This window comes from Schistocerca serialis, chromosome 5, assembly GCF_023864345.2.
Source record: "Schistocerca serialis cubense isolate TAMUIC-IGC-003099 chromosome 5, iqSchSeri2.2, whole genome shotgun sequence".
In the NCBI taxonomy this organism is placed as follows: domain Eukaryota; kingdom Metazoa; phylum Arthropoda; class Insecta; order Orthoptera; family Acrididae; genus Schistocerca; species Schistocerca serialis.
Window position 1 is genome coordinate 96,910,210 of NC_064642.1, and position 576,716 is coordinate 97,486,925.

At 42.2% G+C, this 576,716-nt stretch overlaps 3 protein-coding genes across 7 annotated transcripts; all 3 read left to right on the top strand.

The window, feature by feature from the left end:
* The first annotated feature begins 433 nt into the window (after positions 1-433).
* On the top strand, positions 434-39,710 carry LOC126481459 (prostatic spermine-binding protein-like). Of its 5 annotated transcripts, none has more exons than XM_050105233.1 (11): positions 434-463; positions 5,515-5,576; positions 8,671-8,718; positions 12,264-12,326; positions 14,009-14,056; positions 16,372-16,422; positions 19,744-19,791; positions 26,476-26,526; positions 31,302-31,361; positions 33,745-33,819; positions 39,499-39,710. In XM_050105233.1, the coding sequence occupies exons 1-11, from the start codon at positions 437-439 to the stop codon at positions 39,554-39,556; spliced, it is 591 nt and encodes a 196-aa protein (XP_049961190.1). In that variant the 5' UTR covers positions 434-436; the 3' UTR covers positions 39,557-39,710. The 5 variants fall into 5 exon arrangements, with proteins under 5 accessions (XP_049961190.1, XP_049961189.1, XP_049961191.1 ...); XM_050105232.1 differs by lacking the exon at positions 19,744-19,791 and adding an exon at positions 23,113-23,160; XM_050105234.1 differs by lacking the exon at positions 19,744-19,791.
* Positions 39,711-74,776: 35,066 nt separating this feature from the next.
* Positions 74,777-75,652, top strand: LOC126481769 (uncharacterized). The gene is made up of 2 exons (XM_050105724.1): positions 74,777-74,872; positions 74,997-75,652. Exons 1-2 carry the CDS (start codon positions 74,809-74,811, stop codon positions 75,650-75,652), a joined length of 720 nt encoding a protein of 239 aa, XP_049961681.1. The 5' UTR covers positions 74,777-74,808.
* A 26,192-nt stretch (positions 75,653-101,844) lies between these two features.
* LOC126481458 (uncharacterized) lies at positions 101,845-433,352 on the top strand. The gene is made up of 10 exons (XM_050105231.1): positions 101,845-101,960; positions 173,407-173,524; positions 201,180-201,323; positions 238,356-238,489; positions 246,766-246,948; positions 391,105-391,220; positions 408,954-409,197; positions 414,193-414,425; positions 419,519-419,778; positions 432,000-433,352. The coding sequence occupies exons 1-10, from the start codon at positions 101,898-101,900 to the stop codon at positions 432,026-432,028; spliced, it is 1,524 nt and encodes a 507-aa protein (XP_049961188.1). The 5' UTR covers positions 101,845-101,897; the 3' UTR covers positions 432,029-433,352.
* Positions 433,353-576,716: the final 143,364 nt, after the last annotated feature.

Consider the following 576,716-nt stretch of genomic DNA (forward strand, 5'->3'; position numbering starts at 1 on the left):
CGCGTCTGTAGCACGTCATCTTCGTGGTGTAGCAATTTTAACGGCCAGTAGTGTAGCTTGAAGGCCGTGCGATGAACCCTCTTCCAGACACTTAATTTTGAACTGCAGAGTAATAACGTAGATGGTGGAACAGATAGAGAAGCAGCTGGGGAACTGGAGCAGCTGTCGCAAACACATGTAGAGAGGTGCCAGACCTTGGTGAGGGGCACAGGACATTCATTTCCGTCGCCATTTCAGAGGCCGGTGCCTGGTTCATTAACGCCTCCTGTGTCTCGAACACGTAAGACAAGCAAGGCCACGCGTTAGCGCCCCGGTCGCAAATGCATGGGGCGAGCGCCGCCTGACACGTGGGTGTTCACCACTGTTCAGGGACGGCGCGTGGAGCTATAAAAGCCGTCGGCAGCCCAAAGTCAGCAGCACACCACTGCAGGACAACATGGCTGCCACACGAGCTCTCCTTCTGGTAAGCGATACACCTGTTGCTCATAGACTCACTATCTACATCTTCTGATCTACATTCCGCAAAGCCCGCTATGCAGGGCGAAGGTTATGTTTACTGTGCCAGTATTATTGTTTTTCTCTCTCATTCCATTCGCGTACTGAGACAGTGAAAAATGACTATCTGCATGCATCTGTACGTGCCATCATCTCTCTTATTCTCATGGTGGGAACTTGATGGTGCCAAATTCTTCTTCGAATACGCGTTCTCTAAATTCACTCAACAGGATTTCAAGAGAGCGGCGTCGTCTTTGTTTGAAAGATTCCTATTTAATTTCTCCGAGCATTTGTAACATTTTAGCGGCCTCTTAAGGGCCTAGCAGCGGATCTTTAATTTCGATCGATGAAGAACTGGGACAATAGAAATGGTCACACAAGAGTAGCCTACATGATTTTCTTTACAGATGCATTGTGTTTCCCCAGAACCTTTGCAACAAATCTAAGTTTACCATTCTTTTCCCCTAATATTTATTTTACGTGATCGCTCGATTTGACATCCCCTCTTAGTACTATCCCTGAATACTTGTACTACGATGTTTAAGATGTTCACTATTAATCTTCTAATCCGACAGTTGCGGATTCTGTCTCTTGGTAACAGGCATTATCTAAAATTAACCAATATTTAATGGGGGCCGTCGTTCACAACACCGAGTGAAAAATTTGGCCATTTTTTCCTGCAACTCCTTAAGATGGTACAACAGCTTCGTCAGGCAACAATCTTACAGGCCTAGTGCTCCTGGTTTGATAAATCATTTAAGTATAGTGAAAACAGTAGAGATTCTATTCTACATCTGCATCTGTTCTGTTAAGGCGAGTGCCGTCGAGTACTTTGTGTACCAGTGTCATTTCCTGCTTTTCCTTTTCCAGTCGCGTATAGTTGGCGAAGAGGATTGCTCGTAACCGTCCATGTGGGCTCGAATCTTTCTAATTTCATCTTGATGGTCTTTTCGCGAGATAGGAGGAAGCAATATATTGGACGGCTCTTATAGAAAAATACGCTCACGGAACTTGAACACTAGACCGTACTGTATGCAGAACGCCTCTCTAGCATCGTCTGCCACGTAGATGATGAACATCTCTGCGACGCTTTCGCGCTCACTAAATGAAACTGCAATTAAACTTGCTGCTCTTAGGAACCCTTAATTAATCATGCTTTTCTTCTTTGGGTATCTGTTTCCTCTGCCAGTCCCATCTGGCACTGATCCTTTACTGACAAGCAATATTCAAGTATTTGCCGAACGGGTGTTTTATGAGATACTTCCTTTTTTGATGGACTTCGTTTCCTGAGATCTCTCCTACTGAATCTCTGTCTGGAATCAGCCTTACTCGTGATTAATTTTATGCGGCCATCCCATTTCAGATCGCTCCGTAAGCATAGTCCTAGACTTTTTTTTATGGAAGTAACTGCTTCCAGTCCTTGTTCTACAATTGTGTAATCATACAATAAAGCTTGTTTCTGCCTGAGTACCCGCGATACGTGCCACTTGTTGAGGGCCAGTTTCCACTCCCTGCAGCAAGAGTCGACTCTCTGCAGGTCTTCCAGCACTTCGCTACAATTTTCTAATGTCGCGATTTCTCTGTATACAATAGCATCCCCGAATAGCATCATGGGACTTCCTTGGGACAAACGTGATGTCACTTTCGTTTCCATGGAACAATCGCCGTCCATGGGAACTTATTGGACTGTGGTAGTTAAATGTTTCTCGAGCCACTCAGATATTTGAGAAGATATCCCTTGTGGTCCTCTCGCATTCGGGGGGACGACGGTTCAATCCCGTCTCCGGCCATCCTGATTTAGGTTTTCCGTGATTTCCCTAAATCGCTTCAGGCAAATGCCGGAATGGTTCCTTTGAAAGGGCACGGCCGATTTCCTTCCCCATCCTTCCCTCATCCGAGCTTGCGCTCCGTCTCTAATGACCTCGTTGTCGACGGGACGTTAAACACTAATCTCCTCCTCCTCCTCCTTGTGGTCGTATCTTAATTAGTAGTCAACGATATGGTACAATGTCGGGTGTCTTTCGAAAATCTTGGAACACCCGATCTGCTCGTTCAGCTACATTTATTATTTCCAAGGTGACGTGAATGAACAAGCGTGTTGGCTTGCCACAAATGGTTTTCTCTGAAACCGTGCTGATTCTATGGGACAAGCTTGTTTGCCTCCAGGAATGTTGTAATGTTTGAGCTTAGGATTCAGGAGTGCACATGGATGTAACCGATACTGGTCCGTAATTCTGTACATGTCTCCCTATACGGAGGCTCCTATACTAACACTGCAACAGTAAACTATAACTTAGACAGCAAACTGCAGCTGTGTTAGAGGCCCAGGTTACTGCGCCACGAGGTTATCACGGGGATTTACGGGGCGAACCAGAGCTCCAGATACAAAATTTCTCAGGTTGTTCAGGGAAGTTTCCTCAGTATCATGGTATAGGCAACCAATGGTCTCCGGTACTCGTTGCAAAATAACTACATTTGACGTGGTTCCTTACCCCCATGTGTCTTACAATATGTACTGCACCGAATATATCTGAAGAGCAGTGCAAATTCGAAGGTATGCGCTGTGTTGTGTCATGCTTAGAAATAAACTTGTCCCATTCACTCACGGTATTTGCTGCTGAAAATGTTAATGTCGACTGTACTTACATTTGGTACTGCTCGGTTCTGTCTAGGGTTTGTTTTCGCGGCAGTGTTAGTTGTACGTTAACAATTATATACAGTAGGCCTACTACCGATAGATTTGCTGATGAAGATTTGGCCTACAGCACCTCACGTATATCTTCAACGAATCCACGCCGGCCGTTGTGGCCGATACGTTCTAGGCGCTTCAGTCCGGGAGCGCGCTGCTGCTACGGTCGCAGGTTCGAATCCTGCCTCGGGCATGGCTGTGTGTGATGTCCTTAGGTTAGTTAGGTTTATGTTGTTCTAAGTCTAGGGGACTGATGACCTCAGATGTTAAATCCCATAGTGCTCAGAGCCATTTGAACCCTTTTGAACGAATCCACTGGAAGATAGCTAAGCTTAACTGTTCCCACAGAGACGGGGGCTACCGCATCACAGTACTTTATCGTTTAGGGATTGTTGCATTACTCTGTGTTGAGTTGTACGTTTCGGTGATAGCAGATTATATGCTTTTTCACAGAACCAAGGTTAACTGCCGTAACAAGCAGAAAAAATAATATTTACATTATCACTCTACAACGAGCCACCAGAGACCACGGTCCCTAACACCAAAATACCAGAAAATGTCCCTGAACAACCTTAGAAATTTTGTCAGTGGAGTTCGGGTTCACCCTATATAATGGAATTGTGCGCTAATCCTTCGAGGTACCCTATTCAGCTAACACGGTTCATTAACACGATTCTCCAAGGAATCATCTCTTGAATTCCCCTTATGAATGTCACTGAATGGTTGTTTAGGTGCTTGAGAGTGGCAACTAGTTCCCAGAGAAGTGCCGAGTTGTATACTTCGTGAAACCTAAAACCGTGTCGTGCTTCGAATAGGATTAATGACTCATAATTAGAGACGGTCATGTGAAACACAAGTTTGGGAGGGAACAGTATGTAGGACTTGAATTAGAATGAGTTCATAAGCTCCTTAATGGGTGAAGCAGGCTGCGATTTATGTGTAGGTTGGTGGAAAATTGCAGTTCGTTTACGAAAGACTGAAAACCTCTTGTACGGCCTGTTACATGATCACTGTTCACGTTTATCAGACCATAACAGATAAGAATAACAGTGAACATATAACGTACACGAAGAAGAACGATGGGAATGGTCAGAGGATTCTTCTTTTGGCGACAGCTTAAAACAGAAATGTTGAGAAATTTTTGTTGGTAAACATCTGAAAAAAGACAATCACACCTCTCTGTACAACCTTGGTAAAAAAACTTGAAGAAACCTCTTTCAAGTGAGAAAGGTTGAATATTATGCAGCGAGGACACTTTAATCTTCGGAGGCGACAGATGACCTTGATATCTAAATAAACTCTAGAATTCGTCCTCTTCATAGCATTTTAGTTTGTTTCAACAAGTAGCCGGTTTAGATTATAAAGGTATCAGTTCTTTAAAAAAAGTGGAACATTAATTATGGTCACGCTGCATGTAGACTACTAGCTTATTACGCGCGGTTTCGTCCGGGTTCAAGTGGCTCTGAGCACTATGGGACTTAACATCGGAGGTCATCAGTCCTCTAGAACTTAGAACTACTTAAACTTAACTATCCTAAGGACATCACTCACATCTATGCTCGAGGCAGGATTCGAACCTGCGACCGTAGGGGTCGCGCGGTTCCAGACTGAAGCGCCTAGAAACGCTCGGCCACACCGGCCGGCTATCAGTTCTTTAAAAAAATGTGACTTGAGTGGAAGACACAGGCGCGTCTGAAACCATTATTCCTGGAGAATATCTTTCACGTCTCTGTTGGGTGATGATCAAAGGTACCAAACTATCACTGATAAGAGAAAAATATGTAAAATCCCATATATGATGATTATGAGGAACAATTTAAAACTGCACCAAACAGGATAAGTGCATTTCGCTGAAAGCTACCAAGTTTTTATTTATTTATTCTTTTCAATTTTTATACATTTATTTATCATTTGTATTGGCTGTCGGTACGTGCCCAATACTGCGGTCTCTGAAGTGGAAAGACGATACGACAGTGTGCTTCGACATTCGGAATATTCATTAAGGTCAACCGGTACCCTGGTACGATTTCTCACGTAACGCCATGTTGGCGGTTTTGGTGCCACTTATATGGGATAAGAATATAAGGAAAACAGACCACCAGTCCCCGAGTGGAGAAAATGTACGACCCGGCCGGGAATCGACCCAGGCACCTTGATGGTGGTGCTTGAGACGTTCTCGGTTCCTCTATTGCTTGGGAACCGCCCACGAATATCAGGACAAATCCCTCTACGAGGTCCCATAAGCACACAGTCAGAACTGTTCGCCAGAAATTGACACACCATATACAGAGTAAGCAGTTTCATCTCACAACGTGTGTATTTGTCTACAGGTGGTGATCGGCGTCGCGGCGGTTTGCTTACTGGCGACAGCTGCTCCCGCCGAGGAAACAAGGTCAGTCTACGCTATGCTCACTTTCAGTCATACGATGACGTAAGAGAGAAGCTAGGCATATAAAAAAGAAGCAAGTTATGAGTCATCGTAAGATTTGTTGACTGCAGATCTAAGAGTTTGGAAGAGTAGACATATACTTTATAGATAACAGCCCATCGAGACAGTACAATGGCTCACCTAGAGACATGACAGTCTAGTGGGGGTGGATACGATTGAGATTGGGCTTGCCGCAGCCTATGGATTGTTCTCAGAGAGAGAAATTTGCAAATTATAACAATTACGAATATTCTCTTTAATATAAAAAAGAAAAAACACTTCCTAGTGTTCTGTAAAATTATGTTTATCCGTTCACGAGCCGGCTTTTGGCTTCTCAGGCATCTTCAGGTGACAACTGAATGTAGCAAACACAGTGCGACTTATACAGCTATTATTTTTACAAAAAATACAAAAATATCAGAGCGTTTACATAGGAAAGTATTACAAAATGTTCAAATGCGTGTGAATTCCTAAGGGACCAAACTGCGGAGGTCATCGGTCGCTAGACTTACACACTACTTAAACTAACTTACGCTAAGAACAACATACACACCCATTCCCGAGAGAGGACGCGAACCTCCGGCAGGAGGGGCCGCGCAATCTGTGACTTGGCGCCTCTAATCGGGCGGCCACTCCGCGCGGCAAGCTATGACAATAATTACACCAATTAAAAAGGGGGTAAACAATATTTCGCTGGAGATACATTTAACAAATGATGAGAAATAAGATGCATTTACAGTTTGAATCTAATATTTGATGATCATTTAATACCAGGCTGGCATTCTGCGTCATGTGTTCCTCGTTTTCCAGTATTTTCAGTAGGGTCATCTTTCTGCTGTTCTTGACAGAATGGTTTCTACACCATATGAATGGTTTTCTGCTAAAATATGATGAGCAAAGGTCCTTCTTAATAGCCAGCTTCTCTCACGTTCATGTAGCTTAATTACCACAGCTCTGACCTTTGGTGACCATCTTTTATCAGAAAACCATTCATATGATGTAGAATGTGAAGTCTTACATTATGTCAAGAAAAGTAGAAAGGTGACCTTCTGGAAATACAGGAAATCAACAAAAACATAACAGAGAAAGTCAGCCTAGTATTAATTGGTCATACTCAGTTTCCATTTCCCCTGTGTTAAATTAAGGTTTCGTTACAGTTCAAAATGTTCAAATGTGTGTGAAATCTTATGGGACTTAACTGCTAAGGTCATCAGTCCATAAGCTTACGCACTACTTAACCAAAATTATCCTAAGGACAAACACACACACCCGTGCCAAAGGGAGGACTCGAACATCCGCCGGGACCAGCCGTACAGTCCATGACTGCAACGCCTCAGACCGCTCGGCTAATCCCGCGCGGCCGTTACAGTACTGTACTCAAACTGTGATTTAATCTTATTCCTCATCATCTGTTAAACGTATCTACACGAAAATCATTTTTAGTTAATGTAACTATTGTAATGCTTTCCTAAGTAAGCACTCTGTTATTTTTGTATCTTTTGTACAGTCGTGGACAAAACGAGCGAGACCCCTCGCCTTTTCGTTATGCTTATCCGCACAGCTTTAAAGTCTGCTGCACAGTATAACAGGCAAGGCGACAAAGTGCTACCAACATACTATGCACAGGCGAGAAATTGACGAACTATCCAAAATTGTCAGACTGTTTTCAATCATATGTAAGACTATACGAGGGTTGGAACTTAAATAGTCGCAACTATTTATTCACACCCGGTACAAAAGAGTTACATGTTTGCACCTGTTACTGTCCTTCAAAGTTGTGTAGAACCCGTTGCCGTTACTCGCTAATAAGAGCATTTTGTTATTTCGATAAACATCCCGAATGATTGTCACATAAGCGATGACATAAAGGTAGAAAATTCTTGTTTTAGAGTCCAGAAAGCTCTATGCAACAGAAACTGCAGATCATTTTGCCATTTTCATTGCGAAATTGCCGGCTTATTCATGTCTGAGGTAATAGCTGTTTTCCTGGGTTGTCTATTAGCGCAGTGAAAGGTGTTTGCTACTGCAAGGGGGGTCTCGTTTGTTTTCGGTTCTAATCTCGACGGAGGCAGATAGACTATCAGTAAAGCAATTTTAAGAAATTCTCGCGCCCCCAATACGTTTTATTGCTACATTTATTCTGTACTGGCACACTGTGGATGTTAACATGAAACTCTTGCAGAATTTCATACTTGTTACTGCCTTCCTTTTTCCGCTTCTATCAATAATTGAATTGACTTTCGTGTGGCACTGAATGATGTTTAACTGAATTTCGTTATGAATCTTGACGCATTGCTAAATTTGCACACTTTCATGGTAGGTCAGCAACGGTAATCCACTATGACTAGTCTGAAAGTTGACACAAACCGTTTCGCGGCCGAATGCGCAAAATATTTTGCTAATTCATAACGATCTGGGGTACTATGTCTTACTAGAACAGTTGTGTTATCTCGATAAGTTGAAATTCATTTTTATTAGTGCAGTTCATACTAATTAGCGTTTCTTCTTTCATTTCTATCTTATATTTACGTGTTGTGTTAAACACATTAATCAGCATTATATAGCCTTACACATGATTGAAAACAGTCTGACAAAGTTAGGATACTGTTTCAATTTCACGCCTGTGCGTAGTATGTTGGTAGCACTTCGTCGCCTTGCCTGTTATGCTGTGTAGCAGACTTTAAAGCTGTGCAGATCAGCATAACGAACAGGCGAGGGGTCTCGCTCGTTTTGTCCACGACTGTACAAATAATATCTGTTAAGTCGCACTTCATCTTTATCTGTGTTTGTGACAGTCATGTGTCACCCTAAGATGCCTGAGACGTCGAGAGCCAGTTCCCCGTCTCTCTTTATGGTCCTCAAATCTTAGTTTCAGGTACCTGATGATGCTAGTAGCCGAAACGATGTAATAAACGAAGAAAATTTTAATAGCTTTCGAGGCGATTTTATTCACCAACTATTCCATATCATTTGTGCTTGTGATACAGAACTTTATTGGCTGCTTTGTTTACGTGCACTGTCGGCCTAAGATGTGACAACCCCTCGTGTCGTGTTGCAGGCCGGCGGAGGCGAGTGGCCCAGCCCTGGCCGCAGCGGCACCGCCACAGTAAGTATGCCCTCACTCTCTCAATTTACTTACCTTGTGTCAGTCAAAATTCTTGCTACTTATTTCCTGCTTCTCTCCACCTCACTATGACTTCTACTAAAATTGAAATCATCCATTTCTCGCCCTATTATCAATGCAACGCAACGAAAGCACATCTTTGCTTCGGCCCGCACGTCTTACACCTTTGCGAAGCAAACGTTCCTGATATGCGACCTAACTGACCACGCTCTTCGTCGAAAAACAGTTAATCGGCGCACCCGTATCAACACATTGCATTGCCGTATTTGTGAACATGGTTATTAATAAACGCCGCTAGCCTTGCTTTAATCCACGAGATAAGGTTAAATAAAGTCCCTGCGCAGTAGCAATCCGATCGTCCTCTGATAAATCCAAGATCAAACCGCTAATTCTAACACACTATACATGTAACTTTCTCTGCTACAACTCGAACTGGCTCTCTGTAACTTTCTAGGCAACTTCAGCAAAAAGAAAAAGTCTTGTGGATAATAGTACAACGATATGGTGATCGAAGGGTCATTCGAAAATCAAACATTAATTTCATCGAAAATAAAAAAAAAATTTACTGTCATTCGATTGGGACATAAAGTCGCAGAATGTGCCTGCGATTATTTAGTGAATACTGTAAACGCCTTTTTCACCGCTTTTTGGTCTCTGACGACAGACCACTTTCGGTTAAAACTTTTTTATTCGCGCATTTCGGGGAGCGCCCATAATCAGAATATCAGGTAAAAGAACTTAATACAAAGAACCACGCAAAAAAAAAATTCTATCGTAACTGAATACCAATGTTAAGATAGAAATCATTTGACACTACTCTTTCTATCAAGTTCTTTATATCTGTTCTGATGAAGGGCTACGCTCGAAACGTGTGAATAAATAAAATTGTAACAATAAGTGGGCTATTGTTATTAGCGGCAAAAAGGCTGTGGTATAGTCATGTTCAGTATTCACTTTAATAAGCTTGATCATGTCCGTTTCATCGAGTAGCACTTATTATTTTTTACTATCAGTTATTAGCTCCATGATCTGACACAAACTGTCACCGAGCAATGACAGAGCTTGACCTAATCCAGTACGTACTGGACCTCTAGAGTCACAATCCGTCTTCGTAGAACAACGGAATGTAGTGGCGTCAGTTGAAAGACACTTGCATTTGAGAGGATGGCGGTTCATGTCTCTGTCCGGAAAGTCAGATATAGATTTCCCGTGCTTCCCCTAAGTCGCTTGAGACAAATGCTGAGATAGTTCCCTAAAGAAGGACGCTGTCGATTTCTGTAACAATAAGTGGGCTATTGTTATTAGCGGCAAAAAGGCTGTGGTATAGTCATGTTCAGTATTCAATTTAATAAGCTTGATCATGTCCGTTTCATCGAGTAGCACTTATTATTTTTTACTATCAGTTGTTAGCTCCATGATCTGACACAAACTGTCACCGAGCAATGACAGAGCTTGACCTAATTCAGTACGTACTGGACCTCTAGAGTCACAATCCGTCTTCGTAGAACAACGGAATGTAGTGACGTCAGTTGAAAGACACTTGCATTTGAGAGGATGGCGGCTCATGTCTCTGTCCGGAAAGTCAGATATAGATTTCCCGTGCTTCCCCTAAGTCGCTTGAGACAAATGCTGAGATAGTTCCCTAAAGAAGGACGCTGTCGATTTCTTTCTCTGTGCTTACCTAATACTAGTCTGCTTTCTGTTTCTAAAGATACCGCCGCTGAGTGAGCCCGAAACGGCATTATCTTCCATTCTCCCTTACGTGAAACTAAAAGCCCTTGCGCTAAAATGATCAAGTATAATTTCGTGTCTCGGTACATCTATAAAAAGACTCACTAGACCTGTCTTCACTTTACGAGAGCTCACGAACGAGTTGCAGACTTTGCCAGTTCAGAGCAAGACCCGAAATTTGTTAAACATTTAGGATTATTCGGAAATCTGCGATGAAGCTGCTCACCAATAACAGTTCTCTTTCCGTCACAGATATGATCCGTGGAACATGCATGCAACTAACTATCTTAATTTTTCCCAGGATATCAAACATCTCATTGCAGCTCTCGTTGACGCAGGCTCTGTCTTTACTCTTGACTGTCGTGAAAGTATCCAGTTTTTCTATGCTCTTCTTTCCACTACTGCACATTTTAGCGTCTCACAAATATCATTCCAATTGCGAATGACTATAATCTACATCTACATATATACTCCGCTAGCCACCAAGCGGTGTGTGGCGGAGGGGACAATTCGCACCAAAGTCATATTCCCCCCTCCCCCCCCCCCCCCCCCCCTGTTCCACCCCCGGATCGCGCGAGGGAAAAACGACTGTCTGAACGCCCCAGTACGAGCTCTAATTTCCCTTATCCTTGAAAGGTGATCATTTCACGATTTGAAAGTTGGTGGTAATAATATATGCTCTACGTCCTCGGTGGAGATCGGATTTCGGAATTTAGTGAGCAGCCCCTTCCGTTTAGCGCGCCTTCTATCTGCAAGTGTGTCCACCTTCAAACTTTCTATGAGATTTGTAACTCTCTCGCGATGGCTAAATGTACCAGTCACGAATCTTGCCGCTCTTCTTTGGACCTTCTCAATCTCTTGAATCAGATCCAACTGGTAAGGGTGCCATACAGATGAACAATACTAACGTATCGTAAGCTATTTACTTTCTTGAAGGACTGCATCGCTTCAGGATCCTACCAATAAACTACAATCTAGAGTTCGCCTTACCCTTTACTTGTGTAATCTGATCATTCCATTTGAGATCATTGACGAATGTTACCGCTTCCAAAGACTGGGCGTTTATTTTGTACTCGTACATTAATGGGGATTTTCGCCTTGTTATAAGCAATAGGCTACACTTACTAATATCGAGAGATAACTGCCAGTCATTACACCACGCATTTATTTCCTGCAAATCCACATGGATTTGCTCACAACTTTCGTGTGATATTACTTTCCTGTAGACTACAACGTGAACTGTCAACGATGTAGCTGAAAACAAATTTTTCACTTATTTTATACGCCGAGAAACATTGTCATATAAGAAGCGTATTGGTGTTCTGTTACCTTGCATGTATAAGGTATAATGTACGTGTCTGCAATTTCGCAATTTGGATCACTCGCATGTACGCTGTTCATTTGAAGTGTGAGCTATTCTTCTGGCGAGGAAACTTCATATGTGACCTGTTTTTTCTCGACACCGGAGGGAACCTTCTCCGAATGCTCATCGATGAAGCTTAATTTGTAAGCTTCCGGAAATAATGTTCACTTTTTCAATTACGGTATACCAGCATTAGCTAAATTCTGACGTATGCTCTACTGCAACAGAAACTGCAAACATCCCGCAAATACTAACATTCCTGAAAATATCACTGAATTGCAGATCACAGAGTGTGCCATACATACCCATTCATACAACCAAACTATCTACCTTTTTCTACGAAACGCACTGAAAAAGGTTTCTGTTGTAATACGGAATAAATGTGCATACTTTCTGGTGTTTGTGGTCTAAAAGAAGTAAATTTTTCTTTCAGGACAGCGGGCAAGACACAGGAAAGCGACAAGTCGAAAGAAAGCGACGAGGACAAGAAGACGAGGTAAGATCTCTCACAGTCTCGTAGCTTTCTGTGGGTTATCTGATGGCGCCATTCTGCGGAAGTGAAAGCAGCACAGAGAGAATACTGTAGCATGTTATGAGCCTAGAGACTGTACTGTACACTCAGACCGTGCGACGACTATGAGCAGAGAGCAACTAGTACTTCGCCACCGGTTAATACGTCCGGTAGTTGCGTATTATTTCATTAACGAACATTAATTCAAGTGCAACTGGTACTTGGCCACTGATCAATACATTCAGTATTTAAGTATTTGATTAACAGACATTACACTCAGACGTATACAAATGACAGTTCATTAAAAAAAGTTCGAAATGGAAACATTCATCATTATCGAGAATATCGATAGCAAGAACAGCAGCAGCAGTAGCAGGGTCGGCAGTCTTTTGACTTCCACAACCCACTGCTTGATAAAAACCTCTAAATTTCTTTAGCTATAAACATCCATGTTGATTGTACATGTTCTATAATGCCATTCACAACTTTCTATTATGTATTCGTCTCGCTCTATTATTAACTTCTGCAGCACAGAAACAACTTTGTTGGTAAATCCTATCAATCGGTCTGTAGAATGTTATGAATCAACAGATCACTTATTCAGCACCTCCGACAGAAGTCAGCTTATATAGAGTGATTTTTTCTAAATGCGGTCCAATTGCAGGAAACTGTGCCTTCGAGGATAAGCAGCAAAAAACTTTAAATGGACCCGTGGCCGGAAACTATTTCCAAGGAAGGTACACGCACCGTAAAGGTGGAAAGAAAAGATCTTTGACAATAACCCCGTAATCAGCACCAGACAAGTGACTCGCCAGCACGGGGTACGTCAGATGAACTTGTGGAACATTCTCCACGAACAATATCCGTATCTCTTAACAACGCGTGCGTGCCTCAATACCTACGCGACATGCCTGCTCAGCAACGCTTTTGTCGCTGGTTTGTCGCACATGCCACCACAGTGCTGGGATATCTGTCATGTATGCTTGTCACAGAACAGGTTTACACGGGGCGCGCTACGGAGAGCTTCCTTGATGGCAGAGAAACACCAATACCGGTTCACATTCAGTGCGTAGGCGGGGATTATCAGTGACCACCTCGCGGGAGCAGTCATTCTTCCACAAAACCTCACAGACGACACATATCTGCACTTCCTGTTGATGATCCTGCTTTCCCTTCTGGAAGAAGTGCCTTTGGTTGTGCGAAGTGTAATGTGGATACTACACGATGGAGCCCCAGCTCACTGCCCTGTTGATTGCGAAGCTAAAACAATCGTACAGACAAGAACATTCACACATGCCGGCGTCCTCATGAGTGCTTTCAGTCACTGAAACCTGCGCTGTCAAAGACCTTTTATCCCTACCTTCAAATGGGTGTTCCTCCCTTAGGGACAGATTTACTTTCTTGCTCTGTATGCTCTCATGAATCCCATTCTACAGTTTTTCATTTAGGAAAATCATCCTTTATTGACGCCCTATCAAGCTAACATTACATTTAAATACCGCAATTTCAGCACTTATAGGACCAGAAAAAAACTTAACTTGAAAATATTGCCGTTAACAGTCTCATTTTTCTTTTTATGGTAGTAGAAAATATACTCTCAGATAGGGAAAAGTAGTGCATCAGCTTCTTCCTCGGCCTCAGACTGAAGTAGTGTTGCTTATTTGCAGGAGAGCAGCTGACGACGATGGTGATGATGACGATGACAGGAGAAAGAGGTGAGTCGGTGAAAGCCGTCCCGTATCTCATTAATTTATTCTCTGCAAATCACTGTTAAGCACGTAGTGGCTAGCGCTATTTATTGTGTCATGTGTTAAAATACCTCCCATACCAACTCACAGATTGAACGGGAATGAATATCTGTTTATTGTGTGCTCCTTCACGATTTCTCCGTGAAATTAATGCTTCACAAGCTTTTACAGCCGAGGTATCACTTTTCTGTTTAAACGATACTTCGACACCTTTCCTAGTTCTCTTCCTCAGGTGTCGAGCGCAGATTTCGTGGCCCGTAGGTGTGTCGTTCAAAGTCTGGTTGGACGATCTCTGCTATCGACGTCTGACGAAGAGAACTGGGGAAACCGTCGACAAATCGTCTAAAGATAAATATAAGATCTCGACTTCAAATGCAGAAACATGTTAACCGTCTGCTTATCGTGTCTGTACGAGTTGTTATTGGTATAATATTATTTACACACTGCCTGCTAAAGCGAAAGTACACGCTAAAGGATATTCGTTGATATCGACACGAATGACGCGTTTAGGCATTTTTACGATGGGTCGTTTAATATTATGCATTTTTAAAAAATCAACTATCTCTTATCTTTAATTGTTTTGCAAATGCTCATCCTTATGAGTGAAACTACTGGCAGATTAAAACGGTGTGCCGGACAGTTACTCGAACTCGAGACTTTTGCCTTTGCCGACCAGTACTCTACCGACTTTTATCCCCCCTTTCAGTTTGTTCACTTTTGTTCGTTACATTTGGTATGGGCGGAGATCAGATGACACATGTTCAATTCATAGTTGCTTCCTTCCCACACCTCTTTTGTTACAGAGACCAGCAAGCCCTATGACCGAACACGCTGAGCTACAGTGGCAGCGCCTACTGAACTACTCAAGCACTACTCATGAAGCGTCCTCACAGCTTTACTTCCACCATCCACACTTAATCTTTGACAGTATTTGTCCTACCGTCCTTTTCGTACGTTCGACACGTAATGCTGATCACCAGTGTCGATTAGCTCTCAAAGAATCAGTCTGGCGTATCTGACAACCTTTTCCCGTTCCTCAGCCAGCTGCAGGGAGCGCATATACACTGCTTTGTGACCTAAAACATAAATCTCTCTGGAACCGAACCCCAGACCTTCAGATTTATTATCTGACACCCAGCCACAGAGGCTAGAAGTTTAATATTGGAAACCTATGAGAAAGAAATTTTCTATGACTTTAAATGCCTGTTCTCTAAATTTTCTCAATATTGTTCCTCGAACAGACCCTTATCTTGAATTCCTGAGTCAGCTCCGCAACACTTGTATCAGTCAACGTGCAGATGCACAATATTATACGATGTAAACCAAGTGAGAATTCTCCTCCTGATATAGTTATACACTGCTTGACATTGAAACTGAAAGACCAGGAAGAATAGCTAATGTTGCAGTGTGTACAGTGTTGTTGGAAGGATACATTATTAATATCTATATTGTTTCATGACGCCACGCCAGATTTCATCAACGCAGTAGCTCCAGAGCGGTGGTGATCCAGTCTCCCGAAACAGAACTAGGAAGATCAAGGATTAATTCTCCGTTGACAGTGAAATCATTAGAGACGGAGCACGAGCTGAGTTGTTTCAAGGATGGGGAGAAATTGGCCATGCCCTTTGAAAGAAACCATACCGGCATTTTCCTTGAGTGATTTAGGGAAATAACGGAAAACCTAAATGTGGATGCACGGGCGTGGATTTGAACCGTCTCCCTCTCTAATCTTCGTCTGCCCCCCCTCGGTTCTCTCGGAAATATACCAGAAGATGTTTTCAGTGAGTGAGCGATCGGGAGTACCTCTTGGCTAGACCAGGAATCAAAAGCCATTGTTTCGAGGTAAGACAGGCAGCATAGGTAATAAGCGACCTTGCATTATCTTGCTGTAAGATAACTTCTCGGAGACGTCAAACGTATGACTTAGCCACCGGCTTTAACACGTTAGAAGTGTAGCGGCTGCTGGCTGTGTGCTAAGCAATGTAGAGGTAGTCGTGTTCTGTACCCAGAGGTATCTGGTATTCTCGCCGCAGGTGCTGGACCCATATGTCGATAACGAATGCAATCTGACAACGATCGTTCTCTTTAGAGTCAATAGCCCCCTCACCCCTCACCCCACCCTACTCACAGTCACACACTGATATGTCCATCTTTACGTCTGCCGTTAATACGATGATGTTTTCCTTTTTTCGATAGTAGAAAATGTAATGTCAGACAGGGAGTAAGTAGTACATCACCTCCCTCCTCAGCCTCAATCTAAAGTATTGTTACCTTTTTTGCAGGAGAGCAGCGGGCGACGATGATGATGATGATGACGATGACAGGAGAAAGAGGTGAGTGGTTGAAAGTCGCCCTGCATCTGCTTCTTAATCTGTTCTCTGTAAATCACTGTTAAGCACGTATTGGATGGTGCTATTTACTGTATCGTATCTTAAAATTTCTTCCGCACCAGCTCACAGACGGAACGGGAATGAATAACTGCTTATTGTGTGTTCCTTCAAGATTTCTCGGCGGAATTGATGCTTTCCAAGCTTTTACACCTTCCCTAGTTGTCTCCCTCAGGTGTCGAGTGTAGATTTTGTGGCTCGCAGCGTGTATCGTTCAAAGTTCAGTGAACGAACTCTGCGCTTGAAATCCGACGAAGACGTCTGGGGAAGCCATAGACATATGGTGTAAAGATAATATTAGAACTCAATTTGAAATCCAGAAACAAGTAAACCAATTGCTTATTGTGTCTGTGCCGTTCATTATTGGTATAATTTTTTCCACCCATTGCCTACGAAAGCAGAAAGCACAGGCTAAAAGATATTCGTTGATGTAAACACGAATGGAGCATTTATGAATTTTTACTACAGTTTCGCATAATATTAAGTGTTTTATTCCAGTATCAACTATCACTTATCATTGACTGTTTTGCGAATTACCATCTTTATGAGTATATTTCCTCCTGTTCTTTTCATATATGGTTACTAATGCATCGATGTTGTCTTTTATTGGGAAATATTTTGAAGCTGTACTGTAACATACTCGTTTAATACAAAATATGTTGCGTCAGTTTGATCATAGGTGCTCACTGCCTCCGCCAGTAAGTAAATCTTTTAAATGTATATTATGGGGATGCCACGGGGTTATATGGACCAATGTCGCAGCTACTGCTGAAAGTTGCCTTCATCAAGATGATGTGTTAACGGTAACCCACACTTGCGACTTCCACGCTTCCATTTTTGGTTGTCTCGGTGCGTGCGAAGTTAATAATGACACTACGAGACGCGGAGTACTCCTCAAGCCGATCCATACGACCTTGTATTGTACGAAGGTGTTTCAATGTTCGTATTATGGGCTTCTAGTGGTTGTAGATGTGACTTCGGCAAAAGTTTCGATGAACAACTAATTTCCGGAAGCGTACCGTTTCGACATAAACTATGTTTGATGGTAGGATCACTTTTAAATCGCTTGTCTCGTGCTACGCACACAAACTAAGATGGTGCCGTCGTCACTTCTTGTTGTAATTATGACATCAGTTACGGTTTTCGTTCGACTACAAGAACGGCTGCGGGAATCCGGTTCGTTCGCAACTGGATGTGTTGACTGTGGTGCTCCATCAACGCCTCGCGCTCTCGATTTCCTTTCCCGCCCATTGGCGTGTTTAGTACGGGTTTATAGGGCAGTATCGCTACGAGGACAGTCTCCTGAAAGAAATTATAGACCTAGAGGTTTTGAAGAAACTGGAAATTTTCCACAACAAGTTCACAATAAAACATGAAATATATCTACAAATTGAGAAAGATTAAACACACAGGTTCAAATCCATGGCTTTTGTACCGCAGGTAAAAAGTCCTATCTCAAAGATAGCCTTTTTTAAATTATTTTTATTTTTTTACCGGCTTGTCTGTGGTAGAGCACTGCAACGACAGCGACTATTCTGTGGCATATAAAAGCGTCAAAATTCTGTCATTAACTTCATTATTTCGGGATTTGGTTGTGAAAGAGAAGAAAGAGTAGGTATTCGTTTGGCCAAGGGTTTAATTAATCGCAATGACTGTTTCAGACTGGACAAGCCATTAATCCGACCATTTCTTAGATTAGCTCTCAAATAGTCGATCTGACCACTTTTTCCGTTCCTCAACCAGTAGCAAGAAGTGTATGTATACCGCTTTGCCACCTCACAAACAAATATCTTTGGGGCATAAAACCCTTGTCCACATGCAAAATTGCGGGCCGCGGTCCTTAGAGTCAAAGTAGACGGACTTGCTTGCTGTGGATCACTCGCTCGGCGTACTCGATGGCTAGTTTTGAACAACGCAATGCTTTTCTGGACGTGGTCAGAACTTCGAAAAATGGTTCAAATGGCTCTGAGCACTATGAGACTTAACATCTGGGATCATCAGTCCCCTAGAACTTAGAACTACTTTAACTAACCTAAGGACATCACACCCATCCATGCCCTAGGCAGGATTCTAACCTGCGACGGTAGCGGTCGCGCGGTTCCAGACTGAAGCGCCTAGAACCGCTCGGCCACACCGGCCGGCTCCGAATTTCGAACTAACTTACTCAGCAATTACGGTCGGACCCACATTTTAGCGTGAACACCTGCATTTTTCACACTAGCAAATCGTTGCCACAAGTGACAGGTGAAAGGAAATGGTAGAACGGACTAGGGACCCGAACCCCAGAGCTTTGAAATTCAGAGCCTGACACCCAGTCACCGAGGCCAGAAGTTAAATATGGGAAATATAAGAGAAAGTAAATTTCTATGACTGGGCGCAAATCTAAGCTGCAGCCATGGTACGGTACGTGGCAAAAGGTACGTTGTACCACTACTAGTCATTTCCCTTCCTGTTCCACTCGCAAAGAGAACGAGGAAAAAAAAAGGTATACACTGCTTGACACCCAGCCACAGAGGCTAGAAGTTTAATATTGGAAACCTACGGGAAAGAAATTTTCTATGACTTTAAATGCCTGTTCTCTTAATTTTCTCAATATTGTTCCCCAAACAGACCGTTATCTTGAACTCCTGAGTCAGCTCCGCAACACTTGTATCAGTCAACGTGCAGATGCACAATATTATACGATGTAAACCAAGTGAATTCATGTGCTAACCACTTCGTCACCCCCCCTCGGTTCTCTCGGAAATATCCCAGAAGATGTTTTCAGTGAGTGAGCGATCGGGAGTACCTCTTGGCTAGACCAGGAATCAAAAGTCATTGTTTCGAGGTAAGACAGGCAGCATAGGTAATAAGCGACCTTGCATTATCTTGCTGTAAGATAACTTCTCGGAGACATCAAACGTATGACTTAGCCACCGGCTTTAACACGTTAGAAGTGTAGCGGCTGCTGGCTGTGTGCTAAGCAATGTAGAGGTAGTCGTGTTCTGTACCCAGAGGTATCTGGTATTCTCGCCGCAGGTGCTGGACCCATATGTCGATAACGAATGCAATCTGACAACGATCGTTCTCTTTAGAGTCAATAGCCCCCTCACCCCTCACCCCACCCTACTCACAGTCACACACTGATATGTCCATCTTTACGTCTGCCGTTAATACGATGATGTTTTCCTTTTTTCGATAGTAGAAAATGTAATGTCAGACAGGGAGTAAGTAGTACATCACCTCCCTCCTCAGCCTCAATCTAAAGTATTGTTACCTTTTTTGCAGGAGAGCAGCGGGCGACGATGATGATGATGACGATGACAGGAGAAAGAGGTGAGTGGTTGAAAGTCGCCCTGCATCTGCTTCTTAATCTGTTCTCTGTAAATCACTGTTAAGCACGTATTGGATGGTGCTATTTACTGTATCGTATCTTAAAATTTCTTCCGCACCAGCTCACAGACGGAACGGGAATGAATAACTGCTTATTGTGTGTTCCTTCAAGATTTCTCGGCGGAATTGATGCTTTCCAAGCTTTTACACCTTCCCTAGTTGTCTCCCTCAGGTGTCGAGTGTAGATTTTGTGGCTCGCAGCGTGTATCGTTCAAAGTTCGGTGAACGAACTCTGCGCTTGAAATCCGACGAAGACGTCTGGGGAAGCCATAGTCATATGGTGTAAAGATAATATTAGAACTCAATTTGAAATCCAGAAACAAGTAAACCAATTGCTTATTGTGTCTGTGCCGTTCATTATTGGTATAATTTTTTCCACCCATTGCCTACGAAAGCAGAAAGCACAGGCTAAAGGATATTCGTTGATGTAAACACGAATGGAGCATTTATGAATTTTTACTATAGTTTCGCATAATATTAAGTGTTTTATTCCAGTATCAACTATCACTTATCATTGACTGTTTTGCGAATTACCATCTTTATGAGTATATTTCCTCCTGTTCTTTTCATATATGGTTACCAATGCATCGATGTTGTCTTTTATTGGGAAATATTTTGAAGCTGTACTGTAACATACTCGTTTAATACAAAATATGTTGCGCCAGTTTGATCATAGGTGCTCACTGCCTCCGCCAGTAAGTAAATCTTTTAAATGTATATTATGGGGATGCCACGGGGTTATATGGACCAATGTCGCAGCTACTGCTGAAAGTTGCCTTCATCAAGATGATGTGTTAACGGTAACCCACACTTGCGACTTCCACGCTTCCATTTTTGGTTGTCTCGGTGCGTGCGAAGTTAATAATGACACTACGAGACGCGGAGTACTCCTCAAGCCGATCCATACGACCTTGTATTGTACGAAGGTGTTTCACTGTTCGTATTATGGGCTTCTAGTGGTTGTAGATGTGACTTCGGCAAAAGTTTCGATGAACAACTAATTTCCGGAAACGTACCGTTTCGACATAAACTATGTTTGATGGTAGGATCACTTTTAAATCGCTTGTCTCGTGCTACGCACACAAACTAAGATGGTGCCGTCGTCACTTCTTGTTGTAATTATGACATCAATTACGGTTTTAGTTCGACTACAAGAACGGCTGCGGGAATCCGGTTCGTTCGCAACTGGATGTGTTGACTGTGGTGCTCCATCAACACCTCGCTCTCTCGATTTCCTTTCCCGCCCATTGGCGTGTTTAGTACGGGTTTATAGGGCAGTATCGCTACGAGGACAGTCTCCTGAAAGAAATTATAGACCTAGAGGTTTTGAAGAAACTGGAAATTTTCCACAACAAGTTCACAATAAAACATGAAATATATCTACAAATTGAGAAAGATTAAACACACAGGTTCAAATCCATGGCTTTTGTACCGCAGGTAAAAAGTCCTATCTCAAAGATAGCCTTTTTTAAATTATTTTTATTTTTTTACCGGCTTGTCTGTGGTAGAGCACTGCAACGACAGCGACTAATCTGTGGCATATAAAAGCGTCAAAATTCTGTCATTAACTTCATTATTTCGGGATTTGGTTGTGAAAGAGAAGAAAGAGTAGGTATTCGTTTAGCCAAGGGTTTAATTAATCGCAATGACTGTTTCAGACTGGACAAGCCATTAATCCGACCGTTTCTTAGATTAGCTCTCAAATAGTCGATCTGACCACTTTTTCCGTTCCTCAACCAGTAGCAAGAAGTGTATGTATACCGCTTTGCCACCTCACAAACAAATATCTTTGGGGCATAAAACCCTTGTCCACATGCACTATTGCGGGCCGCGGTCCTTAGAGTCAAAGTAGACGGACTTGCTTGCTGTGGATCACTCGCTCGGCGTACTCGATGGCTAGTTTTGAACAACGCAATGCTTTTCTGGACGTGGTCAGAACTTCGAAAAATGGTTCAAATGGCTCTGAGCACTATGAGACTTAACATCTGGGATCATCAGTCCCCTAGAACTTAGAACTACTTTAACTAACCTAAGGACATCACACCCATCCATGCCCTAGGCAGGATTCTAACCTGCGACGGTAGCGGTCGCGCGGTTCCAGACTGAAGCGCCTAGAACCGCTCGGCCACACCGGCCGGCTCCGAATTTCGAACTAACTTACTCAGCAATTACGGTCGGACCCACATTTTAGCGTGAACACCTGCATTTTTCACACTAGCAAATCGTTGCCACAAGTGACAGGTGAAAGGAAATGGTAGAACGGACTAGGGACCCGAACCCCAGAGCTTTGAAATTCAGAGCCTGACACCCAGTCACCGAGGCCAGAAGTTAAATATGGGAAATATAAGAGAAAGTAAATTTCTATGACTGGGCGCAAATCCAAGCTGCAGCCATGGTACGGTACGTGGCAAAAGGTACGTTGTACCACTACTAGTCATTTCCCTTCCTGTTCCACTCGCAAAGAGAACGAGGAAAAAAAAAGGTATACACTGCTTGACACCCAGCCACAGAGGCTAGAAGTTTAATATTGGAAACCTACGGGAAAGAAATTTTCTATGACTTTAAATGCCTGTTCTCTTAATTTTCTCAATATTGTTCCCCAAACAGACCGTTATCTTGAACTCCTGAGTCAGCTCCGCAACACTTGTATCAGTCAACGTGCAGATGCACAATATTATACGATGTAAACCAAGTGAATTCATGTGCTAACCACTTCGTCACCCCCCCTCGGTTCTCTCGGAAATATACCAGAAGATGTTTTCAGTGAGTGAGCGATCGGGAGTACCTCTTGGCTAGACCAGGAATCAAAAGCCATTGTTTCGAGGTAAGACAGGCAGCATAGGTAATAAGCGACCTTGCATTATCTTGCTGTAAGATAACTTCTCGGAGACGTCAAACGTATGTCTTAGCCACCGGCTTTAACACGTTAGAAGTGTAGCGGCTGCTGGCTGTGTGCTAAGCAATGTAGAGGTAGTCGTGTTCTGTACCCAGAGGTATCTGGTATTCTCGCCGCAGGTGCTGGACCCATATGTCGATAACGAATGCAATCTGACAACGATCGTTCTCTTTAGAGTCAATAGCCCCCTCACCCCTCACCCCACCCTACTCACAGTCACACACTGATATGTCCATCTTTACGTCTGCCGTTAATACGATGATGTTTTCCTTTTTTCGATAGTAGAAAATGTAATGTCAGACAGGGTGTAAGTAGTACATCACCTCCCTCCTCAGCCTCAATCTAAAGTATTGTTACCTTTTTTGCAGGAGAGCAGCGGGCGACGATGATGATGATGACGATGACAGGAGAAAGAGGTGAGTGGTTGAAAGTCGCCCTGCATCTGCTTCTTAATCTGTTCTCTGTAAATCACTGTTAAGCACGTATTGGATGGTGCTATTTACTGTATCGTATCTTAAAATTTCTTCCGCACCAGCTCACAGACGGAACGGGAATGAATAACTGCTTATTGTGTGTTCCTTCAAGATTTCTCGGCGGAATTGATGCTTTCCAAGCTTTTACACCTTCCCTAGTTGTCTCCCTCAGGTGTCGAGTGTAGATTTTGTGGCTCGCAGCGTGTATCGTTCAAAGTTCGGTGAACGAACTCTGCGCTTGAAATCCGACGAAGACGTCTGGGGAAGCCATAGTCATATGGTGTAAAGATAATATTAGAACTCAATTTGAAATCCAGAAACAAGTAAACCAATTGCTTATTGTGTCTGTGCCGTTCATTATTGGTATAATTTTTTCCACCCATTGCCTACGAAAGCAGAAAGCACAGGCTAAAGGATATTCGTTGATGTAAACACGAATGGAGCATTTATGAATTTTTACTATAGTTTCGCATAATATTAAGTGTTTTATTCCAGTATCAACTATCACTTATCATTGACTGTTTTGCGAATTACCATCTTTATGAGTATATTTCCTCCTGTTCTTTTCATATATGGTTACCAATGCATCGATGTTGTCTTTTATTGGGAAATATTTTGAAGCTGTACTGTAACATACTCGTTTAATACAAAATATGTTGCGCCAGTTTGATCATAGGTGCTCACTGCCTCCGCCAGTAAGTAAATCTTTTAAATGTATATTATGGGGATGCCACGGGGTTATATGGACCAATGTCGCAGCTACTGCTGAAAGTTGCCTTCATCAAGATGATGTGTTAACGGTAACCCACACTTGCGACTTCCACGCTTCCATTTTTGGTTGTCTCGGTGCGTGCGAAGTTAATAATGACACTACGAGACGCGGAGTACTCCTCAAGCCGATCCATACGACCTTGTATTGTACGAAGGTGTTTCACTGTTCGTATTATGGGCTTCTAGTGGTTGTAGATGTGACTTCGGCAAAAGTTTCGATGAACAACTAATTTCCGGAAACGTACCGTTTCGACATAAACTATGTTTGATGGTAGGATCACTTTTAAATCGCTTGTCTCGTGCTACGCACACAAACTAAGATGGTGCCGTCGTCACTTATTGTTGTAATTATGACATCAATTACGGTTTTAGTTCGACTACAAGAACGGCTGCGGGAATCCGGTTCGTTCGCAACTGGATGTGTTGACTGTGGTGCTCCATCAACACCTCGCTCTCTCGATTTCCTTTCCCGCCCATTGGCGTGTTTAGTACGGGTTTATAGGGCAGTATCGCTACGAGGACAGTCTCCTGAAAGAAATTATAGACCTAGAGGTTTTGAAGAAACTGGAAATTTTCCACAACAAGTTCACAATAAAACATGAAATATATCTACAAATTGAGAAAGATTAAACACACAGGTTCAAATCCATGGCTTTTGTACCGCAGGTAAAAAGTCCTATCTCAAAGATAGCCTTTTTTAAATTATTTTTATTTTTTTACCGGCTTGTCTGTGGTAGAGCACTGCAACGACAGCGACTAATCTGTGGCATATAAAAGCGTCAAAATTCTGTCATTAACTTCATTATTTCGGGATTTGGTTGTGAAAGAGAAGAAAGAGTAGGTATTCGTTTAGCCAAGGGTTTAATTAATCGCAATGACTGTTTCAGACTGGACAAGCCATTAATCCGACCGTTTCTTAGATTAGCTCTCAAATAGTCGATCTGACCACTTTTTCCGTTCCTCAACCAGTAGCAAGAAGTGTATGTATACCGCTTTGCCACCTCACAAACAAATATCTTTGGGGCATAAAACCCTTGTCCACATGCACCATGGCGGGCCGCGGTCCTTAGAGTCAAAGTAGACGGACTTGCTTGCTGTGGATCACTCGCTCGGCGTACTCGATGGCTAGTTTTGAACAACGCAATGCTTTTCTGGACATGGTCATAACTTCGAAAAATGGTTCAAATGGCTCTGAGCACTATGAGACTTAACATCTGGGATCATCAGTCCCCTAGAACTTAGAACTACTTTAACTAACCTAAGGACATCACACCCATCCATGCCCGAGGCAGGATTCTAACCTGCGACGGTAGCGGTCGCGCGGTTCCAGACTGAAGCGCCTAGAACCGCTCGGCCACACCGGCCGGCTCCGAATTTCGAACTAACTTACTCAGCAATTACGGTCGGACCCACATTTTAGCGTGAACACCTGCATTTTTCACACTAGCAAATCGTTGCCACAAGTGACAGGTGAAAGGAAATGGTAGAACGGACTAGGGACCCGAACCCCAGAGCTTTGAAATTCAGAGCCTGACACCCAGTCACCGAGGCCAGAAGTTAAATATGGGAAATATAAGAGAAAGTAAATTTCTATGACTGGGCGCAAATCTAAGCTGCAGCCATGGTACGGTACGTGGCAAAAGGTACGTTGTACCACTACTAGTCATTTCCCTTCCTGTTCCACTCGCAAAGAGAACGAGGAAAAAAAAAGGTATACACTGCTTGACACCCAGCCACAGAGGCTAGAAGTTTAATATTGGAAACCTACGGGAAAGAAATTTTCTATGACTTTAAATGCCTGTTCTCTCAATTTTCTCAATATTGTTCCCCAAACAGAATGTTATCTTGAACTCCTGAGTCAGCTCCGCAACACTTGTATCAGTCAACGTGCAGATGCACAATATTATACGATGTAAACCAAGTGAATTCATGTGCTAACCACTTCGTCACCCCCCCTCGGTTCTCTCGGAAATATCCCAGAAGATGTTTTCAGTGAGTGAGCGATCGGGAGTACCTCTTGGCTAGACCAGGAATCAAAAGCCATTGTTTCGAGGTAAGACAGGCAGCATAGGTAATAAGCGACCTTGCATTATCTTGCTGTAAGATAACTTCTCGGAGACATCAAACGTATGACTTAGAAACCGGCTTTAACACGTTAGAAGTGTAGCGGCTGCTGGCTGTGTGCTAAGCAATGTAGAGGTAGTCGTGTTCTGTACCCAGAGGTATCTGGTATTCTCGCCGCAGGTGCTGGACCCATATGTCGATAACGAATGCAATCTGACAACGATCGTTCTCTTTAGAGTCAATAGCCCCCTCACCCCTCACCCCACCCTACTCACACACTGATATGTCCATCTTTACGTCTGCCGTTAATACGATGATGTTTTCCTTTTTTCGATAGTAGAAAATGTAATGTCAGACAGGGAGTAAGTAGTACATCACCTCCCTCCTCAGCCTCAATCTAAAGTATTGTTACCTTTTTTGCAGGAGAGCAGCGGGCGACGATGATGATGATGATGACGATGACAGGAGAAAGAGGTGAGTGGTTGAAAGTCGCCCTGCATCTGCTTCTTAATCTGTTCTCTGTAAATCACTGTTAAGCACGTATTGGATGGTGCTATTTACTGTATCGTATCTTAAAATTTCTTCCGCACCAGCTCACAGACTGAACGGGAATGAATAACTGCTTATTGTGTGTTCCTTCAAGATTTCTCGGCGGAATTGATGCTTTCCAAGCTTTTACACCTTCCCTAGTTGTCTCCCTCAGGTGTCGAGTGTAGATTTTGTGGCTCGCAGCGTGTATCGTTCAAAGTTCGGTGAACGAACTCTGCGCTTGAAATCCGACGAAGACGTCTGGGGAAGCCATAGACATATGGTGTAAAGATAATATTAGAACTCAATTTGAAATCCAGAAACAAGTAAACCAATTGCTTATTCTGTCTGTGCCGTTCATTATTGGTATAATTTTTTCCACCCATTGCCTACGAAAGCAGAAAGCACAGGCTAAAAGATATTCGTTGATGTAAACACGAATGGAGCATTTATGAATTTTTACTATAGTTTCGCATAATATTAAGTGTTTTATTCCAGTATCAACTATCACTTATCATTGACTGTTTTGCGAATTACCATCTTTATGAGTATATTTCCTCCTGTTCTTTTCATATATGGTTACCAATGCATCGATGTTGTCTTTTATTGGGAAATATTTTGAAGCTGTACAGTAACATACTCGTTTAATACAAAATATGTTGCGCCAGTTTGATCATAGGTGCTCACTGCCTCCGCCAGTAAGTAAATCTTTTAAATGTATATTATGGGGATGCCACGGGGTTATATGGACCAATGTCGCAGCTACTGCTGAAAGTTGCCTTCATCAAGATGATGTGTTAACGGTAACCCACACTTGCGACTTCCACGCTTCCATTTTTGGTTGTCTCGGTGCGTGCGAAGTTAATAATGACACTACGAGACGCGGAGTACTCCTCAGGCCGATCCATACGACCTTGTATTGTACGAAGGTGTTTCACTGTTCGTATTATGGGCTTCTAGTGGTTGTAGATGTGACTTCGGCAAAAGTTTCGATGAACAACTAATTTCCGGAAACGTACCGTTTCGACATAAACTATGTTTGATGGTAGGATCACTTTTAAATCGCTTGTCTCGTGCTACGCACACAAACTAAGATGGTGCCGTCGTCACTTCTTGTTGTAATTATGACATCAATTACGGTTTTCGTTCGACTACAAGAACGGCTGCGGGAATCCGGTTCGTTCGCAACTGGATGTGTTGACTGTGGTGCTCCATCAACGCCTCGCACACTCGATTTCCTTTCCCGCCCATTGGCGTGTTTAGTACGGGTTTATAGGGCAGTATCGCTACGAGGACAGTCTCCTGAAAGAAATTATAGACCTAGAGGTTTTGAAGAAACTGGAAATTTTCCACAACAAGTTCACAATAAAACATGAAATATATCTACAAATTGAGAAAGATTAAACACACAGGTTCAAATCCATGGCTTTTGTACCGCAGGTAATAAGTCCTATCTCAAAGATAGCCTTTTTTTTTTTTTTTTTTTTTTTTTTTACCGGCATGTCTGTGGTAGAGCACTGCAACGACAGCGACTATTCTGTGGCATATAAAAGCGTCAAAATTCTGTCATTAACTTCATTATTTCGGGATTTGGTTGTGAAAGAGAAGAAAGAGTAGGTATTCGTTTGGCCAAGGGTTTAATTAATCGCAATGACTGTTTCAGACTGGACAACCCATTAATCCGACCGTTTCTTAGATTAGCTCTCAAATAGTCGATCTGACCACTTTTTCCGTTCCTCAACCAGTAGCAAGAAGTGTATGTATACCGCTTTGCCACCTCACAAACAAATATCTTTGGGGCATAAAACCCTTGTCCACATGCACCATGGCGGGGCGCGGTCCTTAGAGTCAAAGTAGACGGACTTGCTTGCTGTGGATCACTCGCTCGGCGTACTCGATGGCTAGTTTTGAACAACGCAATGCTTTTCTGGACATGGTCAGAACTTCGAAAAATGGTTCAAATGGCTCTGAGCACTATGAGACTTAACATCTGGGATCATCAGTCCCCTAGAACTTAGAACTACTTTAACTAACCTAAGGACATCACACCCATCCATGCCCGAGGCAGGATTCTAACCTGCTACCGTAGCGGTCGCGCGGTTCCAGACTGAAGAGCCTAGAACCGCTCGGCCACACCGGCCGGCTCCGAATTTCGAACTAACTTACTCAGCAATTACGGTCGGACCCACATTTTAGCGTGAACACCTGCATTTTTCACACTAGCAAATCGTTGCCACAAGTGACAGGTGAAAGGAAATGGTAGAACGGACTAGGGACCCGAACCCCAGAGCTTTGAAATTCAGAGCCTGACACCCAGTCACCGAGGCCAGAAGTTAAATATGGGAAATATAAGAGAAAGTAAATTTCTATGACTGGGCGCAAATCTAAGCTGCAGCCATGGTACGGTACGTGGCAAAAGGTACGTTGTACCACTACTAGTCATTTCCCTTCCTGTTCCACTCGCAAAGAGAACGAGGAAAAAAAAGCTGTCTACGTGCCTACGTACGAGCCATAATTTCCCTTGTTTTATGCTCGTGGTCCTTCCACGAAATTTACTTTGACGCCACTAGGATCCTTCTGCAGTCAGGTTCAAATTCCGGCTCTCTAAGTTTTCTCAATAGCGTTCATCAAGAAGAGATTCGCCTTTCCGCCATTTGGGTTCCTTAAGCATCTCTGTAATCTTGTATCGGTCACAGACAACCAGCATTCAGTACCATTTATGAACCCTCTTTGCAGTCTTCCCGTGCGGAATATAGGTAGCGTTTCTGCGGCTACACTGGAAAGCTAATTATCTGCATATCCAAGCGTGTAGTACACTTCACGCCCATTTGAGATTTGTTACGTGTCACTTTTATGATGTTGCAATTTCAATGGCCAGCAGTGAAGAAGGAAAGCGAATCTTGATAAAGGTTTTTGACATGTTCTACCGGTATATGTGGTGGAGTTCTTACCACGAAGATTGCTCCTACTACACTACTAGCCATTAAAATTGCTACACCACGAAGATGACGTGCTATAGACGCGAAATTTAATCGACAGGAAGAAGATGCTGTGATATTCAAATGATTAGTTTTTCAGAGCATTCACACAAGGTTGGCGCCGGTGGCGTTACCTACAATGTGCTGACATGAGGAAAGTTTCCAACCGATTTCTCATACACAAACAGCAGTTGACCGACATTACCTGGTAAAATGTTGTGGTGCCTCGTGTAAGGAGGAGAAATGCGTACCATCACGTTTCCGACTTTGATAAAGGTCGGATTGTAGCCTATCGCGATTGCGGTTTATCGTTTCCGATATTGCTGCTCGCGTTGGTCGAGATCCAATGCCTGTTAGCAAAATATGGAATCGGTGGATTCAATAGGGTAATACGGAACGCCGTGCTGGATCCCAATGGCCTCGTATCACTAGCAGTCGAGATGACAGGCATCTTATCCGCATGGCTGTAACGTGTAACGGATCGTGCAGCCACGTCTCGATTCCTGAGTCAACAGATGGGGACGTTTGCAAGACAACAACCATCTGCACGAACAGTTCGACGACGTTCGCAGCAGCATGGACTATCAGCTCGGAGACATGGCTGCGGTTTCCTTGACGCTGCATCACAGACAGGAGCACCCTCGATGGTGTACTCAACGACGAACCTGGGTGCACGAATGGCAAAACGTCATTTTTTCGGAATAATCCAGGTTCTGTTTACAGCATCATGATGGTCGCATCCGTGTTTGGCCACATCGTGGTGAACGCACATTGGAAGCGTGTGTTCGTCATCGTCATACTGGCATATCACCCGGCGTGATGGTATGGGGCGCCAGTGGTTACACGTCTCGGCCACCTCTTATTCGCATTGACAGCACTTTGAACAGGGGACGCTACATTTCAGATTTGTTACGACCCGTGGCTCTAGCCTTCATTCGATCCCTGCGAAACCCTACATTTCAGCAGGATAATGCTCGACCGCATGTTGCAGGTCCTGTACGCGCCTTTCTGGACAGAGAAAATGTTCGACTGCTGCCCTGGCCAGCACATTCTCCAGATCTCTCACCAATTGAAAACGTCTGTCAATGGTGGCCGAGCAACTGGCTCGTCACAATACGCCAGTCACTAGTCTTGATGAACTGTGGTATCGTATTGAAGCTGCATGGGCAGTTGTACCTGTACACGCCATCCAAGCTCTGTTTGACTCAATGCCCAGGCGTACCAAGGCCTGAGGTGGTTGTTCTGGGTACTGATTTCTCAGGATCCATGTCCCCCAATTGCGTGGAAATGTAATCACATGTCAGTTCTAGTATAATATATTTGTCCAATGAATACCCGTTTGGCCGGCCGCGGTGGCCGTGCGGTTCTGGCGCTGCAGTCCGGAACCGCGGGACTCCTACGGTCGCAGGTTCGAATCCTGCCTCGGGCATGGGCGTGTGTGATGTCCTTAGGTTAGTTAGGTTTAAGTAGTTCTAAGTTCTAGGGGACTTATGACCTAAGATGTTGAGTCCCATAGTGCTCAGAGCCATTTGAACCATTTGAATACCCGTTTATCATCTGCATTTCTTCTTGGTGTAGCAATTTTAATGGCCAGTAGTGTAAATTACTACAGAACATGTTATGCGTACCACTGTAGTGAAGCAGTATTTCCACTGTACTTCACTGTAGTGTCTTAATGCTGCGTAACTGTTGGGAGAGCGAGGCCTCTAATAATGTAGCACATGACCTTTTTTGTGTTTTCAGGGAGGCGGCTCCCGTGAAACCCGGCGACGATGACGACAACGACAGGAGGAAGAGGAGTTGGTGAGTAGGCGTGCTGCACATGCGAGTCGACAGTCCTCTGCTCAGCCCGTTCATAGGGGCCATTGTCTGAAACTGCGCGTCTGAAATAATTCACTGCATCAGCTTATTTCGGCTGAGCTCCGACAATTGACGGTTTCCTCAAACACCTCTCTCGATAAGATAATAGTACACAAGTTTTATTACTCCTACTTTAAAAAGGCCTCAGAAAGGGAAGATCGTGGATTCCACCCCCACTTTGGACATTGTCGGATGATTTGAACGATTATAAATTTGTTGCTCATTGTCTTCCATAGATTTTATAAATTTTAGAAACGACATTATGTGAAATCTTAAGCTGCTGTTCAGTTTATTCTTTACTGTGGGCCTGTTTTCAGTCAGAAACCTTTTTCCACCACAAATTTTTGTTAACAGCTCTTTTCTCTCTCTCTCTCGCAATCACTCACGCACGCACACACACACACACACACACACACACACACACACACACACACACACACAGACAGACACACATTCATTTTACATACATTACACAGGATATAGTGGATATCAGTGCAGATATTTCTGTTGGTGACTGAGGATGGTGTATGGAGCAATACTACATCAGTACTTACGTGATTTACGGACTAATAATTATAGCTATTACTAGCCGTATGTTTTTAGGTCGCTTAGTACCTCCAAGTACGTGTGGCCAGAGCAAGCCCTTAACGCTAATTTACCCCTGGGCAGCAGGTCAGGTGCTGAAGTGTGGCTGCTTCCACGCAAAACAGTTAGTCTATGCTGCCAGGTGTGGTCTACTTAGTGGTGCAGCTACGACCATATGGAAAACATCGGGTAGTAAATTATGTAGTATGTTTGTGGGAAGACTGTTCAACACAGAGAAAAAACTACCAACTCACTGAGGGGTGTACATAGGGTACCACATATAAAAATATCTGCACTTCTATCCGTTGCACCCTATATATATATATTTTGTCAAAAATATAGTATTTATAAGTTATGTTTAGTCATGCAGAGATAGATGCATCTGTGAAAATTTGTGTAGATTTTTTCAGCTACTACTCTACTCCATTACAGATGAGTGCATCATCTGCAAAAATCTGAGATATCTATTGGTATTGTCTGCCGAGTTGTTAGTATGGAACTTGAATAGAAGGGTGCACACACTTTCCTCTGCGGCATGCCTTTAGCTATGTGGGACGTTAGTGTTGACTATCACCTCCCCTACCGTTCACGCAGTAGGGTGTGACGACTGTTTTTGTCCAAACATTTGGCACAATTTCTTGTCCATCCGGCCCTGGAGCGCTGTTTTCTCAAAGTCACTGCCAATAAAATTCTTATCACCCATCTTTGCAGTGGTGCGCTAGTTAAAGTAGTTCCGTATCTTCTACTTCTTTCGATAAATCCCCATCCAAGATATCATTATGCGTCCTCCATACGAAGAACTCTCAAAGCAGCCACGAATTTTGTTTGATTCTTCACACGATGGTGCTTTTTCTTAACAGACGATGCCATGGTACTGAGCCCAATGCTTTTTAGTAGTTGACACATAGTGCAGTCACCTGATTAGCTTGATGCGTCGCTTTCAGGATATCATGTGAGAGAAATGCGGGTTGGGTTTCGCGTGACTGTTTTTCTGTTTTCCACGGTTGATATAAATGTATTCGAGATACTCATTATGTCTGAAACCAGAATATGTACTATACTTCTACAGCACTGACCATTGTCAGTCTTCATCAATCGACTTCGGCGCGCTGTTTCAACTAGGGTAGTAGTTGACATCTTGGATATTCGGGAATCCAGCCGGATGTTCGCGTCGTTCTCGCACGATATTTCAACAGCGTGCCTCGCTGTCTTCTTCAGGTGCTACCTGAGACTGGTCCTTGGGTCGATCGAGTCCAGTATTTATGCCTGGGAGCAGATGACAACCACAACCGTTGAGGACGGCCAAAACGGGCGCCGACGGCAGTCGGAACATCCGCGACTGGAGGGGTCCGTTGAAGCCGAGTCTGGCGGCCGCGGACCACAGATGGAACACTCGACTCGGCGCGGACCGATTAGGGAACTCCCAGCTCCTCCCAGGCATAAATACTGTACTCGATCGACTCAAGGACCAGTCTCAGGTAGCACCTGACGAAGACAGCGAGGCACGCTGTTGAAATATCGTGCGAGAACGACGCGAACATCCGGCTGGGTTCCCGAATATCCAAGATGTCAACAGATCGCCGGGAAAGCATGAAGAATTACAGGGTAGTAGTTCTTCCTTTGTAAAAGAGTATTTGAAAGAGGAGTTCTTGACATTTGTTTCGTATCACGAAAACTGAAAGGAGGAGCGCTGCGACGCACGAAGTGGAACGCTGTGTAACGGCTGTCCATCTCTCCACAGGTCGGCAGAGAGCGCCGAGGACCTCTCCGACTCCAGGGACCTCGACGACAGTGACGAAGGTGGTGCCAGGAAGAGGTGAGTCCAGTCCGACAAGCTTCGCTCACCACACGCTGTATGTTACCCGGGGACAGTAAACGGTGAAGAGGGTGAAGGCTGGGGAGCAATCGGTAATGAATTACTTAAACTTCACGTTTGGGACTCCCACTGTCAACATCCATGTTTATGAGTGATCGTTCCAACGATGTTTACAGAAGACACAAATATCATAACAGATATTTAGAGAAAAAAATCAACAGAGGAACAATGTTTCAAAATATATATACGAAGACAGTAACTTTGTTCTCGAAAGAACAGTTACTGTTGATGACCGTGCAGCTTTTCCCTGGAATAAATGACGACTAACTGAAAACCTCAGCTGCTGACAGGTGTTGTTGATATATCTCAATGTGGACAGCTGAAAATGTGTGCCCCGACCGGGACTCGAACCCGGGATCTCCTGCTTACATGTTTCAAAAGATTTACTAAAGTTTCTACCACTTAATTTCGAAAAGTAATAGCCCAATCTTCAATTATCTACAGCAATTGCTTAAACATCAATGCTAAATAAAGCTAATGGATACAGGTCTAACAAGGGGAGTCGACGACGTTGGGATCACGGATTTACTTCAAACTTGCACACCTATAGTAGGCCATTAAAACAACGTAATGTGCAAGTAGTAAGGTGCGCTACGCTGGGAATTCCGAGAAAATTGCAAGAGAAGTTTTACCCGTCTATTATGTAACTGATGTATCTGTGCGTTGGTGCCGAACATTAGAGTCAAGTCGTTAGCTTTTGAGCTTCATAAGACGAACGAGTACGAGGTGACCGTTCGGCTCCCACTCAAACTTTCAATTTTGTACTGCAAGTGTAAATTCTGTGATATTAAAAAAATTTGCACCTACACTATTCGTTCTGGCTACATTATCAGCCTCTCACCGCTGTGCAGGTTACGGGTACTTTACCAGACTACATGTGTAAGGGATTTAGCAAATCACGACAGGCACACCTTTTCGGGAAAACTCTATCCATTTCTTCATTTACTTGTTATGTTTGGTGTAGTAATTAAATTCAGTTATAAGGAGTAAGCGGCCAAATAACATGAAATTCATTAAAACTTCCTCCAAATACACGCAGTTTTTTAAATTATATTACCTCTCAAATGTCATATAAATTAAGAAAAAAACATGACCGGTATGAAAAAATATAGATTAAAAATTAAGTTTGTGTAGGAGTCGAACCGTCGCCTGATATACTATTCGTTCTTGCTGCATTAGCAGCGTCCCACTGCTACGCAGGTTAATTGTCAAGTGGGACCTACATCTGTCTCCCCAGCTCGAAGTCTTACGAAGCTCGAACGCTAACCACTTGACCACCATGAACTCTATAACATTTGGCACTAACGCACAGATACATCAGTTACAATGTTACATAATAGACGCGTAAAACGGCTCTTGCTATTTTCTTGGAACTGTCAGAGTAGCGCCCCTTTCTACTTACACGTTATATTGTTTTAATGGCATATTAAAGGTGTGCAAAGTTTGAAGTTAATCTGTAATCCCGACGTCGTGCCTCGCCTTGTAAATTAATTACACCTTGCACAGATGATGGCTAGATCTCTGACGCAATAATGCGGAACCGTTTGCATCCTTTGTATAGATGGTTTGCATCTCTCGTTAGGTGCTGTCTATTTACAGACTAATAGAGAGCACGGGGGCTTAAATTTCCCAAAGTGAGCATACTAATCTCTGCCACTACCCGGGATGCAGAAGAAACACGGATTTGCTGCGCCAGCTCTCAGAGCTTTTATCTGATTGAATAATGAGGTTCACTGTTTATGACGGATTTCATTTTCGAATTAATCTACCACAAATTGAAATGAATATGAACATCTCCAATTACAATACTTGTAGGAGAAAATACCCATCGTTAACGTTACAAAAGATTCACATGAAAAGTGGAGAAATGTGCTACTAAAAATTTACTTAATAAAACACAAAATCGGAGGAAGACAGTGAGGGTAAATTTAAAAACATATTGAAAATTAGCTTTGCAAGTCATTCCGCACAATGGACGAATGTTGATATGCAAATTTGTAACTTACGTACCTAGCAATGGAATAAGATACTGCTGTTCTTAAGCCAGAGTTTTTCTCACTGTCGTACATCCCCATTAAGATTATAGTAGCACCCACACGTGTAAATTAATAGCATATAGACTGCGTCTTTACACATAATAACGATACAGTATGTGAGTAACTGGCAGGTCGTGTAACTGTCAAATCATACCGCTAACGAGTATTCCAAGGTTGCGCACTGGTTATAATAACGACACAACTACGAGTCATAGGGAGTTTTTTCTGGTCCATTAGTAAAATATATCCTAGAAAGGCATTTAGGGATTTCCTTTCAAAACAGTTTATTACTATTCCTAATTTGCAGCCTAAATCCGTAAAGTACCATAGGTCTCGTGTAAAATTGTGCTCATCCGTTAGCAATTCTACTCCACTATACAAAAGAGAGAAGGAAAACGAGGCACAAAAAAATCTGATTTTCACGTAATTAGTGCTTATATTTGCATAAGTGGAGCAGTCTTACTTAGCAGTAAATGCGATTCAGATTCATTAAACTAAAACGAACTTTCTCATTTGTTCCAGGCGTGGAACAGAAAAGCCCGAAAAGAAACACAAGTGAGTATATTCTGTGTGTGTGTGTGTGTGTGTGTGTGTGTGTGTGTGTGTGTGTGTGTCATTACAATAGAAATATCATTCCTCCATATCTGTGTTTCAAACTTCGAAGCATGCTAGCGCATCAAGTTAGATGATTCTACACTCATTTGGATTTAATTTTCGTATAAGTTTTGTGTTTGGTTACTACATTCAAACTTACTTGTTTGTGAGATGTAAAGTATGACTTTTGCACTGTTTTCATAACAATCGCTGAAACTTTACAAACTTTCTCATTCCTCACTTTTAAAACCCGTTCACGTAAGTCTTTGCCTGAAGATAACGACAGCAAACTCGTCGAAACGTTGCGGCAAGACGACGCTACTACTGGACTGATAATCCAAGAACGTCTCATCAATAAATTTATAAACTGCATAGTCTTGTGATCTGTGGGCCTGATTCGAAAATTATGCTGCGGCTCAGAGGGAAATTAATGACAGAAGTAACATTTTCTTCATTATGCAAAATACTCCCCATTTTGGACGACTGATGGTGAAACTAGTGCAGTTCGGAAGTTTCTGAACTGTTGCCTTAAAAACAACGAAATTGCAGATTCCATTTTCATTAGTTTATCGTTCTGAGTCCAGTGTAGCTGTTTTTTTAAATAGTTTCTTCGTTTACAGCTTGAGCGTTTTTCAATATAATTGCGTCAGAGCTACATTGTGTTCCTACTGAACTGTCGATAGAAATTTATGTTTGTCCTGTACATTTTTTGCCATATTTTGGAGCATTATAACGATTCCTTAAAGATATACAGAGTAGCCATCACGAAAAAAAATACAAGAACTAAATGGATTCTAAACGAATGGTCCAAAAGGTGATAACTCTGCATGGGCATCTAACGTCATGAACTGTGCAGCGTTGTTCAAATGACCATGAGGCATTCACAAAGGGATGAGACAACAATGTGGTCCAGTAGATTAGATTCGACTGCATTAATGTGCGGGGATTCTGAGGGTTTTGAAAGGACTAAGTTGTGTCAATCGCACTCTTCCAACTGTTTGTGAACATTTCTAACAGTATTATGGAAGACAGTTACGGTGTGCATGTGAACGTTACCTTCCAGGAGGGATTCGTAACCATTTTAACCAAGTAATCATTCCATACGTTTTAATGGCACCAGAGTATATCATGAAAACAATCGCTAGAGAAGTGACGCAGTCTGTACCAGTGAAACAGGCTTTTAGGAGACTTGACATATGGTGCGTCGGTATTTTACCAAGTGTTCTGTTGGGATAAGGACACATTTTACGTGAACTACAACTATCTCAGTCTACTCCTGAAGTGGGTAAACTTAGTGAATTTCACGAAATAAGTCCTATTGTCTGTACACTGAATGATCATACTATTGAACAATGCGTTTTTAGTTTTACACGCTCTCGATCACCACTAATGTTCCACGATTACCAGTTTCGGCTTATTGTACCACCGCCAGAACTGCACTATGAAAGATAAATATACGCTATGCTACTATTACACAACTGAAACTGTCGTATAGAGCGCTTTATCAACTACGTTTACTCTATGGAAAACACTTGTAATTGCATGAGAATATCGGAAATAAACTGTCTAGGCTTGCGTCGCCAATGGATCACGTTTCCTGTTCCATGGGCATTATTTGACATTGCCATTGTAGTGAGAAACATCTGAGAACAACCTCTGTGGTAACATGCAAATCTGGGAATAGAGGTGCAACCTAGGTCCTTTGTTCGTTAGGTATAGGACCATTAAAAAAAGTGAAATATGTTCTTGGCCGGTTTCGTTTTGAATCTGTAATTAGAGATGACGTTAAAACAGTGATTGTTGTCCATCTTAGACTGGATTAGATTGAATTAGATTAGATTACATTGTACCAACTTGTTCCTTAGCCCCATAGTGAAATGGTCTTCAACAAACGTTCACTTAAGCTAATTTGTAGACCTTTGTAGCCGAGCAACATGGAAACAAGTACAGTTTGCAAGGTTATATAAGCATACCGCGTTGCAGCTCTGGCGCTGTGCTGAAACCAGGTGTTACGTAGCATAATTCATACTTGGTATGGTTGATAATATATGTATCAGTTCATTTTAATAATTGTACGTTATTAGTAGCTAAACTTTTTACGGTTTCTGATAAGTTCTTTCAGGTGTACGTTCCTGAATAATGAATACCTATCTGACCAAGATAGGCCAGTATTTCCGAAGATTGGTCTTCTTTAAACCATTGATTCCATGAAAAGAGTTGTTGGATGACAAACTACGTCAAGGAATGAATACATTTATGTGAACGAATTTCTCCAAGTAGTTCTTCAAATCACACCACGAACGAAATGTATTACACGCTTCTGATTTCGGAAAATTTTAACTTGGGCCTTGTTGAATCTCTGGAAGTACCCGTAAAATGTTTGAAGCGCATGATCATGAGTTTCGGGCACTCCATGCACCTCAGATCTCTACTTCTTAAGATACTCAAACATCTGTCACGCAGTTTCGAGGAGGAGGAGGATATTAGTGTTTAACGTCCCGTCGACAACGAGGCCATTAGAGACGGAGCGCAAGCTTGGGTGAGGGAAGGATGGGGAAGGAAATCGGCCGTGCCCTTTCAAAGGAAACATCCCGGCATTTGCCTGAAGCGATTTAAGGAAATCACGGAAAACCTAAATCATGATGGCCGGAGACGGGATTGAACCGTCGTTCTCCCGAATGCGAGTCCAGTGTGCTAACCACTGCGCCACCTCGCTCGGTGCGCAGTTTCGAATGCCTTGTTATAACTTCGGTAGTGTTGTGAGCAAAGTGACTGTGGCATGAAAGCAGGATCGATTACCACAGTGGTGCGATAGTTTAGTCAAGAGTTTGTGGCCTGATGACAGAGTCATATATCGTACTGTTGTTATAGTTCAACTAAATGTTTATTACGGTACTGATGATGGGGTCCAGTACAGTAGCGTTGTGTTATATGTGACAAACGTACGTGACCTGACGATCGCGTCATGAATTATCGTGTTGTGTTGCAGGCGGGCAGCGGCCTCTGACGATTCGGATTCAGACTCCGATTCTGACGACAGAGACTAGGACGCCGCCATGACGGACCACGCTATCACCACCACCACCACCACCACCTCATCATCCCATGCCACGCCTACTGAATCTCATCATATGACGTCCCAGCAAACAACTGGTCACAAGGACTGAGAAGAAACAATTCATTAGAACTTGTTTACTATTTTATTGTACAGTATTATTGTTTAGTGTACAGCATCAATAAAACAGCACTTTCGCAAAGCTTGTCTCCATTTTGTTGTTATTCCATCACCAACTGAGCGTTTCAAAATCAAAAGTTAACTAATATGAAAATTGTGTTACTTACAGTAGTGACCTTAGCATTAAAGAATGGAATCGATTAATTGAGTCTGAGTTAGAAGTACAACATTTATACATCTATTGATCACAAGAACAGAAAATGCAGATTTATTTGAACAAAAACTATCCGAGTAACTGAATTCGTAATTTAGTACAGCAATCAATTATTTATAAAACTCAGATCCAATAAAACTTAAATCAGTTTCGTACGACAGTAAAACAAACACAAACAACTTGAAGCAATCCACTACCAATTATTACTGAGTTTAAAAGTTATATATTTAAAAGATACTTTAACCAGAGCCATTGAAATGACAATCAGTTATTTACCCAAGACTCAAATTAATTACAATATAAATAAACATGAGTAAGAAACATCATTCAAAAACCGGTTAGACAAAGCAAAGTCAGCAAAATTTGAATTTATATAAACCAGAATGTTCGAAACAACTGTAGCTTCCCTTGTGGAGTTCACAGCTCTCAGCTACTGCTTTCTCCCATAACGTGTATCTTGGCATTTAAATATCAGTCTACCTCGGCATATACAGATACCAAGAAATCCCACTGACTAACCTGAAACCAACTTTTCTTATTCTTCTAAAAAACATATTCTATTTCTACTGCCGACTTCCAACCATACGGCACTATTAGTCACAATGTACAAAAACATCTACGCAACTGACTGTCCGCTTAATCACACACCAACAGAAGAAAATCTGTATCGCTTACAGCAGCATAATACATTGAGCGCAGCTAACTTAATTTTCTTTCACATTTATTTGACTTCAGCGCAGTAGTCAAGCAACGTTGTTGTTGTTGTGGTCTACAGTCCAGAGACAGGTTTGATGCAGCTCTCCATGCTATTCTATCCTGTGCAAGCTGCTTCATCTCCGAGTAACTACTGCAGCTTTCATTCTTCTTAATCTGCTTAGTGTATTCATCTCTTGGTCTCCCTCTATGATTTTTACCCTACGCGCTTCCCTTCAGTACTAAATTCTTGATCCCTTGATGCCTCAGAACGTGTCCTACCAACCGATCCCTTCGTCTAGTCAAGTTGGGCCACAAATTCCTTTCCCCATTCCATTCAGTACCTCCTCATTAGTTATGTGATCCATCCATCTTCACCGTTCTTCTCTAGCACCACATTTCGAAAGCTTCTATTCTCTTCTTGTTTAAACTATTTATCGTTCACGTTTCATTGCCACACATGGCTACACTCCGTACAAATACTTTCAGAAAAGACTTCCTGACACTTAAATCTATATTCGATATCAACAAATTTCTCTTCTTCAGAAACGCCTTCCTTGCCATAGCCAGTCTACATTTTATATCCTTTCTACGACGACCATCATCAGTTACTTTGCTCTCCAAATAGCAAAACTCATCTATTACTTTAAGTGTCTCATTCCTAATCTAATTCCCTCAGCATCACTTGATTTAATTCGACTACATTCCGTTATCCTCGTACTACTTTTGTTGATGTTCGTCTTATGCCCTCCTTTCAAGGCACTGTCCGTTCCGTTCAACTGTTCTTCCAGGTTCTTTGGTGTCTCTGACAGAATTACAATGTTGTCGGAAAACCTCAAAATTTTTATTTCTTCTCGATCGATTTTAATTCCTACTCTAAATTTTTCTTTTTTTCCGTTTACTGCTTGCTCAATATACAGATTGAATAACACTGGGGAAAGGCTACAACCCTGTCTCACTCCCTTCTCAACCACTACTTCCCTTTCGCGCCCCTGGACTGTTATAATTGCCATCTGGTTTCTGTACAAATTGCAAATAGCCTTTCGCTCCCTCTATTTGACCCCTGCCACCTTCAGAATTTGAAAGACAGTATTCCAGTCAACATTATCAAAAGCTTCAACTAATTCTTCAAATGCTAGAAATGTAGGTTTGTCTTTCTTTGACCTGTCTTCAAAGATATGTTGCAGGGTCAGTATTGCCTCGCGTGTTCCAGCATTTCTACGGCATCCGAACTGATCTTCCCCGAGGTCGACTTCTACCAGTATTCCCATTAATCTGTCGTGTGTAAAGAATTAGCGTCAGTATTTTGCAACTGTGACTTATTAAACTGCTAGTTCGGTAATTTTCACATCCGTCAATACCTGTTTTCTTTGGGATTGGAATTATCATATTCGTCTTGAAATCTGAGGATATCTCGCCTGTCTCAAACATCTTGCAAACCATATGGAAGAGTTTTGTCATGGCTGGCTCTCCCAAGGATATCAGTAGTTCTAGTAGAATATTGTCTACTTCCGGGACCGTATTTCGACTTAGTTCTTTCAGTGCTCTGTGAAATTGTTCACGCAGTATCATATCTACCATTTTATCTTTATCTAAGTCCTCATCCATTTCAATAATATTGCCTCCAAGTAGATCGTCCTTGCACACTCTCTGCATACTCCTGCCACCTTTCTGCTTTCCCTTGTTTGCTTAGGACTGGTTTTCCATCCGAGCACTTGATATGCATACAGGTGGTTCTCTTTTCTCCAGAGGTCTCTTTAATTTTCCTGTAGGCAGTATCTATCTTACCTCTAGTGATACAAGCTTCTGCAGCCTTGCATTCGTCCTCTAGCCATCACTGCTTGGCCCTTTTGCAGTTCTTCTTGGTCTTCCTGTCAAGCCATAGTCGCAGTAAATTACAGAAAGTTTACATGACTAGTTTCGGTGAAGCTCATTCACCATTATCAAATGTAACAATTATGAAATAGGTCTGCTATTAATTATGAGAACCTGAAATATAAGTAGCATCTGACCACAACTGCTTTTTGTCATAGGAAGCAATACTGTGAATTTATCAGTATTGTTTCCTAAGACAAAGATGTTGTGGTTAGACATTACTTATATTTCAGGTTCTCATATTTTAATAGCAGTCTTATTTCATACTTGTTACATTTGATCATGGTGACTGACCTTCACCGAAACTAGTTATGTAAACTACCTGTAATTTACTGCGACAATGGCTTGTCTATTGTACTGAAGTCAAATAAATTTGAAAAAAACTTACAATTAGTCGCGGTCTTTAAGACAGTGATGTATAACTACAAAGCTAACTTAATGTGTTCAGCTCAAACACAGTCTAGGGATACACTGTCGGAAAATGCTGATTTAGTAAGAAGCAAATTACAGTACCCGTTCAGGATAAAACGGTCACTAGCCGAGATAGCCACGTACACAACGTATGTCCAATATCGTAAATATATCTGACATAGTAGCAGAATTGACTCACTATGATAGGTCCCAACAGCGTAATTCTGCTCAGGCGAGCCAGCGCCGTAACCGGCATATGTACGGCTACAGCAGACAAACATGCCCAACTCTCGGCTAGCGGCCATGTTTCTATCATCGACCAGCACCATGCTGTCTTCTCGCTCCGCTGACGGTTTTTCTTCCTCCTTGCTGTCGGTACACGCCACCAGGTAAACATTTTCCCAACCAGAAAGTTCCTGCACACAAGGTAGTGGGAACGACAGATAGTGGCCAGATAGTGCGAACTTAGCACTACCATCCTTCGCCCCAGCTCCTCCAAATTCCTAATAAAGACATTGTCGCAACTGGGTAATTATATCGCCTCCATCCCATCTTATAGCATATGGCTTCCTTCTAATGAGTCTCCCAAATATTCCTCTTAGTTAACATTCATTGCACAGGTTGAATCTTGCAAGGAAGAAAACATCAACCTGCCAGTAATGCTATGCTGTTTGTTTACGTAAATAGCACTGTTATCGGTTGCGAACCAACAGGTTCGCCTTTAGACGGGTCTTCACATCTAGATACAATTTGACGATGGTGACATTAGGTTTCGTTTCTTTAGTCTCCCTTGTTGAGAAATTTCAGTGATGTCGTGGGGTCCTACAGTAAATATGGTGTTATAAACGATATAGTTAAACATAACTATCCCTAATATAATGTCTGAACACTAAGTAAACCAATCCTTGAAGTCGAGATGTTGTAGTTATAGTTTATTTATGTCAAAAATCCTGCATCATCATGTTGCAATGTTGTTTGTTTGCGCTCAGAAAATACTGAAGAGTATATAGAGCACTTATTTGATGTATACTAAACATACACACGTCAAAAAAAACTTTTGCAACACCTAGGTTCCCAGAGTGCCGGAATCTGTACAGAAAAGTGGAATAGAGATCGGTATAAACATCATTCCGCCCTTTTTATTGCTCATGAAACTGCGTGTTGTACCACCATACAGCGAGACCTTCGGAGGTGGTGGACCTTATTGCTGCACACACCGGTACCTCTAATACCCAGTACCACGTCGTCTTGCATTGATGCATACCTGTATTCATCGTGGCATACTATCCACAAGTTTATCAGGGCACTGTTGGTCCAGATTGTCCCACTCTTCAACGGCGATTTGGCATATATGCCTCAGAGTGGTTGGTGGGTCACGTCGTCCATAAACAGCTCTTTTCAATCTATCCCAGGCACGTTCGATAGGGTTCATGTCTGGAGAACATGCTGGCCACTCTTGTCGAGCGATGTCGTTATCCAGAAGGAAGTCATTCACGAGGTGGGCACGATGGGGGAACAAATTGTCGTCCATGAAGACGAGTGGCTCGCCAATATGCTGCTGAAATAGTTGCACTATTGATCGGAGGATGGCATTCACGTATCGTACAGCCGTTACGACGCCTTCCGTGACCACCAGCGGCGTACGTCGGCCCCACATAATGCCACGCCAAAACAGCAGGGAACATCGTTGCACTCGCTTGAAAGTGTGTTTAAGGCGTTCAGCCTGACCGGGTTGCCTCCAAACACGTCTTCGACGATTGTCTAGTTGAAGGCATATGCGACACTCATCGGTGAAGAGAACGTGATGCCAATCCTGAGTGGTCCATTCGGCATGTTGTTGGGCCCATCTGTACCGCGCTGCATGGTGTCGTGGCTGCAAAGATGGACCTCGCCATGGACGTCTGGAGTGAAGTTGCGCATCATGTAGCCTATTGCGCACAGTTTGAGTCGTAACACGACGTCCTGTGGCTGCACGAAAAGCATTATTCAACACGGTGGCGTTGCGGTCAGGGTTCCTCCAAACCACAGTCCATAGGTAGCGATCATCCACTGAAGTAGTAGACCTTGGGCAGCTTGAGCGAGGCTTATCATCGACAGTTGCTGTCTCTCTGTATCTCCTCCATATCAGAACAACATCGCTTTGGCTCACTCTGAGACGCCTGTACACTTTCCTTGTTGAGAGCCCTTCCTGGCACAAAGTAGGCTAACAATGCGGACGCGATCGAACCGCGTTATTGGTCGTCTAGGCATGGTCGAACTGCAGACAACATGAGCCGTGTACCTCCTTCCTGGTGGATGGACTGGAACTGATCGGCAGTCGGACGCCCTCCGTCTAATAGTCACTGCTCATGCACGGTTGTTTACATCTTTCGGCGGGTTTAGTAATATGTCTGACCAGTCAAAAGAACTGCGTCTGTGATACAATATCCACAGTCAACGTTATTTAAGTAATGACAGATGTGATGTTGTGGCTTAAACTGTTTTAACCCTAATCCGTGAAGACCGAATGTGATTGAAAACGGTAGATTTTTGGGTTTTAAATTAAATTTCAGCTGATGGTCAAACGTGCATTTTATACATTACTTGACGGCTGTGAACAGCCGCCTTCCAAAAATGTTGAAAACATATTTTTTCGTCTCTTTGAGTAGAGTCATAACGCCATTTTTCTTAGCATGATGTAGTATCTGTACGTGCTGCAATGTCTTTTACTCCATTCTGTTGAGAATTGTGCGGATTATAAATATAGATTTCGGTATGTTGTTAAAATATGTTGGCATCTAAATGTTCCTTGAATCGGATCTCGAAGATTCTCGCAGTTTTTGCTATATAGTAGGAGAGGAAAGTGGGTCTATGTAACTGGTCTTTCGTATGGGGAGTTGTCATTTCTTAAGTTATGACTGGATACCCGCTCAAGTTTGTTATCTCTGTGGGCGCTTATGTTTAAGTTGGAATTTCTAAACGGATTGCTTATTTTGTATGATATGCTCTTTAGGAAAGGTATTGCAACATATTTTGTGCTGTTTTCTAGTGTTTTTTGTGATAACTGCATTGGGGTCTGTTGTGAAGCTTTGTTTTCTGGTCTTTTTATTATTTGTGATGTTTTTATCTATCATGTGAGGACTACATCCGTCCTTTGAAGTTATGCTTATTTTGATAGTAGTCTCTTTACGTTGTTCAACTATTTAAAGTGGAATTTTATGTAGGTGATTCAACACTGACGTAAAATGTAGCATCCTACTTTGGTTCGGATGACAAGATGAGGTGTTGATGCAAACGTCAGTGGTTGTTTATTTTCCACAAATTTCAAAATGATGTTTGTAGTTATTGCTGGAGATTTTTAAGTCTAAGTAGTAAATGTTGTCAATTGTCTCACATTCAACAGTGGATTTAATATTTTTGTGGATGCTGCTCAGATTTGTAGCTAATGTGTCGATTTCCTCATTGATGACATACCAAAGAATGACTGCATCGTTCATGTAATTTTTATAGTAGATGACATTGTTGTTGATGTGCCTGTTAGCTTTGAAAAATGTTTGCTCTATTTGGTTTAGGTACATATTTGCTGACATTTCAGCTAGTCAGCTATCCATTGCCAACCCATATTTCGGTTTGTATGTTTCGTTATTAAAATGCGAAGATTAATGTTGGTTACAGCACCTCTAAAATAGCATATCACTACTACTCGTTCCCTTTCCTGTTTCAATCTCAAACTGAGCTATGGGAGAAATATTATGTGCTTCCATAGTTAAGTATTCTCTACCAAGTGGATTTGTTTATGTTGTGAGGACGTCATCTAGTGCGTACACAGAGCTTATATGTGCTTCTGCAAAAGATCTGGATACTACAGTCAAGCTGATTTTACTTTAAAAAATGGACCTAAGGCTTTCTGGATGGTGTTACAATACCATGTCATGTGAACTGTTAGTTCTGCATTCTCACCGTGTGCATATGTAGAATTCAACAGAGAACGTTTTCATCTGGATATATGTCACTCAAGAAAGGTGTAGACACGCCTAACGATTCAAAAATGTCTTACTCACTTTCAATCTATCATGGCAGTGTTCAATCCATGTCACTGTATTGTGTGCAAAAGCTTGCAGTATTCCAACAGCTGACACATATTCCTGACACAGTGCCAGAACGGGAGCATCTGCAGTGTAATAAACTCGGAAGAAAAACTCCAAAATGCCAAAGTCGCTAGTAAAGCATTTATTTTGATAAATGATTTGGATATGATCCAAAACTGGTAATGTAGTGTTACCGAAATCGATTATCGAAATATGTGCTTTACTAGCGATCTTCTGAGTTTATCAACTGACTTAGTCGTCTTTTTAAAGCATTCTGACGTGATGTGATCGTCTCTGTGTCACTACGAGTTTCTAAAAGAAGCACCTACCTGTATTCAGCTACGTCTTCTGCTGGTAGCTTCATAGAGCTACAGAGGTTTCCCATTCCTCATTTGAGTTCTCAGAGTATCCCTCATACACCTCAATATGAGTACATTGACTTGTTTTGATCCTAGTTGCCCGTCCCTAAACCCTATCAAATCTGCATGATAACGACTCCAAACCAGCAAATGAAGACTCTAAAACTGAGTAGATGAAGAAACTGGTGTCACAAACGTTGCACGTTGTCGGTTTCGGAGAATTTTCATTGCAAACACATTAGAAGTCGGTTATATGACTGCAATCCTTTCGAATTTTGTATGGTCATAGCTGCTACACACTCTTCAGGGGTGCTGGCATCCGTGTAAGTAATAGCAGCACAGTGTGCACACATCTAGAGAGATAACATGGGCTGTTATCGCCTTGCAGTGTGTACTTGGATGGGAGCACCGCCTAGCTGGCGTATCGTTATGGAGCTCTGAATTTTGATTAACTTGAATGCTGGTGGTTCTCTTTGGCTGCAGCTATAGGATTCTACCACCTTAAAGTTTACCACCAAACTATGTATAACTCTATTAAAAAACCAGTGTTCGTTGAAAGTATGTTAAGTGCTGGAAATAGATTTCCCACATTGAAATGTTGTTAGTGCCACATTCCCAAGGGGCCCAAAATACCCCCACAAACGTTACAGAGGAGTAACGTTAGTGCATTTACATGTTACCACATCCCTGACGACTGAAAATAGCTTCTAATCAGTAAGATCGGTATGGGACAGTCTCCACTACAGAGGCTCACACATGTTTTCTCAAAGTATTGGTGGGTGTGAATTGTATGATGTACCTGTTGTCCTGTTCTAAAATTCGAGTAGGGTTAAGTTTGGAACCACGTAGCCCACAGCGATTGTCCATAGCCAGCAGAAAGTGTTTACCCACATTGCCAACTCATGGCACGACGCCAGCCAGTTCAGACATATTGTGAATATGAAACAAAGGGCCGAGCACCCCAATGGAGTTTCTAGCAGTCACCTACAAATTTGGCATGTGCAGTGTAACTCCCTTTGGCTTATGGCAGTGGACTCTGTCTCTCAGCAGCATTGGACATGGTGTGGCGCAGGCAAGGTGGCAGTGGCAGCAGAGGTGCTGTGGCCAGCAACCATGATATGGTGTGGTGTGGCACTGGGATTACTGTGTCTAAAAACAAAACACAAGTGCACACCTATTCCAGTCCTATACTACTGTTTCACATGACACTGACAAGGATTTGACAACTTTGTATGTTGCACCAATCAGCTACAATATTTTGAAGTTAGGGTAAGCCGTTTAGTTCTGACAATCAGAGGGTTTTCATCGTTTTAAACTTGGGGTAAGTGAATTTCTCACCATTCAAAACTGACGACAAGAGAATTTGGGATTTCCCACTATTTTAAACTTAGGAGAAGTGAACTCCAGGGTTAGGATGAAGTAAATTGTTTAAAGTATGACATTAGAGAGGAGGGAGAAACTGTTAAATTGTAATGTCAGAGGGGTAGCGGAATTGCTTATCCTTCCCCAGCAATTGTTGATTCAGGACATGTAAGATCCAAGTTTAGGGTGACAATTATTTAAACTGTCAGGTAACAATCGTTGTTGGTGTAAGAACTACCTACCTTACACAGTTCGAGAGATATGAGGTCATATGTCGCTAAATGCTCCTAAAAATTATATCATAGTTCAGTCACATATTTCAGGACATGCGACGTCATAAACACTGACATACATGAAAAACTGCCGCTCTGTATGGCGTTAAATATTTATTAATTCTTTGGTACTAACTCTATTCGCAACATATTTTGCAGGCGGTATCGATATATACCACTGAATGTGCCTACACAAATATATAACTGTATGACCCATAGTTCAAGAGCTATGACGTCATAAACACGAAGATGTGTGAAAAAATGGTGCAACATCAGTAGAGTTTTAATGCGCTTTTCTTTACTAATAAGACGCTCTTAGTGTCGACTCTGCTTAAGAAAATCCCTGACACCTAGAAATACTTTTGACAGCTTTCAACTGTGAAGTTCAAACAGCTGTAGGCGAAAACAGTTGCTATCTACAGAGCTATGAAGAGGTGTTACGGTAGAGATGTTTACAACATCATGTTTCAGCTGCACCCAGCATACAGAAACTGTCTGGGATCAACTCACAATGAGTCTATTGCATAATCTCACAGGTGTCTTCATGAATACATGAAAATGAAATTTTTTGGTTTTTACAGTACAAACACAGTTCATTTTTTTGTTTCCATTTATAATAGAAAATTGACAAAGTGAGTACCTGTGCAAGGCCATGTTTGTCAGCTAGTGCGTTATACATATGTGTATAAAGCAGAGTTTATGTGCATATGTCTGGAATCTTCTCCAAAATCCTTGGATCAGTTTCAGTGAAATCTGGCACAGAAACAGCAGGCCACATGAGTATCAACACTGTGATGTTTATAGCCTCCTAGCTCCTACAGAAGTAGAGATATGGGCAAAAACATGTTTCTTTGAGCCCCTGGCATATAGCATCCCCTACATGAGAAATATGTTGTGTGGGACCCACATCAGATTGCCAAATCAAGTTGCTTTGCATGGCAGCCTATACATCAGGGGCAAGAAAAGGTTTTCTGGGCCCCAACATGTAGGTTGCCCTGCACGACAGGTGTGTTGTGTTTTTGTAGTATTGGTCAACTTCATCAACCCGCTTTGTATGGAAGCCTTTACATCAGAAGCAAATAAATGATTTTCAAGTGCCTGACCCATAGCTTGCCCTGCAGTATAGGCATGTTGTGGGAGTCGTTTTTGCCTGCTTCATTGAATTGCATTGCAAAACAGTTTACACATGGGGGGCATGGAAATCATTTATTCGCCCCTCACATAGAGGCTGCCACGCAAAGCAGGTTGATAAAGCTAGCTGATACTACTCCAGCACAACACTCCAGTCCTGTACGGCAGCTTACATGTCAGGTACAGGAAACAGATTCTTTTTTGCAACATATTTGGCAGATAGTATCGACGTATAGCGCTGAATGTATCTAGAAAAATATGTCATTGTACAACACATAGCCGGCTGGGGTGGCTGAGCGGTTCTAGGCGCTACAGTCTAGAACCATGCCACCGATACGGTCGCAGGTTCGAATCCTGACTCGGGCATTGATGTCTGTGATGTCCTTAGGGTAGTTAGGTTTAAGTAGTTCCAAGTCCAAGGGGACTGATGACCTCAGCAGTTAAGTCCCATAGTGCTCAGAGACATTTGAACCATTTTTTTTACAACACATAGCTCAGGAGATATGAGGTAATAAATACGTTTCAAATATGTTTCAAATGAAACTGCAGGGCGAAACTCGCTATAGATATAGGTACAATATGTGCACATATATGTGTAACATATAATGGAAACCCAGTTCTAAGCAAAGAAGGGAAAGCAGAAAGGTGGAAGGGGTATATCTATACAAGGGCAATGTTCTTGAGGACAATATTATGGAAATGGAAGAGGATGTAGATTAAGATGAAATGGGAGATATGATACTGAGTGAAGAGTTTGACAGAGCACTGAAAGACCTAAGTCGCAACAAAGCTCCGGGAGTAGACAACATTCCATTAGAACTACTGACGGCCTTGGGAAACCCAGTCCTGACAAAACTCTACCATCTGGTGAGCAAGATGTATGAGACAGGCGAAATACCCTCATACTTCAAGAAGAATATAATAATTCCAATCCCATGGAAAGCAGGTGTTGATAGATGTGAAAATTACCGAACTATCAGTTTAATAAGTCACGGCTGCAAAAAACTGACACGAATTCTTTACAGACGAATGGAAGAACTAGTAGCAGCCGACCTCGGGGAAGATCAGTTTGGATTCTGTAGAAATATTGGAATACGTGAGGCAATACTGACCCTACGACTTATCTTAGAAGCTAGATTAAGGAAAGGCAAACCTACGTTCCTAGCATTTGTAGACTTAGAGAAAGCTTTTGACAATGTTGATTGGAATACTCTCTTTAAAATTCTGAAGGTGGCAGTGGTAAAATACAGGGAACGAAAAGCTATTTACAATTTGTACAGAAACCAGATGGCAGTTATAAGAGTCGAGGGACATCAAAGGGAAGCAGTGGTTGGGAATGGAGTGAGACAGGGTTGTAGCCTCTCCCCGATCTTATTCAATCTGAATATTGAGCAAGCAGTAAAGGAAACAAAAGAAAAATTCGGAGTAGGTATTAAAATCCATAGAGAAGAAATAAAAACTTTAAGGTTCGCCGATGACATTGTAATTATGTCAGAGACAGCAAAGGACTTGGAAGAGCAGTTGAACGGAATGGACAGTGTCTTGAAAGGAGGATATAAGATGAACATCAACAAAAGCAAAACGAGGATAATGGAATGTAGTCGAATTAAGTCGGGCGATGCTGAGGGAATTAGATTAGGAAATGAGACACTTAAAGTATTAAAGGAGCTTTGCTATTTGGGGAGCAAAATAACTGATGATGGTCGAAGTAGAGAGGATATAAAATGTAGACTGGCAATGGTAAGGAAAGCATTTCTGAAGAAGAGAAATTAGTTAACATCTAGTATAGGTTTAACTGTCAGGAAGTCGTTTCTGAAAGTATTTGTATGGAGTGTAGCCATGTATGGAAGTGAAACATGGACGATAAATAGTTTAGACAAGAACAGAATAGAAGCTTTCGAAATGTGGTGCTACAGAAGAATGCTGAAGATTAGATGGGTAGATCACATAACTAATGAGGAAGTATTGAATAGGATTGGGGAGAAGAGGAGTTTGTGGCACAACTTGACTAGAAGAAGGGATCGGCTGGTAGGACATGTTCTGAGGCATCAAGGGATCACCAGTTTAGTATTGGAGGGTAGCGTGGAGGGTAAAAATCGTAGAGGGAGACCAAGAGATGAATACACTAAGCAGATTGAGAAGGATGTAGGTTGCAGTAAGTACTGGGAGATGAAGAAGCTTGCACAGGATAGAGTAGCATGGAGAGCTGCATCAAACCAGTCTCAGGACTGAAGATCGCAACAACAACAACATGTGTAAAATGTATTAAATATTATACATGAAATGTATTTTACATGTGCATACAAACGCAAAGTCGTGGGCAAATAGCTCATTCTAAACACCTTGAACAGATTCAACCAAATTTGGTACACATATTAGTTATAGCTGGCTGGTGTGGCCGAGCAGTTCTAGGCCCTTTAGTCTGGAACCGTGCGACCGCTGCGGTCGCAGGTTCAAATCCTGCCTCGAGCATGGATTTGTGTGATGTCCTTAGGTTAGTTAGGTTTAAGTAGTTCTAAGTTCTAGCGGACTGATGACCTCAGATGTTAAGTCCCGTAGTGCTCCGAGCCATTTGAACCATTTTATTAGTTAGAAACTGGAAAGAAATACTGTGAGGGTGAGAACCACCAGCCTCTTGTTGGTGTAGCGTGATAACGTGGAAGGGGAATGAGGAGACTGGCAGACAGTGAAGGGTAAGGAGAAGTGGACATACAGTGTAGAGGAAGGAAGAAAACTGTAGCATGGGGGGGGGGGGAGGAGATAGACAGACAGAGTGTTGGGGGAAATGGTCAAAGAGAGAGAAGAAGAGGTGGACAGAGAACAGGAAGAGCAGGTGATGGGGAGAAACAGGAGAGAAAGAGATAGGCAGAGAGAGGGGGGAGGAGGGGATGAAGAGACACATATGGAAGAGGAAATAGAAAAAAAGGAAGCGGAGGACATGGATAGATGGGTAAGGAGGTGATGAATAAACAAAGGAAAGAGTAGATGAACAGGGAGAGGGAAGAGTAGGAAGTGGAAAGAAGGCAGATGCTGAAGGAGGAGGACGTGAGGTCAAAGAGAAGGGGTGGAGGAGATGAACAGAGGAGGGGTGAAGAAGGAAATGGATAGACAGAGATAGACAGAGGGGGAGAAGGAGATGGACTAATAGAAGACTCGAATAAATACAAACCCAGGCAACACTATTCTGTACAGTGCACAAGTAGGTGTAGATGTAAATATTCTGAACTGATGGACGCAACGTGAGAGACCACTGTTGATGTGCTACATGTTGAAACTTCTTAATAAAAAAATTTTACTTAAACTGAAATAACTGAGAAGGTGAAACTTCTAAATATGATTTTACTTAAACTGCTGAATGGTTACTTAATATTCTTAAACTGCTGAGTGAAATTGAGCGTACTGGGCCTACTGTTTCTTTGCTATTCTATCATTTCAGCACTGGCCCAGAATATCCCAGGGCGACGCAATCTGCCTGCTCAAAAAATGACAACCTGACTGCAAATAATTAATACAAAAGAATGGCCCTGAATTAGTAGAAATCCTAACAATAACCTAAACATTTCATAAGTCACTTACCTCACAAAAATCTTCATTACAGGAACTACTGCAATACAGCAAGCGCCAATACAGCCAGCTAGATAAAAGATTCTAACTATTGAAGGCTATAACTACTGATAGGCATGTGGTTAGCAAAGGACAGATTTTGTTGCAGAGCAAATAATGTATTTACCTTAATAATGTGACAACTAGTTCAAAAATTGTATAATCATCAGTAATAAATCTCCGTGACGGATACACATTCATACCGTCCGCTCGCGCTAATACTGCAAACCTCCAACACTGCTAATTATTAACCTCTAACCCCCATAACTGCTGATTACTCACTCCCAACTTCCATCACCGCTGGCTGTTCACCTCCAGCTGCTAGTCCGACCAGCCACAGAGTCTCTTACAGAGTGGGCACAGTGCTACCAGAGTTATTAACGCAGAGTGCTGCATAGCGCTACCAACATACAAACACATAAACAGCCTACTTACAATATCTATCACTGGTCACATGTACAAAGGCAAAAATAATAGATACGAGCAAAAGGTTAGAGTACCTAAGATTCGAAATGGTACCTACAACTGTAAGAGAAAGAGTGCATGTTCCAAACACACAGTGTCGTATCCCTTTTAACACACAACATGTAACAAATATTTAATCAAAGAAGTTATACGCTTATTTAGTTGGTGTGCATTTTGTCAATGTCGTTTCATGGTCGATAGTCAAGAAAGAAATGCGTCCGGCCAGTGTATTAGACGTGACCTGGGAACTGAGTGACGAACTATTGAACTGGTAATCTGTTACACTATCACAGGGAAGGGAAACGGCAAGAGGCTGATTATCAGATAATTGGCTTACATTTTACGTGCCCGGTACAGTTCTCCGTGCACTTCGGTGCGCCTGCTGATTAGATTAGCGGCGGCACCTTTCATCTGCACCAGCGACTGCAAAGGAAAACACGAAAAGAATAACGAGGACGAAAACTAAAAATAATGTTACAGTGCTTAATTTTTTTTACTAGTATACGTAGTACCGTTGTTCACTTACAGGTTGAGTCAAAAGGAATTTACAGTTTTGAAGTGATACAGGCATTTATTGCGATAACTTACAGAATCGGTAGGTATGCCATTTTGTAGCAAAGAACGTCAAGTTTGATTCACGTAGTGCATTAGTGTGCCATTCCGCCACCAGGAGTGCTCGTGTAATGCACAATTAAATTGGCTACTTTCACTGTTGCGGAGTGCGCTCGCTGTGTGTTTGGTTTCATGAAACAAACTCTGCAATAACTGTTCGACGTGATTTTCACACTGAATACGCTAAAGAACCTCCAAGCAGGCCTACAACTTACTAGTGGCACAAGAATTTTGTTGAGAAGGGTTGTTCACTGTGAGATAATAAATCACCAGGTTGCCCACTTGCTGTCACTGGTGTTGTGTATGTGGATATGCTTGAAAACTTTTTAATTCGATAGACCAATGAATATGAGCGAAATGAGACGATTTACTACAAGTAAGACGGTGCACCGCCTCATTTCCTCGCGGAAGTTCGAGGTTTGCTCAATAATGTCTGCCCAGGTCGGTGGACTGGTCGTGAAGGGCCAATTGCGTGGCCACCTCGCTCTCCAGACTTGACACCACTGGATTTCTGTCTCTGGAGTTTCATAAAAAAACAGTGTGTATGTTCTTCCGCTACCTAAACACCGAACGTATGTTCCTCTCCTACCAAACAATTTAGCCGACCTGAAAATCCACGCTGTCATTGCACATGTTACGTCCCATTTGCTGCAATGAGTATGGGAAGAAACTGATAACCGGTGGGATGAAAATGGTAGCCACATCAAACCAAAATGACACTTGACTCATTTATGTGGAACTCGAGGTTGTGTTCTACAAAATAATACATCTGCCGATCCTGTAAGTTATGGCAGTAAATTTCTGTATCATTCAAAAATTGTAAAGTCAATTTTGAGTCAGCCTGCACTTCACTCAGGGGCTAGGCGCACGCACACGATCCTCTACTGTGTGACTTGTTAATCGCACGAATAAAACTAGGCTTTGGATTACAACCGCTCGCATCTGCGGTCTAAGTCTCGTGAAGATTAAAAAAAAAAGGGCGGGGGGCTTATTTTTCTAGCTATGTGATTCCACTATATATTCAAAGTCATCGCCACACCAATAAAGTTAAAGCAAGTAGAGATTTCATTGCAATGATCACAGTCCGAGACTCCGTAATTTCTTCGTATGCTGGTTAGATGCTTTTTACGGTCAGGAAAAAAAGGAAAAAGTTTTATTTTGGACAACGCTACCACTAAAGGAACGGCATGTGTGCTACTATGCGTTACCGTGAAATTCTGACCAGTAAATTTCCGGTTCTCTAGGCGAGTATTATGGTTTAGTGAGCGTAGAACTATTACCTTTATGGAGGTTGAAGACAATAATTAAATTTGTTTCCGTGGAAACAAAAATGTGGTGTTTTGTATGAATTTTGTCCTGTTATTCTGAACTATTTTTGTGAAGATTACTGGAGTAAGCCAAGATCTCGGATGCAGTAAGGTAGCTAACGGGATTATATATTACCATCGGAGCAAGGAAATGTTTAATTCCCTCTCGTGGATCGAAGGAACGCTGTCGAGCTATATTAAGCCGATGTTGTGAGTGTGCAGTTAACCCGTCCAGGTCCAACAATAAACGTTTCCTAGGTAATCTTTGTGGCAGTACGTGACGTAATTTGGTTCACGTGCCGAGATCGTGTAAATTCCAGGCTTGATCGCGAATGAGACTTTGCTCGAGGCCATCACAATGCAAAGCCATTTTATCAACGTCCTCGCGGAAACGTCACCTTAGAAAGCTTTTCTTCCATGTTCCGCTATTCGAAAGCAGAAACGTTTAGTTCTCTGCAGTTTGTACATGAAACAAATTCTTCAGTTGCAACTTGTATTGTCGATTCTCTTTGATGTACCTGTTCAATAACCTAAAAAGAAGGGCAATGAAAACAGTTAAATGAAAAGATTCCATACTGAAAACTCACTCTGGGGCGCTCTACGGGTGATATAGACATCCTCCTAGTCATATATTAATGTGTTATTTTTATTATCTTTTGAAGCAAAGTATTTAACTTGTTATACTCGTTTAACAGCATTGAAACAAAAGAAAAACGAAAGTAATGAGAATTTAAAAAAATGAGATCAGTTTAATATCAGAAATGGGGACCACATTGAGTAAGAGGTGAAATAATTTAGAGATCTTCGAAGCAAACTAACCCATGATGGATGAAACAGGAAAGCAGACTAGCACAAGCTGAGAGAGCATCCTTTGCAGGAAGGGATCAATTAATATCAAAAATAGGGCTCAATTTGAGAGAAATTTATGAGAATTTACGACTGGAGCACAACGGCGAATGTAAGTGAATCGGAGGTTGTGGAAATACACGGAACTGAAATGTTTGACCTGCGTTGTTGCAGAGGGAAAGGCGTACTGAAAACTTAGTTACGTGTAAAACTAAGAATGAGAACTTTCTTCGCAGAGTCGCTAAGAAGAGCAATAAATAGAAATCCAGAGATTGTCCTTGGTACTAGAGGGAGCCTCAGACAGAGACTAAATAGTTTGAAACCTGAGATGTCTGATGACCCCAAAACGAAAGTATTGAAGTAACTTGTTGTGTGAGTTGTAATTTTTCTTGTAATTCGTGAACTCGGCCTTCCTTCACCTTGTGACTTACAAAGAGATTCGCCCAGTAATCACTTTTCGCGGCGACAGAGCTTTATGGCACAGGTTGGTCCCGTGTCATCTATGTAGTTGCGATTTTCATGTCGCAGTAGTCTGCAATAATATTCTCCGCGTCAGCTGTTATTCTGTAGCATCGACTGGGAAATCGAAAACCGCTTCTCCAAATCCCACGTCTCTCCACATTTCTGCAAAATTCCAGTTCCTTGTTCCTTACAGGTATCGCAGGCTGTAAGATATAAGGAGCCTCTTAAAAGTGCGCCCATAGAATAGGCATAAATGTTTAGAGATATTTTGAAAGAGAATTGCTGGCCGGTGTGGCCAAGCGGTTCTAGGCGCTTCAGTCTGGAACCGCGCGACCGCTACGGTCGCAGGTTCGAATCCTGCCTCGGGCATGGATGTGTGTGATGTCCTTAGGTTAGGTTTAAGTAGTTCTAAGTTCTAGGGGACTGATGACCTCCTATGTTAAGTCCTATAGTGCTCACAGCCATTTGAACCATTTTTCTCGGACTTCCACTTGTTTGGGCCATTAAAGGATGCCATTCGTGGAAGACAATTTTGAGGACGATGAGGAGGTGATTCCGCCACCAGGACAAGGACTGGTACCGACAGGTCATACATGCACTCTTTCACACTGGAGGAAGGCTGCTGGAGATTATGTGGAAAAATAGGATGTGTAGATTAAACACCATTGTTTCGTGTGTGTAATTCTCATTACGTTCAATAAAGAACTGTTGAAGAAAAAAATGCGGTGCATTACTTTCTGGGCAATCCTCGTATATACATCTGTATAATATCTCTAAGCATGTCAAAAAGCTGCTATTAATTTGGCTTGGAGTCACGTTTTTCTCGAAAAAGTTGAAAACTTTCACAGCGGGAAATTTCTCGTAGTTGAGAACTGGCAGGCTAAATGCTTTGCGCAGCGCAATTGCCAACACATTGGGAGCCGGCAAGCACAGCTTCCATTGGTGTATTGCTGCTGGGAGCAGGCCTTTCTGTTGCAGTCAGATGCTAACCACACTACCTGACAGAAAAGAAGTGAAGCAATGAGAAGGGCAGGTGCAAAACGAATTCAAATTTCACCAGTTTTGAGGATATGTGATGTTATGGCAATGATTACAATACACAGTCAAATTCACGAAGACGTTGGCAGTATGAGCCCATTTTTCAGTAGAACGTTGCAGCTCCTCTGGCCCGGATGAATACACAGGTTCAGTTGTGAAGGATATCATTAAGCCAACAAATTACCTCCTGAGGCAAGATGTCCCACAGCTGCTGCAACTGGTCTTTGTTATCCTGGATACCTGGTAGTGAGACAGAGTGGACGTCCGAGCTAGTGTCAGCATGAGTATGCTGTTGGCTGAGGCAATACCTCAACATCATGCAGACAGTTCACAGAGACGAGCGAGCATTGACCTGTTGAAAAACAGCACCACATTACTGTCGTATTAGAGAAATTTAAAGGAGTGCAGGATATCTTTGACGTACTGCTATGCCGTCGGAGTTCCCTCAGTTACTACTAGCCACGACCTGAGGTCATATCCGATGACTCCCAACATCATGACGTCAGAAAAGTGCAGGGTGTCTTTGATGTACTGCTGTGCCGTTAGGGCTCCCTCAACCACTACCGTCCGCAGCTCGTGGTCTAGCTGTCGTGTTCTCGCTTCCCGAGCACGGGGTCCCGGGTTCGATTCCCGGCGGGGTAACGGATTTTCACCTGCCTCGAGATGACTGGGTGTTTGTGTTGTCCTCATCATTTCATCTTCATTCCTGAAAGTGGCGAGTTTGGACTGAGAAAAGTTTGGGAATTTGTACGGGCGCTGATACATCTACATCTACATTCTACATTTATACTCCGCAAGCCATCCAACGGTGTGTGGCGGAGGGCACTTATGTGCCACTGTCATTACCTCCCTTTTCTGTTCCAGTCGCGTATGGTTCGCGGGGAGAACGACTGTCTGAAAGCCTCCGAGCGCTCTCGAATCTCTCTAATTTTACATTCGTGATCTCCTCGGGAGAAGCAATATATTCGATATCTCATCCAGAAACTCACCCTCTCGAAACCTGGCGAGCAAGCTACACCGCGATGCAGAGCGCCTCTCTTGCAGAGTCTGCCACTTGAGTTTGCTAAAGATCTCCGTAACGCTATCACGGTTACCAAATAACCCTGTGACGAAACGCGCCGCTCTTCTTTGGATCTTCTCTATCTCCTCCGTCAACCCTATCTGGTACGGATCCCACACTGATGAGCAATACTCAAGTATAGGTCGAACGAGTGTTTTGTAAGCCACCTCCTTTGCTGACGGACTACATTTTCTAAGGACTCTTCCAATGAATCTCAACCTGGTACCCGCCTTACCAACAATTAATTTTATATGATCATTCCACTTCAAATCGTTCCGCACGCATACTCCCAGATATTTTACAGAAGTAACTGCTACCAGTGTTTGTTCCGCTATCATATAATCATGCAATAAAGGATCCTTCTTTCTATGTATTCGCAATACATTACATTTGTCTATGTTAAGGGTCAGTTGCCACTCCCTGCACCAAGTGCCTATCCGCTGCAAATCTTCCTGCATTTCGCTACAATTTTCTAATGCAGTTGAGATCCCCAAAAACCAAACCTCATCATCATCATATCCGCCCTCGGTAGCTGAGTGGTCAGCGCGACAGAATGTCAATCCTAAGAGCCCACGTTCGATTCCCAGCTGGGTTGGAGATTTTCCCCACTCAGGGACCGGGTGTTGTGTTATCCTAATAATCATCATTTCATCCCCACCGACACGCAAGTCGCCGAAGTGGCGTCAAATTGAAAGACTTGCGCACGGCTAACGGTCTACCCGACTGGAAGCCCTGGTCACACGACATTTTTAATCATCATCATCAACCACTACCAGCCACGACCTGGGGTCATATCCGATGACTCCCAACATCATGACGTCAGTAGCAACTCCGCTGTGCCTCTCCAAAACATTAGAAGATTGGGATTTTCCCCTAGGTCGCTACCATACTCGCAGACAATGGTCATCCTCGGTAGTGCAGAACCGTGACTCATAGCTCACCGTCGTGTGGCGGCATTCATAAGCAGACTATGCTTCCTGGTCACGATACCACTACGAAAGCAGTCGTTTTTGTTGTGGTGTTAACGGTAGCATATGCATGGGATGGTAATTCCACAGTCCACTTCGTGGGGAGGCAGGTAAATTAAAATCTTCTTCGTCGTTTACAAGAGCCTGAAAAATATTTTTGCGGTCAGCCAGAAAGCGATGGAGAACATACTGATCATAATTTCCAGTGTGCAAGTCCAGATTATTGTTGTGGTCACCGAAAGAAAATGTTCCTTCTTGCTACTTACTCAGCGGGATCAAGAACTAAGACTATAAATAAAAGTTATCAGTTCTGACTGATAGGTATATTCAGTAAAAGTTCACACACACAGTATAAAATAATATTTCTAATAATAATAATGCCCCTGTCGGAACCAGCACTTTTAGCAGTTCAGAGCCGACCTCTACGGTAAGTTCCAAGTAAAATGGTCTAACCATCAAAGTTATCTGCTCGTCTCAAAATTGAAAAATAATCTCGTCACGTGCTATACTGTCTTGTCACACAGACTGTTACTTCCGTGAAAAATAAGCGATCCAGAACGGTGCACAGTTCTTCACTTTCTCCTTGTACAGAGAACGCGTTTGGTAGCTGTCCGGCTGTGATGTCATCCAAATCCCAGCGCACGCAGGCGTTTGACCGACGCGGACAGATTTGACATCTCGGTGCGATGTGTCTCCGGTCGTATTTATATGCGGGCGCAGCGGGCTGCCGAACAGAACACCTGCTGTCAACTGCTCTAGACACAGGTAGCAGCGTCTAAATGGCCCCTTCCTCAGAAAAAAATGGTTCAAATGGCTCTGAGCACTATGGGACTTAACTTCTGTGGTCATCAGTCCCCTAGAACTTAGAACTACTTAAACCTAACTAACCTAAGGACATCACACACATCCATGCCCGAGGCAGGATTCGAAGCTGCGACCGTAGCAGTCGCGCGGTTCCGGACTGAGCGCCTTAACCGCGAGACCACCGCGGCCGGCCCTTCCTCAGACACGTTTTAATTAATATCTCTGTTATTTTAAAATTTACAATCGTCTTAATTTTTATGTGAATGGAGTAACATTAGCTTTAGTTACTGAAAAAGTTGTACTTCGACTACAGGTAAACTTTGGCGACTAGAATGTTTGGAATTGACAGTAGAACATGACCTCTGAACTGCTCCTTTTAGATTCCTTGTAATACTTGCTATTTACAGTCATGTCTTGAAACTTGGTTGTTGTTGTTGTGGTCTTCAGTCCTGAGACTGGTTTGATGCAGCTCTCCATGCTACTCTATCCTGCGCAAGCTTCTTCATCTCCCAGTACCTACCGCAACCTACATCCTTCTGAATCTGCTTAGTGTATTGATCTCTTGGTCTCCCTCTACGATTTTTACCCTCCACACTGCCCTCCAATGCTAAATTTGTGATCCCTTGATGCCTCAAAACATGTCCTATCAACCGATCCCTTCTTCTAGTCAAGTTGTGCCACAAACTTCTCTTCTCCCCAATCCTATTCAATACCTCCTCATTAGTTACGTGATCTACACACCTTATCTTCAGCATTCTTCTGTAGCACCACATTTCGAAAGCTTCTATTCTCTTCTTGTCCAAACTGGTTATCGTCCATGGCTACACTCCATACAAATACTTTCAGAAACGACTTCCTGACACTTAAATCTATACTCGATGTTAACAAATTTCTCTTCTTCAGAAACGATTTCCTTGCCATTGCCAGTCTACATTTTATATCCTCTCTACTTCGACCATCATCAGTTATTTTACTCCCTAAATAGCAAAACTCCTTTACTACTTTAAGTGTCTCATTTCCTAATCTAATCCCCTCAGCATCACCCGATTTAATTTGACTACATTCCATTATCCTCGTTTTGCTTTTGTTGATGTTCATCTTATATCCTCCTTTCAAGACACTGTCCATTCCGTTCAACTGCTCTTCCAAGTCATTTGCTGTCTCTGACAGAATTACAATGTCATCGGCGAACCTCAAAGTTTTTATTTCTTCTCCATGAATTTTAATACCTACTCCGAATTTTTCTTTTGTTTCCTTTACTGCTTGCTCAATATACAGATTGAATAACATCGGGGAGAGGCTACAACCCTGTCTCACTCCTTTCCCAACCACTGCTTCCCTTTCATGGCCCTCGACTCTTATAACTGCCATCTGGTTTCTGTACAAATTGTTAATAGCCTTTCGCTCCTTGTATTTTACCCCTGCCACCTTCAGAATTTGAAAGAGAGTATTCCAGTTAACGTTGTCAAAAGCTTTCTCTAAGTCTACAAATGCTAGAAACGTAGGTTTGCCTTTTCTTAATCTTTCTTCTAAGATAAGTCGTAAGGTTAGTATTGCCTCACGTGTTCCAACATTTCTACGGAATCCAAACTGATCTTCCCCGAGGTCCGCTTCTACCAGTTTTTCCATTCGCCTGTAAAGAATTCGCGTTAGTATTTTGCAGCTGTGACTTCTTAAACTGATAATTCGGTAATTTTCACATCTGTCAACACCTGCTTTCTTTGGGATTGGAATTATTATATTCTTCTTGAAGTCTGAGGGTATTTCGCCTGTCTCATACATCTTGCTCACCAGATGGTAGAGTTTTGTCAGGACTGGCTCTCCCAAGGCCATCAGTAGTTCTAATGGAATGTTGTCTACTCCCGGGGCCTTGTTTCGACTCAGGTCTTTCAGTGCTCTGTCAAACTCTTCACGCAGTATCTTATCTCCCATTTCATCTTCATCTACATCCTCTTCCATTTCCATAATATTGTCCTCGAGTACATCGCCCTTGTATAAACCCTCTATATACTCCTTCCACCTTTCTGCCTTCCCTTCTTTGCTTCGAACTGGGTTGCCATCTGAGCTCTTGATATTCATACAAGTGGTTCTCTTCTCTCCAAAGGTCTCTTTAATTTTCCTGTAGGCAGTATCTATCTTACCCCTAGTGAGACAAGCCTCTACATCCTTACATTTGTCCTCTAGCCATCCCTGCTTAGCCATTTTGCACTTCCTGTCGATCTCATTTTTGAGACGTTTGTATTCCTTTTTGCCTGCTTCATTTACTGCATTTTTATATTTTCTCCTCTCATCAATTAAATTCAATATTTCTTCTGTTACCCAAGGGTTTCTATTAGCCCTCGTCTTTTTACCTACTTGATCCTCTGCAGCCTTCACTACTTCATCCCTCAGAGCTACCCATTCTTCTTCTACTGTATTTCTTTCCCCCATTCCTGTCAATTGTTCCCTTATGCTCTCCCTGAAACTCTCTACAACCTCTGGTTCTTTCAGTTTATCCAGGTCCCATCTCCTTAAATTCCCACCTTTTTGCAGTTTCTTCAGTTTCAATCTGCAGTTCATAACCAATAGATTGTGGTCAGAATCCACATCTGCCCCTGGAAATGTCTTACAATTTAAAACCTGGTTCCTAAATCTCTGTCTTACCATTATATAATCTATCTGATACCTTTTAGTATCTCCAGGATTCTTCCAGGTATACAACCTTCTTTTATGATTCTTGAACCAAGTGTTAGCTATGATTAAATTATGCTCTGTGCAGAATTCTACAAGGCGGCTTCCTCTTTCATTTCTTCCCCCCAATCCGTATTCACCTACTATGTTTCCTTCTCTCCCTTTTCCTACTGACGAATTCCAGTCACCCATGACTATTAAATTTTCGTCTCCCTTCACTACCTGAATAATTTCTTTTATCTCGTCATACATTTCATCAATTTCTTCATCATCTGCAGAGCTAGTTGGCATATAAACTTGTACTACTGTAGTAGGCATGGGCTTTGTGTCTATCTTGGCCACAATAATGCGTTCACTATGCTGTTTGTAGTAGCTTACCCGCATTCCTATTTTCCTATTCATTATTAAACCTACTCCTGCATTACCCCTATTTGATTTTGTATTTATAACCCTGTAATCACCTGACCAAAAGTCTTGTTCCTCCTGCCACCGAACTTCACTAATTCCCACTATATCTAACTTTAACCTATCCATTTCCCTTTTTAAATTTTCTAACCTACCTGCCCGATTAAGGGATCTGACATTCCACGCTCCGATCCGTAGAATGCCAGTTTTCTTTCTCCTGATAACGACGTCCTCTTGAGTAGTCCCCGCCCGGAGATCCGAATGGGGGACTATTTTACCTCCGGAATATTTTACCCAAGAGGACGCCATCATCATTTAATCATACAGTAAAGCTGCATGTCCTCGGGAAAAATTACGGCTGTAGTTTCCCCTTGCTTTCAACCGTTCGCAGTACCAGCACAGCAAAGCCGTTTTGGTTAATGTTACAAGGCCAGATCAGTCAATCATCCAGACTGTTGCCCCCGCAACTACTGAAAAGGCTGCTGCCCCTCTTCAGGAACCACATGTTTGTCTGGCCTCTCAACAGATACCCCTCCGTTGTGGTTGCACCTACGGTACGGCCATCTGTATCGCTGAGGCACGCAAGCCTCCCCACCAACGGCAAGGTCCATGGTTCATGGGGGAAGTTGAAACTTGGTACAGATGTATTATTTCATCAGTGTAATCTAGTGCTATAATTAGAACTTTCTATAATGAATAAACATCATACTTAATCTATTATGAATAGGGACGATTATGTTCCACATTTAATTTTTAGTAAATAACTTGAAAACTAATGCATGTAACTTAATGGAGTTACATATTTAATGTTTTTATATGAAACTGAGGGTACACACGAATGTTCATCTTTCTGAGTCTAATACTTAGCGCCCTCAAATTTTCGTAAAGCGCCGATTTTGACCAAAACGTTGCTCTGATCAAGTAGAGACTTGTAACTTTTAATTGTGACCTACAACTGCATATTCTGAACAATTTTTAGCTTTCTAGCTTCATTATGTAGTGCCACTTTTTTCTTAAAATACCATATTTAGTCAAACATATTCATTAGAGGATTCTGAGATTTCTCAGTTTAAACATTATTATACTGAAGCACACACTGACAAAATTTGGAAAAGTTATTTTAATTTTTAATTTAATTTCTGGAATATTGTGCAGTACATTGTATGCTACGCACAGGCACATTGTGATGACGTGGCGCTAGTGGTAGTGGATTGGGGTAAGGCCCAGCACTCTCGATCGCCTCTGTATCTCTCACAATGATACACCGCTTGTTTCGGCACAGCGTGCTGCTAGTCTCCGATCAGTGGTGCAGCAGGAAACAGAATGGTGGACGAAGTCCATTACTTGTTCTCCGATAGCAAGCAGAGATATTAAGAGATTACGATGTGCTCGGCGCACAGTACATTTATATTCCCTTGAGGTGGTCAGATGTGTTCGACCAGAACCCTCATCAAGAGTATGCCTGCCTTCATGTTCCCATACGGTTCAACATAGGGCCACTGTCACATTCGACAACCCCATAATCCTGGACACTACACGACTCTAACAGTGGGCCAAATGAAGAGCCACAATAAGGTACTGCTGATAATGCCGTCTCAAACGAGTACGCGGTATCGCGATGTCCTTCACAGATGTTGCTCAATATCTGATTCTGTTCATGATCCTTACATACCCTATGAGGTCTGGTAGTAACATTAAGATGAACAACACTAATACACTCTGGTGGCTGTTCTGACTGCCACAGAGAATTGTAACTCTATAATCATTTACATACCCGCCGATGGTGCAGGCGTGTACGAAGTTTCAGCCACATCCGACCACATCTTCTGGGTGCTTCAGTTTCTCTGTCAGGCAGTGAATTTAATCGTGACTAATTGAAACCTTCACGTCGTCTCCTCTATATCTCTTTTGTTAATGATAACCTTCCCTTTTACAATAAATTATGAAACCTTGCCTTAGGATTTCTATCTCTTGCTTAATAATAACAAATGAAATCTTCCCTTTGAAATTTATTCTCTTTCTCTATCTTCGCATACAAATTTAATTGCTGCTTATTAACAGTGATTTTCTGATTATTTCGACGAAACATAGAATGTGTCGTCGTCGTGGCTCTCAGTCGTTATCTGCAATAACCCAAAACTGTTCCTTAACTTTTTTTTCTGTTACTGGATCGCCATCTGACTGCTACATCGAACTGCGACATGAATATACTTACTCTGTTTTACTATACTCTATTAGCTGCTGGTGGGCTTTCATAATAAGTGGCTGGATTTATTACCAAAGCTGACGTTATTCTTTAATAGCAAAGCTGACGTTATTTTATAATTAATTTGACTGAAATTACATAATTCATAGTTAAACTTTTTCTTGACAACAATAAAATTTTGCAAAGTTTTACGTTGAAGGTTTTTGGGATGGATTATTATTAGAAATGCAATATTGCTGGCAAAAGTTAATTATATTCTGAATGAAATGATTTTACAAACGTTCAAATGGGACTTACTTTTTACAATAATCTTACAACTAGCAATGCGCAAACATACCTTCAGTAGTCTTGAGTTCCTCAAAAAAATTAATTCAATAATACTAGTTCCTCTTATTATAATAGTTAGCTGATGTCTCTGTACACCCGTTTATAATCTCTTGTATATCATAGCTAGTGGCTGGCAGGCACACCGCTCCTCTCAACCTCTCGCTTCAGACCTGCTACCGAGTCGCTTCACTTCTCGCTTACTACTGACTTCCTACGAACGCTAAAGTGCCGTTTCTCCTGCCAACAATGGTTTCTGGTGCAGACAATCCCTGCTACCACTACAAAATGTATCAGTGCGCGGTCTTTCCCGCTCTTTTCTTTTAATGTATGCGTACGCGGTTTCTCCCGCCCTTTTTAAAATTATATCAACAATACTTTGGTGCAGATATTCCCTGCTATCACAATTATTTCCAACATGACAAATATTAATTATTCCTACTTAATCCTATTAATAAAATATAAACAGCTTTCATAAATTGTGATTTGACAATAAACAATAGAAATATACACATCTTACATAATTTTGGCCATGTGAGGGAGATCTTCATGAAGCATTAGTCTTTGGTGGAATTTGGCGTACAAAGCTTTCAAAACATGTGTTGATACACGTACGTTTACTTTCTACGTCACACGTGACCTTCATTGGGATATTCCTTCTTTATTTTGTAGGTCAAAAAATAACTTTCTGATGCCTTTGAAACCGGTCAATATGTATAAATAACAGTGTGCTGGGAGTAAACAGTATTTTTCTGTTACAAAATATACCCCATACGATACTCTCTCATACGATTATAATACCATACATTTAAAACAATATTTTGAAATTTATGGAACAATGTGTCGCAGCCTGACGTCAGAGGAAGCGATATGATACCAGGAAAAGATCTGAGGCTCTTGGCGAACTAAGATAAGGCTTAGGCGCTAATACTTATCGATTATCTGTGGCGGATGTACGGCAATGAAGATTTTATTAAGATAAACGTAGGTCTTAATATGACAAAGAAATTTTTGAGGACGTACGTCTCGATCAAAGAACTGTTTGGAAATGAATCATGGACATCAGGAAAATCAGAAAAGAAGAGAATCTAAGCGTTTGAGACATGATATTACGTGAAGACGTGAAAATTAAATGAACTGGCAAGCTAATAAACGAGCAAGCAAAGGAATCGGTAGGAAAAAGCTGACTAGAAGAAAGGTTGGGATGGTACGACATGCGTTAAGACATCAGGCAATAACTCCCATGGCACTAGAGGTAGAGGCAGAGATAGAGAGTATCCATTGTAAATGACGACAAACATTAGAATATATCGAACAAGCAATCGAGGATACAAGTAACATTTTATGAAGAGATTGGCACTGTGGCTGGAGCATCAAACCATTTACAACAGTAATGGTATAGGAGCAACCACAATGAAGTAAAATGTTTGGTTTCGAAGTGTGTCACTTGTATCACAAACACTCAATTATATAGGAGAAGTGTTCAAGTGTTTTGATCAGCAGGACATGGTTATTTTGTGGGAGACAGATAATACTGTACGAGGTACAGACATTAAAATATTCATACAAACTACTTCCAGGGGAGGGAAACCGCACCGCGATGACATTGTGAATAACGAAAACAAAAACACGCAACACTTAATAACCACTCAAATTATCACAAAAATATTATAGCAGTTAAAAGGTCAAGAATGATGAAGTGTTTCCGAAGGCCGACTAGCTGTATGAAGGTGCATTATTCGCAACTACTGGTTTCACATCAGTATAGATGCTTCTTCAGGTTTCATCACTGTGTGAAATCCATGAAGTGGTTGAAATACAGAACCATAGAAAGTGTTGGCATTCATAAAGAAACAATGACGAGTACTCATAACGGCTGTATTTTCATAATGTTGATGTACGATTATGGAGTCCCAGCATTCGGAAAGTTATCCACGGTAAGAGTCAAACCACGTTAGTGGACTGTCATAATAAAATTGAGTACACCCAAAAGATGTCTGACAAGAATATATAGAGCATGGCTGCTGAATGAGCCAGGCCCAGAGAAAAGCGGGAAAAAATTGATAATGAATGGGACCACTTATGTGAACGGGGTAAAACGCATAAAAAGCTAACGTCTAGGCAAAATACCGTATGTAAACGAGAAGATACCGTCCAAAAATTAATGCTGTAGTACAGAACCGAAACTTCGAGAATGAAAGAAATTCCAAAGATAGCTTACCGGATAACACCCCGTAAGACATATTACATTATTCAGTAGACACCAGCTGTATAAAACCGATGTAAGTAAAACTTAAAATTCTGTATAATGTGCGTACGTCATTATTGCTATTCGCTAAATGCTCGCTAACGTGCGGTCAAATTGACTACATTTGCACAAAGAAGGGTGTCGTTTTCCTTACTGACGAAGGATTGAAAGCAAATTTAGGACATGTCTCTGAGACCCAGGTAGAAAATTACGTAGTGCTTGCAATCAGGGCCATCAGTACTTAAACTAGCTCCCAATTTGTCTGACGGACAGTGCTTGTAACGGAAATGCGATATGAAAATGGAGCTATAATTCACTTGAATTAGAATTAGGGGTTTGATTTAGGCTTTTGATGAGTTGCTGAAAACGTTGCTGCCCTGTTATTGATTGGTCCCTTCAGCGAGAAGGTGCGGTGAAAAATCTTTTTTTTTTTTTTTGGGGGGGGGGGGTTGCGGTGGACCCTTAGTCACAGGCTTTATTTAGACGGTATTAGATACCAGTCTGGCCACTCGTTAGTCACACCAGCTCCCCTCCTCAACGTGGGCACAACTTATCTGATCTCCTCAGCTGCGTATCTCCGTATCTTTATTGTCTCTTCTGAAGCTTGATTGAAAAGTCCTCAAACGGCGAAAACTAATTGCTATGGAAGGTTTTATTGAATTACACAATTTCCCTCAGCCGCATTATTTACTTCATTGAGCTCACAATGAAGTCGATTTCGGGATTCAACGATCCTGTTCTCACGCACGTGGCACTGATCTATTACAGAAACGAACTCCTTATAACACCACTGTACAGCGATGCATTTTAAGTCTGAAAGCATGTACCACCGTGGAAACAAGGACGTTAAAATTTCAGTCACGTCAGACTGAGTAGGCCATGACTGCCGTCCCAGCACACAAGCGACACAAACCGAGATATTCAAAAAACAGATCTGTGAATGTCGCCTTACAAGGTGTACAGATGTTTCAATTCGCGCACTAAATGTGAATAACGAAAATTTTATTGAAAACGTCACTTGTAACTGTAGTTTAGAGCAAGTTAACTCCAGGAAGTTGTACATTCACTGTCAACAATAGGACACGTTAACTCTTATATGTGAGTACTGCGGCAATTGAATAATCCAGATATATGAAAAATTACGCTAGGTGAACATGTGTACACAGTCACAATGGGCCAACAGTTATTGCAACAACAGTTATTTTTCGATACCAATAACTTTATGAGTATTAATAATTGGCAGACAGAGTAACTCTGATGTGGGCTGATGGCGAACGGATGAAGTAAATGTCACGCTTGATTTCACAGTTCGGTAAGATGTCATATTCGGTGGTTTGCATATTATAACTTAGCGGCAGTGAAAAGCTTCTTTTTTTTTTCAGTCGGTGAATTAAAGATTGATAAAAATGCGACAATTCCTGCACGATTTCTTTCAACAACATAACGGGAAATGCGATGTAGGTACTATATATAAAAACGTTACACTCGCAAGCGTCAACTAACACGCTGCCAAGTCACTGCACGTTAAAGTTGAAGTTTAATTTCTACTGCAGTACAATAGGTGCAGCAAGTATTCCATTGTGGCTCACTACACAGGACAACTGCCTGAGATTACAAAATCGTAGAATGTGGATTTATTTACTTGTGGACAAGGTTTTCTTTCGAAGAATGTATAAATAGGCCATTGAAGTTTTGAGAAGAAAAACTACATGAATTCATCAGCTGAAAGAAAATGATTGTACGGCGTTATTGGTCAGGAGACACCGTATGGGGTAGTTTGGGCACCTAGTGTAATTCTTTCTTGACGCCACTTCACAAACTTGCGCTTCGAGTACGATGAGGATGACAGAACAACCACTCGTCGAGCAAAGAAGATCTCGGACCCGGCTAGGAATCGGATCCAAGACCCCAGGGTCCAGAGACAGCAACACTAACTACTAAACCACGAGTTGCAGTCATTTCAACAGCTGAAAACTGAACATTATATCAAATGAAACTGTGTAGTTCCTTAGATTTTTCAGTTCTCAAATATCTGTGGTGGATTTATGCAGAATGAAGCGAAGAATGAAACTTTGTACCTCAGACCGGAATTCGAACCCAGGTGTCCTGCTCATTACGCAGATGCGCCAAGCTCTGCGCCACCCTGGCACAGTGAAATTTGGACTGAGGAGAAGGACTGCTAGGGTAATCTGTGGAGTTGTGGAAAGCACCTGTGCTGTATGGTGGAGAAGTGGTTAGCGCATCTGCCTAGCGAGCAGGAGACCTGCGCTCGAATTCCGGCCTGGATACAAATTTTCATTCGTCGCTTCAGTCTGCATAAATATATGAACATTTTTGTACTGTGAGAATAATTATTGATATGCACGTTTCAATTTTCCAAGCCTCTCACTATGCGATCATGGGTGATCTTTGTCAAAAAGTAGCTGCGATGGCTAATGGAACTGGACTGAGGGTGTAACCGCACAGCTGTTAACAAAATAGGAACAGAATTGCTCTCCGCAGTGGACATGATGTGCAAAATCCTGATCCAAAATAAGTACAGCAAATGGCTGATATGCTATTTTGTGCGGTATACACTCAGAAGAAAGTACAAATTACTCTCGACTTCGAAACACACCTACCAGCAGAATTTGAAAATTTCAAGAGAATAAAAACTCTAAAAATATTGAATGTAAATTTCCACGTGGCAGTGTTCCAAAATGAATAGAGCTGTAAAAGGAAATAGCTACAGAAGACTAGTGATTTGACAGCTGAAAGGGCTAAATTCTCGTCGATTTTATTTTTCTTTTATTTCAACTTCTTTTAGTTATATAAGACGTATTTTAATTAATATAGTTATGTAAAACAAGAGACAAAAACGAGAAAGAATATATGCTGTAGAAAATTCAATATATCGTGGATACTCAAAAGAGGAACATTGGTATGTGCACGTAGAAAAAGCAGATACAGAAATACCCCCACTGAAAAGGGATAGTGAAAATGCCTCCCATTTATAGGAAGTTGAAAAGATGTCTCCACATCCACAACTGTTGCAGATTATACGACAAATCTCATTCCTTTAGTCATGCAGTTACGTTTCAGCAATATAAGAAGCTCATTTATTACCTTAAAGTAATATTGTTAAAAAATTTATTTAAAAAATCAATAGCTTAAATACTGAGATTCCAAGCATAGAAGCTAGAAAAAAAAGACAAGAGTGAGTTGAAAAATATCGCTAGGTCATGCATTGCTAAACAATACAAGCGAGTTCAATGCTATACGAAGTCATTATTTGCTTTGAGCGAAAATTAGTGACATGGTAAGTACACATAAGAATATAACACGTAAAGGAGCACATGAGTGTCTCTCAGAGCGAACCGGACAGCGTTAGTTCTCGGGTATTGCGTCTCGTTATCCAGTGACAACATTGCTTCATGTTTTGGATGTACATTCATGCGGAAACAACATAATCCGTTCTAGGACCGTATAATGGTATTACTTGGATAGGGTTGTACCTTTTGATCACATTCAAGTTTTGTGTGTTTTTTAATCCATTTTTAAATTATGTCTTTTACTTTTTGTGTGCTTCAGTTTTTTCTGAAATTACAAAAATTACTCCGGCAAAGTACAGTTTTCCAAATGTGAAAAAGTAATCTAGGGCACAACACGGTCATGTACCTAGAAAGATATTCTACTGAAGCCTTGGGATCTTGTCAATACTGAATTTAATTGGCTCTGAGCACTATGGGACTTAACATCTGAGGTCATCAGTACCCTAGAACTTAGAACTACGTAAACCTAACTAACCTAAGGACATCACACAGATCCATGCCCGAGGCAGGATTCGAACCTGCGACCGTAGCAGTCTCGCGGTTCCGGACTGAAGCGCCTAGAATCGCTCGGCCACACCGGCCGGCTACTGTATTTAATCGTACAGTTATAAATCTGTCGTATTATTACTCTCCTACACGCTAACAAGCAGAAAGTGAAATCAAATCAAATTAAATAGAAATATTATCAAAAGCAAGTTTCTACTTAATACAACCTATTGGAAAATATCATAAAATTAAGACAGGTGAAAGAAAGAAAGTCAATTTATTTGCAAATATCACGAGCTCTACTTCAAAAGACCGTATTCCGTTTCAAGGTATGAGATGGTGCACGACCAGCGAAGTAAGACGTAACCGTCCACACATTATACAGCTAGTTTTAAAAATGCAGACAACCTTGTAAATAGGGTATTAATAGACCGCTTCAGTTGTATTTAGTCTTTTATTTTTAGATCACTACCTTCCTGTTCACTTTTGGAACACAACCTACGACCTGCTTAGAGACAAAAGTGATACTTTCCGTAGGACCTGACCATCATTTTGCGGGACAACCCTCAACACGTACAGTGCAAGCTGTTACTGATTTGTTTGATTGATGTGCCTGCTAAGTGCTATACCACCTACTGCACTCCCCTGATTTAAGCCCTCGTGATTTCAATTCGGTTTCTAAACCGAAGGAAAACTTCACTGCATTCGCTTCAGAACTGCTGCAAATTGGTCGAGCAATAGACAGCGCCACTCGAACTGTCAACACAACTGGCACTGCTAGCAGTAGGGAGTGTCTCCCGACAGTAAGCACTTGGCTGTTTTGACGTTTACTGACCGGAAGTTGGTTTCACGTGACGAGGCATCCTGTTCGAAGACGCCATTCATGTTGATGTTTGCCTTGTGCTCCATTTAACTGCTTTCGTTGTTTGTTGCTGCTTCTTGTTATTTCGTTGCTGCTGTTCCGTTTTGTTATTGTTTCTTGTTATTGTTTAGTTTGTTTTAGCAAACATGAGTGATTCCCAAGAAACGCTCTATAAGTGTGAGGAATGCAGTTCAGAGTTTAAAATGCGAAAGAACCTCTACGCCCATATGAGGAAAGTTCATGAACTTGATATCTATGTGTCTAAAAAAGGAAAAGGCAGTGAATTGTGTCCCCAGTGCGGAATTGCATTTATGAGATGTAGTTTATTAAAACGTCATCAAATAACTGTGCATGGCATGAAGTCGGAGGAAAACAGTCGGAAATGCCGCATTATTTGCCCACAGTGCTCTCTCTCGTTTCTCACCTATGACACACTGAGAACACATATTCAAGAGAACCATGACGTTAGTTTTGAGTGCCAGGAGATAGAATTTGGTAGTCTTGCAGGTTTGTTTTTTTATATTTATTGTGTTAGTCACGTTTTAGTAAATTTTGTTGATCCCAAGTACATGACTTAAAAATACTGCCTTAACGTTTTTTCAGACTTTGAAGAGTGGAAAATTTCTTACGAAAAAGTAAACCATGTTCGTTATGTAATGAATTGTTCGGAGCAGGAGCGACTAGAAAAACGTGTTCGATCGCTCTTTCAATTTCAATTCTAAAGGAACAGGTGCCAGGTGTGTCAAAAGTATGGGCACGAATAAAATAGGCAGTACTTGTCCATCCAACATGCATAAAATCACCCCATTTGTTATAGCTGAGCTATCGTTGTGGCTTGCTTTCACTCTTGACGCCCTAGAGCACTGTTTACGTTTTGAGAGCTTCACTAAGCCCTCATATAATTTAAGGAGAATTTCTGGGGGGTAGTGAGAAAAAATCAGCAGTGTTTAGTTCACTAAAGCGACTTCAGACTGAACTGGATATAGATGTTTTTAGTTGTAGTCTGGAGAAAGTGGTGACAATAACAGAGGACAAATGCTGCTTAAAATTTTTTCCAAAACATATGGGACACACCCAAGATGTTGGAAGAACATTTCTGCATGGGAACGAGAGGGCAGAGTTGGCAGGTAAAATGGATTATGTTACACTTATGTACATGAAACATGAAATTATCAAATTTATTTATGTGAACAGACGTAGGGTCTATCAATGTGCTTCATTTTTATTTCCTTTTTTTTTTTCTTTTTTCAGGACGGCTGTCACAGGGTGTTCCTGTTGGACGAGTCTTACAAGATGTCCGAAGTGCACCAATCGCTGCAAGTGTGGAGAGAATCCATCTCCTTGAGAAAAAAGATTTGCATAATATAAAAAGGGATTTTGATATTGGTTATGCAACGAAGAAGCATGAAAATGATGCAGTGAGTGTGAAATTGTGGGTTGAAGAAATGAAGAGACAAAGTGACAACCCAGTACTGTATTTCAAGCAGCAGAAACAAGTGGATCCTAATTTTCAAGATGAAGACTTCATTCTTATTATAATGACAGACTTTCAGGCCGAACAACTTCTAAAGTATGGAGAAGATAAAATATGTGTGGATGGCACTCATGGCATGACTGCATACGATTTTCAACTTTTTACTATTGTCGTTGTTGATAGATATGGTGCTGGAATGCCAGTTGCATTTTGTTTTTCAAATAGGGGAGACATGTGCTTACTGTCTTTTTATTTCAAATGTGTGAGAGAAAGGGTGGGCACTGTAAAGACCAATGTGTTTATGTCTGACGATGCACCAGCATTTTATAATGCATGGTCAGCAGTAATGGGACCTGTGCCAAACCAGTTGCTGTGTTCTTGGCATATACAACGGAACTGGTCTCAGAATTTAAGGAGAATTTCTGGGGGGTAGTGAGAAAAAATCAGCAGTGTTTAGTTCACTAAAGCGACTTCAAACTGAACTGGATATAGATGTTTTTAGTTGTAGTCTGGAGAAAGTGGTGCAAGACTTATTGAATGATCCGGATACTGCAGAATTTGGCAGGTACTTTCTTAAGTTGTACTGCCAGCGAGTGGAAAAGTGGGCGTATTGTTTTAGGCACCGATTGGGCATTAATACAAACAATTACTTGGAGTCCCTACATAAAGTTATTAAATACAGTTATCTAGAAGGGAAAAAGTGCAGAAGGCTGGATAAGTCATTAAATGCTTTGTTATGTTTAGTGAGAGACAAAGTATATGAGGGCTTAGTGAAGAACGTAAACAGTGCTCTAGGGCGTCAAGAGTGAAAGCAAGCCACAACGATAGCTCAGCTATAACAAATGGGATGATTTTATGCAGGGGTGAAGGGTTGTGGGAAGTGCTTTCTTCCACTGGTTGTGAAGTATATGTTGTTGTAAAAAATTCAGAACTGATATGCGAAAGAAAATGTTCACTTAAGTGCAACACCTGCAACATATGTGTACATTCGTATAAATGCAGCTGTTTAGACAACATTTTAAATTTTAACATATGTAAGCATATACATGCATGTGCCAAATCATTGTCTGGTGCTGTCCAGGAGAGTGAACAGTGTTCCTTGCCCTCTAGTGCAGACAATGAATATGTGTCAGCATTGCTTTCTGGCAATTCAGAAAAATCTGCTGACACATTTGAACGGGATGTGATGTCTCACTGTGAAACTATAGTTGCACTCAGCAAAGGAACACAGTGTGGACAGAAGACTAAGGCCAAAGTATTTAAGGATCTGAAGAAGATCATTGGTAATCTTAAAAAAGATTTTTCTTTCTCAGAAGAAAACACAGTAAATGTGAAAGCCAAGATTGAATCTCAGGCTAGATTTTTTTCCACAAAGCAGAGAAGGATTTTGTGAGGGGTGATTAAGTGTTAAAAAAAAAGTATATTCCAGGTTGGAATATCAACAATATTAGGAAAAAAATAGTTTGCCACTCACTGTAAAGGTGACATGTTGAGTTGCAGACAGGCACAATGTAAAGAATGTTACACATTTAGTTTTTGGCCAAAGCCTTCTCCAGAAAACAAAACACAAACAGATTAACACTAGCAAGCACACATGACCAATATCTCCCACTGCAGATAGTGGAGATGTGTGCAAGGAGTGTGCTTGCGTGTGTAAATATTTTTGTGTTTTCTTTTCTGAAGAAGTCTTTGGCCAAAAGCTAAATGTGTAACAGTCTTTACATTGTGCCTGTTTGCAACTCAACATGTCACCTTTACAGCGAATAGCAAACTATCCTTTTCCTAATATTGTTAATGCACATAAAGGTGGTCTTGTACATTATGTCGATTTGTGTGTGTGTGTGTCTGTGTTTGTGAGTGAGAGAGAGAGAGATTCCATGTAGTTGAAGGTGAATAAAAATTTAAATTTACTTGTGCATTTTTTGAGTTTTGTTAATCATGGTATACTAAAATAATGCTGTCCCACCATCTTGGCTCATTCAAACTGTATTCTATAATTCAGTGACATCTAATTGTGTAAATAAAACTGAATTGCACAATGAAACATTATAATTGGTCTGTATCAGTCTTTGGTAAAGGATTTGAGTTAACAAAAGACAACAAAGTAAGTAATGGAATTTGTCATGATTTTACTACTGTGTTTGAGCACAAAAATCAAGGATTTAGTGTCATGCTACAGCAAGTCTTAGTTTCTATGTAAAAGAAAACTGGCTGAAATTCTCAAAAGTGCTTAAATGTCATGTCTGTTATGACAAAATACTTTACCACACACAAAGTTTGCCTGTGTTGCGACATTTTTTGGTCTTCTGTGGATAGCTATAATCAAATTTGGTTTTGATGGTCTGAAATAACTCTTTAAATGCATTAATTACAGCCATTTCTTGTAATCCCCCCTGTGAGTCTACTGCAGTTAGCGGTGTTTGAAATGAGTTTAATGTTTCCTTGTTAATGATCCTTTTTGTGAATACATAATTAGAATGCTTGGTAACAGCTGGTTGATTATTAGTTCTCTTTGTATAAAGTCCCATGACTAGTGCTCTGTTGGCAGACGTCATTGGGTCAACTAAAGTCATCTCATAGTCCCATGTATTTAGATTTGGGATAACAGTGTCAAGGCAGGCGTCACCTCTGACTGGTAAATGACATGCTACAAATAGTCCATAAATTGTTAATAGATTCATAAATTTTCCTCCTTAGAACTCTCCTTGCAAAAGTGTACATTGAAATGAACACCCAGTGCAATTTCTGATTTCAAGTGCATAAAATAGCACAGCCAAGATTCTATTTAGATGAGAAAATTTTCAAAGCTGCCATCTGGAGAATGGTATACTAGACAACAATTATTATAATAAGATTTAATAAGTCCGAAGCAGCCAACTCAAAATCTAGGTCCACACAGTAGCTTTTTAAATCAATTTCTTTAACACTAGATTTTCTGTTGGTATATTTAGATACATCACCGAAGGAAGCAGGTGTTCTGCACCATGCACTTATTGAATTTAGGCATTCAATTCAGTTATACTACCCTGCTTCTTGTGCTGATAACCAATGTTTACATACACAGTAAAATTGGCTTCACTTCTATAAAAAGTGATAACACATTAAGTTTAGTTCTAAGATACAGGCATTATGGGAGTAACTTTCTGAGCACTATGTGACCCGTTTACACTTAATTCTTCTTTCTGTTTGTCACAGAAAAGATTATTTCACAAGAATATTGGCGACACTATGGAATAAAAAAAACGATACATCACAATATTTTTGGGCCATGTAGCATTATCCATTACATTATATCTAAGATCAGGGTAAACACTTTCAAGATTTTCACCCCTTTTTTTGTTTGCTGGAAGCTAAAGACGTTTTCTAGAGTTGTACAAATTATGACTCTGTTCAGGTCTAGCCATGATCTTTTTTCACCATACAGCATTCCTTATGCAGGTTTTCAACAGGGCTGGAACTATACTATGGCTACTTAAAAGCCGCTTTTCGTCGTCCAAAATATTAAAAATACTTCATATTCCCCGGTTTGGTCCCCCTACATGTGAATGCGAAATAAACCGAGGTAGCAGACTTATGAGCAGTATAGCCTTGTGTTAACCTTTTAACCACATTTATTTTCCATATTTTACGCACATTTCGTTGTAACAACTAAGATCCACAGAAAGAAAGGGGAAAAAAAACCTGACACTAATCGGCAGAATATTTCGGCGAATCTGTACGCACATATATCAATTACGTAAATTTCAGTATGGGCCTACTGCGGAAATTTTACACTATTCTGTTTATTGAACATGAAGGACTAAATCATAAGATGGAAATTAGTTCGTGCTTAACTAATTCCTTCAGTATTCACGTGTGCAACTCAGTGATCTCCATACTGATGCAACTGCACTGCATGAAAACCGTCCTCGCAGCAAATTGTTTACTGAAGGGACAGTCACGTGACTTCCGGCAGCCAAACGTCAAAACAGCCAACTGCGTACTGTCGGGAGACACTCCCGCTATCAATATCCTACGACTTCCACATCGCTGGTAACAGGTTATACACCATGCTGGTAACTACTTTGAAAGTCAGTAAAACTTTGAAAAACGTATGTATTTCGTTCGAGCTGTAAATAAACAGTTGCCACTATTAAAGTTTCAACCCTCGTGTTTGAAAGAAATGCAATTATTGGTACCTCATGTAGTCAATATTACAGCGTAATGAAATCGTGATAATAATGATTTCAAAAATAATTTAATGTCACGACTGAAGCACAAGTCAACCCTATTGCTTTTATCCCTAGAAAAATCATATTTTACCCTTCAGGGGGCAAATTCCCCGAGGTTGGGAACCACTGCTCTAATAGTATGACCGAAATTTCAGTAATTAAAGTAGCATTATAGAGTCAAGGCATGACAATTTCAACACAATTTCGTTAAAAAGACATAAGTCACATTTCCTCTCCATAAGAAATATACGAAATGACCACTTACCTTACATTAAGATAAATGTAATCGACAAAAATTATTATAAATTTGCGGAGAGGCTCAGCAAATACGTAGACTTTAGGGCGTTTCCCGGGCGATGCGTGCAACTTACAGTTATAACCACCAGAACCCGCAATAGCCACTTTGCTCTCCATGGCCGTTTAGCCCGGCTCTGACCTGTGTTGATCCCTGTACCCGTTAATTGCTGTCTCTGTGTATCTACAGATTCATCTATAAGTGAAGGTTGTTTTAAAAGAATGTATCTCATTGTCAAACTTTACTCCGTTTTAGTGAGAGTCTTATCTTCTATACAACTTCCTCAGTCGCTTTATTAATTGGCCCTCTTTGCAAGCACGTACGACGTCAATTGCCTTCCACGGTCGGGAATGAGTTAGACCTCTGTTAAATTCTTGGCATTTTGCGAACTTTCGGTCCAAGACGCAGAGCCAGAGTCAGATGCTACGGTAAGAGAACGCTGAGGTGAGCGGTTTATTACCAGCAGACCAGCATTCAAAAGACACAGCACTCCTTTTTTACCTGCCCTTATCCCATGTCTTCACGGGGTCGCCATATCGCTCCCATTTTGACAGGGTGTAAAGACATTGCTTTCCCCGAGAGTCGATAATATTTTTTTTCTTTTGTGCATTACCTTGTCATAGTACGTATGTATCATTTACTTCAACTATTCTTTATTTGTTAATACGTCACATACTTTCTTCATTCATTTTGCTACTGTTGTATATTTTATACTGTACGAATATGAGTGTTCTGGTTTTATATGCTTTGTAAATCTTTGATTAGGCTAGGAGAAGTACTGTGTCAGAGAGAGCGCGAACGACTATCGCTAGAGAGCGTGCGAGTAGTGGTATCGCGGCCGGTTCGTGGGTGGAAAAACGTTGCAAAGTTCGGTGTGAAAGACGGTGATTCACGGAGGAACAATTAATTACAGTGCGTCTGCTGTGTTAATAGGAGATCGTGAATTATTAAGTGAACAGTAAAATCTGAAAAGTATATCGAGTGTTTGCGGTGAAGATTTTACATACTGCGTGAACTTGTGACAATTAGCCCTGAACCAGAGACCATTGTCGTGTGGAGACTCTGACTGTTAGAATTGCGTCAAAGTGGAACAAATCAAAATGTTAAGTAAAAGAACAGTGCTGTGATTTTATCAAGAAACATTTATTACATCATCCAAACTGTCTTAAAGAAGACGACGAAAATTGAACTGATGTTTAACGGACTGTGATAAACGCATGTGACTGTTTTCCTGTGGCAACACGGTGAAAGAACCGTGCGAAGTATTGGCATTAACCGGATATATATCGTAAATACTAAAGACATTGCATAATCCCGACCTACCCGCACCGCGTGATTAATAAACTTTTAATAATAAAACGTCGCGCGCGTAACGACAACGCACACACTGGAACTATTATTATCGCGCCAGTTCTGCCAGCTGATTCGACTACAACGAAGACGTGGACCACCGCCGTAACTGGAATATTAATGAAACAGGAGGATCCATCATTATCTTCACGCCACGAACCAGGATTAACTTCACACATCGTCCACGCGGACCACCGCTGACGTCATCGCACTGCCTGCAGCAACAGTTAAGACATTAAAAGAAAATTATTACACTCTCTCTCATTTCAAAATTAAAGACAATTGCTGTTAAATTATCTATTTTAAAAATACTGTCACAATATCAATGTTCAATTTTGTTTGGTTCCAATAAATATTCTTGTTGACAGTGTTGAAAACCCGCTAAATTAAAGTTCAATTAATAATTTTCTTTCAAAATTCTTCTCAGACATTTTGCTTCTCATCATAATTTTATTTTAATGTTTGTGTGTAACTTCTTTTGACTATGCTAAATTCTTTTTTTTTTTCGTCCATGACCAACAGGGGTAGTCATATTCCTTGTATAGGTCATGTTTTATTATTTAAAAGGTTTTTTTTCAGAAGTAGTGAACCTGTTCCTTTACAAGGGTCAGTCGTTGAGGGTGATCAGATTTAAAAACACAGCATTGGGAGCTACAATTTATCTTTTATAATGATTAAGCCACGAAAATTAGGCTGAAGAAGGGCTCCGCTGGCCAATAAATGCGCACAAGCTAAAAATACTTCTAATCGACGTAGGCATTCCAAATAAGAGTTAAATGGGTTTGCGTGGATTCTGGCTTATAAGAAAAATCACGAAATGGAGTTTTTCAGCTTGTCGCTTGTAGCTCGAAGACGATACAGCCTACAGAAAATTCCCAAAACATCAAAATGAAAAAGCATAAAATGTCGCCTAGAATGACCTACTCAAAAGTTAAACTGTTTAGCCACAATCGATCGTCAAAGATTGGCAATCTGTACCAACTTGGCGGAAAAGTGAGTTATGCTCAGTTGCAACTCCTGTAACTCCAAAACGGCTACTCTAAATGAACAGTATCGAAAGTGAAAGCCTAGAGCATCAAATTCTGCGTGAAAAGAGCTCCTAAGTTTTAAAATTCACTCACTGCTTTGCAAAATGCAAATAAAAGTATTCGTAGTGCCAAATTTCCCCAAAGACTTTTTTGTGAAGTCAAATTACTTTTGAACAACAAATCATCAACATTCGTCGATATTCAAAATTAGCAACACTTATTTGGAGAAATTCAATAAGTGGTTTGATTCTCATGACCCATTCCCTCAAGCAACGTCTATCAAGCACATTAGTACCGGTGGCGTGGGGGGGGAGGGGGGGGGGGTGGTCACATCTATTGCCAGGAGGCTTAAGAAAAAGAGAGAAAAAAAAACATGAAAAGTGATGAAGACAGAAACTTTAAGGAAGTGCAGTTCCTGAGGAAGAACCAAGTAGTGCGCTTACGATCCGTGAAGCGTACGGTCAAAGTGAATGGTGAACCAACCCCTGTCAGTTCTGACACAATTTTCCATTGAATGCATTTTCATATGAATTCACCTAAACAGCTCGGGTAATACTTCGCCTTTGAGTTAGTCCCATATCCATTACCTTTTTTTTACGGCGGCGGAGTAACGCGCAAGAAAATCAGGCTTCTTTAAACAGTTCAATCCAGTCACTGTTAAAAGCGCAAGCAACACAGACTTTGTCCTTGATGGTAGGTTCCTCTTGCACCGAATTGTTTGGAATCCTGATGAATGGCCTCCATCCTTGAAAAATACAAGAACCATGTCAAAAAACCATTTTAGCTCTACTAACACTGTCACGTTTTTATTTATATCTTCGCAAAGATGTGAGTCTATTTTGAAATTTAAAAGCTGATTTTACACAGAATTTGACGCTCTGCAACTTTCATGGGTGACGATTTTCATTTGGTGTAGCCGTTCTGTAGTTACAGGAGTTGAATCATGAACATAATTAACTTTTGCGCCCAACTGGTAAAAAATTGCCAATATTTGACGATACACTGTGACTATACGGCAGAATCAATTTTAATTTTTAAGTAGGTAATTAAACGAGAATTTTTACGCTCTTTCATGTTGATGTGTTTGGAAACGTCCTGGGGGATGTATTGTTTACTAGTTAACAAGCGAAACCATGAAAAAAATGGATTTTCGGTCCACAAAAATTTAGCACAAGCTAGAAATCGTCGCAGACTCGTTGACTATTATTTGGGATGCCTAACGTCGATTAAAACTATTTCCTACTTTTGCATATTTATTGGCCAGCAAAACTCTATTTTTCCTAAACAAACTACCTGTTTCGTTCAAATTTCGGACATCTTTAGATCTATTGTAGTTGCACAGCAACACGTCAATCAGCACCGAAAACATATTAAAAAGCCAGAAAGTAGAAATTATTGCTACCTTAGCTTCCACCATCACTTCCGCCTTTCAGCTTCCAGTCTTGAATGGTTCGTGAGAAGAAAAGTTGTCGGTAGGCCCCTACACAAGCTCGAATCTAATCTAGCCATACTTGTTTTGTGAATAAAACCACCTTTTTTTGTTTCCACTTAATTTATTTATCCCAGACGAGTTTCACCTTTTTCTTGTTCTAAGGCATAATCGGTGGGATCTATAACGACACAGTTTTGTTATTTTTAGGTTATTAAACAGTTCACTTCGTAATTTTTTGTGTAAAATAGTAGTTACTTACTATTTACTGATATTCGTTTCCTCTCATCTGGTCTGGAGGTCGCACTACCGCTTTATTACTGACATATAAGCACAACTTTGCGTTCTGACCTTCTTCACACTGTTCACCGTGTTTCTTCTTTATTGTGGTGTACTTTTGCCATTCGATATAACTATTTTGTCGGACACTACTTCTCACGACGTAAATATTGCAACTTCATCTCGTATTTCCTCCTCTTAGGCATGTTTACTTACCTGTTGCCAACTTAACGAAGTATATGTTCAAGACTAACTTCTATTCATGATGTTTATACCTTGTGTGTGTATGAGGGACAGAGAGAGAGCTGAAGAGTTTTCATTTTTTTTTTGTTCGGGGAGGTTGGTGGTTTGAATTGTATGGTGTGGTACTAGTTTTTAGCGTTTAGTTGAAAGCTTTGCTGACAGCTGATTTGACTTTTCGTTTCAATATTCTGTGGAGGGGTTCATGGATAATTAAGTGTAAAGATGTTGGGTGGTATTATTATTATATTGGATAGTATTATTACATTAATCATCCTTGGGAGCGTTATTCTATCATTTTAACTATTAGTGTAAATAATGGATTGCTTGGCATGTGTACTTGATGATTCAACAGGGTTTTCCTGTTTGCTTTGGTTTTCTGTATGTGGTAATTTTCTGGCAGGGTTAGGAGGTGTTTTTTATTGTTGATTCTAATTATTTTCATGTCATCTTCTCTAGTGGTTGGATTGTGGTCATGTTCTCTTAGGTGTTCTGCAGATGTGGAGTGGTTTGTCCCATATTTCCAGGCTCTCACGTGTTCTTTGTATCTGTCATCAAATTTATTTTTGTATAGAATTGTCTGTTGTTTATGCTATGTTTAATTCCCTGTCTTTGAAAATGTTGGTGATTTTATGGGTGAGTTTGTGTTTGTATATCATTTTGTACCATCTGGTGTCTGTCATCATGTCCGAAAGAACAGACACCATATCCATATAAGTATTAGTTCTAGCAATACCGGCCATGACTTTCTTCTTCTGTGCGGATGCACACATATTACTCGAACTCTTACGGGACTTGGTAAGAATGACTTCCACGAGTAATGAGTGTGTTGGGTAGGGACACTCCGAATGTAGAGTGTGGACATATAAGGTGAGAATGTGGGTCTCGCGGGAGGCGTGCGAGAGATAGTCCCTGCAGTCGCACTATCGTCTGTGCCCTCGGTGGCTCAGATGGATATAGCGTCTGCCATGTAAGCAGGCGATCCTGCGTTCGTATCCCGGTCGGAGCACACATTTTCAACTGTCCCCGTTGATATATATCAACGCCCGTCAGCAGCTGAAGGTATTAATATATAATTCTAATTTCATTTCGTCACACTAGTCGCGGCGGTGCGAACACTAAGTTTACACTTAGTACTTTCCTCGCCCTACAGCGGCCCCCGGCAACCGGCTACAGGTAGCACGGCACTGCAGAGTTCAAATGGTTCAAATGGCTCTGAGCACTATGGGACTTACATCTGAGGTCATCACTCCCCTAGAACTTAGAACTACTTAAACCTAACCAACCTAAGGTTCCAGACTAAAGTGCCTAGAACCGCTCGGTCACTTCGGCCGGCTAGCATAGTTCGTCAAGCGTCTTAGGACCAGGTGAATGTGGCGCTATGATTCTCTTTATCAACTGTCCCTTTCTAATTTGAAGTCCTTTTATCTTGCAGTCTTGGATTTCGCATTCTCGCAACTTAGGAAAGTTGTTCAAAAGTTGTGAAATAGATTCGCAAGTGGAAAAAAGACGTAACATTTGCAGATTTTTGTTTCCTCCGGTTTAAGAGAGATGTGAACGAAGCAAGGTAGCTCGGAACACTTGCACCTTGTGTGGAGTGAGTGATTTTGGCCAAAACGCGTCACGAAACGTCTTCCGTTCTGTTATGACTCATTGTCCACATACAGGAGGCCTCGAAACTGACATATGTGATGAACCGCGACCATTTTTTCGTAGTACGCCATTTGCATTCAGTAGCCAAGGTTCATAAGTCGGCTGTAGGAGTAAAACAGGCTCTGACTGAAAGCAACAAAAATCAAAGGGTTGACTATTAAGGCATGTTAACCTGAACGTCATCATTTCGCTCACTGCGGATTCCTATGCAGTATTGTTACTGGTGTCTAGTTATGACGTCTTTATGTTAACTTCTTAAGAGGAAATTGATAGCTGAGTAGTAAGAAAGACATGACTTCGAGCAAAGGGCTGTATGAACATAAAATTATACATCTGGTCGCTCAAGACGATCGTTGTGCATTGCGAAACCCTACCAGGCGTCGTGTCTGTCGCAGCTGGTATTTGTTCCCAACAACGAAGAACTGTAATTCAGTTTATCATCGTAACCTAATGGCGAAAGTATAGTTTAATAAAACAGAAAGCACTGTAATATGTGCATGCCTATAACAGCATGAATGAATAACATATTACATGTTCTGGACTTCGAAACAGTCTGTGTTTATTCCTGTCCTACGTCAAACTGAAACAGTATGCAAATTTGGCATTTCATAGTTATAATTTATTTACTGATTTTGGATCTGACGGCCAGTAGCTCTGTCACGAAAAGGTAAAAAAAATTGGCCTTCAGTGGACTATGAACGGTGTCCCAAAGCAGACTATGCTTCAGATGCAAACACGTTACCTCGATACCACTGCAGCCCTGCCATCTATCATTAATATTCCAGTGATGGTTAGAACTGATAAACTGCAAAGTAAAAGACGAGATTAGTTGCAGTTTCCGGGTGTAATGAACTCCCTTGACTGAAAAGCATTAAGTGATACACCGATGTCATACCTTTTAGGAAATAACTCAGATTATTCAATCAAACAGACAAGGAAATGTCAAGTGAATTTGTCAGCATATTTATATATCATCCAGTAAGTAATTCAAATTCAAATGGCTCTGAGCACTATGGGTCTTAACATCTGAGGTCATCAGTCCCCTAGAACTTTGAACTACTTAAACCTAACTTACCTAAGGACATCACACACATCCATGCCCGAGGCAGGATTCGAACCTGCGACCGTAGCAGCAGTGCGGTTCCGGACTGAAGAGCCTAGAACCGCTCGTCCACAAGAACCGGCCATATCATTAGCCACCACAACATTAATTAGTAATTCACGGCTCTCTTCCTTACCCCAATAGGAAGAGAACCTACTCGCAAAGTAAGATGAGATGACATCGAAATTTACTCATCGCGCACACGAAGGAATAAAGAGCTCGCCTGCACTACATAGTAGTACGCAAGTGAGCAGATTTTCTGAAAAGCATGTATTTGATTTCCTCCTCTCGTACTGAATCATTTGTTTTTAGTATGAGGTGAGAAAATAAATACTTTAGGGTTGGGAAGCATAATAAGATACCAGATTCTAACTGCAGTCCCAATCGGAAAACATTATAAATCCAGAGAGCCTTTTTTCTTTCATGCCTAACTGTTGTTGTGGTCTTCAGTCCTGAGACTGGTTTGATGCAGCTCTCCATGCTACTCTATCCTGTGCAAGCTTCTTCATCTCCCAGTACCTACTGCAACCTACATCCTTCTGCATCTGCTTAGTGTATTCATCTCTTGGTCTCCCTCTACGATTTTTACCCTCCACGGTGCCTCCAATGCTAAATTTGTGATCCCTTGATGCCTCAAAACATGTCCTACCAACCGATCCCTTCTTCTAGTCAAGTTGTGCCACAAACTTCTCTTCTCCCCAATCCTATTCAATACCTCCTCATTAGTTACGTGATCTACCCACCTTATCTTCAGCATTCTTCTGTAGCACCACATTTCGAAAGCTTCTATTCTCTTCTTGTCCAAACTAGTTATCGTCCATGTTTCACTTCCATACATGGCTACACTCCATACAAATACTTCCAGAAACGACTTCCTGACACTTAAATCTATACTCGATGATAACAAATTTCTCTTCTTCAGAAACGCTTTCCTTGCCATTGACAGTCTACATTTTATATCCTCTCTACTTCGACCATCATCAGTTATTTTACTCCCTAAATAGCAAAACTCCTTTACTACTTTAAGTGTCTCATTTCCTAATCAAATTCCCTCAGCATCACCCGACTTAATTTGACTACATTCCATTATCCTCGTTTTGCTTTTGTTGATGTTCATCTTATATCCTCCTTTCAAGACACTGTCCATTCCGTTCAACTGCTCTTCCAAGTCCTTTGCTGTCTCTGACAGAATTACAATGTCATCGGCGAACCTCAGAGTTTTTACTTGTTGTCCATGAATTTTAATACCTACTCCAAATTTTTCTTTTGTTTCCTTTACTGCTTGCTCAATATACAGATTGAATAACATCGGGGAGAGGCTACAACCCTGTCTCACTCCTTTCCCAACCACTGCTTCCCTTTCATGCCCCTCGACTCTTATAACTGCCATCTGGTTTCTGTACAAATTGTAAATAGCCTTTCGCTCCCTGTATTTTACCCCTGCCACCTTCAGAATTTGAAAGAGAGTATTCCAGTTAACATTGTCAAAAGCATTCTCTAAGTCTACAAATGCTAGAAACGTAGGTTTTGCCTTTCCTTAATCTATTTTCTAAGATAAGTCGTAAGGTCAGTATTGCCTCACGTGTTCCAGCATTTCTACGGAATCCAAACTGATCTTCCCCGAGGTCGGCTTCTACCAGTTTTTCCATTCGTCTGTAAAGAATTCGCGTTAGTATTTTGCAGCTGTGACTTATTAAACTTATAGTTCGGTAATTTTCACATCTGTCAACACGTGCTTTCTTTGGGATTGGAATTATTATATTCTTCTTGAAGTCTGTGGGTATTTCGCCTGTCTCATACATCTTGTTCACCAGATGGTAGAGTTTTGTCATGACTGGCTCTCCCGAGGCCATCAGTAGTTCTAATGGAATGTTGTCTACTCCCGGGGGCCTTGTTTCGACTCAGATCTTTCAGTGCTCTGTCAAACTCTTCACGCAGTATCTTATCTCCCAATTCGTCTTCATCTACATCCTCTTCCATTTCCATAATATTGTCCTCAAGTACATCGTCCTTGTATAAACCCTCTATATACTCCTTTCACCTTTTTGCCTTCCCTTCTTTGCTTAGAGCTGGGTTGCCATCTGAGCGCTTGATATTCATACAAGTGGTTCTCTTCTCTCCAAAGGTCTCTTTAATTTTCCTGTAGGCAGTATCTATCTTACCCCTAGTGAGACAAGCCTCTACATCCTTACATTTGTCCTCTAGCCATCCCTGCTTAGCCATTTTGCACTTCCTGTCGATCTCATTTTTGAGACGTTTGTATTCCTTTTTGCCTGCTTCATTTACTGCATTTTTATATTTTCTCCTTTCATCAATTAAATTCAATATTTCTTCTGTTGCCCAAGAATTTCTATTAGCCCTCGTCTTTTTACCTACTTGATCGTCTGCTGCCTTCACTACTTCATCCCTCAGAGCTACCCATTCTTCTTCTACTGTGTTTCTTTCCCCCATTCCTGTCAATTGTTCCCTTATGCTCTCCCTGAAACTCTCTACAACCTCTGGTTCTTTCAGTTTATCCAGGTCCCATCTCCTTAAATTCCCACCTTTTTGCAGTTTCTTCAGTTTCAATCTGCAGTTCATAACCAATAGATTGTGGTCAGAATCCACATCTGCCCCAGGAAATGTCTTACAATTTAAAACCTGGTTCCTAAATCTCTGTCTTACCATTATAAAATCTATCTGATACCTTTTAGCATCTCCAGGATTCTTCCAGGTATACAACCTTCTTTTATGATTCTTGAACCAAGTGTTAGCTATGATTAAGTTATGGTTCAAATGGCTCTGAGCACTATGGGACTTAACATCTATGGTCATCAGTCCCCTAGAACTTAGAACTACTTAAACCTAACTAACCTAAGGACATCACACAACACCCAGCCATCAGGAGGCAGAGAAAATCCCTGACCCCGCCGGGAATCGAACCCGGGAACCCGGGCGTGGGAAGCGAGAACGCTACCGCACAACCACGAGATGCGGGCAATTAAGTTATGCTCTGTGCAAAATTCAACAATCCATGCCTAACTATCGCTCACAATTTCTTATTGATGGAATCGCGGACGTTCACTTTTTCCTGTAAATGAATCTTGTGTTACCTTACTCATTATAGTATGGAGACAAATAAGGACGGACAGTCTCAACCCAACTTCTCCCCCCCCCCCCCCCCCCGTCGCTTGACTGCACCACAACACACAACACTTCACAGAAGTCACACATGAGGCAACACAGTTGCCAGATCATTCAGACAGCATTCAGTGACTCGACTGGACGTGGTCTGAAAATCTTATTAAGGTCGCCTCCAGAGTCATATTCAGACGAAGATGGAGTATTACTCGAAGCAGTCGAGTGTGCCAGCAATCGTTCTTAGATAATTCCCATATGAATAATTTGACAGCCAAAAGGGCCATTGGTATGAGAGAGTCGGGAATTTATTAAGACCAAACTCAAGAACAAGGCATACTGCAAAGTTATATTCTCATCTATCAGGTGCTTTTCACGCTACCTGGCAAAGCATAAGTAGCGCTTATGTTGTAGCCATCGCTAATAGATGGCAGTGACAACTGTATAATCAGAATGGTGCGGTTGATCAAAGAATGAGGCAGCGTCGCGCTGCCCACCGGGTTTGCATGACATTAGTATTGGTGCATTTAATCTAGCGCTGACTATTTAAATAAAGATTGCGTGGTGTTGTCTTCCCTTCTTATGACCAGGAGACCTTATTAGGCTCTGCCTATATGATCCCGCTCCACAAGCTACGCACTGCTGTGCGGCTACGACCACCTTCCCTATTGTACCGTCTCATGTTTCTATCAAGAACAAGCAGAGAATAGAACAAAATCCCTGAACGTTTGAAGGGAAACACCCGTCATATAAGAAGCACCCATCTCGTTAGTACTAGACAGACGCAGAATTAATTCTTATGGTAAAGACATTAGTTCTGAATATAACTGATAGGTCAATTACTTCGAGTCACAAGTATTTGACAGATTAGATTAGATTAGATTAGATTAGATTAATACTAGTTCCATGGATCATGAATACGATACTTCGTAATGATGTGGAACGAGTCGAATTTTCCAATACATGATATAATTAGGTTAATTTAACAACATACTTAAGTTAATATAACAACTTTATTTTTTTGTGTTTTTTATTTTTATTTTTTTATTTTTTTTTATTTTTTTAATATTTTTTTTTAAATTTATATCTAAAAATTCCTCTATGGAGTAGAAGGAGTTGTCATTCAGAAATTCTTTTAATTTCTTCTTAAATACTTGTTGGTTATCTGTCAGACTTTTGATACTATTTGGTAAGTGACCAAAGACTTTAGTGCCAGTATAATTCAACCCTTTCTGTGCCAAAGTTAGATTTAATCTTGAATAGTGAAGATCGTCCTTTCTCCTAGTATTGTAGTTATGCACACTGCTATTACTTTTGAATTGGGTTTGGTTGTTAATAACAAATTTCATAAGAGAGTATATATACTGAGAAGCTACTGTGAATATCCCTAGATCCTTAAATAAATGTCTGCAGGATGATCTTGGGTGGACTCCAGCTATTATTCTGATTACACGCTTCTATGCAATGAATACTTTATTCCTCAGTGATGAATTACCCCAAAATATGATGCCATATGAAAGCAATGAGTGAAAATAGGCGTAGTAAGCTAATTTACTAAGATGTTTATCACCAAAATTTGCAATGACCCTTATTGCATAAGCAGCTGAGCTCAAACGTTTCAGCAGATCATCAATGTGTTTCTTCCAATTTAATCTCTCATCAATGGACATACCTAAAAATTTGGAATATTCTACCTTAGCTATATGCTTCTGATTAAGGTCTATATTTATTAATGGCGTCCTACCATTCACTGTACGGAACTGTATGTACTGTGTCTTACCAAAATTCAGTGAGAGTCCGTTTACAAGGAACCACTTAGTAATTTTCTGAAAGACAGTATTGACAATTTCATCAGTTAATTCTTGTTTCTCAGGTGTGATTACTATACTTGTATCATCAGCAAAGAGAACTAACTTTGCCTCTTCATGAATATAGAATGGCAAGTCATTAATATATAATAAGAACAACAAAGGACCCAAGACTGACCCTTGTGGAACCCCATTCTTGATAGTTCCCCAGTTTGAGGAATGTGCTGATCTTTGCATGTTACGAGAACTACTTATTTCAACTTTCTGCACTCTTCCAGTTAGGTACGAATTAAACCATTTGTGCACTGTCCCACTCATGCCACAATACTTGAGCTTGTCTAGCAGAATTTCATGATTTACACAATCAAAAGCCTTTGAGAGATCACAAAAAATCCCAATGGGAGGTGTTCGGTTATTCAGATCATTCAAAATTTGACTGGTGAAAGCATATATGGCATTTTCTGTTGAAAAACCTTTCTGGAAACCAAACTGACATTTTGTTAGTACTTCATTTTTACAGATATGTGAAGCTACTCTTGAATACATTACTTTCTCAAAAATTTTGGATAAAGCTGTTAGAAGGGAGATTGGATGGTAATTGTTGACATCAGATCTATCCCCCTTTTTATGCAAAGGTATAACAATAGCATATTTCAGTCTATCAAGGAAAATGCCCTGTTCCAGAGAGCTATTACACAGGTGGCTGAGAATCTTACTTATCTGTTGAGAACAAGCTTTTAGTATTTTGCTGGAAATGCCATCAATTCCATGTGAGTTTTTGCTTTTAAGTAAGTTTATTATTTTCCTAATTTCAGAGGGAGAAGTGGGTGAGATTTCAATTGTATCAAATTGCATAGGTATGGCCTCTTCCATTAACAGCCTAGCATCTTCTAATGAACACCTGGATCCTACTATATCCACAACATTTAGAAAATGATTATTAAAAATATTTTCAACACCTGACTTTTTGTTCGTAAAGTTTTCATTCAATTTGATGGTAATACTGTCTTCCTCTGCTCTTGGTTGACCTGTTTCTCTTTTAATAATATTCCAAATTGTTTTAATTTTATTATCAGAGTTGCTGATTTCAGACATGATACACATACTCCTGGATTTTTTAATAACTTTTCTTAATATAACACAGTAGTTTTTATAATTTTTGATAGTTTCTGGGTCACTACTCTTCCTTGCTGTCAGATACATTTCCCTTTTCCGGTTACAAGATATTTTTATACCCTTAGTAAGCCATGGTTTGTTACAAGGTTTCTTACGAGTATATTTAACTATTTTCTTGGGGAAGCAGTTTTCAAATGCATTTACAAAAATGTCATGAAATAAATTATATTTTAAACTGGCATCAGGTTCACGGTACACCTCATCCCAGTCTAACTGCTGTAGGCTTTCCCTGAAATTTGCAATTGTTAAATCGTTGACTGAACGTACTACTTTGGAGGACTGTTTAGTATTGCTGAATGGAGCTATGTCATATATTGTAACTAGCAAGTTACAAGTTTTAGGGCCATCACAAGACAATAACTAACAAAAGGTTTATTACATTTATTGTCTGGAAAACAGTTACATAAAATATGCCTTTTGAAAAGTGTTTGGCAACTGATAGTAGACGGACTTTCAGGACTGGAGCTGAATTACCGTAGTTCACTATATATTTGTTTGGAATTTCGGTGCCTGAATAATTCAAGCATAATAATCGACAGAGCGCTGGAAAATTAAAGTTTTCTACTAGCCTACAAGGTGGTCATGTTACGAGTAAATTACAACGTCTCTCGTATTTTACTGAGTGGTATACCACCTTTTTTCTTAATTCATTGTTGCCATGCTAGCTGACTTTGTAGAATAATTAATTCCAAATTAGTGTCAGATTAAGCAGTGCAGTAGTCTAACGTCATATAGCACTCATCCAGTGTGTCATGGATGCAGATGAAGCATGAGATGCCAAAAATGTAACTGAACAACTGACTTACAAAGAAAGTATCACACGATATCATACCACAGCAACTGAAGAAACGTTATCCGCAACTCGCACAGGCCGTGACTTCAGTTACGACAAAATACGAGACACATTTCCACGCCAACAGAAGGCACCGCTGGCAATCACCTTCTGGCCACTCACTGATACCGCTTCCCCTCAAATACTCCAGCAGTCACTCCAGAGGCGGTCAGTAAACAAAACAGTTCTATGCTAAGACAATTTATATATAAATAACAATCTCCAGTATGCATAAACGCCTGACGAGCTAAACATGCTTGAAATGGATTGCAATATGTCCAATTACACATAAAATAAGTAATTATAATAGCAAATTTCTGCCTTAGCTTGTGCGAAAGCAATGAGAGAATGTCCACATCTCGACAATCTCTCACTAGCTGTGTAATGCTGCAGCTCTAGCCATAAATTCACACCCCGTCACACTTTGGGAATTACTACTATAGTATTGTTCATCAGTCATTAAAGCATTTACGTCGCTCATTTTTACAGCATTTTGAATGGTGGAGCAGGAAAAATGGAGACACTGGATCTTCACCACCATAAAATGTCAGTATTTACTTTACGTATTCACCACTCAAAAAACCTGACAGCAAGAAGCTGATAAATTTGGTATAGAACTGTATCCGGTGTCATATATTAAGAAAATTCCTCAATTTTTGTTGTGGTTGGGTGAGGAGGGAATGGGAATGAATCATGTTGTGGTAGTCTGTAACAATTGTTTACCTACTTCCAAAACGAGGTGACAGTCTATTGCAAATGAAGAAAAAAGACGCTTCCAGAATGGCACCAGCATATGGCATTTCACTGCTGCCAGCGGGCGTATTACAGGCATGTGGTATTTGGAGTACTAGCGTGTGAATGCTATTCACCTACTGCTGAGCTACTCTTTCATGTGCAGAAAATATATCTGAGCTAAAAATCCGACGTCTTGGTAGTTTAGCGTCATGAATCAGCTACATATAGATAGTCTTTGCAGGTACTAGAACTGTCTGCCCATCTGTGCCGTCGTCTTACAACCCGACAACTCTCACTGTGGCAGGACTTGCCCGAACGACAACTGCTTCTTCATTCATCATAGCAGCAGCTCAAATCGAATTAACACTGCGCGTATTCGCTGGTGTCAATTTTTACACAGTTTTTTGAGCCTACTTTTCAGCTAGTTCTTGGTCTCGAACTAACGTTTTTCGTAGCTTACCATAGTATGTAACGATCGAAAAAGCTGTTATGTGCTCATAATGTATGCAGTATAACCACTCAAGACGCTCCATACATGTGGTCGCGATTGGTGAGTCAGTGTGGCAGTTTTCAACTTACTTACGTCAGAAAAGCAGAAATAAATGTGTATGAATTCCTAAGGGACCAAATTGATGAGGTCATCGGTCCCTAGACTTACACAATACTTAAACTAACTTAAATTAACTTATGCTAAGAACAATATAAACATCCATGCCCGAGGGATCACTCGAACCTCCGGCGGGAGGGGCCGCGCAACTGTGACATGCCGCCTCAAACCTCGCGGCAACTCCGCGTGGCAAGCAGAAATACACTCCTGGAAATGGAAAAAAGAACACATTGACACCGGTGTGTCAGACCCACCATACTTGCACCGGACACTGCGAGAGGGCTGTACAAGCAATGATCACACGCACGGCACAGCGGACACACCAGGAACCGCGGTGTTGGCCGTCGAATGGCGCTAGCTGCGCAGCATTTGTGCACCGCCGCCGTCAGTGTCAGCCAGTTTGCCGTGGCATACGGAGCTCCATCGCAGTCTTTAACACTGGTAGCATGCCGCGACAGCGTGGACGTGAACCGTATGTGCAGTTGACGGACTTTGAGCGAGGGCGTATAGTGGACATGCGGGAGGCCGGGTGGACGTACCGCCGAATTGCTCAACACGTGGGGCGTGAGGTCTCCACAGTACATCGATGTTGTCGCCAGTGGTCGGCGGAAGGTGCACGTGCCCGTCGACCTGGGACCGGACCGCAGCGACCCACGGATGCACGCCAAGACCGTAGGATCCTACGCAGTGCCGTAGGGGACCGCACCGCCACTTCCCAGCAAATTAGGGACACTGTTGCTCCTGGGGTATCGGCGAGGACCATTCGCAACCGTCTCCATGAAGCTGGGCTACGGTCCCGCACACCGTTAGGCCGTCTTCCGCTCACGCCCCAACATCGTGCAGCCCGCCTCCAGTGGTGTCGCGACAGGCGTGAATGGAGGGACGAATGGAGACGTGTCGTCTTCAGCGATGAGAGTCGCTTCTGCCTTGGTGCCAATGATGGTCGTATGCGTGTTTGGCGCCCTGCAGGTGAGCGCCACAATCAGGACTGCATACGACCGAGGCACACAGGGCCAACACCCGGCATCATGCTGTGGTGAGCGATCTCCTACACTGGCCGTACACCACTGGTGATCGTCGAGGGGACACTGAATAGTGCACGGTACATCCAAACCGTCATCGAACCCATCGTTCTACCATTCCTAGACCGGCAAGGGAACTTGCTGTTCCAACAGGACAATGCACGTCCGCATGTATCCCGTGCCACCCAACGTGCTCTAGAAGGTGTACGTCAACTACCCTGGCCAGCAAGATCTCCGGATCTGTCCCCCATTGAGCATGTTTGGGACTGGATGAAGCGTCGTTCCACGCGGTCTGCACGTCCAGCACGAACGCTGGTCCAACTGAGGCGCCAGGTGGAAATGGCATGGCAAGCCGTTCCACAGGACTACATCCAGCATCTCTACGATCGTCTCCATGGGAGAATAGCAGCCTGCATTGCTGCGAAAGGTGGATATACACTGTACTAGTGCCGACATTGTGCATGCTCTGTTGCCTGTGTCTATGTGCCTGTGGTTCTGTCAGTGTGATCATGTGATGTATCTGACCCCAGGAATGTGTCAATAAAGTTTCCCCTTCCTGGGACAATGAATTCACGGTGTTCTTATTTCAATTTCCAGGAGTGTAATTTGGGTCAGTTACTGATTTATGATGTTTGCTCTGCAGTTGAAGCGTAACAACGCTGTAGTTCAGAAACGCGAATAAAATCCATTGATATATATTTTTGGTATTCACGCCCCCATTCGCCATGTCTTCGCCAGGCTTCAAGTCATCTGCTGAAACTAATTCTTCCTGCTCGTAGCATAACTGAAACTTGGCATCAACGTGGAATATGTTTGGCAACAGTGTAACTGCCGAATTACTTACTGGATGATATGTAAATATGCTGACAAATTTCCTTGACATTTCCTTCTCTGTTTGATTGAATAATCTGAGTTCTTTCCTTTAAAGCTGTGACACCAGCGTGTCACTTAATGCTTTTCAGTCAAGGGAGTTCATTACACCCGGAAACTGCACATAATCTCGTCTTTTACTTTGCAGGTTATCAGTTCTAACCATCACTGGGATAATTAATGTTAGACGGCAGGGTTGCAGTGGTATCGAGGTAACGTGTTTGCATCTGAAGCATAGTCTGCTTTGGGACAGCGTTCATAGTCCACTGAAGGCCAATTTTTTGTACCTTTTCGTGACAGAGCTACTGGCCGTCAGATCCAAAATCAGTAAATAAATTATAACTATGAAATGCCAAATTTGCATACTGTTTCAGTTTGACGTAGGACAGGAATAAACACAGACTGTTTCGAAGTCCAGAACATGTAATATGTTATTCATTCATGCTGTTATAGGCATGCGCATATTACAGTGCTTTCTGTTTTATTAAACTATACTTTCGCCATTAGGTTACGATGATAAGCTGAATTACAGTTCTTCGTTGTTGGGAACAAATACCAGCTGCGACAGACACGACGTCTGGTAGGGTTTCGCAATGTACAACGATCGTCTTGAGCGACCAGATGTATACTTTTATGTTCATACTGCCCTTTGCTCGAGGTGACGTCTTTTCTTACTACTCAGCCATCAATTTCCTCTTAAGAAAAATGGCTCTGAGCACTATGGGACTTAACAGCTGTGGTCATAAGTCCCCTAGAACTTAGAACTACTTAAACCTAACTAACCTAAGGACATCACACACATCCATGCCCGAGGCAGGATTCGAACCTGCGACCGTAGCAGTCGCGCGGTTCTGGACTGCGCGCCTTGAACCGCTAGACCACCGCGGCCGGCTCCTCTTAAGAAGTTAACATAAAGACGTCATAACTAGACAGCAGTAACAATACCACTTAGGAATCCTCAGTGAGCGAAATGATGACGTTCAGGCTAGCATGGCTTAATAGTCAGCCCTTTGATTTTTATTGCTTTCAGTCAGAAGATGTTGTACTCCTATAGCCGACTTCTAAACCTCGTCTACTGAATGCAAATGGTGTGTTAAGGACAAATGGTCGCGGTTCATCACATATGTCAGTTATCGAGACTTCCTGAACGTAGAAAATGATTCATGACAATACGAAGGACGTTTCTTTAAACAATAGCATTCTTTGCTGACTTTTTTTGCCCAAAAGCACTCGCTCAACACACAGCGGAACTGCTCTGAGTTGCCTTGCTGTCTTCACACCGCTGTTAAACTCAGAGTAATCAATATATTGCAAATGTTAGATTTTTCCACTTTATAATATAATTATAAATACAATAATAATAATAATAAATGTTAAGATATATGGCAATAATGAGATTAATTTTTCGATTGTCGGACAAGCACAATGACATGAGCTATGCCTGTAAATGGTTTCATATTAGTTCACATTAGTTCTGCATGGACGAAATAGTCTTTCTCTTGTTGTAGATTTATGCTTACCAATGAATAATACTACGTCCGATCGCTCCGATCGTCATATTCCACCTACAAAATCCTGACCGTGTCCATCATTCCTTTTGGAATCGTATCTCGGTATTAGCTCCGAAGTATACTGGTGGGCTTCTTGGATTTTTATATATTACAGTACTACTTGGTATAATAACTCAATTTTTCTCTGGTGAAATACGAATGTAATACCTACTCTACACACATCAAAAATACAGACTTTTTTTACTTATTCTCTCATAACCAAAATGGTTACCTCCAATTTCGCTCTAAAATAACTTGCGTCTACCAAGTGAAACATGGACGATAAATAGTTTGGACAAGAAGAGAATAGAAGCTTTCGAAATGTGGTGCTACAGAAGAATGCTGAAGATTAGATGGGTAGATCACATAACTAATGAGGAAGTATTGAATAGGATTGGGGAGAAGAGAAGAGAAGTTTGTGGCACAACTTCACCAGAAGAAGGGATCGGTTGGTAGGACATGTTCTGAGGCATCAAGGGATCACCAATTTAGTATTGGAGGGCAGCGTGGAGGGTAAAAATCGTAGAGGGAGACCAAGAGATCAATACACTAAGCAGATTCAGAAGGATGTAGTTTGCAGTAGGTACTGGGAGATGAAAAAGCTTGCACAGGATAGAGTAGCATGGAGAGCTGCATCAAACCAGTCTCAGGACTGAAGACCACAAGAACAACAACAACAACCTTCGTTCATTAACAGAGAGTGAGTCTCTCCTCTTACCGAGGAACAGGGAAAACATCTTTTTTTTTAACATCTGAAAATCAAAAATACATGACGGTATGCGCAGGCTCTACGCTGAGCTACCGCTTTACCTTTTCTCTATGCCTTTGCAGAACTCGCCGCGCGGGATTAGCCGAACTGTCTAAGGCGCTGCAGTCATGGACTGTGCAGCTGGTCCCGGCGGAGGTTCGAGTCCTCCCTCGGGCATGGGTGTGTGTGTTTGTCCTTAGGATAATTTAGGTTAAGTAATATGTAAGCTTAGGGACTGATGACCTTAGCAGTTAAGTCCCATAAGATTTCACACACATTTGAACATTTGAAGAACTCGAAAACATAAAAACAAGAAATGTAAAAGGTATATCACAACTTGCTACTCTATTTCGAGCATGCAACATCCAAGAGTGAAAGATAAAAGAACTTCAAATTAGAAAATGACAGTTGTCAAACACAATGATAGAGCCGCGTTCACCTGGTCGCACGACGCCTGACTAACTTGGCGATTGGCGAGATGCCGGTAGCGGGCTGCGGTCTGCCGTTGTAGGGCGAGGAAACTACCGAGCGTAAACTTGGCCTTGATACAGCCGCGACATGTGCGGCGGAATTGTTGTGGAGACTTCTGGTTTTACAAGTGGGGGGAGGGGGGGTTTAGAAAGTAGAGGGAATTGTTTTTTATCTCCATCAGACTGACTACTTTCGCAGACAACCGAAATACGATTAACTAAAAATGGAATGGTGTGGATTCGATATCGCGAACTGGTGGCCGCATTGCGCGACGTTTACCGCTAGACCAGAAGCATTTACAGCTCTGGAGCTACTCGAGGAAAGGTCAACAGCGGCGCGGAGTGACCCTGCTGTTTGAGGCACCACGTCACGGATTGCGCGGCCCCTGCCGCCGGAGTTTCGAGTCCTCCCTCGGGCATGGGTGTGTGTGTTGGTCTTAGCACAAGTTAGTTTAAGTAGTGTGTAAGTCTAGGGACCGATTACCTCAGCAGTTTGATCCCTTAGGAATTCATACACACACACACACACACACACACACACACACACACACACGTACAAAGGTCAACACTTTCTCCAGACACTTCTGCATACTACAGTGTTGCCAGATGGTGCATGACGCGGCCCTTTCAAGTCTGAGGGGCGATCAACTTTATTGGCCACCTTCACTGAACGACTTGGACTGAGCCTCTGCGGCGGCCGGCTGTCGATCAATATCTTTGTCCAAGATTGTAGGTACAGAACAGTATTGATGCAATACTGTAGCGGCTCGATTTCATGACCGCCAACGTTGTTAAAGACTCTGTACCCACGAAGCATGTTCTAATAGACACTGTCTATCCCAACTGGTGTCCCTTCAATTTCTAGTGCTGCGGCCAGGTCTTGTTCCAGAAGCGTTTCTTCTTTTTCTACAGGAGTCTCATAAACTGAACATTGCACACGACCCCACAATCCTGTCTACCTTACTGCATACCACGACAAGCAACACTGAGACTTTTCTGTTTCCCTCAGCAGATATAGACGCTATACACATCTGAACCATAGAACGAAAACAGTACGTTTCCAGACATAGGTTCCTATTCAAAATATTATGCACTAACACCCCTGTACAAGTCCTAGAAGTTTGTCACTGGCCCGCGCGGGATTAGCCGAGCGTCTTAGGCGCTGCAGTCATGGACTGTGCGGCTGATCCCGGCAGAGGTTCGAGTCCTTCCTCGGGCATGGGTGTGTATGTTTGTCCTTAGGATAATTTAGATTAAGTAGTGTGTAAGCTTAGGGAATGATGACCTTAGCAGTTAAGTCCCATAACATTTCACACACATTTGAACATTTTTTTGTCACTGGAATTTCCGAACACCTTGAATTTTTGTCTTATTAGTTGATGTCCTTAAGGTGCTAAATTAAGGTGTGAAGGCTGTGGATGTAGGTTTTTCTGTCTCCAGTGTACCGAAGTCTGTCTATAGTATTAAAAGGTACGTAGAGGTTCTTAGTAGAACATAGAGACAAAATTTCTTCCCGAACCAGGGTTCGAACTGAATACCTACGACTCGAACACCACTAGAAAGAAGAAAGAAGATTGGATTTAATGTCCTTTCGACATCGAGGTCAGTAGAGACGGAATACGGCTCCGATTGTGTCAAGAACGGGGAAGAAAATTGGCCGTGCCGTTTCAAAGGAACCATCCCAGCATATCCCTGAAGCGGTTTAGGGAAATGACGGAAAATCCAAACCTGGCAGGCCGTACGCGGAATTGAACCGTCTTCCTCCCGACTGCGAGTCCAGTGTGCTAACAACTACGCCACCTCGCTCGGTGAGCAACTCTGCAGAGACGTTCGTTAGGTGCCCTCTACGGAGGAAGGTGTAAATAACGGTGTAACGTTCATCCTTAAAGGATTCACTTCAGCTTACGTCCTTGCTGCACGGATGTTTGTACACAAACATCTGGAAAAAAGGAGGAGATGCCGCGCTGTTTGGCGTCGTCACGGCAGAGAGGCAGGTCCGCGCGGTACGGCGAGTCTGTGACGTCACATGTTTATTCGCGGCGCTGCGCGCCACCGGTGCGCCGAGTCTGCGGCGCTGGAGCTAATCAGCACGCAGGAGCCGAAGCGATAAGCATGTGCCGTGCGGTGTGCGCCGTGTGCCGGGCAGGCAGTGTAGCATGTGCTTTCGCGGGACCCACAACGCGGCTGCTGTCGCCGTCGCAGCTAGCGTCCTCGGGCTGGTGAGTGCTGGTGCCAAATTGCAGGGCCCGCTCTGTCTGCGGCTGGTGTTCGCTATCCCCTGAGCGCGAAACCTACTGAACTGTCGGTCAATGGGACGCAGTATTCGCAGGACCTCAGTACCCGTCGTGTACATTTATCAAAAGAACGAGAACACCTACATTGCCGAGGAATCCACCATCCAACCGACCACCCGACCGACAAATTGGACATATATAGACGTTTAGATCGACCGACCGACTGAGGAACATTCCTTGTCCCCCCCCCCCCCCCGTCCCCCCCCCTCAATTCCAGTCAACAAAGTGGCCGTGTGTAGCGCTGTCGTGCCAACCGCACGACAAAAGTTCGTCTTTTGTCACTGCGCGTGGCATTAAATGTTCTAATACACATGACAGTGTGCGGGCAAGAACAAACTTTAAAGACAAAGTTTGTGGAGAAATTTAAAGATCGTATAATATTTGTGGGACACGTAGCACGAAGAGTACAGCAATACAGATGCAAGAAATGTAGCTGTTTTTAATTTTTTTAACATATCCGTCATGTCACATAGAGAGAATAAAATTCTTGTAGACCTTCTGTATTTTTGTTTCTAGGTTCATTTCCGATACTTATTGGAAACGAAATCTAAAAACCGAAATTCAGAGGACGTTAATTCTTAAGATACACTTGCTTCATTGTTATAAGTGTTAAAAAAAGTCCAGTCTATATCCAAGACCTCTGCTAAGAAAAGCAAAGTGTGGGATCTTTTTCTTTTTCTTTTTTTTTTTTTTTCACAGGTCTAACAGTTGCTAAATGCTACTGTCGTTGTATTTATTAGATGATGCGCACCACCACCACATGTAGTCTTTCTTCTTTGAATCTAAAATGAGTTCCTTTAACTTACAGGTCATCTTTTATGATACATACATAAACTAATTCATAACGTTCACATGGACTTCTTTTATTTTATTTACTCTTTTTTTGCCATGATGTGTTTCCTCATTCAATTGTAAATCACACTGAAGTTTCAGGAATTATTTTAGTTAATAATTGTAGTGGCACAATAGCACTGAATCTGATGTCTTAACTTCTGCCAGTGCCTAGAAGTCGTAATGTAGCTACCAGCCTCACCTCACAGCTTACACTGTTTCTCATGACTATTCTTTTCCGTTAACAATGGTTTTATGATGTTTAGCATATCCGAAATGCATGACTCATCCATTCTTAGATAATTACGAAAATCATTGGATTTCAGCTGCATAAGTAATAGAACGTGGGTGAATTTCCTCTCGTTAACTTACACAAAGTTTTCTCTCGGCTTTTTTTGGCCTTATTACCTCTAAAATGGCCAAGGGAAACTCCCATTTTTGTTTCGATGCAAACTAGAACTTAAGCACATCTCTCTGCAAAAAGAAGACATATTGTCAACGGATAAGTGATAAATTATCTTCTTTTAATTTCTTGCGGCGATAATCACAAAAGATTTAAAAATTCACTTTCCCACTCGACCAGCCAGTGGTGACCATCAGACTGTCTAATCGCGCGTGCTGAAAGCGTCGATGTAATGTTTCATTAGAGCTCTCAATATAATTATCCTCAACATAATTATAAACGTAAGTGCCAGGAGGGATTCTTAATCAGTCAGCAAGAGTGCCTTCTACACGTAACATTTGTCTTGTGCATTGTCGAAAATGCATTACCCAGGTCATTATGGATATTATGACGCACCAGTTGTCTACATATGTAATTGATTTAAAAACAGAACAAGTTTCGGGAAGAAATGATCCCATTATCAAATTCGTGAAAGTATAGTGTGTCTATCAATTACCACTATCATTTCAAAAAATCGTAACTTGGAAACTATTAGAGATAAAACATCGTGGTTTGCTTCCTCTTATGCGAGAATTCCAGTGGATGCCACACACTTCGCTCGTAGAACATCAAGGAGGTATTAGCACTGCAGTATCGATTGATCTGACTGCTTCATTGACTAGTGTACGAAGGGTACAAACGCCATGGACTGGTGTTGCGTGCACGTGGTTCTTCATTTAACTCCACAAAAAGAAGTCTAGTGGATCGGATGAACGCAGGGGCCATGCCATGGGACCATCACGACAGTCAGTCCACTGTATGAACTGTTGATGTAGCTTTCTGTAGTTCGCGTGAGGCACGACGAACTGACCTCTGCGCGCTACACTGAAATGCAGCTTGCGCTCTGTCAAAAAGTGCTTGAGACGCAGCGAGATATCCGGTTCGAGATTATCTCCCCCTGGCAAATGAGGTATAAGGGCCCTGCAGCGAACTTGTGACGTCACACAAGTTGGCTTGTCCGCCACAGTTCGCGAACGCTCGGTTCCGTGCAAGGCCGACGGGAAATCAATTATTTCCCATGTTAACAGAATCTTCCGTCGGTTCTTGGTAGAACAACATTATAATAAATGAAAAGCACCCGTTTGCTTTTGTTCTACAATATTACTTTTATTTTTGTTAAACGGTTTTCGGCTTAAAAGGCCATCATCAGACATTTACTGAAGATTGTTACCAAAGAAGTTACAATGTTTGCAAATAACAATGGAACAGACGTAACACGTCTAGACTGAAGCAGAAACATACAGTAAGTAACATCTTTGACAGAGTGGTGGTAATGCATTGAAAAAGTAAAAAATTGAACAAAAAATAAATCAAAATGGAGCAGACAGGAAAAACTTTAACACAAAATAGGAACAGCTTGACTACATAACAGGTTCTATTAATAAACAAAACTAAAAAATAAAATTAGTACTTGATAAGGCTACATCAGGAGGTATAAAAGATGGAGAATGATACACAAACCAATTAAAAGAAGAAACAATTATCAATGTAGCTACAGGACACGTAAGGAACTTATGCAATATCAATAAGATACACGGAAATAAATAAATGCAGGAAAATGGAGGTGTCTGAGGGAACATACAGTGAATGCAATATTTGAGAGTGTGGTGGTACTGCATTTTAACATTAACATTATATTCAAAACAGTGGCTATGTAACAGTTTGCATTAAATAAATGAACAAAGTAAAATATGAACAGTGTTTGATGAGACAACTACAAGAGGTGGTAAACATGGACAGTAATACAAGCACCAGTTAAAAGAAAGCCTTAACTATTGAAACTGCAGTCTATATGGAATACATAGACAGCTTCTATAAAACAATAGAACTCAATGGGTACAGGAAAATGGCAATATGTAGGAACAGACAGTGCGAGAAGTAATGATCAACAGAGATGATTATATAAAGTTTAGGAGAGGGGAAGTGTTGAGCTGTGTCTGATCATTTAGGATTAGATCTAGACTGTGAGCAAGATGTTTATTAATTTCCAGGGCTTCCAGCAGGTCGAGTCTATGGCCTTTGTTTTCTAAGTGAAGTGCATGGGGCACTGGCTGGTAGTTGTGACCCTCACTCAAAACACTCTTTCATTGTTTATAAACATTGTAACTTCTTTGGTAACAATATTCAGTAAATGTCTGAAGATGGCCTGTAAGCTGAAAACCGATTAACAAAAATAAAAGTAATATTGTAGAACAAAATCAATTTTTATTGAAAAGGTACCCATATCGAGAGCTTGCATGCACTAAACACGCAGTCAAGAATTATTAAACTACTCTGAAATAGGTACTCGCTTCCCGCCAGAGACGCCAGTGTTTACCAGAGACTTGCAGTGTCACGTGATGTGACGTAATTGACGCGGCCTGTATTTCTCATGGGCCGCGTGACCTCCCAAACTAACGTTACTTATTGTGCAGTACCGTTGTCAAAGATCTCGAGTATGCAAACATTGCACCTTTTCCTAGCCTGTCGCTATTTTTATGTACTCCTCATGAAATCTGAAATGAAAGACAAAGAAAAAAGTAACTCTGAGAACTGTGATCTTTTACAGCATCCCACTATTCTCTATCTCTAATAGTATCCAAGTTATAATGTCTTGAAATCACAGTGCGACTTTATGGACACCCTAATTATGCCATTATCTGCAGTTCAAAATAGGAAAGCAGCAAATACACGGTGTGGCTCTGAGCACTATGGGACTTAACTTCTGAGGTCATCAGTCCCCTAGAACTTAGAAATACTTAAACCTAACTAACCTAAAGACATCACACACGTCCATGCCCGAGGCAGGATTCGAACCTGCGACCGTTGCGGTCGCTCGGTTCTAGACTGTAGCACCTAGAACCGCACGGCCACTCCGGCCGGCCGCGTCCGAGACATGAACTCTTGCCCTAGTCTGTGGCTTCAAGGTAACGATGGACACGCTTCTCTGGTGCAGTGTGTACTCCTAGCCATGATCATACACTTTGCACTTCACATAAAATTCAGACTGTATACCAGTTGTGTCAGTCACATACGTTCAGAATGTAAACAAGTGCTCTCGGATGCAGGTGGTGTGTACGGTATTCTTCCAGCCGATACTGTGGGTCTCCTGTGTCACTTGTAAGAAAGAAGTAGATAACATGCAAGTGATAGATGTTTTCAAAAAAACCAACAGCGTTTCTGGGGTAGGGTGGTGAGTTGAAATGGTAGCTGGTTTACTGTTTCTGATGTTTCGTTCGAGAACACACATAAGTGTCTCACCTCAGGCCTCGGTGTCCTTATATTTCATTGACCCACTCAGACCCTTCATCCCACCAAATGAAATATTTATCAGCAAGTTCCGTCGCTATTGTGTGTCCCCCTTTCTTCCGATTCTGAGAGCAGCAAACTTAACGACACGTATTCCTTCGCAAAACATTCCTCAGTTGAGCTTAGCTTGCCAATATCCACCAAAATCTGCAACCTCCATGTTCTGTTGTAGATCTCCTCAGGTTGCTTCAGTCATAGCTGAGAGCTGCCTATTGAAAATTACTTTTGCACACCTGCCAGCCCAAAAGCTGCGGTTCGTTTAGGATCTAAATTACGCCAATGGCACCTCTGCTGTTGCGGGGTGATTCCTGTGCTCTACTTTGAGTTCAGCTTCTACAGACACATCACAATGTCTTATCCTCATGATAGCTGTTGATTACATTTAACAAATTCCATGACAAGCATTCGACTTAACAATCGAAACCCTCCTATGGCTTCTTGATGTGGATGACTAGTCAGATAATCTAATAGTTGTAGTCACGGCAGCCGGCCGGGGTGGCCGAGTGGTTCTTGGCGCCACAATCTGGAACCGCGCGACCGCTACGGTCGCAGGTTCGAATCCTACATAGGGCATGGATGTATGTGATGTCCTTAGGTTAGTCTAGGGGTAGCGTCTTTGATTCATAATCAAAACGTCTTCGGTCCCGGGTTCGATCCCCACCACTGCCTAAATTTTGATAAATAATCAGCATTGGCGGCCGAAGACTTCCGGCATAAGAAGTCAGCCTCATTCTGCCAACGGCCTTGTCAAAGAGGGCGGAGGAGCGGATAGAGGTTCAGGGCACTCTCTTGTCCTAGGGGTGGGAAATTGCCCCTAAAGGCGGAAGAATCAGCAATGATGAACGACATGAGGATGCAGAAGGCAATGGAAACCACTGCATTAAAGACACGTAACGTGTATCCACAGGACATGTGGCCTGTAATTGAAGAAGTGTCATGATGATCTCTCCATTGGCAAAAGATTCCGGAATAGTCCCCCATTCGGATCTCCGGGAGGGGACTGCCAAGGGGGAGGTTACCATGAGAAAAAGATTGGATAATCAACGAAAGGATAACGTTCTACGAGTCGGGGCGTGGAATGTCAGAAGCTTGAACGTGGTAGGGAAACTAGAAAATCTGAAAAGGGAAATGCAAAGGCTCAATCTAGATATAGTAGGGGTCAGTGAAGTGAAGTGGAAGGAAGACAAGGATTTCTGGTCAGATGAGTATCGTGTAATATCAACAGCAGCAGAAAATGGTATAACAGGTGTAGGATTCGTTATGAATAGGAAGGTAGGGCAGAGGGTGTGTTACTGTGAACAGTTCAGTGACCGGGTTGCTCTAATCAGAATCGACAGCGGACCAACACCGACAACGGTAGTTCAGGTATACATGCCGACGTCACAAGCTGAAGATGAACAGATAGAGAAAGTGTATGAGGATATTGAAAGGGTAATGCAGTATGGGCGACTGGAATGCGGTTGTAGGGGAAGGAGTAGAAGAAAAGGTTACAGGAGAATATGGGCTTGGGACAAGGAATGAAAGAGGAGAAAGACTAATTGAGTTCTGTAACAAGTTTCAGCTAGTAATAGCGAATACCCTGTTCAAGAACCACAAGAGCAGGAGGTATACTTGGAAAAGGCCGGGAGATACGGGAAGATTTCAATTAGATTACATCATGGTCAGACAGAGATTCCGAAATCAGATACTGGATTGTAAGGCGTACCCAGGAGCAGATATAGACTCAGATCACAATATAGTAGTGATGAAGAGTAGGCTGAAGTTCAAGACATTAGTCAGGATGAATCAATACACAAAGAAGTGGGATACGGAAGTACTAAGGAATGACGAGATACGTTTGAAGTTCTCTAACGCTATAGATACAGCAATTAGGAATGGCGCAGTAGGCAGTACAGTTGAAGAGGAATCTCTAAAAAGGGCCATCACAGAAGTTGGGAAGGAAATCATAGGTACAAAGAAGGTAGCTGCGAAGAAACAGTTGATTGATGAAAGGAGGAAGTACAAACATGTTCCGGGAAAATCAGGAATATAGAAATACAAGTCGCTGAGGAATGAAATAAATAGGAAGTGCGGGGAAGCTAGTACGAAATGGCTGCAGGAAAAATGTGAAGACATCGAAAAATATATGTTTGTCGGAAGGACAGACTCAGCATACAGGAAAGTCAAAACAACCTTTGGTGACATTAAAAGCAACGGTGGTAACATTAAGAGTGCAACGGGAATTCCACTGTTAAATGCAGAGGAGAGAGCAGATAGATGGAAAGAATACATTGAAAGCCTCTATGAGGGTGAAGATTTGTCTGATGTGATAGAAGAAGAAACAGGAGTCGATTTAGAAGAGATAGGGGATCCACTATTAGCATCGGAATTTAAAAGAGCTTTGGAGGACTTACGGTCAAATAAGGCAGAAGGGATAGATAACATTCCATCAGAATTTCTAAAATCATTGGGGGAAGTGGCAACAAAACGACTGTTCACGTTGGTGTGTAGAATATATGAGTCTGGCGATATACCATCTGACTTTCGGAAAAGCATCATCCACACAATTCCGAAGACGGCAAGAGCTGACAAGTGCGAGAATTAACGCACAATCAGCTTAACAGCTCATGCATCGAAGCTGCTTAAAATAATAATATACAGAAGAATGGAAAAGAAAATTGAGAATGCGCTAGGTGACGATCAGTTTGGCTTTAGGAAAAGTAAAGGGACGAGAGAGGCAATTCTGACGTTACGGCTAATAATGGAAGCAAGGCTAAAGAAAAATCAAGACACTTTCATAGGATTTGTCGACCTGGAAAAAGCGTTCGACAATATAAAATGGTGCGAGCTGTTCGAGATTCTGAAAAAAGTAGGGGTAAACTATAGGGAGAGACGGGTCATATACAATATGTACAACAACCAAGAGGGAAAAATAAGAGTGGACGATCAAGAACGAAGTGCTCGTATTAAGAAGGGTGTAAGACAAGGCTGTAGCCTTTCGCCCCTACTCTTCAATCTGTACATCGAGGAAGCAATGATGGAAATAAAAGAAAGGTTCAGGAGTGGAATTAAAATACAAGGTGAAAGGATATCAATGATACGATTCGCTGATGACATTGCTATCCTGACTGAAAGTGAAGAAGAATTAAATGATCTGCTGAACGGAATGAACAGTCTAATGAGTACACAGTATGGTTTGAGAGTAAATCGGAGAAAGACGAAGGTAATGAGAAGTAGTAGACATGAGAACAGCGAGAAACTTAACATCAGGATTGATGGTCACGAAGTCAATGAAGTTAAGGAATTCTGCTACCTAGGCCGTAAAATAACCAATGACAGACGGAGCAAGGAGGACATCAAAAGCAGACTCGCTATGGCAAAAAAGGCATTTCTGGCCAAGAGAAGTCTACTAATATCAAATACCGGCCTTAATTTGAGGAAGAAATTTCTGAGGATGTACGTCTGGAGTACAGCATTGTATGGACTGTGGGAAAACCGGAACAGAAGAGAATCGAAGCATTTGAATGTGGTGCTATAAACGAATGTTGAAAATTAGGTGGACTGATAAGGTAAGGAATGAGGAGGTTCTACGCAGAATCGGAGAGGAAAGGAATATGTGGAAAACACTGATAAGGAGAAGGGACAGGATGATAGGACATCTGCTAAGACATGAGGGAATGACTTCCGTGGTACTAGAGGGAGCTGTAGAGGGCAAAAACTGTAGAGGAAGACAGAGATTGGAATACGTCAAGCAAATAATTGAGGACGTAAGTTGCAAGTGCTACTCTGAGATGAAGAGGTTAGCACAGGAAAGGAATTCGTGGTGGGCAGCATCAAACCAGTCAGTAGACTGATCACAAAAAAAAAAAAAAAAGTTCTAGGGGAGTGATGACCTCAGAAGTTAAGTCCCGTAGTGCTCAGAGCCATTTTTTGTAGTCACAGCAAACAACATAACCTAGTTAGAAGAGAAAGTCAGTAGAAAACTACAAATAATTGCACAATAGTATCACAACTACAAACACAGGATAGCCAAAAACAAAATCATACACATTACTGAAAGGGTAACTTCAATTAAAATAGAGGATACGAACGTCAACCCCCCGCCCCCAAAGGGGCTCAAGGTTCTTTCGTGAGTTCGTGCATGGCGCACATGGAGTTCCAAGCTATTGCAGCCTATTCTTTCTTGCCGGACTGGAGTTTCCTTCCCCATCTCCTACCTCCCCGTCTTTGCTACTTCCCCTCTGGTCCCTCCTATCCCTCTCTCTCGGTGTTCGTATTTATGTTTAACTGGCTCTCTACCTGGTTTCCCGTATTCCTTGCGGTTTTGTTCCCCCTGCGGTTTCTTATTCACCCTTCCTTTTCGGCGTTTCTGGTCCCCCTTTGGGGTTTGACCTCCCTTTCGAAATTTTCTCTCTGTCGTCTGAGCCATTTGCGGGGAGAACTCCCTCCCTAACGTCTAAGGCATGGATATCTCTCCCCCTTTCTTTCGCTCTTCCTTCCCTGCGATAGGCCACCTCCACCCCACTAGGTCACCAGCATCTGCAGCCAATGAGAGTTGTGGGACTGTTATCTGTCCATTTGGCTGAGCTCCCTGACAACACAGGGATCACACTACTGTACCTTAAGCTGTTCCCTCTCCATGTATGCCTAAGAAGGGTCAATTGTCACTCTGGACCATCGGAAGGCCCGACAATGGCTGCCATGACAGATGGCCATTGCTGTGGCTGGCTTGAGTCCATGGGGTGAGCCACTGATCAAATTGAGTGGTAGCAGGAAAGATGCTTGGCTCATAAAGCATATCCAGATCCAAAAATTTGGCCATTCTCGTATGGCCATCTCTTCGAGTGGTAACAATCATTGAATGCTGCTTCTTATGATTCTGTGGCCTTCCCTTCCCCGTTACACTCTGGGAGGAGGGCCTGGTTCGCCAGCTTGGGGTGAATACTTTCCCATACCTGGACTCTACTAGTATGTGACAGGGGTCACCCCCACAAAGCCATTATTTGTTTTGGAAAATATCAAAGACAAATTTGGCGAGGTGAAGTCTCTGAGTAAGATGTGGTCAACTTCTCCTGACACCAAATCTGTAGCTCTTCGTGCTTGTGATCGTCTTGGCGATTTCCTGGTGTCCATTACACCTCACCAGTCTTTGAATATGGTCCAGGGAGTAGTTTTTCATAGGGAACGATGAGGAGTTCATTTTGTTCAGCCTGTTCAGAAAGGTCATAAGGGCAATCGCACTGATACCGCCGCCTTTCAAAGGATATACCCAACCAGAGAAGGTCAAGGTTATGTGTTATCGCTTTGATGTGAAGCCGTACATCCCACCACTCATGAGGTGCTTTTGGTGCTTGCCTTTTGGATACATATCTTCCTGATGTAATCTATATGGTGACTGTAGACACCTGCTCCATGAGGGGAGACCCTATGTTCCACCACACGTGTGTGTAAATAGCCACGAGTGACATTCTCCATGCTCACCAGATTGCCTGATTTATGAGAAAGAAAAGAAGATCCAAGAGTATAAGCCCCTGAATTGTTTATCTCACACTGAGGCTTGTCAGAAATTTGAGAGACTTCATCCTGTATCGATGACTTCTACTTTTCTGCCTGTTACATCCTTTCCCCCTCCTCCCTTTTTATTATCCCAGAACCACCCTCCTCTATTCTCCTTCCCCCCTCCCCCACTGGCAGTCCCTCGCCCTCCCCTGCAGGTGCCGCTGAAGGAACCCCTCCCCCTGGCGTCTCTCAGGCCACAGGCCTGCTACACCATTTGACCATGGGACACAGTCTGCATAGCCCAAGGTCGCGCACTCTTTTTCATTTCTGAATCTTATAGAAGCCTGCTCTGTGCCCTATCCTGGACAGTCTATGAAAGAGAAAAAAAAGAAACGTAAGTCCCAGGACAAGGCCAACCTTGTGCCTCAGAGATGCCATCTCCCCTCTCGCAACCTGAGTCTGACACCTTATTTGTGGACGTCATCCATCGTCGTCGGTGATGGATGGTTACCTGGAAGTGTCCTTAGCTCCAATCCATTTGCCTCCCATCTGGATAGACATTTCGTGATTATTCAATGGAACTGTAATAGATACTACCGTGAACTCCCAGAGTTGAATCCCTTATTGCCTTTTACATCTACATCTACATCTACATCTATACTCCGCGAGCCACCTTACGGTGTGTGGCGGAGGGTACTTATTGTACCACTATCTGATCCCCCCTTCCCTGTTCCATTCACGAATTGTGCGTGGGAAGAACGACTGCTTGTAAGTCTCCGTATTTGCTCTAATTTCTCGGATCTTTTCGTTGTGATCATTACGCGAGATATATGTGGGCGGTAGTAATATGTTGCCCATCTCTTCCCGGAATGTGCTCTCTCGTAATTTCGATAATAAACCTCTCCGTATTGCGTAACGCCTTTCTTGAAGTGTCCGCCACTGGAGCTTGTTCAGCATCTCCGTAACGCTCTCGCGCTGACTAAATGTCCCCATGACGAATCGCGCTGCTTTTCGCTGGATCATGTCTATCTCTTCTATTAATCCAACCTGGTAAGGGTCCCATACTGATGAGCAATACTCAAGAATCGGACGAACAAGCGTTTTGTAAGCTACTTCTTTCGTCGATGAGTCACATTTTCTTAGAATTCTTCCTATGATTCTCAACCTGGCACCTGCTTTTCCCACTATTTGTTTTATGTGATCATTCCACTTCAGATCGCTCCGGATAGTAACTCCTAAGTATTTTACGGTCGTTACCGCTTCCAATGATTTACCACCTATGGCATAATCGTACTGGAATGGATTTCTGCCCCTATGTATGCGCATTATATTACATTTATCTACGTTTAGGGAAAGCTGCCAGCTGTCGCACCATGCATTAATCCTCTGCAGGTCCTCCTGGAGTACGTACGAGTCTTCTGATGTTGCTACTTTCTTGTAGACAACCGTGTCATCTGCAAATAGCCTCACGGAGCTACTGATGTTGTCAACTAAGTCATTTATGTATATTGTAAACAATAAAGGTCCTATCACGCTTCCCTGCGGTACTCCCGAAATTACCTCTACATCTGCAGATTTTGAACCGTTAAGAATGACATGTTGTGTTCTTTCTTCTAGGAAATCCTGAATCCAATCACAAACCTGGTCCGATATTCCGTAAGCTCGTATTTTTTTCACTAAACGTAAGTGCGGAACCGTATCAAATGCCTTCCTGAAGTCCAGGAATACGTCATCAATCTGCTCGCCAGTGTCTACGGCACTGTGAATTTCTTGGGCAAATAGGGCGAGCTGAGTTTCACATGATCTCTGTTTGCGGAATCCATGTTGGTTATGATGAAGGAGATTTGTATTATCTAAGAACGTCATAATACGAGAACACAAAACATGTTCCATTATTCAACAACAGATTGACGTAAGCGAAATAGGCCTATAATTATTCGCATCTGATTTATGACCCTTCTTGAAAATGGGAACGACCTGCGCTTTCTTCCAGTCGCTAGGTACTTTACGTTCTTCCAGCGATCTACGATAAATTGCTGATAGAAAGAGGGAAAGTTCTTTAGCATAATCACTGTAGAATCTTAAGGGTATCTCGTCTGGTCCGGATGCTTTTCCGCTACTAAGTGATAGCAGTTGTTTTTCAATTCCGATATCGTTTATTTCAATATTTTCCATTTTGGCGTCCGTGCGACGGCTGAAGTCAGGGACCGTGTTACGATTTTCCGCAGTGAAACAGTTTCGGAACACTGAATTCAGTATTTCTGCCTTTCTTCGGTCGTCCTCTGTTTCGGTGCCATCGTGGTCAACGAGTGACTGAATAGGGGATTTAGATCCGCTTACCGATTTTACATATGACCAAAACTTTTTAGGGTTCTTGTTTAGATTGTTTGCCAATGTTTTATGTTCGAATTCGTTGAATGCTTCTCTCATTGCTCTCTTTACGCTCTTTTTCACTTCGTTCAGCTTTTCCTTATCAGCTATGATTCGACTACTCTTAAACCTATGATGAAGCTTTCTTTGTTACCGTAGTACCTTTCGTACATGATTGTTATACCACGGTGGATCTTTCCCCTCGCTTTGGACCTTAGTCGGTACGAACTTATCTAAGGCGTACTGGACGATGTTTCTGAATTTTTTCCATTTTTGTTCCACATCCTCTTCCTCAGAAATGAACGTTTGATGGTGGTCACTCAGATATTCTGCGATTTGTGCCCTATCACTCTTGTTAAGCAAATATATTTTCCGTCCTTTCTTGGCATTTCTTATTACACTTGTAGTCATTGATGCAACCACTGACTTATGATCACTGATACCCTCTTCTACATTCACGGAGTCGAAAAGTTCCGGTCTATTTGTTGCTATGAGGTCTAAAACGTTAGCTTCACGAGTTGGTTCTCTAACTATCTGCTCGAAGTAATTCTCGGACGAGGCAGTCAGGATAATGTCACAAGAGTCTCTGTCCCTGGCTCCAGTTCTGATTGTGTGACTATCCCATTCTATACCTGGTAGATTGAAGTCTCCCCCTATTACAATAGTATGATCACGAAACTTCTTCACGACGTTCTGCAGGTTCTCTCTGAGGCGCTCAACTACTACGGTTGCTGATGCAGGTGGTCTATAGAAGCATCCGACTATCATATCTGACCCACCTTTGATACTTAACTTAACCCAGATTATTTCACATTCGCATTCGCTAATAACTTCACTGGATATTATTGAATTCTTTACTGCTATAAATACTCCTCCACCATTGGCGTTTATCCTATCCTTGCGGTATATATTCCATTCTGTGTCTAGGATTTCGTTACTGTTCACTTCCGGTTTTAACCAACTTTCCGTTCCTAATACTATATGCGCACTATTTCCTTCAATAAGAGATACTAATTCAGGAACCTTGCCCTGGATACTCCTGCAGTTTACCAATATTACGTTAACTTTTCCTGTTTTTGGTCTCTGAGGACGGACGTTCTTTATCAACGATGATAATGTCCTCTCTGGTAAGCCGTCAGGTATTTTATCGTTTCGCCCAAGGGGGGGTCCCTCTAACCTAAAAAACCCCCGCGTGCACGCCACACGTACTCTGCTACCCTAGTAGCTGCTTCCGGTGTGTAGTGCACGCCTGACCTGTCTAGGGGGGCCCTACAGTTCTCCACCCAATAACGGAGGTCGATGAATTTGCAACCATTATAGTCGCAGAGTCGTCTGAGCCTCTGGTTTAGACCCTCCACACGGCTCCAAACCAGAGGACCGCGATCGACTCTGGGCACTATGCTGCAGATATTAAGCTCAGCTTGCACTCCGCGTGCGATGCTGGTTGTCTTCACCAAATCAGCCAGCCGCCGGAAGGAACCAAGGATGGCCTCAGAACCCAAGCGGCAGGCGTCATTCGTTCCAGCAGTTTATTTTACTGACGCTCACTCACTGATCCTTCGTGGGTTCTATGCTTTGTATTGGAACTGGTCGGCCCTTTGAGGGCTTCCAGTAGCGTCTGTACAATTATCCATAGGGATATTGTTAGCACATGGATCCCACTTTGTGTCCCATTGGAAGTGGTGGCCGTTCAGGTCTTCTTGGAGTCTCCGTTGTAGTTTGCAATCTGTATCTCCCTCCTGACAAGCTATCTTTATCTGCTGCCCTAACTTCTCCCATTAGCAACTCTCCCATCCCTTCCTCCTCCTTAGAGATCTTAGTGGTCATCACCCTCTGTGGGACAGTGCTTTTTCATCTAGTTGCGGTCTCCTCATTGACCAGTTTCTTTCAGACCACGAATTGTGCCTGCTTAATAATGGTTCCCCTACTCATTTTAGAGTCACATACGGCACCTTTTCTGTCATTGATCTTTCGCCCTATTCCCCTCGCCTTCTTCCTACCTTACACCGATCGCCAAATGGTGACCTCTGCAACAGTGAGCATTTCTCATTGATTCCCTCATTCCCTTCCCACCTCCCACTGAGCAGGTTGCCCTGCTGGGATTTCCATCATGCTGATTGATCTCTATACGCATCCCACCTTCCTTTGTCAGGTTGCATTGATGAAATCGTCCATGATCTGTGCAATAAGATAATCTGCACAGCCAGCATTGCCATTTCCCATTTGATGGGCTCTCTTCACAGTTGGCCAGTTCTGTTGTGGAACTTGGCCATTGCCACATCTATCCATGATTATTGTGACACCTTGCAACATCTTAAGCAGCAGACATGCACCGCAGGTCTTGTTACCCATAAATGTCTCCATGCTGAAGCCCATTACTTAAAGAAACAGAGCAAATGGGTGCGTTGGCAATGATTCGTCTCCTTTCTAGGTTCTTCTGTCTCTTTGTCACATGTGCACACCACACTCCGCACCCTCCAAGGTTGTCCTTGGCAGTCTTTCATTCTGGGCCTTGCCCTTCCAGGAGTCCTTTCTACAGATTCATCAGCTCTCATGGAATACCTCGCAACCCAAATTTGCGACAGCATGAAAGTCAGCCTCTTGTTCAGCTGGGTTCCTCCTCCATAAAAATAGTGGGCTGAAGCTGTGCTCTTAGGTTTTACCCCTTGTCAGGTGGAATCCTATCAGGTGGAATCCTACAATGAATCTTTTACTGAGTAGGAGCTTCTTCTGGCTTCTCTTCTTCCCAAAATTCAGCTCCTGGCTATGATTCCATCCATAACAAATGTCATCACTATTCCTCCAGGTGCTTTTGGCTCCAAAGAATTTTCCCTTCTCAATGGAGGGACAGTAATTTGGTTCAGTCCTAGCAAGGTTCTGTCGTCTCTTGATAGTTACTGGCCTGTCAACCTGACCAATGTCAAGTTACTGGGACAAATGGTGGCTTGTTGGCTCATTTGGGACCCTGAATCTCAGGACCTTTTATCTTCTTACCAGTGCGCCTTTTGGGAGTCACAGTCTTTGATCGATCATCTGCTTTGATTGTAAACCGCAGTTCAGCAGACCTTTCCCCAACACCGCCATCTTTTGCAGTTTTGTTCAATCTTTGTAAGAACTATAAAACAGTTTAGTGCCATCACATCCTCTTTTACACTCCATGAGTGGGGTCAATGGGCTCCTCTCCCGATAATTTTATTCGCCAGTATCTGTCCAACTGGTCGTTCAGAGTCCAGGTTGGCACTGTTCTCAGCTCTCTGGGGTCCCAGGAGAATGACGCTCCATAGGGCTCTGTATCAAGTGTCCTTTTTCTAATCACTGTTAATTGGCTTGAAGTAGCTGCTGTGTATGTGAATGCTTTCTGTATTTGGGTTAGCTCCCAGTCAGTGGCCTCTGTGAAAGGACAGTTCCAGGGTACCATCTGGCCTCATACGGTTTTCAGTTCTCTCCTCTTAAGTCGAGAGTGGTTCAATTGTGTCACTGTACTACAGTCCATCCTGATCTGGAGCTCTACCTCAATGGCCAACACCTGGCTGTGATCTGACAGTTTCGTTTCTTGGGTCTTCCATTTCACAACAAGTTTACTTGGCTGTCCCACATCCGTCATCTGAAGGGTGATTGTATTCATAAACTGAATGTTCTTCGCTTCCTTGCCCTTGCCCACACTTCTAGGGCCGTGAATCGTTCAATCCTTCTCTATCTTCACTGGACATTAGTTCTGTCTTGTCTGGACTATGGTTCTCAAGTTAACGGATCAGCTGCCTCTTCCACACTGCTCCTCTTGAATCTAGTTCACCATCATGGTATTCACTTAGCCCCTGGTGCCTTTCGCACTGGCCCTGTTGGTAGTCATCTGGTTGACTCTGGGATCCCTCCCCTTTCGATTCGGCGGTCACAGCTCATGGTTTTCCATGTCATCACTATCCACTCTTCCTCCGATCACCCCTCCTATTCTATTCATTTCGCTGCTTCAGGCCGTCCCAGACCGCTGCTCGCCCTTGGGTGAGTTTACCATTTGGACTCCGCCTTGCTTCTCTCCACCATGATTTTTATCTCCCCTCCTTGTCCTCTTCCCCATGTTCTTTTCCGACTATCCATCCTGAATTAGTTCCCTGGCCCTGTATTCAGATGGATGTCTTGCGGGATCCAAAAGCCTCCATCACTCCAATGGTGTTCCGATGTTTGTTCTGAACACTCCTATGGAAGTTCCAGGATGTAATTTTTTTTCTACAATGATGGGTCTAAATTCACTGATCATGTCTTCACATCTTTGTTGGCACGAAACACCATCTCTCGCCTGCCATGTTTGCGGTGTTTACTTTGAAATTGGTGGCCATCTACTGGGCCACCTTTAACATTAAACGGTCTTCACTCGATATAGGTTTGTACAGACTCAGTGAGTGACATTCAGGCTATTGCACGGCTCTTTTCTGCCACCCCTTGGCCTCCGCCATCCACAACCTTCTCGATGATCATGCTGATGCTGCTTGTTCAATTGATTTCCTTCAGTTTCCAGGTCACGTAGTTATCCCAAGTAATGAACTTACTGATCATCTAGCAAGGGGGACAGGGGGTTGGATACGATACCTACCCCTCCTCTCCTCTGGGAGTGGACTAGCGGCTTTACATCAAATCCCTTTTTGCCCAGTTGTGAGCCAACTCTTGTGAGGCTACTCCTCTGACAAACAAATTTCACGAAATCAAGGTGACTCCCGCCATGTGACATTCTTCCCTCTGCCTCTTATGGCGGGATTCTACCCTCCTCTGCCAACTCGCTTGACCCATGGTTTGTACACCGCAATAAGCAACCCCCCTCTCACCCCTTTGCAGTTGCATGGCTCTGATCACTGTGATTCACATTTTGCCGGACTGCTCTCACCTTTTGGCCCTTTGCACTAAATATGCCCTCCCTGTCTTGTGTGTTAGCAGACGACTCTAGTGTGGTTACATCTATCTTAGGTTTTCTTCGTGAATGTGGTATAAGTCCTTGAACTTTCATCCGGAATTTGAGTCACTGAGTTAGCGTAGGCGTTGGTTATGGAGGCCTTGGCCTTGGCCCCACACCGGCCAGATTCTCCCCGCCTTTTCCCTACATTTTGTCTGGTCTGTCCCGCTGTTTTGTTTCCATTTTCTTGTGACTTCTTCGTCTGGCGTTGTCCCCATTGTATCGTGATAATGGTATGGTGTAGGGGTGCTTCAGTGGGATGCTGGTTCCCCACTGTGCATAGCTTTTCTTGGCACCCCTGCTCTCCCCATTCCCACCCACTCATCCCCCTTCTGTTTTTTCCTCTTCCTGTTGCCCTGACGTCCCTTTTCCACCCTTTGTACGTTATCCCTTCCCCTTGACTAGAGTGTACTATTTGTGGTGTTCCTCAGTTGATTTCTGCTGTCCTAGATCATGGGACTGATGGATTCACTATTTGATACCCTCCCCCAAATCAATCAACCAACCAATTTCCAGAATCGCTATTACAGTGCTGTAATTGAAAAAGACAAAAAAAGAGAAAACTGGAGTCAACTCAAGCTAGCCATGAATATCTGCATTGTACTCTGTCAGTCCAAATAGGTTCGAGACTGGATTAATAAAACTATAGAAAAGTTAAGACGGTGGTTTTAATGCATATGATGTTCTACGTAATCTACCCTCCCTCCCCACTTGAGTGTAACACCTCCATATACCACTGTGGAACTGTCAGAAAAGTCGTTCTTTGGTATGTTGGTCAACTCACGCATCACATTTTCTTGAATGTCTTGCCCTCCATGAGTTGACTTTTCGTGTGAATTTCTGCTCTTTGTCGTTTGGTGGTGCGTTCGTATTGATAACATCAGCTGTCGCCAAGAGTAGTGATTTTTTCCAAGAAAAATTTTCCGCATTGTGCATTTAAATCTAGTCGCGGCAGGCGCCAGTGTATCGTTGTTTTTGTTCGGTACTCAAGGTGTACGGGACAAACTTTGAACATATTTTTCCCATCTTGTGTGTTGTGTGTTGTGTGTATTGTGTATTGAACTGGGGACCTAGAATCGACGGAGGCATCGTCCCGCCGTAGCCCTCAATAGTTCACAACCCCACAACAGGCTACAGCAGTCCACCCACCCTAACGCCGCCCTGAACCCAGGGTTGTTGTGTGATTCGGCCCCCAGTGGACTCCCACCGGGAACATCTCATACCACACGAGTGTAAACACAAATGTTTGTGTGACAGAGTAATTATGGTGTATGATTATGTGGAGAAAGTGTTGGTGCAGCAATCGCCGACATAGTGTAGCTGAGACGGAATAAGGGGAAATAGCCCGCATTCGCCGAGATAGATGTAAAACCGGCTTAAAAACCATCCACAGGCTGGTCAGCACACCGGAACTCGACACTACTATGCGCCAGGCGGATTCGTGCTGGGGACCGGCACGCCTTCCCACTCGGGAAGCAGCGTGTTAGACCGCATGGCTAGCCGGACGGGCTTTCTCATGTTAAAAAAAAAAATATTCTGTAGAATGTCTTGAACACTTGATTTAGAGATGTTTTTCCACTGTGATGTGTGAGACAACAGTGCTGACAGACTATGGCGTCATGTCCACTACTTAACAGCGCCTGCTCACAAGTGACAGATCGAATGCTGATTTGTTGTTTATAGTTGTTATTTAAAGCTGCAACCGTTACTTCAATCTGCAGCTGTAATTACTATGGTCATAAGCCATGAATGACATCAGTCTTTGTTTGTCCTCTTGCTCAGTAAAGGCGGAATAGTGTTGATCAGTCAGTGATTTACACACGCTACGCGATTTTCGTATTGTTCTTAGATAAGAACTTAATGTTTCGTTGGATATTTTTCAGCCATGGTGCGAGATTTTTCGGTTAAGCTGTTGGTAAAAAAAAGCGATTGCTGCGTTTGTTCGATAGGTGGATCTTCGGTGGTGGTCACCATAGAGTATAAAATATCTATGGAGTAAGCGTTACCTACCTCGCACGTTCTCAATATTAAACCGGGATGGTCACGTGATTTTTGGATGGTATCTGTTTGTCTGCAACTTGCAAACTTCAATGTTACCCGTATTCGGCTTGTTTTATATATGTTTCTGCCCGTTTGACTCTTAGTAACAGGTATGTTGCCGTATTGTCGTTGCTGCGGATGTAAAGAGAAGTATGTGAAAAGAGTGCCAGCTACTTTTCATAGGTACGTACAGCAAATGAATAATTTTAAAGGCCATATTGATATGGGGCACTTTATAGTTGAAAAAAAGACAAGTGCTAGATAGATTTGCAAGTGTGTTTGAGTAAATTGCCAGTCAGCGTATAGATACTGGTGCGATGTTCATAAGTTGATAAAATTCATACATAATTCTGATTAACTGCAGGTTCTCATACCTTCGCGTGTATCTAAGACCTTTGCGTTTGTGTAAGTATTTCTGCATGAGACAGTTTCGTATACAAAGTCATTGTGACGTAGTTAAATAGAACATCTCTGACAATATGAATCAGAGCGATAGAAAAGGTAAAAAATAATTGTTCTGTCACTTCTTTTATTATTCCAAAATTCGTGCACTGATCTTGTATTTTCTATTTTTTGTGCATAGTGTTTGGTTTTACTTGATATGGCGAAAGATTGTTGTAGGTGTTTTTGATGTCTGTCAAGATGAGAAGGGTAAATAAAGAAAAATTGAAAATAATAATGGCCGAGTAAGTGGTACAAATCACTTACGTGTTTACTGCAACAATATCATAGCCCCAAATTTGTTATATTTTCGTGAGGCTTCGGCATCGTCTACATTGTCATTGCAAAAATGGTTCAAATGGCTCTGAGCACTATGGGACTTAACTGCTGAGGTCATCAGTCCCCTAGAACTAAGAACTACTTAAACCTGACTAACCTAAGGACATCACACACATCCATGCCCGAGGTAGGATTCGAACGTGCAACCGTAGCGGTCGTGTGGTTCCAGATGTAGCGCCTAGAACCGCTCGGTCACCACGGCCGCACTAGTGACAGGGCTTTGGTCTGTATGCTGTGTGAGCGTTGTGTTCTCGGCATGAACGTTCAGCTGTTTTTCGGGTTTGGTTTAGTGCAGTAGGCCAGTGCAGCGTGGTGTGCGGTTGATAGCCGGCAGTAAGCCACAGGACTCAAGTCTCCGGTCAATAGGCGTAATTCTTCGGAGGGTTAGCTATCCAGGGGCATAGCGGACAATTTGTAAATTTGTGGTAAGGACTATGGGACTAAACTGCTAAGGTCATCGGTCCCTCGCCTTATGCACTACTTAATCCAACTTAAACTAACTTACGCTAAGGACAACACACACACACACACACACACACACACACACACACACACACACACACACACACACACACACCCCCATGCCCGAGAGAGGATTCGAACCTCCGACGGGGGGGAGCCGCGCCAACCGTGATGCCTTAGACAGTACGGCCACCCCGCGCGGCCCCCAGCGGACAGATTTACCTCTACAGTAGTGTGCCTTTGGAGGGGGGCGTTGCGACTACAGCACGGCAGTTGGGCCGTATATTAAAAGTACACACAGTCGCGTTGTGATTCCTACTAAGGTATTTGACCAGCTAGGTGAGCATCTGCCTCACTAAGTTCTTTCTAGAAGTTATCTAGTTTGTTCTAAGTCGCCTACCAGTCTATATCATCCTGGTTTCCAGTCTATTGACTTGTGATGCACTAATTGCACACTGAGAGTGCAGCGCAATATAAGCCATATTTCGAATAAATTGTAATATAAAATAATACCTGTTCCGCGGAGGTACACGTAAGAAATCGTTGTCATTTATTGAAAGCTGCTGCGTAATTCTGACCCGTGTGACCAGCGAATGAAGTTGCTATTAAGTTATAGCAACGGCTAACCAGTACTTCTTGTTTCTGCCCTGTAACTTTCCTGAGTTGCTCGAAAATTATTTCAACCAAAGTACATGAAGTACATGGACCATTCAGCTGTGGCCGTAGTTTCATAATTTAAAGATTGTTTTCAGGTTTTAAGTATTTTTAGCTGTTGGAGTTAGCAAGAGTTATTTAATCTACGTTTATGTCACCTGTGTTTGTGCTTGTATATGTTTGGCGTGATATATGCGGCTTATTTATTGTATTGTAAAAGACTTGAAACTATAAGCAGTTCCGGTGATGCTGTGGCGTGTGCTACAGTAAACAAATGTGGTTGATTTTGACCATATTGCAACTCAGTCTTCACTTTGTACATGATAGCTTGCATGGCAGCAGCTTCTGGAAATTATAATTGTAAACATGTATTTTTTTAAGAACATCTTTTAAAGACTGAATATTTATTCTTTTGCAGTTGATAGGCTACCATTTTCTGAAGAATGTATTAAATAAGTTAAAGTTTTAATAGAGAGTTTAATAACTGCTTTAATTTGGAGTTATTTTTAATTATGTTCATTTGGATCAAGATTATTATTTGCTATTATCCATCCACGTGCTTCCACAGACGGTTTTTAAATATTGTAAATAAATTCGTTCCCACTCCCCCATCTAACCCACTACCGTTTCAGTTTGATATGTATCATAATTCCATAACTTCACTGTAAGACCTGACAGGTCTAGCGCCTTGACTGCACCTATGTCTAACACATCCTCCGTCTCCTTCACCAATACAGTTGCTGCTCTCTGCACGAAATCATCCAGTAACTCGTATCTGATCGAAAAGGACGCTACACTTTCCTATTTAAGTAGGCGTCACTACCTTATCAGCAAATCCCAGCTATCTGGTACCTATACCACTAAAGAGAGAGAAATTGAAGATGTCTGTAATAAACGAGATAATAACTCGAAAGAAGTTTTTAATCGAATATACGCTCACGCTTTATTACTTACCACCTAACGGGAGACTTCCGCGATTGTTTTCCGTAGGTGCAAAAACATAGTTTCAAAAACCGAGGTTTGGAGTTAAGTGCTATCTTTCGTATGTGATAACTGATAGTTTATCACCACCTGAGAGCTGATGTCGAAAAAAAGATAAATTCGTCTGTAGTCTGTTGGAATAACAGCATCTGATTTTACCTTTTCTACCCCGAAGCTGCGCAGTTTATTCCACAGGGTAGAAGGATTTGGAAACCTACATATGCCTGATTTCTGCGTTGAGCACATTTTCTGTACACTCTGCTGCAGTTTTCTGTATAGTTTGTCAAGTTCAGATGATTTTCTTCGCAATGAACTGAGGAGCAGTCTCTCCCATTGGCCACGAATCTGTATTTTCTTTGATTGAACAGTACCGTCCAATATTTGCCTTCGCTTTTATGGAGCCGTTCGTCTCTGAGGTAGCCAGTTTCAATCCTAGTGGCTTAAGAAAATACCATCACCAGTATTTGATCTGATAGGTGACGACCTGAGGGAGCGTAAAATTTCTGATCACCAGACGTTGCGCCAATATCCTAGATTAAATTGAATACCTGATGTTCACAGTGTCTCGTGGGGTAACCATGTATGAGACACCCGTCAGATGCTGACGTTAAGCTTTTCAGCCTATTTCGTACTAGAGGGGTAGGCTTTTTGCTCGCACCGCATTTACCCTTTCGTTTCCTTCATCACCAGTAACACAAACAAGACACTACAGTCTACGAGCATAACGGCTACTTACACGAAATAGTGAAAGTAGTGTGCCACACAAGCGCCCAACGCTCCGTCAATTAGAAACATTCTTACATGTGAATAGAATCAATTCATTTCTTCCTTTGTGGGGCTATAGCGTCTACAGTTGGTGTACAGTTAAATAAGACTAGCTGAGTACCCGGAGTTGCCCAGGCACATATTCAATCCATTAGTCATTCTATTGGTCCATTTCTTCCTCCGCCCCCCCCCCCCCCTCTCTCTCTTTCTCCATCTCTTACTCGCCGCTCTCTTTTATCTCCTCCTATTCGTCCCTCTCTCTTTGTCCATCTCCTGGTTCTCCCTTTCTCTGTCCATCTCCTCCTCCTCACTCACAGTCCATCACCTCTTTCTCCCCATTCTCTGTCCATCATTTCAATTCCAAAAAGAATTTGGTAGTTCTTACCCCCAAAGTAATTTATGTACCAAGCTTGGGATGAGTTGTTGTAGGGGAGGAGAGCAGACAGCGAGGTCATCGGTCTCATCGAATTAGGAAAGGACGGGGAAGGAAGTCGGCCGTGCCCTTTCAAAGGTACCATCCCGTGATTTGCCTGGAGCTACCAAGCTAGGTAGAAATCTATCCAGGAGTTTAGGAGGAGCTTTTTATCCGTGGTATCTCCAGTGCACGCACGTGTCACACATATTTCACATATATTAAACGTATTTGCCTCATATTTATACACATTTTCAAATGTGTATCGAATATCCTCCTGCAGTTTACTTTTCGCGGAACTCAATCTTTATGATGTCATATCTCCTGAACTCTTTCAGATTCTGAAGGTAATAGCGGTAAAATAAAGAGATCAAAAGTCTATTTACAATTTTTACAGAGACCACACAGCATTTACAACAGTCGAGGGGCATGAAACGAGTAGTGGTTGAGAAGGGATTGAGACAGGTTTGTAGGCTATCCCGGGCTTTATTCAATCTGTACAATGGGCAAGCAGTAAAGGAACACAAAGAAAAATTTGGATTGGGAATTAAAATTCAGGGAGAAGAAATAAAAACTTTGAGGCTTGCCGATGACATTTCACTAACGGGTGGCGCTGTAAACTTCAGAATATACAACCAACATACGAGTGGCACACAGATGGTCCTCCGTTTGCGTCCGAGAAGCTCAATGTGACTGTTTTCATCAAGGCTCGCGCGCACTTGTTACAGCTCTTTTGCACGGACGATGACTGCGCGCCAGTAGCCCTGCATAAGTTCCGGACCCTTAAGGGTATGGGAAAAGGCACTGGCCCGATGTCTGCTAAGGGTCTGGAGAAACTGATCACAAACTTCCAAAAGACAGGTTCTTTTGAAGTGGTGCCATAGGGCAGAAAGGAAGTTGATTCGACGTCTGTCGAAGATGTGGCCACAGCACTGCAGAAGGGGCCGAGCGGTGGTGTGCAAACATGCAGCGTACGGGGAATTGCCCGGACGTTGGATATCCCAGAGAGAACGGTGCATAAAATCCTACGAAACCTCCTGCAAGGTTAACCATACAAAATCACCCGTGTACAGGAGTAGCTTCCTGGTGACCCGCAGGCGAGACAAACGTTCACTCTAGAATTACTTGTTCGCACGAAGTGGACAGTGAATGTCTCTGGAACATTCTGTGCCACATTCGGTACATAGACGCTATAGGTCACCACGTATAGTAAATTGAGTTTATACACAAAAGTTGTAGTTCGTCGTCTTGAACAGATCGCCGGCCGGCAAATATTAGACGGTACTGCTCAATCAAAGAAAATAGTGATTCGTGGCCAGTGGGAGAGTTACGCCAGACGAACATGCAAGACTGCTGCTCAGTTCGTTGCGAAGAAAATCATCTGAACTTGACAAACTATACAGAAAACTGCAGCAGAGTGTGCAGAAAATGTGCTCAACACAAGAAATCAGACATATGTAGCGTTAAAATCCTTCTACCCTGTGGAATAAATTGCTGAGCTTCGGGGTAGAAAAGGTAAAATCAGTTGCTGTTATTCGAGCAGACTAGAGACGAATTTATCTTTTTTCCGACATCAGTTCTCAGGTGGTGATAAACTATCAGTCATCACATACAAAACATAGCACTTAACGCCAAACCTCGGATTTTTGAAACTATGTTTTTGCACCTACGGAAAACAATCGAAGAAATCTCTCGTTAGGTGATAAGTAATAAAGCGCGAGCGTATACTCGATTGAAAACTTTTTTCGAGTTATTTTTTCGGTTATTACACACATCTTCAATTTCTCTATCTTTAGTGGTATAGGTACCAGATAGCTGGGATTTGCTGATAAGGTAGTGACGCCGATGTAAACAGGAAAGTGTAGCATCTTTTTCGATCAGATACGAGTTGCTGGATGATTTCGTGCAGAGATCAGCAACTGCGTTGGAGGAGGAGACGGAGGATGTGTTAGACATAGGTGCAGTCAAGGCGCTAGACCTGTCAGGTCTTACAGTGGAGTTATGGAATTGTGATACATGTCAAACTGAAACGGTAGGAGGTTAGGTGGTGGAGTGCGAACGAATTTATTTACAATATTTAAAAACCGTCTGTGGATGCATGTGGATGGATAATAGCAAAAATAATCTTGATCCAAATGAAATTAATCAAAAACCACTCCAAATTTGGCCGAGCGGTTCTAGGCGCTTTAGTCTGGAACCGGGCGACCGCTACGGTCGCAGGTTCGAATCCTGCCTCGGCATGGATGTGTGTGCTGTCCTTAGGTTAGTTAGGTTTAAGTAGTTCTAAGTTCTAGGGGACTGATGACCTCAGATGTTAAGTCCCATAGTGCTCAGAGCCATTTGAATTTTGAACAGATCAGTCAGAACAAAGAATCTGTGGGTTGCTGTGTTGTGTCAATGGCTCGATGCAAAGAAACTGTAGGGCTCCGTAATGTATTAATGTGACGATACAAAGCAGCTGTAGAGCTTCGTAATGCATGTCGAAAGAATCTTTACTTCTCCAGTTTGTAATAATGGCTCAGTACAAAGAGACTGTAGGGCCATGAATTCTATAAAAGCAGCAGTGGGTCTCGTAGAAATAGATTAAGCCAAATAAAATTTTCAATTAACGTCTGATAACGTTAAGGTCATTAGAGGTGGAAGACCATTTGGCGGATAAAAGATGAACATGGCGACCGCGGTTGGTTTAAAATACCGTTAGCGTGAGGAAACCAAATTAGGATGTGAGATCAAGAATTTGAATCGCACTTCTCTGTAATACGAGCTCAGTGCCTCATCCACTACCGCTTCCGTCCATCACTGGGTAACTCCGTCCACAACCTGCAGGAGAGTAAGGCTATAGCATCTTCGATACAAAGAAGCCTAATGCGTCCAAAGTTCTGTCGTTTACAACACATACCTCTAATTTAATGCTACTTTTCGTTTAGAAAACTCCCAAACGAATTCTTCAGCATGGCCTGAACTACTGAACCCTAAGGCTATAATGGACATCTTATGAACCAGCCTGTAAGTGCTAACAATGACGGAGAGGTGGAACTTAGCTTCGATTACAATGGTGGCGAAACACACCTTAGATTACTGGTGTATTTTTACTAAACATCATGAAAGTCGTACCAGACGAATTGCAGGCGATTTCTCTGCGGTTTGTATGGGATACCATTTGTAATTTCATTGCTTTGTCCTAGAGCAGTGATTGTCAAACTGCGGCCCGCGCCCCGCGTGTGCCTCGGATGAAGTGTTCTTGCCACCGCTATTCCAGATTTACTTTATAACAATATGCATCTAGCGGCTAACAGTTGAATCTAAAAATATCATACAACGACAAGAGCTTCAGAAAAGCACAGTTTTTCTACTCAGTAGCAAACAAAAATTTTAAAAGAGACAGTAACATTTTTAGATGTGCTTAATTTTAATTGATGATGGTGAATTCGGCCGTGAGCTAAGTAAAGTTCGCCCCATAACTCGGGGTCAGAGGGCTAAGTAGTGCGTCCACTGCAGAGTTAGAGGCCGCTAGAGGGGGTAAATGTTTTGTTGTTTGTCTCCCAGTACTGACAACTCGAGGGGGAGCACGACTCATGCCAATCAGCTGATATGGTATATACACTGAAGAGCCAAGGGAACTGGTACACCTGGCAAATATCGTGTGCCGCAGCACGACGTGGCATGGACTCGACTGATGTCTCAAGTAATGCTGGAGGGAACTGACACCACGAATCCTGCAAGGCTTTCCATAAATAGCTAAGAGAACAGGGTGGGGGGGGGGGGAGGGGGGGGGGGAGATCCCTTCTGAGCAGCACGTTGCAAGGCATTCCAAAAATGTTCAATAATGTTCGTGTCTGAGGGTTTTGGTGACCAACAGAAGTGTTTAAACTCAGAAGAGTGTTCCTGGAGCCACTCTGTTGCAATTCTGCATTATCCTGCTGGAATTGCCCAAGTCCGTCGGAATCCACAATGGACGTGAATGAATGTAGGTGATCAGACAGGATGCTTACGTACGTGTCACCTGTCGGAGTCGTATCTAGACGTGTCAGGGGTCCCGTATAACTCCAACTGCACTCACCCCAACCATTACAGACTCCACCAGCTTGAACAGTCCCCTGCTGACGTGCAGGATCCATGGATTCATGGGGCTGCCTCCATACCCGTACACGTCTATCCGTTAGATACAATTACAAACAAAACTCGTCTGACCAGGCACCATGTTTCCAGTCATCTACAATCGAATATCGGTGTTGACGGGTACAGGCGAGGCGCTAAGCTTTGTCTCGTGCAGTCATCAAAGGTACACGAGTGGGACTTCGGTTCCGAAAGTCCATACCGATGATGATTCGTTAAATGTTTCGCACGCCGACACTTGTTGGTGGCCCAGCACTGAAATCTGCAGCAATCTGCGGAAGAGTTGCACTTCTGTCAGGTTCAACGATTCTCTTCACTCGTTGTTGGTCCCGTTCTTGCAGGATCTTTTTTCGGCCTCAACAATGTTGGAGATTTGATGTTTTCCCGGATTCCTGATATTCACGGTACACTCGTGTAAAGGTTGTACAGGAAAATCCTTACTTAATCGCTACCTCAGAGATGCTGTGTCCTATCTCTCGTGCGCCGTCTATAACACCATGTTAAAACACTTAAATCTCGATAACCTGCCATTGTAGCAGCTGTAAGCGATCAAACAACTGCGCCAGACACTTTTGGTCTTATATAGGCGTTGCCATGTCTCTGTATTTGAATACACATGCCTATACCAGTTTCTTTGGCGCTTCAGTGCATTTTGACACGGGAGAAACAGGGACTGGTGAGTGTGGATTGCAGAGACCGTCATCTTGAAATGCAGTATATATTTGCAGCAAGAAATATGAAATTCAATTTAGGCTGTTGTAATACAACAGAATGAGTAGAGCAAAAAGTATAATCAAAACATTAAATGAACATTTGTGATTGTGTGTCATACTGCTTGATGCATTTGAATAAAACTACATTTTCTGTTAGTAATCAATTATTCATCCCCTAACACATATAACACAACACTACTTCGTCAAGCAATTACAGTTTCACAGCTTTTGTGTCGCAAAGGGTGCCAGCACTCTGAAACAGAGATCACTCGACACGAAGTGTTCCCAATGGTGCCCACATTTAACGATCTGTACTTGGGGGCCGGTCACAAACTATCGCTCTTTTACTAGAGCTTGTGTGTTGGGGGCTCATAACATTCTAATTAAGTATCAGTACCCCATAATGTCAGTATTGGTTCTTCAGCAAAAATGTTTGCTACCGCATTACATGCTGGGATTTTTGCTATTGCTGCAACGCCTGAGATACAGAAAGCAATGACTACTGCTATAGGTGACGCACAGTTCTTAGAAAAAGCACCATATCGCGGCGCCGGGTTTTCGGTGTGATTAGAGGGGCAACCGCGAAACGGCAACGTTGCAAATTGCACTCTGATCGAGACTGACTAGGCAGCCACGTTATCCGTTACAGCGCGATTTTGCTGCCAACACCGCCAACGTTAAAAGTTATATAGAGTGACGGTAGTACTGGTGGCGAGTTCTAACTTTGAGAGATACAAACTGCACCGAGGGAAATCCACAGAGACTATGTATCAGTGCTCAGTATAATTTACCGAACGATATGACCCAGGTTAAGTTTAAAGTACTGGACTCCCGTTCGGGTGGTGGTGGTGGGGGGGGGGGGGGGGGGAGGGGAGAGAGGCATAAACTCTCGTCAAGCTACCAAGATTTAGATTCTCATGCCTTCAGTAAATCGTTTAGCTGAATGCTGGGGAGCAAAGTAACTGATGATGGTCGAAGTAGAGAGGATATAAAATGCAGACTGGCAATGGCTAGGAAAGCGTTTCTGAAGAAGATAAATTTGTTAACATCGAGTAGAGATTTAAATGTCAGGAAGTCGTTTCTGAAAGTATTTGTTTGGAGTGTAGCCGTGTATGGAAGTGAAACATGGACGATAAATAGTTTGGACAAAAAGAGAATAGAAGCCTTTGAAATGTGGTGCTACAGAAGAATGCTGAAGATTAGATGGGTGGATCACGTAACTAATGAGGAAGTATTGAATAGGATTGGGGAGAAGAGGAGTTTGTGGCACTATTTGACAAGAAGAAGGGATCGGTTGGTAGGACATGTTCTGAGGCATCAAGGGATCACCAATTTAGTATTGGAGGGCAGCGTGGAGGGTAAAAATCGTAGAGGGAGACCAAGAGATGAATACACTAAACAGATTCAGAAGGATGTAGGTTGCAGTAGGTACTGGGAGATGAAGAAGCTTGCACAGGATAGAGTTGCATGGAGAGCTGCATCAAACCAGTCTCAGGACTGAAGACCACAACAACAACAACAACAACAACTCTGTCCCTGATGATCTCCTTATGAATAGTAGAGTGCCTCCCTTAGTATAAATTAATTAAGTTTCCAGATCATAAATATCATAAAATCTCCAACAAAAGGATCCACTGCAAGGACAGTAAAAAAAGGCGCCAGTGCAATTCTCGTATTTTGCAATTTTTTTTATAGATACTGATTATCTTTACTCCAAATTAAATAAAGTTCTTTGGCTCCACTACCTTGAATGAAAATTAAATTCAGGCCAAAATGGTCAATGGTATACTTGGTGACAAATGACCGTGTACGTAGTTCATGGTGATACAAAAGAGATCATTTTGAAAATCTAATCGGACTTAGAATTAATATTTTGGTTCGACTTTCTCATAATAAAGTCACCGAAGTGGCGTCACCTCAAAAGACCTGCACCAGGTGATCAGGTCTACCCGCCGGGTGGCCCTCGCCACACAACATTTCATTGAAATTATAAAACAAGGTTCAATATCAATCTCAGTACGACCTGTGCGTATTCGGAGCGCCTCAATTAGGTATTGATTTTATTGATACTGACACTCAGCATTATTTTACTACTTATAAGTATATCTGATAGTAACATAGCTGTTTTTATTCGTGTTTTTTCTGTAATATGTGGAACTACTATGGTCATGAGCCTAGAATAATCTTCGTGGTTGTCGCGGTCCTTTCTTCGTGTTTACAATGGAACGGCTAAAACACGTATTGCGACCGACAGCGCAATTCTGGTAGTAACTTCTACTGAACGATTAGATGACTATGCACTGAACAAAAGGCGCTCACCAATACTAGTGAAATTATTTCCCTCTGTATTCAGTTTACGTTTCAGTTTGTCGTTCTTTTGCAAATAAATAATTATATTATGTCGACAATTGGCATGGTGTGTAAACGTACAGGTTAATTTTTACAAAAAGTCAAAAGGAAGCAACCGGCTACTGTTGCGTACAAATTATCATCAGTGTTTTTGAAGTCTTATAATAGTAGCAACAAAGAAAATTTGTCTAGATGCATTGAGCAGCCGAATACCACCGTTTCACTAACACCCAAGTGCTACACGTCCCCGCTGTGTCCTCATCTCCATCTCTACTACACACACACACACACACACACACACACACACACACACACACACACACACACACACGTCATTTGAACGAGCTATACACACCAGGTTTCAAGGACCACACACACAGTATTTGCCTTGAGACTTGCGATCTGTTACGAAACGCTCGCGTGTTGTTCGACATGCCGCATCTGCCTGCAGTTCACATAGGCAGGTGTCAGTTCAGGTAGTCTTCGCCACACCCTTTTTGGAAACCGCACTGCAGGACAGTAATGAATGCAAATTCGGACGTTAAAAGCTGGTGCGTTTAATTTGATATCTGGCGTTGTTGAATGTCGCTGCTGGGCCAAAAAGCTGCTATTGGAGAAAATTGCAAATTTGATAAGTGATTCAGTGGTAAGACATTGCGTCTTATTTGAGATGATGGGGGTTAAAAGTCCCGGTCAGGTCGTCCAGAGTAAGTTCCCCGTAACTTCCACTAACACAGGTTTGCGACATAAAAATTGTTTCAAATTTATTAAGTGATTTTTATAGCGTTTTCAACACTTATTTTGGGTAAAATAGTGAAAAAATTCGATCACGTACAGTTGTTTCATAAACACGAATCGGCAGAGGTTTTAAGATCTAGACTGAAAGATAAACATATATAGGCTCCGGGTACATCCTTTTCTTGGTATCGATCGAGGGAAAACGAGTTTGTATCTTTCTTCTCTCAAGAAGGTGACCTGGTGTTTTGCAGTGATGTTCCTGGACTTATGGCACGTTTCAAAACAGAACATGCTCCTGATGAGAGGAGACTTTTTATTGATTCTTCAAAAAGAAGCCTTAAAGCAGTACTTCTACACAATGCACAATAAGTATGCTTCTATACCAGTTGGACACTTGGTTCGCTTTAAAGAATGTTACGAAAACCTTGAACTGGTTTTAAGCAAACTCTGCTATTCACACCATAAATGTACTCTATGTGGTGATTTAAAAGTGATTTCTATGCTACTTGGTCAACAAATTGACTATACGAAGTTCCCTTGCTTTCTCTGTGAATGGGACAGTAGAGACAGAAAGCAACACTACATAAAAAAGCTTGGCCCTTGAGAAAAACCTTACAGGTATGGGTTAAAACTGTTGAGAGGAAAAGCCTTGTGGATCCCAAAAAAGTGTTACTTCCATCACTTCATATTACGTTGAGGCTGATGAAACAATTTGTTAAGGCATTGCCAAAAGAAGGGGAGTGTTCCAGATATCTTTGTGGACAGTTTCCTGGTTTATCCGACGCAAAGCTAAAGGAAGAAATCTCTGTCGGACCAGACATTAGAAAACTAATGACAGATCCCAAAATGGATCCCCAAATGTCCCAAAATGGACAAAATGGAAACAAAAGAAAAGGTAGCATGGACATTATTTAAATTAGTTGTTACCGGTTTCCAAGGAAACAAAAGAGATCCAAACTAAAAGACAATCGTCGCAAAGATGATCGAAAACTTTAAGAAGCTGGGCTATAACATGAGCATTAAAGTTCATTTTCTCCACTCACATCTTGACGACTTCCCTGCAAACCTTCGTGATGTAAGTGAAGAGCAGGGTGAAAGATCCCAGCAAGACATCAAAGAAATGGAAAGAAGATGTCAAGGAAGATGGAACGCCAACATGATAGCGGACCACTGCTGGATGATAAAAAGAGATGATCCTCAACGAGTCCACAGACGGAAAAGCAATAAAAGACGCTTCGACAGAAAGCGAAAGCTTTATTATAAGGAGTTATGAGCTTAAAGAGAAATTGAAGTGCACTGGAAATGTAGTTTAGAACACGATTTACAAATAAAATAAAATTTTATAACGTTGGGAACGTTATAAGTTGCTTAAATTTTGTTATTACACCAAAAAATACTGCCTTTTTTTTAGAGAACCTGACGTGATACAAAAATGGACTGCATTTGTGAAATCAGCGCTGAAAAGTACATAAAAGTAAGTTATCAAATTTCAAACAACTTCCAAAAATTATTTTTTTGCAGACCTGTGTAATCAATTTAGCTGAATGCCTGCAGGCTTCTTTTTTGTGGGCACGGCCGATTTCCTTCCCTCTTCCCCATCGTTCAATCCCTCTGTAATGACCTTGTCATTGGTGGGACGTTGATCCTAAGTTCCAAAAGAATACAAGCTGGAAGAATGTATACGATGGATTAATGGCAACAAGTAAGTTTGCAAAGCGATTGCGGAGACAGAGCCTCTGAAGCCTCGCCTCGTGTGTGACCGGAGAAGTTAGTGTCCCGACAAAACCAGTAAGACAAGAGGTTTCAAAGCGGAAATGGAAAGGCAAGTGTGATTGTACCTCAAAGATGTGAAATGAGCATATGAGTGAGATTGAATGAGCTAGAACGGCCAAAAAGGTTCGTCATGTCATGATACACTACTGGCCATTAAAATTGCTACACCACGTAGATGACGTGCTACAGACGCGAAATTTAACCGACAGGAAGAAGGTGCTGTGATATGCACATGAGCAGCTTTTCAGAGCATTCACACAAGGTTGGCGCCGGTGGTGACACCTACAACGTGCTGACATGAGGAAAGTTTCCAGCCGATTTCTCATACACAAACAGCAGCTGACCGGCGTTGCCTGGTGAAACGTTGTTGTGATGCCTCTTGTAAGGGCCGACCGAAGTGGCCGTGCGGTTAAAGGCGCTGCAGTCTGGAACCGCAACACCGCTACGGTCGCAGGTTCGAATCCTGCCTCGGGCATAGATGTTTGTGATGTCCTTAGGTTAGTTAGGTTTAACTAGTTCTAAGTTCTAGGGGACTAATGACCTCAGCAGTTGAGTCCCATAGTGCTCAGAGCCACTTGAACCATTTTGAACCTCTTGTAAGGAGGAGAAATGCGTACCATCACGTTTCCGACTTTGATATAGGTCGGAATGTAGTCTATCGCGATTGCGGTTTATCGTATCGCGACATTGCTGATCGCTTTGGTCGAGATCCAATGACTGTTAGCAGAATATGGAATCGGTGGGTTCAGAACGGTAACACGGAACGCCGTGCTGGATCCCAACGGCCTCGTATCACTATCAGTCGAGATGATCTTATCCGCATGGCTGTAACGAATCGTGCAGCCACGTCTCGATCCCTGAGTCTACAGATGGGGACGTTTGCAAGACAACAACCATCCGCACGAACAGTTCGACGACGTTTGCAGCAGCATGGACTATCAGCTCGGAGACCAAGGCTGCGGTTACCCTTGACGCTGCATCACAGACAGGAGCGCCTGCAATTGTGTACCCAACGACGAACCTGGGTGCACGAATGGCAAAACGTCATTTTTTCGGATGGATCCAGGTTCTGTTTACAGGATCATGTTGCTCGCATCCGTGTTTGGCGACATCGCTGTAAACTCACACTGGAAGCGTATATTCGTCATCGCCATACTGGCGTATCACCCAGGGTGCCATTGGTTACACGTCTCGGTCACCTCTTGTTCGCATTGACGGCACTTTGAACAGTGGACGTTACATTTCAGATGTGTTACGACCCGAGGCTCCACCCTTCATTCGACCCCTGCGAAACCCTACATTTTAGCAGGATAATGCACGACCGCATGTTGCTGGTCCTGTACGGCTCTTTCTGGATAGAGAAACTGTTCCACTGCTGCCCTGGCCAGCACATTCTCCAGATCTCTCGCTAATTGAAAACGTCTGGTCAATGGTGGCCGAGCAACTGGCTCGTCACAATATGCCAGTCACCACTCTTGATGAACTGTGGTATCGTGTTGAAACTGCATGGGCAGCTGTACCTGTACACCCCATCCAAGCTCTGTTTGACTCAATGCCCAGGCGTATCAAGTCCGTTATTACGGCCAGAGGTGGTTGTTCTGGGTACTGATTTCTCAGGATCTATGGACACAAATTGCGTGAAAATGTAATCACATGTCAGTTGTAGTATAATATATTTGTCCAATGAATACCTGTTTATCATCTGCATTTCTTCTTGGTGTAATTATTTTAATGGCCAGTAGTGTATTTCACCTGGTAGTAAGGGAAATGCTGCTACGGACTTCACTGTTGAGACCCACGAAAGTCTAGTGTAGCAGGAATCGACTCGGGCACTGTAATACTAAAGGTGATCACAGAAGCGGACGAAAATGTCTTGCAATGCTGTATCAAATCGTACATCTTCATCAGCAGTGTTGCCATGTCACTAAATGCGTCGACAGTTCAACACACACTGAGGTGACACTGCCATGGGATAGCGATATGCACATGCACAAATGGGGGTAGTATCGCGTACACAAAGTATAAAAGGGTAGTGCAGTGGAGGAACTGTCTTTTTAGATTCTTCTGATTAATGTGACAAGGTTTCCGTTCCGACCGTGGCTGCATGACGGGAACTAACACACTTTGAACGCGGAATGGTAATTGGAGCTAGACGCATGAGACATTCCAGTTCGGAAATCGTTAGGGAATTCAATATTCCGTGATGCACAGCGTCAAGAGTGTGCCGATAATACCAAATTTCAGGTATTACCTCTCACCAGGGACAACGGAGTGGGCCTTCACTTAGCGACTGAGAGCAGCGACATTTGCGTAGAGTTGTAACACTGCCTGAAATAACCTCAGAAATCAATGTGGGACGTACGACGAACATAGTCGTTAATACAGTGCAGCGAAATTTGATGTAAATGGGCGTTGGCAGCAAACGAATAACGCTAGTGTCTTTGCTAACAGCACGGCATCGCCTGCGGGACCTCTCCTGGGATAGTGTCCATATCGGTTGGACCCTAGACGATGATTCCTGACTTCAGTTGGTAAGAGCTGATACTGATAGTAGGGTTCGAGTGTGGCGCAAACCCCCTAAAGCCATGAACTCAAGTTGTCAACAAGGCACTGCGCCAGCTGGTGGTGGTTCCATGATTGTATGGGCTGTGTTCACACGGAGTGGACTGGGTCCTCTGGTCCAACTGAGCCGATTATTGACTGGAAATGTTTACGTTTGGCTTCTTGGAAACCATTTGCAGCAGTTCATGGACTTCATGTTCCAAACGGCAATGGAATTTTTGTAGATGATAATGCGCTATGTCACCGGGCCACAGTTGTTCGTGATTAGTTTGAAGAACATTCTGGACAGTTCGAGCGAATGATTTGATCACCCAGATGGCCCAACGTAAAGGGACGCTGTCGAGAGGTCAGTTCGTCCACAAAATTCTACATTGGCAAAACTTCCGTAATTATGGACGCTATAGTAGCAGCATGGCTCAATATTTCTGCAGGGGACTTGCAACGACTTGTTGAGTCCATTTCACGTCGAGCTGCTGCAGTACGCCGGTGAAAACGAGGTCCGACACGATATTAGGAGGTATCTCATGGCTTTTGTCACCTCGTTGTAGTCTTCTGTGAGACTGACTGTCACTGCTTCGACTTTCAAAGTCCACAAACGAAGGCTGCAATGCACATTGAATATTGGTGGCATGCTGAGAGGCAATCTGTTGCGTTCTGGAACAACTCCATCTTCAACTTCTACAGTTATGATAGCAAACGTGGTCAGTACTATAGTTTCGTAGCCTGCACTGTTGCGCGGTGTAGTGCACTAATTCCGAATGGGATGGATCTGGGCGCTATTGGATACAACATGAGATTTCGATTACTACTACTACTACTACTACTACTGCTGCTGCTGCTACTACTACTACTACTACTACTACTACTACTACTGCCACTACTACAGCAAAATACATTGCTGTAGACACAAAATTAAAAACACTTTCGAAGTAAATTATTTTGAAATAAAATTATGCAAGATAACTGCAACTGACGTTGCAAGTTTCTACGAAGTTGTGCGGTTACAACGATTAAGCATTCACATAAACTTAGCTACTGCTGAAGCACATACAGCCAGTTTCGCAAGAAAGTGTACGCCGTTATCTGTATGAGATAAAAGACATAATTATAAATATATTTTTACATTACAATACATGTTATTACTAATTTCACAATTACCTAATAATTAATCCAATCGCCTCCATTATCGATTATAGTTTGGCACCTTTTGGTCATACTTTTCACATGATTTTCTGCATATTCTATCGGTAACGATCTCCATATCGTCCTGATTTTATATGACAGCTGCTTCAAAGTGTATGTTAGCTTTCTTTTAAGCTTCAACTTAATATACGATCAAACATTTCGATCGGATTTGCATCCGAAGACATTGCAGGCCAATCCACCGTGGCCAACGTTTTGTTTCCGCGCTGTGCAGAGACGGCTGCTATATTTCGGATTATCATCCTCTGGAAGCACCCACTTCGCCTCCTTTGAACCAAATAGTTTCTTAACGGACCTTAGAAGGCATTTCTGATAAATATTGCACATTTTTTCAGCGTTTAATTTGGATATAAATAAGTGCAAATAGCCAAAACATTCACCTTACACACTGTTTGTCTATACACTGTGCAAAAGCGGATTGATTACATATTCGAGACCACTACCAGAGATGTCGCTGCGGACGTTACATATTACAATGTACTGATGTAAGTAGGCTGTTTAGGTTTTTATGTTGGTAACGCCACATAGCGCTCTATATGAAAATCACTGACTATGCTGTGTGCAGTCTGTGGCTGGTTGGCATTGTTGGAATATTCGCTATTGTAGTGTTGGGCAGTTGGATGTTAACAGCGCGTAGCGTTGTGCAGTTGGAGGTGAGCCGCCAGCAGTGGTGGGTGTGGAGTGAGAGATGCTAGAGTTTTGAGAGCGGACGATATGGACATATGTCCGTCAGAACGAGGAAATCTTTAAGACTGGATATCATGAACTGATACATATATGATGACTTTTGAATATTATTAAGGTAAATACATTGTTTGTTATCTATCAAAATCTTTCATTTACTAACTATGCGTATCAGTAGTTAGTGCCTTACGTAGTTAGAATCTTTTATTCAGCTGGCAGTATTGGGGCTCGCTGTATTGCAGTAGTTCGAGTAACGAAGATTTTTGTGAGGTGAGTGATTCCAGGGCCATTCTTTTGTAGAGATTATTGAAAGTCAGATTGCGTTGCGCTAAAAATATTGTGTCAGTTTAGTGATGATCAGAATAAGTAAAGAGAGAAATGTCTGAGTACGTTCAGTTTTACTCAGTTGTCTCTGTATCAAATAACGTAGAAGTTTACCAGCACAGTAATTCATAATTTTTTTAAGGGAACGTTTCACTGATTCTGTAAAGACTTTAAAATAACAATATATTCAAAAATGAAACCGGAACTATTTCTAGATTTTGCCGAGGAAGGGCGTACTGCGGTCCAAGTTCCAAAAGTGACTTATCTGCGCGTTTCAAAAGATATCTAACAATATTGCCTATTGCTAGTTGCGGAGGGAGGTGATGTCTTCAGTAGTACGCCCATAAATATTCAAGTGCAACCATTACCTTCCTCGCGGTGTGAGATTTTGGTACATGTATGTCTGTTTCCGTTCGACATACTGGATGGAAGCTAACCTTACTGTCGCGCGCTTTCATCTGCATAATAAAACATTCCTGCCTCATGAAACTTTGTTGGTCGCTCTCATACTTCTAGTCTGTGTAGAAGTATATTAAACTGCAGAATGTTTTAAGGTTTTTCTCGCTCATGATTCAGTGACTTCAGACTAATAACCATCACGTCTATGCCCATACCCTCTGTTTCTGTGCATATTTTTCGACTGTCGACTGTAGATATTTTTGCGCGCCCTTTCCTTTGTATCCCAGGCTTACTTACGGTGGATGAAGCAGAATTCTCGCACTCGGACGCCACAGAGTTATTCCTTGCGCACTAACAGTACGAAACGTGATAATTTTTCGTGTTTTTGGGCCACAGTCCCGTAATACTACTTACATGTCGGGTACAGTTAGACTTCGTTAAGTGAAGTCATCGCCAAGATCTACTGAACTAGCTGTCCCAGTGTGTAGAAAAGTACAAAATCACCGAAATGTATGGCACACACGTAGCGAACATGTTTTCCAGCCACAAAATAATTGAACCAGGGAATGAACACCAATACACCAGTTACATGATCAGTGCACTTGGTTTGGAAAGATACTACGAAGTTACTGGAAGACTGGTGGTCGAAGATGAACAACCTAGGATTATATTACATTACGAAGATATCATAGGTACTTGAAACGTATTCATACTTCTTTGGACAACTCTGTTATCTTTGAATACATCTGTAAATACATCTTTGGAAGAATAGTTATACTCGAATACTAGGTATAAGCAATATGCTCGTAGCATGAAGAGAATGTTACTTTTATTACTGTAAATACTCTTTTTGACTTTGTTACCCTTCGGCTCCTCTATCAGCAAGTATGTGACACGTAAGAATTATAAGCTCATGTCAACATATGATTTAGATTCTCTTTAATTTTTCATTTACTTAGTGTAATCTCACACATAGTATGATGTAGGCGTCCTCCTCATTCGTTACCTTTATCAGTCCACCTAATTTTCAACATTCTTCTGTAACACCTCATCTCAAATGTTTATACTCTCTTGTGTTCTGGTTTTCCCGCAGTCGATGTCTGACTGGGATCGACAGAGGCGTCCGATCCCACGTGTCGGCTTTGACCCGTGACGTAAGGGTGTTGTCGTGTGTGACGTCATGACGGCACGGAGTTTGGTTTGAGTGTGGCTGTCTCCAGTTCTGTTTTATCTTATTTTATTTACTTTTCTGATCTGTTCGTTCTATCTCGTGAGTTTTTTTTAAATTTAAAAACACTTATTACTTATTTCAATTACCTGTTTCCTCCAATTTCTGTTTTAGTTTATTATATTTATCTTTCTGATCTGTTCGTTCTATCCCGTGAGATTTTTTTTTTAAATACAAAAAACACTAATCAGCTACTGGGTTGCAGGGGTTACCCCCTCCCCCCTGGGGAGGTGGGTGGGTATTCATGCATGGCTGCCTTCACTTACACGATGTAGCTACGCAAGGCGTCTAAATTTGTTTATATTTAGTTTGCCCCCCACCCAAAACACCCCATTTCCCGCGCTTGTCCCGTTAGTGTCATTAGGCTTCTTGTGGAAAGTGTGTGTGTTTGTTTTTGTTTCCGCCATATTTGTGACGTCATGGGTCAAAGCAGACGGGCGGGATCGGACGCTTCCGTATTTCCCGTATTTCCTAGTAGTCTTCTCTCGGCCCAAATGTCCTTTCTACTAGTGCTAGTCTGCTTTTGATGTCCTCCTTGCTACGTCCATCTTCAGTTAATTTGCAGGATAGGTAGGAGAATTCCTTAATTTATTTCGTGATAACCAATTATGATTACAAGTTTCTCACTGTTCTCATTTCTGCTACTTCTCATTACTTTCGAGTTCCTTCAGTTTACTTTCAAGTCATTTTCTATACTCAATAGACTGTTCTTTCCACTCCACACGTCCTGTAATTCTTCTTTACTTTCACTGAGGACAGCAATGTCATCAGGGATTCGTAACATTGATAACCATTCACTTTGAATTTAATCCAACTCTTGAATCTTTGTTTTATTTCCGTCATCGCTTCTTCTACGCATAGACTGAACAGCAGAAAAGAGAGTTCACATCCCTGTCTTACACCGTTTATAATCCGCGCACTTTGTTCTTTGTCTTCCACTCTTAATGTTCCGTTTTGGTTCTGGTACGTACCTACTACCCGTCCTGCCCTATACCTTGCTCTATTTTTCCCAAATTTCGAACATCTTACACCATCTGACATTGTCGAAAGCTTTTTTCCAGGTCAACAAATCCAATGAAAGTGTCTTGATTTTCCTCCAGTCTCACCTCCATTATCAACCTAAACGTCAGAACTGTCTCTCTGGTACCTTTTCAGTTCCTCAAGCCAAACTTAATCGTAATCTAACACATGCACAATTTATTTTCCGTTCTCCTGCGTATTATTCTTGTCAGCAACTTGAATTCATGAGCTGTTACGCTGATTGTGCGATGGTTCTCGCACTTTTCGGTTCTTGAAATCTTGGGAATTGTGTGGATGATGTTCTGGTATATCGCCAGTCTCACGTAATCTACACACCAAGGTGAATAATCGTTTTGTTGCCACTCCGCCCCCCCTCCCCCCCCCCCCAATGATTTCAGAAATTCTGATGGAATGTTATCAATCCCTTCTGCCTTATCTGATTTTAATTCTTTCAAAGCTATTCTAAATTCTGATTCTAATACTGGATCCCTTGTCTCTTCTCGATTGATTCCTTTTTCTTCTTCTACCAGGTCATCGGACAAGTCTACCCCTCGCAGAGACTTTAATGTGCTATTTCCACCTATCTGCTCTTTCTTCTGCTTTTAACAGTCGAATTCCCATTGCAGTCTTAGTGTTACGGCCCTTGATTTTAATTTTAGCGAAGGGTGTTCTGATTTTTCTGTATGCTGACTCAGTCGTTCCGACAAGCATTCCTTTCTAGAATTCTTCATCTTTTTCATGCAGCCTTAGCTTCCCTACACTTCCTATTTATGTCACTCCTAAGACAGTTGTATTTCTGTATTCCTGAATTTCGCCGAGCGTTTTTGTATTTCATTCTTCCGTCGATTAACTCAAGTATTTCTTCTGTAGCCATAGTTTTCTTTCGCAGTTACTTACATCTTGCCTACGTTTTTCTCTCCGATTTTTGTGATTGCCCTTTTTGAGATATCCATTCCTCTTCAACTGAATTGCCTACTGAATTAGTCGTTATCTGAGTACCTATAACTTCATTCCTTAGTATTTCCGTATCCCACTTCCTTGCATACTAATTCCTCTTCACTAGTGTCTTCGACTTCATCCGACTCCTTATCATCACTAAATTGTGATCAGAGTCTGTCTGCCCCTGGGTATGCCTTACAATCCAATACCTGATTTCAGAATCTGACTGTGATGTAATCTAACTGAAAACTTCCTGTACCTCCTGACCTTTTCCAGGTATACCTCCACCTCTTGTGATTCCTGAACAGAGTATTCGCTACTATTAGCTGAAATTTTTTTGCCGATCTCATTTAGTCTTTATCCTCTCTCGTTCTTACTAACAAGTCCATATTCTCCTGTAACCGTTACTACTACTCCCTCCACTACAACCGCATTCTAATACCCCATGACTTTTAGATTTTTATCTCCCTTTATGTACTAAATTACCCGTTCAGTAGCCTCATACACTTTACCTCTTCATCTTCTGCTTGTGATGTCGGCACGTGTATCGCAACTACTTTTGTCGCTGTTGACATGCTGTCGATTCTGTCGAGAACAACCCTATCACTGAATCGTTCACAGTAACTCACTCTCTGTCCTGCCTTCTTATTCATAACGAATCCTGCTCCCATTATACTATTTTCTGCTGCTGTTCATATTACCCTGTTCTCGCCTGACCAGAAGTCCTTGTCTTATTTCCATTGAACTACACTGATCCCCACTATATTTATATTGAGCCTTAGCATTTCCCTTCTCAGATTTTCTACCGTCCCTATCACGTTCAAACTTCCGACATTTCACGCCTCGACTCACAGAACGTTATCCTTTCTAACGTTATTCACTCTTTCTCTCATGGTCACTTTCCCCCTCCCCCCGCCCCCCGGCATTCCCCACCCGTGAATCCGAATGATCCGAATGTGGGCTAGTTCGAAATCTTTCGTCAATGGAGAAAGCATCATGACACTTCTCCAATTACAGGCCCTACATCTCCTCTGAATACACATTGTGTCTTTAAAGCAGTGGTTTCCATTGCGTTTTGCACCCTCATCTCCTTGATCATTGCTGATTCTTTCGCTTTTAGGGGCAGTTTCCCACCCAAGGGCAAGAGTGTGCACTGAGCTATGTCCGCTTCTCCGCCTTCTTTGACAAGGCCGTTCGAAGAATGAGGGTGAATTCTTATGCCGGAAGTCTTCGGCCGTCATTGCTGGATTCTTATTCAAAATTTAAGCAGTGCCCAAGTTCGAACCCTGGGCTCAGAACGTTTTGATTACTGCTCAAAGATGTTACCCCTAGACCACGGGGATAAGTTTCTATACATTAGCATTTATGACTTATGTTGTTACATTAAATATGTGTTCTCGTATTAAACCATTACTTTCACTGTATATCTCCCTAGCTGCACCGCAGTTATTTATTTTATTCTGGTTAATATGTGCCTGGCTATACTTTCCATAGTCTTACATATCCTCCTAATGGTTCCCCTTTCACTCGCTCACCCCCTTTCCCCTCTTACCTTTAATAAATGGCTGTATCCATGACAGTTATGGCTTAGTATGTCATACGGAATAAGTGATTTGTACTTTATCTTGGTCTGTATAAAGCAAGTTTTATCTATTGATGGACTATGTAACTTGTGTAATTAGTGTAATTAAAGTACGTTTAATTTCTTTACTTATTTTATGCCTTCAGTAGTTGTACAAAATAACCAAAGAGATTGATGTATGCACTATGCCTCTGTCACATGGCATTGGCATTTGGTATATATTTGTTTATATACAAGCGCACTTGATACAGCCTTATGTTACCTGCTTCAGTTTTATGCCCCCTCCTCCACTTTCCTCCCCCACGCTTCCCTCGGCTGGTGCTAGTTTTACGCCCTGTGCTGTGCTTGTCCAATAGTTCCACCTCCTGTAATTACTATTTCCGTTTCATAATCCAGCCATTGGCACTTTTGCCCCTCCTTCGCGTCCCCCTCGCCCGCCATCCCTTACATCTACACCGATCGTTACGTTCCATTACACTGACATCTTTTCCACCACTTACCAGGTATTTTCCGTGCTAATTTCACTCCTGATTCCAAGTAATTCGCCCCTCCCACTCCCCCATCCCCTACTCCCTTCTCCATTTTAATACGTGTACCTTTATCCCATTGACAGCTTCTCCACCCTTCTTAGCACCATTCCCATACGCGATATTCCCGACTCCATTCCACCACTTCCTGCCACACTACCTCTCCATATTTATGAATATCAGACCATTATATGAATTGTGCATTTAATACGTTATATTTCATGCATTATCTCTCTTCTAAAACGTGTTGGTTACAACACACTATTACATTCGGGAGGACAACGGTTCAATCCCGCGTCTGGCCATCCTGATTTAGGTTTCCCTAAATCACTCCAGGCAACTACCGGGATGGTTCCTGTGAAAGGGCACGGTCGACTTCCTTCCCCATAATTCCCTAATCCGACGAGACCGATGACCTGGTTGTCTGGTCTCCTTCCCAACCCAACCCAACAACACACTATTTTTAATGGCAAACTTTTACAGTTTTCTGTAACATGTTCATGCATAACACATAGACCCATTTGTAATAAGATTACACTGCACTGATGTACTGGTGTTCCTCATTTAAACCAGTATGTAACAGAGGGTGCTTCTTTTCGCATGATGCCATATTTTCGTGATGTAAACATATTGTTTACACCTTGTATTCACAGATAACTGTTCTTCCAAAGGTGAATTTACAGTTGTATTCACAGAAACACTGTTCTTCCAAACCCGTATGAATACGTTTCAATTTTATGTAACCACGATCTTTCCACAGTCATGGTTTGTGCAACATAGGCTTACAATCTACACCTACACCAGTCAACCAGTAAGTTACACATTGTATTCTCAGACGATTTTGATTGCACATTTAACTACTGTAATGATGTTCATTCTGTAGCTGTAAAACGTGTTTCCTGCTTTTCTGTCCTATATTTCAGTGATTTTCTACATGTAAGTAGTATTACTTCGATAATTTTTAATCTGACATTGGAATGATACTGATGTTAAAATTTTGGTCCTTCTCACTTTCTATGTATTTATACAAATTTATTTCAGTGCAATACTTGATAATGAATTAAGGCCGAAATCATGACAGCAATATAACAATAAAGAAGTCTGCACAGTCAAATGGCGGAAAGATCATTCAAACATTACGAAAACTGTCACTCAGAAAATTTCGTTCCGTGGATAGTTTCGGTATGAAATGGACGTCAAAAAATTATAAGAAATCATTATGTCACAAGGTCAAAGAATTAGTAATGTTCTGTAGAGAGTTTCTCTTGTGCATAATCAGCTATCTGTCGAATTTCGTTCTACTGTTTTAAAATGCAAAAAGCGATGTAAAAATCACTCACGTTCTTCTTGCCGTTAGGGCTTCCAGATGAGAAGGTTCTGTATTTTTTGTTATCATAATTACAAATGAAGTAATAACCAAATAATTGAAAATGCATAATATTTTGTTGCAAGAAGCGTAAACAGCATCATGCCCCACTAATTCAAAAACTTTTATTTATTTTCAGCGTGTTAATTAAATGGAAGTTATTGGTTTGATGTCACAACGATTGGATGACATGCAAATTTCAATGTATATCATTCGAGCCTGCAGCTTATCATGCTAAAAAAAGTCCGATTATCATTACTGTTGTGCAAATCATTCTTTGCATTGACATAAAACTCTGTTTTGTGCCTCTAAATTTTTACGCTCTCTAACACGACCTGTGTGTCTGATAATTCAGTTTCATAAAGATAACAGGTATTTAAGCAGTTCAAGATATAAGACAAAGCAGGAGAATTTCACTTCAGCTCATTAATTCTAATTTGACTTTTCTCTTGCTGTCGTCAGTGTGATGCGACATTGTTTCGTGAACATTTTACTCATGATTCTAAAACATTTATAAAATCCATACTGAACGATACAGGAGGCAGTACGGGCGGCACAACAAAAGGTAATTTAGTAACAGTCCGATAAGTATCTTCATTCAATACTCTGTAGCTAATAAGCCAAGGAAGTGCAGTGGGTAGAGTATTCGTTAGTATACTCCAGTTTGAGAGTTTGAGTCTGCGTCTAATTTTGGTCTGTCCAGTAATGCTGCATCATACAATTTTTCTTATACGATACATATCCCACACCACCAGTTTGTTAACGTTGAAAATAATCATTGTCTATGCATATCAGAAATCTTGTGATAGGGCGGAAATAGCTGCAAATTTTATCAGTGCAGTCATGTTAAACATATGTTAGGGCCGAGAACGGGCCCTAACAGTGGTGAACGTTCGACCATTCCAAAGGTCAGGAAAGGGTACCGCTTCCTCACCTGGACATTGCTGCGGAAGTGCTGGTGACGTGAATCGCACGGGGCTTTCTTCATTTTGGTGCAGAGACGGGATTTCAGCAGGCGGAGGGGGAGCGATGACGTAGTTGGCTCATACGTTTGCCGATGCCAGCAGCTGCCGGCTCGGGAGACAGAACGCATAACACACCGGGAAAGACAATGTAAAATTAAAAACTGGACAGAAATTACACTTAGATCCAGAATGGACCACATAGACTTGAGTGTGCTACCATAAAGCTACTCTGAGCAGGCAACAGTGCTATGCATTATTGATTGAGGATACATTCCGGGCCTTTGATGACAGTGTTACCAAGTTCGACGTCCTGTTTCTACGAAAAATGTAAATTTTTGTACTGTTAATGTGAAAGGAATCCCACAGTGGCGTTGAGGCGAGTGAATTTTTTGTTCGGCCTGTATGCTGGTTTTGCTGTACGTGTTTTAAAACTTTACTCTTTAAAAAGCTGTACAGAGGTAAAACATACTGATAATAAGAAATTTAAATTCGTGAGCCTCCATGGCCAGAGTCAGATGGAATAAGATCAAATGGCTCTGAGCACTATGGGACTTAACTTCTGAGGTCATCAGTCCCCTAGACTTAGAACTACTTAAACCTAACTAACGTAAGGACATCACACACATCCACGCCCGAGCCAGGATTCGAACCTGCGGCCGTAGCTGTGGCGCGGTTCCAGACTGTAGCACCTAGAACCGCTCGGCCACACCGGCCGGCTCGAATGAGATCATTACGGGCCTTACGCTGGGTCCTTATGAAAGACCAAAACAACTTAAATGCTGACGTGTCGAACGACTTTGCAGCGGTTCTCTTCAGGACGATTAACTGCAGAATTCGGGTGACTTTTGTGGGCCAATAAGACAGTATTTCGCGGCTTGATAGACCACTAATTTGCTGTATCAATTTGTTCGTCTCAACTTCACCTACAACACTTTGGTACGTTGTAAACTGTTATCGTTTACCTGTATATTGCCTTATTTTGGTTATCAAGTACCTACTGTAATCATGTTGTAGGATGCCATTGGATAATAGAAAGTAAAGATTACATAGAGGACTGGCTGTACGGTAGGCTATTCCTTGTGCTGCTCTGGCAGCTGATTGGTAAGCTGCAGCGAATCGGCAGCTTGTACCCAGGGGTAGTGTTTTCCTGCAGCTAGACGCTGATGCTGCACGGCTATTCTCTAGCTGTTCCTTGTTTATACTGTTGAACCCGGCTCACGTGGAGTTACCGGATGGCAAACACGCGGCCAGGTTGGCTACAATAGCACGCAAACAGACCGTCGGTAACTTGTAGCCATCATCCTGCTCATGCTGTTAAGACGCTTAGCTACACCAAGAAGAAATGCAGATGATAAACGGGTATTCATTGGACAAATGTATTATACTAGAACTGACATGTGATTACATTTTCACGCAATTTGGGTGCAATAGATCCTGAGAAATCAGTACCCAGAACAACCACCTCTGGCCGTAATAAAGGCCTTGATACGCCTGGGCATAGAGTCAAACAGAGCTTGGATGGCGTGTACAGGTACAGCTGCCCATGCAGATTCAACACGATACCACAGTTCTTCAAGAGTAGTGACTGACATATTGTGACGAGCCAGTTGCTCGGCCACCATTGACCAGACGTTTGCAATTGGTGAGAGATCTGGAGAATGTGCTGGCCAGGGCAGCAGTTGAACATTTTCTGTATCCAGAAAGGCCCGTACAGGACCTGCAACATGCGGTCGTGCATTATCCTGCTGAAATGTAGGGTTTCACAGGGATCGAATGAAGGGTAGAGCCACGGTTCGTAACACATCTGAAATGTAACGCCCACGGTTCAAAGTGCCGTCAATGCGAACAAGAGGTGACCGAGACGTGTAACCAATGTCACCCCATACCATCACGCTGGGTGATACGCGAGTATGGCGATGACAAATACACGCCTCCAATGTGCGATAATGCCAAACACGGATGCGACCATCATGATGCTGTAAACAGAACCTGGATTTATCCGAAAAAATGACGTTTTGCCGTTCGTGCACCCAGGTTCGTCGTTGGGTACACCATCGCAGGCGCTCCTGTCTGTGATGCAGCGTCAAGGGTAACCGCAGCCATGGTCTCCGAGCTGATGGTCCATGCTGCTGCAAACGTCGTCGAACTGTTCGTGCGGATGGTTGTTGTCTTGCAAACGTCCCCATCTGTTGACTCAGGGATCGAGACGTGGCTGCACGTTCCGTTACAGGCATGCGGATAAGATGCCTGTCATCTCGACAGCTAGTGACAAGAGGCCGTTGGGATCCAGCACGTCGATCCGTATTACCCTTCTGAACGCACCGATTCCATATTCTGCTAACAGTCATTGGATCTCGACCAACGCGATCAGCAATGTCGCGATACGATAAACCGCAATCGCGATAGGCTACAATCCGACCTTTATCAAAGTCGGGAACGTGATGGTACGCATTTCTCCTGCTTACACGAGGCATCACAACAACGTTTCACCAGGCAACGCCGGTCAGCTGCTGTTTGTGTATGAGAAATCGGTTGTAAACAATCTTCACGTGAGCACGTTGTAGGTGTCGTCACCGGCGCCAAGCTTGTGTGAATGCTCTGAGAAGCTAATCATTTGCGTATCACAGCATCTTCTTCGCGTCTGTAGCACGTCATCTTCGTGGTGTAACAATTTTAATGGCCAGTAGCGTATTTCGGTAGCCTGTTATTTTTTCGCTGCCGTATCCACGGCTGTCGTGGAAGCACACGAGGTTCCTGAAAACTATAGTTCAGCCACAGTCCTGGTGATGGCTCAGCTACAAGTGGTTTGTTGTGTCGCACCAAGCGTGTTCGCCAGCCAAAAGGTCCGCATGACCCGGGTCCAACTATATAAACAAAAAGCCACTAGAGAACTGCCGTGTGGCAACAGGAGACCACTACCCCTGGGTACAAGCTGCCGATTCCCTATTGCCAACCAGTCACTTGCCAGGGTAGCGCCGGCAACAGTCTGCTGTACAGTCAGTCCTCTATATCAATCTTCATCTTGTAGCGTCCAATGGGATGGCAAAATATGTCATCTGTAGCCACCTGACAACCGACGTAAGACAGTAAATATTGGAAGACTATCACCAGAACTAGTAGTTAGTCGCCCTGAAGAAGAACGCTTCAAAGACAAACGAAACGTCGTCATTTTAGTTGTTGTGATCTTTGATAATGACATGACCTGATACCAACAAAAATTTATTTACGCAAGGGATATGTTGTACAACAGAAAGTGCTGTACAATTGCACTTCTTAACTTTTAAACAACACACGTTTTCCCCAACACTTATCCCGTCTAATATGGGTTTCGCTTTGTCGGGATTTCGGCAAATATCATTGAGCCCAGTATTTGGTGGTTTCTACATTACGACGTACATTCTATGAATACAAGCTGTTTCTAAGCACCGACATGTTGAGCATATTTCGAAAACGCGACGTTTTTGGTACGATTTGTTGTAGTTAAATATCAAATAATGACATCTGTGGTTACAGCCTTCAAATATTTGTAAAAATAGCGTATCATGTAACATAGACGCTGGTGTCGTGTTGAACTGTGCAAAAGAAAGAGTGACAAGAGTCTCAACGTTTCCGTAAACGAAACAAGCCTTTACGTTACTGGCCAGCCACGTAAAGGCTTGTCGATGGGACCTATGTCTCTCTTTGGTAATTGCACCAATGATGTAATAGAGGAAATCTAGATCGGCTCCAATAAATAACGGATTTTGCGACTGAATGCTGTCCTCCTCTAAATTTAAGCTATCAAATTTATTTACTGATCAGGATTTTAAGAATTATCGAACCACAGAGACTAGATATCATTACATTCGTCACCTAGTTAATGAAATGAAAATAATAGAATACTGCACACCATCCAGCAGGAAGGCAGCAGAATTTCTGACCGAAGGATTACCGTTTTCAAAGTTTATGTATTGTGTGTGTGTGTGTGTGTGTGTGTGTGTGTGTGTGTGTGTGTGTGTGTGTGTGTTTTCAATGCTCATGTATTAATATTCTATTACGGTTGTGATTTGACATCATAGAAACTCGTAGTGAGCTAATTGCACTTTATATGTTCGATGAGCTTTTCAATTTTGTAGTGCTTTTGAGATTTAAAATAATTATTTTATTTTAAAAATGGGTTAGAGTGTTTTATCAACAATATCGTTAACTTAGATGAGTGCATTTTCTGAAGTACCGTGTTTTTTCCTTGTCTCTTTGTTCAGTCTGTACCCGTTAGTTGGTGCCCCCTTCTCTTCTATTCGGTGCCAATCGCTAAGCGATGATAAGATTAGCTCGAGGTCATAAATATCCCCCTCGTTGATGATGCAATCTTCCAGCAATGGTTGCCGAAGCGGATGAAAGGATATTCCACTGTCATCGAACATAGCGCCACCAAACTGGCAATTATCTCCACATGTATTGGCTGCGCTTCGACTATTGAAGAGAAACTGCCCTCTCAGACGCTATACTTTCCGATCTTAACAATACGTGACCAATAATACTTAGACAGAAGGCATGTGCAGTGCATGAGAGGACCACCTCTTGCTTCGTGACACAGAAATAAAGTTACAGTGTAAGATAACGGATTTGTTCTTACAAGGAAATTTCTGCTCCACGTTATCTGATTTTCATAAGCGTCAACAGTTTTAACTGTTCTTCCCTGTCACTGGTATTATCTGTCCCGAATATTCTGTAAACTAATTTAGAGAGCCAAGGTCGCTGGCAATACATCTCTTGCATTTCCTTCGCGACATCTGTCTCTGTTCTTCAGATCTATTAAATAACCGATACAGCTTATACCCTAGAGCCGTCGATCCCCTTCCTCCGCCTCACTAGTGATTATTATCAGTCCTGCTGCAACTTGAAACAGTATTTGAGCACTACTAGCAGCGATCTTACTGTTCATCCTAAATGTTTGTTTGCTAAAGTTTAATTATCGTGGCAAGGCTACACACAGTATACTCTCAAGGAATTCCAGAAATGAAAAATAAATTTTGAGGCTAATCTGATAGTTCCTTACGTGAAACATCTTTATCGCTACGATTAGGGAAAGTATATCTCCTGTTGGATAGGTTCAGTTGTCTAATTGGAAAGGTTTTCTTTCCAGGAAAACAAAGTAATCTTTATTATAATGTAGGAAATGATGCAAAAGGCCACAGCTGCGGTGTTCTCGAACAGTAATGGATGAAGCAATGTAATCTTTTCTTCGCGATGTGTGACTTTTGGCTTACCTGTATCTGTGTAGTGTAATTACTGTGATGAGTATAAAGTTTTAATATTTTGTTGTTATTGTTAATGCTGATGAGAAAAGGAATGGGGGCGCTAAAACTCGATGCCGGCACATATACAGGGTGTTACAAAAAGGTACGGCCAAACTTTCAGGAAACATTCCTCACACACAAATAAAGAAAAGATGTTATGTGGACATGTGTCCGGAAACGCTTAATTTCCATGTTAGAGCTCATTTTAGTTTCGTCAGTATGTACTGTACTTCCTCGATTCACCGCCAGTTGGCCCAATTGAAGGAAGGTAATGTTGACTTCGGTGCTTGTGTTGACGTGCGACTCATTGCTCTACAGTACTAGCATGAAGCACATCAGTACGTAGCATCAACAGGTTGACTGGGCCCCATGTTCTTCCACCTACACTCAATGGAGAACGTTATCATGATTTCATACGGGATACTCTCCCTGTGCTGCTAGAACATGTGTCTTTACAAGTACAACACAACATGTGGTTCATGCACGATGAAGCTCCTGCACATTTCAGTCGAAGTGTTCGTACGCTTCTCAACAACAGATTCGGTGACCGATGGATTGGCCTCCACGCTCTCCTGACCTCAACCCTCTTGACTTTCATTTATGGGGGCCTTTGAAAGCTCTTGCCTACGCAACCCCGGTACCAAATGTAGAGACTCTTCGTGCTCGTATTGTTGACGGCTGTGATACAATACGCCATTCTCTAGGGCTGCATCAGCGCATCAGGGATTGCATGCGACGGAGGGTGGGTGCATGTATCCTCGCGAACGGAGGACATTTTTAACATTTCCTGTAACAATGTGTTCGAAGTCACGCTGGTACGTTCTGTTGCTGTGTGTTTCCATTCCATGATTAATGTGATTTGAAGAGAAGTAATAAAATGAGCTCTAACATGGAAAGTAAGCGTTTCCGGACACATGTCCACATAACATATTTTCTTTCTTTGTGTATGAGGAATGTTTCCTGAAAGTTTGGCCGTACCTTTTTGTAACACCCTGTATAAGCGGGCGTGCTGGAAAGTAGTGCCTCCGAATTCTTTATGCGAAAAATCTTAAGGCTTTTTAAATAAAACAAGCTTTACAAGCGTTTTACGTCTTTATTCTTCATGCCCACATATTTTCAGTCCTCTGCCGTTACAGGGTTCTGAATTGTAGAATGTAACATGGCGGTGTGTATCGTAACTATGTCGGTACGTGAGAAAAAAGCGTGCTGTAACTTAAATTTCTAATTTGAATAGTTCGTCCACACATGAAACACCCTCTCCTTCAGCATCACAATGACAGACCACGCACGAGTGCTGCAATATCTGCAACAATCCGACGCCTTGGGTTCACTATCATCGACCATCCTCCATACAGTCCCGACATGGCCCTATCCGATTTTTGATTGTTTCCGAAACTTAAAGAACAGCTATGAGCACTTTACTTTGATAGTAGATGTGAGGTTGACGCTCTGTCAACATAGTTAAACGTATCAACAAATACGTCTCTGCTTGGGAGAAATAAATTCGTCAACATGGTGGCTATGTTGGATATAATAATGGCTCTGAGCACTATGGGACTTAACTGCTGAGGTCATCAGTCGCCTAGAACTTAGAACTACTTAAACCTAACTAACCTAAGGACACCACACACATCCATGCCCGAAGCAGGATTCGAACCTGCGACCGTAGCAGTCGTGCGGTTCCAGACTGTAGCGCCTAGAACCGCTCGGCCACCGCGGCCGGCGCTATGTTGGAAAATAGATATGTAGACAAGAAGAATAATAAAGTTTGTTTCATTTAAAAAGCCTTAAGAGTTTCCACATAAATTTGTAGGCACTATTTTTCAGCGCGCCTCGTAGCTTACTTTCATTACTGAAACTGGTAACTTAAATGTTTGTTCTCTGCATCTCCGCACTGATGTTTTAAGGGTTCGCAAAAACTGGTATACGCGTCATGATGATCACTGCAACGATGTTATCAGCATTTGGTGTATAATGTAGACTGGCAGGTGCCAGTCAGTTGTCATAAATATGCAGTGACACATGTCACGATTGAAATGTTAACAGTTTATACTTGAAGATCTGTAATTATTCCTTTTAACTATTGGTCAAGGGCAGAGTTCGTAATTTCCAAGCTTTTGTTTTGGAATCATCTCTGATTTAACCAGAAGTTACTTCGGGAAGCTACAGAGTATGTAAGACCGACTATTTGAATCCAATTGTTTTCCTAATAAGGTTCAACGGTGACGACTGAGACCATTCTTTGGGAGGGACATGCAGTTTCCGTGAGGCATTACTTTTCAGCACGTCCTAGTACATGTAAATTCACTCATAAGGGCTTTGTAGAGGATTCATCGAATCTCTTTCAGCCCACTTCTCGACAAGTCCACTCACGAATAACACGTGAGAAAAACGAACAACAAAAATGTTTGCGCGCTAGCTCTGGTTTCTCTTATTTTATTACGACGGTCATTTCTGCCTCTGTAGGTGAAGGTTAACAAAATATTCAGGCATTCAGGGGAAAAAAACTGTAATCTAAATTTCATGAAAACAGTCGCCGCAATGAAAAACGCCTTTGTTTTAATTACTGGCACCTCAAGTCGCGTATCATATGCGTGACACCTTTTCCCCTATTTCACTCTAATACAAATGGAGCTACTCTTCTTTGAAATTTTTCGATGCCCTCTGTCACTGCTATCTGGTAAGGATCCCATACAGCGCGGCAGTAGTCGAGAAGAGGACGGAGATATGCTTGAAGGCATTCTCTTTAGTAGATCTGTTGCGTCTTCCAAGTGTTTTGCCAATAAAATGCAATATTTGGTTCGTCTTCCCCTCAAAATTACTCCTCTCGAATAGCACCAAGGTGGCCCACATCAACAGTATTTCTTACAGTGTGCTACACTGTTGCGAGTGGTACATCATTCCTTGCAGATACGTTCAGTTCGAATGTATGTGTTGACTGGGCAACGAACCTGGAAATTTCATTCATGGTGTGGTCTTCGACACGTTAAAACTTGATAGCTCCTCTCTGCAATTCTGTTACTTTCCCACGATGACCCTGATTCTATGCAACCGACTGGCAAATACACATCACTTCAATGCCATAACTCGTTCTTTACCATCTTACCGCTCTAAAGCGACCAATGCCCTCTTTTGAGGGGTGACTAAAATTTTATCCAGTGATCTACATCAGCATAATCCGCTAAGAGTGGCTTTATCCACACATACAATAACAGAGTAAACATTGTGTTTTTAATGGTACTGCTTAACGAGCATAGTGACATTATAAACTGACGAGTGCTGTGTTTTTTGCCTCTATCATCACGTGAGGAACAAGTTCGTAAGGACACGAACATCGACAAAGACCGTAAGAAATCGCGAAAATAAAGTCTTTAACTAATTTTAGTGGAAGGGATCTTCCTAAATTTTCATAAAGCCTGACATTGTCAGGTATGGAGAAAGCGGTATTCATGTAATTTATTAAAACTAAATACAAAAATCTTTTAATGCCTAGACCGCATTTACATAAAACAATTAAAATAAGCAGTGGCTGTAAGCAGTGGTGGATATATATGGAGAACGCCCCCCCTTGCCTGGGGGATCGACTTAATGTCTTAGCTCTGTTGAACACCCACCCTGACATTGATTGTCCTATTGACGATGTAATTAACCAATTTGCTAGGAAAAAAAGCAAGAATACAAGAAATAGCCTAAGAGAATCCTCTTAACAAACTAAATATACATACATCACGTAACTCGTCGGTAACGAAATAAACTGTTAATACTTCCAACCAGACTGACTTGGTTAACCCTATTCGAAGTCAAGACATAACTGACCTATGAATGCATATACTGAATATTTGTTCCATAATTGATATATTGACGTTTTACTACGAGTGACAGGTTCTCTGTTGCCTCCTTCAGATATTTAAATTTTTTTTTTTTTATCCAGCATGTCACAGGAAAAATATTTGGTGCTGAGATATTTGTTTTGTTTATTTCTGCAGGTTTACGGTCTTTTTACACGAACGCATGTCACATAATGACTATTACTATTGGTATTTCCAGTTCGTGTTCAACCGACATTTTGCATACACAAGGTAGGTTACATAAAAAGCACAACAAAAATTTTTATCTAGCAAGACTGTGATGCAGGTTCAGTTTCACATATGGTTTTCTTCTCCGATGTCAAGTCGTTTTTACCAAAGAATTAGTATATGCCTTTATATTTTGTATCTGTTCAACCATTTCAATCTTGTCTGTTTATTTGGTTAAGAGGTTTTACTTAGGTGCTTTCCGTATTCTTTCTTTTTTGATTGTTTACAGATCTGAAGATGGTTATCTCTTACAGCCAAAGTAGCTAGTCATCTTTTATGTAAATGCAGTCCAGGCATTAAAAGTTTTTTGTAAAAAGAGTTTAATTTTAATAAACGATCACAAAAAATTACTTAGTTGCGAACAGTACTCTATCCAAAGATTTAATATATGATTGAAGCAGACGAAATTAATTAAAATTTGTGCTGCGGCCAGGACTCGAACCCAGGTCTTCTTGCTTGCTAGGAAGAAATGCTAAACATTACTCTACCACAGCACACTGGTCAATATTGCTGCAAGAACTATCTAAGCTGAGTACCCTCCCCAACATAAACTTCAATTCATTTTCCCTTATACACTCCTGGAAATTGAAATAAGAACACCGTGAATTCATTGTCCCAGGAAGGGGAAACTTTATTGACACATTCCTGGGGTCAGATACAACACATGATCACACTGACAGACCCACAGGCACATAGACACAGGCAACAGAGCATGCACAATGTCGGCACTAGTACAGTGTATATCCACCTTTCGCAGCAATGCAGGCTGCTATTCTCCCATGGAGACGATCGTAGAGATGCTGGATGTAGTCCTGTGGAACGGCTTGCCATGCCATTTCCACCTGGCGCCTCAGTTGGACCAGCGTTCGTGCTGGACGTGCAGACCGCGTGAGACGACGCTTCATCCAGTCCCAAACATGCTCAATGGGGGACAGATCCGGAGATCTTGCTGGCCAGGGTAGTTGACTTATACCTTCTAGAGCACTTTGGGTGGCACGGGATACATGCGGACGTGCATTGTCCTGTTGGAACAGCAAGTTCCCTTGTCGGTCTAGGAATGGTAGAACGATGGGTTCGATGACGGTTTGGATGTACCGTGCACTATTCAGTGTCCCCTCGACGATCACCAGTGGTGTACGGCCAGTGTAGGAGATCGCTCCCCACACCATGATGCCGGGTGTTGGCCTGTGTGCCTCGGTCGTATGCAGTCCTGATTGTGGCGCTCACCTGCACGGCGCCAAACACGCATACGACCATCATTGGCACCAAGGCAGAAGCGACTCTCATCGCTGAAGACGACACGTCTCCATTCGTCCCTCCATTCACGCCTGTCGCGACACCACTGGAGGCGGGCTGCACGATGTTGGGGCGTGAGCGGAAGACGGCCTAACGGTGTGCGGGACCGTAGCCCAGCTTCATGGAGACGGTTGCGAATGGTCCTCGCCGATACCCCAGGAGCAACAGTGTCCCTAATTTGCTGGGAAGTGGCGGTGCGGTCCCCTACGGCACTGCGTAGGATCCTACGGTCTTGGCGTGCATCCGTGCGTCGCTGCGGTCCGGCGCCTGGTCGACGGGCACGTGCACCTTCCGCCGACCACTGGCGACAACATCGATGTACTGTGGAGACCTCACGCCCCACGTGTTGAGCAATTCGGCGGTACGTCCACCCGGCCTCCCGCATGCCCACTATACGCCCTCGCTCAAAGTCCGTCAATTGCACATACGGTTCACGTCCACGCTGTCGCGGCATGCTACCAGTGTTAAAGACTGCGATGGAGCTCCGTATGCCACAGCAAACTGGCTGACACTGACGGCGGCGGTGCACAAATGCTGCGCAGCTAGCGCCATTCGACGGCCAACACCGCGGTTCCTGGTGTCCGCTGTGCCGTGCGTGTGATCATTGCTTGTACAGCCCTCTCGCAGTGTCCGGAGCAAGTATGGTGGGTCTGACACACCGGTGTCAATGTGTTCTTTTTTCCATTTCCAGGAGTGTATATTGTCAAAAATTATAAGATCTATAAGATCACCGATGGTACAAGGACGACCCGTTACGTCCAATGCTGGGATAGTTGCCAATATCGGAGAACCCTGGCAGTAGTGACAATATATAAAGGAAAATGAACTGAGATTTGTGTTGGGGAGGGTACTCAGCTTAGGGAGTTCGTGCAGCACTGTTGACCACTGTGCTGTGGTAGTGTAATGGTTAGCAATTCTGTGTAACTAGCAAGAAGACCCGGGTTCGAGTCCTACTTCAATCATCATCGTAGATAATAAAAAGAGACGTAAATGTCTCAGGTAAACATTTAATTATAAGATTTAATATATATTTTATAGTACCCAACCATCTAGCATTGTTGGATACTCCAAAACGTTTCGTAGTCGAAATCTTGACCGTTGGTAAATGTTTACACCATCGCCAGCCAGAAGTCATATAAAGAGTTATCCTGCAGTAAGTGACTATTTTATGTTCTTACAATATGCATCTTCGTAAACGTTCCTTTATTCTGGTTCTAGGTATATCACTGTCTCGTCCTTCTACTCCACGGCAACATCGATATCTGATTTAGCCCCTTAGAAAAAATCTTCGGAGACGGGATTCGCATCCTTCCTTGCCAAAGAGACAGACGTAACAATTCAATATCATTCTGAACAAAGCCAGAACACGTAAAAATTATGTTCATAGCAGAACTTTATCCAGGATCGTGCGTCGTGAAATCTCAAAACTAGGCTGCCATTCGTGCTTAAATTAACATGAGTTCCCCGTTCGGCATGATCAGATCCTGGGTTGGTTTTTTTGTGATGTAGTATGCTGCTTTTTCTTTCATTTTGCATGTAAGTGACGAGTAATGACATTTGTGCTTGTGACTGTTGAACAAAATCCCTGTCACCCTTCATTTGCTCTGACGCCAGCGTTATCGTGTGAAGCTCTTATCTGTTATCTATATAATGCCACTCAATTCATTACAGTATCTTGAATAATTTTAAAAATGTGAGCACTTTAAATTACAATCAATTCCGCGATGTGTGTTCTCTTCTCACGTTCCACTAAACGGGCTAAAACCACAGTTTTTGTTTTCTTTTGTTGTGAGCATGTTGGGTTTCTTGACTAATTTCACTGATGACTCTCAGATTACCAGCCGAGTAATAGCATGTGACCAGTTTCTTTTTTCGGTTGGGTAATTGATGCTCTTCGCGTTTATGTATGGGTTCCTTTTCCTGCTATTATTTCACGCAGTATTTCTCCTTCTATGCATTGTAAGAACAAACTGTTTCTTGGAATTGTTTCTCTCCAGTTCCTCCAAACCTTCTTTGAGTTCGAATAATCACTTCCCCACACCTGTGTCATTACTGTCGTGCTTACTACGCAATCGTTGTTTATTCATATTAGATTTCTGCACCAACTCACTTTTTACTCGGTGTATCCCTTCAGCTACTTTGTCCAGCTGCTACATCACTGTGGTGAGCTGATGGTACTCTTGCCCACGTTTGCGACATAACGCACCTATCTGGACATTTCCATTTCGGTAGATCACGAATTCTTGTGTAAAACCGTGATCCAAGTTAACTGGAAACCTTATCATGGCCAAAACATACAAACTGTTAAATCTTAATAGGCAAAGCGAAACAGTTATCATTTAAGGGAAAAATTATAAAATTAGAATTAGACTTACATGATGCAAGCCTTGAACAACTATCAAATTCTAATAGTCTCGGGTATACCCTCAGACACGAATACGACGTAAACAGCGATTAGTTTCTCAAGCGTGTGTGGTACAGTCGAACAATGGTGAAAAGCTGCCACATTTACACCTTTCTGAGCGTATTGTCATATGGTTGGCTTGGTTGCGGAGTATCTTTGCGAGCGGCTGCTTTTGCTGAGTCGAGCATGGGACGCGGAGCTGCTATGTTGGGTTGTGGGTAGCTCTGCATGGAAGTTAGTGTGGCTACAAGTGCTATTATTGTGAAGTAATGAGATATGGAAGTGTATTCAGTGAAAAGTGCATAAAGAAACAATTAAATATGAGCAGTGCCGCCGATAACGTATTTGAGTATCCATCTGCCCGTTCAAATTGTTCAAATGGCTCTGAGCACTATGAGACTTAACATCTGAGGTCATCAATCCCCTAGAACTTGGAACTACTTAAACCTAACTAACCTACGGACATCACATACATCCATGCCCGAGGCAGGATTCGAACCTGCGACCGTAGCAGTCGCGCGGTTCCGGACTGAAGCGGGTAGAAACCGCTCGGCTACCGCAACATCAATAATCCACGTCGTGTTCGGCCTCCCAGAATGAAACTAATGTGAACCAGTAAAATAGTTTACCACAAAGGAGAGCAATGAAGTGCCAGTGTCTTGTAGCGAGCGTGAGAACGTGCGTTCGGTCATTGCGTTTCAGCATCATCAACAACCACCCGCGTCACGTCGTTTAAGCGTACTCTCGTCCAAGTGCGATAATTGTGGCAGATGATCATCATCATTACCCATGTATCTATCGCCGAAGGTCGGCCAGAGTAAGACTGTGCAATACGTGTGACGACGTGAAGTACAATTGTGACAGACATTAACATCGTCAAGAATACTGTACAGTAATAAGGGAATAATAATTATGACCTCTCATCAAATCAGCAAGAATGTTAATTAGCATCAACACTTACGACTTAGTGCAACCTGCGATTTTCTTATCGTCTCAGAATATAATTATTCATACCAGACGTAGGACAGTGTTGTGTTTAGTGATGAGTGGCTCCCCTAAACCCGCTTGCATATTTATATACATAATTTCAAGCAAGCTAGCAGTAGTGTGGAGCAGAAATAATACGACCGCCGCAGGAGTATCAGGTACGTGGCGTGGACAGGGCGCACGGTCAAATCGTGATCAGTTTAAGGGTCCCCCACCAGTTGTGCCCCCGGGCGTGTTACACTCTGATGGCGTTACAACAGTCAATGACAGTTTTAACTCTTCTGCACGGCAATGACGTATAGATACCAAAAGCAAACGATAGGAGCTGAATTCAAGCAACTGAAATGAAGTACCTGAAAGTAGTCCAATGTGTAGCAGACTGGACGACATCTGCAATGACCCTAATAATAGAAAAATCGAAGAATACAGGTGAAATTTGCCTAACCTTTGAATGGGAAATGAGCGACTACCAAATGAAAGTATTAAGTACTCAGTATCTGGGAGTGCAGTTCTGGGTTCGCTCGTCTTCTATACCGACGGTCCCCTGTTCTTCAAGGTTTCAATATTCTCCTGAGAATTCTTCGTTCGCAAGTCCTAGACTCCTAAGTGATCCTGTTCTTGAAGTGTCCAGATTTTCTGCTGGTGTTCATAAGGCTTCAGGGCGGTTCACAGAAGGGCAGTACAAATTTTGTATTCATCGAATGGTTCTTTTTATTGTAGATGTTAATACTGAGATTGTATGCTAAATTAATATTGTTTATTAGGGCTTCCACATAATCTTTCCTACCAGAACTGCTTCAATACGTTCTTCTAAGTATTTAGCTCTTCCTACCTTCAGATTTTTCCTGCTTCTCGTATCAGCCATCTAGGAGCTGTCTTGATGCTTCCCAAGTACATTCGTCCCCACGTTGGAGCTAGTCACAAAGGCATCCAACACGCTACCCTCTGCAGCTTTGCGTCTCTCATGACACACGTATCTCTCCGTTTATCCAACTGTTAAATCATTACAGACTAACTTCGCCGTCCCACCTTGGGAAAGTGACTGATCGTGGCGATTCACAAGAATATCACAGAATTTTTCCTGAAACGATAAGAGGGGAAAAAAAGGAAGATTAGGGTTTAAAATTCCATTAACATCGAGGTCATTAGAGTTATAGTACAAGCTAAGAATATATCAAGGACTGCCATTTTAAAGGACTATCCTACCTATTGTCCGCAGCGAGTTAGCGATATCGCGGAAAACCTAAATTTGGATGGCCGAACACTGATTTGAACTGTAGTCTTGCCAATGCAAAATCATAAAGGAGAACCGACAAAATGCAGGAGCAACAATCAGTCACCTGACAAATTTCATCGTCCAGACAGGTGACCTTACACACTGATCAGCTAGAACATCATGACCATCTACTTAATAACTGTTATGTCCACCTTTGGCATGGATAACAGCGGCGATGCATCATGGCATGGAAGCAATGAGGCCTTGGCAGGTCGCTGGAGAGAGTTGGCACGACGTCTGCACACACAGATCACCTAATTCCCGTAAATTCCGGGTTGGAGGGCGGAAAGCTCTGACGCCACGTTCAACCACATCCCAGATTCTTTCCATCGGGTTCAGATCTGGTGAGTTGCGGGGACAGCACATCACTTACAACTCGCCACTGTGTTCCTCGAACTATTCCACCGTACTTGTAGCCTTGTGACAGGGCGCATTATCTTGCTGAAAAATGCCACTGCCGTCAGGAAACATGACCGTCATGAAGGGATGTACGTGGTCTGCAACCAGTGTACGTCACTCCTTGGCCGTCATGGTGTCTTGCACGACCTCCACTGCACACATGGATGCACCTGTGAATATTCCCCACAACATATGGGGCCGCCACCAGCTTGTCTCCATCCTGACGTACAGGTGTTAAGGAGCTATTCCCCTGAAAGACAACGGATTTGCTCCATCTCATCGGCATGATAAAGAAGGTATCAGTTTTCATCAGGCCATGCAAAGCTCTGCCACTGCGCTAACGTCCAGTGCCAAAGAGCACTTGCTCATTTCTGTCGTAGATGGCCATGTCGTGGTGTGAACACTGGCACATGCATGGGTCGTTGGCTGTGGAGGCCCATCGTTGGAAGTGTTCAGACACATTTCTACTGTGCCCAGCATTGAAGTCTGATGTTAGTTCCGCCACAGGTCCCCGCCTGTCCTGTTTTACCAGTCTACCCACTCTGCGATGTTCGACTTCTGTAATGAGGGGTGGTCCCCCAACCCCATGACGTCTGGACGTGGTTTCGCCTCGTGTTCAAGATACTCACCACGGCACTTCTCGAACACCTGACATATCGTGCACTTTCAGAAATGCTCGTGCCGAGACCCAGGGCCATCGCAATCTGCCCTCGGCCAAATTCAGGTAGTTCGCATGCCTTCCCCCATTCTACACACGGACAACACACGTTCGTTGGTACTACATGCACAATGCGTTTGTCTAACTAGCAGTCATTTCTCGCTAGGTGGCTCTGCTATCACCTGAACGGGTTTATATCAATAGCAGGTCCATCGTCGTAATGTTCTGGCTGATTAGTGTACATTGACACGTTGCTGAAAGCGTGCAACAAACTGCGCTCTAACGCAAATGAGGAGGTCGCGTGTAACCAGACGGGCCACAGAGTGCACATCAGCACTGCACACGTGACATAAAGTGCTAAAAAGATAGCAGTAGTTACTTTCTCTGCAGACGCTGTGCTATGTGCTGTGGCAGTAAAAAACATGAAAGGAAGAAAACAGTGATTATGGGTAAGAAACTGGATGAGAAGATGGGAAGGGAAACTTGGGATTCCTTTGAGAATAGCTTCTTTTAGAGGACGAATACAGCTGTCGGAACTGAGGATCAGTGAGTATAATTATCACTTGTTACTTGACCTTGTGGGACAGAAATCAACAAAGCAGAACACTTTTATGAGGAAAGCAATTACATTTTTCGATAAGTTATCGGCTACTGTAAGACTTCATGTCACTGGTGCATCGAAGTCTGTCAGAAGCTACACTTTTGGTACAGAAACATCTCCATTGCCAGCACCGATTCTCCTCGAGTTCTTAATGGCGTGTCTTTTTACTGCGAACACAGTAGCTTTATTTCCCTTTTCATTTCATGCGGCATACACTGTAACGTGCAGCATCTTTAGTTTGTTGCTGTATCATATTAGTTCTTGTTGTGATAGTCTTTACTTCTGCTCTCAGAAAGATACCGCTTCAGTTTTTGTGTAACGTTTGTTGAAGTTATTATGTTTTGATTGGTTACAAAGTTATGTCTCAACATAAAAAAGGAGTAATAAAAATAATAATCAGTGATAATGATAATGATGATGATAATAGTAATCAGTATACAGGGTGATCCAAAGAACGGTTACAAACGGACAAGGCACATCGAGCTTTCAACAAGGCTCAGTGATCACGGTATCCCGAGTTCGATTCTCTGCCGGGTTGGTGATTTTCTCTTCCCGGGGACTGGGTGTTTGTGTTGTCCTCGTCATTTCATCGTCATCATCATTCGTGACAGTGGCTAGATTGGACTGCTAAAAAAATTGGTCTATGTTAAAATTCGGAATTTCTAGGGGCGCTGATGACCGCACAGTTGAGCAGCCCCGAAACCAAACACCATTATCATCAGTGATAACATAGGAACCGGCGTCCGCAAAGGCCATCCGGTGCTACTAAATAGCGTTGCAGTTATTTAGTCACATGTTACAAATGGACGCCCACTACAGATGCTCGAAATTTTGTCCACATGCATGAGACGCTTTTGACATCGACGCTGCATTAAACGGCGCATCCTCTCAAAGATACCTGGTGTATCTCGAAGACGTCCTGCTGCCGCAACAATCCTGCCTACTGAGTTGGTTGGTTGGTTGGTTGGTTGGTTTGGGGAAGGAGACCAGACAGCGTGGTCATCGGTCTCATCGGATTAGGGAAGAATGGGGAAGGAAGTCGGCCGTGCCCTTTCAGAGGAACCATCCCGGCATTTGCCTGGAGCGATTTAGGGAAATCACGGAAAACCTAAATCAGGATGGCCGGACGCGGGATTGAACCGTCGTCCTCCCGAATGCGAGTCCAGTGTCTAACCATTGCGCCACCTCGCTCGGTCTGCCTACTGAGCCCCCGGCCAAGTAACAGGTGTTTCATACGCAAGGCTCTTCTGATACCCTCCCACAGGAAACAATCGACTGGTGACAGATCGGGTGATTGGGGTGGCCATGCGACTGCCCAGCCGCAACCAGTCCAGTGGCCGGGAAAGGTTGACCGTAGATGTGCCCTCACTAGTCCGCTGAAATGCGCAAGAGCTCCATCGTGCTGAAATCTAATGCGGCGAATAGGCGTGGGGACATCATTCAGCATGTCCGGCAGAAAGTCTTGCATGAATACTTGATACGTGCGACCTTCAAGTCGGTAGAATGTACAGCTCGCTTCAATAGTCCCTGACGACGTCATCCCACACGTTAAGGGTAAATTTGCGTTGTGAGGCATGCACACGTATGGCATGTGGTTACACATCCCCCCACGGATGCAGGTTGTGAACGTTCATCATACCCCCTCGAGTGAGAACCCACCGTCATCGGTGAAGAGGACACTCGCAGTGAATTCCTGCAGAAACCACAACGCAAATCCCGTGCGCTTGTTGTATAGTCCGCCGGTTGCAATGCCTGGACGCGATGGAAATTAAACAAACGCAGTCCTCCGTCGTGCACAATTCCCTAAACGGAGGGCTGGGGGTTATCAGTGGCGCGGGTACACCTCGTGTACTTGTTGACGGCATACGCCCTACCCTTTCGAGAACGCTTTCTTCCGCCGAAACTGTCCGTGTTGTACGTTGGCGACCAGCAACCGGCTTACGCACGTGGAACGAGTTGATTTCGCACAATCGGTGATGCAGGGTGGTGGAGAATGTGTAGCACGGCTCCTTTCTATCGGGATGTTTCGTACGATACAATGGCACGGATTCTCGTCCATTGCAGTTGGCCGCTTCATAAATCAAATGCATCTCAGCCATTTCGCCATACGTGTAGCTATAATCCGTTTATAAAAAAATAATAATAAAAATAATAAACGAGATGTAAACATTGTACTGTGCGTTCTTCCGCGTTTGCTGGAACCTCATTGGATTTCCGTTTCACGCGTGACTGCAGCCAAGTTGTCTCGAGTACTATCAAGTACGATAATAAGGGTACGTTTTGTGCTGTTGCTACAGTCTGGAACCGCGCGACCGCTACGGTCGCAGGTTAGAATCCTGCCTCGGGCATGGCTCAAAATGGTTCAAATGGCTCTGAGCACTATGCGACTAAACTTCTGAGGTCATCAGTCGCCTAGAACTTAGAACTAAGTAAACCTAACTAACCTAGGGACATCACACACATCCATGCCCGAGGCAGGATTCGAACCTGCGACCGTAGCGGTCGCTCGGTTCCAGACAGTAGCGCCTAGAACCGCACGGCCACTCCGGCCGGCGAACGGGTTCAGGGACGCGCTACAGGATCGTAGTAGTCGGTATTACCATCCAGTGTAGCCGAAATGCTCGAGGAACTGATGCCCTTGCCATCACTTTCTCCAGATCTCCCACCCATTGAAAACATCTGCTCATGGTGAAACACGTACATTTTAATTATATCGAAATAACTGACAGTAGTCTGAAACACAACTGTTAGAATGGGAATGGCATGTGAACGTTTTTTTTATCTCGTCGCTCTTGCAGTTTGCCTGCACTTAACTTTTCTAGGCTGCGAGAATGTAAATTTAATTTAGCTGTCAATAAACTTAAAACAAACCAAAACTGCATGAATTTAAGTAACACAAAAACTGAATCTGATGCAATACTATTTATTTGATATTTGCCCTGGTAATAAAACAAAACTTCATCTATTTGAAAATAATGGTTGGTTGGTTTTTGGGGGAGGAGACCAGACAGCGAGGTCATCGGTCTCATCGGACTAGGGACGGATGGGGAAGGAAGTCGGCCGTGCCCTTTCAAAGGAACCATCCCGGCAATTGTCTGGAGCGATTTAGGGAAATCACGGAAAACCTAAATCAGGATGGCCGGACGCGGGATTGAACAGTCGTCCTTCCGAATGCGAGTCCAGTGTGCTAACCACTGCGTGAAAATAATGGTTCCTGTCTTTCATGAATGCTATTCCTGATGTAACAAGATTTCTTACCTTTATCTGCGCAATGGTAACGCACTTCGCACTGCCTTCTCTTAGTGCTTTAAATTGTATGGTTAACAAACAGCTACTGTGCGAGGCTGTTGCTTAGCACACATTTCAATTAAGTCGAATATGACTGAGACAACAGCATCTTGAGAAAAATACGAGGGCTGTTCAATAAAGAATGATCATAATGTTGTATGGTCGTAATTTCTTGCGCTAAAATTTAATCTTATGGTATTCTGTTGGCTTAATGTGCAACAAACACGCCGTAGCAGTTTCATTGTAGGGACTCCTGGTTACCGCCTGTGAGAGGCAATGCGAGGTCAGACATGTTCAGTATCGCCTACCGCTGCAATGGACGTAACACTCGAGCACTAATATGCAGCTTTGAAATTCTGCTTTAGTCTCAACAAATCTTCAGCTGAGGCCTATACAATGTTACAGGAGGCCTATGAGAGTCTGTTCTTCTCTACAGCACAGCTCGAACGTTGTTTAAAGAGGAGAGACAATCAATTTCAAAGGAAGGTGGGTCCGGTGCTCCAGTTACTGCTCTTATGGAAGAACACATCCACACTGCTGCTACCCCAAGTTCACTTTCTGAAATACTGAACATTTCATTGGGTGCCACCCACAAGCTGGTGACAGAAAAATCACATGACACGTGTTTGTGGGCGATAGGTTTCAAGATTGTTGATTCCTGAACAAAAGGAAATTTGCGTGCAGGTCTGCATGCAGTTAAGTTGATGTTAGAGGAAGATCCGGAGTCTCTTTCAAATGTAATCACTGCTGGTGAAACTTGGCTACATCATTTTGATTCTGAGAGCAAACAGCAAAGCTTAGTGTGGAAATCTCCTTCATCACCAACCCCCAAAAAAGCAAAAGTGATTGCTTCTGCAGGGAAAGTTATGGTCATCTAATTCTTTGATATTCATGGCGTGGTTTATCAGCATGTTGTACCTGCACTCACATCAGTAACTGTACAATACTACAGGGATGTCCTGAAAATATTGCAAGTCCATATCAGGTGTAAAAGACCACATTTCCGTGAAGCAGGCTGGATGTTGCACCGCGATAATGTGCGGTCGCATATTGCCAATGTTGTTGCTGAATATCTTGCAAAAACCAACGTGATGTACATCCCTCGCCCGCCCTATAGTCCGTATTTAGCCCCATGTGAGTTTTTCTTCTCCCTAACATGAATCATCAGGAGCAGTGGTGAAGGCTGCGGAGGCGAATTTGGAGGATCTCTAAAGAAAATGGTTTCCGGCATGTATTTGAAAACCGGCAGCAACGCTTGGACAAGTGCATCGCATTCATAGGAGACTACTTTGAGAAGGACCATCAAAATTATGAGGATGAGTAAAGGCATGTTGTCAAAAAAAACTATCATCATTCTTTATTGAACAGCCCTCGTAGTTAATCAAAAATGACATGGATCTGAGAACTGGTACTGACTTGGCGTAAGTAACAATATGGCACTAACTTTAAAACTTGTATTTTGACTCTTTGAAAATTAATAATGCTTGTATTTAGATGAACTATAGCATAGGGCTGAAGCAGTATGGAATGGCATACCCGCATCCGTCATCTAGGCTCAGTTCAACTCTATGATTATCCAAGACAGACCCGTTGTCTCTCCTAGACGTGGCAGCAGTCTATTAAATTTCCCACCTTGCACACTCCCAGATCATCTACAAGTTTAATTATGTATTCATCCTACAATACTGTGCACCGATGAGCCAAAACATTATCACCAACTACTTAAAAGCGTGTTGGTCCATCTCTGGAAAGCAGATCAGTAATGGTTCTGTGTGTCATGGATTCGACAAGTATTCGACAGGTTTCTGGAGATTCATGGCACCAGATGCCTACACGTAGGTCACACAGTCCTCGTAATTTACGTGCGGTTGGTTTCATCAGATTCAGATAAGCCGAATTTTATGGCCAAGACACAAAATGAGTTGCCTCGCCCGCATCTCGTGGTCGTGCGGTAGCGTTCTCGCTTCCCACGCCCGGGTTCCCGGGTTCGATTCCCGGCGGGGTCAGGGATTTTCTCTGCCTCGTGATGGCTGGGTGTTGTGTGCTGTCCTTAGGTTAGTTAGGTTTAAGTAGTTCTAAGTTATAGGGGACTTACGACCACAGCTGTTGAGTCCCATAGTGCTCAGAGCCATTTGAACCATTTTTTGAGTTGCCTCTCACGCTCCTCAAACCACTGTAGAACGATTCTGGCCTTGTGACAGGGAAGATGACATCGCTGTTGGGTAAGACATCAAGCGTAAGGTGTTGTAGGTGGTCTCTAATAATGTTCACGTAGTCCACAGCTGTCATGGCCCCATGGAAACCCAGGTGAGTGTCCACCATAATATAATACTGCTACCACCGGCCTGTGTCCATGGCGCGCTGCACGCTTCGAGCCTGGATAACAGCGTACGTACAAAGACCATCGACCTGGTTTAACAATAGACGGGATTCATGCGACCAGGCAACACGTTTCCATTGATCCGCCGTTCAATTTCGGTGATCCCTTTACCACTGTAATCATAATTGACGATGTTGTTGCGTCAATATGGGAACGTGTACGGATCCTTTGTTGCAGAACACCTTGTTAGTATTATGCTCTGAACGGCGTGCTCCAAAACATTTGCGCCTGCACCAGCACTTTACTCTGTCGTCAGATCTGCCACAGATCACCGAGTATCCTGCTTTAGAGAGCGGGCAAGCCTCAGAGCCGTATGTTCTGTGATGAGCTATGGACGTCCGACTTCTTGCCGCCTACTTGTGGTTTCGGCATTCTTCAAGCACTTTCCGTAGACGCTCACGACAGTAGCACGCGAACAGCCAACCAGCATCGCCGTTTCCGAGATTGTCGGTTTCAGGCGCTGGGCTGCAACAATCTGGCTTAAGTCGGCGGATTTCCGCATTTTGAGCCACTTATCGTCGCTAGAATTAGTCCCCATTCGTCTCTGCTCCGACCATGTAGGTCTCTTACCGCCTCACGTGCCCTCAGCGCCTCCAAACAGCATCCAACCTGGCGGTGGGCATTCGTCGTAATCTTTTGGCTGACCAGTTGTGAGCGTGTGGGTGCTATTCTGTCATTCTGCGCAACGGATTAATCTGAGCTATACCCTTTTCCCTGCGGCTCCTGCAAGATGCAATTTCCACCCCCACACTACTATAGAAGTCAGACAGACTCTCCTAACGTTCTAAAGAGAAATGCCTGAAAAACTTTCAGCAATAAATATCTTCCGGAGTCGTCCGCTGTAAGGAAATAACACAAGAATTCACAAAATTTCTTACGTAACTAGTGGCAGACTTGGGTACTGGAGTAGTGCTAGTTAGTGTAATAAAAACATGAAACTAACGAAAATTATTTATTTTGCAAAAATTCTGAGAAATCACAATAGCACTTTTAGTTATGAACTGAACACGTTATTTCCTGGTTGTTTTCGGAATGTGAAGTTACCTCTCAAGGATAGGATCCGCTAATGAAATTTCTATACAAAGTTTAAGATTGTTATTGACTTGACAGAATGGCTGAGAGCCGCGCCTACTCAACTTGAATAATTATCCGTTAGAATGTGCTAGGTACGGTCGAGGCTGTTGCGTGTGAAATGCAGTGAAGTGTATTGTTGTGAAGGAAATATGGGGCTCGCAATAGCTGTAGCGCACAATACCGTAAGCTGCGATGACTGCTGTCTGCCCCGCTCGCTGCTGACAAATAAGATAACTCTTGTTCTATCTGGATTGACCTTCGCCAATCAGACTCTCCCTACGCTTTGATGAAGTCAAGGACTCCTATTCTCCCCAAGTCTAATTATTGGCATCGTACACTGGTCAGATAACCAGTCCACCGCGATACCACTCAAAAATTCGCTCGCAGGCGTTTAACTATAACTCAGTCCGTTCACACCGCACAATAAGTGTGGCAGCCAACACAGTGAACAATGCTTAATCGCAAGGAGTCAATACAGAGTTGCATTCCGATATGCTCTCGACAGAGGTGCTCTCCCAGTGAAGTACTGAGGAGAGACTTGTTCCTCACTCTTTGAGTACATGTACGACTGCACACGTTCTCGTTACGTGTTCTCGCTCCAAGAGCGACAACAGAACGGCCCCTCTCCACGCCAGACGTGAAGGGGTGTATCTTTCGGTCTCTTCCATTACTCCTTCAGCTCAAGGCATCAGAAATATCATCTGCCAATCAGCATTGCTCTTCTAAAACGGGAGAATGACGTTTCGTTTAACGTGACCAATCTGGAAATCGGTACCATTGGCGTTTGCTATTTCCCTGTGAAAATCTCTGAAACTGCGTGATATTTGTAAAGAATGTGTCGGTTGGGCGCTCCCACACAATGAAGTGGAATTTGCTTGTAAGCAGAACATGGGGCCATTCCTCCTTTCACTCGGGCAAACACTGTCTGCTCCACAGGCGGCCGCCGGCTGATGTAGATAGCTCCCTGTGAAAACTTCTGAAGGGACCGGCGTCCTGGCGTGTGGTGTTTGCCTCTCCCGAACTAAAAGCTTTTGTGACCACCATGTCTTGAGTGTGTGTGTGTACGCCAGCCTCGAGTATTTCAACCATGGTGCGCACTTGCAATTTTTTAGTTATTTGCATATCTTTACATGAATTCATACAACATTGACTTTAACTTATCAAGTCTGAGTTCGAATGAAGCGTCTTGATGTGCGGAATATGATTGTGAGGGCGGAATATGTAAGCAATGAAGGTCAGGAGACCACAACATGTTACACAGTGTACATGCACAATAAACAAAATTTCACTATTTACTTTCCCTCCTGCTGTTACAATTCTAGTAGCCAGCAGTGTTTGTAAGGAAATCTTACCAGTAGTATGATTGGCTTTCAGAGTTTGAAAAATTGTCGTATACAATTTATTATGTATAAAGAGCCAGTGAAGATTCAGTCTAGGTAAATTGGACCACAAATGTACGCCCATCATGGGAAAATTACATTCCCACACTTTCTCATTTCGGAAACGCTCTGACCCACTCCCATTTCATTGGGATTTGTCTGAAAAGAACACATTTCTTACCTGCTCTTCCAGCTTTTCTTGCCAGCTTGTTTTTGTGGTTTAGCTCGTAAGAGAGTGGTTATCAAGAGTTGGGAACGTGCGGCGTTCTGTGCCGGTAGCACCGCGGGCTGCACCCGCCCCTCGCAGCTGCCAGCTGATCGCCTGTGTGTGTGTGTAACAGTTGCAGGGCGCGGTCTGGGCCGTCCTCGGTCTTCTGGGCTTCCTCCTCTTCTGGTGCCACCTGCAGCCGTCGTCACCGGACAACTTCGGATTCGTCCTCTACGCCTTCTTCTTCTACAGTGAGTACCTGCTGCGGGCAACCCCATGTTATTTCAGCACAGTAAGCAGGGTATCACTGGGGTACAATTAACGCCTACACTAGCATCCAAGAATAAAACATACTGGTGGGATGCTGTCATCTTTCCTCTACAACACCCCGGAAAATTACCTTTACGTGGTTACGTTTTATTTACAAGTTATTGGCCATAAACCAGTGTCCTGTATACAGCCGTCTCCTGTATACAGGACACTGGTTTATGGCCAATAACTTGTAAATAAAACGTAACCACGTCAAGGTAATTTTCCGGGGTGTTGTAGAGGAAAGATGACAGCATCCCACTAGTATGTGGAGGGGGCGGGTTCAAATGGTTCAAATGGCTCTGAGCACTATGGGACTTAACTGCTGTGGTCATCAGTCCCCTAGAACTTAGAACTACTTAAACCTAACTAACCTAAGGACATCACACACATCCATGCCCGAGGCAGGATTCGAACCTGCGTCCGTAGCGGTCACGCGGTTCCAGACTGAAGCGCCTTTAACCGCACTGCCACACCGGCCGGCGAGGGGGCGGGGAAGGGGAGATAGAACCGAAGGGGGGGGGGGAGCAAGAGGAGGCAGTTGGCCTTGTACTTGTAGACTTTTTCTTCACTTCAGAATTCTGATGCATTTTCACAAAACCACTGACATAGTGCTCCAGTGTGCGACGAGAAATATTCTAGCTGAATCAATCGCTACAGAACTTTGTTTTCATCCTTTTCACGGGAAATATAGGGGTTGGGCTAAAGTATGTAACTACTGCGAGAAATTCATGTTTGAACATAAATGCAGATGTTAGCCAAGCACGGCGGTCACACTGTTATATTTGACACGAACGAGACCTGTGCAGTTCCCTCAGTACGTTGCAAGTGTGAGTCGTGGTCAAAAAAGTTTTCTGTGTAGCTGTGAGCGCATTATGCCGGAGCTAAGTGACTTCGAAAGTGAGCAAATCGTTGGTGCTCGTATCGTAGGTGCTCTCGTGACCAAGGCAACCGAAGTGTTGCGTCTTTCAAGAGGCACCGTATCGAAGATTTATACCATATACAGGGAAAGCACAAAAACATCATCCTTAAAGCCACAGCGCGGACGAGAGTTTGTGCTTATTGATCGTGACAGTAGGTCATCGAAGAGGATTGTGACGGAGAATAAGAGGACGGCAGTTGCGAAGTGTCACTTCTGAACTGAATATCGCGCTCTCGAACCTTGTCAGCATTAAAACAACAGGAAGGGAGCTCCGTAAGTTGGGATTTTCAGTTCGAGCTGGTCTTCCTAAACTGGGCATCAGTGATCAGATGGCCGTAACAGGAAAGCGTGGTGCCGAAGTCATAAAACTTTGCCTTTCGAGCGATGGAAGAAAGTTTGATCGGATGAGTTCTGTTTCACACTGTTTCCAACTTTTGGGCGAGTTTAAGTCCCAAGAGTGAAACATGGCGGTAGCTACATCATGGTACATCATGGTATTCCATTGGCCCCATAGGTATTCTGCAAGGTCGGTTTACCATCCAGGACTTCGACCATTTGGGTTCATTAAGTCCATCCCTTGGTGCATTGTTTGCCTCCCAGTGGTTATGCAGCGTTCAAGGATGACCGGGCCATAGTTTACGCAGCTCGCATCGTCCAAAACTGACTTTATCACCACGAGGATGAATTGTCGCATTTCACATAGCCAGCACGATCACCAGATCTCAATTAGCGTTTGTGGTTTACTTTGAAAAGAAGAGGGTGTAATCGCTATCAAACTCCATCATAGTTACCTGAAATTGCCACTGTTTTGCGGTAAGAGTGATAATATTCGTCGAAAACCATACAGGACCCGTATTTATCCATTCTGAGTCAACTGGATGCTGTTTTTCAAGCCAACAGTTGTACTGTATCGTATTAGACATGGTAATGTCCTGTGTTTTTGGTGTTTCCGTATTTTTGTCTACCCCCTGTGGTCGCGTTTGTGGCGTCGTGCTGCAATCAAGACGGATCAGGATGTTCACAGCCGAAACAACCACGAAATTCTTGTGTCGCTTCCTCGCGCCAGCATTATCGAGCTCCAGAGTTGGAGCCACCCGAGTAGTCGGCAGTTCCTGAGCATTGCACTACTCCCCCACCAGTACAACATAGACGGGACTGTACTGCACCTGGCCGACATCTGTATCACAAGTACATCCCCTCGCATTGTTGCACAAAAGGTTTACGTGGTCTAGCTATTATAGTACACACTGAAAAAAATTGCTATGTTGTAACACTGATACGAACTCAGGTCGTATCTGTTGATGTGAGTGGCCGAGAGGCTGATCAATAGATACAGTGAAACTTAGACCTAGCGCTCAGCCACACTCCCCCCCCCCCCCCCCTGCCCCTCCACCTGATGCTGCATGAGGCCGGGAAATAAGGGAATGAGTGTGACGTGATAAAAGTATAAAGCAGCTCATTCCACAGGTATGTCCTGAATAATACCATCTAACTAGCCTATCGCAGTTCATAAGTGAATGCACTTGGCTGGCCACTCGCTCTGCAGTTTTCGCTCTGCAGCGGTATGCGCGCATTTGAAATTGGCTGGCAGATTTAAAAAAATAATATATATATGTATATATATATATATATATTTATTTATTTATTTATTTTTGCCTTTCGTAGGTGCGCAGTCCGTTGCATAGTGAAAATTCATTCAGGAAACAATCCCATGGCTATAGCTAAGCTATGTATCCATAACACCCTTTCTTCCAGGAATGCTAGTCCCGCAAGGTATGCAGGATAAATTTCTGTGAAGTGTGGAAGGCAGATGAGGTACTGGCGGAAATGAAGCTGTGAGGGTGGGCGGTGGTGAGTCGTACTTGGATAGTTCACAAGCAGACCACCTGGCAACCAGATTTTTGAAACGTTTTATATTCATGGTACGTGAAGTTCAGGATTCAAATATTAATTCCCCAAGCAGTACCGCGCAACTCTCGCTATGGTATTTTCGTTGGTTTTATTCTTTCGTTTAATTCGAATACCTACATCATTTAACTAAAAATTCATCAAATGTATGCTACTAAACACGTATAAGCTCTTCATTTTTTATGAAAAAAGCACGTCTCCTTGTTTATAATTATATATTGCACGCAAAATTCCACTTTCCATTGCAAACATAAATTCTTAATTATTGATATTTTATAAAAGATTAACAAATTTGTAACTTTTTAAAAATTTCAATCTTCTTTATGATCAATCGTCTATAAAATACGATAATTAAGAGTTTATACTGCAATGCCTGCAATACGTAATTAGGAACAAGATGTGCATTCTTCACAAAAATGATATGGAGATGTTTTAATCAGTATATGTGACGAATTTTAAAAAAATAAAACAAGGAAAAGACCATAGTAGGAATCGAACAAAGGGATCCGTTGCTTACCCAATTACAATCCCCCGATGCTACCAAGGTTTGTTCTTAATTTAGTATGATTTTATTGGACAACAGGTATTGCAACCTTTTGCACTGGCTCTAAATACGACATTTATATAAGATGTGTAAACGGCAAGAACGTGTCTCGTTTCCTTTTATTGATGATTTCTTGTTTTTCTTTCTCCAAAGTGTTGTGCGAAGTCGAATATACGTCTCTTCTCCCTCACTCAATACGCAGTTTATAATACAATATATGAATCATTTGAGTATTCTTGTCTTCGATGTGGGGTACGCTTTGACGTCCACGTACTGCTGTTTATTTCGTTTACAGTCGTGGGTAGTAAACTTCCTGATTTCCATGTTATCCATTTCCATAGACCTGGAATTTTGGAGCAACAAACTGTTGATTGCATGGCAGTATCAACCACTCCACACTATTTGCAGCATGGATGAATAGTCAGTTTCATTTTATGGCCTTGGGCAGCTGTCAGGATTATATCATTTTTAAACCGAGTGACTCACACTACCATTAGAGAAAAATGACCTTAACTTCTGTGAATTATAGTTCGTCGTAGATCTTCGAAATCGACTTCCTCGTGAGTGTTTGAGAGTTGCATCGTACTTCTTGGGGAACTGATATTTCAGTTCAGAATTTCAGCACCATAAAAAAAACTTAACTCAGCCCGAACAGGCCATGAAGGCACAATGATACCGACCGGCCGCCGTGTCAACCTTAGGCCAGAGGCGTCACTGGATGCGGATAAGGAGGGGCATGTGGTCAGCACACCGCCATATGACAGTTTACGAGACCGGAGCCGCTACTTTTTAATTAAGTAGGTCCTCAGTTTGCCTCACAAGAGCTGAGCGGACCCCGCTTGCCAACAGCGTTCGGCAGACTGGATGGTCACGCATCCAAGTGTTAGCCCAGCCCGACAGCGCTTAACTGGCGGGAACCGGTGTTACCGCTGGGGCAAGGCCGTTGGCCGTTTCACCACCATAAATATAAAAAATTACAAAGATCTATTGCCGGGTGGTCTCCTTGTCAGTCGGTAGAGCACTTGCCCGTATTAGGCAAAGGTCACAGGTTCGATACCCGGTCCGGCATACAATTTAAATCCGCCAGGAAGCATATTGTATATAACGTACATCTTACAATACAGTGTCTTATTTCGGAGTCTGTCTGCTTATTACGTAATCCAGATGGAATCTTAGTATCTCCGTAGCTCCTCCTCTTCTGATTTTTGAACAATGTATACACTATTACCAGCAAAATTTGTTGCAGACCGCCATTAGTCCTCCTCGTGCCACTATCAAGTTCATACTCTTTTGCATTGTTCCTTTCCTTACTACAGCGATTCATTTCCATATGATTATTAGATTATCCCCAGTACATACTGAATTGTGCGATCATTATCCTCACATAGTTTATCTATCTCTTCATCTTTTGGTCTGTCAGCATGTCTATCTGGACTATTGTTGTCAGTATTGGTTTGCTGTCGAATCCGATAAGAACAACCCCATTACTAAACGGTTCATTAGAATTCTGCTTGTCTGTCTTCCTATGAATAGCGAATCCCACTCACGCCATACCATCTCCTGCTGTTGTCGATACTAGCCTACGTCTTCCATGGTCATTGCTACTCACTTTGAAACGGGACTCATCACTAAAGACAATTCTGCTCAAGTTAATGAGATTCCAGGCCGAAGAGGGCAGGGCCCTCCAAACAGCTCGGGATATTGATGATCTAACGCTCCAGTTGGACAAAATTTGACACTACATCCCTCCGGAGGACATCCAACAGCACAAATGAAACAGTTTCTGCGTTTTATTTGCATTTACCAATAGTCGCAGCGCTCATAATACCACCCCTTATAGACGAAATATTCATCCAACAGCTCTTTCAATCAGTGCCAAGCGGAGTAATTGCTTTCCTAAGGGCGAGAGGTGAACCAACGCTATACTGACGTGTTCAATTTGTGATGCTCTTTCTCTTGTATAAATCATCCAATTCCAGTGAAATTGTAATGGTTATTTGTCTGTACATGTACATCACAGTTAGTGATTTCTGTCCCATTCGGTTATTTTCTTCGGGTGCGTCTTTTTTTGCGCTAGTGCCTTTATCACAGTCGCATATTATATCACAGTTAAATTATTTAAATAGTTTGAATTGTTCAGTTCCTTTGTTGTTGATAACAGTTGACCGGTGCGGCTATTTATTTTATTTACTTAGTCGGTCACTTAATGGCCACGATAAGCTTACGACATTTATGACACTGTTCTCCGTTATTCTTCTTTCGTTTAAGCCAGATCTTTTTCATCAATACAAACATTCGTTTTCTAATGAAGTCAGCAACGAAATTGGATCCCCTCACATGCAATTCAATTAAAAGCTATAAGCTTATGTGAGTTCATTTTCTGAGCGTCTAATGCTTATAAAATATGAAGAGCTCGTATAGTCGTCTTGATCCTCCTTCTTGCTTAAGCCTCGCTGCGAAGAGACCATATACTAAACGAGCTCTGTATTTTATTGTGAAATGATAATTAATTTTTTCGTAAACGTGTCCTTATTTCGTACCACTGAGCTATCCCTGTTAATTACTCGGGTTCCCGGGTTCGATTCCCGGCGCGGTCAGGGATTTTCTCTGCCTCGTGATGACTGGGTGTTGTGTGATGTCCTTCGGTTAGTTAGGTTTAAGTAGTTCTAAGTTCTAGAGGACTGATTACCATAGATGTTAAGTCCCATGGGGCTCAGAGCCATTTGAACCATTACATTAATTAATTTGTTAGACAGCAAGATAAATTGCTCTTAATTCAACGCATCGTTTCTGCGTCAAACAGCTGTATATGTTGTTATCATTCTCTTGGTGTCGTTACTGCGATGCGCCTCTCCTTCGTCGACGTTTTATCTTCTCATTAAAAAAATTAAAATAAAATCCACATTGGTACGAAGGAGGTAGTATTACATCGTCTCGGAACGTCCCCAATCGCCACCACAGCTGTTCAGAAAATGTTTTCGTTTTCCACGTCTTCCGGATGGGCATCCATTTCCTGTACCTCTCTTTTGAAATTCTTTTACCACAGCATTCTCATATTCCTGTTTCGAGGCGAAAATGTTGAAGACAGCAGGCAGATAGCAGTTAATCGCCCTGAAGAGGGCCGTAGCAGTTTCTTAGTTGCTTCACTGTTTTACATTAACGCGGTCTATTATCCAAAATTATTTTATTCAAAACGACACTGGTCCTGGTAGCCTACGAACTTACATGTTGAAGACACGTTTCATCAATTGGCAATCGTTCATTCTTCTGATGTGGCCATAAAACTAACCTTTGCTCTTGAGCACTGTGTACATAAGTTTTTCTGTTTTAGAATATATTTCTTTTTTCGAGTTTTTATGTGTTTCCTGTTTTGTTTTGTACCTATAAAAATGGTGGCATTATTTTTCTGCCCCTCAACTTTTAATTTAATGTGTATTCATAACATATTTTATTCAGTTCACTAAATCCAAGTTATTTTCTAGAAATGATTGTAAGCTTGTCAGTATAAATAACTGCTTATAATACCTCCAGATAGCTGTATCCTCACACTTCACCTCAAAACTCCATCTGCGAATAGCACCGTCGAGGTAGGGGATAGAAGATGAGCTACAAGCTTGTCTCCTTTATTTTCTAGACCTGAGACGGTCAGTCTTTCACCACCAACTTCTAAAAATTATATTTATTCGTACGTGCTCTGAAATGCTGTAGTGGTCTGCAGGTAGGTGGTCCGATGTATTTTGAGCAGACAGAGCTGTAGAAAAAGTTACATGTACGGAAAATTATCACCGGTGCTTTTGAACATAATACTTGTCGTGTTTGTTTTATGCCATCCATAAAGAAGCAGACTGCAAATTCAAAGAATTGTAAAAATAATATTCCAATAGCCGTTAGGTTTATAGGTTTTTATTCAGATACCAGTTTCGACCCCGTAATAGTCATCTTCAGGCTCTGTAACATGAACAACAAGAAGCATCCAGTCGTTCAAGTATATAACAGGGGACAAATAACTGCGCCTGGTTTCCGTAGAAGACTTCACGAGCAGTGTGTTTTTCACACATGTGAATGAAAAACTATAAAAGTAACGGCTGTTGGAAAACTATTTTTACGATTTGTAGACCAGCCCCTGTCCAACACTCCACAATCACCAGATGGAGTTACTTTTACAAATTCAAAGGCCTCGTATTCGATATCTTGTCAATCACAGGATTTATCTCTCTCATTTTTCTCTTCTTTCACCTATGCAACGTTTCTTGATGTATGAAATACGGATTCGCACCATGATTCGTAACTGTAGGTTGCCTATTATTGTCTGGCATACCGCCTGCAACAAGTGCCGCGTGGAGTGGCCGCGCGGTTTGAGCCTCCCTCGGAGGTTCGAGTCCTCCCTCGGGCATGCGTGTTTGTGCTGTTCTTAGCATAAGTTAGTTTGAATAGTTTGTAAGGCTAGGGACCGATGACCTCAGCAGTTTGGTCCCTTAGGAATTCTCACACATTTTTGAACAAGACTAAGTCTAGTAAAGTATTACGGAATTCAAAATAATCTTTGGACTGACGACTGGTTTACTTAAACACTTCATTGTTTAAATACCTTTACCGTACCTAAACTAACATGAAAATCAAAGCTAAATGGTTATTGGCTTGTGCGTCACGTGATACACGACTCCTGGATACTGTGTGTTACCTCATAAACCCAGCCTCCCCCTACCCCCCTTCCTCTTACTTTGCACACCATGGCGTCCAGAATGGGGAGGGGCACTTGCCCGTAATGGAATCTGGATACAGGTTTTTAATTCATTACAGAACTGCCACACGTTTATGTAAGTTGCACATGTTTCTCGGCGCTGTCTGATATTTGGTGATAAATAAGAATTTTTGCAGCCAAGATCGCGTGTTGAAACATCTTATTTCCTCAACGACCAGTTTCGGCGAAGTGCAGGTCTCATCTTCGGTTCTACAACGTACCAAGAGAAAAACATAACAATGAATATCTGCATAATTGTACAACCGGTCTACAGTGGAACACCATAATAACCAGGTATCATTTTTCAACACACCTTCTGGAAAAATAATTCTGCATGAATTATACAACCGTCATGAGAGCACATTCCACTTGTAAAACAAAGACGCCACATTGGCTTGTTAAATACATAAAACAGATTAAATAAAAACTCCAGTGTGCCCTGGAGTGGAGGAGAGTTCGTCCATGGAGCCGTAACAGCTGTGGCCCATGGGCCATCAAGAAAGGCTAAATATTCTTTTAACTACAACATTATAATCGCTAGAAACATTGACGTAGGATTGGTTGTTACATAATGAAAAAATTATCTGTAGGTCTAAGTGAAAACAATCATAATCATTTACATTATTCCAAACATACGGCACAGACTGTCGGTTTACCTCAATCACCAATACAGGTATATCGTACACTACAAAATTTATATCTTATTTGTACATGCATATGAGTTACCTAATAACATCCGTGGTCTAAAGGTCGCCTCTTTTATTACTATTCAAAACGTGCTCGGTCCCGGGTTCGAATCCCGACACCGATAAATTTTTAATAAAAATTATCAGCAATGGCGGCCGAAGACATCCGGATAAGAAACCGCCCTCATTCTGCCAACGGCCTTGTCAAGGAGGGCAGAGGAGCGGGCAGAGTTTCAGATTACTCTCTTGCCTTGCCCTAAAGTCGGAAGATTCAGCAATTAGCAACGGCATGAGGGTGAAGAACGCAAGAGAAACCACTGCATTAAAGACGTGTACCGTGTATCCACAGTACATGTGGCCTGTATCGAAAAAGTGTCATGATAATCTCGCCATTGGCAAAATATTTCGGTATAGCCCCCATTCGGATCGCCGGGAAGGGACTACCGAGAGGGAGGTGACCATTAGAAAAAGACTGAATGATCAACGGAAGGATAATGTTCTACGAGTCGGAGCGTGGCATGTCACCCCCCTGCGGGTTCGGGGGTAAGAATAGGCCCGCGGTATTCCTGCCTGTCGTAAGAGGCGACTAAAAGGAGTCTCAAACGTTTCGGCCTTATGTGATGGTCCCCTCTCGGGTTTGACCTCCATCTATCTAAATTATTCCGAAGAGCGAGCCAATTGGGGAAGGGCACCTTACGTGGTGCACTGTATCCTTCGTGCAATTAGACCTATAGCCGTCTTTCTCGTCGTTGCCATGGTGTCCCGCTCGTTTTCGATCTCTTGGGCGATTACCACGCTGCCCTCTGCAGTGTTTCTTTTAACTGTGACGACGACCTTGGCCATTTTTGCACCTAAGATCCAGCACGGTAGCCAGTCCGTTGTGGTGGGGTCGCCATGTACCCTCTTGGTTGTAGCCCCCTGACAACACAGGGATCGCTCTACTGATGCCTGCGCCGTTCACTCCCCACGTATGCCAAGGAGTAGATGCCCATCTCCGTGGGGCATCAGGACTCCCGGCAATGGCCATCCTGCCAGGTGGCCTTTGCTGTGGCTGGGTGGCGCCCGTGGGGAGGGCCCTTGGTCGGAGTAGGTGGCATCAGGGCGGATGACCCGCAATGAAGCGTGGTACATCATCTCTCGCTGGTGGGCCTCCACCAGCAGTCTCTAAGCGATCGAGGTCTAACCTCAACGTGAAGAAATTGGATCAGAGATCGTTTCCCTCCCTAGCTACTCCATGGGAGGAACGACTTGCTAAAGAAGGCAGTGGAGAATATTCACCCCGGTACCTCGTGTGTACGCGGGTTGATGGAGAATCTTTCATGTCGACCAAGCCCCAGTTTTTTGTGGAGCATTTAGAGGACAAGTTCGGGGAGGTGGAGGGCCTGTCCAAGATGCGCTCGGGTTCTGTGCTCATCAAAACGGCATCCTCTGCCCAGTCACGGAGGTTGCTCAATTGTGACAAGTTGGGGGATGTTTCAGTTACCATCACGCCGCATAAGAGTCTCAACATGGTCCAGGGTATTATATTCCACAGGGATCTTCTTCTGCAGTCCGACGATGAATTACGCGCCAACCTCGAACGACGAGGTGTTCACTTCGTCCGGCGCGTCCATCGGGGTCCGAGGGATAATCAGGTAGCCACCGGTGCCTTCATCTTGGCCTTTGAGGGTGATGTCTTACCCGAAAAGGTTAAGGTGATGGTTTACCGTTGTGATGTGACACCATATATCCCTCCTCCGATGCGGTGTTTTAAATGCTGGAAGTTCGGGCACATGTCATCTCGCTGTACTTCCAGCATCACGTGTCGGGATTGCGGACGTCCTTCGCATCCTGATACTCCATGTGCTCCGCCTCCCATTTGTGTTAACTGTGGAGAACACCATTCCCCCTGCTCACCGGACTGTCGGATCTTCCAGAAGGAAAGGAAGATAATGGAATATAAGACCCTGGACCGCCTGACCTACACTGAGGCAAGGCGGAAATATGAGCGGCTACATCCCGTGCCCATGATATCCACCTATGCCGCTGCTGCACAAGCAGTCCGATCCTCTCCCGTGTCGTCACGTACTGCTGCCTCTCAGCCATGTCTCAATGCACCGGCCCCCTTGGTTGTTGGGGGCACTTCGCCCACTGTTGCTCCATCTACTCCAGGAGCAACACCACCCCAACCATCGGGGACATTCGTCCCCCCTTCCCAGCCGGAGAAGCGTAGGGCTTCTTCGGCCACTCCAGCCAGGAAGGGGTCCCTTGGGGCCCTCCCTTCCCAGGCTTTGCCCAGTGTCAAAGCGGATACCCGCAAAGTTTTGAAACAACAACCGGTCGCTGGTCATAGGGCTTCACGGTCGTCGTCCGTCCCTGAGACTGACCCAGTGGGGCCCTCCCAGCCAGACCCTCCCAAGGCACAGCGTGCGAAGCCGTTGAAGAAAAAGGCTCCCAAGCCACCTGACATTGCGGTGGCACCTGTCCCACCGCCACCCTCAAACTCTGCGTCTGAGGACGAGGTGGAGATCCTGGCGTCCGCTGAGGACCTCGATCTCGCCAGTCCCTCCGGCGCCATGGAAAGCACTGGAGCAGGTGCTCACTTGGAGGCAGCAGGTGACCCAGCGGCGTAATCTGCCTTCCCAGTCCCGTCACGCCTTTCCCAGCCATGGACAACACCATCCTCCAGTGGAACTGCAGCGGTTTCTTCCACCATCTAGCTGAGCTCCGCCAACTTATCAGCCTTCACCCTTTCTTCTGCATTGCTCTCCAGGAAACTTGGTTTCCAGCAATGCGAACCCCCGCCCTCCGTGGCTATCGGGGTTCTTACAAGAACCGAGCAGCTTATGAAAGGGTGTCTGGTGGCGTCTGCATATATGTTCTTCACACTCTGCACAGCGAGTCTGTCCCTCTCCAGACGCCTTTAGAGGCTGTCGCTGTCCGCGTGTGGACGCCACAGGCTGTTACCGTCTGCAGTCTTTACATTCCACTGGATGGTGATGTCTCGCAGCACGTCCTGGCTGCACTGGTCGCCCAATTGCCGCCACCTTTCTTGCTATTGGGCGACTTCAACGCCCATAACCCTCTGTGGGGTGGGTCCGTGGCAACAGGTCGAGGCGCCATCGTTGAGCATTTATTGTCGCAGCTCGATCTCTCGCTGTTAAATGATGGTGCCTTCACACACTTCAGTGTGGCGCATGGCACCTACTCCGCCATTGACCTTTCAATCTGTAGCCATAGCCTCTTACCATCTGTCCAATGGAGTGTGCATGACGACCTGTGTGGTAGTGACCACTTTCCGATCTTTTTGTCACTACCACAGCACCACTGTTCTGGGCGCCCTAGCAGATGGGCTCTGAATAAGGCTGACTGGGACTTGTTCTCCTCCACTGCCGCTTTTGAGCCTCTCTCTACCGATGGCATTGATGCGGTGGTTCAATCGGTCACCACCGGCATCGTTACTGCCGCCGAATCTGCCATTCCCCATTCCTGTGGGTCCCCTCGGCGGAAGGCTGTGCCTTGGTGGTCGCCTGAGATCGCTGAAGCGATTAAAGATCGCCGGCGGGCGCTCCAGCGTCACAAGCGACATCCCTCCTTAGCGCATCTTATCGCCTTCAAACGGCTGCGTGCGCGGGCCCGCCTCCTTATCCGCCAAGGCAAGAAGGAGTGCTGGGAGCGGTATGTGTCCACCATTGGCCTCCATGTTACTCCCTCGCAGGTCTGGGCCAAGATTCGACGCGTCTACGGCTATCGGACCCCTGCCAGCGTCCCTGCGCTCTCACTGAATGGAGCCGTTTGTACCGACTCCGACGTCATTGCAAATCGCTTAGCAGAGCATTTTGCTACGAGTTCCGCTTCTGCGAATTACCCCCAGGCCTTCCGCTCCATTAAAGAGCGGCTGGAACGTCGGCGCCTTTCGTTTCGCACCAACCACCCGGAATCTTACAATGCTCCATTCAGTGAGTGGGAATTTCGCAGTGCCCTAGCTGCTTGCCCTGATACCGCTCCTGGGCCAGATGGCATCCACTGTCAGATGCTGAAACACCTTTCAGTGGACTGCCAGCGGCGCCTTCTCGATCTTTACAACCGTCTTTGGGTCGAGGGGGAGTTTCCGTCGCAATGGCGGGAAGGCATTGTCATCCCCGTTTTGAAACCTGGAAAGACCCCTCTGGAGGTGGACAGCTACCGTCCCATTAGCCTCACCAACGTTATGTGCAAGCTTCTCGAACGGATGGTGAGCCGGCGCTTGCATTGGGTACTGGAGTCTCGGGGCCTTCTGGCTCCGTCTCAGGGTGGGTTCCGTAAAGGCCGCTCCGCCACCGACAATCTGGTGAGCCTGGAGACTGCCATCCGTACTGCCTTTGCCCGCCGTCAGCACCTGGTCGCTGTCTTTTTCGACATGCGGAAGGCGTACGATACGACATGGCGTCATCACATTCTTTCTACGCTTCATGGATGGGGTCTTCGGGGTCCTCTGCCGATTTTTATCCGCAATTTTCTGTTGTGTCGTACCTTCCGCGTGCAAGTCGCGGCCTCATATAGTTCCTCCCACGTCCAGGAGAACGGTGTGCCACAGGGCTCTGTTTTAAGTGTCTGTCTGTTTTTAATAGCCATTAACGGGCTTGCTGCGGCCGTGGGAAATTCTGTCTCCGCTTCCCTGTATGCTGACGACTTCTGCCTTTATTACAGCTCTACTGGCATTGCAGCTGTTGAACGTCAGCTACAGGGCGCTATCCGTAAGGCGCAGTCTTGGGCTGTAGCGCATGGCTTTCAGTTTTCGGCAGCCAAGACCTGCGTTATGCATTTCTGCCGGCGCCGAACAGTCCATCCTGAGCCGCGGCTTTATCTTGCCGACGAACTCCTTGCTGTGGTGGAGACCCACAGGTTTTTGGGGGTGGTTTTCGATGCCCGGTTGACTTGGCTGCCTCATATCCGGCAGCTCAAACAGACGTGTTGGCGGCATCTCAATGCACTCCGGTGTTTGAGCCACACCCGCTGGGGAGCCGACCGCTCTACCCTGCTACGGCTCTACCAGGCGTTAATTCAGTCCCGTCTGGATTATGGGTGCCTGGCATATGGCTCAGCCTCCCCGTCTGCGTTGCGGGTGCTGGACCCAATTCTCCACAGCGGGATACGCCTTGCCACTGGTGCTTTCCGCACCAGCCCTGTGGACAGCTTACTCGTGGAGGCAGGTGTCCCTCCCCTGCGGTTCCGACGCCAACGTTTGCTGGCCGCTTATGCTGCCCATGTTCTCAGCTCGCCCGGGCATCCAAATTATCGTCTCCTGTTCCCGCGATCGGTCGTCCATCTGCCAGATGGTCGGCCCCGGTCTGGTTGTACAATAGCGGTCCGCGTCAAGGCGCTTCTCTCTGGGCTTCAGGTTTTCACTGTTCCACCTACTTTCCGGGCTACTTTGCATACACCCCCATGGTGTGTTCGTCGCCCTTGCCTTCGGCTGGACCTGGCACAGGGCCCGAAGGACTCAGTCCCTCCAGAGGCCTTCCGCCGCCGCTTTTATTCTATCCTGGCCACGTATCAGGGCTCTGGTGTTGTCTACACTGATGGTTCGATGGTTGCTGGTCGTGTCGGGTATGCGCTCACTCTAGGGGACCGTTCCGAACAACGTTCCTTGCCGGATGGCTGCAGCGTTTACACTGCTGAACTGGTCGCTATCTTTCGTGCCCTAGAGTATATCCGCTCCTGCTCAGGTGAGTCCTTCGTTATCTGTAGCGATTCCCTGAGCGGTTTACGAGCTCTCGACCAGTGTTTCCCTCGTTCTCGTTTGGTGATGGCTATCCACGAGTCTCTGCATACTCTCGCCTGTTGCGGCCGCTCTGTGGTCTTTGTGTGGACCCCCGGTCATGTCGGTATCCCGGGTAACGAACATGTTGACCGCCTGGCGAAAGAGGCCACCACCAAGCCATCTCTGGCCCTTGGCCTCCCTGAGACCGATTTGCGGGCAGTCTTCCGCCGCAAAATCTTGGCGCTATGGAACGAGGACTGGCGCGAACTGCCATTGTCCAATACACTCCGTGCTGTCAAGGAGACGACGGCTGTGTGGCGGTCTTCCCTGCGAGCCACTCGCAGGGAATCGGTAGTTCTTTGCCGGCTCCGCATTGGCCACTCCCGGCTGACACACAGTTATTTACTGCGCCGGGAGGACCCTCCTGTATGTCGCTGCGGGGCGGCTTTGACAGTGGCCCACATTCTGTTGGCCTGCCCCCTTTTAGCTGTGGTCCGGCAGACATTTGCGCTGCCTGATACGCTCCCTGCCCTTTTAACAGACGACTCCACTATGGCTGACTTAGTTTTACGTTTTATTCGGGCAGGGGGATTTTATCATTTAATCTGAGTGTTTCTGTTTTATTTTATTGTTTTGTGTCGACTCTGGCCTTTGGCCTATGATTTTACACTGATTTTTTAATGTGTTTCTAAGTGGTTGGCTTTTCCTTTTTTATTTCTATGGTCGGCCAACCACCGTCCATCTCTATGTGGTTTTCGTTCGTTTTGTCTTGTCTTTGTCTCAGTCTATCCTGTTCTGTATCGTCTGTGATCTCTTCTGTTCCTCGTTTTTGTTCTCTGTGGGTGTTCTATGTCTTTGGAAAAAGGGACCGATGACCATGGCAGTCTGGTCCCTTTAATCCCCCAAACCAACCAACCAACCAACCGTGGCATGTCAAAAGTTTGAACGTGGTAGGGAAACCAGAGAATCTGAAAAGGAAAGTGGTAAGGTTCAATATACACTCCTGGAAATGGAAAAAAGAACACATTGACACCGGTGTGTCAGACCCACCATACTTGCTCCGGACACTGCGAGAGGGCTGTACAAGCAATGATCACACGCACGGCACAGCGGACACACCAGGAACCGCGGTGTTGGCCGTCGAATGGCGCTAGCTGCGCAGCATTTGTGCACCGCCGCCGTCAGTGTCAGCCAGTTTGCCGTGGCATACAGAGCTCCATCGCAGTCTTTAACACTGGTAGCATGCCGCGACTGCGTGGACGTGAACCGTATGTGCAGTTGACAGACTTTGAGCGAGGGCGTATAGTGGGCATGCGGGAGGCCGGGTGGACGTACCGCCGAATTGCTCAACACGTGGGGCGTGAGGTCTCCACAGTACATCGATGTTGTCGCCAGTGGTCGGCGGAAGGTGCACGTGCCCGTCGACCTGGGACCGGACCGCAGCGACGCACGGATGCACGCCAAGACCGTAGGATCCTACGCAGTGCCGTAGGGGATCGCACCGCCACTTCCCAGCAAATTAGGGACACTGTTGCTCCTGGGGTATCGGAGAGGACCATTCGCAACCGTCTCCATGAAGCTGGGCTACGGTCCCGCACACCGTTAGGCCGTCTTCCGCTCACGCCCCAACATCGTGCAGCCCGCCTCCAGTGGTGTCGCGACAGGCGTGAATGGAGGGACGAATGGAGACGTGTCGTCTTCAGCGATGAGAGTCGCTTCTGCCTTGGTGCCAATGATGGTCGTATGCGTGTTTGGCGCCGTGCAGGTGAGCGCCACAATCAGGACTGCATACGACCGAGGCACACAGGGCCAACACCCGGCATCATGGTGTGGGGAGCGATCTCCTACACTGGCCGTACACCACTGGTGATCGTCGAGGGGACACTGAATAGTGCACGGTACATCCAAACCATCATCGAACCCATCGTTCTATCATTCCTAGACCGGCAAGGGAACTTGCTGTTCCAACAGGACAATGCACGTCCGCATGTATCCCGTGCCACCCAACGTGCTCTAGAAGGTATAAGTCAACTACCCTGGCCAGCAAGATCTCCGGATCTGTCCCCCATTGAGCATGTTTGGGACTGGATGAAGCGTCGTCTCACGCGGTCTGCACGTCCAGCACGAACGCTGGTCCAACTGAGGCGCCAGGTGGAAATGGCATGGCAAGCCGTTCCACAGGACTACATCCAGCATCTCTACGATCGTCTCCATGGGAGAATAGCAGCCTGCATTGCTGCGAAAGGTGGATATACACTGTACCAGTGCCGACATTGTGCATGCTCTGTTGCCTATATCTATGTGCCTGTGGTTTTGTCAGTGTGATCATGTGATGTATCTGACCCCAGGAATGTGTCAATAAAGTTTCCCCTTCCTGGGACAATGAAGTCACGGTGTTCTTATTTCAATTTCCAGGAGTGTAGATATAGTGGGCTTCAGTGAAGTGGAATGAAAAGAAGACAAGGATTTCTGGTCAAATGGGTATAGTGTAATATCAACAGCAGCAGAAAATGGTACAAAGGCAGTAGGATTCGTTATGAGTACAAAGGCTGGGCTGAGGCTGAATTACTGTGAACATTTCAGTGGTAGGGTTGTTCTCATCAGAATTGACAGTAAACCAACGCCGACAGTAGCAGTTCAGGAAATTTTTGTTAAGTTCCTATGCGACCATGGGACCAAACTGCTGAGGTCAGGCCGGCCGGAGTGGCCGAGCGGTTCTAGGCGCAACAGTCTGGAACCGCGTGACCGCTACGGTCGCAGGTTCGAATCCTGCCTCGGGCATGGATGTGTGTGATGTCCTTAGGTTAGTTAAGTTTAAGTAGTTCTAAGTTCTAGGGGACTGATGACCTCAGCAGTTAAGTCCCATAGTGCTCAGAGCCATCTGAACCATTTTTTTTGCTGAGGTCATCGGTCCCTAGGCGTACACACTACGCAATCTAACATAAACTGACTTACACTAGGGACAACACACACACCCATGCCTGAGTGGACTCGAACCTCCGACGGGGAGGCGGGGGCGGGGGGGGGGGGGGACCGCGTGAACCGTGGCAAGGTGCCCTAGAACGCTCGGCTACCCCGCGTAACAATAGTTCAGGTATACACGTCCAAGCCGAAGATGAAGATGTAGGGAAATTATATGGGCTATTGAATGGGTAATTCAGTACGTAAAGCGAGACGAAAATCCAATAGTCATGGCGGATTGCAATGTGTTTGTAGGGGAAAGAGTAGAAGAAAGGGTTACTGGCGAATATGGACTTGGCACTAGGAATGAAAGAGGAGAAAAGCTAATTGAGTTCAGCAACATATTTCAGCTGGGAGATACAGGAAGATTTCAGTTAGATTACATCATGGTTACCAGAGATTCTGAAATCAGATAACGAATTGTAAGGCGTATCCAGGAGCAAATATAGACTCAGATCACAATTTAGTACCAAACGAGGTGGCACAGTGGATAGCACACTGGACTCTCATTCGGGAGGACGATGGTTGAAACCCGCGACCGGCAATCCTGCTTTACGTTTTGACAAATTTGCTTCCCCAGCCTCCTCTAATCCCATGAGTTCGATGACCTCACTGTCTGGTCCCATCCCCCAAATCAACCAACCAATCAACCAGTCACGATTTAGTAGTGATGAAGAGTAGGCTGAAGTTCAGGAGATTAATCACGAAAAATTAGTGCGCAAGGAAGTGGCATACGGAAGTATTTAGGAACGAGGAGATAGGATTGAAGTTCCCTTAGACTATATATAATGCGATAAGGAGTGGCTCAGTAGGCAGTTTGGCTGAAGAGGAAAGGACATGTCAAAAACGACAATCACAGAAGTTGGAAAGAACAACAAAGGCGCGAAGAAGGTAACTGCGAAGAAATCATGGGTAACAGAAGAAATACTTCAGTTGATCGATGAAAGAATGAAGTACAAAAATGTTCACCGAAGTTCAGGAATACAGAACAAGTAACTTAGTAATGAAATAAATAGCAAGCGCAGGGAAGCTAAAGCGAAATGGGTGCAGGAAAAATGTGAAGAAATCGAAACAGAAATAATAGTTCTAAGGACTGACTTAGCATACAGAAAAGTTAAAAGAACATTCTGTGAAATTAAATCGGGGTTTGATGATGGTTTGTGGGGCGCTCTACTGCATAGTCATCAGCGCCCGTACAAAGGCCCAATTTTAACAGAGTCCAATTTCTTTTACACAGTCCAGTCTAGCCACGGTCACGAATGATGATGATGATGATGATGATGATGATGATGAAATGATGAGGACAACACAAACACCCAGTCCCCAGGCAGAGAAAATCCCCAACTCGGCCGGGAATCGAACCCAGTTCCCCGTGATCCAGAGGCAGAAAGCTGGAGTGGTAACATCACGAGTGCTATGGGAGTTCCACTGTTAAATGCAGAGCAGAGAGTAGATAGGTGGAAGGAATGCATTGATGTTTTCTATGAGGGGGACGACCTGTCTGATGATATACAGAAGAATGGGACGGAAAATTGATGTGTTACATGACGATCAGTTTGGTTTTAGGAAATGTAAATGCAACAAAGAGGCAATTCTGACGTTGCGGTTGATAACGGAAGCATGACTGAAGACAAATCAAGAAACTTTCATAAGATTTTGAGACCTGGAGAAAGCGTCCGACAATGCAAAACGGTGCAAAACGTTCGAAATTCTCAAAAAAATAGGGGTAAGGTATACAGAAAGATGAATAATACAACGAAGAATCAATTATGGAAATAAAAGAAAAATTCAATGTGAAAGGATATAAATGATAAGATTCGGTGATGACGTTGCTATCCTCAATGGAAGTGAAGAAGACTAATAGGATCTGCTGAATGGAATGAACAATCTAATGAGTACAAGATACGGATTGAGAGTAAATCTAACAAAGACGAAACTAATGAGCAGTAGTAGAAATGAAACATCGAGGAAACATCAGGATCGGAAAATTTGTGGTAAGGACTATGGGACCAAATTGCTGAGGTCATCGGTCCCTAGCCTTACGCACTACGTAATCTAACTCAAACCAGTTTACGCTAAGGACAACACACACACCCATCCCCAAGGGAGGACTCGAACCTCCGACGAGGGGAGCCACGCGAACCGTGACAAGACGCTTTGGACCGCACGGCTACCCCGCACCGCACAGGACTGGTGATCACGAAATAATGAAGTTAAGCAATTCTGCTACAAAGGCAGCAAAATAATCCATGACGGACGGAGCATGGAGGACATAAAAGGCAGACTAGCACTGGCAAAAAGGGCATTTCGTATCCTGAAGCCAAGTTGTCCTGGCTGCACAGTAATTTGACAAACAGAAGAGTTGTCTTGGTTCAATCCTAGGTTGTGAAGTCAGTCCTACCAATCCATTTGAAGGTCCCTTTGTGTAGTTTCCCACATTCATCCAGTCGAATGCTGGACCTGTCCACCCTCCTTCCAACGAACCCAAAAATGTAGCTTTCAAAATACATTTTGCTCAGCTTCAGTTAGGCCACTCAACATTAAAAATGGAAGTACGGAAGTAAGGCAATAAATCCTTTAACGTGATCAGATACGAAATTTCGTAAGTGAACATTGTTAAAGGATTCATCAAAGTTGTACAAGTGTTTTGTAAAGCTTATTACCTGTTTCTCTGATTCGTGAAACATTAACTTTATATCCAGCAGTATTTCCCACACGTTCTGAATTTTTATCTTTCAGTTTTTTATAATTTCAGAATAGCCTAGCAGTACAGGAATATAATAAACTTTTGTGGATATTTTCTGCCTATATTCGTTAACTAACTGCTTACCCTGGAGGTAATCATAAAAGTTCAGAGTGTTGAACAAAAAAGGTAGCATCTGTATTTATAGTAATTGTATCAAAAGATTGCATACATCAATGAACAGTGTATATCATTTCGGTACCAAAGTTGTTGTTGTTGTTGTCTTCAGTCCAGAGGCTGGTATGATGCAGCTCTCCATGCTATTCTATCCTGTGCAAGCTTTTTCATCTCCGAGTAACTACTGCAACCTACATCCTTCTGAATGTGCTTAGTATATTCATCCCTTGGTCTCCCTCAACGATCTTTTCCCTCCACACTTCCCTCCAATACTAAATTGGTGATCCCTTGATGCCTCAGAAAGTGTCCTACCAATCGATTCCTTCTTTTAGTCAGGTTGTGCCACAAATTCCTCCTCTCCCCAATTCTATTCAGTACCTCCTCATTAGTCACGTGATCTACCCATCTAATCTTCTGTAACACGACATTTTGAAAGCTTCTATTCTCTTCCGGTCTAAACTATTTCTCGTCCATGTTTCACTTCCATACATGGCTACACTCCACACGAATACTTTCAGAAAAGACTTCCTGACGCTTAAGCCAATACTCGATGTTAAGAGATTTCTCTTCTTCAGAAACACTTGTCTTGCCATTGCCAGTCTACATTTTATATCATTTCTACTTCGATCATGTAATCTTACCCTCCCGCACATGATTATTAAATTAGTCTTAGTCTCTTCATTATTTTCAAAAGCTTCGAGAGGCGTAATATATAAAAAAGACAAACTTTTTTACTTATCTTCATTTTCTCTTCTTGTTGTTTGCTCCAATTATTGTGTCTATGGGTACATTCTTGCGACTGAAATTTTGACTTAACGTTGTGGGTTTCTGATTACTAAATAACTGGTGAAGATTTGCCTGTATATTTCTTGAATTTTATTCTTTGTCACATCCTTCCATATCACACCGTCTTTACATTTTCCAGTTTCAGAAAAACCAATAATTACATTGTTGTTGACAAACTTAGAAAAACGTCTACTTCCATCAGGGGCATGCCCACTACTCCTTACATTCTGTGGTTCTCACAATATTCCAAAGAGTTGACAAAACAAAAGAATTCACAAACTTTCACGACAAAAGAAGAATCATCACCAAAATATAACATTATGTTATAAATGAATCCAGAAATAAATTTAATATTTCGCGTTACATTGTGCAATTAATAATATGAACTTTTTAAGTATACCAGAAATTTCGTAATTTCAAATATATTTAAGAGAAGAGTAATTTTAACTCTAAGTACAGAATACTAAGCAACTGATTTCTTTTTACATATTTTAGCCCGAAACATAACACATCGGTTAAACAGCTGATATAATGTTCACCTACACAAGAATCGACAATATACATGGTAACGGCTATTTCTATAAAAAGGTAGTGTTAGATGAGGATGTCCCATTACAATCATCATCAGTTATTTTGCTCCCCAAATAGCAAAACTCGTCTACTACTCCAAGTGTCTCAATTCCTATTCTAACTACTTCAGCATCACCCGATTTAGTTCGACTACATTCCATTATCCTCGTCTTGCTTTTGTTGATGTTCATCTCACATTCTCCATTCAGGACACTGTCCATTCCGTTCAACTTCTCCTCCAGGTCCTTTGCTGTCTCTGAAAGAATTTCAATGTCATCGGCAAACCTCAAGGTTTTTCTTTCTTCTACGTGTATTTTAATTCCTATTCCAAATTTCGCTTTTGTTTCCTTTACTGCTTGCTCAATATACAGATTGAACAACATCGCGGATAGGTTACAGCCCTGTCCCACACCCTTTTAAACCACTGCTTCCCTCTCATGCCACTCGACTCTTATAACTGCCATTTGGTTTCTGTACAAATTGTAAATATCCTTTCGCAACCTGTATCTTACCGCTGCCACCTTCACAGTTTTAAATAGAGTATTCCAGTCAACATTGGCAAAATCTTTCCCTATGTCTACAAATACTAGAAATGTAGGTTTGCCTTTCCTTAACCTGTATTCTAAGATAAATCGTAGGGTCATTATTGCCTCGCATGTTCCAACATTTCTATGGAATCCAAACTGATCTTTCGCAAGGTCGGCTTCTACCAGGTTTCCCATTCGTCGGTAAAGAATTCGTGTTAGTATTTTGCAACCACGACTTATTAAACTGATAGTTCGGTAATTTTCACACTTGTCAACACCTGCTTTCTTTGGGATTGGAATTATTATATTTTTCTTAAAGTCTGAGGATATTTCGTCGGTCTCATACATCTTGCTCACCAGATGGAAGAGTTTTGTCATGGCTGGCTCTCCCAAGGCTATCAGCAGTTCTAATGGACTGTTGTCTGCTCCTGGGGCCTATCAGTGCTCTGCCAAATTCTTCACACGGCATGATGTCTCCCATTTCAACTTAATCTATGTCCTCTTCCAGTTCCATAATATTGCCCTCAGGTACATCGCTCTTATATAGCCGCTCTGGTTACTCCTTCCACCTTTCTGCCTTCCCTTCTTTGCTTAGAACTGATTTTCCATCTGAGCTCTTGATATTCATACAAGTGGTTCTCCTTTCTCCACAGGTCTCTTTAATTTTTCTATAGGCAGTATCTATCTTACCCTTAGTGATGTATGCCTTTACTTCTTTACATTTGTCCTCTAGCCATCCTTTTTAGCCTTTTTGAGACATTTGTATTCCTTTTCGTCAGTTCCATTAACTGCATTTTTATAGTTTCTTCTTTCATCAATTAAATTCAATATCTCTTCTGTTATCCAAGGATTTCTACTAGCCCTGGTCTTTTTACCTATTTGAATCTCTACTGCATTCTCTACTCCATCTCTCAATGCTATCCATTCTTCAAAATGGTTCAAATGGCTCTGAGCACTATGGGACTCAACATCTGAGGTCATCAGTCCCCTTGAACTTAGAACTAATTAAACCTAACTAACCTAAAGGCATCACACACATCCATGCCCGAGGCAGGATTCGAACCTGCGACCGATGCAGTCGCGCGGTTCCTGACTGAAGCGCCTAGAAACGCTCGGCCACAACGGCTCTTCTACTATATTTCTTTCCCAAGCATTTGTCACTCGTTCCCTAATACTCTTTCTGAAACTCTCTACAACCTCTGGTTGGTTGGTTGGTTTGGGGGATTAAAGGGACCAGACTGCCATGGTCATCGGTCCCTACAACCTCTGGTTCGTGCAGTTTATCTAGCTCCCATCTCCTTAAATTCCTACCTTTTTGCAGTTTCTTAAGTTTTAATCTACAGTTCATAACCAGTAAATTGTGGTCAGAGTCCACATCTGCCCCTGGAAATGGCTTACAATTTAAAACCTGGTTCCTAAATCTCTGTCTTACCATTATACACTCTATCTGAAATCTTCCAGTGTCTCCTCTCCTCTTCCACGTATACAAGCTTCTTTCATGATTCTTAAACCAAGTGTTAGCTATGATTAACTTATGATCTGCGCAGAATTCTACCAGACGGCTTCTTCTTACATTCCTTACCCCCCCCCCCCCCCCCAGTCCACATTACCTACTACTTTTCTCTCTCCTCCATTCCCTACTAACGAATTCCAGTCCCCCAAGACTATTAAATTTTCGTCTCCCTTAACTATCTGAATAATTTCTTTTATCGCATCATACATTTTTTCAATCTCTTCATCATCTGTGGAACTAGTTGGCATACAAACTTCTACAACTGTGGTAGGCGTGGGCTTCGTGTCTGTCTTGGCCACAGTGATGCATTCAATATGCTGTTCGTAGTAGCTTACCAGAGCTCCCATTTTTTTATTCATTACTAAACCTACTCCTGCATTACCCCTATTTCATTTTGTATTTACGAGTATAACCCTGTATTCACCTGACGAGAAGTCTTTTTCCTCCTGCCACCGAACTTCACCAATTCCCACTATATCTAAGTTCAACCCATCCAGTTCCCTTTTTAAATTTTTTAACCTACCTGCCCGACTAAGGAATCTGACATTCTACGCTCCGATCCGTAGAACGCCAGTTTTCTTTCTCCTGATAACAACGTAATGCTGAGTAGTCCCCACCCGGAGATCCGAATGGTGGACTATTTTACCTCCGGAATATTTTACCCAAGAAGGTGCCATCGTCTTAACCATATAGCAAAGCTGTATGTCCTCGGAAAAAAATTAAGGCTGTAGTTTCCCCTTGCTTTCAGCCGTTCGCAGTACCAGCACAGCAAAGCCGTTTTGGTTAGTGTTACAAGGCCAGACCAGTCAATCATCCAGACTGTTGCCCTTGCAACTACTGAAAAGGCTGCTGCCCCTCTTCAGTATCCACACGTTTGTCTTGCCTCTCAACAGATACCCCTCCGTTGTGGTTGTACCTACGGTGCGGCACGCAAGCCTCCCCACCAATGGCAAGGTCCATGGTTGATGGGGGGGGGGGGGGGAACAAAGTAATATACCTTAAATGTAGCAAGTTGATATATAGCAATCGTCTTCGCCACCTTCCTCTTTTGCACTTCAGTGCTTAGGCAACATACCTGTTCCGACTTCACATAATCAGTTCCATCTTCTTTTCGGTCGCCCCACATCTCTTCTTCCTCAGGGCTCGCACATCGCACTTCTTTACAAAGGGCTCGCACTTCATTACAGTGACTCGAATTCTGTCTTCATCCGTCCGCTGTTGTCTCCATTCTTCCCTGTGTTCTCTAATTTCTCATTTAAATTATAAATTCCCAGTTCGGCCTGGATGTCATCACTTTTTGTGGTTCCTCCTTGAGTAATCTTTGACAGTTCTTAAAAAATGCCGTTTCTGCTGACTGTATGTTATTTTTATCTCTGTTACCCTCACTCCACCTTTCGCTGCCTGAGAGCAGCACAGGTACTGTCATTGTTTTATAGCGTTTCAAATTCGGGCTTCTTAAACTATATTTATGTTTCGTTTATACTTCTATATGTACGTTGGAATTTGTTGGTCTTGTTTTTTTATGTCTTTGTGTATGTCCAGATTTACGTTACTGCCTAAGTAACTCAAGTGCCTCGTTTTCTATAACAATCTTAGATAGAACGTGAAATTTTCCTTAGTGGGCCTCAGCTTTCGTTTTATTAGTGGATATTTTTAGTTTGTAATGTTATCATCTGCATACACCATAGCATATACACTATGTGGTCAGAGGTATCCGGACACATCCAAACACATACGTTTTTCGTATTAGGGACATTCTGCCGCCACCCACTGCCAGGTACTCCATGTCAGTGACTTCAGTAGTCATTAGACACCGTCAGAGAGCAGAATGGGGCGCTCCGCGGACCTCACGAACCTCGAATATGGTCACGTGATTGGCTGTCACTTGTGTTATACGTCTGTACGCGAGATTTCCACACTCCTAAACATCCCTAGGTCCACTGTTGCAGATGTGATAGTGAAGTGGAAACATGAAGGGACACGTACGGCACAAAACCGTACAGGCTGGCAGAGCCCGCCGACCGTTGAAGAGGGTTGTGGTGTGTAGTGGGCAGGCATCTATCCAGACCATCACACAGGAATTCCAAATCGCATCAGGATCCACTGCAACTATTATGGCAGTTAGGCAGGACGTGAGAAAACTTGGATTTCATGGTCGAGCGGCTGCTCGCAAGCCATACGTCACGCCGGTAAATGCCAAACGACTCCTCGCTTGGTGTAAGGAGCGTAAACATAGAACAATTGATCAGTGTAAAAATGTTGTGTGGAGTGACGAATCACGGTACACAATGTGGCGGTCCAATGGCAGGCTGTGGGTATGGCGAATGCCTGGTGGACGTCATCTACCAGCGTGTGAAGTGCCAACAATCAAATTCGGAGGCGTTGGTGTTATGGTGTGGTCGTGTTTTTCATGGAGGGGGCTTGCACCCCTTGTTGTTTTGTGTGGCACTATCACACACGGATGTTTTAAGCACCATTTTGCTTCCCACTGTTGAAGAACAATTCGGGAATGGCGATTGCATCTTTCAACACGATCTAGCACCTGTTCATAATGCACGATCTGTGGCGGAGTGGTTACACGACAGTAACATCCCTGTAATGGACTGGCCTGCACAGAGCCTTGACCTGAATCCTATAGAACACCTTTGGTATGTTTTGGAACGCCGACATCGTGCCAGACCTCACCGACCGACACCGATACCTCTCCTCAGTGCAGCACTCCGTGAAGAATGGGGTGCCATTTCCCAAGAAACGTTCTAGCACCAGACTGAAGTTATGCCTACGAGAGTGGAAGCTACCATCAAAGCTAAGGGTGGGCCAACAACATATTGAATTCCAGTATTACCGATGGTGGGCGCCACGAACTTGTAAGTCATTTTCAGCCAGGTGTCCGGATACTTTTTATCACATAGTATAGATGATAGTTCCTTCTTAGCTGTATACCTTCATGGACTTCCTTATTATCTTATGAGATCCTCAGTACAGACATTAAAAAGACTTGGCAACATACTGCATCCTTGTCTGACATCTTGATTTATTATTATTCCGTTCGTGTTTGAAGTTCCAGTACTTGATTGTTTTGGTGTCTTCAACATATGCATCTAATTACTCGCATGAGATGCACGGGATGTATTCACTTGTCCGTTATTGTCCGTAGTCTCTTTCTAATGATGGAGTCCAAGGATGTTTCGAAGTCATTGAAAGCAATTAGTGTTTCTAAACTGACTTCTCGTCGTCTTTGTAAAATTACGACCTTCCTTTGCACTTCACCGAAACGTGTATGTTACTACTTTAAAGTGACTTTATCATTTTTTAGTAAGCTTTATAAACTGCATTCGTGAGACGTGTACCCATGTAATTGTCACATACATTTCTTCGGCTCTTTTTTAAAAATAGAAATTAACTTCGGCCGATTTTCAATCATCAGGAATTTTACAACATCGCCAGCATTCATTAAATAATTAGTTATCAATCGTTTGAGATACGACTGGTTTTTTATACTTACTGTCAGAATTAGTTCTGTGGACATGACACGTTTTGAAACTTGCCGATTCAGTTACATAAAAACGTGGCATTTTAGATTTTTACCCCCTGTCCGATAAATTTGTGCGGATGCCCATGGCGCACACCTTTAGTACTACATGATAAGGGTATCGTGTATATTATATTACAGGTTCTGCTCTTCTTTCAGTAGCGAAGGCTTTCTGGTTAAACTTTCGTTGGTGTTCAATAATTTGTAAAGTACAGCGATAGTAATCATGTGTGCTTCCCCAAAAACCGTTTCTCCTTCAGTACGTAACTATTCAGCCTGTTGTTTGTGAATTGCGTTTGTGACGAGTGCAATTCTTCGTTTGCAGACCCAGAGTGCGGGCAGCTGCCAGACGAGCTGAACGCGACGTGGCCCACGGCGCAGTCGGAACTCGTGAGGACGACCTCGGTGGTGAGCATCGCCTACCTGGCAGTCGGCACCGCCTGGGCGCTCCTCTCCCTGCCGCTGCTCGGTCAGTAGCTGCTCGCAGAGCACCACTACTTGCTCGGGCTTTCCCGGTCGGTACCGGCTTTCACTGATCAAAAGTATCTAAACACGTGTTGTGGAGTGAGTCCACACTTGACCTTTATGACGGTCTCAGCTCTGCGGGTAAACATTCCATTAGTGAGGTGTGTGAATGTCTGTGGCGGAAAGCCAGCCCACTCTTCGGCAAGAGCCGAGGACGGTGCCGGCCGCTGTGACCGAGCGATTCTAGGCGCTTCAGTCCGGAACCACGCTGCTGCTACGGTCGCAGGTTCGAATTCTGTCTCGGGCATGGATGTGTGTGATGTCCTTAGGTTAGTTAGGTTTACTTAGTTCTAAGTCTAGGGGACTGATGACCTCAGACGTTAAGTCCCATAGTGCTCAGAGCCCGAGGACGGAAAAGGTACTGGTGTTGGGCGTTAGGATCTGGAGCGAAACCGACGTTCTAGCTCGTCCCACAGGTGTTTCGTTTGTTTCATGTCGCTACTCTGGGCAGGCTAGTCCATTTAAGGAATGTTACTTTTGCACAAATAATTGCCTCACAGATATTGCTTTATGACAGCGAGACCCAGGAAAAGGATCGGGATTAATTTAAGAAAAACACGTGGAAGGATGGCCGAACTTGATGCGTCATTTATCATTCGCAAACAAATACTTTTGCGCTGAGGCACTAAAGAAATTGGTATAGGCATCCGTATTCAAATACAGAGATATGAAAACAGGCAGAATACGGCGCTGCTGCCGGCAACGCATATATAAGACAACCAGTGTCTGGCGCAGTTGTGAAATCGATTGCTGCTGCTACAGTAGCACATTATCAAGATTTACGTGAGTTTGAACGTAGTGTAATAGTCATCGCACCAGATATGAAACACAGAATTTCCGAGGTAACGGTGAAGTGGGGATCTTCACGTACGACTATTTTACGTGTGTACCTTGAATTGCGGGAATCCGGTTAAACATAAAGTTTTTTGAAGGACATAATCTTTACGCCAATGACTGTTATAAGTTTTTATTATACACTATTGCAACTTCTGCCTTAGACCATTATCAAGTACTGATATTACGGCTTCAAGCCATGTCAACATAATGTAAGCTAACACATTTGTATGTCGTTGTTAATCCTGTTAAATACATTCGTGTCGCTGTTACACAGAGCGAGCAAAAGTATTCAGACATCGTAAAACAACATAATCTGTAAATGCACATGTTCGTTAACCCATCACTAGTCATCCATACATTAGACAACATCTTACATTACGTTGACAATGCTTGAAGCCGTAGTATCAGCACTTGATAATGGCCCAACGCCGAAATTGCAATAGTGTGTAATAAAAACTTATAACAGTAATTGGCGTATAGATTACGTCCTTCAAAAAGTTTTTTATGACTGTGAATCCGAGCTACAACAAGTGTAAACATGAAATCTCCGACATCGATGAGGCCGGAAAAAGATCCTGCAACAACGGGACCAAAGACGACTGAAGAAGTGTTAGGGGTTCAACGTGACAGAAGTGCAACCCTTCCGCAAATTGCTCCAGATTTCAATGCTGGGCCATCAACAAGTGTCAGCGTGCGAACCATTCAACGAACCATCAACGAGATGGGCTTCGTGTTCCCTTGATGACTGCACAACACCATGCTTTACGCCTCACTTGGGCCTGTCAACACCGACATTGGACTGTTGATGACTGAAAACATGTTGCCTGGTCGGACGAGTCTCGTTTCAGATTCTATCGAGCGGATGGACATGTACGGGTGTGCAGACAACCTCATGAATCCAGGACCCTGCATGTCAGCAGGGAACTGTTCTAGCTGGTGGAGGCTCTGTAATGGTGTGGGGCGCATTCAGTTGGAGTGATGTTGGACCCCTGACACGTCTAGATACGACTCTGACGGATGTTACGTGCGTAAGCGTGCTGTGTGTCCATTCATGTCCATTATGCATCCCGATAGACTTGGGAAATTCCAGCAGTACAATGCGACACCCCACACGTTCAGAATTGCTACACAGTTTCTACAGAAACACTCTTCTGTGTTTAAACACTTCCACTGGCCACCAAGCATCCCAAACATGAATCTTCCTGGTAGATTAAAACTGTGTGCCCGACCGAGACTCGAACTCGGGTCCCGAGTTCGAGTCTCGGTCCGGCACACAGTTTTAATCTGCCAGGAAGTTTCATATCAGCGCACATTCCACTGCAGAGTGAAAATCTCATTCTGGACCCCAAACATGATCATTACTGAGCATATCTGGGATGCCTTACAACGTGCTGTTCAGAAGGGATCTCTCGTGCTCTTATTGATTTATAGACAGCCCAGCAGGATTCATGGTGTCAGTTCCCTCCAGCGCTACTTCAGACATTAGTCGAGTCCATGCCACGTCGTGTTGCGGCACTTATGCGTATTAGGCAAGTATATCAGTTTATTTTTCTCTTCAGTGTATTTAATGACATTTCTGTCAAAAGCCAACTAACAGTTGCCAAGATTCTTGCCAAATACATGTAGATAGTTATGGTTTTTAAATTGAAATCACAGTGCATAAGGGCATTTGCAATACGCATAAAATTACAAATTCTACGTGAAGGAAAACATGTCAATTGTGCAACGGAATGGTGGCCCGATTACAAACAGTTAAATGATTTAATAAACCTTTGGCGGCAATCTGTCCGCGTGACTAGCGTCACAACTGAGAGCTAATACCACGACGGGACTTGGATATAAGTTCAAGGAAGTTAAACAAAAAACATTAAAATGCATACACCTCCACTGGTTGTTTTGCTCTCACATAGTGATTGCTACCCACGTGTAAAACCGAAGGAAACAGAAGTACGTCACTGATTTTCCGCAAACCTGTTACACATCAAGTTGAGTAATTAAATAAAATAAACTAGCGGGTCCCTAAAACACTATTAAAACGATAATAACAACTGAACCCTTTCTTTTTTTGAAGAAATCAAGAAATACAGTGCTCAATTTGCCCAACAGGTTTCATCACCCTCCCACAAGTACCATACGATAATAGAAACACTGAGTAAATTACTTCCCGCGACACGATGCCAAAAGAATAACAATAAGCTAGTCAACTTGAGGCTGGAATGGGGGATCCGCAACACCTAGGTGAGGGAAAGCCGCCGAAGTAGAAGTGGAAAACGCCTCCCTGCCCAGGAACAATAGAACAGTAACGCATCAACCGCTGTCGATACAAGGCTGCCAACACACTCTAAACAACAAACAGCAGACAAGTTTGATAGAAATTAGCATACACAGCAACACTTAAGCGGCCAATTAAAGATTATTTTCAAGGAAACCAACTATTAATACTTCACTACGGGAGCGCCCCGCTCATAACATTGTAAATTAACCTTAGTAGCAGTAATAGGAAGCAATGTACAAAGTCATTTTACAAAAATAATTACATAATAATTCGAACGAGATTACACAAGTCAAGGTATACCTCTACTGGGGCCTCTTACGGACCGGCCGATGGCAGGTTAAAATGTACACCTATAAGCCGTAGTGTTCCTCAACGCGGAGTAAGAGAGTGTGCAAATACAAACACGCACATACATATGACCTGTAGGTGCGTACCCTTAAGCTGAGCGCACGAAACTTTACTTGCAGACCAAATCCAATAACATGCCCCAGGAAGGGCCATAAGGCCTACAATAAATAGAAATTACAGTTAATCAACGATAACATCAACGATTTTAAGTACCAGACTAAAAATTGCAAATATTATACTTCGTTCATCATAAGAATAAACCTGATGTAAACAAACACAAACGCAATGATTGGTCAGAGGCCTTAGCACACGTACATTGGTGTTGTTACGCTCCTAGAAGTGTGTTCTACTTACGTATGAGATATATTACTACTAAGTTGCGTTAAATGACGCTTCACGATATTCAAATGTATTAACAACCATCGACGTATTTCTTAATGACACTTGTGCTATGTAGCTTTCATTTCAAAAATCGTGTACAGTCACAGCCTCTGCGCTGTTGTGCTCCGATTGTAACGCTGTTAATATGCAGTATGACAACGGCTGAGGCTATCCGCTGCTCCCTAGTGAAACACGTGTCTGGAACACGGTTAAAAAGTGCCGAGAAATAGGTTGTTCTTAACGTTCTTCATAAACTACAGAGCTAATCGGCTTTGAAGTTTCCCAAGGCGCTGTATTAGATACAATTTACACACTTACCAACAATAGCGCCATCGGTAGCGTTATACATTGTTAATTTTCTGCAGACTGTGGGTCGTTGGTTCAATTCTCGTGAGTTACTTTTTCTTCTCGTTCGATTTGAAATACCTACATCTCGTAACTGTAAAATTCATCATCACTTTATTATGAATAATGCGCGTCTTCTTGTTTCCAATTACATATTGCACGCGAAACCTCTGTTTTCATTTCAAATATAAATTCTTAATTACCGATATTTTATGAAATACTGTTAAATAATGGTTGCTTAAATTAAGAAAACATAACAATTTAATTTTTAAGGCAAAAACGAAAAATCAAATATTCTTTTTTTGTACTGTGTCCATTGCTTTATACCACAGTTTTAGTTAAGTGTCGTACAAACAAGAATAACAACCATTTCACAGCACTGAGCTCACCATACAAATTCTGCATTTTTACATTTTTCCACTGTACTATTACAATATAAACCCAACAGAACTGACCTGGAGCCAACTTAAGCGATCTGGAGCGAGAAATGACATGACTATTAAGTTGCCATACGTAATCTAATTATCGCACATAGCTTTTTCACATGTCACTGCCGAGCACTGGCGGGATGTAGAACTATACATCACAAAATAAGAGGAGAAAATGCGGCGCCTCGGGGGGCTTCGTGGATTCTGTTGTTGATCGAATCGTTATCAACGTAGCAAATGACACTTCCAGAACTGAAATATATTTCTCGGATTTGGATGAGGAAGGAGCTAAGAGATTCCAGACTGAGATTTCCATTCTGCAGCAGTGTGCGCCGATATGAAACTTCCTGCCAGATTAGAACTGTGTGCCGCACCGAGACTCGAACTCGGGACCTTTGTCTTTCGCGGGAAAATGCTCTACCAACTCAGCTACCCAAGCACGACTCACGACCCGTCCTCACAGCTTTGCTTCCGCCAGTATCTCGTCTCCTACCTTTCAAACTTCGCGGAAGCTCTTTTGTGAACCTTGCTAGCATTCGTGGAAGAATGGATATTGCGGAGATGTGGTTTAGCCACAGCCTGGGGGATGATTCCAGAATGAGATTTTCACTCTGTAGCGGAGTGTACGCTGATATGAAACTTCTTGGCAGATTAAATATCTTTTCTTCCAGGAGTGCTAGAGCTGAGAGGTTCGCAGAAGAGCTTCTGTGAAGTTTGGAAGGTAGGAGACGAGGTACTGACGGAATTAATGCTGTGAGGATGGGTCATGAGTCGTGCTTGACTAGCTCAGTTGGTAGAGCACTTACCCGCGAAAGGCAAAGGTCCCGAGTTCGAGTCTCGGTCCAGCACACAGTTTTAATCTGCCAGGAAGTTTCAGCTAAGAAATTACCTGACGACTGATTGTAATTAATACCTTCATTGGCTTCAGTATTCAACAGTACAGTGAAATCCCTGCAGTACGCTTTCGCATCACACATACCTCACTCAGAAAAATTACTTTGTATTTAAGTTAGTAATTTTCATCACTCTTGTTTAAAATTACAATAGTATGTAAGGTGGGAACGAGAGCGTTCTCTGCTTACCATCTGGTCACCTAAGAAGCGAGCGGTGGTGCGGGAGTTTTGCGAATATTATTTCATTCTTTTAAAAAATTAAATGACATTCGAAACTTCATTGTTTCTTTGCTCGTCTCTTTTTACTTCTGCAACTACTCACACCGTTGCAGGTTATGTGGACCGCTGGCTGGCCAGTGCTGTCAAAGTTTAATGCGCCGATGAAGCTGTTGTCCCGCATTATCTCTGTCTATGTGCGGGTAAAACAGCATAAAACGTATCCTTATGATCGTACTTGACTGTAGTGGTACAGCTTGGCTTCCACTCCACGTGAAGCGAAATCCAATGAGATTCAAGCAAACACAGAATAATACATGGTGTAATGTTTACATCAGGTTTACTCTTGTGACGAACAGAGTATAGCTTGGCGCTTACAGAAACATCCAGGTTGAAACACACAGCCCCAAAAGGCATCACTGAAAGGCATAAAGGAACCGGATTCCTGGGCAGCACACCAGGGCTGAAAATAAGTCCTGAAGTACAGTACTTACAGAACAGTCTTCATACATAATTTCAAATAAATGCCAAGGAGGCCAAACAGCTTAATGGGTCCAGTCTAGGAACCGCATAACACTGCTCTCCTGCTAGTAGCTGCTAACAAGGTGTCCTTACATCTCGGCGTATTTGGCACACCACAACTGACTGATTCACTTCGTAACCAGGTTGCACGCGACGAGAGCCGCTATTTGCCAGCTAACTCGCCGATAGCAACGTTCAACGCCACAGGAAAACGCAGGTCCCCATAACCCAACGGCCAACGGTTTCAACTCGCTATATCACCAGGACGCCGAGTTCTCAGGCACACCCGCCCAGCTCCGTGTCCCACCCACCGCTCACGGCCACACCGCCTCAGAGGCAAAGCATAACAGAGCAAAGATGACACTGCGAGGGCCAGAGTCGACGGAACGCGCGCACAAGTGGCACCAGTAGGATCGCACGTACGCTCTCACAGAACCCAATACAGTTCAAACAGGGAGTTATGCCACGCTGATACAAACAGTCATCGTCTGCAGACTGTCCCTCTAATGTACGCAACACACAATGCTGTAAAATATATTCATATCCTTCCGCATTTAGAGTTTTGCTTAGCATTATAAAGTGGCCACATCCTAACCACAGAGAACACCCCCATAGCATGAAACGACCTCCTGCGTACTTCATTCTTGGCACAACATACAATGGCAGGTAATGTTCTCCAGGCATTCGCCGAGCCCAAATGCTTTCATTGGATCGTCAGCTTCCAGTCATCCGTGTCCAGTGGTGTCGTACTTACACGATCTCAAGTGTCCCTTACCACCAACTTCAGAAATGTGTGTATCCTGACAGGGGAAACTCCTCGTCGCACCCCTGTGAGATTGAACACAGATGAAGCATAAAAACAGATAGTAGGAGTACTGAATTGTGAACAAACAAGCAAAATAGAAGCAGTAAACGGTGCAAGCTCAAGATGTGCAACATCCAGCGCTTTGCTAGAATTACGGCGCTGTGATTGTGCGCTCACGGTGTTGGACTGCAAAGCGGGAGTTCCATGTTCAAATCTCCTTTGTGCCCCATTTTTTTTCCACAAAATTATGAACTTCTTGTCCGGTCATGACGTGTCTCTTCTCCTTTTGTAATTTCGCCAATTGTTGTACTGTATATTGGTTATAGAGTATGAGTCATGTAATAAAAATATATTTCCGTCGCAAGTTAATGTGAAGACTAGTAAGAGTAGGCGAGATGTTGTATGAACCTCTCGCAGAAATCCAAACAATCAAATAGACGAGCCGAAACTCCCAAAACGGAATGCAAGAGCCGCAACATGAGGTACTTGTGTAGAACGAACAGGAGGTACATACATCTGTAGGTCTCTTTCTTACACCTCGCTGTTGCAGATGGACATTGTACCACGACACAGACACTAATTTGAATACAGGGAACAAACACGTCAATGACTGGACGAACAGTTCATAATTATGCAAAAAAAAAAAAAAAAAAAAAAAAGGTACGGGACTTTGAATTCGCAACTCCCGCTTCCCAGTCCAGCATCGTGACCACATCACCACGACGCCGCAGCTACTGAAGTTCACTCTATATTTCAGATCTTGAGCCGGGCCGTTCACTGTTTTGGGTTTCCATCTTTTGTCACAGTTCAGTGTACCTTCTTCCCATTTTTATACTTGATCTGTGTGCAGTTTTGATGGGCTATTCACTGGGCCATCTTACCATTAAATTTGAAGGCGGTGCCTTGGGTAATTTCCCTTGAGAGGAGTTGCTCGGCCACTGTACCCACGTCCTTTTGATGCCACACAATAAATGTTCCACTTGGTGTGCTGATAGCACTTCCGACTTCACGAATGATTCCTTCTACTAATTTCATGAAACATTTCACGGTCACCCTCCACAATGATCCTCGGTAACTGTCCATTAGTAATGAGGTCTGCTTGATCTCGGTTTAGCTGTCGTTTTTCCTTCCCGTTTCCGATTCACAGTCACATCACCAACAGTCGACTTGGGTAGCTTTAGAAGGGTTGAAGTTTTGAAATGCGTTAGTCAAAGACTGGGTTCTCTCCTCTCATTTCGAGGGGGAGGAGGAGGGAAGGAGGAGGTCACTGTTTAACATCCCATCGACTGTGTGTACCATGCATGTGGTGTTAAACTGAGTCACGGGGGTCAGTGAGCTGTTACGTGATTCATCCAAAATTTCACTTCGTCTGTTCCTTTTAAATTCTTTTACATTCAAATGCGTATACTGCATGTTTTTAGCAACGCCACCTGTGTGCTAGTTTCGTTGTTCTGTGTGACCTGCAGGAACATATGGAAGGGGCGACCGTTCTCAAGGGGAGATTCCTTGCACAGTAGGGATTCTTCACCTCGACAGTGCCAATCCCTGCGACAAAGCGCTGCATCAGCCGGCGCTGCGATGACGTTGTTAATGGGACACCTCGCTTGTGCAAGATAGTGCCTGTGGATAAGGGGTTCTGTCAAGAAACGTAGAGGTTGTGTTTCGGCCAAGCGACATAATCTTTTTCAGCAGACGCTCTCCGGCGACAGAAATCACGAAAGCAGTTTTTCGGCGCCTTCCCGGAGTGCTGGCTGAAAATATTTTCTCTGAGATAGCAACTGTCCATGTTGGGTGAGAATCAGACGCCACTTTGAGCTCCGCTCTGTTTTGCTTCCTCGTTTGTGGGGACTCAAGTTGCTCGTCTGGGAACAAACGTGGGAAAAGATTTGAGCGCCCATGTCTCTGTATGCAGGAACAGAGCACATTTGTTCAGTTCAATAATTTTGTTATTAGACCTTCCATTGGACAGAAGTTTTGGAGCTAATCCTCACATTGGTTAAGCTCGAAATTGTAACACCGAACTCTGAAGTGTAGGTATCTCACAGGCGGGTCTTGGCTTTTATTTAGCACCTTTCGTGCTCCTCCAGATCGGGAAAACTTTGCACTGATAAACTGATGAGGGGGAAGGACATCGGAAACGAAGGACGATGGACGTTTTGGGTTCCGTCGGTTGCAGCAACGCACGTCTTGCAGTGGCAGTTTCTGACGTACAGGTGGTAAGATTTATCTGCGGTGTGGGTTTTCGAGAAGGAGGAGGAGGAGGAGCAGAGAGGAGGGAGGAGATTAGTGTCTAAAGTCTCGACGACGATGGGGTCATTAGAAACGGAGCACAAAATCGCATTAGGGAAGGATGCAGAAGGAAAGTGGCTGTGACCTTTTCGGAGGAACCGTACTGGCATTTGCCATAAGCGGTTCAGGGAAATCACGGAAAATCTGAATCAGTTTGGACAGATGCGGGCTTGAACGATTGTCATGAATGCAAGTCCAGTGTGCTACCCACTGCACCACCCTGTTCGGTGGGTTTTCGAGCTCAGATGCTATCGGACCACGGATTGTATTCAATTTGTCATTTTCATTCCATACGTGTAATGTTAGTGTGTCTCACAAGTGATTTGTTTTTTGGGCAAAATATGATGTCTGGGACTACGTATAACAATCCACTCAGTAGCTAGTTACATGAGTGGTTACACAAATCTAATGGTAAATGCTGTGGCTGTCTTTCAAATCCAGTATGTTATTACCCACTTGCACACCCAATGCAAGTATGGACTTCCCTCTATTAAATTGTTCTTATTAACTGTAGCATTGGCTGTATGTGGTGTTACTATTCCGACAGACGTTGTGACATGCAATTACTGTGCCTTATGGTCTCATGTGAATACCTACAGAAGAAATGACTATAATTCCACTAGACCCTGAATTTAATTTAAGTGTTTAGAAATTCTGTCCTATTTCATGTTAGGTATTGTAAACATAGAGATACAGACATCATAAGCCAGTTGCTTGGACCAATTCTGATATCATTTAAATAATTAAAATAATCAGCATTATGCTGTGTAACAACTTTAGTGAGGGCTGAGTTCACAAGAGTTGTCTGTGTGATGTACGTTGGAGCTTGGCTGGTGTCTTGCAGTGTCCCTGATGGATCTGTTACTCAAATGGCATCCAATGACTACCCCAAGTTCAACGTCACTGAGCTCTCCTGAGTGACCCGTTCTGTGATCACAGTTCCTGTACTGATGACACATTACCCCCCTCCCCATCTTCTTTTATACTCGCATGTTTGCCTCTTGTGACATCTAGTGGTCAATTGTGCATTAAATAGAGGCATTGAGGTATATTTGATCACTCTAGATGTTCTACCATATACAGTACGAAAACATACCAAAGCAAACTACATTTCGACTGTCCTTGCAGTGTAACAGAGTTTATGCTGAGGATGGCTACTTTAGATGGCTTGTATTATTCATTTGTTATTTTTTATGCTATCTACAAGTTTGTTCCAGTTGCAGGAAAAATTGGTTGTGAACAATTTTGGCTGCCTATTCAACTGGGGAGTGATATTCCTTAACATCTATACTTGGGAAAACAATCTTTTAAAATTATCTTTACATTTTATCTTGAACACTGTTCTTCTGAAGTAGCTAACTTTCACCTTAATTAGCAATATCGTTGTATTAACTTTAATAACACAATTTCATAGCTACTATGTACAATTCTTCTGAAACAAATCTGATGAGAAAATCACATTTCTTTTAAAAATTCTTACTCTTTGATAACATTTTTGTGTCCTGGAAACTAAGGGCAACACTCAAAATACAACTTGACCAACATGTTACTTCTGATGCTTGTTTTTCAGTTAGTTATTTAATGCCATCTTTGATGAATTAGACACCTCTCTAAGATGGAAAGCTGCAACTAGCAAAATATTTCTTTTCAAGCCACTGCGAGCGATTTGTTTTAAGGAAGGTATCAGTAAAATCAAAATCAGGAAGAACTATACGTAGTCAAAAACAGACTGTTCCATACTAGCGTTAGCATATTTTGGGATTTGATCGATTACTACTTGTATCCTTTTAATATCGTCGCCTAGTTGTTCTGCCTCACGAATCAGTGCACTGATTAATTTTGCATTATGATAAAAGATGCCTATGGCGATAGAGCCAGAGAAAGGTAACATAAACGACTGTTAAGTTCTTATAAAGTAATATGAGAGATGTTGTATAATATGGTGTATTAAACATTTTATAAAGTTCATGGCAACAGAAAAAAAGAGTAAGAGTGGGTGATACTTACACTTGTGTCTGATAAAACCCCTCCCCTCAAAAATATTTCTCCCCTTCATACCTCCTCTGTGTTACCACACATGACGTGTCCCTGATCTCATTTGTACTAAGATTGCAGGACACACGAGGTGGCTATTTGCTTCCACCGCCCTGGGTGGAATGCGTAAGTTCTAATAAATGTTCATCAACCTGCAGTCTTCTACAGTAGTTGTCCCCTGTGCAGGGAACAGCACATAGGTCACGAATCCGTCATCTGGAGGCTGTAAGAAACTCTTAGTGAAGAACTTTTGTTTTAGAAATGATTGAGTTTCCAAGCAGTTTGTTTATACAGGATGCCACTCGCTTTTTTATTAGCAGAACAGGAGAAACTCTACAGTTTCATTCCACTTCAGAGTCACAAATGATTTCTGTTCTTCAACAAATTAATGAACTGCATATTTCTGTAATTAGTATCACACTGTTCTCAAATATATGTCCTAATAATCATACATTGCTAATAAAGTCTTAACTAACACCGACAGTGACAGACTACATGTCTGTCTTCTGACACTGCCACACCAGCTCTGATCTTACAGCCGAAACACTTTGTCCGCCGTTCAAGTTAGGCTCAATCTGAATATCACTGAAGTGCTTCATCTGGCTTTCAATTTTGCAGCTGTTTATTATTCTGCTGGTTATTAATACTTGTGAAATAATGGAATGATAGCACACCATTGAGAGATGCTTTAATTAGAAATTCAAGTAAATACCTGTTTAATTTTGCAAATATTCATGATAGAAGATTAACATTTTGGCGTGCAACTTACAAACGCAGGAGCCAATTGTGGAGAAGGGCCACAAATTAGGCGGTCTTTTTCATAACACATGTACCAAACAAACCATGTCATTGGTACCTCACACCATATTATGTCATGTTACCAGAGCTTCCTTCTCAACTGCTCTAAAAAGAGCTTCTTGTAGCTAAATATGATGGTTGCAAAGCAAGAAATATTATAAGCCTTGAAAGCATAGTTAAATTCCAAACACAGTGCTCTGTCTTCAAAAGAGGTACAGAATCATGTTACAAGGTACAGTGATATGGAATATGCTAACTGCGAAATCTGCCTTTCTTCTTGTGGTGAAAATTACATTTCTCTCTAACATTTTCAACAGTCTTCAGTATCTATGTTGCATTATAATACCCCTGAAACATGAAAGGATACTCTGTGAAATGGTGCTTCAGTATAACTGTCCTCAGGCTGCTGTTCTCTCAACATATATCAAACAAAATTGAGGTTTCAAGATGTATGGAGTTGCTCATAGCATATATTAAAAAATATATTAAGAAATTGGTTGGTCTTTATTTTACATAAATACTTTAGAATTAACTGTTACTTGACATACCAATTTATCAAAAGAAATGAAAGATAAAAAAGCTGTAAGTAATGTACAAAACAAGTCTAAAATTTTTTCTTTATTCAATAAAATCAGATTTATACCCAGCAAATGGTCATGTAGAAAGGAGTATTTATTATAAAAATGCTGCATTAGAATTAGATGATATTTTTCAAGAAGAGAAAATTAATTTTCCCCTTCAGCTAACAGATATTCCAAAATATGAACTGAAGTAAAATTTTTCAATTAATGTTTCTTCTTATGATGAAAATTTATTGTATATCCTCATACCAAACAAAAAATAAACACAGAAAAAGTAAATCTTCTTTTAATCTGAGATAAAAATAATCCACATTATTGTTGGATAAAAAATCAAACTAGATTAGTTAGTTCACAATCAACTAAAAATGGACATCAAATTTATTCCTGTGAAAAATTTTTAATATATTTTTATTCTGAAAAAAATTGACAAATGCGAAAACGATCGTAATGAACATAAAGAAGTAAAAATTGATACACATAGAATGACAGAAACTAAAATTTAAAAATAATAATCATTCATTACGAATACCTTTTGTAATTTATGCACATTTCAAATGTCTTTTAAATGGTGGTATTCCAAATAATAAACAACAATATATATCTCATTATAAAGAGGTTAAGATGGATTAACATTACGATTTATGGGTAAACTTAAATTTATGAGTTTGAATGTTGATAAGTTATCTTCTTATCTCACAAAAGAACAATTCAGATAAACAACAATATATTTTAAAGGTGAAAAATTAGATTTATTAATAAAAAAGAAGTGTAATAACATATAAATGGATTCTGAAGAAAAATTACAAGAAACAAAATTTCCTAGAAAAGAATGTTTTTATTCTAGACTCACTAAAGAAAATATTTCTGATGAAAATCATAATTGTGCAAAAACAGTTTGGGAAAAATTCAGTATTAAAAATTTAGATGAATATACAAGTATTTATAATTATTCTGGTGTTTTAATTTCACTGGACAGTTTTGAAAATTTTAGACATACATTTATTAAATCTTATACACTCCATCCATCTTGGTATTTTACAGCTCCTGGAGTGTCATTGCATCCTGTGTTAAAAATGAGAAAAACTGACATTTATTTGTGAAACGATTGTGATAGGATTCGAGGTGGAATTTCATATAGTATTCAAAGATACCACAAATCAAATAATAAATAAATGAAAAATTTTGAACCAGAAAAACAATCAAATTATATTGCACATTTAGAGGAAATAATTTGTGTGGCTGGGCAATATGCCAAATTTTATCTTTTAGCCATTTCAGTTGGTTAAACCCAAAATGTTTTAACTGTGAAAAAATATTTACAATAAGTAATAACAAGTAATATGGTTATATTCTGGAAGTCAATTTAAGGAATACCAAAATAATTTCACGATTTAAATAAGGACTTACCATTAGCACTGGAAGAAAGAAATAAATTACTAACAACATTAAATATTAAAGAAAAATATGTTTTAAGTTATAGAAATCTTAAACACCATATAAATTATAGGTTAAAAATCCAAAAATTAATAGATTATCATTTGAACAATTACATTGTTTGAAACACTGCATCGATTATAATACAGAACTGAGAACTAATGCCAAGAATGATTTTAAAAGATTAATATAAACTGATAAATAAATGACTATTTCATAATAAAATGGAACATACTAGATATGGACAAAATGTTAAAATAATTACAGATACAGAAAAGTATATGAAGTATATATCGAAACCAAATTATGTACAAACTACTATATTTTCAAAAAATCTCTTTGCATTCATATGAAAAAATAGTAAAATTCAGAAAACCAACTTATATTGGAATTCCATTCTAGGTATTTCAAAAATTAAAATGTATCATTTTTGTTATAATGTTATGAAGTGAAAATATGGCGAAAATGTTAATTTACTTTATACGGATACAGATTCTTCTATTTATATGGGAAGAACTGAATATTTTTTAAAAAGATCATTGATGAACAATAAACGAATTTGACTTCAAAAGGTAATGTTTATGGAAATCCACAGTAAACAAGGAAGTGTTAGGAAAAATGAAACATGATAATCATGCAAAAATTACATTAGAGCATGTTAGTTTAAGATCGAAAATGTATATTTAAAAAGTTGGAGGAAATGTAGAAAAAATACTAAAGGAGATAAAAAATCTGTTATGAAAACTGAAATTAGTTATGTTGATTATAAAAATAAAAAACATACAAAAACAAATTTAATTAGTTCATGTAAACATGATTGTATACAGTTGAATCTAATAAAATTGTTTTAAGTTTTGATGATGTCAAGTATATTTTATTACAAGATTTATACATCAGCATATGGTCATTATAATTTAAAGTCAAATAAAATAACAGATGTATACACTGAGCTCTTACATGAATTAAACAGCTGTATGGAAGATTAACCAACTAATAATAGCAAAATAAAAAATTAACCAATTTTTAATATTTTTGCGATACAGTAGTTTTTGGCATTTTTCTGGTATACTTACAAATTTTCCCACAAAAACATGCAATATCCTCTCCCTGTTTTTCATAATTGGAAACTATTTTCTCCTTTTTCAGTTACATATCTAGAAGAATTTGTAATTCCTTTTTTAAAGTATTCAAAAGGAAATGTTTTATTATTTCAGTTATTAATAAGTTATTTCATATGTTCATATTTATTTTCTCCATATTCTTTTTGTTTATTTTTTATACAATCGATACAACACATTTTTGAAGGCTTATTCACATTTGAAATTTTTTTCATTCTTTCACAGTGGACAAATAACATTGTTATACTTTGCATTTATAAAGAAAAACATAACATTTTCAAAAAGATATAAAAATTAACTATATATATCGATAAGAAAGTTTTAATAATCATTGATGGAAAAGTAATCCATCGTTTTATGCAAATCAGGTTGGTAATATCTTAGGGTACAATGTTCTTGAGATCATGTAAAACAACATATTAAGGAAATGTATTGTAAAAGATATGAATATTTCAATTGCACTCTAATCTTGCTATGTAAAAATATTCATCCTCCAAAATTTACTAATGGATTTGGTTTATATTAATTACGAATTCACAAATTCCATTTGCTGAAAATTTTCAAGACTGGATTTATGAAGAAGTTTTACCATCAGTTCGAAAACATGGTGAATATAAAATAAATATTAATATAAAACACCTTATGAAGGCCAAATAAATCGTTTAAAAGTGGTAAATAAAATTATGCGTAACTATATATAAATGAGATGAAATATTTTATAGAACTATAGTAGTATTACATGAAGAAATGAACAAAGAAATAGTTTATTACTACACATTATCATCAACACATGATGAAAATTTAAGACCTAATATTCTTATTTTACCATTATGTGATAGTAATTTCAATTATGATGATTATGTTATTCAAACACAGTTTAAAAATGCTAATAACCAAATAAATGATATTAAAGTATATGTCCAAATTTTGAAGAATTTTTAAGTATAATTACATGCCAAGTTCAATAAAATTATACCAAGAAAATAAAAAAGTTGAAAATTGTTTTCATCAAAATTATTTCAATATTTTGGAACCTTATTCAAGAGAACAATTGTCTGATGTAATTAGTCTTAATAATATTTCTTAAAAAACAAAACTAAATTTCCTACTACTTTTCAGAATTATAAATAAGATGCATAACGATTTTTATATAAATATAATCAACGAAATTAATTCAAACTGTCTGATTCCTAGTTAAAATTTTCAAATTATTCCAACATTAAATCATTTTTGTTGACCTTTAATTGAATATCAAAAAATACTGTATCTTCCTTAATAATATAGTACACATAATGGACATTATAAGCATTACAATACATATTTAAATTTTCAATAACTGACTGCACTGATAAATAAAATTTTTTATTAACATTTTAAAAAAATTACATTACTTTAGTTTATCCATTTACTGCGTGAATTTTTAAATGCTAATTACTTATCATATACTTATCTCCCTTCATTCTTAAAACTTGTTCAACAAGTTAAACATCTGGAAAATTCGTTTTCAATAGTTCTTGTTCATATAAATTTCCTTTTATTTCCTCAATATTTAAATCTTTCACCTTATATGTGATTCGATTACCAAGAATAACATCCTCAATTTCAAAATTCCTGTTGACCAATTTGCTGGGTATCCTTTTTAGAAAATTCCTTCTACTGTTCTTATTCTTACTTGATCTCCAATTTTATATTTAGCAAGAGTATCTAACAAATTTGCTACACAAACAGTTTTCAATAAATTTTTGGATTTCCTTTGTTTATATATTTTGATTTCATTTTTATTGTTGTGTCTTTTGTGGTACTATATTCATCAACTAATTTCAAAAAGAGTTCAACCCATTTATAATTTTCTTGTGAGTGAAATTTTTTTCGCATTTTTACATTCAATGTTCTATTAAATAATTTAACAATAAGTGCTTCTAATTCACTAAAAGTTGGATAATGATTGTTATTAAATCTTTTTCATTAAATCTTGATATCATTAGTTACAAAATTCTTGAGCATTAACTGTTAATATTTTTTTTAATTTTCTCTACTCTAATATTTTCCAAAAGAATCAATTTCATTCTTACCTATTTTGTTATTAACTGGAATAGCCCAAGCAAATTTTGAAAATCAGTCTATAACATTTAATAAATATTTATATCTTGTACATATTTTTAAAATTCTTTTTAATTTTCCAGAATCCATTTCAATTAATCAGGCTTGTCATAAATCATCTATTCTAAAAGAAATTACATTTCGTTGTTTAAATTTTTTCTCATTGATTTATGTATTTCATTAACAATGTCTTCTACAATATTTATTCCAGCACTAAGAATTTTTTAAACTAATTTTCTATTTTCATTTTTCAAACTGAATGAAGACATCCAATCCTTTGTTTTGCATTTTAAGTAGTTACTCTATGAGGATTATGTGTTTCAGTGAACTTTTTCCATTTCATAAAATATATATGATTATGATTCTCCATTTATACAGAATAAAATGAAATTAAATTATTTCACCAAATATAATTAACTTTACATCAACTGGGACAGTTTTAACAGAATCCCTTAATCTTATAGTCAGCAAATTTGATTTGTGCACTATTACTTAACTCGTTTTAATATGGAGTTAAAAAGGGTTTTGAGAAATAATCTGAAAAATCCTCTTCTATTTCGTTTTTGTACAGTAATAAGTTAGATTCATTTTATTAAGCTTATTAAAATCCGTTTTAGCGACATAATTATTGAACTGCTTTAAAATGCTTGTATATTCAGCTTTAGTAACATGATTCTTTAACTCATGAACTGAATACTGTTTTACATCAGTTGGATCGTTTGTTCCTACAATTCCTCTACCTTTAAAACTAATGTAACTTCATGTTACTTTTAATAATGGAATTTTATTCTTCCTCAAATTGTCTAATTTCATGATCTATTTTTGACTCTACTGATGATTGAATATATTTAAATTTTGTTTGTAATGACTGTAATAGAGCTTTTATTTTTCAATTCCCACTAATTCTTCTTGAATTTTTATACCTACTGTAGATGGAATATTTTTTAATTTTTGATTCAAAATCTTTGATTTTGGATTCAAAATCTTAAAATTTAGAAATTAATTCATTATTAACATTTGGTTCTAATGACTGAAAATCTTTTCTTTTTTCTAAATTGTTATTGAGTTTAGCATATAAATTATTTCTAAAAAGTCCATTTAAGAAATTTATTTATTTAATAAAATTGCAGTCAAATAGCCATATGCAGTTACTTTGCTTAACATTTTACATTTTACATTTTTTCATATTCATTTATAGGTTTCACACTTTTACTCCACACCTCTATGTGATATCGTTCACAAGCTTCGTTACACAGTTCACCCACATGTGTTGTGGTTGGGTCATGATAAATTTTGTTTTTGCAAATTAGATGATGAGAGCTGTGAATAAATGATCTGGTTATAACATGCTGCAGTTCGAAGTATGGTGCTGTCTATGAGTGACTTGTAATTGTTTTGGTGCCATAGAACTCCAGCCATACTTTTTCTTGTTTATCCTTCATGTACTTAAGTTGATTTCTGGAAGCCTTTGTGTGTGGCATCATATAATCGAAGTTTGATGCCTTCAATTAGAAATGTCTCTCTCGCTACCAGGTACACTAGTTGAGATCTTGTAGTCTTTGAGAGACCTAGTGCTCTTTTTACATAAATCGGTTTTACCTTTTCTCGTATTTCTATATTTTTTTCTGTCAGGTGGTCCCATATAACATCCATTCCATAGGCCAGAATTGGCAAGGCTTTTGCGTTGAACAATTTCACGACAATTTCTAGACTGAGTAGGCAAATGTTTTTGGTGACCTGTATTGCTATTATTGCTTGGGCTACATGTTCTGTTGAATGTTTGGGGAAGCATTTGGCTGTTGATTGCAATGTCACCCCTAGGTATTTAAAGTCTGATGAGATTTTTTTTGTCCCCCTGATGTTCATTTCCGCATTCTTGGGTGTTTTGCCTCCTTTTCTGAAAATCACCATTTCGGTTTTTGTTATGTTTATGTGTAGTTTGTGTTCACTGCACCATTTATCTATTTTCACAATGATTTTCTGCGGCTTTTCTATGTCTGTTGATCCTACAGCTATGTCATCAGCATATGCATATATGTGCAAATCTTCATTTTCTCCAATTTTCTTCAGTGGCAAGAAAGTACAGCAAAGGGCTCATTGAGTCACCTCTAAGACTCTGTTCCACTACAAAATGAGTTTCAGAAAAGAGAGGTTGTCTGATACTGTGACTAAATTTTATTCGAAGTTTGACTTGAAAATTCTTGCCCATACACTATCGTCTCCCACTGCGTTTTCCAGTTTTTGACTTCCATAAGTGTTGATCTTCCAGACATGAAACCCATTTGTGGTTCTGGGAGGTTACTGTCCTCAGAGGCTTTGATTTTTTGTGTAATTATCTTTGAAAACATGTTGAACTGACTATTTTCTAGGCTATGCCTCTGTACGTGTTTGTGTCCGTTGGGTCTCCTCTTCCTTTGTAGAGATCTTTTATTATCGAGTGTCTCCACTGGGTCGGAATTCTCCCAACTTTCTGGCATTTATTGAATAGTTTGATCCATACGTGTTGGAGAGCCTCTTTTGCATCTTGTTTATGTTGATTATATATATATATTATATATATATATATATTATTGGGTCATGCTGCTTTCTTGTTCTTTAGTGCTTTTATACTTCTCTTACATCTTCTTCATTTAGAGGTTCCCATACATCGTCTTTTCCTTTGTTTGATATTGTTTCTCTTTCTTTGGGGGTGTTTGGATTCCTCATTTGTTCAATATCTTCCTGAAGTGGTCTTTCCATTCATTCATGTCTATATTTGGTAGATGAGCCAGTCTTCTTGGTCTTGCTGCTATGTATGGGTCTTCCACTGCTTCATCCACTTCTCTTTTTGCCTCTCTTTCTGTGTATTCTTTTTTCTTCTCTTCTATTAGTTTTTTGTAGATTTTCCTCTCTACTGTGTATAGTTTGCATGTTTCCTTGTTGTGCTAGTTTCTTAATCTGTGAAGCGTTTTTAAAACAGTGTTCCTTTTGCTGTAGCATTCAGCATCGAATCATCTTTTTGCCATTCTTGTTTTTGGTTTTGTTTGTATCACTGAATATTTTAGGAAGTCTTCTATTTTGTCTGTTGCCTTTTCAAGGTCTCCTTCCTCTATTAAAGTTTCTATTTGTGTTATTTGTTCTTGATGGTTTGTTATTTTTCTTAATCTATTTTTCTTTCTTCATTGGAATGTGCTTTCATATAGGAGTGATGGAGTCATGCCATATTGGTTGACTACTTCCCTTTATTTCTCCTCTTGCTCACGCAATATAAATGGTTCTTTTCCCATTGTGGCATATATATGTAGGTATGTGTCTGTCATTCAGTAGGGTGAAACCATCTTCTTCTAGGGTTTCAATGACTACTCTTGTTTCATAGCTCTGAATTTCTATTCTGCAGTTGAGATCGCCTGCAAAATGGTGCTTTGCTGTCATATTAAATTTAAAGTATCTTCAAACTTATAATTCATATGCAATAGCTTTAAAACAAATAAACACAACTGACTGCAAATAGATTTCTTGAAATTTTGTATCATTTCGATCTCATAATCCAAATCATTTTTTACTAAATAATTTACTAGATGTTTTGGTGCATTACCACCAAATAAATCACAAACAAAATTTATGGCTTTATTCTTACATAAGAAATCCATGATTAGATGCATCTAAGTTAACTGTTCTACCATCTAAATCTTTTGGTTTATCAGATAATTCATCAATCATAAAAACGCTAAAAAAATAAAATAATTTTTAATTGTTTAGTTTTTCAATCTCAAAATTAGATAAAGGATTAATAAATTTTTAATTACTTTATTGAAATTTTTTCTTAATCCACTTCCATTCTTTTCAATTGATAAATTATGTCTTTTTTGTCCTTCTTATTCTTTATCAGGTTTTTTCTTGTTTGTAACTGCATAAACATTTGCTGCAGATATACCAGTAACTAGATATGGCAATGCAGCTAAAAATATGTTTCTTCATTAAAAAATCGATAATTTGTTTCACAATATAAATACCTGATTTAATAATTAAATTTCCTCCAATTTTTTATCTCCCTTTCTTTTTTGTGCATCAGTTAAAACTTGATCAACACTATTTAATTCCTCATTATTTTATTTTAGTTGAGATGGTTTTACTTTGCCACTTGGAAGTTTAGTATAATCCATACTAAAGTTACACACACACAAGAAATGTTTTATAACCCACATCCATTTTCATCGACACCTAAAGCCAATCCTAATTTTCGTTTTCATAGCATTGTTACTCTAACAGCAGTTTCAGCTACATTTTTCTCCTAATGTAGCGTCACTTGCATACATTCTTTCTTTTGCAGCTAACTGAAGTACTTTATCAGCTCAATGGCTCTATTCTATATCTTTATGCTCATAATAGGTTATGTCATGTCATTTGGATTCTTCTTCTCATTTATTTATTCCTGGATCACCACTTGCTAGTCTTTCTTTTACTTTGAACACGGTGTGACACCAATTATAACCAGTATAATGCACTTCACATGGTAAATTATTAATTGCATCATTAACTAAGCGTTTTCCATATTCCCCTTTCCTAGAGTATCTGATGTGTTATTCAAAATTCTCATAAAATATGGTATATCTTTTGGATCATTGATAAGAAAGTCGCTGAGTTTATTTGTCACCATTTTTGTTATTTCCGCTTTTTTACTTAAATAAATTTAGTTGTTAGCAATTTCTGCTTCATGAATAACTGTTAATCTGTCAATTAAGTCACAAATAGGTTTTACTGATTTCCACAATGTATCTTATAAATTACTGAGGAATCTTATTACGTAAGGTATAGCATTTGGATTGTTGATAACAAAACCATATAGTTTATGTTTGAACATCAGTGTTATTGCAACCTTCCCATATGATAATTTTTATTTATAGCTGATTGTTCTCCATGAATTTCTGTTAATCTATCAATTAATTGACAAACATCATTCTTTAAATATGTATATTCAACTGGTTTTTCTGACATTTATTTATACTAAGTGTTCACCAACATTTTGAAATGAGTCATTAAGATTTCTTTCTGAAAAACTAGGAAAATAATCAACAATTGTTTTTATCAAATAATTACATTTATTTACTTTATTTAATTTTGTTTGGATTATTATCAGATTATGCAGCATTTGAATCCACTAAAATTATGGAATAATTTTGTATATAGAGAACCAAATTTTTACTTTAATCATCTAAAGTAATTTGTTTTTTAGTTAAAATATTCACTGATGCATCAGTTACTTCATATTCTCATACACCAATTTTTAATTTATCAGCGCTGAATACAACTTAATATTTACCAATAAATTTGAAGTACGAATTGATTTTAATCCAAATATATTATCTTCAGAATGACTAATAAGTTTTAACATTGTTTTAGTTATATTTACTTTATTAACAGCTTTGTCTTTTGATTTTCTTCTGTTTGTAACTTCCTCCCCATGTTTATTCAGTAAATCATGTTTTTCTGATTCACATAATGTATAATCTCTTTTATCAATAGCATATTGTTTAACTGTTGGAATATCGTTAAATTCTTCTAAAAGTTTTGATTGTAAAGAACCATTTGTTTTTCAAATTCTCTACTTTCTTTAATTGCTTTTAATACATTATGACTTAACCTTCGATTCCTTGTTTAATTTGACCAGATGCATTTCATCTCCTTTATTAATTTTTTAATATTCTATTATTGGTTGTTTTTTCCATTTTTTAAACTCTTCTTCTAATTGTTCCTTTACTTTTCTTTTTTTACAACTTCTGGATACATTTTCAAAACATTTGTTAAGGATAAAAATATTATAATAATTTTATTATTTCACATTCAGCGCTTTTACGTTCATAATTATTTTGTTCAACGATTTTATGTTCAGTGATTTTATGTTCAGTGTTTTTATGTTCAACATTCATTTTTAAGTTCCATATTTTTATGTTTGACATTTACATTAAACATTTTTGTGTTTGACATTTACATTCAATGTTTTTATGTTTGACATTTATGTCCAATATTTTTATGAGGTTGGATCAAATATAAATGGGATTTTATTTTTATATAAATTCATTAATGAAAAACTCAACACAATTGTAATTTATTTTTCCACATCTTCCTGCTTTCGAAATGCATTTGTCCCAACATATGGGCAGCTTTTTGATGCCCCTATCATAAAAAGAGCTGGGTCATGTCACGAGCCACTTGAGCACAAAGTCTTCCACACTCTTGTCATCTTCAAATCATCGCCCTCCTAGTGTTTCTTTAAGTGGTCCAAATAAATGGGAACCGCAGGGTGGTAAGTCCAGGCTGTAAGGAGGATGATAAAGTGTAGTCTAGTGCGTTCCTGTAGCTTGGAGACAGAGCTGCAGTATGGGGTCGCGCATTGTCATGGAGGAGGATGACCTGTTGAATCGATTGGTCTCGTCTTTTGCAGCGATATATAAATCTCGTCTTGTTCAACAGTTCGCAGTAGTAAGCAGCATTGATTGTGCGTTTCTCATGCAAAAAGTCAATCACCAAAATGCCTCACTGATCGAAACAAACCGTTGAAAGAACCTTGTCAGCTGACAGTCGAGTGTTGGCTTTCACTGGTGTTGCCTCCCCTTTCCTCCAACACTCCTTACTGGCTTGTTTGGATTCTGGAGTGTTGTGGTAAACAAAAGGTACGTTTCAGGTGACGATCTGACTTAAAAACGCATCAACTTATTCTGCAAACCTTGCTGTAAGCCTATGACAGACCTCCAAAAGTCTCAACTACAGATTTTTCGTCAAATGTTTAGGGACCCATCCGAAACACTTTTTACAGAACTGTAGGTCGTTTGTGATAGCTCCCGTAATTGATTCTGACTTTTTTTTATTTTTTATACTCTCGCCCTTCAATTGTATTCAAATATGTCTTTAATTGCACGAATGTTTTTGTCTGTAATGCTGGTCCGAGGACGGCGATTATATTGCTGATTTTCCACACATTCATGTCCATCCTCTAACTTTTTGTGCCAGGCAAACACACGCATTCTTGATAATGTTTTATCACCGAATGGTGCAGTCAATCTTTGGCAAATTTCCGCCACTGTAACTCCTTCATTAGCAAGAAATTTGATAATTATGCATTGCACAATGGAGGGGTGCACCTATTGCTCAGACATTGTGAGTGTTACTGATGAAATGGTGGGAAATATTTAACAGCATGCTCTCCTCACCTTCTAACAGTCCAGCCTAAACATAGAAGAGGCAAAGGGCCAGTCCTACCACATGCTGATGTTCAGGAATAAAAATACAGTTTGTATTTGATTCCCTCCCCCCTCCCATTTGTTCAACGATTTTATATTTAACATTTACGTTTTATGTTAGAAAAATGCTTAAGCTTGCCTCAGTATTTACCATTATTAATTTTTCTCATCATATCTATTGCTATAAATACAAAAGACCTTTATTCCAACATTAACTACACAATTCTTAGAAGCAATCAAGTTTTAAATCTCACACAACAAATTAATGATAAATATGATTTAAATTTGTATCATATTGTCTGAAAATATTTTAAAAACTTAGATTATCTCTAACTAATTGGTTTGATATTTTTCAATAAGTTGGAGCTATGTAAAAACAGTCTATTCCTTTATGTCCATCTGTAATAAAATATTCTGAAACTATATCTTGATTTTAAAGAATTAAATCCTCAAAAACTACAACTGAATTATTGTCACATTAATCTAATAGGTTAATTTTATAATTATTTTCTTTAAAAGCAGAAATTTTTCTCATTCATTTTATCTTAAATTTTTTCACATCGTTTTATATATTCTTAATGTTTTATTTGATCTAAACTTCTAGAATAAATGTACAGATGATTAATTTTTTCCAGTTTAACCATCCTGAACCTAGAATATAATTATGAATCATTAATGTTTTTCCACAGCCACTTGGACCTATTACTCAACTTCAAATTAAATTAGGTAAAAGTATACCATGTTTATTTTTTATTTGTTTTCAGAAATTATTATTTTTAGTTATTAATCTGTCATCCATTTGCGTAATTGTTTAATATAAATGAGTAGATTATTTCAATTGAGCCATAATTCATCTGTTCTGATGAAAAGATTAACTGTTACAATAAAAGAAACTTATAAAGATGTTACAATAAAAGAAACTTATAAAGATGTTTTTATACAACTTTTTTAACTCTAAATATTACATCAAAAGTAATCTGTTATATACTAATGAAGAAAGAGTAGAAATTTCTTTTTCGTCGATAAAGTTTGAAAAATTTAGAAAATTTCTTCAATCAGAAAATCATAATATACTCATTAAACAAGACAACATTTATACAGAGTTACTTCATTTATGGATAAAGAAGATTGTATTGTTCAAATTTTAGGATTTAATAATAAAGTTATTGAAGGTAATGAAAAAGCAACTGCCAATAATGTTCCTAATATTATTCCATATGAATTAATAAATGTAAACTTTTATCTATCTCACAGATTGTTTGTTAAACATAATGATCATTTTCATAGAGAAATTAATATAATTTCTTCATTTAAACCAAATGCTAAATTTGGAGGACCAGTAATTTATTAACCAAATTATTATATTTTATTCCAATTTTTTATACTATTTAAAATTTAATAATTTCTGTCACTGACGAAAATTGTAGGTACTTGTGTATTAGTAACTTTAAAAAGGAATTCATAAACTTTTTACTTACTAAATCGTGAATAAAGTTGAGAGATATCAGTTTTACTCATTTCTTGCTAATGAGAAAACAAAAATAATATAAATCTTTGCAACAAAGAAACACAAAATAATATTAATCTTGGTGACAGATAAATTAATCCTTATTGTTCACTACTTTATATAACATTAGATTATTTCACACAGATGGAGTGGATTTTTCAGCATACAATAGTAAATCAAAAAATCAAATAATTGATAATTATGTGTTAAAATTGTTTGATATTACAACTATAAAAGGAAATAATATTTTATGTACAATAGAACATCCATTCATTTCTTCATGAACTCTTATCCTATTAACTTCATCTACATCAAATTAATTAACTATGGGAGGAACCATTCTTAGCAGTAATAAAATTAATAACGAATAAAATGAAATACTTTATCCATTAGAATAATTTGGTGGATTTTTTTAAAGGATTTTAAAGAAATAATTTTGGAAGGAGATTTAACAGTAATTTCCACTTCAGGTTCAAGAAAAGGTCAAGAAGAATGTATTCTTCGATGGCCTGCTAATGATAACAATAGTACACTTCCAAAAGAAGATAAAATTGATGTAAAAAGTATAGAAATTCGTGTTCCTGTTGTTAAATATGAACCAGGATATCCCCTTGAACTGAAACAAGGAAGACTGAAAAATCAAAAAATTTCCTTTTTCTCTTTTTGAACTGCAAATTATTGTACTTCGTGTATTAAAAGGAAAAAAATTTAGAATTAGATATTACTAATTATTGTAATTTTTGTTGTTTACCAAGCTAATCGAAAAAAATTAGTTAAATGATTCTTCTTTTTTTGATAATGTAAAATTACAAAATATTTATGTAAAAAATGGAAGAAACGAAGTTTTTCCTCAAGAATTATTCCATAGTGTTACCATGATTTTAGAGATTTTAAAAAAATAACACAATTAAATAGTGATGTAAATGTAAATCCATTCAATATTATTCGAAATTATCCTATTCTATCATAAATCTGACTAAAAGAATTATGTGCATTTTTAATGAAAATATAGCTAATGAAACAATTTCATATAAAATTATATGCAGTAAAAAATTTAACTATGAATCACAACAAAGAACTTCAACTGAAAATTTTTAATTACACAAATGAATAAAAAATATAAATACTTATAAAAATATTATGTTTATTTTTACAGTTGCTTTTGAAATGTTTCCAGAAAGATGAAGAAGATAAGAACTAAACAAATTTAGATTTGCAAAAATTAAAATATTGATAAACATATTAATTTTCTTATCTACATAAATAAAAGCAAAACGAAATGAACATGAATGGTAGCATTGAAAATATAGTAAGTAAACTTAACAGTTATAGCAATGAGTGTATGGAAGTGTTCACTAAATTAATCATAAGAACTGAAAAAATCTAACAATATTTCAAATGCTGAAATTTTGACAACTAAATATGGTGAAAAGATTTTATAACCTTTAGGTGATAAATACGAAATTACTCTTGCACATCGTTATACTAAATTTTTTTCTGAAGATAATGATTAATTACAGAATATTTTGGATTTAATTTTATTTATTGAGGTAATAAATAAAATAAAGACCGTTTGGTTCATGTAATTGAAATTTAATAAACTTCAGAATTTTTGCATTTTTAAGTTTAATTTCTTGAATATTAAATTTTAATTCCAAAGAGATATTTTCTTAATGAAATGAAAATATCATTCATGGATATTGGTAGATTTTTGAATGGGGGAAGCAACAAAACTAAAACCTTAAATCTGAGAATTTTAAAAATAATTATATTCTTTGCTCCAGAACCAGTATACATATACCACTTGTATCAATTACTGGAGACAAAAGTTTGATTTCGCAACATGTGATGGCATAGGCTGGATAATGGAAGTGACGCCAAAGCATTCAAATAACAGATAAGTGAACATAGGAATTGAAATCAGATCAGATATTTAGTTACAACTCCATATAATGGACTTTATAAAGCCAAATCAATGAGGTAAAACACGTTTTATCAATGCGCAAGCAACACCTCACGTGGTCACTACATAAATTGGTTTACGCTGGTTACTGTCACTTAGAACAGCACGAATTACAATATACAGTCTTTTGACTGGTACAAGGTGGCTGTCCATGAATTCCTCTCTTATGGCAACACCTTTAGCTCCGAGTACCATTTGCACTCTATGTCCTGATTTTCTTCCTCTTCTTCTTCTTCTTTTGGCATTTTCTCGTATTGGCAAGGTTATTAACGGGTTTAACATGGTTAGTGTAAGTTGCGTCCAGATGCACTCCCTGTCGCCACCCCAGTATGTCCCCTCACCCCCCACCCCTCCCCTGTGTGGATTATATGCACCCCAACTGTCTGGGCTTATTGTTAGTCATGTAAAAGTGAGAGAAAGTTTTCTAACGTTTGCGAATCCGAATTCTGCATAAAGTAAATCGGGTTTCAGTGCTTAAGATTTGCATATGTTGATGATGAAATAATTAGGTACACTGATCCTAAAACCGGTAATAATCTATACCAGCGCAAGATTTCTTTTTTTAAATTAATAGGAGCAACTGTGCACAAGACTGTACCTGAAATGCTTATACAAGTATAAACCATTAATACCAGGTATTATTAAGTTCATTAGTGTCCAAAATTAAAGCAGCAAACCGCTATTTCCCCGAGCCATATGTAATTCATGGTATAATCCCACTAAATGTCAACAGATGTCCGTACAATCGTGTTGTGCACTGAAGATGGCATTCCAGTCAACCATGTCAACGACGACTTCAGGGCATCTATCAAAGGGGGTAGTGTTTTCTGGTAGTCCCACATCCACAGTCGCTGTGTGTACAGTGACAGACACTGCAGTATGGCACATAGAAGACGCCTCCCAGACTCTCTGTGGTGGAAGGCCATAAGAAGACTGGAAACAGGACAGTCGCAAACTAATTTGACCCAAAGGCTTAATGTGAATCGTTCTGTTACTTCTCGGATGTGGCTACAATTTATAGAGATCGAAACAGCATCTCAAAGACCAGGATAAGGCCGATCAACTGATATCAAAAAGAGAGGACCATTATTTGGCTATAAGGGCACAACAGTGTCGCCTTAGTACTGCAAAGCAACTGCCATCTGACTGCAGCATCCACTGGACATGTATCGAAGCAAATGGTGTACAGAAGGCTTCAGCAGATTGGTTTTTACTGTCGAAGACCGGCTGCTTGTGTACTTCAGACGCGTCATGTCAGAAGGGAACGTCTAGAGTGGAGTTGTCAACATGCCACGTGGACAGTCGAACTGTGGACCAATGTTCTTTTCACAGATGATTCCAGATTTCGTCTGAAGAGTCATTCTCGACGCAGTCAACTCTGTACGACCAAAACATAGTTTCGTTCCGAAAATTCGTTAGTGCCTGTCCATTCAAATATGTTACAAATAGTCACACAAACAATGTACAACACTATCCTCTTAATGTGTGCAAATCTTCCAAGTAAACAAAGCAAACTCTCGACTCTCTCTCAGTGTGTGCTAATCACATATACAAAAACACAGCAAACATTCCATTGCAGGAACATATCCCAAACTCTATGGGACAATTCCGAACAGTACTTGAGCACTCAATTTACGTATCGACAATAAGTGCTTGGTCTTAGTACAGCGCTCTCAATGAACGTTTCCAACGAATTATTTGAGCCCATACTTCATATTACTGCTTGATAAGATCTGTCTTACTAGTAACGTTGTAAGGTTATTAACAATTGGGACCACCAGACAGTAATTTCTGGAAAAAAACTTAGTGTTAAACAGATCGGCTATAAACGACCAGTAGTCACTCTGACCTGAAAGCACCCATACTGTTATTAGTGCAAGTTGTAGCACTTCACTGCGACTATCCGTCCAACCGCTAATATCTCCACCTCCACTGAGAAATCCACGGTGTGAACGTGACTGTGCAGCACGACTCCTTCACTGTAGCTTCTCAGCATCACATTTTCACTGCGACTCTTCCACTGAAACTGACCATAAGACCCATGTAAAACAATTTTGGAACCAGTTACCCATGCTATACCATCTTGGAACCACTTCGCAAAAAAATGTACAGCGATACCATTACTTTCAACAATTCAATCATTATTTCAGATGACCATCGAATATTCTTGTGGCCAGTTTTCTCTCTTGTTGGATCTTTGCCACTCGAAGCTTCGGCAATGGTACTATACGACACATTTAAGCAAATATTTGAAATAGCAGACGAATAATACTAAACGCTGCGTCAGTAAGTTAAGACGACGAAACTACCCTCACAACACCTAAGAGATACCAGATCTTCCTTTGATCCAACACAGAGTCCTTTCTGATATCCATCAAGCTTGACAGTCAGTCATCATCGTCTGGATCCCTGAACACGTTGGGACCACAGGGAACGAAAATGCTGACCAGATCGCCAAATTGGTTACCAGGATGCCGACTCTGGAGATGCGGGTACCAGAAGCAGATCGATACCGCAACGTTAATTGTTGGAAGCTAGGAGCATGGAATGGTGTGCTCTAGTTTCTCCAAGAGAGCTGAGAATACTACAGTGGACCATATCCATGTGGCAGTCTTTCCTTCGTGCTTTTCATAGGGAATCCACCGTTCTGTCATCCTCACATTGGCCGCATTTGGCTGATCTAATGCAACATCCTGCGACATGAGGATCCACCCCAGTGTTGGTGTGGTGCCTGTGTCACAGTGGCCCACATAATACTAGACTTCCCTAATTTGGCCATCCTACTGTGAGACCTTAAAATTGCTGGTGTGCTGTCTCTGGTGCTAGCAGACGATGCCAAAGCGGTTGATCTGGTTTTACGTTTTACTCTTGAAGGTGGTTTCTACTTCTTTCTGTGAGGTAGGACACTTTTGTTTCATCGACCACTTGAGGGGTTCGTGAGGTACCCCGTCGCTGACCCACGGGTCCCATAGCTGCCCTTGCCCAGTGGTCCAGCATCGCTCCTACCCTTCCACCATTTTATTCTTCTTATTATTTTTCATTTGTCGTTGTTTTAGTGTCTCGTCTTCGTTGTTTTCTTTTCTGATAGTTTACCAACTTGAGGAGGCAGACGCGTTAGAGCTGACAATCAAAACCGAAACCTAGGATATTAAAATAATGGCTCAGGAAGAAGAACTGAACTTTTCCAAAGTGGTTTTGATTACTGCATGGTAACTATGTTGAACGGTAGTGTGGTGCACAGGCAGTTCACTGTATGACATGTATTGTATTGTATGGGACTGGGGACCTAGAAACGACGGAGCGGCTTCGTCCCCGCCGTAGCCCTCAGTAGTTCATAACTGCACAGCAGGCTACAGCAGTCCACTCACCCCACCGCCACTCCTCACCGAACCCAAGGTTATTGTGTGGTTCGGCCCCCAGTGGACCCCTCCCCCCCTCCCGGGAACGTCTCACACCAGACAAGCGCAACTCAAATGTCTGTGTGGTAGAGTAATTATGGTGTACGCGTACGTGGAAACAGTGTTTGCGCAGCAATCGCCGACATTGTGTAACTGAGGCGAAATGAGGGGAAACAGCCCGGATTCGCCGAGGCAGATGGAAAACCGCCTTAAAAACCATCCACAGACTGGCCGGCACACCGGACCTCGACAGTAATCCGCCAGGCGGATTCGCGCCGGTGGCTGGTACGTCTTCCCGCCCGGAAAGCAGTGCGTTAGACCTCAGGCCAACCGGGCGGGCGTATGATATGCAGTAATTCTGCTGTTACATGTCCATTATTAATTTATTTATGACACAGAAAGCATTACTTTTTTATCCAGCCTTGTACAGTTATTTTTCTCTGTAAAACGTAATGTAATTTCTGAAATTAAAATTACGGGAAAGCTCAAATATTTTATGTTATTTAGGTCTTTGAGACCTAAAACTGGTTTGATGCCGCTGTCAACACTAATTCATCCTGCACAAGTCCCTCTGTGTAACTACTGAACCCTGTATAATAATTTTATGGGTGGTGGACCATACTCCGAGACGATGCTGCGGTACTGTGTCTCCAGACGCTGGAAATAGCCGACAACGTTTTATGAACATACATGATCACGGAAACGCAGGCTAGAAATTCAAGGACGCGTGAGTGATTGGTTAGTCTCTTGAATCAGCAGCGTCAAGCAGTTTTTAATGCTGACACGACATCCAACTGATACTATTTCAGTGGATGTGCAGTAGTTTAGAAAGGAACTATCAGTTTGGTATTAAAGTTGAAAGGATAAATGTCAGGGTAGGAATAAGCAAAAATGTGTTACGGAGCAGTAGGGGAGTGGGGGGAATGGTTGATTACGTGCAGTATGTCCTACAATATTTGCTGAACACGATATTTCCTGAAAAACATATATCAGGCGCAACAGCAAAGTTTTGTCCAGATTACATTATGTCAACATATAAACTCCAGGTTGGTTTTGAGAAACTTCACCTTGCATTCAACAACTATTGTTCTGATAACAAAGCTGCTTCAAAACCCTTCGAAAGGAGCTCTGCTAGTAGCCACCCAGTAACTGGTGAAACACCCGACTCAGGGTATACATAACTATCATGGTGGAGTATTACCACATTCACCATCACTTTGAAGTTGACTGCCAAGTAAAACCCGTGCCCCTGTACTTTATTCTGGTTCACAAGGAGAAAGGCAAGTCATAAGAAACAATTAAGAGCAGAGTAAATCAATCTTACAACAACGTCAGCGCAGGGAGGAGGGTGGTGGTTTAAAGGGGGGGGGGGTTGTACGTCGAAACGAGCATGACTTTCGAGATGACCATTGGTAGGAAATGCACCGTTGTGGAGCTGCAGATATAGAGTGACAGACAATCAGCAACAGGCGTTTGTGCGGTAAGCGCATGTGTTTGGATGTGTATCACAGTATCAGTTTGATTACAGGGAAGCGAAATGCAGTGCTTCGGGTGCGACAAGGTGTCACGTTAAACACAATCCAAGCACTTAAGTATTAGCGTCCTTCCTTTCCTCTGTCAGCAACCCTCAGTATTGTAAGTTCCTCAGCAGGTTCTGGATTTCAGCTCTGTCTCGTTGCAGTAATTCAAGACTAGTTGCACATGCTGATGGCGAAATTTCACATTCACTCTTTTTCGGTTACCACAGATATATTCTAGGCCATTTTACGTTTCTGTTTACGTTCTTTACTGTATTTATTTTCTTTACTATAAATCCCATAGTAGCAGTCAGTACCTGTCATACGCAATAGATTTTTTAAGGACATTACATTATTAAGATTCCAAAAACGCTGCTAAGTTAGATCGTTTTATTCGTTACTACACGCTTATCTCGGAAAATAATCTTCAGGTCATCTGTAAGTAAATGATACATAAGTTTGGTACAATATTTCTTATATAATAGGTAAATATTAATTAAAAAATATTATAAAATTCGTTACATACGTGAGATGGATCTGACATCCATACTTTATCGTGGTTCTGTCGCTGTCTCTTTGTTTTAATTACATTCCATTAGTGTTTTTGGAGTAATGACGGTTGGTTATACTAGATATGAGTTGTTTTCTACTACAATTTTCAGAATCTCTTACTTTTCTTTAGAGCAATAATTATGTCACCGCTTATTTGACAGCTGTAACAGCTATACTCTGTGGCTACAAAAAGGTTTTGTTTATCGTGCTGTAATTTGGAAATCTTTCCTAGTGTTATAAATTCAGTCAGGAAATATTTTTCTTATTTGTAAAATAGACAAATAACTACGGAATTCGAAGACAATTGTCAGGACTTTCGTAGAGACAACGTCCTGAAAATAAAATTTGATGAAGCAGAACTAGTAACAGTTGCTGATGAGTCTTCCGGGCTGTGTGGCTGTGGTCGAAGAAACTTTTCGGTTCCTGAGGTTTCGTCCACAGCTGCGCTGGACATCTTCAGGAGTCGTATCTAGTATATTCCGAAGATGACCAGCTCAGCTCCAGACAAAACATCAAGAACCGAAAAGTTTCTTCGACCACGGCCATACAGTATGGAATACTTGTCAGCAACTATGACATCCGGTCGTGAAACTCTTCACTGTTGATCAGAATTGGTAACATTTTGTCGAAAAGTTAATAGCCAGTACCCCTTCTCACCGGGAAAAGCCTAAGGAATAACGATTACATTCACGGCAGGATTTGGGTACAATGTGCATTTTCGACCAAAGATAGAAATAAAAACCAGAGTAAAAGAAACGTAAGGAACTGCATGAATTGGCGCATCTCTCGTTATTTCTTCGTTTAACAATAAAGCAAATGAGTGTACTTCTTTGAATGTGCACTAAATTCTGCAGAGGCAATGTAAAATAGGAATTTTGAGTAGCCTTTCAGGCTAAACAGATTATTCAGGTGTTAAGCTCCGTAGGGGGTGCGAGTGGGCGGTTGTGTATGCTGACATTCGATTTCTTTGAGAGCCTTTGGCCTCTGAAAGGTTGCTGACCACTGATCTAACAAGGGAAACTCCCCATCCCACCCTTCTCAGATATAGTGAAAAAATGTCCCAGTGGACAGCCTGTCAAAACCTGAAGACAGATCATGCACGAAAACAGAAAGAAGGCGTGTTGAACTGTAAAAAAAGAAGCAAAATAGAAACAGCGAACGGTCCAAGCTCAAATGTTCAACATCAGGAAACTTGCAAGGCACACGACGTCCTTGCTGTGTGGTCACGGTGTTGGACTATATAGCGCGAGATCCGTGCTCAAATCTCCCTCGCACCCCATATATACACTGAAGAGCCAAAGAAACTGGTGCACCTGCCTAATATCGTGTAGGGCACCTGCGAGCACGCATAAGTGCCGCAACACGACGTGGCATAGACTCTACTACTGTTTGAAGTAGTGCTGAAGGGAACTGACACCATGAATCCTACTGGGCTGTCTATAAATCCGTAAGAGTACGAGGGGTTGTAAATCTCTTCTGAACTGCACGTTGCAAGGCATCCCAGATATGCTCTGTAATGTTCATGTCTGGGGAGTTTGGTGGTCAGCGGAAGTGTTTAGACTCAGAAGAGTATTTCTGGAGTCACTCGGCAGAAATTCTGGACGTATGGGGTGTCGCATTATCCTGCTGTAATTGCCCAAGTCCGTCGGAATGCACAATGGACATGAATGGATACATCTTGTCTGATCAGACAGGGTGCTTGCGTACGTCTCACCTGTCAGCGTCGTATCTAGACGTATCAGGGGTCCCATATCACTCCAACTGCACACGCCTCACACCGTAACAGAGGCTCCGGAACAGTCCCCTCCTGACTTGCAGGGTGCATGGATTCTTGAGATTGTCTCAGTACCCGTACACGTCCGTTCGTTCGATACAATTTGAAACGAGACTCGTCCAACCAAGCTGTTTCCAGTTATCAACAGTCCAATGCCGATGACGATGGGCGCAGGCGAGGCGTAAGGCTCTGTGTCGTGCAGTCATCAATGGTAGACGAGTGGGCCTTCGGCGCCGAAAGCCCATATCGGTGGTGTTTCGTTGAATGGTTCGCACGCTAAACTTCTTGATGGCCCAGCATTGAAATCTGCAGCAGTTTGCGGAAGGGTTGCATTTCTGTCGCGCTGAATGACTCTCTTCAGTCGTCATTGGCCCCGTTCTTGCAGGACCTTTTTCCGGCCGTAGCGATATCTGAGATTTGATGTTTTACCGGACTCCTGATATCCACGCTACACTTGTGAAATGGTCGTATGGGAAAATCCTCACTTCATCGCTACTTCGGAGACGCTGTGTCCCATCGCTAGTGCGCCGACTATAATGCCACGTTCAAACTCACTGAAATCTCGATAACCTGCCATTGCAGCAGCAGTAACCGATCTGACAAGTGCGTCAGACACTTGTTGTCTTATATATGCGTTGCCGACCGCAGCGCCGTGTTTTGCATGTTTACATATCTCTGTATTTGAATACACATGCCTATACCAGTTTCTTTGGCGCATCAGTGTATCTTTTTTTCATAAAATTATGAACTCTCCGTCTGGTTACTGATGTGCCCATCCTCCTTCTGTAGTCTTGGCGATTGTCACACTATAGATTGGTTAAAGAATGCATTACTGTCGCAAGTAAGTGTGATGAAAAATGAGAGCAGGCGAGATGCCGCATAGACCTCTCACAGAAATGGAAAGAGCAACTAAACTGGTGTGAACTACGTTGCAACGAAGGACGGAATGCAAGAGTTATAATATGTGGTACTTGTGCAGAACGAATAGGATGTACGCATATCTGGAAATCCCTTCGTTTCATCTCGCTGTTGCAAATGCACTTTACACCATAGCACGGACACGAATTTGAGTAAAACTAGGAGACACGTCTATGACCGGACAGACTGTTCATAATCTCCTGAAAAGAAAAACAAAAATTGGGCACGAGGGGTATTTGAACACGGAAATCCCTCTTTGCAGTCTAAGATCGTGACCACATAACCACGACGCTGCGGCTACTGAACTTTCCTCGATGTTCTACATCTTGAGCTTGGATCGTACGCTGTTTCGATTTTGCTTCTTTTTTCACTGCTGAGTACAACTTCTTCCTGTTTTCATGCATGATCTTTGTTCAATTTTTGACGGGCTGTCCACTGGGTCGTCTTAGCACTAAATCTGGGGGGGATCCCTTGTAAGGGAAAGTGGGTAGATGGCATAAGAAAACATGAGCAGCTCGAGTGAATCTTTTATGTAACGACAAGTCTGTTGGAGGTATTTTCGACTGCTGCTGCTGCTGCTGATGATGATGATGATGGTCATTCAAATAGAGGTCAATCACCGAGCTTTTTAGATGCGCCTCGTATTGCAGAAGTTGGTAGCGGAGCGTCTGGACCAGCAACGGCACTGCAGAGGACGTGCTGCAGGAGGTAACTTGTGTGTTGCAGTGGTGTCGCTGCGCCGCGTGTCCGGCATGGCGTGCCTGCTGTCGAGCTACGCGTGGGCGCTGGCCGCGACCGCCTGCCTCACGCTGGACGTGCTGGCCACCGTGGCCTACGGCTTGGACGTCAACAATCAACTGGTGAGTGACACGACAGAACGAGTTCATTCCGTAGCTTTCTAGTGCGCCGGTGAGAAAACTCCGGAAATCACTTACGTTAGCAAAATACACTCATGTTCATAAATTAAGGATAATTGCAGAATGTGGTGCCACACATCGTGGCACTACACAAAACTGGCGCTAATAGCATAGGCACATAGGAAACACACGCGACACAGATCTGTAAGTCAACGGTATTGGTGATAAGTTGAGAAAACCGTCCCGAAACACATGTGCTAAAACGCCACTATTTCCTGCGCATGTACCCCAACGTCAGTACGGCATATGATCACCATGCACACGTACATAGGCCGCATAACGGGTTGGCATACTCTGGATCAGGTGGTCGAGCAGCTGCTGGGGTATAGCCTCCCATTCTTGCACCAGTGCCTGTGGAGCTCCTGAAGTGTCCTAGGGGTTTGAAGGCGTGCAGCGATACGTCAACCGAGAGCATCCCCGACGGGCTAGATGGAGTTTAGGTCTGGAGAACAGGCAGGCCACTCCATTCGCCTGATATCTTCACTTTCAACGTACTCCTCGACAATGGCAGCTCGGTGGGACCGTGCGTTATCATCCATCAGGAGGAAGGTGGGACCCACCGCACCCCTGAAAAGGCGGACATACTGGTGCAAAATGACGTCCCTAGGCACCTGACCTGTTACAGTTCCTCTGTCAAAGACATGAAGGGATGTACGTGCACCAATCATAAACCCAACCCTCACCATCAAACCACGACCTCCATATAGATCCCTTTCAAGGACGTTAAGGGGTTAGTATCTGGTTCCTGGCTCACGCCAGATGAAAACCTGGCAAGAATCACTGTTCACACTATACCTGGACTCGTCCTTGAACATAACCTGGGACCTCTGTTCCAATGACCATGTACTGTGTTCTTGACACCAGGCTGTACGGGCTCTCCTGTGACCAGGGGTCAGTGAAATGATGCACCTTGCAGGTCTCCAGGCGAATAAACCGTGTCTGTTCAGTCGTCTGTGGACTGTGTGTCTGGAGACAACTGTTCCAGTGGTTCCAGTAAGGTTCCGAGCAAGACTATCTGTAGTACTCCGTGGCCGTCTGCGGGCACTGATGGTGAGGTATCGGCCTTCTTGTGGTGTTGTTCACTGTGGACGTCCAGTACTGTAGCGCCTGGACACGTTTCCTGACTGATGGAATTGTTGCCATAATCTTGAGATCACACTTTGTGGCGCATGGAGGGCCCGTGCTGCGACCTGCTGTGTTTGACCAGCCTACAGTCGCCCTAGTATTCTACCCCTGATAACGTCATCAATATGTGTTCTTTGAGCCATTTTCAATAAACAGTCACTGTTAGCACGTCTGAAAAGTCTGCACACTTACTCGCTGCACCGTACTCTGACATGCACCAACACACCTGTGCGTATGCGGACTGCTGCCAGCGCCACCGTGCGACGACCGCAGGTCAAATGCACCGCATGGTCATACCCCGAGGTGATTTAAACCCGCAGACCGCCCACCAGAGCGTTTTGCACCATGTATCAACATTATCCCTCATTTATGAGCATGAATGTATTTCATGCTACATTTGGTTGTTGTTGTTGTTGTTGGTGGTGGTGGTGGTGGTGGTGGTGGTGGTGGTGGTGGTGGTGGTGGTGGCTGTGGTGATGGTGTTCAGTTACAAGACTGGTCTGATGTATCTTTCCGCGATAGTCTGTCCTGTGAAGTTCCTTTTCATCTCTGCCCAACTGTTGCAACCTAACTCGCCCAGATAGACACGCGCAGAAAGTGCTTCTTCTCGGATGCGAGGATACGAGCCAGCCCCAGATCAATTCCACCACGTGGACTAATGACGAGGAAAGGCAAGCAGGCCAGCCTGCCGCATTGAAGTAACAATGGGAAGTCGCGATCTCGTGTCACTGATTAACTTAAAATTCTGTACACTTTTAGTAGTCCATCAGGAAAACGTAATATGCATGTAGTAAGGCGTACTACTTAAGCGCTTCTGAGAAAATCGCAAGGGAAGTTTTACCCTTCAATGATGTATCGGTGCGCTGAGCACGAAATGGTGGCGGTCATGTTGTTAGCGTTCAAGCTCCGTAATCGGCGGATCGCTGGGTCGAGTCCCACTTACGATTTTTTAAATTTTTTTACATTATTTCACACATATAGTATTGGAAATCACAATAAAGGCATTGATATTTGTAAGAAAATTGACATTACCGGTTGCAATAATTCTTCACAATGTATATGCAATAGTGTGAGACCAAGTATGAATGCATGGTTTCGTGGTGATATGAATTAATAAACTTTTTTTCGTCAGCTCATGAGGCGCGTGAAGGACGATCTAGGGCTTAGAGCGCCTGGAGTGTACAAGATACCATGTCAGTGTGGCTGTTACTACGTCGGCCAGACCACGCAGTGTGGAGCAACGCCGGATGGAACACGAGAGGTGCTTGCGCCTACGCTATCCAGAAAAATCAGCCGTGGCAGAACACGCCTTAGAAAATGGGACACCTTGCTCATTGAAACAAAAGTCGCATAATAAATGTTGTAATAATAAAATTCAGCAAACATAAAAATAACTTCGAAAATTCAACAAAACTCCATGCTGCTACACAAGTCCTTCCATCGTATTACCTTTCAAATCTGGTATGAGGGAATAATTTGACTAGTGTTGAAAAAATAGAAAAAAAGAAGGTGAGGGGGACTCAATCCAGCGGTCCACCGATTACGGAGCTTGAACGCTAACCACATGACCGCTGCCAGCTCCCTCTCAGGGTATCAAGGCACCGGTTCGTCAATGACGCGCACAATTTCTCTTGCGACTTTCTCGAATTCGCCTAAGTGGTGCGCCTCACTATTTCCACACTCTGTTATCCTAATGGACTATTAAAAGCGTACAAAGTTTGAAGTAAATCAGTAATCCGAACGTCACGGGCTCCGCTTATCAGTAAATACAGAAACCCGCTACGCAAACATTCCAAAAAAAAAACATTTTCACACTTTGAGATTTACTGTAGACTCAGGCAGGCTGCGTACACAGATACCGCCGCCCATCTCCAGGGGGCCTTGGAGTGGGGGCAAGGAAGGTACCAGCCACTAATTATCACTAACATCACTGCTTTGTCTAAAACTCTAGACGCCGACATATGGGGTACACAGTTTCGTCCTGGAGGGCTCGGGGGCAGGGGGTGGGGGGGGATGAGAGTAGCAAAAAAATGGTTCAAATGGGTCTGAGCACTATGGGACTTAACATCTGAGATCATCAGGCCCCTAGAACTTAGAACTACTTAAACCTAACTAACCTAAGGACATCACACATATCCATGCCCGAGGCAGGATTCGAACCTGCGACCGTAGCGGTCGCTCGGTTCCAGACTGAAGCGCCTAGAACCACTCGGCCACACCGGCCGACGATGAGAGTAGCAGTGTAGGTGTGACACATGTCATAAACAATCGTAACTGGAAAATAAAACAACCAAACATCTATAAATAGTTATAATTTAAATGAGCTGTCAAGAATAATTACACATTGCATGTTGTACCACCCTAAAGCGAGACTTTCAGAGGTGGTGGTCCAGATTGCTGTTCACACCGGTACCTCTAATACCCAGTAGCACGTCCTCTTGCATTGACGCATGCCTGTATTCGTCGTGGCGTACTATCCACAAGTTCATCAAGACACTGTTGGTCCAGATTTTCCCACTCCTCAACGGCGATTCGGCGTAGATCCCTCAGGAAGGTTGGTGGGTCACGTCGTCCATAAACAGCCTTTTTCAATCTGTCCCATGCATGCTCGATGGGGTTCATGTCTGGAGAACATGCTGGCCACCCTAGTCGAACAATGTCGTAATCCTGAAGGAAGACATTCACAAGATGTGCACGATGGGGACGCGAAGTGTCGTCCGTGAAGACGAATGCCTCGCCAATATACTACCGATATGGTTGCACTAGCGGTCGGAGAATGGCATTTACGTATCGTACAACCATTACGGCGCCTTCCATGACCACCAGCGGCGTACGTCAGCCCCACATAATGCCACCCTAATACAGCAGGGAACATCTGCCTTGCTGCACTCGCTGGACAGTATGTCTAAGGCGTTCCGCCTAACCGGGTTGCCTCCAAACACGTGTCCGACGAATGTCTAGTTGAAGGCATATGCGACACTCATCGGTGAAGAACTTGATGACAATCCTGAGCGGTTCATTCGGCATGTTGTTGAGGCCATCTGTACCGCGCTGCATGGTGTCGTGGTTGCAAATATGGACTTCGCCATGGACTTCGGGAGTGAAGTTGCGCATCATGCAGCCTATTGCGCACACTTTGAATCGTAACACAACGTCCTGTGGCTGCACAAAAAGCACTATTCAACATAGTGGCGTTGCTTTCAGTGTTCCTCCGAGCCATAAACCGTAGGTAGCGGTCATCCACTGCAGTAGTAGCTCTTGGGCGGCCTCAGCGAGGCATGTCATCGACAGTTCCTGTCTCTCTGTATCTCCTCCATGTCCGAACAACATCGCTTTGGTTCAGTCTGAGACGCCTGGACACTTCCCTTGTTGAGAGCCCTTCCTGGCACAAAGTAACAACGCGGACACGATCGAACCGCGGCATTGACCGTCTAGGCATGGTCGGACTACAGACAACACCAGCCGTGTACCACCTTCCTGGTGGAATGACTGGAACTGATAAGCTGTCGGACCCCCTCCGTCTATTAGGCGCTGCTCATGCATGGTTGTTTACATCTTTTGGCGGGTATAGTGACATCACTGAACAGTCAAAGGAGTTCCGGGAACCGGGGTGATGCAAAACTTTTTTTGATGTATGAATTTGGTAGAAACAAACAAAACATTCATTTGCAAAAGACGGAATGTTTTTATCTGTATGATAAAGCAAATGACTGAAAATACCAATAATAGCCATTTCACGTTCAGAGTTCTTTTGTAGAACCACATTTAAAAATCTTCTATTCCCTCCTTATCGGCAGTGTTTGAGTTCCATGTATTCTTTAACAACCTTTCTACAGAATTATTCGTTCCACGGAATTCTATGCTAGAGTAAAACAGGTTGTGACGCGATCTCGTACATGTTATCATCCATAGTGTCTACGATTTTGTATTATCTGTAACTACGATGACGTATCATTTCGTGGCAAAACTTACATGTACTTCGCCTGTATGGAACAGGGCAACAACGTGAATAATAGTCTAGTATCAATGCTGAAGAATAGCCAGGAACTTATAAAAAAGCCGAAAACTTTCACATGACGTCCCAATGGTAAACGCCCATAAATAGTTAAATTAAGCAACCTGAACTCTGAAGGTGTACTACGACATAAATACGGCTGTTCGTGCTGAGACATCCACTACATACAGGAACCTGACTGATACTGCATCTGTTAGGTAGGTGCGTAAGTTCGTAGCGTTTTTCTTTTGCGTGTTGGTATTCCGGTTGCTATGGGCCGATTTGTAAATTAAAAAGTTTTATTTTTATTTCACAGTTGCTATCTGGGTTTACATATAGTTATTTTGTCGTTTGGAGATGGGGAATGGAGTTGTGGATGCTCTAAAATGGAGTGCCAAGTGGAGAAATCAGAAAATTTGCGACACATTCCTCTGTTTCAGTTCAGTAGAGGTGTGACACCAGCAGAAGCAGCCTGAAATATTTGCACCATATGTGGGGATAATATCATTGGACAGAGCAAGGCAATAAAATGATTTTCTCGTTTTAAGGAGGATCCTTTTAACATTACTGACAGCACGATCGGTTTGATGGAGATCGTTTAAACGCATTAATGCACAATGATCCACGTCAGTATAATCGAGAAAACTGGAAAATGGGATTAACTGTTGTCATTTTACCATGCATTGAGCAAGGTTCAGACGTAATGTGTATGGACACCGCACGCTCTAAGCAAAAATCACAAAAATCAGTGGGTTTCAATATGTGTATCTCTGCTTGCTCCTCATCCGTTGACTCGTGAACAACACCGACCATTCCTCTCGTGTGTTGTTATTGGTGACGAGAAATGGTGTCTTTAACCTAACATAAAAAAGAAAGGAATGACTGATCCCAAACAAAGCAGCAACTCCCTCTACAAAGACCTGCGCTCATCCACAAAAGATAATGTTACGTATCTGGTGGAACAGCAACGATGTGGTGTGCTACGAGTTGCTTCCCCCAGGTGTAATCACCACTGCAAACATTTATTGTCAATAACTGAGACGTGCTTCAGCTGCAGTGCAAGGACAACGACCAGGAAGCCTGCGTAAAGTGATGCTACTCTGCTACAGCGTCCGCTCACATTCTCCTAGACTGACAAGAAACGCTATACAGGAGTCATTCCGCACCCAACTTACTCACAATCTCGCGCCCTTAGATTTACTCTGTCGAACTACCTTGCAGGAGTTTCCTTTCCGGATGACAATGCGCTCCGATCATCACTCTACTTCTTCGCCTTAAAACCACGTGGTTTCTACATTCGCGGGATCTAAAAGTTACCCCAGCGTTCGCAAACTGTTGTAAAAAGTGAAGGACAAAATATTATTGATGAATAAAGTCTCTGTTATGCTTCACCGAGGCGTTTGTTGCACTACTGGCCATTAAAATTTCTACACCACGAAGATGACGTGGTACAGACGCGAAATTAAACCGACAGGAAGAAGATGCTGTGATATGCAAATGATTAGCTTTTCAGAGCAATCACACAAGGTTGGCGCCGGTGGCGACACCTACAACGTGCTGATATGAGGAAAGTTTCTAACCGATTTCTCATACACAAACAGTTGTTAACTGGCGTTGCCTGGTGAAACGTTGTTGTGATGCCTCGTGTAAGGAGGAGAAATGCGTGCCGTCACGTTTCCTACTTTGATAAAGGGCGGATTGTAGCCTATCGCGATTGCGGTTTATCGTATCGCGACACTGCTCCTCGCGTTGGTCGAGATCCAATGACTGTTAGCAGAATATGGAATCGGTGGGTTCAGGAGGGCAATACGGAAGGCCGTGCTGGATCCCAACGGCCTCGTATCACTAGCAGTCGAGATGACAGGCATCTTATCCGCATGGCTGTAACGGATCGTGCAGCCACGTCTCGATCCCTGAGTCAACAGATGGGGACGTTTGCAAGACAACAACCATCTGCACGAACAGTTCGACGACGTTTGCAGCAGCATGGACTATCAGCTCGGAGACCATGGCTGCGCTTACCCTTGACGCTGCATCACAGACAGGAGCGCCTGCGATGGTGTACTCAACGACGAACCTGGGTGCACGGATGAAAAACGTCATTTTTTCTGATGAATCCAGGTTCTGTTTACGGCATCATGATGCTCGCATCCGTGTTTAGGGACATCGCGGTGAACGCACATTGGAAGCGCGTATTCGTCATCGCCATACTGGCGTATCATCCGGCGTGATGGTATGGGGTACAATTGGTTACACGTCTCGGTTACCTCTTGTTCGCATCGACTGCTCTTTGAACAGTGGGCGTTACATTTCAGATGTGTTACGACCCGTGGCTCTACCCTTCATTCGATCCCTGCGAAACCCTACATTTCAGCAGGATAATGCACGACCGCATGTTGTAGGTCCTGTACGGGCCTTTCTGGATACAGAAAATGTCCGACTGCTGCCCTGGCCAGCACATTCTCCAGATCTCTCACCAATTGAAAACGTCTGATCAATGGTGGCCGAGCAACTGGCTCGTCACAATACCCCAGTCACTACTCTCGATGAACTGTGGTATCGTGTTGAAGCTGCATGGGCAGCTGTACCTGTACACGTCACCCAAGCCCTGTTTGACTCAATGCCCAGGCGTATCAAGGCCGTTATTAGTGCCAGAGGTGGTTGTTCTGGGTACTGATTTCTCAGGATCTATGCACCCAAATTGCGTGAAAATGTAATCACATGTCAGTTCTAGTATAATATATTTGTCCAATGAATACCCGTTTATCATCTGCATTTCTTCTTGGTGTATCAATTTTAATGGCCAGTAGTGTAAAATTATGTAAAAACGCTACGAACTTTTGCACGAATCCAGTATATGCGTCCGTAGCACTCAGACACCTAGAAGGTGGAGCGAGTATACGTGTCCACAGCGCTGTGAGCAAGGTTGGCTCCACGTATAAAGACATCCACAACACCTGGGTAAAGATACAGAGTTCCATCTTAAGATGCCACGGAAATCAAATGGTAAATTACTTAGATAGGAAGTATTTGCTTGAAGTCATGCTGAATATGCTTGACAGGTGCTGCTGGATGCTAACATTGTGTGGTTTTCACGCAGCCGATCTTCAGCCAGCTGGACGAGTCGACGCAGAACCTGGTGCAGGGCCTGCAGCCGCTATGCATGGCGCTGATGATGCTGCTGACGTCACGCTTTGTGCTGCTGTGGCTCGTGGACGCCGTACTGGTGGTCATGGTCGTGATGGGCGCGCGCCGGCTGCGTGACAGTTTCGAAGACGACAAGGTAGGCATTCTGTGAGGCTGGCGATGCATCGACCTAAATAGTGTGCTTGACAGATTCGCTTTTGTTACAGCTGCAAGGTCATGTTGACAGTAATGACGATTTTGAGGAGCCAGAGGTAAATAAATTCTTCCATAGCCATCTGTTTTGAGACGTTCGGCCTCAAGCCTAATATTACGTGGAACAATATGTTTGATGGCCCATACTTAGATAATGCATGAAATGTAGCTGAAGGTGCTCTTTTATTGGTTCCATCGAGTAGAGGATAGGGGTTCACATCAGTAGACCACCGAGGCGATTAGTCTGTAAGTCTATCAGAATATCCTATCTCTGGGAGCCAAATCATACGCAACAGTGATCATGCGTAACAAATGGTTGCTTAAATTATTATATTTCAGTGAGTGACATACAGTTCTATACGACAGCGATCATGCACTGAACAGATTTGTTTGACCAATTTCCCATTTGCTGTCCATTGTAGAATTTTTTTTTTTTTTTTTTGGGGGGGGGGGGGGGCCTACGCCCTCAGCTATGTGCTGGATGTATTCCAATCTTTGTCTTCCTTTACAGTTATTGCCCTCTACAGTTCCCTCTAGTACCATGGAAGTCATTCCCTCATGTCTTAAAAGATGTCCTATCATCCTGTCCCTTCTCCTTATCAGTGTTTTCCACATATTCCTTTCCTCTCCGATTCTGCACAGAACCTCCTCATTCGTTACCTTAGCAGTCCACCTAATTTTCAATATTCATCTGAGCACCAGAACTCGAATGGTTCAATTCTCTTCTGTTCCGGTTTTCCCACAGTCCATGTTTCACTACCATACAATGCTGTTCTCCAGACGTACGTTCTCAGAAATTTCTCCCTCAAATTAAGGCCGATGTTTGATACTGGTAGACTTCTCTTGGCCGGGAAAGCCCTATTTGCTAGTCTGCTTTTGATGTCCTCCTTGCTACGTCCGTCATTGGTTATTTTACTGAATTCCTTAACTTCGTCTACTTCGTGACCATCAATCCTGATGTTAGGTTTCTCGCTGTTCTCATTTATACTACTTCTCATTACTTTCCTCTTTCTTCGATTTACTCGCAAGCAACACTCTGTACTCATTAGATTGTTCATTCCGTTCAGTAGATCACGTAATTCTTTTTCACTTTCACTCAGGATAGCAATGTCATCAACGAATCGTATCATTGATATCCTTTCACCTTGAATTTTAAGTCAACTTCTGAACCTTCCTTTTATTCCCATCATTGCTTCTTCGATGTACAGATTGAGCAGTAGGAGGGAAACACTACATCCCTGTCTTACACCCTTTTTAATGCGAGCACTTCGTTCTTGATCATCAACTCTTATTAGTCACTCTTGGCTCTTTATACATATTGCATGTTACCCGTCTCTCCCTATAGCTTCCCCTATTTTTCTCAGAATTTCGAACATCTTGCACCATTTTACGTTGTCTAAGGCTAGTTTCCAGGTCGACAGATCCTTTGAACATATCTTCATTTTTCTTTAGCCTTGCTTCCATTATTAGCCGTAACGTCAGAATTACCTCTCTCTCGTGCCTTTACCTTTCGTAAGGCCAAACTGATCGTCATCTAGCACATCCTCAGTTTTCTTTTCCTTTCTTCTGTATATTATTCTTGTCAGCAACTTTGATGCATGAGCTGTTAAGCTGATTGTGCGATAATTCTCACACTTGTCAAGCTCTTACAATTTACCAATTGGAATTTGTGTTTCTTCCTGCTATCGCGTTTTCCATGTTACATCGTCCATTAATTCACGTGCCCTGCTTTCGGTGACGAGCACTATATCACTTTCTTGATCATCCGTCACGTCTGTTCATGTAAGCTCACCAGACAAAATATAGACACCCCAGTGAGCACGCAGAAATGAATCGCTAAGCCTCAACAGATGGCACAGCGATTGAGTCACATGCTCTGCCGCACTGTCTCTGCTTAACCATAGGGAAGTAGCGATCACTGAGACATTTATGTTTCAAGGGGACATTGTACGAAACATGGGGAAATGTAAGGATGTGAGACAGCGACAAAAATGGGCAACCATATTAGGCCGTGCCCATGGCCATATGGCAGTGGTTCCCAACTTTTCTGAGACTATTACCCCTGAGTGCAATCAGGTATTGGCTAGTACCCACCCCTCTCCAACCATCATCAACTACATTAGCACCTAACTAAACTTTAGAATGAAAATAATTTTCTTTGGACATTTTTTTGGTAGAAGAGAAATGATATTTAGTTTTCGTAGGTGTCTCACTAAACCCCGAAATAATGAGTCAATGAGACAACAACATTTTTTAAAAAAATTGTAGAAAGATGAGGTAATTCTCAGTGCATCGTGAGTGTTACCTACAACTCCTCCACAGAAAAGGGAGCTAATTATCCGCATTGATGATGGATACTTATTACAAAACGAGCTTCCTCTGCACCACCCTTCCCCCTGGTGACACTTGTTTCACTCACAGCACTGCAACCCCATTTTGAAATCAACCAAGTGTATACTACAACTGCTTATGTACCATTAGACTCCTGGACTCCTCACCCCTGAAATCATAGAAACTGAAAGACTTCAGGCTGCCTATTGTTTGCGTCTGACCACTGCCGCACAACAATATAGTAGCCATTACATAATTACTGCTGTGTTGTCATCTCAGATCGCATATTGTATCGAAGTGAATAATGAAGCAATTTTTGGCCCGTTGTAGGAAATACACACAACTCGGAGAAGGCATATTTAAGTATACTGTCACAGATGGATGATACGAAGTACATGTGCAGTAGGTGGAATATTTGAGTAACTAGGAAGATATGTTCATACATTCCTATGACAAGCTGTAACCTCCACCACATTGCCTCCCGCATTAATGCTAGTATTTAAAAATAAAAAATACGATTATTGGTAACTTATGTAATCAGTATTACAGTTTTTCGAAATAGTAATGATAATAATAATGATCTTTTGAACGTAGTTCAGTTATGAGACACAAACACTACTGAACCTGTTTTTTACCTCCTACAAAATTTCATTTTACACCTCAGGAGGTGAATATTCCCACGTTGGGAGCCACTGCCATACGATGTGTGATGTTGCTGGATTTCGTGGTGTACCGCGGTGGACTGTTCTGTGTCTACAATCGGTGGAGTAACACACGCGGCCATGAAACACGTCAAAACTGTGGTCGGAAAAGATCTTGGTAGAGGGACCGATGACGCTCCTCACCACGTACGAATCAGAATCGCTAAACCTTACAGAAACTGCTGCAGGCAGTGAATGGAAGGGCAGTGAATGATAAGTCCACACCCACCTGTCTGAGAGAAAACATTGCGACTGGAACTGCATGCAATGGACATTTGGAGGCCGTCGATCACACAGACACGTAAGGCTGCCCGTCTTGAGTGGGCTAGAAAACATCCAACGTAGACACTACTCGACTTACCGAACGTAATGTGCTCTGACGAATCACGGTGTAAGAGTGCACCGAAGGCGTAATGAAGCAGTTCATCCTGAATGTGTGCAAGGTCAGGTGCAAGACAAATGTTGGTCTGTGGTTTTTTGGGGGTATTTTTCTTATGATCTGAGCCCACTCATTGAGATGACCACTAACATATGAATCAGCATGTTTGTCTAAACGTTCTGAATGATCGGGTGTTATCTTTCAGTCAACATCTGCATGATGAATAAGCTAATAAGACCCCTATTTTTCAAGACGGTAACAACGAAGTTCATCAGGCTGGAAGAATATGTGACCGGTTTTCTGAACACTCCCCCCCTATTACATTTCGATTGGTCTGCAAAATCGTCTTAGTTGAACCCTGTATAAAATTTATGGTACATTTTGGAAACGCGGGTAAAATCCCGACATCGGCATCCACGCAATTTTGAGGAATTTCGCGATCAAATCCTCAGCGACTGGTTTAAGGTGGATGCGACTTACGTGCATAACGTAGTGGACCCACTTCCTAGCCGAATGCAGTAGGTTATCAAGTTTAGAGCGGAATTATAGCGTATTACATGATGCTCACAATGTTTTACCTAGGGGTGACTAATTTTTTGTACATTCAGTTTAACATTTCGTAGTGGTGATAAAATGCAAATTTTCTCGGCAGGTATTTGTTTCTTTGGGCATTTTTGTTTTACAGGCGTTAGGCTGCGGTCCAAAGCATGTTTCTGAACCTGATGTTGCGTATTTTAATACCTTTGACGTTATTTCAGCGTTAAGATACGAAAGGTTAAACTCAGAAACATGCGATGGACCACGGTCTAATGTCCAAAAAACAAAAATGGCCAAGGATTTCATAGTGAGACAGGATATGTCGAAACTGGTCATGTGTGTAAGTAGAAAAGCCCTGAAACTAACTGTGAGCCTGTTGGCTTCAAACAGTTGATACCTTGAAAGCTAGATCGTAGCGCGAAACGACATGGGATTTCCATACCCGTGGGACACACGTCCCACTGGTCACGGTAGGGTTAATCTACCAGCAAGCTACATACTTTATCTTAAGAGATAGGTTGAAGAAAAGCAAGCATAAATTTTTAGCGGTTTTATTTATTTATTTTATTTATTTATTTATTGTTCCGTGGGACCACATTTAGGAGAAGTCTCCATGGTCATGGAACGAGTCAATACATGAAATTATAACACGATTGTAGAAACAGATAAAATGAAACAAGTCGTTAGTTTAAATAAAGAAAATCAAGAATGTAACACTGGAATTTGCTTAATTTTTTATCTCTTCCAGGAGCTCCTCGACAGAATAGAAGGAGTGAGCCATGAGGAAACTCTTCAGTTTAGACTTAAAAGTGTTTGGGCTACTGCTAAGATTTTTGAGTTCTTGTGGTAGCTTATTGAAAATGGATGCAGCAGTATACTGCACTCCTTTCTGCACAAGAGTCAAGGAAGTGCATTCCACATGCAGATTTGATTTCTGCCTAGTATTAACTGAGTGAAAGCTGCTAACTCTTGGGTATAAGCTAATATTGCTAACAACAAACGACATTAAAGAAAATACATACTGTGAGGGCAATGTCAAAATTCCCAGACTATTGAATAGGGGTCGACAAGAGGTTTTCGAACTTACACCATACATAGCTCGAACAGCCCGTTTTTGAGCCAAAAATACCCTTTTTGAATCAGAAGAATTACCCCAAAAAATAATACCATATGACATAAGCGTATGAAAATATGCGAAGTATACTACTTTTCGTGTTGAAATGTCACTTATTTCAGATACTGTTCTAATGGTAAATAAAGCGGCATTTAGTTTCTGAACAAGATCCTGAACATGGGCTTTCCACAACAGCTTACTATCTATCCGTACGCCTAGGAACTTGAACTGTTCCGTCTCGCTTATAACATGCCCATTCTGTCTGATTAAAATGTCAGTTCTTGTTGAATTGTGGGTTAGAAACTGTAAAAACTGAGTCTTACTGTGATTTAGCATCAAATTATTTTCCAAAAGCCACGAACTTACTTCATGAACTACATTATTTGATAATGTTTCAATATTACACACAAGATCCTTCACTACCAAGGTGGTGTCATCAGCAAACAGAAATATTTTTGAATCACCTGTAATACTAGAAGGCATATCATTTACATAAATGAGGAACAGCAGTGGCCCCAGCACCGACCCTTGGGGAACGCCCCATTTAACAGTGCCCCATTGGGACTGAACATCATTACCACTCTCAATATTGCGGAGGATTACCTTCTGCTTTCTGTTCTTAAAGTAGGAGGCGAACCAATTGTAAGCTACTCCCCTTACTCCATAATGTTCCAACTTCTGCAGTAATATTTTGTGGTCAACACAGTCAAAAGCCTTCGTTAAATCAAAGAAAACACCTAACGTTCTCAACCTTTTATTTAATCCGTCCAAAACCTCACAGAGAAAAGAGAATATAGCATTTTCAGTTGTTAAGCCATTTCTAAAACCAAACTGTACATTTGACAGCAAATTATGTGAATTTAAATGCTGCAGTAACCTTGTATATACAAGCCTCTCGATAACTTTAGCAAACACCGATGGCATAGAAATAGGTCTATAATTGTCAACATTGTCCCTGTCTCCCTTTTTATAAAGTGGCTTCACTACCGAGTACTTTAATCGGTCAGGAAACCGACCACTGCTAAAGGAAAAGTTACAGATATGGCTAAGTACTGAGCTAATATACGTGGAACAATACTTCAGTATTCTGCTAGATACCCCGTCATATCCATGAGAGTTCTTGGTCTTTAGTGATTTAATTATTAACTCAATCTCCCTCTTGTCAGTATCATGGAGGAGCATTTCAGGTAACAGTCTCGGAACACTTTTTTCTAAGAGCGCTGTATGATTCCCTGTTGGGACTAGGTTTCTATTTAGTTCACCTGCTATATTCAGAAAGTGATTATTAAGTACTGTACATATATGCGACTTATCAGCAACACGGACATCCCCACTACGCACTGATTCTATATCCTCGACCTGTCTCTGCAGACCAGCCACTTCCTTTACGACTGACCATATGGTTTTAATTTTATCCTGAGACTTAGCTATTCTATCTGCATACCACATACTTTTTGCCTTCCTAATAACTTTTTTAAGCACCTTACAATACTGTTTGTAATGGGCTGCTGCATTTAGATTTTGACTGTTTCTAACGTTTTGATATAATTGCCACTTTGTTCTACAAGATATTCTTATCCCTTTAGTCAGCCACCCAGGCTGCCTGTTTGTGCTAGTACCCTGTTTTAAACGTTCTAACGGAAAGCAACTTTCAAAGAGCACGAGAAAAGTCTTGAGGAAAGCATTATATTTATCGTCTACTGTATCAGCACTATAAACATCTTGCCAATCTTGTTCCTTGATAAGGTTTACAAAAGTCTGTACAGCAACTGGATCAGCTTTCCTAAAAAGTTGGTAACTATATTTAACATGTGTTGAAGCACAAAAATCTTTTAGACTTAAAATTTGTGCATCATGATCTGAAAGGCCATTCACTTTTTTGCTAACAGAATGCCCTTCTAATAATGACGAATGAACAAAAATATTGTCTATGGTTGTTCTACTGTTCCCTTGCACTCTCGTTGGAAAGAATACGGTTTGCATAAGATTATATGAATTAAGGAGGTCTACCAGCATCCTTTTCCTTGCACAATCACTTATACAATTAATATTGAAGTCACCACATATAACTAACTTTTTGTATTTCCTATAAAGTGAACCAAGAACCTCCTCTAGCTTTAGCAAAAATGTTGTGAAATCGGAGTCTGGGGATCTATAAATAACAACAGTAAGAAGTTTAGCTCCACTAAATTTAACCACACCTGCACAACATTCAAACACCTTTTCAGTGCAGTACTTTGAAACATCAATTGACTCAAATGGGATACCGTTTTTCACATACAAGGCTACTCCCCCACACCGCAAAGAGCTCCTAGAAAAGCTGCCAGCCAACCTGTATCCTGGTAAAGGAAGCCTCTGAATTATCTCCTTATTTAAGAAGTGTTCAGATATACCAATAATTTCAGAGTCAACATCTATAAGCAGTTCACTAACTTTATCTCGAATACCTTGTATATTTTGATGAAATATACTAATTCCCTCATTAATCGGATACCCAAGCTTTGTAGAAAGTGGTTTCTTTGTTAGAGAGACTTCCCTTAAGCAGGAATACCTATCAGCTGACTTCAATCTAAAAAAGGTACAGCTCTAACACCCACAACTACCGGAATTTTCCCATGAGTGATCCCACCACCCCCACCTATGCTGTCACCTATAAGTTTTGCCAACCTCCCCTTCCCATACCTGTTGAGGTGCAGGCCATGTCTAGTGAAACCCGTCCTACTGATAGACTCCACCGACACCACTGAAATGTGACTCATGCCTTCTGTCATCAGCGCACCCCCAAGTCTCATGTTATTACGCCTGACGGCTATATTAAGATGAGGCCGATCGTGACGCTGAAACAGTTCCACGAAATGCACATTCGTGTTGCCAGTCTGAGTGGCTATCTTTTCCAGGTCACCATCTATGTCATACTTCCCATCCCTATCAATACTATTACCAGCCCCACCCACAATCACTACCTGATCCTCTTTAGTAAAATCCCTACATAACCCCCCTATGTTAAAAGTCACCTGAGCCAATCCTGCATTAGGCTTCACAATGCTGGTGACCTGGTACTCACTCCCCAAAACTTCCTGCAACTGCTGGCCTACACCTCTACCATGAGAACTACCTAACAGCAGAACCTTCTTCTTTCTCTTAGACTTTGGAACTGTCCTAGCCACCGTAACTGCTGAGGTCTGCTGCGTACTTCCTACATCTACAGCTACTAGAGATTCCTCTCCACTAGACTCTGACAGTTGGTCATATCTATTACAAACACCAATAGTAAAACTATCTGAAAATCTCCTTCTCCTAGCAGATCTCTTGCCAACAGCCAGCTCCCATTCCCCAACCCCCTTCTCCCTCCTCATCCTATCTAGCTCCTCCTGTGCGTTTTTCAACTGCACCTGAAGGGCACAGATCTTACGCTCCTGCTCCTCTATCAACTTACTCTTGCTACATAACCTGCAGTTCCAGGAGAGGATCTCACCAGAATGCCCACTGGCTTCCCCACTGCATTCCCCCCAGTGAAAATACTTCGAACAAGTCTCACACCGCAATCCACTACTCACGAACCTACGGCAAAGCCCACACTTCTCACTCATGGTAAAATTTTACAATTATTGAAACAAGAAAACAACTTTATCTAAGTTCCGCTACTACAATAAGAAGATGTTAAAAACTGACTACAATTATCACAAACTTGCTCTACAAGGGAAGTAACTACTATTATTGACAGTATTAATCAACAACAAATGAGAATATAACAAAATACTAACACAGAAAGAAAATCAAACGTCTAATGACAGTAACGAAACTGAAAGCAGTTCGCAAAAATTTCTTCTGAAGTTATTTCACCGGAAAACACCAAGAACACCGGTTGAAGACTACTAAAGTTCCTAAATTAACTACTATACACAAACAATTAATTAGTACTTAGCTTTCGATGCGCCGCTACAGCTGCAACTGGTCAGCGCGGAATGTAAACACGGGTAAGAGGTTAAGTTGCTCGATACGAAACACTCACAAATATCAGGCCACAACACACGAAATGCAGAGGTGAATGAAGAAACCACTAATAAGTCACTTATATAGTAAATATTATCACAAAAACAGTTAAAATATATATCTGAAAACTAAAAATAGATGAAAACTTAGAGAGCGATCTCACACGCAGTCACGCGCTTATGACGTCACACCAAAGAAAAAGCTTATGACTGTGCTGGATGGGATACATTCTCTGAAATTTGGAACTTTTCAACAATGTACCGAAATGAGGCTGTAATATTGGAGTTGAAGGATATCAAACTGAATTAACAGTCGATCAGGAATGAAACTGGGTTTTAGCCTACCCACGATGTTGTTCAATACGTGCACTGAGCCAGCTGTGAAGAAAACCCAAAAAAAATTTGGAAAGGGATTTTGATTCAGGGACAAGATTGAAACTTCTTAGTTTAATTCTGAAACTGCTGAATTCAACTGGTCTTCAGCTGCTGAAACTTCTTAGTCTTTACCACGAGATGAAGTTGCCGAGTGCAACTGAACCTACTGTCTCTATGCTTTTTTGTATCATTTCACTGACCTACAGAATTTTCCCTGACAAATACAGCTCAAACTTATTGATTTATTACCCACAATATTGCTTCAAATGGCTCTGAGCACTATGGGACTTAACTTCTGAGCTCATCAGTCCCCTAGAACTTAGAACTACTTAAACCTAACTAACCTAAGGACATTACATACATCCATGCCCGAGGCAGGATTCGAACCTGCGACCGTAGCGGTCGCCCGGTACTAGACTGTAGCGCCTACAACCGCTCGGCCATCCGGCCGGCTCCACAATATTCAAGCGCAATGCAATCTGACTGGAAATAATTAACACAAAAGAATGGCCCTGAATTAAAAGCAATCCTAACAATAACCCAAACATTTCAAAAGTCACTTACCTCACAGAAAATCTTCATGACACGTACTACCGCAAATACAGCAAGCAGCAACTACAGCCAGCTAAATAAAAAGATTCAAACTATTGTAGGCTCTAACTACTAATGGGCATGTGGTCAGCAAAGGAAAGATTTTGTTGTGGAGCAGACAATCTATTTAGCAGATTTTACCTTAACCATGTGACATCCAGTTCCAAAAATTATATAATCGTCAATAACTCCATTATCCAAGCATTAGCAGATACATCAATCACAATTTTACAATCAATTTTCAACCAACAATAAATCTCCATGAAGGACACACGGCCAAACCGTCCGCTAGCGAACTTCTAACCTCCAACACTGCTAACTCTTAACAGCCTACTACCAGTCCGTCCAACCACAGAGTCTCTTAGTGAGGACGCAGAAAGCTGTCAGTGATATTAATGCTGCCAACATAGAAATATATAAACAGACTACTTACAAGATATAAAAACTAGAACTTTTGCCGATGACGTAAATGTATCAGATATACCGGGTGATCAAAAAGTCAGTATAAATTTGAAAACTTAATAAACCACGGAATAATGTAGATATAGAGGTAAAAATTGACACATATGCTTGGAATGACATGGGGTTTTGTTAGAACAAAAAAAAAACAAAGTTCACAAAATGTCCGACAGATAGCGCTTGACAACGAAACGTCAGTGACTGCGCATGACAATCGTGTATAAAAGGAGCTGTAATGAGAGAGAGAATCACATGCGCCAGCAGTCGCAGCATGTTGACGTTACCTGAAAAGGCGCTTTTAGTGAAGCTATATTATCAGAATGGGGGATGTGCTAGTTCAGCGTTACGATCCTATCGCCATAGGAAGGGGATTCGAACGGGTAAAGGTCCGTTGACAAATGATTTCGAAGTTAGGAGCCACGGGTTGTTTAGACGTTAGAGCCCGTAGTGGCCGACCGAGCACAAGGCGTAATGCTGTTGAGACAGTTCAGGAAGAAATGGAGACTGTAGCGGGTTCGTCTATGCACGGGGAAGTCAGCGGTCGTGCAGTCGCACGTCGCACCGGCATTCCATACACTACTGTTTGGTTGGCACTTGGGAATTTGCGGTGTGGGCGTTTCAAAAGATGGCGGAAGAGGAACTCACGGTATGGGTTGGATTTACCACATCTACCGTTATCGGACCTTTTTTTTTTCGAGGAAATACGTGATTCTGGTTTTGTAACTGCTACCGTGACGGGTGAGAGGTACGCCGATATGTTACAGAATCGTATCATCCCCAGCCTGGCTGATAAACATCTGCTGGAACGTACTATGTTTATGCAGGATGGCGCTCCACCCCATATTGCTAGACGCGTGAAAGATCTCTTGCGCGCGTCGTTTGGTGGTGATCGTGTGCGCAGCCGCCACTTTCGTCATGCTTGGCCTCCCAGGTCCATAGTCCTCAGTCCGTGCGATTATTGGCTTTTGGGTTATTTGAAGTCGCAAGTGTATCGTGACCGACCGACATCTCTAGGGATGCTGAAAGACAACATCCGACGCCAATGCCTCACCATAACTCCGTGCATGCTTTACAGAGCTGTTCACAACATTATTCCTCGACGACAGCTATTGTTGAGGAATGATGGTGGACATATTGAGCATTTCCTGTAAAGAACATCATCTTTGCTTTGTCTTACTTTGTTATGCTAATTATTGCTATTCTGATCAGATGAAGCGCCATCTGTCGGGTATTTTTTGAACTTTTGTATTTTTTTGGTTCTAATAAAACCCCATGTCATTCCAAGCATGTGTGTCAATTTGTACCCCTCTATCTACATTATTCGGTGATTTATTCAGTTTTCAAATTTATACTGACTATTTGATCACCTGGCACAAAGAAAAAAAACAGAACTCCTTGAAAGACTAGAGGTTGGACGTTCATATCAACAGGACATGTACATTAGTACGTTCTGCAGAAATGATTAGCACTTGAACCAGATCGGCCCTCGGGTTCAAGGTGAACATCGATATCGCGGAGCAACACCACCCATCGTTAAAATGTGCCTGCGGCTATCGTTGTCGCTATAATCCGAAGGTAATGCATCAGTTTGACTTCAGGCTGCCTGGCAGACATTTGCGCGAACCGTACCATTAAATCAGCGACTTTGAAAGAGGGTGCATTATTGGAAATAGAAAATTCGATGCATCCATCCGGGAAACTGCTGACCCTGTAGGACCAAGTGTTTCGACAGTGCAACGGGTGTGTGTAGAATGATTCACGGAAGGCCGTAGAACACAACGAGATGGGTCACGTGGCACCACCCAGGCGACCCCTCTAGAAGGTCAACACCTCATCCCAATGACATTGCACTGCAGATATACGTCCTCAACGGCTCTGGCGCAACAGTAGAACAGTGTGACACATGGTACACTATCAGGGTTGACAGTCCGTCGTTGTGTGTTACGGTGTGGGTTACGTGCGCGTCGTCCACTTCTCTGCCTACCTTTGACAAATGTGCAGAAACATGCTAGGCAGCAATGGTGTGTGGAACGGTTTACGACGAGCAGGACGAAGTACCGGTCGCGTCGCCGAGCAACCCGCGCGCGGTCACGGCATAGCCCGTCCGCCGACATATCAGACAATATCTCGAGAACGGTGATAGCTATCGATCTGCTCTCAGCTTTAAAAACAATTTCGATATGTTGACTAAATTTCATACGCAATAATGTATTACCTAAAATGGACTGTACGCAAAGTCCACGCAATGTGTTTTTACCTCTGCACACTCATTAAAATTTCGTGTAAAGGTTTACGTAAATGCGATACAGCAAGTAACCACGACGAATAACGAAAAGAAATTCGGTCCTTTATCGAGAGAAGATATCAGGCTGTAACATGCCCAAGAATCAAATTTTTCTACCGAATAGTTTCCTTGGAATCGGATGATAAGTATTTCATAGCTGCCGCCGCGTCCGCGCCAGCGGTTCGGCGAAAGTTCGTGTGGCCCGGGAGTCCGTACCTGACGTCACGCTCAGCGCGTTCTGTGATTGGCGGCGCGCACCTGGAGCGTGGCACGCGGCAGCGGAAGCGGTTCGACATGGTCAAACCGCGAGGCAGAGCCCGCCGCGCCTTGCCGCTGACGCCATTTCCATGGCAACCACGCCGCTGACGCGCCGTTTTGACGCGCGGCAGCCCTAGTGGGAACCGGCCTTAAGGCGTACAGCGCCAACTCAAGGCCTTAATGGTGTGGAGTGCTGCTGGTACGTGTCCGGGTCACTGTGATCAGTGTGACACACATGAATGACGTCCTGCGAGCCATAGCCAAACCTTTTCTGCACACACCCCCAGATGCCAGACGACATTGCAGCGGGGGTACAGAAGCGTCTCTGGAGCTGCTTCGAGGATTCATTCGCTCATTCGTCTGTCAAACAGTCTGTGTCGCCATCAGTCAGCAAGTCGGTGCCGAGCTTCGCAAAGAACTGCGTTGTGCTGTTAGCAGCGACCACGAACAGGAGCCTTGCACGGCTGCTTACAAACATCTTCTGATGGTTGCTAGAAGATTGGATTTTATTAGAATCATCAGAAATTGAACTTCCGCTGAACAGCAATTTAGTGTGTCAATTGCTAATCTAATTCCCTCAGCATCTTCTGATTTAATTCGACTGCACTTGTGTACTATTCTTTTACCTTTCTTCCACGCTTCAAGAAACGTTCACGTTCAGAAAAAAAAAGAAAAAAAAAAAAACATAATACCTGAACGACTACAGATAGGACATTCATATTTGCAGCACATGACATTAGTATGTTCCGCAGAAAGGATTCGCATTTCAGTCGCCTCGGTTCAGCATTTGTCTTGTAGGCTACTAGGCACACAGTCTGCCATGGGGCCTAATAACTTGTTCCATGCGTGATGGGATCGACGCGTATAAGGCACGAATGGCGCCCTGTGGTATAGATGTATTCACCTGGTTCCAAACTTCATCTGTTGTCGTTGACATTGGGTCACAGTGCTGCAACCGTAATTTCACCATATTCCAGGCATTTTCGATTGGCGACACGTCTGGTGATATGAGGGACCAGGGAAAAAGGCTGACAACCTGTGACACCAAGACGGCACGTGTTCATACAGCAATAATTATGTACTACTGACTTCCCAACTGGGATTGCAATGGAACTGATTTTTCCTACTATAGACCCACTTTAAAGGAACATTTCATTTTTATATCTTAATAAATACAGTTGGGACGTTTTCTTCACTCTCTGAACTGTCAATTGCCTTTTCAAATAACATCAATCTTTTTGGAACTTTATGCATCGGAAACATTCTCTAGATAGAGGATGGTACTGTACCCTCTATATTCTAGTTGATACTTATACTGTCGGCCGGAGTGGCCGTGCGGTTCTAGGCGCTACAGTCTGGAACCGCGTGACCGCTACGGTCGCAGGTTCGAATCCTGCCTCGGGCATGGATGTGTGTGATGTCCTTAGGTTAGTTAGGTTTAAGTAGTTCTAAGTTCTAGGGGACTGATGACCACAGCAGTTAAGTCCCATAGTGCTCAGAGCCATTTGAACCATTCTGATACTTATACTGTGGATAATCTACTGTGTTTTTCTGACTTCTAGGTCAAAATTAGATTTTTTTAAAAGCTCGAAAATGATTGAAGGTTACTTGACAGAGCATTTCTACATCATATTATTACATTAAATCACATGTAGGCCTACCACTAAAATTTAAACTCTGTGTGTTAAACCCTACCGCATGTAACATTTCGTAAAATATCGATTTTCGTGAAACCTTGACGGATATCACACATAACTACTTCCTAGTCGGATGCTGACTGATAACATCATACACGAACCTATCCATACACCAAAGTGGTAGCCGTTCTGTAACTTACCGAAATCTACATTCTGATTTCATGAGTAGTCCATGAGTTACTAGGGCAGCCTATGTTACATGTAACAATGTTTGGTACCATAGTTACCGCGACTCTGAATGTATGAAGACGCAACAACAAACTCCTATGTAACCAAACGGGGTTTAATTTCCCCACAAACGCTTCCGACGTTAAAACTAAGATATTTCCGCGGCAGTTCGAGTTGTTCTCGCCCGTCTTCTGTTTTCTCCCACTCATACATCGCAGAGGGCGCCAGGAAGGAAGGTAGCGATTTTGAGTGCCGGCAATAGACATATCATCTGAGGCAAAACACAATCTCGAGCTACAATAAATTGTAGAGGGATATTATCATCTACAAGGATGATCTATTCCGCCTCATAATTGTACACACGACCTCTCTAAAGGATGACCAATAACTCGTTTTCCTCTAGAATCAACCTGCAACGTAATTTTTGTCATTCTGTTGGTCTTCCATACGTTGAAAGTCATCTTTCTAAACTATTCTGTATTTTTTTATATCATCTGTAACTGCCTCCACATTTAATTCCTGTCTGATTTCAATAATTTGCTTATAACCTAGGAGGGGAGAAACCTCATTTCAGACGATTCGATATGTCCAGTGTACATGCATGCATGCAAGCAAGCAAGCAAGCACACACACACACACACACACACACACACACACACACACACACACACACACACACACACACACACACACAAACCAATATGACATTCTATCTAATGATACGTAAATTATTGTTTATATATAAATTGTACCACCACTAGCAAAATAATTCTTACACTTATCGTTTCTGACGTGATGACTTAAACGTATACAAAATATTAAGATGCTTAGGCTAAACTTGACAGAATGAAAGACTGACTGGTAACAGTAAAGTTGTTTCGTTTGTATCAAATAACAGTTACGGAAATGCTGACCAAATATGTTCACATTTAAAGATTCAGTTTGTCTTATTTAATATACAACAGTGGAAGATCTATAACGTTCTACAGTTCGAGTGGGATATCCTTTTGAACGTTACGCATTATTGTTACACGAATTGTGAAAAAGATGTTCCCAAATCTTTGAAGTTTCTTTTCAAACATTGTCTGATTGCTTATAGGCGCGGATTAAAGGTAGTGGTTGTGGTGGTGGTGGTGGTGGTGGTGGTGGTGGTGGTGGTGGGGGCAGGGAGGGGGGGGGGATGGAGGCAAGTGATTGATGAGGGTCACGACCTGTCTCTCGCCGAACAAAGGTGTAAAAGTGTTACATATATCAATTTTCAAATTTATCAGCTAAATTTAGGAGAATAAACTAACACGAAAAAACTAATGTTTTGAAAATGACGAGAAACTCTAGAAGATTACAATTTATGGTTAACACACGATGCTTTTTGTTTCTTGTCTACGTGGATGGACTTGTGCCCTGACTACCTGCGCAGAACCTCCCAACCAGGTAAAGGCGCCCATTCACTGGATGACCGAACCTCCTGCAGACAACAAATACAAGGTTCGAGAGTCCACTGGTTGGACCTACGTACCACGGGAAGTTGAGTAAGAGAAGATGGGAAGGGAGAGTCTCTCCACTTAGAAAAAAATAAGTAAAATATTACACAAACACTGAATTCCCGAAAGTGGGCGCAAATGACTAAAGAAGTTTCCCCCCGTACAGACGCTTGCATAGCCATACTTTGAGCACCACTGCTCACAACCGTAGAGCGAAGTGGTGAATGCACAGTTCGATTCTGTAAAGCTGGTATTTTGAAGTTCAACTAATCGAGGTAGCGCAGTGGTTAGCACACTGGACTTCCACTCGAGAGGACAACGGTTCAAACTCGCGTCCGGTCACCCAGATTTAGGTTTTCCGTGATTTCCATAAATCGCTCCAGGCAAATGCCAAGATGGTTCCCTTGAAATGGCACGGCCGGTTTCCTTCCCTATTCTTGAAACAATCAGAGCTTGTGATCCGTCTCGAATGACTCGATGTCGACGAGACGCTAAATCCAATTTTCCTTCCTTTATGGTGTAAAAATTGTAAGACTTTTACTATTATAATGCTTAACTGACTTGCATGGCATGCGTACTTCTCAAATTTTTGGAAGAAATCTTTCCAAGGGCTATTTTTCTCTAAACTGCAATATCTATTCTATAATGAAACGATGTAATGAGCACTGATGTAAAAAGAATTACTATCATCATTATATTAAAACATTTTATATATTTTACTGTTACTATTTACAGTTGTAGGCATCGGTAGCACATTAAACTAGGTGGCAAGTTAGAATTAATGGGAAGGCGAGACAGTTCATAAACTGGGAACTCCCCCGCCCAGAAAAATCCTATGTCCCGATTATGTTCACTTTAAGTGATATCCAAGGTATTTAAATTCCTGTTTCGGTTATTACTTCATTTTTGTAACTCTTGTCCTTATTGGTTTTAATTCCTGAAATGCCATTACGTTAGTTTTACTTGCGAGAGTTGCCGTGCCATATGTAGCAGCAACTTAGTTCAATCTCTGTACTGCTGCCTGTCCTTCATTTTCAGTATCGTATATTACGATCCAGTCGTCACAAAACAGTCTAATTGTAAAACCTATTTTGTTAATAAAATTGTATACTTTGTAACGTTTATGAAAATTGGCTTAAAAAGGGTAGGTAGAAGTGAACACCCTTGTCTGACTATTTTCTTCTGTTTGTAGAGGCTGATTCACGTTTCAGAGGATAAACATTTAACCTATTGTTCACATATGAGGATTGAACAGCTGAGATTAAATTCTGTGAGATTAATATTTTTTAAGGCTTCGTGTATTACATTTCGTTTCACCCTGAAGAATGCCTTTTAATCTTAGAACCGTTTTGCTGGTGGGCTTAATTTTGGACGCCATAAAACGAGGTCATCAGCTCACTGACCCTATTATGAATGGGTAAATTAGTTTACAGGGAGATAATGATAGCGATATTGCTGTGAATGAGTCATAAGGAGCTTCCCTTTGAAGTCTGAAACTAACTCTTTAATTTTTTTTTTTTTTTTTTGTTAAACACTGACCAATAGAATTTTCCCCGACAATGACAACTCAAACTTAACCTATTCATTTATTACCCACAATGTACAAGCCCAACGCAATCTCACTACTATACATTGACAACATGACTTCCAATAATTAACACAATTGAATAGCCCTGAATTACAAGAAATCGTAACAATAATACAAATCCAAAAAATATGAAATTAAATAAATATGAAAACCTCTAACTCTGTTAATTGCCTAAACTCCTTTCAATCATGAATCCCGATAGTGGAAACCCCATTTCTTTTATAAGTCACTTACCTACAACAATTACAGCAAGTAGCAACAACAGCCAACTAAATAAAAGGATTCTAACTACTATAGAGTAACTACTAGCAGCCATATGGTCAGCAAAAGAAAGATTTTATTGTAGAGCAAACAATGTATTTAGAAAATTTTACCTTATTCATGTGACATCCAGTCCCAAAAATTATTTGGTTGTGAATAATTTCACTAGCCAAACATTATCATACCTTTCCTTGCGTATATTTTTGTAAGAATTTTCATCTCACTTTGCATTGCGTCTCCTACCAACACAGAGTCTCCACTAAGAAAATCGTGTCCATACACTTCCCTGTCCACTCGCTAACTGCTAGTCCGTCCTACCACAGAGTCCCTTACAGAGGTCGCAGAGCGCTGTCAGCGATTTTAAGACAGTCTATAGCTACCAACATACAAACAGGCTACTTACAAGTTACACGGCAAAAATATTTTAAGTTAAAAACTTCCTCTGACTAGTATGGAATGTACAAACAAATCTCACTGATAATTTGTCATTTATGTGCCTCAAAATACAGGTAACCAGGGGCGGTGGCCAGGGGGGGAGGCCTATGGGGCTATAGCACCCCCCCCCCCCCTCCCCCCATGTAGTATCATATTACACTGGATAAAATGACTTCATAAATCAGCGAATATATTACTCCAACAGATTCTATCATTTTTTTTATAATTATATAGCAATATAGGTTGCAATGTATTCCAAACACATTTTAACAAAAGAATAAGAGTGGCAAATAGCTTATTACCTAAACCAGTAAATATCATTTAACTTAAAATGGGCGTCTTATTATTTATTAATACACAATTTTTACCCTGAACTACGAAATAGCTACCAAAAACTACTTTAAGCGACACCAAATTTTACCAATTTGTCGGTAGAGGACCCCAACTCTCCTTTTGTTAAGCCATATTTCATTGCCCTAACCCCTCCCCGCCCCCCCCTCCATTAGCCCCCCCCCCCCTTGGCCGACTTCTAGAATCGCTCGTGAATGTAACAGACTCATTATTTAAATGCAACGGGGAACAATTTTATCCACCAAAAGGTCAATCAGTGAGGCCAACTAAAAGCGCACAGAAGGCAAAATTATGACTTGCTACGGAATAAATTTACTATTCTTTAACCAAAAGCGCATAGCACTGCACAAAGACAGCCTTCGCTATTTATCCCACTATTCCGTGCCTAGCCACAAATGAAACCTCTCGGAAGCGCTGTGGATGCAGAGGACAACTTGTCACCTGCGTTCTTGTTCGTAAGCTGCTTCACACCAGAGCAAAAACCTGTGCTATGTGTTGTAACAAGTGGTCGTGCAATGGACAAGCTTGGTCATGACCAAGTCGTTTGTCATAATTTGAATATTCTTTTCCCGTTTCCCCTGCCAAAATAATATTTTAATTTTAAGGCGCAATGTCCGTTTTAACAAAAACGGACGAAGCTGCAGGAATAGCATGCGACGAACCAGTGTAAGGTATATCTATTTCGATACATATTAATAAGATCAAAGATGCGAAAAATAAGAACGCGTTACTCCAGATTTATATGCGAATTACGTTTGGTTAAATGCACACAGGTTCACTCGTATATAGTGCGTGTCAGGATACAAGAATGCGGGAACCAGAAAAAATCTCATGCTCGAAATTAACTCCTGAAACGTACTTTCATTCTTAGATTGAGAAATAGGATGAGTAACACAAGAAATTGCATAGAAATATACAGGTAATTCCACAAAACAAACCTCCAAACGCTCCGTCGTATTCTACGCACATGTGTAACAGACAGTTAATCATAAAAACATATTGAGATTGATTAAAGGAACTAAAACTTCTTGCACAGTATGAGAGATGTTCCCTCTTCCATATAGACCACATAGAGACAGCCCTCATTAAAAGCAACCTGATAAAACAACTTAGTGGCCATTGGACATCACATGGTATTTGAAATCTCAAATTAGAAAAAAATATCCTCTCCAGAATGTTAAAAGCATAACACATGCTACAAAGTAATAAATTCCTCATTTTTTGCAAAATATACGGCCGAGAAGCGGTCACTGTAATAGCATTTGAGTTCACTCCCGGAGATCATGGCAAGAAGCCCCAACCAGCATCTCGGCGGGCTGGTTTACGAAGCATTACACAATACAGAAACAATCTACAATAAATATCAGAAGGCAAAGCATTTATATGAGTAAGCAAAGAAACGTGTTAACTAACTGGCTGACTGACAGTCATGTGGGCTTAGGAGAGGAACAACTCAAGAAAAGATTCTATTAACAAAATATGACTAGAGCATTTAATCTGATGGGAGATCTGTAACGAGAAAAGTAATGAAACCCCAGACTTAAATGCAAAGAAAATGAAGGCATATATATATATATATATATATATATATATATATATATATATATACAGGGTGAGTCACCTAACATTACCGCTGGATATATTTCGTAAACCACATCAAATACTGACGAATCGATTCCACAGACCGAACGTGAGGAGGGGGGCTGTGTAATTGGTTAATACAAACCATAAAAAAATGCACGGAAGTATGTTCTTTAACACAAACCTACGTTTTTTAAAATGGAACCCCGTTAGTTTTGTTAGCACATCTGAACATATAAACAAATACGTAATCAGTGCCGTTTGTTGCATTGTAAAATGTTAATTACATCCGGAGATATTGTAACCTAAAGTTGACGCTTGAGTACCACTCCTCCGCTGTTCGATCGTGTGTATCGGAGAGCACCGAATTACGTAGGGATCCAAAGGGAACGATGATGGAACTTAGGTACAGAAGAGACTGGAACAGCATATTACGTCCACATGCTAACACCTTTTTATTGGTCTTTTTCACTGACGCACATGTACATTACCATGAGGGGTGAGGTACCCGTACACACGTGGTTTCCGTTTTCAATTACGGAGTGGAAGAGAGTGTGTCCCGACATGTCAGGCCAATAGATATTCAATGTGGTGGCCATCATTTGCTGCACACAATTGCAATCTCTGGCGTAAGAATGTCGTACACGCCGCAGTACATCTGGTGTAACGTCGCCGCAGGCTGCCACAATACGTTGTTTCATATCCTCTGGGGTTGTAGGCACATCACGGTACACATTCTCCTTTAACGTACCCCACAGAAAGAAGTCCAGAGGTGTAAGATCAGGAGAACGGGCTGGCCAATTTATGCGTCCTCCACGTCCTATGAAACGCCCGTCGAACATCCTGTCAAGGGTCAGCCTAGTGTTAATTGCGGAATGTGCAGGTGCACCATCATGCTGATACCACATACGTCGACGCGTTCCCAGTGGGACATTTTCGAGCAACGTTGGCAGATCATTCTGTAGAAACGCGATGTATGTTGCAGCTGTTTGGGCCGCTGCAATGACGTGAGGACCAATGAGGTGGTCGACAATGATTCCGCACCATACACGGTCGCTGTCGCTCTACCTGTCTGAGCCAGCGAGGATTGTCCACGGACCAGTAATGCATGTTCCGTAGATTCACTGCCCCGTGGTTTGTGAAACCCGCTTCATCGGTAAACAGGTAGAACTGCAAGGCATTCTCTGTTAATACCCATTGACAGAATTGCACTAAATGATTAAAGTCATCACCATGTAATTGCTGATGTAGCGACACATGAAACGGTTGAAAGCGGTGGCGATGCAGTATGCGCATGACACTACTTTGACTCAGTCCACCGGCTCTCGCAATGTCCCGTGTACTCATGTGTGGGTTCATGGCAACAGCAGCTAACACACCAACTGCACCCGCTTCTCCTGTGACGGGCCAGTTACCGACCCGTTTGCGTGCTACGACCATACCTGTTGCATACAGTTGGCGGTAGATGTTTTGCAATGTGCGGCACGTTGGATGCTCTCTGTCCGGGTACCGTTCTGCATACACCCTGCAGGCTTCAGCTGCATTTCGTCGACACTCGCCATAGATGAGTATCATCTCCGCCTTTTCAGAGTTCGAATACACCATGGTCACAGTTCCTACAACACTACACTATCACAGACGTCTGGTAACACGGTGTACTACAGTTGGTCTGCGTGCGGAGACGAATGCAGAATAACAATAGCAGTAAGCGCTACATGCGGACACTGCGACAGCTAGACCAAACCACAACAGTGCACTACAGCCACACTCGTAAACACTGTCGTCATCGTAAACATGTCCCTGCAGATGCTGCTCGCCGACCGTGGCCCGTGTTTGTTACAACACGCAACTGAACGTCGGAGGTTTCAAGCGTCAACTTTAGGTTAGAATATCTCCGGATGTAATTAACATTTTACAATGCAACAAACGGCACTGATTACTTATTTGTTTATATGTTCAGATGTGCTAACAAAACTAACGTGGTTCCATTTAAAAAAACGTAGGTTTGTGTTAAAAAACATACTTCCGTACATTTTTGTATGGTTTGTATTACACTAGCCCCTCTCCTCACGTTCGGTCTGTGGAATCGTTTCGTCAGTATTTATGTGGTTTACGAAATATATCCAGCGGTAACGTTAGGTGACTCACCCTGTATAACGTTCTTCATACATGTGATCTTCACGGATTTATTATCGTGCACATCATCTTTTGTTCACCAGTTCTACGTGTCCCAAATCTCTCTCTCTCTCTCTCTCTCTCTCTCTCTATATATATATATATATATATATATATATATCAGATCAAACTGTTTAACGTCATAATGAACATAATGGAAAATTCAAAATAATATCATAAGCTTCTGAAACATGATCTTATAAGTGAAAGGGACAGTTTGTAACTCACTTGAATGTACGGATGGTGAAATTAGAAAAGGGATACCGATCACCACATGTTCAGATGAGATCACGGCGATTTCGAATACAAAATGCAACGCGGAAAGGAACAAAATTCCTCATAACTTTAATGCAAGCGTAAATTCCATCCACTTGAGTGCAGCCGAGATACACGTGTCTTCCTGCGTTTCACCACATTCCAGATAGATGTTAATTGAATGTTCCCTTCTTGAAAGAACAAGACACGGGTCTAAATCATTTCAAATCTATATACTGCCTAGAAACAAAAGTGCTTTGTGCAGAGCTCCACTAGTTAAATGAATTAAATATACGCGCTGCACTTTAATTATCCGGCAACGGTCAAACCTTCCTAGTCCCCCTAAGAAACGGAAGCCGATTTCTTTGTAAAGATGCACCGCACTAGCAGACAGTTCATGGAGGTACAATACGGGGTGTTGTCACGACGCCACAAATCTGAAGACGCCGTCCACCATGTTAGTAGCCCCAAACATTAGCTTCTGGTGGAAGTGTTTTGACAAAAAAAAAGTCTTCTTGCGTCTTCTGGTGTAAGTGTTTTGATTAAAAAAAAGCCATCTTCCATCATTTGCAGGTGTACTAGTCGTTCTGAAGATAGTCTAAAGTACAAAGAAATCACATTTCATTCAGAAGTGATCTCATGGAAGCGATATTTTCCTTTATGTGCATGAATTTGTTGCTCTGGTCACATTTACTTTTTTATTTTTTTTATTTATTTTTTATTTATTTATTTTTTTTTTTTTGTACTGTGAGCTCCGTTGATCCTAACAGCAAGAAGTTGCTATGATATAGACCAAGCCAGTATTATCAATTATCACAATACTTACAATGAAATAGAGCACAATATTGTTGCTTCACGATAAAAATCATAGCAATTAATGTAGCCGTTTTATTTCTGTAGTTTGACTGTAGACTTCCTATCAGTAAAACTCGAAGGGGTACTCTGGTTGATCGCTCTGAGAAGAAAATATTGCAAACCATCCAGACATAGCAATATAATGTATGTCCTTGACATATTCGGGAAGAGGGCATAGACGGAACGTTAGTTCCGTCATTCGGTATTACGAAAAATGCTGAATTACGAAAGCGGCCTTTTCAGACTATATACTTCGCTTCTTGGTTATTCGAAACGTGTGACAAAAAGAAAGTTACATTAACGAGACCAAATACATCGTATTTCTGGATCAAATATGCCTTTAAGACCAGAAAATCATCTGAAAGTACCTTCCTGGCACTGTGTTATTCACGAAAGCACTGTAGCATTTACTTTAAAACAATTGTTACGTGGCCACTACAGAAACTAAAACAAGAAGCAATTTTAGACAATGGACTGCCAACGTTTAGGCCTTACTAACAGGACTGCGCCGAATTCAAAACAACATATAAAATGGTTTCTAGGTTTAACGTGGATTCCGAACCACGGCGCAGATGGGCGTTTCACATCAACAAACACAGGCAGAGGTGAAAGAAGTTGTAAGCTGCTGATAAAAGATTTAGCATTCATTGGGGATCGAACTCGAAATCTTTCGATTTGTAGTCCGATGCTTTAACGCTCATACAGCAATGGGATTTTTGTAGTTTTTTATATTTATGGTACATGAAGTTCAAGATTCTTGAGTTTTCGAGAGTCCTTAATATCCCAAAGAAAGGCTGATATTTTGACCGTCAGCGTAGATCTGGGGTACAATTCTCACTTGCCATGTGAAGATCCTGGGTTCAATTCGTAGTCGATGATGATTTTGAAACGAAGGTGCAAGTTCTATGATTATTTCGGCGCAGCGTAAAACAAATGAAGATTGACAAAAATCCGTGGCACTCGAGACTGGTACTCGTTGGATCATTAGTTTCAATCTCGTTTCAGTCATTATTTATTTAGTTTTTTTCCGTTCATTTCGAACAGCTACGTCATTTAAACCCCCCCCCCCATGAACCATGGACCTCGCCGTTGGTGGGGAGGCTTGCGTGCCTCGGCAATACAGATGGCCGTACTGTAGGTGCAACCACAACGGAGGGGTATCTGTTGAGAGGCCAGACAAACGTGTGGTTCCTGAAGAGGGGCAGCAGCCTTTTCAGTAGTTGCAGGGGCAACAGTCTGGATGATTGACTGATCTGGCCTTGCAACATAACCAAAACGGCCTTGCTGTGCTGGTACTGCGAACGGCTGAAAGCAAGGGGAAACTACAGCCGTAATTTTTCCCATAGCACAGTGAACGCATTATTGTGGCCAAGATAGACACAAAGCCCATGCGTACTACAGTAGCTCTGCAGATGATGAAGAAATTGATGAAATGTATGACAAGATAAAATAAATTATTCAGGTAGTGAAGGGAGACGAAAATTTAATAACCATGGGTGATTGGAATTCGAGAATAGGAAAAGGGAGAGAAGGAAACATAGTAGGTGAATATGGATTGGGGGTAAGAAATGAAAGAGGAAGCAGTCTGGTAGAATTTTGCACACAGCGTAACTTAATCATAGCTAACACTTGGTTCCAGAATCATGAAAGAAGGTTGTATACATGGGAGAATCCTGGAGATACTAGAAGGTATCAGAAAGATTACATAATGGTGAGACAGAGATTTAGGAACCAGGTTTTAAATTGTAAGACATTTCCAGGGGCAGATGTGGACTCTTACCACAATCTATTGGTTATGAACTGTAGATTAAAGCCGAAGAAACTGCAACCAGAGGTTGTACAGAGTTTCTGGGAGAGCATAAGGGAACAATTGACAGGAATGGGGGAAAGAAATACAGTAGGCGAAGAATGAGTAGCTCTGATGGATGAAGTAGTGAAGGCAGCAGAGGGCTAGTAGAAATCCTTGGGTAACATAAGAAATACTGAACTTAATCGATGAAAGGAGAAAATATAAAAATGCAGTAAATGAAGCAGGCAAAAAGGAATACAAACGTCTCAAAAATGAGATCGACAGGAAGTGCAAAATGGCTAAGAAGGGATGACTAGAGGACAAATGTAAGGATGTAGAGGCTTATCTCACTAGGGGTTAGATAGATACTGCCTACAGGAAAATTAAAGAGACATTTGGAGATAAGAGAGCCACTTGTATGAATATCAAGAGCTCAGATGGAAACCCAGTTCTAAGCAAAGAAGGGAAAGCAGAAAGGTGGAAGGAGTATATAGAGGGTCTATACAAGGGCGATGTACTTGAGGACAATATTATGGAAATGGAAGAGGATGTAGATGAAGATGAAATTGGAGATACCATACTGCGTGAAGAGTTCGACAGAGCACTGAAAGACCTGAGTCGAAACAAGGCCCCGGGAGTAGACAACACTCCATTAGAACTACTGACGGCCTTGGGAGAGACAGTCCTGACAAAACTCTACCATCTGGTGAGCAAGATGTATGAGATAGGCGAAATACCCTCAGACTTCAAGAAGAATATAACAATTCCAATCCCAAAGAAAGCAGGTGTTGAAAGATGTGAAAATTACCGAACTATCCGTTTAATAAGTCACAGCTGCAAAATACTAACGCGGATTTTTTTATAGACGAATGGAAAAACTGGTAGAAGCCGAACTCGGGGAAGATCAGTCTGGATTCCGTAGAAATGTTGGGACAAGTGAGGCACTACTGACCTTACGACTTATCTTAGAAGAAAGATTAAGGAAAGGCTAATCTACGTTTCTAGCATTTGACTAAGCAGTCAATTGCTGCCCCACACACTCGCAGTGGGCGCCGGAAACTACCTCCTACGCGGCACCGCCGATAACAGACGGTGTTATCGGACCTCAGGCCGCCTGACGTTATCTCTGAGATACGACTAGCCCATATACAACAAGATTTTTTTGCGCTACTACGTCCCATATAACGCGCCATTTAAATTTATTTTGGCTTGGTTCTGTGTCGTCGAACTATTTTGATATCTGACATTCCTACATTGTTCAGAAATTATCGGCACGTAACAGATTGTTTGCTGCAGTAACAAGCCAGACACTATTTATAGGGTAGCGCCGGTATAGCAATACATTTCGGCAGTTATTTGCGTTGCCGCCGTCACTTAGCGTACGGTAGCTAGCGGGAAACAAATGTTCGTGAAGTCTCTTGGAGAAGGATGCTTCAAAATACTTGACGTTGATTCTTTTGCCTCTCTCTCAAGTGACCCCTAATATAGATACAAAGACTCAGAGGAAGAGTTGTAAATCTACCGTAGGCTGTCGTAGACCAGCACAAGTATTCCTAGACTACGGTAATTTTCTTACAAGGGAACCTCCCCATCGCACGCCCCTCATATTTAGTGGTAATGTGACCCAGCAGATAGCCTGTCAGATACTGAACACAGATCATGCATGAAAACAGGGAAAAGGTGTACTGAACTATGAAATAAAGGAAAATGGTAACAGTGAACGGTCCAAGCTTACCAGGTGCAGCACTGAGTAGACTTCTTCTACATCTAAGGCGTCGTGGTTAGCCGGCCCGGTAGCACAGCGTGTTCGTTCGGAGGGTATGCAGGCCTCTATAATAAAAAAAAAACTGAGTGAATGGATCAACAACAAACTTCAACGGGTGTCATGGGACGTCCGCCCCGAACAAAGGCAACGAACGTTAACGAACAAAATGAGATTCTAAGAAAAAGTTTGTTCTCTTTCTGTAGTCTTGGCATTTGTCATACTATACATTGGATATACACTCCTGGAAATTGAAATAAGAACACCGTGAATTCATTGTCCCAGGAAGGGGAAACTTTATTGACACATTCCTGGGGTCAGATACATCACATGATCACACTGACAGAACCACAGGCACATAGACACAGGCAACAGAGCATGCACAATGTCGGCACTAGTACAGTGTATATCCACCTTTCGCAGCAATGCAGGCTGCTATTCTCCCATGGAGACGATCGTAGAGATGCTGGATGTAGTCCTGTGAAGCGGCTTGCCATGCCATTTCCACCTGGCGCCTCAGTTGGACCAGCGTTCGTGCTGGACGTGCAGACCGCGTGAGACGACGCTTCATCCAGTCCCAAACATGCTCAATGGGGGACAGATCCGGAGATCTTGCTGGCCAGGGTAGTTGACTTACACCTTCTAGAGCACGTTGGGTGGCACGGGATACATGCGGACCTGCATTGTCCTGTTGGAACAGCAAGTTCCCTTGCCGGTCTAGGAATGGTAGAACGATGGGTTCGATGACGGTTTGGATGTACCATGCACTATTCAGTGTCCCCTCGACGATCACCAGTGGTGTACGGCCAGTGTAGGAGATCGCTCCCCACACCATGATGCCGGGTGTTGGCCCTGTGTGCCTCGGTCGTATGCAGTCCTGATTGTGGCGCTCACCTGCACGGCGCCAAACACGCATACGACCATCATTGGCACCAAGGCAGAAGCGACTCTCATCGCTGAAGACGACACGTCTCCATTCGTCCCTCCATTCACGCCTGTCGCGACACCACTGGAGGCGGGCTGCACGATGTTGGGGCGTGAGCGGAAGACGGCCTAACGGTGTGCGGGACCGTAGCCCAGCTTCATGGAGATGGTTGCGAATGGTCCTCGCCGATACCCCAGGAGCAACAGTGTCCCTAATTTGCTGGGAAGTGGCGGTGCGGTCCCCTACGGCACTGCGTAGGATCCTACGGTCTTGGCGTGCATCCGTGCGTCGCTGCGGTCCGGTCCCAGGTCGACGGGCACGTGCACCTTCCGCCGACCACTGGCGACAACATCGATGTACTGTGGAGACCTCACGCCCCACGTGTTGAGCAATTCGGCGGTACGTCCACCCGACCTCCCGCATGCCCACTATACGCCCTCGCTCAAAGTCCGTCAACTGCACATACGGTTCACGTCCACGCTGTCGCGGCATGCTACCAGTGTTAAAGACTGCGATGGAGCTCCGTATGCCACGGCAAACTGGCTGACACTGACGGCGGCGGTGCACAAATGCTGCGCAGCTAGCGCCATTCGACGGCCAACACCGCGGTTCCTGGTGTGTCCGCTGTGCCGTGCGTGTGATCATTGCTTGTACAGCCCTCTCGCAGTGTCCGGAGCAAGTATGGTGGGTCTGACACACCGGTGTCAATGTGTTCTTTTTTCCATTTCCAGGAGTGTAGAATATATGTCACGTGGTAAGGACACATTAGCGTCACAAATAAATGTGACGAATAGTGAGAGCAGGGGAGATATCACACAGTTGTCTCACAGAAATGAAAACAACAAATAATTGAATGTGAGCTATGTCACAACAAAGGATTCAAAAGTCAAAACTTCCAAAACGAAACGCAAGTTCCAATACGTTAAAAAAATAGGTTCAAATGGCTCTAATCATTATGGTACTTGACATCTGAGGTCATCAGTCCACTAGACTTAGAAATACTTAAACCTAACTAACCTAAGGACATCACACACAGCCATGCCCGAGGCAGGATTCGAACCTGCGGCCGTAGCAGCAGCGCGGTTCCGGACTGAAGCACCTAAAACCACAGCGGCCGGCGATACGTTAAAAACATGTGTTTTGACAGAGCACAGAGAAACCGTGTGATTGTGAAACTGTTGTGTCATTTGTTGCAGCTTACGTGACAAACTATTATGTTTTGTTCATTTCCTTAGAACTGATCACATTCACAGTCACACGAACACGTAAATCGGGCAAGGGGGCAAATTTCACTCACCCATCGGGCGTACAAATTACGTAGATCCCGTCATATGACACACGTACTGTCATTAATGCCGTGTACGACACACCGGACGTATTTTCCGGTGTAGGATTCGGTTGACTTGTGCCGTGTCATCAAATGTTTGCGGTTCCCATTCGAAAGCCAGTTGCTTTCGGCTGCTAATAGAGTAGTTGTGCAGAATCAACTTTCGCTATTGGTCCTTTCCTTACACCTTGGTAAATAACAGTTTGTGGGGACGTAGTTTTGGTAATGCGTAGACTTTTTATAGAGTGGAAGGTAAATTTGGGCTAAATTTCATACAGAAACCTATAGTGGGGAGTTTACAGTCTTAGAGTAACGACTTGCCGTTTGGCGCCGCTAGTAGTACGGCGACGTAGAGTTGAAACACAGGCATCATTGTGCATTACAGTTGCACAGTCAACACAGGTATGGGCACGCGAACAGAGCTTTACTCGTAAGACTTTTTTATCAACACTACAGTAACAGAGATCTGCTGCTCTTCGCCAGTATCGACGCATTATAGGGATGTGAGAGTCTTCTTTCCGCACTGGGGTTGAAGAACATGATTCGGAAGTTCGAATTAACTGGCGATTTGGGAATTGCCCCTGGGAGAGGCCGACAGGCAACTGCCACTCATATTTGTTGAGTAAGTTACTGTTGCCATGGCTGAGATCATGGACGTAATGAGCGATCTTCAAGCAGTGCAAGAGCTGTGTCACGACAGCTGAACATTCCACGGTCCATTGTTCAAAGAGTGTTGCCTGCAACTGTGTAAAATCCGTACAAACGTCACATTACTCTACAACTTCTGCCACGTGACGCAAACATTCGAGTGGACTCATCTTACAAGGGCTGAAGTTGAAGACGTATGGCCTTGGAACATTTTGTGGACTGAATCGTCACCGCCAACGCGCGTACCTTAAGTTCTACTGCATATTGAACAAGTCAGCATGTGTTGTGGTTTCATGCCATATTTCACGATCGGTTCATTTTTCTTTGAGGAAGTCGGACCGCAGAGTCTAGGGTATGAACCGCGAACGGTACAAGTTACTGTGATCTACTTCGCCAACATGTTATTCCTCCTCTGGGGAGAGAGATGCTTTGGAGTCAACTGTTTTGACGCGCCATCAAGCTCCATTTTACACTGGTCTGAGGGCACTCCATTACACATTTGCAGAAAACTGAATCATTAGCCGTTCATTCCCAACTGCGTGGCCACCAAGATAACCAGATTTGAACTCGTGTGATTTCTGACTGTGGCGTCACCTTCAGGACAGTAAAACACTTCGGAGGTTGAAGATGAGTTTAGTGAGCAGTGCAGCCAACACCTCACCTGAGATGTTATGGTAGCAGTAGAGCAATCTCTGCTGCGGTTCCAGTCTGTCGTGGGCGAAGACTCAGCAACGTTTGTAACCTGGAACGTAAACATGGTACGCAATTAACAAGTGTTGCCCTCTTCACTCTCATATGAAAGTTAAAACGTAGTTCTTTCAATGGTTTATTCGTTATTCCTCTTTCGCATGTCCTTACAGTTGTTTCGATAAAGTTTCATTGTCCTACGACCACTCGTTTTTCGTGGAGGCCCTCTAAAGTAGCGAAAGTTTAAAATATAACAACCTTTTATATGACATGTTTGTTACGCAATAGCGAACAATGAGAATATTTTGTAAGAAAGATGATCGTACATCTTTCAGAAACCTTTTTAATGATTTTTTAATTCTTTCACTCGCTTCCCAGTACATTTAGTGCTTAACAGTTTCTGTGGGTGATAATAAAAATCGATTGAAATTTAACTGTGGTACAGACAGTCACAATTCAAAGACCGAAAAATAATTTTCATGGAGATACTATCTCCCTGTCTATGGTTCAGAATCGAGAGGTAAGATATCCAACATTCTGATCCAAAATTAAGCAGGTAATCATGAATCCTTAACAATTCAAAAGAAAATTAAAAACATATCGTATTTGCTACCTTTTCTCCAAATTATCTGAATACCTAAATTCAGAAATTGTAAACTTGTGTTAGCTGCACAGCAAGTAGCAGTTTTTGTAATAAATCTGGATGACTATTTACTATAAATGAGACTCACTATTTATAGATGTCAAAATATTTTCAGTGAAAAATGCATTAGTTATCAAATATTAAGCTAGTAATAGGAGCTATTGTACTAAACCTGAGGAGGCGGCAGCTTTTTTCTTTTTTTTCGGAAGCTTTGTCACATTTAGATGGTGTAATTGTGCATATCATTAAGTAGCGTAGAGATAGTTTATTGTTAATAGGGCATATGGATTGTTTCTATGACGCCTTTGTCACCTGTTAGCGTATGCCTCGACTTGTTCATATCTCTCAAGGTCCACTTACGTGATGCGACCAACGGAACACGATGAATGAATGAACGAATGTATCAAAGATGAATTATTGTTATTAATATGTATATTTGAACTTATGACTGTCTGGCATTCACTTCCCAGGTCACCCCGACGTACACTGGTGTGGAAAACTCAAGGACGAAAGTGACTTTCACATAATGAGTGCCTTCCAAATAATATAGCTCGACGAAACTTGAACCATACATAGAAAGAAAGCTACTCAGTAGTTTGGAAGGTAACTGAGAGAAATACGTAATGAGACGAACAGAAATGACACTTTTATTCACAGACACTAATTACGCTGAAGTCACCGCTTATCATGGTGGTCCGCTGGAACATAGTTCTCAGTGAGGTGTATTGATAACGACGGATGAAAATGACGCTCTGCAACGTGCTCCCATGCTGATCACAAAGTTGGTACGGAGGTCTTTGTGGCAGGGCATTCCACTCATCAACCAGTGCTGTTGACAACAGCTGTATTGTCGTTGGTGCATGTGTCGTTGATGCACGGTGCTGCAATGCGTCTTCCCAACGCATCCTACAAGTGCTCGATGGGATTTAAGTGGGTGAAAGGACAGCTCAGTCCATTCGCCGAATGTTCTCTCGTTCCAAGGGCTCTTCGACCTGCGCTCTTAGAAGCCGTCATGCACTCTCATCCATAAAAGTTGTCAGGACCAAATGCACAACTGAAAAAAAAATGCGCATGTGGAAGTGGTGCACCAACACAGCAGCGTTTACCAGTGAGTATACCGTTTTCAAAGATTTAGAGATGAGCACGCACATGCAGCATTGTGCGCCTCTACATCATACCATGCAGACTACCAATCGATCACGTTAGAGAACGCTAGACATACCCCCAGATGGCGAGAACACTTAATGTAACGAGGAACATGCCCAATTCAGAGCCCTATCCCAACGTTTAATCGTTGTCTTTGAATAGACGTGTCATTTCTGTTCGTGTAACTGCGTATCTCTTCCATTAATCTTTGCACTATACTGTAGCAGCTCTTTCTGTCGAGCTATGTTGCTTGGAAGTGTCACATAATGCGAAAGTTATTTTCAGCCTTAAGTTTTGCACACCAGTGTATATATCCGTGTGAAGATATTTTCTCTGCTCTGAGCATCGACCAGCTATAACTATCGTGTGGTACTGGTAAAGGCAATGTTAAGCCGCCCGCAACAGTTTGCTTGTTCTGTAAGCCACTGCTTGAGAAAATATTGTAATGTCTCAGTCTACGTAGTACTTCGTAAATCTAATTTGAGCAAATACATAAAGGGCCAGGTTTTGACAAGTGATGTCGCTATACCAACTATTTCATGTCTTCGTTCCAGACGATTGGACAAAGTAACACGTAAATTTATAAAGTAAATCTTGAACGGCACAACTGCTAGCGCATGGGATCAAAGCTCACTGTCGGAAAGCTTTGAAATAAAGACAATCAACAACGACATAATAGACATGTCAGAAACGCTGTAGAAGCCACGATATGTTGCCAAGACAACCATTGGAAAGGAAAACTTATCCAGAAACGTCAAACTGAGACACTATATGCCAACAAACATAAATACCGCATGCTACGCAAAGGAGACGACCACTATGAGCAAGAGAGCTTGCATCCGGATGGAGGATTCGAATTGTAAGATCTGGAGAGATATCAGAGGCTCGAAAAAAATCTAGGTTAAGTCAGGGGCTGTACGAGAGTGTAGAACCTGTTTCAAGGACAATACGGATTTGCCGGGCACATCATGAGGACGGAGGACAACACACTGACGTAGAAAATATGGAACGCAACATGCTTAACAGGGAATAAATGACTGAAAGAAGTCAGTGTCGAACTACAAAACTATTGGAATACGCAAAAAAAAAGAAAAAAAAGAAATCTACACGGAGCAATGCAGGTTAGCTCCAGTTATAGGAATGCTTTGGAAGGACAGAGGTTGACTGACATCACAATCAAAGTTAAGACCACAGAAGAAGAATGAACCAGGAGGAGCCTGAGGATGAAGAGGCCCTGGGAAGAAGGAAAGCGAACAGAACAAGCCACCTGTAATTCTAAATGGTCGAAATGAACCACACAAATAAATAATCATTAAATAAATGTAGTTAATCGTAAACTTTTAGTGCAGAAAACAAAATTTTGCTACACTGTCACCAGAAATTAATTACGCATATTGCTTTGGACAACATAGTGACCGTCATCTCACACCAGAATCTAATTAATATGAACACGACATCGTCAGCAGGCTGAAGATTCATTTGAGACTACCGTTCTTTTAGCGGCATATTCGTGCTACTAACCAACCGCAGTTCGCAGTAGTTAGATGAGGATCTGAAGATGAACTGAAACAAAGGTCGAAACCGGTAAGCCAAACAAGAACAAAATCTGACCCAGACGGTGTCTGCCTTCGCGATTTCGTCGAACGCCGTGTCTTCAAATTGTTTTAGGTAGCCACGTACGGTGTTGTGTAGCTTTCCCAGTCGACAACGAACGCATCCCGTGTTTCCGTCGTACGGTCGTAATAACGAAATCAGGCCGCCTGAATGGCTCTATGACCGATGCCCCTGACTCAGGCGACCGGTAAAGCGTACTCAAAGCCCACCATTTCGTGTGAGGCGGCAATGGACACGGATTCGAGAGGACAGCAGTTCAAATCCACGCCCAGCCAACCCAATTGAGATTCCTAAATCGCTTAGGTCAAATGCTGGAACGAATCCTTTAGCAAGAACTCGGATAGTTTCTTTCCCCATTCTGATCTAATTCGATCTTGCGCTTCCGATCTTACAACCTCGCTGTCGACAGGATGTTGAATTCGTTTCCCTTCACTTCATGCACAGTTTTCTTGTTACCTTTTAGCTGTTTTCTGTACTCTGCATTCGGTATTCTCCTTAATCAAATGATGATCTTATTGCTCAAAACATCGATCGAAATACACATTCGTGCTTATTTGGTCATAAGCGTACATATTTACATTGCCGATGTGTGCTATGAGTACTAAGTCAACATTTTGAGAGCTTTTCGTACGTTACTTCATCGTGTGGTTCGGTTGGGTTTCCTCAGGAAATCTGGGTCGCACCACCATCCCTGATAGAAGGGAAAGACGTTGAACGCCCCGTCTACATAATGGCCATTAGAGTGACAACTGAAGAAAACTAGGAAGGAGAAGCGGCTGTGGCATGTTCCAGGGAAGCACCCGTGCATTCACTCCAAGTGATTAAGGGGAGAAACAGAAACCCGAGAGGCTGGAGGGCGGTTTCAACATTGCTGCTCGTGAATGAGAGTTCACTATGTTTAGCACTGTGTCACCGCGCTTCTTCGCCAAACTTGTCTCAGACGTCAGAACTCCACTGCGCCTACACAAGGTCCTTTTCTTGACTCCGCTACGAGTCGTATCTCAGAGTACGTAACACAGAGAATAAACTTGACAGAAAGTCTAAAAATTCTCGATGCTCCATCTGCTCACGTGCAGCGCCCGCCGGATATAGCCCAGTGCGTCAGCTGTTCTCTGGGCGGCCTGCCAGCTGAATGACGTGGGCAGCGCTTCCAACTGCGACCTTAACCCCGCCCCTTCCTACGTGGACTCCCTGATGCTCCGCTTGTTTGACTCATCCGCAAGAGCAAAATACAATGCGCTGCTCCGACGTCGCCGTCCAAACGGCACAGTCCAAACGGCGCTATTCTCTGAATTTACTGCAATGCTAGTGACGATTAGAATGATGGATCTGTCTAGCAGAGTTACTGAAACAGTGTTTCATTGACAAGGCGAACTTTTTTCTCGATGGCCAGGGCTATCCCCGTTAGTAAATATGAAAATAACAACAATAACAAAAAATACGACGCACAACGAAGGAAATATCTGAATGAGACAGAAATCGGTAGGTGTGATTTACATGTGCAGACAAACAAATGATTACAATTTCAGAAAAATTGGATGATTTATTCAAGAGAAAAAGCTTCACAAATTAAGCAAATTGATAACACGGGTGGCCACTTCTGACCCTTATGCAAGCACTTATTTCGCTTGGCATTGATTGATAGAGTTGTTGGATGTCTTCTTGACGGTTATCGTGCTATGTTCTGTCCAATTGGCCTGTTAGATCGTCAAAATCCCCAAAGGGTGCAGGGCTCTGCCCATAACCCTCCAAACGTCCTGAACTGGTGAGAGTTGGTGGTCATCGGAGCTCAGTTTGAAGCGGGACTCATCACTGAAGACAATTATACTGCGGGCAACAAGATTCCAGACCGAAGACGTGTCTGGGCAGGCCGCAGACAGTGGTGGGATATCAACATGATTGTCGCCTTCCTTACGGCTTGACATCCAGGAGAGATGGTTTGGGAGCCATTTCTTTTCATAGCAGGACCCATTTGGTCGTCATCAGCGGCATCCTTGCAGCACAGCAGTGAATTGAAGATACTTTGTTGCGCTTCATGGCAAGCTAGCCTAAGATTACATTTCAACAAGATAACGCCCCCAGACAGCGACAGTTTCTACTGTTTGACTTTGTGCTTGCCAAACCCCACCTTGGCCAGAAACGTCGCCGGATCTCTCTCCAATTGAGACTGTTTGAAACATTATGAGCAGGGATTTTGAGGGTCTAACCTCTAATGCTTCAAGTGGACAGGATTTGGTACGCTATCCCTCAGGAGGACACTCAACAAATCAGTCAGTCAATGCCAAGCCGAATAAATGCTTGCATGAGGGCCAGAGACGAACTGTACACCTGCTCCATTCGTGAATCTGTTTCTCTCGAATAAATCATCCAATTTTTTCGATGATGTAATCATTTGTTTATCTGTACGTGTACATCACATCTACCGATTTGCGTCCCATTCGGATAATTCCTTCGTGTTGTGTGTTTTTTTTTTTCTTCTTAGTGTATGAGCGTAGACGTAAGTGCTTCCACAGTGTTTGTGTGTGTGTGTGTGTGTGTGTGTGTGTGTGTGGAGAGAGAGAGAGAGAGAGAGAGAGAGAGAGAGAGAGAGAGAGAGACATTGTGCAGGATGTATGTGCGTGAGTTTTTTGAACAGCGGGAAAGGAGTGAGGGTGACAACGAAGATGAGAGTATTGCCTATACCCTGTTTCATAACTAATCATGTAATAATGCTGTTGGTTTGCATTCGCTATCATCATCTATTCGATAAATCTCTCATTGCAGTTTTGTGTTGTACGCAGTCCCATTGATCCAGCCTGTTTTCAGTTGATGGTACAATTTTCTGAGTCCTCAGGCCGCCTCATATTCCTCTTCAACCTTTCGGTCGCTCTGTTGGTATCCTCTTCAAGATTCCACTGGTGTCCCTCTATGAGAGAACACCAACGAAAGACAGAGTCGCTTGTAAAGGGCTATTTTTCCGCGATTTTTCGGTGAAGTGAAGTTACCAAGCAAGAACGTTTTCTGACTGCTATTGGTGGACCATTTCCACTGAGTAAATAATGAAAGTAGATACTGACAGTGAGAGGAAATCGAAAATGTAATGGTTATTTCCTGTTAGCTGTTTATGCTGCTCGCTCGCAGTGATTGGCTGAATATTTCGATACGAAGGCGGAAACCAATAACTTTCATCTCTCGTTCTTCGCTAGTTCGACTGTTTCATGGTCTTTCCTTCTAAAGATATTATTTTCTCCGGCCAGCACGAGTATGTGGGCTACGGTTTTCTTGATGCTCCACTATCGCCGATTTTACCTTTTGTCTTAACCGTGTATGAGATACGTGCTCTCTAGCGCAGGGGTACCACCCTGAAGAAGGTCCCAGCCTGCAAACTATATTTTCTAATGTCATCCTTCCATCTTCCATTATGTTGTCGTCTGTCATTTCTTCTCTTAGAATCCATCAGAGAACGCTTCTGGTACGATCTTCCATTCATACGCCTGGCTACCTGACAGGCCTACGGCCATGGCATTTTCATTGAAGTCATAGTTACGCCTTACAATCCAATCTGTTCTTGTGCGTTCGTTTTCTTTTCTCTGCCAGTTATTCCGTGAGTACTACTGCCCATTGCTTGCGTAACAACCCTCGGTTTTTGAATGACTTCCGCATTAGAAATCTATGTCTCATGCTGAAAGTCAAACCACACAGATAATACGCGCGGACTAGCATACCAAAAATATCAAAAATGTTCAAATGTGTGTGAAATCTTATGGGATTTAACTGCTAAGGTCACCAGTCCCTAAGTTTACACACTACTTAATCTAAATTATCCTAAGGACAAACACACACACCCATGCCCGAGGGAGGACTCGAACCTCCGGCGGGACCAGCCGCACAGCCCATGACTGCAGCGCCCCAGACCGCTCGGCTAATCCCACGCGGCCCACAAAAAATCTAGACAACTTTTCGTCTTCTATATATTCTTTCGTTGTTCACTCCATCATTGTCTTCATCTACCTTAAGAACGAAAACTTATGCGCTGTTTCAATGACTTAATCACTAATTTCTACGATTTTCTTTTCTACGTAGATTATTTCAGTCCCACTGTAACCGAATTAGAAGTCTATTTTCGAACTCGCTCTGTTATGTTTTCCCATTCGTTCGCGGTAGAAGCAAACAGAACCATGTACATGCAAAATCAACATGGTTCAGATATATTCCATTAATGTATATACCTTTCTAGATTTCCCAGTTTTAGGATATGACTACTTCCTGCCGAGGACAGTTCTGTTAATACGCAGTCTTCTTGTCTGACTCCTCTATCAATTTTAAATTTCTCACCGTCGCAACGAAATCTAAAGAAAGCTATAGCGCTGACGAATATGTTCTTCAGTATACCTGCTTTCACATAAGTTGTATTAGTGATTTGTTTATTTAGGGCTGTCAGTGAGGATTTCGGTTCAAACGAGTCAAAAGTTACTCAAACTATATTCAGTGGTTGGACAAAAATATGGAAACAATGCGAGAAATGAATTCTTGAACAGAGATGCAGATGCTAGCCCAGCCCAGCCTGAAGGTTGCGCTATTGTATTTGACAGAAGCGGCACCTGTGCAATGTTCTCAATTCGTTGCAAGTGTCAGTCGTGGTGACGACAGTATTCTGTGTAGTTTTGAGAGCATTGTGTCGGAGCTAAGTGAATGCAAACATAGGTAAGTTGTTGGTGCTCGAATGGTGTGTGCTTCTGTAACCAAAGTAGCCGAAATACGGCATTCAGGGAAAAATGGAAAAACCTCATTCGCCAAGTCGCAATGGAAACAAAAACGTGAGTTGAGTGATCGTGACAGGTATTCACTGGAGCGAATTGTGACGAAAAATAAGACGACAACAGCTGCAGTCACTGCAAAACTGAATGTCGCATTTGGGAACGCTGTCAGCACCAAAACAAGATAGGAGCACCATAATTAGGGAGTTTCAGAGCGAGCTGGAAAGCCCGCAACAGAAAAATGTGGTGCTGAAGCCAAACCTGGACTCTAGAGCAACGGAAGAAAGTTATTTGGTCGGATGAATCTTGTTTCTCACTTTTTCTAATTTCAGGCCGATTTTACGTCCCAAAAGTGAAACATGTAGAGGGTTCGGTGATGATTTGAGCAGTCGTGTCGTGGTGTTCCATGCGCCCCATGAGTTCTCTGCAAGGTCGCCTTACTGCCAAAGATTATGTGACCGTCTTGGTTGATCAGGTCTATCCCATGGAACAATGCGTATCCATCAGTGATGATCTGCGTTCAAAGACGACAGGGCCTCCGTCCACACGCACGCTTAATCCAGGACTGGTTTTGTGAGCACGAGGATGAATTGTCGCGTCTCCCCTGTCCACCCCAATCACCAGGTCTCAGTATTATTGAAACTTTGTGGTCTACTTCGGAGAGAAGTGTGTGTAATCGTTATCCGCCTCCATGGTCATTATCTGAACTTGGCACCACTTTGGAGGAAGAAAGGTATAAGACTCCCTTGAAAACCATACTGAAACTCTATGTAGCCATTCCGAGACGACAGGTAGCTGTTTTGAACACGAACACGTTCCTTACACCGTTTTAGACAAGGTGATGTTGCGTTTGTGATGTTTTCATATTTCTGTCCGCCTTCTCTAAGTACCAGACAAAGTACCGGGTGATCAGAAAGTCAGTATAAATTTGAAAACTGAATAAATCGCGGAATAATGTAGACAGACAGGTACAGACTGACACACATGCTTAGAATGACATGGGGTTTTATTAGAACCAAAAAAATACAAACGTTCAAAAAATGTCCGACAGATGGCGCTTCATCTGATCAGAGTAGCAATAATTAGCATAACAAAGTAAGACAAAGCAAAGATGGTGTTCTTTACAGGAAATGCTCAATATGTCCACCATCATTCCTCAACAATAGCTGTAGTCGAGGAATAATGTTGTCAACAGCACTGTAAAGCATGTCTACATCTACATCTACATTGATACTCCGCAAGCCACCCAACGGTGTGTGGCGGAGGGCACTTTACGTGCCACTGTCATTACCTCCCTTTCCTGTTCCAGTCGCGTATGGTTCGCGGGAAGAACGACTGTCTGGAAGCCTCCGTGCGCGCTCTAATCTCTCTAATTTTACATTCGTGATCTCCTCGGGAGGTATAAGTAGGGGGAAGCAATATATTCGATACCTCATCCAGAAACGCACCCTCTCGAAACCTGGCGAGCAAGCTACACGCGATGCAGAGCGCCTCTCTTGCAGAGTCTGCCACTTGAGTTTATTAAACATCTCCGTAACGCTATCACGGTTACCAAATAACCTTGTGACGAAACGCGCCGCTCTTCTTTGGATCTTCTCTATCTCCTCCGTCAGACCGATCTGGTACGGATCCCACACTGATGAGCAATACTCAAGTATAGGTCGAACGAGTGTTTTGTAAGCCACCTCCTTTGTTGATGGACTACATTTTCTAAGCACTCTCCCAATGAATCTCAACCTGGTACCCGCCGGAGTTATGGTGAGGCACTGGCGGCGGATGTTGTCTTTCAGCATCCCTAGAGATGTCGGTCGATCACGATACACTTGCGACTTCAGGTAACCCCGAAGCCAATAATCGCACGGACTGAGGTCTGGGGACCTGGGAGGCCAAGCATGACGAAAGTGACGGCTGAGCACACGATCATCACCAAACGACAAGCGCAAGAGATCTTTCACGCGTCTAGCAATTGGGGTGGAGTGCCATGTTGCATAAACATCGTACGTTGCAGCAGGTGTTTATCAACCAGGCTGGGGATGATGCGATTCTGTAACATATCTGCGTACCTCTAACCCGTCACGGTAGCAGTTTTGCTGTCCAGCGCCATCTGTCGGACATTTTGTGAACTTTGTTTTTTTTTTGTTCTAATACAACCCCATGTCATTCCAAGCATGTGTGTCAAAAAATGGTTCAAATGGCTCTGAGCACTATGGGACTCAACTGCTGAGGTCATTAGTCCCCTAGAACTTAGAACTAGTTAAACCTAACTAACCTAAGGACATCACAAACATCCATGCCCGAGGCAGGATTCGAACCTGCGACCGTAGCGGCCTTGCGGTTCCAGACTGCAGCGCCTTTAACCGCACGGCCACTTCGGCCGGCTGTGTCAATTTTTACCTCTCTATCTACATTATTCCGTGGTTTATTAAGTTTTCGAATTTATGCTAACTTTCTGATCACCCGGTACTTCAAGTTCATTCATGCACGCTAATTTCTTCACGAATGAAAAATTGTTCTTTGTGCTAGATCCTCTTTGCTCCTTTTTGCAAATAATATTAATAATCATTACCCTCGACAACCCACACGGATCAGCACTGTACTCACAACTGCTGCTTATAGTTAACGTCACACAATATACGTAACCGTAAGTAAGTTTGGCAACGAGCGTAAACATTTCGGAGATGCACGAAGTCAGCCGACTTCCACCGATCACAGAGGCGCCAAGTAAAAGTGTGCGACCAGTTAACGGTCATCCCGTTTACTGTAATGGTAAACTGTAAATTGCGAGAAACTTGACAATTCATAATCTGACACGGTATGATTCAGTGGGATTAACTGCGTTCGGCGATCAGCTGACGTCTCGGTGACCACTCCACAGATTGCCGCGTCTCTCACCTCGTATCGCACTTCCTCTGGAAATTACCAAGCACGGTCTGCAGATAAACATCGGACAGGAAACTACAGACGTAAAACACTGAGGTGAGGTGGCCATACCTTACCAGCACTGTTTTGAGCCCTGCATTTTTTAGAAGTTGAACGGTTTTGGTTCAAATGGCTCTGAGCACTATGGGACTTAGCTGAGGTCATCAGTCCCATAGCACTTAGGACTACTTAAACCTAACTTACCTAAGGATATCAAACACATCCATGCCCGAGGCAGAATTCGAACCTGCGACCGTAGCGGTGGCGCGGTACCAGACTGAAGCGCCTAGAACCGCTCGGCCACTCCAGCCGGCTTGAACGGTTTTCCGGCATACAGTTTTTCGGTAACAAAGCAGTCATTTTTCATAGATACGTCATAACTTCGGCAATTATTTACTAAGTAATGTTAAGCTCTGCGGTTTTCAGGCAAGTGATCTCGTCGAAAGGGCAGCGAAACCACCTGGCTGGAAACCCGGAACATCATGTTAGTTCAACACGACTGCAAATAAGATGATATTCTTGCGAAGATTCATATCTGATCTGGAAACACAGCGTTCACTCTTCACATGCTGATGTCCCGAATTCATTGTGATTTATTTTCATACGTCCTCGAACGGTGCGTGACGTACCCTCATGAGCAAAACCACTTCCTGGTTGTTGTTCAATATTCGTGTTAGATAGTTACTACGAAAGCAAAGGGAGCTTTATGATAGTTCTAAGTGGAAGCCTTACTGACAAACAAAAGTTAAACGAAGCCACAATGAGCCTAAGAAGAGCAATAATAGAAGCAGTCAATCCTTTCGGAAGTAAAATTTTGGCAGTTGAAAACCTACTGCTTTAAAACTGGTACAGCAAAACTTGCTGAAAATGGAAACGCATGGGACTGAAACAATTTTCCGAGTTGGAGAAGCTTCCGGATTACACAAAAGTCACTAGGTTACATAAAATTTGGCAGATATCATGCACAAAAGTATAAATTGGTAATTATGCACGTATTTACGTACCTTCGCTCCTGCACGGTATATGTTCGTTTATTGCATAATGTGCAACAGAACACTACCTGACAGAAATTGATAAATAACACGGTATTTCTGTATTGTTTCTCTAACTTTAAATACGTTTGTTGTATGTGCATATGTATTATTCTCACGTTTATTTAACTTACATTGCGCTTTTTTTGTAATTTTTCCTGAATAGGAAATTATACGCAATATTTTGCACTATACAATTGTTCCAACAGCTAGGGAGGATTTGTGTGTCTGCAAATTGCGTAACATCGTTTATACGTGCAATAGCTTCTTTAGGCGTGTTAATTTTTCTAGTGACATCATTTTGCACCTCTTCTGCTTCTTTTGTTTCTTTCTGATCATCTTCTGTGTTGAGGATTTCGATGTTGCGGATTTCTGCTGTTGCTGAAGTGAAAGTAGAGTGTTTTGACAGAAAGTCATCACTTTGAATGTAGTGATCTGCACTACATGTAATGTTTGGCATTTAATTCGCTATTAGGTTTTACAGTATTGTCCTCCATTTTAATGCTACTATTTCCTGCACTTCTTAACTTCCCCACACACTTGATGGCACACGATGTGCTGATTAGCTATGAAACTGTCAAGCCATCCTGTGGATGTCAAACTCCTTATTTCCAAGCTCTTTAGTGACTTTCAGAACGTCACTCTGCAACATGGGTCCAGACAAAGATTTTTTTGTTTTGTATTTGTTCGCACGCTTTCGAAAAATTTCCACACTATCTCGTTAATTTCTTCATTTCCCGTCTTCTCTTTCATTTGCCTGTTCCCTTTCATCTGCCTTATCCCTGACATTAAGGTATCATAAATTTATTACGGAATTTAAGCACACCATCATTTCGTGCAAGGAGAGTTTCTTTCTCACACGCCTGGACTACTACATTAATCTTTTCGTTAAATGTAGCCGACACATATTGTTTGTTCGACATCATGTTACCGGTATCACTTAAAGTGCTCCTAGTTAACTGAAATTGGCGGAAGATAATGCACACAGTGCATTTGTTTGGAATGGTTGACCTTGCTGGGCAAAACCATTGTTTAACCGAACAACAGCCACCTCTTTCACTGCGCATATTGCAGCAGTGTTTGTAAATTGCGCAACAAAGTTCCAGTGTGCTCCAGCGCGCATCAGTAATAATGGAAAACGAGAAAAGCCGACAAACGAGCGAACCCTTTCCTTCGGTGTACCGACACTGCGCCCAACTTGTTCTTTGTTGCGCAGGGCGGTGTGGTTTGATGCCCACATCCACACATGTTCAAATGTGTGTGAATTTCTAAGGGACCAAACTGCTGAGGTCATCGGTGTCTAGACGTATACACTACTTAAACTAACCTATGCTAAGAACAACACACACACCCATGCCCGAGGGAGGACTCGAACCTCCGGGGGGAGGGGCCGCGCAGTTCGTGACATAGCGCCTCGAACCGCGCGGCCTCACATCGACAACGCCGCCTTGCGCCGAACTCCTTTTTCCTTGGTTTTTCAGTGTCGGCTGTACAGTCTTTGTGTTAAAGTAGCCTCCTTTTGAAGTCCCGAATAACTAATGTATACTGTAATACAGTAGTGCTGTACAAGCTTTTTTTCCGCATTATGCAGCGAATTATTAGTTCATCATCATCATCATCATCTTGGACAGTTTCCAGCCGCTGGCTGGGCCTGTCGGGAACACAAGCCTCTCCATCGTGTTCTGTCTTTCCACCATTCCCCCTCTTCCTCGTCCAGTTCTCTCCTCTTCTCGTCACACATTCCTTCACTCCCTTCACCCATCTATCTCTTGGTCTTCCTCTGGGCCTCTTCCCCTCCAGTTGCAGATCAAACATCCTCTTTGGAATTCTTCCCTCATCCATTCTCTTCATGTGTCCATACCACTGCAGTCTTGATTTTTCTATCCTGTCCTGTACTGGTTCCTCCTTTAGTCTTTCCCTCACATACACATTTCGCAATCTGTCTCGTCTTGTTACACTCAACCTGCTCCTCTGGAACTTCATTTCACTAGCCTGTATTCTAATTTTGTCGCTTTTGTGCATTACCCATGTCTCACTTCCGTATGCTAATATGGACTGCCTATAGGGGCGATGTACAGCGGGGACTTCGTGTGCCCCAGGACCGCTACGGTAGCTGGGAAGGCCCTATGGGAACCCAGAAACGTGACGGCTAACGGGGCTCTGGTGAAGCTGCGATAGGCCTAGCAAGCCAGTAGTGGATAAATCAACTGCTTTTAAAAAGGGAAGAAAGGGAATTATTAGTTATGTATTAAAATTTGCATTCCGTTTCCGCGTTAGGCACGTTCCGCTTTATATGAAATATTAGCGTATAATAGTGTACTGAATGCGTCGGGACAGAAATATATGTACGGCTTGGGCAGATTTCCGAATTACACACGTTCTGCCTTGATCAACTTTTACTTTATTACAGGACTTATCTATCGTGCACGAGTCCGGTGTATGAGGCCTGCCACCTAGCGGTAGAACGGGTGAAGCTGTGATTTAGATTCGGCCGCTGTTTCTATGTTTCGATACAGTGTATCTATACGTGGAACTGTTTCAGTATTTCGGAACGGCTGTGGTTCACTGTTTCGAATAACCGGACCAGATTCGATCTCGAGCCAGACACAGAAACTGTATCGTTGTTTCAAAATAAGGCTGTTTCATTCCACCTGCGCTTGGAACAGAGTAATTGTATCGAAACAGTGATGTTTCATTTCGCTCTGCGTCGGACGAGGTTCGGGCTCGACACAGGTACTGAAACACAACATACCACTCCGTGAAACACTTTCAAGAGTGTCGAAATCATTTTGACAAGCAATAGCATGAAGCTTAAGATATCCGAAAATAAAGCTTCGTTTCTATCTGACCGTCCTATTCCGAAATGGCGTAACATCTGCTTTATAAACACTAAAACAACGCATACTATTCACATTCAAAATAATAAATATGTGAAAATCATTCAGTTAAATTACGCTTTTTTATAACATACATTTCTCTGGTCATGAACAGTAATCATATTAAGAAACGTAAGTAAGCCTACAACATTTTGAATAAAAAAAAAAGGCGTAGAGTGACAGTTATTAGACATACATAAATTTGATGTAGGTATAATTGCAAGCAATCTGTTTGTCATATCACTGATAGTGTAATAGTGAACGGGAAGGGCTGGGAAGCATGGTGAATTTATAGTAACGGTTCGAAACACCTTGAAAGACAAAATTTTTTCTGTTATATTTTGTTATTTATTCGAATTATTTGGCATTATTTGTGAGTCTATAGTCACTGTGCCTATTATCCACAATGATTCCCTTTGTGTGCATGGAAATTAGCAAGATGGGTATATTACCCATACTAACGGAATGTGGGAATCCCAGTAGCATATCCGTTGTTTCTGCAGTTTGCTCCCACCTCCAGTTCCGTTCGTGGTGGTTCTTCTGTCTTCAGCTGTGGCTGTCCTCAGCCAGTTGAAAAGCATGAAAGTCACACGACACGAAAGCAGCGCATTTGCTTCAGGACATACGAAACTACCAAGACGCCTAAGTGATAGTTTCATACTTTCTGCGATATAATTAGCGCTCTCGCACCTCATTTATGTTTATATGGACATACTTATAAGTAGACATCCAAGATGATAAAATGTGTAGGTTTATTAGATTACAAAACACAAACTGTTTCACGGTTTCGAAACAGCGATCGAAACATTACATTGTACTGTTTCAATTGTTTCCTAACAGTTACGTGTTTCAGTTTGCCCATCACTACTGTGATTTCAGCAGGCGTTACGCCCACCAGGGAGAAATAGAAGCCTTTGTATTCTGCTGTGAATACGCCGACTCGCTTGTGTGTGCCCGCATGCACAGAACGCGGCATTTCGAACGGGCTTATTGTTTGTTGGTGTTGTGTTGACTTGTGATCAGTAGACAAGATAATACGTGAGCTCTTGAGGATTCTTTCGGCTACTGCGCGAGATATTCTACACATTTTTCAGCCCGCAGCTTTTACAAACACAGTGATCATAATAAGGTACGTCTACTAAAGTTTAATATGTTTCATATAAGTGTGCATATAATTGTACTTTCGATATATTTACGTATCACCTTGACTGCCGAAAGTACTGCACGTGTTTGATCTGATCGCATCTTTTGTACTGTCTCAGCATACCAGAAAGGATAGTGCTAAGAGAATAGCCACAATGTCATAACAATTGTGCTGGCCGCGACCACTGAAGACTGTTAAAGCAGTTTTGCATCTTTGTTGCCGCATGATTGTGAAACAGCTTTCCTATTACTGCGTCACTTGCACAAATCCCGTCATGTACGATCGACAGCAGCTCGTCAAAACAAGGCACATCCATGCGCAAAACACCAGACACATCCATTCTGACCCTAAATTCCTGTGGATCTTCGGGCCTGAAGTCTTTCATTAACAGGTGGTTTCTGTTCGTACCTATACCCCTTCTTCCAACCAGGGTCGAACCCAATTCCTACTCCTGGGATTGCGTCGTTCTGCCCTTCAGCTAACGACTAAGGCGGACACTGTCACGGCAAATGCTGCATAGACAGTTATGTCTTCTACGTCCAAAATGCTGTGGAACGTAAGCATAATCAATTGCTTGTACCACGACGACATAAACGAACTCTTTAGTCGATAATTCTGTATAATCATAACGTAATTTGATTCTAGCCGCGCTAGGTAACAACAGCTGCTTAATAAATAAGAACCCAGACGCCTCAGTAGCTTCAGTGAGAGTAAGCAGCAGCTTTACGAATATATCAACTTTCCCGTTCAAGACATAAACAAGCCCGCAGTTCCGAATGGGCAACCTTGGAGCGTTCGTGGAGACTTACGCATTGGGTGTATCGTGCAATAGGGCAAACGAAAAAGCTGGTAGTTCTAGACTTGTACGCTTGGGGCGCTGGTGCAGGTTTGTGTACTGTAGGTGTGTTCTGTAATCCCGTATGCTCGTATGCAAAAGGAATTACTGTACCATCTGCTTTGACGCGTCAGCACTGTTTCTCTGACGGTTAAACGGTGCTGTCGATGTGGCGCTATAGCCTCCAACTTACACCGGGAGCTACGCTATTCGCACTGTGCTAGCCCACGACCTACAAGTGCTAGCAGCAACAGGTACGTCACAGGTGCCGGGAGCGCTGCGTGGCGCGGCAAAGATAAGACGCCCGCACCGCCACCAGATGTCACGGCAGGCGGCGCCGCCCAGCCTCGGGCCTGCTGCCGGTGGCAGTCCGCCATGGGCAACTCGAGCAGCAGCCGCAAGAAGAAGGCGCGTACGCGCGAGCAGGTAAACGCTACGGCACCCGCCCACCTTGTGTTGCGCCGTCTGCTGCGACGTCCTTGTTCACTGCGAAAACGTGACGATCATCATCTGCATTACGTGATCGCGTCTCAGTTGTGAACTGCCATTTACGTAAAACGTAATGACTTGTTAATTGGTTACTAATTGTTGCCAGTGACAGTATTTACGCCTGTATGTTATATGAACGTGAAACAAGAGACGTTTCGAGTGAAGAGATTGACACATGTTTTTGAGATCATTACACAGTTTCTTTGTCCAAAATTCTATATGTCGCGCAAAAGCAGTTCACACACCTTCAGTTTCACTGCGCAGTTATCCGTCCATGTTAAAATCTGTACATTCAACTGAACTGAAGGTGTGTCCACTGCATTCAGTTTGCCCTCAGTATCTTCCTCAGTTCTGGTATACCATGCAGTGTCCGTGACAATGAAGTGACAAGTGCTGGAATAAAAAAGAGAGAGAGAGCTTTAGTTTGTTGTGTGATTGTATCAAGTCTTTGAGAGCCTCGCATCGTGATAGCCCCCTATCCTTTAAATCGTTAATCCTGTTGAGTTCTTCCCGGAAACGAGATGGAAGGTTGTTTATTTTCATCACTACTCTTATGACACACGTCAGCGTCCAGATATTTCTAATTTTTCATTAAAATGTTTGCAGCTGCTCTTTTACATAGTTTGAATATGAAGCAAATTCTCTGTCCTAAAGTTCAAAATGCCTACGGTACCGATTCGGCAACTCGAAGTTGTCATCTTTTAATCTAACCTAGACCCTGGGCTGCGCTACAGAACAGGATGTCATCTTACGTTAAGATTCGTTGGCCTCATCACGTCATAACCAAACTGTCACCTTTCACTGTCACCTTTGTTGCCACAACCTATACTGAAAAAAAAAAAAAAGTGATACACAAGCAAACAATTGTCTTGTTCTGTACTATTTCTGCTAGTGCATGCATGACGTCACACGCAGCGACATCATTACGTCACGGAACGAAACCGACACACGGTATAGTCAGGTTCAACTGACCCGTTTCCGGTACCCTCTTTTTTGTTGTTTTCGTGATTAGCAACAGGTTGACGTTGAGGTTAACAGCCACGACCAGGCTGTGTGAATCGTAAGACTACCGGAGGGGGCTGTGCAGTTTGTCGTCGCAAGAGATCGAGTCTGTCGCACGAGCGAACTGCCTGGCTGCACTACGGATTCCTCCGAAAACCATAAATTAATCTCTGGCATCATCTGCTCAACTATAATGAACGTGTTTCAGACCCTTAATACAGCACTACTTTTCGCGGGGAGGTCAGGGTCTTGGAAATTGTTCTCACATTCGAACCGAAACTTGTTGTTGCTGGTTTCCCTTTGCGACCCTGTCAATCCGTTGTGATATTTGTAGCTTAATCTCCATAATCGTAGCGTAGCATTTCATTTGTATCAACAATGTAGGAAACAACCAGCTGTCCCAACAGTGGTGGAGTACACGTGTGGCCACTAGCGCTGCGCGCCAGCGTCATTCCTGTTCTACGTCTCCTTTTGGCGACTGTTGTCTTGCCCTGCCATGCTCTTCTTTTGTTGTTACCGCTCTCTGTAGCGTGCTTCTTAAAAATATTCCAAGAATGTTGCTCTGCCCTTAAGGATTTGCTTAGTGACAAGATATGAAGATGCATGACGGAAAAGCGTTAATGGAATCGCAGGTCTAGCGGTGTCGCATTGCTTCTGATGTTAATCAACCGATGAGTCCTCAAAATTTAAGCGATAAGTATTACAAATCATCTTGCTGCTTCACCAATTTAATGTGATCTACATGTTTGAGAGTATAATACTGGGCGTATGAAAAAGAATCATCCGATTTGGCACATCTATATTTCTGAAACTATTAAACATATACAATTAATTGTTTTTTGTTTTTTTATGAACGGGAATTCAAAAAATTCTTTTTCATACCTTTTCATGGGTGTTAAATATGCCCTCTTGAGATTTACGGCATATCTCAATTGTTGTTGTTGTTGTTGTTGTTGTTGTGGTCTTCAGTCCTGAGACTGATGCAGCTCTCCATGCAACTCTATCCTGTGCAAGATTCTTCATCTCCCAGTACCTACTGCAGCCTACATCCTTCTGAATGCTTAGTGTACTCATCTCTTTGTCTCCCTCTACGATTTTTACCCTCCACACTGCCCTCCAGTACTAAATTGGTGATCCCTTGGTGCCTCAGAACATGTCCTACCAACTGGTCCCTTCTTCTGGTCAAGTTGTGCCACAAACTCCTCTTCTCCCCAATCCTATTCAATACCTCCTCATTAGTTACGTGATCTACCCACCTTATCTTCAGCATTCTTCTGTAGCACCACATTTCGAAAGCTTCTATTCTCTTCTTGTCCAAACTAGTTATCGTCCATGTTTCACTTCCATACATGGCTACACTCCATACAAATACTTTCATAAACGACTTCCGGACACTTAAATCTATACTCGATGTTAACAAATTTCTCTTCTTCAGAAACGATTTCCTTGCCGTTGCCAGTCTACATTTTATATCCTCTCTACTTCGACCATCATCAGTTATTTTTCTCCCTAAATAGCAAAACTCCTTTACTACTTTAAGTGTCTCATTTCCTAATCTAATCCCCTCAGCATCACCCGATTTAATTTGACTACATTCCATTATCCTCGTTTTGCTTTTGTTGATTTTCATCTTATATCCTCCTTTCAAGACACTGTCCATTCCGTTCAACTGCTCTTCCAAGTTCTTTGCTGCCTGACAGAATTACAATGTCATCGGCAAACCTCAAAGTTTTTACTTCTTGTCCATGAATTTTAATACCTACTCCGAATTTTTCTTTTGTTTCCTTTACTGCTTGCTCAATATACAGATTGAATAATAACGGGGAGAGGCTACAACCCTGTCTCACTCCTTTCCCAACCACTGCTTCCCATTCATGCCCCTCGATTCTTATAACTGCCATCTGGTTTCTGTACAAATTGTAAATAGCCTTTCGCTCCCTGTATTTTACCCCTGCCACCTTCAGAATTTGAAAGAGAGTATTCCAGTTAACATTGTCAAAAGCATTCTCTAAGTCTACAAATGCTAGAAACGTAGGTTTGCGTTTCCTTAATCTTTCTTCTAAGATAAGTCGTAAGGTTAGTATTGCCTCACGTGTTCCAACATTTCTACGGAATCCAAACTGATCCTCCCCGAGGTCCGCTTCTACCAGTTTTTCCATTCGTCTGTAAAGAATTCGCGTTAGTATTTTGCAGCTGTGACTTATTAAACTGATAGTTCTGTAATTTTCACATCTGTCAACACGTGCTTTCTTTGGGATTGGAATTATTATATTCTTCTTGAAGTCTGTGGGTATTTCGCCTGTCTCATACATCTTGTTCACCAGATGGTAGAGTTTTGTCATGACTGGCTCTCCCAAGGCCATCAGTAGTTCTAATGGAATGTTGTCTACTCCTGGGGCCTTGTTTCGAGTCAGGTCTTTCAGTGCTCTGTCAAATTCTTCACGCAGTATCTTATCTCCCATTTCATCTACATCCTCTTCCATTTCCATAATATTGTCCTCAAGTACATCGCCCTTGTATAAACCCTCTATATACTCCTTCCACCTTTCTGCCTTCCTTTCTTTGCTTAGAACTGGGTTGCCATCTGAGCTCTTGATATTCATACAAGGCCTCTTTAATTTTCCTGTAGGCAGTATCTATCTTACCCCTAGTGAGACAAGCCTCTACATCCTTACATTTGTACTCTAGCCATCCCTGCTTAGCCATTTTGCACTTCCTGTCAATCTCATTTTTGAGACGTTTGTATTCCTTTTTGCCTGCTTCATTTACTGCATTTTTATATTTTCTCCTTTCATCAATTAAATTCAATATTTCTTCTGTTACCCAAGGATTTCTATTAGCCCTCGTCTTTTTACCTACTTGATCCTCTGCTGCCTTCACTACTTCATCCCTCAGAGCTACCCATTCTTCTTCTATTGTATTTCTTTCCCCCATTCCTGTCAATTGTTCCCTTATGCTCTCCCTGAAACTCTCTACAACCTCTGGTTCTTTCAGTTTATCCAAGTCCCATCTCCTTAAATTCCCGCCTTTTTGCAGTTTCTTCAGTTTCAATCTGCAGTTCATAACCAATAGATTGTGGTCAGAATCCACATCTGCCCCTGGAAATGTCTTACAATTTAAAAACCTGGTTCCTAAATCTCTGTCTTACCATTATGTAATCTGATACCTTTTAGTATCTCAAGGATTCTTCCAGGTATACAACCTTCTTTCATGATTCTTGAACCAAGTGTTAGCTATGATTAAGTTATGCTCTGTGCAAAATTCTACAAGGCGGCTTCCTCTTTCATTTCTTCCCCCCAATCCATATTCACCTACTATGTTTCCTTCTCTCCCTTTTCCTACTGACGAATTCCAGTCACCCATGACTATTAAATTTTCGTCTCCCTTCACTACCTGAATAATTTATTTTATCTCGTCATACATTTCATCAATTTCTTCATCTCCAGAGCTAGTTGGCATATAAACTTGTACTACTGTAGTAGGCATGGGCTTTGTGTCTATCTTGGCCACAATAATGCGTTCACTATGCTGTTTGTAGTAGCTAACCCGCACTCCTATTTTTTATTCATTATTAAACCTACTCCTGCATTACTCTTAATTGATTTTGTATTTATAACCCTGTATTCACCTGACCGAAAGTCTTGTTCCTCCTGCCACCGAACTTCACTAATTCCCACTATATCTAACTTTAACCTATCCATTTCCCTTTTTAAATTTTCTAACCTACCTGCCCGATTAAGGGATCTGACATTCCACGCTCCGATCCGTAGAATGCCAGTTTTCTTTCTCCTGATAACGACGTCCTCTTGAGTAGTCCCCGCCCGGAGATCCGAATGGGGGACTATTTTACCTCCGAAATTTTTTACCCAAGAGGACGCCATCATCATTTAATCATACAGTAAAGCTGCATGTCCTCGGGAAAAATTACGGCTGTAGTTTCCCCTAGCTTTCAGCCGTTCGCAGTACCAGCACAGCAAGGCCGTTTTGGTTAATGTTACAAGGCCAGATGAGTCAATCATCCAGACTGTTGCCCCTGCAACTACTGAAAAGGCTGCTGCCCCTCTTCAGGAACCACATGTTTGTCTGGCCTCTCAACAGATACCCGTCCGTTGTGGTTACACCTACGGTACGGCCATCTGTATCGCTGAGGCACGCAAGCCTCCCCACCAACGGCAAGGTCCAGGGTTCATGGGGGGCATATCTCAATGCAGTATTCAAATTGTTCCCACACTGCAGCGAGCATGTCTTGAGTTACAGCTTATGCGATGTCTCAGTTCAATCGTTTTTGTTGGTAACGGAGGCAGATGAACAGAATTGAAATGAGCGTGTGGCATTGTTGGCCGGGAGGCCCTATAGGGAAAGTTCGGCCGCCGAGTGCAAGTCTTTATTTCAGTCGAGTCTTTTATAACACTCCCCCCCCCCCTCCCGCAAGAAATAATCACATACAGTCAGGTCCTATGACCTTGGAGGCCAGTAACGTAAGGCTGAATTACTTGGTCCAGTGCTACCGATCTATCGTGTGGTAATCCTTTGATTTAAAAATTCCCGCACTCCCAGATGCCTGTGTGGCGGTGCCCCATCCTGTCGGTAAATGAAGTCTTTCGAATCAGTCTGCAACTGTGTGAAATAAAAGTTCTCAGGCATATCGATATATGTGCTTCTTGTAACAGTGTTCTCGGCAGAGAGAAATGGACCATACAAATTTTCATGTGAAAACACATTAAATTTTGGACAGTCCCTCTCGTGTTGTACAACTTCATGTGGCTGTTGCGTACCCCATATTCTCACATTCTGACGTTCACCTTTCCATTTAAATCGAATGCTGCCTTGTCACTAAACACTAAGTGTTCTTCCCAAGAACGAAATTACGGAACTTAACACGTTATTTGTCACCTTCGCGAAGAGCTTGCAGTAACTGAATTTTGTATGGTTTCGTATGTAAACGTTGACGCAACACATACCAGACGGCCGTGGGCGGCATGCTGAGCTGTCGAGCTGCATGGCGAACGGATTTCTGCGGACTCCTTGTAAAACTGGCGGAATCGTTCGATTGTCAGACACTCGGTTACAGCCCGGCGATTTGCCGTTACGCACACATGTTTCTTGGAATTGTTCATGCTCTTGGCTAACGGTCTGTGCTGTAGGAGGATCCACACAATACCTAGTGCGAAAGTCGCTCTGAACAGTTTTTACTTACACACATTCAGCCAAGTGACTGCAGGTAAAAACATGGCCCTACACAGACGTTTTACTGTTTTCCTATTTATTCGTCATGTGTGACACTGCAGTAGAGCGACGCCCATTACAAAAGATGTACTATTTACATTTAATTTCAGCGTATACACCGCGAGTACCATATTACAGGGCCTCTCTCTCGATGTCTATTTGTATTTGGTGTCTCTTAAGTGTCGGTCTGCAGTAGGCCGCTGTTGGCCGAGCGACGTGTGAATGTGTACAAGTTGTTACTGTTGCTGTTGTCCGCCTGCTTAGCTGGGTAGTAACGTGCACGCCTCCCATGCAAGCGGGCGCGGGACAGATTCTCGGACGGGTTGGAGATTTTCTCCGTCATGGACTGGGTGTTGCCCTCTTCATTTCATCTTGATCACCGGCACGCAAGTCACTCAATGTGGCGTCGACTAAAATAAGACTCGCACTCGGCGGCCGAACTTCCGCAGATGGGTCCGCCAGGCCGACAATGTCATTTCTTTTACTGACCCGCACTGCGCAAAACGTGGAACACAAAACTCTTTCTGTTGTCCCAACACCATTTTTACTAGAACTAACTTCGCGGCACACTGCTGCTACCTAGAGGGAAGCATGTAAAATTTGCAAGTTTGCTCTTTCCAACAGTACATTGTTCACGCACGTGTCTCATGTAATATAATAGTTGTTTTTTTTTTTTTTTTTAAATGGATGATTCCGTTTGATACGCCCTGTACTTTGTTGTGGACAGGGTATGTAAATGCTCCTTCCTATACAATTCTGCTGCTCCTGTCGTTTTTTTTTCACTTGTTTCATAAAAGCACACAAAGATGTATGTTGGTGGCTGATGTGTGAAACTGACTCCAAATTAGTCACGTCGCCGTGTTGGCATAACCCAACGTTATCATAACTATATGTGACTGGTAGATACTTACTGAAAAACTATTAAGTTAATTCGCAATGCCTCTGTACAACTAGCAAGGCGAATATACATAACTGAGTATTTTCATTACTCGTTAAATGCGTAACAAGACTGCGCGATCGGGTTTCATGTTGTGTTGGTAAACTGGTTACTAGGGGTGTTCTGAAAAGGTATTTTTGGTACCTTGCACATAGGATCTTTCAGTTATCTCAGCACAGCTGCCACCTTTCTGGCAATTTTTTTATTGCGTCACGGAACGATTGTTTGGGGTTACTGCACACCCAATCAAGAACAGGCCTGCAATTCTACATCGTTGGCGAACCTCTCCCCTCGCAGCACGTCGTTCATATTGTCGAATGATGTATAATCAGTTGGATCGAGATCCCGTGAATAACTCCACTGATAACTTTGCAGTCGTGGTATTGCTGGTCTGGGTAGCGCATTGTCGTGCTGGAGGAGCACTCCGTTCCATCATTTTCCCTGTCGCCTTTGCTATATTCTGCTTCTAAGTCGTATAAAGGTTTCTCAGTAGAATATGCTGTTGACAACCTCAATGTTTCATGAAGACTGCGACGTTGACGGACAATGAACACTCTCATTCTTGCGTTCAGATTCCCTTCTACTAGCTTTCCCAGCAGTACCAGTAGTAAAGAGTTTTGTGTCGGAGTTTATTGATCCAGGCACCGCAGTTACACTTGTGAAAATCTTTAGTTTTGACACCTTCCTTCTAAAAAACCACACTGTCCATGTTTGTCCGTGATAGTCGCCTTTCAACTTGTCCATAGCTTTCTCAACAAGAATCAAGCACTGTCCGTTATACATACAGTGTTCGTAACTGTCATCTACCATGAGCGCGTGTACTAGAATCAGTTCATCGTTGTAAAAGAGGACGTGCCGGTAGTTCGAGCGGTGTTCTAAAAGAACGCAATTGTATATCATTTGCGTACGCACCTCGTAGTGCAGGTGGAAGAGAAGCTGGTAATTCAATCAAGGAGCTTCAGTCGGTACCGAGCGAGATGGCACAGTGGTTAGCACACTGGACTCGCATACAAGACGACGACGGTTCAAACCCGTGTCCGGCCATTCATATTTGAGTTTTCCGTGATTTCCCTAAATCACTTCAGCCAAATGCCTGGAAGACCTATTTCCTCCCCATCCTTCCCTAATCCTGTGGAACCGATGACCTCGCTGTCTGGCCGCTTCTCCTAAACCAACCAACCAGCCAGCCTATAGCAGAATATTACCTTGATAATGTAAGGATGAATGTCGATACGCTTTTGTCTCACTGCGAGCGACGTCGCGAGGTAGCGGAGTGGTACGGTTGTTGACTTGCACTCTAGATAACAGCGGTGTAAATCCCTGTCAGACCAACCCGATTTAGGTTTTCCGTTATGACTATGCCAAGAGGTCGAGCTGGCTGTTTGAGATCCGGCTTATAACAGTTTTTCTTTTCGTTTCAGCCAAATACCAGGGGAGCTGTTAATGGGGCACAGAGTTCCAAATTGAGAATAAATGGGTCTAGTTCCGGCGATTTTCTTACAGCTATACACTGATGCATTGCTGTCTATTGTCCCACACAACTGTCTGTCTGTCTGTCTGTCTCTGTGTGTGTGTGTGTGTGTGTGTGTGTGTGTGTGTGTGTGTGTGTGTGTGTGTGTGTGTGTGTGTTTGTGTGGGTGGGTGTGTGGGTGTGTGTAGGGGGGGGGGGGGGGGGAAGCATCTCGCCGTCGATATTAAACCACGATCTTTCTAGTATTCTTAAGTAGGAACATACAGAAACTGCCAACGTTTACTTTGCTTATATTTGTCAATTTTGGAACAATTGATTGATCAGGTGCTTCGCTCGAGAATTAGTTTATGTTGAATGGCAAGAGGATGGTTTTTAGTTTTCCAATTGGCGAAGTAAGCGACTAGGATGGGCATCGTAACAAGGTCGACAAGTTATTGAACGGTTGTAGCATTAATTGAGGTAACAAGGAGGGATCAGATGTTACATGCGTTTCAAATTACTTCAAAATGCACCTTCAGTTCTATGGAGTGATATAGTCATCTGGTATTGTGTATTTCACTTATAAATACAGTTTTCGATAAAGAAATTAACAATTCTTATAATGCTTGTCTGGTAAACAATACAACTTCAAATGATGCAGAATTTCTTGTCAAATTTTACTCTATAATTTTTCTACCTAACTTATTCGTAGAATTTGGAATCAGTTCTAGACAGGTTTTACCACTATTTTCTAATGGAAGACAGCTAAGTACGTTGCACCTTCGGGAAAATGGCGCAACAGCACCGAAACACCTTTTGAAACATGAGGAAAAGAAAATAATGAATAGTTTGTTGTGTTTCACCGATGTGAACTTCCACCAGAAATTAATGTTGATTCATCAAAAACCATTTCCTCCATAATGATCAGGAATTAGAAGAACTACATGTGGTTGAACAACGAGGCTAGGTACTAGATGCTCACTGCTTCTCAGGACAAGACTTGGAACAACGCGAGAACAGGGAACGTTCTAGAGTGAAACGTCCCACAGAACGTCTTGGTTATTGCAGACCACCAGCAGTGAGTGGGGATCGGCGGAGAGTTGCCCGCGACTTTGCTGAATGAACCATTCCGCCAGCTGATTGAAGAAGTATTGCAGTTGCAAGTAGTAGACGTTGCATATCAGATTCAGTAGCGAACCTTCATTTATCCAGTTATTTCGAATGAGGTGTCACATTCCATTCGTTAAGCAAGAAAATTAAACGAATGTCACAAAGCTAATTCGAACTAGGAATACTTTAATTAATGTTTTAAACTAATTTTAATTAACTGAAATATTCGTTGAGGAACGTTCACAATTCGAAGTAAAATCAGTTATCGCGAATTCTCTAAATGTGATTTCCATATTTCCGTTTGGATGCAGTAGCTACTTTAAAGTGTAACAGTGTGGATTCCAGGAAGTTACTGTGCTATTCCGATACACGACAGTACGTCGAACTCTATTTTAGTGTTCCGCACACGGTTTAACCCTCGAGCGGGCGCGCCTGGGTATGAAGTGCGCCAATCAATAACAAAATGATTTTGTGCTGTTTCATTTTTGTTTCACAACTGCAAACCTAAACCTATTCCTTCAGTACTGCTTCAGGTAACACAGCGATAAATTGCGTTGCCGTACATCCAAGTGAGCAGCGGTAATATAAAATACAAAGCGAGCTAGGCGAGAAAAAATTTACTATCAGTTTAAAAAAATTACCCCAGTTACGAACTAGCAACATAATCCCACATTGAGGCAGTTGTCTATGAGATAATTAAGTGATCGAATAAGCAGCTGACCCAGATCTGATGCAACTACACTGTTTAATGCTTCCAATGCGTCATTACTGTATCTTTAACACCTGTCCTTGGCAAAAGAGATTTTTAGTGAAAATTTATTTAATTATTTTTTAATAAAACAGTAGTGTAGCCCATATTAAGAAAGTTTATTTTCTCATTGTTTAAATAAACTAAGATTAAACTGTGATTTTGATCATACTTGACTTAACGTTGGTAATATAAGGAAAGCTATTCTTTTCCTGTATACAAAGTGAGCCGCGCTCCCGCTCGTGTTATGAAAAACGGCGCGCCCGCTAGAGGCAGATCAAAACGAAAATTTCTGTTCCGACACTGACAATGTTGAGTGTTTATGGAAAAAGTTCAAGGCAATCGTAAAATGCGTTTTAGACAGGTACGTGCCGAGTAAAACTGTGAGGGACGGGAAAAACCCACCGTGGTACAACAACAAAGTTAAGAAACTACTGCGAAAGCAAAGAGAGCTCCACTCCAAGTTTAAACGCAGCCAAAACCTCTCAGACAAACAGAAGCTAAACGATGTCAAAGTTAGCGTAAGGAGGGCTATGCGTGAAGCGTTCATTGAATTCGAAAGTAAAATTCTATGTACCGACTTGACAGAAAATCCTAGGAAGTTCTGGTCTTACGTTAAATCAGTAAGTGGCTCGAAACAGCATATCCAGACACTACGGGATGATGATGGCATTGAAACAGAGGATGACACGCGTAAAGCTGAAATACTAAACACCTTTTTCCAAAGCTGTTTCACAGAGGAAGACCGCACTGCAGTTCCTTCTCTAAATCCTCGCACAAACGAAAAAATGGCTGACATCGAAATAAGTGTCCAAGGAATAGAAAAGCAACTGGAATCACTCAACAGAGGAAAGTCCACTGGACCTGACGGAATACCAATTCGATTCTACACAGAGTACGCGAAAGAACTTGCCCCCCTTCTAACAGCCGTGTACCGCAAGTCTCTAGAGGAACGGAGGGTTCCAAATGATTGGAAAAGAGCACAGATAGTCCCAGTCTTCAAGAAGGGTCGTCGAGCAGATGCGCAAAACTATAGACCTATATCTCTTACGTCGATCTCTTGTAGAATTTTAGAACATGTTTTTTGCTCGCGTATCATGTCATTTCTGGAAACCCAGAATCTACTATGTAGGAATCAACATGGATTCCGGAAACAGCGATCGTGTGAGACCCAACTCGCCTTATTTGTTCATGAGACCCAGAAAATACTAGATACAGGCTCCCAGGTAGATGCTATTTTTCTTGACTTCCGGAAGGCGTTCGATACAGTTCCGCACTGTCGGCTGATAAACAAAGTAAGAGCCTACGGAATATCAGACCAGCTGTGTGGCTGGATTGAAGAGTTTTTAGCAAACAGAACACAGCATGTTATCAATGGAGAGACGTCTACAGACGTTAAAGTAACCTCTGGCTTGCCACAGGGGAGTGTTATGGGACCATTGCTTTTCACAATATATATAAATGACTTAGTAGATAGTGTCGGAAGTTCCATGCGGCTTTTCGCGGATGATGCTGTAGTATACAGAGAAGTTGCTGCATTAGAAAATTGTAGCGAAATACAGGAAGATCTGCAGCGGATAGGCACTTGGTGCAGGGAGTGGCAACTGACCCTTAACATAGACAAATGTAATGTATTGCGAATACATAGAAAGAAGGATCCTTTATTGTATGATTATATGATAGCGGAACAAACACTGGTAGCAGTTACTTCTGTAAAATATCTGGGAGTATGCGTACGGAACGATTTGAAGTGGAATGATCATATAAAATTAATTGTTGGTAAGGCGGGTACCAGGTTGAGATTCATTGGGAGAGTGCTTAGAAAATGTAGTCCATCAACAAAGGAGGTGGCTTACAAAACACTCGTTCGACCTATACTTGAGTATTGCTCATCAGTGTGGGATCCGTACCAGGTCGGGTTGACGGAGGAGATAGAAAAGATCCAAAGAAGAGCGGCGCGTTTCGTCACCGGGTTATTTGGTAACCGTGATAGCGTTACGGAGATGTTTAAGAAACTCAAGTGGCAGACTCTGCAAGAGAGGCGCTCTGCATCGCGGTGTAGCTTGCTGTCCAGGTTTCGAGAGGGTGCGTTTCTGGATGAGGTATCGAATATATTGCTTCCCCCTACTTATACCTCCCGAGGAGATCACGAATGTAAAATTAGAGAGATTAGAGCGCGCACGGAGGCTTTCAGACAGTCGTTCTTCCCGCGAACCATACGCGACTGGAACAGGAAAGGGAGGTTATGACAGTGGCACGTAAAGTGCCCTCCGCCACACACCGTTGGGTGGCTTGCGGAGTATCAATGTAGAATGTAGATGTAGAATCACATAATTAGGCCATTTTTGTACACACTGGCATCAGAACCTTTTTTAGTAGCCGGGCTGAAAATAGAGCTAGAATTCTTCGTGCTAAATGACAACCAAGTATGTTTTTTGAAATAAATCCAGTCTGAGAATCTGCGAACCAACGATCTACAGTACTGCTCTTTTGTCTTTCAGAAGTATGTATTTTATTCAGAAGACTTATAAGAACGACACCCAAAAATAGTTTAGCCTTGTGTTGTTCAAGGCTGTTCTTAATACCACTGTCTCTGGTTATGATGTCGTGAGACGTGTGCTAAATCGGTTTGGCTCTACATGCTATCTACATGTCTCTTGAACTACATTTCGCTCTCCGAGACACATCAGTACACTCGGAGGCATTCTGGTTGGATTTGGAAACATCCAACTCCATATTTGATTTTCCTCAGTTTCAAACCCCAGGAGCAGTAATAGTTGTCGATTTTTTTCTCAAGACCGGTTCCTTTCTCTCTCATATCTTATCTGACTAAATCTATCAAATCGGATCGGGCCCTTAGATAAGCTGAACTTTTCGATACAACCAAGGTGTACTCGAGCAGAAATAGCGCTGAGAACAATTGCACGCGTACACTGACATCCGCTGCCAATTAAAAGATGTATCCAAGAGAATGGCTATACACTAGACGTTACACTGTCATGAAGACAGAGCACATAAGAGAAACTAAATTCGTTCCGAAAAAACATTTTAAGGAAAACCTCCCGTTATTCGGAATGTGGTAACAATAGGAAAGATACATCAAAGGGTTTATGACCCCTGGATGAAGAGGTTATTGGGGACAACACAATTTCATACAGGGTAATCATACGGAAGGCAAAAATCCATGTCGTATTTTAGGGTACCGTTAAGACATTTTTGTTGATTGATTCAGAGAAGCCGCAGAAAACCTGAATTTTCATAACGGTCCGTGGCATTCATAATCAAGCAAGCGGAAATCAAACTAAATGAAAGGTTGCTCTGCAAACGATATCAATCGTAGTGAACACTCAAAAAATATTTAAATACTGTATTTACTTCCTGTAATACCAGAGTTAGTTATTTAAACATATATGTTTCACAATATTTTATCAGCTTCAGTGGGGTTTTATACTACATTTTTTATTCCTGTTCTCTGTAACGTTTGTAAGCGATCTGCATTTTATGCATTATAAGACAGCATTTGGTACTCGGGTTTTAAATTCATTGAAAAATAAAATGCCCAAATCTCAATCCAAGTTCTTAATTTACCCGACTACCTGTAGTCTGGTGGCATCAGGCTAATGTTAAATTTAAGTATATCATGTCACTAATATTTATAATAATAATATGAACTTTATTTGCCTAGATTGCAAGTTTATAACACGATGTGACCCGATTTGATTGAGTACTAACAATTATCTTCAGATCATAAAACATCGTTACAGAGTGTAACAAGTCACATGTTGTACAGTCAAGTATGACTCTTTAAAACCGCTCATGTCGTTCAATAAGACTACTATGTAGACTAATAAAGCCTACATTGAAAATCAAGATTGCTTTTCCACATTCTTGACCATCCATGTCAAGCCGTATCAAAATATGTTTACATTGCAGTCAAGACATAGACGACGTCAACTGATCGTAAGCTAATTTACATTCATCAATCAAAAGAAACGTTATAAGTGAGCAAAAAAACAGTTGTCGATTACATCACTGAAGTTTACAATTTATTCTTTAAATCACTAATTTCATCATGTTCGGTTAACATTAAGCACTAGTGTACCCTTCTGTAAATTAAAGTGTAATTGCTTTTCACTTTGATTCGCCCATATTTGGGTACTGTTGCGCGGCATCAATACTGCGAATACTGGTACGAGTATAACTGAAAAACTTATATGCGGATACTTACGGCTACGGTCGTCAGTCCCGATGGAAATTTTCACCTGCTGGGTGTTTGATTTCTTATACATCATTCTGATTCCCATAATGCAGGCGAAATTTCTGTATTTTTAACTTGCAACTAATATTCCTTTCAAATTACTATATTTAGGTTCGAAAAGGCTGTCTCTGAAACGTGGTTATTTGAGAAGTTTCACACACTGTACGTGGTTTGTTGAAATTCTGAAGGTAGCAGGTGTAAAGTACAGAAAGCGCAAGGCTATCTACAACTTGTACAGAATCCAGATAGCAGTTGAGAGTCGAAGGGTACGAAAGGGAAGCAATGGGTGAGAAGCGAGAGATAGTGTTGTTGCCTATCCCCGATCTTATTCGATATGTACATTTGGGCAAGCATTAAGGTAAACTAAAGAAATATTTGAAGCAGGAATTAATGTTCAGGAAGAAAAATAAAAACTTTCAAGTTAGCCCGTGATGTATGTATGTCAGAGACAGCAAAGGACTTCGAAAAGCAGTTGACGGGAATGGACAGTGTACTGAAAAGAGGAGATATGAACATTAACAAAAGCAAATCAAGGATAATTAAATCTGGTCACACTGAGAGACGTAGATTAGGAAACGAGATACTAAAAGTAGTAAATGAGTTTTGCAATTGGGTAGTAAGATAACTGATAATGACCGAAGTAGAGAGGATATAAAATGATGAGTGACATGTCAAGAAAAGCGTTTCTGAAAAAGAGAAAAGTGCTAACATTGAATATAAATTCAAGAGTGGGGAAGTCTTATCTAGTGTACCGTTCTACGGATTAGAAACGAGAACAATTGCCGGCGGGTGTGGCCGAGCGGTTCTAGGCGCTACAGTCTGGAACCGCGCGACTGCTACGGTCGCAGGTTCAAATCCTGCCTCGGACATGGATGTGTGTGATGTCCTTATGTTAGTTAGGTTTGAGAAGTTCTAAGTTCTATGTGACTGATGACCTCAGAAGTTAAGTCCCATAGTGCTCAGAGCCATTTGAACCATTTGAGAACAATTAGCAGTTCAGACATTTGTTGTACTTAATTGTAGCAAGTATCTGTTTTGACTTAATTGCCTGCTGTTTACGTTGGTACCATTATGCATTACATCATCTTTGCCAGTAACGCTAAACAATGGCCTAATAACTCGAAACGTAGGCAAATGTTTTTCCGTTTAGTAATATTTCAGACACTGAGTGAAATCCATAGAAATTATCTCAGGCGCTTTATAAAACGTTTGACAGCAGTAGATGACCATACAGGTAAACGTATCCATATGTTCAAATAACTTAGGGTTTAATACCGCGCTGGTCGACGACGTCACCCGGCAGCAAACCCGTAAGTTATTTGAACATTCAATTCGCCGGGAAAAGTTCTCACAGTATCCATATGTATTTGCGCTGAAGATGGAGCAATAACGTAAAGTCTAGATCAGTGCAGAAAACAGTGAAGCTATCTTTTGCACAAAGCTGTAGAATGATTCAGCTTATTGTTAGATTAATGCGTCGACAACAGTGGTTTTCTGAAATTATGAGATGACTGTATGTACATTAGGTTGGTTAGGGTTCAGCAGAACAACTGAGCTAGGATCTACAACTTAACGGTGTGAATGTACTGAACGGAGCAACATAAACGCTGTGTGTTTTGTGACGACATACTCGCAGGAGTTCAAACTCGAGATCCAATTTGCCTCGGCAGGCACTGGCCGCTACGTTCTCGGTAGCACGTCCGAAGCACGTGTCTTATCAGAAGCGCCTGTACACTGTGAGTGAACGTCCAGGTGTGTGTGTGTGCTGTACTGGGAGCACTTCACACTGTTTCCGCTGCCGACTCGGCTAACGACGCTTACGAAACGGCCGCAGTGCCTGTTGTTTTGTAAGACCTTGTACGCGCCTGCATCTGCCGCCAAGTACACACGACTGTCTCTCTGGCTACTGCATGATGCTTGCAACTTTATGACTCTCGCTTCACGACGCCAACTTTCCATAAAAAACGTTAACATTCTGCAGCTCTGTTCCAGCGGACAAGAAAGAGAGCTCTTGTGATGCTCACGGCCGGCCACGGCGTACCCGACTTCACGCGGGCCGGGTGTGGGGACCGAATCACAAAAGTCATTTATTCTGTGATCTGGCGTACGGGCCACGGGCGGTCCAAGGCTCCATGTGTCTCGCTTTTACTCCTTCCTTTCCGGAAGTATTCGGTACAGCACGACATTTCTTATAGTACTGCGGTGTAGAATTTTTCGGTCGACACAATTTTCTTCAGTTCGCCAGAACAGTGATTTCAGCGCTGCTTACCCTTCACTATTTGCTCGTTGTATGACGGACTTTCACAGGTCTATTTGATGATTGCACAAAAAGGCGCAACCTAGAGATCTATCGACACAAGCCTTTAAAAAAAGAATGGGAAACGCAGAAGAGAGAGATGAGAATTCTCAGTATATGTTGTGCAGTCGAAAAAAAGGGGCGGGTACTGCAATCTGATAGGAAACTTTATTACGGTACCATATAGAAAGAATTTAAAAATCTGGTCGACAGTGAAACAGCAGAGATTTGCAACCATCAAATGATAGGATTCATTGGTCAGTACATCAAGGAGCATTTTGTGCTAAATTCACAGACATGCAGCTCCCCCCCCCCCCCCCCCCCCCCCCCATCGGAGGTTCGAGTCCTCACTAGACTCGCATTTGGGAGGACAACGGTTCAGTCCCGCGTCCGGACATCCTGAGTTAGGTTTAGTTAGGTTTTCCGTGATTTCCCTAAATCGCTTCAGGCAAATGCCGGGATGGTTCCTTTGAAAGGGCACGGCCGACTTCCTTCCCAATCCTTCCCTAACCTGATGAGACCGATGACCTCGCAGTTTGGTCTCTTCCACCGAAATCAACCCAACCAACCTTCCCTCGGGCGCGCGCGCGCGCGTGTGTGTGTGAGTGTGTGTGTGTGTGTGTGTGTGTGTGTGTGTGTGTGTGTGTGTGTGTGTCGTCCTTCGCGTAAGTTAAAGATAAAGCAGTGTGTAAGCTTAGGGACCGATGACCTCTGCAGTTTGGTCCCATATGACCTAACCACAAATTTCCAAATTTTGCAGACATGCAGCACGTGAATGTATTGATGGTGTAATAGTAAAATTTCTGATGTCGCACCCATTAGTGCACTGACAGTGGCAACTGTTTTCGATGGAAGTGAGAGAAGAATATGGAGACTACTTACTACAGCCAAGTTAAGTCAAGCGGCAAGCCTGGAACGATTTTTCGATTTAAAACTAGCTGTTGTTGAATATATGAAGGAAAAAGGAGTGCAGAGAGGAAAATTAGATCCGGGATGGATTGCAGAACTCGCAATTTAAGTGAACTTAACTGCACTCTGCCCACAGTAAGACACTGCAAGGTGCGCATCAACGTCTCTCTCATTTGATGGGGATGCATTTAAGAAGAAAATCACGTTATAGAAGCGATACATTTTGACAAACACAGTCCAGTTCCCTAAGCTCACTGCCGTTAAAGAAAACGCAAGGTTTGAAGAATTCATTGTTGCCGTGACAGAATTACTGATAGTTTCCTAAACGTCAATGTACATTGCCAATCTTACGTATGTTTTCGAGATCATTTGCCGTTTCAGCCGAAAGTGGTCCTGAGCATGTGCAGTTGTAACCAATTGATCTGCAAGGTAATAACAATTTTAATGTCAAACACTTTTACGTTAAAACTGCCCAGGGTGTCTATATTACTTTCCTCAGTCTCCTTAATGAGGTTGCAAAATTACCTCGGTATTTCGATCGACATGTGTGTAAGGCGGTTTTTCAATTATGGAAGTAAATAAGTCACGATTATGTGGCAACCTGAATGCGAAAATCACTGAAATTGTCTGCATCCCACCAGTTTGTACCATATGAAACTTTTGTCTTCAGCGCGCCGAAAATCGTTATGATACCGACAATTTGTTTTATTTGTGATCTGTGTTGTTGAGAAATATGAAATACAGAGTCTCGTATGCAGTGTGACCGCTCTGCAACTGAAGTGCGGCGTGTTCGCCCCTCTGCACCCCCCCCCCCCCCTCCTTCCGCTCTCAGTGGCGTGGCCATGGGGGAAATGTACAGCGAAGCCGTGTGCTATGCTACTCGTGCCAGGGCGCGGCACTCGAGCCGTAATCTTCGCCGCTCTTGCCTTGCGATCATACCAGTTCGTTTCTGGATAATGCGAGGAAACAGAAATTTCTCCATACATTTTGAAGTTTATTAAAGTCTACATGCTCTTTAATTACTTGCGTGTTAATTACGAACGCACTGCTGTTGAAACCCGATTACTGTACTGGTTTCGTTGAACTGTGGTAACCGCTCTAAACCCCATTCTAATCCAAGCAACTTTTAACCATGCCGTAACTGTCTTGGGAAACCTTAACCAGTCGCTTAGCTGTTGTGCTGCATTAATTTAGGCGCAGTGTTACGAAACTGGGAATGATCCTACTGGATTCGACGACATTACATTGTCCATTCACTTGCTTTGATATCAGCTTGACAAGTGACACTTACTTACAAACATTGACTGATGAAATTGACATTTTTTTTTGTTTACGTATTCTGTTACTCTGATTTGCGGAGGTCAATTGATTAAACTTTTACAGCATTGGTAATATTAGAGCTTGAACTCAACTTTTCAAGCACGTTTTCAAATAAATCACAATGTATTAGTGCTGTTTCGAGGACATGATAAACGCTCTTACCGTAACGACGTACTTCTTTAAACCGCATTCGACAGCTCGTGAAACCACAAGTGCAGTAATATAGCGCATGTTAATATTCGAACTGAAATTTTTCACAGAAGTATAAGAGAACTCTGCTGAAATTGAAAGGCAAAGTCACTGGAACCGAACTTCCACGTAAAGCGTAGCAGATGATTAGAAAAACTGTTATGGAAACAAGTAAACAATTGAAAGGCTCGATACAACGACGAAGGCCTGTATAAGAGCACCACTTGGTGGTGCTTACACCGCGACAGCCACCTTACTTCTAAATTTTAGCACATTTCTGGAATATTTTTGCGAACGTGTGAAAAGCAACGTTAAAGTGCTTTATATCGCTGTATTAGACCTTTATAAACCTTCCGAAAGCCGTTAAAAGCACATAAATTTAAAAATAACTGTACTCGCTTAAATATCCTGCGTGACACAATAATCAGGAGGGTTAAACATTTGACAGAATTACGTGTCTCTCTGTGTACTAACATGTGCAGAAAACCGTTCCGATATGTTGAACCGCCCATGAAATAAAAGGGGTGCTGCATCTTACGTGATTCCCCCTGTATACAAAGGATGGGCAAAAAGCGTCCATGTCACGAATGGATTATAACTGTAAATAACTTTTTATTCTATTATTATACTATCATTATATTCCACACACAAATGTAAACAGTCTCTGGAGCAGTTCCTTAAGAAGGTGAAATATCACTGAAAACTAAGGATGAATAAAGAAGTTCTTCAGGTCTAACCCGTTCGCTACTTTTGGCCCACCCTGTATAAACAACTATAGTTCAGATCGATTAGGCAAACGTATCCTGTTGAAGGAATGACGTCTGAATCGGCAAAGGGATTTAGGAAAATTTGAGAACCGGAGTAAAAATGGCCCAGTGTAGATTCGTCTCCAGATTCTCCCAGACATGAGACCACATCCCCATAGCGTAAAATATTTCGCTGATAACAAAAGTTTATTTCTAAGGAACTGTTTTAGATACAGGTATGCGGTTTGTTGCAAAAGGTAATAGATTCACTTCTGCGTGTACTCGGACACCATCTGGTATGAAGATTCGGCGAGAGTCGCTTTGTTAATAACAAAGGCAAGTGGAGTGAATGGTGACATTGTTTATACAGCGTGTACTGCATTTCATTGCAGTCGACGGAAATCGGCACTTCGTGTTTCTGGAGAAACAGGATCATCTCAGAACACATGGGTGAAAATTGTACACAAGCGGCTGAAAACGGTCCAGATGGCTGTAAGCACTATGGGACTTAACATCTGAGGCCATCAGTCCCCTAGTCTTAAACCTACTTAAACCTAACTAACCTAAGGACATCACAAACAACCATGCCCAAGGCAGGATTCGAACCTGCGACCGTAGCAGCAGCGCGGTTCTGGACTGAAGCGGCTGCATTTCCATTCGTAGTATGTGCAACTTCTGCTAGCCTTACAGCCAGGTAGTAGGCACAGATGTGCCGAGTTTGATGACAGACATAGAAGAAAATTGATTATCGCTTAGGCGTACCACGGGTAAGAAACACAGTTATTACTTTACTTTTCCTATTCATCGAGAGGCATACTTGTACGAACTATGCGCCTGTTGAAATGACAACAAAATAGAATCTTAGTTTGGCCCTAAACAACGAAGATACTTTATTGTAAACACCTGTAGTAAGCTGGTAAAATGAGAGAAAAGACAGGAAATGCGAATTAGGTGAATCAGGAAATTTCTTTGAAGTATACTCATGTTCAGAAATAAAGAACACGTTGAACGACTTGAGGTAGGAAGTTCATATTCACAAGACACGTACATTAATATGTTCTGCAGAAGTAAGTAGCATTAGCACCACATCGGGATGCAGGTTCAAGTTAAACATGGATATCGCGGCGCAACGCCACCTACCTGTGAAGTGCGCCTGCGGCCCTCGTTGTCGCTATAAACCGAAGATAATGCATCAGTTTTACTTGAGCAGACATTCAGGGTGCCTCGTAGACATCTGCGCGAACCGTACCATTAAATCAGTGACTTTGAAAGAGGGCGCATTATTGGCATTAGAAAATGTGTTGCATCCATCCAGGAAATAGCTACGCGTGTGGGCCGAAGCGTTTCGGCAGTGCAACGGGTGTGTGCAGGATGGTATACGGAAGGCCGTAGAACGCAACGAGATGGATCACGTGGCATCACCCAGACCACCCCTCTAGAAATCGACACCTCATCCCAGTGACGTCGCAGGACAGATCTGCGTCCTCCTCGGCTCTGGTGCAATAGTGGAACAGTGTGAAACATGGTACACTATCAGGGGTGACTGTTCGTCGCCGTGTATTACGGTGTGGGTTACGTGCGCGTCGTCCACTTCTCTGCCTACCTTGGACGAATGTGCAGAGACATGGCAGACAACAGTGGTGCGTGAAACGTCACTGGAGACACGAATGGCATCAGGTAGTGTTGTGTTAGTTTGAAAATGATGGCTGCATTTTGGTACGCTGCAGACAGGGGGTGTGGCATCACAGTGACTACCACGAGACATACAGCGCAAACTCAAGGTCTTTTGCTGTGGGGTGCTGTTGGGTATAGCCACAAATCACAACTGGTTGGTGTCCAGGGCGCTGTGACCAGTGTGACCTACATGAATGACACCCTGCGACCCGTAACCATACCATTTCTTCACAAACCCCAGACGCCATTTTTCAACAAGACAATGCACCACCACATGTTGCTGCACGAACACGTACCTTCTTGGTGTCACAGGATGTAAGCCTTTCGCCCCGGCCCGACAGATTAAACTTGTCGCCAATCGAAAGCCGGCCGGGGTGGCCGAGTGGTTCTAGGCACTACAGTCTGGAACCGCGCGATCGCTACGGTCGCAGGTTGGAATCCTGCCTCGGGCATGGATGTGTGTGATGTCCTTAGGTTAGTTAGGGGACTGATGATCTTACAAGGGAACCTCCCCATAGCACCCCTCTTAGATTTAGTGATAAGTTGGCACAGTGGATAGTTCTTGAAAAACTGAACACAGATCGATCGAGAAAACAGGAAGAAGTTGTGTGGAACTATGAAAAAAATAAGCAAAATATACAAACTGAGTAGTCCATGCGCAAGATGATGCAACATCAAGGACAATCAGCTGCGGTACGAGAGGTCCATGGTTAAAGTCCTCCCACAAGGAAAGAGTTTACTTTCTTTATTTTTGCAAAGTTATGATCTGTCCGTTCGTTCATTGACGTCTCTGTTCACTGTAATAAGGTTAATGTCTGTGTTTTGCGACCGCACCGCAAAACGTTGCGATTAGTAGAAGAAAGGACGTGCCTCTCCAATGGCAACCGAAAACATTTGATCGCAAGGTCATTGGTCAACCGATTCCTCCACAGGAAAACACGTCTGATATATTCTATACGACAATGATGACGGCATGTGCGTCACATGACAGGAATATGTTGTCGACCCACCTAACGTGTTCATTTGGTGAATGGGTAAAAAGATTCTTCTACCTTGCCCGATTTAGGTTTTCTTGTGGATGTGATAATCACTCCCAAAAAAGTGATGAAAACATAAGAGTTTGTCACATAAACTGCAACAAATGAATGCAACAGTTTCACAGTTTCCCCTGTGCTCTGTCAAATCCTGCATATGTTCAAGCAAATATGAACACGTCCTCGAATTTTGGAGAGAGAAGTTGATTATGTGTGAGTGCCAGAACTTTGATGATTGTCTGAAAATTAAAAATTAAGCATTTCACTCGAGGGAATATCTGAACCAAAGACCTCTAGTTCGGTAGCTGCTCACGCTAACCACAGGACCACGGCGCTCCTAACCTCGTAATCTCCTTGATGTTGCCTATGTTGCGTATGGACTACTCAGTTTGTGTATTTTGGTTATTTTTTCATAGTTCCACAGAACTTTTTCCTGTTTTCTCGATTGATTTTGTGTTCAGTTTTTCAAGCCTATCCACTGTGCCAACTTACAATTAAATCTGAGGGGGGTGCGATGGGGAGGTTCCCTTGTTAGAAGTTAAGTCCCATAGTGTTCAGAGCCATTTGAACCAATCGAAAATGTGTGGGATGTGGTGAAATGACGGGTGCAGCGCTGTGGTCCAGTGCCAACCACCACATATGAACTTTGGAACCAGGTGAGTGGAGCATGGATGGCTCTACTACAGGACGCCATTCGCGCCTTTTTACGCGTCGATGCCATCACGCATGGAACAAGTTACCAGGTTTCCATGGCGGACCTTACTAGGCGACAGGACACATGCTGAATCGAGGTGACTGAAATGCTAATCATTTCTGCAGAAGATACTAATGTGCATGTCCTGTGAAATATGAACCACCTATCTCTAGTCGTTCAAGATGATCTGTTCTTTCTGAACATGAGTTTACTTCCTGAACGACCAAGATACGGTAGGCAATCTTTGTTTTTTGTAGCAGATTATTTAAATCCGATAACTTCCTTAATAGATAACCAACAGTTTGATAAAACTCAAGTACGTGCTGCACCTCCAAGGGAAGTTTTCAGTGTTACCAACTCTCTTAAAAGTTAAAGTTTAATGTTCATGACGAAATTTGTTGTAGAGTAATCAGATACAGTTCCTTGTACTTTTTATTTTATTAAATTGGTGCTGTATCGAATGTTTTCGTAGTCAAATGTTCCCAGGGAAACTTAAACATGCTGCTGTCAAGCCAATTCACAAAGAACATCAATCGAAAAGTCTACATTTTAATTGACATATTACATCCTTGAGTCAGTGGACTATAAATTATTACCATTAGGAGTATTCACTACATCTATGGAATACAAATAATGTAGTTTAATTCAGTGGTGCGCAAAAAAAAAAAAATAGTGGTGTGCGACTTCCATCATGTTGATCGTACAAGGGCGTGCTGAAATGTAATGTGTCCGAATTTTTTAAATGTGAAATTTTAGTTTTTTACATAAAACTTACTTCAGTAATATTCTACATCTTTATCCTTCATGTCTGCATATTTATTTCTCAACTTAGTCACCCTGGCAGCGAACAAATTCCTCCCAACGAAAGACCATTTTGTTGAAATGTCACAACAGAATGTTTTGATGTTGACGGAGCCACAACTTTATCTCTGTGCTTGCACCGCTTCGTCAGTATCAAAGTTAAGCCCTCGAAGATGTTCTCTAAGTTTTTGAAACAGATAGTTGGATGGGGCCAAGTCGGCACCTTATGGAGAATGATCTATGACACTGATCCATAGGCGTCGGATTGTTGCAGATCTCGCAGCGCACATGTGTAGTCTGGCATTGTCACGCTAAAGGGAAGGGTGCTCCACGTGTGGACGAACTCTTCGAATTCGAAACTCGATAACAGCACGTTGTTTCTCGCGCAGTCACATAGTTAGGTAGCTCTTTAAATGCTGACTTCATGTTAATTATAAACCTCATTTTCACAAGTAGATAATTTAGATTTCTTGTGCTTCTTGACATGCTTTACAGTGTTAACCTTCCCTCTTCTTTCGAGGACTGTTTTTCTCCAAAAACATAATATTTTAAGTGAATTTTGGTTCTAATATCTACGTTTCTCAACAACGCGATAAAACTTCCTCGTGCTTTTGTCTATAAAATAGGACAGCTTAACATCTACATAAGTTGTGAATGCAGAACATAGTGCATTAACATGAATTTGTTTGTCACATTGAATTTGTCGCGTCACTGTGTTCTACAGAGGCACTGATGATTATTGGTGGATCCGTATGTGCGTCATAATGATTGTTGTCAATTGCACAGAAGACTATTCAGCTGCACGTAGATAGTAACTTAAAAGCATTTTTTGAGACCGTCGCCAACATGTAGAGAGGATGTCTATACCAATCAGACCATGAAAATACGCATTCCAGTGACGCAGAGAGTGATATTTAGGAATCACCTTTATATTATTGGTTCAAATGGCTTTGAGCACTATGGGACTTAACATCTGAGGTCATCAGTCCCCTAGAACTTAGAAGTACTTAAACCTAACTAACCTAAGGACATTACACACATCCATGCCCGAGGCGGGATTCGAACCTGCGACCGTAGCGGTCACGCGGTTCCAGACTGAAGCGCCGAGAACCGCTCGGCCGGCTTTGTTATTCACTTGAACTGAAACAAGTGTACATGGCTGATAAAGCTGCCAAGGAAGCATGTTGGGATGGTGCTGTCCATCAATGTCCCATCCCGTCGCACCCCATTATCTCATTTTCTGACAGATGCATCATGCGTCAGTGGGAGTCTGAATGGTTGCAGGTGACAGACAATAAACTGCAATCGCTCAAACCGACCACAAAAGCTTGGCGGACTTCGTGTCAGCCTCGTCGCTGGAAGGAGGTTTTGCTTACTAAACTGCGCATCGGGCATAGCCCTTTCGCACATGGCTTCCTCCTCTCCCGGCGGAGGGGGGGGGGGGGGGGGGGGGGAAGGATCCACCTTTCTGTGAAGTTTGTGGCGTGCCGCTTTCAATTCAGCATATTGTGGCTACGTGTGTCCTGTATACTGATATTAGGGCAGCACTTGGTCTCGCGGGAGATGTGCCCACCGTCCTCGTAGATACCGATACCAGTGTTAAGAGTGGTGAAATTGTGTGAACTATCAGACCTCATCCCTATACTGGTGGGGAAGGGCGGCAGCCTTTTTTTTTTCATCAGTCTACTGACTGGTTTGATGCGGCCCGCCACGAATTCCTTTCCTGTGCTAACCTCTTCATCTCAGAGTAGCACTTGCAACCTACGTCCTCAATTATTTGCTTGACGTATTCCAATCTCTGTTTTCCCCTACAGTTTTTGCCCTCTACTGCTCCCTCTAGTACCATGGAAGTCATTCCCTCATGTCTTAGCAGATGTCCTATCATCCTGTCCCTTCTCCTTATCAGTATTTTCCACATATTCCTTTCCTCTCCGATTCTGCGTAGAACCTCCTCATTCCTTACCTTATCAGTCCACCTAATTTTCAACATTCGTCTATAGCACCACATCTCAAATGCTTCGACACTCTTCTATTCCGGTTTTCCCACAGTCCATGTTTCACTACCATACAATGCTGTACTCCAGACGTACATCCTCAGAAATTTCTTCCTCAGATTAAGGCCGGTATTTGATATTAGTAGACTTCTCTTGGCCAGAAATGCCTTTTTTGCCATAGCGAGTCTGCTTTTGATGTCCTCCTTGCTCCGTCCGTCTTTGGTTCTTTTACTGCCTAGGTAGCAGAATTCCTTAACTTCATTGACTTCGTGACCATCAATCCTGATGTTAAGTTTCTCGCTGTTCTCATTTCTACTACTTCTCATTACCTGCGTCTTTCTCCGATTTACTCTCAAACCATACTGTGTACTCATTAGACTGTTCATTCCGTTCAGCAGATCATTTAATTCTTCTTCACTTTCACTCAGGATAACAATGTCATCAGCGAATCGTATCATTGATATCCTTTCACCTTGTATTTTAATTCCACTCCTGAACCTTTATTTTATTTCCATCATTGCTTCCTCGATGTCCAGATTGAAGAGTAGTGGCGAAAAGCTACAGCCTTGTCTTACACCCTTCTTAATACGAGCACTTCGTTCTTGATCGTCCACTCTTATTATTCCCTCTTGGTTGTTGTACATATTGTATATGACCCGTCTCTCCCTATAGCTTACCCCTACTTTTTTCAGAATCTCGAACAGCTTGCACCATTTTATATTGTCGAACGCTTTTACCAGGTCGACAAATCCTATGAAAGTGTCTTGATTTTTCTTTAGCCTTGCTTCCATTATTAGCCGTAACGTCAGAATTGCCTCTCTCGTCCCTTTACTTTTTCTAAAGCCAAACTGATCGTCACCTAGCGCGTTCTCAATTTTCTTTTCCATTCTTCTGTATATTATTCTTGTAAGCAGCTTCGATGCATGAGCTGTTAAGCTGATTGTGCGATAATTCTCGCACTTGTCAGCTCTTGCCGTCTTCGGAATTGTGTGGATGATGCTTTTCCGAAAGTCAGATGGTATATCGCTTGACTCATATATTCTACACACCAACGTGAATAGTCGTTTTGTTGCCACTTCCCCCAATGATACGTTATAAACTGCTCTGCATGTGGGGGCAGCCTTCGTCCCCACCCATGAGATTTCATGTTGACTTTTCGTCAGGGCGCTGATGACCGTGATGTCGAGCGCCCTCTCAACACAGCTCATCATCATCACACATCTGTACAGAGTCATCTGAGTGAGTGTTATTATGTCCTCTTTACCCATTTAGACATAAGCTGCTGCTTCGATGGCTACGCACACCTGCCCAGTGTCGAAATGCACGCCAAGTACTGTTTACATATCAGCAGAGCCTCCCACGTTAATGAAGTTGCCATTAATGCTTTTGTTCGTGTTGTCGTTGTTATAATCTTCATGCTTTGCCCTCATCTCACCCCTCCCTGCAACAACAAATCGGTTGTTTCTTGATGCTCAGATTCTTACTTTTGGTTGAATTGTACCATTCATTTCTTCTTTTCTTCCTTATTCGATTCGGTACCTCCTAATTAGTTGACTCGCCTTCCAATATTCGCATTCTTTTGTAAGATTTAATTTCAAAAGCTTCCATTCTCTTCTTGTTCAAAACGTTTATCGTCCACGTTTCACTTCCGTACAAGACTACGCTTCAGACGAGTACCTTCACAATAGACTTCCTTTACATTTGTATTCGACATTTTCTTTATATTGCAAATCTGCATTTTATGTTCGTCGGTCATAGTTATTATTCTGCCCAAGTAACAAAACTCATCTACTACCTCTAGTGTCTCATTGCCTAACATAATTATTTCAGGATCGCCCGATTAGATTCGATTACATTCCGTTAGACTTCGGTATCTTCCTTTTATAACCTCGCTTCAAGACACTGTTCAGACCGTTCAACAGCTCTTCCAGTCTTTGCCACATCTTACGGCATACCTCGAAAGTTTTTATTTGCTCGTCCTCAGCTGTATTTCCCTTTCCAAATTTCTTTGTTTTCCATCCAGCTTGCTCATTGTACAGATTCAAGAATTTTGGAGCTATATTACAGTCTTGTTCTACTCCCTCCTCAACTACCTGCTTCCATTTTGTTCCCTTCACTCTTGAAACTGCCGCCAAGTTTCTGTACAAATTGTAGATAACATTTCAGTCTATTTGTTATACCCATAGTTACTTCACAGTTTCAAATAGTGTATTCCAATCAACTCTGTTATAAGCTTTATCTAAATCTACAAACGTTGTAAATATGTTTGCTTTTTATTTCAGCCTATCTTCTACGGTGAATCGTACGGTTAATAATGCCTCGCGTGTTCACGCATTTCTCCGGACTCTAAGCTGATACTCCCAGATATTGGGTATTAAATGTGTTTCCATTCTACTGCAAATAATTCGTCAGTATTTTGCAAATGCGACTAACTGATTAAACTGATGATTCGGTTGTATTCACACCTGTCAGCACCTCCCTGCTTTGTAACTGGAATAGTATCGCATTAAGATACTGTAAGCTCTACTTTGGTTAATTCTCCTCTAGGTACTCGCTGGCCAATAACTCGATAGCTAGCAGACAACTACAACGCATAGAACAGCTTCTGAACTGGATGAAAGGTACAATATTAGTTTATAAGTAATGATTTGATTATTCAACGATCGGAAGGCTTCCAACAGGTTTCAGAGATAGTGGAACTCTATAAGCTGATCGCCAGTGCACGTAGTGTCCTTTCGTAACGCCATAAAACGTGCTTCCGCCGAGGATCGGGTATCAGGTGGTATCGCGTGTCATCGATAGCTGATCTGGTGACAACACTGCAGGAGACCTGGTGTCCATTTATAAGCCCAGTGCCATGAGTCTGATTTTCCAAGAAAATCTCAGTAATCCGGAGAAGTGCAGCTCGTTCTCTTCGCCCTCAGATCTAGAGGACGGTACATAATGGCGCCCATGTTGACGATGCATTCGACGAGTTAGGAAACATATTTGTTACTGTTCCGCATTGTCGCCTCTGTTATTGGATTTAGGATTCTGGCTTTCCTAGCAGATTGAGCACAAGTTTTTAATGAGTACAACTTGGCAGATGTAAGTGACTGTAGCTGTTACTAACCAGAGTTCAAATAAAGAAATTTGTAGAAAGCTAATATCTGAAGTTCCGTGAGGTTGCTAGCGGATGATGCTGTTGCATATCAGAAAATTACATGTCCAGAAAACTGAAGCGAAGTGCACGAAGAACTGCAAAGAATCTGTATACTTCATGCGTGTACTGGCAGTTGACTCTCAATATAATCAAATCCAAGCGTATTACGAAAAATTGGAAAGACCCGTTTTGCACCAGTGGAGGTAAATCACGGGAAACAGTAACAGACGTAAAAGATGTCCATTATAATTATCCGGGCTGTTATTCCGTGGTCGGTTGATGAATTCTGTGTCGATTCCCAACGTTTCGTCTCCGACTGCGGGAGACATCTTCAAGGGGGTCCGTAGCTCGATGGAAGGTCCAACACACTCACTGGCTCGCTACTGACCAGTGGGTGTGTTGGACCTTCCATCGAGCTACGGACCCCCTTGAAGATGTCTCCCGCAGTCGGAGACGAAATGTTGGGAATAGACACAGAATTCATCAACCGACCACGGCATAACAGCCCGGATAATTATAATGGACATGATATTTCCGGCCGTGAAAGTCTACATTTTAGTATCAGACGTAAAACACCCAGGATTATCAGGACAGAATGATGTAAATTCGAACGATAAAAAAATTACAGCACAAGCCGTTGCCAGACATAAATTCAATGAAAAAAAATCTTAAGGAAATGTGTTTCATCACCAAATAAATGGTTTATGTAAGACTTGTTCGACCGAGTCCTGGGTATTGGTCATAAACCTGAGACACGTACCAGGTAATATTACGAGGAGGAGATCGATAGAGAGCGGTGTTACGTCTTCGGTTCTTTTAGTCAGTACGAAACCATCTCGTGGAAGCTCCTCCCAGAAAGCCGTTGAACATACCGGAAAAGTTTATTGTTAAAAATGCAGGAACTTACATTCTAAGAAGAGCCAAACAACATATTGACTCCCTTGACATTTTGGGAAAATCTCACACATTCAAGCCAGTTCGGAGGCTTACGCGCACCATTCACATGGACCTAGAAAAGTGGGAATAAAAGTAACCATTGCGCATAGCAAGAGGTGTCTTACAGAGTACGTATGTAGAGGTGAATGAGTCACGGATTTACACATTGTTACTAGAAAGTGAAAGACGACCCGTCAATTTTACTTCGGATTAAAGTACACTGAAGCGTTCTGCTGATTAATCAGTCACTTGTGGTCGTCACTGCGTTTTATTTCCTTCGAATGTCGAACGCTCACCGATAAGCGGTTGTCTCATCGTGTGATTCATAAGCCGTATGTCTGTTCCGAGGCTCGTGCTGGTTAGCGGCAAAGCAGGCGCATTTGTTACGTCGCTGGACTCATATTTGGAGAAAGTAGGTGCAAATCCCCGTCCGGCCCTCCTGATAATGGTTTCTCAAAGATTCGTAGGGGCTGAAGGCAGTCAGCTCCATGGCCAAATGTATTTCCAGGTATTCGACTTCAATAATCTGCGTTCCTCTATATTTCATTTCCTTAGTACACGAGGAAATTGTTAGCATTGTTGAAATTGCTCTGAGCACTATGGGGCTTAACATATGAGGTCATCAGTCCCCTAGAACTTAAAACTACTTAAACGTAACTAACCTAAGAACATCACACACATCCATGCTCGAGGCGGGATTCGAACCTGCGACCGTAGCGGTCGCGCGGTTCCAGACTGAAGCGCCTATAACCGCTCTTCCACACCGGCCGGCTTATTAGGATTGTCCAATTTTTTTTTTTTTTTTTTGTCAGTCTTCAGAATGGCTAGATACGGCGCACACGATTTCTTCTCTTGTCCATAGCTCTTCATCTCGGAGTAGCATTTAAAACTAACCGCCTCCAACGGTTCTTGCCTTCTACACCTCCTCTCTCTATTATGGAAGTTATTCTCTGATGATGCCTTAAAACGTGTCCTGTCATCCTGTGTCCCTTGCAGCGGAACATTGGACATCGGCGGAAATTCCCGTAGCCTGCGTATTAGACCTTTAACAGAATAATTTTGTACGTCACTTTTAATATATTTGCTATCAACATACAGAGGATAATGTAAGAATATTACGTTGTAAAAAAGTGATGACGCGTTCAACCAAATGTGATTATGTTCAGCTACAAAATAGACACATCTACATCTACACTCTGCAAGCCACCTGACGGTGTGTGGCGGAGGGTACCTTGAGTACCTCTATCGGTTCTCCCTTCTATTCCAGTCTCGTATTGTCCATGGAAAGAAAGATTGTCTGTATGCTTCTGTGTGGGCTCTAATCTCTGATTTTATCATCATGGTCTCTTCGCGAGATATACGTAGGAGGAAGCAATATACTACTTGACTCCTCGGTGAAGGTATGTTCTCGAAACTTCAACAAAAGCCCGTACCGACCTACTGAGCGCCTCTCCTGCAGACTCTTCCACTGGAGTTTATCCATCATCTCCGTAACGCTTTCGCGATTACTAAATGATCCTGTAACGAAGCGCGCTGCTCTCCGTTGGATCTTCTCTATCTCTTCTATCAACCCTATCTGGTACGGATCCCACACCAGTGAGCAGTATTCAAACAGTCGACGAACAAGTGTACTGTAAACTACTTCCTTTGTTTTCGGATAGCATTTCCTTAGGATTCTTCCAATGAATCAGCCTGGCATCTGCTTTACCAATGATTAATTTTATATGGTCATTCTATTTTAAATCACTCCTAACGCCTACTCCCAAATAATTTATGGAATTAACTGCTTCCAGTTGATAACCTGCCGTATTGTAGCTAAATGATAAAGAATCTTTCTTTCTATGTATTTGCAGCACATTACACTTGTTTACATTGAGATTCAATTGCCATTCCCTGCATCATGCGTCAATTCGTTGCAGATCCTCCTGCATTTCAGTACAATTTTCCATTGTTACAACCTCTCGCTATACTACAGCATCATCCGCAAAAAGCCTCAGTGCACTTCTGATGTTATCCACAAGGTCATTTATATATATATATTGTGAATAGCAATGGTCCTACGACACTCCCCTGCGGCACACCCGAAATCACTCTTACTTCGGAAGACTTCTCTCCATTGAGAATGACATGCTGCGTTCTGTTTTCTAGGAACTCTTCAATCCAATCACACAATTGGTCTGATAGTCCATATGCTCTTACTTTGTTCATTAGTGGGGAACTATATCAAACGCCTTGCGGAAGTCAAGAAACACAGCATCTACCTAGGAACCCGTGTCTATGGCCCTCTGAGTCTCGTGGACGAACAGCGCGAGCTGGGTTTCACACGATCGTCTTTTTGGAAACCCATGCTGATTCCTACAGAGTAGATCTAGAGAAGGAACTACAGTGCAGTCTTCCTTTGTGAAACAGCTTTGGAAAAAGACATTTATTATTTCGGCCTTTAGTCTGTCATCTTCTGTTTCAGTACCATTTTGGTCACAGAGTGTGTGGACATTTTGTTTTGATCCACCTACCGCTTTGACATAAGACCAAAATTTCTTAGGATTTTCTGCCAAGTCAGTATATATAACTTTACTTTGGAATTCGTTGAACGCCTCTCGCATAGCCCTCCTCACACTACATTTCGCTTCGTGTAATTTTTGTTTGTCTGCAAGGCTTTGTTTGTTTGTTTGCTGTGGAGTTCTGTGAAGTGAGACAAAAGCGAGCACCGAAAATAGGATTGTGAAGAGATCGCAAAACGGCTACATGCGCTGATAGAGAAATCAATTTCGAATAGCGACATTAATTTCCTATCATAATTTTATGGACCATTCTCAGTTTGTTTCCCACCAATCTGAAAAATACGGTTTGGGGAAAAACGCGTTTGTAGTTTCGGTTTACATTTTTTGCGTGGAGGTTAAACATTCCCCTGGACCATCCAGCAATCCTTCCAGATTCAAAGGTGGTCTTCTTCCATCTTCGTGGCCATGGTGGTTTTGGGGGCCTCTTTCGCAGCTTCTGTCATGCGCTGCTCGATAAGCTTTTCATCCGCTTTTGTGTAGACGTTGTAACAGACTGGTCCGGCCTCAAGTTGTAGCACGTTCATAATTTCCATAATGCGTGTTAGGCCGACGTTGACGTTACATGTAGAATGTGAAAGGTTTCCGGAGACACTTTTCACAAATCGCCTTTTACTCGATAATGGAGTTTCCGGAGAATTTGGAAAGAACACCGCAGTAGATATCCCAGAGGAGATTTTAAGCAAAAAAATTGATTTTTTGAAGTTTTCTTAACATACTGTCGACGACGAGAACAGTAGAGACAGAACACAAGCACTCGTGGGGTGTGGCTGGTGAAAGATACCAGTCGTGCCCGTTTAAAGGGACCATTCTGGCATTAGCGCGAAATCTCGGAAAAAGTAGCAGGTGTACCGGTATGAAATGAGCGTTTTTTGTGAAAATGAAACACTAATTTTGAATTGAAAAGTAAAAAACATTTTATTCAAAGTACTGACCAATGCTTTCTATACATTTTGACCACCTTTCTGGCAATTTGTGGACACCACGCCAATAGAAATGTTTGTCTTTTGAAGCAAACCAGACACCCAATTTTCGACTTCTTCGTAGGAATCGAAGTGTTCCTCAGCCAGTGCGTGTCCCATTGATGAAAACAAATGGTAGTCGGAAGGGGCCAAGTCTGGTGAATACGACGAGTGGGGTAGCAGCTCCCGGCCAAGTGTTTTGATTGTATCCTGAACCAGTTTTGCTTTGTGTGCAGATGCATTGTGTAAAAAAATTACTTTGCCGTGTCTTCTGGCCCATTCTGGTCTTTTTTTGATCAATGCATAGTTCAAATTGATCATTTGTTGTCTGTAGCGATTAGTATTCAGTTTCACCGGGTTTTAGAAGCTCATGATACACCACACCTTTCTTATCCCACCAAACACAGAGTATTGTCTTCTTGCCGAATCGATCTGGTTTCCCAGTCGAAGTTGATGCTTGTCCCGGATTAACCCATGATTTTTCCCGTTTAGGATTCTTAAAATAAATCCATTTTTCATCGCCAGTAACAATTCTATGCAAAATTGATTTTCTTTCATGTCTTTGAAGCAAAATTTGACAAATGGTTTTTCTGTTTTCCATCTCTTTCATTCAATTCATGTGGCATCCATTTTCCACGCTTTTGGATCTTTCCCATAGCTTTCAAACGGTCAGAAATTGTTCGTTGTGCAACATTTAGCATTGCTGCCCTTTGCTTCTGACTCAAAGTATGTTCATCCAATATTGCTTGCAATTCGGCGTCTTCGAACTTTTTGGTGGTCTTCCACGTTCTTCATTTGTTACATCAAAATCATTATTTCTAAACCGTTGAAACCATCTTTTGCATGTTGCTTCCGATAGAGCATGATCACCATATGCCTCGACAAGCATTTGATGCGACTCTGCAGCACTTTTTTGCAAATGAAACAAAAAATTAATGGTTTCCGAAAATCATCACTTTCTGGTACAAAATTCAACATTGTTAACACGATGAAAAGATACGATGTTGTTTGTTCCATGACTTGATGTATACTTAGTATCTTTGACAGATGTCATACCAACCAAACAGAAACAATTAAGGCTCGTTCACAACAAATGTTCCTTATCGACGCATTTGTATCTTAACGCTCATTTCATGCCGGTACACCTGGTAAATCGGGTTGGCCTGAAGGGGACACTGAATCACCATCCTGACGAGTAGGGATCCAGTGTGTTGCCGCTGTGGAAACTCGTTCGGCGCTATTGTAATGGCACCAGTGTCAACAGGAAGTTTCATACAGGGCGATTCAATAAGAAAGAACATATTTCAGTTGCTTATTACAGACAGATTGTGAAAGATAGAAATGCTTATGTCACTGGATAGAGGAAGGTTCAAAGTTTTAATTATGTTCGCATAGACATTATGCAAAATGCTCAATATGAGCATCATGCATTTCTCGAGAAATATCGAAGCGGGAGTCCATTTCATTCCACAAAGGAATCAGCATGTCCCTGTTTATTGAATAGACAGCTTCAACAATTCGATATCTCAGCTCTTGAAGAGTGGACGTGGAACAGATATTCTGTCTTTTATGTACCCAAACAGAAAGAAATCACAGGTGAGAGATCTGGCGACCTGGGTGGCCAAAACAATGAAAAAGATCTTGTTGTCCACCTCTTCCATTCCAATGTTGTCTAATGCTGTTGTTCAGATAACGTCACGCTCGAGATGAAAGTGAGGCGGGATGCCGTCTTGCATCAAAATGAAACCATTGGAATTTTCGAGAATTTGAGGGAACAACCAATTTTGCAGTATGTTCAGGTATGAAATTCCTGTCCGTTTCCTCCCCAAAAAAGAAAGGTCCATAAACAGGAGCGGCACAAAACACTCTAGTTTCAGTGAGTGTTTTTTATGTTCGTCGAGGATTTTTTGACCCCCCATTTTATAAGCGGTTTACTTTACCCGGTAGATGAAACGTCGATTCGTCGGAAAAGATGAGTAGTTACGCAAAAATGTCCTCTGCCATATCCTGCAGAACTGATACGCAAAATCCGTAACTTCTATTATGGTCGCCGCGATCCAATTGGTGCAGTAACTGTAGCTTGTAAGCCTTCATATGCTGGCATCTTTTCAGTACATGCCACTCCGTTGTAGGAGAAGTTGAGTTCCTGGGCTGGCCGTCTTGCGGACTTCAGATGGCTACGTGTGAACGCATCCCGGATACGCTCGACATTTTCATCAGACGAGCTTGGCCGACCAATGCCCTTCCTTTCGCATATGCAACCAATTTCCAAGAATTTTTTTGTATACATCCAACATACAAAATGATTACTCTTGTGCTGTAGTCGCCATGTTGCTACCAAGGAACAACTCAAGTCTGTTCTTTCTTTTTGAATCACCCGGTAGTTCTTTTCTTTCCTTGACTTTGTTGGTCACGTAATTTTACGCTTACAACCAACGAAACTTGTAGGAAGAATAATTTATTAATTTAGTTTTTCAGACAGTGTCATCCTTACAGGAGAAGGGAAACTTTTCTCCGAAACTGGAATCGGATTCCAGCCAAAAAAATCAGTTATGTTGCATGCGTACAGTCAACTACGGTGCATGCGTACAATCAATCAGTCACACGTCTTAAGATATCGCCATGTTCAACGGTACCTCTGATCGGATGCATTCTTCATTGATGCCGCAGTCCTCTTCCTGCTCCATCCGTGTCAGTCCGATACTGTGCTTTTACATTTAGGGCGCAGGCCTGAATGAGACGTGAAACGTAACATTTCCTTTCGAAATAACGAACACCTACGCTGTAATACACAAGCAATAATCCGTCTAGTCGTGTCACTACGATTGATGTTAGTCAGGTACAAAACTGAGAAGGGGAGGGGGGACTGAGACAGTACCACAAAACTCTCTCGCATAGACAAGGGAAATCCGTCGCAAACAGCTTAGTCTTCGACCTTGATATGGATCCCATGGTATCGGACAGTGTAAGAAGAAAATTCATCCGAGATTCTTCGGAGCTAGTGCTGCGGATAGGAAATACCCTTTTCACGATTTACTCGAGCACCCGTTAAAAAGGTGGAAGGTTATCAGAGATAAAGGCGGAATTCAGGGAGCCTGCAACACATGCCAGATGATTTATCAGTCACACACCGGAGCCCAGAAATGAAGGGTCATCTCCGTATGAATCAGTGTTCTGTACAATAGCTCAGACTTACAATGTGAATTATCGGTAGTATTGTGTTTTTGTGCATGTGGCAACAGCTGTTGCTACTTAACACTAGACTACCCCAGACTTAACATGAAGTCATTCGTAACATCTGGAGATTGAACACTTGTAACTTTATAATCGCTGCGGAACCGTAAAACGCTGGAGTAGCCCCTGCATCATACAACAAAGATATGAACACAGCAGACAGTCGTCTCGTTGAATGAGCGACTGGCTTTTCTGTAAGTAATTTCCAGCACGAGCCAAGCTTCAACAGCGGCCTACATTTATTGCTTAATGAATAATTTTTTATGCCGGGGAAAGTGTTTCGATCTCGAGCCATCATTAACACTTAATCTATATTCCATGTTAACAAATTTCTCTTCTTCAGAAATACTTTTCTTGCCACTAGCATTCTCAATTTTATATCCTCTCTACTTTGGCCATCATCAGTTAGTTTGCTGCCCAAACAGCAAAACTCATCTACTACTTTTTTCTATCGATTCCTTATCTAAGTCTCTCAAAATCACTTGATTTAATTCGACTTCATTCCATTATCTTGTTTCCATTTGTTGATGGTCGTGTTACATCCTCCTTCAAGATGCTGTACACGACGTTCAGCTGCTCTTCCAATCTCTTTGCCGTCTCTGACAGAATGCCAATGTCACTGGCAAACCTAAAAGTTTGTATTTCTTATACCTGGAAGTTTAATTCCTGCTCCATATTGCTCTATGGTTTCTTTTACTGGAGAACTCCTTGACTCCTTTTGAATAACTTTGGTATCTAGGCTACAGGAATGTTAACGTATGATACATACGATAACCTGGAGGGTTGTAACTGTAACAGTAATTTTTTTTTTCTCGAATACAGCGAGCTCACGGTTGTCAGGGTGCGGATTATCCAGCTCGCAGATTCTTTCTACATGTTTGTGCGATTTTTGAAAAAAAAAAAGAAAAAGAAGACTTTCTTTTATAATTAGAGCTAATATTTTCGATTGGGACACACACTTATTATTATGAAGGGGCAGACGACGCGAATGTAAGTAAGAGAGTGGATTTAGTGGAGGATGAAACGAAGACGGTGCGATCAAGAAACATGATACCTCATATGCAGAGGCACTGAAAGGCATTGATCTGTTGTTAGATTATGCATCACAAAATTCATTTCACTATACCAATGCCCCCCCCCCCCCTCTCTCTCTCTCCGGAAAATAAAAACCGTCGTCAGGGAAAAAAGTGAATGAAAAATGAAAGCAGAAAGTGGGCCATTATTTTTCCCAAAATGAACTGAAAGCAAGTGTTAGGAAAGCCTGTGTATTTTAAGCGTATTTTAGTATCCAATTTCTCAGAATTCAACAAGTAACCCGTGATTAACGCTGTTGACTTTCAAATGAGGGTTGTAGCATATACACTAACTCTAGTAAAAACATTGATGTACCCATATTTTTCGGTTATTAGTGTAACCTCGGGTCAGCATTAACCAGGATGACCGGGAGTTTCCTGTAAACAATTCTTACAGTTATTTAGTACAACATGTCAGAAATTTGTCACTTGCAGCAAGTGCTTAAGAAAAGTACCGCGTGACAGGAAAACTGGAGGTTCAAATTTATTTCGTTTCTCCAAGGGGCCCCATGCAATGTTAAGAGGCAGTATGAGGCAGCAAAGCAGACCAGCAGCAGAGAGAAAAGCTGCATTAGCAGGAGAGGACCCAGTCTGAACTCCTGCTTCAGAGGCGCTCCCACGACTGTGGGAAGCTGTGTTATGCAACGAGACTGACACACCTGCCGCCTACAAGCTGAAGGTCCCTCTCTTGGCCACAAACTCCGTCTCACACGCAAGTCTTCCCTCCATTTGATTCTTATTTTCGTCTTCTGCGCTTTCGTTCTCTTCACCTTCGCCGTCTCTTCTTGTTCCTCGCCTACTCCTCTCGCTCCTTTGCCTTCTCCTCACTCACATTGTATTCACCGAATGCTATTGGTACCAAAAATAAATGTAGTAGGAAGAGAAACCCCTACTACTGAAGTAGTTGTTTTTATTGGGTTGCCTTGCTTGTACACAGCAACTATACAGCCTCCTGACAGGGCCAGATATGTTAAGGCAAACTACGGAAAAAATGTGCGCATTGGAGATTAGCAACAGCTTACAGTAACTTGTTCAGTGAAATTAGACATTATGTATCGTGAATGTGAAGAGGTTGCGTAGCAATCGAGTACAATGTTCACTTCCACTGCTTAAGCACCGGTCTAATCCTCCTTTTTCTTAAAAAAAAAAGTCATGTGTTAGCACAGAAAATTGTTTAATGAAACTCTGATAAGCAAACCACTAAGTTGACACACACAAATTCAACGACGGTAATAAGATAAAAATCGAAGTTCAGTGTTGAAACGTTGTACTTTGAATAAAATAATTTTGCGTATGGGGCCACGTCATTATAACCCACTGAAGCAGCTAAATTACCGATGTTTTAACCGGCCAGAAGTGGACCGCAGCATGCCGGTCGAAATGTCCGAAATTCGGTAATGTGTAATACGTCAGTCACCGAAAATTAGTTTATTCAAACTAACTCCGGCCATGGAAGCCTACAGACACGAAATGTTGGTGTGCGCACCGTTACACTATCTCACTTGCAGGAGAATCCCACATGATGGTGTTTTAATTGCAGACGGTTTCGTCCAGAGAGTTAGAAGTTCACTACGGACAGAAATATTAATTTGCGCTGCTTGGTACTCGAATAAGTGACATATGCAATAACGTAGTTCGTATTGTTTGTGAAGCGAGTACGCGTGTGAATTGTGTACAAGGCCGCTCCCAGGAACCTCGGCAGCAAATTAGAACCGTCGGAGTTAACACCAGTGGAACGATTTCAGCTGTACATAGTAGCGCATGCAGGGTGGCTATTCTTCTGGAAAGCCTGGGATTCGCAGGGAATCATATTATACCTGCAAAAATCAGGGAAATCTCAAGGTATTTTGAGGAGTTTCATGAAGTCTCAGGAAATTCTCCGTTTTTAACCTAGCGTTGAAACTGAATTTTATTGAATTTTATAAACAAAAAAATTAAAACACTTAAAATCTTAGTGTGTTAATATATATTATATATTAAAGAACTGCGATGAAACTACTGCCTATGGCTGGTATACAGCTCAGCGGATAGGAAAGTTATTATGTGGTATGCTGCCCACTTCCCTCCTCTTCCATCCGCCCACCATTAATTTATCAGGAGCTTCTTGATCCCGTCTTCTTCCTTACAGCCGGAATTCCCAGGGATTTTTTTTTCCAAGTTTGAGTGGCCTCCCCGGCATTCCTTTGCTACAGTACGGAATATCAATTTATCGCAGTTGTTGTTGTTATTGTTGCTGCTGTTGTAGCTAGAATGCTAGAAACCACTCACAAGCATACAAATATACATTTATTTTGTTACAGTCTGCAGATTCTGACCGAGGGTTTCGCTAGGTTTACCGTGATTGTAAGGCCAATGCCTTTATAGTGTAACAGTGATAGATGTTATTTGCAGCGGAAAACGCAGCAAACTGAAAAGCGTAAGCTAAACTTGGTCCACAGAGGACCCAAAAGGAAATTAAATAAACTTATTACGCAATACGTTCTAATGGTGCAAATGACTAAACTCGAAAGAAAATGAATCAGCGATTCCCGTTCGACACTTAATGTAAAGATGGCTTAGAATGAACAATTTTACACATGAGTATCTACTTAAAACGTTAGTAACTTATGTGTGATGCGGTGTGCGCAATGGGAGATTTACATCATTTTTTAAATTTTGTATCGCCATTGAAGCTCCTGCTGCTTACGTGTTAGATAACCCTTCGATTTTTCTTTGTCGGCCGCTATTAAGCTCCTATCATTACTGTAATGTCCGCCTTGAAAGGTGAGTGGTCAGCTCTGCGGAATGCCATGCGAAGGGGCCCGTGTTCGAATTCTGGCTGGGTCGGAGATTTTCTCCGCTCAGGGGACTGGGCGTTGTGTTGTCATCGTTATCATTTCATCCCCATCGACGCACAAGTCGCTGAAGTGGCGTAACCTAAAAAGACTTGCACCAGGCGACCGGTCTAACAGGCACCCTAGCCACGTGACATTTCATTTCGGTACTACATTGATTAGAACAGACCATGAGCGCGATAAGTTTTCCTGTATTTAAATTAATACTTTCAAAATATATCCAGAAACGTGTGCTACTGTAGAGCTCCAACGTGTAGTATGGTCTGAGTTTATATTTATAGGTATCCCTAAGTGGCAGGACGTGTTTACTTTAGTCTCCACCTACGAGTATGTACTACCTACTTCCCATCGTGAAAAGCTGTCGTGATTCTATCGAGTCCTTTGGCCAGGCTTAAAGAACAAATGACTAGTGACTAGTGAACCGACAAATAGCACTACCGTTCACAAACCTCAGTTCGTGGTCGTTGGGAGAGGGGGGAGTACACACTGACTGGATTATTACTGCAGGTCATTCCCGAATGCTTACACAGAGCCGGACACAATTGCAAAAGGACATCACTCCCAACACGTTAACTGTTCACGTCACATTGCAGGGATGAAGGCAACTTTTTGGGCCTAAACTGCGTCCACCATTCCCCTGCACACTATTCCAGTCTTCGTTCCTGGTTCACACTCTGTTACAGTGAAGGTGACAGAAGATCCCCTATAAAAACTTATCTTTGGCATAATTGTCCACCATGTTATTTCTCACGGCCACTTGATTCTGCAGGGTGACGCAGTTAAAGGTAGCCCCCCCCCCCCCCCCCCCACTTGAATGCGACTGCAATATTTCGACTTTTGAAATAAAAGCTACAACAGTGGACAGTTTTATGGAGTCATCGATTATTAACATTCTTCTATCATTTCAGTTTATTTCATCAGCGAAGTTAGACGTTTCTCCTTGCGGTCTGCAAAATGAGTTTTTCGATAGAAGAAAAGTGAAATTTTGGAAGCATATGTAAAAACAGGTTAGATTTAGAAAACTCGCGAAATTTTCAAGGTTAAGTATCCGGATAGAGGACTACCAGCAAAGAGAGCAACACAGAGTCTGAGTAAAAACTGGCGCACCTATGGATCTGTCCAAAATGTAAAACGACAGAGAATTACTGCAGTTCACACACCATAAATTACTGCAGACATTCTCCGAAGAATTATTCAGAGTCCAAAGAAGTCTGCACGTAAATTGTCTCAACAGGCGCATGTAAGTAGGAGGAATTACCAGCACATATTGAAATGTATTAATCTGAAGCCATAATGTGTGGCGGTTGTGCAGCAGTTACGGGAGGATGACAGAAACGTGTAAATTACTGCGCGTGGCTCTTGAATAACATCAACGAAGGTTTGTTAGATGCTTTCCATTACATCACGAGTAATGAAGTGTGGTTTAATCTCGGTCATTGGATTTCACAGAATGCGAGACAATGGGCAACGGAAACCCCAACACTGTGTTAGCAGTCACTCCACGATGAAATAAAACGGCGTTTGGTGCACTTTAACAGGAACTCGCATCATTGGACTGATATTTTTTGACATTACCTTCAACACGGTTTCATATATGGAAAATTCTGATACATTTTGTGCTCAACTCACTGAATATGAATGACAATACTGCTTGTCCCTGCAATATTCCACACGTCTAAGGTATCCCTGGGATGAGTCCATGATATCTTCACTGAGGAACGAACTATTAGCAAACATTTATGGCTTCCACGTTACCCGGATCTACCTACATGGGATTTTCTCCTGTGGGGATACGTGAAAAGTCCGCAGCTCGTGGTCGTGCGGTAGCGTTCTCGCTTCCCGCGCCCGGGTTCCCGGGTTCGATTCCCGGCGGGGTCAGGGATTTTCTCTGCCCCGTGATGACTGGGTGCTATGTGATGTCCTTAGGTTGGTTAGGTTTAAGTAGTTCTACGTTCTAGGGGACTGATGACCATAGATGTTAAGTCCCATAGTGCTCAGAGCCATTTTTGATACGTGAAACAAATCCATAAACAGTACAGGAAATGAAAGACACCATCAGCCGTGAAGTTGCCGCCATTGATATCCGAACCTTACGCCGGGTCTATCTGAATATGCTTAGACGCGCACAGCTGTGTGTTGATGTTTCAGGGGGCCACTTTCAAAATTTTCTACACATGTTTTTCATTGTTTTTTTTTCATTGCTAATAACTGTTAAGTCCATTTCGGCTCCTAATTTCTATAATTTAGCTGCATTTCCTTTATACTTGCACGAGCTACTTTTATCTGCACCATCTTTTATTTCTTCATGATTGATTAGAATAGCAGTCAATATTTGGGCCCTGTTAGGCGGAGTTAGCTGCAGGTTTCGAATGTGATGTCATAGCTGTGAAGCGAGGCTCTGTTGCTTGATGGCGCTCGTTTAGTCGGACTTACGTGACAACATTTGCAAATGTAGCTACACCTACGGTGTGAAATGGTTCAAATGGCTCTGGGCACTATGGGACTTAACATTTGAGGCCATCAGTCCCCTAGAACTTAGAACTACTTAAACCTAACTAACCTAAGAACATCACACACATCCATGCCCGAGGTAGGATTCGAACCTGCGACCGTAGCGGTCACACGGTTCCAGACTGAAGCGCCTAGAACCGCTCGGCCACACCGGCCGGCCCTACGGTGTCGACTGCTATGGAAGTGTGCAGATTTCGTTCGGAAATCTGGTGTGTTGAAGACTAAAATGACAGAAAAACAAAAATTACCGAGATAAGAGACCTGTGCAGAAGATTATTACCTATGATAAGCAGACTTATGAGCTCTAGAGAGGGCAGTTAAAATGCGTGAACAACCTGTAGACATGCAGAACGTGATCTGGCCTGATGAGTCTACGTCGACAATGTTCCCAACTTGCTGAACTGTGGAACACCGGGGAGATTCTGTGCTTGTATGGGCAGCATGTCCTATGGCCACGGTGAAAGGACAAGCCAGTAGTAATATCTAACAAACTATTTCAGGTGAACGTGCACAATAAAAGGTGAATGCAGTTTTTCCACCAGGAGACAGTGTCTAACTAGATTGTAATGTCCCCACCAATATTAATTAATAAGTGTATTTGTTCTCAACGAAATGCCTTTGTAATGTTGAATTTTGTCTAATGTCGTAGCAGACGAACGAAAAGACTTGTTATTTTGATAGAATGCTTAAAACTACTGTTCTACAGACTAATCTATGTAAATCATATAATAATTGCAGAATTTGATCGGAACTATTGTTGGCGGTCAGTTGTTTAGTATTAAAGAAAACAGTGAAGTGCATAGCATGCATAAAATTATAGGTGACATGTTCACGTTTGTTCGGCAAATTTAGGTAGCCAGGTATATTATATAACCCCGGCAATGCTTCGCAGTTACTGAACGAGTGCGGGAACTGAATTTATGTCCTAATCTCGTCCCCCCCCCCTCTCTCTCTCTCTCTCTCTCTCTCTCTCTCTCTCTCTCTCTCTCTCTCGTCCATCCCCCTCTCCGTCCGTTTCCTCTTCTTCCGTTTCTCTGACCTTGAGCCTTGTTCCTGTTATTACGAAACCTTGATTGAAGTCACTTGAAATTAGTGGGTAAATCGGTCGAGGTCATTGGTACGTGGGGTGTGAGAGAGACCTCTCCACCTGATTGATCCGTGAGGATAGTAGCTTCAATGACAGTATTTTGCCATTTTTAATCTGAGAAAAGAGAAAAGATATTATTACAAAGTTTCGGACGATTCAACCGCCGCAGTAGTATTCTGATCATAAGCCGATCAGACATAAATAAAACTTTCCTCTTAAAACCGACTTCGAGGAAGAAAACAAAGCAGTACTGTGCAGTGCTTACAATTGTTGTTTAAATTATGTATAAGAAGAAAAATTTTCTAGGGGACCAACGGTTGTATAATGGTTTAAATGCCCTGCGTTCGTAGTTACAACAGGCTGCGGGAAAGAAAACGAAAACGTACATTTTCACAGCACAACATTTTCTTTCCTGTAGTAAGTTTTGACAGAAAAGTCTCTACATAATTGTTAAAAAAATGTCCGTCCGAATGTTTACTAGAGCATCTTGCAAAAATTTGAAGTCAGTAGGTGAAGAACCTTCAGAGATTTTTGGTGACAACGTTGAACAAGACTGTTTGTATGGTAGCACAGATAAAGGAAGGGTTTTCGATAACTGTTTGGGAGTTTACTTCATCTGTGACCGATTAAATTCAGGAACAACAGACAAACATCAGAGCAGTATGAAGCACTATAAATATATGTTCCTTTCATAGTTTCAAAACGCTTCTTAAAGTTTTGATGGCAGATAAAGGCTGCAAGGCGTACACCGAACGAGATGGCACAGCAATAAGACACTGGACAAATATTCGCTTCTTCGCAAGATGAAGAAGAAGCAGAAACCGAAGAAGGACTGCCCCTCCCGCTCCCTGACGAGCGGAGTGTGCAGCCCTTCCTGAAGAAGATCGCGGCGTCGCTGAAGGACGGGACGTACCCTCACGGGGACAATCCGTACACCTTCACGCCGGCGCACGCGAAACCACCTCTTCCGCATGTACCGTGCGACCTTCGCTTCTCGCGTGGCATGTTGCGTGAGGTGATCACGCGGAAGGAGCTCAACCTGCTGAACAGCCGCCCCATCTTCACCCCTTCGGACTGGGACCACATCACTGAGGTCACAGTGAAGTGGGTGAAGGAAGAGTGGCGCTCCGGCAGGCGGCAGCCTGCCCCAGAAGATCTACCAGCAATAGAATACTTCGCCAGACTAAATCTAGCGAAGCATCCAGAGGCCCATTCAAACGAGAGGCCACACTGACGTCAACAGAGCTGTCAAAGGAGGAACAGCAGCACTGCTGCTTAGCCTCCACCACCTCCGGACAGAGGAAGTCCGTGATTTAGAAGACTGTGCGAGACTGTGTGCGGTAGTTTGCTGGTTCAATGCCCCATATCTTGTTATTTTGTCTTAGATTTTAGTGACTAGTGTGATAAATTATATCTGATGCGAAAACTAAATATTACGGTGAATTACTGGGAAAACAATCTATATTTTCAGGATAGACAGAAAGTAAAACAAACACTGTGGCCGTCTGTTTCTGTCACTGGTATATGACGATAGAATGGGATTTTTAAAATTTCGTTTCAGGCCAACTAGGGACTATGTCATTTCTTAACTTCTAGTCTGAATTTATCTCCGTTGAGTAGGTTCTTCCGTTAAGTCTGCACTTCTAAGTCCTCTTTTTGTCATGCCTCCCCACCCATGTTCTTTGGCTGTTTTCCTGTTTTGGAAGAATGTGTGGTTGTTCTTTGTTAATCTACTTTCAATCATTGTTTCTAGATGTCCATAGGATGTAACACGCCTATTGCTGATGTCATCAGTTATTTTAGGGCATAATTAATTCAGCGCTTACTTGCTGGTCCGAATATTTTTCGTAAGGTTCTTCTTTCCTTTCGAAAACGTCTAAACCCATTTTGTCTCCAGAAAAAACTAGTGTTTCCCACCCATAGAGGAGTTAGAGTATTAAACTGTAGGATGAAGCTTTCATTTAAATCATTAGAAAACATTTCTTTGCGCAGACTTGTCACTTTCATGTATGCTCTTTTCATTTTTTTAAGTTGTGATTTTATTTACTACTTCTCAATTATTTGAAGTTGTATGTGTTTTTATATTGCCGTGTTTCGTTTTTAAAATTCTTGGTGGGTTAGTTTCATTTGTCATGTCTTCTCTCTTTTAAAAAGATATGTGTAGATGTGCCTTTTCATCTGGCTACGTCAGAATTTATAGTCTTTTCTTTGCAGTCTCTAAGGTTCTATCCTTTATTACGAGGTCGTATGCAGAGACCGAACAGTATATTGCTTCTTGCGATCACCCACATGTTGTAGTTAGTAACTTCCCCCCCCCCCCCCCCCTTCTTTCTTCCATTGTCTATAACTTTTTCCTACACACAATTGACTACTACTGGTACCAAACCGTCTCTTTTTTTACACTCCTGATATAATGCGAAAGCGACTAGAAGTTGTTCCATTAAACTTAACTTTACATTTATAATTTAATTTTCGATAGAGAATCCATTTCGGCTGTAATAAATGAGTTTTTATTTTCGAAGTTCCTCTGCATTACACATATATTTCCGATTTCTGTAACGCCGTATAGCCTTTATTTGGGATTCCGTGATATATCTTTATGAGCCCAGATGCTTCTTCTAAGTCTGTGTGACAGCAGAATAAAACTAGCCACTAGAGGCATTAAAGCTATTTTATGAATAATTCTCTGCTCGAGCCATGGCCAGATTTAGGACGGTGTTAATTCTGCATGGCGTAACCATCCTCGCAGGAATGTACGTAGAGTTCTTGCTATTGCGTGAAGCTGTACTCGGAACAGTGTTCGCAGACATTGAAAACGGTGTAGGAAACCCTCAGTTGTCTTATAGAAGTCGCTCATTAGGAGCGCTCATAAATGGAGAAATTTTTCTGTTTGCCCTTGAGACTGCTACTTGAAGTACACATGAACCGGAAGCGACCCATTCCTGTTAATTCCGGCACGGCACGGCAAGGCGCCAGCGACTGCGGTTCCATTTCGGTACAGGGCGTGAAATTCAAGGGCAGAGCGAAACACTCTTGGTAGCGTAAGGGAAACTGCCAGGAAAGCTGTACTCGAGTACGAAACTCGTTCCTCTTCTTAAAACTTCACCATCTCAGTTTTCTCTTACACATTTGCTATTACTGCCTTATGTCGGCACATAAGCAAACTCACTTGTCAGGAAAACAGTTACGTATCACAAAAAAAATTAACGGGTAACAAATTAACCCTCACAGATCAGCAATTCCTGCACATAAACTTGCTGCGGTTATATTCTCGATCAGATGGAGTAGAAATGTAGGACTTAGGAAAGAAATGAAGGTAGGATTTAACGTTCCATGGACGAAGAGTCATTCGAGACGGAATATATGCTTGAATTTTACAAGGAAATCGTCGTACCCTTCCGAAGAAACAGTCCCCCGAGAGCAGATTTCAAATTTCGTCCTCCTGTGTCTTACCATGTCGCCACTCGTTCGTTGCCCGTCCTAGAGACCACGGAAACTTCTTGTTGTCGGACTGTGCCGTAGTTAGCTTCCCATTTTCTCTCAACACGCTAGTGGTACTGGCACCAACATACATCGCAATGCGTACTTAGTATGCAGACGTCGCGTGAGTACAGTGATCGTTTGTGTAGTGCTACTAGTACTCAGGTTAATTTATTCTTCGACAAGACTTTGACAGTACCCTGAAATACCTAAGTCGATACACTGGCGCTTTAGCAGTCGATATTAGCTCACGAATTACTCAGATCGTTTGGGGAGACAGCCTTGATAAAACTACTTCACCTTGCATGTGAAATACATCAGTCAGCTGAAATATCCTCAGACTTCAAGAAAAATGTGAAAATTCCGGTCCCAAAGAAGGCAGGTGCTGACGGGTGTGAATGTAAGCGATCATTAATTTAATAAGTCATCAGTGCGAAATAATAACACGTTATTTACAGAACAATGGAAAAAACTCGTTCGTAAAAGCCAACCTCGGGGAATATCGGTTTGGCTTTCGGAGAAATGTAGGAACAGGGAAGGCAATACTGACACCACGACATAGAAGATAGGTTACACAAAGGCAAACCTGAAATTACTTCATTTGTAAAGTTAGAGAAAGCTTTTGACAATACTGACTGGAAGTCATTCCTTGAAATTCTGAAGCTAGCGGGGATCCAATACAGAGAAGACAAGTTTATGTAAATCTTGTACAGAAACCTTTGCAAGAGTCGAAGGACATGAGAGCGTAACAGTGATTGAGAGGGAGTGAGGCAGGGGTGTAGCCAATCCCCGCCGTTTTTCAGTGTTTACGTTCAGCACGCTATGAAAGAAACCAAGTAGAAATTTGGAAACTTAAGTGTAATTCAGACAAAAGAAAAACTTTAAAAGTGTGCTGACGATTTTGTAATTCTATCAGAAATGGCAAAGGACTTGCTCAGTGCCTGCAAAAGAGGTAATACGATAAACATCAACAAAAGTAAAACAGTAGTAATGGAATGTACTAGAATTAAATCTGGCGATGCTGAGCGAGCAAGATTAGGAAATGAAACACTAAAAGCACTTAATTTGTGCAGAAAAATAACTGATAAAGGCCGAGGTATGTAGGGTATAAGATGAACAATGTCAACTGCAAGTAAAACATTTTAAAAAAGAGAAATTTGTGAATATAAAATAAAAATTTAACAGTTCGAAAGTACTTTCTGATGGCATTTCTTTGAAGTGAAAGTTGGAGATAAAATCTTCAGTGAAAGAGGGAATACAAACTTTTGGAATGCGGCACTTAAGAAGAAAATTAGATTGATAGATCGAATAAGTAATGTGGAGGTACTGCATCTGATTGAGGTAAAGGGAAATTTATAACACAGCTTAACTTCATAGGTCTCATCCCGATGACCTTGGCATTTAAGTCCCATAAGATTTCACAAACATTTGAATCTCATCCGGAGGCATCAAAAGAATCGTCAGTTGGTGAATGAAAGGGGGTATGAGAGTAAAAGTCCGAGGCTTGGATTCAGTAAGCTGGCTCAAATGGATGTAGGTTGCAGTAGTAATAGAAGACAGCAATAGTAAAGCTGAAGTTTTAAAGTTCACTTTTAAGAAATCGTTCACACAGACAGAACGTAGTTTCACCACTGCACAGACTCTCGCAAGGAGGACATAGTAATAAGCGTCCGTGGCGTAGACAAGATTGAAAGAGTTGAAAACAAGTCGCCAGGTCCGCATGGAATCCCAGTTCGGTTTTTCCAGAAGGTACTCTACGGCATTGGCCCCTCACTAAGCTTGCATTTCTCGCGAATCGCGCACCCAGCGTGAAATCCTAAGCGACTGGAAACAGCTGCAGGTGACTCCGGTAGGTAAAAAAAGAAGAAAAAAATCTGCATAATTACATTCGAATAACGTCGGTTTGCTGCAGAATTCTTGAGCACATTTTGAGTTCGAATGTAATAAATTTCCTAGAGACGAAAAGCTTCTGTCCACAAATCAGCACGGATTTAGAAAGCATCGCTTGTGGGAAGATCAGTTTGCACTATTTTCACATGATGTCCTGCGAACCATGCGTGAAGGACAACAGACAGATTCCATATTTCTAGATTTCCGGAAAGCGTTTGACACGGTGCCCCATGCAGACTGTTGACTAATGTCCGTGAAAGACTCAGATTATTCCTTAATAGGAGCCAGTAAGTTGTCCTCGACGGTGAGTGTTCATCACAGGAAAGGGTACTGTTTGGAGAGGCCTAGGGATGTGTGATAGGGCCGCTCTTATTATCTATACACATAAATGATTGACAGAGTGAGCAGGAATTTACGGCTGTTCGCTGATAAGGCGGCGGTGTACGAGAAGGTCGTCGTTGAGTGACTGTAAGAGGATACATGATCACTTGGACAGAATTTGTAGTTGATATGGTAAATGGCAATTTGCTCTGAATGTAGAGAAATATAAGTTAATGCGGATGAGTAGGAAAACCAATCATGTGACGTCAGAGTACAGCATCAGTAGTATACTGCTTGGCACAGTCACACTGATTAAATATCTAGGTGTAATGTTACAAAGGGATATGAAATGGAACGAGAACGCCATGTTGGTAGTGGGGGAAGGCGAGTGGCCTACTTCGTTTCCTTGGGAGAATTTTGGGGAAGTATATCACAGCTGTAAAGTAGATGGCGTACAGGCCGCCAGTGCGATCCGTTCTCGAGGAGTGTTCCACACGGGATTGCGTTAAAGGAAGACATAGAGGCAGTTCAGCGGCGTGCTGCTAGATTTGTTACCAGTAGGTTCGAACAACACGCAAGTATTACGGAGGTGCTGCGGGAACTTTAACGAGACTCTCTCTGGAGAGAAGCTGGCGCTCTTTTCGAGGAACACTATCGAAAAAATTTAGAGAACAGGCATTTGAAGCTGACTGCACAACTTTTTTTTTTTTTTTTTTTTTTCCTCGCCAACATTTCGCGTAATGTCACGAAGATAAAATCAGAGAAATTAGGGCTCGTACTGAGGCTTGCAGACGGCTGTTTTCTGACTCCATTTTAAAGTGGAAAAGAGAAGCAAATCACTCGTAGTGTAAGTGATGGGCTCCGCCAGGCACCGCACGAAGGCGTGCCGAGTACCTATTTAGATGCAGTTGGGCAGAGACGAAAAGGCGTGCACAGAATATACTAGCGCGGAGAGTAACATCTCAAATCAGTAGTCGGACTGAAGGCTACATCAACAAGACATGAGCTAAGGTGAACATGTTGTGTGTGTGTGTGTGTGTGTGTGTGTGTGTGTGTGTGTGTGTGTGTGTGTGTGTATCTAGTACACCTGATGATGAGGCTGGAAAACTCGAGATCTAGAGTGATATAATAAAATGAAGAGGCTTTAATTGCAGATAGAAGCATTTTATATTGACGAGAGTGCAAAGCTGAGCGTTAAGTGTCTTATTTATTGCCATCAGGGCAACGAATATCCGAAGATCCATGTCTAAGATGTCCAATACTAGTAATAAATTGAATAATACACGACATGTTGAGGTTTATCTGTAAATTAATCAAGCATTAATTTTCTTAAGACGTGAAAGGTCTCAAAATTGGTTTTCCCATCTTTTCTGTGGTCTACCTCTGCTAGTTTTTCCTATGGCTTTGCAGTTATACATTAAAATAACACTAAAGTACACAGTAGTAATGCTCCATAGTAATACTTATTTTGTATTTCGTTGTGACCGGCTTTCGGTTTTCTAGGCCATTCTCAAACAAGACCAGTCCACACATCATCAGTGGGAGCTTATAGTTGTGCAAAGATTGTTTTTCCAAAGACATTTGACCATTTTACGCCTATATATGTATACGAGAAACAGAAGCGTATTGAAATACACACAGAAGCTTTGAACAAATAAATCTCATATGACAGAGATTCATAGTATGGGAATACCAAAGCTAAAACAATACACGAGTACCGGCACAAACTTGTGTTACAGAGAAAATATTTGGTGGAAGTGATGAACAGGCAAAATAAAAGGCGTGCTGGGAGAGGGGAGGAATGGTCAGTGGAAGTTGGAGAAAAGCGAACAGTTATATTTATAAAGAGCGTATTATTTTACGGTTTCTGGTTGCTGCTGCTGCTGCTGCTGCTGATGCTGCTACTACTTTAGCGAGAGTGAATAATGGAGCTGTATTAGATTGTAAAGGATTGTTTATTTAATTAACAATATTTTGTGGGCAGCATAGCGTAATAATGATCGCAAAAATTTAAAAAAATCTTAGTTACTTTTTTCTCGTAAAGGTTTCTCCTATTTTTTTAATAGGCAGTAAGTACATTCTGCTTACTATGAAACTGTAATTCTAACAACATAAAGAATTTCAAACGAAAACATTTCTGCCTTCGTGTTTAAATTTGTTTTTGGCATATTTCAAAAATAAACAACTTTTGCAATGTATCGCTCTATTCTATTGGGAGACAAATACTTAAAAAGTGAAATTCCTCTCGGAAACTGGCTGTTGCTGCATGTTTTACTGTTCGCAGAATTCGCCACACGACTAGATAGGACACATCCAGATAAATACCAGAAGTTAGAAGTTAATGCTATCATTACTCAAGAGACCGAAGAGTGTAAGACTCTGAAAAGGGAAATAAAATGAAAACACAACAGCAGAGCGCTCGTCTATTAAGCACAAAAGTTTCAGCGATATTGTAAGAATACCGTACCGAAAGAGATAAAAGCAAAACATAACTATCGTTGTTGCCTTCTTTTATTACCTAGTGACAAGCAGAAGTTAAGAGACGCAAATCTGTAAGCCATAAATGGTTGAAATTCTTCTATGGTACGTCGTAGGGAAGAGCAAGCAGGACATAATTGTTGTTAGCATGTTTCCTCATCGTTTCGGATGAACAATTTGGTCTGAGTAGTTAAGAATGAAAGAAAGGGATGTTAGAGGCATTTCAGCGTGTTTACATTAGCACAGCTGTTGCTGGTTAATTTTTGTTGTAAGAAAGCTTTGCACAATTTATCGCAGTGGCTGTTATTGCATTCCTATAGGGCTATCAGTAAACACCTTCATGTCTTAAATAAAAAGTGTGTTTAGCGAGGAAATGCAGCTTCCGCGTTTACCACCGCTTCTGAGTGCGTCCGCTTCACGAACATCTATCAGTACTAGCGAGCGTCAGCAACGAGAAATACAGTGCTGTAACAGCACACGCTAACCAGACACGGTATTTTCACTAGAAGGTTTATTCTGGAACGCTCAATTTCTGGCCCAAGTCCACCTTCGTATTCGATCATACACTACTGGCCATTAAAACTGCTACACCACGAAGATGGCGTGCTACAGACGCGAAATTTAACCGACGGGAAGAAGATACTGTGAGATGCAAATGATGAGCTTTTAAGAGCATCCACACAAGGTTGGCGCCGGTGGCGACACCTACAACGTGCTGACATGAGGAAAGTTTCCAACCGATTTCTCATACACAAACAGCAGTTGACGGGCGTTGCCTGGTGAAACGTTGTTGTGATGCCTCGTGTAAGCAGGAGAAATGCGTACCATCACGTTTCCGACTTTAATAAAGGTCGGATTGTAGCCTATCGCGATTGCGGTTTATCGCATCGCGACATTGCTGCTCGCGTTGGTCGAGATCCAATGACTGTTAGCAGAATATGGAATCGGTGGGTTCAGGAGGGTAATACGGAACGCCGTGCTGGATCCCAATGGCCTCGTATCACTAGCAGTCGAGATGACAGGCATCTTATCCGCATGGCTGTAACGGATCGTGCAGCCACGTATCGATCCCTGAGTCAACAGATGGGGACGTTTGCAAGACAACCACCATCTGCAAGAACAGTTCGACGAACTTTGCAGCAGCATGGACTATCAGCTCGGAGACCATGGCTGCGGTTACCCTTGACGCTGCATCACAGACAGGAGCACCTGCGATGGTGTACTCAACGACGAACCTGGGTGCACGAATAGCGAAACGTCATTTTTTTCGGATGAATCTAGGTTCTGTTTGCAGCATCATGATGGTCGCATCCGTGTTTGGCGACATCGCGGTGAACGCACATTGGAAGCGTGTATTCGTCATCGCCATACTGGCGTATCACCCAGCGTGATGGTGTGGGGTGCCATTGGTTACACGTCTGTCACCTCTTGTTCGCATTGACGGCGCTTTGAACAGTGGACGTTACATTTCAGATGTGTTACGACCCTGGCCCTACCCTTCATTCGGTCGCTGCGAAACCGCAGATTTCCGCAGGATAATGCACTACCGCATGTCGCAGGTCCTGTACGGGCCTTTCTGGATACAGAAAACGTTCGACTGCTGCCCTGGCCAGCACATTCTCCAGATCTCTCGCCAATTGAAAACGTGTGGTCAATGGTGGCCGAGCAACTGGCTCGTCACAATAAGCCAGTCGCTACTCTTGATGAACTGTGGTATCGTGTTAAAGCTGCATAGGCAGCTGTACCTATACACGCCATCCAAGCTCCGACTTAATGCCTAGGCGTATCAAGGCCGTTATTACGGCCAGAGGTGGTTGTTGTCGCTACTGATTTCTCAGGATCTATCTACCCAAATTGGGTAAAAATGTAATCACATGTTAGTTGTAGTATAATACATTTGCTCAATGAATACCTGTTTATCATCTGCATTTCTTCTTGGTGTGGCAATTTTAATGGAAATTAGTGTAACATGACATTACTCGTCTGCTACTGAAAACATTACAATGCCTGCAGTACAGTCACAGAGTTGTTGGGTTGTTTTTTGGTGGAGGAGACTACATCGGTCTGATCGGATTACGGAAGGATGGGGAAGGAAGTCGGCCGTGCTCTTTCAAAGGAACCATCCCGGCATCGGCCGTTGTGGCCGAGCGGTTCTCGGCGCTTCAGTCTGGAACCGCGCGACCGCCACGGTGGCAGGTTCTGCCTCGGGCATTGATGTGTGTGATGTCCTTAGGTTAGTTAGGTTTAAGTAGTTCTAGGGGACTGATGACCTCAGATGTTAAGTCCCATAGTGCTCAGAGCCATTTGAACCATCCCGGCACATGCCTGGGGCGATTTAGGGTAATCACGGAAAACCTAAATCAGGATGGCCGGACGCGGGATTGAACCGTCGTCCTCCCGAATGCGAGTCCAGTGTGCTAAGCACTGCGCCACCTCGCTCGGTGATTCACAGAGCTAATACTGTACGGTGTGCTTCAAAAAGTTGATCCGGTTTCACGAGAGCCGCGCGGGATTAGCCGAGCGGTCTGAGGCGCTGCAGTCATGGACTGTGCGGTTGGTCCCGGCGGAGATTCGAGTCCTCCCTCGGGCATGGGTGTGTGTGTGTGTGTTTGTCCTTAGGATAATTTAGGTTAAGTAGTGTGCAAGCTTAGGGACTGATGACCTTAGCAGTTAAGTCCCCTAAGATTTCACACACATTTGAACATTTTTTGGTTTCACAAGACTATACATCCTCTACTTCAGGTGAATTTCAACTCATGCGTAGGACTGCAAAGATTTATTTTCAAACGAACCAACCTCTTTTACGTCGGTGCTTCCTTTACATACAGACACATAGCACAGGCACAGGCACAAAACTATTTTCCTTCAAGATGGCAGCAAGACTATGTATGTAAGACGCATGAATAAGTTTGTACAAATTAGCAAAGTTGTGAAGTCATTATTGATACGCTCTGTTTGTACCTCCCAAAACTCTATTCAGTTGTTTTGTTGCTTGTCTACTTCGGCCATGGAGTTCTTAATTTCCCTTTTACGATATCCAATATCGCTAATAATTACTCCCAAATACGTATGAGAGTCGAAAGACTGTGGTATGCCAAAATCTGAGGTCAGGTCTTGACTCACTGTTCCAGTAACAAGTACGTTGTCAATGTGCTGTGGAGCACAGCAACCACCAACTTACAATTGACGCCACAGTAAACGTTTAGTTTCGACACAACAGTTAAAATCGATCCAAAGTTTCTACATTTGTTCCTGTGGAAGATATAATCCCGTGAAAATGATTGCCCTAATTTGTCAGCTTAAATAAATAAGCCCGACCAGTGGTGTTATTTACTGCCGTGATGCTGGAGCAGCGTATTTCCGCAGCTCTCGGGTTTCCCCCGCTCGTGTGTTTGAGTCGGACGCAGCGGGCCGCCGCCAAGGTCGCCATTGACATAGGAGGACGCACGCCGCGTCATTGCGAAAGCGAGCCTCCTGCGGCGAGAAACTCTTGTCCGACGAAGGAGCAGCCGCCGTTCCAAGCGTGTCGTACGGTCTGTCCGCGCAGCGGATACTCGCTCTTACCACCTGCGCGGTCTCGCCGTCGCGCGCTAATTGGCTGTTCCTCTCTCAATTATCGACAGACAACGAACGCTGCTGCACACGCCTGCTGCTACAGACGAAAATAATTAAGTCTACACTACTGGCCATTAAAATTGCTGCACCACGAAGACGACGTGCTACAGACGCGAAATTTAACCGACAGGAAGGAGATACTGTGATATGCAAATGATTAGCTTTTCAGAGCATTCACTCAAGGTTGGCGCCGGTTGCGACACCTACAAAGTGCTGACATGAGGGAAGTTTCCAACCGATTTCTCACACACAATCAGCAGTTGACCGGCGTTGCCTGGTGAAACGTTGTTGTGATGCCTCGTGTAAGCAGGAGAAATGCGTACCATCACGTTTCCGACTTTGATAAACGTCAGATTATAGCATATCGAGATTGTGGTTTATCGTATCGCAACATTGCTGCTCGCATTGGTCGAGATCTAATGACTGTTAAGCAGACTATGGAGTCGGTGGGTTCAGGAGGGTAATACGGGACGCCGTGCTGGATCCCAACGGCCTCGTGTCACTAGCAGTCGAGATGACAGGCACCTTATCCGCATGGCTGTAACGGATCGTGCAGCCACGTCTCGATCCCTGAGTCAACAGATGGGGACGTTTGCAAGGCAACAATCTTCTGCACGAACAGTTCGACGGCGTTTGCAGCAGCATGGACTATCAGCTCGGAGACCATGGCTGCGGTTACCCTTGATGCTGCCTCACAGACAGGAGCGCCTGCGATGGTGTACTCAACGACGAACCTAGGTGCACGAATGGCAAAACGTAACTTTTTCGGATGAATCCAGGTTCTGTTTACAGCATCATGATGGTCTCATCCGTGTTTGGTGACATCGCGATGAACGCACATTGGAAGCGTGTATTCGTCATCACCATACTAGCGTATTACCCGGCGTGATCGTATGGGGTGCCATTGGTTACACGTCTCGATCACCTCTTGTTCGCATTGACGGCACTTTGAACAGTGGACGTTACATTGCAGATGTGTTACGACCCGTGGCTCTACCCTTCATTCGATCCCTGCGAAACCCTACATTTCAGCAGGATAATGCACGACAGCATGTTGCAGGTCCTGTACGGGCCTTTCTGGATACAGAAAACGTTCGACTACTGCCCTGGCCAGCACATTCTCCAGATCTCTCTCCACTTGAAAACGTCCGGTCAATGGTGGCCGAGCAACTGGCTCGTCACAGTACTCAAGCCACTACTCCTGATGAACTGTGGTATCGTGTTGAAGCTGCATGGGCAACTGTACCTATACACGCCATCCAAGCTCTGTTTGACTCAATGCCCAGGCGTATCAAGGCCGTTATTACGGCCAGAGGTGGTTGTTCTGGGTACTGATTTCTCAGGATCTATGCACCCAAATTGCGTGAAAATGTAATCACATGTAAGTTCTAGTATAATATATTTGTCCAATGAATACCCGTTTATCATCTGCATTTCTTCTTGGTGTAGCAATTTTAATGGCCAGTAGTGTAGTTACTTGGTGCAACAAGTCGGTCTTCGTTGTCAGACTACCTAACCACGAACAAGACTTTTCTATTAATTTCAGTAAGACTTTGACGTTCAGGCTTTCCGTAGAAATAATTGCTTATAAATCTCCCTTCACTTTTTGAGCAGGAAGAAGGAATACTACAATGCGTTTAGTCTTACATCTGTACTTAGATGTACAATGTGAACTATAATCCACGCTGTCGGAGGAACATCCGCAACTGAGCATTACACCAGAGGTTGGAAATACCGCTAAAGTTGCAAGGTTCTTCTATGTAGAACACGACCAGTTTCGGGCTCTTTTATACGCCCATCTTCAGTTGTCGTAATTTAGTGCCTCTGACTCAGAGCGCCGCAGTGGACGAATACAAGACGCGGTCCTGGACTTGTCCACTGCGGCGCTCGGAGTCACAGCACCAAGTTACGACACCTGAAGGTGGGCGTATAAAAGAGCCCGAAACTGGTCGTGTTCTAAATAGAAGAACCTTGCAACTGTAGCGGTATTTCCAACCTCTGGTGTAATGCTCAGTTGCGGATGTTCCTCCGACAGCGTGGATTATAGTTCACATTGTACATCTAAGTACAGATGTAAGACGGGCTTATAAGAGCCCGAAACCGGTCGCATTCTAAATAGAAGAACCTTAACAAATGTAGCAGTATTTTAAACCTCTGGTATCTTGATTCAGTATTGTTCAACTCTGCTCGTTCATTAGTACAGTGGTTGGAGTTAAGTGGTAGGGTATTTGAGAGCACGATTCCGGTAGGCAATACATCCGACAACTACGGTTTTAATGTAATAGTGAATTCAGTAAGGGCGGACAGTTAAACGACTTTAGCCCTTGGTTGCGCTGCTTTACACATCTGCAAAGTAGTGTTAGAGCTGGTTTTATCTTAATTTCATACATCATCACAGATGTGCTTGGATAGCCTGCAGTTGAGTCATTCATTATTTAAATAACAAAACACTACAGGATTTAAAAATATATTTGTGGTTAGCACGACGCCTTTCGAGAATTTATTCTCATTGTCAGGTGCAAATATTTACATACGTTTTTTGTGTGATCAGTTGCATGTGTTTTGTTCTCTCTCTTCCACAGCAGTCGTCTTTTTGAGGTTGTACTGCAAACAGAAAAGCTCACAAAATTAATCTAATGGCTCTGAGCACTATGGGACTTAACTTCTGAGGTCATCAGTCCTCTAGAACTTAGAACTACTTAAACCTAACTAACCTAAGGACATCACACACATCCATGCCCGAGGGAGGATTCGAACGTGCGACCGTAGCGGTCGCGCGGTTCCAGACCGTAGCGCCTAGAACCGCTCGGCCACTTCGGCCGGCCAAAATTAATCTTTCGACTTTCTTTCATTCGCATGTTTGAAATAGTGTTCTTGTTTGTATACTTACATGTGCTGTGCCGCCTCCATTACGCAGAGAATCATACACGCCCAAACTACCACTTAAACTGTTTGTTTTGGAAATCAAAATACGTTACAAAGGTATTTTATCATTGTCTTCGCAGAAAGTTTAAATACAGTTAGAGGTGTTACATTTTCTGTGCGTTATATACTTTATATAAAAGTTGTCGCTGACTATTACTGACTTTTAAATTATCGATTATACTTTATATTTTATTTGCTTGCAGATACTGAGTAGTTTGTAAGGATTTACGGTATTGACTGTAGTTGTTGTATGAGGGAGAAATATTTGAAAATGATTGATTCACTATTTAGATTGTTATTGAGAATTTTTTCCTCTTCTCTTTGGTGGCGTACTAAAATCTCCAGCTCCTCTATTGAAGGTGTGCGATTTCTGAAGTGCTGGAGTATCTTAAGCTCTTCTTCTGTGTTTTTTAATTGATGTCCACTGGTTTTTTTGTATGTTGCTATCGCTGATTTTGTGACATGGTTGTGGGTGTTGCTCAGTTCAGTGTATCTACTATGAAAATTCCTACCAATTTGTCCAAGTTACAAATGTGATTTTGTATTTCCTGAGTGTGAGAATTTATCTTTTTCTTTGTTTTTAAAGTGTGCACTAATATCTGTAGTAGTTTGTTGTTTGTGGAAAAAGCTACTTTCACTTTATATACCCTAAAATTCTCCCAATAAACCGAAGTCGACCATTCACCTTCTCTGCTGCTCTCCTTACGTGCTCGTTCCATTTCTTAACGTTTTGTGATTTAACGTGTACTATTTAATCGATGTGACTGCGTCAGGCAGCACACTACTAATGCTGTATTCGAACATTGCGGTTTTATTATTCCTACTCGTTTGCATTACCTTACGTTTTTCTACATTTAGAGCAAGCTGCAATTCATCATACCAACTAGAAATTTTGCCTAAAACATCTCGTATCCACGACGACGACAACTTCCCGTTCACCACAGCATCATCAGCAAATAGCCGCAGATTGCTGTTCACCCTGTCCGTCAAATCGTTTGTGTACGCAGAGAATAAGAGTGGTCCTATCACACTACCCTGGGACACTCAGGACGACACCATCGTTCAAAAGTACTCATACTACACTACGTGATCAAAAGTATCCGGACACTAGGCTAAAAATGACTTAAAAGTTCGTGGCGCCCTCCATAGGTAATGCTGGAATTCAGTATGGTGTTGGCCCAGCCTTAGCATTGATGACATCTTCCACTCTCGCAGGCATACGTCCAATTAGGTGCTGGAAGGTTTTTTGGGGAATGACAGCCCATTCTTCACGGAGTGCTGCGCTAAGGAGGGGTATCGATCTCGGTTGTTGAGGCCTGTTACCAAGCCTGCCTTCCAAAACAACCCTAAGATGTTCTATAGGATTCAGGTCAGGACTCTGTGCAGGCCAGTCCCTTACAGGTATGTTACTGTCGTGTATCCACTCCGCCACAGGCCATGCATTATAAACAGGTGCTCGATCGTGTTGAGAGCTGCAAACGCCATCCCCGAATTGCTCTTCAACAGTGGGAAGCATGAAGGTGCTTTGAAACATCAATGTAGGCCTGTGCCGTGATAGTGCCACGCAAAATAACAAGGGATGCAATCCCCCTCCATGAGAAACACAACAACAACACCACCACCACACTATAAGACCACCGCCTCCGAATTTTAATGTTGGCACTACACACGCTGGCAGACGACGTTCACCGAGCACTCGCCATACCCAGACCCTGACATAGGAACGCCACACTGTGTACCGTGATTCACCACTCCACACAACGTTCTTCCACTGTTCAATCGTCCAATGTTTATGCTCCTTACACCAAGCGAGGCGTCGTTTGGCATTTACCGGCGTGACGTACGGCTTATGAGCAGCCGCTCGACCATGAAATCCAAGTTTTCTTACCTCCCGCCTAATTGCCTTAGTACTTGTAGTGGATCCTGATGCCGTTTGCGATTCCTGTGTGGTGATCTGGATAGATGTCTGCCTATTACACATGACAACGCTGATAATGGAGTACCTGGCCATAGGTGGCAGCACAATGCACCTGATACGACAAACGTATGATTTTGGGGGTGTCCAGATACTTTTGATCTCATAGTCTGTATTTTGTTGGGGGGGGGGGGGGGGCTGCTGCAAGATCTTGGCGGCATGGGTTATTTTTAATGCTATGGAAGACGAATGAGAACCTGGTAGTAGCCATACAACGTTCCAGTTCCGATCCTGTTAAAAACCTGCCGATGTTTCTCTTACAAGAAAAACACCGGACCACACTGTGTTTTGAGTCATATTACTTTAAGCGATTACGCCACATGCTCCTATCTTCGTTATGTCTGCAGTGGCGTCCGTGTGCTTTCCGGAAATCTAAGACTGTATAATCTGTCTTTTTCCCTTGAGTCATTGTCCGCAGAATGTCGCACGAGAAAAGGACATGCTGAGTTTCGTACGAGCAATGCTTTCTAAAACCGTGCTGATTCGTGGACACAAACTTTTCGGCCTCGAGGAAATTTATTCTAGTCCAACTGAGAATATGTTAAAGAATGTTGCAGCCAACCGATGTTAAGGATATTTACCAGTAAATTATGCGGGTCCGTTCTTATATACACGTGTCACCTTCGCTTTTTTCCAGTCGCTTGGGACTTAGAGTTGGGCGAGAGCTTCGCGATAAGTTCAAGCGAAGTAACGGGCCAATGCCCTGTAGTTCTCTCTATAAAACGAAATCGGGATTCCATCCGGACCTGGCAACTGATTTGTTTTCAACTCCTTCAGTTGCTTATCAACGTCAGCGATGCGTATTACCATGTCCCCCGTAAGGTAGTCTGTACGGCGGTGAACACCAGGATGGTCAACAACTTACCGGATATAAGAAGCCTTCGGACCCGCTTAGCAATTTTACGTATTTTCTCGAGTTCTCGTCAAGAACTTTCGCTAAGACGTGATGGTGGTAGTTGTTTCATGCTTCGCACATCGATATTTGTTTGGATCGTAATCTCTTTTTTTTACCTGTCATTAGTAAACAGTTGTGTGGCGATAAGACGTCGTAGATTACAGAAGCTTGGATCGCGAAGGTACAAAACATTACGTGGGCTAGGTGCTCCGGTGAGCGAGTGCCGGCGTGAGTGCGCAGTCATAAGTTATCATGATTTATAGCTGTGGAATTCTTGGTCACGTGTCAAAACACAAGATAATATTAAGCTTTGGTGCTAGTGGCTCTTTGTCCAACAAGTAGATCATAACTGAATGGATACATCCGAAATAATATGAAAACATCTCCAAAGAGATCATTAATATGACTCGTCTATATAAAATATTAATTTGACTTACATACATCTAAATATATGCTTTTAGTCACCGCACAGAGCTTGACACAGGCTACTTCGTAACAGTATTATCTTTTTTTCTGCCCTCTTAGATTTGTGTATTGAGCAAGTGCAAAATAGTATACATGCGTCTTTATAAACCATAATCTTTCTTATCTTATTGTCACATATACGTGAAACCTTAAAACGGCAATCAGTGCTAACGTTATACCTCTGCGATAAATTTTTGAAAAGTTGACCTTGAGATAACCCAATGGAAATAGAACAGTCAAACTGGGATTCGCCCCCCCCCCCCCCACACACACACACTGTTTCCTTATATCTGTTCATACTAAAACGCAGTAACCTAACCTTACAGATAAATGTGTCACTAGCAAACAAATGACCAATAAAATAGTGAACAGTAACATATGCCTCTTAACAACACGTACCTTAAATGAACTAGGTGCAACAGTTTGTAAAACCAATTACCGACATACTTGAAACTAGTGGCAATACCGAACAAGAAAAAGCTTGAAATGGTTCTGAATTTAAATCAGGGGGTCTGTTTATGATCATAATCTATGACTTCATTACTTAGTACAGGGTATCTATGCCCGTGCATTAATCAGCTTGCATTAGAATAGGTAACTCAGTAAATAGTCCTTTCTTAATCTCGTTTTGAAGCAACTAAACAGAGTGCAAAACTAACTACACTGGCTCTGAAGGAACCTTTGCATTGCTTCATTAACTAAATAGCCTAGTACATGAGCACCGCTAAACTTTCATGGTTTGAAGAACCATGCTCATTAAAAAAAACTACACCAGTGTGTATGAGAAATTGTAAGCATAACACTAATTATTAATTAAAGCACAAAAACCCCTTAAATAACAAATGTGCTTTCGTAAGCAGCCTTTTGACCTACTCAGAAGTTATAACTGGCTGTGCAAATAACACAGCATTAAATTCAAATTCGACCACTTTCTCATAATAAATTAGGCCACTCGAAATTAGAATCACTAGGATAGGATTACACACCTTTTCCACTCCGCCAGGCTACTTCCGTAGCTGTGGGGCTTTCCCACACCCTTTACATTCAATGCTATGTTCCCTATCTATGGACCAAGTCATTTACAGTTCATTAAATAACAATCACTTCAGTAGTTATTTAAAAATTACAAGCATAATTTAAACATCGTTCAAAAGTTCACATAACTGAAATATGTATACAAAGTTAAAGAATTTCGGTAATAGATACAACACGCTACATAAGCAACACTACAAATTGACGTAGAATTATCGATACAGATACAAAATTGGTCGAAAATAGATGTTGCAAATCTTTCTCGTATACACACTCTTTAAAGTTACAGGTGCTGATGCTAATGGTGATTAAGTGTGTAAGGAGACCAGACAGCTAAGGTCGTCAGTTTCCTATTCACCCACCAGGACAGAAGCAGTCTGCCTGCATACGGAGCGAATTCTGTGTGCAAGTGTGAGGAAGTGTTCTAAACGTTTGCTTAACGTGTAAATGAGGTGGAACGTTTGAACCAGCCCGGCATTCACCTAGTGAGATGAGGGGAAACAGCCTGAAAACCACATGCAGGCTGGCCGGCACACCCACCCATCGTGGTGCACTGCTGCACCTCCCCGTCCCAGAAGAGGTCGTATTAACACACGCGGCTACGCGGGCGGGTTTTAAACTTCAACAATAGGTTTTCCTGAGAACGACTCCGATTTCTTGTAAAGATGTCCATTCAGGTTTCCGGAGCATCGGTTCGGTGTTACACCTCAGTGCCGAATTGCCGGATATACCGATTTGTTACGATCCCAGCAAAGAAAGGAAGGAATGAAGGAAGATAGGGGTTTAACGTCCCGTCGACGACATGGTCATTAGAGACTGAAGACAAGCTTGGATTTCGGAAGAAATAGGCCGTGCCCTAGTAAAGGAACCGTCCAAACATTTCCCTCAACGGAGATTTGAATTGCTGTCCTCTCGAGTAAGTGTCCAAGCGTCTTGCCGCTGCCTCACCTCAGCGGGCTACAGTACCGATTAACAAGACTTAGAAAACGGACTAATTACGTAGCGTAATCGATGTAAAATCAAAAATTAATTCCAACAACCTGTTGCGTTGTTTTCTTTGAGCGTCTTAATTGTTTCCAGTATCAGAGCTGCTTGTTTCAATACATCTCATTTGTGTGTGCTGTGGCAAAAAGTAAGGTTTCGTAGAAACTTCATATATGAATACCGTTTAAAATGTGGAATTTAATATTTCGACATATTTTCTGCTGTCTTCAGTTTCAACACCAGAGTGAACCGTGAGAGATATAAAAGTACTTCCTAGGATTTTCTGATAGAATGGAGGTGATATCACAAATGTCAGAATTATCAGTGATAGGTGTCAGTTTTATAATATTTCAGCCTTGGCGCGCGTTGACATTAAAATCTAGACTCACTATCCTGAGATATTTTATCAGTTTCATTACTAGTTCTTCGAAACTGTATGTTTATTTATGGGGTACGAGTTAAAAGAGACTGTTCAAAATAAGAGTTTCATGTATGTCATAGACGCCACAAAGGATTATCGTAAAGCTGGGAAATCGTGAAACACGAGATCTCCAAGTGGCCTCGGTGAAAATACAATACTTACTTGCACCAATTGTTTATCGAACCGCTGTTCTGAAACGCACAATAAAGAGAAAATTGTGTGATGTTAACCTAGGATATGTCAGCATAGATCCGCACAACCTGCGCATTGTGTTCATATCTGTTTATAAAGTTGCACGAACGAACATATGGTCGGACACAATTCGATGGATGTAGAGTCGTTTTGGTGGTCTTACAACAGCATAACGATGATGGTCGTAAGTACTAACATGGAACGCCGTTAAATAAACCTCGTTTATCATTATTAAATTAACTGCGCAAAAGTTAGCTACATCCCTTACACTGGCAAGATTCACTTCTATGCGATTCCCGTCTGCATGTCCTTGCCTTTTTTACTGGAGGAACTCTCTCTCGTGGCTCAAGATTTCAGTGGGGGTGAAATTTGGCTGTGGGTTGTGCGACTGTGGGCTTATAACCAAAATTTATTTATGAAATAACAGTTTACAATGCCGAAGCACGTGCAGAAATAAACAAGGCAAAAACATGCGCTGTAACTTCTAAGACAATTAGCATCAAAGGAACAATAACCAAAAATAATTTCTACCCCCATAACAACAAATAGAGAACTAACCTAACATACATGTATAAAAGATAATTGCTTCAGCCCACAAAATAGCTTTACAAGGGAGACAGGATAATAGTTGTAATGAGCTCACTAACTCACCAGAATTACAGCCAACTACCACCAATCTAAACCACAACTTTAACAAGACAGCACATACACACAACACAACCTACACGAGCAAGCACAAGCTACTCAACTGTGCACTAAAAATACGTATGTATTGGCAGTAGAATCACAAGGTTTATCACTAACACACACTTACACCACACCACTGCCTCGCCATCCTGTTTAAATACAACAACAACAGTGATACAACCAGGTCACACTGTGACCACACTGCACTTTTTCAATTTAAATACAACTGTCATACGATCAGAGCACACCATGACACTGACGTACTTTTTCAGTTCATTACAACTATACAAGGCACGATTCTACCAATCCAGGTGCACCGTGGCCCCGCTGTGTTTTAGCCAATAGACCTCCGACGTACACGAATGCCTGCACAAAAACCATCATAGCACACTCAACAGCACAAGTCACTCTTACGCCCTGCTGTAGATTGGCCGTAACGGAAACACTCTTCCACCCTTCCTACTTGGCTTACAGCTGCCATCTCTTCTGGATATCCGAAGCCCCATCTGCTGCCACAGCTAAGCGATGTCCGCGCTACACCCGGCCACTCCCCCTGTTGATCACTACAGTCTAGTTGTTTCCCCAGCTACACTGCACCGTATCGCTTCTCCAGTGTCCATATGATTTCATTATGGCGACGAATACCAATTCACTGCAGCGCCATCAGCTGACGACTGCTGTCAATCCCTTGGCTAGGCACGCCGGTAACAAAAATAGGCGTAGCCAACACCCCATCTAGGCGAGGCATCAAACAAGGCCGCTGCCCACAGCAGCTCCGGTCCCAGCTCACGGTGATGCGAACCCTACCACTCTGTACTCCCGATTTCAAGTCCAGGTGCTACGGCCTATCTGGAGTCAGCCTCCATCCGTCTTCACAGGCTCAGCAGCCAGCGACTCTAGGAGGTAAACATGACTCGGTACTGCCCACGAAACCCGGAGCTGAATGCAGGATACTGCTTTTTCGCGTCATACCACCACACTGCTAACCACTGTGTTGGGTCACCGTAGCAAAACTCGTCGTGGACGCAGTTTGAGCGCCGGATCCACGCTGGTGTGGGCTGGTGGGGATGACGGAAATTCAAACGTGGCGCGAAATTCCTATTTCAGGTTGCGCTTTCCATTGTGGGTTGTAATTATCGTATTGCAGCGAAACTTGGTAGATACGCAGAACCGATTTACGCTGGAAAACAAGTTAGTTTCACTTGCGGCTACCAGGTGCAAATCAGTCGCTGTAGACTGTATGACGTCCACACTGTCATTTAACAGACATATGAGGGTAATCTCAAAAGTAAGGTCTATTTTTTTTATAAGTACATAGACCTGTTTATTTCTACAATGGTTTACATCAGTTTACAGCTTGAGCATTTAGTTATTTCTGGACATAATCACCATTTCTGTCGGTGCATTATCTAGACGCTGTGGCAGTTTTTATATGCCCATGTCATACCATCTCGCCACCGTGCTGTTTAGAAAGTTATTAACCTTTTCGTTCACCTCGTCGTAGAAGCTGAATCGCTTTCCGGCCAAATGTTCTTTTAACCTAGGGAACAGGTGATAGTCACTGGGCGCCAAGTCAGGGGTATAGGGTGGGTGGGTGGGTGATTATATTCCACTGAAACTGTTGCAGGAGTGCAACGGTTTGCCGAGCGATGTGTGGGCGAGCGTTGTCATGGAGAATGTGTACGCCCTTGCTCAACATTCCTGGTCTCAGGTTCTGAATTGCCCGTTTGAGTTTTTTCAGAGTCTCACAGTACCTGTCAGCGTTAATTGTGGTCCCAGCGATTCAGCTCCAACGACGAGGTCAAAGAAGAGGTTCATAACTTTGTGAACAGCATGGCGGCGAACTGGTATGAAATGGGCATACAAAAACTGCCACAACTTCTACAAAAATGCAAGACAGAAATGGTGATTATGACCAATAATAGCTAAATGTTCAAACTGTGTAACTGATGTAAACCATTGTAGAAATAAACAGGTCTATTTACTTATAAAAAACTAGGAGACCTTACTTTTGGGATTACCCTAGTAAAATGAGTGATCAGTATGACTGTCAGGATGGGAGGCCGTGCGCTGTGAGTGAAACTGTTTTATGAACGGCAGCAAATAAAACTGTTTAATGAAGGTAATAATAAAATTCAAAAAGAACGGTGAGCTTGAAGTGGAACATGGAAGACGTCCCGTTGGATGTTAACTGAGGTTGCCGTAGATGTTAGTGACCATGCGGCATGTGCCTTGGTAGTTCTAGTAGTCGTACAGTGTCACGAGAGTTGTCCATCCCATGGTTAACAGAACAGGAAGTTTTTCGGTCTCTTTTACACACGTACCCGCACAACACCCAAGCGACGCAGCAATTGAAACGTCATGATCCGCGGCAACGTTCTTAATTTGCTCTTCGGTTTCTGGCACGCATCGAAGTTGAAGACGTGTGGCCGGGAAATATTCTGTGGAGTGACGAGGCACATTTTACACTACTGGGTGCACTAAATACACAGAACTGCCGAATTCCGGGTGCTGTTAAACCACGTGTTGTGCACGAAGAGTTATTGCCCTCGCCGTATGTGACTGTGTGGTGCGGATCCACGAGCATATTTATTCTCGGTCCGTTCTTCTTTGAAGATAATACACGCAGGGGGCCTCTCAGGTGTACTGTGACGTCTGCATCTTACCGTTACGTCCTTGTATAGCATATGATTCCATGTTTGGAAGAGCACAACTGTCTGGAAACCACTATTTTCACAAAAGATGGGGCAACACGTCATGTCGCTCGCCCAATGAAAGATCTGCTTAAAGCAGCCTTCCACGAATGTGTTACGTCCAGAGGTTTCTCAAAAATGGTTCAAATGGCTCTGAGCAGTATGGGACTTAACTTCTGAGGTGAACAGTCCCCTAGAACTTAGAACTACTTAAACCTAAGTAACCTGAGGACATCACACACATCCATGCCCGAGGCAGGATTCGAACCTGCGACGGTAGCGGTCACGCGGTTCTAAACTGAAGCCCCTAGAACCGCTCGGCCACTCCGACCGGCAGAGGTTTCTCAGATGCATCACCGGCAAGATCACCTGATGTGAATCCATGTGACTTCTGATTTGGGGGATATCTAAAAGAACGTGTCTACCAAGGACACGTTAGGTCTCTACCTGATAGAAAGGCCAGTCTGCAGGACCACGTTTCTCACATTCCACTGGAACTGCTGCGAGCAACGGTCGATCATGTTGTTTTAGGGATGCAGCTTCTCAGCGACGTCTCCGGTGTTATTGAATAAATTGTGTAAACGGCGCTTAATTATATAATCAACTTACGCATTTCTCACTAGTTCGACCTTTTCTGCTCACGTCCTCTTCCTAATCCATTACGTACAGAAACATTTCTATACGTTTTTCTTGCGCCACATGGGCACCTAGCGGCCAAAATTGGAACTAATTTTTTCCAGCGTAAATCGGTTCTGTATTAACGCATTACAATATGTACCAAGTTCCGATGCCATACGATAATTACAGCCCACACAGGACTTCTGCGAGTAGCAGCACTTTAATTATAAACACCTGGTACTACTGCATCCGTATTCCAGAAAACGTTACGTTGTGTGGTCGAGGATATTTCGTGTATTATCCTACCCTCCCTCCGTCCGTGTCCTGTTAAAATTACAATGGTGTTGGGGTGCCGGTAAACCTGAGCATGAACCCAAATTCCTCTGTCATTTACCGTGATATATGAATGAGAAAGAAACATGTTCCCCGATCTCGGCTCTTCTGCTCGAGGAATTTTAACAGTAAGTACGTTCATGATGCGTGGTGGCTCTCTCTTGATGACTGACACTGGAGGTGGACGAAACGGGTAGCCCTTCCTTCGATCTCCTGTATATAAGCTTCTGAGATTGTCGAGCAACAATGAAGACTCCGTTAGTTACTACCTTCGGGAATGAATTACAGTTCCTTAAGATTCTTCCAATAAATCTTAGTCTGTCATCTGTGTTTCCACTATAAATAACTTCGGATGAAAGCTCCGAGATATTTACACGTTTATACGGTTTGAAATTATTGATACTTAATTTTTTTTACCGGTAGTAAGGTCTACAATGTCTTAGGAAATAGCAGATGTCTAAAATCAGATGAGCAGCAGAGAAACGTTAAATTCCAATTGAAATTATGTATCGCTTTGCTGGCAGTGGTAGCGGGATATTCATTGCCATATCTAGTGAGGTTATTACAGATTCTGAATGCGAAATAATGTGCATGAATCTTAGCATGTAAGGTGAATCAAGCATAGTAATCGAATGGTTTTGCAGGTCACTAGCTTCAGAAGCTGTGTTGGAAGATCGTTTCAAAGAAATGCTAAAAAATATCGCTGGCAAATTTCCAGACGACACTGTGGTAATAAGGTGAGATTTCAACTTCCCAATCTATTGATTGGGAGACTAATGTTAGTTGAACAGGGATGCGATAGACAGTGATTCTTGTGATACTCTGCGATACCTCTTAACCAAAAATTTCCTAGGTAAGATAGTTCAAAAGCCCAATCATGAAGGTAGCGTAATAGGTTGTTAACATATGGTGTATGTATTTACCTTCCTCGTTAGCAGACTCCTTTCATCACTTACGCTTCCTAACTTCGCAAGCAAGCCGTTCACTATTATCGCGGTTTGCATCGCTTTACTCGTTGTACTATTTTTTCTCAACACAAATTCTGTCTCAGTTATTGAGACTATAATATTTAAAAGCTCTTCTTAGGCTTCCTTACTTTCACTTAAAATATTTGTGTGTGAATTTTAACGTTTGTATCTATTCCCCTTGCCGGCCAGTGTGGCCACGCGGTTACAGGTGCTTCAGTCTGGAACCGCGCGACCGCTACGGTCGCAGGTTCGAATCCTGCCTCCGGCATGGATGTGTGTAATGTCCTTAGGATAGTTAGGTTTAAGTAGTTCTAAGTTCTAGGGGACTGATGACCTCAGAAGTTAAGTCGCATAGTGCTCAGAGCCATTTGAACCATCTATTCCCCTTGTACCGTTACTTCTATACCGCTATTTATGTCATTTCATCAGTTCTGCTATACTTTAGTTACCTAATAGTTGCAATAAGATGACTTACACGCGGCATCATTTTTGTGCAGGAGCGACAGGTGCATAAATAAATAGAAGACAGCTACAGAGAAACAGCAAGAATGAGAATCTTGAGGAGAGTGAAGGGACTTAACTGAAAATGGAAATGTTCACAATTACTTAAATGTATATGCTGTTAACGATAGAATATGGGGAAAACATGCGAACAGACCACCCGGAAAAATTCTGAGTTGCAGTCCGAAATGAAGAAGAGACGGGTCGACTAGCGAATGGTGGTCACAAACTTCGTGAAAACGGAACAGACAAAAGCGTTTCACATTGTGCAAGACGACGACACTGACGATCTTGTTGTTCTGCTTTTGTAACAGTGTGCTTGCTCCATGGTATGCCAATAAAAAGATAAACAAACATAACGTTCCGAGGTATTACGGCAAGAGTTTAGGAGAGGAACGAGCGCCGCTTGTGAGACGTGCTATCTACAGTTATTTCCAGCGAGTAAACACTGTGACGCCAGAATTGCCGGGAGATGCTGTCGGAGCTTAGTAAGGACGATGAGAACGTTAACTTCACGTCGCAACTTTCGCAGACAGTCTCTCCGATAAAATAGCGGTAGATCTATATGTGTAGTCCGTGTCGAAGTAACCTCATTATTTTTGCAGACTTTTTCACGTGCTACGTAACCGAGAATACGTTCATGAAATCAATCTGCAAAGTAGTGACGGCCAAGACTACTATTGTAAAGCTTCAGAGAGTATCCTCAACCACACTGTTTGGATTTCAGGTAATTTTTCTTCTCATTGAGTGTATTTTTAGGCGCCTAACATATACGACTTATAAACATAGGTTGTAGACTGGAAACACACAGGTGATTAAGAAAAAGGGGTGTCGTTAATATTTTTTGCATGTATTAATTCCTTGGAAACGTCTTGATCGTTAAGTACTTTATTTTTTACGCGTTTCGAGTAACCAACATTAGATAACTATAGCCTAAATTAACAAAAATATTAGGAAAGCCTAAATATAAATACAACAGGACCAGTCTAATATTAGGAACGAAACTACATACTGAGTATAAGTACCTACAATATGCTTAAGAATGCTTATACGAGTGAGCAATACAAGAAAATGTACACTCTCATGTGAAATTGCCGTTAAGCGCATTTTCACAAGACGTTACTTAGGGAAGTCACATGCCAGACTGGAGGCAGCAGATTAGAGAACCTGGACACCTCAACTAGGCTCCAGATGGCGTTGATTTCAAAGAACGAAACATAACAGGGTACGGCGTTTACAGTATCCAAATATTGTAAATACCTCTTACCACATTACATCTAGTTTTTACAATAAACGTCTTGACGTCAATGAAATAATATAACATAGCCTACGTTATAAATGAAACCTATCATGGGACATATACAATGAATATACAGAACACTAGGCACAAAGGCCAAGTATTCCATCGAGAGACAGCATGTAAAGGCCATCATATAAAGGAAGACAACATGCATTTTAAAATTATTTTTCAAATAAAGCAAGCAACTCTTAATTGAGATCACTGATTGGACAGTTCAAAACAAAACCTAGTCATAAGCAACCAATTTTCTAACCGTATTAAGATGGAATAGGAGTTGATGGAGATAGGTGACAGAGTGGTGGAGGGACGTCTCAAAGTGACGTCTTTTGAAAATACTGTTAACGCCAATTGCAGACGAGAGACCGCAAAAACATTTATTGTGTGCTAACCGGTTTCGGTTAGTTTTCGACCCTTCTCAGGCCGTCATACCATGATAGCAGGCGGTGGCGGTAAATGGAGCTGGTGTTAAAAAAACTCCGCAAACGGCACCTCCAGAAACCTTCCAAAAAATTAGTACATTTTTTCTTGTATTGCTCAATTGTATGACCTTCCCTAACCATATTGGAAGTACTTATACTCAGTGTGTATTTTCGTTCCTGATGTTACATTTTCATGCTTTTCTACTTTTGTTTATTGTGTTAATTTGGCCACACTTGTCTGATGATCATTACTCGAAACGAGTCATAAATAGTTTAGCGATCAAGACTTTTGCAAGGAACCACGACGTGCCAAGTCTGAGTAGTCGCATTCTTTAAAAATGGATGACTTCATCAGTCAAATGAAATATTTTGTGTGTTTTGTTTTGCACAGCAGTTATGTAAAATATCGTCACGGAATAACGCCTTCCTTCAGATTCCCTATGCACTACAGTACTCAGTCATACCCACCCATTCACCTATCATTCGTTCCCTTGTTAGATAACCTGCTCACTTCCATTTCAGCAAGGGGTGAGGCAGCTCAACCAGAACAACCAGATCTAGTAAATATATGGAGGTGCGGCTTTCACTGAGTCATAGCGGAGGGTATGACGTATTGTCTGACGTATGCAAGTATTTTTTAACGATGTCGATTTGACAATGATTTAGATTATTTTTTATGTAAATGTACATTTTTCTGTAGCACTGGAAGGAAGAACAGTGTAACAGGTCTTGAACTTGATCAAACAGTAAGGAGACAGCTGCAAATCGCTTTCCCATCGTTAGCAGAAGAGGTGCCACAAACCATTGCCCTGCAGTACTAACTGCTAACAAAGGAGTAACTCTGGCTGTTCGTGTTAAAATGGCTCTGAGCACTATGGGACTCAACTGCTGAGGTCATTAGTCCCCTATAACTTAGAACTAGTTAAACCTAAGTAACCTAAGGACATCACAAACATCCATGCCCGAGGCAGGATTCGAACCTGCGACCGTAGCGGTCTTGCGGTTCCAAACTGCAGCGCCTTTAACTGCACGGCCACTTCGGCCGGCGGCTGGCTGTTCGTGTGTTTCTTATTACGACTATTATACCAAGTGCTCAAGATATTGACCTTGAGAACTGATGCAATGTTGAATTTCATCTGAACTTACTGCAACACAGGTCAATATTGCACTGGTGTGAAAAACATAAGGGCAAAAGTAATTTTCGCATGATGCGTCACTGCCAACTCGATGAAACTTGGGCTATAATAGAAAGGACTGCTTCAGCGAACTGCAGAAGGCAACTGAAACACTGAATGGGACGAACAAAAATCATACTTTTATTCAAAGACAAGAGTTATACTGAAGTCACTGCCATTTATGATCATCTGGACATTACAAAGGGCGAGACAGAAATGAAAGCTCTGCAGTATGCTCTCGTGATGGCCAAAAGTTTGGTAAGGACTTCTTGGGGTATGGAGTACCCTTCCTCCATCTGCTTAGTTGAGAACTGCTGGATGGTCGCTACGGCATGTGGACGTGTTGCAGTACGTCTATCCAATGCATCCAACGCTGGGATTTTAAGTCGGTGGAACAGACAGGCCAGTCCATTCGTCGAATAGTCCCTCGTTCCAAGAGCTACTCCACCTGCAGTGTTCGATGCGGTCGTGCATTTCTATAAAAAAAACAAAAAAAAAACAAAAAAAAACGAAGTCAGTGGCGAACGCACCCGTGAAAAGACGTACATGGGGAAGGAGCACGGTGTCACAATAACACTGACCGATGAGTCTACCATCTTCAAAGATTTGGAGGTCATTACGCCCACGTAACATCTGCCTCCCCACACCTTGACCGCCAAAGCGATCATGTTCGACAATGTTCCTGAGCCATTACGTGTTCCCAACTATAGCCATATGAGGGCACGTCGAGAATCACCACTCAAACTGAATCTGCTCTCATCCGAGAAGAGCACGTGACCCCACTCCTCGTTGGTCCAGTCCATATACCCGTTGCACCATAGCAAACTGTGCCGTCGATGTGCGGGTGTAAACGGTATACAGCATACTCGTCGTTGGGAAGAGAGACCAACCAACACCATGCAGTCGCCGTGCCACAGTTGAGCGAGAGATTGTCTATCTCGCCGACCAGTTAAATGTGGCTAAAACAGCATCCGCTATTTGGTGTGGGTCTCTTCTTGCCTGTTGTACAATGTAGCGGTCAGATGCTGTTTTCGGCCACCTTCTCTCCTTAGGGCAGCAGTGCCTGTGATTTGAAATGCTCCCCACGCGTGTGAGGCAATGCTGTGAGCAATACGAAACTCAAAGGCTACACTCGTCGCACTTCGTCGTATTTCCAGCTTCTCTGCTAATCTTCTCCGTGTGAAGTCATCAAAATGTTGTCTTCGCGCCGTGTTGTAACGACTCCCACCCCAACAGTACCCCGTAACGAGTCGCTGATTGACGCACACTGTCGTTTCCTGTTCCTTAAACTGTCTCGCATTGCTGGACTAGTCCCATTGGGTGCTATAGTGACGCTCATCTCATCCCATGTGACGTCCAAGTATCAGGGCAGGACTGGGAGATCCCTGGCCATATGATCCCACACTTCCCTTCATGTCCACCGAGTAGTTACGTTACTTACATAGCTCGCCCTTAAGTTTTTCAGAGCAGTACATACTGCATTTGCTACCTTCAGGAGTCGCCGGTGTTTCCTTATAAGCCACTTGTTTTAAATTTCTTCACATTTAAATGTCCAGAGTGTTACATCTGGCCGGTCGGAGTGGCCGAGCGGTTCTAGGTGCTACAGTCTGGAACCGCGCGACCGCTACGGTCGCAGGTTCGAATCCTGCCTCGGGCATGGATGTGTGTGATGTCCTTAGGTTAGTTAGGTTGAAGTGGTTCTAAGTTATAGGGGACTGATGACCTCAGCAGTTAAGTCCCACAGTGCTCAGAGCCATTTGAAGCTCCAGATTCTTAATCATCGATCCGACGTGCAACTGGTGCTTCAGTGGACAAAAGGACCATTAATAGGCGGCCCGCAGAAAGGAGGCTGATCTCTATATACCACTGCACTGACGTCGGGCTCATTCGGCCTGGAATCTCATTAATGGGAGTAGAATTGTCCAGTGACGAGTCCCCCTTCGAAATGAGCCCCGATGGCATGCCCCAGATGGCCGTGGGATACCAACCTGACTGTCGCCTGCCATATAGCCTGACAACCATTTAATTCCAAAGCAGGACCTCTTTGGTTGTCACCTGCGGCGCCCTTACATCACAGCGGTTGGTCAACTATATTCCATGTCCAGTTTTGTTGCTCTTCATGGCAAGCCAGGGGCTTCAGTTTCAGCAAGATAATGACCGCTCGCACACGGTGAGAGTTTCTACTGCTTGTCTTCGTACTTGCCACACCCTATCTGGCCAACAAGGCAGCTGGATCTCTTCCCAGTTGGGAACGTTTGGAGCATTATATGCAGGTTCTTCCAACAAGCTCGGGATTCAGACTACATAACGCACCAATTGGACAGAATTTGGCACGATATCCTTCGACTCTGTCAATCAATGCCAAGCTGAATAACTGCTTGCAGAAGGAGCAGAAATGGACCAACGCGTTATGGACTTGCTCAGTTTCTGAAGTTCTTTCTCTTGAATAAATTATCCAATTTTTCTAAAGTTGTATTCATTATTTTGTCTGTCCTTGTTCATCACATCTATCAATATCCGCCACAGTCGGATTATTCCTCCGTGGTGTGTCGTTTTTTGTGTGCTCTCCTACTGAAGGTGGGATTCCTCCTTGTTACTCATCAACGTTCGGCACATATGTCGCTGAAGTCGTCTGCGAAGGATTTTTCCAACTCCACCTAAAATTGTATGCAGCTCCAATAACAAAAGACGGGGTTAAAAATTACTTACATACGTACGCCACTAAATTCGACATATGTCCACTATAACTTACGAAATCCGCAGTCGATATAACTGTACTTTGCATGTTCTGGATATACAGGGTGTTACAAAAAGGTATGGCCAAACTTTCAGGAAACATTCCTCACACACAAATAAAGAAAAGATGTTATGTGGACATGTGTCTGGAAACGCTTAATTTCCATGTTAGAGCTCATTTTAGTTTCGTCAGTATGTACTGTACTTCTTCGATTCACCGCCAGTTGGCCCAATTGAAGGAAGGTAATGTTGACTTCGGTGCTTGTGTTGACATGCGACTCATTGCTCTACAGTACTAGCATCAAGCACATCAGTACGTAGCATCAACAGGTTAGTGTTCATCACGAGCGTGGTTTTGCAGTCAGTGCAATGTTTACAAATGCAGAGTTGGCAGATGCCCATTAGATTTATGGATTAGCACGGGGCAATAGCCGTGGCGCGGTAAGTTTGTATCGAGACAGATTTCCAGAACGAAAGTGTCCCGACAGGAAGACGTTCGAAGCAATTGATCGGCGTCTTAGGGAGCACGGAACATTCCAGCCTGTGACTCGCGACTGGGGAAGACCTAGAACGACAAGGACACCTGCAATGGGTGAGGCAATTCTTCGTGCAGTTGACGATAACCCTAATGTCAGCGTCAGAGAAGTTGCTGCTGTACAAGGTAACGTTGACCACGTCACTGTATGGAGTGTGCTACGGGAGAACCAGTTGTTTCCGTACCATGTACAGCGTGTGCAGGCACTATCAGTAGCTGATTGGCCTCCACGGGTACACTTCTGCAAATGGTTCATCCAACAATGTGTCAATCCTCGTTTCAGTGCAAATGTTCTCTTTACGGATGAGGCTTCATTCCAACGTGATCAAATTGTAAATTTTCACAATCAACATGTGTGGGCTGACGAGAATTCTGTGAACGTTTGGGCAGGCATTGTTGATGTCTTGATTGGGCCCCATGTTCTTCCACCTACGCTCAATGGAGCACGTCATCATGATATCATACGGGATACTCTACCTGTGCTGCTAGAACATGTGCCTTTACAAGTACGACACAACATGTTGTTCATGCACGATGGAGCTCCTGCACATTTCAGTCGAAGTGTTCCTACGCTTCTCAACAACAGATTCGGTGACCGATGGATTGGTAGAGGCGGACCAATTCCATGGCCTCCACGCTCTCCTGACCTCAATCCACTCGACTTTCATTTATGGGGGCATTTGAAAGCTCTTGTCTACGCCACCCCGGTACCAAATGTAGAGATTCTTTGTGCTCGTATTGTGGACGGTTGTGATACAATACGCCATTCTCCAGGGCTGCATCAGCGCATCAGGGATTCCATGCGACGGAGGGTGGATGCATGTATCCTCGCTAACGGAGGACATTTTGAACATTTCCTGTAACAAAGTGTTTGAAGTCACGCTGGTACGTTCTGTTGCTGTGTGTTTCCATTCCATGATTAATGTGATTTGAAGAGAAGTAATAAAATGAGCTCTAACATGGGAAGTAAGATTTTCCGGACACATGTCCACATAACATTTTCTTTCTTTGTGTGTGGGGAATGTTTCCTGAAAGTTTGGCCGTATCTTTTTGTAACACCCTGTATTGGGGATGACCTTTCTTCGCTGCTTCACGCATACACTGATAGGCCAAAACATTATGACTACTGCCCTCCGCGACGTTGGAAGCCGCCTTTTTGGCGTTGCGGGCACGTGGCGTGGTAGTAAGTGTGTAAGCGGAGCAGTCTCGGACGGGGGATCACCCTAGCGAAGAAATCGGCTGCAGATGGAGAAATCCATGGAGTTAAGCGACTTTGGCAAAGGGCGGATTATTACTACGTAGAGTCTCTGAACGAGTATCTCGAAAACGGCGAAGCTGGTCGAATATTCGCGTGCTACCGTCGTGAGCATCATCGGAAAAGAGGTAGGACTGTGAAACTACAACTAGGTGCTAAATGGTTGGAAATCCACTACTCTTCACAGAATGAGGGGTTTGGAGTCTTTCCTGCTTTTTAAAGTAGGTCTGTATCATCTCTGCCGAAAGAGCACAGTACTTACGTACGCACAAGTGGTCCGGAGCACACCGTTCATCGTTATAAGTTTTCAGGACTATCTGTTTGGAGTTAGAAATCTGTATGGAGGTACGAGATCTTAAATCGTGGTATAAAAAACGGAGTCTTATTTAAATAATTATTAGGTCTTAATATACACAATTTATAACCCTAATTTAAAACTATTATTTTCTTCCATTAGTTGAAGTTTACGTGTTTTAGAAGCGAACAGCATCATGCCACATGCCATCAGCAAACTGAAAATTTGTTCCATTGACGTCAATATTTTCTTCGTTTTTTTTCTATTCAAAGTGGCTGTAAAAAAAATCACGTGATGCGACAAGCTAGTGCGGCTGTGTAACTCCAAAACAACCACCTCTACACTTCAATCCCGATGACATATCTTCATTGAACGATGAGGAACAGCGCTTAGCATGAAGTCGACCTTCTCTGTGGGTTTTGCACGCCGCTTCTTAAAACCTTCTGTACGTTCCCTTCAAGTGAAAGATTACAAATTCCTGATCAATATTTATGGTGCTAATACCTTCGTAACCTCATGTTATATCTTATTACGTCTTATGATCGTTTTTCTGTACACCAGTTTTCCTTATTTTGTCACAAGCAGTTTCCCGTTTTAGCTGAATAAATTTCACGTGAGTACGTTTCTGGGCTCCCACTACCTTCAAAAATCACCATATACTGTAAATTTTGTGTACAATTCCTTACCTTTTTGCCAAAAGGAATCTCCTCACAATGGTTTAGCATATAATAATGATGCACTTTGTGTAGTATGAAGGTAATATACCGTTACGTCATTTATACGTTTCGTAATATGATATACCAGTCTTCCTCGGCAGATAAACTGATGGTTTCTAGGTTACTGGGCTTAGCAGAAGCCGGAAACTTAGAAACAAAGTTCGTTAATCTTTAATTTATCCAAGTTGTATGGAAGTTGTATTCAGTTTTGATACCGTGTCATAAATTTATAAAATAATTTGTACTTCTTCAGTCACTTTTTATTAGTATTTATTATCGTGGCTCGTTTTGACAGCGTGCTGCCATTATCTGGTGTAGTACAGTTACATGTACATTAATCTGAAGTGTGACGAGGATTATTTCGGCACTTAGTCTCGCTAGCATACACTGTAATACGCCTGATGATTGCAGCACGCTACGGAAACGTGCCGTGCTAGTAAATATTAGTAAAAAGTGACTGAAGCAGGAAGAATTATTCCATAAAAATTATGAAAGTCGGTGTCATAGTCACATCGTAACATCTACGCGCCTACGTAATGCTACTAAAATTTTGCATCTGATGATGGCTTCAAAACGAAATCGATATTTAATTGTAACAAAGTATTTCGTGACCAAGACATTCACTTTTATAATCTAATTCGATACAAGGGTCACCGATCTATTTAGGAGGTACAAACGGCCGTATTTCACAAAATTCGTTAATATTTCCAGTGCAGCAGCCTGGAAACTTCAGTTTGGAAATATTTCCGTTTCACTCATTACCAAGTATTATATCATTATTTTCAAGCATTCTGAAATGCTAATAAAAGTATTTTGTTCCCTTTGGAAGGTCGCAGTTGCGTCAGTTCTCGGTAGATGAAGCAAGTAACGGGTACTAATCATAGAGTAACATGTTTCTCCGCCTCTGTATAGTATCTTTTGTCAGAAATCTTCTTTGGGTATCTTGAAATAGTGCGGGTTCTTTTTTGAGCGGAGAACCTTGTACTTAACAATCGCCTCATCTCTCTCTCTCACTTGTAACGGCCCGTGCTGCAATTAAGACATGCATCATACCGTTCCTAGCCGCAGCTGCGGGCTCGTCACCTTGGCTAACGTAAGACTTCAGAGCCGGTTTACGGTACCTGCTTTGTGCAGCCAGGAGATGAGGAGTCGCTCTTTCTGTAAAACTTTTAGATGGCCAGTAGTCGGGGCGTGTTGTGCTTGTTTAAGAGCGAGAGATGATTCTTTGAAATGCTGTATCTGTGCAGCTCCTGTGGGAAATAAACTTTTGAGTAGGTTTCCAAGAAGCCGTACTTTCCAGAGGAACGTTACTGGCGTCCTCGGCAAGGTATAACCAATGAAAGTGCCTGCGTTCTGTTCACGATGTTGACTGGCTGAAAGGTTTGGGAAGGGAAAGAATTTTTTGGAGCTGTTTGGGGCTCACGGTTCAAGAAGCCGACGGGCAGTACTTGCGGGTGTAGGAGGCAGGTCGTGCCGTGACAAGGCGCCGAAGACCGCACGGCCACGCTAATGCTGAATTCCAGTTTTTCTCATGTCCTGTGACATCTTCCTTCCTTCCTTTTCCAGCTCTTGTAGCCCCTTCACGAACTGCGTTGAATATCATCATCATTCCGTCATTAGCTATGAGTACATATCCTTGCCATTCGCCGGCCGCTGTGGTCGAGCGGTTCTAGGCGCTTCAGTCCGGAACCGCGCTGCTGCTACGGTCACAGGTTCGAATCCTGCCTCGGGCATGGATGTGTGACGTCCTTAGGTTAGTTAGGTTTAATAGTTCTAAGTCTAGGGGACTGATGACCTCAGATGTTACGTCCCATAGTGCTTAGAGCCATTTGAACCTTCCCATTCCAGCCTTTTAATCTTGATGAAACTGACAATGACTATCTCATTATATAAATTATATAATTCATAGGTAACTTTCCTCTAGACACTATATCCTTTCGCTGACCCAATTTGCCTCAACAGTTTTCCTTCGAATATGCCAGGTTGGTTTTCATCGACTTCCGTAAATATCCGTGTTTCAGCACTGTATGTTAGCACCGACCGCACTAAGCCTTTATCCAACGTAACTTTCATTTTCCTGAACAACAACGTAGAATTCTGATGTTTTATGATGCAGTGGTAGAACTTACCGACGGACAATATTCGTTTTGGGATTCATACAGTTTACTTATGACCCAGCATAGGTGAAAAACGCACGACATCAAACTTAAGAGTATGTGAACCAGTTTCTATGAAAGGGCATTTATTAGGATAATTTTTCTTAGTTACAGGCATGTACTTCGGTTTCCCTTCATTTATATGTAGCTTCGTATTCCTAGCAGCTCTTGCAAGACTTTAAAAGGGGTCGCTCATAGCTCTTGGCGTTCTAGCAATTCAATAAAGACTCTGGCGCAAGAAGTTCTTGCAGTTTTTCAATAATCATCTACATGTGCCAGACCTGAACTGAACTGCGCGGATAGTCCCCATTGTCTTGACGCCTGCATCGCATAAAACCTTTCGTTTAATATAAACAGAAGACACGATAATGAATCTCTGATTCAATTTTTGTGTGGTCACAGCGATGGTTTCTTACGTCAGCAAGCACAATTTGGAAATAACTCGCAAGTGTGGTTCCTTTTGCAGGCTTGGAATTCTGCTTAACCTGTCGGTTTTCTAGACGAGTGTTTTAGTTTAATGACCGTGCATGCTCACGATAGAAAGGAGTCCACAGAGCAGAACACAGCGCCGTTAGCTAACCGGAGTTGGCGTTTAATAAACGAGACGTGTTAGCGAGGTATAATTAACGCCAGGAAGTTCAGTTTGTTCCTTTGAAAACTTTTGAGTGTGGAGTAGTTCTGTGTTTTTCTCCCTTTTGAATTTTAACTATTACCCTCTTTTGATATTGACGGAGATTATCGCTGGAAGTTGACAGAAACCAACTGGAGGTGCTGTAGCGACTGTGTTGCGATGTAAGTTTTGTAATGTAAAGGTCGTATATGACAGTCTTTCCGAACGTAATTGGAATGCTACAACACATTTGTTAGCGGTGCAAGACTAGTGATAATTTCAATACTTTATAATACGTAAAAGAAAGATGGGCGACACTTACTTAGACAGTTTTAATATTGTAGTAGTGCAGAGGATTAATACAGGCCTGTCAATAAACCTTTCGGAGTACATATAGGAGGGGTAGGGATTTGTCATGTAGTCTGCTTCGCGAGTAGGACTTCGCTCGAGGCTGCGGAATTTCCTAGGACGAGACAGAAAGAAATTTCAGTCGTTGTAGTACGAGGGACTTTTAAAGATAAGTTACGTATTATTATAGCACGCCAAGTAATTTTTATTTAAGACTCCACAGCACAGCACTTTAAAGTGACACAAGAAACTCCCATCGTTTTTCAACATAGTCACCAAATCTCCGTTAACAGCTGTCGGAATGTTCTAGCAATAGTTCAGTTCCTCGTCGATATAAATTCGCGCCTTGATCATGTAGCCGTTCGAAATCCGATGTGTGGACGTCCTCAACATTGTAAAATCTCTTTCCCCTCGTGTTCTTCCTCGATTGCCTGGACATTGTCCTCCGCCGGCCGGAGTGGCCGAGCGGTTAAAGGCGCTACAGTCTGGAACCGCACGAGCGCTACGGTCGCAGGTTCGAATCCTGCCTCGGGCATGGATGTGTGTGATGTCCATAGGTTAGTTAGGTTTAAGTAGTTCTAAGTTCTAGGGGACTTATGACCACAGCAGTTGAGTCCCATAGTGCTCAGAGCCATTTGAACCATTGTCCTCCGTGGTCGATGTGACCTTCCTTCCTGAACAGCGTCACCCACTTCTTCGCGGCCTTGGTCAAATTGTTGGCACCATTTCAGTACGACTAGGTAAGACATTACATTTGATCCATATGTCGCCAGAATTTTGCGGTGAATCTGTGTGCAGTTCAGACGTTTTTCGCACAAGAATCGTACTGCCCCACGTACCTCAACTTCGAGCTATGTAACAATTGCTGCGTCACTTCATTCCCGCACTGTGATGTACTTGTTATTCGTACCGAAGCAGAACTGTGTCTGCAGGAAGCCCGTAACACGGGCTCTTACTGACAGTGTGTGCCATTCTCGTTGCGAGAAGTTCGTAGCGCGGGACGACGTGTAACAAACTTTAAGAAGTCGATATACGCACTCGCACACCTTATTGCTTTGAAACCGCTTTACGCACAGGCATTCCAGTCGTCCCCGACAACGCAAAAATACCAGCATGACAATGTCGTAGTATATAGCGTTATAAGTGTTGTACAATCACATTTTCTCTAAAGCTGTAGATTCAAAGTCTCCAACACGAAACATAATGACGAAACACACCGTCGAAGTAGACATTTTTCCTTGAATAAAGGACAGCTGCGGTGCGATTCTAAAAAATCGTAACTTGTTGCAGTCCTATAACTGGAAAGCCTGTCTAGGAGTAATTATAGCATGGCATCTCATTCTCATAACAAAATAAAAATTTATTTAGTGTGTAAAAAGATATGTCAGTGTTATAAATATAAAGCATCATAATTAATGGGTGACTAGGGGGTGTGAGGCCATAGCAAACTTCGTCTTTGGGCGCGCGCCTTCCATGTACCCTCGGCGCCACCCCCCAAATCCTCCTTGCTGACGTCTTACCACTTTAATCTTGATCGCTGCCTAGTCCTGTTATTCGTTCATAGAGATCAACACGATTTTACTGTAATGTTTACCTATAACTTCATTGTAACTTTGTTTGTATGACGGAGTACAAAACATGGAATACACAGTGTCTAAAGTCGCACTGCTCGCAGTAACGCTATTCCTTTTTCACTGTTCCGTTGTCGATCGATGAGAATCCATAACAACACATCGACAAGCGTTAAATAATCTTTACAATTCCGTTACGTTGGCTCATTTGGCATTACTACTATTACTGGCACCACCACCACCACCACCACCACCACCACCACCACCACCACCACCACTGATTTTAGATCTTCTTTCTCCCCCTCTTACGTTGTCACACCTCTTCCCCTTTTCCTGTTTTCCCTTCCTAATTTTTTTCGCCTGCCACAAATATGCGCACCCGCTGTGCCCAGGCAGCCATACGCTAGTCACGCCACTGACCATTTATTTTTTAATTCACAGTGCCATTTTCACCCTATCCAGGAAGAGGCCTTTAAATTAGAACAATCATTGTACAATCTGAATTAAAGAAATTCACTTTCGGAGCGATGGCATATAATCGTCGCTGTCACGTCCCATGCTGTATTAGCCTCTGTTCCAAATTACGATTTATTTTGGTGTTTTGTTTTTTTGTGCAGGAAATGTTTCATTTGGAGTCGGCCAGTGCTTAATGAGAGTAGCAGAAGAGCTGGCGGCATCTTTGGTCGCTATTTAAAGGGCGACGCGATGATGTGGATTAGGAACATATTCCGCAGGTGTTTAATATCAGATGCAAACACTGATAAGGTTGGTTGTGGGACTTACTCGCAGCGATAACGAACAGAGGCCCAGGTCCCTGTGGGGAGATAAGGCCGAATGCCTTACACCTGCGGAAAGTTCACAGGTTTGTTGCCTCTTCTCTTAATTACCTACTGGCCTATCCTACAGGTCGTGTTGAGAAATGTGATGCAGAGTAATTGAGGGCACTGTTGTCACGTCACAATTTTCCCGGTCCATGTGTGAGTGGTGCTCGGGGGGGGGGGGGGGGGGGGGAGGAACGACTGTCGAAATACTCCGGCATGAGCTCGATTTCCTCTTACTTCACCGCCATAGTCAATGCATAACATATATGTAAGAGGACGTAATGTTCCGCTTGGCTTTTCAAACGAGGCCGAGATAAACGCGCCGCACTTTTTTGGATTTTGTCTATCTCCTTAAAAACCCTGCCTGGCAAGTGTCGAGACCACCAAACAGTATTCAAGGTTCTGTCAAATGGGTGGTTTGTAAGCTGCCTCTACCGCACATGAATTATGTTTTCTTAGGATTATTTCAGTGAACTGCTTCTACACTTCCAGGCACTACACTACACTTTAGGCAGCGCCGGACCATTCAGATATTTTACTGTTGTTTCGATTCATTTCGCGTGAGCCAAAGATCGAATATTAATGAATCTTTTCGCCCTTCAGTACGCACTACGTTGGATTCTCTTTTTTTTTTAAAGGTTTAACCACTAGCCTCACGTATAATTTTTCATTTCTGTACTGGCACTGTTTGCATTTGTGTATCACAATACAATCAGCTTTACTCAATCGCACATCTTCCTCTTCTTTCATTGAATATGTGGATCTGAGAGAGACCAGTAACAAAGGTCGGTTATCCTCATACCAATTCTCTCTATATTCCAGCTATGGGCTACAATATTTTATAAAAGGTATTTAATTTGGGCCTATGATTATCAAGACCGGAGTACAAACCATTTTTCAAACACATCGAGCCAACGTATGTAAATATGGCAAGTCATAAAACAGTAAGCCGAAAAAAATTGTCTCTTTATGTAAAAATGTAAGTGCCACACACAAGCTGTTACAACACGCATATTGACTCTATGAAATACATTAGCAGACTACAGAGTCAACATGCCTGTCCGAACAGTTTGTGTGTGGTTCTTAAATTTTTACATACAACGAAGAATCGTTTTCGGCTTATTTTTTGGGGGGAAAAATATATACATATGTTGGTTCAAAGAGATTCAAAAATTGTTTGCACTCGGATTTTGAAGATGGTCATCATATATCGAAATTAATTACCTGTAATAATGGTTATACCTGATGTCGTGCCTTCAGTTATGATGTTGGATCAGTTTATTATCAACTCTGTATTTTCGTTACACGATAAACTAACATCATTAAGTTTATGGTGTCTATTCAGTATGTTATTTCAACCAGAATTATTTCGCAAGTTACCACATGCTGTACTTTTTTCTATAATCAATATTTTGTAGGAGATAAGCTTTATTACATATGCTGAAATCAACCGCTATGTTTTGTATCTGCGTATGCTCGTAATACCTTAATTGATGTTCACAAACGTGATCCTTTATCTGTTTCAAAAAAACTATTTCTGCTAGACGTTTGAGAAAATGGCTCTAAATCCATTCCCTTCATTGTCGCTAATATCTTCCGGGCTTATTATTTAGTCAGAAGTCCTAGTATGCTACAAATACACCGCGAAACCTTCTTACACTTCAAGTAACGGAATTCATAAAAGGACTCTACAATCGGTTAGTAGAGTTAGATCATGTAATGCTATCCAGACGCTACGTCATCCTCTGCCAATGGCAATAGAGCGTATGCGCTATAGAGAGCACATCGCTTTCCGTCGTTGCCAGCTTTCCGATCCTGGAAAACGTTTTTTCCAATCCAAGTACCTCCTGAGCTGGAATCGCGGGATTAGTGTAACCCGTAACATCTGTATCCAGAATCATACTCGGCAGACAACTGTGAAAGACACGGCATACTTCCGATTCTACTCCGTATGAAAGTTTCCTCCCTTTCCGCTCGCGTAAGAACGTGGGAGAACCGACTAGTTAAATGTCTGTGTAATTAGTCTAATGTTCTAGTGAACCACACTACTGCGATCTATAAGAGGCAGTAGAGTATACCCAGATTCCTCAATAATGTTTCTTGAAACTGTAAGCAGACTTTCGTCGAATAATTGGCGTCCATTTTCAAGAGTGCGCTAGTTCAGATGTTTTAGCCTCTCTGTGACTGCCGTGGGTCAAACAAACGTGCTACCAATAGTCCTGCCCTCCTTTGTACACGTTCAACATTCCAGTTAGGGCTGGTTGATAAGCGTCTCACATACTTGACCAATATTGTAGGACCGCTCGCCCTTTGTAGACTTCGTTGTCGCAGTACCCTTCCAATGAACCGCAGTACCAATGACTGAGCTTTTATGATTATTCCATTTCATATCGCCAGAAATTGTTACACTCAGGTGTATCTATTACTTTTTTCATTTACTTGTGACCCGTCGATAAGCTTTTTTACCTTATGTGAAGCGCACAGCTTTACATATCTGAACACTAAGTCGCCAATCTTTGCAACACTTCGAAATTTTACCAACACCTTAATTATAGATAACATTATCATCAGCAGTTACAATTAACATTACCTGTCAGGTTACCTACAAGGGAAGCCTCAGACCTGTTAATCATAGATTTTGGTGGTATGTTGTAGAGGGACCTGTCTTGAGTTCGTGGCTAGCAGCTTTCTATGCGACGGCTCCTAGATGACAACAAAATCGATGTTGAAGTTTTGTACGTATCTCATAATCCGCTAATGTTAAACACGTTTCTACCAAACTAGCGTAGCGCAGCGGATGAGGATGAGGGCTACCATGCTGATGGTATGGGTTCAGACTCCGCCCCTGCACTTGTTTTCAGATTCTTCGTACAGAATATCATTAAATAGTATATGTCAAGCAAATGTATAAAAGATAGTAATTTTTGCCGTAGTAACTTTATAATTAAATGTCATTGCAGCACATTTTGTTCAGATACGCATTGCGTTTGTCACAGAATAGAGAATCGTCTAACTCGCTATCCCTTGCATCACTTCCTGTGCTAGAACAGAATTCCCTCGTGGAATATGCCTCAGAAGCAATCGAAACACACACTCGTAGACAACCGCGTTTTTCACGAAAGCTAGTGCGTTGCAGGCTCATTAATTTTACACAAGTGACACAGAAAATACAGATGGTTTAAACACTTCTACGACAAATACCATCCGGAATTCCGAATGACTGATGTTCAAATGTTTGTGAATTCCTAAGGAACCAAGCTGCTGAGGTCATCAGTCCCTAGACTTACACACTACTTAAACTAACCTATGCTAAGAACAACACACCCACATCCATGCCCAAGGGAGGACTCAAACCTCCGGCGGGAGAGACCGCGCAATTAGTGACATGGCGCCTCAAACCACGTGGCCACTCCACGCGGCTGAATGACTGATATTTTAATGAAATTACTTCGGTAAAAATCAGTTTTTTAAATAATTTTGCATGAATTATACTATTTAATGGTATTCTGTACAATGTATATATACACTATGTGATCAAAAGTATCCGGGCACCCCAAAAACATACGTTCTTCATATTAGATACATTCTGCTGCCACTTACTGCCAGGTATTCCGTATCAGCGACCTCAGTAGTCATTAGACATCGTGAGAGAGCACACTGGGGCGCTCCGCAGAACTCACGGATTTCGAACGTGATCAGGTGATTGGGTGCCACTTGTCATACGTCTGTAAGCGAGATTTCCACACTCCTAAACATCCCTAGGTCCACTGTTTTCGATGTGATAGTGAAGTGGAAACGCGAAGGGACACCCACAGCACAAAAGCATACAGGCCGACCTCGTCTTTTGACTGACAGAGACCGCCGATGCTTGAAGAGGGTTGTAGTTTATAATAGGCAGACATCTATCCAGACCATCACACAGGAATTCCAAACTGCTTCAGGATCCACTGCACATGCTATGACAGTTAGGCGGGAGGTGAGAAAACTTGGATTTCATGGTCGAGCGGCTGCTCATAAGCCACACATCACGCCGGTAAACGCCAGCAACGCCTCGTTAGTTGTAAGAAGTTTAAACATAGAACGATTGAACAGTGGAAAAACGTTGTGTGGAGTGACGAATCACGGTACACAGTGTGGCGATCCGATGGCAGGGTGTGGGTATGGCGAATGCCCAGCGAACGTCATCTTGCCAGCGTGTGTAGTGTCAACAGCAAAATTCGGAGGCGATGGTGTTATGGTGTGGTCGTGTTTCTCATGGAGGGGGCTTGCACCCCTTGTTGATTTGCGTGGCACTATCACAGCACAGGTCTACATTGATGTTCGAAGCACCTTCTTGCTTCCCACTGTTGAAGAGCAAGTCGGAGATGGCGATTGCATGTTTCAACACGATCGAGCACCTGTTCATAATGCAAGGTCTGTGGCGGAATGGTTACACAACAATAACATTCCTGTAATGGACTGGCCTGCACAGAGTCCTGACCTGAATCCTATAGAACACCTTTGTGATGTTTTGGGACGCTGGCTTGGTGCCAGGCCTCACCGACCTACATCGATACCTGTCCTCAGTGCAGCACTCCTTGAAGAATGGCTTGCCATTCCCCAAGAAACCTTCCAGCGCCTGATTGAATGTATGCCTGCGAGAGTGGAAGCTGTCATCAAGGCTCAGGCTGGGCCACCATACTGAATTCCAGCATTACGGATGGAGGGCGCCACGAACTTAAGTCATTTTTAGCCAGTTGTCCGGATACTTTTGATCACATACAGACAGTGTCTGAACCCCCGCTGTCAGCGTGTTAGACGTGAACCTTAGCCGCAATCCTACACTCGCTTGGTCGAAATATGACTGACGTTACAGGGACAGAAGACTGTGCATAATACTTAAACATCGATTTTCTCGGAGATTAAGGGCTGCCTCATGAAAAGCTACTAGCCAGGTACCCATGATAGGTCCCTCTACAACACACAAAATATTCATCAAAATCTGTGATTAAGATCTATTGGTCGCCCTGTAAGGTACAACACGAACAGCAAGCACATTTCACGAGGACCTCCTGTTACAACTGTAGACGTCATTTTCGTTCAATATTAAATGCTGGATTCTTCGTACCAGTAAATTTTTATTCCAGTTACAAATTTCGTCTAATACCCGATATGGCGGCACTTTCGTTACTAAGCGTGGGCGGGGACCTGAGTAAAATGATTTTGGCAAGTGGAGAAATGGTGCATTCACCTGTTTGCATTGATCCGTTGTTTTCATGGTATCGTGTGAGAAAAGTGCAGTGTCCCACCCGACAAAAATCCCTGGCTAGCCCAAGAATTGAACCTATAGTAGGTTCAACGCATGACAGACAGGCACACTGACCGCTCACTTACGAGGGCGGACATGGACGTATTATTTTTATTCTAGAAGAATTTTTCATATAATTCGAGGACGTTCCGATATTCCGATCATTATAGAAAGAAGGAAGAGTGTGATCTGATTTGTTCTCAACGGCGAAGTCATTCGACACGGAACACAAGCGTCGACTATGAGAGGATGGGTGATGGAAGTCAGCCACGTGGTTTGAAAGGAAATATTCCGGCAGTTGTCTTACGCTATTTATGAAAATTACAGAAAATTTAAATATGGATGGTAACAGAGAAATTTCACCCCGCTCTGTTAAAATGCTAGTCCAGCATCCTAAACACGCAGCAAGTACAGTCGCTTCTCATTGTAGACACTGGTGAAATCAAAGACTTGGTATCTTCATCAGAAGAATATCTGACAACAAAGTATTTTAAGTAGCCCACACAGTTTCAGATGCGTGGTGAACTTTGGAGTTCTATGCAGCAAAACACTAAGACAGCTCGAGACGCTGATGATATGGTACTTAAAGATGGTTACAGAACACTGCAGTAGAATTTTTGAGGTCAGAAAATTTTGAAATATTCCCCTGTTTGAGCATTACCATTACGAGTGAAACGTCAGTGCCTTATGTAAGGTATAAAAAACTATATACACAAAATTTTAGTATGTTTAGAGGAGATTGTTATATGACAGTGTCACAGGTGCACTGTTTTCCCGCTCTGGATCGATGGAAGTTTTGACACTAGTGATGTTCAGAAACGGTGTTCAAACTTCCGTGTGATAAATATTTTAGAGATATCTGAAAATGTTCTTTTACAAAATGGTTCAAATGTCTCTGAGCACTATGGGACTTCACATCTGAGGTCATCAGTCTCCTAGAACCTGGAACTACTTAAACCGAACTAGCTTAAGGACATCACACACATCCATGCCCGAGGCAGGATTCGAACCTGCGACCGTAGCAGTCGCGCTGCTCCGGACCGAAGCGCCTAGAACCGCCCGGCCACCGCGGCCGGCTGTCCTTTTACATTAATGTACAACTGGCATCTGCGTGTTGTTCACTAACGCGCTCAGAACAACCATGTGTTTCGCGAATTCCAGTTTCAGCAGCTTCAGTCAGAAGGGCAGCCAGCTTCCACCGAAATGTGTATCGCTGTCTTTTACACTGAACACTTAATCTCCCCATAGTTTGAGCACCGTCTCTGAACAGCACTAGCTTCAAACCCTTCATCGACTCTTAACAGGGAAACGATACACCTGTGACATTTCAATCACATAAAAAAGTGTGTATTTTTATGCCCTCCAAACGGACTACATAATTTTGTATCCTCGTTTTTTGAAGCCTATATAAGATTAATATCTAACTCTACATCAGTACGCCATAAACATCCCTAGGTCCACTGTGATAGTGAAGTGCAAACGTGAAAGGACACGTACAGCACAAAAGCGTACAGTCCGACGTCGTCTGTTGACTGGCAGAGACCGTCCACAGTTAAAGAGGGTCGTAATGTGTAATAGGCAGACATCTATCCAGATCATCACACAGGAATTCCAAACTGCATCAGGATCCACTGCAAGTACTACGATTGGCGGGATGTGAGGAAACTAGGATTTAATGGTCGAGCGGCTGCTCATAAGCCACACATCACGCCGTCGTGGATGCGGATCGCCGTCACATTGAGCAGTGATACTAACCTGGAACTTAAAGTTGATACGCAGTGAATTAATGATATCCTCTCAAGTGGAAATTGTGTGTTCCTTTCAACAGTTTATTCGTTATTCGTCACGCCGGTAAATGCCAAACGACAACTCGCTTGTTGTGAGGAGCTTAAACATTGGACGATTGAACAGTGAAAAAACGTTGTGTTGAATAACGAATCACGCTACACAATGTGGCGATCCGATGGCAGGGTTTGGGTATGGCGAATGTCCAGTGAACGTCGTCTGGCAGCGTGAGTAGTGCCAACACTAAAATTCGGAGGCGGTGGTGTTATGGTGTGGTCGTGTTTTTCATTGAGAGGACTTGCACCCCTTGTTGTTTTGCGTGACACTATCACAGCACAGGTCTACATTGATGTTTTAAGCACCTTCTTGCTTCCCACTGTTGAAGAGCAAGTCGGAGATGGCGATTGCATGTTTCAACACGATCGAGCACCTGTTCATAATGCAAGGTCTGTGGCGGAATGGTTACACAACAACAACAACATCCCTGTAATGTACTGGCCTGCACAGAGTTCTGACCTGAATCCTGTAGAAAACCTTTGGGATGTTTTGGAACGCAGACTTCGTGCCAGGCCTCACCGAAATACATAGATACCTGTCGTCAGTGCAGCACTCAGTGAAGAATGGGCTGCCATTCTCCCAAAAACCTTCCAGCACCTGATTGAACGTATTCCTGGGAGAGTGGAAGCTGTCATCAAGGCTAAGGCTGGGCCAACACCATATTGAATTCGAGCATTACTGATGGAGGGCGCCACGAACTTGTAAGTCATTTTCAGCCAGGTGTTCCGATACTTTTGATCACATAGTGTGTGTAGTACTCTCAAAGATTCCTCATTATTGGTGCGCTGATTGTACCACCGCAGATATGCACTAAACGAGGATGTACAATTGTCGCTTATCTTTGTGTGCTCTGTGGGTCTGGTGGAGAATAATCTAGAAGGGGCCATCACAAATTTTCCGTCCGAAGTCCGGACAGTCCAGAATCGATGTGCCAACTATAAGGGTTGATTAAAAATTTTCCGCTCGATTGGCGTACCGTCCAGAATCGTGGTCAGCAGTGAGCCAACCATCCGACCGACGCACCAGGTTGAAATCAACCGTATGGGAAAACACCGTGTCGTGCTGCTTGAAGATGAAGATGTCCGTAACTGCCTACGGCACATCCTCTTACGACAGGAATCGTCTAACCTTCAACACCTTTCGTTAAGGAACTGAAGATGCGATCATCACATGTTGAGAGACCCGGACTCTAGGGTGGGCGCTGGAGTATCTCTAGTAGCACGCTGGTCCGGCATGGACACATTTAAAAAAGTCAGTGCTTATATACCCGCATCGGAGTCGCGCTACGTTACATATACGCTGCAGCAACGCCATCAAATGAAAAACTTTTGATCGCCCGTTTACCACAGCTAGAAACTTCCACATTCGATTTTATGAGTTTGTGATTGTGTAAGTAATTTTGTCGTGTGGTTGGTGTGCCCGACTATTTTCCGTACCTTACTTTCCGTGTGCAGTCAGACTCGCAGTTTCCTTTTATGAATATTACTGGTTTTCCTATCTGATGTTGCACCATTATAAGGGAAAGCAATGTAGGGAACAGTGTTTGTAAGGGGATAGTGTACGTAGGTGCACTTGATGTTTTCTGGTTGGTGTTTCAATGTGGTGACCGATTTTAGTCAGTGAAGAAACGTGCAGTAGACCGCCATAAGCAATTTCTGGCATTTACTACTGATTTTGTTGTTATGAGGCTTCAAGTTTGGTTTTATGGAGTATTTGTAAATATTACGATTTATGCATGTTTAAGCGTTGTATAATGCATTAAAGCTATTTGGAAGATACGTTTAGTTCTTCAGTCACATAGTTTTATGGTGAGTGAAATTCCGTATATACGTGTAATTAGTTTCATAACGTGTGGACAGTTGAGTTATACTTAGTCTGCACTACACCATCTTGTACCGTGAAAAAGGTCGTGGTCTTCTGTCATCGAAAAAGTGATACTTCCAAATGAAGAAACTTTCTTAAATGTCTTTAACAGTTTTCTGTTTCTTGAAAGTGGGAATTTCTTACTTGCCGATAGCTTCTATTTAAAAAAGTATTTAACTTGTAACTTTTTTGACACTACTTCTTAATTTGATTTCATTCACTTACTATTGGTATGTATTAGAATAATGATGTAACACACAGACTGTTAAATACGGGTATTGACAAGATTTTTTTGTGATTGTAACATTTTCAGATATGAATAGAATTTTTGTTCCTAGGTACATGACCATGTTGTGGACCTTGGAAATTTTTCGTATTTGGAAACCCTTTCCTGAGTAATTACTGTAACACCAGAAAAAGACTGCAGCGCACACAACATGACTGCTATTACTTCAAAATGGAATAAGAAAATATATTAAATATCTGTCACAAGACTGGCTAGAGCCGAATGTCTGAAAAGTATTCTAAGCTCCAACACTCCCCCTACTTCGTGTTTTCTCCGTCGACCAAACTATACGCTGAGCTTTTCATCGGTCTTCCTAGAGATTGCCATAACATTTTATGAATATATCACTACAAACAACCCTGTGTTTGTCACTAACACAAACAATAGTGTACATATTTCGTTTTCCTGAGACAAGTCTAAACAGCTTTCTATGGCCTACTGAGATACCACACAATAGTTTGCGACAGTTGGTACCAAAAGTACCGTGGACGTCCGTCGACAGCAGGAATGTCGCTGCGCGCAAACCAACCTCGCTGCCCGCTGGGAACCACGCCCCCCGGAGCAGCAGCTTCACAAGGGAGAGAGACGCGCGCTTAAGTAACCGTGCACAAGCAGAGGTTTTCGGTTGCAAGTTGTAAGTTAAGTCCGAGTGTTGTTAGGGAGCTCCTGCAGAACGTTCCTCGTGTCTTAGTCAGATGCAAACAACAGCCGATAGAAAGACAATGGCTAGGCTTCAATGAAAACTGAACAGTGAATAGAATTACTGCGTTTCGACAGAGGCCACTTGCCTCGAGATTTAACTGACTACTGCTAGTCTGGAACTTTTCTTCGAACAGTACATAAAGACAGAAGATCAGATTTCTTCCGACTTTAGTTCAGAAAAAAAATTTTAGTTGGTGGTGATAAACAGAACAGATAGGCTAAACCTGCGTTGTACAGTTGCTATAACCAGTGTTACCGAAGTTGAATAATGTACTTTCCTGACCACTATTCTGTGTTACTTTCATTGTGTGTGTGTGCTGCCTTAGAACCCACGCATCCGCTCTACCGCTACACCTGTATTAGTCTTTTTCAGCGGCAGTCCACAACACATTTTGCGCCTGTATGCACAAAAGAATTTACTATGGCATACATGGAGTTTAGCGCCGAGCAGATTGGCCCTGAGCTAACCGGTAGGGTTGCGAGTTGCCATCGTGTTCGTCTGTGTGATGTGACGATTGATCGTGATGAAGGTCGTGGTCGTTGCAGGTGATGAGCACGGGCCCGCCCCGGAAGCCAGACGGCCAGGCGCTCCCGGGGTACCTGGGCTACGACCCCAGCTCGCCGCCGCTGCACCCGCAAGACCCAAGAGTGGCTGCTATGCGGTAAGTCTCACTGAGAACTGTCGACGCTTTTAGCACCCTAACCACGAACCGGCGGGGTTGCATCACACAGGGATTGCATCCTCATTCTCCCATCAAAGTAATACACACCTTTTGTGGCATTTCGAACTTTCGTAATGTATCTGATAGCTTCAGTTGTTTATGGGCTACGGAGCTACGATTTACGTAGCAGCCATCGGGATTTATTAGTTCATTGTCCTCTGAGTGACTGAGACGCTGACTGCATCGGACTACCAAGCACCGTGTTACAACGATAATGGTGCAAGCACACGTAGTTATGGAATCTCACTTTTGCGTGTTTCCAGAATTTTGAAATCGAAATTTTAAATGTGACATAAACTTAAATAGATGTTGCTGACATGATAAACAGAAACAGAAGGTCGACGCAGGCAACATTTGATAGAGAGTTTCCTATCACAAAGGTAACGTCATGAATGTTCAAATGCGTGTGAACTCCTAAGGGACCAAACTGCTGAGGTCATTGGTCCCTAGACTTGCACAATACTTAAACTAACTTATGCTAAGAACAAAACACACACACACACACACACACACACACATATATATATATATATATATATATATATATATATATATATATATATGTGTGTGTGTGTGTGTGTCAGAAAATGTTTGAAACGCTTGTAGAGATGTTGCAGGGCAGGTTGTACTGAGATAGGAATGTTACAAAAAAATTCGATACGTTACGCCATTTCAGAGTTATTTAGCATTGAAGTTAGCCAAACAGATCGTCGCGTGCGTAAATTCGTTTCAGCTAATGAGTCAAAGCACTCGTTGGGTAACACCGCCCCTGGCAGGCCACTTGAATGCGAGCGCGCGACGCCCCGATTGCGTAAATTCTATGCTAAATAACTCGGAAACACAGCAACGTATCGAATTTCTTTCTTAACATTTATATCTTAGTACAACCTGCCCTGTAACATCCCTACAAGCATTTCACACATTTTCTGACCACCCTGTATATATCTCCGAGAGAGCACTCGAACGTCTGGCGGGAGGGGCCGAGCAATCCGTGACATTGCGCCTGAAACCGCACAACGTCATGACAAATATAATTAGATAGCAAAGATTATTATTATTATTATTATTATTATTATTATTATTATTATTATTATTTCTTTCTTTTCTCAGACGTTATGTCTGGTCAAAAATGGAAAGTGACGCGGACTTTGATCAAGCGTGACTTCCTTTTAAATGTACGGTATATGTTGTATTGCATTTAGGAACTTTCGGGTAATTGAACATGTATCAATAATTACAGATTGTATATATAAGTTTGGATGTAGCTGTATTGCATTGATGTACTGGTGGATATTGTGTGGTATCACTCCTGTAGTTGATAGTATAATTGGTATAATGTCAACTTCATCCTGATGCCACATGTCCTTGACTTCCTCAGCCAGTTGGATGTATTTTTCAATTTTTTCTCCTGTTTTCTTCTGTATATTTGTTGTATTGGGTATGGATATTTCGATTAGTTGTGTTAATTTCTTCTTTTTATTGGTGAGTATGATGTCAGGTTTGTTATGTGGTGTTGTTTTATCTGTTATAATGGTTCTGTTCCAGTATAATTTGTATGCATCATTCTCCAGTACATTTTGTGGTGCATACTTGTATGTGGGAACGTGTTGTTTAAGTTTATGTTGTAAGGCAAGTTGTTGTATTATTTTTGCTACATTGTCATGTCTTCTGGGGTATTCTGTATTTGCTAGTATTGTACATCCGCTTGTGATGTGATCTACTGTTTCTATTTGTTGTTTGCAAAGTCTGCATTTATCTGTTGTGGTATTGGGATCTTTAATAATACGCTTGCTGTAATATCTTATGTTTATTGTTTGATCCTGTATTGCAATCATGAATCCTTCCATCTCACTGTATATATTGCCTTTTCCAATTTACTTTCTTCGTATCTGTTGATGTTATGTGATCTAAAGGGTTGTAGAAGTGGTTATGAAATTGCAGTGGTGTAGCCGATGTATTTATGATTGCTTTGTGTATATTGCTAGTTTCTGCTCGTTCTATAAAGAATTTTCTTAAATTGTCTACCTGTCCGTAATGTAGGTTTTTTATGTCGATAAATCCCCTTCCTCCATCCTTTCTGCTTAATGTGAATCTTTCTGTTGCTGAATGTATGTGATGTATCCTATATGTGTGGCATTGTGATCGTGTAAGTGTATTGAGTGCTTCTAGGTCTGTGTTACTCCATTTCACTACTCCAAATGAGTAGGTCAATATTGGTATAGCATAGGTATTTATAGCTTTTGTCTTGTTTCTTCCTGTCAATTCTGTTTTCAGTATTTTTGTTAGTCTTTGTCTATATTTTTCTTTTAGTTCTTCTTTAATATCTGTATTATCTATTCCTATTTTTTGTCTGTATCCTAGATATTTATAGGCATCTGTTTTTTCCATCGCTTCTATGCAGTCGTTGTGGTTATCCAATATGTAATCTTCTTGTTTAGTGTGTTTTCCCTTGACTATGCTATTTTTCTTACATTTGTCTGTTCCAAAAGCCATATTTATATCATTGCTGAATACTTCTGTTATCTTTAGTAATTGGTTGAGTTGTTGTTTTGTTGCTGCCAGTAGTTTTAGATCATCCATGTATAGCAAATGTGTGATTTTGTGTGGGCATGTTCCAGTGATATTGTATCCATAATTTGTATTATTTAGCATGTTGGATAGTGGGTTCAGAGCAAGGCAGAACCAGAAAGGATTTAATGAGTCTCCTTGGGATATTCCACGCTTAATCTGTATTGGCTGTGATGTGATATTATTTGAATTTGTTTGGATATTAAGTGTGGTTTTCCAATTTTTCATTACTATGTTTAGGAACTGTATCAATTTAGGATCTACTTTGTATATTTCCAATATTTGTAGTAGCCATGAGTGGGGTACACTATCAAAAGCTTTTTGGTAATCAATGTATGCATAGTGTAGCGACCTTTGTTTAGTTTTAGCTTGATATGTCACCTCGGCATCTATTATCAGTTGCTATTTACATCCTCGTGCTCCTTTGTAACAGCCTTTTTGTTCTTCATTTATAATTTTGTTCTGTGTTGTATGTGTCATTAATTTCTGTGTAATGACTGGAGTTAATATTTTGTATATTGTTGGTAGGCATGTTATGGGGTGATATTTAGCTAGGTTTGCTGTGTCTGCTTGATCTTAAGGTTTCAGATACGTTATTCCATGTGTAAGTGTATCAGGGAATGTGTATGGGTCTGCAATGTAACTGTTAAATAATTTGTATTAAAAACAGAGATTACATGACTTACCTAACGGGAAAGCGCTGGTAGATAGGCACAATAAAAAACACACAAACACACTCACAAAATTTCGAGCTTTCGCAACCCCCAGTTGCTTCGTCAGGAAAGAGGGAAGGAGAGGGAAACATGAAAGGATGTGGGTTTTAAGGGAGAGGGTAAGGAGTCATTCTAATCCCGGGAGCGGAAAGACTTACCTTAGGGGGAAAAAAGGACAGGTATACACTCGCGCGCGCACACACACACACACACACACACACACACACACACACACACACATATGCATCCACACATATCCAGACACAAGCTGACATATTTCTGCAAACATATGTCTGCTTGTGTCTCTGCCTAGTGTGTATATTTAGTGTAGTGAGTGCTCCTATATAAACCAGTAGTTGTAACTCTTCCATAGTTGTGTTGTCATATATTTTGTTGTGTATGATTGTGTTGATAGTTTTTATTGTAGTTTCGACTAGTGGGTTATTTGGCGGTCTATGCAAGAATGGTCTAATGTCTGTATTTGTGTCTTTGTATTCTATATATGTCAGCTGAAATTTTTCTACTATATCTAACATGTGTGTCACTTCGTGTTCTATTTGTGCTTATTCTGGTGGCTGTCTTAAGATTTCGTTTTCTTCTGATTGTTTAGTTGATGCGTGTTGTTCTTTGTTATTATTATTATTATAAGGGACTAAAACTATCGTCGGAAAAAACGCACTTCATGACAAATATCAGTGATGCCCCACAAATCTTAAAATCGTAACACCACAATATCAAAAACAAAACTACCAAGGAAAACGGATACCAAACAATACAAAACAGAAGATCGCCATATAAAACTGAGTACATAAAATGAGAAATAAAATAAGAAAAACATATATAACAAAGAAAACTTGGTCCCGGAATACAAAACTAAGACACTATTAAACATTGGCAAGTTCTGAAAACTGTATGCAAGATTTGGGTATTCTTAAAAACTGAAATAAGTTGAAAGAAGAATTCTAAGGAAAATATTGGGACCTAGAAGTAATAGTAATGTTGAATACAAATTCAGATCGAACAGATAGCTGTATTTGAGAGCAGAAAAGCTAACTGATGTAATCAGGAAAAGAAGACTATAGTTTTATGGAGACAATACCGAATGAATAATGAAAGATGAACCAAGAAGATTGTGAACTTACTAAACAGCTACGAATCGAAGCCCATGTGGTTCACCGAAATTGACAAAGATATGAAAAACACTACATTTAGAACGGACATGATACGTAGATAACAGAATAATTATTTAACAGCAGCGCAAAATCAGGCCTTGAGGAAAGACAGAAGTCTGGAAATCGAAGAAAGTGTACCGAGGAAGAAAAGGGACGACGCACTTCAGGAGCAACGAAATGCATAGATGACAATAACAATAATAATAATAATAATAATACCAAGTGTAAGTAGGCTGTTTCGGTTTTTTATTGGTAACGCCACATAGCGCTCTATATGAAAATCACTGACTGTGCTTTGTGCAGTCTGACGCTGGTCTTCATTGTTGCAATAATCGCTATTGTAGTGTTGGGTAGTTGGCTGTTAACAGCGCGTAGCGTTGCGCAGTTGGTGAGCCGCCAGCAGTAGTGGATGTGGAGAGAGAGAGATGGCGGAATTTTGAGAGCAGACGATCTGGACGTGTGTCCATCAGAAAGAGTAAATTTGTAATATTGGATATCATAGACTGATAAATATATATATATATATATATATATATATATATATATATATATATATATATATATAATGCCTTTTCAATACTATTAAGGGGATACGGAATCGGATTTTGGGTTAAAAAATCGATTTTTTTTTTATTGGCGTATTATATTCTGCCATGTTTCCTCTTTAAAATGACGTATCATACATAGCTCTACTACAATTATAACTATTTTATTTTTATATATTTGTGAGATCGGGTATTGCGCTTTAGTTATACACGTCTCTCGTGGCTGACCATGAACTTTTTGGCAGTACCTTTAAAGTGACATGAATTCAAATATCCCGGTTTCCAGCGACTATTTATACACTAGTTGCCCGAAAATGTTTCTCTCTGGTTTCCTCAAGTTACTCTTTGACTTTGTGGCGGGACTGTTTTGTAAACAGTGTGATATAAGAAAGTAGTAGTTGTTGAGTTATTTCATATTTAGTGCTTCATTTTTCGCAGTGAAAATGCCTAGAGCTAAAGCAAAAGTATTTAAAAAGCGTGTGAACTGGCAAAAGAAAAGAAATAATGATTCATTAGCAAAGCAAAGCAGTTCATCATCATCACTGTTGGAAAATGTGAATCCACTTATTACTGATTTGCCGAACGAACTTACACCAAATGAAAACAGTGCTTCTCATAAAAAACTAAGAGATTTGGAAGAGAAATATAATTTACTTGATAGAGGGAATGAAGTTTTTGAACTCATTGATACGAATATATTGTGTGAAGCTCTTGAAAACAGTTTGTGCTGCAAAAAATGTCATGGAAACGTTTCTCTGAAAGTAGAATCCCATGTTGGCCTGGCTGCCCAGTTTAATTTAATATGCAGTGTTTGTAAATACAGCTGTAAGTTTCCAAGTTCGGTTTCAGTAACTGTAAATAATGGATACAAGAAAACTGAACTTTATAGTGTAAATATTAGGTTAGTTTATGGATTGCGAGCAATTGGTAAGGGCAAAGCAGCTGGTGATATGCTATGTGGTGTTCTAAATCTTCCAAGTGCACCTTCAAAGTTTGAAGCTTACAATTATGTACTAGGATCTGCAGTTGAAGATGTAGCACAGAAGTCAATGCAGGTTGCTGTGGAAGAAGCAGTGGAAGAAAATGACGGCAGTCGTGACCTCACAGTGGCGTTTGATGGCACGTGGCAGAAAAGGGGCCACACCTCCTACAATGGTGTTGTAACAGCAACTAGTGTTGATACTGGCAAGGTTATTGATGTTGCAATAATGTCTAAATACTGTAGGTGCACAGACAGGCTGAAAAATGAACACAGTGATGACTGTATTGCTAATTATTATGGTAGTAGTGGTGGCATGGAGGTTGCTGGGGTGAAGAAAATTTTTCATCGCTCTTCACAGTGGTATAATGTTCGCTATGTCAAATATCTGGGAGATGGTGACTCTAAAGCATTCAAAGAAGTTTTGGAAAGCAAACCATATGGGAACAGTGTAAATATAAGCAAACTTGAATGTATAGGACATGTGCAGAAGAGAATGGGTGCCAGGCTGAGAAGGTTAAAATCAGTTATGAAAGGGAAAAAACTAGATGATGGGAAAACCTTGGATGGCAGAGGAAGATTGACTGATTCCATAATAGACCACATTCAGAACTGCTATGGCCTTGCAATCAGGCAAAATACAGGCAATCTTGAAGAAATGAGGAGAGCTATATGGGCTTTATATTTCCACAACATGGTTTGTGCCCCAAAGGTGAAAACAGCTGGTGTAAATACAATAGGGGACTAACAACAGGAGAGAAATACATTCACCACCACAGTCTACCATCAGCCATCATGGCAGAAATAAAGCCCATTTTCAGAGATCTGGCTGACAGAAGTCTTCTGATGAAATGTCTTCACGGAAAAACGCAGAACCCCAACGAGTGCTTGAATAGTGTGATATGGCATCGTCTCCCAAAAACAGTGTTTGTCGGAATTAATACACTACATTTTGGTGTGTATGATGCTGTGGCAACCTTCAATCTTGGAAATATAACTAAATGCCAGGTCCTTCAAAAGTTGGGTATGTGTGTTGGTTCCCGTACGGTACGTGCTATGTTCTTTTTAGATCAGCACAGACTAAGGCATGCTGATAATATAATCAAGACATTAGTGAAAAAAGCAAGACAGGTGCAGAGGGGTGCCAAAAGAAGACTTGAAGATGATTATGAAGACTGTGAAGGGGGTATTAGCTACGGATCAGGAATGTTTTAATCTTCTTTCTCCGTTTCCCGTAAGTTTACTTTTTACTTCATCTAGGAACATTATCTCAGGTACTGGTCAACCTAGAAGTCTGAAATTTTTATGACGTAGTGACATAGGTCCCTATTACATACTGAGACAACGATTTTTTAATTACTTGATTTACAAAAGACTTAGGGGTGATAGTCTAGTAAAAAGCGATGGAAAAAATTTACTTAAAAATAAATGTACAATATCTCTGTAAGAAAATACTTTGACAATAAACTGTTGTTTCAGTATTGTTGTAACATATGAATGCACATACAGTAAAATTTTTACCTCTCTGTCTCCAGTAGTTTGTGAGAAAATGTTCCCTATAGTAGGCATATATTAACATTGCGGGGATAGGTGATTCCGTATCCCCTTAAGGTAAATACATTGTTTTTTCTCTATCAAAATCTTTCTTTTGCTAACTATGCCTATCAGTAGTTAGTGCCTTCAGTAGTTTGAATCTTTTATTTAGCTGGCAGTATTGCCGCTCGCTGTATTGCAGTAGTTTGTGAAAGGTATAGGTTATTGTTAGTCGGGGCCATTCTTTTGTAGGGATTTTTGAAAGTCAGTTTGCGTTGCGCTAAAAATATTGTGTGTCAGTTTAGTGTTGATCAGAATAGGGAAAGAGCGAAATGTCTGAGTATGTTCAGTTCTGCTCAGCTGTTTGAAAATAAAATAATGTAAGAGGTTTATCAGCACAGTAATTAATTAATTTTTCTAAGGGGACGTTTCACAAGGAGACTCATTTAGTCCTTTCTGGTTCTGCCTTGCTCTGAACCCACTATCCAACATGCTAAATAATACAAATTATGGATATAATATTACTGGAACATACCAACACAGAATCACACATTTGCTCTACATGGATGATTTAAAACTTCTGGCAGCAACAAAACTACTACTCAACCAATTACTAAAGATAACAGAAGTATTCAGCAATGATATAAATATGGCTTTTGGAACAGACAAATGTAAGAAAAATAGCATAGTCAAGGGAAAACACACTAAACAAGAAGATTACATATTGGATAACCACAACGACTGCATAGAAGCGATGGAAAAAACAGATGCCTATAAATATCTAGGATACAGACAAAAAATAGGAATAGATAATACAAATATTAAAGAAGAACTAAAAGAAAAATATAGACAAAGACTAACAAAAATACTGAAAACAGAATTGACAGCAAGAAACAAAAGCTATAAATACCTATGCTACACCAATATTGACCTACTCATTTGGAGTAGTGAAATGGAGTAACACAGACCTAGAAGCACTCAATACACTTACACGCTCACAACGCCACAAATATAGAATACATCACATACATTCAGCAACAGAAAGATTCACATTAAGCAGAAAGGAAGGAGGAAGGGGATTCATTGACATAAAAAAAACCTACATTATGGACAGGTAGACAATTTAAGAAAATTCTTTCTAGAACGAGCAGAAACTAGCAAAATACACAAAGCAGTCACTCATATAAATACATCGGCTACACCACTGCAATTTCATAACCACTTCTACAACCCTTTAGATCACATAACATCAACAGATACGAAGAAAGTAAATTGGAAAAAGAAAACACTACATGGCAAGCACCCATATCATCTAACACAGCCACACATCGATCAAGATGCATCCAGCACATGGCTAAGAAAAGGCAATATATACAGTGAGACGGAAGGATTCATGATTGCAATACAGGATCAAACAATAAACACCAGATATTACAGCAAGCATATTATAAAGATCCCAATACCACAACAGATAAATGCAGACTTTGCAAACAACAAATAGAAACAGTAGATCACATCACAAGCGGATGTACAATACTAGCATATACAGAATACCCCAGAAGACATGACAATGTAGCAAAAATAATACAACAACTTGCCTCACAACATAAACTTATAAAATAACACGTTCCCACATACAAGTATGCACCACAAAATGTACTGGAGAATGATGCATACATATTATACTGGAACAGAACCTTTATAACAGATAAAACGACACCACATAACAAACCTGACATCATACTCACCAATAAAAAGAAGAAACTAACACAACTAATCGAAATATCCATACCCAATACAACAAATATACAGAAGAAAACAGGAGAAAAAATTGAAAAATACATCCAACTGGCTGAGGAAGTCAAGGACATGTGACATCAGGATAAAGTTGACATTATACCAATTATACTATTAACTACAGAAATCATACCACACAATATGCATCAGTACATCAACGCAATACAGCTACATCCAAACGTATACATAAAACTACAGAAATCTGTAATTATTGATACATGTTCAATTACCCGAAAGTTCCTAAATGCAATGTAACATATACCGTACAGTTAAAAGGAAGTCACGCTTGGTCAAGGTCCGCGTCACTTTCCATTTTTAACCAGACATAACGTCTGAAAAAGGAAAGAAATAATAGAATTTATGCACGGTATAAATTTTTAGTTATACATAGATATACTGTAAGAAAAGATACTATACAGCTAATGAAATCAACTACAGCAACAGCAGTGAGATTTCAGTTGTGTGAGTTCATACGACTTTAAATGCCAAATTTATTTCTGCTTTATTGTGATACGCTGTAGAATTAAAGAAAATGAGTTAGTTACACAGTCTAACATTTGTGTTTAAAGAAAGATGGAAATATTCATCTAGAAGCTGCACTTTAAAATAAGTGTTCGTACGTAGCTGCACTGCTGCATTGTTACGTGTATGTCGTGTCTTTCAGTGACATCTCAGTGGCACGTTTGCGTCTCTTCATACAAGGGAATACATTTCTTCTTCCTTACTTAATACATCGCCACTGCAACTATGACATGACACATCATTCTTCTAGGTAGTACATTTTCATACTACCGCATTCCAAGCTGACATATATCGTCAAATTGGTAATCAACCACAGATCTCTGCTCCATGCTGTTCGAATAAAGTAAGTCTTTGTCTGACCAGTGCAGTTATCTTACAAATGCAGTAAAAATGTTTACATATTTGTGTTTCCGTTGCTACACTTATGCTGTTTCTGTGTTGTTTAACTTTTAAGTCAATGTATCACAAAAATGATACTATTTCCAACTAATCTTTGCTCAGAATGAAACATTTGTACAAACAGTCCATTACACCTCCAACAGAAGGCCTTACTTATTAGATTAACATAGCTTTGATATATACAACATCAAACCTCACACTGAATTAGTAAATAAAATTAACAAATTAGCAAATAAAAAGGAAGTTATGCCTTTGTGTTTTTAAAGTGTGTTTCTAAAATGTACGTTAATGTCTTAACTGTGTCATTACATATTATACAACGACCTTCAGTTCTCGAGTTCATTATTCGGCAGTATTCCTTAATTCTCTGACTGACTTCTGAGATTATTCTTCGCGCCCCTGTTTTCTTCGCGCCCCTGTTTTCTTCGCGCCCCTGTTTTCTTCGCGCCCCTGTTTTCTTCGCGCCCCTGTTTTCTTCGCGCACACCGACTCCACACATCCCTATATCCTAATGTACTTCTTTCATCCATTGGACTTGCCTTTGTTCTCCTGGTAAGTCAATATTGTATTTACAACACTTTGTGGTTTCATTCCCTTAATATGTCCATAGAGAGCCAGCGTTATTTTTTTCTCTCCGTTAAAGTGTGTTAATGAGATATTTTCAAACTTTTCATATAATTATCGTTTGATCTCAAGTGAAATGGAAACGCAACTGCACTTATTTTTGTGTGTTGAATTATTTTATTTCAAACTTCTTCGGGCAACAGAACAAAGTAAAAATATTCAGAATCATCAACTTCTCAAATTATTTCTCCAGTACGTTTCCAACAGGAACATCGTGTCATTTAAAAATCAGCTTTCCCATAAAGTAACAAATTAAGGAACAAAACGGATGATAACTATAAACTTAAAGAATTATCGAAGATCATTATACAATGTCTAATGTACTTATAAATTAATTTACATGTCTGATACTTCAACGAACTTAGAAAGAATTGTAGTTAAAAGTAATCAGAAGTTCAGAGTTCGTCGTGTAGCATTTCCGCTTACTGTTTTTTTTTTTAAATTTTACATGCTTCAATAAAAAATTCAGGATGTAATCTTCAACATTACAGTAAAATCAATTTGAGGATTGTAATATCTTCACCGGAATGCCACAGAAAAATAAAGACTAATAGGTGTGAAACGACAAAGGAAAGTGTTTTAGCATACATTTAGGACCTCGAGTGAGATACTGCATCTGAAACCGGAATCAGGATGTCAAGAGTTCTTCGAATGTTGCAACAAAATTTTTCGTTCTTTTCATATAAATCCTTATCTGCAGCTCCAGAAAGGCGGTTTCCAGCAATGCATCTTATTTTGCTGTCTGGGAAGAGAGAACGTATCTTCCTTGAATAAGATATTCATGAGTGACGGACTTATTCTCGCTAATCACCGATAGATAGATTTATGCAACATGCATTGCCGAATGGTAGAGAACACTCACTGGCTACGACAGGCTGAATCTTAGCTACAGATGAGCTTCAGTATCTAGTATCGAAATCTCGGTGACTGTATCAATGGACCACTTTTTATTGAAGAAACAGTAATCGATAGTATTTACGCCAATTCCCTCAGAAATTTTAGCATTGTTTGTTGAAGATGGGGCCCCGAGTATCGGTATCAGTATTATGGTCGTCGTGCACATTTTGCTCCAGCACCAAGCCAGATACTGAATCAAACGTACCCACGGCAAGGTGTAAGTTTCAACTTACAAGGGGAGGCCGCCAAGTGTGAAATTCAGATTCGATTCATACTGCGCATAATAAAAGCTCATGGCCAGAGGTGTAATGTGGCAAAGCACCAAGATGCACATCTCAGCCGTTGTCGAGAAAGTCGACAGTTTAAAGAAACCGTTGCGGTGAAATACTCTCTACGATTAATAACTTTTCACAGCGTCGTGGCGCAGCGGTAAGCGCTCGGGTTTGTAATCCGAAGGTCGCCGGATCGAATTCAAATGTGTACACACACACACACACACACACACATATATATATATATATATATATATATATATATATATATATATATATATATATATAATTCCCGGCAATCAGTTGCAACAATTATGCATATAAGAAGTTGTTGAAAGTCGTTTCTCGTGGAAAAACTGGCGACTTCGAACATCATTATGTTTTCCGCAAACAAAGTTGTATTTCACAAATGTTATTAATTGTCTTCATAATGTTAACCACGTATAGTTAACGGAAGACGTAGAAACGGTATTCCGAAACGAATACGTGTAGCGTAAGTCAAACTTTCGAATTAGAATAGAGACCCCACGAACACAAATTCGCTGTGGCAGGTATGAAATATAAACTCCGTTACTCCCTCGTTACACTTGAAGGACAGATGTTGAATGGGCCGAAACGAGCCGCCGCATAACAGCGTAGTTGCGTGCTAACTTCGAAAGAAGGTTGATGCGGTCCCTAGCGCAACTTATAACATCGTCGAAAATCAGTGCGGACGGGAGAGCTTTGGTACACCCTGTTAAAAAAACGGAAAAATGGAGGCGGTACAATTGGAGAGCGATCCGCCTTCACCCACATGCATAAGAAATTCATTAATATATATATATATATATATATATATATATATATATATTTGAATTACAAAAAACTAATAATAAAAAAATTGCATGGCGCGAGATTCGATCCGGCGACCTTCGGATTACGAACCCGAGCGCTTACCGCTGCGCCACGGCGCTGTAGATAATTGTTAGTCGTAGAGAGTATTTCACCACAACGGTTTCTTTTAACTGTCGATTTTCTGAGCTTTTATTATGCGCAGTATGAATCGAATCTGAATTTCACAATTGGCGGCCTCCCCTTGTTAGTGGAGAAGTTGTGCAGTTTCAGTTTCAAATGATAGAGCATAGCAATTAGTCGTCCTTTTATTGAAGGTTTTATTCGTCAAATCTAGATTTCGGGTAGTGCCTAGCCATTATCAATTCTAAAAAATACAAGAAGTACATAGTCAGGCGATAGTATAGGAAGTTACAACTCGTGGAATAACCAGTATGGCTAATACAAGATTACATACCATTTCATAGTATCAATACATATTCCAGTACGTCAGTCCCCTGTTGTTCGGGCATCTGTCACAGTTCTTTCAAGACTATTGTATAATGAAGGTAGGCTTTGCAGAGAACACACAGATTGGCTGTATGGCTCTATATTAACTACGTAATATATAACCTTCAAAGGAGAGCATCGTTGTTAATTGATTACGGTGTTGGACTACCTAGAGGGAGAGCTGTGTTCTAATTTCTCCCGTGCCAAATTCTTTTCCGCTATTCGCTTTATGCAAATTTGTGTCAGTGTCGTTGTGCAGCATCGAGGTGTAAGGTAGGGACATATACAGTTGATTCTGCACTCTATTAGCAGCTGAAAAGTGACTTCCGAATGGGAAACGTTTGATGACAAGGCGGCAAGTCAACCGAATCGTCCACTGGAAAACAGTCTGATGTGTTATACACGGCATTAGTGGTAGTACGTGTCTCATATGACAGGAACCTCTTATCGACGCACCTGATTCATACGACTGGTATGTCAGCGAGATACGCCTCCTTGCCCGATATACATATTCATGTTAATGTGATCATTCCCAAGGAACTAATGAAAACATAATAGTTTGTCGCATACACTGCAAGGATGGAAAGTAACAGTTCACAGTCACACAGTTTGTCTGTGCTCTGCAAAACATAAAAATAACGTTTTTTGAAGTTGCGTTCCGTTTTGGAAGTCTTGACTCCTGAATTCTTTTAACATACTTAACAGCCGTTTATTTGTTGTTTTCATTTCTATAAGACGTCTATATGGTATCTCGCCTACTCTTATTATTCACCATATTTAGTTGGGACGGTAACGTGTTCGTACCACAAAACTCATATTCTACACTCCTGGAAATTGAAATAAGAACACCGTGAATTCATTGTCCCAGGAAGGGGAAACTTTATTGACACATTCCTGGGGTCAGATACATCACATGATCACACTGACAGAACCACAGGCACATAGACACAGGCAACAGAGCATGCACAATGTCGGCACTAGTACAGTGTATATCCACCTTTCGCAGCAATGCAGGCTGCTATTCTCCCACGGAGACGATCGTAGAGATGCTGGATGTAGTCCTGTGGAACGGATTGCCATGCCATTTCCACCTGGCGCCTCAGTTGGACCAGCGTTCGTGCTGGACGTGCAGACCGCGTGAGACGACGCTTCATCCAGTCCCAAACATGCTCAATGGGGGACAGATCCGGAGATCTTGCTGGCCAGGGTAGTTGACTTACACCTTCTAGAGCACGTTGGGTGGCACGGGATACATGCGGACGTGCATTGTCCTGTTGGAACAGCAAGTTCCCTTGCCGGTCTAGGAATGGTAGAACGATGGGTTCGATGACGGTTTGGATGTACCGTGCACTATTCAGTGTCCCCTCGACGATCACCAGTGGTGTACGGAGAGTGTAGGAGATCGCTACCCAACCCCATGATGCCGGGTGTTGGCCCTGTGTGCCTCGGTCGTATGCAGTCCTGATTGTGGCGCTCACCTGCACGGCGCCAAACACGCATACGACCATCATTGGCACCAAGGCAGAAGCGACTCTCATCGCTGAAGACGACATGTCTCCATTCGTCCCTCCATTCACGCCTGTCGCGACACCACTGGAGGCGGGCTGCACGATGTTGGGGCGTGAGCGGAAGACGGCCTAACGGTGTGCGGACCGTAGCCCAGCTTCATGGAGACGGTTGCGAATTGTCCTCGCCGATACCCCAGGAGCAACAGTGTCCCTAATTTGCTGGGAAGTGGCGGTGCGGTCCCCTACGGCACTGCGTAGGATCCTACGGTCTTGGCGTGCATCCGTGCGTCGCTGCGGTCCGGTCCCAGGTCGACGGGCACGTGCACCTTCCGCCGACCACTGGCGACAACATCGATGTACTGTGGAGACCTCACGCCCCACGTGTTGAGCAATTCGGTGGTACGTCCACCCGGCCTCCCGCATGCCCACTATACGCCCTCGCTCAAAGTCCGTCAACTGCACATACGGTTCACGTCCACGCTGTCGCGGCATGCTACCAATGTTAAAGACTGCGATGGAGCTCTGTATGCCACGGCAAACTGGCTGACACTGACGGCGGCGGTGCACAAATGCTGCGCAGCTAGCGCCATTCGATGGCCAACACCGCGGTTCCTGGTGTGTCCGTTGTGCCGTGCGTGTGATCATTGCTTGTACAGCCCTCTCGCAGTGTCCGGAGCAAGTATGGTGGGTCTGACACACCGGTGTCAATGTGTTATTTTTTCCATTTCCAGGAGTGTATAACCAATGTATAGTATGGCAGCTGCCAAGACTACACAGAGAGAACAAACATTTCAATCACCGAACGGACAGTTCATAATATTGTGAAAAATTAGGTAAATAAATAAACAGTACACACAACGCCGTTGCCATTCTAGGCTGCTGTTTTTTTAGCACCTCTTGTTCTTGGACCGTTCACTGTTTCTCTTTTGCTTTTTTTTTACATTTCAGTACATCTTTTTCCTTTTTTCATGCTTAAGTTGTGTTCAGTTTTCGACGGGCTATCCACGGGGCCATGTTACCACTAAATCTGAAGGGGTGCGATGGGGAGTTTCCGTTGTCAGTATTTGACGTCATATCTCCTGCACTGTATGCCTTACAGTGATATAATTTTGCAGGTACTTTCTGTATTAAATGTGAATATTGTCTGCAGACTATGTTGGGAATGCAGTTACTAGTCAAGAAGTAATAAATTAAAACGCCGTGCGTAATCCGGCAGTTTCACTACATGAACAGCGAAAATGAAGCAAGCGATAATCTTTTTTCCTTTCATCGTTTTACGGTGGTTGTCAGGGAGAAGTAGTTTCGTAAAGCTGTCAAACTGTGTGTAAAGTCTGCTGCAAGTCATCAAGTGCTCTCATTCTCAGATAGTGGATGAATAACGTATGCGTATTCGCGCGTCGTGGGCTGCATCGCTTTTTTAGTCCTACCCCTTTGATAAGTAGGTGGTTCTTATTACCACAGTGATTCTTCCGTGACACTGGGTGGTTCGTGTACCAAAGTTTGGTTGAAATCGGTCCAGTAGTTTAGGAGTAGATGTGGGACATAAATATATATATACACAGACTGAGGCGACAAATCATGGGATACCTTCTAATATCGCGTCGGACCAACTCTACGTGACATGGACGCAAGTCATATGGAAGTCCCCTGCAGAAATATTGAGCCATGCTGCCTGTATAGCCGACCGTAATTGCGAAATTGTTGCCTGTGCAGAATTTTATGCACGAACAGACCTGTCGATTATGTCCCATACCGGGCGATCTGGGTGGTCAAATCATTCACTCGAACTGTCTAGTGTGTTCTTCAGGCCAATAGCGAAAAATTGTGGCCCGTTGCTATGGCACATTGTCGTCCCTAAGAATTCCATAGTTGTTTGGGAACTTGACGTCCATGAATGGCTGAACATCGTCTCCAAGTAGCCGAATATAACCATTTGCGGTCAATGATCGGTTCAGTTGGACAAAAGGGCCAAGTCCATTCCATGTAGACAAAGCCCAAGGCCTTACCGAGCCACCACCAGCTTCCACAGTGTCTTGTTGACCACTTGGTCCATGTCTTCGTGGGTCTGCGCCACACTCGAACCTTACCATCACCTCGTAGCAACTGAAATTGGGACTCATCTTACCAGGCCATGGTTTCCCAGTCACCTATGATCCAACCGATTGGTCACGAGCCCAGGAGAGGCACTGCAGGCGGTGTCGTGCTGTAAGCAAAGCCACTCACTTCGGTCGACTGCTGCAGTAGCCCATTAACGGCAAATTTCACCGTACTGTCCTAACGTATAGGTTCATCATATGTCCCACATTGATTTCTACGGTTATTTCAAGCAGTGTTGCTTGTCTGACAACTTTGCACAAATGACACTGATTTCGTTCGTTAAGTGAAAGCTGTTGGCCACGGCATTGCCCGTAGTGAGAGGTAATGCGTGAAATTTGGTACCCTCGGCACACTCTTGACACTGCGGATCTGTAAATATAGAATTCCCGAACGATTTCCCAAGAGGAATATCCCATACCGCGTTCACATCGGAAACCTTGCCACATTTATCCCCTTAGTACAAATGACAGCACTGCTAACGCATTGCGTCTTACACCTTACCTACGTGATACTACCGCCATATATATATATATATATATATATATATATATATATATATATATATATATATATATATATATATATATATGTGTGTGTGTGTGTGTGTGTGCATAATATGTAAGGATATCACAATGTCCAGCAAACGGACTATATAACGATTGCTGTCATTGCACGTATTATGACAAAATAGTGTTGAGGAGTAACTAAGCGGCGAGTGGTGTCGCAGGAAGGACGTGCGTCTGCTGCCCGAGGCGAACCTGCGTCGCAGCCCTGTCCCCTCCATGACGGAGGAGGACCTATACCACCACCAGTACGCCAGGCCCTTCACCTACACGCCACATCCTCAGCAGCAGCAGCAGCAGCAGCCACCACAGGCCCTCCAACAGAGGCGGCCGCAGAGTGACATCGAGAAGCATCCTCAGGCACGCATCCAGAAGAAGCGGACGGACAAGGAGAAGCCCCGCGGAAAGGTGAGCTCACCATACTCCACACCTACGTACTGTTCGGCCCAAATGCTATCGGAAAGTACGATTTTATCTCACTCCATGTAACCGAGCAGACTTTGATCTTGATCCCATAGGCGTCCGTCTAGAGCTTGCTCTTGACAGTGACCCAACGTCTGATTTTCTGCACCTATACTCTGAAAGCCTCAAAGTCTGTGGTCGAGGACGCTCAGGTACCACTGTTATTTTCCCAGTTACCTTTTGTTATGAATGACCGCCGGCAATACTCCTTATGACCTCGATTTTTTCTGATTTTACCGTCATCATCATTCATATATATATATCATAACGTCCAGAAACGTTTCCACTGACATCACGGGAAATTCTTTGATATTTAATCCAGCACGCAAATTTATCCAAAAACGTTCGGTATTTAGTGGGACGCTACTCAGCTTCGAGAAATTCATATCTCGTGTATGGTTTGTGAAAAAAGATCTGCCCATACTTGTAATCGGACTCTATACGTCTCGAGTAGGTGGCCACCACTGGGAATAAATCAGAGGGAGTCCCACAAGGTTCAATTTTGAATCCACTCCTGTTTCTTATGTGTGTGAATGAGTTTCAACTCAACATCGAACAAGCAGAATTGGTGCTTTTCGCAGACGATAATAGTGTTATAATACATCTCATTAGAGGGAAAGCAACAGCAGAAATGGTCAGTTATGTTTCCCAAACAATTATTAAGTGGTTCTCTGAAAAGACTCGCCTTAAATTTTGAGAAAACACGCTATATTCTGTTCTGTACAACAAATAGTCGTACCCAACAATTGATGTAGCACGTGAACGGGAGTCGGTAAGTAAGATAGAACGCTCCAAATTTTTGGTGTTAATAAAACTGGAAGATATTACTGAGCTTCTGAAACTATTTCAGCCACTTTTTCTCTTTATATGATTGCTAGTCTTGGAATAAAACGAATCAGTCTCCTGACATTTTTTGCGTATTTCCACCCAGTAACGTCTTATGGATTCATTTTTTGGGTCACTCAACACCTGTAAAGTATTAATTGCAAAAAGCGAACAGTAAGAATAAAAGGCGGTGTTCAGCCGTGGTCGCCATGTAGGTACCTGTTCTAGGATATGAGCATTTTAATTGCACCGTCACAATACGCATATTAGCTAACGAATTTCCTCTTAAACATCCATCGCAAAGTCAAAAAATTTTGATAATTTTTCCAATAGCATAAAATGTCTGACGGGTATCAAAGCAAGTTATAAATCTAATCTAAAAATCATTTATCCTGTGCAACTTCTTCTATTCCATGGATGATCTTCTATATACAAATTGGTAGTCTGCAACAACAAGAAAAAAATTGTTTTTAACTGTAATGCAGGAGTTGGATTAAAAAAGTCTTCATTAATGTTATTACACTATTGGCCATTAAAATTGCTACACCAAGAACAACTGCAGATGATAAACGGGCATTCATTGGACAGATATATTATACTAGAACTGATACGTGATTACATTTTCTCGCAATTTGGGTGCATGGATCCTGAGAAATCAATACCCAGAACAACACCTCTGGCCGTAATAACGGCCTTGGTACTTCAGGGCATTGAGTCAAAGAGAGCTTGTATGGCGTGTACAGGTAAGCTGCCCATGGAGCTTCAACACGATACCACAGTTCATCAAGAGTAGTGACTGGCGTATTGTGACGAGCCAGTTGCTCGGCCACCATTGACCAGACGTTTTCAATTGCTGAGAGATATCTGGAGAATGTGGTTGGTTGGTTGGTTTGGGGAAGGAGACCAGACAGCGTGGTCATCGGTCTCATCGGATTAGGGAAGGATGGGGAAGGAAGTCGGCCGTGCCCTTTCAGAGGAACCATCCCGGCAGTTGTCTGGAGTGATTTAGGGAAATCACGGAAAACCTAAATCAGGATGGCCGGACGCGGGATTGAACCGTCGTCCTTCCGAATGCGAGTCCAGTGTCTAACCACTGCGCCACCTCGCTCGGTTGGAGAATGTGCTGGCCAGGGCAGCAGTCGAACATTTTCTGTATCCGGAAAGGCCTGTGCAGGACCTGCAGCATGCGGTCGTGCATTATCCTGCTGAAATGTAGGGTTTCGCAGGGATCGTAACACATCTGAAATGTAACGTCGACTGTTCAAAGTGCCGTCAATGCGAACAAGAGGTGACCGAGACGTGTAACCAATGGCACCCCATACCATCACGCTGGGTGATACGCCAGTATGGCGATGACGAATACACGCTTCAAATGTCCGTTCACCGCGATTTCGCCAAACACGGATGCGACCATCATGATGCTGTAAACAGAATCTGGATTCATCCGAAAAAATGACGTTTTGAAACTCGTTCACCCAGGTTCGTCGTTGAGTACACCATCGCAGGGGCTTCTGTCTGTGATACAGCGTCAAGGGTAACCGCAAACGTGGTTTCAGAGCTGATAGTCCATGCTGCTGCAAACGTGGTCGAACTGTTCGTGCAGATGGTTGTTGTCTTACAAACGTCCCCATCTATTGACTCAGGGATCGAGACGTCGCTGCACGATCCGTTACAGCCATGCGGATAAGATGCCTGTCATCTCGACTGCTGGTGATAGGAGGCCTTTGGGATCCAGCCCGGCGTTCCGTATTATCCCCCTGAACCCACGGATTCCATATTCTGCTAACAGTCATCGGATCTCGACCAACGCGAGCAGCAAAGTCGCGATACCATTATACGCAATCACGATAGGCTACAATCCGACCTTTATCAAAGTCGGAAAAGTGATGGTAGGCATTTCTCCTCCTTACACGAGGCATCACGTTCCGCGCGGGATTAGCCGAGCAGTGTGGGGCACTGCAGTCATGGACTGTGCGGCTGGTCCCGGCGGAGGTTAGAGTCGTCCCTCGGGGATGTGTGTGTGTGTGTGTGTGTGTGTGTGTGTGTGTGTGTGTGTCCTTAGAATGATTTAGCTTAAGTAATGTGTAAGCTTAGGGACTGATGACCTTAGCAGTTTAGTCCCATAAGATTTCACACACATTTGAACATTTGAACGAGGCATCACAACAACGTTTCACCAGGCAACACCGGTCAACTGCTGTTTGTGTATGAGAAGTCGGTTGGAAACTTTCCTCATGTCAGCACGTTGTAGGTGTCGCCACCGGCGCCAACCTTGTGTGAATACTCTGAAAAGGTAATCATTTGCATGTCACAGCATCTTCTTCCTGTCGGTTAAATTTCGCGTCTGTAGCACGTCATCTTCGTGGTGTAACAACTTTAATGGCCAGTAGTATAGATCGGTGCCGGGAACGATGCAATGAAACTGTAGCTGTGCTTCCATTCTGCGGGCAAAGCGTCTTAACAGAATTAACCAGCTGCCTGTGGCACTTCCTACGGCACCAACACTCCAAGGAATTTTCACCAAAAGAAGGAATAACTAGTGTGAACTACAACATCTGCGTATGTATCTTAACTTGAAGAGCGTCCGTGACGAACCTGTCTGTTCTAAACCGGGAACGACGCTATTTATATGAATAATCGGTATTATTAAAAGTTTCTGGTTGGTGCTTTCGTCTGTGCAAGAATAAACCTGTATATTATTTTGTAATTTTTAGAAAATGTTCAAATGTGTGTGATTTCCTAAGAGACCAAACTGCTGAGGTCATCGTTCCCTATACCTACACACTACTTAAGCTAACTTATACTAACAAGGGAACCTCCCCATCGCACCCCCCTCAGATTTAGTTATAAGTTGGCACTGTGGATAGGCCTTAAAAAACTGAACACAGATCAATCGAGAAAACAGGAAGAAGTTGTGTGGAAGTATGAAAAAAATAAGCAAAATATACAAGCTGAGTAGTCCATGCGCGAAGATAGGCAACATCAAGGATAGTGCGAGCTCAGGAGAGCCGTGGTCCCCTGGTTAGCGTGAGCAGCTGCGGAACGAGAGATCCTTCGTTCAAGTCTTCCCTCGAGTGAAATGTTAAATTTTTTTATTTTCAGACAATTATTATCTGTCCGTTCTTTCATTGACGTCTCTGTTGAAAGTAATAAGTTTAGTGTCTGTGTTTTGCGACCGCACCGCAAAACCGTGCGATTATTAGACGAAAGGACGTGCCTCTCCAATGGGAACCGAAAACATTTGATCGCAAGGTCATAGGTCAACTGATTCCTCCACGGGAAAACACGTCTGATATATTCTATACGACACTGGTGACGGCATGTGCGTCACATGATAGGAATATGTTGTCGACCCACCTAACTTGTACACTTGGCGAATGGGTAAAAAGATTCTTCTACCTTGCCCGATTTAGGTTTTCTTGTGGATGTGATAATCACTCCCAAAAAAGTGATCGCATCGGACGGACGGACAGATAATAATTGTCTGAAAATAAAAAATTAAACTTTTCACTCGAGGGAAGACTTGAACGAAGGACCTCCCGTTCCGCAGCTACTGGCGCTAACCACGGGACCGCGGCGCCCCTGAGTTCACACTCTCCTTGATGTTGTCTATCTTGCACATGGACTACTCAGTTTGTATATTTTGCTTATTTTTTTTCATACTTCCACACAACTTCTTCCTGTTTTCTCGATTGATCTGTGTTTAGTTTTTCAAGGCCTATCCACTGTGCCAACTTATAACTAAATCTGAGGGGGGTGCGATGGGGAGGTTCCCTTGTAAGGACCACACACACACACACACACACACACACACACACACAGACACACACACACAAACACACCCATGCTTGAGGGAGGGACTCGAACCTCCGGCGGGAGGGACCGCGCAGTCAGTGACATGGCACCTCTAACCGCGCGGCCACTCCGTACGTACGGTTAAATAAACCTGTTGTATTAAAAATTTGTTTTTATGTAAATAACGTCTTACGTAGGGCGGTGGGGACTTCACGAACACGAAGTACGTTCGCCTGAATGCAGTAGTTTGCCCCCGTTCCTCAAGTTCACCTCCTGTAGACCCACTATTGCAGCGTGCTGATTATGCTCGGCGCTGTGCAGGAGAACGTGCGGCTGCGCCCCGAGGAGCTGCCGGGCTACAGCATCCTGCCGCTCAAGAAGGGCTTCGACCCGACGCCGGGGCCTGCGGAGCGCCCCCCGCCGGAGGACGGCGTCCTCAGGAGCGACACGGCCCGCAGGGACTTCCGGCGCCGCCTGGAGCACCAGCTGGAGCAGCCCCGCCGCCTCTCACCCTCACCTGGGCCGCACACCGTCTCGCTAGAAGACTACGCCAGGTACCTCCCGTCGGACTCAACTCGGCTGACGTTTGCGCTTGTACCAACTCCTATGTTACATGTTTCACAGTTTCAGCATAACCAGAATGTATCGGTGTGCATACGACATGTTCTAAAACGCTGAGTACAAAAACAGGCTCTTCCTGTGCGCTCACACCTAGGTTCTATTGGTGATAAAAATGTAGTGTTTTGCCGGCCGGTGTGACCGTGCGGTTCTAGGCGCTTCAGTCTGGAACCGCGTAACCGCTAGGTCGCAGGTTCGAATACTGCCTCGGGGATGGATGTGTGTGTGATGTGCTTAGGTTAGTTAGGTTTAAGTAGTTCTAAGTTCTAGGGGACTGATGACCACAGACGTTATGCCCCATAGTGCTCAGAGCCATTTGAACCAGTCAAGTGTTCTGGACAGCCCTTGGGGTAGGGACCATTTGGATCGTCTTAGTGTCACTGCCCTACAGTAAAAGATCAAACTATGAATAATAAACAGTTTTTCCTGCTTAGGTAAATGTAACAAATAGGTTGGTTCTTTTTGCATTTGATGGTGTCTGCGGTCGACTTGATGGACTTCCGAAGGCAGCATTAATTAAAACCCAAAAAAGTTTTTTTTACCTATTATTTCACCGTCACTAGCGGACCAAAACACAGCCGAGGCTTCCAAGACAGCAATGCACTGCTAATGGCTGAAAGGCTTACGATGTATTCCTAAGATTCAGATCTGGAACAACCTTCAAATTTTTCTTCATATCATTATCCGTTTCCGAGGTATAGAGGTTCCAAGTTACCCTACTGGTACACGAAAACTACGCATATAACATCCAGTGTGAGGGTAAACGTAGTTTATAAAGTGACGTAGCACGGAGAAATATTCTGTGAAGTGTCTCCGGTGTCATCTGGGACCTCCATATGGTAAGACTGAAGCAGATGCATTTTTTTTTCTCTTTCGCGTAAAATCCTGTCTGAGGTCTAAAATTAGTTTTACGTTATTTCGATTTCACATAAGTAACCCATCTAATGTTTGCTGACCAGTACATTTCTTTTCATATAAGTTACAGGCCGTGCCGCAGCAGGAAAAACCCGTGGAAAATGCTCCTATCGGTGTACAAAAATGTGAATATGTTCCGGTTTATTCAAAAGACTGTGACTAAAAAGTGGCGTACCAGCTGACTCATTCTACGTTCCTCAGAACATTTGAAAAATTTCGTCTAGCGAACATTTTCACGCCTTTTTATGCTGAGCGAAGCAGACAGTAGCACTGCCAAAGAGACAGAAAAGTAATAAATACTAGAAGAGAATAGACAGTGGTCGTGTTACAGAAAGAGAAAAGGAGATAATGGTAGTGTGAGAGAAAGAGGGGAACACGGTGGCAGTGGAGCATAGTTAAGAGTGAAAGAACAGTGGTAGGAAAAGTGACGGAGAAAGTACCAGTGGGAGAGGAGTAAAGAGAAAGAAAAAGTGGAAGTGGGTGAGAGCCAATGATAATGAGAAGCAGAGTGAATGACAATGACGAACAGAGTGATAGGGGCAGAGAAAGAGCGAGAGAGAGAGAGAGAGAGAGAGAGAGAGAGAGAGAGAGAGAGAGAGAGAGAGAGAGAGAGAAACAATCGGAAAGAGTGAATGAGGGGAGACAAGCGGGTCGCGGTGGCTGAGCTGTTCTAGGCGCATCAGTCCGGAACCGCGCGACTGCTACGGTCGCAGGTTTGAATCCTTCCTCGGGCATGGATGTGTGTGATATCCTTACGTTATTCAGGTTTAAGTAGTTCTAAGTTCTAGGGTACTGATGACCTCGGATTTTAAGTCCCATAGTGCTCAGAGCCATTTTTTGAGGGGAGACATGACAATAGTAGTAAGACAGAATGATGGAGACTGTGATACAGGACGCAATGACTGACAGACACAAATTGATAAAGACTGTGAGTTGGGTAACGAGTGAGTGAGAAAGGGAAACTGGAAGTGGATGGGTGCAAGCGACTTATAGCGATGCACTAGTTCAGAAATGGTTCAAATGGCTCTGAGCACTATGGGACTTAACATCTGAGGTAATCAGTCCCCTAGAACTTAGAACTGTTTAGACCTAACCAACCTAAGGACATCACACACATCCAAGCCCGAGGCAGGATTCGAACCTGCGACCGTAGCAGTCGCGCGGTTTCGGACTGAAGCGCGTAGAACCGCTAGACCACCGCGGCCGGCGATGCACTAGTAGTGAATGTGAGGAGTGACAGTTAAGGGAGCTTGTGGTAGGCTGAGGTGAGTTGCGTGTTTAAAAAAAAAGAGGCAGCTAGTACGCCACTTTTCGGTCGTTTAAATAAACAACAACATATTCGGATTTTTTTTTTGTGCTTGGGTAGGAACTTTTCTCTGATGTCATTTTAACGAACCAGAAACAAATTGGAAATGCTGTCTGATCGTCATCAGAACTTCAGAGGAACGAAAAGAAATGAGCCTGCATTGCGAAACCTCCCCTCGCTATTAAGTAGGGTGAGAAATGATGAAAGTTAATTACCTCTGACGCCAAAGAACCACCCTAATTACACTGTGAACAGCGGGGTTAATAAACGCTCATTTTCTGCCCAGCAGTGGATAAATTGGGGGTGGAGGTAACCACACAATTTCATTAAATATGCACAGGAATTAATAACTACGAAATGAAATTCCAAGTCACAATAAATTTCTGACTTTATTAGCACAAGTAATTTCGTTAAAAATACTGTCAAGTAATTCAGTAGAAGTTTCTCCAGTTGTACCGACAGTGATATTAACCACAAAAAAGAAAAAAGATTGGAGTGATTTATGGTTAGCAAAGTTGAGAAACGTAAGCACGTGATGGTAAGTTCCGCTCTGTAACGTATTAAATTTTGACAGAATCAAATCCGCGACTGAGCAAGAGTGGTTGATTCATGCTTGGAACATAAGTGAAGTTGTTGTGCTAATAAGCCAGCCCCAGTGGCCAGGTAGAATCTAACCGTGAAATTATTGATGGTTATTAAATTCATCGCGACGTATACCGCCGTAAATCTCACCGTCGTTGGGATGTGAATGTGCTGCCTGTGGGAGCTGCCGTCCGCAGCTCGTGGTCTCGAGGTCGCATTCTCGCTTCTCGAGCACGGGGTCCCGGGTTCGATTCCCGGCGGGGTCAGGAATTTTCACCTGCCTCTAGATGAGTGGGTATTTGTGTTGTCCTCATCATTTCATCATCATCATTCATGAAAGTGGCGAGATTGAGCTGAGAAAAGGTTGGGAATTCGCTGATAACCGCGCAGTTGAGCGCCCCACAAACCAAACATCATCATCATCATCATCATCATCATCATGTGGGAGCTGCCGATGTTTCGCTACGTACCCATGTGTGCGCATCGCTGGTGCGTCGCCCTCGGACGAGGTCTGAACCTTGAGTCTGCTGTGCAAAGTCTCCGCCTATAGCATCCTAGCTTGAGAGTACTCCAGCTGCGTGCGGAGCCCCAAGTGTGACTACCGAGCGTAAAAACGCGAAGTAGCACTGCTTCAGACTGAAACCGAAGTGTCCCCTCTTCAAGAACAAGCTGAAGCCACTCAGAGCAGAATGCGAACAGAAGTTAAAAGCGCACAGCGCGTCAGTTCTGTGAAGTTTCCATGTGTCAAGCAGCAATTTCCAGTCAGGAAGTAACTTACACTACTGGCCATTAAAATTGCCACACCACGAAGACGACGTGCTGCAGACGCGAAATTTAACCGACAGAAAGATGATGTGACATGCAAATGATTAGCTTTTCAGAGCATTCACACAAAGTTGGCGCCGGTGGCGACACCTACAACGTACTGACATGAGGAAAGTTTCCAACCGATTTCTCATACACAAACACCGGTTGACTGGCGTTGCCTGGTGAAACGTTGTTGTGATGCCTCGTGTAAGGAGGAGAAATGCGTATCATCACGTTTCCGACTTTGATAAAGATCGGATTGTAGCCTACCGTGATTGCTGTTTGTAGTATCGCGGCATTATTGCTCGTGTTGGTCGAGATCCAATGACTGTTAGCGGAATATGGAATCGGTGGGTTGGGGGGGGGGGGGGGGGGGGAGGTGTTAACACAGAACGCCGTGCTGGATCCCAACGGCCTCGTATCGCTAGCAGTCGAGACAGGCATCTTATCCGCATGGCTGTAACGGATCGTGCAGCCACGTCTCGATCCCTGAGTCAACACATGGGGACGTTTGCAAGACAACAACCATCTGCACGAACTGTTCGACGACGTCTGCAGCAGCATGGACTATCAGCTCGGAGACCATGGCTGCGGTTACCCTTGACGCTACATCATAGACAGGAGCGCCTGTGATGGTGTACTCGACGCTGTACCTGGGTGCACGAATGGCAAAACATCATTTTTTCGGATGAATCCAGGTTCTGTTTGCAGCATCATGATGGTCGCATCCGTGTTTCGCGACATCGCGGTGAACGCACATTGGAAGCGTGTATTCGTCATAGCCATACTGGCGTATCAACCAGCGTGATGGTATGTGGTGCCATTGGTTACACGTCACGGTCACCTCTTGTTCGCATTGACGTCACTTTGAACAGTGGACGTTACATTTCAGATGTGTTACGACCCGTGGCTCTACCCTTCATTCGATCCCTGCGAAACCGTACATTTCCGCTGGATAATGCACGACAGCATGTTGCAGGTCCTGTACGGGCCTTTCTGGATACAGAAAATGTTCGACTGCTGCCCTGGCCAGCACATTCTCCAGGTCTCTCACCAATTGAAAACGTCTGGTCAATGGTGGCCGAGCAACTGGCTCGTCACAATACGCCAGTCACTACTCTTGATGAACTATGGCATCGTGTTGAAGCTGCATGGGCAGCTGTACCTGTACACGCACATCCAAGCTATGTTTGGCTCAATGCCCAGGCATATCAAGGCCGTTATTACGGCCAGAGGTGGTTGTTCTGGGTACTGATTTCTCAGGATCTATGCGCCCAAATTGCGTGAAAATGTAATCACGTGTCAGTTCTAGTATAATATATTTGTCCAATGAATACCCGTTTATCATCTGCTTTTCTTCAGTAGTGTAGTAGGGAAGACGTTTGGAGTCACACTAGACGGAGTATGCGCCTGTTGCAGGAGACACGACGGGCGCGGCGGCGCGCAGCGGCTGCCTCCCGAGCAGCTGCGCAGCCTGCTGCCCTGGAGCTACCTGGCGCCGCCCGAGGAGCTGCCGCGCCGGCACGCCAGGGCGGACTCTGACGCCGACCTGGAGATGCCGCCGGTGCCCGTGCCGGACTACACGCTGCACTTCCGGCAGCGCTCGCGCGACCGCCTGCCCTCCTCCAGCCCCGCCTCGTCCTCGTCTGGGTTCGCCGAGGAGCGCACTCATGCCGCCGGTAAGCCTCTCCTCCATCCGCGCGTTGTTGGACCGTAATATAGCAAAGGGCCATCAGTACAAGTTTATCCACAAGAACGGGTGGTTATAATTCAAGTGCAGCTACTCACAGAGGTTTCTCATTGTAGGCTATAATTATCGTATGGCAACAGAACTAGGTAGATCTGCTAATATGTTAATGCAAAATCGATTTATGCAAAAAAATAAATAAATAAATAAATAAAATAAATTAAAGAAAAAAATAGTTCCAATTTTGGCCACCAGGTGCAAATCTGGCGCTGTGTAGGATCACGCCAACGTCTCCAATGCACATATTGAACAAATTGTGTAATCGGCAGTTAATAATAAAATCATCATGATGTTCTCACTTGTTTAATCTGTTCTGTTCACTTTCTGTTCCTAATCCATTACACATGTCTCCATCTGGTGGTTTGAAAAGTTCTCGGAATGGAATAGAAAAGAATTACTTACATCACAGAAACTTTACTTTTCAATGTAGTCTCCTTGTAGATTAATGCACGTGGTCCAACGATGTTCCAGTGCCTTCATCCCATCTCGAAAATGAGTTTCCTCCGGGCCTGGAAAATACCGGGTGATCAAAAAGTCAGTATAAATTTGAAAACAGAATAAATCACGGAGTAATGTAAAGAGACAGGTACAAATTGACACACATGCTTGGAATGACGTGGGGTTTTATTAGAACCAAAAAAATACAAAAGTTCAAAAAATGTCCGACAGATGGCGCTTCATCTGATCAGAATAGCAATAATTAACATAACAAAGTAAGACAAAGCAAAGATGATGTTTTTTACAGGAAATGCTCAATATGTCCACCATCATTCCTCAACAATAGCTGTAGTCGGTGTTGTGAACAGCACTGTAAGGCATGTCCGGAGTTATGGTGAGTCATTGGCGTCGGATGTTGTCTTTCAGCAACCCTAGAGATGTCGGTCAATCACGATACACTTGCGACTTCAGGTAACCCCAAAGCCAATAATCACACGGACTGAGGTCTGGGGACCAGGGAGGCCAAGCATGACGAAAGTTGCGGCTGAGCACACGATCACCACCAAACGACATTCGCAAGAGATCTTTCACGCGCCATCTGTCGGACATTTTGTGAACTTTTTTTTCCACTAATAAAACCCCATGTCATTCCAAGCATGTGTGTCAATTTCTACCTCTCGATCTACATTATTCCGTGGTTTATATAATTTTTTTCAAATTTATACTGACTTTTTGATCACCCTGTAATAGTCAACTCCGACTATCAATTCCTCATTTGAAATGAACCTTCGTCCACCAAGAAAAATTTTCAGTTTTGGGAAGAGATGGAAGTCTGACGGAGCCGTATCAGGTGAATAAGGCGACTGTGGCAACAATTCATACCTTAGTTCGTGTAATTTTGCCGTGGCGACGGCACACGTGTGCGGGTGCGCATTGTCTTGCTGAAAGATGACTTTCTTCCTTGCTAAAACTGGCCTTTTTACGCATATCTTTCGTTTTAATTTGTCTCACATTTACATCTACGTGATTACTCCGCTATTCACAGTTAAGTGTCTGGCAGAGGGTCCAATGAACAACCACCTTCAAGCTGTCTCTACCGTTCCACTCTCGAACGGCATGCGGCAACAACGAGCACTTAATTTTTTCTATGCGAGCCCTGATTTCTCTTATTTTATCATGATGATCGTTTCTCCCTACATAGGTAGGTGCCAACAGAATGTTTTCGCAGTCGGAGGAGAAAACTGGTGATTGTCCAGGAGGTTAGCATAGTATTCTCCAGTAATTGTTTGCCCATTGGGGGAGATAATCTACCAACAGAATTGCTTTCACATCCCAGAACACTGATGCCATGACCTTTCCCACTGTAGGGATTGTCTTTGCTTTCTTTGGTGGCAGAGAATCAGCATGTTTCCACTGCTTTGACTGTTGTTTTTGTCTCTGGGGTATAGTAGTGCACTCAAGTTTCATCTGTGGTCACAAACCAGTGCAAAAATCGTGTTTGTTTCTCCTAAAATGGACCAAAAATTGTCCCAATATGTCCATTCTCATGCGTTTTTGGTCCGGCATCAAGAATCGTGGCATTTTGCAGATAATTTTTTCATTTATAAATCTTCAGTTAAAATGTGATATACCCTCTCAGATGGCATCTGGCAAGTGTGAGCAATTTCACGCACATTCAATCGGAAATCCTCCATGACCATTTTGTGCACTTTTGTAATGATTCCTGGAGTAGTGCCACATCTTGGCCGACCATTATGCAGATCATCATCTAATCTCTCCCAACCAAATTTAAATTCATTTGTCCATTTGGCAACAGTTTAATATGAAGGAGCAGAGTCTCTCAGTGTGTTCTGGAAATCAGCATGAATGTCCTTTGCTTTCATGCCATTCTTTATGAAGTACTTAATCACTGCTCAAATCTCAATTTTTTTCCATCTTCACAAATCACTAAGATTGAACAGCAGCCATGTCGCCGCCACAGCTCTCTTCCAAGAGCACTGACATGGCGCATGTTTACAGGCGACAGCCCAATGAATATCAAATGAACAACTAGTTGCGCTAGCACTGACCTCTCATATATTCATATGAACTATTTTTTTCCAGTGTAAATCCTTTCCAATTTGAGGCATTAGAATATCAACCAAGTTTCGCTGCCATACCATAATTACAGCCCACAGTCTGCTGAAGTAGCAGCACTGTAATTAAAACTATTCAATACCTCGGGGGTTTCAAATGGCAACTGCACTTAAACTAAAGGCTGGAGCACGAAAAACCAGCCCCAAGTACAGACTACTCACTAATTACACACAAATGTTGCCTGCCATGATTAGGTACAACAGCAGCATTAGCTTATTTGTTATTTCTTTATCACCTAATTGTTAAATGTTTATTGATTTGCTGTTGTATCTACTCGTGGCAGGCATCTATTTGTGTGTAACTAGTGAGCAGTCTGTACTTGGGCCAGTTTTTAGTGTGCCACCCTGTACAGGATATAAATAAATTGGATACATGACAGTGTGTAGAGCATCACTCCATTTTACTTGTAACTTACATCATAGGTGCCCAATATAGGCTCCGTTCTTGATACAGCAAACATCGTGTGCAGTTCACTGAAGTCTTCATTGCAGTTGACCTAGAAGGCACAAACTCAGCAGATTGACATTCAAAACCATTCACTAGCATGAATGAATTCAATATAACGATATGGAGTAATGATTTGTATACATGTTCCAACATGCCTGCCCTCTAATGGTGTAACTGCAACTACATCAAAATGTGCACAGTGAATTAAAACTTGCACAGGTGCTTTACGCACTTACACGTGTCATTTTTCTATATATCTTGTAGTTTTCATGCAGCAATTCTATGTGCTTATGAATAACACTATGTTGTCTCAGATACTTCTCTTTGTCCCTTGCATTTACCCGCTTGCATATGATGGCTTTTGCATTACTTACGGCTGCATGCAGCTTTACTGTATGATTACATGATGATGGCATCCTCTTGGGTAAAATATTCCGGAGGTAAAATAGTCCCCCATTCGGATCTCCGGGCGGGGACTACTCAAGAGGATGTCGTTATCAGCAGAAAGAAAACTGGCGTTCTACGGATCGGAGCGTGGAATGTCAGATCCCTTAATCGGGCAGGTAGGTTAGAAAATTTAAAAAGGGAAATGGATAGGCTGAAGTTAGATATAGTGGGAATTAGTGAAGTTCGGTGGCAGGAGGAACAAGACTTCTGGTCAGGTGACTACAGGGTTATAAACACAAAATCAAATAGGGGTAATGCAGGAGTAGGTTTAATAATGAATAGGAAAATAGGAATGCGAGTAAGCTACTACAAACAGCATAGTGAACGCATTATTGTGGCCAAGATAGATACGAAGCCCACACCTACTACAGTAGTACAAGTTTATATGCCAACTAGCTCTGCAGATGACGAAGAAATTGAAGAAATGTATGATGAAATAAAAGAAATTATTCAGATTGTGAAGGGAGACGAAAATTTAATAGTCATGGGTGACTGGAATTCGAGTGTAGGAAAAGGGAGAGAAGGAAACATAGTAGGTGAATATGGATTGGGGGACAGAAATGAAAGAGGAAGCCGCCTGGTAGAATTTTGCACAGAGCACAACATAATCATAACTAACACTTGGTTTAAGAATCATGAAAGAAGGTTGTATACATGGAAGAACCCTGGAGATACTAAAAGGTATCAGATAGATTATATAATGGTAAGACAGAGATTTAGGAACCAGGTTTTAAATTGTAAGACATTTCCAGGGGCAGATGTGGACTCTGACCACAATCTATTGGTTATGACCTGTAGATTAAAACTGAAGAAGCTGCAAAAAGGTGGGAATTTAAGGAGATGGGACCTGGATAAACTAAAAGAACCGGAGGTTGTACAGAGATTCAGGGAGAGCATAAGGGAGCAATTGACAGGAATGGGGGAAACAAATACAGTAGAAGAAGAATGGGTAGCTTTGAGGGATGAAGTAGTGAAGGCAGCAGAGGATCAAGTAGGTAAAAAGACGAGGGCTAGTAGAAATCCTTGGGTAACAGAAGAAATATTGAATTTAATTGATGAAAGGAGGAAATATAAAAATGCAGTAAGTGAAACAGGCAAAAAGGAATACAAACGTCTCAAAAATGAGATCGACAGGAAGTGCAAAATGGCTAAGCAGGGATGGCTAGAGGACAAATGTAAGGATGTAGAGGCCTATCTCACTAGGGGTAAGATAGATACTGCCTACAGGAAAATTAAAGAGACCTTTGGAGATAAGAGAACGACTTGTATGAATATCAAGAGCTCAGATGGAAACCCAGTTCTAAGCAAAGAAGGGAAAGCAGAAAGGTGGAAGGAGTATATAGAGGGCCTATACAAGGGCAATGTACTTGAGGACAATATTATGGAAATGGAAGAGGATGTAGATGAAGATGAAATGGGAGATATGATACTGCGTGAAGAGTTTGACAGAGCACTGAAAGACCTGAGTCGAAACAAGGCCCCCGGAGTAGACAATATTCCATTGGAACTACTGACGGCCGTGGGAGAGCCAGTCCTGACAAAACTCTACCATCTGGTGAGCAAGATGTATGAAACAGGCGAAATACCCTCAGACTTCAAGAAGAATATAATAATTCCAATCCCAAAGAAAGCAGGTGTTGACAGATGTGAAAATTACCGAACTATCAGCTTAATAAGTCACAGCTGCAAAATACTAACACGAATTCTTTACAGACGAATGGAAAAACTGGTAGAGGCCAACCTCGGGGAAGATCAGTTTGGATTCCGTAGAAACATTGGAACACGTGAGGCAATACTGACCTTACGACTTATCTTAGAAGAAAGATTAAGGAAAGGCAAACCTACGTTTCTAGCATTTGTAGACTTAGAGAAAGCTTTTGACAATGTTGACTGGAATACTCTCTTCCAAATTCTAAAGGTGGCAGGGGTAAAATACAGGGAGCGAAAGGCTATTTACAATTTGTACAGAAACCAGATGGCAGTTATAAGAGTCGAGGGGTATGAAAGGGAAGCAGTGGTTGGGAAGGGAGTAAGACAGGGTTGTAGCCTCTCCCCGATGTTGTTCAATCTGTATATTGAGCAAGCAGTAAAGGAAACAAAAGAAAAATTCGGAGTAGGTATTAAAATTCATGGAGAAGAAATAAAAACTTTGAGGTTCGCCGATGACATTGTAATTCTGTCAGAGACAGCAAAGGACTTGGAAGAGCAGTTGAATGGAATGGACAGTGTCTTGAAAGGAGGATATAAGATGAACATCAACAAAAGCAAAACAAGGATAATGGAATGTAGTCTAATTAAGTCAGGTGATGCTGAGGGAATTAGACTAGGAAATGAGGCACTTAAAGTAGTAAAGGAGTTTTGCTATTTGGGGAGCAAAATAACTGATGATGGTCGAAGTAGAGAAGATATAAAATGTAGGCTGGCAATGGCAAGGAAAGCGTTTCTGAAGAAGAGAAATTTGTTAACATCCAGTATTGATTTAAGTGTCAGGAAGTCATTTCTGAAAGTATTCGTATGGAGTGTAGCCATGTATGGAAGTGAAACATGGACGATAACCAGTTTGGACAAGAAGAGAATAGAAGCTTTCGAAATGTGGTGCTACAGAAGAATGCTGAAGATTAGATGGGTAGATCACGTAACTAATGAGGAAGTATTGAATAGGATTGGGGAGAAGAGAAGTTTGTGGCACAACGTGACCAGAAGAAGGGATCGGTTGGTAGGACATGTTCTGAGGCATCAAGGGATCACCAATTTAGTATTGGAGGGCAGCGTGGAGGGTAAAAATCGTAGAGGGAGACCAAGAGATGAATACACTAAGCAGATTCAGAAGGATGTAGGTTGCAGTAGGTACTGGGAGATGAAAAAGCTTGCACAGGATAGAGTAGCATGGAGAGCTGCATCAAACCAGTCTCAGGACTGAAGACCACAACAACAACAACGGCTGCATCAGTGATTTGTGTCATATTTAAAAATTACTTAGTGCTACATGGGTGTGGACATTGGCTCCTACACATTCAGATTTCAAAAATTTGCAATATTATCTTGCGCATTACATACTGAATGTAGGAACACATTTTGTAAGACAGCTTGTAACTAAATTGCTGTTAAAAATGGTTTCTAAGTTCTTGCTAATGTGCTTAGCAACACAACATATACTTTCTCCTCCACAGACTTCAGCACAATCACTGCAAAACATTGTGAACAGGCAACAGTTACAGAATATATGTAGACAGTGGCATTTTGCACAGAGGCAATGTACACCAGCAGAGAGAGTTACAGGCATCTGATGACACTATTGCATGCAGTACATTCCTGTAATTATTTTTAATAGGCAAATTATGTAATGAAGTTAAAATTACTTGCAGTAATGTTACTAGCACAATAAATTCTACTCTTTATTGCTGCACAAAATGTATGTGTTTTGTTAAAAATTTTACCAGTGGTAAAAGTCATCTCATGCATGTTCTTTTGTTTGTATGATACTTAAAATAGTGACAGTCATGTCACCAGTATAATAAACTACAATGGTCATTACTATGTAAAACATAATGAGGTTTTACAACATTGTGATTATAGTAAGTAGTAGTCCATCTGGTTCATTAGTTAACATGGTACTTAGAATTTTATTGCAGTTGTTCAAAAACCTTGTTAAAAAAATTGGTTGAAATAGTTTTCAGTAACATCATTAATACAATCAACTACATTCGTTTGTCCCCTGTATTGATTCTACTGATTCACATTTAAAATTCACATTAACATCACAAATTTAATATAGTACTACAGACACTACCAAACAAAATAACGTAGCTCCACAGCACTGCCAGACATCATGATTGTAAAAGCAGTCACTTGTATCTGCTGGTTCATCTGGTACTTAAAATATGACTATACTTTGATCTCCTCCAAAATGTTCATGGTTTTCCCTTACTAGTTGTGTGTAAAATTTTTAATATTTTGTTTATGTCTAATGCAGATTGTCTGTCTTCCCTCAGTCTATGCGCATCATGTTAATGGCTTATTCTCACCCTCTGACATGTTCCTTAAAATGTATACTAAGATTTAACAAAGGCTTAATCTGAACATAGTATGGGTTATTGAAGTGAAATGGAAATGAGACAAGGATTTTTGGTCAGCTGAGTGCAGTGTAATATCAACAGCAGCAGAAAAATGATTGAGAATATGAAGAAATAAAGAAAAAATATGATACCGAAAAGGTAATACAGTATGTAAAGGGAGATGAAAATTCAATAGTCATGGGGGAGTGGAATGCAGTTGTAGGGGAAGGAGTAGAATAAAATGTTACTGGAGAATATGGGCTTGGAACAAAGAATGGGAGAGGAGAACAACTAATTGAGTTTCGTTACAAATTTCAGATAGTAATAGAGAGAATGATCTCTTCAAGAATCACTAGGGGAGGTGGTATACTTGGAAAAGGCTGGGTGATATGGGAAGACTTCAGTTAGATTACATCATAGTCAGAGGCAGATTCTGTAGTCAGATATTGGATTGTAAGGCATACCTAGGAGGCGATATAGACACAGATCACAATGTAGTAGTGATGAAGAGTAGGCTGAAGTTAAAGACATTAATCAGGAAGAATCAATACACAAAGAAGTGGGATGTGGTAGTATTAAGGAATCAGTTCTTTAAGGCTATAGATACACCAGTAATGAATAGCTCAGTAGCACTACAGTTTAAGAGGAATGGAAATCTCAAAGGACAATCACAGAAGTTGGAAAGAAAAACACAGGTACAAAGAAGGTAACTTGAGGTAACCATGGATACAGAAGAAATACTTCAGTTGACCGATGAAAGCAGAAAGTACAAAAATGTTCAGGGAAATTCAGGAACACAAAAATACAAATCACTGAGAAATGAAATAAATAGGAAGTGCAGGGAAGCTAAGATGAAATGGCTGCATGAAAAGTGTGAAGAAATTGAAAAAGAAATCATTGTCAGAAGTACTGACTCAGCAAATAGGAAAGTCAAAAAAACTATCAGTGACATTATAAGCAAGGGTGCTAATATTAAAGAGTGCAACAGAAATTCCACTGTTAAATGCTGAGGAGAGAGTGAATAGGTGGGAAGAGTACATTTAAGGCCTCTGTGCAGGGGAAGCTTTGTCTGACATTATAGAAGCAAAAACAGGAATCAATTTAGAAGAGAATTGGCATCCAGTATTGGATTTAAGTGAGCTTTGGAGGATTTAGAATCGAGTGAAGCAGAAAGGATAGATAACATTCCCTCAGAATTTCTAAAATCATTGAGGAAAGTGGCAAAAAAAAAATAGACTGTTCATGTTGGTGAGTAGAATATACGGGTCTGGCAACATATTTTCTGACTTTGGAAAAGTATCACCCACACAATTCTGAAGACTGCAAGAGCTGACAAATACGAGATTTATTGCAAAATTAGCTTAACAGCTCATGCATACAAGTTGCTGACAATAATAATATACAGAAGAATGGAAGAGAAAATTGAGGTTGTTAGATGACAATCTACATCTACATCTACATTGATACTCCGCAAGCCACCCAACGGTGTGTGGCGGAGGGCACTTTACGTGCCACTGTCATTACCTCCCTTTCCTGTTCCAGTCGCGTATGGTTCGCGGGAAGAACGACTGTCTGAAAGCCTCCGTGCGCGCTCTAATCTCTCTAATTTTACATTCGTGATCTCCTCGGGAGGTATAAGTAGGGGGAAGCAATATATTCGATACCTCATCCAGAAACGCACCCTCTCGAAACCTGGACAGCAAGCTACACCGCGATGCAGAGCGCCTCTCTTGCAGAGTCTGCCACTTGAGTTTATTAAACATCTCCGTAACGCTATCACGGTTACCAAATAACCCGGTGACGAAACGCGCCGCTCTTCTTTGGATCTTTTCTATCTCCTCCGTCAACCCGACCTGGTACGGATCCCACACTGATGAGCAATACTCAAGTATAGGTCGAACGAGTGTTTTGTAAGCCACCTCCTTTGTTGATGGACTACATTTTCTAAGCACTCTTGGCTTTAGAAAAAGTAAAGGCATGAGGCAAGCATTTCTGACGTTGTGGTTGATAATGGAAGCAAGACTAAAGAAAAATCGAGACAATATTATGAGAAGGAAAGTTTTTTTCTAAATCGAGACATGCTCATGTGATTTGTTAACCCGGAAAAAGCGTTTGACAATGTAATATGGTACAAGATGTTAGAAATTCTGAGTAAAATAGGGGTAAGCTACAGGGAGGGGTGGGTAATATACAATGTGTATAAGAACAAAGAGGGAATGATAAGAGTGGATGACCAAGAACAAAGTGGTTGGGTTAAAAACAGTGTAAGTCAGGGATATTGTCTTTTCCCTATTGTTCAATCTGTACATCAAAGAAGTGCTATCCTAGTGGAAGTGAAGAAAAAGTACATGATCTCTTGAATGGACTGAACAATCTCATGAGTACAGAATATGAATTGAGAGTAAATCAAAGAAAGACAGAAGTCATGCCAGGTAGCAGAAATGAAAACAGCAAGAAAATTATCAGGATTGATGGTCACAAAATAGATGAAGTTTAGGACTTCTGCTACCTAGGAATCAAAATAACCAGTGATGGATGGAGCAAGGAGGACCTCAAAAACAACTAGCACTGGCAAAAGGGGCTCTCCTGACCACGAGAAGTTACTAGTATCAAACATACGCCTTAATTTGAGGAAGAAATTTCTGAGATAGTACATTTGGAACACAGCATTGTATGATAGTGAATCACTGACTGAGGGGGGAAACCAGAACAGAAGAGAAATGAAGCATTTGAGATGTGCTGCTCCAGATGAATGTTGAAAATCAGGTGGACTAATAAGGTAAGGAATAGTAGGTTCTTTGCAGAACCAGAGAGGAAAGAAATATATATATAAAACACTGAGAAGAGGGGACAGGAGGATAGGACATCTGTTACAACATGAAGGTATGACTTCCATGGTACTGGAGGGAGCTGTAGAGGGCAGAAACTGCAGAGGAAGAAAGATATTGGAATATATCCAGGAAATAATTGAGGATGTAGTTCACAAGTGCTACTCTGAGATGAAGATAGTGACAGGAGAGGAAGTCATGGTAGTAAGAAGACTGATGACTCTAAAAGATCTCACATTTGAGATAAAACAGCCACACCATATTAGGTGCAAACACAAAATTAAAATTTTACATTGAGCTAATAACGAAAAACCAGGAACACTTTGCAGGAGCTTGAATATGCCAGCATCTGAAAAAACAGCCCTCACAAATATTAAACGACCAGACAGATTTGATAAACGTGAGGTCTTTGGAAAACTTTAGTCACACTTTAAGCACCATATGAGCAAATGAACACAAATGACTGCTTTTACCCCATAATATGTAGCAGTGCTGCAGAGCTTTATTTTTTGTGTGGTAATGTCTGTTGTACAACATTGTATTTGTGATATTAATCTGAATTTTAAATTACCACATTAGCAAAATGAATACAAGTGATCATTTTTATAGATGACAAAGAAGATTATAACAGAAAGATTGTATATTTTATACAACAATAACCATTGTAATTCATTGTACTAAGGACATTTATGTAAACAATTTCAACAGATGTACATAACAAGGTTTTCGAGCAACTGCAGTTCCATTTGAGTTAATGAACACAAGGGACTACCTTTTACTGTTACGACAATGTTATGAAATCACACTATATTTAATACAGTAACAACGATTTTGCTTCATTCTAATGGTGACATTGTTGTGGGTATTTAAGTATCACACCAACTAACAAACGTGAGAGACCACTTTCACCATTGGCATAATTTTTAACAAGACCTTGATATATTTTATGCAACAATAATGAATGCATCTACATCTAAATCTACATATACATATATACTCTGCTAGCCACCAAGCGGTGTGTGGCAGAGGGCACAATTCACGCCATAGTCATATTTGAAATCTGAGTCAGTCAGGGACCATATCCAAATGGCCGAGGCAGGCTAGGTGACCATTCATCAGAAACATAAAAAATCTAGGTTCTAGTCCCTGTCTGGCACATATTTTCAACTTTCTCCATCGATATATTTCAGTGCCCAGTAGCGGCCAATCTTTATTTCCTTTGGATCATAACCTTACATGTGTTGCTAATGCTAGTCGCCCTCCAGTAACATGCACTGCCAAACCATGGTACACAGAACACTTGCCAGGTGACAGTTTCAGTGGTTGGGCATAGAATATTAGTATGCTAATAAAAGGTGGGGAGTGGTGCTGTAGACCCTAGTTTAATCTTACTTGTAGTCCAGTAGCTAGTAGCCTCTGCCACGCACTTCAGTGATTTGTAATGTAGATGTACATGTACATGTAGCAATCTACTGGCAGTGTGTACTGCATTTTACTAATGCCTACCAAAAATAGTTTAAGGCTACAATTATTGCTTCATAATTTTATGAAGTTCTGTTGATGAAAAATCTGACATTTTAATTCTGAGAAAAATATACCTTCATCATGAAACCACTGATGATACTTCATATTTATGAATTACAGAGCACTCCCATGCAGCAGCTAATCACTATCGATTGCTTTGCCATTTTCAAACTAACATCAACTGACAATTTTCCCTCAGTAATTACAGCAGAGTCAACAACAGCTTGTAGCAGTCAGTTGTCCAGCATTTCTTTTTCTTTCTTTTCTTTTTTTTACAGGTGGTAGACGCAAGGAGGTGCTGTACTAACCATGGCCTCCAGATCCATCTATTGCCCCTTCAAGACCTGCTCTAAAGCTGTACCAGGATGTTTGCAGCCTAAGGGTCTATCGCATACAATAGTCTACATGTACATGTGTATATAATCACCTTGAGCATATTTCCAAGACACTTTGATAAAAGTTATAGAACGAGTTTATGACTGAGGTCTTCAACACAAAGAATGAATATATTTTTCCTCAGAATGAAACTAGCACTAGGTAACATAGCCATCATCTAATTAGCAAATGGATATTGGCTTAAATTTTTCCACTATTTCACAGCCTGGATATGAAAATGTCCTAGGCTTTCTAAAGAATTTCATATTTTATAAAACAAAAATAATTTATGTAAGTTACAGCAACAATCCTCCATTGTATCTTGTCACTGAAAGTAGGGACTTTAATTTCGGAAATCATTTTTGTAAGAGACATATCTCAACAAAAGGGAATTTTTTCTGATAAGAGGAGTTTCGTTTACCATTTCTCTTATTCTGATCCACTATCAACTGCTTATAAGCACACATTCTTCTGCTATGTGGAGTATGTAAATACTTCCTTCTAGCATGCTGTTTTGACTGAAAATGAATAGGTTGTAAACTTTATAGTTCATCATAATGTGAGTGCAATACAGCTGCCCATAAGTGTAATATAACTGTTTATAATTTATATAACATAAATTTTAAATCATGATATAATTGAAAAAGCCATTTAATATTCGATTCACTTTATATGTACAGTAAAGTGCATTATAGAGTATGTCTTAATTTTAATGGACTGGAATATTATTTTATGAAGTAATTGTAATTTTGTATTGTTGGACAGTTATAAATATAACTTATTACTGTTGTAGTGATGGGATTAATTTAATTACTGTAAAAGCACACCAGTTGTTCTGTAAATCCTTTAGTCCACTACTGCCTTGACCATTCTGGTAAGTCATTTTCAAGTGGTTCTGAAGAATTATGCTGTAGAGAAACAACTTCCAGATGATAAAAGTACAGGTTTAGTGGATATAAAATCTTATGTTGTTTTTTTATTTTACTATCATCAGCAATGGGAAGTGGATGTTAACAGCAGACAGATTACAAATATTCCAGAAGCAGCAGCTCCTACTCCATTCTTATCAGGTCTGGACTCAAAAAGCTCAGAGAAAGTCTACGCAAATAAACACGGATATAGCTACCTCTTTTCCTAATAAGAACTAATAGTTTCATTGTACAGACAGCATCCTGTAAAATAGAAATATTTGGAACATCAGAATTTTATTTTATGATCATATGTCACCAAAAAGAGGACACAGACTAATGAGATCGATTTTCAACTAAAATTAAAAAGCAGCTATGCATAATGGCTATAATATGCAGTCCAGGTTCTTGGACAAATCAAAAACATCTTCTTTCTTGTCTGCTTACCTGTAACAACCAACAGCCTAGTTTTAAATTCCACAGTTGCAGGCAGATGATTGTTGGATACCCCATTTCATTGTTGAGGCAGCAAGGCATCTGCAGTCTGTTGAGTCTAATTTGTTGTTCACATTGTTAGTCAGATCCTGAGGTTTGGATGCTGTAGTGGATTTACTTTGGTGTTCTATTCCTCACTTAATTTATTCTTCAGACAACAAGTGTTTGTATCTCAGCAAGCTCTTGATCTACTACAGGCTTCCTTAATATTATTCTTCAGTCAAGAATATCAGCTTTGACTGGTGATGTTTGACAGTCTCAGTATTCACATAGGAGACCTAAGATGCGGTAAAGCAATATCACAGAATTGGTAATGAGTGGAGTGGACTTCGTCTGATTCCTGGCTGGGTCAGAGATTTTCTCTGCTCAGGGACTGGGTATTGTGTTGTCATTATCATCATGAGACACACAAGTCGTTGAAGTGGCGTGAACTAAAAAGACTTGCATCAGGTGACCGGTCTACTCAATGGGATGTCCTAGCCACTCGAAATTTTATTTCAGCATCACAGTGTGTTACTTGCACATCAATCTTCTTTACAAAGTAGCTCTTTAAGCAATATGCATGTGCCAAGTTTACCACACACCATACCAAACCCTGTGCATGAGTGAGCAGTGAGCTTGCTGGTGCTCCATACGTAGAGACGATCAGTTTGTACAGGACATTGTATCACGACTACAGTAGTCCACTCAGAATACCTTCAAATCTTCTTCAAAGACCAAGAAAAAAGTTTATTTCGAAAATCTTCTCTGCGGAGATTAAAAGAGTTGTAAGTCCTGTAGCTGGTGAGTCGTAAATGTGACACATTATTGTGAATTTAGTTTATAGAGAATCTTTCTGTCTTCTGTCCCCTTAGCTTAAATAATAGGCCAGCATGTTTGAGGTTTTACTTGGCATAGAAGGTCCTGGGTTTGATCCGTGTTCAAACTGACTGATTAAACAATAATATTTCTGTCAAAAAATACTAGAATTATTATGCAAAGATCTGTGTATGTATAGTCAGCAAATATGTGCAAGGTCAGATATTATCACAGTTATTTCTATGAAAACCTCAATCATGTATATGAAAGTTCAGTCTCAATTACCTAAACATAACTAGACCTGGATTAAGACAGTGACTGAAATGTAAGCAGATGAATAGTTCGAAAAAATAACCCTTTCAGAACCCCTGGCTACAATTGTGTAGATTAATATTAACTGTGTATTAGCTGCAACAGAAACATTTTTGTTCAATGAAAACTTCATGTACTCGTCTGTGAATTTTCAATCTTTTCATCATGCATGAGTGCTCCCACCTGTTGCCCACCACAGTAAAAATATCAGAAAGTGAATGTAGCAGTGTGCAGCAGCTTGTGATTGCCAGAAATCATGGAAGTTGTTGGTTAGCATACTTCACTGTATAATTGAATATTATTATTGTTGTTTTGCACAGCAATTACTAAATTATCAATTTATTTATTTCAACAATGAATATTTTAAAATTATTAATTTGTGCCCATAAAAAGAAGCCAAATGTTCAAAATATGTATTGGAAACAGGTATATATATTTGCATAAATCATGCATCTAAATCATTAAAAATCACCTAAGACCATTAAAGTATAAACAAAAATTTCGCTTCGTCCAGAAAAAACTCAGGCGTGAATTGGTTAAGTAAAACAAGATAGGTACTATACAGCCTACAGTCAACATTCCTAAGGCAACCATGACATCAGTTATGTTGGCTGCATTTGAAGAGATATTAAATGCAGTAAATGTATACTAATTGACAGATGCATTGGCTCTAGAAGAATACCACTTCAAAAAGTGTGATAATGAAAACTTGGAGATATATCATTCGGTAAGTTTGCTATGAGATCTTTACAAACTCCTGACTGTTAATATAACTAACCACCTCACAAGAGTACTGGATTTCTTTTAAATTGTTGAGAAAGCAGCATTTCAGAAAGGTTTTTATACTATGGATCACATGCAGACTATTTGTATTCTTCTTGAGAAAATAAGGGAGTATAACACCAGAATCCGTCTGGCTTTTATAGCTTACCGGAAACCTTTTGACTCAATGGAGACAGAGACAGTCATAAAGACCCTGTAAAATGCCAGGATATGTTAAAAGATATATAAAGAGCTTGAAATACATCTACGAGCAAGCAAGAGTGACAGAGTGGATGAATACATTTTCACCAGAAAGATTCTGTTTGGCAAAGGAGTTACCCCTTGCATTCAAAGAAGTCTTCAAATCACTAGACTGGAATAATGGAGGAATAAAAATCGGTAGCTCATATCTGAACCACCTGATGTGCTAATAAGTGAAGATTTGGAAGAACGAAAGAGTATGAGTGAAGAACTAAATCTTGGCACTGTGAAGATTAGCTTGGAAATGAACATCAGTAAAACAAGCGCAGATAACCAACCACTTAGTTGGAAACCAGTCTATAGAAGCAGTTGATGAACACACCTATCTTGGCCACAAAATTAAACAAAAAACCAATCACAGTGCAGAAATTCCTCCCATGCTAGGACTGAGTTGTTTAGCATTCCAGAAACAAATTCATTCTGAGGAAGAACTACGTCCCGAATAAGCTGAAGGCTAATGTCTATAATAAGTGCCGTTACAACCTAAGGTCTGAAAACTATGACCTTAACCAAAGCAAGTGTTTAACTACAGCAGACACAATGGGCCACGAAGGAACAGTTGCTGAGAATAGGCTTCTAATAAGAGAGACTAGAAGGAGAACAAAGGTAACTAACATCCTACAGAAAATTCAAAGACTGGGAATGGCAATGGGTCAGAGAGGCTGAAGCGGTTTATTAATAATGAAGATGACTACTCATAACTGTGGTTGCCCTACCTGTAACGTTGTCTCCATTATTCGTTTAATCAAAGGGTATAAGTACACTGTCCATCCAAAAAATTCCAAAAGTAATTTTAATCCTGGCGTAAAAGCGATGTTAGGGCAGTAACAGTGGTGGCAGCATGAACTAACAGGAAACAACAGATGTGTATTCGACCATTCAACTGTGAACAGGCAGTGTTAAGCACAGGCAACCGTGGTGTGACAACGTTGTGTCATATATTGGATCACATCAAAAGCACGAAAGCAAGTGTCCGAAGCATTTGTCCCGGGCAACTAGACTCCCGAGAGAGAGGAAAGGGGGGCACGATTTGACTGAAATGGGAAACACGGACAATTCTTTACTGGAAAAAAAAAATCATCGTGGTTGGTTAGACTTGGAATAATCAATATGAACCTACCATAAAACGATAAAGTGCAGAACTGGTCTAACGGTTCGCCAAGACCGAAGAGTTTGCGAATGTGACACGCATTTTCATGACAGTCTTAAGTCTTACAGGGTTGTATGAATGGTCTGTACATTGTACTCAGTTGGGGGGAAGGGGGGTGGTTATGTAGAACAACTGAAGCATTAAAACAGCCATCTTAATTAACTTTTCACTTTCTTTTTATTAGGCCAGTCTCGAAGCTTTTTGGACTGACAGAACTGAAAACTGTCAAATCGAAAAATATTTATTGCTCCAGTTCTCAGTCATTTCTGACATGGGTGTACTTTTTGTCGCTTGTACATTAATTTTCAGAACAGTTCACCATTGTGGCACCAACAGAAACTGAAGAGGATAACGTCGAGTTACATTTTCTGAATGTCACCTTTATTGCAAGAAAACGATATGAAGACTTCAAATCACGATCATTACCAGCAACCCAAAACAAATCTGCTCTAGTTTTTCGCAAATAATTTAGTTGTTTCTTATCAGCTTTACATCCAGTATCTAATTCAAAATCTAAACATTCTTTTCTTGCCATAAAATCATTCTCAGCCTCATCATCTGATGTCTGCGAACTGTCTTTGGCTATATGTCTGCAGTTTGTTATAAGTGTCCCTTGATTAGCAGCAATTCAGGTGAACAGTTTGTTTTTAAATAATGGTGCAATAGCTGCATGTTCTTAGTTTGGTGCAGAAAGGCGACCACGAAATTCCTCACTTTCTCTGCCACGTTACGAGGAGCATAAAAGGCTGCATAAAAGTTTTCTGGGTATGGTACCGCGTCATATTGTATAAAACTACTGCTGGAGAAAACCAACGTTTCGGCCACGGTTGCAGCGGCCTTCTTCTGGGTCTACTGGTGCGTTCTATCTATGCTGTGTCCCTCATATTTTGTTGTTACTGTTCACTGCGCATTCCACCTTGTGCACACCTGCAGTGTGTAATACACTCCTGGAAATTGAAATAAGAACACCGTGAATTCATTGTCCCAGGAAGGGGAAACTTTATTGACACATTCCTGGGGTCAGATACATCACATGATCACACTGACAGAACCACAGGCACATTGACACAGGCAACAGAGCATGCACAATATCGGCACTAGTACAGTGTATATCCACCTTTCGCAGCAATGCAGGCTGCTATTCTCCCATGGAGACGATCGTAGAGATGCTGGATGTAGTCCTGTGGAACGGCTTGCCATGCCATTTCCACCTGGCGCCTCAGTTGGACCAGCGTTCGTGCTGGACGTGCAGACCGCGTGAGACGACACTTCATCCAGTCCCAAACATGCTCAATGGGGGACAGATCCGGAGATCTTGCTGGCCAGGGTAGTTGACTTACACCTTCTAGAGCACGTTGGGTGGCACGGAATACATGCGGACGTGCATTGTCCTGTTGGAACAGCAAGTTCCCTTGCCGGTCTAGGAATGGTAGAACGATGGGTTCGATGACGGTTTGGATGTACTGTGCACTATTCAGTGTCCCCTCGACGATCACCAGTGGTGTACGGCCAGTGTAGGAGATCGCTCCCCACACCATGATGCCGGGTGTTGGCCCTGTGTGCCTCGGTCGTATGCAGTCCTGATTGTGGCGCTCACCTGCACGGCGCCAAACACGCATACGACCATCATTGGCACCAAGGCAGAAGCGACTATCATCGCTGAAGACGACACGTCTCCATTCGTCCCTCCATTCACGCCTGTCGCGACACCACTGGAGGCGGGCTGCACGATGTTGGGGCGTGAGCGGAAGACGGCCTAACGGTGTGCGGGACCGTAGCCCAGCTTCATGGAGACGGTTGCGAATGGTCCTCGCCGATACCCCAGGAGCAACAGTGTCCCTAATTTGCTGGGAAGTGGCGGTGCGGTCCCCTACGGCACTGCGTAGGATCCTACGGTCTTGGCGTGCATCCGTGGTTCGCTGCGGTCCGGTCCCAGGTCGACGGGCACGTGCACGTTCCGCCGACCACTGGCGACAACATCGATGTACTGTGGAGACCTCACGCCCCACGTGTTGAGCAATTCGGCGGTACGTCCACCCGGCCTCCCGCAAGCCCACTATACGCCCTCGCTCAAAGTCCGTCAACTGCACATACGGTTCACGTCCACGCTGTCGCGGCATGCTACCAGTGTTAAAGACTGCGATGGAGCTCCGTATGCCACGGCAAACTGGCTGACACTGACGGCGGCGGTGCACAAATGCTGCGCAGCTAGCGCCATTCGACGGCCAACACCGCGGTTCCTGGTGTGTCCGCTGTGCCGTGCGTGTGATCATTGCTTGTACAGCCCTCTCGCAGTGTCCGGAGCAAGTATGGTGGGTCTGACACACCGGCGTCAATGTGTTCTTTTTTCCATTTCCAGGAGTGTACATCCACCTTGTACTTTCTGGGGCCTAGCACGTCCTGGATCCTGCGACCACAATAGAACACAGGCTGCACCCCATCCCGGCGAACGTGTTTGCCTATTCGGTCAGTGACATTTTTCACGTAAGGTAAGCGCACTATTGGCTGCAGTTCGTCTGTTTTTTGCTTATCTTGCTTACTCGTATTCGTCGAAAAGGCTGTGTGGGACGACTTACGGCTACAGCCATTGGCTAGAAGAGGCATACATCGGCCAGACTGGCAGGCCAATAGCAAAGCGCATTCGCATATTCGTCTAGGGAACACAACAAATTTGCGATGGCTGAACATCAGCGAGATTACGAAAAAGAAATAAAATTCAGCGAAGCCTGTGTGTTGGCCAAGCAGCCTGTTATGACGAAACGCAAAATTAGAGAGGCCATCGAAATACTTAAACACCCTACGAACGTAAATAGAGAGGATCGACTCGGGCTTGCCCCATCTTGGCTGCCAGCAGTCAGAGCCCAACAGACCGCACTGTCAACACGAGGCACGAGCACTACCGGTGAGTAACTGCCGCCGCGCGGCCGACGTCCAGCAGTTGGTAAACAGGAGCCAGCTTCTCATTCACCGGCGACCACCAGTCATGGCACATAATAAAGTTCCCTCTCCTTCTCCCTTAAGTGACCCATGAAATAAACTATCTTTTTGAAATTATGATGTAATGGCATGCGCAGTGAATAGTAACAAAATATAAGGGACACAGCATAGCTAGAGCGCACCAGTAGACCCAGAAGAAGGCCGCTGCAAACGTGGCCGAAACGTTGGTTTTCTCCAAGAGTAGTTTTATACAATATGACGAGGTACCACACCCACCAGCGACTTTTATGTCTACTGACTCTGGCCGCGGAAGCCTACTCAGTTTCATCTACAGGCTGTTTCACAAAGTTACACAGACGCTACTGCTGTGCGATTCTTGAATCAGAGGTGTGGCAGTATGCAGAACGCCTCAGAAGCTTCTTTAATTTTTATTTGTTTATTTTTCACTAAATGCATTGACACCAGATAAAACGCATAAATTAGCAAATCATATAACTAAAGCAAGAAATGCACACGTGTATAACCTACGTCAAGCAATGAAAGCTGTAGTGCACTGCATTTCTAGACCGGAAATTGATTCTTAGTCATCCTGTACGGCAATGGTAGCACCCTTCCGGGACAAGGCTACTTTTCCCAAAACAAGCGCTGCTCGTTCTTCAATTAACAGACTACTAATGTGTGGATTTATTTACGACTCAATCGTTATTTAACTTACAAGTACGTACGCATGACTTATCAGTTTTTGTTGTAACATGTCACGTACAAAATGAGTTGGTAAGGTAGCAATGTCCAGCTCCAGCAATATCTCACCGTGAAACCTATGTTCCCGAACACCTTATGTTTGCACATATGTATTGATAGCCCCCTCCACTGCATGGATAGTACAGCGTTGTGCGTGCATTCTGGCGCCATGTTCAGTCGTCTTATGTCACTCTACGACTGATACACGCATACCGGACAGAAAATTTTGCAAACTGCGAAACATTCCGCTGCCGCTTAAGTGTAGCTCATTATTATCGTGGCAGTACATCATACTGAATGGCATACATACAACTGGAACTTCATTTCGCGGAATCAAGCGCTCACACAATAGCGTAATGAAAAGCGCTATGAGCTGGTGGCTTCGCATTTTTCTCGGTTTTATGGCGCGCAAGAACATCGCTGATGCCAAGCGGAACCGATCTAGATAAAGTGTTGAGGTAGGTGACTCATCCCGCGACAGCGCCTGTCGGTCGCCATGTACTTGCGTCATAGACAACCGGCAAAGAGTGAAGCTTACACAGAAAACCGTTATTATAAACTGAAGCGCCACAGAAACTGATATAGGCATGCGTATTCAAATACAGAGATATGTAAACAGACAGAATATGGCGCTGCGGTCGGCAACGCCTGCATAAGACAAGTGTCTGGCGCAGTTGTTAGATCGGTTACTGCTGGTAAAATGGCGGGTTATCAGGATTTAAGTGAGTTTGAAAGTGGTATTCTAGTCGACGCACGAGATTTGGGACACAGCATCTCGGAGGTAGTGGGGATTTTCCCGTACGACCATTTCACGAGCGTGGCGTGAATATCAGAAATCCGGTAAAACATCAAATCTCCGACATCGCTAAGGCAGGAAAAAGATCCTGCAAAAACGGGACCAAGGAAGACTTAAGACAATCGTTCAACGTGACAGAAGAGCAACCCTTCCGCAAATTGCTGCAGCTTTCAATGCTGGGCCATCAACAAGTATCAGCGTGCGAATCATTCAACGAAACATCATCGATATGGGTTTTCAGAGCCGAAGGCCCAGTCCTGTACCCTTAATGACTGCACGACGCAAAGCTTTACGCCTCGCTTGAACCCGTCAACACCTACATTGGACTGTTGATGACTGGAAACATGTGGCCTGGTCGTACGAGTCTCGTTTCAAATGCTATCGAGCAGATGGACGTGTACGGGTGTGCAGACAACCTCATGAATACATGGACCCTGAATGTCAGCAGGGGACTGTTTAATCTGGCGGTGGCTCTGTAATGGTGTGGAGGGTGTGCAGTTAGAGTGATACGTCTAGATACGACTCTGACAGGTGACACGTACGTACGCATCCTGTCTGATCACCTGCATCCATTCATGTCCATTGTGCCTTCTGACGGGCTTGGGCAATTCCAGCTGGACAATGCGACACCTTACACGTCCAGAATTGGTACAGAGTGGCTCCAGGAACATTATTCTGAATTTTAACACTTCCGCTGGCCACCGAACTCTCTAGACATGAACATTATTGAGCATATGTGGGATGTCCTGCAACGTGCTGTTCAGACGAGATCTCCACCCCATCGAACTCTTACGGATTTATGGACAGCCCTGCAGGATTCATGGTGTCAGTTCCCTCCAGCACTACTTCAAATAGTCGAGGCCATGCCACGGCGTGTTGTGACACTTCTGCGTGCTCGCGGGGGCCCTACACGATACTAGGCAGGTGTACAAGTTTCTTTGGCTCTTCAGTGTACTTGATAACAGTTATTTACCGCGACCTGACTAAAAGACTGGCTACACAAGACAACTTCAGATTCATATAATGACGCTGGTTCCGAAGTGAGAGCAACTGTTGCCGAACATGTACGTACGTTGTTGTAAATTTTATTGAACGCACAGTCGATTCCTAGATCTTGATTGTGTAACTATTCCCTACTCCATAACTGTTTCTGCTATTAAATCGTAGTAACTATTCTGTTGATGTTAGCTTTCCTGTAGTACCATGGCCAAAGTGTTTTAATGGAAGGCAGACCTCAAGAAAATCAAGTAATGACATGCCGGTAGGCTTTACACCAAACGAGGACTATTAACTACTATGCCATATGGCTGAGAGAGAAAGTAGGCGACGTTCGCAGGCATTGCGACGAAACGATTCTGAATCTTGAGTTAACTCTGCGGTCGTTATTGTGAGGTGTCGGCTTCTCTGAGCTTATGTTGCTCCTCTGCGGAATCAAAGTTGTTCGACGAAAATAGCGAAGTGTGACTGTCACTGTAACTCCAACCCGCAACCTTGGACCTAATTTCAGCAGGCAGAAGTAATGCTACAGTGTTATAAGCGTCGAAATAGAGGAAAATTCATGAGAAATGTAAAAATTTCCAATATCGGCACTTGAAGCCGGAACATCTCACGCCCGATCCCTGATTGGTAGAAGTGTTGAGATCATTGTGTAAGTGCTGAAGTAGCAGAAAATTTCCAAAAACTAATGTTGGAACTTGAATTAAGAAACAGCAAGTGTGACTCCTTGTGGGTTAAAACATGATTAAAGAAATGGACCTTATATTATACAACTTGTAATGCCAGTCTCTCATACTTACCATGCAGCATGTTACTTTAATCGTGAACATTTGTACTGAAAACAGTTACGTTCAAGTGCTGAGTTAACCGAATGATGTGTAATTTGACTTAACTTCACCAAGTTGCGCTCATTCTGTATTCCTGTCTTTTATTTGATTACCTGCTTCTACATGGCACCATGAGGTGCCAGTCTGTGTGTCACTGATAGAACTCGTTAAAGGATTCTCAGTACCGAACACTTTTTGTTTTTGCAGTGTCTATTGGTTATATGCACAGAGAACCACGGTATCGTGGATAGCAGGAGGAATTTTGTGGAAATAGTCACTCCCTGCCCTTTTCCATTCGCCCATGGAGAGAGGAAAAAATCGTATACTTCCGCAAGCACGTCAGCCTTTCTCATTTTAACCTAAAGATTCATATACACGATATATGCGAATCTACCTGGAATTCCGCTTCTCAAAATTTCTGGAACCCTTTGACCAAAGACATGGATGTTGGTCTGTTTTTTAAATTTTTAGTCATTATTGTCATATAGAATTATCTTACGGGGCCATTCGCCTAAAACAAAGTACATATTCTGCAGAAATGAGCACTAAAATTGTTTTAAAAGATAAACGTATATTTTGCAGAGGGTTTTTTTTCTTTTTTTTGTTAAGAATCATGGAATTCTTATACTAATTTCCCAGTAAATTACTTCTCAAAGGTTTTCTCTGCGGATAATACAAGTCAGTTTTGCTGAACTTTGATTTGTGCAATTGCAATAAAAAGAACAAATATAAGATTTAGGTAGATTTTGTTTCCTGGAAGGTTCAGAGTGATGTTAAATGCTCTTGAGCAAAGACGTACAGCAAGCTCACATTTGCACAATGCATGTAATTGGGAATCCACACCAACTCCCATAAATAAGTGTATCTGAGGAGTCATTCCTCCTATAAATTATCTACCTAGATTCAAGATTAGAAAATCCCTGATAACTGCCCGCCAAGCAGCAAAGCTCATTGTAAAGCTGCGTGATTAAGTTTTCCGCAAACAGGTACGGTACCTGCTGATGCAGGGGTAGATAACTATTTTCTTTCAAAAACTGGAATACATTGTGGTAAATGCAAATTTGTCAGTAAGGTAAAAGCAGCTCTTTGTTATAAGTGAGGAGCAGTGACTATTTTCAATGTCGACTTTCCATCTATTTATTAGGTTCAGTTTAGCTTAACTTGATTTTCTCCGTTGTTGTTGGTGCTTCTTCCGTTGCCCTGTTGTCTTAACAGATGTCTTATCGTCGTGTCCCTTCTCCTTATCAGTATTTTCCACATATTCCTTTCCTTTCCGATTCTGTGCAGATCCTCCTCATTCCTTACCTTATCAGTTCACCTAATTTTCAGCATTCGTCTGTACGCCACATCTCAAATTATCCAATTCTCTTCTGTTCCGGCTTTCACGGTCAGTGTTTCACTACCATGCAACGCTGTGCTCCAAAAGTACATCCTCAGAAATTTCTTCCACAAATTAAGCCTATAAGTGATATTAGTAGATTCTCTTGGTTGCTTTTGATGTCCTCCTTGCTCCATCCATCACTGGTTATTTTGCTTCCTAGGTAGCAGAATTCCTTAACTTAATCTACCTCGGGTCCATCAATCGTGATGTTGAGTTTCTCGCTGTTCTCATTTCTGCTACTTCTCATTAATTTCGTCTTTGTTCGATTTACTCTAAATCAGTATTCTGTACTCATTAGACCGTTCATTCCATTTAGCAGATCATATCATTCTTCTTCACTTACTCAGGATAGCAATGTCATCAGCGAATCGTATCATTGATATCCTTTCACCTTGAATTTTAGTTCCCCTCCTGAACCTTTCTTTTATTTCGATCACTGCGTTTTCAATATACAGATTGAACAGTAGGGGCGAAATTCTATGTCCCTGTCTTACATTGTTTTCAATCCAAGCACTTCTTTCTTGATAGTTCACTCTTATTATTTCGTACATATTGTATATTACCCGTCTCTCTCTATATAGCTTACCCCTATTTTTCCTCAGATTTTCGTACATCTTGTAACATTTTACATTGTCGAACGCCTTTTCCATGTCGACAGATCCTATGAACGTGTCTTGATTTTTCTTTAGTCTTGCTTCCTTTATCAACCGTAACGTCAGAATTGCCTCTCTGGTGCCTTTGCCTTTGCTAAAGCGAAACTGATCGTCATCCAACACATCCTCAGTTTTGTTTTCCATTCTTCTGTATATTATTATTGTCAGTAACTTGGATGCATGAGCTGTTAAGCTGACTGTGCGATAATTATCGCACTTGTCAGCTCCTACTCTTGTCAGCTGTATTACTTTAGTAAAATAAAGAACAACCGCTTTCAGTCACAACCGTGATTTTATTTCAACGCATGAAGCATTTCGAGCCCTGGTGGCTTATTTTCAGGTGCGTTGACAGCGTACATTTTGTCTTTCAGAATTAGGTTAATTGTGCTCCAGGTAAGATTACAATGGTATATTACGAAGTGAGACATGGCGAATATAAATTTACAAAACTAAGATAATCGAAAAATAACTTACTGTTTCCAGTAGTGGATACATAGTTTTGAAGAACAATGTGAGTAGACATATTTATGTACGTATACACACTTTCCATTCTACAACACATTTGTAAACACACTTTAGAACAAGTCAAAGAATTTCAAATGTGAAGATGCTGCATTTCCACAAATACACAGGTGTTATTATTTCAAAGGCGATAAAAGTCTATTATTGATCATACAGAGATAGCATTTACAAAACAAGTATTTGTGACGATGCCAAATGTGGCTGTATGATATCAAAATACGATTGCACTATTAAGTATTTGTTCATTTAGGAAAAAATAAGCTTGCAAAATTACTTAAAAAACCTGTAGCTGCTTAACTCCATTTGTTCACTCAGCCCTGCGCCCTGCGCCTGCTATACGGACGTCTGAGTCACAGCTCTCGTACAAGATAAGTAATTTAAGGAGTAATAAACTGTTTTTAACTCTTTAAACTAATTTATTGCGTTAATTACAGTGCTCTTCAAGCGTACCATTAAAGGTTTTTGTCTTACTCGCGTATTTTCACAGTAATCACGTAAAGTTCGTTTTGTTTACATATCGCGGCCAGGCCGAACTTTTGAGCTTTCAGATTAAACTTCATACCGCAATTTTAAGTGCATTTACTGATAGTTTAGTGTGCTAAATACGTTTGCTGCCCCCTTATATCTGTAGAGTATCGTCATCTCTTAAGTAATTTCCAGTAATAAACTTCTGAACCACTGTTTACATTGTCGCGAGTAGGCCTAATTTTTCGTACACGTATTTTCATTGTTTTCCGGTAACTTAATTGTCTTTCTGTCACTAAGATCGATTTGTACCATGAGTGTAAAGTGCCTGACGTGCCGTAGAATCGTTAGCTCCGGGGTCTGGTGTGATGGATGGAGTAACTTTTTTCATTGGGGCGATTGTAGTGGCGTGGGAATTGGGAAAATGAGCGAGACTCATCAGTGGTTCTGTAGGGTATGCAGTAGAGATAGAAAGATTGTGAAACAGGAGAGGAAAATTGCTGCCCTTCGGGCTGAGTTAGAGGAGGCTAGGCGAGAACTGGGCAGGTTAAGGGTGGAGAAGGGTAAACAGGGGTGGGAAGTGGCAACAGGCATAAGGAAGAGGCCAAGAAATTTTTCTGACAGCTTTATTATTAATGTACAAAATAGGTTTGACCTGTTGCCTCAGTCAGAAACTGATGAGCCTCTCACAGAAGTAGATGTAGACAGGGCTCAACAAGCTTTCAGCAGCAAATTGGATAAGAATATAGGGAAGTCTGCAAAGAGAAAGAAAGTCTTTTTGCTAGGTAGTTGGCATGCTAGGGGTGTGGGCCAACTTCTGCAGGATGAATTAGGGTCAGAATACCGGTCACAAGTTTTTTCAAACCTAGTGCTGGACTGTGGCAGGTTACAGAGGATTTAGGTTCACTATGTAGAGGCTTTACTAAGGAAGATACTGTGGTTATTGTGGGTGGGCGAGGCAACAGTATTGACAGAGGTCTGGGGTACAGCATAGAGTGTGACCTGGCAAAGATTGCATCAACATCGAGTCATACCAGTGATGGGTTTGTGTCGGTTCTGGACCGCCACGACCGACCTCATTTGAGCTCTTCTGTCAGGAGAGTTAATTTGGAGTTGGAACGGCTACTTGGATCTGATGCAGGGTCACACATTGGTGTGGTTCCTGTTGATTCACTCTGTAGGTCGGACTATACTAGACATGGCCTACACCTCAACAAGAAAGGGAAGGGTAAACTGGCTGGGCTGATAGCAGGATATTTAAAGGGGGGAGGAACTACATCTCATGGTGGAAACTCTTTTTTAGTGTAAGATCAGTGTCCAGTGGGAAACTCAGCCAGGCAAGTACTAAAGATGTTAAAAAAGTTCAAGATACTCACAAAAGTAAAGTGAAAAATAATGTTAGTATATTTCATCAAAATATTGGGGGATTGAAGAATAAAATTGATGAGCTTCTGCTTTGTTTAGAAGATATAGAAACTGAGAATGTAATAGATGTACTATGCCTGTCTGAGCATCACATTGTCACTGATATGCAGAAGGTTAGCATCAATGGGTACAAATTAGCTGCACATGTAAGTAGAGATAATATAATGAGAGGAGGAGTTGCCACATATGTCAAAAGCTTCCACAATGTAAAAAATTTAGAAACTAAAAAATTTTGTGAAGAGCGACATATGGAAGCGTGTGTCACTGAACTAAAACTAAATGATGGCACTTTCATAATTGTAACAGTGTATAGGTCCCCTTCAGGGAATTTCCAGCTGTTTCTAGAAAACTTGGATGCTTTGTTGTGCTATCTGTCAGACAGGGAGAAGCAAATTATCATTTATGGGGATTTCAATGTTGATTCCCTGAAAGAGTGTAATAGGAAGAATGACCTTGTAGTATTACTCAGTTCTTTCAATTTGAGCTCCGTCATTGATTTTCCTACTCGGATAACAAAGTACAGCAGGACATTGATAGATAACTTTTTTATAGACCAAGATAAGTTTAAGGACATAAATGCTTATCCTGTTGAGAATGGTCTTTCAGATCATGGTGCACAGCTAGTTACAGTACATGACATAGCGCCATGCAGTATATCAAATCATAATTTCAAAGCAGTGCGTTCAATTAACAATATAAATATTGCAAACTTTAGGGAAAGCCTACAGCAGCTAGACTGGGATGAAGTGTATAAGGAACCCGATGCAAACTTGAAATATAACTTATTTCGCGATACATTTTTAAGGGTATTTGAAAATTGTTTTCCCAAGAAAATAGTTAAACATAATTCCAAGAAAACATATAAAAAACCTTGGCTAACTAAAGGAATAAGAATATCTTGCAACCGTAAAAGAGAACTGTATCTAACAGCAAGAGGGAGTACTGACCCCAAAATCGTTCAATATTATAAAAACTATTGTGTGGTACTAAGAAAAGTTATTAAAAAGTCCAGAAGCATGTGTATCGTGTCTGAGATAAGTAACTCTGATAATAAAATTGAAGCAATTTGGAATATTATTGAAAGGGAAACAAGGCAACCAAGAGCACAGGAAGACTTTAGTGCCATGAGACTAAATGACAAGTGTACTAACAAACAATAAGAAATTTAAAATATTTTCAATAATCATTTTTTAAATGTTGTGGAGAAATAGTATCTAGATCTTCACTAGAAGAGGCAAGGCCACTAATAGAAGAGGCCATACCTGTGCAGTTTGAAACAACTGTATTTCCACCAACCTCTCCCTCTGAAATCAGTAAAATAATAAACTCACTCTAAAGTAAAAGCTCTTACAGAATTGATGACATTTCCAGCAAGGTACTTAAAGCTTGTTCCCCACAGATAAGTAGGATTCTCAGCCTCGTATGTAATAGCTCTTTGGAGCAGGGTGTTTTCCCCGATAGACTGAAATATGCCATTGTAAAACCATTGCATAGAAAGGGGGATACGTCGGATGTCAACAACTACCGCCCAATCTCTCTTCTGACAGCTCTATGAAAAAGTTTTTAGAAAGTAATGTATTCAAGAGTAGCCTGCCATATTTGTAAAAATAAAGTACTAGCAAAATGTCAGTTTGGTTTTCAGAAAGGCTTTTCAGCAGAAAATGCTATATACACTTTCACTGATGAAATATTAAATGCTCTGAATAACCGGACATCACCGATTGGTATTTTTTGTGATCTCTCAAAGGCCTTTGATTGTGTAAATCATGGAATTCTTTTAGATAAGCTAAATCATTATGATTTGAGGGGGGGCAGTGCACAAATGGTTTAATTCATACTTAACTGGAAGAATGCAGAAAGTTGAAATAAGTGGTTCATGTAATGTTAAAACAACAGCTGATTCCTCAAACTGGGGGGCTATCAGGTACGGGGTCCCACAGGGTTCGGTCAAGGTCATTTACTGTTCTTGATATACATTAATGACTTACCATTCCACATTGATGAAGATGCAAAGTTAGTTCTTTTTGCTGATGATACAAGTATAGTAATAACATCCAAAAACCAAGAACTAAGTGATGTAATTGTAAATGATGTTTTTCACAAAATTATTAAGTGGTTCTCAGCAAACGGACTCTCTTTAAATTTTGATAAAACACAGTATATACAGTTCCGTACAGTAAATGGCACAACTCCAGTAATAAATATAGACTTTGAACAGAAGTCTGTAGCTAAGGTAGAATTTTCAAAATTTTTAGGTGTGTCCATTGATGAGAGGTTAAACTGGAAGCAACGCATTGATGGTCTGCCGAAACGTCTGAGTTCAGCTACGTATCCTATTGGGGTTATTGCAAATTATAGTGATAAGAATCTCAGTAAATTAGCTTACTATGCCTACTTTCATTCACTGCTTTCGTATGACATCATATTCTGGGGTAATTCATCGTTGAGTAGAAAAGTATTCATTGCTCAAAAACGTGTAATCAGAATAATTGCTGGTGCCCACCCACGGTCATCCTGCAGACATCTATTTAAGGATCTAGGGATCCTCACAGTAACCTCACAGTATATATATTCACTTATGAAATTTGTTGTTAATAATCCAACCCAGTTCAAAAGTAATAGCAGTGTGCATAGCTATAACACCAGGAGAAAGGATGATCTTCACTATGCAGGGTTAAATCTGACTTTGGCACAGAAAGGGGTAAATTATGCTGCCACAAAAGTCTTTGGTCACCTACTAAACAGCATCAAAAGCCTGACAGATAGCCAACCAACATTTAAAAATAAATTAAAAGAATTTCTAGATGACAACTCCTTCTACTCATTGGCTGAATTTTTAGATATAAATTAAGGGAGGGGAAAAAAACATCTTAAACATTAGTGTCATGCAATATTTTCTGTAATGTAATATCTTGTACAGACATCTTTTATTAACCTGACATGTACCACATCATTACGAAGTGTCATATCCATGATCTATGGAACAAGTATTAATCTAATCTATGTTTTCAGAAGATATTTCTAATTGTTCTAGTAGATCAAGTTTTTCTACCATGGTTTACTGTATTGAATGCAGTTAGGCTAATAGGACGTCACCAACAAGGGAAACTCCCCATCGCATCCCCCCTCCCCTCCCCCCCCCCCCCCCCCCCCCGCCCAGATGTAGTGGTAAGATTGCCCCTTGGACAACCCATCAAAAACTGAACACAAATTAAGCATGAAAACAGGAAGAAGGTGTACTTAACAGTGAAAAAGAGCAAAATAGAAACAGTGAACTGTCCACGATGAAGAAATACAACAGCGAGCAAAGACAACGAGTCATGGTGTGGTTCAAATGGCTCTGAGCACTATGGGACTTAACATCTGAAGTCATCACTCCCCGAGAACTTAGAACTACTTAAACCTAACTAAGGGCATCACACACATCCATTCCCGAGGCAGGATTCGAACCTGCGACCGTAGCGGTTGTGCGGCTCCAGTCTGAAGCGCCTAGAACCGCTCGGTCATATCGACTGGCCATGGTGTTGTGGTTAAGCGGTGACGGAGTTGGACTACGGAGCAGACGAGCCCGTGTTCAAAGCTCCATTGTCCCAAATTCTACTAATTTTCACAAAATTATGAACTGTTCGTCTGGTCATTGACGTGTCTGTTCATTGTATTCAGATTTATGTCTGTGTCGTGTTGTAACGTCCGTTAGCAACAGCGAGGTGTAAGGAAGAGACCTATAGTAAAACTACTCTATTAGTGGTCGAAAGGAAGTGGCTTACAAATGGGAAACGCAAATGTTTGATGACAAGGCAACAGTCCAACCGAACCCTCCACCGGAAAACATGTCTGAGGTGTCATACACGGCGTTAGTGACAGTATGTGTGTCATATGATAGGAATCCCGTATCGGCGCACGTAACTTGCACGTCTATGAGTGAGTGAGATATGCCTCCTTGCCCGATTTAGGTGTTCGTTTGAATGTGAATGTGTGCGCTCCCAAAGAAATGATGAAAATGTAATAGTGTGTCACATAAGCCGCAACAAATGAACGCAACAGCTTCACTGTCATACAGTTTTCTCTGTGATCTATCAAAACATATGTTTTTAACGTTTTTGAAGCTGCGTTCTGTTTCGGAAGTTTTTACTCTTGAATTCTTTCGGTGTGACATTGTTCACACCCGGTTATTTGTTGTTTTCATTTCTGTGAGTTGTTTGTGTGGTATGTCGCCTGCTCTCACTACTCATAAAATTTACTTGCGAAGTAATGTATTCCTACCACATGACTCATATTCTGTAACCAATGTATAGTATGACAACTGCCGAGACTACAGAAAGAGAAGAAACATTTCAATGATCAACGGACAATTGATAATAGTGTAAAAAAAAGTAAATGAAAAAAGTTTGGCGGTAGGAAGTCTTGAACACTGCTCCTCTGGTTCATAGTCCAACACCATGGTTGTTATGCTTAGACCGTTCGCTGTTTCTATTTTGCTTTTTTTTTTCACAGTTCAGTACACCTTCTTCCAGTTTTCATGGGTAATCTGTGTTCAGTTTTTGTCAGGCTACCCGCTGAGCCATCTTATTCATCTTATTAGGGGGGGGGGGGGGGGCGACGGGCAGTTTCCCTTGTTAGCTACTGTGGATTTATCCGAAGTGATTGAGTCTAAAAATATCAGTGTGTTCTTTGTAGAGTGTGTGGAAAGTTCTGCCTGATTTTGCGCATGTAAAATGCGGGACAACTGTTATATTGTATTTTGTATATTCCACTGTGTTCTATTATTGGGGTGTTTGTGGTTGCTGTCTGTGGTAAGTGGTGTCGAAGTTTGTTGTTTGTTCACAACAAAATTTTACTATTGGTGTCTCTAAATCACTTGGAAATTTTTCGTGATATTGTGCCTAAATATGGAATGGTGGTGAAGATAAGTATTGTGTCAGTTGTTATTCCCGTAGTAATTCTATTACTGATGTCGGCCTGTGTTTTGCTGGATAGTTTGTCAGTTGATATTTCTGAATACCCAGTATTTACTATAATTGATTTGATCATATCAGTTTCTTCTCTTAACGCTTTGGGTTTCAAAAGGTAAAGTGTGTGCCCCATTCAACATGGCTCTACATGCAGCATACTAGTGTGTGTTTGGGTTATTTGTCATATCAGAGTAGGTTGGTTTCCCTGTAAATGTTAAAATTATATTCTTGCTGTTCATTAATAGTTGTCGGATATAATTATAGATTGATTCCTTTCGTGTTCAGTTGCGAAATTTATTTTATTGTGTAGTGAAAATGTAAGAAATGTATGAAGTTCATCTTTTGTGCCATCAAATAGGATTAGAGTGTGATACACGTATCTTCTGCAATAGACAATTTTTTGAGCAAGTATTTTTCCCTTCAAAAATGTATTATCTAAGTTTTCGATAAATATGCCAGCTAGGAGGCTTGACATGTTGTTACCCCATAGCTAAGCCTTATTTAGGTTGATAGATTTTATCATTAATTGAGAAGTAGTAGTGGGATAGTACTATCCAGGCAGATTATCTTAAATTTAGCACAAACAATATTAAGCAGCGTAGTTATAGTTTACCGTTAGTGCAGGTTCCAAATTTCTTGTCTTTTTTAAATGTATGAATCGTTCCAAATCCATTAATTAGTTAATTAATAACTGCACTGTCTTATAAGGAATAAGAAACGACGGCCATACTTGCATGGCTTCTTTACGGTACCTATTTATTAATTTGTCGCAGAAATACAATACGTAGAAACATTTGGAAATGTTGACCACTACAAGGTCACCAGATTTTTTAAACACTTCTCGTACAGTCGTATAATGCAAAATTTTCGTTACGAAGACTGAATATGCAACAAACTGGATGAAAATACTCATTAACCAGGTCTTAGACAAAGTACAGATATCAAGACACAAAGGAGTTAAAAAATCAGCTACCACCTATTGACTTTGGTTTGTATCAATGGAACAAGTTGAAAATTTGTGCTCGATCGGGATTCGAACCCGAGTCCACCACAAATTTTCAGTTTTCCCCATTGATATAAATCAGTGCCCACTGGTTGCTAATGTCTTTAATTCCTTGTGTCTTGTTCATAGTTGGTGCAGCCGGTCGAAGTGGCCGTGCGGTTAAAGGCGCTGCAGTCTGGAACCGCAAAACCGCTACGGTCGCAGGTTCGAATCCTGCCTCGGGCATGGATGTTTGTGATGTCCTTAGGTTAGTTAGGTTTAACTAGTTCTAAGTTCTAGGGGACTAATGACCTCAGCAGTTGAGTCCCATAGTGCTCAGAGCCCTTTGAACCATAGTTGGGGCAACATCAAATGTCTGAAAGAACAGACACCACACATACAAAAGTACAGATGTACTGAAAAGATATCAAAAGCTCATGATATTAATTGAGGCTCTCCTTTTGTCTTGCACCGCTACAGGTGCAGTGCAGCAAACACCTGTTAAAAGATACCCCGGCGTATCTCTCGAAAATACCCATTTTACGTTATCGCGCAGCTGATATGCCAAGAAATTCGTGATAACGCGTGTGACAGCGCGGGCAGCTGTATGCGCAGGTGCATAGATGGCGTGGCAGTCTGTACAACGCTTTCCACCCGAGTCGCGGCAGACACGCAGATGTCGCTGCATCCTGAACACACACTGAAGCTAAAGACGTGACTGTGGCAATTAACAATGCGAAGGACAGGGGCGGGTAGACGACGCTCTCTCAGGCGTAGAATATTACAGGAAAGAAAGTAGGTTTACTAAGACAGGTAAATAACGTAAGAAATACTTAAAAAAAGGGCACATATGGAACCGAGGAAAACGAAGCAGACATCTACGTTGCTCATATTCGTCGCAGTACACGGTCAATCACATCATTGTGACCATCGCTATGTTCGATGTCAGCGTGCAATAACCACTCACAGACGGCAGGTGGCAGCACTCGCAGTGGATGGTACACTACTGGCCATTAAAATTGCTACAACACGAAGATGGCGTGCTACAGACGCGAAATTTAACCGACAGGAAGCAGATGCTGTGATATGCAAATGATTAGCTATTCAGAGTATTCACACAAGGTTGACGCCGGTGGCGACACCTGCAACGCGCTGACATGAGGAAAGTTTCCAACCGATTTCTCATACACAAACAGCAGTTGACCGGCGTTGCCTGGTGAAAGGTTGTTGTGACGCCTCGGAGGAGACATGCGTACCATCACGTTTCCGACGTTGATAAAGGTCGGATTGTAGCCTATCGCGGATGCGATTTATCGTATCGCGACATTGCTGCTCGCGTTGGTCGAGATCCAATGACTGTTAGGAGAATATGGAATCGGTGGGTTCAGGAGTGTAATACGGAACGTTGTGCTGGATCCCAACGGCCTCGTATCACTAGCAGTCGAGATGACAGGCATCTTATCCGCATGGCTGTAACGGATCGTGCAGCCACGTCTCGATCCCTGAGTCAACAGATGGGGACATTTGCAAGACAACAACCATCTGCACGAACAGTTCGACGATGTTTGCAGCAGCATGGCCTATCAGCTCGGAGACCATGGCTGCGGTTACCTTTGACGCTGCATCATAGACGTGTACTCAACTCGAACCTGGGTGCACGAATGGCTATCTATGACTGCAACTTTTCTGTCTTCCTCGATCCTAGTACTTTATCAGCTTCACTTATTGCACTTCATTTTTTCGGATGAATCCAGGTTCTGTTTACAGCATCATGATGGTTGCATCTGTGTTTGGTGACATGGCGGTGAATGCAAATTGGAAGCGTTTATTCGTCATCGCCATACTGGCGTATTACCCGCCGTGATGGTATGGGGTGCCATTGGTTAAACGTCTCGGTCACCTCTTGTTCGCATTGACAGGACTTTAACAGTGGGCGTTACATTTCAGATGTGTTACGACCCGTGGCTCTACCCTTCATTCGATCCCTGCGAAAGCCTACATTTCAGCAGGATAATGTGCGACCGCATGTTGCAGGTGCTGGCCGGCACATTCTGCAGATCTCTCACCAATTGAAAACGTCTGGTCAATGGTGGCCGAGCAACTGGCTCGTCACAATACGCCAGTCACTACTCTTGATGAACTGTGGTATCGTGTTAAAGCTGCATGGGCAGCTGTACCTGTACACGCCATCCTAGCTCTGTTTGACTTGATGCCCAGGCGTATCAAGGCCGTTATTACGGCCAGAGGTGGTTGTTCTGGGTACTGATTTCCCAGGATCTATGCACCCAAATTGCATGAAAATGTAATGACATGTCAGTTCTAGTGTAATATATTTGTTCAATGAATACCCGTTTATCATCTGCATTTCTTCTTGGTGTAGCAATTTTAATGGCCAGTAGTGTATATAAAGGCATTACGCGAAAAGGAGGAGAAGGGAGAGGTGATGAGGGGGGCAAGAGGGCAGTTGTTCTCGCAACTGTTCAAATAGGACATGATCATCGACTTTCGGGTCAAGGGTGGAAGCATTTCCTAAACATCTACGTTGGTAAACAGTTCGCGTGCCGCCGTGGTTAAAGCACACCGTGCAGGACAAAATAGCGCTTCGCAAACCGGCGCCGAGCAAACTGCGGTGCACCACGGGCCATAAAATGGCAGGGGTGGACGACTGCGACGGAGATGTATACGGGCGAATAGACGCGCAACTGTTAAACAACTGACTGCTCAGGTGAACCAAGAGGCTACCAGCAGTGTCATCTCAACGACAGAACAGCGAACGATGCTGTGTACAGGGATCCGCAGCAGGCGCCTCGTCCGTGCATACGCGCTGATTGCTGTTTATCGCTGACGAAGGCTGGAATTTTCACGCTAATACCGCAACTGGACGTCCACTAACCGGCGACAGGCGTCCTTTTCAGATGAATTGCGTGTTCCAAAGCAGGTCGTCGTTGGCACGTACTGTGTGAAACGTCTGAAAGCAAACACACTGCAACAACTGCCAGCAGGGTCCAGGCCGAAAGATGGGAACGTTGTGGTCAGGAGAACGGTTTCGCGGGATTCCATGGGTGACCTCGTCTTTCAGCAAGGTACAGTGGATCAACACAAATATGGATCATGTCCAGCCCTACATGCAGTTTGTTTTTCTTCGGCATGATGGCATCTACCAGCAGGACAATGCATATGTGATCGGAGGCTTTCCCGGCGTATGTGTTGTTTCCAGGGCTCTCGGGTGTCCAGCTGTATGCGATCGTTGAAGTCCCACGATATTTCGGCGAATAACCTTTCCGCCATGATCAGGTGGTTCTCATGGAATGGTCTATCTGCTCATTGTCAGTGTTGTTTATGTCCGTCAGTCGGGCTTCGATTCCCTGCTCCGACGGTCCGATTGTGGTCGCCGAACATTCCATCAGAACCACCTGATTACGGCGGAAAGGTTATTCGACGAAATATCGTGGGCTTCAACGATCGCATCCGGCTGGACACCCGAGAGCCCTGGAAACAACAGCGCAATGTAAGTTGATAGCGTACTTGTGTAGCTGGAAGTGCATCAGGTTGAGTTTACCGCTCTCCCCTGGCCTCGAAACTTTCCGGATTAAAACAAAGTCGAGTATCTGAGGGACGACTCGATCGAGCTGTACGCACCATGGATCCTCAAACGAGAAACTATGTGCAGCTGGCCACCGCACTGGAGTCGGCATGGCTCCACATCCTTCCTGTCGGTACCCCACTGACTCAAAGTACGCTTTGACGGGTGCGGCATTAATGTGTTTGGACAGTGCAGATAATTCATGGATTCTAAACTGTATGGTACTGTATCAACAAATGACTTAAGCTACGGTGTCTTCATATTCTGGTACGTCCATTATAAACGTATTGTAACTTCTGGATCATAAGTGACTTTTATTTTTTTTCTAGTGTGCATTAAAGCCCTTTCAAAAAGAACATTACGATATGTTGAAACTGTTTGATTTGCGGGTGGTTTGATATTGTGGTAAACAGAAAATCAGCTACAATTTTAGAAAGAACCGTTAACAAAATTTTCAAGCACATTTATAAACGTTCTAGAGCCACTCACTTAAAAAAAAAAAGAGCGACACTTTACCCATTGACGAAATACTCTCGCTTCATCAGCCAGGTCGCGGGGTCGTGTTGCCACAACGTTTCGACGAGTTTCCTTCTCGTCACCTCAGGCGAAGTATGGGTTTCACGTCCACTTTGCTCCTCTACAATCGCTGGACTGCAGACTGAGGTTAACACCCCACATAAGTATAAAATACGATGACGGGTAGAAGAGACACTTTTCCATTCTGGGATTACGACTAAATAACAAAATTCAGTTACGAGTCACCAAAGAACTGATGAAACGCTTTAATAAATCTCTGTTGTCAGTGGAAATGTCTTCTATAGGTGATATTACACTTTGCTTTCTTTTCTTCTGTAATATCGTACGGTATCTTATTTTAGGGCAATTCTTCCAGATAAGCTACAGTTTTCTGCCAGTCAAAAAGAGTGTAATACGTTACGGTATTTAAGAACCTATTGCAGTATCCCATTTAGAGAAGTTTTTATACTAAATATTGCTTATCGGTATATTTATCCTTTAATCAAATTTTTCAGAAATAAAATCCTTTCTTCCAGGTGTGCTGGTCCTACAAATTTCGGAACTTATGTGAAGTACGAAGATAGGAGACGAGGTACAGGCAGATGCTAAGTTACGAGGAGGGGTCGCCACTCGTGCTTGGGCAACTTAGTCGATAGAGCACTTGTTCCAAAAGGAAGAAGTCCCGGGTACGAGTCCCCATCAGGCACACATTTTTTTTTTTTAAATCTACCAGAAAGTTTCAAATCAGCGCACGCTACTCTGCAGAGTGAAAAATTTGTTCTAATTCTGATTGTATATTATACGAGTTAATTGCATTTAAAACAGTTGTTCAGAGACTGCTGTCAGTCACAAAATTTGTTAACTGATCCAGTTATTTAATGAGGCAACGTGTTTCGAGGTATAACCATCACATTCAGGCTATAATGGCAGACAAAAAGTTTACCGGAAGTACATTCTTGGCATGTGCTGTGGTAATTCTGTAAAGAAAGAAAGAAAGATATAGCCTAATACGAGGGAATATTCACTTAGTATTTTTTTTGCCCTTCACATCATTTTTTAAGTGAAAGAGCAACACACGAAGTGAGTATTTCTTCTTATTAAGTTATCGTTTTCTTTCTCCATTGTGTAACCATAGTGCATATGAAGACTGGACAAAACAACTTTAATATCTCCTGCTCAATGACTGCTACCTTACCGTTGGCGAGGAGATTTGTGCACTCTGCTTTGACCCAGAGAGCTGTACTGGCGAGACCTTATTCGGGGGGGGGGGGGGGGGGGGGGGAGAGGGGCTCATGGGGATAGGGAATTTAACTCTCCTAGAGGAGACAACGTCGACGAAAAACAGGGAAGGACACCCTACAAAACTTGAAAGATGGTTGCATAGCTGTTGCGGAAACAACCATCTAATAGAGTCAATGTGAAAAGAAAAGCCGGTGTACTGGTTTACCAGAAGGTGGCAGCCCCACTAACTAGCTGCCCTGGCTGCAGGCCGGTATCCTGTAACGGAAGAATTGTAATATTAGTCAGAATCTAGAGTAAACAGCAAACAAGTCGGATAAATTTAAGACAACCTCGACTTACAACAGGTAGAAACGACTTGCAGTACATAGTGCTTTCAAATTGGTTACTTGGAATGTCCGTAGTCTAAAACATAAAGAAGTAGAATTAGAAAATGTACTAAATATTGATATGGCCATCATAACAGTAATCAAAAAGACCCTCAGGAGGTTCCACAACAATAAAGAGGTATGACATGATCTACAGCGGAGTCCCTCAAAAGGAAAGAGCCTGTGCTAGAGTTGCTGCTCTGTGGAAGAAGACTGTAAGAAACAAAAAACACACTTAGACCTTTACTACTGAACGGATAATAGTGGTCAAAATAAAGATACCAAGAGGTTATCTATACAGAAGTGGAGTATATGCCCCAGAAGAAGGATGGGATGATGACTCTAAAGATTTCTGTGGTATCTTGCAGAGAACTCCATATAAGATAAACAAAAATGATTATCTGATAATAGTAGGAGATGTAAATGCAGGGGTGGGTAACACTCCCGTGGCAAATATTGTTTCTGAAGGGCAAACGTAATAAATAATAATGGATGTAGATCGAAGGCATTCTCATTGAATCATCAGCTAAGTCTAACAAACTCTTTCTCTTCAGGTATGAACGAATCCACAAATATACCTGCTCAACTGGAGGCTCTTCCACAATTGTTGACTACGTAATTACAAATAAGAAGACTTGGTCTTTAGTGCAAGACACATGGGTCTGCAGAGGTTAGGTAAAGGATGGAAGATATGTTCCAGACAGAAACAAAATAATGCTGATACATCATTTAACGCACATTTACTTCAAGAACAGCATATCCGGTTATTATATCAGAAAATACTTGAAGAATACATAAGTTTAAATATAAAAGCAGGTAACATCAACCAATAATGGAATAATATAAAGGAATCACTAATTAAAGCAGCAACAGAAATACTTAGCACAAGAAAGAAAAGGTTTATTAATAGAGGCCAGAGACACTGGGATAATGCAATACATAGTCCACTTAAAGATAAGAAGCATTCCTACTTAAAAACTTTGGATTCCCTCAGACGATCAAGATCTGAGACTTGATTATAGAAGGAAATCAGTTCTACTCAAAAGGAAAGTCAGGTAAGTTAAAAATCTTAGCTGGGAAAAATATACTAAAGATATTGAACATGATGTAAGGAGAAGACAAGACAAAGCATGCAAAATAATGGAACATCTAAACAAAGAAGAATAGGACAATCTGTAAATAAACACAATATCTTAATCTAATTGGTTACAATACTGTAAAACACTCTGGACGGATGTGCAAGACACATGGATGATTCTGTCTGAACCAGGTACGAATGTAGACTTCATAACGTTGAAGGAACTACTGTATGCAATAACGTCTAGCAAGAAGAAGAAGAGACCAGGGTGTGACAGAATCAATACAGAACTGATAAAATATGCTCCAAATACCACAAAAATAAGGGTACTCGATTTTATGAATATGTGCTGGCAATATGATTATATACCTGAAGAATGGAATATAGAACAGATGTGCTCAATTCATAAGAAAGGAAATTTACATGAATGTCAGAACTACTAAGGTATTAGCGTTCTGAATCCATGTTACAAATTTTATGCTAGAATTTTAACGAAACGACTAACATCAGTCGCTGAAAATGCATTATCTGATGACCAACATGGTTTCCAAAAAGGCAGATCATTCTCAGACTGTACCTTCACCATGACACAGCTAATGGAAAACATCGTGAATTCAATTTACCAACTTTTCTTGCCTTCATTAACAACGAAAAGGCGTTTGATAAAGTAAATCGAAACAAACTGTGGGAAATTTTAAGAAACATAGGGATTACATCTCATCTTATAAGAGCTGTACAGGATTTATATATGAATAACAAAATACACATAAAGATAGCTGGCAGCAGACACAATATAGCTGAAATAAATCGAGGAGTGAAGCAACGGTGTACCTCTCATCCATTCTTTTTAATATGTACACGACGATGTAACCAAAACATGGGTACACACAATAACAAATTTTAAAATTAACGATGTTAGTACACAACTTTTTGCTGACGAACAAGCAATAGTCAGACAGAATGAAAATGATTTACAAGAAGCTGTCTTTAGTTTAAGTAAAATAGCCAGAGAATACAGTCTGAACGTCTCCATGACAAAGACAAAATCAATGACATTTTTAGGACACCAGTCCATGCGAGTTAAAACTGAAATTGACAAGCAGATCATAGAGCAAGTTAATACATTTAAGTATTTCCGGTGCAGTATAATTTACAGAAAAAACAAAGAAATGCAATATAAGTTAGACCTGTTTAACTATTTCTGTCGAACTTTACGCAGATCATAGGGGAAAGAAGTCCACAAAGATACTCTACTAACGTTGTATAAGATTTTAGCTATGGCAGCACTGCTGTATGAATGAAAAACTGGACTCTTAAAAAGAGAGGTGAAAAGAGAATATAAGCACGTGAAATGAACTTCCTGAGATACATGGCTGGATATAGTTTGATGGAAAAAAAGAGAAATGATGAAGTCTAAACTGAACTTAATATGCGAAATGTAACTGACATAGTAAAACAGTATCATTTGAGATGGAAAGAACACACAGACCGTACGTCAGATGGAAGAATCAGTAAAGCCATAAAACAATATAAACCAAGAGGGAAAAGATCTTTAGGAAGACCAATGAAGAGATGGCTTGACTAATTTTGAAAGAGCTGGAACGGACCAAAGAACAAATCCTTGATATAGATGATGATGATGATGAATTTCAATGTTTTTGTATTGCCATTGGAGTATGAAGGTGCTTTTTATCCCTCTAAATATGCTACCTCACTGAATAACTATGCAGGCAACACGTTTTTTTACTGATAACGGGCACTGAAAAATCTTTCCATATTTTGAATCAGCATGAAGTTACCTAAATTTATATAGTGAAATGGTCTCTGTCTGAAACGAATTGAATAAATTATAGAAAAAGTTAAAGGTTACAAAATATGTCCTGGTGCTGAGGTTGATAGTGGCCGCAACCTGATAGAAAAAAGGCAGGAAGATAAGGCACTTAAAAGGCTTGAGCCTTGACAAGCTGAAGATATGAAAACACACTGCTTTGGCATAATATGAGACAAAAGAAGTAACCCCTCGTCGTGGAGTTTTGGTGTGGAAAACTGATTGAATTGATTTTCAAGAAGTGCAATTAGTGAAGCTGAAAAAGTACTATGATTGAGGAAGACAGAAAAGTTGCAGTCATAGATATCAGATTTAATTAATAAAGAAACGACGAAAATATAAAAATTTCGGTAGCGAACAGAGACTCTATGGTCCCTCAGAAATGAAATTATCTAAAAATGAAGCAATCCTGGAGCAGAATGGACGTGTACTGATACGAAATTGAAAGAAGGTAATACAGACTAATAAACAGGCAACATTGCGAACAGGGTGCTTATCGTGCTATGCTCTTGAGGTTGTATAGCACCCCTCTGTTAGTGGAAGCATCCTTCCAGGAATTCATGGTGATCCAGTTTGTAACATTTTTTAACGTATACCATCGTGACTTTGTATGGAATATTAGTAGCAGCAGTCTTAAGAAACTTAAAGATTCCTTGGCTCCACACTTAGAAAGGTCGTCAATACGTTACTCTCATTAGGTAAATGTATTCCTAAGACAGTTTCGTATCAGAGTTGCTACTATGGTCATGTCGTTTGGGCCATCAGCTTTTGACTTGCAAGATTGTCCCAGCATATTTCATTTCCAGGAATAACCCGCAGAAGTTCAGATAGTTATAACACGAAGGGTGATCCTCTTAAGTCTCCAGGTGTTTACAGAGTTACGTGTAGTAACTGCCCAATATATCGGCCTGACGGGTAGAACATTTAAGGTATATTTAGGGAACATTCATCTGCGTCGGATTCTAACTCAGCTCTTGTAACCCTTTGTTTCTGTGACGGCTCACTCTGTTACAAGTATTTCATCCAACCTTTCACTCTTGTATAAGAAACATATGGACAATGTTCTTAATGTTCTAGAGGAACTAGAGATTTACCGTGCCTTAAAGAAATTCCTTAGTTATATTCTCAACACTTAAGTTGAACTGAAACGTAAATCGACTTTAGATAATATTTCTTCTTCATCTCCCCCCCCCCCCAACCCCCACCCACAGCCTTTGGGTCTTTTTACGATTTCATGCTTTATGCGTCCCTCACCTTTTTACTTTTTTCAAAGATATTTAACATTTTAAATAGTTTCCCACATTGTGCCATTTGTGTCTTTCAAATTCTATTACAATTTTCGTGCACGTTGGGGCACTTCACAAGTATATTTTAGTGAGATGTACTAAATACGCGCTTTTTAGACTGGTGTTACTTTTCTTCTAGAGGTACGATATGTTTCCACGTTAGTCTGCAGTCAGCCGCGCCGCTGCCCTCTGCTCCACTCGTCTGATCCACTAGTAAATGTTACATGGTATTGTTGTCACAATAAAGTAACTAGTCAGCTGCAGCTGTGTTTATCACTCAACAAAATAAACAATCACTACAGGAAGAAAAAGAGCGAGGGGTAAATGTATTAGAGATGAGAAAGATAATTGGGTAATGGATGTAGAAAATAAGGCGAAGAGAAGGAAACAACCGTTGAAACTTTACAGTGGCAGAGAAGAAATTGTGACAGTTTAAAATAAGGACATGGTGCAAGAGTGTGACAGGAGACACTGAATACTTATTCCTAAATTTCTAAAGGCTTTATATCAACTCGGAAGTAATAAATTTGCAAATATTTATGAATTACCACCGGAACTCTTACGAGGGTGTGGCCAAAGGACAAGACGAGAATTGTAAAAGCCAGTGAATTAAATTTATTTAAATGAGTAAGTTCCATCAAATTTTGAAAAGAACATAAGTTCTACGCTTCTGGACAGCTACCTCTTTCGGCTGTTGCCATCTTCAGATCTGTTAGAAAAACTGTGGTGTGTCAAACTACTTTCAGTTAATTGGAAGGGCCTAGGAAAATGTAAGAAATAAAAAATAGTCACGTGACTAATAGCCATGCATACCATACTTTTTCCCTCCAGTTGATAAATCTTGCATCACGTATTAGAGTGTCTTGAAGTTTCATTTGCGAGTGCAGCATGGGAAGAATGACTGCTTAAAATGTCTCGGTGTGTTCGCGGCCCGTGCGGGTGCGATAAGTAGTGGAGCTAGAATGTGTTCGTAATTTATTCATTCAGTACCGGTTCTTGAAACTTTGGCGTATATCTTCAATCAGCTGCAAGTTCAGGTTTTTCTCTATTTCCGTTGCTCAGTCAAACCTATGACTGCTCATGCTGCCCTTCCTCCTGTAGGCTCTACTCACTAGAGCAAAATTGTAGGATAGATTGCATGACTGTTTTGTGTGCTGGTGTAAGCTGGCTCCAGCACACCATGCGTCATAGAGGTCATAAGAAGATCGACAGAGGCCAAAAACAGACTCGCTGGAAACACGCCGCCAATTCCCTCTCGGCCGCCAGTATTTAGACAGCCGCCGCGGAGCTCAGGGCCAGTTAGTTCGAGCTTGTTACGCCGAGTTAGTTCAGTTAGTTCGAGTCTGTACGGCGTGTGAGTTCCAGCATGTCACTGAGACAGAGCCACAGTCTCAACCTCTAGCACGTAGACAGGTAGCACATAGCGACCTTATAGTGAACATAGCGGACTTTTACTTCAACAGCATTGAGGCTACGTGGACTATACAGAAGAGAGTTTGTACCACACCACATGGAAGCTAAGTAGCTCTTTCTTTATGAATAAAGAACCCAGTTATTAATTGCGTGCAGTTACATTGCCTCCCAAGGTACAGCTCTACAGAGACAACGAGACGACATGAAAGCAGCTAACGGGGATTCAGTATTTTATATGAAGATACTTTGCTCAACTCACTGTATTTTTCCGGTATCCTGCCAATGAATCGACGTCTGCCATCTACATTAACTACAACTATGTGATTCCATAACTTGCTGTACCCAGGTATTGACTGATTATAGTTATGACTCATTCATCATGTAGGAGATAACTAGTTTTAGTTAATAAGTTACAAAGAAACATACATTCAATTTCGTAGATTGTTGAAAGCAAATGGATTACCCGCTATTGACTTGCTGGGCCTATCGGAGCTCCACTGGAGCGCATGTTGTCTGCCCCTTTCCGACGTTCCTGTTGGACCTTCACAGCTACCGTAGCAGTCTCAGGGTACACACAGTCCCTTTTACAGAAAATCAGGATCAAAATAAAACCAAACAAAGAGAAAATCAATAAGGATTTCGACCTGGGAGATCAACTACAGACGCCTTATTTCCAGTCAGATGGACATCAATACGAGCAAGACAAGAACAATGGACTGTAGTCGAATTAAATCATGTGATTCTAAAGGAATTAGATTAGGAAACGAGACAGTAAATGTAGTGGATGAATTTCGCTATTTGAGCAGCAGAATAACTGATGATGGTCGAAACAGAGAGGATATAAAATGTAGACTAGCAATGACAAGGGAATCATTTCTGGAGAAGAGAAATATGTTAACACTGGATATATACCGAGCGAGGTGGCGCAGTGGTTAGCACACTGGACTCGCATTCGGAAGGACGACGGTTCAAACCCGCGTCCGGCCATCCTGATTTACGTTTTCCGTGATTTTCCTAAATCGGTCCAGGCAAATGCCGGGATGGTTCCTTCGTAAGGGAACGGCCGATTTCCTTCCCTATCCTTCCCTTATCCGACTCTAATGACCTCGTTGTCGATGGGACGTTAAACACTAACACTGGATATGTATTTAAGTGTCAAGAAGTCATTTCTGAGGGATTTTGTCTGGAGTGTAGCTATGTATGTAAGTGAAACATGGACGATAAACAGTTTAGACAAGAAGAGAACAGAAGCTTTTGAAATACCGTGCAGCAGAAGAATGCTGAAGATTAGATGGGTAGATCACGTAATTAGTGAGGACGTACTGAATGGAATTGGGGAGAAAAGAACTTTGTGGCACAGCTTGAAGAAAGAAGGGATCGGTTGATAGGAACATTCCTAGACATCAAGGGAATACCATTTTAGCGTTGGATGCATTTTAGTGTGGGAGTAAAAGTTGTCGTGGGAGAACAAGAGATGAATTCATTCAGTAAGCAGATTCAGAAGGACATAGGTTAAAGTAGTTATTCGGAAGTGTAGGGGCTTGCACAGGATAGAGCAGCGTGGAGAGCTGCATCAAACCACTCTTCCGACTGAATACCACAATAACAATAACAACAACAACAACATACGAACATTACAGCCATCAAGTAACACACGTTTCATTCACGCACTGCTTTCAATTTCTGTAGATTTTGCCGACTACTGCCGGCTCTTCAGCGTACCGTATCATTTTGATTTTGTCTGTACCAAACACTTCCCATAACGATACAGTACTTTATTTCTGTCAGTGCCTGATATTTATACGAACTAAATATCAGTGGTGCGTATGAGAGTCCTTGTTTCATATATTTCCTCATTTTATCATTAGTCACTGGTGATTACACCAGTTTCCTTCATGGGCGAACTGCTCTTCCGTGTCTGTTGTTAAGTGGAAGACATTTTGTTCCATTCCACAACATTAAAAGCTTCTACATGTAATCTTCCTCTTCTTCTTTTTCTTCTTCCTGGAACTTTTCTGTTGATACAGATCGTTTACAGAGCCTCCTCCAAGTGTCTCTTTTCTCCCACAGTCTACCATTCAGCTTTTCCTCCCATTGCAGTCCTCTTCAGTTCACATCGACGTTCAGCTGGTCTCTTCCAGCTTGTTCGTTGTCTTCCGATTACTCATTGCTCAGATTCTGTCGATATGGGGGCGAAACATAGACAATGAGAAAGAAGAAAACCTAAGTAATATCGTGTTAAATTAGACTAATGAAGATCTGATGAACTGAGTCAATGAGAAAATATGGGAGGCGTTCAATAAGGAACGCAATACATTTTTCTGCTGTAAGCAGGTTGGTTTTGTTCGGGATTCCAGTACAACATATTATTCCTCATTCTTTTTCGTACAAAACCTTATTTTTCAGTGTAATCTCCGTTCAATGAGACGGCGTTACATCACTTTACTGGGAGGGTCAATATATCCTCTTGGTACCACTCTACCAGTCGACATCAGAACCATCGTGTTGCTGCATCAATAACCTCCCCATCATCCATGTGCTAATACCTGCGGAGTGCATCTTTCATTGGACCAAACAGATGAAGGGCTTCAAAGTGGCTCTGAGCACTATGGGACTTAACATCTGAGGTCATCGGTCGCCTGGAACTCAGAACTACTTAAACCTAACTAACCTAAGGACATCACACACACCCATGTCCGAGGCAGGATTCGAACCTGCGGCCGTAGCGGTCGCACGGTTCCAAACTGAAGCGCCTAGAACCGCTCAGCCTCACCAACAGATGAAAGCTATTTATGGTCTTCTGGTAGGCGGAAAAGTACCCAGCGGGCACAAACCAACAGAAACATCTAGTTGAGAAGTTAGATGTTTAATTGTGAAGCTTCGATCACCTCGAATGAGAGTGTCCATATGTTCCAACTCTGCAGGAGTCACAGCTGTGTGCGGCTGGCTGACACGTGGGAGATCGGATTCAAGCGGTAATATTCCACATCTGGCACCCACAGTACAGCCTGGACTTCTCGAAAGCCCTAGAGAACTGGAGGAATGCCGCTCTTTAATAAATGAAACCCTTGGAGAACCAAGTCTTTATTTCTAAACAGAAGATGTGTAAACAGTATACTGCGACGGGGCAGTAAATAAAGAAAGTGCGGTTGCGAATGTTCACACGAATGTGCATATACAAATGTTGGTTAAGAATGTTAGTGCAAATATTGTCTCTCACGTAAGTCTCAGGGGATGATTTCCACACTTGGTGCATTAGTACACTGTTCCATACCCGCGCATTTGTTATATTTTTTGAATTAATTACTCACTCAGACATGAGTACACTTTATGCTAGGGAACAAAAATTAGGCGATTATTATAGCAAAATCAGTTTTCCACAACAAAGTTCAATCAGTATTTATTGGCGTTGTCCTTTTCTTTCACACAATCAAATCAGCACTGGTGGGACGGTTTACAGTTTTTCAATAATATATTGACTCCGAGCCCCCAATAGCAGTAATGTAGGCTGCTGTAAACGAAAATTACTCATTCACTTCGAACAGAACCACAAGTCCCACTGTCCTCTTTGTTCTAACAGTTTTGGCGCGAAATCACAGTTCGCCACATGTTCACTTAGACGCTGTATACCTCGTAAATCGTACTCACACAAATAATCGTAACACTTCCAGTTCACCAAATATATGCTTGCACACTTGCACTATTAAACAATACTCTTTGTCAAAAATAATTCGGCTCGAAAAATTCTTACACAGACGATCACATGGGCCACCCTCAAGTGGGGCTTGCTCGCCACCCACCCTCCAAGACGACTAACTACTGTCCAAGATGGCCGCTCGCTTATATAGGCTCGGACGTCAAACCCCCCCTGGTTATGCAAGTACCAATCTCACCAGTTAAGGTTACAAATTTTGATATATACATCCCTCGATAGAAATAAGTACACCACCGGAACCGTGCTAAAAAGTACATCTTATTTACTATGTTACATTAATTTCTAGGATTATTCTATTGCCCGTAAATCAAGTTTTAGTTTTTGTAAAATTTCGCCACTTAGCGCAAATTTGTTTGTTTACATCTGTGCTGCAAAGTTTTAACATATAACTGCATATAGCACCGTTTTTAGATGTAATATATAGCGATCTATACATTGCGCTGCTCAAAATCTCCATATCTATAATAATTAATTAATTATGGGCGATAAATGTTAATAATAATTTGCAAACAATAAAAACTATTGCAAGTTAAGTTTATAGTATAACATAAACAGTTAAAATACGTGTGATGCCACCAAAAATATTACATAGTGCCGTTCTTTACGTCATGAATTTTCTACTGAATTTTATAAACAATTTTCCCTCAAACTTTGTTTATTGCTCTTTACGGGCTTAATTGTTTGTGAATCTTAACATATGACTACGACACTTGATCCGCTATGACGAAACGTTTTTAATGAGTGCACGCTCATCCCTGTAAGTTGTTATTTACTATTTTTATTAATCTTTCAGTATTCGTGATATTAATCGGTTTTGAGGTTACTATAACTTTTGCGTCTCGTGACTTGAAGTAAAGATCGATCTTTCAGAAGGTGCATATTGCTGACGACAATCCACTGCCGCATCGCTCTTCACGGTAAGTAACATAGTTTTCGCGTATTGCGCGAAAAACCAAACAATGCCCCAAGCTGCGGGCCACGTGGCTGCCCGGAGGCCAAGACATCACACCGACCGTTGCAAATCTCGCTAGGGCGCGCCACGCGCTTCCGCGAATCATGTACCATGTAGCACGCTCGCTCTCCACGAAGCAATCCTTGCATACTAGAAATATTCTTCTAGTACCTGAGAAACATACACTATATGATCAAAAGTATCCAGACACCTGGCTGAAATTGACTCCCAAGTTCGTGTCGCCCTCAATCTGTAATATGGGTATTCAATACGGTGTTGGCCCACCCTTAGCTTTGATGACAGCTTCCACTCTTGTACGCATACGTTCAATCACCTACCATTCCCCAAGAAACCCTCCAGCTGGAAGGTTTCTTGGGGAATGGCAGCTCATTCCTCACAGAGCGCTGCACTGAGGAGAGGTCTCGATGTCAGTAGGTGAGGCCTGCCACGAAGTCCAAAACAGCCCGAAGGTATTCTATAGGATTAAAGTCAGGACGCCGAGCAGGCAAGTCCATTACAGGGATGTTATTGTCATGTAGCCACTCCGCCACAGGCTCGATCGTGTTGAAAGATGCACGCCATCCCCGAATTGCTCTTCAACAGTGGGAAGCAAGAAGGTGCTTAAAACATCAATGTAGGCCTGTGCTGTGATAGTGCCACGCAAAACAACAAATGGTGCAAGCATCCTCCATGAAAAACACGGCCACAGCATAACAACACCGCCTGCGTATTTTACTGTTGGTTGTACACACGCTGGCAGATGACCCATACCCTGCCACCGGATCGCCACATTGTGTACCGTGGTTCGTTACTCCACACAACGTTTTTCCACCGTTCAATCGTCCAATGTTTAGACTCTTTACACCAAGCGAAGCGTCGTTTGTCATTTACCGGCGTTATGTGTAGCTTATGAGCAGCCGCTCGATGTTGAAATCCAAGTTTTCCCACCTCCCGCCTAACTGTCATAGCACTTGCAGTAGATCCTGACACAGTTTGGAATTCCTGTGTGATGGTATGGATAGATGTCTGCCTATTACACATTACGACCCTCTTCAACTGTCAGCGGTCTGTCAGTCAACAGACGTGGTCGGCCTGCACGCTTTTGTGCTGCACGTGTCCCTTCTCGTTTCCATTTCACTATCACATCTGCAACAGTGGACCTAGGGATTTTTAGGAGTGTACAGATGTACACCGAGTCACCTGACCACGTTCGAAGCCCGTGAGTTTCGCGGAGTGCCCAAGTCTGCTCTCTCACGATGTCTACTGACTACTGAGGTCGCTGATATGGAGTACCTGGCAGTAAGTGGCAGCACAACCACCTAATATGAAAAACGTATTGTTTTAGGGGTGTCCGGATACTTTTGGTTACATAGTGTATGTTAAATGACTCGACGTTGCAGTTATTTTATGTTACAGAAGATGATTATATCAAAGCCATCTGCATTTTCATGTCCTATAAAATTTTCGTTAGATTAGATAGTGTTTGAAGTTGGAATGAGGAAACAGCGTCTCTGAATTGCCAAGGCACAGCAATATCAATCACTGCAGATAACATCTTTCATACTTTCCTCTACACTGTGATCTTCGCTTTGTTATTTTCCTCCTCCTGCGAAGAAATACGAATGTTCGAAATCTATTTTTCACCTCGACTTCCATTTAAGCGTTTAGCTGAAGTTCAAGTGCCCAGTTATCTCGAATGTGTCCATCATTTCTGCAACAACACAGAAACGTCCACAAACACACACAATATATGTACAAAACTGTAGGATGTGTTAGTATTTTTTTCTGTCTTTTTATGGGCATGTACCTCTTGATATCTTACTTTTCTACAAGGAGACTCAGTAATTGGCCCTCTGGAAATTGCAAGTGAACATTCGACGAAAAGCGAATATTCAGTTGAAAGGATGAGTCATGTAAATACATCTGTAGTACTGTGCCCTAAGGAACTAACTGGAATTTTGGGCTGGAATGCTCATTCGTATCCCTGCCGGTATTATGCTGCATGTTAACGAGCCCTAGGAACTGAAATGGTCTTGTAGGTAACCTGAATAGTACACCACAGGCAGAAGCTAAAATTCTTTCCACTGCGAAAAATTGAGATCGAAGGGAGCTAAATAATCGGACAGTCGGGGAGTTGTCCAAAGTTGGCGTCTATAAAATTTATAAAGACGGGACGATTGTAATTAATTTTTCTGGGACAGCCAATCGGGAAGATTTATTGTGGAACATTGGAAGCGAATAATAGTTCGCCTGTGGGAAATGACGATTGTGAGGTAAGGAGAAATAGAGAAGGTAAAAGAGTGTGTACGTGGGTGGTGATGGATCGAGAGAAGGGAGACATCGAACCCTGCGTCAAACGAAATTCACACATTGGTCAACTAAGTAATCGACAAGTTACTTTATACGTAATATACGCTGAGTTTATTTTTGTTATATAAATATATAACTCGTGAATTTTACTCAATGCTGCAATTATTCAGAACGATAATTACATGAATAACGTCTCTGATTGTGACCTTGACTAAACAACTGCCCAGTCTCCGATTCAATACGATAAATTTCATTTTCATTTTCCAACAAAAGTATAAAGTACATACGAATGTAAGATTGAGATTACAGTATGACCAAAATCATCATCAACATGTACATTTTCAGGTTAGGCACCCCTGCCTGTTCCGAAACCACCCTGTTTAAAGCTGATCCCATCATCTTCTTCATGGTCGTCCTATCCTTCTTCTACTGTTAGGTCTGTGTGTCGGGTGGCGGGTGGAAATTATCTATTGTTGCATTATCAACACAGGCTCTCTAACTACAACGTTGGCAACCAGAAAGTGATTAGAAAAAACGGGATGCTTGTAATTAAAGTTCAGTGTGCCCACTCTGATGGAGAAAAAAGTTATTGATCATTGAAGTTCATTACGCTGAGAATTTAGGATGATGTCTGGGATTCATAGAAAATGCAGTTTACTATAACAATTTTCACTATATTCCGAAGACGATAAAGCGTAAGCTTCCAGACAAAAGTTTTCCCAAGCAATGCTACTATCAGCTCTTGTACTATCACAGCTGTTCAGAGTCTATTGTGTGGATCCTATTGTCCATAGATAACGAAACTGTTCAATAATCGTAATCGATGTAAATGTTCAAAGTGAATGCTCGCCAAAATTTGATGTTAATACTCATCAAACGCCACGCTAGTAATGGTAGAAGGTCTGTCTTGCGGCGACACGTGAAAATACAACATACGCAAACTGAGAATAAATCAGAGGTCGTTCCGCAATTAACACTTTACCACAATGCGAACTCATTGTTGTGTGCATACCTAGTTACGTAATATAGCATCCAAGGCTATTCCTTGCAACTGCACAGACGCGAAGTGGCTTCCGACACAGAGTACGCGCTGATACGAATCTAGAAGAGAACAGGGGCCTGACTCTAACTTGCAGCGCTCTTATTTATATAGCCGCAGTTCGGACTGACGATAGCGTAGCCGATAAAATTTGCCTTCCTAACTAGCCGCTGGGGCTAGTAGAGTACCACTTCAAGTTACTAAACAATTAATTGCTTCATTCGATGAAGGCCGATGGAGCTCTCAATTTAATTGTGGAATCAGCACACAGGTAAGTATCTACAATAAAATTCTGATGTGGCTAGGTTAAAAACTGTTCGCGAGAGAAATATTTTAGTTGCACTGCACGCAATAGATGAGCTCTCAACTTGCCCTTTGGAGAGACGCTACAGCTATAGTTTTATAGCTACCTTTGGAAACTCCCATCTTTATTATTATAGTGTATCTCCATTCTACCTAAATTTAAACATACTAGCTTTATCTAATCGCTTACTTAATCTATCTTGCTTCCGCACTTTTAGGACACAAAAGCAGAAAATCACGAATTTCAACCAAAATATTACTTTGTGAGATCCAGCATGCTGTATCCATTAAATTAAAATGGAAAAGGAATCCGAATATAAATTTTGAAGTTTCTAGCTCATTCCTGTTGCGCCGATGATTTTGATGTAAAACGTCCAAATTTCGAAAAACTGTTAAAGTTATTAAACTGAAACTTAATGCGTTGTCATGACATGTGTAAATACATTTGAAGTCTCTTTTCAGGATCATTATCGTAACCGTAAGGGATATCACAGCCCAGATAGTTGAATTTATAGGCTTCTTTCAGAATGTTACTCTAGATTATGATTTTAGTTCTAACATGTTATTTTCTGCAAAATTCCATGACTTTAGGTTTCTTCGTGAATATGGTAAAATTATATTTTTTCTTTATCTATAAGGAACATACAGTTCGTTGCAGCTTGCCTTTCAAAACTACCAACTTGGACATCTGCAAAAATGTGTGAGTTAAATACCGTACATCGCGGTGAGAGTATACATATATGAAATAGTGTGGACGACGATAAAGGACACCCTTGTCTGACTCCTTTTGTGCTTCTTCTCATTCCTATACTAATGGTTGAGCCAACTTTTATCTTGACATTTTTAGCAGCATACAAACCCCGAATTATATAGGTACTGAGGTCTGCCAGCCTTCCGGAACATGGCCATTCTACAGCATAGATTTGTAAAATTTAGAAGTCTAGTCTTAAGATTTTCATGGGCGTATTTAATAAGATATGAATTTATTTTTTCTTCCCCTGCACACTTTTCCTGTTTATCATGGACCCTATTGCAGTTTGTATTTCTTCCAAGTAGATGGAATCTACACTCACATCTGACTGAGCTGTTACTATATTTACTTCTTCTGCTTTCTATAGGTTTCGGAAGTAGTCTCTTTCATTGAAGATACTATTCTACTGTAGCGTACCTTTCTCCTCTTTATTGAGAGCTTTCATTATTTTAACTAATACTATTTATCTTTTATATTCAGTGTGATCTTGTACCCTTCATATACTGAGATATTTTAAATGAGCGCCTTCCTTTCTCCCAATCATTTTTACTGGGTCTTCATTCCAGATATGGCCCTTCTTCTGTGTTCATTTTTCTTCCTCTTTTCTATAGCCCCCTCATCTGATTTCATCATTTCATCACTCATTTCTTTCCATTCTTCTTTTATGTTTCGGTTTATTTTTGAGTCTTTCAACATCTTATTCATTTTCCATTGATATAAATGTATTATACTGGAAGCTTGCAGAAGAGGTAGTTTAAGGACTTCATCTGTCAGTGTATACACTTTATACGATAGCATTTTTGTTTCAGGTACCGAATGAAAATGATCTGAATGTTTATCGTACCATCTTTTCACTCTAGTATCTTTTACTAAAAGTATCATTTGATAATTTTTAGGGTTGTAATCAATGACTGAGCTGTTCTCTCCCGCGTCAGGTAAATTCATGAATATTTTTAGTTAATAAAATACATCCTTTATCATCAGACTATTAAACGTTCTGAAGTCTCTTGACAGTTCACTATCGCAATTCTTACAATCTTCTCCATTACTGCCAACTATTCCATTTGAAGGCATGTTTCCTACCCTTGATTTAAATTCTCCAACGATTATGGTTTGCACATGACTAGGTAGCTTTCCACAACAGACTACAGGAAACGATAAAACTCACTTTTTTTCCCTGGAGCATACATGTCTCTTATGTTAATGTTCTATTTTGAGTTCAGTTTTAAATCTGTAATTCTTTCATCAATCGCTTTGTTTCAATGTATCTCCTTTTCCAACCCGTTTTTACCATTATACCAACATCAGCATCTGCTGATGGGTGCTAATGTTGGTGTAATCATATCCGCTTCGCCTTAAATAAAAAAATAATTTTTTAGTTCAGTGAACTTTGTTTCTTTTTTGGTGGCGTTTATTGCTGCTATATCAATGTTTGCTTTCAGTAGTTCTACATTTAGTTCTTTTTCTATGATGTATCTGTCCGTAAATTTCATGTAGTTATTTTCAGTAATTTATTGCTCCAATTAAGCTTAGGCTCTTCATAGTCCAGGTAGTCATTTTAGTGCCTGCCTGGCTTTTATTGACATGGTTGCAATGAGTAACCGATTTTTTTAAATTTTCCCTTATTATATAAGAGGCCAACCTGTAGCCAGAAACAACTGCAATAAATTTTCATCTGCTAACATCACTAACACCATAGGAGATCTACATTGATAGCACTGATGCCTATGAAAGTTCCTAAGAGTTGAGCAATAACATCAAGGCAAATGTCAGCTTGATACTCAGTTGTGGTTCTTATACTGCTGTTAACGTACGTGTGATGTGTGTGTGTGTTTTATTTTGTTTTGTTTTAGGGCGCTAAAATGACTGAAGTCATACGCACCCATACGAACCTTAGAACACTTATACAAAAAGGAGTTAAAAACGACTACATGTTAGGCCCAATCGATGGAACGAAAGAGAGCTGAGAATAAAGACTTCCCCTTGGAGAAAGGTCCATAAAAATACGCTGCAGAGAGAACGTAGCTTCCGAACTAAGGATTAAATGTTCGTCGTCATATTACTACGATGGATAAAAAGTAAAACGCGGGCGATAACTCAGAAGCCAAATATACATTAGAACGTCAGTGGTTAAAAAAAGGGCATTCGGTCAGGAAATGGCGAACTATGACTCACTTAACAAATGGCAGTGGCTGAGACGACAGTGCCCAATACACAATCTAGCTAAAATGAGAAGGCCGAGAGAAGGCCGGCCAAGCCGCTGGGAAAGGTTTCATTCCCCGGAGCTTGTTCCCGTGAAGAGAAGACCAGGGGGTGATGCCAAAATGACACCACCTGCTGACAGACGGCAACACGGAGATTATCGGAAGGAATGGAAGAACTAACGGGCCGAGGTAGGAGGACTTTAACCTTGGCAGCAGCGTCAGGAACCTTGCTTCTCGTCAGGCCGACGTGATCAGGAACTATGTAAACATCACAGTGGCTCCCTCAAGAGTGAGCAAATGGAAGTTTTCTAGGACCTGTTGCACTAATTGATAGACTGTGTACAGCACAGAGAGTCTCAGAAAGGCACTGAGTGAATCGGAGCAGATGACGCAATTGAAAAGCCCGTGTCGTCGGATGTACTGTGTGGCCTGATACAGGGCCAAGAACTCTATTGTAAATACTGAGCAGTGTTCTGGAAGCAGATACAGAAAATGGTCGGTGCTAACGACGAAGGCATACCCGACAACATTGTACGGCAAGAAAGGAAGAATGAATTGATTGTTGGTGTTAATAACGATCATCCTCCTTTACCTCCTCTGAATTACTGCAGATGACGTGTCACTGAGCACGTTTGTTCTGTGCATGCAGTACAGGTGAGGCGCCTTGTTGTTTCCACTGCACTGTGTGGAATACGAAGGTTCTGTTGTAGTTCACTAGCCTCCTGTCTTCAAGTTGATGTCCCGAGCGCAAAAAACAGCACGCAGGTCGTAGGTTCTGTATCTTGAGGCTGAAACTGACTTTTAGCGAGCTTCTGTTCTGAAATAATGTACCAATTCTTTGGGATGCCACTTGCGTATTTTAATATAGCCACACGAGAAGACTACATGATCTTAATACAACACCTTCTGATGCAGCTAAGTACGTGGCCAAACACAATGTTTACGAAAATGTATCTTTACACTGTTTGTGGCACGTGTTTGTGCCTCATGACTACCAGAGTGAATCTTTTAATACTGAATACTGGCACACACATCCTGCCACAGACAACATGACTGTACATCTCGACAGCCTAATCCAGAGTGACGAACAGGAACTTAAATAAAAATTGGAAACACATCCTACCACAGACATGTCGGTTCTCCTCGACTGCCTAATCCAGAGTGAGTATCAGCCCGAAACACTTCGCACGCCATACCAGAAAAGCCGTGACCCGAACGCTTCCGCAGTGCTTCGTCTGGAATTTCGTCAGTCTTTTGTTTTTGATTTAAATTGTTTTTAATAATTCTAAAATTACTGATCGATAGTCAGCTGTTGAGAGATATTTATATTAAAAACTGAAGACATTCCAAACAGTAGTTTCACTAATAATAATAACTATAACGTTTTGGTGCCCTTGCTCCGAAAACAGCAGCCAATTACAGAGCAGTAACATTATGCAGGCGGTCTTTCTCACGGGAATGGTACCGAATCTGTCACAGGTACCTCACACCGCATTTCGTCATCTATATACTTCTTGCATCTCCACTGCTCTGGGAACAGCTTCTTGGAGCCTAATATGATGGCTGACTAAGCCAGAAATATTACAATTGTCAGTCCGAGAGCCATCAGTGTACACAAAGGTACTATTGCGAAGTTCCATGCGAAGGACGAGAAACTTACAGCGATAGTTCGAATCTGGAGTAGTTTCGTTAGGAAGCGAATTCAGAGAGCCCAAGGTGAACACGGGCAGCCGTACGAAGCCAAGATAAGGAATTCTACTACCTAGACAGCAAAGTAACCAATGACTGACGGAGCAAAGAGGACATCAAAAGCACACTACCACTGGTAAAATGGGCATTCCTGGCCAAGAGACGTCTACTAGTATCAAACACAGGCCTTAATTTGAAGAAGAAATTTCAGAGAATGTACATTTGGAATACAGCATGATATGGTAGTGAAGCATGGACTATGGGAAAACAGAAACAGAAGAGAATCGACGCATTTGAGATGTGGTGCTACTGACGAATGTTAAAAATTAAGTGGACTGATAAGGTAAGGAATGAATAGGTTCTGTGCGAAATCGGAGAGGAAAGGATTATGTGGAAAACACTGACGAGGAGAAGGGACAGGATGATAGGACATCTGTTAAGACTGGGGACTGACTTCCATGTAGTAGAGCGAGCTATAGAGGGCAAAAATAGAGTGAGGAAGGCAGAGATCAGAACTCATCCAGCAAATACCTGAGGACGTAGGTTGCAAGTGCTGCTCTGAGACGAGAGGTTGGGACAGCAATAGAATTCTTGGCGCGCCACATGAAGCCAGTCAGAAGACTGATGACTCAAAACTGAAAAGAAAGATCGACCGACATGCAGATGCATAAACTAAACACCCATAGTCTAAGAAATTTCCTGGCAGATTAAAACTGTGTATCGGACCGAGACTCGAACTCGAGACCTTTGCCTTTCGCGGACAAGTGCTCTACCATCTGAGCTACCCAAGCGCGACCCACGACCCGCCCTCACAGCTTCAGTTCTGCTAGTACCTCGTCTCCTAGCTTCCAAACTTAACAGAAGTTCACCCATAGTCTAGTTTCGAACTCGCAAAGGATCAGTCCAAACGGAGGAGGCTGGTCCGATCCGCTCCCCAGGAAGTACCTCTTAGGACCCGTAGGACACTGACGGACTGGCTGCAGTGAGCGGCCAGGTAAGACACATGGGAGAACCAAGTAAATTTTCCCTCGAGCATGAGCCGCAGGAATTTCGTAGTTTCAGTAAACAGGAGAGCAACAGGCCCAAGATGTAAAGACTGTGCAAGAAAACCATTGCGCCGCCAGAAATTCATACGAACGGTTTTGTCGATGGAAAACCGAAAGCAATTGTCAATGCTCCACGAGCAAAGACATAGAGACATGGTTAAAGTTCCCGCTTAAGGAGACAAGTCCGTGGAGAACTGTAATAGATCGCAAAATCGTCGACGAGAGGGGAGCCAAAGATACCTGGGGGAGACAGGCTATAATAGTGTTAATGGCTTTAACAAAGAGGACGAGCGCTGAGGCACCTCGTATTCCTGGATAACGGTGTCCGGCAAGACAGAACCCACAAGTACCTTGAAAACACTGTCTTTTAAATATTCCTGAAGGAAACGGGTTGGGCGGCCTCGGAAGCTACACGTGTAGAGAGTATTGGGGATATCAGTACTCCAGCAGCTGTCATAGGTTTTTTTATAACCAAAAAACACAGCCACTCTCTGGCATTTCCGCAGAAAACCGTTAATGACATGGATTAACAAAGTGACTTGATGGTCAACTGCAGAACGGTGCCCCCGGAATCCACATTGTGCAGTGGTTAGTAAATTGCGAGACTCGAGCCACCATACCAGCTGGGCACGAATCATACGTTTCAACACCTTGAAAACGCAGTTGGTGAGAGAAATGAGGCGGTCGCTAGAAGGAAGGTGTTTGTCCTCACCTCGCTTCAGGCCAGCGTCTGGGGAACGTGCCATCGGCCCAGATGCGATTGTGCGTATGAAGGAGAAAGTGCTTGTCTGCAAGAGAAAGGTGCTGCAACTTCTGATTATGAACATTGTCCAGCCGTGGGGCGGAAGATTGGGATGAAATGAAAGCATAATCTAGCACCCTCATCACAAAGACTACATTGTAGCGTATCACCCGAGTCTCTGCGACTTGTTTCCGACGGAGGAACGCAGGGTAATAGTGGGCGGAACTCGAGTCTCCGCAAAACAGCGGCCTGAGGTGTTACAGATAGCAGTGCGATCCACAATGACATCATCCGCTATGTCAGTACTTCGGTTCCAGAGCGCCTCCACAAGTTGGCTCACACGACGGAAGAGGGAGTGGAACTGTTAAAATAACTGGTAAACGAAAACCAGCTAGCTTTTTTGCTGTTCGGAAGAATGCGACGACACTGCGCACGCAACTGGTTATAACGATTACAGTTCACCATATTTGGATGACGGTTAAAAACGCTTAGAGCACGTATCTGCGCTCGAATTGCGGCGTGGCACACCTCAGTCCACCAAGGGACCAGGATACGCCGCAGTAAAGATGAAGTGCGAGGAGTGGAGCGTTCTGTGGTGGTAAGGATAAGGTTTGTAAGGCATCCTACCTGGTCGTCAAAACTGGGGTTTAAATGTAGGTGTAGTGGGAGTCAGAAAGAAGGTAGCACACGGGAAATGGTCGCTCGAATACGTGTCAGAGAGAACGGACCACTCGAGATGATGGGCAAACTGTGCAGTGCAGAACAAGGGGTCCAAATGGGAATAGGTGTGCGTGGAGTCCGGAAGGAAAATGGGTGCTCCAGTGTTAAGGCAGATGAGGTTGAGTTCGTTGGGAAGGTTAGCCAAGAGGGTACCTCCTGGACAGTTTCTGAAAGAGCCCCAGAAGGGATAGTGTGTATCAAAGTCACCAATCAGCAAAAAGGGATGAGGAAGCCTTCTATGGGGACACCGAATGAGGGAGGGATGTAGATGTTACAAAGAGAAAAGACGAAGCGAGTAAGGAAATTGCGGACTGCAGCTGCATGCAGCCGAGTGTTAAGTGAGATGGTTTGACTATGAGCGTCATCCCAGATGACCAGCATGACACCCCCATGAGATGGAATGCCGTTCTCTGAGGGAGGGGGGGGGGGGGGAGAGGGAAGTTCAAAGGGGACTGAAAAGAAATGGGAGAGGTAAACATTCCATTGCAATAGAGTCATGGCGGGTAAAAGGGGAGGAGGGAAAAAATGAAGGGCTGTGACCTCGGCGGCTGCCGAGTGCCAGCCTTTGAAGATTCACTGTTACAGGGTGCAGAGGCTGGAGCATCCTGTTCCATGAGATCTACAGAGGCATCAGCATTCTCATTTGGTCGGCCTGCGGATTCCAGGACAGAGAAACGGTTGGCGATGCACCGGCGAAACGGAGGTCAGCTAGGTGAACGTATCACGCAGTGACACCATTGAAATCGCCAAGTCGCCAATGTAGAAGACCTTTTACCTATATTTGATTTCTTGAAGCCTTTCTGGTTTGCAGAGGAAGACTCAGATGTTTGTTGATTGGAGGGACATAAAAGGTCTTCGTGGGAGTGTTTCTTCTGTCCTTTATGGCATGCCACCTGTGTAGCAGGTGATTTCGCCGCCGGAGGCGTAGATGTGGTGGCTTGTTACACAGTCGGTTGAAAAGGAGACGGGGATGCTACAGACAGTGGACGATTTTACAACCTAGGTGCTCAATCTGAGGTTCAAGTCTGCATGGCTGTGCCCTTAGTGGAGCGGGGTGTAGCAAGAACAGTACTGTGTTAGATGGTAAGATGCTGGGCTTTCGCCTAGCCAGCAACTAGCGAGCGACAGGGCAATGCACTTTTTCCTTTACTCAGAACTCCTGGACGGCACGCTCATTGAGATATACAAGACTTTGTCGGCATTAGGCTGCACGGTCGCCATTCCAACTCATACACCTCTGAGAATGAGGCGGGCAATCGCCCTCATGAGCATCCCTACCACAAGTACAACATTTACCCATGTTTTGACAGGAGTTTCGAGTGTGGTTGTAACTTTGACACTGGTAGCAGCGCATCGGGTTTGGAATGCACGGTCGGACAATCATGACTTCATAGCCTGCTTTGATCTTCGATGGAGGCACTATCCTATCAAACGCAAGAAAAAGAGTATATGTAGGCACTGAGGTTGCATCAATGTTTTTCGTGGACTGCAGTGATGCACTGATCAGAGAAAGAAGTTTGGATTTCTGCCTGTGTCAGACCATCGCATAGTATAGTGTGCAAGTAACACCACTCAAAGAATTCAGCATTTGATGGGCTTAACACGAACAGGATAGCCATGGAGGAACGAAGCTACAAGCAGAATTTGGGCCTGTGAATCACAAATTGTGTCCAGTAAAGTGCCATTGCATAAGCGAGAGCAAGATTTCCTAGGGTCGGCAACTCCATCAATACCTTTCTGAATCATAAACGGATTAACCATAGCAAAGGGCCGACCTCCTTCAGTACATGATATCACGAGGAATGGACGTGCAGCTGGGAGAGTCTTGGAACCTTTAGCCTCATTCCGTTTACGTTTAGTAGATGTAGAATCAGACTTCAAGAAGAATATAATAATTCCAATCCCAAAGAAAGCAGGCGTTGACAGATGTGAAAATTACCGAACTATCAGTTTAATAAGTCACGGCTGCAAAATACTAACGCGAATTCCTTACAGACGAATGGAAAAACTGGTAGAAGCCGACCTCGGGGAAGATCAGTTTGGATTCCGTAGAAATATGGGAACACGTGAGGCAATACTGACCCTGCGACTTATTTTAGAAGCTAGATTAAGAAAAGGCAAACCTACGTTTCTAGCATTTGTAGACTTAGAGAAAGCTTTTGACAATGTTGACTGGAATACTCTTTCAAATTCTAAAGGTGTCATGTGTAAAATACAGGGAGCGAAAGGCTATTTACAATTTGTACAGAAACCAGATGGCAGTTATAAGAGCCGATGGACATGAAAGGGAAGCAGTGGTTGGGAAGGGAGTGAGACAGGGTTGTAGCCTATCCCCGATGTTATTCAATCTGTATATTGAGCAAGCAGTAAAGGAAACAAAAGAAAAATTCGGAGTGGGTATTAAAATCCATGGAGAAGAAATAAAAACTGTGAGGTTCGCCGATGACATTGTAATTCTGTCAGAGACAGCAAAGGACTTGGAAGAGCAGTTCAACGGAATGGACAGTGTCTTGAAAGGAGGATATAAGATGAACTTCAACAAAAGCAAAACGAGGATAATGGAGTGTAGTCGAATTAAGTCGGGTGATGGTGAGGAAATTAGATTGGGAAATGAGACACTTAAAGTAGTAAAGGAGTTTTGCTATTTGGGGAGCAAAATAACTGATGATGGTCGAAGTAGAGAGGATATAAAATGTAGACTGGCAATGGCAAGGGAAGCGTTTCTGAATAAGAGAAATTCGTTAACATCGAGTATAGATTTAAGTATCAAGAAGTCGTTTCTGAAAGTATTTGTATGGAGTGTAGCCCTGTATGGAAGTGAAACGTGGACGATAAATAGTTTAGACAAGAAGAGAATAGAAGCTTTCGAAATGTGGTGCTACAGAAGAATGCTGAAGATTAGATGGGTAGATCACATAACTAATGAGGAGGTATTGAATAGAATTGGGGAGAAGAGGAGCTTGTGGCACAACTTGACGAGAAGAAGGGACCGGTTGGTAGGACATGTTCTGAGGCATCAAGGGATCACAAATTTAGCATTGGAGGGGAGCGTGGAGGGTAAAAATCGTGGAGGGAGACCAAGAATTGAATACATTAAGCAGATTCAGAAGTGCGTAGGCTGCAGTAGGTACTGGGAGATGAAGAAGCTTGTACAGGATAGAGCAGCATGGAGAGCTGCATCAAACCAGTCTCAGGACTGAAGACCATAACAACAACAACAACAGATGTAGAATGAGATGTTGATTGGCTCATTGCGAGAAAATCCCCCATGATTGCCAGAGTCTCCATTGGCGTGCTCCTTCCAATTGTGGTCCCTCCTCAGAAGGGGGCTCACCCACATTAGGTGATTGTTCAGACCTCAGGACACATCCCCAAAATCCTGACAGAGAGATCAATTGGCAGTTTGGGAAAGTAACAGCTCAGACAATCACCCCTCCTTGGGACTGGCCTGTATCTGTACCTGTATCGGTCAACCCATTGGTGGGAATTACGCGTTACTCAGTCACCTGCTACGCGGCAGACGCGTGGGCAGGCCTTCAGGAGTGCACAGGGAGGAAGAAGAAATAAATAGGAACCGCAAACGCCGAAGCAGAGGAAGGATAGGAGATGGAGTATTAAGAGAGAAATAAAGGGAAAAAAATGTGGGAACTGTTCTGACGTCAGACTACTGAAAATTCAGAACACATTCCCAAAAATATCCCAGACTTGTTTCCCAAGGGAGGAGAGAAAGAACAGCAACACGGAAGGTGAGTGGTGAGCCCCTTGGTGTGTGTGTGTGTGTGTGTGTGTGTGTGTGTGTGTGTGTGTGTGCGTGCGTGCGTGCTCTTCAAATAAATAAACAGCAGTTTAGTGCCGTCATGAAATTCCGTGTTTTGGACAGAGTATCATCAATGGAAATTCGTCCAGATTTGGTGGAGTTTTATAAGGAAGCAGGTATTTCAGTTTACACAAAATGGTTCAAATGGCTCTGAGCACTATGCGACTTAACTTCTGAGGTCATCAGTCGCCTAGAACTTAGAACTAATTAAACCTAACTAACCTAAGGACATCACACACATACATGCCCGAGGCAGGATTCGAACCTGCGACCGGACCGGTCGCTCAGCTCCAGACTGCAGCGCCTAGAACCGCAAGGCCACTCCAGCCGACTTACACAACTTATGGCGATATTGCACTGATCTGGCCTTGCAACATCAGCCACCATCAGCTTGGTGTGTCGCTACTGTGAACAGCTGAATGTAAGGCAAAAGTATAGCCGTTGTATTTCCTTAGGACATACCTTAATGATGACAGCATTCTTTTTGTTATAATATTCCGGACGCGAAAGTCTTACGTTCGGATCTCTGATTGATAGTGCTCAAGAGGATGCTGTCATACGGAAAAACAATACTGCCGTTCTAAGTGTCAGAAAATGAAATGTTAGATCCGTTAGTTGAGTAGGAAGGTTGAGAAATTAAAAAGAGAAACGAATACCTTGAAGTTTGATGTGGTGGGAAAGAGCGAAGTGCGATGGCAGGAGGAACAAAACTTATAGTCACATGAGTACAGGGTTCTCGCTGCACAGTCAATTAGCGGTATTATAGACGTAGCTCAGATATTATATGCTGATGACCATTTGGCCACCTGTCATATGACAGCCTAGTATAGCATAGTATAGCAATGCACTACTTTGGCCACAGCTCAAGTAGCCTCCACTGGTTGGGGTCACTGTCGCAAAAAATGCAAGACGACGATGGCGGCAAATTAAAAAATACGTGATGCTGTTGGCAGGAAATTTTGAAAAGCAAGATGGCGGCGGCGGGACATACAAACTAGCTCAGTTGTACTTGATAACCCATCTGATGTTACCGTCCAACGGGGCGCCATTTTCAAAAGTATCCGAACTACCTGAATTTTGGTACGTTCAAAACTATCTGAAGAATCAGAATTTTGTGAAATGTTCAGAAGTATGTGAGTGGCCTGAATTTAGTACAAATTGGGGCCATGTTCAAAAGTATCAACAGAAATGAATTCGTCATAAAATGATGCCATGTTCAAAAGTTTCTGGACGGCCTCTGGGACAATCTTCAACTATATCCAGACGATCTGAATTACAAAAATCGGGATTATCTTCAAAAGTATCTGACCGATCTGAGTTTTTTAATCGAAAATACAGCATATATGTACACACACACACACACACACACACACACACACACACACACACACACACACTGTTATTTCCACATCTAAAATACGTAAAGGATGTAACTGCTAGTAATTCCACATCTAAAATTTATGTGACATATACGTCAGCAACACAATGTTTATATCAAGTCTTACAAGGTTGCATTAATCTCGAAAATATCTCTCAAAATATTTAAAAGGTGTAACTTACAATATTTCCACGACTAGCCTGTTCGACAATTTTACAAAACGTATGTGCCCGACTAAAATAATGTGCTAAGCAGGCAGTTGACATTTCATCCTAGGCCTAAATTGAAACTATGCAAAAAACAGAGCTGACCAAACAACATTTTAGGAGGATATAAGATAGTAAAAAACAATATTTATGTCAGTTGAAACACTGTTATTTTTATGTTTAAAATCTGCGTCAAAATAATTAAAGGGTGTATTTCTATTTCTTAAATGTATATCAAAAATACATCAGCAACACAGGCGATGTTTATGTGAAGTGTCACAAGGTTATTTTCACATCAAAAATATTTGTTCAAACATGTAAAGTGTGTTATCGTTTCAGTCTAACATGTAAAGCGTTTCAGTCTTACACCTAACTCAGATCGTTAATGGCGGTTTGATGTACCTTTTGCATTTCTTGCTTTTATGTTTTTGTTTTCTTCAAAGGCAAAGAGAAAATGTGAAGCGGTAGCCCAGAGTAGAGCCTGCGCCTACCGTCATGTATTTTTGATCTTTATTTTAGGGAGAAAGTATACAGTACATAGATTGAATTTTCATCACTTAAAATATTTAGGAATTTTCAGTAATGCTTTATCTCCCTAAGCACCATTTTAGGGTGGAGGAGATAACCATCATATTATACACTAGAAAAATGTAATTGACATTGTCGACTGGCTAATGTAAGTTTTTATAAATACTTTTTTGATCTAGGACATGTCAGAAGTTAGGTTCAAATAGTGTTCTGTAACAAACACTACGTACCACCACTGTACTGAAAAAGCTATATTTTGACATGCTATATTTTGACATGATGTTTATTGCATTGTTACAATAAAACTACATACTTTTGTAATGTGCAACGTCAACTTTGTAATGCATAAAATACAAATGTAATAAAATGCAACATAACCAAAGACAATGAGCAACATGTTTCCTCACAGAAAAGGAGGTATGATATCTCAAAGCACTACTATTTGCACTAGAATAAAATTATTTATAAAAATATGGAACACTAATGTACTAATCTAATTGTTCTACAACAGTAAGAAAAAATGCAGACATACATCTACATCTACATGGATACTCTGAAGGTCACATTCAATTGCCTTGCCGAAGTTCGTCGAACCAACTTCACAATAATTCTTTATTATTCCAATCTCGTAGAGCGCGCGGAAAAATCTAACACCTATATCTTTCCGTGCGAGCTCTGATTTCCCTTATTTCATTATGATGATCATTTCTCCCTATGTAGGTTGGCGCCAACAAAATATTTTCGCATTCGGAGAAAAAAATTGGTGATTGAAGCTTAGCGAGAAGATTCTGCCGCAACGAAAAACGCCTTTGTTTTAATGATGTCCACCCCAAATCCTGTGTCATTTCAGTGACACTCTCTCCCCTATTTCATGATAATACAAAACGTGCTGCCCTTCCTTGAACTTCCTCGATGTACTCCGTCATCTCACACCGCTCAGGAGTATTCTAAAAGAAGACGGACAAGTGTAGTGTAGACAATCTCGTTAGTAGATCCGTTACATTTTCTCAGTGTCCAGCCAATAAAATGCAGTCTTTGGTTAGCATTCCCCACAACATTTTCTATGTGTTCCTTCCAACTTAACTTGTTCGTAATTGTAATTCTCAGGTATTTAGTTGAATTTATGGCCTTTAGATTTGACTGATTTATTGTGTAATCGAAGTTTAACGTATTCCTTTTAGCACTCATGTGGATGACCTCACACTTTTCGTTATTTAGGATCAATTACCAATTTTCGCACCATACAGATATTTTTTCTAACTCGTTTCGGAATTTGTTTTGATATTCTGGTGACTTTAAAAGTCGATAAACGACAGGGTCATCTGCAAAAAACCTAAGACGGCTCCTCAGATTGTCTCCCAAATTGTTTATAGAGATAAGGAACAGCAAACAGCCTATAACACTACCTTGGGGAACGCCAGAAATCACTTCTGCTTTACTCGATGACTTTCCATCAATTACTACGAACTGTGACCTCTCTGACAGGAAATCACGAATCCAGTCACATAACTGAGCCCTTTTGTGTACCAAGGGGGATCAGCTCCATCGTTCGTTAATTTATTTGATATAAATCTCTCAACTGCTACCGATACTATTTCTTTGAATTCAATTTTTGGAGGATTTGGGGTTACAATATTCAGTCTCCCTACGACGACCCTGTGTTCACTAATCCCTGTATCCGTTTTGATGCTTGTTATTAGCTCAGGATTATTTGTCGCTAAGAGGTCAAGTGTGTTTTCACAACCGTTTACTATTCGTGTGGTCTCATGAAATAACTGCTCGAAATACGGATATTTTTCAGAAACTGCATTTTGCAAAATTTCGGATGATATTTTATGCCTACCTCCGGATTTGAACATGTATTTTCACCAACATATCGAGGTTAAATTAATGTCAGTACCAGTTATAATTGTGTGAGTCGTGTACGTGTTTGGAATTAAAATCGTTTTCTTTGAACCTTTCAGAAATTGTATCATCTGAATTGGGAGGTCGGTGAAAGGATCAAATTACTTCTTTATTCCGGTTCCCATGAATGACGTCTGCCTATACTAACTCACAGGAACTATCTACTTCAATTTCGCGACTTTTGACAGCACTAAACACTCCACCTGCAACTGTGTGTCGCCTATCCTTTCGTAACACTGCTAGACTTGTCGCAAAAATTCCGGCTGAACTTATCTCTGTCTTTAGCCAGCTTTCAGTGCCTATAACGATCCGAGCATCAGTGCTTTCTATTAGTGCTCAGAGCTCTGATACTTTTCCAACACAGCTACAGCAATTTACAACTGTTATACCGATGGTGCCTGTATCTACTTTCTTCCTATGTTCGACCTGCATCCATTGAGACTGAAGCCCTTTTTGTGTTTTTCAGAGATCCGCTAACCCAAAAAACCATCCAGTCCACCCCCTACAGTCCTTGCCACCCATATAGCTGGCTCCTGCGTGTGGTGGACTCCTGACCTATTCAGCAGAACCTGAAACCCAACCACCCCACGGTGCAAGTCGAGGAATCTGCAGCCTACATGGTCACAGAACCGTCTGAGCCTCTGATTCAGACCCTCCAGTCGACTCTGTACCAGAGGTCCGCAATCGGTCCTGTCGACTGTGCTGCAAACGGCGAGCTCTGCTTTCATCTCGCAAGCAAGAGTGGCAGACCTTACCACTTCTGTTAGCCGCTCGAAATCAGAGAGAATCTTCTCTGATCCAAAGCGACAGACGTCACTGGTATCGACGTGAGCCACCACCTGCAGTTGGCTGCACCCTGTGCTCTTCATGGTGTTCGGAAGGACCCATTCCATGCCTGGAATGACTCTACCCGGTATGCACAAGGAGTGCACATTGGCCACTTCCCCTTCTTGGCACCCATGTCCCTAAGAAGCCCCATAACGTGTCTAACATTGGAGCTCCCAACTACCAATAATCCCACCCTCTGTGATGGCCTGTATCTTGCAGGCTGAGAGGTTTCCTCTGAAACAGGACAGGTGACTGCATCTGGCTGAGCAATGTGAGTCAGCTGCAGACAACACCTAGAACCTCTTTGTCAAACTGATGGGGGGTGGGGGTGGGGGTCTTATGTGCAGCTGCCTGGGAAGTTTTTCGGCACTTGCCATGCCCACAGTTGAGAAGTCAAACTCAGTGCTAGCAGTAACTGGGCTGGCCACCAGTGAGGACCGATTGGAGGACTCAGACATGCTGGACATCCGTTGTATCCCCACAGCTGGCCCACAGCAGTGATGCCCATCCACTGCAGCTTCAAGCTGTGAAACCGAAGCCATCACAGCCTGGAGCTGAGAGGGAAGTGTCACCAACTCTGCTCACCTCTGCACACAATAATCACAGTTCCTATCCGTACTAAAGACCGTGGAAAACTTCACTATTCAGAAAAACGGACTATCAACAGATGCTGCAGAACTCTCCTATAGACCCTGACAAAGGCACAAGAAATATATCTAATAAATTAGATTTATAGAGATTCGAATACCTAGAATATTTGGAGTACTGATAAAACTTGCAAATTAAGCAGCATTTGTCGATGAGATTTATTCAATCTTTGTGTCACACATTAAACAACCCAAAATTGTCTGTGTCATTTACCAAAATACGGAAAGATTTGTTCTGCTACATTAAAAAAAAACCTGGTGCTACTGCTGATCTAACTTAAGGTACACAAATCGACAAGAATTTTTGATCTTTGCACCAAAGTAAACAATGTTATTCTCATGTCCAACTTACCTTTATTATTTGTCAAAAACGCATCTTAGTTAAGCTAAAACCACTATCAGAGTGTGCCAAACATTACAGTGACCTCCATTAACCTTATCATGCAGTACAATAAGATTTCTCATCTGCTGATAATGGTAACTTATGCTGCCACACAGTGGAAACTGAATGACACTATGATGAAGCAGCATACTGAACAGTAGTAATACATATTTTTAAAGGTAAGAAATGAGGGTTGCTGTGCTTTCAACTACCCATTTCGAACTACCTTTTTAAGGTCACTCAAACATTATAGAGGGTCCATGCTAGGATATTAACTTTATATTACAGTACAAAATGCTTGACTGTACTAAATCGTCATATTACAGCAAAATTGTAACAGACTTTCCCACACAATGTCATGTTACAGCACAATTGTACCAAACTAGCCCATACAGCGCCATTTTCTAGAAATATTGTACCAGATGCTTCATACGTCACAATATTATAGCGAAATTGAAAAGGACTGCCCCATACATCGACATGTTACAAAAGAATTGCAGTAAATTGCTCCATACATCACTATGTTACAGCAAAATAGCAACATATTACCCCATACATCATCATTGTTACACAAAGTTGTATGAGATTCCCCCATACATGACAACCTAATGATGTACGCTAATGGGGAAAAAAGCGAAAAATTGTTTTCCAAAAACTCCTCTCAGTTCAGCTAAAACCAATGCAACACCTGCTGAGTTGTATGATAAATCCTCATCAAATGTGTCTACTGGAGCCTCCCTCCCTGTTGCTATAATCTGTATGACACAAGACACAGCGTTCGTGTACTCCCTTCAAGACATCTACATCGGAGTCTGATTGTAACCTCCCCCTCACTTACCGACCTTAATGACAGTGAAAAATGAAACCGCGTGTACCTAATGGGAGTTTTGTAAAGCAATCGTCACCGAAGTTAACCTGTCGGTAAAGAGGGAGGAAAGGGTTACATCTAAATGAAAGGAAATGTGCTAATGAAACTGGTGGAAATTAATTTTGAAAAGGGGTAAAGTTAATAAAGAAGGTAAATGTGCAGCCGTTACGTTAACAATTAACTAGCGGTAATTAGGTATTTGAGATTTGGGGGAAATCACGGTCGCCAGTCCTAAGGACAATTACTATAGTAACTGAAAAAGAAAGGTTATTACACATATAATTAGCACTAGAAGCGTGGCAACTGAAGGTTGACACGTGTAGTGTGAAAACTGAAAGTTTGTCAGAAGTAATAAATTTCGCTACACCCTGACTTAATTTAGCAAAAGAATTAATAACCGGAAAATCGAAAGTTAATTTACTGACTGAAGTGAATAGTGAGCTTTCTTTCTGAAGCACATCGAAATTCAGTAAAATACGGTTAGTCTTGGACTACCTCAACAATCATTTCAAAAGCTACTTGAATCTACGCAATTTAGAAAGAAGAGATTTAACTTTGAACTTGAATTAAATGATTCTGAACAATTAACAATAGTAAAATTTAGTACGTACCAAGCTGAGCTGCAGTCACAGGTAAGCTAAAATACGGTAACAAAGCTCGCACTCTTAATTCGTGCTTGCGTAATCTGAATATTGTAGCCAGCTATTAATGCCATAATTGAACTTTGAAATTAAAGCAGTGAAAACGAGTTAGCTATATTACTTTAATGCTGGCGTTTGAATTTCAACGACACTCGGGTTCATTTCGGAAAAGGAAGGGACCCTGCTTGGCAATGCAATTGGGACAATGAGCAACAAAGGTTCATGCTAAGTTGCTGTAATTTTGCGAGACAAATGGAACAATTTGAAAAGCTGAGGTCTGCCATACAGTTCTGAAACTTTACGTGCTTTTAGTCTTCCTTGTTGGTTGATTGAAGGTTTGAAGCCGTCGATCGAGGAGGCGGCGACAGTCACTCATTGTCAGCCGTCGCTGTTGCAGAAGCTGGATGTTGGCGCGCCTTCTTCTCGACACGGTCACCAGGCGAAACGGGCTCTTGATGTGCGCCAGCTAATGCTTCCCGTCCGCGACACCATGTCAGAAACTATCATCGCGAGTCGAGCGCAATTACATGCTGCCAAACCCCGAAAGCGCGGCAACTCGCGGGAGCGTCACACAACACCTGCTCCACTCGCTACTCCCGCCAGACCCTCACTTCCCCCGCTCCACGCGGCAGAGTTAACACTACCAAAGATCCTACACACTTTGATTCTTCACACGACCTATCGACGTAATCGTTCGGTAGCAGTTTTCCCTAGGCAAGACCCAGCGTAAAAATACAAATAATATTTACGAAACAAACCAATTATACATCGACATAAGTGCATAAATATATATATATCCAAACAGTAAAGCAATTACAATATATAAAGAGACAGAAATGTCATATCTTGAGGTAACAAAACAAGGAAAAAAATAATAGTACAATAGATGGAAATAGGAGGATATGCATTTCCGGCGTTACACGTGCCCCACATTGTCTGAGGATGTTCGTGTAACGTAAACAGACTCAGAAAATGTCCCAAAAAAGAAACAGCGGAAATGCATTTGCTCAAAACATCAACAAAATTTAGCATTCGTCTAATTAACCATAAATCAATTTTTAGACCATAATAATTGAGTGGAGACACTCCTAATCTTATTCCACTCTGTCATCTTGCACAAAATAAAACAGGTTGACAACATATTAAAATTCATTGAAAACATAGAAAATGGTTTAGCTATTCTAAAATTGTCAAAATTCCCAACAGTATCAAGAAATGGAATACTATTTACAAAATTAATCAGAGTACATGGTCATAAAAACAGGTAGATCAAAATACGCAAATTAATAATTAATTACATAGAATACACATTTTTACATAACCCTTTCATAATTAATATTCTCGTCATGGGAGTCCATTAAACGCTAAACAAGAAAATAACACACATCAGATCGAAAAAAACATAAATATTGACAGTAGAATTCTTTCAGCTGTCCAGGAAGAAAAACAATTCCGCCTTCCGTACTCGCAAGTACAAAGAATGCCGACAGCGGCCCAAGAGCCAACAGCGGCACAAGAGCCGACAGCGGCTCGCCTCGCCAGTATTGTTGCGCCCGCGTGTGCGGCACGCTTGATCTCACTCGCCTGTCTAACGACATTTCCAGAACGTCCGCTTCACTGAATTCTTTGGGAAAAACTCACTCCCGAGTAATCTCAAGGAGTCCATTAACACTATCACAGTGGATAACTCAACACTGTCCATCATCACACGCATGTACTAGCCTGAAACTTAAAACACCGTCTAAGTACATCGGCAATGACTAGTAAACACACATTCATGAAATCTTACAGCTATTTACAAAATCATATTTACATTCCTTAATCTACTGTGACTCAGCTGAAAACTTAAACTAACAGCTTGGATTTTTCAGTTGATTAGATCATGATTAAATTGATTAAAATTAAATTGATTAATCAAAATTAATTACTTATTAATTACAACTTCTTTAATGACCTTGGTCAGTCAAAAGCATGGCAATCTAGCAAACCTTAAATCTTACACTCTATATTTACATATTGTACAAATTACCCATTGTGTGGTATTAATCGATCCTAGGTTGGTACAATTTCAAATCTACTATATTTCGTATACCTAATAGCTTTCCAGAGCTTGGATACTCTAAGCAATAAGCATTTGTGTGAGGTATACCAATGACTTTATATGGTCCATTATAAACAAACTTAAATTTAGAGATTTCATTGTCTATCTCGCTCGATTTCTCATGAGCTTTTACAAGTACTAAGTCTCCGATTGCAAACTTAGCAAAACGCGCTTTAGCGTCATGACGACGTATGCGAGCATCGGCTTTTAGCTTCATTACTTCTCGCAAACGATCTTTTTTCACACCAATACTAATGATAATCCGTGGAGGGAATTTGATTATCTCTTCCAATTCACTTTCTACACTTTTGTCAATGCCGAAATTCCTCGTGTTATGGCAGTTCAAACTCATTCCTACGTCAATGTCATCCGGCCAGTTAACAATGTGTATAGGCTGGTATTGCCTATGCACACCGTCTCCTGCCTCGTCAAAACCAACTACCATTGTTTTATCTAGTGACATACATGTCAAAGTTTTGCTTTCGCAGTTAATCACTGCACGGTACTTTAATAGCCAATCTAACCCGATAATTACTTCCGTAGTTAAGTCTGGCACGACGACAAACTCTTGTTCAAATCGTGCCCCACATATCTCGAAGTTGACAAAAATCTGTTTTGTGACCGGTTTACTGGCCTTCCCAGTAACACCGATAATTTTCACTCCTGTTACTGGCATAACTACGATGCCAGGTCTGTCTTTCAGTAACTCAAATATTTTCCCAGATACAGCACTCAATTCTGCACCGGTGTCAATCAACACGTTTAGTTGTAGGTCGTGCATATTAACAGACACTACTATCTGTCTACACTTGTCCTCGACTGTTTCTTTATTTTCCCACAGTAAATCCTCGTCTATATCCAGGTCATTCCAGAAAAAACCATCCGGCTTTGATCCTAAATCCGATTTATCTGGCGGCTTTTTCAGCCTCTGTTTACATACAGTTTTAATTTTAACACGTTTGTCCTGAGGCTTAGTCTGTAGCTTCGCCTCCAATACCGAAACCTTTTCCTGTAACTCGTCAACTAGTGAGTGTTGCTTTGCTATCAATTCACTAATCGTCACCTTCGTTGATTCCACTTTGGTCAGATTAATCTCATCCGCCAATCTACCTGGAGAAATGTGCCCAGTAGTATCTGCAATTACTTCCTCTGGATCTGCGCAACCCACACTGCTACCGTCTGACCGTATAACGTCAGCTCTAACCTCGTACACGCTGTAATCTACGTGCTTTTCTACCAATCGTGTCCGGCTATCACTAAAATTTTCGTAATCTTTCTCCTTAATACTCTCGCAATATTTAAACTGGAGGTTTGCGTCGGATGGGTCGGCTACTTCTACCACTACAACTTTCGGTAAAGTCTGCCGGTTAGGGCCAGAACTTTCCGTTACTACTTCAACATTCAATTCCTGCGGGACGAAACACGACGCATCTTGCTCGTGCTCCCCATTAACATCAACTATTTCTAGTAAAGTCTGCCGGTTAGGGCCAGAACTTTCTATCACTTCACAACTACTATCCTCCTGTGGGACGAGACGCGGCAAATCCTGCCCGCGCTCCCTATAAACACTTCTCCCGTACAGGCCCCTATAATCTCTTAGTTCGTCGTATAAGCGACCGAACTGCCGTAACCAGACCTCATCCCTCTCTGCATCCCCTCGCTCAATGACGGACGTGTTATCCGACATCTGATCTTCTCTCAACAATTGCGAATCATTCTTAAACTCAATCTCCAGTTCCGCTGTGGGTATTACAGCTGGCACCTTATAATCGATTTCCGGAACACTACTTAAATTGTTCTCACTGACAGTGAATGTATTTTCTACTGCCGTGTATACAGTTGATCTACTACTTGTGGGCGCACTCCTTTCTCCTAACACTGGCACACTCTCCCGCCGTTGATTATTCCACACGGAATTTTCATAACGACGACACCTGGGTTTTCTCCTGTTATTGGGCCGCCAAAATTTCTCCACGCCTGGTCGGCCCCTCACCGGCGCGGCTAATGGTTTCCCTGTCTCGTCCCAGCAGATACGCTCCCTGGATGCTGCTGAGGCGGCTGATCACACCCTCTGGCGTTATTACTATTCTGTGAAGCCCGTATCACGTTTGTATGATACTGGTTTCCGTCATTCCTGTTATTATTTGCATTGTACCGATTGTTATTACGGTCCGAACCATTATTGTTATTGCTGCCATGGTTGCGGTATGCATTATTCCCGTGGTTATCGTTGTTGTGGTTGCTGTGGTACCCGTTGTTGTTACCACGGCCTCTGCCACTGTCGCGATTATTGCGCCAATTGTCCTCGTCCTCCACTCTTTCCAGGAAATCATTCATTGTCCTGTAATTGCTTCCTACGTAGCGTTTTGTATCATCTGGAAGCTTTTTGTAGAGTTCCCAGACTATTTCGGATTCCGTGCGGCGATCACGCAAATATTCCAACTTGCGGATCCAGCCCTCACAAAACTCCCTCATCGAACCGCGCGAATTCGCATCGAAAGGCCTCGATACGACAAATTCGCGCCAGACACTTTGCTGTTTTTGCTCTGACCAGTATTCAGCCAGAAACACATTTTTAAACTCGTCAAAAGTCAGGTTCGTAATGTTGAGGTTTAAGCCCCAACGCTTGGCATCACCAGCCAGCACATCAATAACCGCATTAATTTTTCTCTCATTAGTCCATGATCTGGGTAAAACTCTTTCACAATTTTTAATGAAATCCGTCGCGTGTATACCGCCTTTTTTCAAGGGGTCGAACCGCTCCTCTTTCGTCAACAATTCCGAACTATGTGCACAGATTGGCACATAGCTCTGTTTTTCGTCAAGTTTCTTTTCTAATTTCGACACTCTCGTAATTACTTGGCAAGTGGTTGTCGCAAGCGTTTCCACTTCCCTCTTTTTCTCTTCGCAGGTATTAGCCTGCTCCCTCACTTTAGTGTCTACTTCGGACACTAAAGCCTTTAAAGTTTCCACCTTCTGTTGATCCTCTTTTTTCACTAATTGAATTTGTTCCGTCACCTTATTCTCGATGATCGGAGCAACTGCTTCTCCTACACTTTTCTCGATTCTGCTAATTTCGGAATCAAAACGAGTATTTATGCTCGCAATTTCCGCCTGAACGCCTATCATTTCCTGTTTAAGATTACCGATTTCGGTATTAATTACAACAATATCTTCTTTGATTTTATCAACTTTTGTATTAACAACTCCAACATTGTTGTTAACAACATTAATAGCTTTGTTCTGATTGTCTAGCTTTCGTTCAATCTTTTCAGACTGAGCTTCTTGCTTGGCAGACAGAGCTATAATTTCTGCCGATTGACTCTTGATTTCATTAATCAAAACATTCAATAAATCAGTTAAATTCCCGGAGACTACTGGTTTTACTTCCGTAGCTGGTTCCTCTATACATGTTCCCCCGTATTCATCATCAAGGGGTACAGATTTGATTTTCGCTTCCGATTCCGAAACATTTTCTAAAGTTTGGAATTCCATTTCTGCTCTTTGTTGCGTTTCGGCGGTCGCGTCTTTCATGCTAGCTGCCTGCCCCTGAACAATGGGAACCGCCGTGCGCGTTTCCCACTGTTCGACCGATTGTTCCGTATCCAAGTCTACCAAATTTTGGTAATTGTTGCCTTCACTCATTTTAATAATTTTCAATATAAATGACAAATCTCAAATGTAATTAGGATTACTCCCACTACTTATTCTCGCTGACGTAACGGCCTGTACGTAACCAGTACTTTGTTACGAGATTTGCACAATGCAAAATTCGTGTCCAGAACAACCTCAAATTTGAAGATTGTCCTGTCACCAGGTCGCCACGTGTAACCTCCCCCTCACTTACCGACCTTAATGACAGTGAAAAATGAAACCGCGTGTACCTAATGGGAGTTTTGTAAAGCAATCGTCACCGAAGTTAACCTGTCGGTAAAGAGGGAGGAAAGGGTTACATCTAAATGAAAGGAAATGTGCTAATGAAACTGGTGGAAATTAATTTTGAAAAGGGGTAAAGTTAATAAAGAAGGTAAATGTGCAGCCGTTACGTTAACAATTAACTAGCGGTAATTAGGTATTTGAGATTTGGGGGAAATCACGGTCGCCAGTCCTAAGGACAATTACTATAGTAACTGAAAAAGAAAGGTTATTACACATATAATTAGCACTAGAAGCGTGGCAACTGAAGGTTGACACGTGTAGTGTGAAAACTGAAAGTTTGTCAGAAGTAATAAATTTCGCTACACCCTGACTTAATTTAGCAAAAGAATTAATAACCGGAAAATCGAAAGTTAATTTACTGACTGAAGTGAATAGTGAGCTTTCTTTCTGAAGCACATCGAAATTCAGTAAAATACGGTTAGTCTTGGACTACCTCAACAATCATTTCAAAAGCTACTTGAATCTACGCAATTTAGAAAGAAGAGATTTAACTTTGAACTTGAATTAAATGATTCTGAACAATTAACAATAGTAAAATTTAGTACGTACCAAGCTGAGCTGCAGTCACAGGTAAGCTAAAATACGGTAACAAAGCTCGCACTCTTAATTCGTGCTTGTGTAATCTGAATATTGTAGCCAGCTATTAATGCCATAATTGAACTTTGAAATTAAAGCAGTGAAAACGAGTTAGCTATATTACTTTAATGCTGGCGTTTGAATTTCAACGACACTCGGGTTCATTTCGGAAAAGGAAGGGACCCTGCTTGGCAATGCAATTGGGACAATGAGCAACAAAGGTTCATGCTAAGTTGCTGTAATTTTGCGAGACAAATGGAACAATTTGAAAAGCTGAGGTCTGCCATACAGTTCTGAAACTTTACGTGCTTTTAGTCTTCCTTGTTGGTTGATTGAAGGTTTGAAGCCGTCGATCGAGGAGGTGGCGACAGTCACTCATTGTCGGCCGTCGCTGTTGCAGAAGCTGGATGTTGGCGCGCCTTCTTCTCGACACGGTCACCAGGCGAAACGGGCTCTTGATGTGCGCCAGCTAATGCTTCCCGTCCGCGACACCATGTCAGAAACTATCATCGCGAGTCGAGCGCTATTACATGCTGCCAAACCCCGAAAGCGCGGCAACTCGCGGGAGCGTCACACAACACACCTGCTCCACTCGCTACTCCAGCCAGACTCCCACTGTTCTGCCCGCGCTTCACGCGGCAGAGTTAACACTACCAAAGATCCTACACACTTTGAGTCTTCACACGACCTATCGATGTAATCGTTCGATAGCAGTTTTCCCTAGGCAAGACCCAGCGTAAAAATACAAATAATATTTACGAAACAAACCAATTATACATCGACATAAATGCATAAATATATATACAAACAGTAAAGCAATTACAATATATAAAGAGACAGAAATGTCATATCTTGAGGTAACAAAACAAGGAAAAAAATAATAGTACAATAGATGGAAATAGGAGGATATGCATTTCCGGCGTTACATGATGATCAGGACAAAGCACAAGAACTGATCGTAGCCTTAATCTCCAGTACTGGAATCTGAGCAACGCCGTTAGCAATGCTTATGTACAACCTGTACAACACTTGTTTCAGTGTCCTATGATCAGAGCACAGTGCATGCAGAAGTCAGAGGTCTTCTTTCCATTACAGAATCTCTACAACACCTGACACAGCATTTGCGTGCTCAGACTACCTTTAAAGCAGGAACTATTGTGGGATAATGATGGTCAGATGACATAAGGTGATTACCATTACCCTGGCTACTATGGGCGAATATAGTCAGCTGGTACAGTGCTACCATTGCCCCAGATACTACAGTGGCACAATGACAGGTAGTTGATATGATGATTGCCAATATCTCTCAATCGTGATGTCAGCTACTATCTCAAATATATGGTATTATTCAATAATTAATAAAAATAATGTGCTGACAGTGGGTGTCAGCTACTGGATCTCAGACCACTGTGTTGCAGCAAAATTTCAACGAATGACATTGTCTGTGTGCAGTAAACAGTGGGTCTCAGCAACCTGATAGTAAAACTGTATGCTAACGCTAGAAGCTGATCAGGATAGATTACCAAGCACACAAGCAAAATTATAACTCCAGCGATAATTTTCTGGTAGAACTGGAGCAAGTTCTTTCACATAACCTCTGTACAATCTTACAGGTATCTCATCTCGTCCTAATGTCTTTCCACTACAAAGCGATTGTAGTTGTTTTTCTATACCACAATCGCTTATCTCAATATCTGCCATTCCGCAGTTTTTTACGATGACTGAACGGAGGGACCGTGTTATGATCCTCCGCAGTAAAAAATTTCGGAAGACTGAATTTACTATTTCGGCCTTCTCTCTTTCGTTTTCCGTTTCGGTGCCACTAAGGTCACTAAGTGATTGAATAGATAACTACGACCCGTGTACTCATTTTACGTAAGACTGAAACCTCTTCGATGGGTTGACAAAATTGTACTTTCAAAGTCATTGAACGCTTCTCCCATGGCTATTCTTACGCTCATTTTTACCTTGTTCAGTTTTAGGTCGTCAGCTAGGTTTTGACATCTCTCGAATCTTTGATGAATCTCCCTTTGTTTACGTAGCAGGTCTCTAACACAGTCCTTAAACCACAGAGGGCCTTTAACATTACTTAAGATCTTCCACTAAGGGAAATTCAACAAAGCTTTTGAATTTTTTCCATTTTCTCCACATCTTCGTTCGCAGCGCTGAATATCTGATGTTGACAACTCAGATATTCTGCAGTTTGTATCCTGTTATTCTTGCTAAGCAAAAATATTTTCTTGCCTTTTTTAACATGCCTTGTAATACCCACTAAATCAGATCATTCAGTTAATTTTTTGTATGGTGCCATCTTGGACTGTAATATCAGAGAGGTTACTAAGCACAACTGGACTACTTCTGCCGACTTGTATTTTTTATTCTCCCGCCACCGCAACCTTGTGTTTCATAATGATTGCATTTCGGACTAGTGGCAGTCACTTGAACTATTGCCCACATACGACATTGCTATACTGTTCTCTTGACATTGATTAGTTTGAATTTATTGCAGCACGTTTTCCCAGTTACTTTTACTGGGTTTCAGAAAGAGGACATATGGCCTAATTGATTGGTGTGTTCATCGCCTAACGCCAGTAATCTTCTTCGCCTGCCGAATTTTAACAACTTAGAGGCCTTACATTCAGTTCGAATTTAGTATGATGTCACCCTTCCTCTTAAAGAGTAGGTAGGGGACCACACTGACAGTAGAGCACTGAAGTACAATAGATCTGCATATGATGTCATAGCTGCTTACACGATATTAACACGCAGATGAGGGATATAAATTTAATCTATACATCTTGGAGTATAAAAACAGCTCTTAAAACTGTTTCTTTACACTTCTAATAAGTTTTCTGACGAATGTTGTGAAAACAGCCTGCTTTCCATCATCATTAGTCTTTCCTCATCTTATCTCGTTAATCGTCTTCCTATCTTAGTGGTAGCACTTGTAATTTCAGCAGCCCTACAGGCCATTGTTTATTGGTCAGCTTTTAGACACGTGAGCAGTGTTATGTAAGACACTTTGTTCGCAATCTTTCTTATCCACTTAAGTGCACGTAAGACAACTACTTTTTTCAGAAGGTGTTACTTTGCATAGGATTACATACAAGATGTTTGCAAAACACTGTTCTACGACTACCAGAAGCACATCACTGAACTCAAAATGTTTTCAGCCGCACATTCACTTAGACGTAGGAATAAGCGGAGATCAGAGGGTGCTAGCTCGTGGGAATAGCGTGAATGTTCCCACAATTTGTTTTTCCACTCTCAGACTATCTTTAACTGGCCTAATGAAATGCTAGTTTCTTTCTTTTGCAATTTAGGATTCTGTTTAATCTTTTCCACTCAGCTGGAGTAGAAGAATTTACACTATTTTCCAACAAATAAGTTTTACCACTTGCATAGTAATCATAAAAAAATCCACTTTTATACCAAAAAACAGTATCTGAAACATTTCTAGCATGTGACAATGACTTCGCCTTTTTAGTATAAAGTCACCGACTTCACCTACAGCTTTGTTGATTCATGTCCAGTTTGCTACCCTCATCCGGAGTAACAAAGTAACTTGAATTAATTTTAAAAGGCTCCAAACGTTATTGATGAACCCAGTTTGGAATTTTCTATTGACCATAATTTCACTTTCGGGCAGCCACCTGCGACGATTCAATTACTTATTTTTAAACTATTCAAACTAATACTTCGTGTCAGATATACTATGATAGAGGTATTCTCCAAAAATACCACATAACTGCATTAGAAATTCAGATGAAATTCGCTCTGGCCCAATGTAATTGAAAAGACAGTAATACTACCGCGACGAACGTGCGACGCATGATGCCTACATTGTTGTGGCGCGAACAATGACTAACAGTTAGCCACATTTAAGTTTTAACAAACAGAATTCTAAGCCTATGTTATATTGGTAGGCTGTGCGATCTATACTTACGACTGTCGTCTTCTAGCCTTGGTGTCTCATTACAATTTTTATCCTTCACAATTCTCTCTTCTACCAAATTCACTATTCCATGACGCCTTGCGATGCATTCTATCAACTGATCCCTTTTTTACTGAAGTTAGGCTATAATTTTCTTATCTCCCCGATTCGATTCCATTGTACCCACCTAATGGTTCATATGGCTCTGAGCACTATGGGACTTAACATCTGAGGTCACCAGTCCCCTAGAACTTAGAGCTACTTGAACCTAACTAACCTAAGGACATCACAAACATCCATGCCCGAGGCAGGATTCGAACCTGCGACCGTAGCGGTCGCGCGGTTCCAGACTGAAGCGCCTAGAACCGCTTGGCCACACCGGCCGGCTACCCACCTAATCTTCAGCATTGTTGTGTAATACTGCATCGCCTGCACTATTTGCGTCTACATATCACTTCAGTTTATGGCTAAACTCGAGACAGTACTATCGCGAAAGAGTTACCAATATTTAAATTACATTCCACGTTGCTGTTTTTCTCCATGTCTTCTTTTTGAGAAACTTTTTTCTTGCTAATGCATTTCATATTCTCTTTGCTTTTTGCTCTAGTCAGTTGTTTTACTCCCCAAATAGCAAAATACCACTATTTCGAGGGGCACTCAATAAGTAATGCAACACTTTTTTTTCTGCAAGTAGGTTGGTTTTATTCAGGATTCCAGTACAAAAATACTATTGCTCTCTCTTTTGGCTGCAAACTCTATTTTTCAATATAATCTCCGTTCAGTGCGAAGGCCTTACGCCACCTTATTGAGAGAACCTCTGAGCGCACATGGTACCACTCTATTGGTTGACATCGGTGCTATCATCTTACTGTCTCAATACTCCCCTCACCCCCCCCCCCCCCCCCCGCATCCCCCGCCACCAACTTCCACATACTACTTCCCGCGGAGAGCATCTTTGGGGCAAACAGATGGTAGTCGGAAATGGGAGATCCGGGCTGTAGGTGGATGAGGAAGAACAGTCCAATGAATTTTTGTAGGTTTTCATCGGGTGTGCAGACTTGTATGAGTCCTTGCATTGCGATGGAGAAGGAGAAGTTCGTTTGCATTTTTGTGGCGACGAGCACACTGAAATCCTTTCTTCAGTTACCTGGGAGTAGCACAGTACACTCTAGAGTTGGTCGTCGCACCGTCAGGGAGGGCATTAAACAGTTCAAGCCTTCAGATTCCCTAAAGACCGTCGCCATGACTACACCGGCTGGGGGTGAGGCTTTGAACTTTATATTTCGAGGAGAGGTGTTGTGGCGCCACTCCATGGATTGCCGTTTTGTTTCCTGTGGTTCTAAGGAATAAACCCATGTTTCACCGCCTGTGACTATCTTCGATTAAAAATTACCACTATCAGCCTCGTCACGCGCAAGCAATTCCACACAGATGGTCCTTTGTTACTCTTTTGGAGACACACATCTTTGAGTACCATAACTGGCGGACAAGTGTGTTAGCATAACCAACGGACATGTCTGTACGAGCAGCGAGGTGTCTGACTGTGATCCGTCGATCACCTCGATTGAGAGTGTCCACACGTTCCAACTCTGCAGGAGTCACAGCTATGTGTGGCCGACTGACACATGCGAGGTCGGACAAGTTTGCGCGACCTTGCTGTGATGTTGTCAGACGCCTCGGCCAGCGACTCGCCGTGCTTTTGTTCACTGCCAGATCTCCGAAGAGATTCTACAAGCGCCTTTGAATATCTGCGATGCACTGATTTTCTGCCAAAAGAAACTCAACGACAGCTCTGTGCTTGGAACAAATCTCCGCCATTTTGAAGGCCATGTATAGAGGCGCCACCTATCGGTACTTCATGAAATATAGAGGCTGAAGCAGGAATATTCCACGATGTCTCACAACAAATTCCGTAGTTTTTCAACCGAAACTGAAATATGTTGCACTATTTATTGAAAGCCCTTCGTGTAATATGTATTGTATGTATTAAAACGGGGACCTAGAAACGATGGAGAGGCTTCGTCCTCGTCGTAGCCCTCAGTGGTTCACAGTGGTTCACAACCCCACAACAGGCTACACGAGTGTAACCCACATATGTTTGCGTGGTAAGAGTAATTATGGTGTACGCGTACGTGGAGACAGTGTTTGTGCATCAATTGCCGACACAGTGTAACTGAGGCGGAATATGGGGAACCAGCCCGCATTCGCCGAGGCAGATGGAAAACCACCTTAAAAACCATCCACAGACTGGCCGGCACACCGGACGTTGACACTAATCCGCTTGGCTTATTTCCCAATTCATTATCAAAACGACTACACTCTGTTACTCTTGTTTTACTTCTGTTGGGGTTCACTTTACAAACATTTTTTAAACGATTCATTCCGTGGAACTTGTTTTGAAAAACTTACAAATTTTATTTCTTCTTCCTGAATTTAATTGTCTTTCTAATAAAAAATGGTTCAAATGGCTCTGGGCACTATGGGACTTAACTTCTGAGTTCATCAGTCCCCTAGAACGTAGGACTACTTAAACCTAACTAACCTAAGGACATCACACACATCCATGCCCGAGGCAGGATGTAAGGTGTCAGGCAAGTCCAACACATTCGTTGAAAGCCCTGACATGATAGCAAATCCGGCAATATGTCACATAGCTCCGAATAAATCCTGACATTAAATTAACCAAAGTAATACGATCAACGAGTGAGCAAATGGAATACCACAGACTAACACAAGAACGCCTAAATGCATGTCATACCTTCCCACCGTGAAACAGACGCAGTTCCGAGGGGAGAAACGAGAACAGAAGCCGAGAGCAGAACCGCGTTAAGCTAGAAGGCCCTACGATAGGGGACGGACACCCACATCTCCGGCCGTCCGCCAAGACCACCCCCCAGCCCATGTTAAAAGATAGAGCCCTCCAGAAGAACAGTATAGATCTTACGATAACACTAAAAGGGCCACACCAGCTGCAAGTTTTAGCGTGAGACTATACGCGTCTCTGTTACGTTGCAAACGTTAAAAACATTGCCCCACCACGAAAAGTATAACGTTTCTCATTGGATAGACAGAATTTTTGTAGGTGGAGCTTAAGGTCAACATTGAGACCCTGATTGGTCAGTTGAAATCACAGCCAGATACCTTTTTCTTAAACCAGCTTCGGTAAATCGTAGTAAGGAGAGGTTAGAGAAGAGCTGCTACCGAGACGGCGAGGTGTGTGGAGCTTCGCCGCCCGCCGCCCCATGACGCTGCCTAACCACCGACAAGGTAATGAACGCACGCGATGCCGCATAAGAGCGCATAAGGCTTCACTCAGAACTGCAGAAGTCTCATCTGTTACGTCCCGTTTTTGCGTAATACTAGTGTCGATCGTCAATTAAAGCTCATGGTATTCACATTTGCTACGAAAAGTTAAAATCTGAAACGCGATGATTTTTCTGTTATATAATTATTGAGAAGCCACATCAGCCACTGTAATTTACGACAAGTTAAATAAGTAATTAAAGATAATTGAGGATCACTGTAGACCATTTTGATATTTTTCTCTTTTATGAAACTTAACTTAAACCTAGATTATAGATGTGATATGGCATAGGTCATCCTTCCATCCATTATAGAACTTGGAAACCCATTCAGGGAATATTCGTTCACATTTTTGTTGAACGCAGTTGGTTTTTATCATCCTGTATTAAAATATTTCCTTTTATCAAAAAAAAATGGTTCAAATGGCTCTGAGCACTATGGGACTTAACAGCTTTGGTCATCAGTCCCCTAGAACTTAGAACTACTTAAACCTAACTAACCTAACTAACCTAACTAACCGAGGCAGGATTCGAACTTGCGACCGTAGCGGTCACGCGGTGCCAGTCTCTATCGCCTAGAACTGCTCGGTCACTCCGGCCGCCTCTCTTTCTAAAATGTGTCCTTATTTTCATTACAGCTCACGATACGGGGAATATGCTGTACCCTGTATCACTTCCTTCCCAGCTTCTCCCTCCCGTTCATGCCATTCAGTTCATAAAACTGCAGTCTAGTTCCCAGAATGAGATTTTCACTCTGCAGCGGAGTGTGCGTTCATATGAAACTGGAATACACTCTTTGAAATCCTGAACACAGCAAGGATAAAATACAGGGAGCGAAAGATTATCAAGAACTTGTGCAAAAACTAGACTGGAGAAACTTCCTGGCAGATTAAAACTGTGCTAGGCAAAGGTCCCGAGTTCGAGTCTCGGTCCGGCATACAATTTTAATCTGCCAGGAAGTTTCTGCAGTCTGGTTTTTGCACAAGTTCTTGATAATCTTTCGCTCCCTGTATTTTATCCTTGCTATGTTCAGGATTTCAGAGAGTGTATTCCAGTCAAAGCTGTTAAAAATATTCTATCGATCTACAAACACAGACTTGTATTACGTAGATTAAAGATGGAGAGGGTGGGGGGAGAATGAAAAGGAAAATGAAGGGAAGTAACTACTGATGTTTATGCGGAATCAGTGGCGATGAGTGCAGAATGTGTCGGTGATGGGGATTTGAACCCGGGACCTGTTGCATTAACCATTACATTACGCGGACACAGTGTTTCAAATGCCTGCGCGGGCTATCTCTGCACGCCTCCCGGCTGACCTACATTCTCACCTAGCGCCTCTAGCGCCCCCTATCTGCAGTCCTTGTTCACGTCCTCCAAGCTCGCTACTTTGAAATTACTGCACCCAATTGTGCATAGGCACTGCACGTGGTGAATTCGTCACCCACTGAGGTGAGTCAGAAAAAACAGACACCAGACATTCACATAAACAGAGATTTAGGTCTTTTTATCTGTCTTCCAAGATAAGTCTCAGGCTACGCATTCCCTCACGTATTACTTCATTTATCCAGTACCCAAACCCCAAGGTTGGCTTCTACCAGTCTTTTCATTTTTCTGAACGTAATGCGTGTTATCATTTTGCAGCCCGAACTGTTTAAACTGATGATTCGGTAATATTCACTCCTGTCAGCACCCGATTTCTGTGGAATTGCTTTCATTAAATTCTTTTTAAAGTCCGGGGGCATTCTTCAGATGTGAATTAGCTTTTGCATGTTTGGTTCTCCAAAAGATATTAATAATTTTGAGTGAGAGTGGTGTACGCCAGATGGCTTGTTTCGACATTGGTCCTTCAGTGCTCTGTCAAATTCTTCTCACAGTAGAGCATTCCTAAACGTATTTTCATCCATTTACTTTTTCTTTCCCATATTAGAGTCTCCAAGTTCCTTTCTTTTATAAAGCCCTTCCAAATTTTCCTTCTTGCTTACTACCGGCTTGCCATCTGACTTCTTGGTATTTGTATAACTATCTCTTTATTACAATGAAATGAATACGCGGTAGCTGCATGCAGGTGTTGATATAAGTCAACGGGGAGAGTTGAAAGTGTGTGCCCTGACCTGGACTCGAACCCAAATCTCCTGCTTAATGGCAGACGCTCTATCCAGCTGAGCCACCGAGGACACAGAGGATAGAGCGACTGCAGGGACTTATCTCTAGCATGCCTCCCGTGAGACCCACATTCGCAACTTACTGTCCCGCACCATATTCATAGTGCCTCTGCCCATTATACTCATCTCTCGCGGCTTTACTGCCGATTCCCGTAAGAGTCCGGGCACTGTTCGTGCATCCACACAGAAGAAGATGGTCAAATGGCCGGCAAGCCTTAACTATACATATACTAAGATGGTATCTGTTCTTTCGGACGTGTCCGAAAGAACAGATACCATCTTCATATATATATTTCTTTATTCTGTAACGGTTCCTGAACTCTTTCCAAATTCAGTTTCTACCTTTATCGTTGATAGCATTTTTGCTCTAACCATTTTGCACTTTCTGTCGACGCCATTGCTTGTGCAGTCCAAGTAGTTCTAGTGGCTATGTCTTTTTCCCTAGTTATTCTCTCGCTGCTCGTATATTATGTAGCGACTATGATATCCATATATTTACGAGAAAAGGCAAGTATCATTGTCGTTTAATAGTTCTGAATATCGTCTTCCACGAACAACTATCATTTTATTATGTAGAGAGTTCGTTACCAATGACGGCTCTGTATTTTGTGATGTTATATAAAATTCGTCATATTACCATCAGGCAGATACTGCTGTTCGAAGAGTATGTGACATAAAAGAGTCTTACTGCCCATCTGAAGAAAAAGAAAACTTGATACTGCCACTATCTTCATTAAAGTCCACCAATGAGCTTCACTAGAAATGTTTATTTGCCAATACTGGTTTTTGTGTTTATAACCCATCTTCAGGGGTATCTAATACAGAGGGATCAACAACTATATGTACATCAATTTCTACAAATTGACAACTGTATATATATATGAGGGTCACTCCAAAAGAAATGCACACCATTTTTTTAAAAATCAATCTTTTATTCTACATGTTTGAAAATTTTACAGTGTGTATATACATCCTTTAGGAACAATATTTTCACTTCTCCACATAATTTCCATCACTCTCAACTGCCTTACGCTATTTTCGGACCAGAGCCTGTATACCCGCACGGTAAAATTCTGGACCAACCTGTTGGAGCCACTATTTGGCAGCTTGCACTAGGGAGTAATCATTTTCAAACCTTGTTCCACGAAGAGAGTCTTTCAGTTTCCCAAAGAGATGATAATCACATGGAGCATTCTTTTGGATATCTTTTGGAGTGACCCTCGTAGTAGCAGAAATATAAGTCCACATTCATTATGTCCGTCTATGACAGTGACACACATGTCAGTTAATACGATAGGATATGAAAGCTGTCCTACGACATAGTATACAGGTTGTCATATATGTTACAGTTGTCAAATGTTAGGCAGTGACACGTTTTGATCCCGTTTAACGTAACTCTCACATAGCGTAAACATAAAACTTACAGGTCAAAGAGTATACATTACCTGTATTTTGTTATTTCTAAGTCATAGTTATATACATCTGTGAAATCCATTATGTAAATTACACTCATTTGACAGTTGGTATATGCAGGCAGAAGATACAAAAGGTATAAATTTGCAAAGTAATCCAACATATCACGTCAATTTACATAATTTTACTTCCAGGATATAGACTCAAAAGTAAAATTATTCGGATAAAACACAATTGAAATTTTTGTATACAGGGTGGTCCATTGATCGTGACCAGGTCAAATATCTCACGAAATAAGCGTCAAACGAGAAAACTACAAAGAACGAAACTTGTCTAGCTTTAAGGGGAAACCAGATGGTCCTATGGTTGGTCCGCTAGATGGCGCTGCCGTAGGTCAAACGGATATCAACTGCGTTTTTTTAAATAGGAACCCCCCATCTTCATCATATATTCGTGTAGTACGTAACGAACTATGAATGTTTTAGTTGGACTACTTTTTTCGCTTTGTGATGGATGGCGCTGTAATAGTCACAAACATATGGCTCTAAATTTTAGACGAACAGTTGGTAACAGGTAGGTTTTTTAAATTAAAGTACAGAACGTAGGTACGTTTGAACATTTTATTTCGGTTGTTCCAATGTGATACATGTACCTTTGTGAACTTATCATTTCTGAGAACGCATGCTGTTACAGCGTGATTACCTGTAAATACCACATTAATGCAATAAATGCTCAAAATGATGTCCGTCAACCTCAATGCATTTGGCAATAAATGTAAGGACATTCCTCTCAACAGCGAGTAGTTCGCCTTCCGTAATGTTCGCACATGCATTGACAATGCGCTGACGCATGTTGTCAGGCGTTGTCGGTGGGTCACGATGGCAAATATCCTTCAACTTTCCCCACAGAAAGAAATCCGGGGACGTCAGATCCGGTGAACGTGCGGGCCATGGTATGGTGCTTCGACGACCAATCCACCTGTGATGAAATATGCTATTCAATACCGCTTCAACCGCACGCGATCTATGTGCCGGACATCCGTCATGTTGGAAGTACATCGCCATTCTGTCATGCAGTGAAACATCTTGTAGTGACATCGGTAGAACATCACGCAAGAAAACAGCATACATTGCACCATTTAGATTGCCATCGATAAAATGGGGGCCAATTATCCTTCCTCCCATAATGCCGCACCATACATTAACCCGCCAAGGTCGCTGATGTTCCACTTGTCGCAGCCATAGTGGATTTACCGTTGCCCAATAGTGCATATTATGCCGGTTTACGTTACCGCTGTTGGTGAATGATGCTTCGTCACTAAATAGAGCGCGTGCAAAAAATCTGTCATCGTCCCGTAATTTCTCTTGTGCCCAGTGGCAGCACTGTACACGACGTTCAAAGTCGTCGCCATGCAGTTCCTGGTGCATAGCAATATGGTACGGGTGCAGTCGATGTTGATGTAGCAATCTCAACACCGACGTTTTTGAGATTCCCGATTCTCGCGCAATTTGTCTGCTACTGATGTGTGGATTAGCCGCGACAGTAGCTAAAACACCTACTTGGGCATCATCATTTGTTTCAGTTCGTGGTTGACGTTTCACATGGGGCTGAACACTTCCTGTTTCCTTAATTAACGTAACTATTCGGCGAACGGTCCGGACCGTTGGATAATGTCGTCGAGGATTCTGAGCAGCATACATAGCACACGCCCGTTGGGCATTTAGATCACAATAGCCATACATCAACACGATATCGACCTTTTCCTCAATTGGTAAACGGTCCATTTTAACACGGGTAACGTATCACGAAGCAAATACCGTCCGCACTGGCGGAATGTTACGTGATACCACGTACTTATACGTTTGTGACTATTACAGCGCCATCTATCACAAAGAGAAGAAAGTGGTCCTACTAAAACATTCATATTTGTTTAAGTACTACACGGATATGTAATTAAAAAAACGCAGTTGATATCCGTTTGACCAATGGCAGCGCCATCTAGCGGGCCAACCATACCGCCATCTGGTTTCCCCTTTCAAGCGAGACGAGTTTCGTTCTTTGTAGTTTTTTCGTTTGATGCTTATTTCGTGAGATATTTGGCCTGGTCACTATCAGTGGACCACCCTGTATACATCCCACACCATAACTGTGTATGTTCATAAACCATGTTGTCTGGTCTGTGTTTACTTGCTGTTCTGTGTCACAGCGAGATAGTATGGAAATGTGGCATTACAAAACCAAAATAAATAAAATGTCCTTATTGATTTTCGATCTCAGTACTTGTAGTTCTGTCACGAAATGGCTAAAACCGTATGCTTCAACCAGACTGGAACTGTGAAGCAAATCAGCCAACGTCCCTTTGTCGGCCACGATGTTACCTCACACCAAGTGTAATACTGGAACACTGTGCTCTTCCTTACTGCTACAGTGCTGCCTAGGAGGGATAAGTTCCAACATAAAAGACAATATTAATAGCATTTCCTGGATTCAAAACCATAAATTAATAACTTTATTTCACAACTTTTGTGAAAATCACTCAGATTATTTAAGGGAAGTCATGCTAATATATCAAGTGACTTTTGTAGACTAGTTCCTTGTGACTCAGGAAGTAACTCGTCGGTTACAAGGTTGCCAAGATACAGTTAGACTTCTAACTGGAAAACCAGGCTTGAGAGGTCTTGGAAGTGATTACAGTTCGTGTTCCAAAGACGTGGTGATCGAGCGGCGAGATACCCAAAGTATTTGTAAGTGAGGCTTATTTGCGTTTCAGTAACTTGGTTTACAGTTCAAATGGTTCAAATGGCTCTGAGTACTATGGGACTAAACTTCTGAGGTCATCAGTCCCCTAGAACGTAGAACTACTTAAACCTAACTAACGTAAGGACACCACACACATCTATGCCCGAGGCAGGATTCGAACCTGCGACAGTAGCGGTCGCGCGGTTCCAAACTGAAGCGCCTAGAACCGCTCGGCCACCCCGGCCGGCTTGGGTTAGGCACTACAGCGTCGTCTCTAATAATATTCATATGCTATGACTCCAAACTAAACAACAAAAATCATTAACTGGCAGAATTATTTGAGTTTTTCTGTCTTCAGCGTACTGGAACTAAAAAGGTCATCTCCAGACATGTTTCGTATTTTTAGAACAACTCCAGTAGTTATATTGTAAACTTTACGAGTGAGCAACACATCCTTTTTATAATACCAGACTTGGAAAATATTCTTCTTGAGATCGATGTCAATAGCACTATCCATGAAAGACAGGCACACAAATGAAGACACAATAACACAGCATCGATTTCAAAACGTAACATCCGCAGGGAGACTTCGTAAGCTACGAATAACATGAAGTTCGAAATCATGAAAGGCTCCTCTGCAGGAAACCATAAGAAATGACAGGAAATGCAGGCTCAAAATTACGTTGAAAACTAAACTAGCGAATGTATGCAGCACAACTTCGATTCCAGTTTCTGATAACGCGAAAGGAGAGGCAGTTGTTATCATAAAGTGGAACAAGGAAAACAAAACATGACAGTAATATCTAGCATTAGTCATTCTTGACATAAAATATCATTAAGTATTCAGTAGATAAAACTAAAATAATGATAAGTATCATCTATTCGTTGTAATTAATACGTGTCGGCTGGTGGCGTGTTGTCAATAAAAGCGAAAAGCGCCTATGTTGAAGAGCTTTTCAATGTGCAGTATGCTTGTGACAAAGAGAACCCGAAATAACAACACGTTCACCAAGTCGAGCGTGTTGCTGAGATTCTACTCATTTAATTTAGTCCCTAACGTTTTAATATTAATATTAACACCTCTCGGCTGCCACAATTGTCATATGAGACGTAAAGAGTTCTCTTGCGGCGGAACAAATTGGCAGACGGGTCTACAATTTGCAGAGACTATTCATATGCTGCTGAATCATAACGCCAAACTACTACAACATCAAACTTCCTGGCAGATTAAAACCGTGTGCCGGACCGAGACTCGAAAACTCGGGACTTTTGCCTTTCGCGGGCAAGTGCTCTACCAACTGAGCTATCCGAGCACGACTCACGACCCGTCCTCACAGCTTCACTTCTGCCAGTACCTCGTCTCCTACCTTCCAAACTTTACAGAAGCTCTCCTGTGAACCTTGCAGAACTAGCACTGCTGAAAGAAAGGATATTGCGGAGACATGGCTCAGCCACAGCCTGGGGGATGTTTCCAGAATGAGATTTTCACTTTGCAGCGGAGTGTGCGCTGAATGAAACTTCCTGGCAGATTAAAACTGTGTGCCGGACCGAGACTCGAAAACTCGGGACCTTTGCCTTTCGCGGGCAAGTGCTCTACCAACTGAGCTACCCGAGCACGAACCACGACCCGTCCTCACAGCTTCACTTCTGCCAGTACCTCGTCTCCTACCTTCCAAACTTTACAGAAGCTCTCCTGTGAACCTTGCAGAACTAGCACTCCTGAAAGAAAGGATATTGCGGAGACATGGCTCAGCCACAGCCTGGGGGATGTTTCCAGAATGAGATTTTCACTTTGCAGCGGAGTGTGCGCTGAATGAAACTTCCTGGCAGATTAAAACTGTGTGCCGGACCGAGACTCGAAAACTCGGGACCTTTCCCTTTCGCGGGCAAGTGCTCTACCAACTGAGGTACCCGAGCACGACTCACGACCCGTCTTCACAGCTTCACTTCTGCCAGTACCTCGTCTCCTACCTTCCAAACTTTACAGAAGCTCTCCTGTGAACCTTGCAGAACTAGCACTCCTGAAAGAAAGGATATTGCGGAGACATGGCTCAGCCACAGCCTGGGGGATGTTTCCAGAATGAGATTTTCACTTTGCAGCGGAGTGTGCGCTGAATGAAACTTCCTGGCAGATTAAAACTGTGTGCCGGACCGAGACTCGAAAACTCGGGACCTTTCCCTTTCGCGGGCAAGTGCTCTACCAACTGAGCTACCCGAGCACGAACCACGACCCGTCTTCACAGCTTCACTTCTGCCAGTACCTCGTCTCCCACCTTCCAAACTTTACAGAAACTCTCCTGCGAACCTTGCAGAACTAGCACTCCTGAAAGAAAGGATATTGCGGAGACATGGCTCAGCCACAGCCTGGGGGATGTTTCCAGAATGAGATTTTCACTTTGCAGCGGAGTGTGCGCTGAATGAAACTTCCTGGCAGATTAAAACTGTGCGCCGGACCGAGACTCGAAAACTCGGGACCTTTGCCTTTCGCGGGCAAGTCCTCTACCAACTGAGCTACCCGAGCACGACCCGTCCTCACAGCTTCACTTCTGCCAGTACCTCGTCTCCTACCTTCCAAACTTTACAGAAACTCTCCTGCGAACCTTGCAGAACTAGCACTCCTGAAAGAAAGGATATTGCGGAGACATGGCTCAGCCACAGCCTGGGGGATGTTTCCAGAATGAGATTTTCACTTTGCAGCGGAGTGTGCGCTGAATGAAACTTCCTGGCAGATTAAAACTGTGTGCCGGACCGAGACTCGAAAACTCGGGACCTTTCCCTTTCGCGGGCAAGTGCTCTACCAACTGAGCTACCCGAGCACGAACCACGACCCGTCTTCACAGCTTCACTTCTGCCAGTACCTCGTCTCCTACCTTCCAAACTTTACAGAAACTCTCCTGCGAACCTTGCAGAACTAGCACTCCTGAAAGAAAGGATATTGCGGAGACATGGCTCAGCCACAGCCTGGGGGATGTTTCCAGAATGAGATTTTCACTTTGCAGCGGAGTGTGCGCTGAATGAAACTTCCTGGCAGATTAAAACTGTGCGCCGGACCGAGACTCGAAAACTCGGGACCTTTGCCTTTCGCGGGCAAGTCCTCTACCAACTGAGCTACCCGAGCACGACCCGTCCTCACAGCTTCACTTCTGCCAGTACCTCGTCTCCTACCTTCCAAACTTTACAGAAGCTGTCCTGTGAACCTTGCAGAACTAGCACTCCTGAAAGAAAGGATATTGCGGAGACATGGCTTAGCCACAGCCTGGGGGATGTTTCCACTCCGCTGCAGAGTGAAAATCTTATTCTACAACAACATCAGATTATAAGCCATACTTAATTTCTACCTGTGGAACAACTGCTCAAGAGTGCATGAGTAGCATCACCCTACACACAACACAGTCGCAGTAAATGCCACTTAATCGCTGCAAAATGCTTCATGCTCGTATCTTTCTACAAAAGAATTAACTCATATCGCATGACTGTCACCCCGCTACCAAGGAGGTAAACCAGCGTTACGGTCTACTACACCATCGTTCACGCCCACTCCCTCCCCCCCCTCCCCCCCAACCAGCCATACCCACTGTGGATGTCTCATAAATTATGATATCAAACGCAGATTTATACCTAAATTACTGCTAAAATAAATGCATAAAAAAAATAAAAACGAATATTCTGGTTGGTGATTATCCACTGTTTACGTTCTTGCAGGTCCATTGTTCGAAAAATTGTGGAAATAAGCAACAGAGAAGTAATTATTAATTAATAAATAATAATCAATGAAATGTTTCATATGCAACAGTTATCTGACTTCTTTTTTACCTTCACAGCACCGTAGTACAAACTCGAGTGTCTCGTAGAAATATGTACTTAATTTCGTTTTGGTGTTTATCAATTAGGATACAGAAGGGGAAAAAAGTCTGACTTTAAATACACTATTTCAGCGAGATTTGAGCCTATGGATTACAGTCTTAATAACACTTAGCTACTGAGGAATCAAGAACGTGAAGAACGTTCTCTCATTGGTGTAGTACAGACTAGTGCATAGAGCAGCAATTTAATTATTTATTTTATGTTTAAGTGAACATGTTGCAACGCATTTCAAGCATGTTTTGCTCATCATCAGGCGCTTATGCATGCAGAAAACTGATACATAAAGGTAACTTATTTTAATCTAACTTCACATAGAACTGTTCTGTTCACTGTTGGCTGCTGAAGTATTGTAGTATTTGAGGGTGGGAGTATCAGTGGATGCTCAGAAATCAACATCCAGTGTGCATCCTGCTGGCATGGGTCTGTGTCTCGTTGTGATTGACACCATAGCCTTTGTGGGAAACGTAGTTTTGCTTCAGTTATTGTGGTGTAGTACTGAGTGATACACGTTTTATATGTCAATTGTTTATTTATGATTTAGGCTTCCCAAACTTGATTTGCTTCTTTGGTACTTTGGAGGAACTGTGTTGTAACATTACACTGTTGCACTGCTTGATCTGACACTGATTTGGACGTTATTATTCCAGAGAATCCTGTTTCCTAAAGCAAGCATGGGAAAAATTAACGAAGACCGAAGTAGGTTTCCTACAGAATTCTACATGTTCTTCGATTAGCCAAAGTGAAACTCTATTCGCATATCAGACGGAGCAAGTGGAATGAGTATCACATTAGACATCAGATAATTAGCCATTGATAATGTCCAGTCTCTTTTGACCCCAAGAAAAACAGAACCTTCTCACATAGTGAGAGCTAAAGATCTTTTCTGGACTTGCTAGTAATACACAAGGAAATATTCTTCTGAGAAGCGTATAATTCATTTCTTCTTCTCATATCCACAGTACTTGGTTTAATATGGAGTGATAAATTAAAAATTTTAGGATAATGGAGCGTAGTGTGACATCAGATCCTTATCGTAGTCACTATTGGAAGCGTTACAGAAATCAACAGTCTCTTTCGTTTGATACACTACTACCGCTCGCCAATTCTTATTGACGGACTTGCGGAAACCAAATGTTGCAGCAGAATCAGCCTTATGTTACTTTGCTAATTACGGTATGGGGAACATGTATGAAAGGAGAGTAGCCGCTACAGCAGTGAAGATGTTTGTGTGTGTCTCCATTCAGCATTGACTGGCAACTGCCACAACCCTTTGCAGAACTGACCAGGTAGGGAACACCATTATCAGAGCATTCCAAACATCTTTCAGTAAGTCGTCTGGAGATGGACTGAAAGTCAGATTAGCAAAGCTTTCTAAGTCATATTCAACCCGTAACGGAGTACTACTTAAGGTACTCACATGTTTCAACAATTACACTTTGATAATTCCCATACGAACATTCTGTTGGCTGAAAGAACCAGTTAATGTGTGAAACTATCAAGCATTAATTAAGATCAAACTGCAAGAACTCGAGGCGTCCTGAACGTGGAAATTTTCGTTCAAAATGCGGTTTTCGCTTTTCTTGGCAAAGCATCAGCAGTAGTTTTGTTGTAATAATCATGATCGGATGAAAGTTACAGCTGTATGATGAGTATGGTACGGGTGCTCAGTGAATGTGGTTGTGGTACGCGGTCCACATGTTCTGAATGACATTAGTGGCTGTGCGCTCAATTTAACGCTGCCTACCTACGTAAAGATGGCGTGGTGACGTTGTCACTTCTTATGACCAAGAACTCTGATTAAGCTCGACCTCCACAAGCTGGCATACACTATGCACTGATCTGTGACTATCAACATCTGCTCTCAGTTGGCGATTAACGTTACACTTAAGAACAAGCAATTAATGGAAGCAAAAACTCCTAATATGAAAAGGGAAACATCCAACATTCTGCTCAGTCTGCTAGATGTAGCCGCCACCTCATTGACACCAAGCAGATTCTTCAGGTAAATATATTAATTCTACAGATACTTGCTTAGCAAATAATCGTCTGCTATGCAAGTAAAATGCCAGCCACTACACAGTTTCAATATGTTACAGCTAGTTGAGTAATCAGCTTGCTGCAGTGCTGCTGCTACCGTTCTGAAATACACTGATTTTTAGATATTTGAATAAATAGGCGCTACACTCTTGAGTCACATGTATCTGACATGTTTTAGAGCGCCATCACAAAACAAGGACAGGACTCCGTTAAAGCCCCATCACACACAGAGAAAAATAAATGTTCAGAAATCACTTGTATTTTCTCAGTCATATACAAAATTCCGCCCGAAAAATGTATGGGTACTCAGTGAGAGTCGTCGGACTTCCGAAATTGGAACTAAATTATCCTACTCAATTTACTAGATATTTACTTGTAATTTTGATGAAATTTTCTAAAGAATTTGTGCATTATACGTAACATGGGGAAACTTTCAAGTTTTGGACTACAAGAAGTTTATCTAATGGGGAAATTCAGTGTCTCTTTAGTTATTGTATGGGAAACCCGCTTCTTTCTTCATTAAGTGTTGCCAGGCTTGCTAAGTTTAGTAAATAGGATTTTGTGGAACAATTACATCCAAATCAATGTCAGATTACGTAACACTGTAGAGTTACAACACAGCTCTCCAGAGTACCAGAAAAGGAAATGGAGTTTGGGAAGCCTAAATCGTACGTCAACTACTGACATATAAAAAGTGTATCACACGACACCGCACCACAATAACTGCTACAAAACAATGTTTCCCACACAGGCTATGGTGTCAATCACAACGAGACCCAACTCCACGTCCTCAGAAGGCACCTTTGGACGTTGATTTCCGGCCATCCACTAACATCCCCATCTCCAAATACTTTAATAGCCGCTCCAAAAGCGAACAGTGATCAAAGCAGTTCTTTGTTAAGTTATATTAAGATAATTTATCTTTATGTAACAGTTTTCTGAATGACAGATGACTAATGGAGTATGCCACATTTCACTGATTATTATATATTAATTCATAGGAGCTTCTCTGTCGCATATTTTCACAATTTTTCGAATGACAGACCTGTAGGAATGGGAACATCGGATAGTCGTCATACAGAATATTCGTTTTTACCTGAAGCATTTCTCTTCAGAGCAATGGCAGAATAGCCAATCAGAAAAGCTAATAAGAAGTTGGTTAACTTAGGTATAAATCTGCGTTTGGTGCCATAATTTATGAGACATCCACAGATGGTCTGGTGGGTTGGGGGAAGGGAGAAGGCGTGAACAATGGTGTAGTAGACCATAACACTTGTTTGTCGCTACGGGGTAACTGGGTGATAGTCATGCGACGGAAATTAAGTTGTTGGGACAAAGAAGCGAGTACAGAGTATTTTGAATCGATTAAGTGACGCATAATGGGACTGTGTTGCTTGTAGGGTGAGGGTTTAGTTGTATTGTTGAACAATTCTTCCACAGGTAAAAATTACGTAGTGATAGTTTGGTGTTATGATTCAGCGGCATATGAATAGTCTCTGTAAATTCTAAGACCATCTGCCTATCTGTGCGGCCACGATAGAACGCGATAATTCTCATATGACTATGAGCGTAGCCAAGAGGCTTCGTTAATATTAAAACGTTAGGGGATTTATTAATAAAAGTTTGCACAAGTGATATGTAGAATATCAGCACCACGCTCAACTCGGTGAACCTGTTGTTATTTCGGGTTCTCTCTATCATAAGCACGCTGAAAAGCTATTCAATGTAGGGGCTTTTCGCATTTATTGACACCACATCATGATACCTATATTTCTTTTAGTATTTATCTGATGAATGATATTTTTAATCAAAGATAACTTATGCAAGACATTAGTGCCATGTTCTGTTTTCCTTGTTCCACTTTCTGATAATAACTGTGCCTCGCCTTTCGCGTTAGCAGAACCTGGTATTGAAGTTGCGCTGCATACATTCGCTAGTTTAGTTTTCAATGTAATTTTGAGCCTGCATTTCTGTCATTTCTTATGGTTCCTACATAGCAGCCTTTCATGATTTCGAACTTCATGTTATTCGTAGCTTACGAAGTCTCCCTGTAGATGTTTCGTTTTGAAACCGATGCTGTGTTCTTGTGTCTTCATTTGATGCCTGTTGACACCGATCTCAAGAATAATATTTTCCAAGCCTGGTATTATAAAAAGGATGTGTTACCTACTCGTAACATTTACAATATAACTAATGGAGTTGTTCTAAAAATATGAAACATGTCTAGAGATGACCTTTTTAGTTTCAGTACGCTTAAGACAGAAAAACACAAATAATTGTGACAGCTAACGATTTTTGTTGTTTAGTTTACTTATTAGTGACAACGCTGTAGTCCCTAAACTCAGTTACAGAAACGCAATTAAGACTCCTCAGTTACAGAAACGCAAATAAGTCTTACTTACAAATACTTCGGGTATTTCAGCGCTCGGTCGGCACGTCTTTGAGAAACGAATTGTAATCAGCCCTAGACCGCTCAAGGCTGGCATTTCCTGCTAGAAGTATATAACTGAATCTTGGTAACAATGCAGGACATGCTTCGCAACCCTCTGACTGACGAGCTACTTCCTGGATGACACAGGATTAGTCTACAAAATTCACTTGATATATTCGCATGATTTCCATTAAATAATTTGAGCGATTTTCACATAAGTTGTGAAATAAAGTTATGAATTTGTGGTTTTGAGCCCAGGAAAGTCATTCGATGCGGAAATTGCAATTAATCTCGTCTTTCATGTTATGAGCTTATCAGTCCTAGATAGCAATAAGAGAGAGCACAACGCTGCAGTACTCCGCTTGTTATGAGGTAACGTCATGGCCTGTAGAGGTGGTGTGGGGGGCGTGGGGGGGGGGGGGGGGGGGGCTGCTCTGGTTCCCAGTTCTAGTCTAGCCGAAGGATAGGCTTTTCGTGACAGAGCTACAAGCAGTCAGATCGAAAATCAGTTAGAAAATATTATTTATTTTAGTCATGAAATGTCGCTTTCCGTACTGCTTCATTATGACACAGACCATTTAGAAGTCCAGAATGAATAATATCTTACTGATTCGAGCAGATACAGGCACGCTCCTGTTGCAGGTATTTTATGTTTCATTAAAGTAGATTTTCATCGTGACGATAACGTGGTAATCTGTATTTCGTTTGAATCAGTACAGTGCATATTGTGATAGCGTTGTCCATTATTTTATTGAACAAACAGTAAACATTAGAGAGAAATTAATGAACAGTATACTGTCTCTGATTACCTAAAACAGTCTGTTAGCTCTCAGGTAGTTTACCCGTTCCACACCTGAAGAAACCTACTGGATCTGAGCTAAAGATGTAGCCAAACAAGGTTTGAAGTGTATGAAGTGTATTTTCGTTCAGAGAGCAATTTTATTGACTGTTTTTCGACGAGGAGTTCGAAAGGAAAGATCTGAAGAGTAAGTGCGTGATGGATGACTTTTAAAACTCCTGGATAACTTTGTTAGTAAAAGCGTTATCGTGTAGTATCAACATGCGATGAAGTTTTGTAGGTCTTTTTCTTACACTGTGACCGATACCAGCAGCGGTATACTCTCGGCTGGGGAAGTCATCGTAGTGCACAACAGATTACATTAGATTAGAATAGTACTTGTTCATGAATACGACACTTCGTAATGATGTGGAACGTGTCAGGTTAATAAAAGGTGTCTATACAAGATATTACATTACCCAAAATATTACATGACTCTTAATATTTAAATTTTTTTTGGTGGCGGGTGGGGAAATTACCCACTTACTACGTTCAAAAATTCATCTAATGAGTAGAAGGAGTTGCCATTTGCGGCGGCGCGGTTCCTTCCGTCCCTTTACGACGGACCTGCACCTACCTGTGAACATTGTCTCAGCAGATCATCAGTAGGGAAGCCGAGTGAAACTTACCATACTTCGACGTGAACCAGGCTGCAATTAAAGTCACTAATCTACGTTTCTGGAGAAATTTTCACACGAAATGGAAGGTTGGAAATTTTGTCCTTAATTAATATATTCTGAAGCTTGGGTGAACAAGTATCACTGCCAAGCCCGTGCTAGTCTTAACACAGTCACTCACAATCCCTTTCTTTCACGTTAGCAAGTTTATGGTGTTGCATTTCCCGAAAACGTAATAGCTACAAAAACTACTGATGGTTTCTGATTGAGAATGCTCGCCAAATATTAAGTCTGTCGGTACCTAATGCAGTCACAGTTTTTAGCCACCGACCTGCTCAATACGCCACGCGGAATTTATGTCTTTTCTCGTAACAATCATAGCTAACACTTGGTTTAAGAATCATGAAAGAAGGTTGTATACATGGAAGAATCCTGGAGGTACTAAAAGGTATCAGATAGATTATATAATGGTAAGACAGAGATTTAGGAACCAGGTTTTAAATTCTAATACATTTCCAGCGGCAGATGTGGACTCTGACCACAATCTATTGGTTATGACCTGTAGATTAAAACTGAAGAAACTGCAAAAAGGTGGAAATTTAAGGAGATGGGACCTGGATAAACTGAAAGAACCAGAGGTTGTACAGAGTTTCAGGGAGAGCATAAGGGAACAATTGACAGGAATGGGGGAAAGAAATACAGTAGAAGAAGAATGGGTAGCTTTGAGGGATGAAGTAGCGAAGGTAGCAGAGGATCAAGTAGGTAAAAAGACGAGGGCTAGTAGAAATCCTTGGGTAACAGAAGAAATATTGAATTTAATTGATGAAAGGAGAAAATATAAAAATGCAGTAAATGAAGCAGGCAAAAAGGAATACAAACGTCTCAAAAATGAGATCGACAGGAAGTGCAAAATGGCTAAGCAGGGATGGCTAGAGGACAAATGTAAGGATCTAGAGGCTTGTCTCACTAGGGGTAAGATAGATACTGCCTACAGGAAAATTAAAGAGACCTTTGGAGAGAAGAGAACCACTTGTATGAACATCAAGAGCTCAGATGGCAACCCAGTTGTAAGCAAAGAAGGGAAGGCAGAAAGGTGGAAGGAGTATATAGAGGGTTTATACAAGGGCGATGTACTTGAGGACAATATTATGGAAATGGAAGAGGATGTAGATGAAGACGAAATGGGAGATACGATACTGCGTGAAGAGTTTGACAGAGCACTGAAAGACGTGAGTCGAAACAAGGCCCCCGGAGTAGACAACATTCCATTGGAACTACTGACGGCCCTGGGAGAGCCAGTCCTCACAAAACTCTACCATCTGGTGACCAATATGTATGAAACGGGCGAAATACCCTCAGACTTCAAGAAGAATATAATAATTCCAATCCCAAAGAAAGCATGTGTTGACAGATGTGAAAATTACCGAACTATCAGTTTAATAAGTCACAGCTGTAAAATACTAACACGAATTCTTTACAGACGAATGGAAAAACTAGTAGAAGCCGACCTCGGGGAAGATCAGTTTGGATTCCGTAGAAACACTGGAACACGTGAGGCAATACTGACCTTACGACTTATCTTAGAAGAAAGATTAAGGAAAGGCAAACCTACGTTTCTTGCATTTGTAGACTTAGAGAAAGCTGTTAACAATGTTGACTGGAATACTCTCTTTCAAATTCTGAAGGTGGCAGGGGTAAAATACAGGGAGCGAAAGGCTATATACAATTTGTTCAGAAACCACATGGCAGTTATAAGAGTTGAGGTACATGAAAGGGAAGCAGTGGTTGGGAAGGGAGTAAGACAGGGTTGTAGCCTCTCCCCGATGTTGTTCAATCTGTATATTGAGCAAGCAGTAAAGGAAACAAAAGAAAAATTCGGAGTAGGTATTAAAATTCAAGGAGAAGAAATAAAAACATTGATGTTCGCCGATGACATTGTAATTCTGTCAGAGACAGCAAAGGACTTGGAAGAGCAGTTGAACGGAATGGACAGTGTCTTGAAAGGAGGATATAAGATGAACATCAACAAAAGCAAAACAAGGACAATGGAATGTATTCTAATTAAGTCGGGTGATGCTGAGGGAATTAGATTAGGAAACGAGACACTTAAAGTAGTAAAGGAGTTTTGCTATTTAGGGAGCAAAATAACTGATGGTGGTCGAAGTAGAGAGGATATAAAATGTAGACTGGCAATGGCAAGGAAAGCGTTTCTGAAGAAGAGAAATTTGTTAACATCGAGTATAGATTTAAGTGTCAGGAGTGTAGCCATGTATGGAAGTGAAACATGGACGATAAATAGTTTGGACAAGAAGAGAATAGAAGCTTTCGAAATGTGGTGCTACAGAAGAATGCTGAAGATTAGATGGGTAGATCACGTAACTAATGAGGAAGTATTGGATAGGATTGGGGAGAAGAGAAGTTTGTGGCACAACTTGACCAGACGAAGGGATCGGTTGGTAGGACATGTTCTAAGGCATCAAGGGATCACCAATTTAGTATTGGAGGGCAGCGTGGAGGGTAAAAATCGTAGAGGGAGACCAAGAGATGAATACACTAAGCAGATTCAGAAGGATGTAGGTTGCAGTAGGTACTGGGAGATGAAGAAGCTTGCACAGGATAGAGTAGCATGGAGAGCTGCATCAAACCAGTCTCAGGACTGAAGACCACAACAACAACAACTCGTAACAAAATTCACTTAAAAATTCCGAAATTTCTACACATCCATCGGAATAATTATGCCGTCACTTTACCACACTTTTGATGTATGAAATACTGCTAGATCCGGCAACTTGTCATTTCCATCGGAACTACTACTACACACGTCCGAACTGTTTCATGGCTAGGCTCCGACTCCTCTCTAGAATACTCTAAGTCTTCTCTACCAGCAGAGAAAGGCGCACGAAGAATATTGCTTTACCATAGGTCAGTTTACTCAACAGCCAATAGCAAAACAACACTCTCCCGCGTCAGTCCTCGCTTTTCATCAATGACCAATCGCAAAATAGTAAACCTAACGACTGCACTTTTTACCGACGTAATTATTTAATAGGCTGAAGTTTTGTTTATGCATAAAATTATTTACTATTGTTAATTGTACCTGAATTAACTTTCCTTTTACCATTAACTTACTTTACAAATCTATTCTACACAAATCCCCTTTGTCCACTTCCATACTTCTTCGAAATGTTCCCACACTAAATCCCACTACATAACTCGTTAAATAATTATCTTCATATTAACCTTAAACCACACTCAGGCATCATTCATACTGCTAAAACACATTTATAACATTTTACATACACAAAAAGACATAATAAAATTTTATGAAAATACTAGAACAGTTTATGAAAAACATTCTATTACTTTAGTGCACTCTAGTCGGCACAATCGAAACTAAATCAGTCCCCTATCCAATATTGTCCTCTATTGGCTGATACATAAACCACGTGCGCGTCCAGATTCGCATCACCATCTGTCACTATCCAGCTCTGAGCCCCATCTCCCATTTAACCGCCTCCAAGGCAGGATCGGTATACGGCGCTACGCCTCACATTCAGAAATTCTTTTAATTTCCTTTTAAATGCTATATAGATATCTGTCAGGCTTTTGATGCTATTAGGTAAGTGACCAAAGACTTTTGTGGCAGTATAATTTACCCCCTTATGAGCCAAAGTTAGATTTAACCTTGAGTAGTGAAGATCATCCTTTCTCCTAGCGTTATAGCCATGTACATTGCTTTTACTTTTCAATTTGTTCGGACTGTTAATAACAAATTTCATAAGTGAATATATATATTGTGAGGCTACAGTAAAGATCCCTAGCTCTTTAAATAAGTGTCTGCAGGATGATCTTGGATGAGCTCCAGCAATTATTCTGTTTACACTCTTTTGTGCAATGAACACTCTTTTACTCAACGATGAGTTGTCCCAGAATATGATGCCATACGAAAGCAGAGAATGAAAATAGGCGTGGTAAGCTAAATTACTGAGATGTGTATCGTCAAAATTTGCAATGACCCTAATAGCATAAGTGGATGAACTCAAATGTTTCAGCAGATCTTCAGTGTGTGTTTTCCAGTTCGACCCCTCATCAATGCGTACACCTAGAAATTTTGAATATTCTACCTTAGCTACCGATTTCTGATCGAAGCCTATATTTATTAATGGTGTCATTCCATTTACCGTGTGGAACTGTGGAACTGTATATACTGTGTTTTGTCAAAGTTTGATGAGAGCCCATTTGCAGAGAACCACTTAATGATTTTCTGAAAAACATTGTTTACAATTTCATCAGTTAATTCTTGTCCATTGGGTGTGATAGCTATACTTGTATCATCAGCAAAAAGTACCAGCTTTGCATCTTCGTGAATATAGAATGGCAAGTCATTAGTATATATTAAGGACAGCAGAGGACCCAAGACCGAACCTTGCGGCACCCCATTCTTGATTGTTCCCCAGTTTGAGAAATCACCAGTTTTTTGCATATTATGTGAACTGCTTATTTCAACTTTATGCACTCTTCCAGTTAGGTATGATTTAAATCATTTGAGCGCTGTCCCATTCATACCACTGTACTTAAGCTTTTCTAGAAGTATTCCATGATTTACACAGTCAAAAGCCTTTGAGAGATCACAAAAAATCCCAACAGGTGGCTTCCGGTTACTCAGAGCATTTAATATTTCATTATTGAAAGTATATCTAGCATTTTCCGTTGAAAAACCCTTCTGGAAACCAAACTGATATTTTGTGAAAACTTTATTTTTACAAAGGTGTGAAGTTACTGTACAATACATTACTTTTTGAAGAATTTTGGATAAGGCAGTCAGAAGAGAGATTGGGCGGTAGTTGTTGACATCAGACGTATCCCCTTTTTTATGCAGTGGTTTAACAATGGCATACTTCAGTCTCTCTGGGAAAATACCCTGCTTCAGAGAGCTATTACATATGTGGCTAAGAATCCCACTTATCTCTTGGGAACAAGCTCTTATTATCCTACTGGAAATGCCATCAATTCCATGGAAGCTTTTATTCTTTAGAGAGTTTATTATCTTCCTAATTTCAGAAGGAGAGGTGGGTGGAATTTCAATCGTATCAAATTGTGTTGGTAAGGCCTCTTCCATTAAATGCCTTGCTTCTTCTAATGAACATTTAGATCCTATTTTCTCTACAAAATTTAAAAAGTGATTATTCAAAATGTTTTCGACTTCCAGCTTGTTGTTTGTTAAGTTTCCATTTGTTTTGATGGTAATGCCGTCATCCAGTACTCTTGGTTGCCCTGTCTCCCTTGTAATAATAATCCAAATTGTTTTGATTTTGTTATCAGAGGTATTAATCACAGACATGATGCACATGCTTCTGGACTTTTTAATAACTTTCTTAATGTAGCACAGTGGCTGTTTCTGGATCATTACTCTTTCTTGTCGTTAGATACAGTTCCCTTTTGAGGTTAAAAGATATTTTTGTTCCTTTAGTAAGCCAAGGTTTTCTGCATGGTTTCTTGTAATTAGGTTTAACTACTTTCTTGGGGAAACAGTTTTCGTATTCTCTTACAAGTGTATCATGAAATAAGTTATATTTCAAATTAGCATCAGGTTCCTTGTGTACCTCATCCCAGTCTAACTGCTGAAGATTTTCCCTGAAATTTCTAATTGTTGAGTCATTAATTGAACACACAACTTTGGAGAGTAGTTTTGAATTACTGAATGGAGCTATGTCATATACTGTAACTAGCTGAGCACCATGATCTGAAAGGCCATTCTCAACAGGACAAGAATTTATATTTTTAAACTTATGTTGGTCTATAAAAGTGTTATCTATCAACGTGCTGCTGTCCTTTACTATCCAAGTAGGAAAATCAATTACAGATGTCAAATTGAAAGAACCGAACAAGACTTTCCGGTCATTCTTCCTATTACACTCTTTCAGTGAGTCAACATTGAAGTCCCCACAAATAATAATTTGCTTTCGCCTATCTGACAGATAGCACAACAAGGCATCCAAGTTTTACAGAAATAAATGAAAGTTTCCTGCAGTGGACTTATATACTGTTACAATTATAAAAGAGCCCTCCTTCGGTTTAAATTGACAGGCACATGCTTCTATATATTGCTCTAGACAAAACTTTTTTGTATCTAAGCTTTTTACACAGTGACAACTTTTGACATGTAAGGCAACTCCTCCTCTCACCTTATTCTCTCTACTCATATGAGCAGCTAGTTTACAACCACTGATATTTACCTTTTCCATTCAGACACATTGTGATGCTCAGACAGGCATAGTATATCTGTTACATTATCAGATTCAATGTCATCTAAAGAAACCAGGAGCTCATCTATTTTATTCTTCAATCCCAGAATATTTTGGTGAAAATGGTAACATTATTTTTTACTATACTTTTGTGAGAATCTACTTTCTTTCTTTAGTCCACCAATATTTTGGTTAAATATGGTAACATTTTTATTTATTTACTGTTGCGAGAATCTTGTGAGTTCTGGACCTCTTTAGCACTTGCCTGCCTGAACTTCTCATTGGACACTGATGTTGTTGTGGTCTTCAGCCCTGAAACTGGTTTGATGCTGCTCTCCATGCTAATCTATCCTGTGCAAGCTTCTTCATCTTCCAGTACCTACTGCAACCTACATCCTTCTGAATCTGCTTAGTGTATTCATCTCTTGGTCTCCCTCTACGATTTTTACCCTCCACGGTGCCCTCCAATGCTAAATTTGTGGTCCTTCGATGCCTCAAAACATGTCCTACCAATCGACCCCTTCTTCTAGTCAAGTTGTGCCACAAACTTCTCTTCTCCCCAATCCTATTCAATACCTCCTCATTAGTTACGTAATCTACCCACCTTATCTTCAGCATTCTTCTGTAGCACCACATTTCGAAACCTTCTGTTCTCTTCTTGTCCAAACTAGTTATCGTCTATGTTTCACTTCCATACATGGCTACATTCCATACAAATACTTTCAAAAACGACTTCCTGACACTTAAATCTATACTCGATGTTAACAAATTTCTCTTCTTCAGAAACGCTTTCCTTGCCATTGCCAGTCTACATTTTATATCCCCTCTACTTCGACCATCATCGGTTATTTTACTCCCTAAATAGCAAAACTCCTTTACTACTTTAAGTGTCTCGTTTCCTAATCTAATTCCCTCAGCATCACCCGACTTAATTTGACTACATCCCATTATCCTCGTTTTGCTTTTGTTGATGTTCATCTTATATCCTCCTTTCAAGACACTGTCCATTCCATTCAACTGCTCTTCCAAGTCCTTTGCTGTCTCTGACAGAATTACAATGTCATCGGCGAACCTCAAAGTTTTTACTTCTTCTCCTTGAATTTTAATACCTACTCCGAATTTTTCTTTTGTTTCCTTTACTGCTTGCCCAATATACAGATTGAATAACATCGGTGAAAGGCTACAACCCTGTCTCACTCCTTTCCCAACCACTGCTTCCCTTTCATGCCCCTCGACTCTTATAACTGCCATGTGGTTTCTGTGCAAATTGTAAATAGCCTTTCGCTCCCTGTATTTTACCCCTGCCACCTTCAGAATTTGAAAGAGAGTATTCCAGTTAACATTGTCAAAAGTCTACAAATGCTAGAAACGTAGGTTTGCCTTTCCTTAATCTTTGTTCTAAGATAAGTCGTAAGGTCAGTATTGCCTCACGTGTTCCAACATTTCTACGGAATCCAAACTGATCTTCCCCGATGTCGACTTCTACCAGTTTTTCCATTCGTCTGTAAAGAATGCGCGTTAGTATTTTGCAGCTGTGACTTATTAAACTGATAGTTCGGTCATTTTCACATCTGTCAACACCTGCTTCTTTGGGATTGGAATTATTATATTCTTCTTGAAGTCTGAGGGTATTTCGCCTGTCTCATACATCTTGCTCACCAGATGGTAGAGTTTTGTCATGACTGGCTCTCCCAAGGCCGTCAGTAGTTCTAATGGAATGTTGTCAACTCCCGGGGCCTTGTTTCGACTCAGGTCTTTCAGTGCTCTGTCAATCTCTTCACGCAGTATCGTATCTCCCATTTCGTCTTCATCTACATCCTCTTCCATTTCCATAATATTGTCCTCAAGTACATCGCCCTTGTATAAACCCTCTATATACTCCTTCCACCTTTCTGCCTTCCCTTCTTTGCTTACAACTGGGTTGCCATCTGAGCTCTTGATATTCATACAAGTGGTTCTCTTCTCTCCAAAGGTCTCTTTAATTTTCCTGTAGGTAGTATCTATCTTACCCCTAGTGAGACAAGCCTCTACATCCTTACATTTGTCCTCTAGCCATCCCTGCTTGGCCATTTTGCACTCCCTGTCGATATCATTTTTGAGACGTTTGTATTCCTTTTTGCCTGCTTCATTTACTGCATTTTTATATTTTCTCCTTTCATCAATTAAATTCAATATTTCTTCTGTTACCCAAGGATTTCTACTAGCCCTCGTCTTTTTACCTACTTTATCGTCTGCTGCCTTCACTATTTCATCCCTCAGAGCTACCCATTCTTCTTCTACTTTATTTCTTTCCCCCATTCCTGTCAATTGTTCCATTATGCTCTCCCTGAAACTCTGTACAACCTCTGGTTCTTTCAGTTTATCCAGGTCCCATCTCCTTAAATTCCCACGTTTTTGCAGTTTCTTCAGTTTCAATCTGCAGTTCATAACCAATAGATTGTGGTCAGAATCCACATCTGCCCCAGGAAATGTCTTAGAATTTAAAACCTGGTTCCTAAATCTCTGTCTTACCATTATATAATCTATCTGATACCTTTTAGTATCTCCAGGATTCTTCCAGGTATACAACATTCTTTTATGATTCTTGGACTATGGACACTGATATTAGTCTAAAAAAGAGGTACATCCATGAGTACCATGAGTACTAGTGTCCGCCCTTATGGGTTTCGCTAACAACCCTGCGAGTTTACCCTTCCCTTTCCTATTGTAGTGTAGTCCATGCCTTGTGAAATCTCCCCTATCAGTAGCCTCAACAGGAACCAATCCAATACCTGACAGAGTAACCGCCCTACACAACAAATCCAACTCCATATTTACCCTCCTGACAGCGGCTCAACGGGGGCTGATCACGCCACACGAAAGCAGGCACCAGCCCAACATTGTTTTGGGTCGTTGCAGAGGCTATTTTCACCAGGTCACACTCAATACTGCAGCCCTGATCCCTATCAATACTGTTTCCTACTCCAACCACTATCATCACATGATCCTGCTTTGAGAAACCCTTGCACAAAGAACCTATATCCTCTACCACTTGGCTAAGATATGCACTTGACTTGAAAAAGTGTGTGACCTGGTACCTGTCACCTAATTTTTCCTGCAAAAAGCCTAATTTTTTCATGGCTGCTACCTAGCAACAGAACTTTCCTCTTATTTTCTACTTTTTTTGAAACAGTTGGTTTCCTAGTTAGATTCCGTTGCATCTTAACTACATCTACTTCTACTGGAGCCTCTTCCTTACTCAACTGTAGTAGCAAGGCAAATCTATTGGTTGTGCCAATTGTGAAACTGTCAGACACTGATCTCTTTCTTTGGCCCCTGTCCTAGCTACTGCATCCCCCACTGTTTACCCTCCTCCCCCCTTAACCTCTACAGTTCCTCCCTCGGTCTGTCCAAATCAGCCTGAAGGGCTCTAATTTTTTCCTCCTGTTCAGCTATAAACCTATCTCTTGAGGAAAGCCTGCAAAAGTATGGAAGAGTCTCGTTTGCTTCCTCAATTCCCACGCCGCTACAATTTACCCAATGAAACCACCTGTCACAACACCCTTTCTGAGCCATCATACTGTAAGTAGGCTGTTTAGGTTTTTATGTTGGTAACGCCACGTAGCGCTCTGTATGAAAATCACTGACTGTGCTGTGTGCAGTCTGTGGCTGGTTTGCATTGTTGGAATATTTGTGTTGTAGTGTTGGGCAGTTGGATATGAACAGCGCATAGCGTTATGCAGTTGAAGGTGAGCCGCCAGCAGTGGTGGATGTGGGGAGAGAGATGGCAGAATTTTGAGAGCGGACGATCTGGACGTGTGTCCATCAGAAAGAGTAAATTTGTAATATTGTATATTATGAACTGATATATATATATGATGACTTTTGAATATTACTAAGGAAAATACATTGTTTGTTCTCAATCAAAATCTTTCATTTGCTAACTATGCCTATCAGTAGTTAGTGCCTTCAGTAGTTAGAGTCTTTTATTTAGCTGGCAGTATTGGCACTCGCTGTATTGCAGTAGTTCGAGTAACGAAGTTATTTGTGAGGTAAATGATTCATGAAAGGTATAGGTTATTGTCAGCAGGACCATGCTTTTGTAGGGATTATTGAAAGTCAGATTCCGTTGCGCTAAAAATATTGTGTGTCAGTTTAGTGTTGATCAGAATAAGTAAAGAGGGAAATGGCTGAGTACGTTCAGTTCTGCTCGGCTGTTTGAAAAAAAAAAAAAAAACGTAAGAGGTTTACAAGCACAGTAAAATATAAATTTTCCTAACGGGATGTTTCAATACGCAGTACATTATGTTCACACTGCCCTTTGCTCGTATGTATGTCTTTTGACAGGATTCAGAAGTTAATATAAAGACACCCGAACTAGTCATCAGTAGAAATATTACATTGGAATTCTCAATGAGGCAACTGATGACGATCAAGCAAAAATGCCTTAATACTCATCCCTTTGATTTTTATTATTTTAAATTAGAGCATCCAGTACAACTGCTCCTGACTTCTGAAACCTGACTGATGAATGAAAATGTCGTACAATGCTTAAATGGTTGCGCTCAATTAGGTATGTCTGTTATCGAGGTTTCCTGAATGCACAAAATGATTCATGCTAGAACAATGTTTCTTGTAAAAAAAATTAATTTTTCGTCTAAAAGCACTCGCCGCACACACAATACAAAGTTTCAGAACTGCCTATGTTGCCTTCACTCCTCTACTAAACCCTAATCGAATAATATAAGCCGGCCGCGGTGGTCTAGCGGTTCTAGGCGCGCAGTCCGGAACCGTGCGACTGCTACGGTCGCAGGTTCGAATCCTGCTTCGGGCATGGATGTGTGTGATGTCCTTAAGTTAGTTAGGTTTAAGTAGTTCTAAGTTCTAGGGGACTGATGACCACAGCAATTGAGTCCCATAGTGCTCAGAGCCATTTGAACCATTTTTGAATAATATAATATATTCACTGCTACTTTGTTTGATCACACTTGAACAACTTTCGCAAGTTTCAGGCATGCAAAATCCAAATCGTACCTGCGAGGTAAGTAAGAAAACTTCAAATAAATAAACACTCATAGTATGTGCAACACGTTCACCTAGTCGGAGATGTCTGATGTTGGCGCGGCGGGCAGTGCATGGCTCATAGGTTGTAGCTGCCGTGAGGCGAGGAAACTCTCGAGCATAAACTGTTCTGATCTTGACGCAACCACGGACTGTTTGGGGAAATATTTATGGACATATTTTCTATTGCAGTTTGATTAGGAAACGAAACGAATTCTGTTTGAGCTTCTATCAGCCTAATAACATTAGCAGAAATCTGATATGTGATTTAAAAAAACTAGGATAGGGAATGGACTCAAACACTTGATTTTACGGTTACAGAACACGAAGCTTACCACTCCACCAGAAGCAGATAAGTTTCTGTAAAACCTCGAGAAGACTGAAAGAACTTCCTCCACACACTTCCGCATCTTACAGTGTTGCCAGATCCTCCATATGGTCTGACTTAGATTTCTGGGGGGGCAGCTGGGAATATTGGCTCAGACTTCGACTCCGAGGCGGCCGGCAGGAGGCCAAGTTTTATGTCTAATACTGTACTTTTTCGTCATCACGGTGAAATATTCTAAATGGCTTGCAGTTAAGATGTTACACTGAACGAGTAAAATTCATTGTGTGAAATCAGATTTGACGTTTGGCATCTAAGCTGTGGTTGCTCTCTCTCTCAAGTTATCTTCCGAGCAATGTACATTAGGAAATATGGACGTGATGAAGAAAGATACACGGTAGTGGTGTGGTGTTGAGTTAGCGGTAACGCGCTCGATTTTCACTGCGCTGGATGATATACAAGGCGGTTCGGATCTTGCTGAGACACACTGCAATTTGTAAAACATTTTCTCATTTTGCTTATTCGATCTGAAAATGCTCATAACAAAATTCAGTGACTAAATTATACGAAAAGCTGTGCATCATGAGCCTCTCACAACCTACACTCAGTACATTGTAGCACTGAGAAGAAGTGTATTTTGGGAATACTGAATTACCTCACAAGAAAAGGCTCAGAGGGACCATTAATGTCAATAATTTATAGGTTGTTTGTCATTAAGGGATTATCACGTGCCGGCCGGGGTGGCCGAACGGTTCTAGGCGCTACAGTCTTGAACCGCGCAACCGCTACGGTTGTAGGTTCGAATCCTACCTCGGGGATGGATGTGTGTGACGTCCTTAGGTTAGTTAGGTTTAAGTAATTCAAAGTTCTAGGGGACTGATGCCTTCGAAGGTAAGTTCCATAATGCTCAGGGCCATTTGAACCATTTGATTATGTGAGACAAACGTTACGGAAGCAATGAACATAATCAGGCAAATTTGGAGGTAAGAAACGTATTGAATAGAAGAACTGGACGCTTTTTCATGTTTTTCTTTTTGTACCTACATCAGAAGATAAATATTTTCCTTGTGATATACATCTGATTACTGTGTTATATACTTGAATCAATTCACAACTGTGACTTAAAACAAAAAGTTTTATTTCACTACATCAAACTTTCGTCTTAAGAGAGATAGGACTGGTGTACAATTAAGCTACATTTCCTGATACATTTCTATCATCGTGATACAATAGACGCTTGTATTGTATTGTATTGTACTATATGTTAACCGGGGACCTAGAAACGACTGATAGGCTCCATCCCCGCCGCAGCCGCAGTGGTCCACAACCCCACGACGACTACTGCAGTCCACTTCACCCCTCCGCCACCCCACACCGAACCCACGGTTATTGTGCGGTTCGGACCCCGGTGGACCCCCCAGGTAACGTCTCACACCAGTCGAGTGTAACCCCTATGTTTGCGTGGTAGGGTAATGGAGGTGTACGCGTACGTGGAGAACTTGTTTGCGCAGCAATCGCCGACATAGCGTAACTGAGGCGGAATAAGGGGAACCAGCCCGCATTCGCCGAGGCAGATGGAAAACCGCCTAAAAACCATCCACAGACTGGCCGGTTCACCGGACCTCGACACAAATCCGCCGGGCGGATTCGTGCCGGGGACCAGGCGCTCCTTCCCGCCCGGAAAGCCGTGCGTTAGACCGCACGGCCAGCTGGGCGGGCCCCAATAGACGCTTACAAAATTTCCCAAGCCATTTTCAGAACGAGAAATTGCCACATGAGTAACTTCGCGTTCACTACGGCGAAATTTTATGACAATTGCGTTGACAGATATTAAGTTCTCACACTTTTCCACACACAGCATCTTCAGACCAAGCAGGTCTGATAAAACCTAATAGAACAGTTACATTTCGATTAGTTTATGTTTTTCATAACTCCGTTCATGGAATTCAAGGTCAGATCCACTCACTGCTTTTTCTTCGAAGACGCACTGTGCCGCTTTCACTCTGTATAGCATTTCTTTTTCATGGAAAAGGCGTGATATTACAGACCATATCGTACCATTTCGGGAGCATAGTGTACTGGTCTAAGGTCGTAATGGTTAATGCGATCAGTTCTGATCTGCAGGTAGGGGTCTCGAATCCGGTCACTTCCATGAATTTTAGTTGGTGATAAGAATTATTCGTGTAGGAGGACAACGATAATTTGACTTTTTGTCTTTATGTGCAGTACTGTGGTTTCTGCGTGGAATTAAAAGAAAATGATATGTCTTTTGTGGTTTCGTCGGTATTGGCATCCTGCTTGCATGTAAATAAAGAGACAAATTAATACGAAGCGTTTCTCGGCGTACAAAAACTAAGTACCGTCTCTTTGATGCCTTCATCGTTATTTTCTTTATGCACATCGTGATAAAAAAAATAGTGTCATCTTTGTGCCAGTCGTTTTGATCGAAGATCATAAAATAATTTAAAATCAAGAGTCTATTAAAAGACTGGAAAGAGTGAAATAGACGGCCTAGTTTTTGTGTATAATCTGTTCCTCATTTTTTTAAAAAAAGGTTAAGATAAACGAATTCCCCTCTTCTTCGAGGAAGAACAGAACGTTAATTTATCATAATCAATTTCTCCCTAACAACAAATCATTCAGTACCGTGCCCAGTTTCCGTCCTCCTTACAACTGCGTTTACCGGCCGGGGAATAGAGACAACAAGTTTCCGGAAGAATTTGTTATCTGAGACAACTCTTCCCATGCGTCATCAACTTTTTCGGACAGCGCTGCCTTGTTTGTCGGCGTTGGTCTTTTACACCTCATAATTTTCTTCATCTATGCCCGTACGCGCTCTATGGGACTGAGTTTAGCACCTTCGGGAGGCCAGTCCAATAGCTCAACGTCTCCATTTGAAACCAGAAGTTTACACAGTTTGCTGTATAGACAGGAGAACGGCCATGTTCGAACACTATTCTGTCTCCAGAAAATCTCTGACGAACAGTGTATTTCGCAACAATAATGACTAGGAAACGAACAGTCCAGTTGCCACAGAATGCTGCAATCATTTTATGTGGGCTAAATATTTCCCTGTATTTGAGCGACTGCTTTTAAAAATGACCAAGAAGCATTAATGCTTCCTTCAGACACGCTTGTAGCAGCAGCAAAGTGGGAAGCTAGTAGCGATAATGGCAGTAATAATTGATGTGTTTGGTCACGTCATACTCTTGAATGGTATTTCTTAACCTAATAAATTTCTTGAAATACTGAAAATTCAAAAATGGCTTCTAATAGAGACTGTGATGGCAAAAAGCATCTTCACGTTCCCCTGACATAGGATTAGCATAATTTTTGTGCCAGAAGTCTGTTGATAATTAACCACCTAGCAGAGAACTGAATTCTTTCACCGTGTCTAACTTGTAAGCCAAGCGTTACGACACAGTCACGAATGTAGCAAATGTGGGCTTCAGTGGTCAGGTCGATTGATCCTAGTGTCTTGGGAGTGAGGTATAAGTTCTATTCCCTCTTCCGTCATTTATTTTAGACACACACAACAGATCTCCTCCGCCTCTAGCAATGCCAAGTGAAGGACGTCATGTTTCAGTATAGTTCAGAATCCACATTATAAACATCCCTTCGCTACCAAATGGAACAGAGCCGGTTTAGGTTGGACCAATTGGAGGAATACGCGGCAAACAAGAACTCCATCGCCAGTGAACTTCCTTACACTACAAACTTTATTTTACTTGATGAGTCAGTGGTCATTCAAAGTCACAGTGTTCTTATTTTATCTGAACTTGTTGAAAAATTTTGTGTCGGACTGCGAATGGCATTCGGATCTCCTCTTTCGTGGTATACGGAAAGGTATAGTTCGATTATTTCGTTGTTTTCCCCAAGACTGCAAACTTCTCTAGGTCTTCATGAAAGGCACATATGTGGGTTAGAATCCTGATCCATCACGAAAGAAGTCTTGGTTTCATTTCAAGCCCTACCATATGCGCGCGGAAATGATTTTAATTTGTAATGTCTCTTGATGTGTTGTCAAGAGTAACGAAAGTGCTGTTATTTTTAGTCAGATATGCACTTATCTCACTAATGAAGAGCAAACAATTCGTGGATAGAAAACAACGGCGGTAGGTACCAAATTCTAGCTGGTCGGGCAAAAAAACTATATCCTCATTTCTAATTCAAACATCTCGCTGCTGGTGAAAATTTTTTGTATCTAACATCTATTTTGCTTAGTTAACAATCTGATTATGTGATGGGTGTGAGTTCACGTCACAAAACTTTACATCATGGAATTTCGCTTTAAACAATTCAAACTTTGTCACTTGAAATTATTAGAAACATTTTTCGTGTTTAGTGAACAAGGAGACGTGGTTCTTGACAGGATTCTAGGCACAGTAAAAAATTTTCTAGATTAGATTTGCTAACTGATACTTGTGGAAACTTTGATACTTCTCGACTCTTTATACCTCGTCACAAATGACGAACGCTGCTGTGATAGAATCACTGTCTGGCAGGAAAGCTTTCTTTAGTTACAAAGGCTATAAGTGCTTGATTTCAATACAAATCCAGAACAAAAATGTTCGTCATTTCGTTTAAAGTTCATAAATGTGCACAAATAATTGCTCAGTTATGAATACAGAGAAGTTACTGGTGATGCGACGTTAATTCCGAAGTTTCCATACAACAGCTGCCGCTGTTAATGCTGTTGTTTTTAACATCCAGTATATGTCATACCACTCGGAACGACGTTTCACAGGTGTGGGAAAACCTTTAAAGAGCAAAAGTATTTCGTACCGTCACATAACTTCAGGGGTCCATATACTGCCTCAAAACCTCCTGTTCACAAACAAAAATATTTAATCTTCTCTAATTCTACTGGAATGACTTACGTGATGGGTTTAGTTAACTCGGATTCTAATGAGTGTGGTAGTGACTTCGAAATGTCACTTAGAGTAATAAAATTGAGTTTAAGCAAGCCTTACGGATTACCTCATCTCCACGTATTTCCTTGTACACTCCTGGAAATTGAAATAAGAACACCGTGAATTCATTGTCCCAGGAAGGGGAAACTTTATTGACACATTCCTGGGGTCAGATACATCACATGATCACACTGACAGAACCACAGGCACATAGACACAGGCAACAGAGCATGCACAATGTCGGCACTAGTACAGTGTATATCCACCTTTCGCAGCAATGCAGGCTGCTATTCTCCCATGGAGACGATCGTAGAGATGCTGGATGTAGTCCTGTGGAACGGCTTGCCATGCCATTTCCACCTGGCGCCTCAGTTGGACCAGCGTTTGTGCTGGACGTACAGACCGCGTGAGACGACGCTTCATCCAGTCCCAAACATGCTCAATGGGGGACAGATCCGGAGATCTTGCTGGCCAGGGTAGTTGACTTACACCTTCTAGAGCACGTTGGGTGGCACGGGATACATGCGGACGTGCATTGTCCTGTTGGAACAGCAAGTTCCCTTGCCGGTCTAGGAATGGTAGAACGATGGGTTCGATGACGGTTTGGATGTACCGTGCACTATTCAGTGTCACCTCGACGATCACCAGTGGTGTACGGCCAGTGTAGGAGATCGCTCCCCATCCCATGATGCCGGGTGTTGGCCCTGTGTGCCTCGGTCGTATGCAGTCCTGATTCTGGCGCTCACCTGCACGGCGCCAAACACGCATACGACCATCATTGGCACCAAGGCAGAAGCGACTCTCATCGCTGAAGACGACACGTCTCCATTCGTCCCTCCATTCACGCCTGTCGCGACACCACTGGAGGCGGGCTGCACGATGTTGGGGCGTGAGCGGAAGACGGCCTAACGGTGTGCGGGACCGTAGCCCAGCTTCATGGAGACGGTTGCGAATGGTCCTCGCCGATACCCCAGGGGCAACAGTGTCCCTAATTTGCTGGGAAGTGGCGGTGCGGTCCCCTACGGCACTGCGTAGGATCCTACGGTCTTGGCGTGCATCCGTGCGTCGCTGCGGTCCGGTCCCAGGTCGACGGGCACGTGCACCTTCCGCCGACCACTGGCGACAACATCGATGTACTGTGGAGACCTCACGCCCCACGTGTTGAGCAATTCGGCGGTACGTCCACCCGGCCTCCCGCATGCCCACTATACGCCCTCGCTCAAAGTCCGTCAACTGCACATACGGTTCACGTCCACGCTGTCGCGGCATGCTACCAGTGTTACAGACTGCGATGGAGCTCCGTATGCCACGGCAAACTGGCTGACACTGACGGCGGCGGTGCACAAATGCTGCGCAGTTAGCGCCATTCGACGGCCAACACCGCGGTTCCTGGTGTGTCCGCTGTGCCGTGCGTGTGATCATTGCTTGTACAGCCCTCTCGCAGTGTCCGGAGCAAGTATGGTGGGTCTGACACACCGGTGTCAATGTGTTCTTTTTTCCATTTCCAGGAGTGTATTTACAATATCATGTTGTTGATTTACATCCCTACCGATTAGCTTAAAGAACGGTGTTCTCTAGTGATCTCTTATGGCACCCACTTTGTATTGTCAAACGACCGTACTGCAGAGAGATTATAGGACCTGAAAGACAGCTATGTTATGTGGGCTGCATGCAAATTAGGCGAAACACAATTTAGATCGTTCGGATATTTATGGATATGATAGTATAGATAGTCGTTTGTTTCTCTGTACCAGATGTCAGTGGTGACGGGTTATAAATCAGAAAACCGGTTTTGGCAAACATACATTACTACTGCAGCTCATGATATGCAAAAATGTCGCTTAATAAATACCTTAAATTTAAATACGAACATTTTAGGTTAGGCTATACTGTGACTGTTATTGGAATCAAATGAAATAACAAACTTACAGTTACCAGTCACTGTTTGTTTATCTCCATGACGCACTTCAAAGGTTTAAGCCTCCAGTGCCAGGTGAATTTACATTTGTAAGTATGTGTGTGTGTGTGTTTGTGTGTGTGTGTGTGTGTGTGTGTGTGTGTGTGTGTGTGTGTGTGTGTTGTGTTAACGATTTTTGGAGGAACTTACAACACTGTTTCCAGTAGTCACAGGTTCGTTTCACTCTCGTAACGCATCACGTGTATACTGTCATAACTTATAAAGATACCTTAAAACTGCGGAGCACCAAGTATTCAAGATTTTTGACATTTTCTTCTTTTTAATATATCGAAATAATCGAAAAATTCAATTAAATACCTAGTGGTACGATTGTTTTACTCATCACCACACGCTCAGTTCGGAGCCGCGCGACTGCTACGGTCGCAGGTTCGAATCCTGCCTCGGGCATGGATGTGTGTGATGTCCTTAGGTTAGTTAGGTTTAAGTAGTTCTAAGTTCTAGGGGACTGATGACCATAAATGTTAAGTTCCATAGTGCTCAGAGCCATTTTGAACTCATCACCACAAGAATTCGAATCAAGAACAGCTGCCAGCGTGAGTAACGTAGAAGCAGATATCCTCGGAGTAGTGAAGAAACTTAATTCAGTTAACAAAATAAAGTTTTCCTGGTCCAGATTGAATACCAGTTAGATTTCTCTCAAAGTATGCTGATGCAGTAGCTCCATACTTAGTAATCTTATACAACCGTTCGCTCGAGGAAAGATCCATTCCCAAAGACTGGAAAGTTGCACAGGTCACACCCATCTTCAAGAAACGTAGTAAGAGTAATTCCATATCATTAACGTCGAATTGCAGCAGGATTCTGGAACGTATATTGTGTTCGAACGTTTTGAACTACCTCGAAGAAAACCGTCTATTGACACACAGTCAACATGGATTTAGAAAACATCGTTCTTGTGAAACACAACTAGCTCTTTACTCACACGAAATGTTGAGTGCTATTGACAAGGGATTTCAAAGTTATTCCGTATTTCTAGATTTTCAGAAGGATTTTGACAATTTTCCACATAAGCGGCTTGTAGTGAAATTGCGTGGTTATGGAATAGCGCCTCAATTAGGTGACTGGATTCGTGATTTCCTGTCAGAGACGTCACAGTTCGCAGTAATCGACGGAATGTCATCGAGTAAAACACAAGCTATTAAAAAGAAGACTATTAACGAGATAGGATGAGAAAAACTAAGGATGATGGAAAGCAGGCTTTTTTCACAACATTTGTCAGAAAACTTGTTAGAAGTGCAAAGAAATTGTTTTAAGTGCTGTTTTTATACTCTATGATGTATAAATGAAATTTATAGTCCCTCATCTGTGCGTTACCATCGTGGAAGCAGCTGTGACATCGTATGCAGATCTATTGTAATTCAGTGCTCTACTGTCAGTGTGGTCACATACCTGAAAGCTACGTCTTTAAGAGGAAAGGTGACGTCATAATAAATTCGAACTGAATGTAAGGCCTCTAAGTAGTTAAAATTCGGCAAGAGAAGAAAATTACTGGCGCCAGGCAGTGACCACACCAATCAATTAGACCATATGTTCTCTTTCTGGAACCCAGCACAAATAACTGAGAAAACGTGCTGTAATAAATTCAAATCAATCAATATCAAGAGAATAGTATAACAATGTGCTACGTGGGCAATAGTTCAAGTGACTGCCACTAGTCCGAAATGCTATCACTATGAAACACAATATTGGGGTGGCGGGAAAATAAAAAAGACAAGATGGCAGGAGTAGCCCAGTTGTGCTTTGCAGCCCCTCTGATATTACAGTCGAAGATCACACTAAACTAAAAATTATCGGAATTATTTTGTGGGTATTACAAGGCATTTTAAAAAGGTAAGAAAATATTTTTGCTTAGCAAGAGTAAGAGGATACAAACTGCAGAATATCTGAGTTGTCAACATCAGATATTCAATGCTGGGGACGAAGATGTGGAGAAAATGGAAAAAATTCAAAAGCTTTGTTGAATTTCCCTTAGTGGAAGATCTTAAGTAATGTTAAAGGCCCTCTGTGGTTTAAGGACTGTGTTAGAGACCTGCTATGTAAACAAAGTGAAATTCATCAAAGATTCGAGAGAAGTCAAAACCTAGCTGCGACCAAAAACTGAACAAAGTAAAAATGTGCGTAAGAATAGCCATGAGAGAAGCGTTCAATGACTTTGAAAGTGCAATTTTGTCAAACGATCGAAGAGGTTTCGGTCTTTAAAATCAGTACGTGGGTCATAGTTATCTATTCAGTCACTTAGGGACCATATTGGCATCAAAACGGAAAATGGAAGAAAGAAGGCCGAAATAGTGAATTCAGTATTCCGAAATGTTTTACTGCGGAGGATCGTAACACGGTCCCTCCGCTCAGTGATCGTAAAAAACTGCGAAGTGGCAGATATTGAGATAACTGATTGTGGAATAGAAAAACAACGACGATCGCTTTGTAGTGGAAAGACATTAGGACCAGATGAGATACCTGCAAGATTGCACAGAGATTATGTGAAAGAACTTGCTCCCTTTCTACCAGCAGATTATCGCTGTAGTAATAATTTTGCTTGTTTGCTTGGTAAACTATTTGAGATCCTGTAGTTGCCATCCACTGTCAGCTTATGGTATTTACCTGATCGGCTTCTAGTGTTAGCATACAATTTTACTATCAGGTTGCTGAGACCCCACTGTTTACTGCACACAGACAATGTCATTTGTTGAAATATTGCTGTAACACAGCGATCTGAGATCCAGTAGCTGACACCCACTGTCAGCACATTATTTTTATTAATTGTTGAATAAAAGTATATATTAGAGGTAGTGGTTGCCATCATGACTAAGGGGTATTCACAATCACCATTTCAACTACCTGTCATTGTCCCACAGTAGTATCTGGGGTAATGGTAGCACTGTGTCAACTGACCATATTGGTCCATAGTAGCCAGGGTAATGGTAACCACCTTATGTCATCTGACCATCATTACCCCACAATAGTTCCTGCTTTAAAGGTAGTTTGAGCCCGCAAATGCTGTGTCAAGTGTTGTAGAGATTCTGTATTGGAAAGAAAGCCTCTGACTGCTGCATAGACTGTGCTCTTATCGTAGGACACTGACACAAGTGTTGTACAGAGTGTACGCAAGCCATGCTAACGGCGTTGTTCAGATTCCAGTACTGGAGAGAACGGCTACGATCAGTTCTTGTGCTTTGTCCTGATCATCAGAGTCCGATGCAGATGTCTTGAAGGGAGTACACAAACGCTGTGTCTTGTTTTATACAGATTATAGCAACAGGAGGGAGGCTCTAACTGACACATTTTCTGTGACTATCATACAACTCAGCAGGTGTTGCATTGGTTTTAGCAGAACAGAGAGGAGTTATTCCTCTGATTCCTCCCACACTGATCGGTTCACTGAACGTGTTCATCATTATAGCTAATGCACCGAAATTCAATATGTGTATACGCAGTTCAGTCACATTAATGTGACCACTGCCTATTTTTGAGCCAAGGTGCAATAACCACACGCATACGGCAGGTGACAGCAATAGCAGTGGAGGGTATATAAAGTGTTTCGGAGGAAAGCGGAAAACAGTGCAGTATTGTAAGGTGGTTCAAATGGTTCAAATGGCTCTGAGCACTATGGGACTCAACTGCTGAGGTCATTAGTCCCCTAGAACTTAGAACTAGTTAAACCTAACTAACCTAAGGACATCACAAACATCCATGCCCGAGGCAGGATTCGAACCTGCGACCGTAGCGGTCTTGCGGTTCCAGACTGCAGCGCCTTTAACCGCACGGCCACTTCGGCCGGCTATTGTAAGGTGGAAAAGGAGCGATTTATCTGAATTCCTAAAGGACTTGATCATTGACTTTCGGGCCAAGGGTGGAAGCATTTCCGAAAAGGCCAAGTTTGTAAATTGTTCGCTTGCCGCCGTGGTTAAAATATACTGTGCATGGCAAAATGGGGCTACCCAAAACCGGCACTGACGCAACTGTGACGCACCACGGGCAATAGATGACAGGGGCGAACGACGGCTGAGGAAATGTGTACGTGTGAAACGACGTGCAGCTGTTGATCAACTGACCGCCCAGGTGAACCGAGGGGCTATCAACGACAGTTCAGCGAACCTAACTACACTACTGGCCATTAAAATTGCTACACCAAGAAGAAATGCAGATGATATACGGGTATTCATTGGACAAATATATTATACTAGAACTGACATGTGGTTACATTTTCATGCAATTTGGGTGCATAGATCCTGAGAAATCAGTACCCAGAACAACCACCTCTAGCCGTAATAACGGCCTCGATACGCCTGGGCATTGAGTCAAACTGAGCCTGGATGACGTATACAGGTACAGCTTCAACACGATACCACAGTTCATCAAGAGTAGAGACTGGGGTATTGTGACGAGCCAGTTGCTCGGCCACCATTAGCCAGATGTTTTCAATTGGTGAGAGATCTGGAGAATGTGCTGACAAGGGCAGCAGTCGAATATATTCTGTATCCAGAAAGGCCCGTACAGGACCTGCAACATGCGGTCGTGCATTATCCTGCTGAAATGTAGGGTTTCGCAGGGTTCGAATGAAGGGTAGATACGCCAGTATGGCGATGACGAATACACGCTTCCAATGTGCGTCCACCGCGATGTCACCAAACACGGATGCGACCATCATGATTATGTAAAAAGAACCTGGATTCATCCGAAAAAATGGCGTTTTGCCATTCGTGCACCGAGGTTCCTCGTTGAGTACAAAAATCGTCGGAGGGGGGTTCCAGGATGTAGGAAGGAGCCTTATGGCCTGGGAAAGGTTTTCGTAGCACGGATGGACACAAGTATGCATTTATCCCTGGGGACCATGTCCACCCCTACATGTAGTTTGTATTTCCCTGACACGACTTCATCCACCAACAGGACAATGCAAAGTGTCACACACCTCGCAGTTTACCTGCGTGCTTCAAAGAGCGCCAGGATGAGCTTACCGCACTCACCTGGCCACCACAACGTCCGACTTTAAACCCAGTATGGAATCTGTGAAACCACCTCAGTAGACCTGTTCGCGCCAGGGATCCTCAATCGAGAAACCTATCGCAGCTGGACACAGTACTGATCATGATTCCATACCCCTGTCAGTACCTTCCAGAACTTCAATGACACTCTTCCTGCACGTCTTGCAGCAGACTGTGCAGCATAAGGTGGGTATTCAGGCTTTTAACAGGTGGTCACTTAATGTAACTGGGCAGCTGGGCAGTGTATTCAGCTATTATCAGGACTTTATCGTTCATGAATTCTTTGCAATGACCAATCCAAATAACAGGTTTATATTGCTACCCCCCACCCCCAGTTTTGTAGCTCTGAAATCGATTCAGGGTCACAATATTGCTGCTAAACACTGCAAGTAAGATCGAAAGAAACCCTTTGATCCACAGCATTTCTGTTTCGATTATTGTACGTCAAAAAATTAAATAGGTTACCATAATTTATACAGTGATATCCGCTAGCCGTGTATTGACAGTCGGTAGAAGAAATGAGTCTCGAGCAACTAAATATTCTCAGAGGGGCTCAACCACATCGAGAAAACCTCACAAGAAAAAACATGATGTTAGTTTATGCGTCAAGAGCCATCTCCAAAAATACATTTCCAACCTGATACATATGAGAAAATTTACTCCACGTTTGTACACATTCGACTTCAATGAATTCCTTACCTTCGCAAATAATCTTGGCAGGTATTACAGCAACTTTCAGGTCATGGAAAAACCTGTTGCACGAGGGAAAACGTTATCTCAAAGTATATGCGAATCAAAACGGTGGTCATACTATGCCTAGTTACAGATCATGACTGCTTTGCAGTGGAATTAATGTGTTCCATAGCTACAATAAGTAATTCATAATAACGAAGAAACCTACGAACTAGCATCATTGACTATCATATGAAAAATGAACACAGTATAGAAATTTAAATTCCCCTTCCACCCGAGAACAATGAACCTTGCCGTGGCGGGCTAGGGTGGATGCCTTAAAAAAAATGGTGCAAATGGCTCTGAGCACTATGGGACTTAACATCTATGGTCATCAGTCCCCTAGAACTTACATCTACTTAAACCTAACTAACGTAAGGACAGGACACAACACTCAGTCGTCACGAGGCAGAGAAAATCCCTGACCCCGCCGGGAATCGAACCCGGGAACCCGGGCGCGGGAAGCGAGAACGCTACCGCACGACCACGAGGTGCGGACGGTGGATTCCTTAACAATACAGTCACAATGCAGGTGCGATTACGTCATTTTAAGGGTATCTGTGATAAGGCATTACTAATAAATGGTTCCTGAAAACGAGCTGCAGCTTCTTCACTAATTGAAAGAGCAGCCGCTTGGCTGGTTGAATGATCTGACCGTGTAACGTTAGGAAACATAAGATGGCCTTGCTACATTGATAGTGCGGACGACTGAAAACGACGAGAAACTGCAGCCTCATGCCTCCACATTTCAACACTTGACCTGCTGTCCAGGGGAAGACAACCGTTAATGGCTTACTCTTGCCGCATATACTTGGAGGTCCTAATGAAAATATCTCCACTTATACCCCTAACACACTGTATAATGGTGGGACAGAGATTTGGGAACCAGATTTTATACTGTAAGACATTTCCTTGGGCAGATGTGGACTCTGGTCAATATTTATTAGTTACGAACTGCAGGTTAAATCAAGAAATTGCAGAAAGGTAAGGAAAGATGGGACCTGGATGATTCGAAAAAATCATAAGTTTTTAAGAGTTTCAAATGGAGAATTAGGTAACGTTTGATGGGCGTAGGAGAAAGAGATGCCCATTTTTAATTTCAAAGAAATCACAAGTTTCGTAGCCATATAGCAATCAAGCAATAAACGTACTAAGTAGTTTCTTGTTACTTGTACAAAAGATGCCAAAGTGTTATATAATCAGTCAGTGGAATTGGACCATGTAATGAAGACTTACATAAGTATCTAAAGCACGGAATATCACTGTATCTCACTTCAAAATGGCTAAAGGCCTTAACTGCAATTGAGTACACTATAAATAAATAACTTCAACAGTCGAAGGCAACGATATAATTTAAAAATTTAATCATACGCGTCACTTGGCCTGGAAATGAAATAGATTCTGTAACAACACCCAAGGCCTAAGAAAGACAAAAGTCATTTGAAAAGAATTCTTTTCCAGAGATGAAGATGACAGTTTTACTTAGAGGAACTGAGCGGAAGAGTAAAAGTCACTATGTTTCAATGAAGAATCCATCGGAATCGGTGATAACACGCAGGAAAGTGACGTGATGGATCAAACGCAGAGATAAGGGGAAAGAGCGTCGGACGGGATTAAAGGCATCGGAGAGCAGTCCCGCCAGTAGGTAGGTGCGCAGATAATGGCGAGAGGCCCGGGCAGGGTGTCCTCAGGGACGCCGTACGGTGTACTGTACGTTGCCGGGATGCGGAAGGAGCCCCTGACGTAGCACGTCCCCTTCCAGTTAGCCGTCATAATGGGATGGCGTCTCCGCCAGTTTTCACCACCGCCCTGTTACTTTTAAATTTTTTATTAATCAGATTCCGTGCGATCAAGAGAGCCGCAGCTGAAGAGGCAGTACAAAGTTAACGTAAGCCTGACTAGAAGCTTTACAAGTAAAAAACAGTAAGTCTATAGAAATAAAAATTTAAATGTTCATTTACTCAAAATCGTATATCTTCGAAAGCTCTACACCGATTGCTTCGAAACTTTGATACAATGTTTCATTCAAATACGACTGTGCTTGAAACTTCCCGGCGGATTAAAACTGTGTTCCGGGCCTAGACTCGAACTCGGGACCTTTGCCTTTCGCGGGCAAGTGCTCTACCAATGAGCTACCCAAAGAAGTAAAGCTGTGAGGACGGAGCGTGAGTCGTGCTTGGGTAGCTTAGTTGGTAGAGCACTTGCCCGCGAAAGGCAAAGAAAGGTCCCGAGTTGGAGTCTCGGCCCGGCACACAGTTTTAATCTGCCAGGAAGTTTCATATCAGCGCACACTCCGCTGCAGAGTGAAAATCTCATTCTGGACGACTGTGCTTCTGTATAACTACTGGAGCGCCAAAGATAATATGTAAATATATACATGTAATAATTATAGGATAAATATATATAAAAATGAAAATGTTCATTTGTTCAGATTCTTAAATCTCCAAAAGTTCTTCACCTACTCCTTCGAAAATTTGACGTAACGTTGTATTCGAATACATAGTGATTTTATATAATTACTGGCTCGCCTTGTGGTATATAAAATACGTATTGAGAGTAAATAGAAGAAAGATGAAAATAATGAGAGGCAGTGAGAAACTTAACATCGGGACGGGTGATCACGAAGTACATGAAGTTAAGAAACCTAGGCAGCAAAGTATCCCATGATAGACGGAGCAGTAAGGAGATCAAAAGCAGACTAGCACTGGCAAAAAATGGCATTCTTTTTTTTCGATGATGAGAATTTTCAGCACTAGCTTCGCATACACTTGTTTTTCATGTTAAAATGGTTATGAAAAATTTGTCTTACGCATTCTTTGTGAGTCCCTGCAGTTTCAGCAATCGATCGAATACTCAACTAAAGGTCGTATCGAATGAGATTACCTACTTCTAGGATATATTCATCCGTTTGTGAGGGGCGTCCCGGGCGTGAGACATCTTTAACGTCCATCTTGGAAACGCTTGAACCACTCAAAAACTCGCGTGCGTGATAACAGTATTTCCTGTGTTATAAAAACGTTATCAGTAAATGACAGTATGCGTGGCATCACCGTAGCAAACTAATAGTCGACATATGCGCACGTGCAAATCTATGAATGTGAAGCCGAGATGTCCTGTAGACCACAAAATAGTTTCAATGTGTTGTTCAGATGAAACAGCAAACATGTAGGCAGCCATATTAATGAGCATGTTTGTTACTCACAGTCTGATTTTATGGAGCAGTTCGTACCTTCTAGCACCATACTGTGTAACCTGTTACGGTTAATAACAAGGTACGACTGTAATCATATAAGCACTTGTAATGTGCGCCTGCATACTGTGTGTAAATATTTTCCGTAGGATAAGTACTTTGTAGTTTTGAGAGTGTGGTTTGAGAGTGGGCGAGTCATCCTGAAACCTATAACCACTGCAGGCAGCAATAAATTGTATATTCATGCAGCTGAGACAGACAAAATAAAATATTATCAACTTTTCCTCACTATTTTACGGTTGCGGATATACCACTCCGAAGCAGCATGCCTCGAATCAGCAAATTCTTTAAATTGACTTTGAAAAGACATTTCAGAAATTACCCGCATGGATATTAACGTTTCACAAAAAATGGACAACAACAGATATTAGGTAGTCTTCCCAAATACTTAAGTACCGCAGTTTCATGAAAGAGATTCATAATGAGCCTGAGTTTCTAGAGTTCTATCAGAAGTACGAAATGACTTGTTGATTGCAGCGAAAAAGTCATTTAATGGGCTAGTAATATACAAAAGCACTTGCCTGCTAAAGGCAAAGGTCCCGAGTTCGAGTCTCCGTCCGGTACACAGTTTTAATCTGCCAGGAAGTTTCATATCAGCGCATCTCCGCTGCAGAGTGAAAATTTCATTCTGGAAGTAATAAACAGTCCAGAGAATAAAAGCAAAGCAGTTTGGGATATCATAAAAAGGAAACAGAGAGAGAAAAACAAAGGCATATTCTGCGTCTACATAAATTCTGCGCAAGCCACCGTATGGTTCGTGGCGAAGGGTTCCACTCGCAAACAGAGCGAGGGAAAAAAACTATCTACATGCCTATGTACAAGTCCTAATTTCTCTTACCCTCTTGTTGCTTACGCGGAATGTATGATGTCAACAGTAGAATCGTTCTGCAGTCAGCTTCCCATGCCATTTCTCAAAACACATTGATAAAGGACAGATGAAGTAATAAATGAGCCACACCACCCTGAGAACTGTGAGAATGAGCATGTTTCAAGTACTGCAGAGAAATGACAACAAAAATTCCCAAAACATATAGCACGTGTAAATAATTATGCACTAAGTAGATGATGTTACTACCATTGACAGAGCATGGAGTCAGTAAAACTGCACAAAACGTAAAGAATAAAGAAAAGCCCTGGCAATGTAAATAGAAATAGTTGCTCACATCGTTACGTAGTTTCTCGTTTTGTGAAGAAAGTAAGGTCCGATCGGGTGCAAAATGGAAACTACAGTGAAAATCCGATGAAGCTTTCCGCCGATGTGTTGCGCAGTGTATGTAGTATGCCCATCGATAGCGCCACGTCGCTCTTTTCAGTTCTGAGCACACAGTGAGTATGTAAAGATGCCTAGAAAATAGTGTCCCCCCCGCTATGTATGAAGGTCCTTTGAGAGATTTCTCGCCTGAAATCACGCAGCCCACATAACATAACTGCCATGTGTTTCCTTCTTCATGACAATTCCCGGCCTTACTCTGCAGGTGCAGTGAAGATGCTCCTGTAGCGTTTGCAATGGGAAGCGTTTGAGCACTCGCAATAAGTCTGTTATTGTCTCCGTCTGAGTTTCATCTCTGCTCACATGAACCGCTTCCTATGAAGACAACATTTTGGCACAGACAACCAGCTGTAGATAAGCGGCAGAAAGCACAGGTGGCTGCCTTCTATGATGAGATTACTGGAAATGTGGTACAACACAGCGACAGATATTTTAGTTGGAGTGGTGGCTATGCAGAGAAGTAGCAAACAATGTGTAGCTAACTGCTGCAAGAAAAAGGTTGAAATGGCTCTGAGCACTATGGGACTTAACAGCTGGGGTCATCAGTCCCCTAGAACTTAGAACTACTTAAACCTAACCAACCTAAGGACATCACACACATCCATGCCCAGGACATCACACACATCCATGCCCGAGGCACGATTCGAAACTGCGACCGTAGCAGTCGCGTGGTTCCGGACTGAAGCGCCTAGAACCGCTCTGCCATGACGTCCGGCAGCCATCGTAAATCATCACACGCTTCCAAATTTAAACTCCAGTTACAGTGTGCGGTAGTGTTTTTCGTGGTGTTCCACACCCTTTAGCGAACTCTGAAATTATGGGCAGTGGACAATACGGTGAAGGTGGCCATTTCAGTTTACGGCCGAACGGGAACAAACTAGTAATGCAGAAGCTGAGGTACACAGAAATAAGTAAGGCTGTGGCCCTAATTAACCAGAATGAAGACAACGAGCCATTGAACATGGATGTCAACGGCAGAAACTGTAATCTGAAAAGCAAACGTGTATGTGGTGAGACAGTTGTAAAAATACAGAGAGGTCCAAAAAAATGTATCCACTGTTTAAAAGTCCATAACGTGCAAACTAATTGACGGAGTTGTCTCATTTTTGGTGTAGGTGTAGCTTAAAGTCCACCTTAAAGATATCTATGTAGGTGTTCGAAATGGTCACCATTAAAATCCACACACAAACGACGCCGCCGAACTGCAGCACGAACTACTGACTGCAACGTGTTCAGTTGGATATTTGCGCATGAATGTACGATGGATTCTCGAAGTTCATCCAATGTTCGTGGCTTTCGTCGATAAACGACGTCCTTTAGTGTTCCCCACAGGTAAAAGTCCAGAGGAGTTAGCGGGGGAACGTGGTGGATACTCCACAGCACCTCTACGGCCTGTCCATCTTCCTGGTATATTTTCGTCGAGGTACGCCCAACACGATTTTGGTAGTGGGCTGGGGCACCATCTTGTTGAAAGGAAACTCTTCCGTCTCCATACAAGTCTCGGATGGCAGGTGAAATGGATGTCTGAAGCTTCTGAAGGTACACCTCACTGGTAATTGTGCCGGTGGAAGAAGGGTAGGCCGTAGAGGTGCTGTGGAGTATCCACCACGTTCCCCAGACCTAACTCCTCTGGACTTTTACATGTGGGGAACACTAAAGGACGTCGTTTATCGACAAAAGCCACGCACATTGGATGAACTTCGAGAATCCATCGTACATTGAATGCAAATATCCAACTGAACACGTTGCAGTCAGTAGTTCGTGCTGCAGTTCGGAGGCTTCGTTTGTATATGGATGTTAATGGTGACCGTTTCGAACACTTACAGTGATATCCTTAAGTTGGACTTTAAGCTACACTTTCACCAAAAATGAGACAACTCCGTCAATTAGTTTGCCAGTTACGGACTTTTAAACAGTGGATACATTTTTTTGGACTCCACTGTATATTAGCGATAGGCAAAAGCAAAGCAATTACTGAATAAAACTGAAGAAGTGACTCCGCAGTATCACATTACAGAAACTTGGAATACTCTGTGCAACCAAACACTTGTTGTTATACTACTTTGCGTAGTGAAAAGTCCTCCAAAATCGATGTAAAACCAACCATAACACTTGCTGTGGTCGGTAGTGCAGATTCAGTTAAGAGTGTCAGACGTAGAATCTGTGTACATGAAATCCAAGGACAATCGATGTAAAGGCGATTCATGAGGTCCATTCTACGTATACGTAGAAGAAACGGCCGGAAATAATGGCATCATGCACCCGATGGCACTGGGAAAAATTGTTTTCCATGCAAAAGTAGATTGCGTGTGGAATAACAAATCTGTAGGGAGAAGCAGGATTAGAATAGACCTAATTTCCGCACAAGTTACAAACATCTTAGTAGAACTACCGCTGTTTCATAGTAAATAGTTATTAACATACATTCCGGCTCACAGATTAACCTGGCTCTATATAATACGTCATGTAGATCTCAACACTACTGAGACGAAACCATAGAATAGAATAGAACTGAAACCATAGAATAGAATAGAAGCCATAGAATCACCGATGAAAGCTCTCAACACTAGAAGGATGACCTGCTGTTTTAAATGGGAATTTTGACCTCTGATTCCCTAAACTTTCTGGAATGCATACGCATATACGGGACGAGGTGTCTAGTCCGACAAATATAGCAACAGTTAAACAATGTTTTAACTATCTAAGATTCGAGCATATTAGTTGTTAATCTCATTCTCAGAAACGTTGTAAAAATTATGGTGATAAGCATTCAGCAGATGAGGCCTCAAATCCAAATCCCATCTGTGTTCATTGCAAAAGGAATCATAACATAATGGATAACAGGTCCCAGAACATGAGAAGCAGAAACAAACAAAGAAAACTTCTGCTGAGTTCAGCATTGGGCACGATGAAGCTAAGAGTCCAGTAAATCGCATCCCGTATGCGGAAGTTGCGACGCTTCAGTGACCGACAGAAGACGAGCAAGCTTGTTCCAGTCTTCCTGGCACACAACACTGGATTACTTCCACTATAGCAAAAACCCAATTGTTCATCAAGGTGAATTACCATTAGAAACCACTGCAGCAAATTCGTATTGTTCACAGTATCTTAATTTTCCTGAGCAGAACAAATACAGGCAGTACTTATTCTTCACATTTGTCAAGTAAGACTACAATTATTAAAAAACTTGTGAAGCGTGTTAACGGACTTGTAAAAGAAGCACAGTCACCGAACACGGACTTGACTGACTCATGAACTACGTAATAGTCAATTGCTAGTCTTTTATCTTCATAAAGAGAGGAAAAACACAATCAAAATTTTACTGTGGAATGCCTGCTCAGCAATGATGCTTGTATTGTATTGTATGGAACTGGAAATGGGGACCTAGAAACGACGGAGAGGCTTCGTCCCCGCCGTAGCCCTCAGTGATTCACAACCGCACAACAGGCTACAGCAGTCCACTCACCCCACCGCAGCCCCACACGGAACCCACGGGTATTGTGCGGTTCGGCTCCCAGACGAGTGTAACCCCAAAGTTAGCGTGGTAGAGTAAGCATGGTGTATGTGTACGTGGAGAAAGTGTTTGCGCAGCAATCGCCAACATATTGTAACTGTCTGTTTTCACTTAATGTGACTTCTGTATAACCATGCTCTTTGATATAACATCCACAAATTTTATTAGTTTCTTTAGCTTCTATCATTATCCATGTAACTTTTTTATTCACTATGTATGATAATTAATGTAATTCAAACTAATCTATGGATGTAATTTAAAAGTAATATACTGTAACAGAATGAAAATATTAAAACTTTATTTGTAATACTGCTTCATGCATAGAGGAAATAGGTTTGTAATTATGTAAAACTTGGAAGGAAGTCCCTCTGCAACGGAACTGGCTAGGCGGGAATAGAAAAGATGGATCTGGTGGTCAAACTGCCAATCTCTTGTGTGACATGAGTCAGTCGGTGGCTGCCAACCAAAGAGTGTGCATGTTGTGAACTTAAAGGGACAAGAAGAACAGCAAGATTATATAACCGAATCTCGGATTTGGTTTAATTTGGCTTATTATTCATGGCATTCTTTGGCTGGCTCTGTACTACGAAAATCCGACGTTAAGAAGAGAATTTACAGAGCTAATTACTCAATTACTCAGAAAGAGCCATGAATAACTTTGCCGCTTTTTTTTATTTTTATTATTTAGCGCAGAAGTTCGACACTGCGACACCTTCACCTCAAATCATCAGTTGAGTGCTGCATAATTACATGGACCGGTAATGAGGTTTCTTTTTCAATAATAAGTTTGTGTTCTGTAAACTTCACGTTGAGTCACCGTATTTTATCCTTAGCCGTTTACCTAGACAGGGTCCTATACCAAGTGCTGCGAAAATTTAAAGTATCCTATTTTACTGAACTGAAAAGCAGTTACTGTCTGTAACAAAAGTTAATAAGCTTCGTGGAGTTGTAAAGTACATTAATATTTAGCCAGGATAAGTTTTGAAAAACTCATGTGATTTTCACGAAAGGATAGTTAAAGTTTTATCAAAGTACAGTTACTAAAAGAAGATATGAAGTATCCAATTCAAAGATTCATCTTATTGACCAACAATCTTTTTATTTCATGTGTTATATAGTTAACAGTATTTCTAATGTTGTGTTATGACTAAAATGCTCAGCCTACATCACAGTCTAATGATAGACTAGTTCTCAGGTCTCCATGCTAATAGTCGAGCCCGATTTAAATTTCATGTTACAGTGAACAGTACTCAAGAGGTAAGAGCTTCATTCTTATAACTTGTGTGTATTATAGTAGGCAAGTAGCTACAACTATTCATACTATACTATATTCAGGTATCACGTGTCCCACATGAGCTAAAGAGTATAAGGAAGTGAATGATCCTTGAGAATGCAAATACTAATCAGTACAAAGTACACAATTACTTCATAACTAATTAAGTGGTAGCAATTTCTTAAAATTAATCTGACAAAAGAACCTGTTTTCCAAGTCAGTAGTGCTGCACCATTGGTAATCATTAACCTATAATTATCATCATCTTCCTACAGTAATGCACAGACAGCAAGCGTTATTGAGAGCCAGTTGCTGTCTGAACGTATTAATACTGCTCCTGTGTAGTTCATGTCAAATCACTGGTACGTTCTTGCTAAACTGTGCTACTGTCTTGCATCTTACCAGCAAAATATAATTTCAGTTTCAAGTACAGTCAATCCAAATGGTGAACTTTCTTTATGAACCATGCTAGTACTTTGTGTAATTTTACCGAATTAGGCTGGTGACCATTTCCTTTTACGTAATTATAGTTTACTTGATTACTAAATGAGCTTTTGTTCGATTCCCTTTTGTTCTGCTACTGCTTCCTTTCTCTAAAAACCTTTAGAGAAACAAAAATAGTCCAACATCTTTCCATTACGCACGACAAATGTCATGTAAGTATCCTTCAAGAGGAGTATCATTATCGGTGAATTGCTAATTTAGTAGTATCCGCTAGAGTTATAAAATATTAAATTTAAAGGTTATCATGTAACCCGCCATGAAAGAAATGACCGGGGGGGGGGGGGGGGAGGGGAATGGGGGAATGTTGGCCTATTGATAAGATCCTCTGTCGCTTTCGCTGCACAGCATATAGATTTTGGCAGTATATAAGGAGCAGTCAAATGAGAATGAGACATATCGAAAAAAATAAGTAAACTGTTTATCATATCAAAAGTAATCGCCATAATTGTTAATACATTTATCCCACTGTGAGATACGACGGCTAACGCCTTCATGGAAAAGTGTTTGCGGTTGCCTATGGAATCATGACTGTACCGGAAGTGCACCTCTTCGTCCCAGAGCACATCGACGATCTCGGATGTCTTTCTTCAGGGCTCCAAAAATATGGAAATCGCATGAGGATCGAGATAGTATAAAGGTTTTGGAGGGGATTCCCAGAGAAACTTCTGCAGCCTAGTCGAAACAAGCTCAGTAACAAGTGGGCCTGCCCACATTTGAGACCTGAATGATTAGATTAGATTAGATGTACTTTTCGTTCCAATACATCCATAGTGAGGACCTCTGGGATGCGTAACATGTCAGGAAACAAGAACACACAAAAAAATATTTTAAAAATAAGAAGAAATATGATAATGTAGTTTCCACAGATCCCAAATTAAACTGCCCTTGTGGATGCGGGAACAGTTAAAAAACTTAAGTGTATTTACATTTAAAAGAATGTAAACTTTGTCACCAAATATTAAATGTTCAATACTCTTACGTGCATTTGATAATTCTTAGGATATTGTAGCCAAGCATCATCAAATAAAAAATAAGCATTTTACAGCTCCTCTTTACAATGATCGCATTATTGCACAAACTTTGTACGCGAGTCAGATTATACGCAATATTCAAATTATGTGATGTTATTAATAACATACATGCATCAATCGGTGTTGCTAATAAATTCATCCATGGAGTAGAAGGAGTTAGTCACCAATAATGCTTAAGATGACGACTGTATATTACCTTTTCTAAATTTTTTTGAGAATGTGGGAAAAGTGAAATTGAACGTAAATTTGATGGCATTCCCTTATCTGCTTTCTTACAGAAAGGCTTAACATCAGCATATTTCAACCACTCAGAAAATGTTCCACTAATAAGACAGATTAGCCAAATAACTTAAGACACTTAACTCAGAGGCACATTATTTAATTAACCTTGTATATATATTATCATAGGTAATATAACTTTTTGATTTTAATGATTTTATGATAGACGTAACTTCTACTGGTGTTCTCAGGGTCATTTCATATTATTGTAGTTATTTGCAGTGACTAATCTGAGATACTCCATTACAGTATCTACTGAACCTGACAACTACATCTTTTCAGTAACAGAAGTGTTTATCGAAAATTTCAGCAACACTGCACACATCTGTTACCCATGTATTATTTACTCTTAATGCTATGTGCTCCTCTCCGTCTCTGGTGCTACCAGTCCTTTCGTTCACTATGTCCCACATTGTCTTCATTTTATTGTCTGATGTGACTATCCTTTCCTGATAATGCATTTGATTTGATGTCTGTATTACTATCTTCAGTGTTTTTCAGTATGTTTTGTAATGATCTACAACATTTACCTCAGAGATGGAGCTGTTTCCGACATATATATAGTTTCCTTTTTGTCTTGCAGGATACCTTTATTCCTTGAGTAATCCATCGATTTTTTGTAGACTTCGGTCAAATCTGGGTTAGTTTCGGGAGAAAATAGTTTTTAAATAAGTTCTTTGAGGAGCGTCCTGAAAGAATCAATTTTTGGCTTTCTGACTACCCCTCTTGAACTCAAGATTTAGTAGATTTTATTTCTCATGAGTATTAACATTTGAGAAAAGGAACTGCGTGTCAAGGTCTGAGAGGCTGCTTATTATTGGTTTTATAACATAATTTTCTTGATCAGACATTTCTATGAAGATATTATGAATGGCCAACTTTGGGCTCTTAGCTGCTCTAGTTGAAAAGTTAACAGTATGAATTAAGTTGAGTGACAATGCTACTGACTGCAGTAACTTCTTACTGGAAGAAGTTTCAAGAAAATCTACATTAAAACCACCAGCAACCACTAATAATTTATTTTAAAAAAGTAGGCCAACAGAGCTTCAAAGTGATTTATGAATGGATTAAAATTACCTGCAGTTACTCAGTATACACTTACTACCATGGATGATTTATTATGAAATTCTACCTCTGTTACACATGCTTCCATATACTGCTCTAGACAACATTTGTGAGTGTCTGTGTTATTAAATTTACGGCAATTCTTGATGAATGTGGCAAATCCTCCATTTCTGCCCTGAAAAACTGAGCAGCCAATCTAAATCGTGCAACACTTCACACATCTATACCTGGTGACATGACGTTCAGAGAGGCACATTTGTCAGTTGGATTGTTTGACTCTAATTTATCAATACTGATAAGTGGTTCATTAATTTTACTTCTTACTCCTCAAATATTTTGATAGTTGGCATTTCACAATGACTGAAATAAAAATGGGAGGAAATAAAGTATCTGCTGAGTAGTGAAAATTTTTAAGCAAGAGCTGTGTTTGCTCATCCAATGTCCCAGAATTATGCTGTTTAGCTTCTTTCTCAAATTAAAGTTTTGTTTCAATCCTGACCTCTCTTTGAACTTGACTTCTTTCTGTCCTACCCATCCTAAAAAAGGTGCTGCTCCAACATCTGCAACCATTGGTATTTTACCACTCATGGCAGTGTCTCTCACCTTAAGTTTCCTGCTAATAGCCTGGGCCGTTTAGTCTTCTCTCTCCTGTTGAGCTGTAGGTAATACTAATATAATCCCACCCATTGAGAATATCCAACAGGAACCACACTTGTATGTCACCTCACACCCAGTCCAAGCAGCTTTTCCAACTTCAAATTAATTTTCCTGACAGAAGAGTTCAAATGAGGCTGATCATGGCACCTCAGAAAGACACAAACTCCACACTGGTATGTCGCGATGCCGAAGCAGTTTTCACCAGGTCATACATACTCTATATTGTATCCAGGATCTCTGTCAGTACTGTTGCCCGGTCCACCAACAATAACGGGACTGAAGATGATCCACAGTTCACAACTCTCATTTCATTTATGGTTTAGGTAGGATACTAAATTGCCTCCAAAACTCCTTTTTATAGATACCGATCTTGAGAGGCCTTGTAAGCAAGAGACCAGGTTCGCTTTAGCATCAGTTTGTGTGTAGTAATTCTGGGTTATACTTTACCGTATAAATTAACATGTGCTGTGTTATCAACATCTTCAGCGTGCCAAATTACCAGCGTTACCAGAGAACGTTACCGTTGCGGAAAGAAAATGAATGTTATTTACGCAATCCATATTCTGCACCTGCATGAAAGTACCTACAACAAGCGTGTAGCGAGTGTTGGATTGGTCGAAGAAGTCTGGGAGCAATCCCCCCCCCCCTCCTCATCCCCCCCCCCCCCCCCTGCGCCTTTGACTCTCGTAGATTTCAAAATTTCTGGCGATGGGAACATGTAAACGTATTGACAATATGCACACATCACAGGAGCGAGTATCACATGCGTGGAACAAAATTCGAGGTAATGGCCCTCTTGTAGTCTCAGGATACAGATGGTTATAATAGGACAGAATGATTCATATCTCAAGAAGAATGTGTATACAGGTTTGCGTTTACTGGATTTCTATTTTTTAGCAATGTTACCTATTGTAAGAATGTGATGTGTATAGGCATCTGCTGTTACTGTTCAGTCATTTTTATGGCCGTCATAAGCAAATATGGCAGACTGGAATTTTCACTCGATCGGTGATCATTAGCCCCCTCGTCATTTCTCCTCACCCTCAGATAATTTCGACGTCTCTGCTGCTTTTCAATGTACACGATGTGGCACCGTGAGTTAAACTTATCAGCACAATATAGACATTCGCCTGTCGCTCTTGTAATCATTGTTTATTATTTCAGAAAGACCTTTTAGACAATCTGATACTGAAATTTGATACTTTATCACTGAGTCAGTGAAATTAGTATTCGTGGGATTGTAAAATTCTGTGGAAACGAATTCTTTGCTTACTTTATCTAATCACGTATCCGGTCCGCTGTGGAACAGTATTACTGGGAATGCGACAGTGTTTTATTTCACAGAGATAAAACTGACGTTGACAGGGGCGAGAAGTGCGCAAAGTTTAGTTCAAACTGTTCGCATCAAATGACGCACAAACATTCTACTGCCATATAGATATCTCGTCACTGATAAGACAACGTATTTCACGACATGTAGACATCACCATGCAAATGTATAAGGTTAGCTGCGTTTGTGATTTCTTACAAACCACTGCACAGCCGTGTGTCTCCATTATCACTGAGAGTTGCTAGACCAGTGGTTCTCAAGCTGGGAGTAATTAGTCCATCAGGAGTAAAATGATATATTCGTAGGGGTAAAAACGAAAGGGTTTGATTGGATTTTGGTCACGAAGCTAAATTATTTTTAAGAGATCATTACTATTATCGCTATTTCGTTAGACTGTAATAATGATTTAGTAAGCTGCCAGTAATTACATTTTTGTCAAGCGCTAATATTAATATGCACCACAGTGTGATGGAGGCTACAGCCCGTGAAACAAATGTGTGAGCTTCTTCTTCCTCGAATAGTCCACCCAATACACGTGTACTTTGTGCTTTGCATTCATGTCACAGACATCACTTATTATTAAAAATCTCGTGACAATGCCTTCTCTGAGTTGTAAGTAACTCACGCAATGGACCAGACATTGCTCCGTTATTCACTTAACAGCACATAAATAAACTATTTGCCACCACACAACACATCAGTAACTACGAAGTGGCTACTACACTGCTGTAGAGACTACGCTGTGTTATTATTGTTACTAGCTCGAGTGCCCAGCTTCACTCAGTGAGTTGGTATGAGACTGTGTGGTAGTTGGAATAAAAGTATAAACTTTAAAGTATAATTAGTAAAAATTTTTATTGAATACATATTCTAACTATTAAGAACACTTGTTAAAATGTAAGAGGTAAAAAATTTTAACTGAAGACATTCTATTTATAATACTTATTTATAAACCACATTTTCATTTTGTTATCCGGGATATATATGTACGAATTTTTCGAATTTTCTACTCGACAGCAAGCTACGTACAGTTGACTGTGAGAGGAGCAGGAGTCTGTGAGGTTGATGCCACAGTATTTTAAACTTTGTCCTTAAGCTTTGCTAATTGTAAAACTGTAGGCTAATTTGATTGAAAATTGTAGTCTTTAAAATTGGATTGGCAATTCAGTAGAGAGGTCAGTGGTATTCTGGGGATAAACAGTGTGTGTCCTTTGTACATTCCTGTCATAAGTTCGGCTTCGATGAAGTTATTCGATAGCTGCTTGACGATCATCCTTGTTCCGTTACATAGGTTTACTGAGTTGAGATTTCTGAGTAGCACGATCGGAGATCCAATTTTAACTCGAAGGCTGCGTAATGGCGTTTCTGGTACTTGCAAAGAGTTTAGAAATTCTGTAGGGAAGGTCACTCTTCCTTCAACCTTTACTATCGTGTCGATATATTTGTTTATTTTCACTTCACTGGGAATTTACTTTTGGATATTAAAGTTGATATCGCCGACAATATTATTTTTAGTTGCCAAAATTGCACTCTCAAATAACCAGTCCTGATTGGTACAGTAATGAGCAATGTTTGGCTAAGATCGTTTTGAGCATGGGTATGTTGCAGAAATCACTGTTGAATTTAATGATGTCCGTCGTGTGGTCATTAGGATATGTGCCTCCGCTTGTTTGTAAAATGTTTTGAGCAAAATGTGCTTTGTTTCGTCTTTTGATAGTTCAGCTCTCATATTTTTTGTTAGTCGCAGTATTTGTATGTGCGACCAGAGATGTGATCTTTTTTAATATGCATTGATGTCGTCTGCTGGTGTTGACTTGGGATAACTGGAAGTGTTTACCGAAAATCTCCTGAGAGTAAGAGAGAGAGCTCCTCCCATCACTTCAGAGATTCCTCGCAAGTCTTCTAATGTTCTGTCCATGGCATCGACTGATTTTTTATGTGCCTTTGTGCATTCGTCTCAGAAGATAATTTTACCTTGCTTTAGAAGTTCACTCCGTCCAGATGTTCTTGAGGTTTTAGGTAGCGGGACGGGAATTGTTCTTCGGCTATATTCAACAGTAGTTTTAGGGCTGTATGGGCAGTTCGTCTCCCTTCCACAAATGTGGCTGCAGTACCGGATGATGCCAGTGCAAGTACGACGAGTTACATGCGAATGTTATCATGAGGTCAGGTCCTACATACTTCCTAATGCAGGTCATTCCATCTTGAGTGTATTCGTGCATGTGTCTCGGATTTCCTATGCATGGCGAGATTACCACTGTTCCAATGTCGTCAATGTTTCCGTCATTTGCGTCGCGAAGGTGGGGGAGTAGTTTCTTCTGATTCAGCCTAATGTAAAGCATCCATTTCACTTCTTTTTCCATACTTATCTATCAGGAATTGTTGGAATAAACGGCGAGTATTGAGAATGTAACTATGTTTCATTGTCCTTGATTGTTAAGCTGTAGGCGTAGAACTCCTTGGAGGTGACTTCTTTGTTTGTTTTTACGCCTGTTTCATGTTGGATTTGTTTCACCATAAAATGATATCCGTCCTCTCTGTGCAAAAATATTAATGGATATTGGGGGCATCTTACGATCGGTGTGTCTCTGGAATGCGTTGTAGTCCTTCTTCGTTGTGTCACGGCTTGTGTTTTCATTGGCCACAATTATGATGGTGACTCCATCTGTTTGAGGGGCATCAAATTGATGTTCGTTTTCTCCAAGTGGTCTTTTGTCGGCTCAAATTATAACTTTATAGTCATCAGAAATCTTTCAGTATAGTGCTATTTTGAATATGTGAATAGGTTGATTGTATTTTTGTAAGATCCTCTGTACATCTCACATTACTTCTTGTCTCAATTCACTGATATTTGTGCATCGTTCATCAGTCTCTGCTTCTTCATTTCCGATGAAATGTACTTGCAGCAATTTATGGTATTCCTTGGGTAGTGGTAGTAACGATCCCGTCTTGTTATACATTTGTCCTCGGTAGTGAAAAAAAAAAAATCGATTTCATCTGTGTTCGTGTTGACTGAAGTGACACCAAAAGAAATAATTTGGAATCGCGCGTTTTACGCTTTTACATTTTCAAGAACGTGTTTTGATTCTGGAGTTTCTCTGATCATTTAAAGCAAAAATTCCTGTGGAGGTACTCTCAATGGTGGTAAACGAATTTTTTCCTCCATTCAGCAGAATCCTGGTGATTATCTACTGATTTTTTTCGCTTTGCAAAATTGGCAGATGTTATGCATTTTTCCGATTACGACGTGTTGTGTTTGTTACATTCTTTCGTCAGGTCGTAGTGGGAGGCTTCATTTGTCAGGTTGTACTGTTTACCTGTCCTCGTCCGCGCTTCTCACAGGCTGATATTTTCATGGCTGGCTTGAGTTCGCAGTCTTCTACTAACGTGCGTGTCATTTACGACGGTGGCCGAGTTTAGGTTAGTTCTGCGAATCTGACGTCACAAAACACAGTCAGCCAATGAACAGCGAACGACGTTGCCAGAGCTCGACTGCAGTGCAGAACACGGACGAGTGTCTTCAGTTTTAGAAGCGTTCAGTCATAAATAAAGTAATTGAACAAAAGCAATGTCTTGATAGCAGACTTTCTTTTATAGAAAGTTTGGACAAAGCATTCTTTATACCAATTGCTTCATATTCTATTAATTAATTTAACCAAACAAGCAATAAGCCTCCTAATTCAGACGATAGCAAGGAAAGGTGTTTTTATCATTCTCACAAACTTTTTCGCAAATTAAGAACAGCGGTAACTGTTTATTTTCTATTGTACTTCGACAAAACGTGAGTAATTCATAGTCATACCAACAGTGTCGGTATTTTGCGTGACATGTTAAAGTCCTCCAGGAGCTCTCTTGAATGACGAGTTGCGTTAGCGTAATGGTTAAGGTGTTAGATTGCTAAGTGAGAGGATCTGAGTTCAAACCTTTTTTATTTATTTAAAAACAATATCGAAGTGTTTAACTTCATGAATTTTATTCGTTTTAATGTAATTTTTTGAAATTTCTAATGTTTTGTCCCTTCATTATAATCATAAGTTTTCGGTTTTTCTAAATTTGTCCTCCAATATTTCTTTTTACAGCAATTAAAAACAATGAAAAGGCACACCTACAATATTCATGTTATCTGTTTTGTTTGTATATCTTCTCTTCCGCAGTCGCTGTTTTACTATTCATATTGATATATATTCTTTTGCGGCAGTACTAAAAGTATTATTTAGAGCAGAATTTCGGCTCGTACATTGCCAAGCTACTTGATTGTCGGACGCAATTCTTTGCTACGCTGCTTTGGCAACATCATCATATTCAATGTTTTCGTCGTCTGATCTATGTTTTGGCAAGTATTTGCTGTCCGTTGTGACAAACACAAATTTTTTGCGCACTGTGCCCCACTCACAATATATTTTAGTTTTTTCTATGTTTTATGTCAACAATTCAGTTTTGTGTACTTCGCCAACTTTGTTTTAATCAGAACGTTTTAGAAAAAATCGAAATGACTCTGGTATAAATAAAACTTTTATTACAGTCGCGAAAGACGGAATATTTCTCTATATTGCATATGACACATATCTGGTACTTAAATTAAATGAGATATTGTTATACAGTTGTAGTGGTTAATAAAAAAGAAAAAGAGAAGATAAGAAAAGAAAATAATGAAAATGTGGGAAGAAATGGTGAATAAAAAGGAGGGTTTTAAAATCATTAATGACCGTGAAAAAGGGAAAGAATTAAATGCAAATCGAACTTCGTATTACAGAAAAGTTATCGGAGTGCGTGATTCGGAAAAGCTATTGTTGGGGTGGTCCTTGTGGCGTTTCTGAGCAAAAGTCAAACCAATTTCCACTACAAAAATTAATTTGAATGAGAACAGAGAATAACAAAATGTGATTAACAGGGGGAAATGGCGTAGATAAGAGTTCATCCTTTACCATGTTAACATGTCTTCTCTCGTGTGGCGTCCAGGTCTTGTTCTCCAAAAATCTCCTGCTTCATTTCTGCGTGAAAAGTCGTGGCTGCTCCGAAATTTTGGCAATAAATTTCATTGACCAGGAATGACTAGTGTACACAATTCAAAAACCGTCTTGATATTGAATGCAATGTATTTTACGTTGCTGCTTCCATCCTTCGAATTTCATACAACCTTCCACAATACGTCTGCACATCAATAAGTTTTTTCGTCTTCATCCGACCAAGACTAGCTAATAAGTAAGTTAAGCTTCCGCTCTCAAAGACAAAAGCGGGTAGAAAACAAAAAGAGTTACAATTTTAGTACCTTCATTTTCTTATGTATTTTCTCTGCCGTTGAGCGCTCATACAGCTGCGACGGTATAATTTATATCTGAGGGAACGAGTCTAGCGCGGCAAAATTCAAAGTCCCGCTACACAGTAAATTTTATATGAAATTTAGGTATCTTGTCCACATTTCATTCTCAACATTATGGCAACTGAAATCGGCCTTACGGAAAGTATACGCTATGGACTTTTACCTCTGCAAACTCTTCAAAATTTCGTGCATTTGTTTACCACATTTAATGCTGCACAATAACTGCGTTGAACATCGAAACAGAATTGTCATTTACGGGGGGAAGGTATCAGTCAAGAAAATGTGTAAAAATCAAATTTTTGGGCCAAATAGTTTTTGTGAAATCGATTAAGTGTCAAAGCAGTCGGAGCACCATGTAAGCACAGGCGAGCAGTGCAGTGATGACAAAATCGTCCACAGCGCGGAATGCGGGGAGCAGGTCTCTGTAGCAGTGAAAGGGTTAATGCGGCTGTGGTGGCTTTACTTCATAAACTGCCCTTAAGTTTGCGAACTATACTATACTACGGCGGTGCTTCTCTTGGCGCGTGCGTCGTTTGCAACTGGCAACGCAGCAATCTCCCGCGTCTGGGCGGGCATGCGCGAGCCGCCAAGATAAAAGAATTGAACTATAGAAGATTGTGTCGCAATTCTTGATTTTTCAATCCGTTCATTTCGTTGTTCTTTGGTTACTCTGCTTCTCACGGTGCTCATTCTCGTTCGTTGGGAACATAAACGCACTTCGCACTCTTCGTCTGTTTCATTTTTTCGCTATTCTTTTTGTTTTCACCATTTTGCTTCAGAACTGGCAACACCTTATCTTTTACGTGTGTAGACTGTCTAAACTATGAATCACATCAACTTCTTACTAACAAATAGGCAAAGTACACTTTACACGTTTTTTACACTTTATTTTCGATTTATATTCGGTAACCGTATCATTTTGACTCACACTTCACTGTTCATTTCTCTTCACTCACTGCACTACATTATCGGTTCCCCTCGTCGTCACTGATTAGATACTGACGCTAGAACCTACGACACGTCTTGCTTTATATACCCATACCAGTGGGTAGCCCCATCTGTGGCGAATCCAGAACATACCAAAAAGGCTTCGAATGGTCTACCATGTTCCAGAACATTCCACAACATTTGAGTGTGTTCTGGAATGCTCCGCGATGGTCTAGGATGTTCCGGGTTGTTCTTAAACATTCTGCAATCTTCCCAACCGTTCCTGACTATTCCCGAACAGTCCAGAACATCTCGGATCATTGTGGAACATTCTGGAATGTTGTGGAGTGGTCTCGAATGATCTGGAATGTTCTCGAAAACTCTCGAAGGTTCTGGAATGTTCTAGAAATTTCTAGAAGGCGAAACTGCCCTGTCCTTATATTTTCAAACTCACGCCCTTCATATAAAAACAGGAACCTTCTTCATGGATGGGGGATAGAGGGCTTGTACACCGTACAACTCCCTTAATTATAACGGGACTAATTTCTGCGTTTTAACGGCACGCACATTGTACACTTACTTTCATAATATACACCGAAGCGCCAAAGAAAATGGTATAGGCATGCGCATTCAAATAGAGAAATATGTAAACAGGCAGAATACGGCGCTGCCGTCGGCAACCCTAAATAAGACAACAAGTGTCTGGTGCAGTTGTCAGATCAGATACTGCTGCTAAAGTGGCAGGTTATCAAGATTTAAGTGAGTCTGAACGTGGTGTTACAGTCGGCGCCTGAGCGATGGGACACAGTATCTCCGAGGTAGCGATGAAGTGGGGATTTTCCCGTACGACCATTTCACGAGTGTACCGTGAATATCAGGATTCCGGTAAAGCATCGAATCTCCGACATCGCTGCGGCCATAAAAAATATTCTGCAAGAACAGGCTAACGACGACTGAAGAGAATCTTTCAACGTGACAGAAGTGCAACTCTTCCGCAATTTTCTGCAGATTTCATGCTGGGCCATCAACAAGTGTCAGCGTGCGAACCATTCAACGAAACATCATCGCCGGCCGCTGTGGCCGAGCGGTTCTAAACGCTTCAGTCGGGAACCGCGCTGCTGCTACGGCCGCAGGTTGGAATCCTGCCTCGGGCATGGATGTGTGTGATGTCCTTAGGTTAGTTAGGTTTAAGTAGTTCTAAGTTCTAGGGGACTGATGACCTCAGATGTTGAGTCCAATAGTGCTCAGAGCCATTTAAACCATTTAAACACCATCGATATGGGGTTTCGGAGCCGAAGGCCCAGTCCTGTACCCCTGATGACTGCACGCCACAAAGATTTACACCTCGCCTGGGTCCGTCAACACCGACATTTGACTGTTGATGATTGGAAATGTTTTGCCTGGTGGATCGAGTCTCATTTCAAATTGTATCGAGCGGATGGACGTGTACGGGTATGGTGGTGGGGGATCTGTAATGGCGTGGAGCGTGTGCAGTTGAAGTGATATGGGATCTCTGATAGTCTAGATACGGCTCTGACTTAAGCATCCTGTCTGATGGCTTTACTTTTTTTGAATATAGTAATGCAAACCCAAATTGTGGCTGGTTGCTGCTGTGCGCTATAAACAACCTGAAAGTGTACCTTTACTGTGACTTATGGCAGTGATTATGAGATCGATTGCAAACTAAGGAAGTATCACGCTGTATGGAGCATATTCCGAAGGATATTATCTAGAAAAATGAAGAAATGACTAAAGAAAGAAATTTTATGTCGATGTGACAGTGACAGTTTTGCTGTACGGCTCAGATACATGGGCGAATAGTCACAGAATATCTTGGTAAGATAGAGACGCCAGACTGCACGAGTCTTAACAGAAATGAAAATTAAGATAAGTCGAGAGAATTGAATAGTTTTAACTTAAGATATAGAATCAAAGAAAATGTGTTTTGGCTCCCACAGTTCAACTTCCGTAAGAAGCAATTGCACGAAAGCAGGTTGTCTCATATACATTAGTAGTTAGAACAAACAATGAAATGCGGAGTTAATGTCGGTAGAAAAACCTGTCACCGGAACGAATCGCCTAATCCCTGAATGAATAACTGTATTTATATCGTATCTAAGGCGGAGATGGAACACCAAAGAGGCAGTTGCGTAGCTGAATGTGAGAAATGGTTTAAAGCTACATCCAGGCAAGCCTATATACCAGATTTGCGGTCACAAATTACTCCTAAGCCTGACTAACCTCCGTGTCTCCCAAACTAAAGGGCTGTGCTTCGTATTTAGCCAACTGTCAAACCGGTATTTCACAATAATTCCTGGCCTTTCATGAGTTAACCGAACTTCAGTAGTGCCAGATCTTCAATCATACTGACAAACTGCAAGTACACCTGTTAGTTTTACTGGCTTTATACCTGGATAGAGGATCTACATCTTCATCTACATCCTTTGAATCTCCGAAATGCGTGGTGGCGAGCACTTTTTAATGTACTATACACTGGGGCTATCATAAATTATTCTCCGATTGGCACTGAAAATAAGAATATTTTTGTAGCTTCATGGCGTTCGAATGGTTTTGAAGCGAGACTCTGAAGATAAGTTTGCGTCAGTCAGTTCTTTCTTTAGATCGTCAGTGCGTAAACAGCAAGCGAGTGAAACGGACGCTGTTAGTGCGTCTCCCGTCACTGACGATGTAGTTCTGTCATTCGTTTCCTGCCAGCAGATGGTACCAGTGCCGCCCTGTCATTTGTATGGGGCTGTTGCCATAATTTATCGTGCCATAATGGAGTGGTGCAGAAAATTCAGGGCTAGTGGCACACATATGAATGATAAAAGTGGTCGAGGAAGACATTCAGATGAGACTGATGTACTTGTGGAAATGTTGACGAAATCGTGTACGTGAGACGGCAGTTCACAATCCACGAACTTTCAGAAGTCGTGCCTCACATTTCAAGACCACACATTTTTGAATTTTGTGCACGGTGGGTACAAAATGTCTAAGCGATCTTCAAAAATTGGAAGAATTGGTTCGGTCTTGACATTCCTCCAGCGTCACGATGAAGTGGAGGAGAAATTTCTATACAGAATCGTGTATGGGAACGAGACAGGAACGCACTACGTGAACTCCAGAACTCAGATACTGTGCAAACAGTGAATGCACGCTCGTTCTCCCAAAAAGCCCAAAAAATTGAAGCAGACGCTGTCAAACCGCAAAATGCTGGTTGCAGTTTTTGGGATCGCGAAGGAATTAAGAAAACACATTTCTTCTGCGGAAGGAGTGAGAATACTGTGACATCACAGGTTTATTGTGTGACTCTTACGAATCTCCGAAGCCCAGACCAAAACAAACGGTGCGGGATGATTACCGAAGGAACCATTCTCCTGCATAACAGTGCACGACCCTACACCGTGCATCGAACGAAGGAAAAACTCATATTTCTTGGGCTGGGAGATTTGTCAACATCTTGCCTGTTGTCCGGGCTAGGCACCAAGCGACGTTCGTCTCTTCGCGACAATGAAGGCCTGGCTGGCTACTCAGTATTTCACGACAAAGATGAGTTCAAGGACGTTGTCAACAAGTGGTTGAAGCGCCGAACATTACCATTCTTTGATGAAGGGATGAAAAAGTCGCAGTATGACAGATCTTTGAATTTGAGTGGCGACTATATGGAGAATTAATGTCAACATGTAAGTACAGACTTTGAGTAAAAAATCATTCCTTTTTTCTTTTTTTTAATGGCCAATGCGAGGTTAATTTATAAACTGACCTTGTATTAAGGTTTCTTTCCATTCCGTTCTCGCAAGGAGCGTTGGAAAACTGATTGTTCGTAAGCATCTCTGTGCACTTTTTGCACATTGTCTGCGGCATAGATAACTTTGTGGGCTGAACAGTAATTGTAACTCATTTTCTGAAAGGTCCTCCCGAGATATACGCATCTTTCTTACATCGTCGACCAGTTAAGAATTTTCATCATTGCTGTTGCACTTAATACGCTCTATTGTGCCGATTGTGGATTATTTTTGGAGGTTGGCACTACCATGTTGATGATGGTCTTTGCTGGCCAGAGACAGTGTATTGTCTCTGAGAGTGTCTGCTCGGTGGCGAAAAAGAGAGTAGCTTGCTGACAATCAGTTAGGGCACGTGCAACTAGGCAACGTTGTGATTCGAGAAGTAAAGATTGGAACGCTCTCCTGTGTGGTGTGTTTTTACGACTTGGGAAGGCTGCTGCAAGGCGCACCTGCGCACCTCCTTGGCTGACTGTCCACAGTCAGATTCCTTTTCCACCGCCGATCACACCTAAGAGACAACACACTGCCCCCGTCCACGCCCCTGATAGGCAAAGACCTTCATAAACGTCTTAGTGCCAGCCGACGAAAACAGTGCCACAATTGTCGCAGTGGAACCGTGTGATGCTCTAAGAAAGGCGTATGCATCCCTGGGGACCCTTTCAGAAAAAGAAATATTATTCCTCTTAAGGAACAACGCACCTAGCCCGTACAGAATGTGCAGATAAAATTAAGCAAATAGCAATTCGCACAGATGCATACGAGCAGTCAGTTTTCCCATGCTGCTTCAGTGAAGGAAAGTGACCATAATACGAGGTCTGTTTATAAATTAACCTCTGATTGGCTATTGATAAAACAGAAAAAATTGGAATTTTTTTTACATATAACTGTCCTTACGTGTTGACATTACTTCTCCAAATAGTCGCCACCTAAACCCAAACATTTATCACACTTTGACATCAGCTTCTTCATCCCTCCGCCAAACAACGGTACTGCCCAGTGCTTCAGCCAGTTGTTGACAGCATCCGTGAGCTCATCACCTGTCGTGAAGCTCTGAGTAGTCACCTAGGCTTTCATCTTTGGGAAAGGATGAAAGTCTCTTGGCGCCGAGCCTAGACTACAGGGCGGATACTTAAAAATCTCCCAGCCAAAAATTCATAATTTTTTTCTTTCGTTAGAAACACAGTGTGGGGTCGCGCATTGTCGTGCAGATCAATGGTTCCTTCGCAACCATGCCTCGCCGTTTGTTTCAGATTGACTTTCAGTGTTTCGTAAGACTCACAGGATAAACTTGTGATGTCACAGTACTGTCACTCGTTACTCTCATGAAATCTGTTTTCAAAATTTATTTGCGATCGCAAAAAGCTATAACCAGTGGTTCGACAGCGTCTGCCACTTTTTTGTGATTGTATGGAGAACTACAGTACAACCATTGATTGTACCGTGCGTGAGTTTCAGAGTTCACGTACTGTACCCATGTCTCGTTCCCAGAAATGATTCTGTTTAGAAATTGCTCCCCTTCTTCGTTGTAATGCTGGAGAAATGACAGTTTTTTGAAGATGGGTCAGCCATTTTGGTACGCACTACGCACAAAACTTATGGTAGCCTAACGTATCGGTATCGATGCTGAGAGGGCTGCCCTTGAGATCAGGGGTGCAACTTGAAAAGTAAGGAAACTGTGAACCGACGTCTCGCAACCACAATTTTATCAACGTGTTGCGCAAGTTCATCAGTCACATCTGAACGCCTTCTTCGACCACTTGCGAGGGAGTGGTGACACAGGAGGCAGCGTAAGGCATAGTTTCAAACGAGGGCGAAAAAAACTACGATGGGACGGAGAGATGGTGATTGGTCACTTTCATGTTTGGTGCATTTTGATTTCCCTCAGTCCTACATCTAGCGGCTGGGGTAAGTGCGACCAACGCTATTGCGCGAGGTCTACTACTCTTGGGAGAATAGAATTTAGGCCCCGCTCGTGTTCCTGTCGCTTTCGTTTCTGCTTGCTTCATTCAGGTAAGTCAGGAAGACATCTGGGGTCTTCTGAGGTCTCATAACGACTTTCAACTAAGAAAGGTATCACCAGTTTTCCGTTCTACGCTAGGCGGGAGAATAATGTGTTTCTCCTCTTACAAGTAACGATTCCCTTATTTTTCCTCTCCACCTGAGTGCATTTTTAATGTCTTTACAGACTTATTGCGTTAGAGCGATCATTCCATGCCATGTACCGTTTTGGTTGAGATTCATTGTTTGTAAACTTGTCTTGAGACACCTACATCTACATGTACGACATTACTCTGCTATTCACAATAAAGTGCCTGGCAGAGGGTTCAATGAACCACCTTCAAGGTGTCTCTCTACCATTCCACTCTCGAACGGCACGCGGGAAAAACGAGCACTTAAATTTTTCTGTGCGAGCCCTGATTTCTCTTATTTTATCGTGTTGATCATTTCTCCCTATGTAGGTGGGAGCCAACAGGATGTTTTCGCAATCGGAGGAGAAAACTGGTGATTGTAATTTCATGAGAAGATCCCGTTGCAACGAACAACGCCTTTGTTTTAATGATTGCCACTCCAATTCACGTATCATGTCTGTGACACTATGACCCCTATTTCGCGATAGTACAAAACGAGCTGCCCTTCTTTGTACTTTTTCGATGTCATCCGTCAGTCCCAACTGAAGCGGATCCCACACCGCACAGCAATACTCCAGAATAGGGCGGACGATCGTGGTGTAAGCAGTCTCTTTAGTAGACCTTTTGCACCTTCTAAGTGTTCTGCCAATGAAGCGCAGTCTTTGGTTTGATCTACCCACAATATTATCTATGTGATCGTTCCAGTTTAGGTAATTTGTAATTGTAATCCTAAGTATTTAGTTGAATTTACAGCCTTCAGATTTGTGTGACTTATCGCGTAATCGAAATTTAGCTGATTTCTTTTAGTGCTCATGTGAATAACTTCACACTTTTCCGTATTCAGGGTCAATTGCCACTTCTCGCACCGTACAAATATCTTATCTAAATCATTTTTCAAGTCATTTTGATCATCTGATGACTTTACAAGATGGTAAATGACAGCATCGTCTGCAAACAATCTAAGACGGCTACTCAGATTGTCTCCTATGTCGTCAATATAGATCATGAACAATAGAGGGCCTATAACACTTCCTTGGTGAACGCTGGATATTACTTCTGTTTTACTCGATGACTTTCCGTCTATTACTACGAACTGTGACTCTTTATGACAGTAAATCACGAATCCAGTCGCACAACTCAGGCGATATTCCGTAGGCACGCAGTTTGTTAGAAGACGCTTGCGAGGAACGGTATCGAAAGCCTTCTGGAAATCTAAAAATATGGAATCAATTTGACATCCCCTGTCGATAGCACTTATTACTTCATGAGTATAAAGAGCTAGTTGTGTTTCACAAGAACGATATTTTCTGAAACCGTGCTGACTATGTGTCAATAAATCGTTTTCTTCGAGGTACTTCATAATGTTCGAATCAGTATATATTCCAAAACTCTACTTCAAATCTACGTTAGTGATATGGGCCTGTAATTTAGCGGATTACTCCTACTTCCCTTTTTGGGTATTGGTGTGATTTGAGCAATTTTCCAGTCTTTAGGTACGGATCTTTCTGTGAGCGAGTGGTTGTATATAATTGCTAAATATGGAGCTATTTTATCAGCATACACCAGATGCCGTTCAACTAGTAAACTGCGTCTTAAGCGATAAAGATCGTTTGAAATTCATACAAATCTCCCACCTCTGATGCAAAAGCAAACCATCACTTTCCTTCCAGGTCACTGTCTGGCACCTGCTCGCGAGAAGCCATTTCCGTTTCGCGACATTAGATTGTTAATATGTGGGCCGTGATTTGATCGCTCATGCTAAAGTTGACGTGGTGGGGGAATTCGAAGGCAACAAACTAATTCTCACATTAATTTTAATGTCCATTTGACCAAGCAGTAGCGTTTTCACTTAACTTACACCGCTGGAACCTATTCGAAAAAAATTAGATAAGTGACACACACGCTTTCAGTCAAATTTTCCTACCAAGATGTGTATTAAAAATTGTCGGCAAGATTTCAAAGCTATGTAACGTGTCTCTTCAGTTTCTCGTTGCACATTTGTTGATAGAGGATTCCACTTGTATATTACCGCTTATAGTGTCCAATGGGCACAATATTGCAGAGATCAGACGTGTCGCCGTCGTCAGGTGCGCTGACCAACTGACCTCCTGGGAATGCGCGGTCGACCTACATTCGAACCCCCAGCAAGCTGCTCTGTACGTGGTCTGTGATCTGTAACTAAGGGCGCCTGCCGGCGACCGAGGTGGCGAGCAAGTCAGCTTCCGTAGTCGGCGACACCCGATTTGGTGCCCCGGTTGCGGTAGTGACGGTGCAGTTAGTTCTATCGCGCTGACCGCCAGAACGTAGGGTTTGCTGAGTGTCTTCTTAATTACACTACTGGCCATTAAAATTGCTGCACCACGAAGATGACGTGCTACAGACGCGAAATTTAACCGACAGGAAGAAGATGCTGCGATATGTAAATGATTAGCTTTTCAGAGGTTTCACACAAGGTTGGCGCCGGTGGCGACACCTACAACGTGCTGACATGAGGAAAGTTTCCAACCGTTTTCTCATACAAAAACAGCAGCCGTCCGGCGTTGCCTGGTGAAACGTTGTTGAGATGCCTCGTGTAAGGAGGAGAAATGCGTACCATCACGTTTCCGACTTTGATAAAGGTCGGATTGTAGCCTATCGCGATTGCGGTTTATCGTATCGCGACATTGCTGCTCGCGTTGCTGAAGATCCAATGACTGTTAGCAGAATATGGAATCAGTGGATTCAAGAGGGTAACACGGAACACCGTGCTGGATTCCAATGGCCTCGTATCACTAGCAGTCGAGATGACAGGCATCTTATCCGCATGGCTGTAACGCATCGTGCAACCACGTCTCGATCCCAGAGTCAACAGATTGGGACGTTTGCAAGACAACAACCATCTGCACGAACAGTTCGACGACGTTTGCAGTAGCATGGACTATCAGCTCGGAGACCATGGCTGCGGTTACCCTTGATGCTGCATCACAGGCAGGAGCGCCAGCGATGGTGTACTCAACGACGGACCTGGGTGCACGAATGGCAAAACGTCATTTTTTCCGATGAATCCAGGTTCTGTTTACAGCATCATGATGGTCGCATCCGTGTTTGGCGACATCGCGGTGAACGCACATTGGAAGCGTTTATTCGTCATTGCCATATTGGCGTATCACCCGGCGTTATGGTATGGGGTGCCATTGGTTACACGTCTCGGTCACCTCTTCTTCGGAAGAAGAACAGTTGATGTTACATTCCAGATGTGTTACGACCCGTTGCTCTACCCTTCATTCGATCCCTGCGAAACCGTACATTTCAGCAGGCTAATGCACGACCGCATGTTGCAGGTCCTGTATGGGCCTTTCTGGATACAGAAAATGTTCGACTGCTTCCCTGGCCAGCACATTCTGAAAACGTGTGGTCAGTGGTGGCCGAGCAACTGGCTCGTCACAATACGCCAGTCACTACTCTTGATGAACTGTGGTATCGTGTTGAAGGGCAGCTGTACCTTTACACGCCATCCAAGCTCTGTTTGACTCAATGCCCCGGCGTATCAAGGTCGTTATTAAGGCCGGAGGTGTTTGTTCTGGGTGCTGATTTCTCAGGATCTATGCACCCAAATTGCGTGAAAATGTAATCTCATGTCAGTTCTAGTATAATATCTTTGTCCAATGAATACCCATTTATCATCTGCATTTCTTCTTATGTAGCAATTCTAATGGTCAGTAGTGTCGACCCAGTGCGGTTTCCCAAGCCTTGCTGAGATTATACCGACAGTCCTAGTTGATGAGATTGTCCTTGGTGCGTTTTCGATTGCATCCCAAACGACGCTCTCTCAACGTTTCGATGTCGAAAATCGGTCACACTGCAAAAACACCAAGTAAGTACTGTTTTCTGCCTACCCCACGAAACACGGGAATAGGGAGCATAAAAAAAGGCTTGGATGTATTAGATTGCGTGGCAATGTGGCAAGACGTATGCTGAGGTAACAAAAGTCAAATACGTCCTAACATCATGTCGGACCTCCTTTTGCCCGGTGTAGTGCAGTAGATCAACGTGGCATGCACTCAACAAGTCGTTGGAAGTAAATATTGAGCTATGCTGGCTCTATAGCCATCCATAATTGCGAAAGTGTTCATGATCAGGTTTTTGTGCATAAATGTCAAGTCATCCACTCGATCTGTCCAGAATGTTCTCCAAACCAATCGCGAACAGCTGTGGCCTGGCGACATGGCTCATTGTCATCCATAAAAATTCCATCGTCGTTTGGGAACATGAAGCCCATGAAGGGCTGCAAGTAGGCGAATATAACCAGAGGACCCATTCATTCCATCGTCGTTTGGCAACATGAAGTCCATGAAGGGCTGCAAGTAGGCGAATATAACCAGAGGACCCATTCATTCCATGTAGACACAACCCATTCTGAAACGTCCCCTTTGAAAAATTATACAGGACTTTGCTTAAACTGACACACAGTATTTTTAGCGCAACGTAATCTGACTTTCAAAAATCCCTACAAAAGAATGGCCCTGACTAACATTAACCTATATCTTTCACAAATCACTTACCTCACCAAAAATCTTCGTTACTCGAACTACTGCAATACAGCGAGCGCCACTACTGTCAGCTAAATAAAAGATTCAAACTACGGAAGGCACTAACTACTGATAGGCATAGTTAGCAAATGAAAGATTTTAATAGAGAACAAACAATGTATTTACCATAATAGTGTTGAAAACTCATAATATACATAGCAGTTCATGACATCCAGTCTTACAAATTTCAAAACTCCGCCATTTC

Coding starts and splice junctions, on each gene's coding strand:
- LOC126481769 (XM_050105724.1), top strand. CDS start 74,809: ATGGGACACACCCAAGATGTTGGAAGAACATTTCTGCATGGGAACGAG. Junction 74,873..74,996: donor CGAGAGGGCAGAGTTGGCAG/GTAAAATGGATT, acceptor TTCTTTTTTCAG/GACGGCTGTCACAGGGTGTT.
- LOC126481459 (XM_050105233.1), top strand. CDS start 437: ATGGCTGCCACACGAGCTCTCCTTCTG. Junction 19,792..26,475: donor GACGATGACAGGAGAAAGAG/GTGAGTGGTTGA, acceptor CCTTTTTTGCAG/GAGAGCAGCGGGCGACGATG. Junction 33,820..39,498: donor GAAGGTGGTGCCAGGAAGAG/GTGAGTCCAGTC, acceptor GTTGTGTTGCAG/GCGGGCAGCGGCCTCTGACG.
- LOC126481458 (XM_050105231.1), top strand. CDS start 101,898: ATGTGCTTTCGCGGGACCCACAACGCGGCTGCTGTCGCCGTCGCAGCT. Junction 238,490..246,765: donor TGGACGTCAACAATCAACTG/GTGAGTGACACG, acceptor GTTTTCACGCAG/CCGATCTTCAGCCAGCTGGA. Junction 409,198..414,192: donor AGGAGAAGCCCCGCGGAAAG/GTGAGCTCACCA, acceptor GGCGCTGTGCAG/GAGAACGTGCGGCTGCGCCC.